This window comes from Castor canadensis, chromosome 19 (assembly GCF_047511655.1).
Source record: "Castor canadensis chromosome 19, mCasCan1.hap1v2, whole genome shotgun sequence".
NCBI lineage: Eukaryota > Metazoa > Chordata > Mammalia > Rodentia > Castoridae > Castor > Castor canadensis.
The window spans coordinates 44,648,592-45,174,121 of NC_133404.1; the positions used below are offsets into that span (position 1 = coordinate 44,648,592).

Below are 525,530 nucleotides of genomic sequence, written 5' to 3' on the forward strand. Positions count from 1 at the left end.
AGAACTGAACCCCAAGCAGGATGCTTGCCTCTCAAGAGAACCTAGGGTTGTGGGAAACCAGTGTGGTCCTGAAGTGCTCCAAAGTTTTTTGGGGAGCCTGTCCACATGCCTGCAACTCAAAGCAAAAGCTCACCCCACCTTTGAAAATCCTGTTAATGGTGAGAGGCTTGTCACCATGCAGGGATCCCTTCCCTCCTTCCAGGCTGAAGCCCAGCCCTGCTGAGGTCTTCTCCAGGGTCACTGTGCAGACGGTGGCCTCTGCTGTGGAGGAAAACACAGAGCTCTGTTAGAGATCCACTCCAGGCCAGCCGCCCTGGCTGATGCTGGCTGCTCAAGTGTGCACACATAAGCACACTCAGGGCACCCCGGGCAGTCATGTGCTGTTGAGGTCACAGGTTACTGAGCAGCCCCACCAAGACTGGCTCCAAATGACCAAAGGCGATGTGGCCCATGCGGCTTCCTTTGAGTTGGGAGAACTTACTAGATTCTGCAGAAATGTCGCTGGCTGCAGAAGCTGACACTGCGGAGTCAGTGGAGGAGTTCAGGTCGGATGTGGCCTCCACAGTCGGCCTCCTGGTGACAATCACAGCCTGCCTTGGGTCCCGAGCGTGGCGGAGGATGGCCAGGGCATCGTTGTGGGTGACACCTTTGAGGGACTTGCCATTGATAGAAAGGACCTCATTGCCCTTCTGGATTGTCCCTTCCTGGGAGGCCAGCCCATTTGGAAACACTCTGTGAACCTGAGCAAACCCAGGAAATCAGTACCAGAGACCATCCATGTAAGTGAGATACACATTCCTGTAGAAGAGGACCTGAACCCGTTGGTAACCAACCCTACAGAATGTGTAGGCAAAGGAAATGGAGGCTAATTGTGTCCTTGGTCAGAGCTGCAGGCAGAGCCAGCTTCCTTCCTTCTCTGCCCAGAGCCAAGCTCGCCAGCAGTGATGATGACTTGCTGAGTCCTTCCCCCACTGTGTTACATCTGCATCACTGTGAGCCTCACTGACATTCCAGAGAAAAGCTGTAGTTCTTGGCCGGCTCTAACATTAACAATTCATACAAGAAGAGGGTTCTGAGATGAAAGAAACTTGGGGAGTCCTGGGTTAAGCAAACCTCTGAAAATGCCTCTTTCTTCAAAGACGTTAGAAACTCTACAATGTCAACTAGTACCCTAGATCCCTAAGGTAGGCAATATATTACAATAATTCACAAAACTATTTTGACAAAGAATGTTTTATTTCATACAGAAATGCTCAGGCCCTAGCTGGGCACCAGTGACTCACCCCTATAAACTGAGCTACTTGGAAGGCTGAGACAGGAGAATCAAGGTTCAAAACCAGCCCAAGCAAAAGGTTTGTGAGACCCTATCTCAAGTAATAACTGGGTATGGTGGTGCACACCTGTCATCTCAAGCTATGCAGGAAGCTGAGATTGTAAGAGGCGCTTAAACTGCTTTTGCTGAAAAGCACTCCTTACTCCTTACGTGGGCCCACAAACTAAAAGCAGGAGAAAACCATGGCATCTCTCTTTCATTTTGAAGGAGGAATGCTGCAAAAAGAAGCCATTCTTTTTGTAGTCACTTTGCAATCACCTTGGAATTCAGGAAAGACAGAATTGATAATATCTCATGACAAGGGACTGACTGAAACTATCCCCAGCAGTAGAGCTTCCTCAGGTTTGACCACATGCCAGGCGACAATGACTCTAGGTTACAACTCCAGAACCTCTCCCAGAGGTTGACTGAGACAATGACCAAGGAGGCCACACCTGTGACTGGGACTTCTCAGTCACCGTGCATACCTTCTCTCTCTGCCCCTGCCCCGGTTCTTTGTCTATTTAAACCCATAGCTCATGTGTGTACCCTGAAGACAGCTGAAGATGGGCTGAGTGCTTCCTCTGCGTCTTCCTAGGCCATGTAATAAACCTCCTTTGTCTGCCTCCACCATGTCTCTTTATGTGGCATACAGAGGCCGGACCTGGCATGTGGAAACCCAGGAGTTCGGACCTGGGGTCCAAGACTCCAGTTTTGAGATCAGGAGGCTCCTGTTGCAGGCCAGCCCAGACCAAAGGAAAAAAAAAAAAAGTCTGCAAGACCTCATCTCAACGGGGAAAAAAGAAAAGCTGAGCATAGTGGTCTGTGCATACCAGTGACAGCAGGAAACTTAAAACAAGAGAAACATGGCCTGGGTGGCTGGGGGAAGGGGGAGTCGGTGAGCAAGACCCTAGCTCTAAAATAGCCAGGGCAAAAAGGTCTGGAGGTGTGGCTCAAGTGGTAGAGAGCCTGCTTCACAAGCTCACAGTCCTGAGTTTAAACACCAGTACAGGCTAAAGAAAAAAGAAACAGAAATGTTCAGGCCACATTTTCTGTAGAACACATTTGAGATATAGCACCATAAACCATCTAGACATTTCCAAAGCTCTCCCCCCAGCCATCCTCATTCCTTAGCTGCAGTCACTCCTGTCCCCTTTCTGTAAGAGATGCGAGATGAGTTTTCTTTTTTAGGCCTCATTGAGTCTTTGCCTCAACTTCTTCAGTGATGTAATTATAATTAAGAAGATTGGATGATTGCACTCATGAGTGTGCTGTTTGTTGTTTTACTTTTACCTCTGCTTCTAAAATTATCTTGCCATCGGAATAATTCTGCTGTGTGCTCAGACGTGCTTAGGTTATAGATGCAACAGGAAGCAGAACCTCCACCGTGACTTTCACCCTCTTCCCACCCCATCCCCTATAAAAGGAGCAGAAATGCTGCGAACTCCTCAACCCAGGATGTGGGAAGATTCATTTAGGTAACAGGGCATTGAGAGCCCCACATGGCTTGATTAGGAACAGTGCTCCTGGTTAGTTCCCTTTTAGTGAATCTGGATCTTTAAGAGAGAGAAGTGCTCAGCATGGAAGGAGAAAGGGGAAGTTCTGATGCAGCCGTGGGTCACTTCCTCCTGGCTTCCGTGAGGCTGTGGTGTCTCGGGGTGGCCAGCCAAATGGAGCAGAGAGAAATTGCTACTCAGAACCACATCAGAAAGTCCAAAGTGCGATTCCCTACGGGGGAGGGGGGGGGTCTGCTTTTTTCTCTCCAAATAGGAAGTAAGCTACACTACCAGGAACCTTTCTGCAATACTCAGCTATGTGGCTAGCAGCACAAATTGGTGCTTATTGATTTTATATGGTCTTTTGTGATAAAGAACTTGTTTGTTAAAAAAAAGTCAAAGGCATCACTGCTCGCACAGGATCCACTCTGAGATGACCAGAAGGAATGAGCACCGTTACCCTGGCCAGGGTCGTGCCATGTTTAATGCTGGCTGAGGCCACGAGCTGGATTTGTTCTTAGCTAGGCAAAGAAATTCAAATGCCCAGGACTGCCCAGATGAAAGATTTCCCGGAGACAACCCAGCATGGAATGCCAACAAGGTACTCAGCTTTGTAGAGACTCAGAAGCCATGCTGCACGTAGCCGGGTTCATGAAGATGGGAGGACCAGAAACCACCTAGTCAGGCACAGAAGACCCGGTACCCTGGGCAGACGGCAAGGATGACCAGATTGCCTGGGCCAGAATAATGGGGTGCACAGGAAAAGATGCATGACCTGGGTCTGTTGTCTCCCCACACCACCCCGGGCTCTCGCGGGTCCTGTGTGAACAAGGGACTGGATCATGAGATTTGATGCCCCTGGGAGAGCACTGAGGTGTGTGGCCTGTGTACAGGTAGCTGCTTCCCTCCACCCAGAGCCCCACTGTGCTCAGCCAACCATAGGTCAGCTCTGCCACTGTCCACGTGAACACTTCACTCCCTAGTGGACAAACCCAGGAAGACCACCTCCTCTACAGGCCCTGCCTTCCCATGGCTCCTTTCCACCCAGGTGTGCTGGGCTGTGCAGGTCTTCAACCCTGGCTGTAAAACCTCTCCAAAAATGCCCCGTGCTCATAAATCACTCTTGTCTAAATCTTAGGGAATATCAAACTCCTACTTCCAAAGGAGGAGGCATGAAATGGGACAAAATTTAGTTTCAAGTTTTAAAAAAAAAAAAATCCCTCCAGCACCTAAAAAATATTGGTATTAGAGCTTCAGCAGAATTTGCAAAATTCTGATTCAAGTGTTCCAAAGTGAAGTCGAGATACACACACACAGGCACACATGAACACAATGCTCACGAATATGGGGGTGGAGAGAGAGAGTCTTTTGAAGCTCCACAGGTTCATTTGCACACATTGAAGTCATTTTGGGTAAACAGAGACCTTTGTTAAAGTGAGGATCATGTTCAGGGCTGAATATGGGGCACGGGCACGCAGGTGACCACACACACTTCCTGGAAGGAATGGTCCTGAGGGCTCTCCTCCAAGATCCTGTGCTGACCACCTGCCCCATGGCCTGGTGTCATGCCTTCTCTGTTCCCCAGCACAAGGTACTGGCAAGTTTGCCTCCATCCCCTCTGGCTCTGCCATGCCCCTCCCTGCTCACTTACCGTAATCACCTTGTTCTCCAGATCTGCTCCTCCTGCCAAGCTGAACCCCAGGCCCACTCCTTCCTCCTTGTGTAGGACGGTGACATGGATGCTGTCCAATTGCTGCAGGTGAAAGCACCCACGTTAACAAACATTCCACTGGAACAGCAGGACGGCCTAATGAGTGATTTAACATGACACTGATTTCTGTATCAAGCTGCAGCTGGGCCAGGCTCCAAGTTCTCCCACTCCTCAAACCTCAGTTTCAGTTTCATCATTCAGAGAGAACTGTGCATTCAGGAGTCACAGGAAGCTTCAAAAAACAAGAAGTGTACAAAACAGCAAGACCAGCTCTCCCCTCTGACTCGCCCATCGACACCCACGCTCACAGATGGGGCTAGGGGCTGTGAGGTCAGCGAGAAACCCTAATGGGTTGCATAATGAAACTGTAGTATGAGGTTGTAGGACTTTGGTGAAAAGAGCCCAGGGGTCAGTGCTGTTTTGCAGGCATTGTTTACTCCTCCCTCCCTTCACTCCATGGGCACAGCAGCAGCAGTAAGAGGCCAAGCTGACATCTCACTTGAATCCATGCACACAAATGCTCACCCATGTGCACACACATGCACACAAACCCATGCTTGCACACACAGCACTTCCCAGCCTGGACTGGGACTCACATGGAGCCAGGACAACCTCCCTGCACTATCTGAAGTCAGAGACTCCCTATTCTAGTCTAGAGCTGGGGTCTCAAGGTCCGATGCCAGCAGGACCAGCAGGACCAGCAGATCCCAGGTGAGCAAAATGGGCTGGTGGGAGTGATGGAACTGGAGAGAGCCAAAGAGTACATCTCCTGCTCTGAAGGTTCAGCCATCACAGAGGAATGCAGCCCAGTGTACTGACTGGGTCAATTCCTTTAAAGGAAAAGGTCAGAAATCCAGGTTTTGATTTAGGTTTTATAATACTTGGAACTCAATAAATTTTACTAATAACCATGCAGACCAAGTAAAATGCACCTGCAGGTGTATTCCACATGGCTCTTGGGCTATCAGTCTATATACGGTCACTAGGTAAAAAGTCTTCAAAGACTTCACTTGCTCAGGTGCCACCAGAGTTCTGCCTTGCAGCTGGGTCTGAGACCCTTGGATGTGGAGTCCCCAGGACCCAGAAGTGATGAAGGAATGAGTGCATTCCACCACCCTGCACTAGCCCCCACCCCCAGGTTATTTGCTCCGTAGTGCTTGGCAGGTTGGAAAGCAATAATGTCTTAGACATTCTCCCACACCTTTGCCTCTGTTATTCCACTTGAGCTGAATTGGGCCCTGGACACTGATGGTCCTGGCCACAAGTGGTGAGCGAGATCCTAGAGGAGGAAGCACACCCACTGCGTGTCTTGGGTTCATCAGACTTAACCACACCCTTGACCTTGGAAATGTAGCTGTAAGGTGTCCTCTTATAGAAAAGGAGGGTCTCCTTCCCCCTTTTATCCCAGAGTGGATTATTCCAGTGCAGGAGTCCCGTGTGGATCCCTGGAAGCCCAGAGGGAGTGAAGCCCATGAGTCCACGTCCCCGTGCCCATGAATGCCAGGTGCAGTTCTGCCTGGTCTCTTGCTCCCCACACCTCTGTGCTGCGCTGAGAAAGCACACAGGAAGTGAGACTTTCAGAATGACTTGGCTGAAGCCCTGGGACCTTTGAACTCTCGGTGTGCAGAGGAAATAATGAAAGCTCTGAGGCAGGGGCTCTCAGAGCCCACACTGTTTACAAAGGACCATGTGCTGCCATTAGCAACTCTCTGCAGACTCATGCCAGGTCCATAGCCCATGGGACATGGGCACAATGCTCAACTTGAACTTGGAGACAGAACACACAGGCTCTGCAACCTTTCTGATTCATAAAATGAGCAAATGGATGTCCCTCTACCACAGCAGGACAAAACCTAGGTCTGGTGTCAGCTCCTGGAAGCTGCCTTCTGAAACCCAGACACCCATGGGATTTCTTGAGCTACCTCCCCTCGGACACAACTGAGGTGACCACAGATAAGCCCTTGTCACTGTAAATGCTTACAAAGGAAACCTACCTTTAATGTCGCTTCGTCCAGAACTCTCACTTCCTCAATGAGTTTTTTCAGTTCTTCCGAGCTCAGCAGCGAGATAACTGACTGGCCAGACTGACAGGAGCAGTGGTCCCCGTCCTCGGCCTCCTTGGGCTCAGTGAGACCTTCTGTGTATTCTCTGAGTTCTGAAAGGCTTTTGTGGGAATGAGCAGCACAAGGTGTGGACAACAGTATTAATAAGAGGTAACATTTATTGCATCCTCCCCTATTCCAGCAGGGGGCCAGCACTCAAGTGCACTCTATTATTTGGTGCATCAAATATTTCTCAGCAGCACAAGAATAATAAATAAAACTAACAACTGCAGATACTCTGAGTCCAAAGGGAAGACCAAGCTCCAGTCCCCAAGCACCTTTGCCAGGCCCACGGTTCTTTGAAGCCGATCTTGTCTGTCCACCTCCAGATTTCAGCAAGAGAAGAAAGGGTGAGGGTGGAGGGAGCCTGGTCATCATGTCACACAGTCAGTGCCTGAGCTGGGATGAGGATCAGATAATGCCCAGAGTGAAATGGATCCCTGCTGGGGGCAGTAAGACCAAGAAGGGAAAAGCTCCAGGCTCATTCTGGAGTAAGAGGAGAACTTTCTGATGTGCACAGCCTTCCAAACCTCCATGGGTAGCTCACCAACCAGGGGCCAGTCCTGTCCGCCGCCTCCCACCCCTCCTTCACACACACACACACACAGCAGAAAAGAAGGAACAACCTTTTAATAGTCTAGCTGAAAAAAATCTTAAAGTGATATATAGAATTACAAAATTTTTTAAAATAAGCAGCGTACTAGTGGCTCACACCTGTAATCTTAGCAACTTGGGAAGCTGAGATTGGGAGAACCATAGTTCCAGGCCAGCCCTGGCAAATAGTTCAGAAGACCCCCATCTCAATGGAAAAAAGTTGGGTGGGGTCATGCATCTGTTATCCCAGTGATAGGGAGAAGCATAAGATAGAGGCTAGTGATCCTGGCTGGTCTGAACCAAAAATGAAACCCTTGCTCCAAAATAACCAGAGCCAAAAGGGCTGGAGGCATGACTCAAGTGGTAGAAAGCCTACCAGGCAAGTGCAAAAACTTGAGTTCAAACCCCAGTACCATAAATAAATAAATAAATAAATAAATAAATAAATAAATAATGAGAGGAGAGAGAAACAGAGAGAGAGACAGACAGCAAGAGAGAGAGGAGAGAAAGAAAGAAAGAAAAAGGAGAGAGAAAGAAAGGAAGGAAGGAAGGAAGGAAAGAAGAAAGAAAAGGAAAGGAAAGGAGGAAGGAAGGAAGGAAGGAAGGAAGGAAGGAAGGAAGGAAGGAAGGAAGGAAGGAAAGAAGGAAGGAAAGAAAGACCTGGGTGCCAGTGGCAAATAGTTTGCAATACCCTATCTCAAAAAACCCTTCACAAAAAAGGGATGGTGGAGTGGCTCAAAGTGTAGGCCCTGAGCTTAAACCCTAGTATCTCAAAAACTGGAGGGAAGGAAGGAAAAAGGGAAGGGAAGGGATGGGAAGGGAAAATGAGAAAAAAGAAAGATGAGATGGGTGACCACAGACCCTGGGGGAAACACTCACTTGAGGGAGAAGCCGGTGTCCAGGGCCCCAGCCTCGGCCGTGCCATTTGCAACTGAGTCTTGGTTGGAAGATGGCTTTGTTGCTGTGCCTTCCTCCAGGAGGCAGGTTGCCTGGCTGACTGAGGATGGGAGGCACAGCAGGGATTTCATGACAGCCGAGGACACTTGGCTGCTGATGGAGTAGAGTTTACTGGTCTTTTCATCGAGCAGCTTGGCCTCACAAGACTGGGTTCTGGTCAGGGGGAAGCTCCGTGCCCGCTGGCTTGGCATCTTGAGGACTGGCCCTTGCATGTCCTCAGTCTGTGAGACCAGCAACCTCACGAGGGGGTCAGGGTCAGCGGAGAGGGTTTTCTGGCTGGGCCTCTGCTCTGGGGAAGGGGACTCAGACACACCTGGGTCACTGGCCCCTGAGGCTGCAGTGCAGCCTGGGGTCAGTTGCTCTTGTTCTGGCTGCCTGTGCTTAGCAGAAAATGGAGCCCCTCGCCCCAAGAGACCAGAAAACCGTCCTCCCTCTTGCTTCCCAGAGGGTTTGAGGGACTCCCCGGAGGAGGACTGAAGGGTCAGTCTCTGTGCTCCTCTGTCAGGCAGTTGAGAGGAGCCAAAGTTTTCAAAGGAGCTGATTCTTTGCTTAATGGAAGAGGAGGAGGCCCGGGGGTGCAGCCCAGGGGACTCCCTGCAAGCAGGCGTTGGCTGGGAAGATGAGGCTGCATCCAGCTGCCTTTTGGGGTCTGGAACGCGAGTCCGCAGACCTTTGAGGCTCTGACGAAACCAGGCAGGCTTGGGGGCCACAGGGGGGCCCTTCTTCACAGTGCTGCCGTCTGCTGACTTGTGAGCTTTCAGAGCACCGTTGGCTGTGTCCAGCTTCGGCGAGGTCTCATCTGGGTGGCCGTGTGTCTCACCTTCTTCACCCAGGCTGACACTGGACTGTCTTAGAGGCGTGTGGCTATGGTTCTCACTCATGATGGGACTGAATAAGTTTTTGATGCAGTCAGAAATTCTAACCCAAGGGTCTTCGGCAGTGGATTCAAAACTATAGTCCATCCGAGCCTGCCTCTTCAGCACCGGGTGTTTTAGGGGGGACGCTTGGGGAGCTGGGAACCAGAAACAAATCAGAGCTGTGCATTACATCTTGTTGTGATTTCTTCTCCTAAATTCTAGTTGTAAAGCTGAATGCCAAGAAGGGCTCTCTGGAGGAGGAAATGAGCAGATGTGGTGGACACTGAGTGAAACAGCTCCAGGTGCTGTCACCTGGCCAAGATAACAAGGGACAGGTCCAAGATCCAGAGGGGAGAGATGATTTCCTAGCATCCTAGGGTCTTAGTGCTGGATGTGTTCTCAGGGAATACCTGTCCAGTTTTAAGTCTTTTACAATGGAGGACTCCAGCATCCAAAAAAGGTGAAGGATCCTCTGATGGCAGAGCCAGAGCGTGAACCCATGACTCCTGACTGCCCACCTGTGTGCCCTTTCTGCTGTCAGAGTAGCTCCTCAGGTAACTCATGAGAATGTAAAAGCCAAAGCAATTCTCTTTCCTTCTAAACTTTTAACCCACTGCCAAGGTGGACAAGCCTGCCTGCAAATGGGGCACATCCAGCTGACCACAGCTCTGCCCACTCCTCTTGGGTTGGCATTTCACACATCAGGCATCTGCTGGTCCCTGAAATCCTGTGAGTCCCCTGCTTTGCCTGAACTTACATCATCGTTGCCTATGCTTAGGCCATCATTGAGCAGGTTGTTCAGCAAGGAGCACTTTCCCCCTTTAAAGAGTTGATTAAAAAGTTCCCGGTAGAAAAGGCTCTGGAACATGGATTCTGAACCTTGGCTATACATTGCAATCTGACGGGTTCAACCCTGGATTCTGATTTGATGCACCTGGGATGTAGTCGGGCACTGGGAATTCAATGAGCCCAGTGGGGGATTCCAGGGTGCCACCTGCTCTGTGCCCACTAGGCCCCAGATTACCCTGCTGTGTGCAGTCCTTTACCCCAGGGAGTCATTCTCAGAAGCCAGCACTGAACTGGCATCCATCTACCCTTGATGCTCTTTCCCAGGGACAAGTGACATTGGCCCCTGGGCCAATGACAGCCAAGAAGCCAAGTCAATATGTGACCTGCCTTGTCCCCCATGTCTCACCTTTCTGTGGTTAAGAGAAGGCTGCACTGGCTGTGTGCTTTGAGAGGGTGCTTAATGCCAGTTTAAGGAACACTGGTCCCTTCTGTCACTGGTCTCAATGCCAGACCTCAAGGGAGTCAAACCATGTAGAACATTGAACCTTGGTGATTTCAAAGAAAAGCCCTGCGTGATCCAGAAGACCTAGGTGGGCACTAGTTGAACCTTAGCTATCTTGGTACTACTATTGAAAGAGAGAGAGAGAGAGAAAGAGAGAGAGAGAGAGAGGGAGGGAGGAAGGGATGGTATGGACCAATTCATTCCTTCTAAAGAGCCCCAGGAATCTAGGATTCCAAAGCTTCAACAAGTGAGTCCAGCCCTCCTAACCTGTTTCTGCATTTTTTAATTTGTTTGTGGCTATTTTGCTAAGAATCAGAAGTCAAAAGATTCTACAGGCAAGCCCTGTGCAAATTAGGGAGAGGACCAGATACGGGTGTGTATCTTAATTGGGATGGTTAAGGGAAGGGAGGGTGGAGGGGATGCAGCCTCTGTCAATAGGGCATCTGCTCTGGGTGGGACGTGTTGGCTCTTCCCAGTCACATCTCCTAACGCCTCACGGGGCCTTTCATGTGTTGTTCTGCAGTGTTTCTCAAACAGGCAGATGGTCGTAGCCTGCATATTCAGTCCTCTGTCACAAGAGGAAGCTCCTTAGGCAGAAACTTCTCTCTCTCTCTCTCTCTCTCTCTCTCTCTCTCTCTCTCTCTCTCGACCCCACCCATCCACCTCCTCTCCTCTCCTCTCCTTTCCTTTCTGCTCCTGTCCTCTCCGCTCCTCTCCAGCACCAAGCAAAGAGCCTCACAAATCCAGCATTTAATGTGTGCTTACTGAGTTGAATCCCATTGGGGTTCTTTTCGATCCTCCACACCTTCCTATGAGTGAATGGAGGCTCAAAAGGTCAAGGTCAGTTCCCCCAAAACATAGTGAATGACAAATGAGTTCAGGATTTTCAGACTCCAAGCCCTATGCCCTTTCTAGCCAGCCATGAGGTACTCCAGTCGTCTCTTAGTACCGTTGAGTGGACCACGCTGACACAGCCTGGCCTTCCACCTCATGGAGGTGGTGACTGCCAACAAAAGGCAACGTAGGCTTTCCTGACCCTGTGCTCACAGACTGAGAAACAGTAGATGCAGCCTGCTTGTGTCGGCACCCAATAGCCAGCGCCCAGGATGGTTGGGCATGTACGTCCTCCCAAGAGCCCCATTCTCCAGCTGAACCAGACCAACACCACCCCAGCATCCCTGATCCAACCAGAAGGCTTTCCACCCTGGACAGCACCGCCACTGTCCTGCTGTCCAGCACCTAGGACTCCTGACTGGGATCCATGGGCCCCAGTCATCCGCCATGTCAGGGTCCACAGGCAAACCCCCTGCTCCTGCCTCATCATGACTTTCCTCCCGAATTCAGGCCCTGCCTTCTGGAAGGTCACTGCAGAAGCATACCTGGGCTGGCTCTTCTCCTCTCTGACTCGCCCTCTGCAGAGGACGATGTAGTCTGAGGGCCAACTCCAGGGCCTGGGCAGCAGGCAACAGCCCCGGGGCTTCTCCCTGCTGTGTCTTCCTGTGGAGGCAGTGGTGGCAGCAGCTCTCTGGCTTCCTGTGGGGTAAACAGGAAGTGAGACTGTGTCAGAATGGTAGCCCCAGCTGTGGGAAGGCAAGGCACACTTTCATTAGAAGTGGAAAGCTGTCTTCGATGAGAATTTCATCAGCAGCCTTGGAATGAGGGTCTTTTCATTCATGGTGTTGTCATGGCAGAGCTGTGGCCCAGAGCATCCCTTGGCTTCCAACAACCAGGTGTGTAGGTCATGGGCTCACTCTGCAGACATATGGGAAGATCCAGGCTCTTTGTGATGGGGACAAGAGGCTTGGGGGGAAAGGGGTGGCACTGCTTCATTGGCCACCTATCTGCCCCAGGAGGGTACAGAGTAGCATGGTAACTGTCCTCTGGTGATCCCTAAGTTAAAGTTAGACTGGTCAGAGGAAAACACTTGTCCATTTTGCTCTACACTGCTAGTCAGTATTCAAATACTTAGTAAGCACCCTGCAAAGATGACAAAGTCATCAGTACTGTGACCTGGCAGCTCTGGGGTGACATCATGGAGCTACTGCAGAGCTGTTTCCCCCTGGAGCTGGGTGCTGCCTCAAGGTCCTTCCTAAAACCTCCTGAGAGGACATGGATTGGGCACCAAATCACTGTGTCATTCACGAATACAGTTAGGTTAACACAGAGTGCGACAGAGACGCAGTGGGGGCCCAGCGGGAGCAGAGGCACCTGTTCTGTGCCCGAGGTGGGGAAGATCTCACCAGAGAACTGCCTCACTGCCTCGTGTCTGCTTCTGGAACAAAGAGTAAGAATTCCCCAGACAACCAAGCACAACACCTCTCCAGAGAAAAGAATTAGACGGCAGACATCATTAAAACAACGTCTCTATGTCTAACCATCCTCAGAAGAAACACTTTGTTCTGCTGCAGTGGCCCCGTAAGTCATCCTATCTACGTATTTTAACCATGGGCCGTGTCACAGAGCGGCAAACTTCCTTCCAGAGAGGAAGGAAAAGAAGAGGAACACATGTGTCATTTGGGACCAAAAAAGAAATGGCAGATACTCAGGTGTGAACATTTACTGTCTACACTGGCAAGAGATAGTCTTTTTTTGGGGGGGGGGGGTTGAACTCATGACCTTCACCTTGAGTCACTCCACCAGCCCTATTTTTGTGAAGGATTTTTTCAAGATAGGGTCTCACAGAACTATTTCCCTGGGCCGGCTTCAAACCGTGATCCTCCTGAGCTCTGCCTCCTGAGTAGCTGGGATTGCGGGTGTGAGTCACTGGCGCCTGGCATCAGGCAGTCTTTGGGAAGGAAAAGTCTGCGAAAGTCAGAACCATCACAAGTCACTGTCTCCCTCCAGGTTTTCCACAGCACGCCTGAGATTGGAGAGAGGGTTTTGGGAATACCAGGAGATCAAGCAAGCCAAAGGAACCTTTGGGCTACTTGAACTTGTCCTTTGAAAAAGCAACGTTTGGCCATGGTATTCAATTAACCTGATGCTCTTTAAGACCCTGACAGGACACTTAGCTTCACCCAGTTGGGAGCACTTCAAGGTGACATCTGTTGACATCCATGAATTTCTGGTTGGCACATTTGATTCCAAGCTTTACATTTGGGAATAGACACAAATGTGTTTTGACTTTCTCTGTGTGTGTGGTACCGGGGTTTGAACTCAGGGCTTCCTGAGTTCAAACCTCTGCTGTTTGAGCCACAACTCCAGCCCTTTTTGCTCTGGTTATTTTGGAGATGGGGATCTTGTGAGTTTTGGGTTTTTTTTTTTTTTTTTTTTTGCCCAAGCTGGCCTGTAACCACAATCCTCCTTATCTCAGCCTTCCAAGTAAGTAGCTGGGATGACAGGGACGAGCCAACAGTGCCTGGCTACATTTTGTCTTTTAATCAACATATCTGATGTTGCACCTTCTCCGTGGAAAGTTTTTGAAATTAGCCCTTGAAATAAATTTAATTTTACACAAATTTGTCTCTGGCAAGTGCTTCCTGGCACAGTGCTTGGTGGAAGAAGGAGGAGAGGGAAAGAGGGCTCCAGATATGGATGTACCAGAGGGGAGAGATTTCTTTAACTCGAGACATGGTCATTTGGGCTGGGGAAGTGATGTCCCCTTGAGTTACAGCACAGGGGAAGACTTGGGGGTGTCCATAGTTACCGAAAAGGGTGTTGGGACCTTGGAGAGAAGAGACTACAGTGAGGCAGGTAAGGGAGGAAGAGAGGGAGGGAAAAGAAGTAGGAGGAGGAGGGAAAGGAGGAGAGAAAGAGGGCAGGGATGTATACATGTGGTCACAGAGAAGGGCCCACTTGTGGCCAAGGGCCTGTTAAAAAGAGTGACATCAAGCCAGTTGCTTCCTATTTTGTCGGGCCATCTTCCTTTCTTTATGACCAACAACCAGGACAAGGATGCTGAGTTAGTTGTGTTTTGTGGAATCGGTTGTAGATAGTCTGCTGACCATGTGGGACAATGCAGAGGAGACAGACAAGAGCAGTTGCAGAATGGCCCCCGTGCTGGCAGGGACGGGGCTGCTGGTGAAGGACCCAGGGTGGAGCACGGGGGTCTCGGGAGACACAGCAAGGCGCCAGCAATGTGAAAGTCCCCACCTGGGAGCTCTGTGCCTGGCTGTCCCTGCAGAAACCCTGCTTCCTCCTCCAGCACCTCACTTGGGGACACTCCCTGCCCTGGATATGGCCTCACCTGGCTGGGTGGCCCAAGGACATCACAGAGGCAACCATTCCCCTCCTTTCCTGAGTCAACAGGAGGAAGGCTAAGAGCCTGGGCTCCCAGGCCGCCCTTCTGGACTCAGAGGCCTCAGGCCCAGATATTTGCTGAAAGAACGAGGCAAAGGAGTGCATGCACCTTGACAGGTCCTCAAAGCAGTCACATCCTGCAGCTGTCTGCAACACTGCCCTTCCGTTTTAGCAACCTGCTTCCTCTCCCCTCCCTCACTCAAGACCTTCCTCCCACCCCATCACCCTGAAGTCTGCCCCACACAACTCAGTCTGAGGGATTTCCAGGGGTGCCATCCCACCGGCCCAGTGGAGCAGCTGCGTGGGAAAGACTCAGAACAAGATCAGGGACATCACCACCACCATGAACTTGAGTGAGTTCTCCATTCTCTCTCTGTGTAATTGGGACCCTGGCTCTCAGACCGTTGCAAGGAGGAACTGAGACAAGGCGCACGGAGGTAGTCAGTACAGAGCCTGTCATAAAAGTGGCGGAGGCTGCAGCAGCCATCTGTCATATGTCTTTAAGGAGATGGGACGGGGGATTGTGGGGACAGGGTCTTTAAGGGGCATGATGGAGGAAGAATCACAGCATTGAACACCACCACGAGTGAGACTCTGTTTCACACCGAGTGGTTACATCTATCCTCACAGCAGCCTGGCAGGGACACACTGACACAGCCCCAAGTGACATACCAGGAAATCTAGACTTAGGGATTCTGGGATTCCCCCAGGATGCCCACAGGAGGAGGCGAAGCTGAGTGGGGGAGAAATGAGGTCACTTCCTCTCAATTCCGTCAGTCCACTCACTGAAGAAAGAAGTTAATTGGCTCTTGATCTCTTGAGTTATTTAGGTAACAATTCTCCCCACAAGCAGAGTCTTTATGTACAAGGACCTCAGTCTCCCCATCATGGAGTGTTTCCCCCCCCCCCCGCCATGTTGTCGTCCAGTCATGGTATGTGTGATAAATGACTCACACAAAGAGAACCTTAAATCTCTGCATGTTATGAAGGGGAATCCAGAAGCCAGTGAACAGGGTCGGGGCTCTAACTTCGGATCCACCAAGCATCACTCCTGCCTTTCCACAGGGTCAACAAGGGCCCTGAACACCAGCTTCTCTCTGCCAGAGCCGGGAACCTGGGTTCTGCCACTGCAGACACCCGTGTAGGATGCAGAAGGACACACAGCCCACCTGCACATCCCCTTACCTGGGTGCAGGTGTGCAGGGTGTGGCCAGAAGAGCCCGAGGAGTTCTCTGTCTCTTCTAGACTCTTCTGAGGCTCACTGTCACTTTTGAAGTATTTTCTGGGTGGCGGCTTGGGCTTGGAGGACCTTGACTTTCTCACCAAAATCTCAAAGGATTTCCTCAGTCTCAGTGGTGGGTGGCCGTCCAGGCTTTCGGGGAGAGGCGGGCTCTCCTCAGGTGGCCTGGCTGGTGCCAGGAGAGGCAGCCCTGGCTCCTGCCCCAGGGTCAGGCTGGGGCTGTGCCTGCTGCCCTCCAGTTCAGAGGACTGGCACTCTGCACCGCCACTGCAGGGACTCCCGCCTGGGGACCCGGACATGTAGCTGCTGTCACTGCTGGAGCGGACCATGACCTTCTGAGCCCTGCGATGAGGGGGTGCTGAGTTCTTTTCGCGCTCCTTCTCCATAGTGGGCCGTCCATGCCAGCTGCTCTCCAGCCTTTTGACACCTGCACGGGAGGCACAAGGAAACCACTGCGGCTGAGACTTGGAAGACAAGACACTCCTGTTTGCCCATGACTACAATGCATGCCCAGCTGCCAGTGCCCAGCCTAGGCCATTTTGGATTTGGAGCCAGAGTCCCTCAGGTTTGGTCCCCAAAAAGCAATAGCTCTGGGTTTGCAAAATCACTCAACCTTTCTGAGCCTGCAAAGGTGGGTGCCATTCAGATCACCCATCTTGTCCCAGCTCTGAGGAGATGGTTGAGGATGGCTTTCAGCTGTTGAGCCCCTCCAGGAGCTGCCTCAGCCGAGAGCGCCATCTTGCCAACGGAGCGGCCAAGGTCCAGCGGTTGGTAAAGATGGGTTAGAGAAGTCCAGCATTGCAGCCGACTCATTGCAGCTGACTCAGGCCAGCTTTACTGGACCATGATGGCTGCAGGGCCCTGGGGTTGGCCAATGTCAACCCAATGCCGCCCTCTGCCCAGTTGTGCCTCCTCCCCTTCAACACCTCATCCTGTAGGTGTTGATGCTCAGGAAACCTCCTTAAAAACTCCTGAGCCTTCCTGAGGAGCTGAACCCGTGCACTCCATTTCCGCATCTATAAAATGGGGAAAATTCCACGGTTTCTGGGCTTATCTGAGGCTCAGTATCAAAGAGAGTATTGAAGAGGTGCTTTGAAGCTTACACCAACAAGTCATCCTTTCTTTCCACTGAAGATGAAGTGAGGCCACCACCCCCAATCTCCCTTTCCCTTCCCCACATATTTTCCTGTACTAGGGCCACCCACACGTCCACAGGAGGCCCCTCCCTCACCAAAGGTGCCTCTGTCCTGGAACCCAGCTCATTCTGTGAGCCCAGAGGAGCCCCACGGAGAGCACCAAGAAAGTTTTCTTTTGTTTCTTCTGGTCATGAAATAACACATGCTCTTTTGAGAAAGGTCATCCACAAAAAAAGGAAGGAATGAAAGTCAGCCTTCTCTGTGGACTCACTGTTAATATTTGGGTGAGTTTCCTTGTCTTGAGCCAACAAGCTCGCTCACACCTGTAATCCCAGATACTCCAGAGGCAGAGAGTGGGAGGATCTCAGTTTAAAGCCAGTCCAAGCAAAAAGTTAGTGAGTCCCCATCTTGACCAGTAAGCCAGGAACAGTGGTGCACACCTGTCATCCCAGGTACACAGGAGGGGTAGGTAGGAGGATCTTGGTCGGAGGCTGGACTCAGGCAAAAATGTAAAACCCTATGTGAAAAATATCTAAAGCGAAAAAGGGCTGGGGTGTGGCTCAAGTGGTAGAGCACCTGCCTAGGAAGTGCAAGGCTTTGAGTTTAAACCCCAGTGCCACCAAAAAGTTTTTTGAAAAGATAACAAGAAAATCTTGTACCTTCCACACAAAACAAAAACGTGAGCGGGTGGCTCCTGTCTTTCAACTTTCTATGTCCCCCGCTTGTGTGTGACAGCGATTTCATGTTCCTGAGGTGGAGAGTGCATTGACGGCTACACCCTGAGCTTGCTTTTTTTTTTTTTGCAGTACTGGGATTTGAACTCAGGGCCTACACCTCAAGCCACTTCACCAGCCATTTTTGTGAAGGGTTTTTTGAGACAGGGTCTCATGGAACTATTTGCCTGGGCTGGCTTTGAACCGTAATCCTCCTGATCTCTGCCTCCTGAGCAGCTGGGATTACAGGTGTGAGCACCATCATCTGGCTAACTCTGAGCTTTCTAAGAAGGAAAAGTCATCTCAAGTCCAAGTTCATGTGTCCCTTACCTTCCAAACTCCACTGGTGCCGCTCCTTCCCAAACCTGCTGTTCTCCACGGCCTGAGTCACAGCTTCCTTGAGTTGCTGCTCGGAAACCTAGAAAATATGGATCACCCCCTCAGATATCGATCACCCCTCATCTACTGATCACCCCCTCGAATGAATGCCGGGCAGAAACCCCTGCATTGGGCTCCAGGTGCAGGACCAGCCATTCCCTGGATTCTGTTTTCCTTCAGCTCACTCTCAAATACCTGACCACAATCGCTTCCAAAGAGCCCTGGGCGCCGCCGACGCCCTGAGAACTGTTCCCAAAGTGGCCCCTTGGCCTCCAACCTTCTCCTGAATGCTTGCCACAAAACTCCAGCGGGTTACCATTTCCCGGTCCACCTCTGCAAGCCATCCTGTGACATCACCGCCATCATCACCGTGCCGTGACCTCACCATCGCCATAATGGTGTCTGCTCTGTGCCCCTCAGGTCCTTCTCCTCGTTACAGCGATGGTTGGGGTGTGACTCAGAGTCAGAGAGACTTGGGTTCAAGTCCCACTTCCCCACTGTCTGTTCAAATATCCTTCTACGAGTTACTTAACCCTCAAGTCTCGATTTCCCCTGCTATAAAATAATGACAATCATAGAACCCGCTTCACAGTGTGGAAAGAGGATATTTTACAGGGCAAGTCATTCGGAACTAAAAGTATAGGGAAAAATAGATAAACTGACCAGGGTCAAAATTTAAAAGTACGTCAGGCAGGCAGAGTGGCTCAAGTGGTAGAGCGCCTGCCTGGCACACGTGAGGTTCTGAGTTCGAACAGCAGTATTGCCAAATTTAAAAAAAAAATTTAAGAGTGTACATTAGAAGACACAAACAAAAGTTAAAAGGGAATGCTTGGATTAAAATAAAAACACATTCAAGTCATCTATCCAATAAAAAGTTGAAATCCAGAATACATGAAGAAATGCCTACAACTCAGCCACAGAAAACAAGAACTCAATTTAAAAACTAGCAAAGGTTTGGAGCTGACATTTCTGCAAAGATATACTTATCAGCAAGCACCTGAAAAGATGTCGGACATCATTAACCACCAGGGAAATGCAAACCACAAACACGATGAAACACCGCTCCATGCCCACTGGGATGCATGCTAGAAAAAAAATAACAGCACCTCAGAGGATAACAAGTCCTGCCCTGTACTGGTGCCCATGTCTGTAATTCCAGCTGCTTGGGAGGCTGAGATTGGGAGAATCGAGGATTGAGGCCAGCCTGGGCAAATAGCTCTTGAGGCCCCATCTCCAAAGTAACCAGAGCAAAATGGACCAGAGGTGTGGCTCAAGCCACAGAGCGCCTGCTTTGCAAGTGTGAAGCCATGAGTTCAAACCCCAGTCCCACCAAAACCAAAGGCATAAATAAAAAGATAACAGGTCTTGCCAAGGACATGCAGATGTCGGAACCCTGTGTACTGCTGATGAGAAGGTGAAATGACACGGTGTCTGTGGAAAGCACTATGGAGGTTCCTCGAACACTTAAAAACAGAATTACTATATGACAGCAATTCCATTTTGGGCATTTGCCCAACAGAACTGAAATAATTATCTCAAAGCAATGTCCCTGCTCTGTGTTCATCACAGAATCGTCACACAGTCAAAAAGGAGAAGAACCAAAGTGTTCGCACAATGGAGTACTACTCAGCCTTCAAAAAAGAAGGGGATTCTGACACAGGCTACACATGGATAAACGTTGAGGACACCATGCTAAGTGTGATAAGCCAGTCGCAAACAACAAATACTGTGTGATTTCACTTACATGAGGTATGTCAAGTAGTGAAAATCATAGAAACAGTGACCAGAAGGTGTTAACCAGGGGCTGGGGAGGGGAAATCGAGAACCATTGTTTAATGAGTGTGGAGTTTCAGTTTTGCAAGATGAAACTTGGTGGTGGTGGCTGCACAACATGTGAACATGCTGAATTAGAGATGTACGTTTTAGCCAGGTGTGGTGGTGCACGCCTGTAATCCCAGCAGGAAGATTAACAGTGGGAGGCCAGCCTGGGTTACATAGTGAGACCCTGTTTCCCCTAAAACATGGGTTCATGTTATATGGATTTTATCACAATAAAAGAACAGATAATCACTTAAAATACTGAGTTAGTGCTGGGCGAGCTCTTCACACGTGTCAGTTATCCTCAAACAGCACCTGCTTGGTCAAGACCCCCCACTTCAGCCTGGAGGAACCAGAGGCTCTGAGAGCCTAGAAGACCCCCACGGGCACCGCTCCTGAGTGGGCGTGAGCCAGGCACTCAGATGCTACACGGGGCTCCCTTAATTTTCTCTGGAGAAAATCTTTGGGTGAACCCTTCTCTCCTGCACCCCTTAGGTCTTCCTCTCCGAATTGCATTCATTTCTGCATCAGTCAGTGTCTTTGTGGCGAACGTGACCTTCTTGGGGACTCTGTACGAACGTTCTCGTCTATCTCTCGGTGAGGACCTCCATTCCGACCTTCCCACGGTGGGCACCCGCTAATGAGCTCATGACTGAATCTCTTGTGCTGACCCGCTGGGACCCTGGTCTCTGTCCTCCTTCCCGGAGCGTTTGCTAAGTGATGCCCTGAGTTTCTGATGTCTGTCTGCGAGGGTCCTGACGTCTGCTGCAGAGCTTGCTGGCACAGACGCTGGCACAGGCTCTTGGGAATCTGGGACCGAACCAGCAGACTCGTTTGCACCCGTTCTTGGTCCTGAAGGACTGAGCCTGGAGCAGCCCAGTGGGATGCTGGTTACCTGTGCGTCCGGATGTCGGCTGACGATGATGGGGACAGGACCGGGACTGCAGTGACTCAGAATGGCGTAGACCTCATTGAGCGTCAGGCAGTGCACGGGGGAGCCATTGATCTCCAGGACCTCATCACCACATCTACAACGGCACCCGCAGGAAGCCATCAGAGCAGAGCGCTAATGAACGTGACCCCTGGGGGGTCCCCGTTCCCCACACCTTACCACCTCTGCATGTAGACCTCCCTAGCAGCCTGGCTGCCATGATTCACACCACAGTGGCCCACAGGGTCACCCACAACCCTCCTCCTTCTTCACGCTGTCAGCTACACCTAGTCAGGTTGAGGGTTTAACTCATCTGAGATCCACCAGTTAATCACGAGTGAGGCATCATGACCTCCCTTTGGGCCTCAGTGTCCCCATAGGAGGAAGGATTGGACAGGACTGCTAAAAAGTAAAGAAGACATAAGGATGGATGACAATGGAACTCATTCTGGTTTTAAGGCGGACGGGAGGTACCACGGCTTAGAGTTTGCCTCCCTACAAAGGTCCCCGTGTTGAAGGCTTGGTCTCCGCCCGGTGCTATGGGAAGTGGTGGAAGCTTTAAGAGGAGGGACCCAGTGGAAGGTCACTGGGTTACTGGGGTGTGCCCTGAAGGGGACATGGGACCCTGCCCCCTCCTCTCGCTCTTTTACACATTTTGGCTGTGAGAACAGTTCAGTCCACCATGGCCTCCCCACCCTGACATGCTGCCTCACCACCGGCCCAGATCAGGTGTGGACTGGAACCCCAGAACTGTGCGCCCCACTGAGCGTCTCTTCTTTTAGCTTCTGTTTAGGGTAACTGAACGCTGACCGACTTGGCAACCCCAACAGGAGAAGAACAACACCTGGAGGATTTGTACAGTCCAACCACCTTCCCATCACAGATGGGGACACTGAGGCACAAAGGTGACATGATTTCCCTGACACAACCTAGCTCAGACATTGTTTTTTTTCTGTAAAGGGTTTTGTACCCTGCACCATCTCTGTCACAAGTACTCATTTCTGCTGCTGTAGGATGACCGCTGTTTCCAGGGACAACACAGACACATGTGCAGGGCTTTGTTCCAATAAAACTTTATTTAAACACAACAGGTGATGGGCGGCGGCTTGCAGACCCTGGCCTTGCTGGTTTTCCACACCCTGGGATGGGAGCTCAGACCTCCTGGGGCTGTTTTCCCTCCACATCGTCTGCTGCTTCCTTCTGCATTTCTGCTGAGCTGTCCCCTCCACCCTTGCTAAGAAAGTACACGTTTTTACTGATGTAACTGAAGGCCACTGTCATGTCCTCCAGATGCCAAGGAAAGCAGGGGTTTTCTGAGCATCTACCCCACTGCGATCCTGAAGGATGCACTGTCTGTCCAGGATGAAGGTATTGCCCCAACCCTCCAGCAGCTCGGCATGGCAGCTGTCACCCTCCCACAGAAGACAGTGGCAGATCCTTGTCTAATTCTGTACCTCCATCAAGATGCCATCTGAGCCGGGCACAGTGGCTCACACAGGTAATATCTGTGACTTGGGAGGCAGAGATCGGGAAAATTGAGGTTCTAGGCCAGCCCCAGCAAAAAGTCAACAAGACCCCATTTCAACCAGTAAGTCTGGTGTGGCGGCACACACCTGTGGTCCCAGCAATGCAGGAGGTGCAGATAGATTGATTGCTGTCTGAGGCCAGCCATGGGCAAAAATGTGAGACCCTCTCTGAAAAATAACTAAAGGGCTGAGGATGTAGCTTGGGTGGCAGAGCACCTGTCTAGCCAGTGCAAGGTCCTGAGTTCAAATCCTAACACCAGCCAAAAAAAAAAAAGATACCACCTGACACAGGGCTTGCCATTCCATATACCACGATCACAGGAAAACTTTTTTTAAAAAATAGGGCAAAACTCTCCTGACTTAGTAAAACCCAATCCCAGTGAAAGGAGATATATTTGTACCATATGCAAATGCTGGAGTGAGCAGAAAGTACTTTAACAAGTTAAATTGAGATAAAACATTTTTACTAAAATAAGATCATATATTATAAAGAAAATTTAGATGTGCACTTCCTTAGGTGTGACTTGTAAAGAAATATACCTGGTGTGCCTGGAGATATTTTGTTATGCCAGACAAAGGCTGTATTTACACAAGTGATTTTCTTAGAAAACTGTTTTTCCCACCGGGCTCACAGGTAAGCCTCGTGGAGCCCCCTGTTCACGCTGGTGTGAATTCTCAGTTAGTGGGGCTGAGTTTCAGCTTTAAGGTTTTCTTGGAGGCCATGCTTCTCAAACGCCAAGTGCATACAAATCTCGGGGTCCTTAAAGTGCACACTTGGACTCAGGAGCTCTGGGGTGGGCATCAGATATTCTGTATTTTCTCTCTCTGTCTCTGTCTCTCTCTTTCTCCCTCTTCCTCCTCCCTCCCTCTCTCTCTTTCTTCTCCCTCCCTTATTCTGTCTTCCTTTCTCTGTCGTGTTCTCCTCCTTCTCCTTCCTCCCTCCCTCTTCCTTTTTCTGTCTCTCTGTTTCTCCCTCCTCCCTCCCTCCCTTCCTCTCTCTCCCTCTCTCTCTGCCTCTCTTTCTTCCTCCTTCTCCTTCCTTCTTCCCTCCCTCCCTTCCTTTCTCTTTATCTCCCTCCCTCTCTCTTTCCCTCCCCTGTCTTTTGGGTGCTGGGGACTGAACCCAGGGTCCACCTGACACCTGGAGGAGCAAAGCTCTGATCCATGGACCATCTGAACATCTTGTCCCCAAATCCATCTCCAGACGTTCTGTGGCACCCCATCCCCTGTCATAAGTCAGGTCTGCTCAGAACAGAAGTGAGGACCTACCGCAGACGTCCATCCAGATGCGCCACGGACCCCGGGGACAGTGTGTGAATGAAGATGCCCGAGATGCACTGGAAGTAGGGGACGCTGCACAGGCCGATGCCCAGGCCTACTCCAGCCTCTGGAAGGCAGGATGGGGTGGGGGGAGAGGCGTGAGGTCCCAGCGCACTGGCCTTAAGGTCAGTCATGACATCCACTTCACCTGTATTTGTGGGGTGTCCACCATGTGCAGTTGCTGCTTAGGGTCAGACAGGGAAAGCGATGTCAGTTCAAGTGGGGGAAGACCAGGAAGGAGGGAGGGAAAGGAGGGAGTGGGGAGGGAGGCAGGATGGAGCCATCAGACTTTCTCATGCAGAGAATGAATGGGGAAATGTTCTAGAAAGTGACAGGATAGCCAGTTCAGCCCCAGAGGAGACCGCAGTAGGGATGACAAGAGTGAGCCAGGGCTAAGCAGAAAGAGCCAATGTCAAGACCAAGGCTGGGGAGAAACACGCCATCTTGCAGGTCCAGAAATGCCAGAGTGGGCCCAGCATGGCTGATCACAGGAAGTGGTGTGAAGTGAACAGAGCAGAAACCAAGGGCCAGGTTACAGGGCCACACAGGCATACAAGGGCAAAAGGCCACTATTCTGACCGAGATGGGAGCCTCAGGGGAGTCCTGAGCAGGAGATGACGGGCTCTACTCTCTCTGGTTGAGAATGGAAACAGATCTGGGACCACACTCGTGGCTCACACCTGTAAGGCTGAGATCAGGAGAACCAAGGTTTGAGGCCATCCAGGCAAGGAGTTCCTGAGACACCCCTCCCCACACACACTCCAAAATAACCAGAGAAAAATGGACTGGAGGTATGGCTCACCTGCTTTGCCAGAGCAAAGCCCTGAGCTCAAACCCCAGTCTTGCCAAAAAAAAAAAAAAAAAAAAAAAAATAGAAACAGGGAGGCCAGCTGAGAGGCACTGTTGAGCTAGACTATGGTGGCATGGATTCCTTGCTGGTGAGGACAGAGAGAAATAGGTGTGCATGGAATGCAGTTTGAAGGCAGGCTTGCTGAGGGATAAAATATGGAGATTTAATAAATAAAAATCAAAGTAACTCAGAGGTGGCTTTGGCTTCAGTAGCCACCAAGCAGGAAAGTTTACCAAGTTTACCAAGCAGGAAAGGTGAGGGAGGGTGGGACATGAGGCTGAAGATCAGGGGTTCAGTTTTGCCCAGCTTGCACCCCTGATCCTGAGAGGTCCCCAGGTGGATGAGGGTAGCACAAAGCTACACAGGGAAGCAGAACCCAGGGCAGACAGCGGGTGGAAGTTACAAGTCAGTAGCAGCAGGCAGGTGGTGTTCCAGCCTTGGGGATCCCCTGGAGTGTGGAAGGGAGGACCAGGGACTTGTCCACTTGGAAAGGCCTAGGAGACAAGAACCAGCTGACCAAGAGGAGATGGGGTGGCCAGGGACAGGAGGAAGACCTTCTTTAGGGTTTTCTCTGGTACAGGTGACATACCACACATTTTGGTGAACACTTTCACCTTTCCATGCTGGTTCTCCCTACAGCCCCATAAGGGGAGCCACAGGCCGTCACTACTCTATAGGGGAAGAATCTTGCCTGGGACGTGGACTGTGAGCAAAGTTCAGAGCTCATCCCAGCATCCAGGCTTCCCGACAGAGCAAGAGATCTCAGCCTGATGGGCATCGGAATTGCCTGGGGTTCTTACTTAAAATGTGCATGTCTGAGCCTCACCCACTGTTGAAGAAATGCCTCTGAGGTAAAGTCTAAGAAGCTGCTTACTTAAAGCAAGCAAGTAGAAACCTTCCCCAGGTGTTTCTGATGTGACCAGCAAGGCCCCGCCTCATCCATATCCAAGGCACTCAGTGACTCACTGCAGGAGCCCGGTTGGCAGCACCCAGCAAAGTCCTGTGGGCACCCAGCATTCACTTGTGCCAAGCACTGTGCTAGCTTGGGATTCATGGATGTCTGAGGCCTCGAGGACCTTGCAGCCCAGTAGGAGAGCTCAGTAATGCATCAGACAAGCGCCTGTGCCAGGGTTAGCTCCTCCCTCCCCCTTCCCCCACTTCTCAACACATCTCAATCCATCCCCTTCTGCCCCCAAAATCTGTTCCTCCCTCCTCTGACATGAGTGACCCAATGTGGTGTCTGAACCTCCACTGTGGGATCCTGGGAGACACTGTTCAAAGCCTGAGCTGGTGTGTCACCCATGCCTAGGAATCCTTAAATGACTTCCAGTGTAATTAGAAGAGACTTGATCTGCAAAGTCTCACAGGGCCCCTCTCTCTCTCTCTCTCTCTCTCTCTCCTCTCTGTCTCTCTGCCAACTGCTCCGATGTCACTGATCACACTTCCCATCTTGCTCTGCCCTTCCCTCAATTCCTAGAACACAAGCCGGTCCCTCTGTGGAGCCCAGGTGTGTGCCTCCCTGGTCCTCTTCATCCCGCTCTCACTCAGTTGCACTTGGGCAGACTGGGCCTCGCCAGCCCTCTGGAATTAGCCATCCACCAGGGGTGGGAAAAAATGGCTGTGGATCCCTGAATATCAATATCAGAGCTGGAACCTCAGTTGTCCTGCACAGGTAAGAAAGTGAGCCCAGAGAGGGGAAAGAGACCTGCCCAAGGTCTCTTAGCATGTTAGCCACAGAGCCATAGCTCCTGTTCTCTCTCTGTCTCTCTGTCTGTCTCTCTCTCTCTCTCTCTCTCTCTCTCTCTCTTTTGTTTTACTTTAACCACTACATCAGAACACACTGCCCGGGTCTGGGTGGTCCCCTTGAGCTTCTGTGAACAAAGAACTAGACCTTGTAGCCAAGCAATCATGAACTCTGCTAACTGACAGCATACTGCCCAGTCCCTGGGCTGATTTCTGATGGAGGGAGCCTAGGCACCTCAGCTTTCCAGTGTTTTTGACCCTGCAGGAAGGAGAGGAGCTGGGAGACCCTGCAGGTGGCCCTCCTACCTTTCTTCAGGGAAACCTCCACCATGATTCTGTAGTTAGGCTTGGCGGTGCTGGCGAGGGACGTGGGACTTTCCAGGGTGAAGGGGCTGCTGTCCTTGATCATGCAGGTGCTGGAGCTGAGGGAGCGGCACAGTGGGGGTGACAGGTGGCTGCCCAGGGGCGGGGGCGCCGTCAGGCGGGTCCTCACTGTGAGGGTGAGCAGCCCCTTCTTGGCTTGCTGAAAGGAAAGAGAGTGTAGCAATGGTCAACAGCAAGTCTAGGACAGGTGAAGAAAACCCTCCTGCCAGCGGGAGAGGGAGGTGAAAGAAGGAAGTTAGGAAGGTGGAGATGGCTGATGCACTTTCTGTACAAGAATAAGTACAGAATATTTAAAACTGTTGAAATCACCATAAGAAGGGAACGAAGGTAGAAAGGAGGAAAATGGAGGGGATGAACCAATTCTGGTTATAATGCATACATACGTGGAAATGTCACAAGGAAACTCCCTGTGTAACTATCTTAAACAAACAAAAATGTCTTTTTTCTTTCAAAATCAGAGAACAGAAAGGCAAATCAGGTCCTGTCTGGGGTTAGCACCAATGGGAGGATATAAGGAAAGGGTGTAGGAGGGTGAATATGGTGGAATATTATGCACTCATGTATGAAAATGGAAAAATGAGACCTGTTGAAACTATTCCAGGAATGGGGGAGGAGGATGAAGTTGGATGATGGAGTGGTGAATTTAACTAAGATGTGTTGTAAGAACTTTCGTAAATGTCCCGTGTACCCCCAGTACAACACTAATATGACTATAAACATTAAATTCAATTAAGGAAAAAAGAAAACTTCCTTCTGTGAGTTCATAGCCATAAAATACTTCTTAAAGAAATGCCGCTGTGTGCAATGTACAAACCTGTATGTTTTTCCTATGTGTGGCATTGTTAAATTTGACACATGGATATTCACACATACATAAATACATAGCACACACTCCAGACTGTCTTGAACATAACTAGAGAGAGATTCAAGGACATCTTTTAGTGATGGCTTAAAACTCAAAACACATTTACTAGATCATTAGCGTCACTGCAGAGTATTTCAGCACAGCTCACTCAGCTGACAGCCATTCTGATCCTCACCATTACTTTCTGACTAAGTTCTTTTCAAACTCCATGCCCCAGGGCCATGCCTGCTGGGCTCCCCATGTGGAGAGTCCTACATACTTAATTTGTGGGTCTGGATGAAGGAGGTGATGCAGAGGTTGGTACCGTGGCCCGAAAGCCAAATGCTGATAAGAAATAGTCACCTTGAATTTCTGCAGGGCGTCCTGGTGCGTTAATCCAGCCATCGATTCACCATTGAGCTCCAGAATTTCATCACCTGGTGGGAGGGAAAAGCAGTGGCTAGGAATGGTATGGCTTGCCAAGGAGCAACGTCCATGCCTTGGACTCTGGTCTCCCCAGCTGCCCAGCTTTTGGCACAGTGCCAAGCACAGGAATGAACACTTCCTCATTCCTCATGCCTGGTGCAGGCAGGACAGCAGTAGGGGCCTCTGGCTCCTCTTGCTTTCCAGGTGACATGGAGACCTGGCCTGGTGTGGCCTCTGCCTGGCTTCACGTCCACCCCCTGCTTCACCTGCAACCACTGCCTCCCTGACTCTCCCACCAATTATCTTCCTATGTAGCCTGACCTGCGTTTTACACGATGGTCTATGCGGCTAAACACCACTTCCCTGACATTTTCCAAAACACACTTCTCCTATCTTCCTCACCTTTCAGCCCCGCCACTTTTGTCTTTGTCTTTGCTCATGGCATTCTGTACCTCTTCCTGTCACAGCTGTGACCTTCAAAGTCACCTGTGAGCCAGGGGGTAGCTCCTCAAGGGATGGACTTTGTCTTTGAGGATATGGACCCCCGTGCTCCTTAGGTGGGTATAGAGGTGACGTTTCCAGAAGGCCAGGTAGGCCCCACCTACAGAGAAGAAGACTGAGCTCAGAGAGATCCCGCATCACGCGGCAGGAAGAATGGGGATGTGGTTCTTTTGACTCCAGGTCCTTTCTTCATATTGTACTCCTGGGGAAATTACTCTTTCCTCTATGCAGAAATCCATTTTCGATGCACAAACAAGGAGTACATTCTCTCTGTTGTACTGAGCAACTCAAATGCAAATGCCATTTTTACACTGACTTCCAGGCCTTGTTATTGATGGATCTGTGGTTGTCTAACTACAGTTCCATTATACATAATTTCTCTGGTTACCTAAAAATTTTTTTGGCCAAGCACAGTGGCTCATGTCTACAATCCCATCTACTCAGGAAGTAGAGGTAGGAGGATTGCAATCCATGACTGGCCCCAGACAAAAGTGCAAAACCCTACCTGAAAAAAATAACTGAAGTGAAAAGGGCTGGGAGTATGGATCAAGTGGTAGAGTGGCTGCCTAGCAAGTGCAAGGCCCTGAGTTCAAATCCAGTACGGCTCCCCCCCACACCCCGCCCCCCGCCAAAATGATTTTTCCCCTTTCACCTTTGCTATTCTGCCGTTCCACTGTGAGGTTCTGGGGTGGGAAGAAGCTCTGTACTTCCTTAAAGGACTTTCTCGTGCCTTAAATCAGTTCTGGAAAATTGGAAGTCACTATGTCTTTGCATATTGTCCCTCTGTTTTCACTCTGTGTTCTTCCTAAAATCCCTAGCTGATGTATTTTGGGTGTTTTTAACTGTTTCTTTAATGTGAACCTTTTTCTTCTTCTTCTGGTCAACCAGTCAACCCCCAGGCTGCCATTCTTCTTAAAGCTGCCTCTACCCTAGTGTCTAACGTATCCATTGAGATTTTTATTTCAGTGACTATACATTCTTTTAAAATTCCAGACGTTGCTGTCTTTACATTGACCTAATTTTTTGGGTGTCCCGTCCTTACCAAGCCAAAGTGACTCTGAACATAGTGAGTCAATGGTGTCTCCATTGTCTCAAGCGGCTGAGAGCCAATGCTCCTGTCTGTCTCTGCTGATCCGTCTTCACATGACCATTTCCTGATCTAGTAATTTTTTTTCTAGTAATTTCACATAATTTTTACTGTGAACTCGTTTTTCCTCATATTTCACTTTCCCCGTGGGATTCCCATATCCCCTGATCACTACCAGGTTTTCCCTTTTTTTTCATTAGGTACCCCAAGGGTTTCACTGCCTGAGAACCAACTTTAAAATTGGCTTCCCAGTTTAGAAGCTCATGTACTCCACAGAGACTATAAATATAGCCCGGCTGCCCATACAGACTTTGATCTCCATTTTCTTGCAAAAGATGGTCTCCCCACTCAACAGTCATTGGTGAACTTTCCATTGCTTCCTTCCGTGGGACCTGGACTTTCTCGGGGGAGGGAGCCCTTTTGCGAAGGTTCTCAGAGCCTCACATAGACCAAGGCCCTGTCCTCTGTCCCTATAAGGGCATTCAAATCCTTGTCCCGGACTTTAGGGTCTATGGCAGTGCAGTAGCCCCTGGGTCACCATGTCATCCACTGCTAAGTTTGCTACACTTAAAATTAAAGTTGCTTCTTTATTTTCTAGTAGCCAGTCGCATCCATGTCTTTCTTTTGAGTTCAGATATGCTATTTTATTCAACGAGTCTATGTGTCAAAGTAGAGGGCGGGCAAAGGAGGGGGAGCACTCAGAGCAGCTCAGGATGGCAGGTCGCAGGGACCAACCCAACATGAAACATGAAGGGACCCAGTCCTGGTCCTGGTGAGACCCCAAGTCCAGGAGTCTCACATTAAAAATATCCTTCTGAGATAGGCACCAGTGACTCATGCCTGTAATCCTAGCTGCTCAGGAGGCAGAGATCAGGAGGATTGCAGTTCAAAGCCAGTATATAGTTCTCCAGACCCTATCTCAAAAAAAAAGAAAAAAATCACAGAAAAAGGGCTGGTGGCGTGACTCCAAGTGTAGGTCCTGGGTTCAAACCCCAATACCACACACACACACACACACACACACACACACACACACATACACACACACAATCCACATGAGGGGACTATAGGAAGGAGGGAGAGGAAAAGAAAATGATAAGGAGTGAATCATGTTGAAATGCATATGAAGACAGTGTAACACAATCCACTGTAAGCCGTTGAATAATAGGGGAGCAGAGTGACAGAGTAAGTAATGGAGTAAATCTAATTAAAGCATGATATATACATGTTTAAAACAGGTCCTGTGGGGCGGGGGAGGTACCAGTGGGAGGGGAAGGGAAAACCAAGATGACGAAGGAGAGCGAATTTGGTGGACGCATTTTGCATTTGTGTGTGAAAATAGAACAATCAAGCCTGGCGAAATCATCTTAAGAGGCAGGGGGGTGAAGGCGGACGATGGAGGGAATGAATCTAATTAAGATACATTGTAAGCACTGTTGAGTGTCGCAAAGTACAACTGTTGTATATGAATTTTATAAAGTCAAAATATAATTAAATACGTGCTGGGAAAAGGACAGATAAAGAAGGCCTTCAGAGGTCCATTCACAATCACTAAAAGACTGAGCTTCCCAGGCTAGGAAAGCCTCTACCCCAAAGTGGCTTCATCGTCTACCTCGGGGCTCTTCTGTCCCGTCATTATTCAGCCATATCTGGTGAAAATTGATCGGCCTAGGTTTTGTCAAGTACATCTTATGCAATCGCTTTTTGGAAGAGGAATAAAAACAAGTCATCAGTAGCTTTGATTGTCCAACAAACTTTTGTCACAACCAGTGTATCCCCGGGAACTCAAGGGGAGAGGCCAGAACTCCACTTTTGGAAGAGTTTACAAAAGACAACGTGGCCAATTATTTGAGACTGGAACCAGGAATTGTCTATTAAAGGGGTGTCTTAGCTGGCTGAAGTTCTCTGTTTTTATGACTGCTATGAAGTAAGGCTACAAACTTACTTACAGAAAAAATAATAATGAACTTGGCTTGGAAGGCTTGCACCCAGAAAATAAATCCAAACACTACAGTCTTTTCTTGCCACCTCTGCTCCTCCCCATGCTCTGTTTAACCCAGAAAAGGCACAAGGCAAACCATGGTAGCTCTGGATTTGAATCCCTCTTTCCTTCCTTTCTCTCTCCAGCTTCTGTTCTCGGCTGCCTCTAGATGTAGCTATTCCTCTAGAAGTCGCCTGTCCCTCTCCCCTCTTCTCTTGTGGTCTTCCCCCACTCTGTAACTTCAGCTGCTCCCCAATGTCCTGACCCCCCAAGTCCACATTCAACCCTCCCTCCATGGGCCCGGATCCAGGTGGACAGCGCCACCTAGTGGCAACCTGGGTACAAGACCCTGCCTTCGTCTAGCCCAAATCCTCCTTTGTCTACCTATTCCTCCTCAACCTCTTCCTGCACTGTCTTTCTCCAGTTGGCTGAGATCAGAAACCTGCACCTTTCCCTTGACCTTCATTTTCTGCTTCTGCTCTGGCTCAGTCACTTAGCTCACCTGTTCCTCTGTCCTCTCTTGGTCTATTCAAAGAAGTCTGGAGATCTGGAGCTGCCTGCCCCCTACCCAGCCCCTTCATTGCCCCTCTCACTTCCGGTCTCTCCACAGTCCACTACATCCTACAGTGTTGCTTCCTGAATCATCCAAACATGACAGCTGGTCCCCGCCCCCAACGTGATAAAACCTCCAAAATCTCGCACTGCCCACACAGCACAATCCATCCCTGATGCTGCATAACGATTGGGTTGGCAAACTTCTTCTGTAAAGAACCAAAAATAAATATTCTACTCTTTTTGAATCTCTCTTACCACAACTCATGACTCACAACTCACTGCTGTTGAAGCACAAACGTAGCCATGGATCAGGTAAGGAGGAAGCAGATGTGGTCCAACAAATCTTTTCTGTGACATTGAAATTTTAACCTCACTTAATTTTCACATGTCACAAAAGAATCAAAAATGGTCTGGAAGTTCTCAACACCATGTATAAATGTGGAAATCAGTGTTCACTCATGAGCAATATGAAAGCAGGCAGTGCAGTGGACTGGGCTGGGCTGTATCGGGCTTGCCCTCCTCTAAATGAGTTAGGTTATTAATGACAGTGAGGCTATTCGCACAGCTCACAGGCACTGCTGGACGGGGAAGAGTGGGCAAGATGGACATCATGTCTCTTTGACATCTTTGACATCAGATGGGTGAAGCAGTCCCTGCCCACACAGCTTAACCTCTGCTCCATGACCATCTTCCCATGAACTTTGCCTCCTAAAGCCCCAAGGTGCCTTTGGGCCAAGTCTGTTGTTCAATAACCCAAACATGACCTTGAGGTGGAGTTGAGGTTGGGGTGCCTGACCCTCCAGGACAAGAGGACAGGCAGCTCTGTTCCCTGGGGCCCCTCCTCCCAGGAGAGCTGGGGGCTTCAGTCCTATGAGTCATGAAAGAGCTGAGGGAGAAGGGTTGGCAGAGGAGGAGGCTGCTAGCTGGAGAACGATTTGTCTTATCTGGTTCTTCTCAATTCCTAGATCCTACAGCTCTGTAGGTTCTCAGAAAATATTTTCCCTCACAAGATTAGACCTGGTTTTCTGTGGTCATAGGTAGAAGGCAGGGAGTAGGAAGGAAAGGGGGTGTCAGTGAGCCCCAGCAACTGGGAGAGGATGTTGAAAAGGAAGGGAAGACAGCAGACAGAAGGGTAAGGGAGGGGAGAGGCCAACCAGGCTTCTGTTCCTCTCAGGTTGGCGACTAGACCAGCTGAGAAGTAATGGCATCAGGGGCCCATGGAGGAGTCATGATGGAGTCGCTACTGCTTGAAGACCCCAGAATCCATGGCTGCCTTACTTTGAAGCTCAAGACACATTTTGCCTTCCTGGTATCTTCTCCAGCCTAACGATTCTGTTCTACCTTTGACTCCTCAGCCACACGCTGATCGGGGTCGGGAAATCTACCTTCTTGGAGCCTTCCATCAGCTGCTGCTGCTCCCCCTGCAAAGATGGTTTTCACGTAAATTCCAATGGGGCCATAAATGCTGTCCTTTCCCCCAACAATGCTGAAGCCCAGGCCCTGGGGAAAAAAGAGGAGAAGGTTGGATTTAGGGGTGTTCCATGCTGCTCCTTGGGCCAGTGTTTCCTGGGGGCTTGCCTCAGCCCTGAACAAAGGAAGAAGGAGGGAGACAAGGTGCCTTTAGGGTCAGAGTCACAGGACTTATCAAGGGGAGATGGCCAGCCTGGGCTGTATAGTATGTGAAGTCTTCATCTAAGGCTGGTGCTCTCCACACCAGTGCCCTGGCTCCATCTCTCCGGTAGGCAACTGTGGTCGCATCACTTTCTGATTCTCAGTCTCAATCTCCCCTTGTGAAATGATGATGATGTCACTAACATGCCTGGCATAAAAACATTGACCACAATAATAAGAGGAGCTGCTTACAATACAGGGGACATCCCTTCTTCTACCAAGGCTCTCCTCAGTTCGGTGCCCCACCCGCCCCTTCCCAAGGATGTCACTCTAGTCATGTGCCATCCCTCCTGCACCTGCACTGTCCTGCTCCCTGCTTATCCCCAGGAGCTGACAAGCACATCCTGGGCTGTGCGGGTGGCGCTGGGAGGAGCAGCTCAGACTCAGAGACAGCATCAGCTGTGGAGCAATCAGGCCAGCATGGGAATGAGGTCTGCAGTAGGAGAGAAAGGACAGAGGGTCTGGCTCTCCCCTACAGACCCTCCAGGGAGTTAACAGAATATGGTAATAAAAGAATACAGAAGACACCTTTCCCCTACCAAAAAGACCTCACTCCCCAACTGCTCCTTTGGAAGCAAAGGAGATGCACGTGGCTTGCATCATTTTTCTGAAAATGAAGGAGCTGCATGCATCCTTGGTGTGCTTAGTGTAGGCCTTGATGAACTTTTCTGTCAGGGTTTGGTCCCTCACTGGTGCTCAAGAAACACATGTTGTGGAATGAAACCTGGTCTTTGCGGTCAACACATAAGCATAGCAGTGGTGGCTTGTAGCTCCATTCCTACATAGACCTTAAAGCAATGGCTGCCACTGAAACAGATCCCTGTTTGTGAGCAAGTCACCTCAGGCCAGCAGCTGCCCACAGAGATGGCAACCTGTCAGCCATCTTCAAGATGCCAGAGGGAGGGGCTGGGTGTGGTGGTGCAGATCTATAATCCCAGCTAGGCAGGAAGTGGGGGTGAGGATCATGGGTGAGACTGGCCCAGAGAAAAGTGAGACAGTACATGAAAAATAACCTGAAAAAGCAAAAAAGGTATAGGACTTGGTTCAAGTGGTAGAGCTCTTGCCTAGCAAGCTAAAGTGGCCCTGAGTTCAAACATCAGTACTGCAAAAAACAACAAAACAAAAAACAACAAAAAAGTGGTAGAGATTGAGGTGCCCATGTGCCAGGCAAAAAGGCCATGTGGACGAGGTGCTGCTCTGTTTCTGGTGACGGTGGTGTGTGTTCTGGGATAGGAGAGACAAGTAGAGAGGTAGAAAAGTCCAGGGCTCCTCCCTTAGCACCCTCAGCCTGCTTCTGCTGAGACAGTGGGTCTAGACTCACCCTCTCCCTGACCCCGGTGAAGCCAGATGCCATAATGGTTAATGACAACACTGGGGTCATTATCTGGGGTCAGCTGCTCACTTCCCAAGTGTCCCTGGCAGGTTTTATAGCCTCCCAGGCTCTCAGTCTCCCATCCACAAAAGGGAGGTGACAGCAGGGCTGTGTGAGGAGAAAAGGGACTTCCTTTGTGAAGCTTTGGTACATGACCTGAATTGGGTCACTGGTTGATGTGACTTTGACTCTGCCACAAGCATATGTGATCCTTCTGGCTCTGATTTCTCCCCCTCCTGAGCTTAGCCCCAGCTCACTCCTACCTGTCATCCTGTTAGTGAGGAGGTCTTAGGTATGTCATATCAGCTGGACAGTGGGATCCTCCCTCATTTCTGAAACCATCTCCCTTGTGCTGTATGCCAGACTTCCTATACCAAACAACACCTCTCACCCCATCCCCAGGTCTGTAAAGATTATTTATTAAATGTGCATTTTATATATGCCAAGATAATCTAAACCGCCTTTGGTCATCTTCTCATGAGCTTTGGTGGCCTTTTCCATTTTATCTTCTTTTGAGCATTGCAAAAAAAAAAAAAAAAGATTAGCCATCATGTCCAAAGATGGTTAATCAAGATTAACCAAATTAACCATCATAAAGTACTTCTACCTAAATTCAAGGGGAAAAGCAAGCACTGTGATTTAAAATCAGAAAATAGGACTATGGAGAGGAAGGCATGTTGAATATGATCACTCCCTTGTGACTGATGACATTGACCAGCATTCCTCATACCTGACTTTTTCTCCCTGCTGAGATCCCAGGAGTGAGAAGGAACAGAAGATAGAAAGAAAGAGGGCTCCAGGTATGTGGCAGGTCCCTCCCCTAGAAAGACCATTGTAGCAACTGAGCTCTTCCCTCACACCACACACCTGAACCCTACTTCACACCACACACCTGAACCCTTACTTCACACCACACACCTGAACCCTTACTTCACACCACACACCTAAACCCTTACTTCACACCACACACCTAAACTCTTATCTCACACCAACACTTAAACCCTTACCTCACACCAACACCTAAATCCTTACCTCACACCACACACCTGAACCCTTACTTCACACCACACACCTGAACCCTACTTCACACCACACACCTAAACCTTTACTTCACACCACACACCTGAACCCTTACTTCACACCACACACCTAAATCCTTACCTCACACCACACACCTGAACCCTTACTTCACACCACACACCTAAACCTTTACTTCACACCACACACCTAAACCTTTACTTCACACCACACACCTGAACCCTTACTTCACACCACACACCTAAACTCTTATCTCACACCAACACTTAAACCCTTACCTCACACCAACACCTAAATCCTTACCTCACACCACACACCTGAACCCTTACTTCACACCACACACCTAAATCCTTACCTCACACCACACACCCTAACCCCTATCTCACACCAACACCTAAATTATAGTAGATAGACTGAAGAAGCCAGCCTTTTGTGGTTTTAGCACCTGAGTTTCAGGGCTGGATGGAGAACACCACAGTGTATATCGACTCTATTTTAGGAGCGTGTTGGCCCCCATGTTTGGGGGATTAGTTCCACAAAACCCTTGGGATGCTTCCTTATTCCCTCTGTTGACATTTCTCAATTATGGGGTAGAGGGGACGAGGTATGATGTCTCATCCTCTAGAGAGAGCTAGAGCTATTTCTGACTCTTCAGGAAGTTCCAACTGATGGCAAAAATTATAAACCACTGAATTACTCATATGTAGCCTGTGGCATGTGTTTAAAAATTGTTTATGAGGTCAGCTTTCTTCTACCAACATCTGAATACTGTAGGCGAAATTTGCACCTAAGATCTGTGCCAGTGATCTGGATTTATGGATCAGGTAAGACCAAGTCCTGGAAAATATCATGCCAGGAAGAAATTAGGGGAAAACTTTGAGAACACTAAAGTAGCTGGCAGGATGGGTGTCCTCACAAGAAAACAGTCACTTTATCTACTCAGAATGTGTGTTACTTGAAACTCAGCAGCCTCTGCCTTGAGAAGATCCAGCTCTCTTGTGTCACCTTTTTGTGTCTGCCCCTTGTGACAATTGTGATGCCTGGAGGCTCTGTTCCCACTGCGCCTTGAACATCGGCTCCTCAGATGCTGGCACTGCTCCGGGACTTCCCACTGACCATGGTCCTCACTTACCTTGGCCTGGCCCTTCATCAGCACAATACTGGAGATGACTGAAGCCTGGAGACCCCCAGAGGGCTGCCCGAGCTGGGCTGTGCTCAGGGACCGGGTCGGTCTGGAAGTGCCCTGTAATGAGGAACCAGAGTGGGCAGGGATGAGCCACATGGGACACCAGCCAAGGACAAACGCCCTTCCCTCAGGGCCATGGCACATGGACTGGACCATGGTTAGTGAGACATGGGTAGACTGTGGCGGGGAGGAGCTGGTGCTGGTGACCCTAAAAGGGAGTGGTGTTCAGCCTGACTTACCTGCAGACCAACAGCAATGGCTCACAAAGGCTTATCGAGCATGGAGGTCTGGGGGAGCCCCACAGACCTCACCACCCCAGGGTAAGTCCCCAAAGGCAAGGTCTCAAGTGGAATTTGAGAAGCCAACTGGCAAGAACACCCTCTACAGAGTCCTCAGTTCAAGGCATATTTACCAAGAATCCTGCTTGTGCCAGATGTGGGGCCATGGGCAAGAGGGCAGGAACCCCAAAACCAAAACCTCAGCACATGAATTTGTCCACCTCCCCCGGGAGGCGGACAAATGGTTAGCCTCTTACACAGAAAAGAAAGTGTGTCCAACAGACACAGGTGCTGCGTGCCACAGGAAGCTGCTCCAGTGAGGGACAATATGGCTCGGTGACTAGAACTGGCCCATTAGACCTCCCCCCCACTCCCTCGCTCCACAGTGCTCTGGAATTACCATCTGGGGAAGTGACTTAGCGGCTCTGTGACTCGATTTCCTCCTCATGGTTCCTATAGTCCTACCTAGGCTGTTGTTTTGAAGCGTAATTATGCCTGACACAGGTAGTATCTTCTAATGTTCCTTGTGACTGTTGGATGCTTGTAACATCTTTGACAGGTGCGGAAAGCCCCTGGGGCTTACTGCCAGCCCCCCCAAAGCAGAAGCACCAGCTGTGCATGTGTCGAGGTAGCTGTGTGTGAGGTCTCTGCCTGGTTGCTTGAAAGCTGGGTCATCAGCTTTTTCCTGCTTCTGTACTCTATTCAAAACCCTGGCTCTCCCTGATTCTTACACCTAAGGCTTGCAGACAGACACTACACCACCAGCTCTCATCGTTCCCAAACCTCCGGACTTGGACTCGAACAACACCATCATCTCCCTTCAGTCTCCAGCTTGCTAATCCACCCTGAAGACCCTGAGCCTTGCCTGTCTTCAGAATCCCATGAGCCAACTTCTTATAATAAATCCCTCTCTATCCCCCCTCTCCTCTCAGGAAGTGCTCCCCTGCCCCATCCTTGAGGACACAGCACTGGCTGCAGATGGCAGAGGGGCCCAGTGTGTCCCTCTACAGCCATGGACATACAGACACTTAGGGATGGAGAGCGTTCTCAGCTCAGAGTCACTTTGGACAGCAACAGTCCCAGTTTTTACATGAAAAACCCAGTGTCTCAAGAAAGAGAAAGGAACAGGGGGGATGAGATTTCTTGAGCATCTGCCATGTGCCATGCTGGGAATCCAAAGTCCCCTGACTTTGACTTTAGATCCCATCTTGGAGAGAGAGCTCCAGTCAGCTGGGTGAGAAGATGCTGTATCAGTGGCTCTGACCAGACATGTGGATGAGCACAGCAGGTGCAGGTGGCTCCCCTGGGCATCGGGACACAGGTGAGCCCCTGGCAGGTGGCAGTACCAGGAGAGCATCCATCAGGGGTGTGTTAGGGAGGTGTTTGGAGTGGGGGAGGGTTTCTAGAGACAGAGGTGGGGAAGAAGGGACAAGGCGTTGCAGGTTGGGGAAATTCTGGCTAGGACTTAGGGAAAGAACAGGAGGGTACATCACAGGCAGGCTGGGGAGACTCATGCTGGGGACACAGTGCTTTGTGTCTGCATAGCTTCCAAACTGCAAACTGATGTCCCATGGTGGGGAGGACATGGACTGCCCCTTAGGTTTTAAGATACGTGAACTTAGACAGCTACTCTCCATGCCAAACCCGCTTACTCGTTGTGAAATGTGGCTAACTGCACATTCATTTCCAGGCTTGGTGAAGGAAGTCACGACATCATGAATAAAACAAAAATGTATAGGGTTTGGAGTCACAAAGATCTGACTTCATGTCCCAGCCCTGTTACTAGCAATGTGAACTTAAATAAACTTAATGTGTCCAAGTCCCAGTCTACCTCTTGGGGTTATTATGGGACCCACAGGAAGCCTTAGTTCAGTGTCCCCACTTGGGCCGTTTTCGTACCCTCAAATGACATAGAAGAGGCAGAAGCTGCAGGAGCCTGGCACAAGGAGGCACTCTGTAGAAGACTGAGCCAAATGAGATTCTTTGCCCAAGGGGTTCGTTTGCTTGTTAAGCAATCCTCTCTCCTCTGGAGTTTGTGGACTTAAAACTCCAAGGAAGGCTTTTTTTTAATGTTGGAACCCCTTCCTTCCCTCTCCTCTCGCTTCCCTGGGGCTCCTCCCTCTGTTCTTACCGTAGCCTTTCCTTCTGGACAGTCCAGTTGTTGAGAGAGGGACTTCCTGTTACTGCAGAGAGAGTAAGGCTGCCTGTCTGTGGGGTCTGCAGATTTCTTTGTCACTGGAAAGTCCATGTCTTCCATGCAATAGGGATTAACACCTAAACCGAGAGAGGAGAAGACAAAGATCATTTGTGCTCCCAAAATACAAAGCTCAAGGAAGAACATCACCAGCCTCTACCAACTGTCACCCTCTTGTTAGACAGGGGCCAGCATGGACATAAACCATTTAGCACGCAGTGCCAGGTGCATGGTGGGCAGAGGTGCATGGTGGGCAGAGGTGCTGCCTCAGGCATGGGCGGCATCTTTACTCTCTCTATGCATGCATTCTGCCCTGCAGGGTCCCTGCAGGACCACACGAGTGGACTCCTGCTTTACCTCAGTCCAACTCACTGAGAGCTGATGACATCTCTTACAAATCTAGCAGTACGGTGAGGCTCTCGGGAAACCACAAGGCCACACAAAATCCAGCCGGGCTGTCAAGGAGTTTCTAATCCAAACCACAGAGTAAAAGGAGGAAAATATGGGGCTTCCAGAACAGGTAGAACTGGGCCAGGGTCCCACAAGGGGAGACCAAGCAGGGACACCCCACTCAGAGTCAACTGTTGATTCTTTGGGGGAATCTCAGAAAATGCAAAGTAGCCAGCTTGGTGTTCTTTGTGGGCATCTCAGACTTTCTGTGGACCAGCCATGTGTACAGCTGGAAAACCCTTCAGAGGTGATCTGATGTAACCCATCCTTGACTGGAGCAGTGCTTCCCAGCTGGAATCTGATGTCAGCCACAGAGGCAATTTAAATTTTTCTAGCAGCCTCATTAAAAAAGTAAAAAGAAACAGGTGAGGTTAATTTTAACAATATATTTTGTGAAGTCCAAATTTATCTGAGCTGTTGTCCTTTCAACATATAAATAAGACATAAATTATTAATAAGCCCTTAAACCTTAAACCTTTCTGGTACTTCATCTTCAAATCCTGTACTTCCTGCACTGTCCACTGGGGGGAGCCACGTTCGAGTGCTCAAGATCTCCATATGGCTCTGTCCTGTGCTCCACAGCTCCAGCAGACCAGAGAAGGGCGGGGTTTTCCTAGCATCCCCTACCAAAGAGAGGAAATTCTGGATGGACCAAAATTTTGGGTTCACTTTTAATTTTAGAACAGGAAAGACGTTGGCTTGTTCACAGGTTGACGAGAGGAAGCCATGGTGAGGGTAGATTGAGGAGAAAAGGAGAGAGAACAAGCACCCCTGGGGGTGTGAGGTTCTTAAAAGGTTTGGAGGAAAAGGGACAGAGGTGTGTTGAGAGTGGAGAGGCCTTGGTGCCTTGGGATCAGAGAGTGACTGGGAAACACCCAGCTAGGACGGCTGCTCCCAGCAGTGCCCCAGTGTGCAAGTCCTCATCCTCTCTGACCTATAGTTGGGCTAGGAGAAACAGGAAGCCAGAAGACCTAGAAAGCACTGGAAAGAAGGACACGGAACCACAGATCAGGGCTGGGAGGAGAGGCTGGAGATTGCTACTCCCAAATCTGCCTGTGTATATTTATGTGGGGAAGACTCCAACTCCCCACCAACTGCCAAATGCACACCTGCCCTATGGGTCCGGGTCAACCTGGACATCTGTCGGGCTCTCCAGAGGAAGTAGCAGCCTATCACCAGTCCTTGTATAAAACCGTGCAGCATTTACACCTAACCTGTGCACATAGGTGTGTGTGTCATATACTTCCAATCAACGCTATATTGCTCACACAACTCCTAATACAACGTACAAGCTATTTCAAAAGTCAGCGTACTGTATCGCTTGGAGGTTGATGGCAGGAAGGCAGAGTGCACATTTTCAGTACAAGTGCATTCTTCTCAAATATTTCCTATCTGCAGACATGGAAGGACTACATTATTGCCCTTAAGGAATCAACACAGATCCACAATTTCATCCACAAACTAGCAATGTGGATTATGTTAGAGAAAAATGAGAGAACAATGCAAATATCTAATGAGGAGTTGGTTAACTGGATGGTGGATGTTCGTATAATGGAAGGCCATGCGTCCACTACAAACAGATGTGGATATGAACACATATGGATGCATATTGCATTACAAGGCTTCTGCAGACATGGAAAGATGGGAGAGATAGCAGGAAATGTTAGCATAAATCACCTCTAAGGTAGTGACTGTGATTTCTTCATGTTTTTCTTCATTCCTGACTCTGTATAGTGCTAGTCTATTTGCAGCAACAAGAGTCATGAGGTCTTCCAGTCTCAGTCCTCATCATGATGAGATGACAGAGGCCCTGGGAGAGGGTGACTCACTCAGCAAAAGAGCATGTCAGAGGTCACTCACGCTCCAGGCCAGGTCCTCAGATAGCTCCACAGGCCAATGCAGAGCCCCGCTGGCTGTCCAGGACACTCCCATACAATGAAGAACACTCTCAAAGAGGCAAGCAGGCCGACATCTTGGTTTAGTCCACCTGGACCAGAAGACACCCACCTCCCCAAACATCCCTACATCACTGATATCCAGAAGCAGCTAAGCCCTGTTCCCAAAGACACCTTAAGAACACACTTACTGGTGGAGTTGCTGCGTGTCCTTTGGTGGCAGGCTTTGGGAAACAGGAAGTTACTACTCTGTGCTTCTAGTTTTCCAGGCTTTTCTCTAGAGGAAGTTGTGGAAGAGTCCTGCAAAACAATTTCCGTCTTATTTACTCAGCATGTTCATTTTAATGGAAAAGTTCACTTAGTGAAGTGGGAATAAAAATACTTGCTGGATAGTCTGTCGCCCCCACTAAATGACAGGCACTATAAAGGCAGGGAGTTAGAATTACTGTCATTCATTCACTCACAGACATACTTTCATTCATGCAATAAAAAAAACATTAATGAGGGCCGGGAATGGTGGCACACACCCATAACCTGGAGGGTCGAGGTTCAAGAGCAGCCCAGGCAAAGTTAGTGAGACCCCATCTCAAGCAATAGCTGGGTGTGGTGGTGTATGCCTGTCATTCCAGCTACACAGAAGGCATAACTAGGAGGATCACAGTCCAGGTTGGCCCAGGCATAAATACAAGAATGATTCCAAAAATAACCAAAGCAAAAAGGGCTGGGGCTCAGACCGTAGAGTGACTGCTTGGCACAAGGCCCAGAATGAATTCCCCCAGTACCAGGGAAAAATTGAATAAGTAGGTATTACATAAACATAGAAATAACACAATAAATACTGAATAACTGTGCCAGCCGATAAACCTGGAGATACACCTGTGAACATGACAAACAAGGACACTGACCCTGGAGAAATGCCATTTTAGTGAAGGAGGACCGTCAGGAAGCAAGTAAACAGATAAAAGTCAAACATCATTACAGAGAATGAACAGAACCAAAGAGTGACACAAACAGGGACCTTGGACTCTGTATCAGAGATGACAACAAGTATGTCACATCGCTCTAGGATCTAATAACAAGACATTTACAGAAGCATTTGTTGAATGAATGTATGTAGGTAGATTTTAAATACTGAAGCATGATGCATTCTTGTGTTATGACTTCATCACATTTCTGAGTTCTGTCTACAGTGATTCAACTGAGGATTTAAAAAAAAAAAAAAACAATATCCTAGCCGGGCACCAGTGGCTCATGCCTGTAATCCTAGCTACTTGGGAGGTAGAGGTCAGCAGGATCACGGTTCAAAGCCAGCCTGGGCAAATAGTTCATAGAGACCCTATCTTTAAAAAAATCCAACACAAAATAGGGTTGGTGGAGTGGCTTACATGGTAGAGCACCTGCCTAGCAAGCGTGAGGCCAAATAAATAAATAATCAATAAAATTTAAATTTTTTTTAATTCTTCAGTTCTCTTACCATATTGAACAAATTTTCTTCACTTTTTTGTACTAACTATTGTATGCTGATAATTTTCACTGCACTAAGTTTAAAGCAGTGCATAGTTGCCTCGTCTATCAGGGTCACCCATGAAACAGAAAATGTTTGACCCCTCCTCGAGTGATAAGAAGCTGCTCCTCTTCCCCTTGCCTGGGGTTTAGGTTGAGACAGAAGTCCACCATGAGGCTGAACTGTTACTTGGCTTCTTTCCTTTGACCATTCTGTTTTATAACCTTCTTAGCTACAAACACCTAGACTTATTTTTGGTTTCCTTACTTGCTGCTGTAATCCTGAAATATGTGGGTGTTTCCTTCAGGGAAGCTGTGTGGACAGGAAGCCCTTTGAGTATTGGCACCTCTGAGTGTCTTTCCATGGTCTGTCTGGATGGTTGGCTGAGGATGGAATCTTTGGATATTGGTCACTGGGCAGCAGGTGGCTGCAACACTCTCTGGGACTTAGAGTTCCCGTGCGGAGCTTTTAGGGGGCACCTGACACCCCTTTCTTGTGGACATGGCTACCTTTCTTAAACGTACAGCCTGGTTGATTCCGTGTGCCCTGTGGGTACAATCGCCAGCATGTCATCGCTCATCCCGCAGAGTGGAGGGAGGACCAACTTCCACCTCACCGTCAGCTCTGTGTGCCACCCTCACCTCCAGTTCCCGCCACCATGAGCTGGCAGGTAATGGGGTCCTACTAGCATCTGCCCCACTCATGTCCCCGGCTTTTCCCTTCCAGGTGGTTAAAGCAAGTTAATGAGCGCCTCTCAATCCAACCTCACCTGATGTGTGTCATGCAGAAATCCTCCCCGGTTTCCTGTTCTGACAAGCACTTCTGCCCATTTGCATTTTCCTTTTGAATTGTGATGGAAATTTCTAACAGGTGGAGGAGTTAATCAAGTGTATTTTGTAGCAATCTGGAGCCAGAAGTCCTCTCACAGCCTTCCAAACCTGAAACTGTATCCAGTTCTGACACAAGGGAACCCTGCAGGAAACAATGCATCAATTCCCTTTGATTTCCTATGCAAGTCGCCGCTCCTGGGCTCTCGTTTTCCTTCCCAGCAGCAGAGGGCGCTGTAGCGGCCTGAGCAAAAGGAGCAGTCTTGAACCAGTAGCCCAGGAATTCTGTATGAGCAGAAAAGGCCAGGATTGTGTAGGATGTAGTTTTGTTGAGTTGAAGTCTTGATTTCCAGAATTCAACATGACTACTTCCTTGAATCCATTCCTTCATGCCACATAATATTCAAAAGCTATTTCTTACACTAGTCTGATGCGATATCGGGTGTTCTTTTCATGCCTTCGTTCACTCTGTGAAAATGCATTTTTGGAAATGTGTGCTTTCCCCATTTGTTTATTAATGTGAAAGTAGATAAGCAAAGGACACACACAAGACACGGAGTAGCAAGCAGCTTTAAACATGATGCTTATAGAGTTTTGTGGCCTGGGCATAAATATGTTATCATGGTAAATTTAAAAAACATATTGAGCTGGGGTGTGGCTCAAGTGGTAGAGCACCTGGCCAACAAATGCAAGGCCCTGCAAACCCCAGTACCACATATAAACCCCCCCCACACACACAATAGTCTATGTTATTAATAGACCCTGACTACAATCGTGCAAATATATTTTTAAAGGGCTGGAAATAAATGAACCAAAATAGTAACACTCATTCACTCAACAAATGCTTAGGAAGCACTTACTACGTGTGAGGTATTATTCCTAGTTCTGAGAATATGGCAAGTAGCTGAAAAAAAATACAGGATGCAGCTCTCAGGAGTCAGGAAGAGTGCTTTTGAGTGATGACACGATGGCTACTTTTCAACACCTGTTGTTAACACCATATTTCACATGGTGAGCATGCATTGCTCTTCCTATCAGACCAAAAGCAAATTATTAATTTTATGTTTACTTCGATTGTCACCATAGTGGACATGAAGGTGGTTAACATTACATTTCATTTTTTCTTCTTTTCTGTCCAAGTATGATTTAGAAATTGCTTGGCCAGTAAAACCAAGATGTCAGGAGAATAACAGGAAATGGAGCTTTTTTCTCCCCGAGATTAGCTGGACAAGTTCAACTTCATGTTCAAAGGAGGGAATCTTTCCTTGGAGGTTTCAATGTTAGCTAAAAAAGGCCTCATCCAAAAGACACCTCTTGGGCCCCTCAGTCCCCCACTTCTCAGCCTCTTCTTGCCATGGCGCTGGGGAACAGCCATCTCCCTCCCCAGGCCTGGGTGGTGGAGCCTCTGGTGTCCACCAGGGCTGCGTACATGAGTCCTCCGTCCTTCACGGCTCTGTGTCCTCCTACCAGAGCTGTCTGGACATGGATCACAAGATGGCTGGTCCTTTCCCCCTGACACATAGCTGGTCTCTGAGCCATCCAGAAGCTGGTCAGATACCCAGGTGCACAGCCATCAAACTCGGGGATAGTTCTGCAAACTTCACATGCATCTTTGACACTGTGGTGTGAACTGGCTCACCGGATGCTGCTGCAGAAAAGAATGGAAGTCTACCATCGTGACCCAAGGGGAGACAGACCTAAGGAGCAATTTTACATCAACCATCGAAAGCAAAGAAACAGAGGCAGCACACACATTTTTGGACATTCTATTTCCAGGACACCAAGGCGCCAGTACTCTGAGACCATGTCAAGAGATTGCTCATCCTTTTTTACCCTTAAAATGTCAAGTTTAATGGTTTCCTCACCAGAAATGAGCAGTGAAATGGTTGAGCCCATTGTGAGACTACCCATGTTAAAGTCTCTCACAACTCTGAGCTGGACACTTACTTGCCTGGCTCAGTTTTCTCTTTTGGGAGCTGAAGGTGACACTTGCCAGACTTTGTAATCACTCTCAGGTCTGTATTTTGAATATAACTGACGATTATGTGCAAAGGGTATGGGGCCGCTGCCTTCTCTCAAATCATCACGTCGGGAGATGACTCATAAGAATGAGATATCTTCCCTTGGCTCTGAGGGCAGCCTGGCCACTCTTGGGCAAGTCCACCCTGGGTGGAGTGGTGCCATCAAAGGAGTCTCTGTAGGAGCCCCGTGCTCATTAGCACAGACCCACTCCCTCCCAGCACACAGAACAGAGCTCTTCTGTTCCCACTTCCAAGGTGGGGACTTGTCACCAAGGTCAAGGGGCTGGCAAAGTCCCTGTTAGACACAGTTCCCCCTTGTTCTCACTGGGGACCATGGCCTTGGGCAGCCGTTCTGTGGGTAATACGCTCCATCATTACCTGGGTAGCAGGCTCTACAATTCACCAATCCCAGTGGCAGCCTAAGTGGAGACTGAGTCAACTGTCCAAAGAACTCTTTAAAAGTATTTTCCCCAAAATTAGGGCCAGTTTTCTATCTTCTAGAGAGGAACAGCCAACCCTGAGCAATGGAAAACCCCATGATCATTATCTGGTAACCAGAGAATAAACCCAGAATGAAGGTGAGGATTTCTGGGGCATTGTGTCCTATGCACAAGACAGTTCTGGAACCTAAATGTCTTCCCAAGGGTTAGAAGGTCCCGGAGCTCAGGAGGAGTGTTATGTTTTGTGTGTGGACTCCTGGCTGGCGTCACTGATGTCCCTGGAGTTTGCTGACTGCGTTCCTCCTCAGCACAAAGCTTCCCATTTTCTCTTTGAACTGAGATGCTCCAGGCTAAGGGAACCACAAAATCCGATTCAAAGGTCCTGATGGGGGCTGGTTTCCTGTGGTTGAGTTCATCATGCAGCAACAGACTTTGATCTTCGAGCCATGTGGATAAACAAACAGGCCCTAGAAGATGGTTCTGGGGGGTCACATGGCCATGTGGGGAAGGGAAGAGGGGGGGCTGGAACCTACTCCCCATGACCACAGTCATGAAGTCCTTGTAACTCCACCTTCTCAGATATCCCCAGCATGTCCCACCCCGCCATGACTCAAGGTGTTCTTTTTAGACCAGACTATTTCAATGGCCCAGAGCATCTAGAAAAACTACTCTTAAAAGAATATTCTTAGCAAATGGTCCTGGGACAAATGAGATGTCCACACACAAAATGGTGAGCATGGACTCTTTTCTACACCATACAGAAAAAAGCAACTCAAAATGGATTATGTGGCTATAAAACCCTAAGAAGAAAATTTAGGAGCACTTCATCATGACCTTGGATTAGGAAAAGACATCTTCAATATGGTACTAAAAGTACAAGTGACAAAAGGAGAAATAGATAAATGTGATTCACTAGCCAGGGACTGGTGGCTCATGCCTGCAATCCTAGCTACTTAGGAGGCAGAAATTTAGAGGATCATGGTTGGAGGCCAGCCTGGGCAAATAGTTTGAGAGAATGAGAGCAAAATGGATCAGAGGGGTGACTCGAGGGGTAGAACACCTGCTTTGCAAGTGTGAAGCCCTGAATTCAAACCCCAGTGCCACCAAAAAATAAAAAAATGATTCATGAAAATTTAAAACTTTTCCATTTCAAATGACACAGTGGAGAAGTGAGAAAGGAAGTACAAAGTTGAGGGGAATGCTTGCCAATCGTGCATTAGTAAGGGCTCGTGTGCCTAGGTGATATAAAGAACTCTTACGACTCAATAATAGAAGCACAACCCAAATTTTTAAATGGACAAAGAAGACATAGGAGAAGCCCAGAAGCACGCGAACAGTTGGGCTGCGTGTGTGGCACAGGGTAGAGCGCCTGCCTCGGAAGCACGAGGCCCTGAGTTCAAACCCCAGTACCAAAAAAGAAAAAAATTCAATATTATCAGTCATCAAGGAAATGCCAGTCAAAACTACAACAAGGAAGCAATCTCACACCAGCTACGATGCCGGTGATCACTCCCACTCTCTACCCACCTGTACAGGGAAAATACAAAAAAATGGAACATTGATGTTGGGATGACTAACTGGCATGCCGGCTTTGGAAAACAGCTTCATAGGTTTGTTTGTTTTTTTTAATTGAATATAGAATTACTATCATCCAGCAAGTCCTAGGTATATATCCAAGAGAAATTCAAACATCCATCAACATGAAAATTGTTCTAAAAATGTTCAAAGCAACATTGATAATATCCAAAACCAGAAACAACTCAAGTGTCCGTTAACTGATAAATGAGTGAATAAATGTGGCATATTCACACAATGGAATATTATTTGCCGATTAAAAGGAATGAAGTGCTGATACATCCTGCCACACAAGTCACAATGAGAAATGTTATGCTAAGTGAAGAAGCTAGCTGCAAAAGACCCAATATGTACAACTCCATAGGAGACCAAGCTGACCTGGACTGAGATCCTCCTATTCATGCCTCCCAGGTAGCTGGGATTACAGGCATGAACCACCATGCCAGCTTGTTTGTTGACACAGGGGTCTTGCTACTTTTTTACCTGGGCTGGCTTTAAATCACAACCTTCCCCATCTCTGTCTCCTGAGTAGCTGGGATTACAGGTGTGGGCCACCATTCCTGGATTAAAAGATTAGACTGTTATAAGAGTTTGAAAGATGCTGACTACAATACCAAGTACAAAAATAAATGGAGAACTTGGAGTAGACATACTTCCTTATTCCCCAGACTAAAAATGACTAAATACTCTGGATGCTTTATGTAGAACAAGCATAAGAAAACTCTAAGAGGCAGAGAAAAGAAGACAGACCAGATGGAAATCTTGGGACCAAGGAACGACAAGGCAAGAGGGTTCCCTGATATTCCTGTTTGCCCTGTGGCTCACAAACCAGAATTTCCAGCAGGTACAGACAAAAAAAAAAAAAAGCCACAATGAGACTCTGATTCCTGCAGCCAAAGAAACAAGAGTGGGGGGCTTCACAAGACCAAAAAACAGAGGCAAGAACTGTTCTGCTTCATCAAAGAAAAATGGTGCCCCCTCCCACCCACACTAATCAGGCTCAGGGGGAAACCTGGACTCCACCTGGCCCTATAACTGGGAGAGGCACCTAAACTGCTTTTGCTGAAAAGCACTGGCTCCTCACTTGGGCCCATGGATTAAAGAAAAACAGGAAAAAAGCTTGACATCTCTGTCTCCATTTTATTCCTGCTGTCCTTTGCACTGAGCCATTCTCTCCTCTAGCTGCCTTGGAATCAAGGGAGGACAGGGATGATTGATGACATCTTTATGACAAGGGCTGAAAATTCCTGCAAGGATCAGCCGAGTCTGCAGGACAGACCACCCCAAATGAGGACAATTAAGTATAGTGACAGGGCTGTACCTTGGGCTGAGATAACGGTCAACGAGGCTCCACATGACCACTGGAACACACCTGTGACAGGGACTGTTTAACTGTGCATACCTTTAGTCCTCTGCCCCTAATTCCTTGTCTATTTAAAGCTAAAGCTCACATCTGTACCCTGAAGATGGCTGAAAATGGGCTCCGTGCTTACTTTGCCTCTTCTCATGGCCATGTCCAGAGCTGCAATAGGCCTCTTTTATCTGCCCTGCATATTAAGTCTCTTTATTTGGCATATAGGGGCAAGTGGCTGGACCTCACATGCGGAAGCCCAGTAGTTTGGGCACCACCTGGGAGAGACCTCCTCCCTCCCTCCCCTCAGGCTTAAGGCCCAAGACTCACATCTCCTACAGTGCAATGTGAAGCCCTGACCTTGAAGGTCAATGGGGGTCAAGTGGGGACTGGACTTTGACCTTCACCTGGCAGTAACAAGGTGGCGACTTCTCCCTCTTCCCCTGCCGGAAGAATGTCAATGAAAGACAGCCAAAACAGCATTAAATAACATAATCCAAAATGTCCAAAACCCAATTGAAAAGCACATATCACACTCCAAACCAGAAGGATTTCAAACAGGGTAGAAAAAAACCAGTTGATGTCAGCACTGAGATGACAGAAATATTAGCACTGTCAAAGGTTTTAAGGTCAAAATCATAAAATGTTTCAATAAATAATTATGTCCATGCATGAAAAATGGGAAGCTTCTGCAAAGAAATGAAGATGTAAAAACCCAAATAGAAATCTTAGAATCAAAATATGTAATTACCAGATTTAAAGAAAAACCTCAAGGGACTGGCTCAGGAGACAAGAGGAAAGAATGAATGAATTAAAAGATGCAGCAACAGAAATAACCAAATATGAGCAAGCGACAGAGAAACGGACTGTCATAAAAATGAGCAAAGCCTCCAGACCCGTGGACAACAGAAGATGTCACACCTGTGCTACTGACCTTGTGGAAGGGGAGGGACAAAAAGTAATCAGGATAATGATGGCTGAAAACTTCCCAAATTTAGGGAAAGACATAAAAATGCAGTTCAAGAGCTGAGAGGACAGAAATCAGGGAACCCACATAAGGACACATCGCACGTGAGAGGCTGAGGCAGAAGGATGGCAAGTTCAAGGCTAGCCTGAGCTACATGGTGTGACCTTGTATAAAAGAGAGAGAGAGACAAACAGATGGAGACAGAAAGACAATAATTCAACTCCTAATCAAGACAAATTAAATAAACTGAAAAACAAGCAGAGAAAAATGACACATTAACCAGAAAGAAAAGCTATCCTGATGACAGTGGTTTTCTTATCTGAAAGAGGCCAAAGGAAGTAACACATTTTTGAGTATGATAAAAACAAAACTGTCAACCCAGAATCCTTTGTCTGGGAAAATTATCTGTCAGAAATGAAGGGAAAATCAAGACATTATGACATGACATGAAGGAAAGCAATGAGAGGTTGTTACCAGCAGAACTGTCCTATAAGAGGGGGCTAGGCCATGGTGGCTAGTGGTTGTAATCCCAGCCACTCAGGAGGTTGAGATGGGAGGATCACAGTTCAAGGCCATCCTGGGAGGGAAAAATTAGTGAGTTTTCTTCTCAATAAACACTTGAGCATGGGGGTGTGTGCCTATAATACCAGTTATGTGGGAGGCATAAGTTGGAGGATCCCAGACCCAGGGTGGCCTGGCCAAAAGCAAAACCCTATATTAAAAAGTAACTAAAGTAGAAAAAGGACTGAGATGTGGCTGAAGTGGTAGAGCATCTGTCTTGTAAGCATGGGATCCCAAAAAGAAAAAAGCTAAGCGGGTTCTGTATGCAGAAGAGAAACAGTTAAAAGAAGAAATCTCAGCTTAAAAGCAACTGAGGCCAATAGGAAAAGGGGACCAGGAACTAGAGAAAAGGTGAGATCAAAAAGAATTAACCTAGAAGGAAACACACATGCACAGGAAATCAATGTGAGTCAACTCCCTGTATAGCTATCCTTATCTCAACCAGCAAAAACCCTTGTTCCTTCCTATTATTGCTTATACTCTCTCTACAACAAAATTAGAAATAAGGGCAAAATAGTTTCTGCAGGGTATGGAGGGGGTGGGGGGGAGAGGGAGGGGGCAGAGTGGGTGGTAAGGGAGGGGGTGGGGGCAGGGGGGAGAAATGACCCAAGCCTTGTATGCACATATGAATAATAAAACAATAAAAAAACAAGAAGAAATCTCAGAACATTAGGGAGAATCAAAAACAAGGAAAAATCAAAAACAAGGAAAAGAAAAACAAGGGAAGGTCCACAGACCTTCCTTTTCCTCTTGAGTTTTGAAGTGATATTTGATGGTTGGGACAAAATTTTAACAGTGAATAGAGAGGAAATATTTAAAGCAATTATAAGCACAGGAGGTAGAGGGATGTAGACGATGCCCATAAGAACACTTTTAGAGAATGTACAAAAATGTATGCCCCTAAATGCTCTAGAGAAGTCAAACTGTCAAAAAACATTCTAAAAAAAATGTTTTCTTTATGAAAAAAAATAATCCAACTACATTCTGCCTACAGGAAACTGCCATCAAATACAATGACAGAGGCAGATTGCAAACGGATGTGAGCAGATACCATATGCAAGTATTGATCCCACAGAAGGAGGAGATGTGAGCAGATCAACGTCCAACACCATTGACTTCAGAACAAAGATAGTTAGCAGAGACAGAAGGTCACCGAGAAGCAATCTCCAAGGTGCATGCAGCAAACGAGAGCATCAAAATATCTGAGGTAAAAACAGAGAGTGGAAAGAAGTAAGTAAACCCACTATTTCAATAGCTGATAGGGAAACCAGACAGAAAACCATGGTGGAGAATCAGCAATGCTACCAACTTGAAACTCACATCAGCTCTTATAAAACCAATGCCAGTGTAGACATTCTTGTAAAGTCCCACAAAACATACCTCAGTGCAGACCGTATCCCGGATCAGAAAACAACCCCATCACATTCAAAGGCACTAAAATCCTCCTTCTATTCTAAGTTAAAGTAGAAACCAGTAGGAGGAAATTCCAGGAAAATCTCTGAACATTTGTGAACTAAACAGCCAACTCCAAATCAGCCGACAGTCAGGAAAATGTCTTGAGAGAACTTTAAAAGTACATTGCACTTAGTGAGGATCAAATGAAAACATATATAAATTTATAAAATACATCTAAACTCATGCAGACAGGATAATTTAAATCACTAAATACTTACTTAGAGAAATCAACAATCTCCCACCTCAAGAACCAAGAAAAGAGTGAAATCAGCCCAAAGTAGCAAAAGGGAGAAAGTAATAAAGGGCAGAAACCAGTAAAATTAAAGAGGAAACAAACCTTCTAACAAGAAAGGGGAACTTAAGAAAAGACTCCAAGTAGCGTTTTTAAACAACACATCACAGGTCTCTTTAAATTTTTATCAAGAAGCAAAGAAAGGCGTCAACTAAAATAATAAGTAACACAGAAATAAGTAACCACAAGGAGTGAGAAATTTTCACAAGAAAACAATATGATTTTTAAATACACTTTGAAACGTGTTTTTACACTTTTGGGGACATAAGAAACAACACAGAACAGAGCGGGACCCAGAGCCAGCCTCACAGTCACAGGAGGAAGGTGCAATTGTGACAGAAGTGACATTTTAGGTCTGTGGAGAGGGAAGGTCGGTCAACACACAGAACCAGGCCAATCGGTTTACCACGTGGAAATGGCCACACAGCATCCCGAGCCTCACAAACGTCAACCCCAGGTGCGCTAAAAACATGATCGCAAAAGGCAGGACCACAGACCACCACGTGCAGATACACTCGTTACTCTAGCAGAGGATAAAAATTTAAAATAAGTCAGAAAAAGCACAACTAATAAAGGAATGACTGATGAATTTCATGATAAAATGAAAAGTCTTCTGGGACCTGGATGTGGCTAAGTGTCAGAGCATGCTCAAGGCCTTGGCTTCCTTCCCCAGTATCACAAAAGAAAATCAAAAACTTCTACTCAGCAATTAGAATAGCATGACCAGTTAAAAGCTGGGGAAAGGAAAAGAGTAGTAACTTAAAAGAAAAATAAAAAAGGTTTGAATGGGTGTAACCTATAAGAGGAAATTTAAAACTTCCAAAAATGTGAAAATATCTGCAATCTTATTACTAATCACAGAAATGCAAATTACAACTAAAATTAGAGAAATAATTTACTACCCCCAGACTAGAAAATGAAAATGCTTAAAATCTGATGCTGCCAAGAATTGGTGAAGACAGAGAGCAAATAAAAAATTTATACCCACTCTGGATGAGGTGATGCACACCTGTAATCCCAGCTACTCAAGAAGGTGGAGGTCAGAAGGATCGAGGTTTGCGGCTACCCCAAGGGAACAAGAGGAAGGTCCTATTTGAAAAAACAACGAAAGCAGAAAGGACTGGGGGTTGTGGGTCAAGTGGAGGAGCACCTGCCTGGCAAGCTCAAGACCTGAGTACCAATCCCAGATCCTCCAAAATAGGAAACTTAACTGCTGACGGAAGGGTAGATGGGCACAGCCACCTCAGAAAGATGCTCAAACCCTCACCAGCTCCACACCTAGATTTACACCCACTGAAACCTGCACAGGTGCCAGGGCCACCCCCAGGATGAGTCCAGGGCAGTCTCTAATTTAAGAAGAAAACCAAGAATAATGTCCTGAATACCATCAACAGCAGATGAATAAATTGCACGGCGTTCACATAATGGATTCCACATCGCCGTGGAAATCAGTGAAGTGGAACCAAGTGAAACACCATGGATGAGCTTGTGTGTGACAATGGGCAGCTGGAGAGCAAGGCTACCACGGAGAAACGATTGCCTGTGTGTTGTGTTCAGGTGCCAGGAAGGGACAGCCCAGCAGACTGACTCACGTTCCTCCTCCCTGCTAAGCACACTGGAAATTGCTCCACACACAACACAAATGGATTCTGGAAGTCAGAATGAGCTGCCTAAGGACCTCAGGGCTTCACCAACAGCAATGGTGACTTCCTCGCCGTGTTTTTAGGGGCTGGAGAGGCCTGCTTCCCAGAACTGCCAACAGGAAAGGAACAAACAGACGGGAAAAACCAGTTCTTTGTCCTGGCTCCAACGCCAGGAAAGAGGGAAGGCCAGGGTCAGACCCAGTGGGGAGCCTTGGCCCACAGGAGGCCCCAGTGACACCCTAATGAGCAGAGTCCAGGCCAATGCAGACCCTGCACCCTCACCAAGGGCGGAAACCCCTCTGGACGTAATTTCCTCACCTCCATCGATATGGGTGACAAACAGACCCAGACCCTGCAGCCTCTGCTCAGCCCTGCTCAGAGCCGCAGATGGCCACCCAGTGATACCAGGGAGCCAGGAAAGGTCCATCACCCATCAGGCAGGACCTCAGGGTAGTGCTGGAAGACGGAAGCTGCCCGGGTGTCACTGCAAGGGCTTGGAAAGCTGAAAGGTCACTGCGACAAAAGCCCACACTGCAACAGGAACCTAGAAACCGAGAATCCCTGGTTCCTCTCGTGGGCCTGCACGTGTCAAAGGGGAACAGAAAGCAGGACAGAAGCTTGACGTCTCTGTCTCCATCTTGTATCTGTGACCTCTGCTCTGAGCCGTTCTTTCTGCAGTCACCTTGAGAATCAGGAAGGTCAGGACTGAGGGATGACATCCCGTGACAGGAGTGGACGCTACCCCACAGGCACCAGTGGCTTTCTTACCATGACCAGGCCCCGGCTGACCGGTCCTGAGATATGAGCAATTTGACCAGCTCTGACCTCCTGTGACCACAGGCCACACCTGTGACCAGGACGGCTTAATAAATCACGCACGCCTCTCGTCCCCACCCAATTCTTCCTCTATTTAACCTAGAGCTCATTCTGTGCCTTGAAGCTAAGTTGACATGGTTAGTTTGCTTCCTCTGTGGGTGTGCTGGTGCCATGTAATAAACCTCCTTTTCCTACCCTTTGCCATCACTCGTGTCTTTATTCGATGTGTTGGGGTGAGTGGCCGGACCTGACATGTGGAACCCCTGAGTTTGGGTCTCTGGCCTAGAACACGTGGTGACAATAAGAGTTGATCAGAACTACGTGCCACCCCTGCACAGAATGGCACCTGATAGAGTAAGAGATTCAGGTCAAGCAAGAGTCACGTAGCATAGTAATCAAAACACCCAAGGTGCAACTGAGAGTCACTTGTAGTAGGAAGAAGGAGGAATCACAGTTTAAGGGAGGGATTAGTCACGAATGCTGACCCTGAAAGGCGTCAGTGTTGGCGTTGTCTGATGAGGATTTTAAAGCAGCCACCACCAACATGCCCAAGCAATCATTTACAAATTAGAAAGTGATCAATAAAGAAACACATAGAGGTGACAGAAATGAGTTAAACAGCCTCAGTGAAATCAACTCCATGACGCATCAGAATTAAACTTGTAAAAACTATCGAGAAAAACTTCTTTAAAACAACCAGAGAGAGCCGGGCACCGGTGCTCCTGTCTGTAATCCCTGCTACTCAGGAGGCAGAGATCAGGAGGATTTCCGTTTGAAGCCACCCTGGGCAAATAGTTCATGAGACCCTATCTTAAAAAACCCATCACAAAAAAGGGCTGGGGGAGTGGCTCAAGGTGTAGACCCTGAGTTCAAATCCCAGTACCACAAAAAAAAAAAAGAGAGGGAGAGAGAGAGAAAGGACATGTTACCTGTGTAAAAACAGATCAAACGACAGTGGCTTCACACCTGAAGACACAGAAGGAAGGCACAGCATCGTTCAAATGCAGAAACGATTGTGCCAACCATAAATCTGATATCTACTCAAACCACCGTCAGTCATGAAGGGAAAATAAAGACATCCTCAGATGAATGGAAGCTGAGGGAATTTATTGCCAGCAGAACTATGCTTAAAGAATGTCTAAAGGAAGCTCTCCAAACAGGAAGAAATGATAAAAATGGCCGAAACCCTCAGAAAGGAAATGAGAACTGTAGGATGGATGAAAGTAGACATCCCCTATGAGTTTAATTGTATTTTATGACTGAAGCAAAAGTTGTCTCAGCTCTTGTAGTGCTCAATGGGTACCAAAGAAATGGTTAAGGTGCTGGTATTTAAGAAATGAGGAGAGAGTAAGCCAGGTGCAGTGGCTCCTGCCTGTAATCCCAGCTACTCAGGAGGCAAAGACCAAGAGGATGGTGGTTCAAGGCCAGCCCAGGCAAAAAGTTCATGAGACCCCATCTCAACCAATAAAAGTTGAGCACCTGTCATCTCAACTGCATGGAGAAACATAAATAGGAGGACCGAGGTCCAGGTCAACCCTGGTATAAAGCCAGACCCTATTTGAAAAATAACAAAAGCAAAAAGGAGTGGGGTATGGCTGAAGTGGCAGAGCACCTGCCTGGCAAGCTCCAGGCCCAGAGTTCAAATCCCAGTATCAGAAAATAAAAAGAAAAGAAGAAATATCGGTAGGGTGAAGGGACCTGGAAATAAGTCAGGTCTCAACACTGTCCTCAAAGTGATAAAATGTCAGGACCAACAGCGATGTGACAAGTTACGTGTGGGGATGGCAAAACATACAGCAACCACTGTGAAAATTATAGAAAAAAATGCTCAAAAACACTACAAGTAAACCAACTGAACTCTAAAATTAGTTCAAGTGATCAAACAACAGCAAGAGAAAACAAGTGAAGGAAAACCAGGAAACAAATGCCAAAATGACAGTCAACCGTCATTTTAAATGTAAATGGTCTAAATTCACCACTAAAACGCAGGGACTGGCAGAGTGAATTAAGATTTTAAAATGACGTAACTACGTACTATTTATAAGAACCTCACGTGAGGCATAATAACGTGGGTAGGTTGAAAAACAAGGATAAAAATATCATAAAAAGTGTTAATCAGAAAGAAGCAAAACAAGCCAGGTGTCAGTGTTCACACCTGTAATCCCAGCTACTCAGGAGGCAGAGATCAGGAGGATCGCAGTTCAAGGCCAGCCTGGGTAAATAGTTTGTGAGACCCCATCTCGAAAATACTCAACACAAAAAAAGGGCTGGTGGAGTGGCTCAGTGGTAGAGTGCCTGCCTAGCAAGTGTGAGGCCCTGAGTTCAAAGCCCAGAACAGGGAGGAAGGAAGGGAGGAAGGAAGAGAGAAAAGGGAGGAGTGAGGAAGGGAGGAAGGAAGCAGAGAAAGAGGGAGGAAGAAGAAAGGGAAAGAGGGAGAGGAATGAAGGAGGGAAGGAAGAAAAGAAGGAAGGAAGGAAGGAAGGGTTTAGGTATACAAATAGAAAGGCTAGCCTACAGAGAAGCATGGTGGCCACCTGTGGGAGGAGGAGTGGGAAGGGCACTCAGAGTCTCAAGAATTAGTTACAAGGTTTGTTTCCTAAATTTGATGATTGATACCCAAGTACACCTTTACTTTTTAGAGTATGTATACATTTTATAAATATCTTGTTACATACTCAATATTTAAGAAAACATTTTACTGTCATCAGACAAGCTGGAGGTCGAGGTACAAATGGGTAAAGTCCACCCATCCCTCCATCATCAGCATCAGAATTTGATCTTTGTTGGTGACACACATGGTTTTATTGTTTGACATTTCGAGTACGGATGGAGGAAAGCAGGGGTGCAGGGTGAGGGAATGTGGGGAACAGCTCCACAGCAGATGTTGTACTGAAGCTGGTGTCATGGCTTGGGTTTCAAATGCCCCTCAAAAGACAGCCCTCAGTGCAGCCATGCTCAGAGGTGGGGCCTGTGACAGGTGACTGGGTGGTCACTGCTCTGATCTTATCAACTGGCTCTGAGTTCATAGCTTGATGGTTTGGAGAGGTCTTTGTCATGGGATCCTGGCTGCCATGAGGTGCACCACACGCTCCCACCTCACCATGGGCCCAAAGGTGACTGGGCCAACTGCGGACTGCAATGTCTGAGGTCATGAACCAAAATTAACCCTTCCCTCAGCTAAGCTGTTTTGTCACGAGGACGCAAAGCTGACCAACACACGGAGCCTTAGAGGATGAGTAAGATTTGGGGAAAGAAGATGACAGTGAGGAAGGGATCCCAGGCAGAGGTGACAAAGGTTTGGAGGTGACCTGCGGGCTGTGTGCAGAGGCAGGGAGAAGGCTGGCTACATGTGTTGGGTGAGCTTGAGCAACAGAGCTGGAGAGGTGGACAGTCCACCAATAAGTCCATTTTTCCCCTCCTTTTCCACCAACTCCCTTGTCACTAACCAGAATCAATGACATTCAAAATACCAACTAATGGGACCAGCCCCGGGGAAAGGAGCTGCAGATGTGTTCCGGAAGTCACGTGGAACTTGGGAGACAGTCAGCAGTGGACGTTGATCATACCTTGGGCAGCCCTCCCTGCTTCCCACACATGGACCACCCTAGTCTCCTCCCTGTCCTCCCACACACTTGGGGATACGGAGGCCCGTGGGAGTCCTGGAGCCCCAAGCTTCCCTCCCAGTGGCTGCTCTCAGCACCCACAGGCTGCTCTTGTGTGGCAGGAAGAGGCAAGCAGCCAAAAGATTGGGTTTCCCACTTGCCAAGGAAGCCTGGGCCTCAAAGCCACAGGCCGGGCCCCTCACAGGCGGCAAAATGAAGGAATCTGTTTGCTCTGGGGGCCTTGACCACTCTCTCTGCAAACGGTTGTTCTGACCGCATCTCATCCTGAGTCACTACATGAGTGGTGACTCTGCCTAACCAATATTTTGAATTTGAAAGAAAACCAGCATTTTCTGCACGATGGAGGCCATTCCCATGTAGACCAAAGTATTTTACATCCTTCCAGGAGGGCACTCTGGAGGGGGCAGGACCTCCCACACATCCACTGCTGCCCCTCTCCCAGACTGAGTCTGGTGACTCCAAACCCCAGAGTGGGACTGACCCAAAGGAAAGTCCAACATAAACCCATGTGTGGCTCAGAAAGAACGAATGCAAGTTTGGGCCATGTTGATTTTCTCTCTCTCTCAAGGGTGGCCTCTTCATACCCGCTTATACAACTATTCTTCCCACAAAAATTTATGGGGTGAGAGCTGTGTGCCAGCCCCCAAACTCATCAAGTTCTGCAGCCCATGATGTCATAGCAAGAGTACCAAGTCCAGGGTGAGAGAGCACAGGGCTTCAGGCCTATTTGGTGACCTGCTAACACTCAGCTAGAGAGAAGCTGAGATACACAGTGGATGGAGGCATCGGTCCCCATCAGAGGAGCTGTGCCCCCCACATTGCCCATCCTGGGTCCGTGTTATCAACAGCAAATCACACTGCTGCTGTGCTTGGCTCTGGGCTGGGGCTGCTTACCAGGGGAGGGCAGCAAATGGGGATTTCTTCTCAGTGCTCCCATGCTTGCATGTGGCCCCCCTGTGATGATGGACAGTATGGGGGTGACAACAGAAAGAGGATCGTGGCTGACAATCACAAGCCAGGAAATGGACCTTGCTGTGTCACCGCTCCGCTCCGCAGGGAAGAGCTCTGATGAGCCCAAGAACCTGACCCAGCTTGTCCCCGCAGGTTCCTCTGAAGGCGCTCGTCAAGGTGGACGATAGGAAATGCATTTTACTTAAACAGCTGTTTACCTTGATTCACAGCTTTTAAGTGTTTACGAATTTGGCTGTAGACCTCACTGTACCCTCTCCTGCTCAGGTTAGAGACAGACAGAGCACCATCTTGGTGAGAGACACAGAAAGATGAGGAGGGTACGCGTGTGAGTTGATTTGAAGAACATTGACTCTACAGAATAACAATGGGTGCTCTGGAGGTTTAACACACGCAGAAGTAAAATGCATGACAGGCCTGGCTGAGTGGTAGAGCGCCTGCCTTGCAAACATGAGGCCCTGGGATCAAATCCCAATACTGCCAAAAAAATCCCAAATAATCCACATATGCATGTCAATAATACAGAAAATGGCAAGTGTAAATGGAGTTGTGTGTTCTAAGTTCTTAGCATTGCCTGAGAACTGGTTTAAAGCACTAATTTATATAAGATTAATATGTTAAGAACACATTTTATATTTTAATGATAAAAGTAATCACAGGAAAACTATAACTAGCAAGCTAATCAAAAACTGGAGTAGTGAAGAATCCATTAATCCCAAAGAGGGCTAGAAAGACAGAGAGAACAGAGAACATGAGACACTTGGGATACCTCAAGCAAGCAGAAAGAGAAGAAATTGCACATCTGAAATGGCATTAAATATAAATAGTCTTGGACGCTGATTATAAGACAAATTATGGTATTTAATTTATAAGACAAATTAAATACAAGCTGCTTTAAATATGGGAACATGGGTTGAGTGTAAAAAGAGGAAAATGATATGCAAACACTCAGCAAAAATAGTAGACAAAGTTGGACTACTATTGGGTAATTTTTTAGGAAGAATCATCATTGGACAAATGAAGGGTATTTGAAATTTCTGAGTATCGAGGCAGGCACCAGTGGTTCACACCTGTAATCCTAGCTACTTGGGAGGCAAGCTATGGAAGGCTGAGGTTCAAGGCCAGCCCAAGTGTGTAGTTTGTGAGACTCCATCTCCAGAACTATTCTGAGAATGGGGGCAGAGGGATAAAGGAGAATGATAGGGGGTGAATTTAACTAAGATATATTGTAAGAACTTTTGTAGTGTCACAATGTACCCTGAGTGCAATGATAACATGGTAATAAATTTTTTCTCAAAACCACAGCAAAATGGACTGGAGGTATGACTCAAGCAGCATGGCAAAGCTTGCCTTGCAAGCATGAAGCCCTGAGTTCAAACACCAGCCCCACCAAAAAAAAAAAATCTGAGTATTAATCCATCAGGAAAATAAATAAAGCTACAAGATTTTATGCATATAAAGTAAAGTTTCAAAATACAGAAGGCAAAAATTGTCAGAACTTGAACAAATTGACAAGTCTACCATCATCCTAATTATGTATATTTCTATAAAATGTCATAACTAACAGGTGAGATTGAGGACGGCATCAAAGGTCTGGACCACATGGTTGCTGACGTCAGTTCAACAGACAAGGAAAGAACAGTGTGTCTGTCGTGTTTGTGTTCTGACTCCGATTTCCGGTGGTGAAGGTCATTCACCACATGTTCTTTACAGAGAGAGAGAGAGTCATCATACGCCCGGAAACTGAGCGATGCGTTTCTAACTAAACCCTGAGTCATACAAGAAGTCACAATATAAGAAGACACACAGCCATGTCTGTCGTCTGTGTAAAATAATGGAAAATAACATTGAAATTTGTGGATGAGGCTATTAAACTTAGAGCTTGAAATGTATTTATTGGAAAAGGTGACAATTGATCAACCAAGGTTCGATCTCAAAAAGCTAGACAAAACCCCAAATTTCAATAAAATCAAAAGACAGTTATTTGAGAACTTATAAAGTTGATTTAAACAATGGCAGATTAAGAGAGAGAAATCAGACGAGAAGGTAAGGATGGAAAGTGCAATGCTGCCCTTCCTAACAGTGTCTAAAGGTAGCACAGGGCACACAGGCGCTCATGCATCACCCAGGGCACTCGTGCATTGCACACGAGTGTGATCTGGATCTGAGGACCTGAGTGTGCCGACATCAACACGCTCATTGTGCCCTTACTCTAGAGTTTCACAAAAAGAAAAGAGTAAATAAGATGAACATTTTGTGTAAATCCACCATTATCCCAGCAAAATCCAGTAAAGCATAGTGAGTCCTTATGAACAACTTGAAGCTAATATGTTTGAAAGTTTGGATGAAACAAGTTCTCAGAACAAAAGTGCATCTTACCAAAACGATACCAGAAGACGCTGAAAATCAGAACAGTCCTGATCCATTGCAAGGTTCAATGGTGATTAAAAACTCTTCCACAGAGAAATCTCTCGACCCAAATGGCTCATAGGTGAATTCCACCAACCGTTCTTAAAAGGAGAATGCTGTCATTAGCCAAGCTATCCAGAACGGACAGGTTGAACGAAATGCAGGTGACATGAGAGCTCAGACAAGGACATGACAGGAAAGGGAAGTCTCAGATTAATCTCCCACAGCACAAGTGGTGGCAATCACGGTATTACCGTATCAGATACAGTCATATTAAAAGGATGACGTATGATAACGAAGACCAGCTTATTACAGGAACGCAGAGCTGTTTGGACATTCAAAAAAGTCAATCAAGCCGAGCTCAGTGGCACACGTCTATAGTCCCAGCACGTGGGAGGCTGAGGCAGAGGACCTTATATATTAAGACTCTGTCTCAAAAAACCACCATAGGAGGATGGGAGGAAGAACACCTCTTTGCAGTTGTGAATAGAGGGAAATAACCCCCAAAAGAACATTTTACAGACAATGAAAAATCACCTGCAGCAAACAACACCTGGACAGAATAATAATGAAGATTTCTTTCTGAGATGAAGAATCAGAAGATGCCACTCTCATCACCTCTATTCATGACATAGAGGGGGAAAGTATAGAACTGGGGATGGGACAAATACAGCTATAATTATTCAAAAATGTCAGACAGTGATTCTGTATGCTGATAAACACTCCAAGAAAAAATCTGCAGTGAGTCTTGGGAGACGCACATCGTGTGGGGATTGGAAGATTCGGTACCGGGTAGACGTCACTCCTCATTTGATGATGGAGTCTGTAATTCCATGAACGCCCAGCAGAACAACCGAGCAAAGGAGGAAGACGCACAACTTCCTAGAAAGATTCAGGCATTACAACTGTGTGCTATCTGGCAAGGATAGAAAAGCTAAGACTGATGAAGCAGAATGAAAAAACCCAGATCAGCCCATACACACATGGTCCTTGACTTTTCTTGACTTAGAAAAGTCAAGGACACAGGACACAAGTAACAGGACACAGCCAGCTTCTACCGCACGCCGTGCAGAAAAACTGACTTCATGGGAATTGAACATTCAGACAGGAAAGAAGAAACATGAAAAAATATCGCTGTGATCTTCGGGTAGATGATAATTTCTCTGGAGGAATCCTTTGTAAATCTGGTACCAGGCTTGACTTGGATGAGGACATGCCACCCTCTCAGCCCTGCCACCTCTTGTCTTCCCTCCCATCGCTGTGTCCCCTGCATGTTCACCTGCTGCTTGGGCTCCAGGGAAGCGTGTCCTTCATCCTTCATCCTTCAACCTTTGCCCTTCATCCTTTGTCCTTTGTCCATGCACACCCATCAACTTCAGCTTGACCTGCGCTCACTCACTTGTTCCTGAGACAGCTGAGTTTTCGGTGACTTATTAGGACCAGTTCCCTTTAGAGGAGTTCTGCAGCGAAGGCATGAACCCTGCTACTGTCCCATGTTCTAGGGAAATGAAAGGCCACTGCCACAGTTTGAATGCGTGCCCCAAATCTTCTGGGTTGGAACCTCAATTCCCAGTGATGTTGGAAGATGGCACCTGGTGGGAGACATGGCACTGGGGAGGAGCCCTCACAAATGGCGTACAGTCGGAGCAGTGGGTGGGTTGACAGAGAGCTAGTCCGCCCTCCTGCTTCGCCTCTTTCCAGCAGGCAAGGCAGGTGCCATGTTGCTTGATGTCCCAGGCTCCAGAACAGTGAGCTGACCTCCCTCCCTCTCCCTTCTTTTTTTTCTTTCTCCTTCCTTCTTCCCTCCCTTCTTTCTTCCCTTCCTTCCTCCCTCCCTCCCTCTCCCCTTCCCTCCCTCATTCCTCCATTCCTTCCTCCCTTCCTTCCCTCTCTGCCCCTCTCTTCCTCCTTCCTTCCCTCTCCCTTTCCTTCCTTCCTTCCTCCTTCCTTCCCTCCCTCTTTCCTTTCCTCCTCCTTCCTTCCTTTCCTCCTTCCTCCCTTTCTTCCCTCCCTCCTCCCTCTCTCCCTCCCTTCCTTCCTTCCTTTCTTCCTTCTTTTCTGTCTCAAACTCCAAAGTGCTGGAATTACAGACATGCACCACACCCAGCCACCTTCTCTTCTTTGTGAATTACCCAGTTTGGGGCATTCTGTCATAACAACAGAACACAGGCAGGACAGAGGCTTAAAAGTCTTTATAGGATGTAATTCCCTATCATTCATCCTTGGTATGGGACCTCTTCTTAGACAGAATGAGCAAAGTAACAGCTTGGAGGACAGACAGGGACAGAATTAATTATGATCACACCTGTCTACTCTAGACTGCAAGTTCCCAAGTTTCCTGACCGTACTGCATCAAATTTGTTTCTGTTTTTTGTGGTACCAGGGCTTGAACTCGAGCCTTCTCCTTGAGCCCCTCCACCAGCCCTTTATTGTGATGGCTTTTCGAGATAGGGTCTTGTGATCTATTTGCCTAGGTTGTCTTCGAACTGTGATCCTCCTGATCTCTGCCTCCTGAGTAGCCAAATTTGTTTCTTTATCCCAGAGGACAGATCAAGACAGGTGCTGTCTGGGGGGTTGGTACCATGGAGGGGGATGTGGGGAAAGGGTGTGGGAGGGTGAATATGGTACAAATACCGTGTACATGTGTATGTAAATGGAGAAATGAGACCTGTTGAAACTGTCCCAGGAATGGAGGGAGGGGAGATAAAGGATGATCGAAGGGATGAATTCAAATATGACATATTTGATATATTGTAAGAACTTTTGTAAATGCCACAGTGTACCCTTACCCAGCACAACAATAAAAAATTATCTAAACTAAATTTATGAATATGTAAACAAATGTTAAAACAACAGAGGTGAATATAGGTAACTGAAAAAAAAAAAAAAAGACAGGGCTTTCCAATGTCTGAAGAGACCGAAAGAAAAGAGTAAGGGGGAAGGAGAAGAAAGAGAGGGAACAGGGCAGACATGGAGTCTGGCTGAGCCTCTGTGCTCCCCCCCCCCCCCACCACCACTTCGCTTCCTTCTTGATATTCTGCTTTTAGGGCATGAAAAATTCTCTTTCCATCTGGAAAAAGACATGGGTCTGGAGGAGTCAGGGAGTCCTATTTCCTTTTTCCAAAGTTCTGAGTCCGGTGGCAACTGAGTTTGTCCTCTTAGCTGTCACTTAGGAAGCCTTGCTTTAGTGTTCTGCATTTGAACCCATCCCTAGGTGTCTAGAATCCCCTGCTCAGGAGCAAGTGCCCACCGGGGTCTGATGCACGACGCAGACCCAGACGCTGGCTTTGGGTTCCTTGCACCCCTGCCAGCTTTGGCACACACCCAGCAGGAACTGGCTCCATCCTGGGTGTGCCAAGCACAGTCCATCCAACAAGGCTTTTTTTTTTTTTTTTCCCCAAGTTGGCTGTTCAGGCCCCTTCCTCTTTAATTTTCATATTGGGTGTTTCTACAGCAGAAACTGATGTCACAGGGCCGCGTTCCAGAGGCTGTTTTGAAATGAGTGTAACCATGGCATTGCTGGAGGCTGAGGAGCCCGTCTGGGCCAACTGAGTCACACCCGAGTGCAGGGCTGCTCGGTGGGGGAGGAGCGGGAAGGGCGGCCCAGGGCAGGGGCTGCAATGTCCCTGGGGAAGGAAGCAGTGGGCGGCCTGGCCTGCCGTGCATATGGGGACCAGCTGTGGCCTTTGACCTCTCATTCCCAGCACCTTCGATTAAGAGACAACCTGGCTCGCTTAGATGGCACTACCAGCTTTAAGGATCACCTCAAGTCAGAAAGAAAGATGTGGGACAATGTCCTTGCTTCTGTCCCTCGAGTCAGACTTGATCCATCTCTGCAGGTCACCCGTCGCTCACCCCAGCAAATTATCTCCAGCCCCTGAGCCTGGCTCATGTCCACCTGTCCCTCTCAGAGCCATTGGGACGCCCTGGTCTCTACAGTCACCTCCACCAGGTTACCATCCCTAAGTCGAGCTGCACTCATGACTCCCTGTCCTATCTGTATCTGTCGGGGTACAGATGTGACATCAGCATCCTATCCCTGTCATCACTAGCTGATAGGAGCACAGTGACACTACATCGCTTGCCTGTTGTGGTGGGGGGAGATGTGGGGAAAGGGTGCGGGACTCGGCAAATGTCACTGAACTCAGTGATGACATCATTACTCAGGACCAGGGTCACAGCCCCCCAGATAGGAGCTGATCAAGCAAATGACTGTGTGCACGGCGCTGGCCCAGGCGTTCACCATGAGTGAGGGTCTCAATTTCACAGGCGAGAAGATCAAGGTGCAGAGAGGTGAAGCAAAGTGCCCAGGATTCATGGAAAATTGATGGTCATCCAGGACAGATTAATGAGCCCTCACCCCTTGCCCCTGTGCACACCGGGGTCCCCAAGCTGTGATGACATCATTGTCACTCCCTTCCTAGTGGGAGAGGAGCATAGACAATGAGCTGTGAATTTTTTTAAAGTCCAAGTATGCAGCACCTCAGAATCACAAGGAAATAAAGAAGATGACATTTGTTTTTGACCCTACCCCTACCTACCTACCCCTGTCGCCTGGCTTCTCTAGGTGTCCAGCCTCCTGTGGCTGCACAGGGGCCCAGCAGAGCCCAAGCACAAGCCCACAGGTGTCCTCATCTCCATCTTGTTCCCTTCTGGAATTCCCTCCCACCCCTGCTTGAGAAAACCCTGCGACTTCCAGCATGTCTCACCTTTTCCTGGTCACATCACCAACTCCACGGCTGCCCTGTGGGGACGTAGCACCTCCTCTTCTCCGAGTCGCTCAAGCTAAAACTTGCAGATGCAGCTGACCCCTCTTCTCTCTCCCCCTCTTCAGCCTGCCGGCAACTCCTGCCGGCTTTGCCTAAAAGTAACCGCACCCTGACCCTCCTCAGTGCCTATGACCCTCACTCTGTCCAGACCACATTGTCTCTGGCCTGGAGTACAGCTGGAGCCCCCAACATGTCCCCTGCATGGTATCGCCAGTCTCCACTCGGCAGAGTGCTCTTTTTTTGGTGGTATTGGGGTTTGAACTCAGGGCCTCACGCTTGCTAGGCAGGTGCTCTACCACCTGAGCCATTCTCCCAGCCCTTTTTGCTTTACCTAATTTTCAGGTAGGGACCGTGGTCCTCCTACCTATCCCCCTGTGTAGCTCAGATTGCAGGAGTGGACCACCATGCCTGAGTTTACTCAAAAGATAAGGATCTCACCAACTTTTTGCCTGGAATGGTGGTAAACTGAGATCTCTGCCTCCCCAGTAGCTGGGATTAAAGGCATGAGCCGCCCTGCCAATCAAAGTGTTCTTTTGAAAACAAATCTGACAGTGACACTCCTTCAACCCCCCCGTCTCTAGTCTCCGTGATGCGTCTCCAGCTCTGCACGTCACAGCAGAGGAGCGGCCTGCGCCCAGTGGGACCTCAGGGTGCTCTTTGCATCTGGAGAGCATGGGGTGAGCCCTCTGCACACCTTGCAATGTCACCTGAGTCATTTATTATGTAGACTTGAGTAGCGATGTCCCTTCTGACAGAGGCCATGCACACAGGCCTTTCCCAGGTGTGGGAACGCCTCCCCTGTCTGCTGTCCCACTCTTCTGGATGCCGAAGGCCTTGACTATGGGAGAAACCTCCGGGGTTGGACTCCAAGGTCCAGGGCTATCTAGACCCTTGGGAAAGCCCTCCTTTGTGAAACAACAGCAAGCCGCTGGAGAATGAAGTCTTTTAATTGGCCCAGGTCTCATCTGCTTGGTAAAATCATGACAATGACAAAATTGAGATAGAATCTAGCAGAAAAGAACGTGTTCTAAATTTTGGCAAGACCCCAAATACTATCTCACACACACACACACATAGAGAGACAGACACACACACACGGACACCCAATTCATATGTCCCCTTGACAACTTCAGCATCACACTTAGGTTAAAATTGGCAGAGACACTGGAACATATTCAGTCAACACTCAGGAGGGAAACTCACCATCTTCCTCCTGCCTCTGCCTCCCTGACCTGACCTCTCCCTGTGTTCAGGCCCTCTGCGTCTGTCTCTATAAGTCTACTGGGCAGATGTCTCTGCACCTGTCTATGATAGGCCCAAAGTGCTTGCCTGAGGTGAGATCTTTCCAGTCTGACTGTCACACCTGGCATTTTTCACCAGGGATCCAGACTCAGGATCTCATGTGTTGACTATCACATCTGGCATTTTTTACCAGGGATCCAGGTTCAGTGTCCAGTGCGTTGATATGAAAAATGCACCTGGCATTTTTCATCAGGGATTCAGGCTCAGTGTCTCTCCCACTGACACAGCATCTCACTGAGCAAAAGTGTCAGTTGAGCCTGATTCACTACCACAATCATTATCACAGCTCCAGTGCGCCTGGCCTCACCTCCTTCTTTACTGTTCAGAATAGTTAACTCTGGCCTCCTGAATTTTAAACAAATGGATTCAAAGACAAGTTTGCAGTACCAGACACAGCCACAGGCCCTTGCAGCCGCTCAAACCCTGGTCATACCTTCATGAAGAACATCCTTCTGCAGCCCTTGCCACGGTCGCCTGCAGCTGCTTGGACGTGAGTGGCCTCGGAGGCCAGGGTGAGGTCGGGAAGGCTGCTGAGCCCGGCCTCCAAGGTGTCCGCCAGCTGCGCAGGGGAGTGCACAGGGCCCGGCTGGGCCTGGCCCAGGGACATCTCCAGGGGGTCTGGGAACTTCTCATCGAGGCTGGAGCTGTCGTCGCTGGTCTTGGCATTACAGAGGATCAGGGAGCGAGAGATGGACCTGAATTTTGTGGATTTCCGGCTCTTTCCAGGACGGCCATGTGGCTCCATCCTCAGGGAGGACATGAAACTGCCCGTCTTCCTTTCCTGCTCCCGGGCCTTCGGCTGACGGCTGGTGACTGAGCAGGGCTTAGCTGCCACCTCATGAGTCCCTGAAGGAGAAAAAAGGAAGAAGCAATATGACCGGCTGGTGACATGGGGAGCTGGACACGGGTCCTAGAAGCAGGAGTGTCCAGGACACAGGGCAGATGCCCAGTTCGTCCTCCAGGATCCCTGGTCCTTCCAGCTTGCAGCCCAATGGGGCTCAGTGAACCTGGGCTTATGGAGACTGAGTCCCAGAGTTTTCCCTGTCCAAACTCTCATCCTTCAGGCAGGGAAACTGAGGCACAGACAGACGTATAACCCATGATGCTACCATCAGAGTCATGTCAGAGAGTGGGCATCGTGGGGACCAGGGCTTTGTCAGGTCTCAAACTGGGAAGCCAGTGTTGAAATAAAACTCCAGTCTACACAGCAGACCAAGGAAGAGACCAGTAAGAGTCAGCCATTTGCCTTGTCCCCTTTTCTCTCCTTGGTGACTCCATAAAACCCCAGGACCCCGGGGCTCAGCCAGTGGCCACTGAGGCCTCCTTTCCCCATCCACAGACACAAAGCCCAAGACCAACACTGGGAGGTTGGGGGTGTTGCCCAACACTGGCCCACTGGAGCCCGACATGAGTGGAGAAGGTGAAGCGTGGCCGGTGCTCCCCCAGGGCTCAGCACATGACAGGCTCTTGGCAAACATGTCCCCTTCCCTGAGCCCAAGGTCACACTCTGACCAGTACACCAGTCCAGCAGAGGACCCTGCCCCATCACCTGCCCCACCCATTGCGCTTCCCAACCTGGGTCCCTCATCCGTCCACCAGGCTGTGCTCAACCAGCCCAGCCTCACCAGGAGGCTCGTGGATTCGGTCTCCACGAGGCAGGTGACAAAGGGGACCCTGGTGCTACCTCTGGAGAAGCCATAGAACAAAACCATTGCCAGCAAGATAAACTGTGGGGTGCTCTTGGTGGCTGAGCCCACCCACAAGGGAGGTGGCATTTCGTGACACGGAAACCGCACAAGAGTGTCAACACTGAGGCTGCACACCTCTGTCCTCTCTGTACTAACTGTACTTCTACCATTGTACTCCCCAGCCCACAGCCAACAGCAATCACAGCAATGAGCTAAAATGATGAGTGAATATTTGAAAGCCTAAACGCGTCAGGCCCCACACTTGACACTTTAGTATAAATTAATTCTGTGGGATATTGGCCCATTTCGGTCAATAGCCCACAATCCTGTGTTCAAGGTCCTGCCAGCTCAAATGTCAATCAATTCTCCAACCCTGGCACGTGGTGGTCACAGATCTCCACACCCTGCAGGAGTCTCTTGCATCTGTTGGTGACTGAAGCCCTCGTGGCCACCAGCTCTGATCGCATGGTGCCGTATTTCCACAATGGCCTCAGTAATTCTTTCTCAACGATGGCTATTTCAAAACTTCCCTGTGGTGTCAAGACATTGAAATGGCCTCACTGTCCAATCAATCTACTGGAGCCCACTGGACGAAGCCCAGAGGCGTCATCTACTTGGTCAAGACCTGCTTGCTTTGAGAAGACCGGTCAGCGGTCCTGATGGATGTCAGAGTCCAGCTCTGGTCTGCTGCACTCAGATCTGTTGGTTGGGGATGCGGGGGTCAGGTTCAGAGCAGCTCTGTCCTTGTCACCTGCCTTTGGTCAAGATCCAGTACTAACTCCCCCTCTGCCACTGTCCCCGACAGGGGAACTCTGCTTCTTGCCAATTTAAGTTCTAGGACCAGCAACCTTCAATGCAATGCCACCACCAAGCACCAATGTCCAGGACTGTCTCTCATTAAACCCCACAGTTCACCTAGGAATCACAGAGAAGGAAGTGTGGGTGTGCACAGGTGTGTTCGTGTGTGTGTCACAGCTGCCACTGGAGTCCATTAGCCATTTGAACGTTTGAAAGATAATCAGTTTTGTCTTAAAATCCTTTTAGAATTTTTCTGGTACTAAACAGAAAAGCTGTAATATGAGTGTCCACAGGTTGCCATGTGGAGAGGGCTGCCGGAGAACACAGGAGGTGCAGAATTCATGGAGGTGGGGAGGGAGGTGGAGAAAGAAGAGGAGAAAGGAAGGAGGACAGAGAAAGTGTTAGAGGGACGGTGTCCCAATGCTGGCACATGCAGCTAGATCCAGCTACACCTGAAGCCCTGTCTATCAATTCGGTCATGTGAGCCAATCATCCCTCTTTTCCTTTAACAAAAAAAATCCTCCGGTATAATGGTTCTTCTCTCTGATGCTACACCAGGAGGCATGGAGAGCAAACGCGTTCAAGGCCTGAGAGAGCATTTTGATCTGTTTCTTATCCCACCCCACGCCTGAGACGAGAGCCAGCCACCCCCAGTTGAGGCCCGAAACCTCCTCCCATCCGCACGGTGGTGCTGGGCTCTCATTCCCTGGTCCTGCTGCTGTGTCTGTGGATTTGTGGGGGGCAAGTCCAGTGCGTCCTCCTCCTCCTCCTCTCCTGTCCTCCACAGCTGTCCTGAGGAGGACACTCATGGGGCATTTTCCAAAACAGAAACCTTTTGGGGACCTGTGGGGCCAGGTTCAAGGCCGTGTCCTCACTTGGGGTGCAGGACCTGCTACCTGTAGGGTAGGGAGAAGAGAGGGGTCTGATTCCTCAGTGGACACTGCCGTCCTAGGGGCCTCTGCAGGGCTGTCTGATGAATGCTGTCAGTTTTTAAAACCAAGCTTTCTAGGGGAGTGGTCACTTCTTCAGCTGGGCTCTCAGATGGGATGGGACAGGGACACAGCACAGGACAAATGCTGACCCTTTGCTTAAGAGCAAGGTCCTGTTTCAAAATGAGCCTTGTTGTTATAGAAAACATCACAAAGGAAAAGAGCAGTCACCCAAGGGCTGAGGTGGAGAAGCCAGAACTGGACTTGTATGGAGTCTGCCTTCCCTCCAGGCTGAGAGAGAGAGAGAGAGAGAGAGAGAGAGAGAGAGAGAGAGAGGGAGAGAATAATTGGAAACAGCGCTGTGCAGTCACATGGCTCCGCTTAGCTCCCACAAATGCACTGGGACATTCATGGAACCAGCATCCGCAGAGCCGGGAGGCGGCTGTCCTCCTCTCCACTCCCTTTGGAAGGCTGGAACAAATGAGCCTGTCCTCACTTTGTCCTGAGCTCCATGACCGCTTCCCAGACTCCTCGTCCCTGATGGCTCCTCCACATCATGGTCCTGAGGACTCCAATTCGGTGACTCTCCTTCTTTCCTTCCTCCCTTCCCTCCCTCTCCTTCCTCCCTTCCCTCCCTCCTTCTCTCCTCCCTCCTCCCTCCCTCCTTCTTTCCTTCCTCCCTTCCCTCCCTCTCCTTCCTCCCTTCCCTCCCTCCTTCTCTCCTCCCTCCCTCCTCCCTCCCTCCTTCTTTCCTTCCTCCCTTCCCTCCCTCCTTCTCTCCTCCCTCCCTCCTCCCTCCCTCCCTCCTTCCCTCCATCCCTTCTTCTTTCCCTCTCTCCTCCCTCCCTTCCTTCCCTCCCTCCTTCCCTCCTGCTTTCCCTCTCTCCTTCCTCCCTCCCACACTGATGAGCAGCCCTGTGTTTCTGCCGCCACCTCCACCTGGGGAAGCTTCTCGCTCACTTTAGGGCTGAGCATTAGGTAACCACATGAGAAGGAACTGGTTGAAGACACATGTTTCAAATCCCTTCTCTGGCAGTGCCTGTGTCAACGGAAATTTTTAAAGCTTGGTCACTGCAGCCCCTGGGGGACATTTTTGAACTGAAAAGTGACTCAAAGATAAGAAATGTAGCATCCTGGCTTCTCTTATGTGAGGTTCTTCCAAATGATCCCACGGGGCCTCGCAACTTGTGTCTCTACGCGTTGTGCTCAGGACCACAAAGGCACATGGCACCCGGGCCTCAGTTTCCTCATCTAGTCCACTGAGGTTATGCCTGTCACTCTTCTTCCTCTCCCCCATTCCTCCTGGAGGGGACAGACTCTGCCTCCTTAAAGTTGTGTCCCTAGAGCTCAGCTGGCACAGTGGGGAGCCATTCGTGTGCTCAGTAGACCGATGGGACAAGCTTTCCAGCATGAATTGTGTTGAGGACGCCATCTCACAGGAACACAGGAGGATGGAGTCCAGGTGACAGGCTGCCAGCAGTGACAAGGAGACACCGAGGACTGGCCTCAGAGCAGAAGACAAGGCTGAGCCATGAGGAGAGATGTCTGCAGGCCACTGCTTGAGAGGTCCTGGGTGGGGGACCACTGGCCCTTCAGTGGTCTGGAAGGTGACCTTGTAGCATGCAAGAGTGGCATGGGCACAACAAGATCCAGGCCCTGGGACACAGGACCAAGTAGGACAGTGACATCCCCTTCAGCACGTGTGACCTCCAAGATGGTGGTGTGGAAGCTGTGACTAGATAGACTGATCGTCCATTACCACTCTGGAGGGGCCGGCTGAGGCTGGGTCCTGTGAAATCACCATGCTGGCACTGGGGTGTCACACATAAAAGGCACAGAGGAAAGCGGTGAGCCATCAAGGCCACAGGGAGGTCCAGTGTCTTTATGATACAAAATGCCAGGCTCAGATGCCGGTGTTGGCTTTAGCGTGACTGCAGGACCTGCCACCTCTCATGGGTTCACACGTTAGGGCCAAGCCAGTCATCCAGGAACGCAGTGCCAACCACTGTGGATCTGAAGAAAGGGGCTCTGAGAGGAACTTCACATGCTCTCAAACAAAAAATACTCAAAAAATAGCGGACACCAAAAGCCAATGACAGCCCAGCTTCCCCTTAGGAGGAGAGGGGGAAAATGAGAAAATGCTAAGAGAATGGAAACAGCCTAAACTTTACCCATCACTGGGACACTGGGTTAACTACATGACAGCACAAACAATGGAATAAAATTGATCTATACACTCAGATATGAAGGGCGTGTGCAATACACCCTAAAGTCCAAGAAACACCATAAAATAGTTCTAAGACTTAGCTTTAGTTACAAAACTTTTACTTTGGTGAATAAACGCCAAACTATGAATGATTTTGGAAGGTGCAGCTCGGTGCTGGGAGACAGTATTTACAAAGGACTTTTCCTTCCCTATACTTGATTTCCTTCACAGGAATGGTGCGTCACAATTGCGACCAGAAAAAAAATAAGGGTTTTCTATTTGGGGAAACAAAATAAAAATTTATGACTGATTTCTATAGGCTAGCAGTTGTGAAACAAATTTCTCAAGTTGTAAAACGCCTAGGTGAAGTTTTGGTTGGGATTGTGTCAGATTTACAGACAAATTTTAGAAGAAAGCCTTCCCACCCTGGGACATTTTTTAAATTTTTTGTTTTATATTTGTTCAAATTTTCTCTTCAGACCTTAAAACAATTTTATGTTCTTCTTTATATAGACTCTGAAGAGCTCTGATTACACTTATTCTAGAACATCTTTGTTTCTGTTTTGAATAGACTCATGGGTAAAATACATTGCTTACCTGGTTATTATTTATATGTAAGTGAACTTGCTTCCTAATGGGCAACACACCAGACCTCTAATTAGTTCTATTACTGGATTAATTCCACTGGATTATTTTGAATTTCCAATCCTGACTCTCCAATGAAATTTGCTTCATTTAAAAAGTATCTGTCTCATTTATCTCACCTCATTTTTTAATTTGATTTTGACTAGAGTTTCTAGAATACTAGTAAGTCATGATGGCCATACAAGTTTTCCACATTTTTTCAGACGTTAATGGAAATCACTCAACACTTCCTGGCCAGGTAGGGTGCTAACTAACATATTAAGACAAAGTCATTCTTTACAATAGTAAGGAAAGACAGTCTACGAATTTCAGCTTGAGAAGCATTTTCACCAACAACGAGCCATGTTTGTGAAATGCCTTGCAGCTCCTTAGCACTGCAGTATATGCTTCCCTCTACTTGTCAAGGTGAGAGGCTGTTGGAGGGCTGAGCCGCAGGCTCTGCCATTGTGTCAAGACAGCGTGCGCCTGCCTTCGGAGGCCTGGGTTTAACTAGCTCATGGCGTGTGCCAGTTTCATTGGAGGTACTGGATTTAACTCAGTCAGGATGTGCACCTATTTCAATGGAAGACTGAATTGAAGTAGGTCACAGTGTGCACCTGTCTTAGGAGGTACTGGGTGTACCTAGATCACAGTGTGTACCTGTGTCATCGGGGAAGGCACTCTGTCACTCTGTTCTGTGGAACCTTTCACAGGCCTCATTCTTAGAAGTGCAAATGTCTGCAGCTCTTCTTTCTCCACTCTCTAATGGATTCCTTTTATCTTTGCTGCTTTCTTTCTTATTTTCACATGTGTTTTGTTGTTTTTATTCTTCTAGAGTCTGGTGTTCATTTCTCTTCAATCCATTCTATTTAAGAAGTGACAGTAGAGCCCAAGTGGACGTTTTCATCCCAGTCACTCACGCACCTGAACTTCAAAGTCCAGTTAACCTCTTCTGGCTCAGTTTTGTGGCCTTTAATGTGGAGTTGAGTATAGTGGTCACCTCCCAGTAACTTTGTGACAATTAATTAAAACAGTGGATGATGGTCTCTTGGCACAGTGTTGGCTGGTCAGTTGCCACCGTGGTCACATATCACTCAAAACTAGACATTCTCCTCTCAGTTCCTTTTGGCCACAACCCATGGGACTTGGAAGATGATGTTCTTACTGTGGTTTTCTTAGGAATTGTAATCACAGCCTTGATTTTCAGTTTAAACTCAGCTTTTGTTATTGTTGATTTCACTCAGTTGTATTTCCAAGTTTTAGTCCTCTTGATCTTGAAACTTTTTATTAGAAAATTCCAGCTTAAATGCATTGTGGCCACAAGATGTGTCTTGGACACTTTTATTTGTTGGCAGTGATTAAGGTTAACGTTGTCAGCTAGCACTCAATGTGACTAAGAGTTCTGTGAACCACCATAAATGCAGTCTGACAATGCTGAAATATCACCGTGACATGACTGCACACACATGCACACACACACACATGCACACAGCGTGCACACATACAATACACTTTTATTATCTGCTTTGGGCACTTAGCTCAATGTCCGAGAAACACACTTCCCAGAATTGCCTTGGCCATGCAGTAGGTCCCTGGCCTCCTTCAGTGACTTTGCGGCTGTCCCCTGACCTCTGCCACTTGACTGGAATTGGTTCCACCACCCTGGAGGGCGAGGAGAGGGAAGGGGCAGAGGGTAGTCAGACTGACCAGCTGCCCCTTCTTGCACCTCACCATTGCTCACGCTCCACTAACCCACTGATGAGCAGGCAGGGACAGGAAAAGGGAGGTGAGCTCACAGCTGATGGAGCTGGGGGTCCCTGCCCAGGATGGTGGTGAGAAAGGCCTCTCCTCCAAAGAGGCTATACCACACACCTCACTTAACATGCTCTTCGGCTGTGCCTCCCCTCCAAACCCTGCCAACTCCATAGCACTGTTCTTAAGCTTTCAAAAATTTGACTTACAGTCAGAAATCATGTTTACACCATTGTACACACCTCATAAACACACATAATAGGTGTACGTATATAAATGTTTATAAACATATAAATAAGTACATAAAACCAAAATGAAGGTTTCATGAACCAGCACCCTTACTATGTATAACAAAGCCAGAAGGGTGCAGGAAATAGGATTTTGTGGAGATGGATGCACTCTGGTATGCCCTGATCCCTTTTTATTTAAAAAGCAGATTGGTCTCACCCAGGACATTGTCCAACCCACTTGTGGGTCACGCTTGAAAACCACCAGTTCAGTTTTCTCTGCTTTCATCCAGCAGTTCCACATGGGACATGTGCCTGACTCCTCGTTTAGTTCCCACCCACATAGCCGTGGATTTTGTTGCTTTCACTCATCGTTAGTCCTGTGACCTCGCTTTTCCTGATTTGGAAGTGGGGCTGGGCTCCGAGGTGCCCTGGTGGGCTTTTTCATGGGCCATGAGGAAGGGACTGGCTTGTCTCCCAATGTCTTGTCAGGTAGGAGATGCTGTCAGTCCCCAGCAGCCCAGCAGTGGGAGCACCTGTGGATTTGTGGAAGGGCATCCTGGTGGTGGCCACCTCCACTTGGCTGAGTGGGTGGCCTTCGTCCTCGCTGCTGTGCCTGCCCCTTATGGGAGTAGTGCTGGCCATGTCTAAGCCAGAGGCAAGACCCACAGGGATCTCCATCCTGGGAGGTCCCCAGGACCTGGGTCACAACACAGGGGCATCAAAGACCCTGCAAGCTGCTCCTATCCAAGGCAAACCTCTCCAGTGTGACAGCCCCGCCACCCCTGATGGCTCTGCCGTCCCCGCAGGCAGCCTGCTCGGCACCAGCCGTGCTCAGCAACCCCATCTGCTCCGAGCTTTCTCAAGCAGAGAGCCCTCCATGCTCTGGCAGACACTGGGCAACCTCGTCTAGTTTACAAGACTGGCATAGATGTGTCCTAATTTCAACAGAAATCCAATAGAAGAACTCCAAGTTCATTACCAATTCCGAGCTGTCCTCCTAACCAAAGCTACTTCGTTATTTGCATCCATGGATCTTTTTCTCCCTGTGTACGAGAGTATGTGCTACTCACGCTGAGTTGCGTTCTCGCATAAGAAGTACCTTATATATAAATAAAAATATATATAAATATTGGGGGAAGGAGAGGTTATGGGGGAGAGGGTGTGGGGGAGGGGGAGGGGCGATGGGGCAATGTAACTAATATACAATATGTGTCTAATTGGAATTGTCACTACAAATCCCCCCTGTATAACAAATATACCCTAATAAAAAATTATAAAATAAATCACAAGATAATAGTATCCTATATACAAACCTACTACTTCTCCTGTCCCCCTGCTGGCAAAAATAAATGCTACAAACATTCTTCTTATTTAAAAAATGTATATATAAATGTAAATAAGTGTCTTATATATAAATAAATAAATATCATGGATGGATGAATAGATAGATGATAGACAGATAAATGGATAGGTAGACAGATGACAGATAGATGAATAGATAGACATATAGACAGATGGATAGATAAATAGAGGGATAGGTAGGTAGATAGATGATAGATAGATAAATTGATAGATAAATGGAAAGATAAGTAGATAGAGAGAGATGTACTGCCAGAGCTGGGTGCTGTGCTTCACACCTGTAATCCCAGCACTCAGATGCTGAGACAGGGGATCATAAATTCCAGACCTGCGTGGGCCAGATAGATAACTTATCTCAAGAAAGAAAAGAAGAGAGAAAGAGTTGCCAGTCCAGATGGGCAATGCAAGTACAATGCATTCTTGGTCCTGTTAAAATTGTTATTGATGTTCATTTTGTCATGCAATGACCATTTTCTGAGACTCACTGTGTGCCAGGCACTCCTGGTATAAAAGAGGAAGACATGGTCCTTACAGCCTATTGTAAGGTCCTAGTTCGGGGACTTTCAACAAAGGTTGAAAAAAAGCACACAATCTGAAGTGACCATATGGATGGTCTCACCCAAGGGCTGAGCCTTGGAAGCCAAACAAGGGTTTAAGGTGGTCAAACCCTTCTGTGTCCTCATGGTGGCATTGGAACCAAGGGGAGAGCACCAATAGCCAGCTCAGGTGGCTGATCAGGGGACCAAGGCGCCCTCAGGACACCTACTCTGTGAGTTTCAATTCAAAGCTCTCCCTCCTCCTTCCCACCCCATCTCACCTCTCCTCCTCCCCATCCTCCCTTTCTTCTCAGGGCCCATGCTGAGATCCAGAAAAGGGGGAAGGGCTCAAGCTTTCAACCTACCATCTGCCAAAGTAATTCTGCCTTAACCATGCATGTGTAAGTGTTCGTGAAAGAGCGTAGCTCTAAAATGGCTTATGGTGAAAAGAATTACAAAATCACCGCTCTAGGTAATTGTAATTCACAGGAGATGTTTTTAACCCTTTGGATACATGGCCATTTTGTGTTTACGAAGTATAACTCGTTATTAGGATGTGAGAGTCTGGGGTTTGGAGGCAGGTTTTGGGTGCACCCCTTTTAGCTCAGTTTTGGGGGCTGCTGTAAGGCTGAATGGGAAGACGATACCTGCAGGTTCCGGCACAGTGCCTGAGGTGTGGAGGGTGCTCAGAAATGCTTGGGGTGCTAGACGTGGTAACGAGCCTCACTTGGGCTGAATAAATGAATCAGTGAAGGATGGAGCCATCCCAACAGCTGTGGGCAGGGGAGGTGCTGGGCTGCGCTCGGGAGGACGGACCTCCACTCACCGCAGAGCACAGGACAGAGGAGGAAGAGGCCAGACGGTTTTCCTCTTCCCGGGGAGTTGGACAAGAGTGGGGGAGCCACAGAAAGCAGACACCCAGAGCTGCTTTGGGAGCCTGGCATGGCTTGAGCTGGTCTCCTGGGACAATGCCTTGGCCTTGGGGAGTCCAGCCTGACAGGGGCGATTTCACCGGGCAAGGACAGCAAGAGTGATGGCTTCCTGTCACCTCGGGCCCTCCTCTGCTCATTCTCATGCTGAGTCACCCCACTCCCCAGCAACAGAGAGCAAACCCACCTCTGGACCGAAGACACAGCCAGCCTGGGTTGGAACTAGTACAGGAGCAAGAGGGGTGACCAACAGGCAGAGCGATCGTACCTCCCAGCTCTAAGATGTCACAGATAACACTCACCACACCACCTGGAGAGAGGGGCCTGGTCAGGGTGCAGAACGCATCCTTTGGGTGCCTGCTGCCTTTCACCTCATCCCTTCCCTTCATCCTTCTCCTCCCACATCCTCAGCAGCAAGGAAGAGACCAGGCTGGTGAGAAATCCCCTGACTAGAAGCTCCCGGGCTTCAAGAGCCAGAGCAAGTGTTGTCCCTCTGCCGATCCAATTCACCCCCTTCTCCTGTACCCTGCTGGGTAGTATGGTGGCACCAAGATTCCTGCCCAAGCACCAAGGGTTGTGGGGGAGGCTCAGGCAACATCCACCTGACCAAAGGGCTGCCTGAAGGACATCACTCACCTGGTGCCCACTGACCTCCCTTGCGTCTCTCTCCAACTCCCTAGCAAGGACCTCAGAGCAGCCTGGGACCTGGATCAGGATCGGATCTGGAAAGAGCGAGCAATGGACATCCTTTCTTGCACAGACTAGCCCGAGTCATATCCAGCGCCGATGGTGCATCAGGTGCTCCTTCACCACCTGCTCTGGACAGGTGACCCTGAGCAAGTGTGTCCAGTCTGCAGCAGATCTGCTCAAAGTGTCCTGACCAGAGCCATCTGACTTCTCCATGTGAAAGGCTTGGTCCAAAAAGGGGGTTGCCAGGCCTGGGAAGCTCAGCCTCAGAACAAAGTCCACCATCTGCTTGGGCTGGCAGGGAGCACCCGAGAGGCAGACTCTTTCCAGAGCCGCAGAACCACAGCAAGGATCCCTGTGCCAGTCCTGTTCTGTCCCTGCCTTGCCTGGGCTGCACAGAAGTGACCAGAAGGGCAGCAAGGTAAGAGACATTGCTCAACACATGCTAGGAATTTTCCACAAACATTGCACAAATGTCATGGTGTTCACACCTATAATCCCAACTACTCAGAGGAGGATCACAAGTTTGAAACCTATTTGAACATAATGAGTTTGAGGCCAGCTTGGACATAAAATAAAGGGCTGCACTTGCCTAGCATGTGCAAAACACTGGGTTTAATCCCCAGCACCACAAAGCAAATAAAACCTTGCACACAATCCTGCCGGCAATCCAGGAAATAGTGTATCCATTTTACAGGTGGGGAGAGTCACTGCCCAAAAGGGCACTGAGCATGTACTCCTTATGTGCTAGGCTTCATGACCTTGAGTCAACAGTCAAGCAACTGCCCCAACATCATCCAGCCAGCAAGTTACCAAGTAATCAACACCTATCTGACTCTAAAGTCCAGGGCCACCCCGTGCCTTTCCAGACTCCCCGAGTAGAAAAGAAGGCTCTCAGGAGCTGTGGAAGGAACTCAGAAGCTCTCAAACTTGCTCCCCAAGCCAGGAACAGCAGCTGCTGGACATGCAAGATTCTTAGGCCTGGCCCAGGCCTCCTGGAGGTGGAGCCATCACCTCAGGTGATTCCCAAGCCATCCAGGTGACCCTGGGGCAGGTTCAAGGGTGAAAAGCATGCTGAAAATCAGTCTACATCATAGGACACTTGACAGTTATGTCTGTGTGTCCCAGGACTTGTCTTACACAGTCAGAGTGCCTTTCCCATGCATGTCCCTTTGAGAACTGAATGTCAGGGTGACATTTAACCCACTCACCCCCAGATAGCACCCCACACACAGTCTCTCTGTGTCACTCCCATGCGCCAGGACACCTGGACCTTTGCCTGGTCCTCTCTTCCAAAGAACTGAATGCTTCCCAATGCTCACCACCAAATATTTCAATGCTTGTGGGGGCTTTAATGAGGGTGTAGGTGCCTCCCGTAGGAAGCCCTGAAATTCCATGCAAGGCTGTGGGGTCCAGCCACTGCTGGGACACAGGCCACGGTCACAAGAATGGCCCAGGAGGGCACTGGGGACACAAAGCTGCCTTTGTAGCCTGCAGGGAACAGTTCTACACTGCAGGGCTGAGCAGAGTGCAGTGCAAGCTTTCTGAAGTACAGGGAATGAGGCGTCTGTCAGTACAGCCTGCTTCATGCACACCCACGGCCCTTCTTGAAATTCCCTAGGCCCTGTGCAGCTGGGGTTCAGATGGGCATTGCCCACTATGGCTGTGGCAGAAAAGCTGGGGTAATGAGTCTGTACCCCAGCCTCCCCAGCCTCCCTCCTGCACCAGGTCTAAGCCCTGTCTGTCACCTGTGCCTGAATCTATGTCCTGCCTCTCCCTCTGTTATCAGGTGATTCAGTTTTCCTCACTCTTAGAAGGTGAGTTTATTCTAAAGTATAGGTGAGACCCTACCCTGGCTCTTACTCTTACACCCCTCAAGGTGAAACCTCTGTCACACCTGGGTTCATTGTGCACACTTGTCCTGGTCAAGTGCATAATCCTAATATTTAAGGAGAAATCAGGAGATGGGTGTTGTTGGTGTCTAACTTTTTGCCCAGGTTGGCCTCAAGCCATGACCCCCACCCCCCTCCCCCGATCTCTGCCTCCTTCATATTAAAATTTTTAGCAGACTTTACTTTTCAGAGTAGTTTTAGGTTACAGAAAGTGTTCCACATTCCCATCTCTCTCTTCCCAACCCCCCCCTCCGCTTCCCCTCCTATTAACTTATTGCATTAGTGTGTCATACTTTTACGATTGAGCATCCATGTGAACACCTGACACTTCACTGCTGCTCATGCCAGCATTAGGGTTCACTCTGTTGGATGGTTCTATGGGTTCTGATAAAGGCACGGGGTCATATAAAAGAATTGTTTGCCGCCCCAAAAGTGCCCTGACCTCCACCTACTCATCCCCACTCCAAGACTTTGCATGGCTTTTTCTTCTTCTCTGTTTTTGGTGGTACTGGAATTTTGATCTCAGGGCCTTGTGTTTTTTCTAGACAAGAGCTTGCCTTTTCAAAATGTCATCCAAAGCCCTTACCACATCCCCAAACAGCCCCCTGATAACCTGTTTGCCATCCCAGCTCTGCCCCACCTGCAGCCTTCTGGCTCACGGCATCCCCAGCACCCCTAGCCTTCCAGTTCCCTCCTGGACGAGCCTCTCAGTGATGCCCTATGGTTTTCATCCCAGCTGCTCTTTTCCAAATGGCTCCTCTCCCATGTCTCTGTGTGGCTGGCTCCTCCCTGCCTCAGTTTCCTAAATACGGCCTTTTCCACCCTCTCAATGTACACTGGCTTCCAGTCCCCTCTATAATAAACCCCCTGGTTTGTTTTATACATGGAACTTGACCATGAGAAGGTGACCTGTGGGTCATCCATCCTCCCCACCCTGAGTATGGGCCCCAGACTCCAACCTCTTCAGCCTTGGTTACTGCAGAGTCCCAACACTGGAAACTGCCTGGTCAATAAGGGTCCGTAAACATTTACTGAATGAATTGATGCAGAACTGAATGAATAAATAAATGACTAATGCCACATGACAAGCTTCTACATTTGTTTGTACTTTAGAGTTTACAACTAGCTCTACAGTCATTTCCTTAGTGCAATTAATGGGATTAGACTCAGGTTTAAATGGCACTTGAAAAACACACTCATGCTCCTCCTTCCTGGCTCCTCACGGCCACGGGTTAACAGTGAGATGGCTCTCTCCATGGAAGAGTTCCATTCAGGAGCAGTAATGACCCTCCACACTGGACAAGCAGAATCTTGGTTCCATGAAAGCCGCAAGACAAAGGAAAAACACTTGGAGATGCAGAACCTCAGCAGACCAGAAACAGTAATGACCACCGTTTGTGTGGTTCTTGCTGTGGGTCAAATCAGCCCGGTATGGTCCTCCACCATTAACCTGTAGGGTCGGTATCATTGCCCCTTTTCCTTACAAGGATGGGAGGAAGAGGACTTGGAGAGATCCCAAGGCACAGAGGCGGGATGTGAGCCCAAGGTGGTCTGACCAAAGTCCAGGCAGTCCTTGTCCTCCCAACAGGAGCAGATAAATAAACCTTGCCCTTCTGAGCATCTGGAGACCCCAGCCTCCTCTGTCCACCCTTGGGGCAGGCTTGCGCTTACGAAGGGTTAAAGGCCACAGCTGGAGGGAGTGGTCCAAGCTTAGTGGGGCTGTTTTAAGGCCAAGATTGGCATTGCTTGCAGAGGACCAGTGCCTGCCAGCCTCTCTGCCTGGCAGCAGGAAAAGGCCAGGTATTAATGGACGACACACCCAGAGAGAGAAGGGGGAGGCTCCCACTCTGCGAGGCTTGGGGTCTTGCCTCTTACAAGGGCAGCTTGCAGCTGAGTCCCTTGGCTTTTCTGGCTCTTAAACGATGCCCAAGACACGCTGAGGGGAGGGGTCTCATCCCTCTGAGGTTTCAGACCGGACAAGGGTGGAGTCTGAGCTGGGCCATGCTTGGCAGTGCCAGGTAGCCATTGGCCCCGCTCACTCGGTCTCTCTGCCCACACAATTATCTCAGGAATGCTGCTTCCTGCCTTGCATCAGAAGACAGCCTTTTTAGAGATGAAGAAATCTCTTCTTTCTTTTCTTAATTTGTTTTTGTCATGACATGACTGACTCAATATGTAAAAATCTTAGATCCCTGCCCAAGGTTGCAGCCCTGTCTCCCCCAGGCTTGAAGTGCCTGCAGATGTTCCTTGCTTCCCACACCTCCACATGTCAGCACACTCTCTGCCCCACAACAGAGGGGCTTGCCAGCACCTCCTGCTTCCCAACAAACTCACACATGCTTTTCAAGGTTTGGCTCAGAGGCACCTCCTTCAGGAAGCCTTCCCTGACACCATCTCCCAAATCACCCACTATGCTCTCTCAGAGCCTCCATATTGAGATCGCTCTCTCATCTATCTGTGTGCCAGGGACTGGGGCTTATGGCCCCCCTCTGAAGCCTATCATCTAGCACAATACCTGGCACAAAGGGAGTACTAAGTAGGTGTTAGAGGAAGCACCGAGAGAAGGAAGGCGGGCAGAGGGAAGCAGGAGAGAGCAGACTTCACAGTCAGACACGTAGACACAGATACAAGGTAAAGGGATGGAGAGGCTCACTGCAGGCCCATGCATGGATGCACGGCACACCTGGCCACAGGAGTCAGAGCCAATGTGGAAAAAATGTGGCCCAGGAGCCCCCCTGGCCCGAGTCTCATCCTCCAGGCTGCCGCCACCAGCCTTTGGTGGGGTCTGGGATAAGCCAATCCCCTCTGAGCTTCAGATTTATAAAACAGGTTAGTGTTAAACTCAAAGAAGTCTCGTCACCTAACCCTGGACGGTCCCCTCTGCAGAGCCCCAGTCCCCCTCCGCAAGGATGTAGGGAACAGCAGGACACGAGGAGCCCTCCACCTCAGTGTCCCAACTCACAGCGGCTCAGACAGTTGAAAGCACGTCGCCCGACGCTCCTATGGCCAATCTGGCTGTGTCCAGGTTCCTCTTGCCCATGGAAGACAGCTCGCTGCCCACCCCCCTGCCCAGTGCTGGGCCAGGCTGGGCAGCAGCAAAAGCACAGGGCAGCTCCAGTGGGAAAACCTCAGCACCCACAGCTGCCCAGGATCCACCGAGGCCCACGGGCCCTTGGGACACTTGAGGAGACACAGCCCTGACACCGTTCTCCTCACTACCCCTGATCTGGTTCCCGTGGTGAGATACCTGCCCCATCATCACTGGCCTGGCCTGATTCTAACCCACTATCAGGACCCATGGCTGCAATCCTGACCCCGGCCCATTAGCACCCTGGAGAACTCTCAGTGCTTGCTTCCCCGGAGCTGAGAATAACCTATGGCCTGGCGCTGCTCTTTGTCCCAGATCCTTTAGGGGACATCTGTACCAGAACCCATGGTGAGGCCTGGCCACCACAATGGGGGCCAGGGCTATGCACCTGCAGCTGAGGGAGGACAAGGCAAGTTCTAGGCTTTATTTAACTGGAACTTTAAGTTCAGAGATACGTTGTATATTGTTGGCAAATACAAAGTAACTGTGGTTGCGACCATGTTTCTATCCTGCTAGGAGAACGCCTGACAGGTGCATAACTTGTCAATGTTCCTAAAGGGTGCACTTGAGATATGTGCGTTTCACTGATGTAAATATCACCTAAAAAGAACAACAAATTCTTTGAACTTGAATTAATTACATGCATACCTAGGTGCAGTGGTGCCTGACACATGCAAATAGGTAAAAATACGGATATGTGGGTGAAAACAGGGATTCAGACATGGACAGACAAGAGAGAACGACAGCAAAATGTGACTCGTAGACTCTAGGCGGTGAACATATGCATGTTGACTGCAACTCTGCCCATTTTTCTATGTGCTTGAAAATCACTGTAATTGTATTTTGGAAAAAAAATAAAACTAAAAGCAAGCTAGAGTCAGTGATATGGGGGAAAGTAAAATAAAACAGACTTCTGAGGCAGCTGTCCAAGGGGATGAGGTTGGTGGTTCTGGTAACTTTGGGTAACTTTGTAGGAACTGAGACGTTATCTGTAACCCAACCTCAAGTGGGAACATCAGCATGACACAGAATGGCCGGGCACTCGTGGCTCACACCTGTAATCCCAGCTACTCACGAGGCAGAGATCAGGAGGATTGAGGTTTGAAGCCAGCCCGGGCAAATAGTTACAGAGACCCTATCTCAAAAAAAAAATCCATCACAAAAAAGGGCTGGTGGAGTGGCTCAAGGTGTAGGCCCTGAGTTCAAGTCACAGCATCACACACACAAAAAAGGGATGGAGTGACTTTTTCGGCAGCAGTCCTCAGCATCCTGAGAACGAAGGCTTTCGAAGGGAACACACAGCCTCACTTCACATCCCTGCCGCTCAGCTCAGTGCGTTGGATCGCTTGTCAGATAGAAAAGGCATGGACCCCACAGAGCAGGGGCGATGCGTCCTGGCTGGAAGCACCAAGGAGGACTTGCTGGTCCAGGTGAGGACAGACACAGCCGGCTGGATATGGGGAGAAGCTTGCCCCACCAGCAAAGAGCGCTTGCTCTTTCAGTCACTCATCTAAAAGAAGTTTCAAGAAAACCAGTCTGGGTGGAAGCACACTAAAAACACAGACAGTGTCTCAGTTCAGCCGGACGGTCTACAATCATTTTCTTCCCTATCCCTGTTCCACAGGTGCAGTCCCCTTTGCTGGCTTCTCTGTCCCTGCTCCTGACCATCTCCCACAGCACAAACAGCACCTCCTCCAGGAAGCCCACCCTGACCTGCCAGACCAGCTCAGTTCCCTCTAGAGCCTCCCATAGTCTTCTCCCTCTTCGCCACCAACATTAGATCCCCAGAGCCCAGCACAGTGCTGGGAGAATAAAATACTCTAAATAAATAATTTGTTGAAAATGAATCCCCAGCGTTTGGGAAAGAGGTTTCATTCTTTGTGTATTGTATAGAAAAGTGGGAGAGGGTGGGGAAGGAAGATACTAAAATAAATCCAGCTGTGCTGTGCTTTTCTCCAGCAACATCTTACAGCTCTCAACTACCAAAGACACATGCAGTGCCCCGCCTGCTTGTACTTTTTCCCGGGAGAGATTTCCAGGTGGGAAAGGTGGCAGAATTCTGCAGCCCACTTCCCACCTGGCCCCAGCTGGACCCAGAGCCTCTCTCCTTTGCAGGTCCAGCCCCCTGATCCAGTCGCAAGGATTCCCAGGGATCTTGACAGCTGTCTTCCAAGAGAAGCAATCGAGGCACCTGTCATCATGTGGTCAGGTGACCTGACGGCAGGGGGGACACAACCACCCCTGTAGTGCTGAGGCTGCACTTGTGAAATGGAAGACTAGGAAGGTTCTCAGAGGTCACCTCTACCCCAAGACCCTCTGTCCCCTTGTAGACGGGGACACCAAGTCCCATATATGGAAGAGGACTTTTCCAAGAATTTCACCGCGCCGGGTGCCAGTGGCTCACACCTGTAATCCTAGCCACTCAAGAGACAGAGATCAGGAAGATTGCAGTTCGAAGCCAGCCCAGGCAAATAGTTCACGAGACCCTATCTCGAAAATATCTAACACAGAAAGGGCTGGTGGAGTGGCTCAAGGTGTAGACCCCGAGTTCAAGCCCTGGTACCGCAGGAAAAAAAAATTTACTAAACAGGTGGTGATCATTGAATGCCCAATCTTCTGGGCACTTGAACTCAGAGGAAAAAAAGACACACAATCAAGTTCGTTGAGTGGCTGGCTAGGTGGACCGTCATGCAACTAAGCCTCACCCAGGACCCACCCAGGCTAACAAGGGGTTGCTGTGACAGCTCATGGCTGGGCCGTTCTGCCACTGCCTCAGCTAAAGAGAGAAGAGCTACCTTGCCCACTATTATGCCCTGGTCCCCGGAGCAACCCATGTGCAGTGACATCAGCGTTGGGGACACCATGGCCCACGCCGTCAACCCCAGCCAGGGGTGCGAGAGCATCACGGCCCAGCCTCCGTGTGCCAGCTCTGCCTCCCTTCCTCACAAGTGCTTCTCCCACAGCCACAGGGACTCCAACACAAACCTCTGCCTCGAGCTGTTGCCAGGGAAACCTCACCAAAGGGGACACAGCCAGGGACAGGAAGAGGGAAGATGGTGCTACCAGACCCTGTGCACCTACTAAACCAGGTCAAGCCCTGCATGGAAAGTTCCCCAGTGTAAGTGGATCCATCTGTGTAGTCTGCTCCCAAGGGGATGCATTAGGACACCTGGCCCAACTTCTGCGGAGACCTGGGCATGTATCAAACCAGAGGAGCAGCGCGGTTGTGAGAGTGGACATGTTCACCTTAGGACACTCGTGCCACTGAGGACTCTCGTCAAACCTCTTCTCACTTACTGCTTCTCCTGTCCTGGGAGGCGGGAATTTATGATCGCTCTATTGCAAAAAGGGAAACTGAGCCACAGTAAAGTGCAATACCTTTTCCAAGGTTCCAGAGCCAAGATGGCAGGCCTGCTGGCCAGGCCCACAGCCTGGTTCTTGGTCCCTGCCCTCGGATGAATTCTTGAGTTCAGAGGAGGCCATTGTGGAACCTAACCAGCCAGTCCCGAGGGGTTTAGCCGTATCTTCCCGGAGCTGGAAGAGTCCGAGTGCCTTTGACTTGCCTCGTTCTCCTTTCTAAAGAAAACCATGTGTTTACTGTCCCATGCCAAAGTTACGGCAAAACTGGAGCTCCGCCAGCTCCGAGTTGAAAACGTGGGCAGAAGGGGTTAAAATCCTTTGCCCCCCCCCCCCCCCCCCCCCCGCCTGCTTGGCTTTCCAGAACACATGAAGAAGGCCATTAAGAGCAATGATGTCATCTAATGGCTGTACCTGCAGGGTCCCGCCGGGGCAACTGAGGTCCCGCCCACTTCTGGGGTCCCCAACTGCTCCCGTCTCCAGGAGCTGCTCTGCTGTCACAGAAGAGGAAGCAGAGGTGGTGGGGACCCCGACAGCTGTAGCATTTAGACATCCGAGCCTGCTCGGGCCTGCCAGAAACGCCCGCAGAGGAAGTGAAGGTGTTACCAAGTCCCTGGGTGGGCTGGGTTTGCTCTCATGGCCCTCCAGGGTCCCGTGATGTGATCTTCACCCCAGGCGGTGAAAGCCAGTGGCCATGGCACCACATGTGCACAGACACACTCATGTGCGCACACGCGCGCGCACACACACACACACACACACACACGCACTGCACGATGCAATGAAAACTCTCTTCTACCCATCCAGGAAGATGTCAAGACAGTCCTCCTCCCACGAGCCCCGAGACAGAGGAAGAAGCTTCGCTTACCGGTCTCCCGTCTGGGGAAAACTCTCTTCTGCAAGCTCATTGAGTTGAGGCTTTGAGGAAGGAGAGCCTGAACGGTCCCTCCAACCAGGACTGTGATGTCGTGGGGAATCGACCACAGCTCCTCGGGCTGGGAGGGTTTGACCGGGAGTTAAAACTACAAAGTAACTCCCCGTTAGAGCTGTTTTTCCTCGGCAGGGAGGGAGGGAAAAAAATCCCTTTCCCTCTGCCAGAAAATCTTTAACGTTTCACAACGGTCTCTTCCAGCTCCTGCCCTTCTTGCTAAGCAAATGTGTATAAAGGCGATGTTATTTCACTGACTCGAGCCCTCACATCACACGCCTTTGCCTGAACCACAAACAGAAATGCAAAACCTCAAACTTGCCTTTGGACATGCAGAGTGCTATGGGAGGGCAGAGCCCCTGGCTTTCTCAAGTCCAATGTATAGAAAATGTGTCCAAGAACTGAGCCTCTGCCCCCGCCCAGACGTTTGTCCTGCCTTCTGGGGTGTTTGTGGACTTGCATGGGACAAACAAAACACCTCGAATCCTTGCCCCGAGTTGAAGTGATTCATTTCTCCCTCACACACCACACACAGACACAGTGCCTGTTTAATCCAAGTGAAAACGCCTTTCATAAAATCTGTGCAGGGCTTGGGCAGAGCAACTGTGGTGAATGTAGCCTGTGTCCCCCACAAGGCAGCGGGGCTCGAGGAAGGTGGAGCCTGACTTTAATCAAGGCAAACTGAAGGGACTCTGACTCGTGCCCTTGTCAGGACAAAGAAGGATCAAAGAACAGCGGCTCCCGCTCTGGGAAACTGCTGTGAAATGCTTTCATGGTACTCTACCCAGTTTTCCTCCTTGCCTTCGCAAACCAGATTTTATTTTTGGACTTGGACAACCTGTACTATTATTTTCAATGACCAATTTGACTGCTGGGTTAAATAAATCCCTGAATCCCCACTGAAGAGACCAAAAGAATGCATAAGAAGTGGGCAAACCACTGAGAGTGGGAAGGACTCATGCTTACTCTAATGGCTGGAGAGCAGACAGCAGTGTGAGACCACAGCGAAGAGAAAGCCCACTCTGTGTGGCAGAGGGACAAAAACTCACTGGGGACACAGATGGGACAGACCCTGGTCCAGTTTCTGAGTTACTGGTCACCTGCCAAGTACCCTAAGGTCTTTCTGGGATGGCCCCTGCTGGACTAGCATCATGACCACCACTGAAGGGCCTTTGAGAGCTAGGGTCACTCTGTTCAATGCACCTGAAGGTGCTGTGATTCTCCCTACTCTCTCCCCCAACACAAATGTACCTTTGAGCCTCTCTCCTCAGGGCAGGAGTGCAGCCTGCCAGACACCTGTGCTGCCAGCACCTGCAGCAGAACAGCTCCCCAGATTCGTCCTCTCCCCGAGTGAGGTAGGAACCCACAGTTGGCTTCCCTGCTGTCAGCTGAACTTCTGCCTTGGCCTTGGAGCTGCGGTGGACTCTGGGCTCTGCTCTGAGCACCAGGAGAACAGCAGGCTGCCTCGGGTTCAATGGTCCCCAACTCCACCAGCAGTGACTTCCACTGGATAAATGAGACCACATAATGACTTGCATTGTGGTAGTAGGGGATGTCTGTGAGATTTTACCACGTGCATAAAACAGTTCAAAAACCAGGTGCATTGTTGATGTACCTGTGTGAAATGAGATTAAATTTGGGCAAGTGAAATTGAGATTGCAGACAGAATTAGTCCTAGTTAATTCTATTTAATTAATGCTAATCAGCTAACCTCACGACAAAGGATTATCCAGACAGGACCAACAAAATCAAAGCATCCTTAAAAGTGGAAAAGGGGGTCTGGGCCTGGTAGCCCATGCCTGAAATCCCAGTATTCAGGAGGAGAGGCAGAAGGACCCCAAATTCAAGCCAGTTTAGGTTATATAGGGAGACTATCTAAAAAAAAAAAAAAAAAAACAACAGTAGAAGAGGGAGGCAGAAGATGAGGTCAGAGACAGAAGGAGAATGAAGGAAGCTTTAAAGATGGAGGAAGCAACCATAAGCCATGGGATGCAGATGGTTTCCAGAATGTGGAGAAGCAAAGAAACAGACTCTCCCTCCAGCCTCCAGCCAGGAAGATAGTCCAGCCAACACTTGGGTTTTGCCCAATGAGACCCATTTTGGGCTTCTGACCCCCACAACTGTAAGACACTATTTTGTGTTGTCTTAAGCCTTAGACTTAGTAGTCTGTGTGAAAATGAGCAGATTTGCCCTTGTTTTTATTTTGTTTATGTCATAAACCACAGATCTGGAGGACATGAATGGAATCAGGGCTGTTTTTTTTTTCTTTGTTTTTATCCAAAAAGAGTTCTCCCAGAAGGAGGAAGAGTAGGGTTCAAAGTCACAGGTTCAGGCCCCAAAAGAGCTCTGCTCCTCCCCAAAGTTGGCACCAAGAAAGAGGGGTGGGACACTAGTGGCCAGTGCTCACAGACCAGGGCCCCACTTCCTGCCTGAGATTCTGGGAGAAAGAAGCCTGGGTTAGCGTCCTGATGCTTCCCATAGCAGAATGGGATGCTGAGGCAGAGTCTCAGGGGCTCCCTCCTCTCCCCATTGAGGTAGGGGTGCTGCTGAAAGTTCCCAGGCCTTAAAGATGGATCTAGAATCACAAGAATATGCCAGCGTCTCAGGGAGCTTTTGAGATTGGATACACAGGAGGCAAGTGACCTTCGTGGACAGAGAACCAGATGCTTTGGCACTGGGTATAATGAGGATGGAGCCTCCCCCAAAGGAGAAGCCAGCAGGCCACATCCACAGGGAATTCCAAGACTGGGAGTGTGGCTCAAGTGCTAGAGATCCTGACTAGTGTGAGGCCCTGAGTTCAAAGCTCAGAACCGCCCCTCCAAAAAAAACCCAGGAATTCCAGAAAAGGTCACTGTGCAGCTGCCCAGTGCCACAACAGTACATAGCAACCAGGCATAGGGCAGGGTGGTAGGGGGAGTTCTGAATTGACCAAGGAGTACCCAGGAGAAACTGAGATTTTAGCCAGGACTGATTATATTTACTCTGAACTGACAAAAATTAATTTCCCATCTTCTGAAGAAGGAAGTTTTAAGGCTTGCATTCAGTTACAGAGTAATAGGGGAGCCTGCATGTTTACACATGAAGTTTTTCTGTAATTCTTCCAAGGTGTGCTCAGAGGTGATCTCTGGGTAGAGGAATTATCTTTTTCTCTGTACTTATTAATTTCTTTCCCAGAAGAAACAGGCTTTGTTTCCTAGAAAAAAAGGAAAAAATTTTATATATATACATACATACACATATATACATGTATATCAATTGTGGTATAATACATTGAAATGTTTTGTAATTTTTAAACATTTACATTAAGGACAACCGAATCTCAGAACATATTTTAAAAAGGGTAAGAGCACAGATTGGTTCCCTAACCTGGGAGAATTAGGAACTCCAGACTTCAAGGAAAAAGTCCTGAAATTCCATCAGGTCACCATGACAGCAGTGGAAAGCTCAAAACCTGCTCAACTGTCAGCTACTTGATGACGACCAAGGCTGGCACACCTCACACAGCACGAAAACTACTCCGCCAAATCCACCATCGCTAATCCTCAAGTTTCTCCATTTCACCATGTGGCAATGGAGGCTCTGTGAGGCTGGGGGACTCGTCTGAGGTCACAGCACTTAGAAATGGTGGAGGTGGGACCTACACCCAGCACCCTGAAAACTGAGCAGAAAAGAGCCAGTCACAGTTTCTAAGGCAAGAATTAAATTGCTATAGCAGTGAAAAAGGCTGACCCCTGCCCGGTTGCAGACAGCAGAACAGTGTGATCCTGTCCTGTAAGACTTGGGTGAGCATGACCGTGCAAGCAGCAAGGCTGGAGCCCGGAAGACCTAGGGACAACCTAATCCACATGCATTGAGAGCACCAGCTCTCTTTTCTCAAACTACGTCTTCTACAGGGAAGCGATAGCTGAAATGTTTAAATGTGAAGTTGTTCTGGTTGAATGCTGAATGATAAGCCTGTTGTCCTGGCCCCTGCCTTCCCCTTTCCCCACTTAGCAGGCCCCTAGAGCCCATCTGAGCCCACCAGGAAAACATGACCCTCCAGCAGCTTCCTACCACATGCACGGGAATACTGAGGCCTGAAGGAAAATGGTCACAGGAATAGTGAGGATCCTAAAGTCCCTACCACCCAGATCCCCACTGACAGCCAAGTGGAGACCTTGCTACCTTGTATGCTGTAACCAGTGTGCTGTGCACTGTGGCCAGAAAGAGGAGTCCAAGATGCCCACGGGGGCTCCCAATGGGAGAGGCTTTCCAGCAACTAACAGAGGTGGATGCGAGTGCCCTACCCGTCTTTTATCTTTCATGTGCTTCCTGCTTGTCAAAACATATTCAAGAATGCCTTCTCATCTTGTGTATTTTATTTCTCATAAAATATTCTCCAAAGACATAAAATTTTATTCAGGCCGTTCTCATTCTAGAGCTGACTTGCTTGTGGTAAGGGTATTCCTGCCCTAATAAACTTCACTATCACTCTAACAAATATGTATATATAGAGATAGAGATATAGAGATGATATATCTTATTTCATTATAAGAAGCCTTTTATCAGATCAATGCAAAAGTTTCACATTATATACGCATGTTTTACATTATGTGTATGTGAACAAATATATGCATGCACATACATTCATATTTATCAAAAATTCCAAAAATGCTAAGTTAACTATGTGTGAGTCTCCAAGAACAACTCTGGAATAAGCATGGGTCACAGGAGAAATTCATCAAATCATCTGTCGTCAGGAGTCAGTTACCACAGCAAGGACTTCCTGAGCCTCTGTGCACTGGGCCAGGCAAGATGCTACAGGGGTACAGCCTGGGACCCCCACATGCCTCAAAGGTTTGACTAAGGTCAGCTCGTAGTTGAACAGGAACATTCCACAAGACATCAGCCATCATGAGGCCACTTCAGAGCTGGTCCTTAGAGTGCTTCTGCTCTGAGTCCCTTCTCATGAGTTCTGCCCCCTCTGGCTCCAGCCTTGCTCTTTTTCTCCATCCTCTTCCCAATTCAAGACAGGCCACTGATGAGCTTCTGCCAGTGACTCCCAGATGTCAGGGGCTCTGGCTTTCCTCCCTGCACTTCAGCTTGACCTCTTCCTGGAGATGGAGGATGCTTACATTTACTCTGACCCCTTCAATTTGAGACACAGCTGCTAGCAGCCTGGTTGGCTACATGATGGCCTGATGCTCAGGCATTCACCGACAGTGGTGTCAGAGAGATCATGTACAGTTGTTGTGACGAAAATGATGATGGGGGGATAGGGGATGCTGGTGGTGCTGAGATGGCAATGGTGGTGGTGACGATGGTGCTGATGGTGGTGATTGTGATGGCAGTGGTGCTGGGATGGGGATGGTGGTAGTATGGGGGAATGGTGGTGCTGATGGGGAGGATGGTGGTGATGATGGAATTGATTGTCATAGCAACAGTGCTGATGGCAGTGGCATGGTGGTAGTGATGGTGAGGTGATGGTGGAGATTGTGAGGTCGCCGATGGTGTTGATGATGATGTGATGATGAGAGTGGTGATGTGATGGTGGGGATGCTGATGGCATGGAGGGGATGGTGAGGTGGCTGATGGTGCTGGTGGTTGATGGGATGGCAGGGATGGTGGTGGTGATGACAGCTACCATTTCTCAAGTGAGTAACTCTGTGTCAGTCACTTCATTTATTACTGTCTTTATTAGGGTCAGCAGCACATTGTAGAATGTTATGAAAGAGTGTTCTCTCCTCCACACTAGACAGAAGGTGGGGAAGGAACTGACTTGCTATCAACTGATACCAGTGGCCAGTTCTGGCTGACTGAATGATCATAGTGGTTAAGTCAGACACTGTGCCATTGTACAGAAATTGACAAGTAAAGTGAATCCAATTCTAGCCTGGACAGGAGCCTAAGAAGCAGTAGGGAGCCTGGAGAGTGGCAGATGGGACCCAGGAGTGACTTGGGAACCACAACTTACACAAAAGTCCCAGGGTAAACCCAAAGCCATCACATCTTTGTTCTCCCTTGTGGAGGGGAGATAATAAGCCCACTCTTCAGGTTCAAGTTTCACTCTTCTTATTTCAAGTCAATTTGGTCTTATTACTCAGCCGTCCAGCTACGGAAAGCTGGGGGAGGCAGCAGCTTGGCCAGAATGCTGGGATGAAGGCTGCCACATAAATGCTAAGCTGGGAGACAAAAGTCTATTGTCTGAATGAATCCCACCTCTCCACTAGAACTGGCTGTGCTTGGATGGATGCCACCCAGAAAGAGGCCAGTGGTCCACCCAAGGGTCAGGTCTGCTCTCTGAGGCAGTCTAAACTACAGGATTGCCACAAAGGCCAGAGCTCTGTTCATAAAGGAGGCCCAAGCATCAAAACAAAAGACCAAACCTCATCCTTGTATCCAAAGGGCAGAATGAGAGAACACAAGGGAGCTGAACACAGGGAGGGGGTGGAATGGATGACTTTAGGACCAGGAGTGAAACAAGGAGAGAGAGGAGCTCCACCCAACAATGAGAACACAGACTAGACCCTAGGCCACAGGCCTGATCTCCCCAAGGACACTTTCCCCAGGGTGGGCTACTTCATACTTCTGCCATCCTTGACACAGACCACAGAGGAAGTAGATGTCACTGGTGAGGCTGAAAGGCCCTGGAGCCTCCCCAGTATCAGATGCACTGTAGTTCTGGGGCTCACTGCCTCCATATCTGTAGTGTCTGGAGAAGACACAGTCCCTCTGTAGGACTGGGGCTCACCTGGCTGCTGTGTCTGCGCTGTGCTATCTGTAGGCAACACAACCCCTCTGTTGTTCAAGAGACATTGTTCACCTTTCCTTTTCTTTCCACCACTCTGCTTCTACCTCTCTCTTTCTCTGTCCCTAAAATCCTAGTATGTCGCTGCCCCATTTGCAGTTGGCTCCTGTCCTCCCTGCTGAGGAGCCAAGTGAAAGTCTCCCTAGAGCCTCATGACTGATGTCTCCTCATTGTGGCCTTCTGTTGCCATCTTGCTCTTCCTTCCACGCTACTGCTTTTTCTCCAGCCATCCTTCTTCTAGTCTGGTCCCTCAGTGACCTGAGCCCTCCTCCTATCCCGTGCTGTGCCTCCAAAGTATTGGCCATTCCTTCACACAGTTGAAACTTCTCTCCTACTTAACAGAGAAGTTGCTGTTGCCCTAAATGACACTACTGGATGGCCACACACCATGCTGCACACCTCTGTGATCTGTACGCTTTCCCTGAGATCACACAGGTAACAACTCTCCCACTTACAGCTCACTTCTCAGATGCACTAAATTTCAGTTCCGTAACCAGAAGAGCAACCTACATTTCTTACAAGATGCATTCAGCTGCTGTCCTCCAAAGATCTTCTTGAAGGGTGATTGGAGAGACAGAGGTTTAGGAAGAAAACTTAGCTCTGGGAGATGTAGGAGTACAGAAGAGGGCTCAGATCCCACTGACACTGCATGGGTGGATTGCTATGAAGGTCAGGTGAGCAAGGCAGACAGCAGAGGGTAATTGGCCTGTATGGGAACCAGAATGCACTATGGTACAGGGACGTGAAAGGCAGGATGCACTCAAAGCACACATCTGCTATATGGAAAAGTTTCGGAGACCTCTGTGCTCGCTTTCCTAGAACTATTTCTGTATTCCCATCACCCACGCCTATGTCTATGTGCTCAACATTCAACTCAAGACCTGAGGGCTGAATATGCTAAATGCCTCTCAAACCCACCCACTTCTCTGTTCCCTGCTACTTTCTGCTTGAGGCTCTCGTACCACAGAGTCAGAGTGGCCATGGGGTCTCCTCCTTCTCTACCTTCTGTCCATCTTTCTTTCTTCAAACTCATCCTCTCCCATAGCTATAGAAATCAGACCTTTTATCTTCAGCTTATCGCTCTTAAGAGTCTATATGAGCTATCCCATGAAATTCAAACCTTTCAAACAGCAGATGCAAGGCCATCATTAACCAAATTAACCAGTCCCATCTGCTCCTGCAGATGCTCTAATCCCTCACCTGCCTCAACACCAGGCTCCAATAATATTGAAGTTGGGCTCCTTGATCCTACCTTGCTGTCCCCACACCTGTGTTTTACACCTGCCATCTCCTTACCTCCTTTGATTCTTTGATTCTCAGCTCAGGGATTAACCTTCTGAACCCTCCTCTGAGTGCCCCCATAGCCAATGTGATTGATTCATACCCCTTTCCCAAGCTATGTGAGACCCTCTGCATATTTCTGATGCTGCTTTCCCTGTTGGTCTAGCTACCCATCTTCTCTCTAGGTTGTAACTACATTAAGGGCAAGCCCTAGGTCTTGTTTATCTTCGTGCTCCTTACCTGACTCATATCTGCCATACAGTGAGAACTCAAAACATTCTGAACCAACGGATGATTGAATGGTTGATACTTCCAGTTGTGAAGACAACTGGTAGAAAGAGGAACAGGGTGAGTTCAGTTTGGACAGAGTTTGGAGCATCTGTGAGCTATGTTGTATAGAGCCTAAGGTCATATAGATAGATGCAGGAGGTGGAGAGCCACAGAGAGATATTGGAAGTGAGAAATGTGACCATCATTTGTGTGTCGAAAACAGTTGAAGTCAAAAGTTCAGACTTGAAATAACTAGAAAGTACAATTTGAACAATGGGCCTTAGAAAACCACAATGTTTGAGGGACAACCAATGGATGAGACATGCATCATGCCAGAGAGGACACCAAAGAAAGATGAAAATTAAAAAAGTTCCAAGACGGAAGCCAAGGGGAAGGGAGGATCCATTTTGCATGTTGTTTAGTCTTCACTGGCTATGGAACAAAGTAAATAAACCCCAAGAACCTTTGGCAAATCCATTTGACCTCCCAACTCTCATGGAGGATAAACTAGCTTTCAGCATCTCATTGAATTAATAGCTTTTGCTTCTAGGATGCTAAGGAGGATAGTGTTGGAGAAAGACAAATGGACATCAAACTGAGGATCTCCCCCGTGATTCTACTGATTTCACCAACCTAGTGCTAATTTGTACAGCCCATTGTCCATTTCCCAAAGTTTGAAATCCCTGTGCGTTTGAACAGAAATAGAATCCATGTGTTCATGATTCATTTGCACTTTATGTAACCAAACGCTGGGCTGTGGCTGTTCCCCATCCAGGAGACATCTGAAGACTTTGCAGCCAGAAGTCAAGAGCTGCCAAGGAAATTAAGAGAAGAAAAACCTTGCCCAGCTTCATCCATAATCTGAGGCGGTCGGGGGAGCAAATAGTGTGAAAGACACAGGCTTTTGCTCTGCCAACTCTGAGATCCCATCCACCCTCCGTCTTAAGTTCCAAACATTGGATGCTAAACCAGCCACATCAACAAACAGCCAATGCCCGGAAATGCGTTTATGTAACTAATTTGTTACTGTTGGACATTTAAATTGTTTCCAGTTTGACATCATAAACAAAGTGAGCACTGAAGTCTCTGTTGATAAATTTTGCTTATTATTTCCCTCAGGATACATTTTCAACAACAGAATTATTGGACCAAAGGGGAGACAGCATTTCAGAAAAGTTGCACTACAAGCAGTGAAAGTGTTTTTTTTCTACCACACCTTCCCAAGCATGGACCATTAGCAATGCCACAATCCACTGGGATATTATGAAGTTATTTTTTAAATTCTGTTTTACATAGGAAAACTATTAATAATATAAATTGTTGAATATAAACTGCAGGCAAGTATATGCTCCATTTCAGTTAAATTATGACATGTTTATTGTATTAGTCAATCCTTCCAAGAGGTGACTCAGTGACCAAGGTGTCTCCACCTTCTTATTACTCCTCAGAGTTCCACAGCGGAGCACGGAGAATTCTACAGGGCTTTTAAGTGCCTTGAGTCAGAAGAGGTGTGTGTCATTTTCACTCATAACCTATCACCTAGAACTTGAACTTTTGAATATGTCCAACTGCAAGACAGCTCGAGTGAGCACATGGGTATTCAATGTCTTGTCATCAGAATTTCCTTTTCTCCCTCCCTCTTCCTCCACCAGAAAAGAAATACCCACTCCTCCTCCATGGAAGATAACATCAAGTTCCAGCTAGGCAAGAGGCATCCAACTCAAGAGATAGAACCCCAGCCCATGAACAGTGTCTCTGCATCAAGTCAGGTGTGGGACTCGGCAAACTTTTCTTAAAGGATCAGAGTAAATGCAACAAGCTTGCAGACCACAAGGTCCCTTTTGGAACCACCCAACTCCACCACCAAGACACAAAATGCAGCCATAGGCAACATGCAACTGAAGAGCTGTGTGCCAATCAAAAATGGCCACCAAGTTGTAGTTAGCCACAGGCAACAGGTGATATGAAAGACCAAGCTACCCACCTTCTACATACCTAGTACTGGTGTTGGAACAAGGCCAGGACAAAAGCCATAAGCACCTCCACTGGAACTGGAACCAACTAGGAGGCAACAGAGGCATAGAAACTGAAATCTTAGGGGCAGTCATGGTGAAGACCCCTGACCTGGAGGGTAGGCTGCTCCCTGGTTAGTCCTCCATCCTGCTCTTGGGAGGCTCTTCGTCCCGTGGCTCCACAAGGACACATTTGGAAGACTGCCTTTTCCATTACCTCCTGGAGCTTTGCAAATGTGTGTCCTGGGGGTTCGTGACGTGCTCAGCCTGTTTGCTGCCTGTAGACCATTGGTGGTTCTGGGTTTCAGTCGAGCACAGGCTTCTACAGCTAGAATCATGGTGTGTGTGTGTGTGTGTGTGCGGGGGGGGCGGGGAGGGTCTTTTATTTTGTTGCCAGTGTGGCTCTCAAAAGTAAGTAGTCAAAGGTTCCTCTTCCAGGATCCCCACGCATCAATTTCAGACTTGGTATCCTTTATGGAGATTCCATTTCCCCAAGCTTCTTTCATTCAATTGAATGGTGGCTACCTTGCAGCAACTTGGAGCAATAGGTTGAAGGCTGAATCTAATTTTGCTCTAATATAGGTGCCAGTGGCTCACACCTGTAATCCTAGCTACTCAGGAGGTAGAGATCAGGAGGATCATGGTTCAAAGCCAGCCTGGACAAATAGTTCATGAGACCCTTTCTTGAAAAAACCCAACACCAAAAAGGGCTGGTGGAGTGGTTCAAGGTGTAGGCCCTGAGTTCAAACCCTAATACCTCAAAAATTTAAAAAATGCTCTGAAGAGTCATAGCCAGAGGGCAATTTTAAGGATAGGTGTGAGAATCACACCCTTATTTTGATTTTTTTGCCCTGATTCCAACTAGTCAGGGAAACCTTACTTTGGCCAAAGTCCTCCTATTTCCCATTTTTAGGGTTTCTCATCTAGAGGCAGTTAGTTTTCAACCGTGATGTCTGGCCTTTCTCCAGTCCCTCTTATTATTCTTGGGAACTTGCCAATTACCTTCTGTGCTCATCTCTTCCTTGTAACATCTTGTTAAACAGAGTGACACCCAGCACATACAACCGACACCCCATTTCCAGCCTCTCTCTCTGGAGGTACAAGTTCACTGAGAACCAACTCTGCCTTCCAAGTCGTCACAGACTACTCTTGTAAATATGTTGCCACTGAGTAACAAGGGCTGCTGGTTTTTCAGTCTGATTCATTTTCCTCCTTGCTGTTGTCTACTGATATGTCAGTGCTACATAGTTGAGTTTTTTGTCACAATAACATCCTGTTCTACTACTGTCACAGGTACTCAAACTGCTTTTGCTGAAAAGCACTTGACGCCACACTTGGGCTCATAAATTAACTAAGAGCAAAAGAAAAGCTTGACATCCCTGCCTCCATTTTGTACCTGTGTTCTTTGCTCTGAGCCATTCTCTCTGTAGTCTCTTTGCAGTCACCTTGAAATCCAGCAAGGACAAGGCCGATTGATAACATGTTTGCAAGGAGAGATGGAGAACACTGCCCTAAGGAAAGGAACAGCAGAGCCTCCTCAGGATGGACTGCTGTCCAGGCAGCAATGACTTGCTTATCCTGCCAGGTTGCTCCCCTAAGTGACGACTGCAATAATTTTTCCAGAGCCTCTCTCAAGATGAGGGCTGAAATAATGACAGGTCATTATTATAACCAAGACTGTTTATGCATAGCTTTTGTCCTGTGCCCTAATTCTTTGTCTATTTAAACCTAAAGTTCATGCCTGCACCCAAAGATGGCTGGAGATGGGCCTAAGTGCTTCTTTTGCCTCTTCCCATGCTGCATAATAAACCTCCTTTCTCTGCCCTTCACCACTACCCAGCTCTTTTGGCATATAGGGTAAATGGCCAGACCTGATGCATGGGACCCCAGGAGTTTGGGCCTGAGGCCTAAAACTCTGGACTTGAGGTAGACTACACATTAGGGAAAGTTCAAGACTTTAAAAAACCATCCAGCCTGATTTAGAGCACCTCATTCCCCCTTCCTGACCCATTCTCTCTGAGCCCAGAGAGTGCCTTTTCAATCCCAAATCCTTTGTTAAATTAGAGTAGAAATTTCCTTCCTCTCTCATGGACTTGGGGTACCTGAGAATTAGCAAAAGTGTACACAAGAATCCACCCTGATCCTCCCCCTGGTCTGAAAGCCATTGGACACTGGGAATGACACAAATTTTCTCCCCACCTCCAAGTTAAGGTTGTTATAAAAATGGTCTAGCATAAAAATTCTTCCCTTCTTTTTTTTTTTCCTGCACAAGGAGCCTCCATTCCACCTGGCAGAGACTATACCTGCAATCCCCCTTCCCCCTTTCCTATAATAAAAGTCTGTTATTTCCCTTACTACACTCCTGGGTCCTGCCTGGATGCTTCTTTGTGGGACAAAGAGCATTTGGAAGTCTTCTGATCAGATCTTCTGTAAACCTGCACCTGCACGAGTCTACAACAATTTCACTACAATTTCTGGATTAGTTAGGATGACATGATGACTAATGTCCTGGTCAAGTTTACATAGTTAAGACAGAATACCTGAGACTCAGTGGTTTATAAAGGATAAAGGGTTATTTATTTTTGCCCCTGGTTCTGGGAACTGGGAAGCCCGACATGGTGCTGGTGAGGGCTTCCTGAACTTCATCTCATAACAGAAACACAGGCATTGGACAGACACAAAGACACAAAAGTGACAGAGCAATGTCACTTCACAGCAATGCACTCTGAGCAAGGAATCCATCCCTAGAAAGCAAGTACTCACTTGTTCCTGCAGGAATTAACCCAGTTCTGTGAAAATCACATTAACAACCCCCTGGGTTTAGCACAAATGGCCACCCTCCTTTCCTGTGTGCTGTTCACGTGATCAAGAAGACAAGCAGTTGGCTGCGGGTTTGGCCAGAGTGATTCCAAGATGAGGTCCATGCTACAGGAACCTGAACGCAGGGCATCCCTACCATCACTGAAGACTGAGGTGAGAAAAAGCCACCAAGGAGGACCAGAATGTCCTGACCAGGTCAGAGGAGAATCCAGAGTGCCAATCACTCTAGCCACTGACTCCCATGGCCAGTGTCACAGATCATCAAGGAAGGGACAGCAACTGCCAACCAGGGTAGCAAAGTGGTCCAGGCAGAGGTCAGCAAGACTCAAATAACAGGACTCATGCACTCCACATCCTGACTTCTCCCCTTTCCATGCTCTTTAGGTAGTCCCCATGTACACCAAATGCCATCTTGGGTTAGAGAAAGGTGATAGGACAAGCCCAAAAGATCAAAATTTACTTCAAGGGACTGTTTCAATTATTGCATTAGATTAAAATTCTAGACCTGGGTTAAATCTAACAGCACCCTCACACACAGTCACACCTTTGCCAACCTTTGGGGTTTGTAAAGAAAATCATAGCACCTACAGAGAACAAGAGCCTTGGTTTTTCACATAACAACTGCATTGTGAATAAAGGTCCCGATGCTGCCATATTTACTTTTATATTACACAAATATGAAATCTTCAATCCAAAATACCACATATTACTTATGGGTCCAGGGAAACCCTGGTGAGGGACAAGAAGATAGGGAGTTTTAGAAATCCCTGTTGATGGGAACTAAGATTAAAGCAGGCATGGAGACAAGGCAAGATAACAACAGCAGAGCCACATGGTCAGTGGACAGGAGGGCAGGAGACAAGGAGCATGGAGGAGTGAATGAACCCAGGAGGGTAACAGGGAACAGAACTCTCTCTGGTCACAGTGTCCATGCATGTGGTGAGGACTACATGAAAATCCAAAATGAATAAATCTCAAAGTGAAGCTGTTTGTTTGAAATAGTTGTTTGCCTTAATTTTCCAAAATATGGATACCAAAGAGGTTCCATTGTACCTCATGTAAGCATCTTCTCCTACACCACCCACTTTCTACAGAGGTGGGGCACAAGGTCATGGTACGGGCCACTCCTCCAAGTCAACTCTATTGTACCCATTAGATTTCCCCTGAAACTCACCTACTTTGGAAGATTATAGGAAGCAGAAAGCTTAGGGACTCAAGGAAGACTTAACAATACCAAGGCAGCCAAGATCACAGGAGCACTAGAAATCTCAGCTTTTTGTAAAGCAAAAGGTGACAAGGGTTTCAAACAAACACTGTATCAAAGGAAGAATGAAAACCAGCACCAAGTTGCCCCAACGTCTGGATGCACAAACCCCAAAGCAGAAAGCAGACTTGGGCCTCCATTCCCTGACAGGCTCAAGTTCTCCCAATGTCTTGTCTGGAAGAAGAATAGAGAGCACCAATCACAAGCCCCATGTTGCTGGCTTGGATTCACAGGTCCTGTTCTGTGCTCCTCTCCAAGTCCCCAAAGTACAACCCACTGAACACTGGGGAAGAGATGGGAGGCTGGATGCCCTACACGACAGCCTCAACAAAGATTCTTCTGAAGCCTGCTCTCTCCACATAACCTCTTGGGTCCAACTGGGACTTTGCCAAATCTTAAAGACCCAGTCACTCAACAAAAACATACTGAACATTAGTTAAATGGCAGGCATCAGGCTGCTTGTTAGAGATACGGAAGGACCAACACATGGTCCCTCCTCACTAGATCCCTACAAGATGTAGAGGCAAAGAGAACATCACCGTGGAGAGTGTCGCTGTGTAGTTCAGGTATTGTGATGGGAGAGAATGTTCAGAAGAAAGTGCCCAGCTCTTCTTGGGCAGGTCCAGGCTGCTTCCTGAAGGACAGGGAATTTGAAGTGAGACTTGATGGATAAGTGTTCTGCTGGAGGCACAGGACAGTCCCTGTGCAGTCCCATGAGACCAGCATGCCCCTGACATTCCAGTACTGCAATGACAAATAAAATCTGTGTGCCCTCATAAGATTGGGTAACTGCATGTTGTAGCCCTCACTCAGAAACACTTATAAAAGAAGCAACCAAAAACTCTTCCTAGCTGGGTGCAAGAGGCTCATGCCTATAATACAAGCTACTTGGGAGGATGAGATGGGAGCGGAATTGCAGTTCCAGGTCAATCCAGGCAAAAAAAAGGTTGCAAGAACCCCCAATCTCAAGCAATAGCTGAGCATGACCATGGTGGTGCACACCCGTCATTCCAGCAACAACAGGAAGCTTAAAATAGAAGGATCTCAGTCCAGGCATGTGCAAAAAAGCAAGACCTTATCTCCAAAATAATCAGAGCAAAAAGTGCTGGAGGAGTGACTCAAGTGGTAGAGCACCTGCCTAGCAAGTGTGAAGCCCTAAGTTCAAACCCCAGTACCACAAAACCAAAACAAAAACAAAGCCTGCTGCTGTTAAAGAGGTTTATGAAAGTCAGCAGTTAGAGGTGAGATGTGGAGTAGGGGAAGTGAGGTGTGCCATGTTTCCACTCCAGCGCCTCCCAGGGATGGGAATGCCCGCCCCCCCCCCCCCAATCTCGGCTAGTTGAAAGGAGCTTCAAAGGAGCACTCAGTGGTGTTGATTAGCACCCTCTGATGTGCGGAGGAAACCTGGGGCTATGCTGACTCCCACCTGGAAAGGCTAAAGAAAGAAGAAAGAAAGATTGAGTTGCTGCTTTGATGAAAAATGAGAGAGAAGTGGTTGACTTGGCCTGGATCTATACTCCCAGCATTTGGGGGGCTTGAAGAAATTCATGGCTAATTCCAGATGTGAGCCAGATGTGAACCATAGGAGGGAAAGGGGGAATGTGGGCTCATCTTAGGTCCCATCCAGGTGCTTTTGGAAGAGCAGACAGACAGACAGACCAGCAGGAAGGACACAACAGTATGTGAGATGCCTAGGGGCTGAGAGAGCAAGGAGTTGGACAAGAAACCCATGTGTCTTTGACAGCAAACCCTAGGTAAGCTCCCAGAGTGGGAGACATCTCCAAGGAATGTCCCAAAATATTCAGAATAGACAGTGACTTTGGCCATCTGCAAAGGAGCTGTGTCTCCTACAAGTGTCACCAAGAAAGAACTCACCTGATGTCCTGACCTCTTCTTCCCTCAAACTCCAATCCCAAAGAGTCAGAAACTGCAGTAGGCAGGATGGCGGGACTTCTTGTCAACAGGGTGAGGAGGGTCAGCCTCCACTTTACAACAAGTTTGAAATTCATTATCACATGTAAAAAAAATGTTTTAAGACAGTTTTGATATGTAGCCCAGGCTGGCCTCTAACTCAGAATCCTCCTGCCTCAGCCTCCCAAGTGTTGGGACTATGAATTAGCATCACCATGCCTGGCTAAAAATAACATTTGCGTTCTCAGCTGAGTCTATGTCGAAATGGCCAAGGTCACTTTACTACCTAAGGGATGGGGAGGGATTAGTCCATAGAGCGGAGCTAAAGGAATGTCGCTCTGGAGATAGGAGTAAGATTGTCTCATGAACCCAGTCCTTGCTTGTTCCGTGTTAGGGCTAAGGCTACATAAGGACACAGAGAAGAGGCAATAGAAAAAGACATGGGGGGAGAGAGAGAGAGAGAGAGAGAGAGAGAGAGAGAGAGAGAGAGACAGAGAGAGAGAGAGACAGAGAGAGACAGAGGGAGGAAAGGATAGCAGGTGAGGAGAGATAGGAATCCTTGCTTTTCCATGTTAGGGCTACATAAGGAAACAGAGAGGAGAAAAGGGAGGTAGAAAAGGAACCCAGTGGGGAGAGTAGATGAAGAAAGAGAGAGAGAGAGAGAGAGAGAGAGAGAGAAGCAGATGGCAGGGGAGGAGAGGCAAACAGGAAAGCAAGGTCTAGTGAAGAGTGGTATCGGGACTGAAAGAAATGAGAGGGGAACGAGGAAGAGAAGACCTTCCAACAGGTCTATCCCCCACTGTCTTATCTTTGACTTCATTTTCCACCTAGAAGGGAAGTGACCATGTCCTGCCAATCCCCTCTGTGACTTCCTTCCTACTATGAGCACCTGATACCCCCCTGAGGGCCTCTCTGCACCTGTCCACGTAACAAAGCAGGGAAGTCAGGAAGTTGGCAACCCCAGGCAGCCCTTAGAAAGGGCAGATGGGGTTGAAGAGGCAGTGCTCCCTCACACTCACCCCCTCGGGCAGGAACCTGTGAGGCACGTGCAGCCTCAAGGTCTGCAGCTGGATGGAGTCTCAGTTATCCCCAGCGTCACCTGGTCCACAAGACACCATTTATTTATTTATCTAGGTTTGTTGTAACATGGTCTCCAGACTGACTTCAAACTCATGAGCCTCCTGCCTCAGCCTCTCAAGTGCTGGATTTCTCTTCAGATGAGACAAATCTTTCACCTTTTACTGAAGACACCTTTCATTGATTGTCCTTCTTCTCCGTTTCATGTTACCTCCCAAACAAGCCACTGGCCCCGATCCTCATCTTTTTCCCCTGCCCACCCCAAGGAGAGGCTATTTCTTTCCCTCCTCATGTCCCAGGGGCTTCTCACATTCTCTTTTTCCATCTCCAGCCATGTGTGACAGGTCTCGCTCCTCAGTGGAGTAACCCCAAACTTTCCTGGGAAGACAGGGAAGAACAAAGACGCAGAGGGCTCTTTGCCATTCGCCAGCCCCCAAATGGAGAAGGCAGATCTGATCTCAGGGTCCTCCCGTTCCCAGTCCCTGGGGCCAGCCTGGCAGTGCAGGGCAAGAGTGGTATTGCTTCCTGCTGGCCGTTCGGGAGCACATTCAGCAGACACGAGCAGATGTTTGGCTGAGGCTCAGGCTTACTCCCCTCGGCCAACAATAATACAGACCAAGCAGGGAGGGAGGGAGGAAGGGAGGGGACGCTGGAGGAGGCACCAGTTCTGCCTCTTGGGTGGGAGGGAGGCAGGGGCTCATGTGTGACTCCACGTGCAGGGCGTGGTGTGGTATGCACGGTACCAGGGTTCTGGGGTGGAGCCTGGGTGGGTCATTCTGTCTGCTCAGCTCCACAGGCAGGGCCCACAACCCCAATGCCAGGCAGGGACCACCCTGGGAAGTCCGCAGAAGCCGCAAGGATCTGAATATATCATCTGTAAAGGGTTGGAGCTGGTGGCAAAAACCTGGTCCATGGTCTGCCCCTGGAGGGCACATGGGGCTTCTCAAATGCTCTTTCCACCAAAACTGGATGTCTCTCCAATATTGCTGAGCACTGGGCTCTTATAGTCACAGCTAGTGTGTGAAACAAACCCACGCACCATTTGTCCAGGCTGCAGGGACCTAACAGGGAACCCAGTTTCCCAGTGAACCAAAGCAATCTGTGTATCTTTTTTTTTTCCCATGTACTGTTTAAATTTTAAGAACCCTCTCTCCTTTTATTTGCAGTGCTGGGGATCAAGCAAGGCCTTGTGCATGCTAGGCAAGCACTCTATCACTGAGCTCAGTTTTTTTTTCTTGACTGTACTGGGGTTTGAATTTGAGGGCCTTCTCCTTGCTAGGCAGGTGCTCTACCTATTACTTGAGCTACACTCCCAGCTCAACCCCAAATTTTAGGATATTTAATTGACAAAGATTGTGCACATTTGAGGTGTACGACAGGATGGTCTGATAGACATATACATTGTGTAGTGATTATCACAAATTGATAGGCACATCCACCACCGCTGGGCTGTATGTTAGATTCCCAGAACCTGTCCATCTCATTTTTTTTCACTGTATTTTTTTTTAATTTCAGAAGTTCCATCTTTTAAAATTTTTTTTTTGTGTGTGTGCAGTACTGGGGTTTAAACTCATGGTGTCATACTTGCTGGGCAGGTACTTTACCATTCCAGTCACATCCCCAGCCCTTTTTTGCTATTAGTCATTTTTTGGATCTCAAACTTTTTTCTGGTCCTGCCTCAGATCTAGATCCTCCTACCTATGCCTCCCACATAGCCTGGATTACAGGTATTTGCCACCAGGCCTGGCCAAGCTTAGCTTTTAAGAATTACAAATGGTCAATAAGTATATGAAAAGGTCTTAGTATTTTTAACCATCAAGGAAATACAAATCAATAGATTGTTAAGAGTCCATCTCACCCCAGCCAGAATGGCTGTCATCAGAGAGAGAGAGAGAGAGAGAGAGGCAGGCAGATGAGGATATAGAGGAAAAGGGACCCTGCACACTGCTGGTGGGAATGTAAATTACTCCAGCCATTATGAAATAAATCAGTATGGAGGTTCCTCGAATAAATTAAAGTCCAACTACCAAATGATCCTGCTATATGGCCTTTGGGTACCTTCCTAAAGGAGTCAAAGTCAGCATTCAGTAGACACCTGCGCAGCCATGTTTATGGCAGCGCTGTTCATGGTGACCAAACTATGGGATCAGCAGATGACTGGGTAAAGGAAATGTGGGGTGTGTGTGCATAATATGTAATGTTTATAATGGAGTTTTATGCAACCATAAAGAAGAATGAAGTTATGTGATTTATGGGAAAATGGATGGAACTGAAGGGCACCATGTTAAGTGCAATAAGCCAGACTCAGAAAGACAAACATCAAGAAATATCTGGAAAGAAAAAAAGATGGCCTGAAAGTAGAGGAGGCAGTATTAGGGACCAGGAAGGGGTCTGAATGGAGGAGAAGAGGGGGCAGGTAGGAAAAGGGAGGTGCACAATATACACATGTATAGGAACATCACAGTGAAACATTCAATTTGCACACTTAAGCAATTAACATATGTTGACTATTACAATAAAAAGAAAACTCATCTTTTTCATTGTAATTCAAGGAATTGCATGATCTATTAAATATTGTCAGCATTATTGTCCAGAATTTTCCATTAATGTTTTTAAGTTCGGCCACACCCCCTCATGTTTTAAATTATATAAAACATATCCATTAGCAGCCGAAGACCCCCAACATTTGCAGCATGGTGACAGTGGAATCTGAGATGAACTGCTAGCAGAAATTTGCAAGATTTTTTGGACTGCACGATGAGTTGGTCTGCCGAGTTGCAGAATTTGTAGAGGAATTAATTCTCTGAATTTGTTCTTAAACAAATGAAGGTTCTACATTGATGACTAGTAAGGCTTTATTGTGGGGTGATGGGAAAGGATCCACCTCTGTGCACAAGGCAGGAAGCAGAAAGCAACAGTTTACAAGTAACTGTTGAACAACAAGGGGATTGTGGACTTCCCAAATCAAAGGTATTGCCCCAGATAATGGAACACCAGAAATTTGTGTGTCCCCCTTGCTCAGGAACCAAGCTAAATGGCTCTGAATTGTTCCAATTGTAGGATATGTGCCACCAAAGTGAGCCCAGGACTTGTTCGTCTTAAAACTGAAACGTTGCATGCTGTGATGATCTCCCACTCCCCACCCCCAGCTCCTGTCACCTCCCCGCTACCTCTGTCTCCATGGCTTTGACTTTTAGATTCCACATGTAAGTGTGATCGTGCAGTGTTTTTCTCTCCCTCTCTCTCTGTCTGGCTTATTTCGCTAGCATAATGCTCTCCAGTTCATCCACGTTGTCACTAGTGGCTGTGGTGTCATCATGCATTCATGGCAGGAGTGAGGGGTGCTGGCACCCAATGGCTGTTCTCGGCTGTTCCAGAGCGGACAGTCCCAGAGCTCTGAAGTTCCCCCTCCCCTCCCCTCCCACTACCATCTTCTCTCATTCAGGCACAGCCTACAGGTGCAGTCCGCCCTGTGCTGCTCTGATGAGATACTAGGAGCAGGTCTCATGAGGAACTTGAACACACACCTAGAGTCACTCCCTAAAATACACCACAGGGTTGCTCCATTTCCAAGCTTACTGACCAATTCAATCTGACAAAGATGTGTGAAGGATGTCTTCCGGAGGCAGCACAGCTCGCTTGCTGGTTAAGTGCTCTGGGCCAGACCCAGACCGCCTGGCTACCCTCCTTAGTTGTGCAACTCTGGGTGAGTCATCTCTCTCAATCTGTTTCCTCTCCCACAAAATCCACACAGGGTTTTTGGTTTGGGCAGTACTGGGGTTTGAACTCAGGGCCTTGCACTTGCTAAGCAAGTCTTCTACCTCTTGAGCCATACCTCCAGCCCTAAAATTCATAGAGGCTGGGTGCCGGTGGCTCATGCCTGTAATCCTAGCTACTCCTACTCAGGAGGCAGAGATCAGGAGGATTGCAGTTCAAAGCTAGTCCCAGGCAAATAGTTTGCAAGACCCTATCTCAAAAAAAAAAAATCAGAAAAAAGGGCTGGTGGAGCTGCTCAAGGTATAGGCCCCAAGTTCAAGTCACAGTACCATAAATAAATAAATAAAACAAATAAAATTCACATAGTGATGGCACCTATCTTACAGGTTACAGTTGAGGATGAAATTGGTTAAGACATGAAAAAAGTGCTTAGGAAAGGGCCTGGCATGTAGTAACTATAATAGTGATGGTGACAATGACAATGATGACATCAGTGGTGGTGGTGGTAGTGGTGATGGTGGTGACTGTTGGTGGTGATTATGGTGGTGATGGTGGTGGTGGTGGTGAAGGTAGTGGTGGTGGTGATGGTGGTGGTGATTGTTGGTGGTGATTATGGTGATGGTGGTGATGGTTGTGGTGATGGTGGTGGTGGTGATGGTGGTGGTGGTGGTGGTGGTGATGGTGATAGTGGTGGTGGTGGTGATGGTGATGGTGGTGGTGGTGATGGTGGTGGTGGTGGTGGTGATGGTGGTGATGGTGATGGTGGTGATGGTGATGGTGGTGGTGGTGGTGGTGGTGGTGATGGTGGTGGTGGTGGTGGTGGTGATGGTGGTGGTGTTGGTGGTGGTGGTGGTGGTGATGGTGGTGGTGGTGGTGGTGGTGATGGTGGTGATTGTTGGTGGTGATTATGGTTATGGTGGTGATGGTGATGGTGGTGGTGGTGATGGTGGTGGTGGTGATGGTGATGGTGGTGATGGTGATAGTGGTGATGGTGATAGTGGTGGTGGTGGTGGTGGTGATGGTGGTGGTGGTGGTGTTGGTGGTGGTGGTGGTGGTGGTGGTGATAGTGGTGGTGGTGGTGGTGATGGTGGTGGTGTTGGTGGTGGTGGTGGTGGTGATGGTGGTGATTGTTGGTGGTGATTATGGTGATGGTGGTGATGGTGGTGATTGTTGGTGGTGATTATGGTGATGGTGGTGATGGTTGTGGTGATGGTGGTGGTGGTGATGGTGGTGATTGCTGGTGGTGATTATGGTTATGGTGGTGATGGTGGTGGTGGTGATGGTGGTGATGGTGGTGGTGGTGATTATGGTTATGGTGGTGATGGTGATGGTGGTGATGGTGATGGTGGTGATTGTTGGTGGTGATTATGTAGGTGGTGATGGTGGTGGTGATTGTTGGTGGTGATTATGGTGATGGTGGTGATGGTTGTGGTGATGGTGGTGGTGGTGATGGTGGTGGTGATTGTTGGTGGTGGTTGTGATGATGGTGGTGGTGGTGTTCTAGCACAGGAGACACAATAGGAATACATCGTCCCTGCTCTCAGGCTGCTTACAGTCAAGCACAGTAGACATAGACACACCATCACCATTCAGAGTGAAAGTGCAGAGGTGAGGGAAGTACTAATTCATGGGCAATGCTGGGCAAGTCGCTCAAGTGCCCTAAACCGCCACTGACTACCCACCCGATGACAGGAGAAAGAGCACGGTAGTAGCACCGTGGTGGACATGGGGGATGCCAACACTAACGATATGTACTGATTTTAGTGCCACTTCCGTGTTTGAAGAGCTCCTCACAACGCAGAGGAGAGATAAACACCAAAAATTACACTTAGAAGGCGGCAGGTAAAATCAGCGGAGAACAACACAAGAGCCTCAAGCAGCCATGAGAGTGCTATGGATGGAGGGTGGACAGACTGCTGGATGCTTGCCCGGGGTGCTCAGCAAGATGATGGAGATGGTGACATTTCAGCCCTTTTAAAATCCATGAAAGAATGGAGTGTCCAAGAGGTGCCATGATCTCCTAAGACCACGCATCTGGGAAGTGACCAGTGTCCACAATGAGTTGTCTGACTCCAGAGCCCTTGCCTCCTCCTGCCGTTCTACAATACATTGCCTCATTTCATTTCATCCTCTAAAGGTTCCTAAGGAGAAACCGAGGCTGGCAAGGGCAGAGGCCGTTAGCCACAGCTGGCAAGTAGCAGAGAGAGCACTGGGATCGCCACTCTGCACGTCACACAGGTCCCTGGGCTTGGGGCTCCGGGCACAGTTAGCCTGAACCCCATGGCACCCACCCTCGGAATGCTGCTTATAGCATGCCTCACAGCGTTTCTTTTACAAAGAGGAGAACAACGGATACCTGATCGAGGTGCTTATGGGTGTCACCCTCTAAAAATGTGCAATGTGAAAACTGGAAACTCCCCATATTTTGAAATAAAGTCAACAGTTCAGCAATTTAAGGGCTGATTTATAAACTTTACTGACGTCGCCACCTTGTGGTCATGTTCAGAAACTGCAAGACCAAGGGGCAGGAGAGAAGCTGGTTCTCCCCCAAGGGTTTCAAAGCCCTCCTGGATCTTAACCTGGTACCCCTGTCCAAGGTCCCCAGTTGTCTCTGGGGTACAAAGGGGTTCACCAGACCCCGCCTCCCTGCAGCCACTGCTCTGAGGACGCTGCGTCCATCCTTTCCCTACCTGTTCCTGGTTCCTCATCTGTAAATGACCAGGTGAGGGCAGGTCAGCTTTGTCCCCTCTCAGTTCTGACGCCCTGCGCCTTTGCCACTGGTTTCTGTTGGATGAAAGAGAGATGGCACCCACCATTGTCTGCACTTGAACGTGTGTGTGGTGCTTCTTGGATATCCTAGTTCTTCCTTTTATAATGGCCCATGCCTGACCCGTCTTCTTTCTCTAATGGGACATTCATACTTCGCCTCGTATTTGTTATTCACCAATCCTCTTCCTTTCAACGTGGTCTCTCCCAAGTCAGTCAGGAAGGCTCTCCTGGTGCCAGATTCCCAAGATATCTGGATTTATATGAATTATTATCAAACATGGAAATGATTCCAAATGGTTATCCCTGAAAATAACTATTTCCCTTTTTAAAAGTGTGAGTGTGGTTGGCCTGTGCCTGTAATCCCAATACCGGGAAGGCTTAAGCAGGAGCACTGTGAGTTCCAGGTCAGCCTGGGCTACACAGCAAGACCCTGTCTCAAAAACAAAAATCAAAGGGGCAGAGGGGAAACTCCAGGCAGCGTCAGGAGATGCTGAGTGAATTCTCCCGTGGAGAAACAAGGTTTTACTATTTTTGCTATGAGTGAAAGGATAGTAGGAAAAATAATTTGTTGAGCCCACCAAACGGAGTGCAGTCCCCCCACTCCCGAGGTCAAGCCTGCAGATTCCGGATTTGAAGATGGCCTCCTTCAATTAACCTAATCTCTCTCCCTCCCAGATCAGCCTTTGTTCCTCCCCACTGCCTGGTGTACTGAATACAGACTCCCACCCTCTTTTCTGGCCTCCCCCTTGAGTCTGCTCAAACCAAATTCTGCCTGTTTCAGGCGTTTCTTCATTGCAGTGACATTGGCTTCTGCAGCTTGTTCTTGGATCTTTCCTCCCGAGAGGAAGCGCCTTAGTTCATCTCCTGAGCCTCAACCCCCAGTGGAGGCCCTGAAGGTAGGAGCACATTCATCCCTTCCTGGGTTGCAGAGCCTAGCTCCAGTGCTTGGTGTAAAGTGCTCCATTGTGTCTGTTGATTTGATTGAAAGCAAAAGAGGCCAGGTGTGGTGGTACGCACCCGTAATCCCAGGTAGGGGAGGCAGAGACAAGAGGATCTCACGTTTGAGACCCTGTTTCAAAAACAAAGCAAAAATTAGAGGGCTGGGGGCACAGCTCATGTGGTACAGTGCTTGTCCGGCATGAGGCCCTGGGTTCAATCCCTAGTACTGCAGAAGGAAAGAGAAAGAGAGGCTGGGAGCCAGGAAGCAGCCAGCCCTAACCTGTTGCCCTCCATGCTCTACTGACAGGACCTCAGGGTGCTACTCAGCCCTAAGGGTAGACTTGCTACCATTTCTCAAAGACTTAGCTGGTAAGGCAAAACCCCACTGGACAGTGAACAGACGCTTAAACAAGCCGGGTCACGTTGCGAGGAGGGCAGCTGTGGGAGGGGAGGGGAAAGGAGGGTGAAAACGCCAGTGTGCTTTCTACTCACGTGAATATGGGGCGCTGAGACCTGTCAAAGTCGTTTTAAGAAGGGGAGAGGGAAGAGGGAGAATAATGGAGGGAGGAACCAGACTGGAGGACATTGTACACATATGTGGAAATGTCTCAGCAAAACCTCCTGTGAACTGTTACATACTGATAAAAACACTTAAAGATAAATAAAAAATAAGGTTTAATAAAATTTAACAAATTATAAATATAAAATAAATTTATAAATAATTATAAAATAATATATTATTGTAAAGTATAAAATAATATAATTAATTTAATTTAATAAAATTAAAACCTTAAGGTTTAAAAAAAAAAAAACAAACTTAGTTGGGGTTTGGGTGGAGAGGACCAGACTGGCATATGACAGCCCTACAGCTGGCCACAGCCCTGTGGACAGGAAAATGGCCTCTACGGAGGGTCACACAGCCCAGGCAACTGCTGCGTCTTCCTGCACACCTCTCCCTCCTGTGCCTGAAACTCAGGGATGGGTCCACCTCCTTCTCCTCCCCTCCCGGCCTTCAGGTTGTACAGCCCCCCGTCTCTCCCTCCTTGGCACCTGCAGCTGAGCCTTCTCCTAATTCACCTCCTGACTCCTCCTAATTCAGAGCCTCATCACGAATCCTTCCTGACGCCTCCAAAAAGATCTTTCTCAGACAAAAGCATCCCACTGTCAAACTCTTTCCAGATAAAGTTCACGTTCAGTAACCTGATACACGAAGTCAAGGAAATATTCAAAACATTTAATAACTGGTGTAATTTCCCTTAATCACTGGACACTAACCAAAAAAAGGAACCCTGTGCACAGTGCTGGGGCCAGACATTAACTCTGTAGCTGCTGGTTATAGGAAAGTCTGGGGATCCCAGGGCAGGGGCAGGACCTTGGGGACCTGAGTCAGTTGCTCTTTTCCAACCAGGGTGGACTATTGCAGTATTTTAACAAGCAGTACAAACACACTCGTTTTGTCTTTTGAACATCAGCTCTGCGCACAGCCCACTCTGAACTGGCCCCCTGCCAGTTGCCACCTCTCCTTTGCCTGGACTGCTCTCCTCTGTGTCCCTTCCAGCCCAGAGGTCATCTGAGGGCAGCCTGCCCTGGCCTCTGCCATGACTAATCGTTTGTGCTTCCACGGGGATCCTAGAATGCCTGCACTAGTCACTTGGTGGGCTCTTTGGCTTGTTCCTTACTGGCTCCACCACCCTAGCAAGAGCACTGGGCCTCTGTAAATGATCAACAAACGTTTGTTCAATTGAATTTCAGTGGAACTTGGAAGGTGGGAGGAGCCCATAGTCCACGACTATGGGTCTTGGTGGGTTTTCTGAGTAACACGCGATTACACTGAATATACAGAATGACCTCCACTGTGTGGGGCTGTGCCTCCTTCCCAGTAAATTTCAGGTATCTGCTTCTGTTTATCAGTTTTACTCACACTCACTGAACTAAAAGACTACACATTAAAAACTCAGGTTTTGAACAGTGTGAAGCACAGATATTTGTGCATTTTAAAGGGTAAAACAATATGTATAGAAATCATATACTCTTCACATCTCGATGGCCATCTTGTGCATCCCACACTGGAGGCCACTGCTGGGTGCTGGGTGGCTCCTGTCTCTGCACAGCAACCTGGTCCTGGAGGACAGGCTGCACCTGCCACAACTCTAGGCTTCTATCAATGCCCAACTCAGATGCTAAACTGGGTTTATCAATATACCTGGGCAACATCCCAGAGACTACAGATTCCAGTCTCTATCGGAGAAGGAAGGGAGGAAGGAAGGGGAGGGGAAGAGAGGAGGAATTTTATGACATCCTCTGTAAATGGCAAATGAAGGAGAAAAGGGGCTGAGACAGTGGTGCTCAAATGGCCAATTTTTCCAAGAAGGGGGTATTTAGCAATGACTGGAGAAGTTTTGGGTTGGCACAAGAGAAGGAATGCATTTAGTGGATGGGGGTCCAAGAATGCTGACAAATATAACACATAGGACAGTTCCCAGATCCCCCAAAAATGAAGGGTGGTGAGATTAGAAACCACTGGGCCAGGAGAGGGTTAGGGGGGTTGGTCCTGCCTCAGTGCTGCTGTTTTTGATCTATGTGTTGCCTCCTCTGCTGATTCGTTCATTCCCTTATCAGATATTTCTCAGGAAATGCAGATACAGCAATGAACAAGACCTGATAATCACTCTAGAGAGAGGTGAGAATTAAGAGATGAGTGTAGAAGACACAGACCCAAGGCAGCAGCACTGGTGTGGCAGTGACACTGGTGACACATGGAAGATGCCTGCTCAGTGCAGAAGAGTTCCCCTCCAGGTTGTTGATTGCACCCGATCTATTATGAGACGCACAGGAGATTGGTTTTTTGTTTTTTATTGCCTTGGGCTTTTTTAATTTTTTTAAATTTCTTTTATTTTGCTTTTGTGTTTTGCAGCGCTGGGAATAAAACTCAGAGTCTGGAACACACTAGGTAAGCACTCCTACCACCACACTATCACTCTAGGCACTGTGAATTTTAACTTCTGTGAATTCCCTTAATGTGTACATTAAAATGTACCATCAGCCATCCGTGGTCACACTGGAGTTGTTACTGGCTACACATGTATAAACTTGGTTGTTGGTGGTGGCACCAAAATTCCTCAGTGATTCGGTTAAGAAACCATTGAAGGATCGTTTAAGGAAGGATTGCAAGTCCTGATGTTATCTGAAAGCTTTCCTTCTGGTGGTAGGAGCCAGAATGACAGGCTGGAAGGAAGAATGACCTTATGGTAGAACCAAGAATGAGCCTATGGTAAGAGCAAGAATGACCTCATGTTAGAAATAAGAATGGCCTCATGGTAGTAGTAAAAATACACAAGAGTTGTTTTGGTTGCTTGCGGATGTGCAGACTATTTAAGGATTGTCTCCCCAGATGGACAGGTAGACCAAGTCTACCTACCTGGCTTTTTACTCTCTGGAGGTAAAACACAGTAAACCCAATCCAACTCTCAACTAAGCCAAGTGGCTCTCAACCCAGCCTGCACATTGAAATAAATTAGCAAATTTTTTAAAATGCTAATCCCACTCCAATTAAATTAAGTAAGAACCCATGGAGATGACCCAAGCCTCTGTATTTTTAAAGTCCCACTCCAGAAGTTCTGATTCGATGGTGTGTGACTTACAGCCTGAACATGGGGTGTTTCCAGAGATCTTTGGGTGGCGCAAATGTGCGGCTGGGTTGGGACCCTGTGACAGGAGTCTTCTCTGACCACTACGTCCTCCCCACCTCCTAATGCACTGGGCATCCCTTGGCACACATGAGGACCACGTAAAGAACACCGCCAACACCGATGCCCAGGCCACACCCTACCCGTTAAATCAGGAGTTCTGGGCTGGGCCCAGGCGTTAGTAATTGTTAAAACTCCCCAGCGCTGTCTGAAGGGGGCGCTGTTTCTCTCGTTCCCTCCCTTGCTGGAGCGAGGTTTTCTCTCTCACTCCTTGGTTATTACTGGACCTAACTCGGCTTAACTGGGGGCGACTGGAGATTCAGAAAAGACACAGGACAGACAGAAATTTGGGCTCAGGTGTGTTGTATGCTTGGCTGGAGACACACAACCCTCATTGCTTCTTTTCTCTATCTTGATTCTTTAAGGCCTTACTCGTTTAGGGTTCTTTAAAACCTTGCTTAAAACCTCTTTTCTTTGGCTCACACTGTCCCACGTTTGCTCTTTTGCCCCCATCTCTCTTTTGCTCTCTTAAAGCCTTGGTGCTCAAACTTGCAAACAGCCGCGGCCCCTGCAACCTGCATATGCCTAACTCTTAAGGTCTCCGTCCCTAGACTTGCACTGTGCACTGTCCCTTGTTCTCTTTGGCTTTTCTTTAGCTTAGCTTTCCTAAGGCCGATGTATGAAGTTCTTTCTCAGCTTTGCTTTCTGAAGCCTATGTTAAAGTTCTCCGTGCAGACTTTCTATCAACCCCTCTTTAGCATTTTCCCTTCAACAATTCTTTTCCCTTTCAAAAGCTTCCCATACCAAAAGGCCCAAAGTACAAGCTTCTTCCCAATATTCATAGGCAAAAGGCCCCCCAAAGCAAAAAGTCCAAAAGCACAAAAGCCCAAAGTAAAGCCCCAAAAGGCAAAAGCAAAAACAAAAACCCCTCTTCCTCCTTCAGGGTCTTTTATAGCAGCAAACAGGTGGGGCCACAGTGAGGATTCTGACATTGTAACAGGAGAAACTTGCGTTCCTGCTTCTCTGAACACAACTTAGGGGATGCAGCTGTTCTGCCTTTCCCTGTTTCGTGGACGATGGCTGTGCCTATCTCGGCCTTCAGGTAAAAGTAATTAACTGCATCTCGCCTTGCTTGTGTCCGGTTCTCATAGGCTTTAGTCTGCTCCCCACAGCACGGCCAAGGGTGGACCCTCTGCCCTAGGTTCTTGTAGCACTGGAAGGGTACACCTGTCTTCTGAAGAGCGTCAGTCACTAGGGGAAGCTGCATTCATCTAAACCACATCTGCATTGTCTCAGCCTGCTCTCTGCCTCCCAGTACACCGGACTGTGACAGGTCTTGCAGCTTACCTGTGTCCACAGGGCTATTACACCTTACACATCATAGGCCCTGAGGGAAGAATGCAGCACTGGACACATAAATGGAAGGGTATGTATTCATTCTGTTGGGAACTTTCTAATCACATGGGTGACATGACGAATGTGCCAGTTTCAAAGAGGATAAGGGTTTCTGCAGTTTGAAAGTCATTATTATAAAATAATGGGTTACTCTAGAGGAACTGAGCTTCTGAGCCAGAGGTAGAAACACAGACAGGTTGTCTTTAATTCCAAGGTAAGGTCACTGCTCACAGCTACATATTCTGGTACATGGTACAGAGTCCAGGGCAAAATAGCAATGCCAAAAATTCAGTACATTCCTGACAGCTTTGCTAGAACTCCCTTAAAATTAACACAGTCCTGTAGGAGATGCTATTAGGACAGAGGTAAGCAGAGGACACTGAGTTCTTCAGAATTTGGTTATCAACCAAAGGCTGTCATTTGTCATTTTCAAATACTATTCATTTCCCAGTGCTAGCCTTTTCTGTGTCCTGAACTCTCACTGCTAATTCAATAATCCTAATATAGCCTTTGTTTTAATATCACAATCAGGAGTTAGCTTATTTAAAAGGAGCCTGAGGCAAGACTAAAGCTGTCAACTTCTTTTAAAGCTACATCTGATGAGAACCGGGCCCCAGGGAACACACGTGCACCTGGCGTGTCACTGCGTGGTAAGGCCCACGGCCTGCTCCGCGGGTGGGGTGTCCTCTGCTGGTGCCGTAGGCAAGTCCAGCATGGTGGACAACTGATTTCTGGGGTTCCCAGTGACCAACATCCAGTAGTTCTTTGGCTTTTCAACTCTGCGTGGATCCAGATGTGTGTGAGCTGCAACCTCAGCTTCCTTTCCAAAATAGGTCCTGCAGCAAGGAAGAGTAAATTCTGGTGGGAAATTTGACAATGACTCTAATAAAAAGCTTTCATTCCATCTCAAAAGCATCTAATGGTGCTGACTGCTATGCAAAGCCCATGGGGACCTCCAGAGTGTGGCATGTTTGTAGGAAGACTGCACACTGTCTGGGCGAGGTTTGGGGGGAGGTCTCATTGTACCTGAAATCCTCCCCTGGTGAAGAGCTTACCTGCACAAGAGAAGGGACTTCAGCAATGTCTCGCCACCAAAGAGGATTGTTTTTGTGTCTGGACAGTCCTTACATTGAGCACCTGCCCTACATTCATGTGTCATTTTGATGGACCCTGGAACACAGTACCTTAGGAGAAGGTGCCGGTGGGCGGCCAGTCCCCGATTCGTATAGCGGTGATAGATGATAATTTTTTCATTTGCCTTTACACATTAAAAAAGAGAGAGAAAGTGCTGTTAGCATTCTGAATTAGGGACTCCATAAACAAAAATCTAGAAATATATTAATTTCAATTTGGCATATATAGAGAGTAACTCAGCAACCAAGTTATCCGCGTGACGGAGTAATCATTCACAGTCACACTGCAGAGTATCTTTGACAACTTGAGACACGGCCAGTGGTGTTAAGCGAGCAACGCCCTATTTTGTAAACACACCTGCACATATATACTCAGGTACAGAAAAAGAAATGACCGTGACAGTGTCTCTGGAAGGTGGAATTAATACTAGTGATTTTCATACTATTTTTGAGCTCTTCTGACTTCGTAAGTGAATATATATTATGTTTATTATCAGATACAAAATTTTTAAATTTTGAGATGGGGTCTCCCTCAAACTCACAATCCTCCTGCTTCAGTTCCCCAAGTGCCACCATGTCTAGCCAAATAAGTTTCTTTTAAAATCTTGACACATGTAAGCTAGTGCTGTGTCAAAAAGAAGAAAGGAGCCTCTGGCACGCAGGCATTGGCCTGGCCTCACAGCTGTGCCATGGTGAGCAGAATCAATTTCTCACAATGTCCACATCAGTCAGGACCTCTCTGTGGCCATGATGGGTCCAGACAGAAATGAAAATCCCGAGTCATGTCTGGACACAGAGCACAAGCATTGACCAAGCCACAACACACCAAACACCCAACTCCCTGGGGTGGGAAGAATGGCGGCCATTTCTTTACAAGTTCCAGCTTTAGCCGTGTTCTTGCCTGCTCTTCCTAGAGAGTTACTGACGTCAGCGTCCGGTCAGCATCGGGCCAGAGCAAAGCCAAACCCATGGAACCTTCTTGAGTTCACTCAACCACATTCTGTACACATCCTCCCCGATGTCCCCAGAGGCCCCATGCTTCCACCAGTCCTCTCTCCAGAGCTCCAGAGAGACAGGGCTGCAGTGTTGGGCAGATTCGGAATAGCCTGTTAACAGTGACCACTCCCTGGACAGTGGGGCAGGGGCCATGCCCACCAGACCTCTGCTTCCCAGCAGGACTGTACCTCAGGTTCCAGTCCCACCCGGCTCAGGGTGCGAGGACGAAATTGTTACTGCCCTACAGGAATAGCACGTTTGCCTGCACAGCTGCCCGCTGCCTCCTTCACTTGCTAAGACTTCCCACTCTCTAGAAAGAGTCTTTCACCAAGGCCTGAGTGAAGACAGGGTGGAGAGATCAGTCTCACTATCCCTGTGACCTCACCCCAGGCTCTCGGCCTAGCTTAGGGGCGGGGCTGGGCTTCCCTGGTTGATTCTAACCTGCATCCGGGGTTGAGTGACACTAACTTAAGATGCTGCCACAAGACAAGCTGGTGCCGTCAAGTCTGAGCTATCAATGAAACAGAAAGAGAAAGGCTAAGCTATTTGAGCTGGGGAAGCCTGCGCTTTGCAGACAGGCATGAAGTGTGTCCTCTCATATCATATTATGGACATCAGAGTCACCCATGCTGCACTCACTGGGATGGGGAAACCTTCAAACTCCAGGCGCAGCTGGTGGTCGAGGAAGGCGGCCTGCCAGTAGTTCAGGTGGGACTCCTTGTCCGTCAGGTACACTTCCTGGAGCCAAGACTTCTTAGACGATTTCAGAAGGGTCTTGTGATCACTGGATAAATATAACTGAAACAACAGCAGCAGACGACTTAAGCTCCTCGAGAGGCTGGGTAAATGGACAACTGAGGGCTAGGTGGTAAAATGTCCAGAAGCAACTTCCAAAAATCCCTGTTCCTACTGATTGTGTAAGCAGGCTTTATTTTCCTCTACCTCAGAATAGAAGTGCCTTCTCAGAACCTCTCTCTCTCTCTCTCTCTCTCTCTCTCTCTCTCTCGTCCCCTAAAACTACTTCTCCTTTCTTTGAATATCAAACTCAATCTCCCTCTCTTTCCCTCTCCCTGTTCTCCTGCTCCCGGAAATATTTTGTTTACTATAAATAAAGTTGTAGTTGAGCTCCAGTGGCTCACGCCTATAATCCTAGCTACTCAGGAGGCAGAGATCAGGAGGATCAAGGTTCAAAGCCAGCCTAGGGCAAATAGTTCATGAGACCCTATCTCGAAAAGAAACCCATTACTAAAAAGGGCTGGTAGAGTGGCTCAAGTGATAGAGAACCTGTCTAGCAAACAGGAAGCCCTGAGCTCAAACCCCAGTACTGCCTAAATAAAGATATAAAACGTGACATAGAACTTGATGCAGAAACCAATGCCATCCTCAAAGCAACACCATCATGGCTGATATTTACTTTTGAACCTCCAAGGTGACCCATGGTCCTCTGGATGGAACTGGTGGCCATGCTTGGAATTTATGTCAGCTCTATGGCTGCCTGTAGCCTTGCCAAAAACTGACCCATCCTGCTGGAGACCCAGAGTATTGCCTCTTGTTAGCGCTTTACCAGTTTGCCTTTACCCTGTTTGTGGAGGCAGGTTCTGTGTCTTTTGATGGGTATCTAGCAAGTGTTTTGTACATGCCAGGCTGTGCAGGGAAGGACTGTTGGGAAGACGAGCATGAGTTGTTATCCTCAGTAAGTTTCTGCCTAGCAGGAGATGTGATGGACAACAGATACGAGAAGCACCTGGCTATGGTTTGGGTGTTGAATGTCCTCCATGTATTAAAGTCTTGTTCCCCAGGTGGTGTTATTGGGAGGTGGTGGAACCTTTATATCATTCGGAAGGAGCCGTGGGAACTCCAGCCCCTTCCTCTTCCTCTTTGCTCTCTGGCTCGTCCTTTGCACTACCACAAGGTCCCCTGAAGATGTGCTGCCTCACCATAGGACAAGGCAATGGGACCAGCTGATTGTGGACTGGAGCCTCCAAAACTGTGGGTCAAAATAAGCCTTCTCTCTTTGTGAGTTATTATCCCCTGGGAATGAGTTAGACAGTGCAGGGCATGAATGAGGAGCTCCACAAAGATACAGAAACTCGTCTCTGTCAGCACTTTGGCATTTCACATTGGCACTCACAATCGGGCTGACACTCTCCATCTGTGTGCCCTAGTTTTCGTGGTAAGATTGATTTTTCTGATAATAATGCTGCATCGTAGGGCAATGGGAGCGTCGATCCAACGAAACAATACATACGCTTCGCTCTGACTTGAGGCAAAACCACTTAACTTCTTTGTGCCTCAGTTTCCCCATCGGCAAAACAGGGGTAAAACAGACCCTACGTCATGACTCATTTGATGAATTAAATAAGTTAGCACATAGATGAGACATAGACTGGGAAAGATTACATAATTTATGCAAGTTCTTATCACATGGGAATGTATCTGGAGTTTGAATCCAAAGTTGTCTGGCTCTTATTCCCCAAGGATTAAGCAGACCCCTGGCAAAAGGAAAACTTCAAAGACTTGGGCTCCCTGGCTTCCACATATTTAAGATTCTCATATTGTCCCTCTCCCCTTATTGGACAAAAGTTTGATAATCAAAAGCTTAAACTAAAAAGTTGTCAGATAAAGCCAGACACCAGTGACTCATGCCTGTCATCCTAAGTACTTCAGAGGCTGAGTTTAGCAGGATTGCAGTTCTAGGGAGGATTGCAGTTTGAGGCTAGCCCAGGCAAGTAGTTCACAAAACCCCATCTCCAAAATAACCAGAGCAAAATGGACTGGAGATACGCCTCAAGTGGTAGACTGCCTGGTTTGCAAGTGTGAAGCTCTGAGTTCAAACCCTAGTCCCACCAAAAAAAAAGGTAAAAAGTTGTCAGAGACCAGCATGGTAGTGCACCACTCTAGTCCCAGCTACTCAGGAGGCTGAGACAGGAAGATAGTCTGAGCCCAGAAGTTCAAGACTGGTCTGTGCAACATAGTGACACCCGTCACTTAAAAAAAAATTGTCAGATAGTATCTTGCTAGCATTGGTGACATCTGATAGCTGTCAGATGATTGTTAATTAAGCCCATCATTTAATTTACAGGAACGAGTCATAGAAACTTTTGCTTTTTGCCAGCTGCATTGCAAAAGGTTTTCCTCCCTTACACTTTACACTTCAAGGGCGAATTGTAGGAGGAAAGAATTGAGCCCAAATGCCTGTGAAAGGCTGCAGGTTGAAACTACAATGAAGTCAGAGATGGAGTTGTGACATTAGAACTTGATCTGGGTCAGGAATTAGTTAGAAGCTCACTTTAGAAAACAAAGATGACTGACCCAAAGCAGATGCAGGAAGTAAAGACTCACCATTTTGTTTTCAAATCCTCCAACGATCCCAAGGCAAAAGTCCTGTCCGTACCTAAGAACTTGGCCGGTGGTATCTCTGCCCGCACTGTCCGTGAACAAGCACAGCGTGAACTCCTTACCGTCTGTTTCTTGGTGTACACAATTGTGTGTACAATCCAGCTTCTCGATAATATGTTCACACACCATAACTGAACTAGATAACTAAACAGAAGTTTTTCTTTTGCCCTTCAAATCCCGCCGGCATGCCATTCCCTGCCCTGCACTGTGGACCAGAGACAGAGCTACTCCACTTGTGAGCCTTTGGTTGGAGTGGCCTAACACGTCCGCTAACCTGCACCAAGACTTGTGGTCACGTGCACTGGCATCTTTAGAAAGAGCTAGGCTGTAACGTGTTTGTAGACATTTAAAAACGTCCCCCTCTTCATCTGGGAACAGAAACGTGATCCATTCTTGGTTGTTGCAATAAAGATTATCTGCACTCAGGAGAAAGCTAAATGAAGGACTTGAGGGAAGGGATATTTTCTTGTCACGTAAACATTGCTATTATAAATTAGTTAAATTAGTGAAAATAATCATTTTACTTGTGATCATGCCTCTATTCTCTAAGAATCTAACTGCTCACTTTCAAAGTCTCAAGCACATTTTCAGTGGACAACTAATTTTAAAAGAGCAAATCCCAGAAAATGACACCTTAAATGAAACTATGTACTTTTGTTATAAAAATAATGTAGCAATATTAAGAAGAATCAAAGTGCTCGAAAGCTCAAAGCATCCTGAGATGTTATTAGGAAACCCCATTTTGCATCCAGGTGTAATATTAATTTAATTCCCTAGATCCAATAGTTATGAAGCAAACGTTCTGAATTGAACACAAATGCCCAATTATTTATTGTATCCTGCTGTCTAAGGTATAAAGACTGTAAAAGCCCCTCGTCAATAATTCTCAAAAAAAGCAAAATGAGACTACAGTGTTCACATAGGGACATCCTTAAGCTACAGTCCAAACAGAAACTAGGATGAAAATGAGCCAAAAATCAAAGGTGTCTCTACCTCATGATGACGAAGGTGTTTCTGCCCACGGGGATCTTGGTTTGAACAGCACTCAGGCCGCAGGGCACCTCGAATTCATCACTCAAGTAGGCTTTCATTTCATCAGGAGTCATGCATAAACTCAGGTCTCCCCTGAGGAACAAACCAACTTCTTCCCTCGCAGGGTAGTCAGGATTCACGAGCATCACTTTGTCGCCATAATGAATGTATCCGTCTTCAGATATGGAGAGCTGCATCTGCAATTTCAATAGGAGCGTTTCTGTAATCTATGCCTTCCTAACCTGCCAGGTCAAGGTCACTCCCACTGTGCCTTCTTTCCTTCTCAGGCCCATTTCAACAAGGATTTCACTTGGATTTCCTCAAAGCCTTAGTTTTTTGCCTTCCCTTTGCCAAGGGAAAGCTCCCAGTTATCCCAGATGATGTCACATGAAGCTGGTGAAAACCACATGAGTAGGCTCCTTATTAATTTGTTCAACTACTTATTTATGTATCAATCCACTCATTTCTTTATTTGGAAAATGCAAGGAACATAATTAATAATAGCCCTCCTTTATGTTTCTATAATCTTAAGGAATTCTAGATCAGCTTTCAGATTAAAAAATTTCCCACAAATTTTACCATTTTCCAAATAGTAATTCACTTATGGATTTTTTTTTTTCTTCTGTAGCATGTACTCGCACTTAGAATTTTTGGCAGTACTGGTTAACAGAATTTTAAAATAGCTTTATTATCATTTGAATCAGTAATCATTTGAATTAATAATATAATTCCGTACATGTGCACAGTGTACTGTCGTATTAACCATTCCTCTCCCTCACCCCCTTTTCCAACAGCATTTGGGGTTTCGTTACACTGCCTTCTTCAGTATATTCAGGAAGCATCTGGGTAACAGAGTGCTTAAATATTGATGGAATTTAAAATCACCTGTCTCAAAAGGTTCTTTTTCATCCTCCTATTTCTCTGGATGAGAAGTTTCCCCTTATCTCTCTTCTCTAGGAAGTCTTTCACGCGCTCCTGGTTAAAGAGAAAAAGAACGAAGCCTGGGTCAGTACTGCTGAACAATACAGATGTTATTATGTTTTAGGTCAGAATCATCTCAAGTTGCAAAAGCAGAATTTGAGAACAGAAAAGGAAACGTGAGGAAAATGGGAATTTTTTAGCATGACTTTAATATTGTTAGATCATTGTAGGATGTTTAGATAAACAGAAAGCAGGAAGCGTTGACCTCTGTCATTATTCCAGACAGGAACAATTACAAGCAGCACTGGGAGGCCATCTCTCCCTTACAGGGGACCCTCATTGTATGATGACGGTCCTGGGAAGTCCACCTGCCTGTTAGTCCACAGGAGAGTGAGGCTGAGTGTGAGGCTGGTCAAAGGGGGTGAAGGGGACAGGGCTGGAGCAGGGGACAATCTGCTCCCAGTCTGCCTGCTCGCCTGGTCCACAGCTCTCAGACTGTAAGACTCTAGGATGTGGGAGGACTTAGTAGGGGGCACAGGCCAGGGCCTTGAGAGGCAGGGCACCCCACTTTGGGACACAGTAGAGATTGTAAGACTGAGGGAGACTTAGGGGGGCACAGGCCAGGGCTCCCCACTTTGGACGCAGGTTGAAGAGCCGTGACACCTGGGTTTTCGAGACCGCAGCTGAGATTCCTTGGCAGTCAGAGAAGGGAGGGCTTAGGGGTGTCCGATGTGGAGGGTGAGAGAGGGGGCTGGGGTGCTCTGAGCAGGGCGGAGGTCACACGTAGGGCAGGGCTTGGGGGTCCCTGGGCTCAGTCTGCACCTGGCCACGCCCTCTTTACCTCCTCCAGGTAGACGTCCTCGTTCCAGTTGCCCATCCGGACCCCGGGACCGTACAAATTCTGCGCCATCTTCCCCTGCAGTCCCGAGAGCGGGCCTCCTGCCCTGCACTGCTGCTGAGTTAGCGTGCCCCGTCGCCATGACGACCGGCCTTGGCAATTGGCCAAACGCCTCTCTGATTGGTCAAGGTCCCCTCCGATTGGCCCAGGTCCCGCCAGGGGTCAATACCCGCACACGCTGGTGCGCAGGCTGCGCAGGACACCCCGCCTTTGAATGGCCTTAATTGCAAAGCAGGGAGAGGAAAAAACCCAAGCCCACAAACCTCATTGTCCTTAGTGCTCCCTACAGAAAAATGTAAAACTTTTTTTTTCATTAAAATCTAAATGAAAAATACTGTAGAAGTGAAGCACCCCTTGCTGGTTGAGGCGCAGAGAGGAGCTTCCAAAAGGAGGATGGATGGCAGGCTTGCAGCCTGTTTTCCTAACGACTGTCAGAAGCAGCAATTTGGCCCCAATCACACAACAATGCATGCTCAGCAGAGACATTAGAAAACTTAACCCACAGAGAAGGAAGAGTCAGATTTCACAGCCTCCAAAGAAAAACTATGCCATGCCTGTCTATTTTTATTTAGACTTTTCCGATGTAAGTCCCTTCTTCCATGGACTTTATAGCATCTGTCCTCTGTCCTCTCTCCCCCGGTCTCCAGGTGAAAGACAAGCCTGTGAGCTGCAAGCATGTTCAATGACACTGGAATATGGTACAGCCAGAGTTTCTTAAGCGGGATCCGACTTCATGTGTAGGAAGGATAGCAGTTAGGTAGAACTCCCTGGGCCTGGTGCAGATTGAATGGATTCAGTAATTCACTGGTACTCAGTGTGTCCAAAAATGGAAGCCACAAGAGCCTTTCCTCCCAGCAAACCCAGTGCCAGAGACATGGTTCAGGCAGGAAACTGCTTCAGGCAAACTGTAGTAAGTGCAGCTAAAGATGTGCTGATTGAGCGATTGGTGCGTGAAAGGAGGGGTCGTTTTAGGGAGCTGAGCCCTTCAGCCTGTGACATCTGACCCTAATCCCTGGTGTCAGAATTGAGTTGAGAAGATGAACAATCACCTGGTGTCTGGACAATCAGTAATTAGTTGCTGATAATGGACAGCACTCCTGACCTTGGCTGGACTGGTTTGGTGACGTCATTTTCTTCACCGTGTGCAACCTCTGACATCACTCATCTGAAGACACGGTCCTGGGCATGAGCAGAGTCCCTGATCTCCCAAATGAATCTTAAACTCTTGATCTTCCTGCCTCAGCCTCCTGAGTGCTGGGATCACAGGTATGTGCCACCACACCCGGCTCTAAATGAATCCCAACATGATAAAGTAACATAAAGAAGCATCTCAGAATTTACAACACAGGTGGATTTAAAAGCCAGGAGCTGGTCGTTCACACCTGTAACCCTGGCTACTGGGGAGGCTGAGATGGGGAGGATCTCAGTTCCAGGCAAGCCTGGGCAAAAACTTAACAAGACCCCAACCAACCAACAGGCAAGTATGGTGGTGCACACCTATCATTCCAGTAATGGCATGAATTGTACAATAAGATGATTGCAATCCAGGACAGCCTACACAAAAAAGCAAGAACCCATCTCCAGAGTAACGTTGCAAAATGAGCCGGCGGAGTGGTTCCAGTGGTAGGGCACCTGTCTAGCGAGCATGCAGCTCTGAGTGCAAACCTCAGTGACACCAAAAAATAAAAATAAATAAGTAATAGCCAGGTGATAAAATTACATATGAATACACAAGAAATTTTTAAGACTTTTTTACTATTTTCTACTTTTAAATCACAAAATATTTATTATATATAATTACACAAAATTGTTAATTTTGCATTCTTCTAAAACCCTCAAAGTCAAGATTAAAGCCAGTATTTATTCACTCATTGCTGGTCCTGTGTAACCCACTCAGTCCTTAGTCAGTAGCAAATACTTCCTTAAAACCTGGCCACCACTCCCCCCACTTCACAGTTATGGTTTTGACATAAATCAGCTAGATATTAAAATATTTATTTCCTTTTTTTCATTATTTGATGAGGCTCTTGAAAAATTTTAATTGGAGTCTTTTGTAACTTGTGAAATGTCTGGTAGAAAAACAAAAGCCAAAGAAATACTTTATATTTTCAGGAAAGAAGAGTGGGGCCAAGGTCAGAGATCGGGAAAGAGAAGTGAGAGTCACCAGCCAAAAGCGAGGACACTGGGGTTCTGCAAATCTGTGCTAATTCCCTCAGAGAGGAGAAACACAAGTCAGCACTGGGTAGGAGACACCCAGGTGGAGGCTTCTCTCTCTGCTTGTGGAGCAAATTCCTCTCTGAGCTCAGTGGATTCATCAATAAAAACAGGCTAAAGTGCCAGGCACCAGTGACTCATGCCTGTAATCATACCTACTCAGGAGGCAAAGATCAGGAGGATAGAGGTTCGAAACCAGCACAGGCAAATAGTACCATGAGATCCTATCTTGAAAAATCCTTCATAGAAATAGGGCTAGTGGAGTGGCTCAAGGTGAAGGCCCTGAGTTCAAGCCCCAGTACTGAAAAAAAAAAAAAAAAAAAAGGCTAAGTTCCCTTTACTGCCGGCTCTCTGGGGAGTATTTGCAGATAAGCTGCAATATGTTAACACTATGAACTTAGAAAGGTTTGGTTGTGAAACAGATTTAAGAAATTCTGGGTTAAGTGGGGCTCTTTCTTGCGTGCCTCGCAGAGCCTTGAATGTTGACACGAGGTATAAATCTGCAAACTAAACACACAGCAAGCTGATCTCCACGTGGAATCTTTCTCTTAAGACTATCTTGTAAGGTCAATACTTGAAGGAACACTGACTCACAGGTGGCCTAGGGAGACCATGGACTTCCAGCACATGACGGGGGTGGGGGGGCTTCAGGCCTCTTTTCTCATCTCTAAAACCAGAGAAGCCCTGCAGCTGACACAGAGGCTGCAGATGGATACTATCTTTTCAAACCATTGAAATTTACTTCAAACTTTCTTCTTTTTCCTTTTTTGAACTAGGGAACACCTTTGTCAAACAAAAGCAAGACAGAACTCAATTACACAAAACAAGTAGATAAAAAGGATGTCCTTATGGTTGACTCAAATGATGAGCTGGGGTCAAAACCTCCCCATGCCCCATGGAGGCCCTCTGATCTGGCCTGGGCTCTGATTTTAGAGGAAGGAACAGAAGGCCACAAGAGGGACTGAACTACCAAGGACCATGACCTTCTCTGCAGGGCTGATGGGGCCAGGGTCAGTGTCACCTGGCTCTGAGTTCAGGGCTGTCTCTACTTCCCAGCCCTGACCCAGCACCTAGCTGAAGACCATTCATCTGCTCACCACCGACCATCTTGTCCCTCCTGTCTGGAAAAAAAAAATCTGGTGCTTTATGGCCTTTGTGACTTCAGAAAAATATAAATAGAAGCATTTCGCACAGAGAACAGATTCAGACTGCAGTGCAGGTGATCACCTGGCTCCAGTTGTCCTTTTTTTAAAATTACAATTTAAAAAGCAATAGTTAGAAGTGTTCTGAAAGCAGTTCCATCATTCAAGAGCTCACAGTGCAATCAGAAACTCTGATAGTTGGTGGATGCCTCTGAAGTGTGCAACATAAAGACACGTCTCCCCAAACCCTTGGCTTTCCCACCTCTAAGTCCAGTGGGAAAAGAAAGGGGGCATCTCCACCCCACAGATAAGGAAACATAAGTGTGGGGAGGTTCTGGGAACCAGAACCAAAACCCAGCACAAGAACAGAAGAGAGGAGGGTGGAAAACAAAAATAGAAAAACATGGCCTTCTGTTTTTGTAGCATTCACGGGTCTCAGAGCACTTTTACACACTTTCATCCAGGTACCGCGTGGTGAGAAGTTAGAAATAATTCCATATTGTGTGGCTAGCTCTGGGATTTAAGTCACAGACTCTGAGTCAGGTGTTCTTAGCTCAAATGGCCAACCTGATCACTTACCTGCTGTGTGGCCCTTGGGTAAAGTCACAACCTGTGACTCAGTTTCCCTATCTGCAAAATAAAGAAATACCAACACCCGTCTTATACGGTTATTGTGATCTGTAAGCTAGCACAGGTTGGCACAGCACTTAGGACACAGTAAGCCCTGGATTCTGCTGCTTGTTCTCCTGAAGGGACTGACTTCACGGAGAGCCAGATTTCTGCTCACGTTCCTGCCTGGACCTCACTCTGCAGACGTTTTCTGCTCTTTGACACAGCACATTGGACTTCCTCCCACACTCCTCAGTGAGGCCTCATCCAGAAGACAGTTTAGGACGATGAGTGAGGTCTTTTCTGATCTTTCTTTGCCAGCAAGTTTGAGTCCATAATTGGGCAATTGTGCCCTCGTGTGGCAAGTCTTGGATACAGTGTTTTGTCCCTAACCAGAAAAGTGATGTGATGACCACAGGATGGCCGTTGAACTCCATTCAGAAGACCTGTGTCCAAGGGGAGTGGCTAATCTGGGCTTGTAGACCTCAGGCCACATCTTCTCTTGCATGCTAAACACCGAATTGGGAGCCGGTTAAACGCCAAAAGCCTATTAACTCAATGCCCCCTTGTCAGCAATACGGTTTCCCATTATGTTCTGAGAGAGTCAAAATATTTGAGATGTTATTAACCTTGCTGTTTCTTCCACATGAACTTACTTACTCAAGACCTGTCCTCTCCCTGTCATCTGTACTCGTCCATCAAGACTGTCTCCGAAGGCCACCTCCCCCAGCGACATCCCCGCTGGTCCCTCCTCCCTGGCTCTCAGAGCACTTTAGGTTTTCTCTGCGGTCTTTGCTGTGAGCTGTCTCTCTCAGCAGTGAGCAATGTGGACGTGTACGAGTCTGGTTGATATCCCCTTAGCACACAGAGCAATGGCTGAGCCACCGAGAGGATTCAAAAGCTGTGTGGTGAAGGGTTCAGTGAGTGACCCTCCTGGTCAGCTCTCTTGGGACCCTCTGTCGTGCAGTGCATGCATTCTTTCTACAGTTATGCTCGTGACTTTATTACCGAGAATACGCAGCTCCCACTCCATGAAACCTGAGGCCTCGTGTGCACATGGACTTGATGGTCTTCTGTCTGCTCCAGCTTTCAAATTCCTGTTCACCTGGGGCTCAGGCACGTCCTCAAGTGTCAACACCTTAGTCGTGAGCTGTGGCCATTGACAGGCCTCAGTTTCCCCAGCATCCCGGCCTGGTTGGTAGGATTCTTTCTTCTCATATTGAGTCTTGGTGGTAGGCAGGGAGCTCTTATTTGTCCCAGATGAATTGCTTCCCTTCCACTTCTGCCCACAACTCCCCCAGTGGCCACTGTGTACCTGGCTACATTCCTGGCTTCTGAATACCCATCACATCTTCCCAGATGGCTTGGCTGATCTCTGCGCAGGCCCAGCGCTGAGAGACACTCCTTCCACCTGACCGTGGCGCAGACGTGATGGGATTTATTTGGGAAGTGGATCCTGTTGGCTGGGTGTGTTGAGACAGACTGGATAGATGGGAGGGATTGTGACCAATCCAACCTGAAAATGATGCTGAGCCCTGGACGGGGGAGGCCCCTGCAAACCTCGGTCAGGACATGTCCTGTTGGAGGAGCTGGCTTCTCTAATGTTCCTGCAGACACGGATACAGACCCTACCATGACTTCAGCACCACAACCGACATGCGCTCCATCCACCCCCATCCCTACCCCAGACCCACACACTCCTGAGGCTCCCGAGCAAAGAAAATCACTGTGGAACATGCAAACGTCCTCTCTCTACCAACCCATCACTCAAGATAAGGCTGTCTGGGTTCCTCTGGAAGCTTTTTGTATAAATACTCATGTTCACTTGATAGACATTTATAAAATGCCTACTGCGTATCAGGAACAAAAGTCTCTGTGGCTCTGGAGACCAGAACCCGTGTCTCTCTCAGCTGCTGTGGAGCATCCTGCTTGAAGGCCAAGGTCAAGAGATGTCAGATGATGCAAGGGCATGGCCTCTGGAGCAGCACCCCTATTTACACTATTTCTCTAAGAAGAATACATAACTACATAAGTACAAAATCTGTGAGTAGCCAGGCGTGGTAGTGTACACCTGTAATCCTAGCACTTGGGAGGTGGAAGGAAGAAGATCATGGGTTCAAGATCAGCCTGGGCTACATAGCAAGCTCCAATTCATCATAAGCTATATAGTGAGACACTGTCTCAAAAAAGCAAATTTATACACAAAGGCATGTATCAAGCCGATGCTAAAAAAAAAAAACCAAAGATAAATCGAATAACCCATGTATCGGTCTGTAGGAGATTGCTAGGTCAATTGTGATAGTTATCTCCAGTGAAATATTATACAGCACACTCTTGGTATGTGGGGGGGTCTATGGTTCCATGGAGCCCACCATGAAGGAAACCCCGACACACACACTCAGGATGCACAGAGCTCAGTGCTGTGCTGAGGATGCTTGTTCACTCTTCCCACATCACCACCCAACTTCCGTTAAAGACAGACCACCTTTCAACACATCTGATTTTCACTTGATCACTTCGATTAAGCACACTCTCTTTTACCTGGCTTTTGGGGCACCATTTGCTTTTTGGGAAAAATACTGTATTTTCACAAAATGAAGAGCAAGGAAGCACTCAGATCACACAAGGATTTAAACACAACTGGGGGATGACACACGACTGACAGAGCTCCTCCACATCCACCGAGCTGTGGAGTGTGTGCAGGGGAGTTAAACATTCTTGTTTTTGAAATTGCCTTTGATATTTGTTTGTTGATCATACTTGGTCAAAACTGCATGCAGTAATTCCATGAATAAGGCCAGCTTATGGTACCCCCTCAAAAGAGTAGTGGGGATGAATATTTATTTACAAAAAGAGATGTTCATGTGCACTGAGTTAAATAGTATCCCTCCCCAAATTCACGTTGATGGACGTTACAATGAGGTCGCCTGAGGGAGGCCTAATCCAATGACTCTGTTCCCATAACAAGAGGGAAATTTGAACATAGAGGACAGGGAGCACCATGTGAAGATGGGGACAGAGACTGGAATGGGACCTCTATGGGCCAAGGGACACCATGGAAGTGACAAAAGAGGATGGGCCAGCTTCCCCCAAAGCCTCCAGATGGAAAGACTGATTTCAGACTTTTGCCCTTAGAAATGTGAGGTAGGAAACAGCCACTATTCTAAAACACCCAGCTTATGGTAATTTGTTATCTCAGCCCTATAAAATTACCAAACTGTGCAAATAGGAAATGAGAACATATCATATATAATATGATACCATTTGTGTAAAATTTGCTACAAATCATTTCTGTGTAGAAGCCTGGAAAGATACCTGGAAGAATAGCTGTCAAGTTGATGTTGGTGAGAATCTTTGAAAAGTAGGATTTGGGGCTGTTTCCCATTTTTTATTTTCTCATGCTACTCAAATTTTTTATATTTTTTTTCAAAACCAATAACTAACTTTCATATAATAAATAAATACATAAACCTGAGCATTTGTCAGCTCTGGTTGCTATAACAAAATGCCACCATCTGGGAGGCTTGAACAACAGAAATTTAGTTCTCAAAGGTGTGGAGGCTGAACATGTAATGTCAAGGTGCCAGCAGACACAGGTCTAGTAAGGGGTCCTCCTGGCTTGCAGATGGCCTCCTCCTGTGTGTCATTCTGTGGTGGAGAAGGGAAGTTCCCAGTGTCTTTCTCTTCTTATGAGGCCACAAATCTCATCCCTAGGACTCCAAACACTGTTACATTGGGGGTAGGACTTGAACATATGGATGTAAAGGGACCCCTAGTAACCTGTGTTCCCCAGAGATGGCACAAAGGCACAGAGAGGACCCTGCTATTATTAGGTTCAGGAAAGGGTGTTGTTTATCGTGCTGATGACACTGTAGAAGTAGAACCAACTGATTCTGCTTTAGAAAGGACTGAGCAGCTGTTGGTTTGGTTAAGAACTGGGGTTCTACAGTTAGACAGATCTGGGTCCAACTCCAACTTCATTATAATTTTAAGTGACTTGACTCTCTACGCCTCAGTAGTGTCCCCTGTGAAATTATAAAACATTTACCCGTGAAGAATGTCAATGCAAGCAAATAAGGTCACACAGAAGAACTTAGTGCAGTTAAGAGTAATGAATGTTCAAAAACAGATGATTTAAGATGCATCGTGCATTTATAGTTATTGTAAGGATCAGATCATAAGCACAAATTCCACATCCCGTGTGACAACACTGCAAGTCCTGAGCCTGTCCCCTCAGTTCTGCTCTGCATGAGAAAAAAAACCTAATTCAATCCAGCTTGTGAATTGAATGAAGAAGGGTTTTGTTGTTACTGTTCTTGCTTTCTTGGTGGTGCCGGGGATCGAACCCAGGGCCTTCCATGTGTTAGGCAAAGACTGTATGCCTGGCCATATTCCAGGTGTATTTAATGAATGTAGTGACAGCATTGATGGTGTTTGGATGTCGAGGGAAGATGCAGGTCAGTCCAGCACAGCCTGCCACCACCCTGTTTGTGCTACCTAACTGTCTGGTCACATTCACAGCAGGCCACCTGTCCTAACCCTCCTGCTCACTCACAGGTGGGTAGAGAGCCCTGTCCTCACCTGTGCTGAGCAGCCCTCCCACCAGGTCACACTCGAAAGCCCCCTCGGACATCATAGTGAATGATGTCTAGGCCTTAAGCATAGCACTAAAACCCTGTGACGCCTTACCAACTTGCACTCTGGAGCACAGTGAAATGATTCCTTGCTATGTAGCCCAGACTGGCCTCCAACTCACAGTCCTCCTACCTCAGCCTCGTAAATGCTGGGAGCATGCACCATCACAATGGGCTAAATGATTCCTCGTACTATAACTTTTTGAGCTGGTGGAGTGGCCCAAGGTGAAGGCCCTGAGTTCAAGCCCCAGTATTTTGAAAAGCACAGACTTAGATAGACAGCATTTAGAAAGCATTCTTTTATGTTTCCTCAGGGTGTGAGCTCCAAAGACCATCATTTGAGAATGTTCAACTTAAGATCAAAAGGGAAGCTTGTGTCTCTCTTGGAAACCACATCTCTTTGGCACAGCCAAAGCCCTAGTTGTAGGAGAGAACACCTTCCTCATAGCTCTGGCTTCTTCTCATTTGTCTCCTTCTCTGACCTCATTTCCTCACCCTACCCACTCACACGGAAAACCAGTTCCCATTACTGCTGGCTCTTGTCTGATCCCATGCACTTGTCAGCCTGTGAAGCACTGGCTGGGAGCAGGGCTAGAGGCCACTGCCCAGCCTGTGATAACAACAGATCCAGAGTGTCAGCTGTTCCTGCAAGACCTGTGATGCCATGCCCACTCTTTCTGTCACTCCCACAACTTGCCCTGAATTCCAGGTTCACCAGCGTGCTCCTTCCCCACCCATTCTCATCGGGGAACATGGACCAATTCTCTGTGATCAAAGGAGGAAACGACCACAGTACAATGCTGCCTGTCAAGTCTCACCATCTCTCTCCTGTTCTTGAGTCTCTGCCTGCAGCAGTGGGAAGCACTGAGGTTCTCAGGCCGTCTGCTCTGGGACGGAACCTGGGGCAGCTGAGCAGACCTGGACCTGATAGATCATCAGTCCATGATGGAAGCCACAGGTCTGAAAGACACGGCTGGTCTATATTGGGAGGTGTCAGTCTGCCATGACATGCCCATAACTTCTACCTTGGTGACAAATGATGGCACCACCTTGCTGGGGTTGATTTTGAACTTCATAAGAGGCTCTGTATCCCCACTGTCCTCAAAGTAGCTGCTGGCACTTCTGAAGCCCAGCTGCTGCTGCGTCAGCCAGCAAGACCTGCCCTATGTCCACCACCAAGGGTTCTGTCCATACATGTTCCTGGTAGCCTTAGCCAATAACCCCACCCCCTTATTTTTCATGCTGAATTCTATTGCTACTTTATCTTGCAGAAAATTTTCTGGTTGAACCAAAGGGTCCATTGAACAAACTTTGAATAACCATCTTTTATTCTCAAACTTTTTGTATGTTCCATGCTTAGAAAATGTTCTCATTGCATTTAATGCTATAGCTCAAATTCTTCCCTTCCAAAGGAATGCTCATTTTAAGAATCCAACATCCAATGAAATCCCTTCATGTTATTAATGTATGCTAATTCAAAAATAAAATTAAGCTGGTGCTGGTGACTTACACCGTAATCATGCTACTTAGGAGGCAGAGATCAGGAGGATCATGGTTCAAAGCCAGCCCAGGCAAATAGTTTGCAAGACCCTATCTCAAAAAAAAAAAAAAAAAAAGAAAACAAAAAAAAAAAAACCTATCACAAGAAAGGACTGGTGGAATTGGCTCAAGGTAAATGCCCTGAGTTCAAACACCAGTACTGGAAAAAAAAAATAATTAAATAATTTAATTTAATTTAAAAAAAATCCAACACCAACTTCGTTTCTTTCCCCATCATCTGTTCTAGCTTATCATATAAGCCTTGGGACATGAGGTGTCCTCAAACTAAGCTAGTGCCCCTTTGGAGTTTGCTACCAAGAATGCCAACCCACCTCTTCAGAAGCAATCTAAAAATCCTATAAAATTGCTATGACCCAATTCTGTGATTAGGTTTATGCAACATTCTGCATAATTTGAATTTCATTTTCCTGTCTTGTATGGGAACTGACCTGGAAAAGTTGAACTTGGCCTCATCCCAATGCCTTCTCAGACCCAGTCCTCACCCAGAAACTCTGGTGCTGAGATCATAGCCACTGTTCTCCTGACCTCCTCCCTGTGCGAGGCTATTCTGAGCATGATTACCACAGGTACTGAACAAATCCGGACTTCTTGGCAGTCTTCTCAGGCTGGCTTCTTTGGCCCAGTTCTGGGGTACAGTGAGACACAGAAGCAGTGACTTGCCATCTGAGCTCACTGTCCCAAATGGTACCTGCCATCAACAAGTGTCTCCATAGAGCTAATCTGTGTCAGGTCAGGGCAGGGCACCATGGTATGGTCTCAGTAACACAGGAGGTCAGTTGGTCAGGCACATGCTTTAGCTTCCTGGAGGATGTCCAGCCATTTTCCTCCTTCTGAGCCTTGGAGGACACCGGTGCTAATTGAGAAGCACTGTACAGCATTCCTGCTGGAAGGACAAGCAGAGACACTAACAGAGTGGAGACACTCAGGAGCGCTTCAGAGGAAGCTGCTGGATGCTATCCTGGGGCTGACGAACTCAGAGTGCACTGGCCTAGCTCCCATCATTGGCAAATAGCTGTTGCTCAAAGCCTGCTGCCATGACCTCCCAGCCTCTCCCTCTCAGGTCACCAGATGTCACACCAGTGCCACCTCCAGCAATGCTGTTTAACAATTAAAGGGTAGACAGAAAGGGAAGGGGGGCACGCAGCCCCTGCCCAAGCACTTCCTCTGCTTCTTCCTGATTAGTCAGGGTGGTGATTAATACTTTGGCTACCAACCCTGCCTGGGCCCAGAAGGACAGCTGGATGGATCAGGATTCACATTAAGTTTGTCCCAGGTCAAACCGGGTTTAAGGGTGTTTTCCCTCCAAGCTGGGATCCAAATCACTAAGCAATTACCATGGACTTGACCAACCAGGGCTCCATCTTAGGGAAATGACAGGAAGAACCACCAGCATTCCGGAGGACAAAATATTAGGGACTTACAGACAGCTCCAGGACAAATTTGGGGAGGAAACACCTGGCCAAGTTCTGAGGCAGGCTAGAATTAGGGAAAGTTAGGGACTCTTAGAAAATATATGACTTAATATTGTATTTCAGATAGAACAGTCCTCTCTTTCGCTGAGCCTTCTTTTCAATTGCAAATGTGTGTAGGTGACTCACACCATAGCTCACGGGACAATTCAAACCACCCTCACCTGGCCCCGGGACCACCCATGCCCCTCCCCACTCATTGATTATAGGTTAGAGGTCACCTGGTTCTTCCTTTCCCATAAGTTAGCATAAGTTGTAAAAGCACCTGAAAAAGAAAAAGACTGTCTCTGCTTCCAGCTTCTACCTGGTCCCACCATTCCCCCTTTTGTAATTTCCTTCCCCAACTTTTAACAAACTCCATTTATACTCATGTGTCCTGCCATGGATTTCTCCAGGTGGGACACAAAGAATTTGGAAATCTTCTGATCACAGACTGCACCTTTGCCATTGACAGTTCCAACTCTTTGTTAAGAGTAAGAACTTAAAAAGAAAAAAAAAAGAATAAGAACTCCTAAACAATTTTTTAAAATGGACATTTTGCTTAATTCCAAGGCTAAAGATATCCTTAATGAGGTACACATGTAAACATGTTTGGAAATGGAACTGTCCTCAAACCCCTTGTCAGCAAATCAATAAACCTGAAGGGAGGGTGGGTGTGTGCAAGGCAAGAATTCAACACTAACAAAGTAGTTTGTTGTTCCTGATATAAGGCAACTGAAAGACCCTAAAGCAAAAAGGTTTACCTTTGCCTCATGTATCTTTCCTTAAAACCTTATGCAACTAAGCTGTGAGTTAAAATAAGTATCTAAGAGTAGAAGGCTAGATTATAAAAGAACCAACAATAAGCACTGGAATTATTTAAACATGGAACTAGAATGGAATAATTACACAAATATGGTGACAAGATAATGCATATGGTAAATAATTTCTGGAGAAAAAAACACATAATAAGGAGAAGCATCAAATTTTGTCAGAAATCCCAGACTCTATCCAAACCCTGGGATGCAGGCAGACAGAGACGGCAGGAAAAGTTAGAAGTGGAGTCTTCTCCTCTCGTGTTGATCTTCATTAACTGTTGCAAACTGATTTAAATACTATCATCTTATTCATCTATAAGGTATGAGTATCTTCATTTTATGGTTGTCAAAACGAGTGAATAATGCATATGTAGCCTCTATGGCCTGTCATTTCCTCACCTGTGAGAAGGGGGCAGGACTTCCTTGTCTAAAGTGGTACAAGGTGAAGGCTATTTATGGAAGCTTGAGTATAATTTCTACAAGCTGAGTTGTTCCTCTCAGAATTCTGGACTGGGGCCAAGGAAAGGACCAAAACTCCCCTTTGCTCTCAGTTCCAGAAGTGACCTGTGCTCCTCCAGGTCCAAGGGCGTGAAGCGCTCCAGGAGGGACCTGGGTCAGTGTGGAAGTCTGGCAGGAAGAATTCTCCATCCACACACAGAGGATATCTCTGCCCTGGCGGCTGGCGTCCTGGTGACCCTCGTCTCTCCCCTCTGGCTAGCATGTCCCCTGTGGGCTAAAGGACTGGGCAGGGCTCCTCTCTGGTGTCTGCTCCTGGAGATAAGTCCTTGATGACTCTCTGCAGCCTTCCATTCGGGAGATAAATTTCCTATTTAGGCAGAAATCATGCACCTCCTACCCCAGGGGGATTTGCTTCCTATCCCACTCCTGGGCAGTGGTGGGAAATGACAACGCCCACCCTTCCTGGCCCTGGGGGATTCCAGCAGCTGAAAGCTCAGAGTTGGGAAGATAAACATCACTGCTGATCCCTCACTCCCTCCTGGTTCCTCTTCAGCAACAAAAAAGAAAGGAGACCACAGCAGGAAACGCATCTGCAAGATGCAGCAGCATTGGGAGGGGAAACAGTGCTTAAATTATACTTAGGGACTCCTCCCTTTCCTCCTCACCAACAGCATCCACCCGTTAAGAAAAGAAGAGGAAAAAAATAACGCAAAACTTTGAATCTCCTTTCCAAAGTAGGCTCCTCGGGCTTGGCACTGCACACCGAGTGTCTCCTGTACTTACTTCCAGGCCTAAAACTTAATGTCGTGTAATAATAGATTCGGGACTAGAAAACTGGTTGTGTCTCTCACAGACTGTGTACTACCTGATCCAGGAAAGGGAATAACCCCATTTTTCTGCCTACTTTACAGGGTTGTTGAGCAAAAAGGACATATTGGACCTTAATTCAGTTTATAAACTGCACAGCGTATGTCGCTGTAAAAGAACATCATCCCTAGCCCCGTGGCGCCCCCACGGAGTCCTTCATGTATCTTACCTGCCCAGCAAACTCGGTTCCTCGTGCTTCTCCCAAAGGTGGAGGTCGATGTCTTTGTTCCCATGCAAGTCTTTGTAGAGTCTTTGTCCAACTGTTTTCTCAGTCGGACGGGATCTTCCTTCTCGACCTCAGCCTTCAAGAGCCTTTTCATTCTTCCCAGCCTTCCTGAAATCCCACTCCACCCAAGAAGCTCTCCCTGTCCTGGCGTCTCTCTGCAGACACACACGTCTCTTCCTCTGAAGCCCCTGTCCTGTGTCTGTGCCCTGGCTTCAGCACTGGCCCTGCTCCACCTTGCATCCGAGTACTCAGTGCACCAGTTTATCTGCCGACAGACCACCCATGCTGAACTCATGGACGGTTTAGCCTGGGCCAGGGTCATGGCTGTGGTGATGGCAAGAAGAGAGAGCAATGGGGTCACCAATGCCATGTGCATGTGTTGTATGCCCAGATTTATTTGGGAGGAGATTTATCACTGCTATTTCCCAAAGGAGTCTAAGGAAACATGAAAAACATAACAGAACTCGAAGAAAAACAAGCCAGAGTGAAAGCAGGGCAGGAGTGACTCCAGGCACTTGGGATAAGTTGTTTGCTACAGTTGACGCTGGGTTTATCTCTGGGTTTCCTGGATGAGAGGGAAATTGTGCTGGCTCGTATACTTTTCATTGTGCAGCAGCTTTAGAAGCAGATTGGGAAGATAAATTTTTCCTGGCACCCTGTTCAAGGGGAGTTTATCAAGTGGGTCTTTAGATAACAAGCTTGAGGTGAGGCAAGGAGCTGCAGCTCCAGGTGAGGCTTTGAAAAGGGACGCGATGTCTTCAGGGGACAATTCTTGTGACTACCCTTTAGAGATTTCTGTAAGTAAAGGAGACGGCATGATGCATATCCAGGACTTTCTCTACATTTACAGAAGTCCTGAGAACCTAGAAGAAAGAAAAACTTGTCATGAGTCTGTTCAATCTCAGATCTCAAAGGCCACCCAGGATTCCCCAGAAGGATGCTGGTGGTCAGCTTGTGGGCAGGCAGGGTTGAGACTAAGAAGAAAGTGGGCACACAGATCTGCAGAGAGGGACAGTCACACACCGAGGCAGGCAGGGCCTGGGGCCACACAGTCAGGGCCTGGCCCTCTCCAGGACCTTTACTAGATGACGTCAAGGAGCCCTGTCTTCATCAGAACAGAGGCTACCTAGCACACCCAGGCCTGGGTAGCCTCAAAGAATGTCATGAACCTTACAGATGTCATGACAGGTAAAGAAAAGAGTTAGGGGTGACATGGTTTGTGACAGTAATGGCTGGATTCTGACTCTACCAAGATGACAAACTAGGAGGCCTCTGTCCTGCCTCAGGAGAACACTGACCTAGAATGCTCAGTGTCCATTTGTGACTTTGAGAAGAAAAGGTGGGTGCTGACCGTTGAAATGGCCTCTTTCCTTTCTGATGGCCCAGAGAGAGAAATCTGCCCCAGGGGCTCATGGCTATGGCAGCTACAGATGCTCTTTAGGGTATGACCTTCAGTTCGAAGGTGACTGTTTGTCTTTGTATGAAAGGGGAGGTCCTTGCCTCTAGCCTCCAGCACACAGGGAATCACAATGTCCATGAAGCGTCCACAGCTGAGAGATCCCCAGCTTGGGACTTTCATGTCTAGGGAAAACTGTCCCTCTCTGGTCACTCTTCCTTTTGGTGTCGACAGCTGCTGAAGCCCCACCTGAGACGTTACTCTGTCCTCTCCTTCCTGTGATTTTCTCTAAAGTTATTTCTGGCTGGGAAGAGGGGCTGGTCTGGGTATATCTGACTGCAGAGTCCTGACAACCAAGACCTCACAGAAACTTAGGCCACATAGAACCTTGCTGAACGAGAGTGGCAAGGACAGTCTTGTGCTGTCATTATCAGTCACTGCCAGGGGAAGAGAGCATCCAAGAGAGAGTGTACCTCAAAGCTGGAGGAGGGCAGCCAGAAGGGAAAGTAGTTTTGTGCTCCCTGCCCCTTGCTCTGCCATAGCTCCATTCTGGGTGGCCCTGATTGGACGTTCTGCAGGCCTGTCACAGGAGTTCTGTTGAGGCAGACTAGACTTAGGGACAGTTCAGGACTCTTAACTTGATACTGTATTTCAGGTGAACATTCTTCTCTTTCTCTGAGCCTTCTTTTCAGAAGGCTCAAATGTATGTAGGTTATTCACACCCTGGAGCTCAACACACCCCCACCTGGCCCAGGGACCACCCATGCCTCGCCCCACTTATCAATTATTAGTGATTAGGAATCACTAGGTTCTTCCCTTCCCATAGGTTAGTGGGAGTTTTAAAAGCACATGAAAAGAGAAAGACTGCTTCCAGCTTCCACCTGACCCACGAAGGCCTTTTGTATTTCCCTTTGCTAACTTTTAATAAACTCCATTACACCCAAGTGTAGTTCCTGGATGCTTCCAGGTGGGACACAAAGCATTTGGAAACCCTCTGCTCAGAGGCTGCAGTATTGCCGTGAACACCGTGGCACTTTTTCTCTGAATTTTCTCAATGGCATCTGATTTATAGACTACATATGAGCCCACCCCGAGAGAGGGCTTTAGAAACACCGAGCAGAAAAAGGCCACCTGAAAATACAAACTAGGTTTTGCCTCCCTGGAGGTGACTGTGTCCTATGCAAACCTCAACCTGCTATCCATATCATTGCTGCTTCCAACGTCAGTGATGGTAAGAATGCTGTTATAAGTATGAATGGCCCAACAGTCGAGAACAAAACTGTGACGTGTATTTCTCAAAAGAAAACAGACATTATCGTCACTAATGTGCCATGGTTGACATGACGTCCACGGTCAGCTACTCTTCCCAATGGCCAAACATCAGGAAGTCTGGGAGACGGATGCCCAAAAAGGATCTCCTCTGTGTCACACACTTTTCTGTTTCTTCTTGTGTCTCCTGGAAGCCACTGCTGTGTGCCAGCCCTTCCTAAGTCATCTAATGTTGGAAATGTAGGCCCCAAAATGACCACATGGAAAGGAGTGATCTGGCCAAGAGATTCTTTATTGCCGGGTGGGAGAGGGAGAGAGGAGAGGGAGAGAGGAGAGGGAGAGAGGAGAGGAGAGGGAGAGGGAGGAGAGAGAGAGAGAGAGAGGAGAGGGAGAGAGGAGAGGAGAGGAAGAGGGAGGAGAGAGAGAGAGGAGAGGAGAGGGAGAGGGAGGAGAGAGATAGAGGAGAGGAGAGGGAGAGGGAGGAGAGAGAGAGAGAGAGAGAGGGAGAGGGAGGAGAGAGAGAGAGAGAGAGAGAGAGAGAGAGAGAGAGAGGCTTAAATACCCCTCAGTGAGACTCAGCATGATCTGGTTGGTTAGGATCTTATGGTTCATGCTGATTGAAGGTTGGGGCAGAAGGAGGATTCAAGCTAGACTTGAGACAGGACCGTGACCCTGGGAAATGGAAGCTTAATGGTGCAGTAAGAACTGAAACCTATGGGCGCCATTATTGCCAACATTCCTCCCTTTTTTGTTTGTTAAGGAAGGGGCGTTGTGTTCGCTCTGGCTTCTTCGAGCTGGCAAGGGGCGGCGTAGGGGAAGGGAGGGTCAGTTGGCAAACAGTGTTGGGGTGCTGAGCATCATGATGGCGTACACCCAGGCTCCAAAGGTGAAAATTTCCTCCTCCCTGAAGTTGATGAAGGTCCCTTGTAGCCATAGGTCATAAAGAGTCTCGAGCCAATCCTCCAACCTCCACGTGGTGGGTGTCAGCCAACTATCTTCACATTTGGAGAGGTTGGTATCCCTGGAGGAGAAGCTGGTTAAATTTTTAATCAGCAATAGCAGACATGTAGATGATGATACAAGAGAGGAAGCTTAAGAATAGGACAGCGAGAACACATGCATCAGGATGGGCATTGGCCAGGAAAACCACTGTGAAATGTTGTTCCCTAGACGATTTCAAGGTCCTCCAACTACAGAGAGAGAAATGGGTGGCCATACATTATCTAAGACCCAAATAGGAATATTAGGAGGAGCATAAAATGTGTCTGTTCAGGGACTGCATACCTAGGGATCTAAATTCTGCAAAATCCTATAACTGCCGGGAAAGCTGTAAACTGTCTTATGGTATGGGGGTTGGGAAATGGAAGATTGGGTTGATGCATTTATGACTCAGGGAGTGAGTCTGTCCCTTTAAGGCCACACCTAGGTAGGTGACCTGTGAGAGGCCGGGGCTGTCAGGATTTAAATGTAACACCCTTGGATAAAAGAGAGCTTTAGCTCATTATTTTATATAAATTGACACTTTTAACCTTTTAATTGTTTGTACCATATTCAGATAACACTGTTACAAGATGGTCATTTAAGACACATAAGCAAAAATGTAAATGAACTCTGATTTAGTTGTACTTAAAGCTTGACAAGATCAGAAAACACGAATAATTTCTTTGATTAAAATCTTTCTCTGTAATGGTTTTTTGTAGATGTTACTCAGAGCAGAACAATATTAAGATAACCTTATTTCATAGACATAGAGAATTTTATTTTAGTTTAACATGACCCTAAAAATCTTTTAGGCAACTCTTAGATTATATTCAACTTTAACTTTATCACACACCAAAGCTTTATTATATACTTTTCAAACTTACTCAGACCTTCATACAACATACTAAACCCTTTGATGGTTTGTCCTTATCCTTCCTATTTGAAACAATCTTTAGGACAAACCCCTTCTTTGCAAAATCCCTTCTCATCCAAAAAAACATTTTTTTTTCCTTTAACATCTCAAAAAATACGTTTATTACCTATCTATATCCTTTCCATTTGTTTACTTTGTAACTTGTATTTTAAAATTAACTTTTATAATTAAAATTCTTTTTAATTATAATTCTTTTATAAGAATTTTAAATTTATTATGGGGCTGGAGCAACTAACTAGTAGCCCTTGTTGTTTTAAGGAATTTATGGTAGGCATAAGGCCTCATTGTCCCTCAGGCTTGAGGGGATATTGTTTTGGGTGTGGAAACTGTGAGGGATTTTTGAGTTTTATTTGAATAGGGAGGGCCATGCTGGCTCACCCTGCACTCATCTCATCAGTCCACACTGTGGAATCTCTTTGTTCCTGAAGGAGGGGGCAGCAGAGATAGCTGCCTGGGGGGAGGAGAATTTGAGCTTTTAATTGAGATAGTAAATCCTGTCCCATCAGGGACACTGGAGTTTTAGGTACTATGAGGAAAGAGTGACAGAAGAGGAAGTCTCCGCAAGAGCAGGACAGAGGCCAGGTAAACTAGCGCTCTAGGGGCTGGCCAGATTTGCCCCAAATGATAACTTTTGTCATTGGATTGGGGACCAGGAGAAAAAGGTAAAACAGAGAAATGGGCTCCACTGTCTAGGAGGAAAATGACCTTTTGTTTTTCTGCCATTATGGCTCCTCAACATTGATGCCAAGAAGTGGAGTGTGGCCAGGAGGCTGGGACCCATCAGTCCATAGGAGGAGGTACCTCATCTTCCATCTGGTAATGGGGGCACTTAGACTTCCAGTGGTTACCCTTGCAGAGGGCAGGGTCCCAGTTGGGAGCAGGGCTGTCTCCCAGGCTGTCCCCCCTTAAGCATTCTCTGCAGTAGTGCCCCTCCTGTCCACCATGGTAGCAAGTTCATGATACAGGCCCCAGTCAGGTGGGGCCCTCTCTGAGAGCAGCAATGAAGTCATGGTGTTTCTTATCTTTTTCTCTCCTGTTAGTAAGGTCCTGGACATACAGACATAGCCATAAATACAGACATGGCTAGCTGTATTACTTGGTTCAATGACTTCTCCCTTCAGCCACAGTCTGAGTTTTTTACAAATATCTGGGGCTGACTGCTAGAACTTTATCTTTGAGGAGAAACTCTTTCATCTGTGACTCTGAGTCCACTGTGGTATGCTTTCTGATAGCGTCCTTAAGATGCTGTAAAAAGGTAACAGGATTTTTTTTTAAGTTTTTGCTGTAAAGTAGTTATTTTACATTGACACCTGACACTCTGGAGAGTAGGTCTCTGAACTGTTCTGGGCCTCAGTTTCCTCACTTGAAGAATGAGGGATCTGGTCTAGGTTAAACTACGTTTTTCTTGGCTTAGAAGGTAGAAATTTGTATAGGGGACCTCAGTTTACTTTTTTACTTTTATAGAAAAGGTCTAATTGGAGTATGGTATTGTAACTTAAGGATCCCTGTGAAGGCCACTTCTCTTGGTCACCCAAGGCATACTGAGGCCAGGCCTCAGTACAGAGCTTACAACATCTACCAGCCAAAGACTGGAAGATGCAGGTCCCATCTGGAAAGAACAAAACGTTAGGATCCTGTCTTTTAGCTAACAGCAGGCAGCCTCTTTAATAAAGCCGACCTTTCTAACAAAGAAATCATTTGTAAAGTTAGAGAAAAGGGCATTCAGAGGGCATTTCAGGCCAATAACAGTGTTAATATTTGGAGGAAAAATTTATGCTGAGGACAAAGGTATAGAAAATTCTAAATGAGAAGTTTAGAGACCACAGTAATGTCTATTTAGTTATTTCTGGAACTATAACCTTGAGCTAACAATTGGCTTACAAGGGCTGGGTCTGATGCCCTGAGGTGTGAGGTGGGGCTAGGAGCAGGACTTGTGCAAGGCCACTCCCTCCACACACACCTGGGACAAGTGACCCTGACTGCCTAGGCCTGACCCTGCAGCCTGTCACCACTCCCCCTTTCCTGTGTACTCTGCGTGCGTTTATTCTAGGGGAAGTGGTGGCAGGCTGCAGCCATCACCACATGTGGCTGGCGGCCCAGTATGTACTGGGTCCTCTCTATGGATTTTCTTAGCTATGGCAGGCGTTTTTGCTGTGTCAAAAAGCCGGCATCCTGTGCACAGGTGCACCTGTTTGCTTTCCCTCCTCCCCTTGTGGGGGCGGAGTTACAGCATCAGTGTAGCAGCTGCAGTTTTTTGTAAGCGGTTTGGTAAAGCAGCTGACTTAAAGTTACTTTAGACCGAGAGGCCTGGCAAACTAGTTGGAATAGCTTAAGTCATAAGGTACCATGCTACAGGTTTTTCATGGGAGGCAGGGTCCCAGTAAGCCCAGGGAGGGGAAGGCAGACAGAGACAAAGACACATGGTGAGACCATGGAGGAGGCAGAAAGGTGTGCTGACATCTTAGGTGAGGGGAAGGCAGAGCCTGGAGGCATGACACTCGCCTATGGGATTAGCCATCACCTGTGTCTCTAGGTTGCTCCCATTGACTGGTACTGGCAGGCTTTCAGGAAACAAAACCTCCACTCTCTGGTTGCCAAATAAATCCAGGGCTTGGTCTCAGCCCACAGGAAGGGAGCATGAGCTCTCCCAGAGCTGGAACCACATTGAGGCCAGAATTGGCAAGGAGTGGCTTGCTTAGCTCCATGATGGGGAAAGTTTTTCAGGAAGATAGGAGGAGATAGGTATGGTAAGCAGTGCAAGAAGTCTGTTTACATGAGGAAAGAGGAGGTTTGGAGAGGAATTGGCTGATTTAGAAGCTAACAGAATCTGCACAGCGGAACAGAAAGTACAGAGGGAGGGTTTGAAGTCAGACAGCTGGATTTAGACGGAGGCATGAAAAGGCTTGGACATAATGGAATCTCTCCCCATCGTCCCGATTGCTCACAGAAGTTATAAGTCCTGTAAAAGGTTGGGATATAAAAACCCGAAAAGGGGCCAGTGACTTTGGTTGTCTAAAGGATAAGTGGGCCAAATTTGGGTGCAAAAGCAGATCAAGTTTTTTGGTTTTATGTCTGGGGTCAAACCCAAGGTGTCCAAATTATTGAGGAGGCATCTCAATGGGGAGTCAGACAGCAGAGATATAGAGGCACCCATTATGAGGGACCCAGTCCCGGAATGGGAGAGGAGGATATTATGTACTGTGGAGCATCCTCATGCAGCACAAATATCCAAGGGAACGCAAGACACACGAGAATCAGTCATCACTGAATTCAGGTGGTTTGCAAGCCAGAGGCCAACGGCTTGGATTACCTAGACCTAGGTTTTGTAGGGTCCCGGACCCTGTAAAATCCAAGCCCTGTGGAGAAGGGGATCCCTCTTCCGTCTGAGCCGCCCAGAGATAGCCAAACAGGGGGTGTGTTGAAAACCCCAGAGACACTGAAGGGAGAGACTGCAAAGGGAGCCCGAGAAGGGTATATGGACTCACCAAAGAATGTCCAGTGTTGGATGCAAGCAGGGAGATCGGGAGGATGAGTCCTGGCCAGTCACGTCCTCAGGGTGGTCAGGGGGTGAGTTGGAATCAGGGTCCCACCAGGATTAGTGGGGAGCCTCCATCCGAGTCATGGCACCAAAATGTTGGAAATGTAGGCCCCAAAATGACCACATGGAGAGGAGTGATCTGGCCAAGAGATTCTTTATTGCCGGGTGGGAGACGGGGAGAGCCAAGGGGGGGGAGGGGGAAGGGGCTTAAATACCCCTCAGTGAGACTCGGCATGATCTGATTGGTTAGGATCTTATGGTTCATGCTCATTGGAGGTTGGGGCAGGAGGAGAATTCAAGCTAGACTTGAGGCAGGACCGTGACCCTGGAAAACAGAAGCTTAAGGGTGCAGTGAGAGCTGAAACCCATCGGCGCCATTATTGCCACCATCTAACGCTAGGGCTCAGCACCAAGTCCTCCTGCTTATCCAGAGCATCCAGGCTGGTGAGGCCGGCAGTGCTGGGATGCTCTAGTCATGGCTGTATTTCTTCCCAGTGTGGCCACCTGGGGCCTTCCTTCGGGGACCAGCATATGGAGCCCAGCTGCCCACTGATACCCGCCTATGTGCATGGTTCTTGTGTGGTGATCTTGTGTGTGGGTCTCCTCCCCACCAATCTGCAGCTTCTCGCTCCTGGAGCCCAAGGGTGAAGCTCTCTTGATTGGAGTTGGGACACTGTCCTCTCCCAGTGTATCACCGCCAACCTGGAGCCCTAACCCTTCTACTACTACTACTCCTTCTTTCAGTTGGTGGTACTGAGTTTGAACTCAAGGCCTTGCTCTTGCCAGGCAAACACTCTACTACAAATCAAGCCCCCAGCCCTTTTTATTTTATTTATCTTTCAGGTAGGGATCTTGAGTTTTTGAGGCCTACATCACAATCCTATCTGTGACTCCCTGTGTAGCTGCGACCATAGGCTTACACTGATGCACGGATGACATGCACAGGAATTTCAGGTGCTCAGAGTTCTTGAGCCTTCTCTGAGAATGAAAGCACAGACAGACTCTAACAGCAGAGGTCAGAAAGATTTTATTTGTAGAGAAATTAGTTGTAGAGAAGAGAAAAGAAAGACTGCATATTGGGGAATGCAGGGGGACCTGGAAACCGGTGATCCCATGGGTCAGGGTGGGGAGTGGAGTTTTATAGCCTTTTTGCATTGCCTGATGGCAGAGATGCCTTTCAGATACAGGTGGGCATTCCCTAGGGAGAAGTGTTTACTTGGCCTCCCGAGGTCTGTCCTTCAACACCACCATGCCAGGCTTACTGAGATGAGGTCTTACAAATGTTTTGCCTGGGCTGGCCTTGAATCTCAATCTTCTCCACCTACCAAGTTGCTGGGATGACAGGCATAAGTTGCTGTGCCAACCTTATGGGCCTACACTTTCGAAAAGTGTAGATCTTAGTAGGATTGTCCAAGGAGCAAATCCTGAAGAAAAAAAAAAAAAGAATGAGTGCAAGAAAGCTGAACGGGAAGAAATCCCATGGCAGCCAGTGGAATATTATACTGCAGGCAATTGAAGCGTAATGCACTGGGGACTCAGGAGATAACACAGAGCTCAGACCTCAGCATTGTCCCATCTGAGGCAGAAGGGGGGAGCAGGATAATTTACCCACAGACCACCAGCAGCCACTGGTTGAAGGCTGGAAATGAGGGGGACAGTAACTCCCCAGCACTCCCAGCCACATGGGGCCAGAGTGGGCTCCAGTGACCAAGAAAAGCCCTTAGGGATAAAGACACAGGCCTGGCGGTTGGAAGCCAGGCCAGAGTGCAAAGAAAGTCAGTGTCCGGGGGCAAGGGTGAACACTGGGCCTGTCTCCCATCCCCGGGGAAAGGAGGTGCAGAGCTCATGAACCCAGGGCACAACTCTCAAACACCTTGCTGGAAGAGAAAAATATTTTTGTACTCTGCTGAAAAATCTAGGGCAGACATAGCTAACAAAGTAAATAGATTTTTAAATTTTTAGTGACTCACCCCATTAATCGACTCCCACCTTCCACATCGATTTTGTGTCCACCACTTCATCAGGCTTTTTTTTTTTTTTTTGGTGATACTGGGGCTTGAACTCAGGGCCTGCCCCTTGAGCCACGCTGCCAGCCCTTTTTGTAAAGGGTTTTTTGAGATAGGGTCTCACGAACTGCTTGCCCAGGCTGGCTTTGAACCACGATCTTCCTGATCTCTGCCTCTGAGTAGCTAGGACTACAGGCATGAGCCACCTGAGCTCAGCTTTTATCAGGCTTTTTGATCTGACACTACATTTGGTCTCCACAACAGCCCTGTAGGGCAGACCTGCCCTCCTCTCTCAGCAGAACCAGCCAGGAAGCTTGGGTAGCACAAGTCCAAGGGGAGGTAGCTCTAAGATGCCACCTGCCACATTCCACTGTCAGCCAGGAAAGGAAAGTTCAGGCCACAGCATCTTGAACTTCACCCTCTGCTGTAAGCCTAGAGGATGAATGGGAAGTGTGGAAGTAAAAAAAACACTCTTAAAGTGACCTCAGGAATTGAGACCCACAGAAAGTAAGATCCCCAAGGCAGACTCCAAGTCCAGCCAGTCGACAAAAGCTTTTGCAAACTTTTCAGCTAAACCTAGAACCCCAACCTTCTCATCTACCTCCCATGGGATGCGTTCTCTCCTCATTTCTGCACGGACCCACTGAAGCGGGTCTCTGCTGTGTGGGTCAAGACGATGAGGTGTGAAGGATAAGTCACTCAAGATTATGGGTTCATCTGTAACAAAGCCACTCCAGCCCTGTCCTGGCTGTGCACAGATACAAGTCACTGCACACCTACCAGGAAAGATCATAACTCCATTTGAGGAGGCCTTTGTTTCAAGGATAGGCTGTCTTTGGGGAAGTCATTCAGTACACACTGAATTAATTCTCTTCTTTTTGCCTTTGTTCTTTCCTCCTTCCATTTTTTTGCTTTATTTCTTTTTTTTTTTTTTTCTTTTTCTCCTTTCACTTAGTCTGTCTTTGTCTAAAAGGGCCAGGGTCTTTGAGACGCTCTAACTGGATTTCTGCTTTCTCTCTCCAGTCTCCCAGCTCATCTGGTCCTCATGAAGCTATAATTACCAGCACATTTGTGTGGTACAGGGTGGAGGGAGGGAGTCAGTTCACGGAGGGGCTGAGAAAGGAACAGCCTTGATCTAAACTGCAGCCTGGTTCTAATTTTAGTAACAACGGACTGTTGGACTTCCTGGAGGTATGGACTGCCCCAGCTCTCCCTGTGTGGGGCTGACATCAAGCATGGGGAAGAGATTCAGATCACAAGAATCGCCAAGTCAGGTGACCCCTCCGGCCCAGCCTGTCTGAGAAAGCGGGGACCTACTGTCAGCTCAGCAAGCTCCTTATAAAACTCCCTTGGTTTGTAAACCAAAGTAGGAGTAGAGGGAGGGAAACAGAACCAGCTCTCAGGAAAAGCCAACAGAGCAGGGTCCAGACCAGGTCCTCAGGCATCCAGTCTTGCATGTTTCCGGGTGATGTCATCCTCCAGAGGCTGGGGTGTAGCCTGGGGATATACATTTCCCTTGTGAAGCCATGGCCAGTGGGACATTTCTAAATTATCTTCCCAACCTCTTTTTAACGAGGTAAAATTTACATGCAGTGAAATGCACAGCTCTCAGATACATAATTCATTTAGCTCCATCACTCCCAGAAATGTCCACCTTGGTCAGCTACTCAGTCTTCTACTTAGCCCCATAGGCAACCTCAGTTCTACTTTTTATCGGTATTGATTAGTTCTGCTGGTTCATCAAATCAATGGAATTGTGGTGTCTGTGAGATAGACAGGCTTCTGACCCTTAGCCTCTTGCAGGTCCTTCTCTGGGTGGTCTGGTCACAGTTCTCTTATGCGAGCCCCTTTTCACCAGGCTTTATGGAAAGAACCTGAACTCTGTCTCCATCCCCTAAGCCCACTACATGGGACATTTCAAACAAGACCTCAGCGATCCCTGTTCTACTGTCAAGTTAGAAGTCATTCAGTCTGGTTTCCAACCGCACGTGAGGCTTCTGCTCCTGAGGGTTCTTTATCCCACCTTCCAGATCTCCTGGAGCAATGCCTGCCAACCTTTTAGTTATGTAAAAATGATTCTTCCTCCTACATTCAGCCTGTTTTTTTTCCTTTAGGATGCAAGCCCATTTCTTTGTGTTTTCTTCCCAGTGAAGTTGTGAACAGTTGGTCAACAGTACAGTAACTCCCTGAGGAAGCTCTGTCTATTTCATTTTGTAATCTTGCAAGGCAGAGATTTTCTAGATCTGTTCTGAAAAATTTGGCATTGAACATAGGTTTGTGTCAGAACCACTACACTTAACTTAAATGTGAATTACAGCTGTACCACAACTGTTTCTTTGTGTGTCCCTGGCAACTCAGTCATGCCCCGTGGGAAGCATGTGTGCGCCAGCAAACCAAACCCCTGAATATGTCTCACCTGGTGTCACCTACACACATGGCTCCCCAAAGTGCATCTTGCCTTTCCCTTTCTGCCATGAATCTCATGCTATGATCACAACTCTCATGGAAGCATTCCAGAGTGTCCTGAAAGACATGTCATTTCTATATCCCCAGCATTCAGCAAAAACCCGACTCCATAAAGACTGCTAAATAAAATAATAAGTCACATTGACTTAGTCTGGGGATGAACCCAAAGAACTGGCTCCCTCCCTTCCCATAATTCATCTCATCTTCCCGGTCTTGATCCACTACACATTCTCTGAAGACCCTGTGACCAAGACCTTCCCTGCCTTTGAAGAATCTTGTCCCAGGGTAAGGAATGGAGACCCAAGGAAAATATGGTAACTGCTGAATGTTTTGGTGTCATTTAACTGTGGGCTGCCCCAGGCCACCCCCACCCTCACCGCAATGGTGACCACCTCATGGTAATCATGACTGTTTTCTCCCTGGGCCCCCTTCACACCTTGTCATTTGTTTCTGTCAGAAGCTAACTTCGGGCACCCAGTTCATTGATCTGCACTTACCACAAAACAAAAACTCTTTTTCCTACAGAAGGCCTTCCGTCTTCTGTATATTCTATTCTGTGACCACAATTTTGTGACCTGCAAAGCCCACATTTCATCAGTTCAAGTTCCACTGAGCCCTTGTCCTACACACACACACACACACACACACACACACACACAATTTTTGACACTGCTCCCTTAGGCCCCCTAAATGTACTCATTACGATCTCGTCACCACCTCCAGGAACAGAAAGAGAACTAAGTCTCCTTTCTATGTCACATCTCACTGCTTCCATCCTGGAATTCTGGCACTACATCACAGAGCTCCTACCTTGTTCCAATAAGCATGTGATTTTTATTTACAGCAGATTTGTTCTGTACTTAAAAGCCCTTGTACGGAAAATAACTGATCTGCAATCCTGGACCGTATGAAACAGGTAAGACCTCAGAGTGCCAGCTCTTCCCCTAAGCTGCTGTCCTGGTACTGTCTGAAGCCTTGCCCCCAGCACCCTATGGCCCAGTGCCACAGCAGACCACAAAATAGGATAAATGCAAAAGATTCATGGGTTGTAAGTTGTGGACCTTCTGATCTGACTCACATGTTTTCAAAAAACAACCTCAGGGAAAGAGATCTGCCAGGTCACACAGAAGACAAGCCACAAGTATGCTCCAGGTTGAGTTGACCCCGCTGGGAGCCATCACTTGAAGTAGCATGCTGTGATGAAGCCAGACATGTTCAGTTAACACGTCTGCAGATGGAGGAATCTTCTGGGAGTTTATAACTTACAGAGACTAAAAAGCAGTTCCAGTGGCAGCAGGACAGTGTCGGGCGAGGATCCTGTTAGCAATGACAGGAGTCTGTGCAGCTCTTGCAAGGCCAGCCTCCAAGAACATGGGCAGAGAGGCCTGGGCACTGCCCAGTGGGACACCATGTGTCTTGGGACAAGAAAACAACCCTAGCGAAGTTGGGTGTGAGAGGGTGGGGCTGTCCAGATGAGTGGTTACTGGAGCACACGCGGTGGATGCAAAGTATGGGGAAGAAAATTGCTACAAAGTGAACGCATAGGTGAACATGCATGTGTGAACAAAGCGTGTGAGCACGCGTGTGCATCTCTGCAGGCGTGCAGGAGCCCCTGTGAGTGTGGGTCCAAACAACCAACAAAACAAAGAAGAAACAGCAGAAGGAAAAAACAAACTGTCCTCAGTCACTCAACAGCTATCCAGGCTCTCTTCCAGGTGTCGTCCACACGCAGACATTTTGCATGCGGTACATACACCACTCTGTAATCCATTTGCCCCTTGTGGCATCTGGACCCAGTTTCCATGGACCTGAACTAGTGAAGACCAAGACACCAATTTTTGCATGATTCCCTGATGGTTGGAGATCCATGTGTCTCCAGATTTTATTTAAGTTGGCACATCTTCTGATTTTTTTTCTTTTTTTCGGTACTGGGGTTTGAACTCATGGCCTCACTCTTGCTAAGCAAGTGCTCTATCACATGAGCCACTAAACCAGCCCAAGTCATAGCATCTTCTTATGAATTGTTTCCTTAGGATAAGTTCTCAGGAATGTAGGTCAAAGGTCATGTACTGTCTTTGCCTCTTGATAACGTACTGTTAGAAAGGTCAAAGTCAGAAGAGTTCCAGCTTATGACATTCCCGCCTGCAATGTGAAAAAGGACTCGCTTCACTAGAACCCTCTTCCATGATGAAAAACTTGAACGAGACTAAAACTCTCACAGGCAAGGACGAGCGTGCTCCTCCAATGACATCTTGCAGCTCCAAACACACGGTAGATGGCAAAGATCAATCTAGGCTTGTGATATCTAACACTTAAATAAGGACCATCTGTAAGAGAAAAAGTAGAAAGTCACCAAAATAAAATCAGCTATGAAGGTGACTTTCCAAATAAGGGGGAAAATCAAAGCCAAAAGCCATAAGGGGGCTGGAGGAGTGGCTCAACAGGTAGAGCACCTGCCTAGCAAGCACAAGACCCTGAGTTCAAACCCCAGGCCACCAAAAAAAAAAAGACCAGGCTCCAGTGGCTCATGCCTGTAATCCTAGCAATCTTAGCAATTTGGGAGGCTGAGATCAAGAGGATCGAAATTTGTAACCAGTCCTGGCAAATAGTTCTCAAGACCTCATCTCCAAAATAACCAGAGCAAAATGGACTGGAGGAATGGCTCAAGGAGCAGAGCTCCAGCTTTGCAAGCACAAACTCTGAGTTCAAACCCTAGTCCTACCAAAAAGAGAAAAAAAAAAAGTCATACAAGCCACAATCTCACAAAATTGGGGTGGGGAAACCGAGGTATTTACTAATTAACTGCCTGATGCCCCTCTATAATTCTTTTCCTCTACATTTTTGGCTTTTTGTTGATCTCCTCTTCCTACGGTGACAAATTTCAGTACCATCATCTGTAACAAGAATCGAAAACTAATTCAGTCTTTCCTCTGGCATGTTTGCTCAAAACTATTTGTTACTATTACTGAATTATAAATGTTTCTTTCAACTTCACAACTCATCATGACTAATCTCACACAGAACTGCAGAACTGTAAAATTTGGGGAAATGCCAGTTCAGTTTCTTTTGTGGATGAGAGCGATTTATCTTTGAAGTCAAGGCCACTTTTATTTAAATCACTTTTATATAAATCAGAATTTGTTTGCCTAATTTGGGAAGATCTATATTACAGCTGCATGTTGAAACCTGAAAACAATTTACGTTCAGTGTAGTTTAAACTATGCTGATTGCTGGGGCACCACCTCTTGCCTGTGCCTTCGGGACAACATGGCATGGAAGAGACAGGAGTTCTCCTGAAATTCATTCGAGTATAGAAATGCAGAGCAATAATTTAACTCTGCATGGGAGTGACTGAATCGCACAAACTTGTCCCACCCCACCCAGACTACATTGTCAATTCCAAATCTCAAATATTCTTGTGACCACATCAGTTCTGCTCAACTCTACCAACTCCACACCAACACAGAGGGGAAATAACAGAGGGAGGCCAGGTGGAATGATATATGGTCTTAATTAAATGTGGTTAAAAATATCTTACTTGTTCAAACTGCATAAAAACATATCGCCAGAAACAAAGAAAAGAAAAAAAGGGCTGGTGGAGTGACTCAAGTGTCAAAGTGTCTGCCTAGCAAGTGTGAGGCCCTGAGTTCCAACTCCAGTACCACTTGGGATGATCATATATACACATTGCTGAGGCCCCTTCAGGTTCTTGGGAGGGCTCAGTGAGGGAGAGATGGGGTGAGGGAGGGATAGGGTGAGGGAGGGATGGGGTGAGGCAGGGACCTAAGGCCTAAGCTTCTTCTTGTCAAGTGCTCATTGTCCTTCACTAAATCATTCAAAATGCTAAGCTGTTTTAATTACCATAATCATTTTATTGCAACTGAGAAATTACTGTGAGAAGAAACAGATTTTACATTGTAAATAATCATGACCCCCTTCTAGAGATGATGAAGAGGAAGCTGGGCCCTCACCATCCCACACCCCCATCTAGACACTGTAGAAAGCAGAAGATCCTGGAAGAGAGGGAGGGAGGGATTTTGAACAGTCATCTTAAGTGTCAGTACTAGTTGGGACATTCTGGACTACATGATGGGTAGTCCAAGAAAACCATTGAAGGTGATAGGGTAGATTGAAGGAAAGCAAACAACTAACATGTCACTTAAATTAGCATCTCATTGAAATGGTGCTTATGGAGAGCGGCTGGTGACATGCTTCCATGCCTACTAGAGAAAGGACAAGAGAACTGGAGAGAAGTGGGAGAGCAGTGGGGTAGTAGGGTGGAAGTTTGGAGTCCCACAATGCAGACAATTGGACCTCCACAGTTTGAAGGGCCACAAGGATATGTGACTTTGCCACAGAAGGATGTGCACAACCAAAGTAGCCAGGTCAGAGTCTTCTTGCTAGTATATAGTTCAAACAGATGGCCAGCAGGTGAGGAAGTCCTAGGAATGGAAGTCTAGAATGGGTGTGAAGGTGGAATAGTGGGAGAATCAGGTTGCACAGGCCAAAGGGCTTTCTACAAAATGCTCAACTGGGCCCCCCAAAGAAGCCACCATCTGAGTACCAACTACCCAGACAGCCATGATGGAGAAGTGAAGCCACGGACAGGGAAGGAGCTATGGCTGCACCCATCCCACACACAGTGGAGGAGGGAATGACCCAGAGGGAGCAGTGGAAATCCTGGAAAAGAGAAGCCCAACTGCATTCATTCCAGTCCCTGGGGCTGAAGCCATGCAGAGTGAGGAGGAAGTAAGCATTAAATTAAATGTGATAGGGCAGGGGGGAGAAATGAACCAAGCCTTGTATGCACATATGAATAATAAAAGAAAAATGAAAATAAATAAATAAATTCAATGTGATAATAAAGTTTTTAATCAAGACTTCAGACCTTCCCAAGGGACAGGAATGAGACATTTGTCATAGAACAATTGAAGGCAAAAAAAAAAGTTTTTTTTAAAGTCTCTAATAGATCAGACTGCTCAATAAATTATTCATAAGCTTGAAGAATTAGGGAAAAATAGATTGAGAACTCTTGTATGTGACAAGACCCATCCTTCAAACAGTTTCTGTTCTCTCTCACATCCCACAAATGTTCTGGCAGCCTCTGCCACTGTTATCCTTGACCTAATGAATTCCCCACTTAGTGGAAAAGTCTCTCCAAATCTCTGTTTTATTCATCAGAATGATGTCATGAAAAATAGTGCTTAAGAAAATGAGTGCTTGCAAGTTTTACAATGGGTAAGTCTTCTGAGCATAAAAGCAAGTTCAGATTTGCAACGACAGTTCTGCTTTTGAAATTCTCTTGACCATATATCTGGTAAGAGGCCATATAGTCCAGTGAGAGCCCTATCATGTTGGTAGTCCAAGGGAAACCTTCATATTTCTAGGATGCACCTTCCCTACCCTTAAAGAAAGTGTGTGGCTAGGGGTTTGGGATTAGCACGAAATAGATCTAGCTCTCCAACACAGGTCTTCTGATTCCAAATGGGTTTTGTGCACGTGTGTTGTGTGTCTGTCTTTCAGGAGGCTTGGAAGGACAGTGACACCTCCTTGCCATCTCTGCAACTCCAGCATCTGTCAATGTTCTTGGCGTTGAGTAAAATTTGGCCAGAAAGTGTTAAACAAATGAGTGTAGAACTCATGTACTGTGCAACCAGAAGCACAGCCATATCTCTTCTTCATACCCCAAGGTCATCAAAGTCAGCTTACTACAAAGACAACTGTATACCCATGTTTACTGTGGTGTTATTCACAATAGTCAAATTATGGAATCAGCCTAGGGTCCCATCAAGGGATGAACAGATAAAGAAAACATGGTATAGCTACACAATAGGATCTTAGCCACTAAGAGGAACGAAATTATGTTGTTTTCTGGAAAATGGATGGACAGGGAGATCATTGTGTTAAGCCAAATAAGTCAGCTGCATGAAGACAAGTATCTCATGTTTCCTATTATTTGTGGGGGTGAGGGGAAAAGGAAAGAAAAACCAAGGTCATGAACATAACAGGGGGACTGCTGGTGTGGGGGAAGGGGAAGGATGAAGGGGGAGGAAGGAGGCGGTAAGAAAGAGTAACGGAGTGAATATGATCAAAGTACTTACATGTGTGTGTGTAAATCTCATGAGAATCCCTTGCCATGTGCAACTTCACATATTCCCATAAAAACAATTTTAAAAAGAAACACGTGTACATCAGCATTCTCTGAAGTGTTTCCCTGATTCTCAGTGATGGGCTCCGCTTGACCTTCGGATCCAAAGCTAAAAAGCAGAAATAGTAAACAGCAGAACGCAAAACACAATGTCTCTCGTGGTGTGGTGTGACTGACCAGGAATTGCCATGGCCTCCTTGACAAAATGTTCTCACAAACATGCCACTTTGTAGCCACTTGTCACCAGAAAGGAAAATTGTGCTGGAGCCACTTTGGTTGTTAAGGAGAAACACATTGGTAGGTCTTCTTCCGCCTTGAGAGGTTAGACTAAATAGAAAATAAACTGCATATGTGCTAACAAGAATTTGGGGATTTATTCCCTCAAGAGAGCCAGTGTGTAAATAACCCAGTTCCCTTGGCCCTGTTGGAAGGACCATCTCTGAGCTGTGCTGTTGCAGTGACTCCCAGCAGTTCCTGAAGTTCTGGTCATTGTTGGTGACAACTGGCTCAATAAAGTGCCTTTAGCTTCCTTCCCTTCCCTATCTCATTACCCCACAACTCTTCGCTTCCCAAATTACATAGCTATTCCCAAATCTTTGTCTTGGTGTCTTCTGGTGAAACCCAAACTTAGGAAGATATCGCCTGAACTAGGAGCCCCACAATGGTGAAGGACTCAGAGTCTGACAAGCAGAAATCCTCTGAAGTCAGGCTCATTCCTATAATCCTAACCACTCAAGAGGCTCAAAGCCAGCCCCAGGCAAATATTTGGGAGCTTACTTATCTCAAAATACCCACACAAAAAAGGGCTGGTGGAACTGACGAATGGATTAAGAAAATGTGGTATCTATACACAACGGAATTTTATGCAGCCATGAAGAACGAAATGTTATCATTCGCTGGTAAATGGATGGAACTGGAGAACATCATTCTGAGTGAGGTTAGCCTGGCTCAAAAGACCAAAAATCGTATGTTCTCCCTCATATGTGGACATTAGATCAAGGGCAAACACAACAATGGGATTGGACTTTGAGCACATGATAAAAGCTTTAGCACACAAGGGAGGGGTGAGGATAGGTAAGACACCTAAAAAACTAGATAGCATTTGTTGCCCTTAACGCAGAGAAACTAAAGCAGATACCTTAAAAGCAACTGAGGCCAATAGGAAAAGGGGACCAGGTACTAGAGAAAAGGTGAGATCAAAAAGAATTAACCTAGAAGGTAACACCCACGCACAGGAAATCAATGTGAGTCAATGCCCTGTATAGCTATCCTTATCTCAACCAGCAAAAACCCTTGTTCCTTCCTATTATTGCTTATACTCTCTCTACAACAAAATTAGAGATAAGGGCAAAATAGTTTCTGCTGGGTATTGAGGGGGTGGGGGGGAGAGGGAGGGGGTGGAGTGGGTGGTAAGGGAGGGGGTGGGGGCAGGGGGGAGAAATGAACCAAGCCTTGTATGCACACATGAATAATAAAAGGAAAAAAAAAAAGGGCTGGTGGAGTGGCTCAAGTGGTAGAGCACCTGCCAAAACATCAAAAAAGATTGAGTATAACTCACCTGCATGTGGGTGTTCCCACAATCACTGCCCCTTTAGTTCCCAAATGCAAGTCTCTTTCCACTGCAAATGACCTCACCCATTCTCCTTGCTGGGTGGCCATCTGCTCTGCTCCCAAAAAACATCAGAAGGAGCCAAAGAGTCCACACTATTTTCATTTGTGACGGTTTAACTACTGACCAAGCAATGGAAGAACAAGAATCACCAGCTTGGCCCTTCTCTCTTCTTGAGCACTTGAGCCACACTCTTCCATGTCCTTTTCTGCAAATGTAAAAGTTGGTACCAAGAGGGATGCCAGACATGGTGGGGGTGGAGGGAGAATGACTTGAAAGACTTCCTGCAGAAGGCCCTTGTTGCCTGAGTTTTCTTACCACCTTTGTCCTCTGCACCTGTCTAGGACTACCTCAGGTGATGGGAAAAGTCACAGAAATGCCAGTGTTGGCTGGATGCACAGCAGGTCTACACACTGGCCAATGCCTGGCTGGGCTCCCACAGAGCCAGCACTGACTGGCAACTCTATCATTCAAGTGCATTCACCACAAGGTGCCATCTGGCAGCCATTTCAACCTACTCCCCACTTCCCACTCCCAGCCCTTCCCAATCCTCTCCCTCTCCCTTGACTGAGAAATTCAAGGCCATCTGCCAGGAGAACCCTCCCACCTCAGAAATCCTGTCTTTGACAGTCTCCTCCATCCTCGTGTCTCAAAGCTGAGCCCCCTTCTCAGATGCTGGCACTTTAGAATTCTACTCTGCTGCTCTCCTCCCTGATTCCTTTACGTGTTTTCCCTCAGACTGAGTCCAAACCAATGCCTCTTGTCTCTTCAGCTCTCTTCCTCCCTCCACACCAGCACTTCTGTCAAGCCCTGAGACCTTGCCTTCAGCCCTTTGAGCTCCCTGTTGACTCTACTTCCTTTTGTACCTGTGCTCAGAGCCAGCCCACTCTGTCGGCTGTGTCGAGCATTTCACTGCCCCTCAGCCTGGGACCGGCCAGCTGAAGGAAAAGCAGACACCTTCTTACAGCTTCTGGACCATGTATCTGAGCAACCAGGCTGACTTCCTCATCCCAGATCACATTCACTGTGCCCATAAAAGTACTTCTGAGGAGTCTACTGGTTCCTTTCTCCTGGTGGGGCCATCCCGAGATCTAACGACACGACAGTAATGCCTGGCTCACCCTCAGTCTCTACTGAGATGAGAGACTGCTTGACAGAAAGGAACGTGAGAAGGGCTGGTGTGGTCCCACACTTCCTGACTGGTCTCCCCTGAAATGAGCCAGGGCCAGCCCAGGCCCGTTGGCTTTGTTGACACTTTGTCCCTCGTAACATGCTCGGGTTTCTAGTGACACTGCGGACACCTGTTTGCTTTGTTGCATTTACAGCACTCACTTCAATCAGGAAAAGCAATGCACGCGCACTGTCACAAATCAACCAAGCAGAGCAGACAGTATCGCCATTTGACTACTCAGAACGTCTTCAACAGGCAGAGAGCCTCGCCACCACCACAGCAGGAGCCCGGCCGTGCTGAGCCCGCCTGTCTCTACAGATAGAGCCCATCACCGACCCCAGGGGTGAAGAGGGTCGTCCCACACTAGAAGCATCAAACGAAAAGAGAGGATGTATCCACTGGAGGCTGCGAACTCGCAGAGAAAAGCGGGGCTTTGTAACACGCCGAGCACTCCACCGGCAACGAGACTCACGTGAAGGAGCCTCTTGCGGGTGAACACCAGAAACAACTTAGGTCTCCTGTCTCCCTGGGGACACTGTACAGTACGCGCCCTAGTGGACAGCTGGAGCTCGTAGACGCTGAACCAACTTCTATGCCATCCTGGTATTGTCATTCAGGGGCATTCTGAGTCATTATATAGTAATAAAAACAATTTTTTAAAAACCAGAAGCAAAGCAACGGCAAAAAAAAAAAAGAGAGAGAGATAGAGAGAGAAATGCCCGCAAGGAATTCTGACTGCTACACATTAGCTGTGTGGCCTTGGGCTGGCTGCTTAACTTCTCTGGGCTTCACTTTCCTTAGCTATCAGCCGGCGATGGTCACTGAATCAGACAGAAATGTCTACGACATGAGGCAGAAAATCCAACTAAACTTAAACAGGGAGGGTCATGCAGCGGGACTGGCCAGGTGTAAACTTGAGGTGCACACCATAGCCACAGCCTTGATGGCTCAGTCTGCACATGTCCTCTCCTGTCCCCTCTGCCCTCTTACCTCTGCTCCTCTCTTCACCCTTGCAACTCACGGAAGGAGAATTCGTGCACCAGCATCTCTGCGTTTATTCTGATTGCTCACTGTAGGTCACATGCCAGAGACTAGTCCCTGTCCCTTCCATATATGGCGCTGGACTTCTGAGAGTTCCCCCAGAACAAGTTATCTGTTAGAGCTCTGTTATCTAATAAACTGCCCGAAAATGGGGCAGCTTAAAATAGCAAGCACTGGTCAGCTCGTAGTCCCTCAGCCTCTGACTCAGGTTTCTCACAAGGTGACGTCTCAAGCTGCCAGCTGGGGCTCGAGTCATCTCAGGACCATGCTGCCTGGCCTGGAGGATTTGCTTCCGGTCCATTAGTGTGGGCGTGGGCAAGCGGGGGCCCCTTTCTCCTTCTTGGTCAGGGATTCCAGCAACATGCCACATGGACTTCTGCACTTGGTACAACGAGGCGCTGGCTGTTCCCAGAAGGGGCAGGGTGAGAGAGCAGAGCCCAAGACACATGGAGGGCACAGATCTACAGTCTAAGTCCAGAAGTGACAATACTGTCCCTCTGCCAGGTGTGACAGGTCACACTGACAGCTCAGTATCTGTAGAAGGAAGGATGCAGGGGTGTGGTTCTCAGGTGGCGAGGCTCTGGGCCATGGTGGAGACAGGCTAACGCCCTCCAGATGACCATAAGGGGCCCAGGCTCACCAGGGTGACCTGGAGTCTCCATTCTGGGAATCCCGCTCAGTCATTGGGATGGCTGATCACCCAAGGATTTGCTGATGTCAGGAGGAACAAAGAGAGATTTACCACACGTGGGATGTTAGTTACTTCCCTTGACCTCTTCACTTTCCCTAGCTGGAGGCTGAGGTCTGCAGAGGGGAAGTGACTTGCCCATGGTCACAGTAGGATGGGACAGTGCTCAAGGAAGATCCGAGATCTCCTGCCTCTCAGTCCACTGCTCCATACTTCCTCCATGAGCTCTGCCTCCTCCTTGGAGAACAAGGATGTTATAGCAGTTGTGAGCAGCCTCTTAAAACCCATCTCCTCACTCCATTTCCGTTCGTAGTCAATAAAGCCAGGCTGGGCACAGTGGCTCATGCCTGTAATCCTATCTACTCAGGAGGTAGAGACCAGGAAGATGGCAGTTCCAGGCCAGCTCCTGCAAAAAGTTGGCCATGCCCATCTCAACCACTAACAGCTGGGTGCGGTAGGATGCAGGAAGAATAAGTAGGAGGATCACAGCCCAGGCCCTTCTGGGCAAAAACACAAAACCCTATCTCAAAAATAACCAACACAAAAAAAGCTGAGGACATGGGCCAAGCAGTAGAGCACCTGCTTAGCAAGCACTAGGCCCTGAGTTCAAACCCCAGTGCCACCAAACACAAAAATAAAAAATAAAAGCAAGACTGGAGCCCAAAGGGAATTGGTCAGACCCTAGGATGGGGACAGACCATAGACGACCACCGTGGAACAGACAAACAGGACAAAACTCAGTGTAGATAGATATGGGTCAAACCTGCATGCATACTCAAATTTCTGCAAAACTTTAGGCAGATCATTGAACTTCCGTGAGCTCATCCTCCACATCTGTAAAATGGATGTTTGCTAAATGTGTCTGGTTCCATCCTTTCTGATATTTGGGTTGAATGTCTTGAACTCCTACACTCTAAGCCATGAAGATCAACTCTCTGTTGATGTGGTCAGCATTTTATTGACCATAGACTACAATCAGGGGCAGTGAGCGAGATAAACAAAGGACTCCAGCAGGCAGCACATGCCCTGGTCTTCTCTCTCTAGGGCTCCCCTAGGAAGCCCAGGTTTCTCCAATAGGATTCCACAGAGCCATTTGGGACTTCCTTCCCATCACTCCTACCACCCTGCTGCGTCCCCAGGCTTTGTCTGTCACCTAACTACACCAAGGTGTTTCCTCAACAAACAGCCATGGCTCCTGGGAAGTGCACCACTCTCCTTGAAAGCAAAAGTGAGTGAGGATGGTTCTGCCTCCAGTGGAAGTGGCATTTCCTTGTCTTTCGGGGTCTTGGCAGCTCAGTGGACTAGTGTGGGTGGGACAGCAGCTGGCCGAGCTTTGCAAAGGCATGGAGGAGCCGACGTGTGTGCAGGGCTTTGGTCACTTTCCCACAGCCCCAATATGTGGGAGCCATGGAGTGTGGGCAGAGCACAGGAATTTTCGAGGATGGAGGCTCAGAGGAGTGTGGACCACTCTTGGCCCCAGACAGATGATCAGGGAGGCCAGTTAAGTCCCCAAACCAAGAGAAAGCAGCCCTTCCCAATACAACAGGGGCCAGACTTAGTATCTGACAAGACACATGTCCCCTGAGAAAGGCTGTCCATGTCCCCGGGAGCCCAGAGGACATGGTTTCCTTTCTTCAAAGGGTGGCCTACGTTCTGTCTCTTTTCACCCAGAACAACACTTCTGATTGCAATTTGCAGAGGCAGAAGCCATAGGGAACTCCTGGGTCAGCTTTGGCTTTGGGCTTCACTAAATAGCTCTGCTTTTCCCTTCGCACAAGTAGATACGAATCTTGCCAGTAAACACAGCCCTGTGTGCCCTCTACCCAAACCTGGATTCCACAGCATTTTAATAAAGGAAAAAAAATTATATTCAGGAAAAGGAAATTTTACATTTCATGTGACGTGCAAGTCCCTTGAGTGTGGAACACTGGGCCTTGTGCCACGCGGGATGTAAGTCTGCGTCCAGCAAAGTCCACGAGCAGAAGTCATTTGGTGTGGAGGAAAACAGCTGGGCCATGAACAAGTGCAGCCTGAAGGAAGTGGGGCGGCTGGAGTGCAAACGCCCAGGTGGACAGGCGGCATCGTGGTGGTGCAGGGAAGAGGGGGCACCTCGAAACCCACATCTAGGAAAAGAGCTCTTGGGAGGGTTTGGAGAAGAGAGAGAGCCTCATGAGTGCCCACTTGCTTCAAGACAAATAATTCAACTCACTTTGATCTTGTCGAACCATGGCAGTCAAGATCTGGATTTGGGTGTGTTTGTCCCCCACCTTCCAAATTCCAACAGAAATGACCAAAGTCTGGTGTAAATCGGGAAACGCAGCACCAGCAACAGTGGTGGTGGCCTGGCAGGGCAGGGTGGGTGACCTGCGGCCATGCCCTTCTGCACAGGATGCTGGCCTGCCAAGGCTGCATGGACAGCTGGCTCCATAGTTCTCCTCCTGCCCACCTGGCCTCTCACTGCACCCTCACTGTCCTTCTGACCACTTGCAGGCTGAGGCTCAGACCTCAGTCTTGGGACTTCTATACTCTGCTCACTTCTTTGTGGAACTGGTCCAGTCCTCTGCAGACGGAGCATTGGTCCTCCTGGACAGAGCCCCAGCCATGCCTTTTCAGACTTCTGCTGTCTCTGCTTTCATTCCCCCCCTCCCCACTTTCTCTTCTTCACATGGCTGCTAGGGTGCTCCTTCTGAACCTAAGTCAGATCAAGGCACTTGTCTCCTCAGACTCAACAATGGCTCCCATCCAACACAAAGCAAAAGACAAGAAGTCCTTACCGTGGGCTACAGAGCCCCACCTGATGTCGCCCTGGCTACCTCTGTGACCTCATTTTCTCTTACAACGCCCTCACTTCACTCCAGCCACACTGACCTTCCCGATGTTCTGAGAACGTTCCAGTCTCTCCTGCCTCAGGACCTTTGGAAATGCTGTGTCTTCTGCTTAGAACTCGTACTAAGCAGACCTCATATTTCTCCCAGATATTCGTACTCTTCAGTCCTTCTGATGTCTGCCGAGATACCACATCACGCCCCACTCCTTCACCCATCCTCCAGCTTCTCACCCCAATTTGGTTTTCCACTACCTGTCACACATATTTCTTTACTATGCTTCTGTCTGTTGCGTCCATCTTGAGAAACTATGACCCCTGTAGATAGTAAGTGCTCAATAAATATTCACAAGTAAACAAATGAAGCAATCAATTCACAGCCCAATAACTTCAGACTTTTATTTTTTTTTGCAAGACAGAGCACTGATAGGACCAAATCAGGTTGAGCATGTAAGGTAAACTTCCTCAGATCCACAAAACACTCAGGTCAGGTTCAGTGCAGATGGAGGGCGACAGGCCAGCCATGGAGGGCTCCCTTGGAAGTCCCCGCCTCGGGATAATTGCAGGAAGCACCTGACCCTCTGGGTGGTGAAGCTACAAAACAGCGGCAGTGGATACTGACTCGTGGTACCTGGAGGGCCAGCCCCGGCTGCTGGACGTGTGTGCCGTGCGACCAGCCTCGCTGGGGAGAGGCTCAGCTGAAGAGAGGCCCCGTAACCAAGGCCACACCAGCCTAAGCGGCTCACCTCCAACAGCTGCTAGATGTGGAGGTACAAAGGCCCAGACCCCGACCTGAACTTGAGACAATTGTGAGGGACACCCCAGCACCCCAACCTCCGTGGGGTTGGCCGGGGCCTCCTGAAGTGGCAAAGTGGCCCGTTCCTGTCCTTCCACCAGCCTCTGTCCCCAGAATGCTTCCTACCTTGTGGTTCCCTGATCAGAGACGACACTCAGGAGACTAGACCTGCACAGCGTTTCTGGAGAGGGAGACATGAAAGGTAAGGGGACCAGGAAGTACCCAGTGCTCCAGTGGGGAACACACAGAAAAACTGACTTCATTCACTCAGGGGCTATCATACTGCAATTAAACTAGTTAGGGCTGAGCGTCTAGTTAGTCTCAAAAAATATGACCTGAATGTCAAAAGGGCAAGTCGTAAAATATACACAATGGATTTTTTTATTTAAAAATATACAGAATAGGACTGGAGTGTGGCTCAAGCAGTGAAGCCCTGAGTTCAAACCCCAGTCCTGCCCCCCCCAAAAAAAACCCACAAAATAATAAGATATATCATTTTCAGGAGTGTAAAATGTAAGGAAGTGTTAAAACATGGACCCAGAGGGAATCTACAAATTTTGCAGTAAGGTTTGTTCTGAGGAGGAGAAAGAAGAATTAGGACAAAGGAAGAGTACAAAAGGGTTTCAGTAACATTTTAGTTTAAAAATCTGAGGGAAATATGACAAGGTAATATTACCTGTTAGACTTCATAGCACAATTGCATAGGCAATAGTTTAATTAGGCTCCTCACTTTTTAATTTACTTTTTCCAATATTATAAAAACAGATAATTCAAACATTAAAAAATAGAATAACAAAATACTATAGCAGCCTGGCACCTGTGGCTCACACCTGTAATCCCATCTACTCAGGAAGCAGAGATCAGGAGGATCACAGTTCAAAGTCAGCCTGGGCAAATAGTTTGTGAGACCCTATCACGAAAAAACTCAATGTAAAACAGGACTGGCAGAGTGGCTCAAGTGGTAGAGCACCTGTCTAGCAAATGTGAGGTCCTAGGTTCAAACCCCAGTACAGACAAACAAATAATAACCTCCAATATCTGTTCTTTCTATCAACATGTGAATCAGAAAACGAAAACCAGAACTCAGCATATATACCTACTACTGCCTGGTGTCCATTACAGGGACTTAAAATATCTTACTCTTTAACTCTGTGTGCCTTTCACAAGGTGGACAGCCAGTGTGTCCCAGCATGCCTGGGCTTTTTCTAGTTTTAGCACAGAAAGTCCGATGTCCCCGTAACCCTTCTGTCCTGTCCCAGGAAAACCAGGACAGCTGGCCACCCCGGGGAGGACACAAAATCCTTTGGCAGCTCACGAGGGCATGTGGACTAATTGGACAAAAGCCTACATGATAGGGGAATTTTGGAAAAATAGTTTTATTTGGCAAGTAGATAAATATTTGGTGTAAATATGTAAATACTGTCAAAAGCAAAGAGAGCATTTCCCTTAAACAAATCCAGGACTTCACAGTCTCCAAGAATCAAGGAATTTCACGAAGTTCCTGACACTTCCTGTGTTCTTCACTTGCTCACGTTGCATCCTCTGTGACCATCAAACTGGTCACCTGATCTATCTTAGTAGGAAAAGCTGTGTTTCACCCAGTAAGGCTTCAGTTTGGGTTAAGGACACCAAATTCTACAATTAGTGCTGTTTTTCTTCTCAGAATGGTTAAAGCCGAGGGACAAATTTGCACTCAAGCAAACTATGCAAGAGAGGAAGTACATTCTGGACATCACTCTGGTGCATTGCTTCCTTTTTAGTCTTATTTTCTCTCCTAAATGTTTTGCGCTAGGAAAGTAATTGCAGGCTACCACCCTATAAATCATCATTAAACAGACACCTCTTTAGTTGCCTGAACAGAACAACAAACAAAAACAAGTCTTTGCCCACATGCAGCTGAATTCTAGTGAGGACAGACAGACAGAAAAGTGAATGGCAAACACATTAGGAGGTGTTAGGTGCCATGAGGAAATTCAGGACCTGGAGAGTGAGTCTGTCAGGAAGACAGCAATTACAGGATGAAAGGCTGCTATTGCAGATGGTGGCCTGGAGCTAGAGAGGCTCTTAGGTCAGAGGACATTGAGTAGAAACACAAAGAACTAAACCAGTGCTGACAGAGAGGGAGCAGCAAGTGCAAAGGCCCAGGAAGGCAAAGGGCAGCTGGCATCCCCAGCACTGATGAAGAAAGCCATTTGGCTACAAGGAAAGTAAGAGGGAGGATTGGGAAGACCTGAGGTCAGAGAGGGAGGAGACCTGGGGTGATACTGTGGACCCTGAAAAGGACTTGGGGTTTTCTCTGGGGAGATGGGAGCTGTCAGGACTTTTAAGCAAAGACATGGTCTGACTTACATTACCCGAGTCTGCTGACTGTTGGTAATAGACTGAGTTTTGAGGATAAAGGCAGGAAGGGATCAGAAAGGACAGACTGGAAAGGTCCAGCCAGGAGATGCAATAGGACAGTGACGGCAGAAGCTGTGGACAACGGTGAGACTCTTGGCACATTTGAGGATAACCACAGTTGGATGCTCTAAGAGGTTTGGTGCTGAGTGTGGGGAACAGAGAAGAATCGAGAATGACTCTGAGACTTGGGCATAGGGTTGAGAGCAGCATGGCAAGCCAGGTACCCACAGGAATTGTGGGGGATCCAGAAGCCAGAGCTGAGCCCTTCCTCTTAAAAAAAACAGGTTTTTGGTGTGGGGCGGAGCCCTGCACTGTTTGTGTGAGTTAGCTTTTTGTCACTGTGACAAAATAGCTGACACGAACAACCTAAAGGAGGAAAGATTTATTTTGGCTCATGGATTCAGAAGTTTCAGCCTGTGGTCTGCTGGCTCCATTGCTTTGGGCCTGAGGTAAGGCCAAACATCATGGCGGTGGGAGTGTGTCCCAGAAGCTGGTCACCACATGGTAGTCAGGAAGGAGAGACAGACACACACACACAGATAGAGAGAGAGAGAGAGAGAGAGAGAGAGAGAGAGAGAGAGAGAGGGAGAGAGAGAGAGAGAGAGGGAGAGATTGAGGACAAGACACTCTCTTCAAAGGCATGCCCCCATGACCCCCTTCCTCCAACCAGGCGCAGCTCCTCAGTGTCCATTTTGCTATGAACTCATCAGTAGATTAATCCATCGATGAAGTCAGAGCCCCCGTGATCCAGTCATCTGTCCATCAGCTGGGGGCCAAGCTCTTAACCCCTGAGTCTTCCAGGGACATTTTTAGACTGAAACCACAACACTGCCGTTATTTGAAAGTTTCCCCTGCAGGGAGAACCAGTGGAAGAGTGCAAGCAGCTTGGGTTAGGTAGCAGACCCCTGCACCAGGTGCCATCCATCACCTCTGGCTGGAATTTTCCAGAAGCCTCTGAATGGCTCTCCACTTGTCCTCTTGTCCTCTCCACCTTGCTCAAGTTGATGCCCAATTCTGCAGCCAGAGACACATTTCCCAAGTACAAATCTGGTTCTCTCTCTCTCTCTCTCTCTCTCTCTCTCTCTCTCTCTTTCTCTCTCACATAAACACATATGCAAAGTGTGTGCATATGTCCTGCCCACTGTATCCTCAGTCTTTGCATTGCTCCAAGATAAAACCCAAACGTTTTGCCCGGCCCTCTAGCTGCTTCCACCACCTGGTCTAACTGCCTCTCCAGCCTTACTTGGGGTCCAGACTCCAGTGTCAATTTCACTCCCTCGTTTTCACAGTGCTACCTCCACCCCAGACCATGCAATTCCATCTGCTCAGATGCTTGTATTTGTTATTCATCTGTGAGAGAGAGACAGCCTTCGAGGTCTTTTGGAAAGGGAGCTGGCCAAGTGGCTCATGCCATAAGAGCGCCTGCCCAACAAACCCTAGTGAGATCTAAATCCAAACCCTGGCGCCACCAAACAAATAAAAAAAAATTTAAGATCTTTTAAAATTTAATTTTGCTTTTTTTCTTTACTTTTTACTTTACTGTAATTAAAAAAACAAGGGCTGTGAGGGTATGGTTGAAGTGGTAGAATGCCTGCTAGCAAGTCCAAGGCCCTGAGTTCAAACTCCAATACCACCAAAAAAAATAGATAATTAAAGATGTCATAAGTAACCTTAAAAGAAACACCAATTCCGTTATTCCTATTGTCTTTCCCCAGAGCCATCACGCTGTGACCTGATCTCCAGTTGTTTATTGTGTGGACAGCTAGTCTTCCTGCCCTTATTCACTGACCATCAGTAATGAGGGTGTCTGCCTCAGAAAAGAAACCCAGCTGGTGCCTGCCTCCTTTGCAGCTTTCTGGCCAGCCCTACATATGTTAGGAGCTGAGGAAGGACAAACCCAGCATTGTAATCTACCCCTGTGATTGAGCTCTTCAGAAAGTCCACCCTCAAATGCCCAAGCATGGCTCCCATCAGCTCTTCTGTCTGCAAAGCAAAGTTTTCTAACTTGTAGTATGGTTTCTCCTTGACAGTCTGCCACCAGGAAAGGACACAGGAGTGAGTGCCAGGCGTAATGTAAGTCCTGGTTAATCATTCAGGCAGCCTTCTTTAAATGACATAAGGAAAAATTGTAACTAGTCACTAAATCCTAGCACCCTGCTGAAATGGCAGTCATTTGCAGCACCATTCTCTAGGGACTGGAGTCTCGGGGAAGACGGTGGGGTGAGTTTCTTGGCCCTTTTAAAACCACCTTAAAGTTACCACTTCCTCAAACTCAAGGCCAATACTTTCATTTTAAGGCTGCCCTCCTCTGCTCAGGTTGCTATAACAAAATATCATAAACCATGTGGCTTATAAAGAACAAATGTGCTCCCTACAGTTACGAAGTCAGGAAGCCTACTGTCAAAATGCTGGCAGATTTGATGTAGGGATGTTTGGAGGATTGGTGTCCTCCAAAAAATAAAGCCTAGACTATTTTTTATTAAATCTTTATGAATATTATGATTACTTCTTTGGGACATAATCTTGTAAGTGGACTATCTGGGTCAAAGAATATATATGTTTTATTTTAGATTTTGGTGGCACTGGGATTTGAACTCAGGCTTCCCTGATGTTTTCTAGGCAGGCACTCTATCACTGGAGCCACTCTACCAGCTGACCCTGGGCTAGTAATTAAATGTCTCATCTACAGAAGACTTTGCCATGAAGGGCATTCCTGGCATGGCTTCTGAGGAGGAACAGCCAAAGACCCTGGTAACAAAATTGCTGCCCACTTGACAGACCATAGCCTCGTGGAGACAGAGCTTTCTCCAGCTACCTAAGACACAGCAGCCATCTCTAGACAAAGGCTACCATCTCTGAATCCCAACAGCCGCAACAGTCCCTGTGTCTCACGGAATTTACTAACACAAAACACCAAGACAGGTATGGGCAGGTCATTCTCACATAAGCTTAATTTCATAAATGCAAAAACAAACAGGCTTTCAAAAACAATAAGAAGCAATACAGACTTTCATTTCTCTGGGTTTTCTTCTCCCCACTGTAGTAGAAGTGTGGACAGGCAACTGTCAGGGGCTTGACAGCTGTGCTAGTCCGAGGTTCTGTTCCAAACCCAAGGACTCCCCTGAACCTAGAGTTTGCCTAGCCCCACTATCTGGCTGGGCTGCTCAAGGATCCTTGGAGACCATCTGTCTGTCCGCGGACGGTCTTTAAGGAGTGTGTGCCTCTGTAGTGAGATGAGAACAGTCACTATCACAGGTTTGGGTGGTTGTCACCGACAGGAGGGACACTGTTGGGGAATGTGCTGCTCTGGTACCTGTGCCACCTTGGAAGCCAGGCCTGGGCTGCCTTCTCTGCAGACAACCTGAAGGAAGAGGCCCTGAGCCAGAAGACAGCTGTGTAAGGGAAGCAGAGGAGAGCTCTGTAGGTCCTTGGAAGGGCTGCAACAACTGAATAAGGAGATTTATTCAGCAGGCTTTCAGAGCCACGGGTGGTCTTTACACAGGGAACTGCTTTACAAACAGTAATCTGGTGTAGAACATGGGAGCATTAGACTACAGAGAAATTGGAGCCCAGGTAGTCACTTAGAAAAGACCCCATGAAGCTGTGCCCGTAATCCTAACTATTTGGGAGGCTGAGATGGGGAGGATCACAGTTTGAGGCCAGTCCAAATAGTTCAGGAGATCCCATCTCCAAAATAACCAGAGCAAAATGGACTGGATGTGTAGTTCAAGTGGTAGAGCATCTGCTTTGCAAGCGGGTTGAACTCAAACCCCAGTCCTCCCCCCCCCACCCGCTCCCGACAATAAAAGGACTGATGCAGAGAGTGGGGACAGGAAGAGGGGGGATTTTGTTGTAAAAGTTGACCTTGCTTGACATTGGAAATCAAGAGAGAGAAATAAAAAATGGCTTTATTCAGAATCTTCCAAGTCCAGCATCCCTCCCTTGTGCCTGGCCATCACACTCAACAGGGACATCTTATCACCTATCTGAATTGTGGTCTCGTTCTTGTTCTTGTCCCTGCAGGACATGACTAACGTGTAAAAGAAAAGGTGACGCTGGTCCAACCCGTGAGTAATTTAATGTGGTGAGTCCTCCCCGGAGCCCCTCAGCAGAGGGCAAAGTGGGGTACAGGCAAAATCAACTCCACCTGCTCCAGAGAGCTCTGCTGAGTCCTGGGGACTGAGTCTAGTAAAGCCCAGACTTCCATTGTCCTTTGACTTGTCACTAGCTATAAGCACACCTCACGTACCTGCTGTGTCTGAGTATGTTCTGTGTCTCTGGATTCAGGTAAGCGTGCTCATCAGTGCACCGTGAGCCTGTGCAACCCCCAACAGAAACAGCCTCATGGAGGCCAGGTGCGGAGGATGTCTGGAGAAGGCTGGAGTGACTATCAGGCCCCACCAAGCCAGGGCGATTGCCTAGATGAACACAGTGCAGGGGCCGAAAGAGGCCTCCTCGGAGGCAGGAGGTGAAGTCAGACTGCAGGGGAGGAGGGGATAAGCAGTCATCAGGGGAGACAGGAAGTCAGCCCTGCATCCAGAAACTTGGTAGTGAAAGAGGAGAGCTGTGACTTCAGCCAACAAAGAGTGCAGCAGGTGACAAGGCTCCCAGGAGAGGGCAGGCCTGGTACAGATGAGAGTGTAAGGAAGAGCTGCGCATGGTGCCACCGGGCTGTAACCCAGTACTCCAGAGGCAGAAGCAGGAGGATTGTGAGTTCAAGGCCAGCCTGGGCTCCTAGTGAGACTCTGTCTCAAAAACATGGAAGGGGAAGGGAGGGGAGGGCAGGAGAAGGGAGGAAGGAGGGAGGGAGGGAAGAGGGAGGAAAAAAGGAAGTAGAAGAAGGAAAAAGAGGAAGAAAGAGAGGAAAGAGAAAGAAAGAAAGGGAAGGGAAGGGAGGAGAGGGGAGGGAAGGGGAGAGGAGGGAAAGGGAGAGAGGACAGATGGAAAACACAGGATCTGAGTCACCAAAGAAAAAGAGTAATCTGGTCTAGAACGTATATGCATTAGCATTAGGTACGGAGAAATTAGAGCCCAGGTAGCCACCTAGAAAAAACCCCATACGAAGGATTGCAGCTGCCAGGTGCTGGTGGCTCACACCTGTAATCCTAGGTACTTGGGAGGCTGAGATCGGGAGGATCATGGTTCCAGGCCTTTCTGAATGAGATGTGTAAGAAGAAAGTAAAATTCTGTTGTGTTGGTCACGGGAACTCAGGTTGAGTTTCACTTGTTATTAACACTTTTATAACACTGTTAATTTGTTGACACTTTCCTGTGGAAAATCCTTAAGTAGCTCCCCTGACAGAAAGGTACAAACACTTCACCATGACCTACAATGTTCACCTGCGCCGTCGTCTGATCCCTGCTGTCTCTCCAGCTCACCTTTGCAACTTCTTGTCTCGCTCCTTATACTCCAATAAGAATAAGTCTGCTTCTTGCCTCCAGCCCTGCTTTCCAGCCGTCCCCTTTACCAGGGCCACCCCTTCACTGCCCTGCTCTTGAAGCCAAGTCTTACATTTTAGAGATGAAAGTCACAAGGAAGACTCCATGTTACCCATTCACAGCTCCCCACCAACGTTTGCGCGACAGATCACAGTGACCTGGACAAGGTCTGAGGCGACTGTCTTACTTAACTCTCTGGCCCCTGTCTAGGGGTGCATCTGAACCACACCCAAACTCACGGAATGCTGTGAGCCAAGAATGCTGCTCGATGACGGCAGATCCATAGCCTTTGTGTGGACTGAGCCTCCACGGTTCCGAAGAACAGAGGCTGCAGATCAGTTCACAAGCTAATAGACTAAGGACCTCTGCAACCTGGACCATGTTGGACCACAGTAAACCTGGACATCTTTAGAAAATTTCTATAACCCCTGAAGTCCTCAGTCTTGGCACAGATCTCCCTAAAAGGCTTGTAGGCTCTATGGTGGGTGTCATGTCACTGATAACCACTGTCAGCTAGGGACTGCCCAGCCCAAGTCACTGTGCTGAGTGCCTCCCCTGGGCCCTTGCAGATGCCCCTATCCATCTCCACGCTTCTCCGTGCTGTTGTGTGTGCACAGCTCCCTTCTGCACCCTAACCCTCAGTCTTGCAGCTGGGTTTGGCCAATGGGAAACCCCAGAGAGAGGGAGGGAAGAAAGTGAGCTGGCTCCTGTTCTGCAGGTTCTCCTGTGAGCTTGGACAATCACTGTGTCCCTTATCCCTTGTCCAAAAGCCATGGCTCTTCTCAGAGCATCTTCGTAAAACCCCCTTCCTCCATATTCCCCCATCTGTTCCCTCCTGTGTCCCTTGAGCTATTCGAGCCCCATGGGCTCTATCCCCTTCCCTCAAATTATCCAATTCAAGTGTGCCATTTGTTTCTTCTGGGGACACTGCTTGATAAAGTATGGACCTATAAAAAACACCCAGAGGAGTGTTTATCTCTGCAGTTTATGTGAAGAATATTGAAAAACACAGGAAACGTAAGAACTCACTGCTATAGTGTGGGTCTTAAATGTCCTCCAAAGGCTCTGACCGTGGCACCAAGCCTGTAATGCATGGAAGTGGTAGAAATATGAAAGGTGAGGCTTGTGGTTGGTCACTAGGGCCATGCCCTTGAGGGGGCCATGAGAGCTTTGCTCTGTGACACATACTCCCCCCTGTGATGTGCTTGCCTCATCAGAAGGCTGAAAAGCAACAGGACCAAAAAACATCATGGACTGAAATCTCCAAACTATGAGCCAAGTTGTGTATTTTGAGTGTTTGTTACAGTGATGGAGGACTGACCAACACACGTGCTCACATCCACAGGTCACACAAGCCTCTCCATTGCAATGCTCAGAAGCGAGCCTGAGACAGCAGAGCAAGAGGAAGGCGTGTGGACCAGTCTCCATGGTGGCTTGTGTGTCCCACACCAAGTCAGCACGTGTTAACACTTCCTAGTAACCCCAGTAAACCTCTAATGGGGCTGAGGGAAAGGATCCAGGGCTGTACCACATTCATTCTCTTCCAGCCAACCTGATGTGGAAGGAAGGAGGACAGTCTAAATTCTCTTTAGAAATGCGTGAACTTCTGCTACCTTTCCATGTGAGCGTTACCACCCACCCGAGTTAGAAGAAAAGGATTCATCTTTCAGGGGGTTCTGGTCCTAAAAATGAAGAAACCTAAACCCCAGCCTGTCTCTGCTGTGGTCCTGCTCTGCAGAGTTTGGGAATTAATTGCCTCTTTAGGCCGCTGTTCCCTTTTTTAAAATTTTATTTTGTGGTGCTGGGGTTTGAACTCAGGGCCTGCACCTTGAGCCACTCCACCAGCCCTTTTTTATGATGGGTTTTTCCAAGATAGGGTCTCTCAAACTATTTGCCCAGGCTGGCTTCGAACCATGATCCTCCTGGTCTCTGCCTCCTGAGTAGCTAGGATTACAGGCATGAGCCACCAGCACCTGGCCTCTGTTCCCTTTTGTAACAGAATGTCCCTTAGTATTTCCGGACTTAGCATTAAAGGTGACCAAGGAGGATGAAGTGTCTTGGAGAACACAGTGTCATCTCTTCTGGGCACGCTAATCCCATCCCGAGACCGTGGACCAAAGGGTTGGGCAAAACAGTTTCACCACCGTCCCCTCTGCAGACAAAGTCAGTGATAAGGAGCTGCTACTCCAACAGACTGTCCACAGCCCCGAACATCCCTTAATTCCTGGTGTAAAATTGACTCTTGACTTTCAGAGGAAGCTAGGGCTTTTTTTTTTTTTTTTAACTGCAAGAGTTTTTCGCGTGTGAAAGCTGCCTGTGAAATATATTCAGACAAGGGTATAAATTATGCATGGTGTCTCTGTCTGAGTTCTGCATAAATGTTGAGAGGCCGTCCCAAGTGAACCTGCTCCCAGGACACTGGATCTGACATGGCAAAGGGAGGAGCCAGGCCTGTTTTCCCGCCACAGGAGGCTGTGCTCCTCACAGGCGGGAAAGCCAGGACAAGGATGGGCGAATTTGCCTCCTTTCACAGGAAATGGGTGAAGCCCAGTTTGAAATTATTACTCAGACGTTTTGTGCTGTGAAGGAAATGTCTTCTGATAGCACAAAGCTATTGGTTTCCTGTTGTGTGCTGAGAATTTCTGGCTGGCCCAAGAATGGACAGGAAGGGAAAGGGTGGTTGTCTCTTGGAGGTCCTTGTTTAATGAAAACGCCAGTTTCAGGGTTTCCAGGACTGTCCAAACCACCAGAAGGGAGACTGGAGGTTGTGGAGAGGTCACTGTAGTAAGGAGGCTGTATGAAGAAGAGCAGTGTAGAGTGACTAGCTGTGTGCCATGTTAATTCTATAAACCTTTGCTGAGTGATTCTATGTGCTAGGTGCTCTGCTGTGTGCCAGGCACACCAGAAGGCCTGGGGAGCCCTCTCCTTCCAAATAACAGTCCAAGGGTAGAAACTCTCCAAAAATAGGATAAAGCTAACAGGAGCTATGCCTGAGCACTATGAAAACACATCACTGGACTTTGGACCAATCTTTCCATGTTTGGGGCCCAATTTCCCCTTGTTTATAATGAAATTAGGGATCAAAAGTTGAACTGAAGATTTCTAAGATATTGTTCGTAATTACTGAGTGCTAACTCACCATGCATTTTCTCATCTATACCCCCACAGTAACCCTGTGACATTCAGAAAGGGTGATGACATACTGAAGGTCACAGTTCCTGAGTCACAGAAGTGGACTCTAGCATTCCTCTTATGTCCATACCTCCCCTCCATCCCAGACTCCCTTTTTCAATATATTTGGGGTGACAAGGTTTTACTACAAACCCTGAGTCTGGTCCCATGTCACCCTTCCATCAGCCCTGCCCTGGTGCTGGCCATCACTGTCTTCCCACTGATAAATCCCCAGCAAGGTCAGGGTCTTCACTACCATGCTGGCCTCCCTTCCATTGATCCTCCCAGAGCACCACCCCATAAAGCTGTACGCATGAAACTCATCTTACTGAAGAGTTTGAATAAGTAAAGGGAGTTACAAGTTCAAAGAATAACTCACAAATGTTCATGCCATCCAAAAAAAAAAATCTCTTCCAAGAAATTAAGACCATTGGGGTGACATGGTTTGTGACATACCCCAGTTCTTAGGCTTGCACCCCCTCTCAGGGTTTACCCTTCTCTTTCTTCTTCCATGTCTATAGCCCTCATTTGCCATGCAAAAGTGTTATTGGCTTGCCCTACTAACCTGTTCTCCCCTTTCCCGCCACCAGTAAGACAGGGTAACCTACAGAGAAGGGCAGAGAGTGGGTGCTGCTGTCACTCTGCCTCACAGTACAAGCCTTTGCGTCTCTGTACCTGTGCACTGCACCCGTGTCCCCGAGTGGCAAACAAATTTCTCTATCCGATCAAAATCACTGATGGCCCTTAAACTTCTTCCGCCACCCTTGGTACGCGCACACACACGCATGGGCTCAGGGGACTTCAAAAAGTACTTGCCAAAAGCCAAATTCTGTTCCAGGAACTAGGGATCCAGAGAGAAGTTAACAGATTAGCTTCAGGAGGTAGCTCTTGGTCTCCCGGGGTCACTTTGCAGCAGGCACAGAAGGATGGCTCACCCCACTTGTACTTCTGATTCTCCTCTCCCTTGCCTTCTTCCATTGCTCAGAGCTGGGAGCCCAACACTTGTTTATCCACTCTGCCTTCTAGCTAGAAAGGACCAGGCAATGCAATATAAACAAAGTCTGAGGAGGGCTTCTGGAAAAGCTTGGCTGTGACATGAAAAGAGGAACAGACAAGGATGCAACTACTTTCTTCTTGTCTGGAACATGCAGCAGCCACTGTGTGGTGAAGGGTGACAAGCCGGGGACTATAGATGAGGATAACACACAAAGTCCCCCATGCTCCCGATGGCATCATTGAGTGATTTCCCAGCTATGACCTGCCCACTGTCACAAGTCTCATCACAAGAGAAATAACTTCCTCCAGAGCAGCCCTTCCGTAGTCAGGAGTCACTGCTGAAGACCCTCCTCATACGGGGCCCACACAAGTGACAGCAGCCACGATGCTAGTGCTGCCACCAGGCAAGAGAAGCAGGTTGTGACAGAGGAGAGGACACATCTAGGCCCTAGGTTTGATCCCAAGCACTGTGAATAAACAAATAAGTGCAAATTGTACAGAGAGGAGTAAGCAATGAATCATTTACATTTACCTATCTCTCTCTCTCTCTTTTTTTTTTTTTTTTTGGTGGTACTGGGGTTTGAACTCAGGGCTCACATTTGCTAGGCAGGTGCTCTACCACTTGAGCCATTCCACCAGCCCTCACTTAGCTGTCTTTTCAGATTTTAATTTTGCTTTTAATTTACTCTTAAAACATGTTGATGCGAAGCACGGTGGCTCACACCTGTAATCCTAGCTATTCGGGATGCAGAGATCTGGAGGATCGTGGTTAGAAGGCATCCAGGAAAAAAGTTTGCAAGACCCCACCTCAATCAACAAAAGCTGGGTATGGTGGCTCAAGCCTGTCATCCCAGGCTGTAGCCTGGACAGGATCACTGTTCAGGTTGGCCTAGGCAAAAACTCAAGACCTAATGCAGAAAATAACCTAAGCCAATGGAAAGGAGGGGTGGGGGTTGGAGGTGAGGCTCAAGTGGTAGAGCACCTACTTAGCAAGCGTAAGACCCTGAGTTCAAACCCCAGAACCAAAGATACATGCAGCAAAAATAGCACAGACAACAGACATTGGGTTATTTTTCATTTGCTCTTCTGAATCCAGGGCCAGTATGTGCTCCTTTGGGCTGCTAGCCTTTCACTTCTCTTTCAAGAATAAATGTTCTTGCTGCCTCGTGGCCTCGAGCAGCAGGTCTGAGGCCACCCTGACCTAGAAGGCCCATGTCCTAAACCACCAAAGCAAAGACCTCCCTGGGCTCCATCTCAGGTCTCTTCAGGGCCCCACTGGCTCCAGAGCTGCTGTGGGGACCTTTCTCCTGCTTTGTCTGATGACTGCCTGCATTAATGGCACCCTGGCCCTTGGGAATTCCCCTGTGGACCCTGCTAATGACTCCACATCTATGCCGTCAGCTTCAGCTTCCCGGCTTCTCGTCTCCCCTTGTTCCCGACCCTCCCTCAGAACCTCACTCCACCCTGAGGCTCCAGATTAGGTAAAACCATTTCAGGACAGCATCACCCAAGCCGGATTTTATAAAATACGAATGGGTATGGCATTGGTTAGTAATAGACAGAAAAAAAATGCCACTGTTAAACTAAAATGAGGTTAAGGAGGGTGATTTGTACTACAAATCAGCTCAGTTTTAATAGGTTAGTGTTTATGGTAAATCTTGTGAACACAACTGATTTGAACACTTCTGTATTTGTAGAAATCCTAGTTTCACCACTTAGAATTCTCAGCATTTTGAGGAAATGCTGTTGGAGGGTGAAGGGTCCCCAGGGAGACACAGACCCCTTCCTCTCCAGCGAGTTTTCCCTTCCCTGCCCCATTCCCAAGCCTGGCGAGCACAGGAAAATGGCTGTGGTCCAGGATTGAGAGGCAAGTTCCTCCTGGGCAGGAAGAGATGAAGGAAGCCATCAGCTCCTCTAAGGTGGGAGCAGTGAGCTGCACACTCCAGGGAAGCCAGGTGGGGGAGGAAGAGGGCGGAGGAGGCAGAAGAGGGCACAGGCCTCCCTGCCCTCCACCCTGGTCCCCAGAATCCTCTCCCTCCACCCTGGTCCCCAGGCCCCCCTTCCTCCACCACAGTCCCCAGAGTCCCCTTCCCTCCACCAAGGTCCTCAGGGTCCCCAATGCCTCTGCATGGGTTGATGATGTTTTCAAACAAAGAGCAAAGCAGTAGGAGGTAGAGAAACCTGGAAATGGGGCAGGAGAGGAAGTCAGGGAGCAATGCGGCTCCTATAGATGTTCTTCTGTTTCAGTCCCCCTCCCTTCCTGCCTGCCTCTTGTACTTTCTCTTTCTTTTCTTCTCTCCAGTTCCCCTAATGTTATTTGATTCCATTTTCTCTACAGAGGCTGTCTTCCTAAGCCCCAAAAAACTTCACTATCTTGCATTTAGGGTTTGCTTTGAATCACTTTAGTAGGGGGAAAAAGGAGTTCCTGATGTTTGAGGTTAGATCCTAGGGCTTTATACTACTTTCTGTAGTTCTCAACACTTCCATGATAAAATTTTAAAACCACACACTCAACACCCCCTTTGCATAGCAAAGGACCTAGCTCTCAGAGCTTGCATAATAAGATTATATGACAAACTGAAGTCCTAAGACAATCAAACGAAAAAGGAACAAAAGCCAAAGAAACAGAAAGTCCGATCCTGCAGGAGGGCTTGGTGGTAAATCTGGATTGTAAAGTTCAAAGTCTTGATGTGTGTGCTATTGATAAGCAACCCACAGCTTCCCAAACTGAACAGGGTGCCACAGTCCCCAGTGATGGTCCCCACACCCCGTCACGGGGGCAGTGAGAACGGACTGTTACACACTACCCCAAAGCCAGTCACTTCACAAGTACAACTAAATGCTAAAAACTGACCAAAAAACTACTTGAATTTTTTAATCCTGTGGATTTTTTGTTTCAGTCAATGCTTACTATCTACAAGAGAGGCCATTATTTTTAATTTCAACTTTAAAAAAAAGTATTCCAAATTCACAACTTCAGTAGGTATAAATAAAATGTAAGCAATTCCACTTTTAAAAGGCCTTTTTTGTAAGTTTGTGTCACTTGTACTTGAGAGTTACTAAGCTTTGGAATTTGGGAACACAATGTCACACATCTTAACATGACCAGGCAATCATACACCATTAGGTTGGGGAACTGAGGCAGGCTCTTACAGGGCTGGGGTTTTCCCAGGTCAGGACACACACTGGGATTCTCTCACACCTGTGTTCCCCGCTTGTCCCCTCCCCATCGCCCACCCGCATTCAGCAGTTGGACTCACGGTGTTTGGGGCAGTGTTGGGAGTACCAGGCACAGCCAGGACACTCAAATCTCCACTCTTGCTCACCTTTCTCTCCCTTGAGGACCAAAGGGCTTTCTAGCCTCCACTTGTACTCCACAGTCATTTCCCTGTCCTTCTTCTTGCCTGCACTAACCAATCATGGAAGTGTCCTCTCCTTCCTTGAAGGTTTTTTTTTTTTGGAGATACTGGGGCTTGAACTCAGGACATTGTGCTTGCTAAGACAGGCGCTCTACTGCTTGAGCCAGTCCCCCAGACCTGTCCGTTCTTTCCTGTGGTCATAAAGAGCCAGTGGCTTTCCCTTTTTGGTGGAAAAGCCACAGACAACAATCAAAAGAGTTAACATGTTGTCCGGGCCTCCTCTTCACATGTGTGAGGACCACCTTTCCCATCCCCATCGTCCTGTGCTCATGCTTCTGAAACTCTGTGTGGGTTCTGAGCCTGAGCACGCTTGAGACAGAATGACCCAGAAGGTCGAGCATGGTGGTGAGGGTGGCCCCCTGACCACGCATGGAGGACTTCAGCTCTACCCTGTGTCTAGTCTTCTCCCCAAAAGCTTTCATGGCTGCTGTGGTTTGGATGTGGGTTGAGTGTGCTCCCCAAGATTCTTGTGTTGGAAACTTGGTTCCCACTTGGCAATGTTAGGAGGTGGTGGGACTTTTCAGTTTTTTAGTGTGGGGTCTAGCGGGAGGTTATTACTGGCCCTTCCCTGATCCTGGATTCCTATCTTACTCAGATCCCTCACATTCCTACCCCTCAGTCTTTTCGTGACATCCACCATGAGGTCCTTACCCAAGCCAGGCTGATGCCTTGGACCCTGCAGAACTGTGAGCAAAATAAGTCTCTTTTCCTTATAAAGTTACCAGCCTTGGGTACTTTGTTACAGGAAGAGAAAATGGATGGATACAATGGTGAAGAGTGTCTTCTTCAGTGTTAAGTAGAGCAGGAGTGGTTCCTAGTCATATGGACATGTCTTTAACTGTAAAACTGAGCTTCCAGGATTGCCATCCTCATTGGATGTGAAGAGCATGGGCTTAGATAACCCCATTGATGGGTCCGTATCAAGCCCGCCACAAAAACAAGCTATTATGATATCTAAGAATATGTACAATTCCAACACTATCCGTTTTATTCCCCAGTTGTTTAGAAGTCATCAACTCAATAGACTCATTTCTAGAAGAAAAAGTGGGAAATAGACCCTTCCAGAAATGTGCCACAAGTTAAATCACGAGGTCCTGGACTCCCCCTGTGCTCCTCCCCTGACTAAAATAGCTCAGGGCTACACTGGCCATTTCCAGTTTTTACTGCGACCTCTCCCTTGCCCAGAGCCCCATGGCAGACTTTCTGGAAGACTGCTAGCAATGCTTCTGCTTTCACAGTCACCCTTCCTCTCCCGACTCTGGGATTTAGTTCATCTGGGCCTAGAGATCTAAGTCCAACTGAAGAAGTTAGGCCCTCTCCTCCTCCCCCTCACAGGTCTTCATTCATTCATTCAACAAACACTCTTGACCAGCACAAGGCAGAGCCCCCTTGTCTAATATCCTGAATGTGACTTCCTTCTGCAGCCATTGGCGTCATCCTTTGTAGATTACTCCCTTTGCAGGAAAATAGGGGCAAAAGAGGAGTTGAACAGTTTTACTTCTGCTCTGTCGCCTGGTCATTTTACAGCCTTTCCTTCTCTCTTGTCCATCTGCGCAAAGAAGTCCCTTTCGATGGTCTCAGCATTTCCCCCATCCCTCTACCCCTCCCAGGCTCTGTTTCTGCCTGTGGCCCTGCTCCCATCCTTCATATGAGATCTAATCTATGCCTGAGGACAGCTGCTGTCAAACACTGCCAACTTCCTCCCTGTTCTCCAACTCCTCCCCTAGGACACAGTCAAGTGGTCAGGATAAAGCCCCATGTGTAGTTCACGCCTGTAATCCCAGCACTTAGAAGTCTGAGGCAGGAGGATCACAAATTTGAGGCCAGTTTGGGCCACAGAGCTAGTTCCAGGTCACCCTGAGTTGCATAGTAAGATCCACAATTTTTTTTCTTTTGGCCAGAATAAGATAGTTTTTGCTGAAGTAACAAATATACCTATAGGTTACAGCCACAAGGAACAATGGTTTCATTCGTGTGTGTGTGTGTGTGTGTGTGTGTGTGTGTGTGTGTCTGTGTGTGGTTCTGGGGTTTGAACTCAGGGCCTCACGCTTGCCAGGCAGTTGCTTTTACCGCTTGAGCCGCTCACTCTCCATCGGCCCTTTTTTGGGCTGGGTATTTTTCAAGATAGGATCTTGCAAACTATTTGCCATACTGGCCTTGAACTGCCGTCCTGATCTCTGCCTCCCGAATAGCTAGGATTACAGGCACAAGCAGTGGTTTCATTCTTGGTCAGTGACAACTCAACAAAACAGCAGACAGAAGTGGTCACCCCCACACTGTGTCACTGGGCCATGAGGCCCTGTCGTCTTGCTCAGGGCAAGAGAGCATCCGTTGGAGGTAAGTGGTCCATCATGGGGTGCTTATTTCACAAGCCATTGAGCAGAATTTGCCATGTAGCTCCACCCACCTCGAGGGTTGAGGTGGGCAGTGAGCTCGGAAGAAAAGCACTGAGTGAACACGTTCGTGACACACAGTGAGTCACAATCTGCAATGAGAACCTCACTTTTCAGACCCTGTCAGTCCATAAGCATGGACCCTCTGGGACACTGTGGACTTATCGCCAAATTTACTTCTTCATGACTGGGCTGTCCTGAGACCTGTGTCCCACGTCCAGTGACTGCTGGCCTTTCCCTTCTTAACTTCTAACCTTCACTGGGGAGAAACTCAACACTTTGTTCTCACATTTGAGCAACTTGAGAAGACTCTGATTGCAGAGTCTTCTCCCTGTGGGGCTACAGAGAGGACTGAACCCATGGAAAAGATGTGGAGCCTTTGCTGAGAGACCGAGAGTCACCAAGCCAGTAGAGGGAAGGAAAAGGCCACAAGAGAGCCTGGCCACCTGCTCCAAGCTGCCCTACACCTGTCACTTAGAGCTCCTAGAAATGCTGACTTAGCCGCATCCAGGACATACGGAGTCAGAACCCGAATTCTAAGAGGATCCCAGGAACTCTGTGCTCCACACAGTCAGAGAAGCCCCTCTACAGAGCACATCCGTGGGAGGAAAGATGTGGGAGAGACCTTTGGAACCTCAGGAGAATTGGAGACCTCACACCTTAAAAGAGTGAGGGTTTCAGGACAGCGCAGAGGCTGTGCGGGTGGTGGTGATGTCAGATGCACATTTGCAGAAGCAAAGCACGATGAGCTTGCTAAAACCCAGGAGGAAGAAGCTCTGAGAGCTTCATACCAAGTAAGGAATGGCAAGTGAGAGTGACTTACATAACACCTGTCATTACTCATACGAAAGGTGCTGTCATTGCTAGTCTTAATTTAGAATTTGATTTTAGTCAAAGAACAAACATGGAGCTGGGTGTGGTAGTGCATAGCTGTAAAACCAGCTCTTGGGAAGTGGAGGCAGAGGAATGGCAAGTTCAAGGCTGGCCTGGGCATAGCAAGACCCTGTCTTAAAAAAGGAAGGAAGGGAGGGAGGGAGGGAGGGAGGGAGAGAGGGAGGGAGGGAGGGAGGGAAGGAGGGAAGAAAGGAGAAAGAAAAAGAAAGGAAGAACAAGTATGGAAATGGCCTTCCCAGGCCCACCTACATCTTCGGTCCCTTCAATGCTCTTTTTCCAAGAGCACTAATCTGCACAGGAGGTGTAAGACTCAGCTGAGGATGAAGTCACTGCAGAACTTGGCTTTGTCACTTCCCACTCCCAGGTCCCCTTGCTCTGCTCTGCATGGGTGGCCCTTGCCTCTGTACACCTGCCCTTCATTTTCAGAGGTACCACAAGCCCATATTCACAGGCTTTTCTTTACCTTTCTCTGGGGGCTGGTTTGCCTTCTTACAGCAGGCAAAATAAAGTCAACACACTAAAAAAGCGCCGAGGAAAACATGTCCAGTCTCCAAGTTGTGATTACCCCTGAGCACAGCTCCCCCTGTTTTTGTCTCTTTAGGAGATCTTGAGCCAGCTCCCCTTTGTACAAGCTATTTCAACCCAGGTTTCTGTTGCCTGGAACCAAGAGATGAAAGCCATTGTCCAAGACCTCCGCTCCCTCTCCCTAGTACCATTACTGTGAGAGAACTCAGGCTGTACTGTGTTAAAATATTGTGATTTTTTTTTTCATTTCCTTTTTTAAAAAATTATTTTTTAAACTTTTGGCAGCACTAGATTTGAACTCAGGACCTTGCACTTGCTAGGCAGGTGCTCTACCAGTTGAGCCATGCCCCTAATTCCATTTCCTTTTTTTTTTTTTTTTTTTCCTGGTACTGGGGATTAAGCCCAGGATCTCGCACATACTGGGCAAGCACTCTCCAACCGAGCTACACCTCCAGGTCTGCAGTACTTTAAACACGGTGGAAACAGAGGTTCAGCGCTGAAGCTGACACTGGAATGAATACACCCACAGATGAGGGAAGACCAGTCTGTCCATCTCCCAATGTTCACCCAGGCAAGCAACGCAACACGAGCGCTGACATTACCAGAAGAGTGTGAACCGTTCTGCATTCCCACCCTCACCATCCCCAGAACAAATCCATGCCCGTCCTGCTGAGGCCAATCAAGAGGGCAACCCTTAGTGCCTACTTCCAAAATCTCCACAAGAAGCCTTGTGACCTCAGCAGGATGCATCTGGGTGTTTCTGGAGCTAGGCGAGCCCAGCGCAGGGTAGAGGATCTGAGCAGAACGTTCTCTCTGCTGAGTTCCCTCAGCTGTAGCATTGGAAGTGCGATTATCATTTTACAGAAGAGGAAACCAAGGCTTAGTGAGGGGGTGTTCACCTGTCACCAGCTAATAAATGGTAGAGCTAGGATTTGAACTCAGATCCATCAGACACTAGAGACCCTCTCTTCCCCTAGCATTGTGATTCTCAAATTGAACTGTGCCTGTGAGTCACCTGGGATCCTGGGGAAAAGCAAATTCTGATTGAATAGCGATAGCTCTGGTGTAGGGACCGAGCGCTCACATGTCTAATACCTCCCAGGTGGCGTGAACACCTCCAATCTCTAGAGTCTCAAGGGACACGAAACTTTGGAGAACTACTGAGCATAGGGAAGAATCTTAGGGAGGAATGTTGACTTTCACAAACCTTGGAATTGGTAGAGGTTTGGGCTAATTTTACACAGTTCTTGTGGGGCAGGGAGGCCTCAAAGTAACATCTGGGCTACATAAGTATTTAGTTCTACAGAACACAACCTTTTTTTTTCAGATGCAAAGGAGGCTGAAAACTCCTTTTTTGGTCTGCAGGCAAAAGCCTCCCTAGACAAGGAAGACATCTTCCACTGGGCCCCATCCCTCCCTTCATCTCGCCCCTATGATCTGTGGGGCACCCCAATAGCCACCACAGAGCTGATCTCCCTGCACCCCTCCCCCACAGCAGGCTTTCCAAAATGTTAAAATTACAGCAATTATGTGAATTGCTGAGAGGAATGGAACTGTGAGAAATGAATTAATACAAGAGAGCAGATGTCATAAACCCAGGGGGAAGTCCAACTTTTCAGGAAAACAAAAAATAAAAAAAAAATGTTTGCACATATTCCAGAAAAGGGGGAGAGGGGAGGGACAAAGAAACTTGGCTTAGGGTTATTCCTAGTTGAGTCAAGGAAACCTAAAATGACTGTTGGCAGTTCTTTGTTGGGATGGGGTGTGGTCCCTTCTCTGACATCTCCAACCACTGCTCCAGGATAAAAGTGACTTTGAGCTGTGTCTCAAAAGCGAGGAAGACATTCTTACAATCTTCTTTCCTGATACTAAATTTGAGTTCATCTCTAATCTATCTATCGGGCGCCAGTGACTCACAGCTGTAATCCTAGCTACTCAGGAGATCAAGAGGATCGTGGTTCAAAGCCAGCTTGGGAAAATACTTAGTGAGACCCTATCTTGAAAAACCCATCACAAAAAGGGCTCCTGGGGGGGGAGGGAGGTGGCCCAAACAATGTATACACATGTGAGTAAAAGTAAAAAATGATTAAAAGGTGGGGGGAGGTGGCTGGTGGAGTGGCTCAAGGTGTAGGCCTTGAGTTCAAGCCTCGGTACCACACACACAAAAATAAGAGCTGCAAGATGGGATTAGGGAATCCCATCTACTGACTCACTTCGTGGCTAACACTTAAAACTCAATTGCCCAGACTCAAGCACATATTCGTCAGTGTCCACACAAACTGAGTGCATGCATGCTTTAAGACCCAGAAGTCTATTCTTCATTCACACTCAAAATGCACCCATGGGTGCACCGAAGACCTGCACACAGGGGCTCATGCTCATGGGTGAGTATTATTCCCATGGTACTCACATGACTACCAGCAAAAGATTGTGAATGGCAGTGGCACAGAAATTCCTTGTGTACCAAGTGGGAGAATCCATGGCAGGACATGGGTACAAATGGAGCTTATTAAAGGTTAACGAAGGGAAATACAAAAGGTTGCATGGTGGGCCCAGGTGGAATCTGGACGCTTGCTTCTCTTCTCTAGCTGCTTTTATTATGCTGACCTATGGGAAGGGAAGAACCAGCTGATTCTCATCCTATAACCAATGAGTAAGGAGGGGCACAGACAGGCCCCCGCCACCCGAGCCATCCCTGAGCCAGGGCGTGGGCTATCTGAAATGCAATATTAAGTCATGTATTTTCTATGAGTCCCAAACTTTCTCTAACTCCAGCCTGCCTCACTATGGAATATTGTGCTGCGTTTGGAATGAATTGACTACAAGTACATGGGGCAACGTGGATGAATTCCACGGCACACAGAATGATGGACAAAAGTGATCTAAGGTGTCAGAAGTCACCATCGTGGGCTCTTTGGGGGGAAGGGAGGGAGTGGAACAGGACACTGGAGGAAGTGTGCCTGGGTGCTGGCCATGCTCAGGTTCCTGACCTGGGATCTCGGTTGCATCCAGGTGTGCCCTTTTCTGTTTAGTGCTACACTTGAATTACAGTTTACTTTACAAAGCAAAGGCTTAACACCTTTGATCTCCAAGCGGCACCTGAAAGGCTTTGGTTCCTTCCTCCTCCCACCTCTCCTACCTCTAGCTTTGTGGACTTTTCTCCTGTCTCCCTAGTCAGGGCTCAGCCCTCACACCTGTTATGAATGAAATCCCTGCCTCTGGGCTTCTTGCTTCCTGTCTCTCCCATCCAGCTTCCTCCAAAGTGCTGGCTCTAATCTCTGCTTTCACCTTGACCTTCCTTCTTAGACTTTCAGACCCCACACCTCAACACCTCTGCATGGCACCTAGGACCCCCTTTTAAAAACTCAGGCCAACGTTGTCCATTCCTCGTGGCTCTCTCTGGCGGATTCTCCAAAGAAATCAGTTCCTTCTGTCACTGTCCCCAGAATGCTGCCTGCATTCTGAGCAGGAGAGAAATCCCAGGCCACCCCAGCCTTGCTCACTTTTCCCTGAAGGACCACTTGGATTCCTCAACCTTAGTCTTATCCAATTCGTTTATCCCCTAACCTTTGGCAGTCTGTACTTAAAATCATTCAGGGTTGGCTTTATGTGTTTGTATCCCTTGAAAGGAGCTAGAGAGAGAAAGAGAAAAATGTTGCAGGCTGGTGGAGCAGCTCAAGTGGTAAGCACCTGCCATGGAAGGCAGCACAAGGCCATGAGTTCAAACCCCAGTACTGCCAAAAAAAAAAAAAATTTTTTTTTTCACCCCTGCCTAGGCTCAGAATACAAGCCTGTCTCCATTTAATACAAAACCTCCTCTAGCCTCAGACCTAGATCTCCTGGGCACCCAGTATGACCCTGAAGTTCAGAATACACAAAAAGTCACGTATGAACATTTCCTCTAGATACATAGTGGAGAAGCTGAGTAAGGCATGCAACTAGTAAAATGACAGGGACAAAGATCACACTCAGATGAAACTTGATTGTTGTCTTTCTCCTTCCTCTTGGGTAAAACTTCTCTGAGCAAATCCTGCCTTTTTAGAAAATCAAGGCTGGAGTCCCTGCCCAGGCAGTTGCTGGCCTGTTGGCGTGTGCTGGGCGCTTCCCGGCCCTCCCTCCGGGTCAGGCTGCAGAGGACTGAAGATGGATGAGACAATGCTGGCAGGGTGGCCGCCCAAGGAGCCAAGAAACTGCCCAGGCTGTAGCCTAAGCATGAAAGGAATCAAATGAACAGAAGCAAGCAGCAATGTGCACGCAGACAATAAGAGTCAACGCTGCATTTCTGACCCTGCACTGTTGACACTCCTCAGCATGTAATTATAATTGCCTTGGAAAAGCCAGGAAAAGGGCCGATGAAACAGGGTTTAAGAATGCAAAGGCTGAGTAAAAACAATCCTGGGTCCAAATTCTGGCTCTACTGACTCTCTGTCTGACCTCAGACAACTTGCCTAAAACCTGCTAGATTCGGATTGCTCACTTCATAGACGTGTGTGCACTTCGTAGACACGCTGTAGAAATGAGAATTGTGTAGAGTGAATAGCAAATTGGGAAAGCTTGATAAGGAGTGATTATTCTCTACGCTTTGGGACTCTCTCCCATTTGTTTTGCGTCTCTGCGTCCTTACAAACAATGAAAGCCCTGTGGGGGGAAAGAAACCAGGAGGCACAGTAAGGATGTTATCAATGGCAAGGCCAGTTCAGCAGAGTTGGCCGAAGGAGGCAGACGCCAGGGTGGGGTAGATCCATTCCTAACCACTGTCCCTCCACTGCCCTACTCTCTGAGATCCTACAGAAGCCCATCTGTGAAGATGAAGACTCACAGGCAGCCCCAGGCTGGGGTAATTTACTACCCAGGGTCTTGACTGGGTGTGGGAGGACTTGTATACTTAGGACCACAAACTCCTCAGAGGAATAGGTCTAGGACAAAAGGGGCTCCTAGGGAAAGACTTTGAGTAGCAGCCTTCTATGAGCTTGGATTCTAAGTTCTAATCCTACTTCCATATTATGTAGTCTTCCATGTGATGTATGAAAATGGAAAAATGAGACCTGTTGAAACTATTCCACGAATAGGAGAGGGGAATAAAGAGGAATGATGGGGGGGGGGTGAATTTAACTATGATATATTGTAAGAACTTTGGCAAATGTCATGTTGTACCCCCAGTACAACATTTTAAAAAAAAATCTTATTTCCATCACTGACCAGCACCTGTGACTTGGGAAAACTATTTGACCTCACTGGGTCTTTTTGTTTACAAAATGGAGGTGATGATTCTTGGATTATGGTGAGGATTAAATGAGTGTTTGGATGCATAACTGGAATACACCATGGCATGGGTGTGAGTCCTTGTCAGAAAAGCTTGGGGCACAGGATATGAGGTCACCAGGAGCCCTCTCTGCAGCCTGTTTTTCCACTCCCACAATCCTTTGCTGCTAAGGCAGGGACAGGCGCCACACTACAGCCCAGCCACATTTGGGGGAATAAGACAGGAGCTTACCTGAGGATCCTAAGCAAGCTCTGGCTCCAACCTACCAGCTCTTACCAATGGTTTCATGAGCCAAGGCCTTGCCTGGCTCACCTAAAGCATCCCTATGAATTAGAAAACGAGGGGGAAGAAGACACAAGTTTGTAGTAGAAGAAAAAAATGCACTGAAGTCACGGAGGGTCGGGAAGAGGATTTGGGGAAGTGCTGTTACTTAAAAAACACAGCATCTAAGGTTAAAACTCTCATGACAGTTATCCTGCTAAAGAAGTCCCCCACATACTTTTATTAGGCTCTGATCACGGCCTGTAGACTCAAAAGACAAGAATTGGCTTATCGTGTTTTCCTTTGCATTTTTTTGGGCCTCAACCTCACTTCCCTGCAAGCAGTTCACATCTCCTGTTTGAGCTCCATGTCCCCCATCTGTAAAACGGGACAAAGACACTTAACTTCCTGGAGTTCTGAGTATTTTAAATGAAAAACTGTGTGTAGTGGGTTCAGAGGCACTTCACACTAGCTGGTGATGACTGTTACTGTAAGCATTAACCATTACTCCCAATGGCAAATAAACTGCTCCTCTACGAGTTCATTCTTAGCTCTTCCTTCCTATAAATCTGGTCTCTGCTTCTTCATCACTAATTTGGTTTGTGCAAAGGTGTCATCCTACAGCCCCAGCACCCTGGCGCACCCCAGTGCCTCCCAGCAAGTCCCTGTAACTGCCCCAGATTACTAGAGATAATTAGACCCTAAAAGAAAAAAAATGTGCACACTCACGCTTACCCACTGTGTAAGGGGCATGAATGTCGACACTGAAGATGACCTAGTCCAGTGACCTCCTTTAAAGATGAGGACACAGAGTCCCAAAGAGGAAGGATGACTGGCTCAGGGCCCTGAATGCTGAGCCTCTGGTGGCCAGAGGGTACTGAATTCTCATTCTCGGAGCTCATGCAGCACCGAGCAGGGTGGTTTAGGGGAGCTACTTATGAAATAGCGGAGTTCTCTTTTTTCTTGCTATTGGAGCCATTTGTGTTTGTACCTTATTCCCTACCTGGACTCTGAGCTACTGAAAGGGAAGAACCAAGTTCAATAATTTCTGCCCCAATCTCTTGTATTTACTAAATATATTTTACTAAGGGAAAGACTGCCTCTGCACTGTAACAGGTAACTTTTCTTTAAAAAGCTGTTCATTTATTTCTAGAAATCTACCCAAGTCAGAAATTTGGGAGGAAGGAGTCATTCATAACAACCTGAGCGTCTGTGACGAGGTACTGACCACGTTGGGGTACACTTGTGCAATGATATTAGAATTATATTTTAATTAGCTTGATTGTGATGAAATGGGAAGATGTTAAGGGAAAAAGCAGGTTGCAAAATAATTTTGCAAAACATTAATCAGGTGTAGAAGCTTATACCTGTAATCCCAACACTAGGGAGGCTGAGACAGTAGCACCAAGGCCTAGCTGGGCTCTGTTGTTTATTTAACCTGGTCTTAAAAAAAAAAATTAACAGATTGCTGGAGTGGTTCAAGTGGGGTAGAGTGCCTGTCTATCAAGCGTGAAGACCTGAGTTCAAATCCCATACTGCCAAAAAATAAAGTGAAACTAACCGTGTTAAAGAATATTTCTGTATTTCTGAGATGTTACCGAATCTAAGTTCTCCATGAACCCTTGAAACAGGAGAAAGCTCATTTAGCTTTCAGGGAGTTTAATGAGAAGATCATTACCAGGGTTCTAGGACAGAGGGGACCCAGTAGACCATATTCAGCCGCCAGCCACCTTGAGAGTGGAGAGTGGCAGTGAAGCAAGAAGGTAATTTACTAGCATGGCTACCCTGGGAAGGAATGGGGATCAGCATACTGGTCCCTATATTGGGGTACTGATAACAGCTCCAGCATTATATAGGGGAAGGACAAAAGTAGAGAACCAGAGTGTGCACTGTCAGGAGTCTTAGTCCAGGTGTGGTCTGGTTGATGATTATTCAAGTCTGGTTTTGCTAGGTCCTCCTGTCTATAAAATTGCTATTGCTTGAGGGGCATGGGTTCCTGACGTGGGAGAGATGATGGCTCCTGCCTAGGAAGGCAGCCTGGTTTTCCTTCAGAGGATTTAGGCCTGCAAGCCAGTTGTTTCTGGAATTTGAGATAAGCTGGAAAGGACTCAGAGCAGGCCAGAAGTAAAATGGAGTCAGTCCGGCCCATGAGGAGGCCAAAGGAGGCCCTGTGACAAAGTCTTACTTAGGTTGATCTGGTGATTCTTGCTAACTGCTTCCTGTTGGATGTCATTCTATCAAGGGGCAGCAGGTTTTTTTTTTTTTAAACATACTAGGTCTGCTTGTTCTTCACTTTTCTAAAGTAAATGTCCCACCATGTGGTTTCCTTCCCTTTCTCATCTCTGTCAACTGATTCGATCAGTTTGTCAATGTTCTGATTAGGTTTCCACATTTAGCTAATTCTGTAGCCACAGCCCGAATACAGTGGAGGGAAATCATCCCTTTCCTCGTCTCAAGTCGCACATTTGTGTTGCTGTCTGCAAACTGTTACCCCTATTCAACCACAGAAGTGTCTTTCCCAGTTCTAAGCAAAAAACCATGAGGAAAAAAATATTAATAGGGCTTTTCAAGTTATATTTATGTAATTCCAGAATTGTTTTTTGAGATTCTGTACTTCTGCTTTTCTAGTACTAAAGTAGCTTTATTTTTTGGCAGTACTGGGGTTTGAACTCAGGGCCTCATGCTTTCTGGGTAGATACTCTATCACTTGAGCCAGTCCCCCAGCTCTTTCGGTCTTGGTTATTTTTGAGATAATAAGGTCTCGTTTTATTCCTGGACTATGACCCTCCTATTTATGCTTCTCACCTAGCGGCACTGGGCTGACCATGCCCGGCTTTCTTTTGTTGGGATAGAGTCTCACAAACTTATTTCCCAGGACTGGCCTCAAACCGCAATCCTCCTTTGTAGCTTCCAAGTTGCTAGGATGACAGGCGTGAGCCACCAGTACCGGGCTACATCAGCATGGATTAACTCCCCAAGGGGATCCAATCTCAGCCAAGGCTGAGAATCAGTGGTCCCTCCAGTGCTCCTTGGAGTGTGGCTCCAACCAGCACCGTCATCGTGGAACTTATTAAAAGGTACAAACTTGCAGGCCCCAGCCCAGAACTACTGATTCAGAAACTCTGGGAGTGGAGTCCAGATCGTGCTGATGTAAGATCAACTCTGAGAATCACTGGCCTGGTCTATCCCAAGCACAAAGTCATACTTCTCAAACTACTCAAACTGAAGACAGAGTTAATAATAAAATTAAGTAGTGGTTTTGCCTCCACGCTTCAGAAATGCTGCTTTGCTTGGCTGTAGCTTTGAAAGAATTTTCACCTATCTTTTAAATCAATGACTGTATTAATTCAAACATGAATTAGGGAGGAAAACTTAGGACTCAAAATACTTTCATGGACAGTAAAGGTCACAGGTTTTCAGTCTTTAAGATTTCTGAACAGAACAGCTGAGGGTGTAGCTCAGTGATAGAGTGCTTGTCTATCATGGATGCCATCCCCAGCACTGCCGAAAAAACAGTTAAAGATTTCTGAGTCTAGTAGTATATATGTTGAAAGCACCAAAATAAGGTTAATAATTAATTAGGCAATGCAAGAATAGTTTTAAAAATTGTAACTACCACCATCATTTGCATGAGATGACCTTTTAACAAACTGTTAAAAGTACAGTTTTAACAAACTGTATGTATATACGCTAAGAATTCAGAAGTCTGTTAAAGTACTATAAATAACTTCACAATCCTCATTTCCACTTTGCTCAGACATAAAATCTTTGTCACAGATTGGCTCTGGTCTTCAGCCAGTGTCTTGGAAGCCCTGGTCTAGGTGACAAGTAAGGCCAGCTCCCTATTCCCCGAACATGATGTAATATCCAAGGCTAACAGAAGTTGACACTTGCAAGCTCTGCTGCAACCTTCAACACCAAGTTGTGCAAATCACAAATTCTATTTCTCCTGGGCCTTGGCTCCATGTGGGCTTCGGGACTTTGCCATTTCATGGCTAAGAAGGACTCACATATTTCCCTAATCTTCAGTATTAAGAAAAATAACCAGGCCAGAGCCTAGGTTAAGAACATTTACAAGTATGGCCCATTTATACTGAGAGAACTTGTGTCCAGCTGACTCCCACCACTTCTGCCTTCCCCAGTGCAACCTCATAGCCACTCTAAAGGGACAGAGCACTTCACTCCTAGGGAACAAGTCATCAAGTACAATCTTCATAAGTTTTTGTCCATTTCAGTTATGAGTTGGTTGAATTGTCTGGGAACCAAGTATGACATCCTCCCTCTAAGGCAAAGGAGGGAGCAAGGCTTGAAACCAATGGCCACAGAGTTGACAAGGATAAAGGACTGATGCAGTGAGTCAAAGGGCCTGAGTCAAGAGTTCAATCCCAATATGTTTTGTCTCCAAAAATCACCATCTTAGATCTATTTCTCTGAGTCTTACAGGACTTGGGAGTTTGAGGCCACTACTGCAAAGCTACTTGTACAGTATGAGTATTGAATCTTCCGTGAACACTGAAAGGGCCTTCCATTTGCATTACCAATGCCTGGCCCTGACTAGGTTTCCAGGAACTGACAGCTGACGTGGCTCCAGTGTATCTAGACTGCAGTGAAAGATGACCCTGGGTTCACATGGACCCACACGGCAGGAAATGACGTGTGGAGCTGAGACTGGACTTCCCAGAGGAAAATTAAAGGCAGGGTGACTATGGGAAGGTTAGAGAAGCTGCCTTGGGCTGCTATGAGTTGACCTCCCCGGGATTAGGATGCAGGTGTCCTAGGATAAGGAATGTTGGAGAGGGGTAGGAGCATTTAAAGACACAAAGCACAGGCGTCCCCTCTCACACTCATCCTTTCACACTGTGGGCTGGGATTCCTCCCTGTGATTATGTCCTGAGCTGTGTGGGAAGTTTTCTTCACACACTCAAAGCAGTAGCACTGAAGTCATTATTCTCTCCACTCTGTCCTCACAAAGTTCCTTTCAGTACTGAAACCACAGTCCGAGAGAAGCTGGATCACTGACCATCCTCATACCAGGGCTCCCCATCGCAGCTACTCGGCTTGGGACAAAAGCAAGATTTCTAGCAGTGCCATTGCACCCTACCCTCTGTCCAATGTCCTTATGGTCTATGTCATAGTCAGTACCAACAGAAAGGGGACTCAGAGAGCCACTTCAGTTGTTATGGAAATTGCCAGTGGCCAATCACCTTGACAACTTTTTCTGTCTTGTTCATCGCTTCACTAAAAGCAAAAATTCAGCACTAGTAAATAGTGGCCTGAGGGTGGGGAGGATGTAGAAGGAAAAGTTGAATAATCAACCATACAGAATAGCTTTGCTTCAAATATTCCCTAAGTTCAATAAAACAACCATGACCTTACTTTTTATATAGTGCTAATAATCAAATGTAAAAAAAAAATTAAGAGAACTGTTCAACTGGTAGGTGCAAATTGGAAATTCAACCCAAAGTCTCAATGGTTTTTGTTGCTGATTTTGAAGTGTCTGAGGCATTTTTGGTTTGTTTTTGGAGATAGTCTCTTTATGAATTTGCTATCGTCCTGCCTCAGCCTCCCGCCTGCTGGGATTACAGGGGTGTAGCCCATGCCTGGTTTCTCCAGGACTTTTAGTCTCTCTGCATTCCCTGGTGACTTTGGCATAGCTTCATCTTTTTCTTCCCTAAGGCTTCAGCTTCTTCCTCCATTCACGGAAGCCTGGGAGAGTTCCAAGGGAAGGCAGAAAAGCAGCAGAGGTTGCTACTGGACACCACTCACCCCAGAACCCAGCATAAGTACCTTATTATAACCAAACCTGATTACAGAAAGTCATGAGTAATTTCTGTGTTATAACAATTATGGTACTGGAAGCCAGGACTCATTCCCTCAGTCAATTCTCACGCTGGCTTCAAAAGCTCCCTGGGGAATGAGGTTCTGAATCCATGTGTGGGAAAAAAGTCTCCCTTCCCAGTGTGGTGCATCATTTGCAGATCCCTGCAGGGCCCAGCACCACCCTGAGGAGAGAAACAAGAATGCTGACCACGTTGGCACCCATCTCAAGTTCGCAGCCCAAACTTGGCAGAGGCCCCAAGGAAGTTAGACCTGCTGAAGGAAGAGAGTTCGGTTCACCCAAGGCCTCTCCAGCCTCCTCTTGGTATTCACCCACATCTCTCGAGGGTCTACAGACCATCAGGCATGTCAAGTCAGCTTTGCTTGCAGCTCAGACTGACAATCCTACTCTTTGTACTCTGAGAGTAATCTGGGCTCAAGGGGTTGGCAACTATTTAGAGGGACAGGAAAGACATTTCATGTAAAGAGGCCAACAAAAGCAAAGGACAGAGATAGGAGCAAGAACAGAGGGTGGGATGCCTGAGACTCATCATGGAGAACAGAGCCTTGGGCTGGGGGGTGGAAGGAGATGATGTCCATAGCTTGATAAGGGCCTGGCCTTGTCCCCTTGGGAACCAGTCTAGTGACAGGCTGTGAAACTCAGTGAACATGTTACTGGCAGTTGCAGTTTAGGGTGTAGAATGGCACGAGTGATGGGGGTGAAGGTGAGGAAAGCAGGCATAACCTGGCCTGTGATCTGGGATGTGCTAGGAAGGTGAGGGTCAGTGAGAGCCTAGACCTGGAGGCTGGCAGTGCAGCTGGGAAGAGGGGAGAGAGGATGGGGCCTGAAAGTAGTAAATATGAGAATTTGAAAAAGCTTGATTACTGACTGAAGGGAGCCTAGACAAAGGAAATGGTTTATGAAACATCTTCCTGAAAGAATTCTACAGGGCAGGAACCCTACACTTGCTCATGCAGAAATGTTTATCAGTGGCTATTGAGTTAAGCAACATGTCAGTCACTGGAGATGAAAAAGAAGATGGCACTAATGTGCTGATGAACCATGCTCGGAACATGGGTGAGTAAACAAAGAATTACAGTAACTTGGTAAGCACTCATGTGTAGCAAGCATGGGATACCACAGGGACCCACAGGAGAGGCTGTCACCAGGCTGAGGGAGAGGGAGGTGAGCCCAGGAGGAGAAGCAGAATGCAAGGTGAGTGGTCCAAGAAGAGACAGCTTGTGCAAGCGCTCAGAGGCAAAAAGAAAGCATACCATGGGAGGAACTCTGTGAGCTCTGTGCCAGGCAGAGCTCAGTATTATGGGTGCAGTTTGCAAGGAAGCTATGAGAGACCAGCTAGCTAAAGATGCTCGGTGAGGAGTTTGGTTTTTACCCTAAAGTCACAAAGTTCACAAAGGGGTGAATAAGACAGACATTTGGATTTTAGAAATCCAAGTGTTCGGAGAGGTCACTCAACAATCCATAGGTCTGTCTTCCTCAAGGTTCCTGTAGGCCACCAGGATCCTGCTGCAGGTAGGACATCTGTCCATGTCATCAGTTCTGTGTGCATCCTTTGCAAGGGGGATCTGGGTACCTGGAGCCCTTGGCAAATGGCTCAGGAGAGGTTCAGACCCAAGGCTTAAGTGAAGCTCAAGAGAAAACCCACAGGAAAGGTCATCAATCAGTTTGGGAGCACTTCACCTCAAGGGCAGAGGGACGTCATTCTAGAATCCATTCTTTCACCATAGCCAAGTGGCTAAGAATGCTTGGCTCTGTTAGGCAGACCTTGGTTCATTCCTTTATCTCCTTACTCATTATCTTTGTGACCCTTGGCAAGTGATTCCAATTCAGCATCCTCATGGGAAAATTGAGAAAGCTTAACTCCTCAAAGAGTTGCTTTAAGAATCAAAAGTCACAATTCAAAGTTCCTAACATACTTAGCTGGAGCTTAAAAAATGCCAGCTATTACTTTTCTTTCATTAAACACTGAGCTCTAGAGAAGACAGAGATGCAGAGGACCTGCGGATTGCTGGGGGCTCTGCCTATCAGCAAGTCCTCACTGTCCAGCTAGATGCCTCTTCAGTTGCCCCAGCTCAGCAATTTGTGATCCAGAAAGACAGCAGGCAGCCAGGCCAAGGACCCATCTGCAGGAAAGCTGGTGCCACCAGCCTCCCCCAGGACTCCTGATCCAAGGCCAGGCCAATAGTTTGAATGCAGAGGAGAAGCTGCTCTGCTTCCTTCAGGGCAGATTCAGTCTAGGATGCATCAACTCCACCATGAAATAGGAGCAGAAAAGAAAATGATCCCTGGGCCTTGGGATAAAACCCACTCTTTACAGCACCTGCAACCTCTAACTGAACAGTACCCTCCAGCCACACAGAAAATAAATCCAAGGAAATCCCAGCCTCAATTATATGCAGTCACCTGGCACTCAGAGTAGGAAAGACCACTTCTGATGCCCATATCCTTCCCCTGGCTGCCAGGCTAGGATGGCCAGTTTGATCAAAACTTGGAACTAAGAGGGCCCCAGATAGCCAAAGATGTGGAGAGCCCTAAGGAATATTAGCTACGGTCCTCATCCTGGTCCCTGTTAATGTGTTTTCTTTCTGTCTCTTGCACTATGTCCCTGTCTCATCTCCATGTCCCCAGCACTTATTGCTCATTTCAGCATCTTCGTCTGTGCAGTCTTAAGAAATGTCTACTGGAGGCTACTGAAAAGCGCAGGGTGAATCTACAAATATCTTGACAATCCCAGCAGACTCCAATTAACATCCTGTACTCTGCATGGAGTTTGTGAACCATTCTCTTTCCAGCCACACCCCAAAAAGGGAGGAGGGACAAAAAAATGTCAGAACAATTTAGGTTAGGCAATTAGAAAGTCATTCCAAAAACCTAAGCACACACCCAACAGACATTGCAAAATTCACTTCTCAAACTATTTTTAAGATAGTAGAAACATTGAACATCTTCCTAAGATGTTCTAAGATTTGACAACCCGTAGACATTCATAGTGTACAATTTTTTTCTTATTCAGAATTTCATGGACATGTTTACAAGGAAAAAAAGATTATTTTTAAAAAATAGTTAAAACTTTGTCCTTGCAGCCCATTTAAAGTGTGTAATTCTCATATATCCAAGAAGAAACCAACATGCATGATATTAAAGCCATTTATTGAAGCTGAAGAGAAGGTGTGTCATTCAGTGAGACTCTGAAAGTTGGCTTCCCAGCCGAACTTGGTCTAGAGTTACATAATTGCGACATAAAAGGAGAGTGTACCTGCAAAATGCCTGTATTGGAAGATGATTGTATTAAGGTAAAGGACAGGGTGTCTTGGATCTGGCAGCTGGACCTGGCTCTCTTAAATGAGGGACAAGGCTTTGAATATGGTGAGTGTCCTTCAAAGGTCCACTGGGATTAAAGGCTTGATCCCAGGCTGGCGGTAGAACCATTAGGAGGGGGACCTAGTAGGAAGTCCTTAGTCACTGGGGATGTGCCACTGGAAGGGATTGTGGGGCTCCAGTCTCTCTGACTTCCTGTTTGCCTGGCAGGGCCTTTGCCAGAAGGGAGCCAGGCAGTCACCCACGCCTGTGCACCTCCAAAACTGTGATCTAAATCTTTCTTCTTTGTAAAATTAGTTGTCCCAGGTATTTTGTTGCAGCAACACAAGGCTAAGTAACATATAAAGAATACATACCTGGACTATCTTAGACACCTAGTAACTGTTTGCAAAATCAGAAAGTCTTATCATCAGCCTTGCTAAACCTGACATTATTCTAGACCTAACTAACAAATGTCATTATCAGTGTCACTTGGCCCTATGTGACAATGGGTTCCTGTGCTCATCTATTGTAAGTGCGAATCTGTTGGTTGTTCTGTAGCTGCCCAGTATGAAGCAAAAAGTCTTTTGTGAAGTCAAGAATTGACAATGTTTCTAGAAACTTCAGTGGCCGGGAAGCTTTGGTTGAGCTCCAGACAGAGACAAAGAGAACTGGAACACTGGAACTAGTTGTAAGGATGCATCTTTGAAATTATTCAGAGCTATTCAGTTGGTAGTTCTGCTTTAGTTATGCAGATAATGATTTTTATAGTGGAAAAAGTATTTTCTCCTAAATTGTATATAAAACTTTCTGCATGGAGTTCTCTTCAGTCACATTCACACCTCTGTAACTCCATCCACAGCAGACTCCACTTAAATAAAAGGTAGAGTGGAAATTTCACTTCAAGGCAGCTAAAATATCAGGTAAGCATTCTTGTTGGTCTGAGGGGTAACTCCCCCTAGCTTTGTGAACACAAGATACATACATTCATACTTGTAATTGCCACGGAGCTACCAAGCTACCAAGGAAACTTTTAGGAAAATCTGTATACCAAAATTCTATCTGGAGGAAAGTGCTAGCAAGTGATTTTAGAAGAGCAAGCTTTGGCCACCAAATAAGAAACTGTTACACCAAAATGGCGTAGGCAAACAGTAAACTGACCTTGGGTTCCTACAATACATCTCCTACTTCTACTCAAAGTCCTGAGTTCAAACCCCAATACTGCCAAAAACAAAACTAAATGAAAATTACAAAGCGTCTCCAACTTCTGGTGGGGGTGTCTATTACCAACTCAGCTCTCCTAAGGTAACTGATTCATGATTATTTTTGCTTGACTTTGTTGGTAGTATTTTAAATAAATACTTTTTAAATTGAGTCAGGGCCATGGGTGTATCTCAATTGTAGAGTGCTTGCCTAGCATGCATGAGGTCCTGGGTTGGGTCCCCAACACTGGCAATTAAATAAATATACCAAAAAAATCTATAAAATTTAGGCACATCTGAACAAATCTTGAAGCCATTCATACTCAGGGGATGCACTACAATTTTGCAGATGCTTTTCAGGTCTCTCAGTCATGACGTTGGCTGGATCACAGATCTTGTTTCCTTCCTGAAATACGGGATTAACCAAGTCCCCTCTCAAAGTGTTCTCTTTAACGTGATCTGGGCACACACATGCCAGACATTTAAACACACTTATAAATCCAATGTAAGTCATAAAGTTTATAAGGTTCACTTTTAAATCATGCTAACAATTCCTAATTAGAATCCAAAGTCTTTCCTGAAGTCTGAAATGTACGCTGATGCTGTGGTTTTAACATTTTAAGATGTCCAGTGTTTTGGAGAATCTGGTTAGCAGGTTCTAAACTACGAAAAACACTTCTTGGAGGACTGAGAACACAGGACTATCTACACTCCATCCTTGGCGTTCTTGAGGATGGCCCAATGTATTTGTGATGTCAAAGGACTGGGAGGGCCAAGGCAAGACTGCAGAGGGAAAATGATTTTAACGTAACTTTCAAGGAAGTAGGCAGAACTCTTCCTACAGAGCTCCTTCATAGCAGCTCAATCTAAATATTTGGTTTAACTTTCACAACGAGAAAACAAAGGCATCAATGTTTACATGGGAGGCACAATAAGTAATACCTGCCTACCTCCCGAGATGGCTCAGAGGACCTGGCTACATGGTGCACATCAAAGTGATTTATAAACTAGAAAAGTCTGAATAAACACTATGCAGGCCTAAGTTCCCCCAGTAACAAATAAAACCAGGATTCAGTCATAACCATGTCTCTCCACAACAACGCTCTTCAGATGTGAATGTGATACAGATCACCTGGAGACGTTACCAAACAGTGATTCTGAACAGGTAGGTCTGGGTTGGGGAAGGACTGAGACCTCATGTGTGTACCAGTAATGGGGGTGCCAATTCCAGCTTCTGCAACCACCCCATGAGTAGCAAGGTTCAGAAAGGTCATCCTAACTCTTGGTGCAAGGTCAACCTTAATGGTTCATCTCCCAAGTAGATTGCAAAGTACTTGACAGAGCAAGCAATTCGTGCGTGTGCCTGTGTGTATTTGTGTGTGTGTTCCTGGGGACTGATGCACCCAACCACTTGAGCCACACTCCAGTTCTTTTGCTTTTCTAGATTTTTGTTGTGCAGGTAGGTTCACGTGCTCACTCTTGCCTGGGCTGGTCTTGAATTGTGATTCTCCTATCTCCACCTCCTGAGTAGCTGGAATTACAGGTATGCACCACCACACCTGGCATAAAACTGTTAAAGGAAGCCTGGAAAAGATCGTCTACACACTATATTTGAGTCTGAATATAAGGCTTTACAAACTCAATAGTATTAGGGGAAACATAGGGCAGCCACGTGAAGATCAGACCCTCTCCAGGGGACCCTAAAGAATAACATCCCCCCTCCTGAAAAATGACTCGCCATTAGGCCATTATCACACCCTTAAGCCGCTATCTTGGAGGGTAAGAGGGTCTGGTCCTCCTGCCCAGCAACCTTCCTGGGACTCCTCCCACTAACCTCCTATAACTACCCCAGTTTGTAAGTGGCCATGGGCTCCAGCTCTCTTGCTGGAGACCCCCTCCGCAGGTTTCTTCTCCCCAGTAAAGCCTGTGCTGACATATTGAGCTATCTCCCACCTGTCCTTCCATGCCTTTTTTCAGTCTAACATCTAGAAAACTTTTTTCTTGGGCAAAGAGTTGACAGGTTGATTTTTAATTACCTTGCTATTTCCAGCTTTCCAGAACAAGAGCCAATAATAGGCAGTAACATAAGGCTGTTTTGCTACTTTATTATCCTATAATTTCAGTTAATCTCCAAAGAGTGGTTGGGAGGTGAAGTCAGACACACCCATGTTCTCTCCCTCTTTTTCTCTCTCTCACTCACACAGCAGAATAAAAATCTGATTCTCAAAGATTCCAAAACTTGTCTTATCTAAAGAAAAGATCTCACAACACCCAGGAGAAAAACACACCTGAGCAAACGAGGAACATGCAGAAGTGTTGCCGTCTCCTGGTACAGAAGTAGTGCATTCTGGGTCAAAGTTGGGAGGCAATAAAAGGAAACCAGCAGGTGCTCAGGGTAGAGGTTCTCCAACGCGGGCACACACCCGAACCACCGGGCAGGACTTGACAAGGCAGATGCTCTTTTGATGGAATAGACCTAAGGCAAGGCCCAGGATGATGCTGGTGCTGAGGGTCCACAGACCTTGTTTCCAGCAGTATAAGTCCTGGCAATGTCCTGATGTCCTAAGGGGTAGAGCCAGGCTCACGCACGGCTGTGTCCAGTGCCTAGCACATACAGTTGGCTCAAAGTACATGTTTGCCAGCAGGTGCTGGGGGCTCACGCCTGTAATCCTAGCTACTCAAGACAGCGATCAGGAGGATCGAGGTCTGAAGTCCCAGCCTGGGCAACTAGTCCTCAAGGCCCTGTCTTGAAAAAAACCCATCACTAAAAATGGGCTGGTGGAGTGGCTCAAGGTGTAGGTCCTGGGTTCGGAGTCCAGTACCTCACACACACACAAAACACAAGTTCGCCAAGTGAATGACCTTTATAGTTTCCATTTCCAGGAAAAATTTTACTGCTTGCTGATGCATACTTCCTGTGGGTACCTTATACACATTCATTTCAAAAAAACAATTTCATGTGCCGGGTGCCATAGCCTCTAATCTTAAGGAGTTTACAGTTAACGGACCCCAATCATAGATGCTACTTTTTCCTTACGGTATCTGGACAGTTAAAACTTTTGAGTTTTCCATCATTGCTGGGGAAGCAGATAATTCACCCATCCAAAATGACCCTAAAGAAAAACTTTAGGGTCTGAGGAAGTGGCTACACCAGTAATCCCAGCTATTCGGGAGGTAGAAATCAGGAGGATTGCAGTTTGAGGCCAGCCAGGGCAAAAAGTTAGTGAGATCCCATCTTAACCAACCAGCCAGGCACATGCTTGTCAACTCAGCTAGTAGGGAGGCACCAAAAATTAACTAAAGAAGAAAAAGGGAGGGGGCGTGGCTCACATGATAGAGCATCTGCCTAGCAAGTGTTAAGACCCTGAGTTCAAATTCTGGTACTGAAAAAAAAAAAGAAAAAGGGAAAAACGTTACTTAAGCAAAATGGTCCAACTCATTTCACACATTCCAAATACATGAATAAATAAATAAATAAATCAGGAGACTTTTCCTGGCGGGAGCACAGGTGTCTGTGAACTCTCTCCTTGAAACTGGAGGTCACTCAGAGCACAGGGCAGGTAGGCCTTCCTAGCTTCACCTCCAAGTCCCTGTTGGTTGGCTGAGCGGAGCTCAGAGCAGCTTTGGCCTGTGTCAGCCTCTGCCTGACCTGCATGTTAGTTACTGTCACAGTCATTCAGAAAAACAGGTGTTTCTTTTAAAATTAGCTGTTTCAAACTGCCAAACAGTTTAGATCCCTGTGCCAGCTTAAAAAGGAAAGTGTTTGTAAAATAATCAATTAATTAGATGTTAACCAGTACTTCCAGTATTACAAAGATGATAGAAGTTGGGGGGAGAAAAAAAATACACACACACTTAATTTTTGCATTTCCTAACATCAATTCAGAATGAGTAATAAAGGCCAAAGAAAGAGTTCTTGTGCCTTTTCTGGTTAAGTCCAGTCTTGTGTTTGAAAGCCTGTTTTGTTCCATTTATTTAGGTTGACCATTTTAAATAATGGCTTTTGTTCAGAGAACTTACCCATAGTGCTTCCTTTTCTCATGGCCCTTCCCAAAAAGGTTCTCAACATTTTCTGGTCAGGATGGTGTAAGAATCCTTGCGTTTCCTCAGAAACCACAAGAACCCAAGGCTTGATGTCTAAAAATTAGTTTAAAAATTAAAAAAAGGCATGAAATCAGGCCATTCTGTTTTTACTCCTGGAGCCAGTATCTCTGCTGACCTTATTATACCCTCTTATGAAATAGGTCTGAGATACTCCTTTTTAAAAACTAGAAGCTTTTAAAAAACAAGTTTGGTAAGGTAGTACATTGATAGAAAGTGGTAAAATGTCAAATATCTGTGCCTGAGTCCCTTGCTGGTCAAGCTGTGCAGACACCCAAAAATAATGTTCTATGCAATCCTCAGTCTGGCTTCTTAAGCCTGCTAGAAAAAACCGAAAGAGTTCAAGATACCAGCTGCAAGACAAACCCTGACCTTAATAACGGAGAAAAGAGGTTAAATGCCGCCTTTCGTAAAATTTGAGACTTTATCAATTTCAGAGCAGAGATTTTCAAACATTACATAACCAAACCCTTGGTACACAGAAGCAATAAGAGTAACTATCACTGGCTACGAGGAAGAAGTTTAAAATTACTTCGGAGACTTGCTAATTAACTTCATCCCACATACTACTTCCTAACTACTTCCCAAGTAGATAGGACAAGTGATTTTTTTTTTTTTTTTTTTGCTTGAATTGTCCTGAAAATGACTTCTGCAAGGAACAAGTCCAGGGAAATACTGGACTTCTTAATCAAATCCCAAATTTACAGCTCTCTGGCCCTTATTTTACCTTGGGTCTGCTTTCAGTTTGCTGTGACCTGCATACACTAAATGAACCACAAGACTATCATTACATGTGTAAATGAAACAAATAAAATGAAGTCAGAATTTCCCCATGCGTGGAGGGCTGTCAGGCAGGAGCCTCTCACCACCACAGTCTTCCTGAAACTGATCCAGAGTAGAATTTACAGAGGACAGGAGGGAAGAATAAACATTTCCAAGGTCATTTTCATCTTTTACGTTAGGAATTTAAGTCTGCCAGGACTTTTCTCTCTTAAGAGAGAAAAACAACTGCTCCCTTGACCCTTTGTAAAAATGAATGCACCCTGCCACTTTAAGACTTTTTCAAACTTCAAGTTCAGAAGAGTCCTAGTCTTACCCAAAACAGGTTTAATGACATTTTTAAACCTGAATTCCATATTCTTGCAATAAACACAGCCATACAAGCAAGAGAAACAGCCAATACGGCTTTCTTCTCTCTACTGTACGATAGTGAAAAATACTTTTCAGATCTGTGGGAACTACGTGGTTTAAGCACAACAAATTCTAAGAAAACAGTAAATTATACAGATTTAAAGAACGTATGAGGTGACCCTCTCAGGCCTCCAGAACTGTAATAAATCTGTTGTCCTTTTAGTAAGAAACTGTTCAACTATTAACCAAGACTGACAATGTTACCATTACTACCCACCTCTCAAACTCCTTTAAACTCTTGCGGAAAAGACAAACGATCTTAAACTTCAAACTATTCAAATCACAATCAGCAAAGCATTCTTCCAACATGTGATCAACCGTGGCACATCAAGGTCACAAAAAATAAGCTTTTGCCTGCAATTATGCTGCAGTTCTAGCATTCACACTTCCCAGAATATTTAACAGTCTAGAACTTTCTAAATTTTTTTTTTTCTAAAGTCATGGGGTCTTGTCTGCCTCATCCCTGTGCACATGACAGATGCTAAGCCCTCTGACTTGATACCCAGTGCTGAGGTTCCAAACATAGACCCTCTGAGCTGGGGAGGCTGGCGTCCCACACAGGATTAAGGAAGTGCTTTAATCTGAAAATGACAGGCAGAGTACAAATGAGACTTCAGTCAGCCTGAACCTGGTTCATTAGGATGGAAAGATGAGCAGACACAGGTTGCTAAATTGCTTTCCTGGAGAAACTAGAGACAAGGCAAAAACCCCCACTAACAGCCCACCACAGGCACTATATATAATTCAATCATATTTGTGTCACCTGCCTTTAAAAAGAGTATGACATACATGTGTCTCTTCTTGGGCCCTAGGCTGCTCAAAGGAATAATCCCTTAAGGGAAAAGGAGAAAGGGCTGCGAACAGAATAACCACACGACCAAGGTCGCCTTTTCCTCAGATGACACAAAGCATGCAAAATTAGTTCTTGAAAATTCAATCATTGCACTGGTTACTCATGCCTGTAATCCTAGCTACTTGGGAGGCTGAGATTAGGAGAATCAAGGTTCAGGGCCAGGCAGGGCAAAGAGTTCAAGAGACTCCATCTCCAAAATAACCAGAGCAAAATGCACTGGAGGAGTGGCTCAAATGCAGAGCACCTGCTTTGCAAGCTCCAAGCCCCTGAGTTTAAACTGCAGTCCCACCAAAAAAATAAAAAAAGTTACAATGATCGCAAAAAGCCATCTGAGAAACATAACAATTTAATAGATGAAATAAATACTCCAGTACATGCAAGGTAAAAACTTGACATTGGGGGAAAAAAAATCACTCGATAGTGTAAATTAAAAAATAAAGCACACGCTCACAGTAGCTTCCCCCACTTGCAAATCACGTGGTGAAGTCATACTCTTTCCATACCAAGTATATCCCTAGCTCAAACAAACAAAAAAAAATGACATACAAAAAAAGGTAGCTACATCCATGTGTAAGGAGTGAAAACTGAGGTAACTTTTTAATTAAAAAAAAAAAAAAGAAATGAACCCATGACCTCCTTCCTGCCCGATTACTAATAAAATTTAATTGATGGGCTGGAATGAAGGGTAATGCCACAGCCACAACCAGTGATTACCAACTTCCATCTCCCAGTCCCTACTGGGTATGGGCGGGTGGGTCCCTGGGCCCTCCGGGTGCTTGTGTTAAATTGTGTGCATGGCCCTGCTTTTTGAAGATTCCTCTTGAGCATCTGACACGAGGGGGAGGGGGTGTCACCTATGATTTCTTTGGTATAAATGGAGAGGGGCAGAGAATAAGTGTCTCCCTTTAGCCTGGGGCTGGGGAAAGAAGGAGTATGGGGTGCGTGTGTGTAGGGGTGGGGGTGCTAATTCACAGAATTGGAATTCACTGGCGGTAAAGTCCTGGGCGAAGACCTCTCCCTTAAAGCCTGAGATAGCAGGGTGCAGCCTTCAGACACGGCGCAGGCCGAGTTCCTCAGCCTCTCCCTGTGGTCCGACATCTTGGCGCCCCCATCGGGGTGCTGTGCCAGATCCCTGAGGCACTGGGTCAGGAGCACGCAGGCCGACACCACACTCATGGCGCCACCCAGGATGGCGGTCTGCACCGCCTTGCCCTCGGCGCTGACCGCCGCCGCGCGACCCAGGAACTGCGGCTCGGTGGCGAAGCCCACCAGCGCGCTCACGGCCTGCACCAGGGGCCCGCTGAAGAGCGCGCAGCGGCTGCGCGCCAGCTCGCTGGGCGCCACCTTGACCTCGCGCACGCAGGCCAGCAGCGCGGACGCACTGGTGCTCATGCACTTGACGCCCAGCTTGAACTGCTCGCGCGAAAAGCGATCCCGGGACTTGTCACTGGCCAGGGCGCACGCGTCCGTCAGGAACTTGAGGTTGCGCGACAGGCCCTGCGACACCTCCAGCAGCAGCTGCGGGGTCATGTCGGCCAATGGGGTGGCTCGGAGCACGGCGCAGCCCTGCTCCACCTCATGGCGGCAGCGTGTCACTCGATAACGGTCCACCAGGCCTGGCTGAGCAGGCTGAGCGCCCGGCGTAGCCACAGCCGCCAAGTAGGCCGCGTGCGCCGAGCACTCGGTCAGCGACACCACCAGGTCGCCCAGCTCCACCAGACTGTCCCCCGCCTCTCCGAAGCGACCCATGTTGAGCTGGCTCTGCACGTCGTGGGTGAGGATGGAGAGCCCCTTGGTGCGCGCGATGATGGTGTCCCGGCACTGCTCGAAGGACTCCGCGCCCGCACATGGGGAGGCGGGGCCTTCGAAGAGCACAGGCCGGGCCTCGCTGGACAGCAGCAGCAGGTCGGCCACCAGCTGCATCTTGCCCTTGCAGTGGTCGCAGACGGACACCAGCCTTTTCCGTGGCTGCGAGCTGGCCCCACCGACGGCGCTCACAGGAGCCGGAGAAGCCGCCTCGCCAGTGGGCTTCCCAGCGCTGCCGCTAGCCATCGCGCCCGGGGGGCACTGGCATGCCGCTCCGGAGCCCGCTACCACCGCCGCTACCGCCGCCCCCGCGCCTCAGCTGGCCAGGGCCGTCGTGCCTCCCGCGCACCATCATGCCATCCACCGCCGCGGGCAGGGCGCACTGGGCTGCGGCGGCCGGAGCCCGGGCGGCGCGGGGCGGGCCCGAGGGCCTGGGAACGCTGCAGGCTTTTGAGGGCGCGGGGAGGGACTGCGGCGACCGGCCTCCTGGAGGGCTTGCAGGAACCATGAACCGGGGCGCAACAAACTCACAGCCCGCGCTCCTTGCCGCCCTGCTGCCTGGAAAGTCCCTTCGGCTGGGTCGCCTTCCTGGGCATGGCCCGGCGGGGCCGCCGGAGCGGAGAGGGCGGGACAGGGAAGCTGGGAGTTGTCCTTCCTTCCTTCCTTTCTTTCTTTGAAATCAAAATCCTTTCCTCGGGGAGGATCGCGGGCGGAGGCTCCGGCGGGCTGTGCTGTCAGCCGCTGCGCTCCAGTTCACCGTGGGTTCGGCGGCGCACGTGGGCTTCAGAAGGCGCTGGGACCCCAGCAGGCGGCACTTCCTCGCGACGGCGGCCGAGGCTGGCGCTCCGGGACGCACGGCCGCTCCGAGCACATCTCCTGCCTCCCGCGCTCGGGAGAAGCGGCGCCGGCTAGCAGGGCCGAGGGTGTGGTCGACGCTGTGGCGGCCGCGCCGAGTCAGAGTCGGGCGGGAGCCTGCACTGATTGCGCACGGCGGCCGCCCCGCTCGCGCTCTGGCCCGCCACGCCCGGGCGTGCCGGCTCCGCGGCTGCCCTTCCCGCCCGCCTCGCCGGCTCAGTGCGCGCGGCCCGGCGCCGCGGCGGCACGCCCTCTCTGACCGCGCGCCCGGCGGCCCGCTGCTGGCTGGCGGCGCGAGTCCATCCCGGTGGCCTTCTGGTCTCGGGCCCGCGGCGGCTGAGCTCTCCAGAGGCCCCGGGCCCCGCGCATCGGACGCCTCTGCGCGCGTCGCCCCCGGGCGGCCGGGCCAACTCAGAAGGTCCCCGTGGCGCTGCGGCAGCCGGCCCGGGCCCCGGCTCCTGCCATTTTTGTCAACCACCAACTTCCGAGCGAGCGCGGAGAGACTGAAAAGGAAGGGCGGGGGCCGAAAGGCAGCGGGGAAAACACCGCTTCCTCTCCGCGCGCGGCTTCGCCTCGGTGCGCCGCCGCCCGCCGGGGCTGCTGGAGGCCGCTCCTCTCCGCGTCCGCGCCTCGCCCCCGGCTCGCCGCCGCCGCCACCTCGGCCGCAACCTCCCCCGAGCCTATAGAAATCTTTTGTGTGGCGTCACCGCCTTTCGTTTAAATCCCGCTTCCTCCTCTCGCCCTTCCTCCCGCCCCCTCCGCCGCTCCCGGATGCTTGCGCGATGCGCTGCTCCTCCCCCGGGAAGCTGGGTGGCTGCGGGGAGGACGCCGCCGCCCTGCGCCCAGGCTGCCCGCGTCCGGCGGGTGGTCCCCAGTGGAGAGGCTGGAGGAGCAGAGCAGGCAGGGGTCGGGGAGCCCACCCAGGGCCGGGGCTTGGGCGCACCCCGGGGAAACCCGGGCGCAGCCTCCAGCTGGCCTTACGTAAGCTCATGGCCAGCCCCGGGGGCTCCATGCTTCCTCCCCCGCCAAGGGAGCAGGTCTAAAGGGTGACTTGTTTTCTGGGCCAGGAGGAGGAGGTCACTCCATGCCATCCCCTGGTGATTTGCTGGAATCCAGTTCTCGTGGTTTGTGGGACTTCGGTTGGTTTTCCAAGCTCTACCCCTGGCCTTAGTTGCTCATGGACTGCGTGGGGTGATGAAAAGAGAAAAAGCGCCCTGGGGATATTGTCCCATCCGCGGAGGTTGAGGGGAAACCCAGTGCGGGCTTTGAACCAGACTTCTTGGGGTCCGAATTCCTTCTTCCATTTGTGAATGGTGTGACCTTGTGTAAGTTTTCTCTTCTTGAAGTCAGACGCTGGGCCCTGACTGCTTGGTTACTTGACTCATATCGGTGGCTTGACCTCTGGTAACTTCAACTGTATAACGGAATAATCGTGACCATTGTTAAAGGAGAGAGGCACCTTGCAGGTAAAAGTTACTATCTCCGCTTTCCAAGTGTGCAAACTGATGGCTAGAGTGACTTCCTAATGTCCTGAACACAGCAGCTGGCTGTGCGAGGAGCCTGCCCCCTTCTTCTCTGGGGTTTTGCAGACCATGTCTGCAGGAAGTGGTTGGAACCCCTGGGCTTCCTCCCAGCCCAGTGCCGCCTCAGTTGTCCTAAGAAGGGCGGGTGCTCTAGGTGCCCAGCCCATCACATGCTGGGTGTGCCCAGCTAGTGGAAATGTTTGTCTCACTGTCTCCTCCTAGGACCCGCAGGCCACCATTTTTCACCCAATTATAAATGATACTTGTAATGATGATCTTCAATTTATTATCCAAACCCACTTTGGAGAACAAACTGTGAGAAGAGCTATTAATAAATTAACCAGGAACAGCAGGTACAAACCCGGAAGGACAGTCACCCTACATATAACCAAAAATGTCCTTAGAGATCTGCTTGAATCTAGACCAAGTTATTTTGCAAACTGAAGTCCATAAAACCAATGGCTTTCTCAACAAGTAGCAATTCTGTAGTGTTAATTAATCTCGTTTTCCTACAAGGGAAAAATAGTTGGACAAATCAGACTGGTTCCATGGTAACAGAGCAGTAGCACCTGAGTTCTTAGTTCTAAGAAACCTGTAAGAAAGAAGTTGAACCTCTTCCCCTATGCCTAATTTATCCATGAGACTGCTCTGGGATTGGGGGATTTTTTTCCAGACACTTGGTGCCCCTGCACCAAGAGAAGGTGCCCCTTCTCTTCTCTGTTTTTTTGTTGCTCCTGGAAGCCTCCTACCCCAACCAGGAGCTTGGTTGCATGTAAACTGCTCCATTCTATTCCAGGTTTGGTTATTTTCAGAAATTGGTGGACCGTTTTCCCAGCCTTCCTTGCTTCATTTTTTAGGTAGCACAGCTCTACCTCCACCTTCCTTTAGGTTCTCCTTCCTTTCTGCCATAGTTCATTCACTCCACAAACACTGGGTACCTGCTATAGGCCAGCCCCATGCTGGGCACCAAAGTGACATAATAGGTGACTTCTTCCTCCTGTTGAAGTGTATTTTAGTCTAATCTGATGAATAAAGGAGGACTTGCTTGTGTCTTTCTCTAGAGTCACTGGGGTAATGGCTTTTTCTTTAGAAAAACTCCACCTATTACTCCTTCTAACCCTTTCTCTTTTTTTTTTTTCTCCCCTTCTTCCCTCCCTCCCTTCCTTCATTCCTTCCTTCCTTCCTTCCTTCCTTCCTTCTCATAGGGTCTCACTATGTAGTCCAGGTTGGCCTTGAACTCACAATCCTTCTGCCTCAGCCTCCCAAGTGCTGGGACTACAGATGTGTGCCTCGACATGCCTGGCTGTTAACCCTCCTTTAAAATTGAAATCATAAGAACCAAATATACTGTGCAAAGTATTTGTTGTGGTATGCTCACCCCCAAATTCATTTGTTGAAACTTTATCAGCCATGTGACAGTATTGAGAGATGGAGCTTTAGGAGGTAATTAAGTCATGAGGGTGAGGCCTTCATGAATTGGGATTAGTGCCCTTGTAAGAAGTTTGAAGAGCTGTTCACCGCTTTGTTCTTCTGCCATGTGAGGACACAGCAATAAGGTGCTATCTGTGACTGACAGGCCCTCCCCAGATCAGATGGTGAATCATTTGGTTCCTTGATCTTGGACTTCCAGCCTCCAGAACTGTGAGAAGTAATTTTCTGTTGTTTACAAACTTCCCAGCTGGAGGCATTCTGATAACAGCAAAGGAGAGTCGGACTAACAGCATTTGTTACCTAATGGATGTGGAGAAGGAGAAGCAAGCTGAAAAACAGGTGAGGGGTGGCTGGAGGAGAGTCAGTCGAGCAGATGAGGGAGCTGGGCTGTGTCAAGCGTGTCCTCACCTTGGAGGACTGTCTCAGGCCTCCACTCAGTGGGCCTTTGATAAATGAGTGACCAGGATGCAAAGAGATAACCAGCTCAGATTTGGGCAGGAACAGTGGACCTACCTGCAGGTAGGGTTGGGGAAGCATCTTTTCCTTCTGCTCCATTATTTTAGAAGCTTCCCACCACTGGACTTCATGACGATATAACAACACGGGCACTTTATTTTTGCTTCTCATTATGGTAAAATGTGCCATCATAACCTTTACATGTACAGCTCAGCAGTATTAAATATATTGTTGTGTAACCATCACTACCATTCATCTTCAGAAATGTTTCCTCTTAGCTGGGCACTGGTGGCTCATACCTGTAATCCTAGCGACTTTGAGAGGCTGAGATCTGGAGGATTGCAGTTCGAGGTCAGCCTGGAAGAAATAGTGTTCAAGACCTCGTCTCCAAAATCATCATCATCATCAGAGCAAAATGGACAGGAGGTGTGGCCCAAGTAGTAGAGCACCTGCTTTGTAAGCAGGAAGCCCTGAGTTCCAATCCTAGTCCTACTTAAAAAAAAAAAAGAGAAATGTTTCATCTTTTGAAATGACACTCTGTATCCATTAGCCAATTCCTCTTTCTTCTCTCCTCCAGCCCTTGGCAATCACCAGTCTACTTTTGTCAATTTCACTATTCTAGGTACCTCATATAAATGGAATCATACTTGTTCTTATTTTACTTGTGGTGTCTTCAAGGTTTCCATGTTGCTGTATGTATCAGAATTTACTTCCCATTTAAGACTGAATAATACTACATTGTATGCACTCTGGCTTCTGATCACCTTTCACAGGACACCCCAGAATTTATGGACCAACCAAGCTGTATGTGGTATACAGTGCCACTTGGTGGTCAGTTTGGGGTGGTCTCTGACCTCACGTACCTTCCCTCATGTCCCTCTGTTTTGTGTTTAGGATCACAGATCCGCCAATTCAGTCTCAGGTGGTCTACCCAAACATCACCAGTCTCTTCCCTTCAATATCTCTTCTATAGGTCAGGAATTTACATCTGGAGGATGTATTCCTATCCCTCTATTTCAATCATCCCCACAGGTGATGGATGAGAGCCCCCAGACTCACCATGTAACAGTCACTCTCCTTACCTGGCATGTCCTCTTGCTCTCTGGCATATTTGTTCCTACCCAGTAAGAATACCTTGGCAGAACCTCACCCATCAGTCCCATATTCTCCCCACCTTCCTTCCTGTGTCTCTCTGTTCACCTGAGGACAGGTATGTGAGGGAGGCTTGTGTACAGGATCATAGTCCTATTCAGAACACCTGAACACTCAGGTCCCAACATCTAGGAGATGTGGCATTTTCTCTACTCATTTATCAGAGCACCCTACATGGAAGTTAAGGTTGCTTGCAAAGAATAATAAGTTTTGTACCCCATTCCTGTACTGGCCACAGTGATCTTTAGATCCATTTTCCATTTTCTGAGAATCTTGGAAAACAAAAAAGATGAGTGCTAGGATTCAGGCACTAGTCATGTCTGACCATGTCTCTTAGAGTTCTTTGTGGTTATTCACCATAGTTCCACAAGGTTTATTTCTGTTGCACATGGAGCCTATCCAGTCCCTAAGACAGACAGGCACTTCGAACCCCTCCTGTCTGCTGTGTTGCAGGCATAGCTCGGTGTGGCCATCTACATCCTGTTTGTGACTCTTAGCCTAACTGTCACCAAAACCTGTCATCCCTATAAGGGCAGGAACTTGATCTACTTGTCTTTCTCCCATACCTAATGACTTGCATGACTATCAATCCATGGATACAGGATTTGTTCATTTGTTAAACCTCTCAGCCAGAAATGTGTCTTTTTATTGAACCAAAATCTGGCTGCCCACCAATTTCACTTGGTAATGGCTGGGAAGTGGTAGACACTCACAGAACAACAGCAGGAGCACAGCCTGGGCCTCTCCAGTCCTCAGCTCAACCCCAACCCAGGCCCTGACTAAACCGCCCATGACTCAGCCGTGATAGGGTTACTGTTCAGCACCTGAGCCCTGCCCTTCAGGCCCTGGGCCTCGGGCTCTGGTTAATTTGTAATTGTGCCATTCTAGTTTTTCATTTTCAATGTTACTCCTGCCCAATTTCAAATACTGCTTGAAGCTCTTGCTTCACATCCTCTGTTGTGGAGGACACAAACCAGGGGGAGCCCAGATTAGGACAGTAATAGATTTGAGGCTCAGTTTTGTCATCTACAGCCACTGCACCATTTAGAGGTGGGGTGAGTATTAATCCTAGAGCAAGGAGAGGCTGGTGTTTGGGGAAAGCAAGACCACACAATGTCTCACTTCCCGCCTTCCTCTTCAGCCCTGGGCCACCCTGCCTGAGACCTACTGCAGATCCTGGTCCCTACTGAGCACTCCTGACTTTTTTCAGTCCATTTCCCAAAATGGCTCCCAGTGTAGCAGTGCTGAGCACCTCACTAATTAACCCACATGGTGCTGTGGTAGAAGAAAGACACTAAACATGACCCTGTTGTCCAGTACTCCTGGACTCAGACCTATGCCCTTGGCTGACCTAGCTATGTGACCTCAGACACATGATGTAATTCCAAAACCAGGATTTCCTCTTAGTTAAAATGCAGATAGCTGGGTGTCTGTGGCGCATGCCTGTAATCCTAGCTACTCAGGAGGCAGAGACCAGGAGGATCGTGGTTTAAGGCCAGTCCAGGCAAATGGTTCTCAAGACCCTATCTTGAGAAAACCCAACACAAAAAAGGGCTGGTGGAGTAGCCCATGGTGTAGGCCCTGGGTCAAACCCCAGTACCATTAAAAAAAAAAAAAAGCAAATATTACTGGATGCTGTCGCTTACGCCTGTAGTCTTAGCTACATGGGAGGCTGAGATCATTAGGATCCTGGTTCAATGCAAGCTGAGGCAAACAGTTCCTGAGACCCCATCTCAAAAAAAAAAAAAACAGAGCAAAATGGACTGGAGGTGTGGCTCCCATGATAGAGCACCTGCTTTGCAAGCATGAAGCCCTGAGTTCAAACCCCAGTCCTACCAAAAAAAAAATTAATAAATAAAAGGCAGATATTATTATGACATCATCCCTCCAGGCCTTGACCTCTTGCATTCTGAATTAAATTTACTGCGTGTTGTTTCTCTCCACTGCTAGTCAAAAACCTGCAAGAGCAAGGTCCTTGTCCTGTTCATCTTTGCCCCTGTGCTTTGCCTATTTAACCAAGTCAGTTTCCAAAGGTTAACCAAGTCAATTTCCAAAACACCAAGATATATTTAAAATATTAAAATGTTGAAAATGCAATTGATACAGACGTTTTCATATCGGTAGACTAGAAGCCAAATGAATTTCCTCCTTAGATGAAAGTCCAGAGGGAGCTTTGGAACTTGTTACCCATCCCAACAATTGCTGTAAACACTACATGACTTTCCTTCTCTGTAACTAGACACCGTGGGCCAAGAATCCCAGCACTTTTGCCCCTTCTCTTGGCAATTGGCAACATGAATTACCAGGATGGCCCCTCCCAACAGAGCACATGACTGGCCACAGCTGTGTGTGCTTTGTAGCATGACTGCACCAGGACAGCGCTCCAAGCCACTGGGTGGAGCATTGAGCCCCTGGGAGAAAGCTTGTGACATTTCCCCTATGAGTTCAGCAAAGAAAAGAAAATTTTTAAAAAGCTCTCTTTTCTTTTGAGTGTTTTCTGCACATGTCAATAGAAAAATGTCATCATGACACACTGATCACCAGTACTGTGGGAGAGAATGTCCACTGCTTTGGTCCTATGAGTGAAGGTAAGGCAAACCTTGTGAGCTGCTGGCCTTCTCAGCCTCCACCTTGTGCTTTTCCCTTGATCACATAATCACAGTTTTATTTGGGTCAACAATGTGTACAGGTAGAGGGACAACATTCCAGCCTCTCTTGGAGAGCTAAGTTCCAGTCCCTGATAGCAGAAGTGTTCTGTGCAACGTCCAAGTGGGAAGCTTAGAAGGAAGTTGACCCTTATGAAAGCTATGCTTTCATAAGCTTTGATTGGCTTTCCTGCCTTCTTCCTTCCTCTGGAATGTCATCTTGTCAGCTGTAGCCCAGATAGCCATCTTGGAACTTGTGATGACCTCAAGGATGGAACCCAGTGTGGGCCAGTGAGCTGGAACAGTTGAGAAAGAAGGCTGCTTACCACATGACTGGGAAACCACCATACCGAAGATGCTTAGTGTCTACCTGTTTCTGGGAAAGAAATATCAGCCATAAGGTCTTTTATCTTAAACATTTAAAAGCAGTTTTTTCTTACATGTAGCCTCTTAATCATATCTATACAAGGCATGAAAGTAGGGTTTTTTTGCCACTTTGTTGTAATAGTAAAAACAAACAATCCCCCCCCAAAATGCTAACACCACCAAAGAATACTATGCATCAGTTAAAGAATGTAAGTTCTTCATTCAATATTTTTAAGTGGAAAACACTTCAAGAGCCCAATATGCATAATAATTCACCTAGTATTCTGCCATAAACACATATGAATGCAACAAAACCATTTCTAACGACACTTTGATATTTGTAAGATTATAGAAAACTGTAAAATAGATGCAATGCGTGTCATCCTAACTGTGGTTAGTGTGGAGTCCGTGCTAATTGTGGATTGTGGGGTCGGTACTGAAACCCTGTATGTCTGAATATTTTATAACTACATTGGGTGTTTATGTCTTCCTACGTAATTAAAATTTTCAAAGAAATTGGCAGATCAGTCATTTAAAACTTGTGGGATTTTAAAGCATCCCTGGCCAACATCTTTTTAAACCGAAAAAGATCAGAGGCACAGAATTAGATTAAAATCAGAGAAGAGAGACTATTGTAAAAAATGAAAATGAGTGACTGAAAAGGAACTCTCGCGTTTAAGAGATAGCAGTAGTACTGAAAGCTGCTGAAGTGAGTCACCTGTCACGAGGAGGACAGCACTAGCCCTGTATTCATGACCTAAAAACAGGGCTCTACCTGCCACCCCTTCTTTCTAGCTGGCTGCCCTCAAAAGAAATGCAGAAGACAGGGCACATGTCTGACACACTAACGGGGTCTTAGTAGAGCCAGGACAGAATCCAAAACTCCAGCTCCAAGTCATTTGGGCTGATTGGCACTCCTGAGGCCCCGAGGGCACTTGGGAACCTGGCCATGAGCTGGAGACACAAGGTCGGCCTCTGCAGGAAGACGCGAAGCGCTTGCCGTCCAGCAAGAGCAAAAGGCCCAGCTAGGCCAAGGGGAGGAGCCGTAGGGGCGGGGCTAAGGGACGGGGCGGGGCTTCCGGAGGCGGGAACTGGAGGAACTGGGACGGGGCGGGGCCTGGTAGGCTATCTGGGGCCGGGAGGCGGAGCCACGGGGGACCTGCGTCCGCGGGGGTGGGGCCGGACGTGAGTGCAGGGAGGAAGTAGGGCCGGAAGCTGGGGGGCGGGTCCTGGAAGTAGTGGGCAGAACCGGAAGTGCGGACGGCGCGGCGCGGCGAAAATGGCGGCCTCCAGTTGGGCGCGCGCGGCCCTGCTGCTGCTCTGTGCCTCCGACCTTCTGCTACTGCTTCTGCTGCCGCCTTGTGGGGCCTCGGCGGCCGATAGTGCGGCCGGGACGCCCGGCGACGCCACCCCGCCTCCGCGGAAGAAGAAGAAGGACATTCGCGATTACAATGATGCGGACATGGCACGTCTTCTGGAGCAGTGGGAGGTGCGCGGCGCGTCTCCTCCCGCCGGTGTCGGGGGCCTGTTCCCTCTGACCTCTTACCCAGCTCTGACCCCGATGTGCCTTTTGACCTATAACCTCTCCTGTGCCGTGAGCCCCTGCTCACCCGTCCCGGTCACACCTGACGACCCCCCGCCCCAGGTCTCGTCCCTGTGACCCCTTCCACCCCAGGTTCGGGTCAGCCCGTCCCCAGTCACCTCCACTTCCCCAGTGCTCCGGTCGCCGCTGCGTTGGTCCCCGCGGTCACTGAACCCCGCAAACACGGGAGCCACCTCCCCCCGCTCGTGAGTAGCCCCCCACTTCCCCTCGGGCGGGTGGCTCGTCTCTCCTAAGTCAGGAGGAGTCCCGATTTCTTCCCAAATATTTGGTCCGCGGGCCTGCTGGGGATTTGGGGATTTTTTTTGTGGGTTTATCTCGCCGGGAGTCGTACCGGTCAGTAGCTGTCCGTTACGGAATTCAAGTTTTCGTGTAAACAGCAGTGATTGGTGTTGTGGGTAAGTTTTCTGACTTGTTAACTCGGATCACTGGAGTGTGAATAAGCCTTTCAGGTACAGTTCATATTGCTGGCTTTTTCCCTTCCAAAAGTGGTTTTGTTGTCCTGGTTGATTTGCACAAGCGGTGAGTTGGAGTGAGAAGCTTGGATTTTACTCACTGTGTAACCTTGGGCAGGCCATCCTGTCTCCTTTCTGGGCCTCATTTGTCTTTATCTGCAAAATGAGGAGGTTTTACTTTGTGACTCCTAAGTCTCCATTCAACAGACGTTTTGTTACTGTGTTATTTTGTCTGTGTGGGAAGGGGCATGAGTTTAAAATACCACCTGAAGCATTTGCCTAGAAGAGAGCAGACTTGGGTCTCATGTTTGCCTATAGCTGATGGGAAATTGGGGTAAAAAGTCAGTCAGCTTTCCACCAATAAAGAAAAGGGAATATCCCCGTTCTCATCTTCCTGTCTCTTTTCTACTCTAGCAAATAACATCTTTTGATCTGTCAAAGTGAGACGTTTAGCCCAGGAAATACCTAGATCCCAGCTAGGTAGGCAAAGAGGATGCTGTGGAGTGAGCAAGGATTCGTCAGAGACTATATCTAAAAAAACAACTATAGTGCAAAGTAAAGATGACTGAATGCTATAAAAAGAAAGTGTGGGGATCTCAGGGGGCTTCAGGGAGGAAATGGGACTTTAAATAGGCCAAGGGAAATGTGGGCAGTGGCTTTTTAAAAGACAGGAAGGAAAGTGTGGGAGAAGGGCATTTCTCACAGCAGCATGAGCTGAGGGTGAGACTGAGAGCCAGGCAGAACAGTGCAGCCTCTGGAATCAAGCTATCTGGGTTCGCCCCCCTTACACTTGTGAATTTGGACTGATAAAGAACTGGTTTGTACCTTCATTTCCTCATCTGCAAAACGCAGGTGTTAGTAGTGCCCACCTCAAAGCACCTACAAGAATTAACAGAGGGAAAGAACCTAGAAGAGTACACCTCAGTAATGAGTAACTGTGCTAATTAGCTTAGGTTAGCTGGACCAGATTATATCTGAAGCAAAGTAGTAGGAGGTAAGGGTGAAAGGTTGGTGTAAACCAGACCGAGAGAGGCTGTGAATATTACAGGATTTGCCTTCTTATGATAGGAAATACAACAGATCTGATGAAGATGAAAAGTTGTACAACCCAAACACTACAGTGCTGGAGTGTTTAGATTTATTTATCCTAACCTAACCCCAAAGCACTACATGCAAATAGTTTTGTAATCATGGATGGATTATTATTATTATTATTATTTTGCCTTTCACTGTTTCTATTGATGAATATTAAGCATTCCCCCAAGTTAATGCATTACCTTCCTAGTACTTTTTTTTGGGTGGTGGTACTGGGGTTTGAATTCAGGGCTTCATGTTCTACCACTTAAGCCACCCCACCAGCTAGACCCTGTCCTTTGACTCTAGTGAACAGAAGTACAGATAAAAGGGGAAGACCTGGATTAAGCTAGAATCCTAGAACCTCCAGAAGAGGCATAAAAGGAGAAATATGAGAGACTTCATGCTCTCAACAGGACTTAGTTGACCGTGTGATCTGGAAGATGGCGGCACAGTGTAGTCAAGAGGCAGGGTTTTGTTTGATTTTCTGCACTGGGGTTTGCATTGAGGGCCTTGAACTTGCTAGGCAGGCACCCTTCCACTTTAGCCATACTTCCAAGAACAGGCTTTGAACCTAGCTTTACCCGAAGACAGCTGTGTGACCCTCACTAAATCTGTAAAACCAGGTAATTAATGTCCTATTTAGGACATTAATTGTCCTACTTAGGTAATTAATTACCTAGACAGGCTGCTATCTAGGTAAATGTAAGCACCTTCCTTAGTAGCAGTGATTTTTCTGAGGAGAGCAGGTCCATTTCTGGGTGCTTTTTTGTAGGAAGTGATTCTGTAACCAATGCTGTGGGTTCACATCTTGGTAAGTGGAAAGCCAAAACAAGTCCGGCTGAGAAATAAAAGTGGAAAACGATTTCTTACCTGCAGCAGGTAAGAAGAGAATGGGAGTTCAAAGCAGTGCCCTATACAACAAAGGAAGCTTGAGGATTTTATTTAGGAAGTCTATACATACTCAAAAGGAAGAACACTTCAGGGGTTAGGCACATTCCTGAGCATGCTCAGCTTACTGTCAGTTTTCAAAAAGAAAATGTGGTGAAGAGCTTGGCTCAAGCAGTATGCAAAAGCAAATTCCTAAGTTCAAACTCTAGTACTGCAAGAACAAAATAAGGTGTTGGACAGAATTTTGGGCATGGTTAGCTGGTCATGGAGTACACACTTCACACGCTGAAAGATTAAAATGGTGGGCTGCAATGTCTCTGGGATGCTCAGCTTTCATCACAGTGTTTTACCGGAAAAAAAAACAAAACACTGAATGTGTGTTAATATAGAAGCTTGCCCCTAAAGGTGCCTGCCTCAGCAATGGTGAACAGTTCCTCTCTCGGTGGCAATCCTTAAACCTGTCCCCCAGTTGGAGAACCTCTCCCCATTAGTTTGCCTCAGATGTGTGGTGAGAAGGAAAAAACTCTTTTCCTTGTGTTGGAACTAATGTCAGTCCCAGTAGTATAGAAAAAACAGACGTGTTTCATTTTATGTGGAGGTAAACGAGATTGGAGCCAGAAGTGTGGATTTGCCCTTCAGTATTTTTACCTCTTCTGCATATGAGTAAACTCATATGTCTCTGAGGTTCATTCTTTTGCATTTTCAGTGGAGCCCTTGTAGGGTTGAATATATCAAATAATAAATGTCAAAGTGCCTGGGACATGGTAGCTATTCAGTAGATGGTATTATTGAGGAAGAAAAATGTTTGCAGAGCTCAGCTTGGGTATTGACCTTGATAACCAACAATGGACTATTTGAAGCAGTTGAAAGTGCAATTCTGGCCTGGAGGCTGGGCTGGGACCATTGTCAAGGGACTGCACCTTTGTCAGGAGGCTGCTTGATTTGATTAGTAGGCCTTGGGGGGAGCGCAGAGAAAGTGATAAGAGCTCATCACCCAGGGATGTTGTTCAACAAGAATAGAACTGGACAGCAAGTTACTTGAAACAATCCTTAACCCATACTGATATACTAGATTTAGGATTATTTACTTACATTTTCATTAAAAAAGACATGTTGCTTGTGACCAGGTTAATTAAAAATACAAATATTGTAGGGTATGGAACCAGCTAGAGGTTTTGCAGTATTTTAAGCAGTGTGTAATAGAAGTTTGGAGTCCTGGGATAGAATGAAGACTGAGACCACCTGTGAATTTGGCATCTTTCAGCTTTTGTGATTTTTAGAGTGTTATTTGCATAGAGTGATTTTGGTCCACAGAAGGAGCAGTCTGACAGCCAGCGTGTTCTTGAGTCCCTCTTGCCTTTGTCCTTAAACCCCCCAAAAGCCTTAAGAGGGCAGCACTGTTACTGCCCCACCTGCTCCCCAAAGGTAAGGAAAAGTACTTTCTCTTGGACTGAGGAACTTATCGTAGGCCAAGCTTCTGTGCTGGAGCAGGGAGTGGAATCCAGGTGTCTGACAGTGCAGCCCCTGCTTTGTCTGTTGATACCTCAGAGACACCTTCAAAGCTGGTCAGGTAAGGAGAAGATTGGTTTGCTGTGGGCACACACTGCTGCTGCTCAACTCAGATTCTGGCTCTGCTTCCCCTGGAGGAAGGAATGAGGAATCGCAGCCCAGCTCACACACTGCTGGGTTGAGTGAACCCAGATCCCAGGGCTGATGTCCAAGGATCACCTGCAAGCCTGCCCTTCTCAGAACTACTGTTAGGACATCATAGGAAAGATGGTGGGGTGAATTGCCAGGAGAACCAAGAATGACAAGGGCATTTTGTTTCATTTCAGTCTGGGTTTTGGTAACAGCTTGGTTGATATATGATTGATATGACATACACTTCTCTTCCCAAGTGTGCCACTGGTTTCTAGTGGCACAGTCAGCATTGGAACATGTTCATCAGAAAATGCCCAGAAAAAAAGTCTCACCCTTTCTCCCCCATTTCCTCCTACCCCCCCTCTTTCCCTCCCCCCCACCCCAGCACTAGGCAACCTTGAATCTACTTTCTGTCCCAAAGGTTTGTTCTGGATGAGTCCTACAAATGGAACCACGGGATGTGTCGTCCTTCCTGTCTGGCTCCTTCACTCAGCATAAGGGTTTCAAGGTTCATCCATGTTGTAGCATTTCTTTCATTTCTTTCTGTTACTGGAGCAAACTTTTCTTCAGGGAACGTGGTGTTAACATGGATAATCAGTGCTTCATTTCTTTCTGATGCTGGAATTAGCTTTTTCTTCAAGGAGCATGATTCTTTTGTTTATAGACTCTGGTTCTTACATGGTTTTTATTTATCTGCTGGTATACTTTCTACTGAACAATTGATACTCTGTTAGTGATTCTTTTGTTTATGTCAATATGGACTCGGTGGATCTTACTTTGTTAGTGCAGTTATAAGTCAGTACTGTCATTTGTGTGTGAGTCATTTGTTTTGATGTTCACATTATTCTAATTTGCCTATGAGAGCTACTTTAGGCTAGTGTTTCTGTCATTCTGACATGTTCTGTGGCTCATTGAGCACCTTCTTACTTCTGATGTGGGAAGTTATTCTAGGCTTCTATTTTCCTTGTTGTAATTGCCTTTTCTCCAAGGAAGCTGACTTTTAAATATTCTTATCATCCACCTACCTTACCTGTCAATTTATTAAAAACCTTGAGCTGCTTCTATGCCTCGGGTTCCAGCACAGTGAGTGCCATGACACTGTTCTTCCTCCTCCCCTGGGGAGGAGGCTGGCTTTTACCATCTCCACTGTGTCTGTATGTATGCACAAGCCTGGACTTTACAGAATTTATAGAAGGTGCTTTTAGAGTTGGAAGCTCTTACCATTGTAGAGAACGAGCCTACCCACTAGAGTTGAACACTTGTGTATGGTAAAATGCAGGTTGTAAGAATGCTGTTCCAAGTTTGAGTAATGTATACATCTGTGTAATCCATACCCTGTTTTTTGAAACACAGAACATTTACATTACAGAGCCCCCAGTTTCTCAGTCCCACCCACCTTACTGCCCTTCGGAGAGGCAAGCACTGTTGTAATTTCTGTCACCCTGCCTTAGTTGCCTGGTCCTGAGCTTTAAATACATGGGATTGTATGTATGTATGGTGTATCTTATTTTTTTCCTGACTTATGTACTTTCCCCCCCAGTGCAGGGGATTGAACCCAAAGCCTTATGCATGCTAGGCAAGTTGCTGTATCTCTGAGCTACATCCCCAGCTATTTTTACTCCAAGTTGTCCATGCTGGCCTATAAGTTTCTATCCTGCCTCAGCCTCCCATGGAACTGGGCTTGTAAGCTTGTGTACTGCATCTGGCTGTCAGTTAATATTTTTGAGATTTGTGGTGTTAGTATTTATTCTTCATCCTTGGGTAACATTTCACTGTGTAACCCCACCAGAACATGGACATTTTTGTGATCTACCATGTTGGATGTGACAACACTGTAGAAGCCATTGCACAAGGTCCTATGAGTGGTAACAGGGGACGGTGGTGGTAAGAACTGCTTCGAAGCGAGACTTGGCTTGTAGTTCAGGTGGGGAGGAAATCCTGGCATTTTCTTTCTCCATTGGAAAGTAGGTCTTGTCCTTGCCCCTGACTGATGTCTCGTGCAGATATGCTTACAAGGTTCTGATGACAGGTGTGGTGCTCCCATCTTGACAGAAAGATGATGACATAGAAGAAGGAGACCTACCAGAGCACAAGAGGCCCTCGGCTCCAGTCGACTTCTCACAGATAGACCCAGGCAAGCCTGAGAGTATATTGAAGATGACAAAGAAGGGGAAGACCCTCATGATGTTTGTTACTGTGTCGGGGAGCCCCACTGAGAAGGAGACGGAGGAGATCACCAGCCTGTGGCAGGGCAGCCTGTTCAACGCCAACTATGATGTGCAGAGGTGAGGCACCAGCAGCCTGCGACAGATGCAAGCTGTTCTGGGAAATGGGCTCACGGTGTAGCAGACTGCTGTTATTATAGGCTTCAGAGGGGTACATTTTCTGGCTGTCTTCCCCAGGGGCTCCCTTCTTGTCTAGGAGTTCTTTTAAGTTTAAGCATTTTTCCTTTAGAGAAGAACATTTATTATTGTTTGAGCTATTTGTTCTAATAACTCATTCAGTCTTAAGGTTTTCTTAACCTTTGAGTCTTTATCTTTTAATTTGTTCAGGTGAAAGCTTGCAGAGATTAGATAGACTTGCCTCTGGGGACAAAGGAGTGGCAGGGTAACAGTTTGCTTCCTCCAGAAGCTTGTGCTGAGTGGCAGTGCTTGTGTGCAGCTGTGTTCACCTGGAAAGCTATACTGGTTGCTGATGGGTCACTGATGAATGTGAGGGAACCTGCAGTCCAGCCTGGTCCTAAAATGCAATATGAAAGTTTGCTTCTGTCCCCTTAATGAGAGTTCAGAAACTGGGTGCCTTCGAACACCTTAGTGGAGGAAAGAGTGGAAGGAGTGCTGAGAGGGCGTTAGGCCAGTAGGGTGCCGTGTTAGTTTAAGTGACACCCACAGAGGGCAGACGAATGTCTCTGAGTGGTAAGAACATTGCAAGGGTTGCATGGGCGGGTGTGGCTGAGTGTCATGTTTACTGGTCATAATGGTGTTCCAGTCATCCATGTTCTGTTTCTCCTTGCCACTTGTTCTGTTGGGTGTGGGTAACCTGGGGGTTAGGATTTCCATCCAGTTGCTAGATGTCCTCCTGGGCCCTTCAGGGATGTCTTACCAGAACCAGTTCTAAGCCAGTGGTCTTTAGCCTTTATCAGCAGAAACCTTTTGTTAAACAAAAGTATGACTGAATACTTCAGAATATGAAACAGAAATGGAGGTGACACTTGTGAACATAAAACAGGTACAAATGGGAGCCTCCTTCTAGCCCCCACCCTGTCCCCAGCACCGGTGCTCCCTGCAGCACCTGAGGGGTTTTTCCTGATGCTCTGAACACCAGTGTCCACTGTGCATCGCAGGGCCTCCCATATCTGCCTTTGTTGTGATCCAAGCAGGGTGCTTAATAGTTCATGAACTCGTATTCTGAGACATTGAGTGTCAGGCTCTGAAAAAGAGCTTTGTATGAATTTGAAATGAACTGTTTTCCTTGGTCGCTCTGACCCATCAGCATCCTACTAGCACTTGCTCACTGGTTGGGTGTCTCTGTTTAGGTTCATCGTGGGATCAGACAGAGCCATCTTCATGCTGCGTGATGGAAGCTATGCCTGGGAGATCAAGGACTTTCTGGTCAGTCAAGACAGGTGTGCTGATGTCACTCTAGAGGGACAGGTGTACCCTGGCAAAGGAGTAGGAAGCAAAGAGAAGAATAAAACCAAGCAAGAGAAGAGCAAAAAGAAGAAGGAAGGAGGTTCAAAGTCACAGGCTTCCAAGGAAGACAATCGTGCAGGCAGTAGACGAGAAGACCTGTGATGGACGGGACTGGCAGGAGAGCTTGCCTGGTTCATGGGTGGGGGGGTTGCAGAAACTGCATACCGGTGACATTCTTGTTCCTTCTAGAAAGGTCTGCCACTTGGCCAGCTCGTTACAGTTGAAAAAGCTCCAAGCATGAAGGCAGAGGTTTTCTAACTAATAGTGGACACTGAAAAGTTCATGTTTACTGTCTAGTCACCTCTCACAGGAGCTTCCTGTGTTGCTTTTTCCCGTCTAAGTCTGAGTCCTGTCTCCTCAGGATGACAGTCCCTCTTCACTGCACGCTGTGGTCTTGTGGCCTGCTGTGTCCATGCTTTTGACTTTCTATCAGCTGGGCTCTAATCAGATGAACCTTGAGAGTGCTTGGTCTAATTGAGTCAGAGTGTTGATGTCGCGGTCACCATTTTCAAGCAGTGAAGATAAACCCTGTAATGGGAGCCACGAAGCTCAGGGAGCCTGAGCAGGACACGCAGAGAATGCCAGCCAGGGCCACTTGGGAATCTTTGGAGTCCTGATCCCTAGTTCGAGAGCCCTTGCCATCTGCCAGCCCCTCATGGTCCAGTGAGGTGTCTGCTCTGTTTCTTGTGAGAAAGTGGTGCTGGTGCTGGGCCCGCTGGCTCTGTGTCGTCTGGCAGCTGAGGAGGGATGGCAGGGGACTCCGTGACCTCATTACAGTGTTTCTAAGCATTTTTCTTTGATAAAGTGCCTAAACTTGTGGTGTTTTGTATGGTACTAACACAATGGGCTGCTGTTTGTGTCTGAGTTTTTCACTGTTCATATATTGGAAACTACTCTGAATAAGAACCTTTATATATGGATGTCATTTTTAAGAACTTAAATTCTTTGGGAAAAAAAAAACCTCAGTTGTGACTTTAAGAAATAAAAAACAGCACATGTGCCTGGTTAGGGTCACTTAAAGAATGATACAAAGTGAAAAGAGATCCCTTCCCTGATGTCAGTGCCTGTCCCACTGGAGCTGCCATTAATTTGGGGTTTGTTTTTGTTTTCTTTTTTAAAAAATACATTCACCAGCTTGTAGGACATGTGTTCATTTTGGCATTGCAGCACCTTTTCAACTTTATATTGGTTTCATTCATTTCTCAGTGAACCACAGTTCCCAGAGGCAGAGGCTTCTGCCTGCATCCCTTCCCTGCAGGCCACACCCATTACCTGCTGAGGGCCAATCATAGTTGACTGCAGGTGAGTTTGCTTGAGCCTCCTCAGGGAAAGATATTTTGTTTTTTTGGGAGCATTGGGGCATGAATTCAGGGCCTCACTCTTGCTGGGCAGTTGCTCTACCACTGGAGCTTCCTGAATAGCTAGGATTGCAAATGTGCGCCAGTGGTGCCCAGCACCTCATGCGTTTTGACCTGGAAGGCTGGAGCATCAGCAGCTGTCTTACTGTTGGAAGATGGAGCCAACACGGGCAGCAGGGATAAGCAGGGCAAAGTGCTGGCTCTGGGACACTAAATCTAGCCAGGTCTAAAATGTCCAGTCCCTGGGGTTTTCCTGTTGTTACTGAGGGCAGTTTGTTGGGCTTCTGTCACGTGTAGCCATATAGTCCAGTGTCACCAACTTTTTTTTTTTTTTTTTAAGCAAGTCTCTTGATTAGATCATTATTTTAGTGAGTCCCAGCAGGAGCAGAGCCTCTCACTGCCATGCACCCTGCCCTCCCAGCTAGATGCTTCTCAATAGCAGAAGGTACAGGTTGCTCCGTGCATTCTTTGCAGCACACAGCTATCTCTGCCAGGACTCAATTAGTGTCTGCTATGTCGTAGGCTTTGTTAGGTGAGACTGAAGTGGTCGGAGGCAGGTATTAATGTCTGGAAGTACAGAGGTGTATGTTGCCAGATTTCTGTCCCAAGTGCTGTCCTTCCCAGCCCTAGGTACCATACTTGTCAGGTTAGTAAAACCTTGTTCTAATTGTCTGCACTATAGCCACTGTGCTGGAGGGGCTCCATATAAGTGCTCGAATGATAGAGTTGCCCAGAAGCCAACTTACTTCAGCCCAAGCTAAGGTGGAGAGCAGAGATGAACTGTTCTACAAGGCTTTGGCCAGTCTGCAGACTCAAGGGCAGAAACACGGTCAAGTTTGCAATGAATTCATCTTCATGTTGTTTTAATGTGTAGTGACCTAATAAATTTGGATATCTTTAGATATCCAAACATGACAACTATATTAGATCCACACATCTTTCCACTTGGCCCTCAGACCCTCCTCTGGTTTTGATGTAGTTTTAAGTACTTAGTTTCCTTTATAATGTTAAACCTCTTTTTCTTTGGTGACTAAACCTAGGCAGTATGAATTAACAACTAGTCAAAGTGAAGGTTAGCTTTTTGTTGCTGTGACAAAATACCTGAGAACATCAATTTAAAGAAGGAAAGCTTTATTTTGGCTCATAGTTCACAAGTTTGAGTCATTCCATGATGACTTGCCTTAGTGTTTCTAGGCTGTGGTGAGGCAGCGCATCATGGTGGAGGAAGAATGGGTGGAGCAAAGCTGCTTAGACAACAGAGAGGAAGGGTTGGGAGGTGTCAAGACACACCCTTCAAAGGCACACCCCCAGTGACCTCCAACCAGACTCCAGCTCCTAGTCGTCCATTGAGTTATGAACTCATCAATGAACTAATTCATTGAAGTTGAAGCCCTCATGATCAGTCACACCTCAAAAGCCCATCAACAAGCTTCCAAGCTAACACATGAACCTTCAGGGGACATTTTAGATTCAACCATAACAAGGAATTCCTGAACTTCTTCCTGTGTCCCCACTCATGGGTTGACAGTGTTCCTTGTTGTCTGACTAGGCACTTTCTGTAATGTTCCTCAGCCTCTACGCCTCATGGCAGTGTAGAAGGTGAGACGTGTTGGGTTTGCGTCTTCCCAGCGTTTCACAGACTGCTCTTTGGAGAGGGCTGAAAGCCACCCTTCTCTTTCCCAGTGAAGACACATTTTCTGTCAGATTCTAGGAATTCTTCCTTCACATTCAGTCATTTTGCTAGGAAAAGTCTTCGTGTTGACTTTTCTGAGTCCTTTTTCTTTCCCTATTAGAACATGATGTGTGAGTTCCTGTTACAGATTTAGCTTTTTTTCATTATTTTAGTAAAACATTTTCTAAACTTACTTTTTAGTTTTGTGTTGGTATTTTGGGCACAAGTTTTTTTTAGTCTTCAGTTTTTTTATCTTGTTTTTGAGCTGTTTTTAATTAAAATTCAAGTTTTTCTTAAGTTCTTTAACTCAGAGTGCAAATGGAGAATCTCTACCTTGGCTTTTGTTTTTCCCAGAATAGAATATTTATCTGTGTCTGCATGCTGTATTGTTTTGTTGTTGGCTAATTTTGAAACACATGGGAAGATAGCACATCTTTGCTTGTTCCTTTCCTGCTCATGCTTAGTGAGTCCTCCCTGACCCACTGCTCTCTGTGTCAGCATTGTTTGCTTCCCTAGGAGCTGCAGTTCAGCTTTTCTATAACTGAAAGGAAAGAAAAGGGCTCAGACTACAGTGCGTGTGGGCTTGCTTGACATTAGCCTCTGACCCCCGTGCTTTTAGAAATGGTCCTAGACTAGGGTTCTTCTCCCCTGTGTTGGAGGAACAGCAATTGATCCAAGAAAGCTGGCCACCAAGACTTCAGAGCCCCCTCATTAGCAGTGAACCTCATGCCCTTTGCTTCCCTAGGGAGGGAAAGGCTGGGTGTTCCTAGCTTTGCTCCTCTCTCTAGTAACTATTTTTACTTACGCCTCCTACAGAAGGAAAGGACCTGCAGAACGAGGTTTTGGCCAGGCAGAACTAAGGCTAGGAGGTGGGATTGGGCATGGGAGGGATAGAGGGAGCATTCACTAAGACACAATTGAGGGGTGTCACCAAACCTAGTCATCAAGATAAATAATATCTTAATGCAATGTTTTAAAGATTAAAGAATGGAAAAAATAAATGTGATGAACAAAAAATAAGCATTTTAATATAGACCAAATCCAGCAGCATTTGGGATTGGGGTTGGGCAGTGAAGTTGTGGGAAATTACAAACCGAGAACGGGACACTGAGGCAGTTAGGCAGGAAGCAACATTTTATTGTGCCAGCACAGAACCAGCTAACTCATGTCCAAAGGTGAGACCCCAAGAACAAAGGGGTCTCACCTTATATACCCTTACAAATAGACTACAGAAGCAAAAAGCAAGGTCTAATCCATATATGGCTATATTCAACTCTATAAGCTACTTTACCCTAGTGCTATGTAACTTTTTCCCCTCCCCAGTGTTACGTGACCCTCTCCATGTTTACCCTTTTTAGGTTTTATCTCTCTGCTATGCCATCCTTACCTCCCTGCTACTTTATCAGAATTTAGGCCTGGTCTGTTTTCTTCTGATCCTCCTCCCTGCTACAAAGTGAGGAGTGAAGAGGGAGGGGTAATCTATCTCAACCAACAGTCCTTGTTTGGAATTTATTTCTTCATGTGTAAAGTTCAAATTCCCTAAATTCCCATTCCAGGTACTTGCTTTCAGAGTAAGAACTGAATTAATTTGTTAGCTTGCTTTTTGAAACAGGGTCTTGCTGTACATAGCCCAGGCTGGCCTCGAACTCACAATCCTGCCTCAGCCTCCCTAGTCCTGGGATTACAGACATGTACCACTATGCCAGGCTGAGATAGTGATTTTTATTAAAGTAAGGTCACAGCCATGTTAAGAGGAGCTTCCTTTTTAGTGCATCAGCCTAGCTATCCAAGTTTCCTTTGAAATCGTTCGTATCACTATCATTGTAGCAGAAGTAGAATTTTGTTTTCACTTGGCATTACTCTATAATGAGGTTTTCCTCATCCTCAAGCTTAACAGGTTAGTGGCTGTATAACATTTCTATCCTTTTGCTTACACATAATTTTACTTCAGGTTTTTACAGATGATGTCATGGAGAAAGCAGGGCCAGACATGGTTCTAGGCCTGGCTCTCTTACTCATAAGTGATGAGTCTAATCCCTGTCTCCCTGTCTACGTCCCCTTCTGTTTCCACAAGACTGACTGCCTAGGTGACCTGGGCAACATGTCCCCCTTTCCCACCTCCTGGGTTGGGAACTGGAGGTGCCCATCCTACACCAGGCTGGTCCTCTCAGCCAGAGGCTCAGTAGCTAACTCACAATGGAACAGCTGGATTGAAATTGGAGAGCTTCCATTGGTGACATTACTAGGCGTGCTCTGAGTTTCTGACCTGGGTTGTGATTATTCAGAGTGTCACCAACTTCGGAGCACTCAGGATCCTGATAATAGATAACCTTTTCACAAGGGCTGATGTGAAGAGCTTTCTGCAATCAGTCTGATTCCCCAACTTTTCCCATTCTGTTTATCCATCTGTAAGAGAGGGTAGAAGGAAGCACACATGTAAAAACTCTCAGGTCTGCTTTTTTCACACTGGAATTTGTGAGTCCTTAGTTACTGACAATTATCAAGAATATTTCCTTAAGATTAGTCATGTCATGTCAATTTCAGAATTAACCAGGACAGGGCTGGGAATGTGGCTCAAGTGGTAGAGCGCCTGCCTACCAAGCACAAGGCCCTAAGTTCAAATCCCAGTACTGAAAAAAAAACCAGGGCAAAGGACATATTCTTACTATATGTTGCCATTTTATTTCCAAAAGAGGTATGTCAGCAATATCTGAACCAACCTGTCAATTCTGCCCGAACTTCATAGAATCGAGTAGTATTTTGAATTCATTAACGCAGTCATGGACTCAAAGGTTGTTGATCGCCTGCATGGGAGGCACAGTTTAATAGGTACAAAATGTTACTTTAATTTGCAAGCCTTAATTAGCAAGGTTTCACGTTCCCTGTGCTTGAAAAATCAGGTTCTCCTGTGAAAATTATTTGCTCTTTTGCTTTGTGATCTTGATGGTCTCTTAAACAACAACTTTGTGGACAATTGTTAAAAATGGCATGCAAGGCTTAAGACTACTTGCCCTGTTAAAATTGAGCTCAAGTAAAAAGACAAGAAGACTGAGAGGAACCTGATTAGGTACTGGAGGTGGGGTCATACTGAACTGCCTTAAGAGCATCACTAACCTGGCTCAGCAGCCCAGTATTTAGGCCTGGTGGAGAGGAGGGCTCTCAGAAAGGAGAGGTCTGTGCTCACCAACACTTTGCAATGTGTACAGTCATTGTTGAATACAGAGAACAGGTGGCATGGTGGTTTCCTGTGGTGAGGCTGTGAGGAGTTGTGTTGACAGGTTGGGTGAGGCCAGAGCTTGGCATGGAGAGGTAAAAGTCAAACTTTTCACTTAGACTTGCTGCAGAATCTGTTAGGGTAGAATTTGAGAGAGCGCTTCTTGACCAAACTCTAGTCAGGCTCCTCCAAGTTCACTAGGCCTCAACCTTCAGCATCCATCTTTGGTTAGCTTACCCAGTTTAGCAAGAATCCTATCAGATCAGTTCATCAAGAAACACCCCTGCCCCTTGATATCTGTTACAGTTTGAATATGAAATGTCCCCCACAGGCTCATGTGTTGAAGACATGGTCCCCAACCAGTGGTATTATTCTGGAAGGTTCTGGAAAATTTAAGAGGTAAGGCCTAGTTTAGAGGAGGAAGGTCAGTGGGGGCATGCCTTTGAAGGTTATACCTGGTCCCCGTCCCTCCCTCTTTGTTTCCTCTCCAGCATGAGGTACACAGCCTCCTCCACATCCTCCTGTGGCCATGATGCTCTGCCCAAGTGCATGAGCCAAGCAACCATGAACTGAGCTTGCCAGAATAAGTAATTACTTTCCTTAAGTTGTGCTCACAGGTGTTTTGGTCACAGCTACACATCAGTAACTAACACAGAAAGTTGGTACCAGAGAAGTGGGGTCGTCGCTGTGACTACCTGATCATGTGGCTTAGAAGCCTTTGGAACTTGTTTGTGGGAGGGGTTTGGAAGAGTTTGGAGGAGCAGGCTTGATAAAATGGCATGAGCAGAGCTCAATGGATGATTCTTGGGACCGGCATGCAGGCAGGGAAGGCTAGGCTCATGAGGTTCCAGGTGGACTAGAGACCAGACATACAACATTCTGGCAAAGAGTTTGTCTATGTTTTGTTCCTATCCTGAGACTTCTAAAGTGAGGCTAAATTTAAAAATAATGGGATAATTACTTTGGTGGAAAAAATTTCAAGGTAACAGCATTCAGGCTGCTGCAAGCCATGGTCTGAGTGACTGGCTACTGCTCAAACTGGTGCCAGACCTTGGCATCATTCATGTGTTGCTGGTTTTGCAGGCACGAAGAGCACAGGACTTATGGAGGATTCCACCCAGGCTTCAAAGGAAGGCCTGGTTGGGGGCGGTGGGGGGCAGGCAGTGTATGGCATGGTTGTAATCCCAGCAATCTGGTAGACTGAGGCAGGAGGGTCATAGCAAGAGCTTATTTCAAAACAACACAAAAGACCCCTGTCAAGTGAAGTAGAATTTTACATTCTTTTCACCTTACAGACCAGAAAACAAAGATGCAACTTGGGAAAGAAAGTCAGCCAGACACTTCCAAAGGGATCACTCTAAAGTGATTCTTGTCTTTCCTTCAAGGAGTCAATCTGAAAATTAACCAAAGTGGCCACTAGGAGGCAGCAGAGACCAGCCATCACACTGCTCTGATTCCACTGCTGCTCTTGGGTGAGAATTTTAATTAACTCATTGCTCAATTGTGCTTGCAAATGGTGAGAATCTGCCTACAGCTCTGTCTGTGAATTCTTGAAGCCTCCAGGATTATCTGACCTCTGTGCACAGCTTCACTTCATCCTCAGAACCCTGTGCTGCAGATATTATGTGATCACCCTGACTTACACACGGGGAGCCTGAGGCCCAGAGAAGTTAATTACTTTTCCCTAAGTCAGGATCTTAACACAGGCAGTTAGGCTCCAGAGTTTGCACCCCCCTCCCCAGTTTGCTTGAGGAGAGGGCTGCTCCCACTCTGGTCCTGCCTGCTGGTAGGAGCACCCCGAGTTCCGGAATGCTGGAATGAAGGTGAGGGCAGGCGAGCCATGGTGTCCACAGACTGGGTGTTAGGCAAGACTCAGTGTCTGTTACTTGCGGTTACCATGCCTACTCTGTGCAGGCTCTTGACATCCTTGCTTAGCTGCACGGTGTTCCCTGCTGGGGAGGGAGGTCTTCACATCCTTCATTACTTCCATAGCCTGGTGAGTTGGTGTTAGTGTGTGGTGTGAGACCCGCTGGAACTCAGACTGAGGCCAGGCTGCCCAGCTCTGCATTCCAACAGCTATACCATCCTGAACAGGCCACCCAGGACCTTAGCTGAGCCTCCAGGTGCTGTTGTAAGATTCCACCTGGGAGAAGTGTGTGAGGATCAAATGAGCTTGACCCACACAGAGAAAGCACTTTTTTATTGTTATTTTTCTGCCACTGGGGTTAACTCAGGGCTCTTTGCAGAGTATTTAATATTACCATGCTTTTAATATTACAGCTTCTGTGTATTTTCTGTTATACATTGGTACCCAGAGTCCCACAGGGTCAGGTCACAGCTAGACAGAGGCAGCATGGTGTCCCCTCCAGGCTGTTCTCCATGACACAAAATCCTGGGATTTGAGAGCTGGGATGGAAGTCTGTATGGCCATAGAGATTGATCCAGAAGGAGAACGGCCACCTGCCCAGTTCAGCGTATGCAAGAGTGGGGTGGCAGCTTCCTTCTCAGCTGGACACCTACAGTTTCCACTACCCTGGTTGGTGCTCCGCTGAGGAACCTGCAGGGCCGAGAGCCTCATGTGCAGGTTAGACGGCCTCACCCTGAAAGGGGCAGACCAGGACAAAGTCACCAGAGCTCAGGATGGGTTGCAGGAGCTGCAGGCTGACTGTGCTGATTGCTGGGACAGAGAAGTTTCCAGGGGGTGGATTTCAGGAGGTACCACCCAAGGTCACAGACCAGAAACTCAAGAGCCTTTCCACTTGGCTCATTGTCTGAGGAGACCTGAATTCACAGCAGGGAAACAACCCATGGCTCTCCTTGAATCAACGCATGCTCTGGATCCAGCAGCACACTAGTAGGAATTTAAATTTTCAGCACACAGTTCCCTGACAAATACAGGGCAGTTGGCTTTCTCCTCCCTCCCCCACGAAGTCTGCAGAGGTCTTCCAGGTGACGTTCCAGAGCCAATGACATGGGGGCCCAGAGTTGGCAGCCAATGCTGAGCATGAAGAGGGTGCAGTGGGTGGAATGTTAAGAAAGCCCAGGGCATCTGCTGTGCTCTGCAGCCTGTCTGCATTCTTCCTGCAGGTTGGGAGGGCTCCAGCATGGGCCCAGACACACCAAGGTCTCTGGTCCTTATCTTCCACCTCAGCCCCAAGTGGGGTGATGTTGAGTGCTACTTGATGTTCTGGCACCTCTCCTGTAAATTGGGGCGAAGAGCCCTGCCAGGCCTGAACCTTCATGTCCTACAGGAAACAGGCAAGAGCTCCTGAATCCAATGCATTTGGGCCCAGATTGCCCTAGCATAGAACCTTCCCTACAAATTCCCTGAGATCTTGTTCCTCTGTTAGAACTTTTTAGTGTAAAGATTGAATTTTTTGCCTTTGGGCTCCTCCTCTAAGTTTATACCAATGTATGCCCTGTGCCAGAATACATAACCTCTGAACCTCAGTTGGAATTTGGCCAAGGGTACAGCCCACCAGGAAGGAGGTCATCACTTCAAGCCAGTTCTTTAGGCTGTTGAGATGGAGAACCAAGGAGGAGGAGGTTCAGCGTGTCTGGGACAAAGAAGCAAGAGGGTGGTATGTGTGGGAGGAGAGCCTGAAACAAAAACCAAAAGCACAATGACAGCTGTGAACAGTGTGAGGACGCTCGTAACAGAGGGATTGTTCTGGGGAGGCCAGAGAAAATCTTCCTGGAGCAGGTGGCCGCTAAGCTGATACTGGAGAGGGCTTGAGTGGACATGGGGCAGCTGGCCAGGAGGCCTAGGCAATGGTGCTGTAAGATGGATGAGGGTGGATGGCAGAGCTCTGTGTGTGTGTACACGTCTCTAATGTGGGGAATGCTGGGCCAGCTGGAATCTAAGGTCTCCTCCCTGTCTTCTTCCGTCCTTTCCTTCCTTCTTTTGTTCTTGTGCTGGGGATTGAACCCATGGCCTTGTGCATGCCAGGCAAGCACTCTACCACTTGGGACAGCTTCTAAGGCTCTGAAGGTCTGGCCTCTAATGATCTGGGACTCACAGAGCTCACAGGGCCCCAGAAACTGGCTAAAAATGAGCAGTGTCATTACAAACCCTTTGAAATGTTATTTAAGTGAGGGATGATAGCTCATCAAATGTGACTGCGATGTATCTAGTTGTTCCTGTGTAGTTGGACATTTAGGTTCTTCAAACCTGTCAACTGATTCTAAATAATGCCACAATGGACATCTTTATACATAAGCTGTATTTCCTTAGGCTGGATTCCCAGGTAAGTAAGTAGTAGGTCAAGGAACATCACAATTTTTAAGGCTCTTGATTGTAATGCTGAATACTTTTGAAGATAGTTATTTTGTAATGTTCAAAAACCAGACTAGAACTGCACCACCATCTCTCCTGGGTCTTCAGCTTGCCAGCTGCAGATCTTGGAACTTGTTGGTCTTGCTAATTGCATGAAACACTTTCTTAGAGTAAATCTTTCTCCCTCTCTCCTTCCTTCTCCCTCTCCTCACCTCTCTGTGCGTGTTCTTTTTGTTCTGTTTCTCTGGGGAATCCTAGCTAACTGTTTCACATTACATCATTCTGAGGTAGGAAAAAGAACAACTATGTGAGGTGAGGTGAAGGAGGTCAAGAAGTGAAAGCAAGCCACTCGTGGAGAACCCGAGGCTGTGACTCACTCTGCTGTGCACCTGTGTGGGCAGTAGGCAGGAAGTGACACTGACAACATCACCAGCAGAGAGCAATAAGCCTGTAGGCAGAAGCAGTTTAATTTTCCTGCTTTGTTTGGTTTGTTTTTTTGAGACAGTGTCTCACCTGGCCTGGTCTTGAACTCACCATCCTCCTGCTCAGCCTCATGAGTGTGGGATTACAGACATGCATCACAATGCCCTTCCAATTCTGCTTTGTAAATTGAATCTCAGCATCTTTGATTATTCACAAGGAAACTTGCTTTTCTTTTTTCCTACTGTGGAGACTGCAATGGTTGGACCCCTCCTCTCTACCCACACCATGAGGTCATCTTTGTTTCCTCCTGGTAAACTTTCTGTCTTTGCACAGGCTGTTTTATTTGCTTTTATCTGCTGCAGTGGTTTGGGATTAATTATCATTATTAGTTTTTGTTTTTATTCTTAAACCTGTAATTAGAAACCTATCAAAGTCTAGAACAATGTAACTCATCTCCTTCTACAGGGAAGAAGGAGAATTTCACAGCTTCTCCCTCTGCCTGCTGCCTCCTCACACCTGAGTTCATTATTCTATTCCAAGGTTACAAACCCAGTCTTCACTTCTGAGTAATGTCATCTGCATCTCAAAGTTATTCTGGGTTTGCCCTCTCATACTGAATTTATTGTTATGAAGCTTCTTTCGGTGTCTTTTGATTTCATTGTTGGTTGCCAGTTCTCTCCTGTCACTTTTCCCCATTCTTTGTTGTTGTTGTGGGACTGGGGTTTGAACTCAGGGCTTTGTGGTTGCAAAGCAGCTGCTCTATTGTTTGGACCACACCTCCAGTGGTCTGGTTATTTTGGAGTTAGGGTTTCATAAACTATTCGCTTGGACTGGTCTTCAACTACTATCCTCCTGATTTCAGCCTCCCACGCAGATAGGATTACAGGTGTGAGCCACCACATCCGGCTCCTTCCCCATTCTTGAATCCTTAATTTTGTGTCCTCTATGTGACTTTTGGAGAACATCTCGAATAATTTTTTTCAGGAGGACCACCTGAAGGTCACTATTTCTAAGCACTTGTGTATCACAGAGTGTCTTTCTTTTGCTCTCACCTGAATGATACCTAAGCCTTGGCTTTCTGTAGTGGGTTCCTTTGTTTCATGGATCTAGTGAGTGGGGGCCAGGTGGAGAAAAGGGCCAGCTGGTAATAGAGGGGAGCAAGTGGGCACCTTCTGATTCTTTATCTTCACATGATCATGGCTGGACAGCCCTTGTATAAGACTCATACTGGACCTGCTGTCTGGGCTCTTGATGGATTCTTAGAGTCACACTTCTCAAACTGGACCAGACAGCAGCTCCCTGGGTCTCTGCTTAAATTGTACCAAGTGTCCAGCACATGGGAAGACCTGGGAGTCTGCATGTCTGACCAGCTCCCGATGATGCAGTGCTGGTGCTGGTGCTGGTACTGGCACTGTTGGTTTCTCCTGGACCACACTCTGAGTAGCAGGCTTTGTTAGAACTTCTGAAGTTCTCTCACAGGTGTTTTTAAAAATTCTGTTGATGCCTTGGGTGTTTTCTGGGAGAACAGCAAGGCCTGGAGCAGTGAGCACCTCCCTTCCTCGGCCTCACTCTCCATCTTTCTCCCTTCTCCCTTTCTCACCCCAACCTGGCTCTGAGAAGTGGGGGCCTGCCAGGTGCCTGAGGACTTGCTCTTCCCAAAAGGGAAGAGCACCCTACTCCCTACCCTGCCACAACTTACTCTTTTCCCTGCCATTGGCAGGAAACCTACCCACCTCACCAGTCCTTGGGCAATGGGGCCATGGTGGGGTCCTGGCTTCAGTGTTGGCAGCAGGAGGGAGAGGACAGTCTGCTCTGTTGCTTCCATTCAACTTACTGAGCATACAGTTATGGGGGCACAGCTCTGCCACAGGTGGGAAAATTAGGGGGCTCCTCTGCAGGAGGCTGCAGTCTGGTGGAAGAGGAGAGTGACAACACAATGTCAGGACACTGGGCCCTGACCAGGGGGAAGGAGGACGTGTGCAGGGGTGAGGGGTTCCTGGGGTGAGGGTTCCCAGGGTAGGGGTGCTCCAGAGCAAGGGGTTCCTGGGGTGAGGGTTCCTAGGGTGAGGGATACCTGGGGTGAGGGGTGGTCACAGAAGGTGTGTGTGGTGCTAAGCCTTGCAGGGTCATCAGTATAAACCAAGAGGGAAGAGGGAAGGTGTGCCAGGTGGAGGGTACTCCAAGATCCTTGAACCTACGCAGGTTGAGGAGAGTTCTATGTGCCTCTGGCTTAGCCTCCATGGGGGAGTGTGGATTACAAGGGTGGACTCAAGCATTCACCTGTGTGCTCAGCCAATACCATCCTATTAGACACAGGACTAAATTCCCCAAACTCCTTATTCTGACTTCATGCCAGTCCAGTTATGCAGAAGTTCTTCACTCTGACTTTCCTGATCTCTCAAGGCCACGCCAGGTTCTCCCATCACTGCTTCTCTCCAGGATGTGGGGGAGCCCCGACCTCCCATTTCCTAAGTTTCTGGCCAAGAAGTCACTTGTTACTTTCCCCTGTCATTAAATCCCAAACCTGCCCATTGTCCTAACCACCTTCCCTCTTGTGATCTCTGGGATTTATGCCCACCCTTAGCCCTGAACCACATCCCCCCTTCTTCCCCAGAACCCAGGGGAACTATGCCTGGTCACTACCCCTGCTCAGGCTGTGCCTCTTACGAAAGGCCCTGCTGTTGTCGTCCCTGACTCCAAGGTCAACTCCACTCCCACCTCTGCCTATCAACCTTCCCTGACCACACCAGGGGATAATTCCTCCCTGTTAAGGAGTTCTGCCACCCTCTTATTGGGCGTCATTGTATGTTCCTCTCTGTGCACAATGCCTGACACAACAGGTGCTCAAAAACATTTGTTGAATGACTGTACAAATGTGATCTCTGTCTCCTGGCAAAGCTTCTAGCAGGCAGGGGCCCTATGTTCTCCACTATGCTGTTGACATAGTATATCCAAAGCTGCTTTACCAGATGTATTTGTTTACTGACAGCTTGATACCACCAATACCAATGCGGCACTAGCTCCCTTAAGAGGGCTGAATATATACATGCACATACATGTGCTTACCAAACACACATGTACAGAGGAGACAGTGGGCTTCTGGTCCACACCCTGATGGCCCTCTCTGGTCTCCTCAGTGGGAGTGGAGTAGAACTGATGGTTGAGGAGCATGGATATGTTGCATGCTCTGGGCTTGACTGGTCATGTGAGCAGTATCTCTGCTGTTAGTGCACCTTCTCCACCTCCTCTTATGGGCTGTCTCTTGGGACTGGGAGAAGGGAGGATTTTGTTTCGTCTTGTTTTGTTTTTGGTGGTACTGGTGATTGAACTCAGGGCCTCATCTAGGCTGATGCTGTACCACTCAAGCCACACTCCCAACTCAAGATAGGACTCTGACATAGAAGTAGTTCTTGGGAACAAGACCCAGGGTGATTTCATCAATCTTATTTTCCTGAGATAATTGGTTTAAAACAAGGCCCACTTTAATGGAAAATAAAACAGACAAGACAATGGTGTCCTTTGTATGTTTACTGTGGTACAGCAAGATTTGCCAAACCAGAGCTGATATCCTTGGTTTGGGGTCACACGCCTTCCAAGCAGTCCAAAGGACATCTTCAAACATAACATTAAGATAACTCTTTATTTCTTTGACAGTGACTTCTCCAAATGCATATATAATAAATAAATAGAAAATATATCTTTGTTCATGGTGACGCCTACGAGAACTGTTTACATACAAACACTGTACATCCAACTCCTGAGAAAGGACCAGCTATTTCAGCAACAGGAAACAGACAGGCATTTCAGAAGACTGATGTTTTCCTGAAAGGCCTAACTCCACTGTGACATTTACAAACAGAAAGAACAACAAGAACGATTTTCTTAGCAATATAGAATTCATGCTACCAAGGAAATGCCTGGACATTGATTGTCTCTTGGTGAACAGTTTAGGAAAGGAAGTTTTATGTACAGATCCTGTACTGATGAACATATGTACAACTCTGAGAACTTTCCACGACATTCAATATCCCTGGCCACCTGAAAGTGATTGCTTCCTCAGTGGTTCACAGTGTGAGACCCTTGCATTGAAAGAGTTGAAGACTCAACTAAACTGTAGACAAGGACGTGAGGTCATCATTGTAGCTCTCCTCCCCACTTACTCATCTCCCTGGAAGAGGCCCTTCCTGTAATTTTAGCTTTTGAAGCAGCCTTGTCATAAGAGGCAGGGTCTCGGTGTCCCCTCCCAGTAGCTGGGAAAGTCCTCTCTGGGAGTCAGTCTACCTGGGGAGAAGACTGGGACCACACCTCAAGGGTGCAGCTGGGCAGAGGGAGCCAAGCAAGCCCTCTTTGAAGGAAAAGATTTATTGTTGGGGCAGGAAAGGGAATGATGCAGTTCATGAGGCTCGAAGACTGGTGCCCTCTGAGTGAGACCACAGAGTTTTCCCTCATCTGGGTCTCTGAGCTGTCTCCAGGTAGACAAGGGAGAGAGCAGGGTACTGAGAGGGAGCTCAGAGGCCTGCAGCTAAGAGGCTGGAGCCATCAGGTCTTCAGATCCCTATGATAAGTCCACTTGGCTCACCAGAACATGTTGGCATGTCCTGATGCTGCTCACTGGCTGCACCTGCACAGCTGTGGAAATATAGCACCAAGGAATCACCACAGCCATCATGCACCCCAGTGGCCAGTGGGCAGCATGAGTAAGGCGAAGGTGGCCAGGACCACAACATCAAAGGGAGGGCAGGCTGTGTATGCAGAAGAGCAGGAGGGAAACAGACATCGGGCCAAGACTGTTCTATTCTGATCCTTTTCTTCCCTCAAAGGAACTTGGCCCCTTTTTGGACGCTAATGGGATACCCTGGCCAGTTGTTGAGGCAATGTGGTATGGCAGTGAGTGTTGGGAGCAGGGGGGCCCTACCTTGAGTCTGGACCTGGTTGAGAGGCTTTTTCCCATCTCAGGGCTTCATTTCCCCAGCTGTGGAATGAAGGCTTTGGACTAGGTGGCTCCCAAGGCCTTCCCAGATCTGAACCCCAGCTCACTGAGGTGTCAGGCACTCGGGTTTCCTGGTCTTTGCTCACTTCTGGGTGAAGTGCAGACAGGGCCCCTCACAGGAGCTCACAACTGTGGACTTGACTCCAGTCTCCCTTGAAGATAGAGCATGGATGGCTGAGGACCAAATTCTGCAGTACATTGAGCATCCTAAGTACAGCCCATCCTTTCCTCTGACCATGCTTCTCTCTTGAGCCAGCAGAGAGTGAAGGGTGGCCCTGCAGACACCTAGCTTCAGCAGATGGTGGCTGGAAGGCCTAGCCACTATGGAGGCTACCTCATCTCTCTTGCCTGTCCACCCTCATTCCTGTGAGCATTACTTTCTCCTGACCCACCAAGTACATGTGATCTTCCTTCCCCTGAACTGGCATGATCTCCATGTCACCTCTCTTCAGGTTCCCTGCCTGGCTTCAGAGTGAACTTGAGTCTGACTGCCAACCACCTAGACCTCCATCCTCCCAGACCTCCATCCTCCCCCCAGGCATTGGTTCCCACCTCTTCATGCCATGTGCCTCGTGGAACCCCATGTCTGGGTTCCAATACAAGTGAAAGGCCACCAAATTCTGGAACCTCAGAACAGAAGGGGCTTTGTGAATCACTTAGTCCAAGTCCCAGTGTACCAACTGACGTCTCCTGAAAGGTGTGACCCCGCCAGGCAGGCCTCCTCTCTCCCCAGTAGCCGGCTCCATTTAGCAAGCTCTGTCTACACACCCAGCTGCTGATCCCAGGAAAAAAGATGTACTCAAAGTCAAGCACCCTTTTCCTACATCTGCCCCCTAACATGTCTGCTGGTGACCATAGGGGTTTGTGAGTGACCAGTCCTCCAGGCTGCCTCCTGCCAAAGTGGACCTTGGCTACCAGCCCAATCCAGGTCTCCTGGCATGGCCCCACACCCCCCGCAGAAGAGGCACAGATAAGACAGAAGCACCCAGAGGATGCAGGGAAGAGGTTTCTAGCACCAGCCAGCACTGCCCTGGGGGCTGCAGGTAGACTTGAGGAGGGTGGTGCAGGTGGCAGCACCAGGGGTCTCTGATACCCTTCTCTTGGCCCATCAGGGTAACACTTGGCTTTGCCAGGCAGCAGCTGGACGGGCTGGGGAGCCAGCTATCCCACCCTGCTCTGCTGCCAAGAGTCTGCTGTCAGAGTCCACTACCAGCCGGTACCAGGGTGGCCACTCTCTTCACAGTTTCTTCTTCCTCACCACAGGGATGGGTACCACTTGGAAGATTTTTGCCTTGAGGTCATCAGTCTCCAGAGTCACCCAGGTGGGCCGGAAGCTGCCTTTGAAGCCAACGAATGTCAGTTTCTCTGAAAAGTAATGACAATCACATAAGCAAAACTCCTAGGAGAATTCCTGCACCCCATCCTTCAAGGGCTCCCCTTTGCTATTCTCCGGCCCCTGCTGGGCACTCCCTCCCTTGTCACAGTGGTCTCTGTTCCTCTAGGAAGAACTTGGTTTGTATGGGGCACTGGAGGCCCCTATACATGGTTCACCTGAGCCTCATGGCCACCTCAGCAGCGTGGTGGCTCTGTTTGACACAGGAGGGCCATGCATAGCAGAGAATGGGCAGGCATGGTAGTCCTGCCTGCCTTCGAGCTGACCTATGACCACAGCAAGTCTCTGGAGTCCAGTGTTCTGTCAGAGATGCCATTTGTCTACAAGATCTCACTCATTCTCAGCTCTGTCACTCTGTGGCTTTAGAAGTGAAGGATTTGTAGCCCAGAACCCTACACAGCACAGTCTTCATTTCAGAGCTTGACAGACCAAGGGGCCAGAGATCCATGTCTACACTCAGGAGTGACCCAGCTTGGCAGCAGCATACCTCTACCATCACTGACCAAGTGCCACTTGACCTCAGTCCCCTCATATACATGAGCTTTTGGCAATAGGATCTTAATTGAAAAGACAGAAGTCCCCACATGATTCCAGGACTGCTCTCCTGTGGCTTTCATCACTCCTGAGCTTTCTCTGGCCACTGCCTGGGATTGACACCCATGTGAAGAGTGCTGGCTTTCTTGTCTTCCATAATCAGGATACAGAAGCTCAGAGCCCTGGCTTTGGGTTAGGAAGGGCAGGCTTCATATCCTAACCTTAGCCAAGTGGCCTGTGTCACTCTTGGTTTCCTCATCCTAAATGGAAGTAATAGTACCTGTTGCCCAGGTTATGAATGAATACCTGAGATAATTAATTACTAAGCTTTCTGCAAGGTTGAGACTGAACATCAACGGTAACTGTAATGGTCATCATCATCTTCCCCAGAGCTGCTCTGCTCTCCCTCTCCTTGTGACCTCCCCACAGTCTCTGTGGATGGTCTATGACAGTGGACATCAGGGCATTGGTGTTAGGCTCCATTGCACAAGAGCTGTGTGGCCGAGAACAGGCTGTCTCTCTCTTTCTCTCTCTCTCTCTCTCTCTCTCACTGGTATTGGGGTTTGAACCCAGGGCCTTGCACTTGTGAAGCAGATGCTCTACCACTTGAACCACACCTCCAGGTTATTTTCTCTTCTCTTCCTATCTTAGAGGACAAGCAAGAGTACCATCAAGGGCAAAGGGCTGTACCAATGTGGACATCAGCTGGATCTATGAGGAAGACGTAGATTGCCAGTCTGACTATGGGAACTGAGTAGGCAGGACAGACAGCCACTTTCTGGCAACCCTTTCATAGAGTAAAAAGAGCCACTTGTGAGCAGAGGTGAACAACTCTCACAACTTCCTTTCACATTTTGATCACAAGTCAAAGCAACTGCTGCAGTGAAGATGCTAAACAGGTGATATCCTATTGTCCACTCCAGTTGACCACAGGTATGTTGAGGATTCTGAGGTTGTCCCCAGTTTAGTGGAAATGTTTCAGACCCAGCCGGGACAGCAGTGCTAGGCATTGTCCCCTTTGGTTCTGTGGTCAACTTGTACCTCCATCTGAACACCTACCTTTCAGTTTGAGACCCTTGTCTGCCCCCAGCTTTTCCAGCACTCTGGTCCAGGGGCCTCTGGTGATGTATTTTCCTTTCGACGCCATGAGAATGATGGAACTAAGCAAGAAGGGACGGATTAGGTGATGGAATGACAGCATGGGAGCAAAGGTGCTGGGGAGGGGTGTTGTTCACGCATGGTGGCACTTAAGTGACAGTGCCAGGGGCCTGGCCAGGGACTTGGGAAAGGGAAGCCTTCCCTGTATGCAGAGCTGACTGCTCTTTCTGTATGATGCAAACATTCTGAGCACCTATCCCACACATCTGGCCACGGTCAGTGCCCTGGTCTGCTCAAGCCTGGACACTGCTCTCTGCTGTTACACACCTATCCCCACACGGGACAGAGTTTGTACAGCACCAGGGCTGCAACACCAGCACCTTTGCCAGACTGGGATCACAGTGGGACTTCATACACATTTCTTTATTTTGAGTGTTTTCAGCCCTGTTGTATAGAACCAGATAGAAACTCAGTGATGGACAAAGCCAGGGCAGATGGAAGAAAGCAAAAAAGAGAATGAGAAAGGGGAACTGAGGGAAGAGGAAGGGAACATGTTTCAGACTATAGAGCCATCCAGAGCTCCTGACAGTTCTGGATCCTCTGGGAGCCCATCAGAACCACACAGTGGACCCACAGCAGACCTTCTGATAGAAGCTTCCTGTCCACAGCTCTCCTGATGACTTTTTTGTGCCTATTAACGCTAAGGGAGCACTGGCTAGATTTTTTCCGGAGCCCATGTTTCCTTTGGTGCCTTCTTTGTGTGACCTAGAACTGGCCTCCTCTAAGCCATAGGAGAGCATGGCCCAGTTTGAGATATTTCTGGGAAGAGCACTACTGTGTAATCATCACACTCAGATCAACCTCTTCTGTTGGTACCACCTCCCTCTCTGGTCAGGCAAGTTTTGCCTCTGTTTTGCAAATAGGAGATTGAGCAAATAATTACAGAAGATCTGCCAAAGGGGAGCCTTGCTTGGGAGGGGCATAGGTCTGCAGCAATGTGTGTGCCTGACCTGAAGGTCCCAGCTTGTAAAAGTGCAGCTTGGGAGCAAGGAGTCACTACTTCCTGCCTGGGGCTGTTTTTAGTTCTCAGTGCTGGGAAGACAACCGCCATGGTGAGAGACTCATGCTGGACCAGACAAGGGGAAGTGAGCACCTCCCTGCAGAAATCAGGGCAGGAGCTCTTCGGGGCTTCCAACTCCCATCTCAAAAGCATTCTGTAACCACAGACCACAGTCCAGACATGGAAAAACTATGAAATTCTGGAACCTGTTGCTACCCCCATCTGAGTCCCACTGGGAGCAGAAGAAAAGCTGTTAAAAGGCATAGGGGTTGTGTACAATAAGGACAGATGGACTGGGAGCTGGGGATGGCCTTGGGCTCTTTAAGAAGGCTGGAGAGGGAAACCCAAGGGATGGGTAGGTTAAGACCAGGTTAACGAGAAAGGGCTCATCGCAAACACATCCTTGGCGCTGGATCCAGGCTCTGTTCCCAGAAGGCCGTTTCTCCATTTTTGCCCTTCAGAACAAAAGCTAAAGGCCCACGGCTGGGCTAAGCCTTCCTGCTAGGGTAGGTTGACTCAAAGGAAGTGGGTTGTCCTGAGGGATGGACATCTGGGTTAGCTCACAGGAGTAGGAGTTAGAGACAGCATTGCTTGTGACCACAGCCTCCTGACATAACCCAGAATCAAACCTGGCTGCTCGTGTTAAGGGACTCTCTTCCTGGCTCGTGGACAGAGGCAGCTGCTCCTGTGACCCTGGGGCCAGGTGGCCCTGTGGATGGGGCGGGGAGAGGGTGGAGCAGGCAGCCATAGGAGGGAAGCACCTGTCTTGCCCAGGGGATCAGGGAGGGTCCATGGTACCCAATTTCTTTCTGGTACCCATTGCCTGCCTGAGCCTGGCTCATACCAGTCGGAGGGGCTGGAAGGAACCTTGCACACCGCTCCAGAGCGGTTCTGTGTTTCACTCCTCACTCTAGCTTCTGCATTTTGGTTCATTTCAAGACAAAGTCCTGGAGTGGTGGGAGGGGGGGGAGGTGGTCAAAACAATATATACATACGTAAGTAAATCTAGAAATGATAAAATAAAATTCTAAAAATGTCCTCTGTCTAAAAGCATGAGAACTACTTATCTCTAGAAGACAAATGAGTCTTCCCAAACTGGTTAACTCTTCATTCTTCTGTGTGACCCTCACACACACAAAAATAATACTAACGAAGCATGGGATGTAGCAGCAAGGGCATTGCCCAGGTCTCACATGGTGTCCACCCGGTGCCCATCAGGGAGAGAGCACCAGGGCAAGGCATTTGCTTTCCTTACTGAGTGTGTACTGAGCACCCAGGTGCTTAGTGTGGCAGGTGCACATTAATCTCCCAGGCTTTCCACGAGGTTGTGGCTCCTAGTGAGTTCACACCCACTTAACCAGGTACTGGGCTAGAAATGCAAAGGTGAGTTACACATGGTCCCAACACCAAGAAGTCCACCTGCCTGATGGGGTGGCAGGCATGTCCCCTGTCGTCTGGTGATTTGGTTGGATTGGAAGAGACCTCAGCGAAGAGGTGACAGATGTGTTAGACTTGGAGAAGGTGGGGAACTTCCAAAGATGGCTATGGAGAGGCCACAGGTGAGCCCAACATTTAAACACTAACCAGCAGCTGATACGGGAGATGAGACACTAGAGGAGGCCAACGAGTTAGGCACCTGTGCTCCAGTGTCAGTAGCCAAGATGGAGCAAAGAAGGCCTGGACAGAACAGGGTGTGGAGGACGCTGTGGAGGGGACTATCAGGACAGCAGTGCAGGTGGAGTCCACAGGACACTGGTGAGAGCACAGGGAGTGACAGGGTCAAGGGAGAAGGCCAGAGTCTGGATTGAACTGGATTGGATGACGACCGTGTCATCAAAACAAGGAAAATGGGGAGTGGCTGGTCTGAGGGATTTTTAAAAAATGAGAACTCAGTTCCAGGTGGAGATCTCAAAGTAGCAGTTGGGTAGAGATGTCTGGGCTTAGGAACAAGATCTGGGAAGACAGACTCTGAAGCCACCGGCACTTGGATCATCCTGGAGGTGTGGGCAGGACTGAGATCATCAAGGGGAGTGGAGAGATAGGGCAGAGGGCCAGTGCCTTTTCATTTGTAAGGGGGCAGCCCTGTCCACCTCAGCCTGACCTACATCCATGGCAGCCCTGGCTGTCAGGAGCTTCGTCAGGCAAGAAGGTTTCCTAACCCAGCACCTGTGGCCTGAGGGCAGACTGTCATGCACCCTGAGATTTCCCAGGCCGGGAGTGATGAAGGGCTGGGTATGAGTAGCCGGGGGGCCTGCCGTGTCTGCCCAGAAGCAGAGCGTGGACTCACTTGTCAGGGATGGCCGACACATAGTTGAAGAGCTGCCATGGGATGCCCTGTAGAACGGCGCTCCTGAAGCCTGCGTGGTTCACCACATGCCCTCGGCTCCCGTCAATCACCACCACCTGGATGCCATCTTCTGAGCCAGGGTACTTCACCCCATCCACCTGCAGAGCCAAAGCAGCACAGGGGTGAGGGGCTCACTTGAGGGCAGCTGAGGCCCCCAGATTCTCCTACTGGGAGGGTCCCAAGTGGACCTTGAAGACAGGTCACTGATACAGCTTAACTCAGTTCCCCAAAACCCTCTGTAGTGGGTTGAACAGTGTGCCCCTCCCCTCCAAAGAAAGATACGTCCACCTGGGGCCTGTAGGGGGACCTTATTTAGAAATAGTGTCTCTGCACTCAGGAGGCAGACACAGGAGGATTGAAGTTTGAGGTCAGCCCAGGCAGAAAGTAAGACCTCATCTCAACAAACAAGACAGCCATGGTAGTCATGTCTGTAACACCAGCTACTAGGGAGGCAGAGGTAAGATGACTGACTGAGGTCTGAGGCCAGCCCTGGGCAAAAAGTGTGGAACACTAGCTGAACAATAACAAAAGAAAAAAAATGAGCAAGCACTAGGCCTGAGTTCAAATACCAAAGCAGACAAACGACAACAACAACAAATAAGCTGAGTGTGGTGGTGCACAGCTATGATCTCAGCTACTTGGAAGGCTGAGGTTGGAGGGTCTTGGTTCAGGACAGCTGGACACCCTGTGTAAAATCAAACTAAGCAAAAGTGACTGAAGTGGCGTGACTCAAGTGGTAGAGAGCTTGTCTAGGGCAAGAGAGAGGCCCAGACTTTAAACCCTGGTACCACCACCACCACCAAAATAATCATCATCATCATCATCATCATCATCCAGGCACAGTAGCTCACACACCAGCTACTCCAGAGGCAAAGCTGGGAGAATCACTGTCTGAGCCCAGCCTGGGAAACAGTGCGATACCCCATCTGAAAAACACAGGGAGCAAAAGGGCTGGGGATGTGGTTCAGGTGGTAGAGCACTTGCCTAAAAAGCACAGGGTCCTAGGATCAAACCCCAGCACCAAAAGAAAAAGTGTCTGCAGACATATTAATTACATACATACATACGTACATACATGACTTATGGTAAAGATCTCAGGACGAAGTCCCTTTAGGGTCCACTGGATTTATCTAATGATAGAGACCTTCTAAAGAAGACAGGCGATATGAAACAGACACACAGGACAGAAGTCCTCGTGAAGACGGAGGCAGAGGCTCAAGTGACATGTCTGTAGGCCCGGGAATACCAGGGATTGCAGAAGAGGCAAGGAGGGGCTCCCTGGCAGCCCCCAGAAGCAACCAGGCCCTTTTTACACCTTGACGTTTGACTTCTGGCCTCCAGAACTCTGAGGGAGTAACTTTCTTTTGTTGTAAGCACCACAGGAAATAACTCACTTGTGACGAGTTATTAGGACAGCCCTGGGACACCTCCCAGCCCCTCAAGGGAGCAGCCCCAGGCCTGCAGGGCCAGCAGCTCTTACTTCGATGTAAGCAAAGTCATTCCGAAGATGGAAGAAGTGCTGCCTGGAACTCTCCATCTTCACTTCCAAGAAGTGGTCTTTTGCCTTCTGCAAAACACAGGCAGCGTGGTGGTGAGGTCTTGGGGGTCCCTCCCCTCACCTGGGTGGAGTCCAGCCCCAGGGACCGCTCACCCAGCTGAGCAGGGGTGGAGAGGGGAGCCTTCTGGGAAGCAAAGGGCCGGAGCTGCTGTCGCCACTCACCAGCTGAGCCCCGAAGAGCTTCCTAGGCATCGGCACGTCCACCACGGCCCTCTCAGCAAACCTGGGGTAGGCGGTGGCTGTGCAGTCGCTGACGCCGGTGTTCCTCGGGATGAGAGCTTTAATCTTTATTCTTTCACAGCCTTTCACGGAGCAGAAGGCAAACTTCTCCCTCTCGTTCTGGGCCCTGAGCTTAAGGAAGAGCAGCCTGTGCACAGGAGGAATCAGGTTTCACTTGGGCTCATGGAACCTCCTCCCCACCCAGGATGACCACAGGCCCGTCAGTCACTGGGGTCGGAGCAGCGTGGCCTTGCAACGTGGGCTCACATGGAGTTGGAGCAATGAAAAGCAAATACACTAAGAAAGGGCTAAGAACTGTCAGTTCTCGCCTGAGTCTGAGGACAGACGACGTCCACACTGTGCACACACCATAAACACATGAATTGTCTTAACTAACCCCCGCCATGTCCAAAAGATACTGGCGTTGCCCCGATTTGCCACATGGGGAAACTGCCCAGAAAAGTAAAGTGACCAGCCTGGGACACAGAGCTGGGGAGTGACACAGCTGGGATTTTCAACCCCACCCTCGTGCCAGGAAATGCTATTGGTCTTCCTAACTCTACTTGTCTCCAAAGCAGAGTTTATTCCAAAAAGTATTGTAGAATTTATTTGAAATGATAATTATCATGCAGGAAGCTGGCCTGGTGCCACAGGGAGTCAGATTTTGAGGAAACCACAGCACTGACTTAGTATTCGTTATCGTTATTTTAGCTCAGAGAAATGTCTCAGGCCGAGTCTTACATCCATAGCATCAGAAGACATGGGAGGACCGTCCAGCGCACACGCTTCTCTGGAGTGGAGCCCGCTGGGCTCTGGGAGCTGGACTGTGCTGAGTTGCCAAGGCCCCAACCTCAGCACCCAGCCGATCAGACCAGGGCCATGCATTGCACTCTGTTCAACGTTCAAGAGGGCCGCTCATTGGCTACCCAATAGCCAAGAAGGTTCTCCCTCTCAGGAATTAGAACAAAGAGACCAAGTGGGTCTCCCCAATTTCTGGTTGGTGCTTGAATTGTAAGGCCACACGAATTGTGGCTGCTGCAACCATTCTGTGACATGTGCCTCCTGAGGGACTGCAGAGGATGCAGCTGAAGCTGACACTTGAGACCACTCAGGTGCACGCATGTGTGAGAATGTGAGGAGAAAGAGTTTGGGTTCCTCTTGGTAGGAAATCATTTGACTTTAGGTCATTGAGTGGCTTTATGATGCAAGCCGTCAACATCAAGAAACTATGTTTCAGGCATACAAAGAACACGAGTGTGGAATAGTCCGTGTTAGGATTTCAGGGCCTAGGACAGTACCCTGCGTTACTTGACGTCAACTACCTGATTGTTCTTAGGATTCTGGGAAAAGCCAGGAAAGGAAATGAGGCTGAGGCACTTTCCTGCAGCCAGTGGGAGCCTGCTTGTTCTGAGACCTCATCCAATGGGAACCTGCTTACCCTGAGTTCTCCTCCAATGGGAGCCTGCTTACCCTGAGATCTCATCCAATGGGAGCCTGCTTGCTCTGAGTTCTCATCCAATGGGAACCCGCTTACCCTGAGTTCTCATCCAGTGGGAGCCTGCTTACCCTGAGTTCTCATCCAATGGGAGCCTGCTTGCTCTGAGTTCTCATCCAATGAGAGCCTGCTTACCCTGAGTTCTCATCCAATGGGAGCCTGCTTGCTCTGAGTTCTCATCCAATGGGAGCCTGCTTACCCTGACTCTTCATCCCAGTAGTAGTGGCTCCTGCCAGGATAGCTCTGCTCCACCTTGTCCATCTGGAAGGTCCTCACAAAGGTGCCGGTCTTAGATGTTTGCTTCAGTAGGCGATTGTGAACATCCGAGAGGATGGAAAAGGTGGTGCCCCGTGGGTAGCAGAGCCCCACTCGAATCCAGTCACCCCTAGGACCAGAAATAGAGTCAGTTCCAAGCAAGGATGTCCAGGCCCCAAGGTCCTGGGGTCCACCCCAGAGACAGAATCCAAAGAATAGTGAACGGTGATTTTGAAAGAACAGTTGCTGTGGGCATGACTCAGCAGCACAGTGTCCAGGGGAGAGGAAGAGAGGGTGACTGACTGCCAAAAGCCAGGAGGACATGGGAGTGGGTCAGCTGATGCCCTGGAAGGGTCCGTGGGAGGGGGGAGCTCTGGCTGGGAAAAGGCATATTTTCAACTGGGCTGTGGTTAGGGAACACAGGAGGTAAAGAACCTGGACTCAGAACCATCCCACGGCCCATTTTTTTCTCTCTGGGTCTCATTTTTCACAGTGATAAATCTCTGCCTCACAGGAGGATGGGGACAATGTAAAAAATACTGGCACCCAGTACATGAAGCCCACAGAGATGTCCTCAGCCCAGTCACTTCCCCTCACAGAGCCCCGAATTCCTCTTGGCACAGTGTTCATCATCTACTAAGTAATGGGAAGTGCCAGGTGCTGGGTGACATGCCTGTCACCTACTCCTCTGCTCTCCTGTGAGGTAACATTAGCCCCACTCATAGGTGAAGGAACTAAGGCTCTGAGAGCTTAGCTGTCCTGCTTAAGGTCACCCACACCCAGAGGGGGCCTCAGCCCTGGACTTGTAGTTTTGGGGGGAGAGGGGTTACTGCCATTTGAACCCAGGCCTTCACACTTGCAAGTCAGGTGCTCTACTCATTGAGCCACACCCCCTGCCCATCCTCCCTGCATTCTTGACTGCAGATCTTGTGACCCTTTCTGGGTCTGAATCATGTGACCCTCCCTGGGTACCTCCCACAGGGATCCCTTAGGCCAGCCTGAGGTTCTGTGAGCAGCAAGCAGGCGCCCTCATCGCCACTGCCTGAGCTCAAGGGCCGCTGTCCTAAGGTTATGCTGCTCCTGCCGGGAAGGCACTCACTTGTTGAAGTTGACGAGCCAGATGGCGAGTTCAGCGGGGGCCGTCTGGTCCCAGTGGATGGTGTAGCCCTTCTGCAGGGTGATGACCGGCTGGTACTGCTGGTAATGGGTGCTCCTGGTGAGGGCCCCCTCCAGGTAGAGGGGGTGGCTGGGGAAGTCATTCTTGATGATCTTCATTTGCAGGTTGCTGGTCTTGTAGGCCTGGATGTACATCTTTTAAACCCAAAAAGGAAGCGCAGAGGAGGCTATTACAAGGGATGATTATACCAAGAGCGTCTGGTTAACATCTGACCACGACAGTGCTTTCTCTTCACAGAGCCCTTTTTAGAAGGCCTGTGAGAAAGAAAGACCAAATAAGGGGACATCTCTCTCTCCTGGTGGACACAGCCCAAGTCGAACTGTGCAACACAGCCAGTGCTTTCTGGTACCTTCAGAAATCGGCTCTGTAAAGGTTAGATCAAAAAGAATTAACCTAGAAGGTAACACCCACGCACAGGAAATCAATGTGAGTCAACGCCCTGTATAGCTATCCTTATCTCAACCAGCAAAAACCCTTGTTCCTTCCTATTATTGCTTCTACTCTCTCTTCAACAAAATTAGAAATAAGGGCAAAATAGTTTCTGCTGGGTATTGAGGGGGTGGGGGGGAGAGGGAGGGGGTGGAGTGGGTGGTAAGGGAGGGGGTGGGGGCAGGGGGGAGAAATGAACCAAGCCTTGTATGCACATATGAATAATAAAAGAAAAATGAAAAAAAAAAAAAGAAATCGGCTCTGTAGAGGAGCTACCCACACAAACTTGGAGGACTTTGGTAACAATCAGGTGGCAATTTCAGAACATGGAGAAAGGGGGAGAGGACTCCAACTCCACAGCAAATGCAACTCGCCTTTAACTGACAGGTGTTCTGCCTGTCTTGAGAGGGCGCCTGGGTGTGGTGTCCCGCTCCACCCTCTGAGCTTCTGTGTATGGCCCCATGGGAATCTATGTGGGTGATCTCTGTGTCTGATCCCATGGCCAGTCTGTGTGGATGTGAGTATACACTGGATGAAACTTAAAGCAAGACCATCGGTTGTTGAGTCCCAGGGACCAAAGAGCCAGCCTCAGTTGAAACACTGTCTTGTTTTATGGTGTGTTTGTATTTGTACGTGACAGCTCTACAGCTGAGGCTAAGAGAGGCCATCACACCAACGTGCAGAGGTGTGCCTGTGGCAGGAAGGGTTACTGTCCCCTCCAGATTTATTACAAATAAGGTGGAAAGAGAAACTCCAACCCAACCTTATGGCATTGCTGTTAGTGTGCAAAGGTAAAAGGTGGTGTGACGGTGGTTCAGTAGCGAGCATAGCTGCCTTCCAAAGGTAAAAGGTGGTCAGAGCATTTTGTAAGCTATAAAGCAAGGGGCGGAGATTATTAGTAGTAATTATCCACTGGCTATCTGTGATGTTTGGCAGGCAATGTGTCAGAGAGGGCGGGAAGGAAGGTCAAAGTCAAGGCTGCACCTAGGACAGCCTTGCACTGTTTTCCGGACAGTGATGCATGTGGTGCTGAGGGTGTTGTGTGTGGCTGGAGGGTTTGGTTGCCCTTCGGTTACTCAGGCCTGACTCCCACCTATCCGCTCCCTTTGCCTGCACTTCCTTCTTATCCCCCTCAGACCATCACGTCAGCAGCTCGCTCCCATCAGCATCTTGGCCCTCACCGTCCCTAATCATTCCCAGGACCACATCCTTTCCCGAGGCTCTTGAGAGAGGCTGAGGAAACCATCAGCCTGGGGAGAGAAGTGCTGCTCCAACCTCCTCTGGGTTTTTGACTCCGCCAGGCGCTCCTCCTGCCGGCTCTGGTCAATGTCTCCACCCTCAATGGCTTTATCACTCTCTGCAGGCCACCCTCCTCAGGTCCACTCCCTGACTTTTCAGCATATGACCTCACCTTCTACTGCAGAAAGAAACGCCCTTAACTTCCTGCCCCTGCCCTTGCTGTCCTCTGGTCCCTCCTCCTGCCAAGGACGGCCCCTCCCACCTGTCCTCTGCTACTCCAGGCCTTTTCCTCTCAGCCTGGCACTAGCTCCCACTCCCATCTGTCTTCTGTCCCCATTCTACAACACCCCCAACTGCTGATGCCCACATTGGTGATGCTGGCCTTGTAGGATAGTCATGAGGACAACTCTTGATTCATACCTGCTTCCTTCCCCCTGGGGCCACCTGGTTCACCATGTCTACCTCCTAATCTGAGGATTGTTCATTTACTTGGGCCACTCTCCCCTTGCTCTTTTATCTATTCAAACAACAGCAGTAATGATAACATAGTAATGGCTGAATGATTCTTTCTGTTCTGCCCCTCGCCAGTCCCTGGCCTGGCCAGCACTGGCCACTGTGGCCACTGAGTACAGGAAGTGAGGCCAGGGTGGCCCAGGACCCACAGTTCTAGTTTTATTTTAATTAGTCTAAATTTCACAAGAATCATTATGAAAATATTTTTCCTATGAAACACAACTTGATTTTAGGGGGAGGACTACATTTCACTTTGTTGCAAGTTTGCACCCAAAAATGAGTGTACTGTCAATGTAAAATGGATGGTGGATTTTGAAGTTTTAGGATGAAAGAATGTAAAGTGTCTCATGAATCATTTTTATGTTGCTTATTTAGTGAGAGAAAATACTAATTTCTGTTTCTTTTTACATTTTACCATGGCTACAGGAAAATTTAGGATCATATGTGTGGCTTATGTTATATTTCTGCCACATAGGGTTGAGGAAGCAGGAGGGTTCAACTATTGTCCCAAGTTTACACTGAGAATGCTGAGGCTCCGGGTTCCGGCAGTCAGTCAGTGCCGGAACTTGACTTGAACCCAAGCATCTGACCCTAAATCTAAGCATTCTGATACTAAGTAAAGGGTGTTTTGTTGTTGTTGATATTGGGGTTTGAACTCAGGGCCTTATGCTTGCTAGGCAGGTGCTCTACCCCTTGAGCCACAACCCCAGTTCTTTTTGCTTTAGTTATTTTTCAGATAGGGTCTTGCATTTTTTGCCCCGGCTGGGCTGGGACCTCGGTCTTCTTACCTACATCTCTGAGTAGCTGGGACGACAAGTGTGAACCACCACACTTGGCTTGTTCTTTGATATTAGAGTCTTGCTAACATTTTACCTGGCTGCCCTCAAACAGCAATCTTTCTATCTCTGCCTTCCAAGTAGCTGGGATTACAAGAGTTCTGACTTTGTGAAAATCCTATCAGGGGAGGGGAAGAATAAAATGAAAGGAAAAGAAGAAGGAATTCTGTATCTCTTTCTGGTTCAACATGGAGCTGGACATCCAGTAGCCACTCACTGAATGCTTGTCATATGAATGACTGGCTGGGGTGGGGGGCTGTCCCCACCTGTGCATAGCGCCCGCTGCAGATGGCGCCTCTCCAGTCAGGGACGTTGATGCAGTCTGGATGTCGGACCAGCCAGTTGTCGTCTTTGGTGAGGTAGGAGCCTGGGTACTCAGACACAGAGCCATCAACATCGTGGAACACGGACGTCTTATCTCCATCCATATTCAGCTGGTTGAACCAGGGCCCAGGCTCTCCAAAGAACACTCTGGAAGTAATCTAAACAGAGCCCAGGAAAGTTAGGCCTGGCTGGAAGGTGAAGGGGAACATTCTCAGTCACCACCAGGGCAAATTTCCTGACTTCCGCTGACATCACAGAGCTCAACCAGAGCCACTCCTGGGCACTGTAGGAACAGCCAAGGGCTCCCAGCCTCACAGCCCTGCTCAGCACAGCCCACGCTGGGCTTTGTGCACTGGGGTGGCTGCGGGGTGACCTCGGAGTTGGTCAGACACAGAGGTTTAAGAGACTGCAAAGACAGGAGGAGTCAGCTTAGGGGGAAGAGGGAAAGAAAGAGAGTATGTGTGTGTGTTTATGATGGAAAGAGAGAGTGCATGTGTGTGTGAATGAGACAGGAGTGGTGCTGAGTGTACATGGAAGTGTACAGCACACACAGGGTTTCACATGTACGAGAGTAGGTGTGAGTGTGCAGTGGATCTCAGGAAGACATTTGAAGATTTCCATGACTGAACTCTTTCAGGTCCTCAGCGGTCCGAATGAATAAATTAAATAACTTAAATTTCACATCTTGTCCCTCAACTGGTCCATGACTGGGCACACAGGCAAATGTCAGGAGAGGGGGGAGAAGGAGGGGAGCCCATAACCTAGAGAGAATGCACCAGGAGGCCTGGATCTGCTGGGCTCACAGGCAGCCCTTGTCTAGTCCCCTCACCCTCAACTCCTGTTTTGCCAGCTCTGTCTGCAGCCAGGAGGCCTCTGTTTACATTCTACTCTCACGGGGAGATTACACAGAACATCTTTGGCAAAGACTTCCCTTGGAAACTTCTGGGGATGTTAGATTATTTATGCCAACTCGGGTGACCCGGTCACAACACCCAGTAGTCAAAGTTTGGAGGAAGACTCTCAGAACCCTAGGTCCAGAGTGAGGCTCCCTCTGGGGTAAGATGAGTGGGCATTCACCCAGATTTGACCTGTGGGGCAACCTAGGCCTGTACTTTTCCAGTTTGGGTGCAGCACAAACTGGGACATGGTCCAGTCTACTTGGAGGAGGCGATTCCACTCTGCGGTGGTGGCAACAGCTCCAACTCCAAGCCCTGGGGGACTTGTGAATCACCATCCAAAGTCTGGCTTTGCTGGGAGACTGCCCAGGAGCCACACTCACCGGGACATCCTCAAAGGCAATGTTGGTCACATTGTTGTGTGGGCAGCTCTGCCAGGCGTTGTTCAGACGGAAGGCCAGGGCACTGGTGTGCCGACCCTCTAGGGCTGCGAACTTTCGGAAGGTGCAATTCTGGATGTTGATGGGGCCATCATAGAACTGAATTCCTCTAATGGGAAAATTCCTGAGGAGTTAAGGAAGTCAGATATCAGATGACTGCCATGTTGTTTTAAGAGAGACTTTCTGAGTAAAGCCGTTCCTGACCCCCACCTCCAGCAGCTCATCCTACTGCATATCATTATTGACTCATTGATAAATTCACTGAGAAGACAAGTATGGAAAGAGTGCCAATGAAAGATTGCTGGCTGGCTGGATGGACAGATGCAGGATATATGTCTGTATAGATGGCTGGATGGCTGGATGGTTGGGTGAATGGATGATGGACGAATAAATGAATAATTTAGTTTCCGACTTGGGGTTTCTGGAAGGTTCTCTATTCAGACATTTCCCCCAATTTTTCCATCCTGTGAAGAGTCATTGGGTAAATACTGTAAGTTCTGGGGAGTGCCAATGTTCTGTCCCTTGGGAGGGTAGCACTGTTAGTCATTGTCATCTTAGTTTTTGTTGCTATAACAATTTAATCAGATTGGGACCCAGATGAGTTTCTTCTGTGAGCAAGCTTTTTGACTGGCAATGTGCTGGTTTTAAGCAGAAGGGGAAAAAAAAACCAAATGAAAGGTGATAAAAATAATTACAGCACAACTTTCTGAGCTAGAAGAGAAGGTGGCCCCTCCTAGGAAAGCAAGACTGCAGAATGACAGGCAGCCCCAAACAGGCCTGACATCCAGAAGGAGGAGGAAGGGGGTGGGAAGAGGAACCAACTGGGAGACAGGGAAGAACAGGTGAAGAGGAAACCAGGGGAGCAATGGGCTGGACTTCCTGGTGGCCTTTCTTGGGACTTGCTTATTCTCCACATCCAGTATGTGTGCTTATGCTGGTGTCTGCACCTCTGAGTCAGGCCCTTCCCTTTCACAGAGGACATAAAGAAGAAAAGGTGGAAAGAAAGAAAAGAATGCAGAAGGGGAGACCGGTCCTTAGAGAGAGGCCAGGCCTCAGTTGTCCCCAGTCTTCCACTCAGGCTCCTGGAGGAAGTCCCCACTCATACCGGACTGGAATCGTGCCTTTGGTGGACACTGAGTCCCCTTGCAATGAAAAACATTTCCTGGTGGCACTGGGGTTTGAACTCAGGGCCTCACGCTTGCTGGGCAGGCGCTCTCTCACTTGAGCCACTCCGCCAGCTCCCATTTCTGCCTCTTTTTTTGTTTGTCACGGATTAATGTTGTCACCTGAGTCCTGATTCTCATGGAGCGACTCCTTGCGTTTTTTTCAACGCTGACTGTACATGTGCGGAGTATGCTAACAGCACCGAGCTGTTAGGTTTCCATAAACAAGATCACCTCCAGAAGGGACTGGAACATTCTGAGCCTGGGAGGCCAAAAATCCCTGAATACACAAACCCAGAGTCACCTGGGAAAATGATAGAAGGGTCTGCTATATCCCATAAGAAAGATGATGCATGGACCTCCCCACAGCTAGTACCAAAGGAGACCAGGACCCTGACTTTGCAATATCTTTTTGGAGACACACATGGACCCAGGTTGGACGTTTTAGGTCTATGTGCATTTTTTACTGACTCTAGCAGCAGGAATTCTTCCTTGGAGAAAGACTGGAACCCTGGCACCGCTGTGGAGCTCAGCGCCTGGCTCTTGGGCTCAGACCCCGACCTGGGCAGGAGGGGGCTTCCTCAGAGACTGATGGGTCCACTGCATTGCAGGTCATCGGCTCTGCACATTACCGACCCCTCTCCATCCATCTGCTCATCATCAACCTGCCTGTGAGTCCTCAGCACAGCCATGATGTTTCTGGGCAGTATGACTTCTCAAAGTCTTGCCTGCACTCAACCAATTCCTGCCCTCAGGACCCATGTAGAGCCTTGTCTGTCACTTATGTGTATGACAGCCCCGTGTCCTCCCAAGAATGCCCCATGTCCTGGTTGAAGATCCCAATCTACTTGAGACAGGGCTTCAGAGTTTGACACCCTGGTCCCTCCTCTATAAGCATTCTGGGGCCTGGCTCTCTCTCTGCCATACTCAGAAGTGGACCAAACACTCCAAGCCATCGAGGAGCCTGGGTCTCCTGGTCCCTCATCCTGAACACTGTAGTCCCACTAACATCTCAGATTCAGAGACGCTAAAAGTGCAAAAGAAAGTACATGTCTTAGAACTGATGAAACACACTAGCTACCTGTAGGGTTCTAGAACAATTAAACAGGGTTGTGCCTGTGAGGGATGCAGACAACCAGACTGGACGCATAGTAAGTGCTCAGTGTCACCATCGCCATCCCTATTACAGTCTCTTCTTTGGATGCACTGCGAACACACATAGCTCTAAAGGGTCCGACTTCAGATTCTGAGCAGAATCTGAGCAACATGCAGTGCTGATGAACCTGGCGTAAAGCCTGTCCCGTTTCCCTTTATGACTTCCTTGCTGTCTGAAACTCCTGGGCATTCTGCTGGCCATGCCACCCTCTTGCCTCTCATTCAACGCTATTTTTTACTTCTCTCTCCCTATATTTGGTTTCTTCCTTCAACTGTTAGTGTCAGTCGTTTTAGAGACTTCTCTAGCTGGGAGAGGACAGAGGATTCATAGTCAACAGAGAGAAGTCACCCACTAGCCCCCTTCCACCCACTGCATCATTTGGGTTAAGCCACGAGAATCAAGGTAGCTCTGCAGTTGCAAACCTACTGGCCTATAGGGAGGGTTCTTCCACTGTGGTCCAAGCCACCTGGGCCCCAGATCCTGTTGTCCATCATTTCTGTCCCCACGTTGCCACTCTCACCAACAAACAGGCTGTTCTTTATCTCCTGCTTGGAGCCATCGTCATAGGGGAAGGTCCCACCACTGCAGAGAGAAGGTGCTGGAGATGAGCTGCCCAGATACAAGCTCCCACAGAAGACCAAGTACAATGACACTTGCTCTTACCTGGCCAGGGTCAGACCAATGCCATTGTCAGCAAACCTGGGGACAAGAGAAGACAGGGCTCTCACTATGAGTTCAGTGAAGTCAGGGACAAAAGGGTGCTTCTCTGCTCCTGAAGCCAAAGTGCGGACATTGTGGGATGGAAGGAGTCTTTATAGAAGTGAAGAGGGAATTGTGACTTTCCATTCTGGGTCCCCTTCCCCTCAGTCTGTGACCCCTGAAGCTCTCACATTTGAGGGCACCTCGAATTAGCCACATACAGGCTAGGCTCCATATGCTCCATCTTCAGCCCACCACTGTCTGCAATCCCAGGGCAATGGGATTGGGTCAGGGAAAAGGGGTGGCCTTCCCACTCTCAGAGCCAGCTCTGGGGGAAGGTGTGGATGCTGTTCCTATCACTATTTCAACCACAGCATAAAACACAAGTACCTAATCTCCACATTTCCTGGAAGTCAGGCAGAGGTGGGGCCTGAGAATACCAAGGAGAAACTGCAATTGTGCTGTGGTCATCTTAACTTGACTCTGCCCTTTTTAAGTGTCAGGAGGGAGGCTGGTTCTGACGGATACAGGGTGGTGCAGAATCGGAGCTGGGCCATGGGTCTGGGCTGCTTTCATTTCCTTGTCCTAGCCCAGATGTGACTGTTCTCCCTGCCTTTGTCCCCTCCACCTGTCCTGGGCACCCTGCCAGGCTCAGCTCCCCATGGTGCAGTTCTTACCCATCATTCATTGCTTCCCAAACCTCCAGGGGTTTCACATCAGCTATAAACTTGAGCCCAACTCTCATCCTGGAGTTGAAGGCCCCTGTGAGTCTGTGTTTCCCTCCTCTTTGGCCGCACTAGGCTGCTCCTTGTGCCCAAATGCTTTCTAGGTCTCAGCACACACCTTCACGCTCTGCTTTTTCTCCCTTAGGACACACATGTGCTTTCCCCTTTCTAGAGATCTATCCACTCCAAACCAATCACTGGAGGCTCAACTTCCAGGGCACAGCATTCTGCAGTTCTTTTCCACCCTCCCCATGGCCTTTCCTCATCACTGCTGTCCTGAGTTCCCATATACCTCCACTGTGTCTCTGGGGACCTCACAAAGACTTCAAGATTCCTACCAATCTGCTGGGAGCTCTTGAGTCAGTTAGTCACTTGTCCTGACTGTGCTTTCAAAACTTAGGGCATTTCCAGTGACTGCTTCACAGACATCTCCAGTGCACCATGTCTAAAGCATCCTGCCATCTTACTGGAGCTGCTCATGGCTCTGAAGTGAGCCAGGCTCTTTTCACTTCTGATTCCCTCTCATATGGACCACTGCAGTAGTATCTCAGCTGGTTTCCCGTCTCCAGGAGGGCCCTTCAAACTCCCCGGAGCCCCATCTTCTGTCAGTTCCTGTCCATTTGTGGGACTCCAGCCTTGGTGCCAGCCAGATTCTGGGCCTCCTTGGATTGAATCGGGTGGAGGCTTAAAAGATGTACCCCCATTGGCAGGATGGGGGTTTCACAATTTTTCTTACTACTCCAAGTCTGGCATTTACTATCACTGTAGGTACCTAAATGCCAAAATGCCCAAGGAACAAGGATCAAGAAATTCACCAGACACAGAATTTTAGCATCAGTGCCATCTGGCTCCTTTTCCACCAGGGCCTCTACCTTCTTCCTGCACTGTGTCTCTGGGCCTCTGCTCTAGGGACAAGCAGATTATATCATTGCAGGAAATCTCTTCCTTCTACTGAGCTGAAATCTGCCTCTCACAGCTGGGTGCAGTAGTTTGTGCCGTAGTTCCTGTACTTGGGAGACTGAGGCCTGAGGGTCACTTGAGCCCAGGAGTTTGAGGCCAGCCTGGGCAACAGTGAGACCCTGTCTTAAAAAAAAAAAATTCCCCAAGGCCAGAACTTCTGCCCTCGAAAGCCAAACAGAATGAGCCTGCCCTGCTTCCTCTAAACACCCTTCAGAAATCCAGAATTGACCCTCTTCTTTCCTTTCCCCTTTTCTCAAAACTAATGACGTTTTCCTGTGCAGAATGAAGGCCCCCTTTCTCTCAGCTAGCACTGTCTCTTTTGCACCTTCTAGGCCATGCTTGGCTCCACCCCAAGCCAGCCAGCCCCTCTCTCGCCCCTTCCCCCTCACTGTCTCTCTCTCCTTGTGTTTCTCTTCTCCTTCACTTCTCCTTTAATTGGTCACAATTAAATGGAGAAATAAGTTTATATCCTTCACAAAGAGCAGACAAAGCACATTTCATGATACTCCCTTAAAACGAACACCAGTCTGGCTTCCTGTCCCTTCTGGTCCTTGACCAGTGTGGGCTGGGGGCTCTGCATGGAGACCTTGTTTATATCAGAACTCAATGTCCTGGCCTTTTACACTGGGCTTGGTGTCCAATGACCTTGAGCATCAAATTCCAGTATTGTGTGACCTTGGGAAAATTCACTAAACCAAGCTTCAGTTTAGCATCTGGAGAGTCGAGATAGTAGTTCAGAGGTTTGAGGAACACAGTGAGAACAAAACGCATCCCAGTCTTTGGCACACAGTAGGTGCCCAGAATCTCTGACTTCCTTTTCTCCTTCCCTTAGCTGACGGCTGTGTGACTTGGGAGAGTAAAAGTCGGTGACTATTCAGAGATAACTGTGACCCACAGCAGTTGGCACTAGGGGCTGAAGCCCCTGTCTGGCTGGGAGACCAAGAGGCCAAGGGTCAGTAACTTGTTTCCTCTCTGTTTTGGTCACTCTTCTACCTGGTGAGAGAGTCATGCTCCCTTTACCACACGCTACTCCCGACTCACCGACAGCTGTCCAGCCACACATCCCCGCCGCGCAGCCAGGCCCCGTGGTCCTGGTTCTTATAGGCAATGAAATGCTTGATGATGGCTGGCTCCCGGGGCTTCAGAGGGTCAGCATCCTGATGAGGACTATACCTGGAATAGCACAGGGAGGGCACAGGTGGGCATTAGGGAGCTCCTGCACTGCTCCCTCTGGGCTTGGTGAGCTTTTCTCCCTCACAGTCCCCAGATGGCCCTGACCAAACAGAAGGTGACCAGAATCTCCAGGCTCTGGAATGAACTTTCTGAATTCTTCCCAGAGGCAGGAGGGCACTGCTCCAGGCCAACCCCACGCAGGTGACAAAACACATTACTTCTTGTCCATCCGCACCACTGAAGAACACTTCCCCAAGTGGGGTCAAATCAGAAAGTTCAGGCTGCCCATCCCACCTGGCATGTGACACAGCCCAGGCGGCCTAGAAGGAGCCTGGAGATGCCCACCTCTCCCACTGACCAGTGGACATTCTTCGCTGGGCACCTCTTAGCTACAAAATGAAGTGCAGAGCCTGGGTGCCCACTGGTGTCAGGTCCAGCTAAAGTGTCCTGTGCACATAATCATGGTGCTAGTCTCACCCACTTCTGACCCTGTAAGGGTAAGGGTTTTGATAATGATCTTGAAGCTTGGCCAGTACCTTTTAAAAGGGGCCCCTTTGCCTCCAGCTGAGCTCTGGGTTGATTTATGAATAGCTTGCTCCTGTCAGTAGATGGTAGTGAAATTCTTCTCTTTTCACGTTTTTGTTTGTTTGTTTTGAGACAGGGTCTTGCAAACTATGTAGCCCAGGTTGACATCAAATTTACTCGGTGGCCCAGACTGGCTATGAACTTGTGATCTTCCTGCCTCAGCCTCCCAAATGCTGGGATTACAGGTGTGCACCACCACACCTGGCTTCTTTCCACCTTTTTATCTCAGCCAGACCTGCCTTACCTATGGGCATTCCCGTTGTCTTACAGTATTGGCTTTGCAGAGGGATCTTAAAACCACTAGGACTTTAGTTTCCCTTTGGCTACCAGAGCCTGAACCCTAACTCAGATTTTGCCTTGTTCAGATTTCATTTTCAGGGTACCCCCAGAAAATGACCCAGTGCTCAGCACACAGAAAGTTCTGTACAGGCACTTGGTGAGTGAGTGAACGAGTGAGAGGCAGAGAATGACCCCGGGCTGAGAGGTCACCATGGATGACCAAGGCTTCCCGAGGCTCCCTCACCTGGCTCCCTTACCTGGCAGAGATGATGGACAGGAAAGGCCTCTTATCCTTAGCAGAGGCCTCCGTGGTTTTGACTCCATTGTCTATGATCATGCCAGCCTGGGGACAGGAGAGGTGACATCCAGGGAAATTAGCTGCTACTTCAGGCTGCTGATATCTCCCCACACCCAGCCTTGCCTCACTATGTGCTCTTGAATGTGTTGGTAGACCAGCTTTGTTCTGAGACAAAAGAGGGTCTGTAGTGATGGAGGTGAAGAACCTGCTTTATTGAGCGTGATCACAACAAATCTGGGGTAAAGTAACCTACCTGAGGTGCAGATGAAGAAAGTGAGATCCAGATGGGGTTAATTAAGCTGTCAGAGGCTACAGAGGTAAGTCTGTGCACAGAGCACACACTGCTTTCCATAGTTACCATCCTGGACCCCCAATCAAGGACTATGGGTGTACATTCTGGGGATATCTGTCTGCAGTGATTCAAGGGGTACAATTTTTTTTTTTTTGCTGGTACTAGGGTTCGAACTCAGGGCTTTGCACTTGCAAAGCAGGTACTCTGCTTGTGTGTTCTTGAGCCACAACTTCAGCCCTGCAGTGATTCAATGCAAACACTGAACTTGAGTCTAAACTTCACCTTGGGCAGAAGTTGTCTTGGTTCCTGAGAACCCAGCTTTCTTACTGGTCTCCAGAAGTACCCACTCCATCAGCCCCAGGTGAGCATGGGTAGGAATGGAAGCAGCTGAGTGGTACTGCCTGGGGAGGCCACCATTCATTCTGTCTTTTCCTGATCCCTTGGCCTATCATGAATGTCCAAACTCAGATGTCTTCTCTCGAGATCACTGGAGAACCCTGGCTACTTCACTCTTGACTAAGTAAGATACCTAGAAGACTCCTGGAGCAAGTTCTTCACTGTGGGTGTGGAGTGGAGGCTCAGTGGGTGTGAACAACCAGGACAGGGGGTTCCGACCACCCAGGATGAGTCCTTCTACTGCCTGAAGGCCACCCCACCTGTGTGCGTGAGCCCTTGTCTACATCCTTGTTGGAAACTAGCCTCTCACACATATCTCTCCCCTTTCTAGCCTGACCATACCTTGCAGGTCCTGTGTAGCCTCACCCCTGCTCATGGGCAGGGGTGGTGGCTCCCAACAAGAAGCTCTTGCATTCTCTCTCTGCTCCCCTGCCCAAGAGTGACATGCCCAACACCTGCCTCTGTGTGGGGGACAGCCTCGGACATGCCCTTCCAGAGGCCCTGAATGAATTCCCTTCATCAGGGCAGAACTGTGGACCCCACACCTCTGTTTCTGCCCCATCACTGTCTTCCATCCCAGTTTCTGGGATATGATGCCTTTGGGTTCTCTCCTCCTTTCTCTGCCCCCACTGCTCATCCATCTTCCCTGGTCCCAGGCCCCCAGGTGTAAACACAAGTCTTACTCCAGGACTGGATCTCTTTTTTATTTTATCCCTGGTGGCATCTTTTGAAAGTAATTTTTGGCCCTGGGATGTATCCATGCCCTTCTAGGAGCCTCCATTTCCTCAACCATGCCATTAAAAATCAGAACACCAGTCTATCTACTCATGGTCCCAGCTCCTCAAGACCACCTCTGCCCCAGAGCAGTGTCTCTGGTCTCAGCCTCATCCCAAGCCCCCCCACCCTTGGCCATGCCCTATGGCTCTGATCTCAGCTCTGTCCCCATTGGGAAGTTCTTGATAGACTTGACCTCCTAGTCATTTTGTTTCCTGCCCCTTTCATCCCAGCACACAGCTTGGTGCTGGACACACATTGGGGCTTAGGAAGTGTTGATTCAGAAATGAAGATTAAGGAGGAATGTCTCAGTGCTCACCTGTCCACCTAACTGCATAGACAGAGCCACCCAGGAATCAGAACAAGAAAGGGTAAAGGCCAGGTTCCTTCAGAACCAATCCCGATTGATTTTCCTTCGCTTAACTTTTCATAGCCAATACTGCCAACAACCAAAATAAAACCAGGTGCTCCACCCAGGGGCTTCTGGGGGTAGGGGGTGGGGGTGGGGAGAGATGACCCAGTAAAGATGCATCTTGCTCCTTTGGGCTCCAGCCATATGTTGTTGAAACCAAACCAGGAGACTCAAATGGTCAGTGGCCTGGAGGCCTGGGGAGACTGCTCTTTTCTTCTGGGTCAGCACTAGGATTGCAGTGAGTTCTGGCTGTAATCATCTGCAGGTCTGGGAAGGTGGACGGATGGGTTGGCCGAGGGGCAAGGTCTGGAAAGACTTACCCGATAGTTGGAATGTGCTCGGTTGTTATGGAATTTCCCCAGTGGAATGTGTTCTGAATAACCTGGGGAGTACATCCCCTCGGAGGGGCCCGTCGGTACGTGGTGAAAAATGAACCAAAATCCAGTTTCCTGTTGGGGCAAGGCACAAGGAGAAAGCCACAGAACTCAGCACCAGTGAGCTCCTGGTCGGGGTGACCAAGTGGCCCATGCTAGGGGTAGAAGTGATACTGTCACCTGAATAGGACTTTGCCATCCCCTACCAAATAGATGCAGCTTCTGGGTGTCAGAGCCACTGCAGGGTTAAACTCTTCCTCCTGATGTGCAGTGGGACAGTCTCACATGTGGTCCCAGCTTTCCCTCCCATTCTGCCGATGTGGTAGCTGAGGCCCACAGAGACCAGCCAGGGTCAGGGTCCCACACAAGACCAGCAGCAGGGAAGGCTGGGTCAAAGCCAAGTTGCACACACAGAACAGGGTGCTTGTGTCCTGCCTACCACTTCCCAGCTGCGTGTGCCCAGGGCTGGCTAGCTCTTCCCCAATGCACAGACTGACGCAAGAATCAGAATGTTTTGACTTAAAACATCAACGCACCAGGCACCATTCCAAGATAGCATAATTTCATCCTCTAATGTTATTGTACATAAAGGGCGTAGTGCTAACTAGGTATGGTCACCCGTCTCATGAAGTGACAGAACTGTCATTTAAAACCAAGTCATAGGACTCCCCATCCCAGGCTTATTTCCTTCTTCATTCCAGCAACGCCCATCTACATCGACATCTGGATACACATCTTTTCAGGGCGCCCCAGCTGCCTCCACCTTAGGATTTCTGCTCACCTCGGATCCTGCAGCTGCACAGTTGATGAGGTTGTTATTGGGGTTGGCCATCCAGAAGGTGGACACAGCGCTGTGGGGAGGGGACAGAAATTGAACAGTGTCATACAAAGGCCACCAGTGCCTGTGTTGCTTCCCATGTCAGATACTCTAATGTTGGTCTGAAGAGTCTTGTCAGAGACTTGAGGAACTGTTGACTTGTCCATGTGAGACTCAGTGTTCTCATTAAAAGGTAGTGTGATTAAGCAACGAAATGTTCAGTCCAAGACTAGCTCTGCTAGATTAACACAGGAAAGTAGGAAGGAAGAGCCTGGGCACAGGAAGCTCTGTCTCTGTCTCTCTCATGGGTACAAAAGGACCAGTGTGGTTGGAGCCACTGTGTACACACTGGGAGCAGAAGTGGCAGCTACTTCCTCTCAACAAGGAACACTGTGTGGCATCAAATAAAATGCCAGATGTGGGCACAGCCGTTCTCTGGACACAAAAACACATAGGAGGCAAACGAAGAAGAGAGAAGATGCCTTCCTGCCTCCTCTGTGGGAAGCTGTGAGCCATAGGTGAGTGAAGGCTGCGAGGTCCATACTGCTCAGATGCTCTGGGGTGGGGCATCGGGTGCTGAACTAGGGACACTTACGTCTCCGCCCACCCCCCGACATGTCTGGGGGACTTACTTGCAGTCCTGCCTGGGCTTGGGGATGTACCCTGGGTAGGAGTCCTCTGTGATCGTCTTGCACATTTTACTGTCACGGTCAGAGGGGAGGAGGGTTCCAGACTTAACAAGGAGGCCAAGGCAGTGGTCGAAAGTGTTGCGTTCCTCTGGTCCATCCTCCGTGAAGAAGCAGTGTCCCAAGGAGTTATAGCCCACGACGTCCTTGATCTGCAGAAGTCAAGGCGTGCATTTCACTCAGTATCCATTCAATTATTCACGTGCTTATGTATTCACTTGACAAAGCATTAACATATTAACTGTGACCCAAGTGCTGGGGGGGTTGGAGAAGGACCTGATCCAAGTGTAGAGCCTGAAGAGGTTGGGGCAGGAGATAAAACAGTGACTCTGAAATCTCTCCCAGCTGGAAGTATTAGGGCTGAGGCTCTGTGGGGGTAGCAAAAGGGATAAAATGTCAGAGGAGAGAAGTGTGGGTCCAAGAGGATACACTGGAAATGGACTCAGCCACACACGGCTCGCAGGAACTTTCCATGGAGGGGTTCCACAGAGGAGAGTGGAGTGGCAGGGGGCTCCACCAGGAGTCGGCATTGGAGCTGGGCCAGGTGGGCATTTCATGAAGACCCTCATGGTGCCTCATCAGGAATCAGGTCAGCTGTTTAGTGCAAGACATGCATGGAGCCACATTTACCCCCGGGCTGAGAACTGGAAAGGGTTTCAAACTTCAGCTCTCCAGTTGCCATCTTGAAACCACAGTGAGTGGGAGAAGCAGAAAGAACATTGAGGGGACACGGTGGAGAGCTCAGGGTTGGTCTCAGTAGCCAACACAGGTATGACCTGCATCACTTATCCTGTCCTGCCCTCCATCACTTTTCCCTTCTGCAAAATTTGTGACTTGAACTCCATGATGTCTGAGGGCCCTTCTGGGTCTGAATCCCTGAAAAGCATCAGTCTCAGAACTACAAGGTCTTCTGAGCACTCCTGGCCTAAGCCTCAGTTCTCTGTCCAAGCCAGACTCTGACCACAGTCTCCCTGACACAGGGGCATCTCTGTTCAAACACCCCAAAGATGAGATGCTTGCTGCCCACGAGGCACCATGCCACAGTGGGTGAGGGTGGGTGACACCCCCTTATCTTAACTGAGATCTTCCATCTGCCATCCCCATCCCAGGTGCGGACTTCCCAGTGATCCATTCAACAAGGGAGTTCCTGCTCCTGATGACCTCATTCTAGCCCACAGCTGTTAAGTACCTACCACTCCCCAGGTGCTAGAAAATCCACACACCATCCCCAAACAGCTCCCCTTTGACCCTGGTGGATGTTTTACAATCCTGGCCTTTAACCACCTGGTGCCACTAGAACCCCAGTTGTGACAACCAAAGATGTCTTCAGATACTTGATACCCAATGTCCACTGAGTGGGGGTAGGGTGACCCAGTGTCCCTGGTGGAGAAGTGCAGACAGCGGCTCCCCAACTCCCAGAGCCTCTCATGTGGAGCTGCCTACTTCCTAACTCCTGGACAACCAACCTTGGAAACCTTTCCCAAGTCCTGCCTGTCCAGGCTGGCCTTACACCTTTTCAGCTTGCTGAAATCTCATACAATCTTTGCACAGATTTTTTTTTTTTTTAGAGATAAAGAAATAGGGCTCAGAGGAATTAAGTAGCTCATATATGCAAAGCCATGGCTGAAACCTTGGTTTCTAACTGTGTCCACTCACTCCTCAAGGGAGGATCCAAGCACACAAGCTGCTCTGTTCCAGGCAGGCTCTTCCATTGTCTTGAACAAGTATCCCTCCCTTAATCTTAGGCAATAGGCCAGGGTGTGACCTTGAGTTCTATTCACTCCTTCAATAAGCGTTTCAGTCAATGCCAAGGTCATCCAATGGGATCCCTTCATTTCTGCTAGTGAGCAATGAAAGTTTGTTATAAATAGCCTGGAAAGATGAGCCTGGGAGAAAAGGCGAGAGAACGTGAGCTGCTTGTGCAGCAGGCATCTTGAGGTCAAGTTTAATGCTTTTCCTTTATAGAGGGCACTGATGCTCAGAGAAGGGACATGAGGTATCCCAGGGCAACCAAGGGCCTCACAGTGGAGCTAAGCTTGTGGGTCTTTTTAAGCCTCCCCACTTGTTCACCTCACTGTCTGGATCACACTTTGGGGAGCCTGTTTCTGAACACCAGTGAATAATGCGTTGGGTTAGGTACATTTTTCTAACAAAGCTAGGACCCTTGAGATGTGCTGTGGAGAGGAAAATGTGGAGTGACAGAAGGAAAATGACATTGTCTATCAGTTGTCTAAACCTGATCACAACTGTCACTCTGCAGATGAACTGAGATGTGGAAAGGTGTCCCAAGTCCATGTTCGAGCAAGAACAGAACTGGGACTTGATCCCCCTTTGTGATTGCATAAGTTCTGTGCTAATCAGTACTCAGCAGCCCCAGAAAGGGAACAACCCTGTCACTTTGGGCTGCACTTCTTCCTCTCATTAGGAGGAGGGCAAGGTTGACAGAGCTAAGAGAGAAGCAACACAAGGAAGCCTTGGTTGGGAGGAGAAGGTACAAGTTTAAGACTTTACTCAGCCTGCGACTTGCCTGAGTGCCTTGTGTGACAGGCAGACCTCTAAAGTCCATCTCCACCAACATTCTAGGACTGTTGCACCTTAGAATATTTCCCAGAACTGGACATTTGAACTGTGACATAGCTTGGGTTGATAGCTAGCTCTTAATTCCTGAAGAAAGTTGGCCTTGGAGCAAGCTAGTGGGTCATTTGTCTGCAATGTCTTAATGAGGTTTTGAATATGGAAATAGAAGTTGAGAAAGGAAACAGAGAAGCAAAATACTGCCTAATAAGGAAAGGCATGAGCTTCCTTCTGGGGCAGCTTGGAGAGGTGGGGAGAGGGCAGGTGTCAGGAGGGGCACAAAGCTCAGAGCTCAGCGGGGTGGGGGGCGGCAGCACCTGAGGGAGAGCATGTGATCTGGAGGGGCCTGAGGGGCGCTGTCCATCTCTTTCTGCCTGTGGATTTCTGAGCTAATGCTTTCCCCCAACCCCAATCTACTGGTTAAGTCCTGGGTCAAGGAAGCTTTTTTGGACATTAAGAACAAGGGTCTGGGTTCCACATTTGGGCTCATGTGGGGAAGAGAGAAAAAAGCAGTTACATGAGTAAAATAAGACCACAAATTCAAGAAACTAGAAACTGGGGGAGGGGACCAGGAAAAACAGAGGCCTCTCCTACAATTCCCAGGACTGTGAGCTGGGGGAGAGGCACTAGATTTCTGACATGTACAGAATGACAGGAAGGGTGTGTCCCTAGGTCTGGAGAACCTAGGGACTGTGTCTATGGGCATGACACCTGGAGCTGTGCAGAGCACAACCCACATGGCCACAGGGGGTGGCAGTTTGGGGACAGGTTGGTTTCAAGAAGCTTTTGGAGGCATTGATGTGAAAGATACATTTTGAACAGGCCCCAGTGGGACAGAGGGACCTGTTTTCTTCTCCAGCTCATTCTTTCTTCTGCCTTTAAGGGAGCGAGGTAGAAACATCGAAACCCACACCGGGGTCTGTGTACCTTCCACCAAATGGATCTGTTCTGGGATGGATCCATTGTCTTCCAGGGGGGAGCAGGAAGGTGACACTCCAAGTCCTGGCTTAGAGATCAGACACACAGTGGGCCCACCTTCGGCCACCTGCAGATCATGCGTGTAAAGCCTTCGCCTGGGGACTGACTTCCACCCCACAGTTGCCAGCATTCCAGGGCTGTGGTGCTCGTGGCTGTATTCCCAGAAGGATGCCATCCACAATGTCAATATCATGACAAGGAAGTCAGCATTCCCAATCTGTATTCTATGAGCACTAACTGTGAGGTACAAAGTGGTGCAAAACGGGCTCTAGAAGACTTTAGGTGTTGCTAGGATTATCAGTCAGCCATGTGTTTTTACAGCAGGCCAAGCTACACTACATCAGGAGTTTCCCAAACAGGGAGGGACGATGTGCACGCAGCATCTGCCAAAAGCATCTAAACGCAGAGGCCTCTCTTTTTCGGTGGGGACCTTCACTACTATTTCCAGGAACCAGGGATATTTATGTCGAGCACGGTTAGATACAAGGCTCACAGTGATGACACTACCTAATAGCATTTCTGGTTATGTCACTTACGTTATCTTGTTTAATCTTCCAAAGGGTCTTTTAAGTTGGTTCTATAATCATGGTCACTTTTCAGAAAAGGAAACTGAGGCCTGGGAAGTTTCTGTCCGTCCCCGTGACTCTGTTCTTTAACCTCAAGGTTCTGCTGAGCCCAGCAAGAGTAAAAAGATGTATGCAGTGGGGGAAGGGTCAGGGAGTCTGCTGACCTCTGTAGTGGAATTTTGGAGTGACATCATTCAAAGCCATGCCCGAGGCCAGAGAGAGCAGAAGTCAAGAAGTCCACATTTTTATCAGTTAGGAGAGGAGTGAGAAGCAGGAATTGGTAGAAATGTTGACTTCTGACCACTCTTAGCAAAAGTGGCTCGATGTTCTTGTTGAAGCTAGCAGAACTGTCATCCCACGTGGTCACAGAACCATCCCTGGATTTCAATGAACAAACTAATCACTCCCCACCTATGTAGCTTGGTGCATTTGGGGTGGACAGTCCTTTGCCTCTCTCTTCGTTTGGTTGATAATGGGAACTCAGTTGCTATCTTTTGGAAGATAAGTTTAAATCTGAGCCAAGGATGGTTGAACCCCTGACCTCAGACAGTGTCTAGATAAACACCTTTCTGGCAGGCACTTACCAACAGGCCATTGGAACCGTGGACCGTGACACAGCGGGAGAACGTGTGGTGGATGGACAGGTCCCTGATGTACGTGGGTGGGTCGTAGCCTCCCTTTTCGTCCACATCTCCCGCCAAGTGGAAGTGAATTGGGTACTGGCCCACCAGCTGTTGGCCCATGTGCTTGAGCTCCACGCCCTCCAGGTGTGCTGCCTTGAACCCCAGAGCAAACTGGGAGAGGAGAGAGAGCGTCAGAGGAGCCTCACGTATACCCTCATCCCCCTGGCTGGCGCCCACCCTCTCAGTGGGTCAGTCTTCAGAAGGTCTAAGCTGTTCTGTGTGCATGACTCCGATGCCCAGTCCATCTCACACTGAGGGAGGTAAGCAAGTCCTCACTAACAGTGAGACTACTTGTAGCTGAGGTGTCTGGACAGGCTGGGTGACAGTTGGGACTTGCTTTGACCTTCCTCTCCTGCCTTCTAAGCCACCATTGTTATGTGGAAGGGATAACCCTGAGATAACCTGTGGGGAGCTGGCATAAAACATGGGGACCATGGGACAGCAATGGAGACCTCCAGGAGGAGGGAAGGGATGTTGATCCTGGAGATGTAGGATCCCCCACTTTGGAGGCATGTGAGTGAGTGGCAGGTGCTCCACATGTTCACGCACAGTAGCTCAGAGCTGGCCCCCTGGACACATGTGCTTTCCAAGAAAGCACAGTCTGGAAGTCTAGAAATTCCTGCCAAAGGTCAGCCTCAGCCAAGTCCTGCTGGAGGAGCACGATCTACTATTTCTGCCAGAAACAGGAGTCAACTGGTTGCCAGTACCAGAAGTGGATGCTCTGTGGAGGTGTGCTGAGAGGGATTCGGAGCCAAGTTTGGGTAGGTAAGAATGACTGGTCCTTCAGGACCACTCTCACGGTGGGAAAGGGGTGCAGCAGTGTGTACTCTTTCTTTCTTTCTTTCTTTCCTTCATTCCTTCCTTTCTCCCTTCCTCCCTCCCTCCCTCCCTTCTTTCCTGTCTTTCTCCATCCCTCCCTCCCTCTGTCCTTTCCTTCCCTCCCTCCCTCCTGCCTTCCCTCTCTCCCTCTCTCCTTCTCCTTTCCCTTTTCTTTGAGACAGGGTCTTGCTATAGGCATAGGCTGGCCTCAAAAACTCCTGCTCTCCTGCCTCAGTCTCTCAAGTGCTGAGATTACAGGCATATACCACCTTGCCTTGCCTGAGACCTGCTATTTCTGCTGCAGTCTCAATAACCACTTTCTCAACTTCCCCCACCCCGGGAAAAGACCAGGAATGTGTGGCAGTGTTTTTGGTGGTGACAGTACTGAAAGCATCTGATGGTTAGTGGCCAGGAGTGACAAAAAAGTCCTTAATATAGGCTTGTATCACAAAAAGTTGTCTCATGTAAAATGCCTGCAGGGTCCCATTTAAGCTCTGTTTCCCTCCATGAGCCTCTTTGGTTAACTACCCAAAAGTCTAATCCTTAAAGCACAATGTTTTAGCTTTAAGGAAACTCTTTTCACAAAGCTCCAAGATAACTTGATGCTCTCAACTCTGCATCGAAACCACTGAGCACAGAAAGAGCTTCTGGGTGTCTTATACTGTCTAACAGGCCTGGCAAAGGCATTTTGTATAAAGGAGCGACAGAAATTCCTCTTCTGCTAGGAGAACGGGAGCTCCCATGAACAAGTTCCCAGTTGCTTCTTTACTGCACAGTGAGAGACCTGTCGCTCAGAGTGTCTCTTCCTTGACTACCAAGGAATCACCGGTGCATTTTATATGCAACTTCTAATTACTCTCCTGCTTGTTGTTCTGTCTGTATTATAATGGATCTAACGCAAACATGGTTTTTTTTGCGTGTGTGTGAACTAAATGCTCATTTTTTAAAGAAATTATCAAGAGGCTTGGTGATACACACCTGTAATCCCAGCACTCTGGAGGATGAGGCAGAAGGATTGAGAGCCAGCCTAGGCTACATAGCAAGACCATGCCTCAAAACACAAAACAAAAACACCTCCCAAACAACAAAAAAGAAGAGAAAGGAGAAATGAAAACAAGACTCTTTAAGATCTTGTAATCTAAATGAAGTCACAATCATCCAGAGTCTGGCTTCAGTACAAGTCCAGAGAAATACTTTTGTCAAAGAATCCACAGTTGAATAGGCTCAAGAAAAATGAAAGAAATGACCAGGGTAAACAATAAAGACAGGTGATGGAGGCAGTGATGGAGCCAAGTGTGCAGTGTCCCCGAGGCCTTGAATCAAGAGCCATTCCCAAGCAGGCTCCATCATTTGACGGGTGTAACTGCATCCCAGTGGACGAGACGTCTCCAACTTCCCAAAGTGCATTTCCTTGATCCCCCCAACCCCAGGAACCCCGGCCACAGGCCCGCACCTCAGGCACTCTCCTGGTTGGGTGGACAGCCTGACCCTCAGCCAGGCAGAACCATACCTTGATGTGACCCCCAAAGGTGTCAAAGTCAAAGAAGTTGCAGATGTGGTTGCCGTAAGGGTAGCATTTGTTCTCCGTGGCTCCCATCACCAGGATATTCCGGCTCAGGAGCCCAACTTCTGCCCGCATGTCCACACCATCTATCTCCTCCCCGATGTGCAGGTACAGTGGTTTCCCTAGGGCAGAGAGGGGCAGTTGGGAATAGCAGGACTGCATGTCCACTGTGCTCTGGGCCCTTGCCAGGTGCTCCGTGGTCGTAATTCACTCGTCACCAGGCCCTGTGTGCATGGCAATGCTCATGGCCCCTGGCAAGTGAAGCCTTAAGGTAGAGCCAGGATTCACAGCTATGCATGCTTAGCTCTTAAGTCCCCTGCAGAAATGTCTAATTGGCCCCCTAGCACTTGTTCCTTTTCTCCATTTTAGACTCTCCTGCATTTTACCTGGACACCTGGCTGCCAGGGAGCTCTGTTTTCCAGCCTCCCTACAGTTAGGTGTGGTCACTGTGAGCAGAAGGGTTAAGCAACTTCAGGGCTCAGGGTTGCTCTCTGCCCAGGAGCTGGAAAGGATACAGGTCCTGGTGCACCAGCCTCACCTGAGCAGATAAGAACCACGCCCTAGAGCAAACCAGAGAGAAGGAACCCGTCTCCAATGACCCCACAGAGCTGCCTTCCTGCTGGGATCTTAGGATAAAGCAAACTTTGTCTTTAAAGCCCCTGTGTCAAAGCAAAGCCAATCTGTGTTCCGCTCCTTCAGCCTCCTGTAAGGATGAGTATCTACAGCCTGCTGCTCTATAAAGGCCAGCTTGGAGCCCCATGTCCACCACTGTGGTCTGAGCACCTCCGTGGCACTTGTGGAGCAGAGGGGAATGCTTGTACCCTACTGTGTACTGACCTCATCCCTCCTTTCGGCCTCAGAGCAGAGGACGCTGTCCCTATGCCACTGACACCAACCCCACTGCTCCCCGCAGTCTTAGGTCCTTTGACTCCCAGGATCCCTGGGCCCTCCCAGTAACTTGACTTCTCCTCTCACTCGGACTTCCCACACTCTGGTCTCAACCCTCTTCCTATCCCTGAAAACCTTAACAAAGAACCCTCCCCAAACCCCAACTCGTATCAGCTTCCTTCCTGCTGTGGCCGGAAGCTCTGAACCTGTGCTTTGTGCCCCACTCTGTTTTCTCTCCACCTTCTCTCTCCCACAAATCTACTCCATCTCCTGCCAAGTGCTTTTAATGCTTCCCTTCCCATCTCCCCTTCCTCCGTCCCTGCAGAAAGTGCACCTTAAGAAGGGTGACCGGAGTCCCAGCCCTAAATTCTACCTCCATGACAACCCCAGATTCTTCTCTGGAACAAAGAAATCAGCCTGGCTCTAAATTTGGCTCATCACTAAGATTGCTGGCCTGGCCCGAGGACCCTTTCTATTCCACCTGAGGATGCAATTTCAAAGAGCAAAAGTCTCTCATGTGGACTCTCAGCCTGAACCACACCACCTACACCACTTGGCTTTCACTGTGACCTTGACTTGAGCAACTGAGAGATACCACCGGTGCTCACATGTGAAGGCCCAGGTTATAATTAGCCCCAAGTAACACCCACCACAGTGACCTTCCTCCTCTTTCCCATCCACAGGAAGCTCTGACCCCTGCCTGCCCCTTCACCTGCCCACATCCTGTGAGCCTGAAGCGTTGCTACGGATGTGCACAGCTGGGAATTGTGCAGACTCAGTGAGATGGTGGTATTTTGAAGCACTGCAGTTCAAGATGTGAAACTGATGTGTGGTGAAATGTTGAAAATAACTCCATGAGAGGTGGGATCAGTTCCTATTGCTGCTGTAACAAATCACCACCGATCTAGTGATTTGCACAACAAAGACTTATTCTCTACAGTTCTGGAGGCCAGAAATGAGTCTTATGGCTGGGATGGGTCCTCATGGATTCTGCTCCTTGTACTTTTCGGATTCTAGTTGGCCCCTGTGTGCCTTGGCTCCTGACCCGGTCTTCACACACACATCCCTGCAATCTCTGCTCTGCCACATATCACTATCTTCTGTCTGCTTCCTTCCTCCCTGTACCTACATTGGGCCACCTGGATAATCCAGGATAATCTCACATCTCCAGAGCCTATTTTAATCACAGCTGCAGCGTTCCTTTCACAGGGACTGGGGATTAGAGTGTAGGCCTATTTGGAGGCATTGTTCAGCCTCCCAGAGTCCTTCTTAACAGAGTCCCAGGCATTACAGTTAACAAATACCTGAGATAAATCCACTCAAGAACAGGAAAGGTTTCCTTTGGCTCACAGGTTCAGTCCATGACCCACTGGCCCTGTGGCTTTGGACCTGGGTAGGATAGCTCTTCATGCTGGAAGCATAAGGCAGAGGAAGTCTGTTCACTTCATGGCCAGGAATAAACAGAGAAGGGAAGAGACCAGTGTTCCACAGTCCCCACCAAATGACACCCTCCAATGACCTAAAGCCTTCCATTAGGTTCAACTACCTCCCAATAGCACCAAGCTGAGGATTAGGGCCTTAACACAAGGGCGTTTGGGGACATTAGAGATCCAAACGAAGGCAGACATTTTGAAAAGCAGCTTCAGAGTCCATTTACTGTAATGTACTCTTATCCTCTGAGATAGCTGAAGCCAAAGTCTGTGCCTGGCCAAAGGGGTCCACTCTGTTGCAGGAGTGGACACCATGCATTGAGCTGTCAGGTCGTCTGTCCTTCCAGGGTTCTGACATGTGACAGCCAGAGAATCTGAAACAAGTTAACTCTGTGCATCTCACCACAGCTTCAGGTTTGGGTCACAAGGTCACATCTTTACAGTTCCCAGGTCCAGAGCAGGATTCCTCTGACCACCCATGGAGATACCTCTCCTTCCATCCCTGGCTGGTCTCCTGCACATCAGCTCTATGACCTTCACAGGGCCTTCCAGGGTATGGGGGCAGAGTCTCTCTCAAATGAGCTTGGCAGGACTTTTAAGTGACCACTGGCTTGGGGAAACCAGATAGAAGGCTGTGCCTGGAGCTTATAGATGGGTGTGGAGAAGAGAGATTATGAGTGCAGCAAAGGGGATACTGAAAATAGCTTATAGCCATCTGTAATCATGGGAAATCAGACACAGAAGGGTTTTCCTCAGTCCTTAAGCCTTCCCTTCGAGGAAACAGAAGGTCAGATGGCGCTCCTGGGCCATGACTGCCCCCAGGGGCTGCTTCTCTTAACCACTTGACTCTGAGGTTTGACCACCATGAGCTTGGACCTTTCCCAAGAATGACACCTTTGGCGTAATGCTCCCACTCTGTGACTTGAAGCCCGTGCCCAATGAGGGCAGGAAACCCCTCTTTCCAGAACATCTGGACTCGCCATATAGCAGTCATCTTATCTCCAAGTAGAAGTGCTCTCTTGGGACAGTCACAGGAATGTGCTGCTGTGAGAGCTCACTTCAAGAGTGCCAGCCGGGAAGAAAGTAGCGAGCAGACAACCCCCAGCTGCCATGCCTGTTTTCCCATGGTTATGGTCTCCTTGGACTTGTCCCATGACTACACCCAGCAGAGGTACACTAGAAGGCTATCTCTGTACCGGGAAGATTCCTGCTAGGGAATCTGTGTCCCAGAGCTCTGGTTGGCCTGCCTGGCTTTCTCAGAGCTGCCCTGGAGTCTCAGGTGCTTCCTGCCTGCTTATCCATCCTTTCCGAATCTCCCCTTCTTATGTGTCAGACTCACAGCCTCCCTGCCCTTACTCCTCTTTCCTTTGTCCTTCACATACATACGCCAGGAAATCACCTGCACATCTAATTCTGTCTGGAAATCTCTTCCTTTGTTTTACTCTTGTCAGTGGAAAATCTTGGAGGTTATTAAGGAGATTCAAGAATTTTTAGCCTCCTTGGTTTCTCTACCTGTTCTTATCTCCTAAACCACCCCCGGCCAAGATGCTCCTGCTGTAATTGGATCAGGACAAATGAGCCCTTTTTCACAGAACTGGGGCACCTTTCCCTAAGGGCTTCCTGGATCCTAGTCTTCCCAGCCCTGTGCTTTTGGCTATTCTGGACCCAGAGCCTAGGGGACACTCCAAGGGATGGCTGTGTAGGCAACACTCAGAGAAACTCACAAAGGTACCTCAACCAAGCAAGGCTGCCTTCAGCTGTTCTAGGGTGGAGAGGAGAACTGACTGCCAATGCCCCAGTGAAGCTCAGAGCTGCTAATGAATGGGCCAGAGCAAAGATGGGGAGCTCCAGGGTTGGGTCCTAAGAGACACTGCACAGAGCACACTTCCCAGAGGACGGCCCCAAAGCCTGAACATATGGGGGGACAGTTTGCAGAGACCACAGGCTCAGCCCTGCCAGCCAGGGCTACAGGAAAGGGATATGTTTTTCATGAGGCTGTGAGGAGCTCAGCTCCTTGGTCTAAGAGACGGGTGAGGGCTCTTATCCCATCACTTCCCCACACTCCTCTTCCAGCCACGTTAGAGTGCCATCTTGCCTCAAGTACATCTCCATCTGACACCTCACAGCTTCACCCGTTGGCTCTCTCTAGGTGGGACAGTCTTTCTACACTTTGTGCAAGGGAAAAATTCTGGGTCCTTTAAGATCCAGCTGCAGGAAGCCTTCCCTAACACATTCAATGTTAGCCTTTCTTTCTCAGTGTTCCACAGTGCTGGGCAGAGTGGAAAAATGGGCCAAGCCCCTTCCCTGGTCTTCCCACGATCCCTCATTTCGTGTAAATCGGTGTTGTGGAGACTTCCCTCAGCTTGCCTGCAGCCCCCTTAAAAATACAGTATCCAAGCAGGACAGGACCAGGGGCTTCTGTTCCTGTGGGTGACCAAAGGGCTTTCCTCAGGGATCCAGTCTTAAACATGGCTGGAGAGGTAGGAGAGTGTGACGGGGAGGCTGTGGCTCTAGAACCATGCTGTGTGACTCCATCTGTAGTTGGGTCCCTAGTGTGTGGTTTAAGCTTTCTGAACCTCCGGTTCTTCATCTATAAAACATAGATAATAATAGCACACCCCCCAAAGGTAGCTACGATTGTCAAGCAAGTTAATCCATGGAATGTACTTAAAACAAGACCTGGCACATGGCAGGAGGCTGTATGACAGAAGTGACATATGCAGCTGTTACCAGCACTGTCCCCAGATCAAGGCTGGAACCCAAGCCTCCCACCTCTAGTGTGAGGCGGTAGTAACAAGAGTTGGGAGACAGCAGGTTTGTCCCATGCGGGCAGCAGAGTGCAGAAGTGACTTTCTCCCATGATGAGAGGAAACTGAGTCGTTCTGAGAGCTGCCGGAGCATTTCAGTCCCAGTCCCCTCCCTGTGACGGGGTTCCTTATCAGGAACTTATCACACTATTACCGTCAGCTACAAGGGGAATTATCTGTCACCTGCTACTTTCACAGGCCACTCCCAGACCACTATCTTAGGGAAACCATGTGCCTGACCCCCGCATCCCATCCTATCTATGGAATTCTCCTGCCCAGTCCTGCCCTGCCCTCCTTCTCAAGCACTGATACGTGAAGAATGACCATGAAAAAGCAGACATGTTCAAGCCAGAATTGTCCCAAATCATCCAGAAGGGCCAGAGCATGCTGGGTAAGGAGGAGGAGACCTGGGACATGGAGGGGCTCTGCATAACTGCCCCATACTGGGCTTCAAACATTTGCTTTTCTGATGTTTACCCCAATCAGCCCCCAAGCCTTCTCTGTAGGGCAGGTACAGAACCCTGGGGTAAGTGACAGATAATGGCAAGGACCTTCCAATGGGAAATGCACACACATGAACTTGTAACTCATGTCTAGACCCTCCAGGACCCAGTGGGTCTGGCGAGGAGGAGACAGGGCCTGCTCCATCAGACCACTGGGAGCAAGGACAGTCAAGAGGATTCAGGCAAGAGGGTCAGAGAGAGAAGTGTAAACCACAGAGTGTCTTAAGACTTCCTGTGGTCATTTTCAGAGGGAGCTGCTGAGAAAAGGGGTCTTCATGGAGGAGGGACAATGTAACAATTTGTAGACTTGGAGCCAACAGCTCTGAGTTTGAACCCTGCCTCTGATACTGACTTGCTTGATCTACACAACTCTGTACTTTGTTACCCAATGTGGTAGCCACTAAGCATGTGCAGCATGGAACATGTGAACCCTGGCTCCTGTGACTAGGATGGAATTGTACATTTTACTTAATGATGACTGAATTAAAGTAGCCACCTGTGGGCGCCATATTGGAAAGCATGAGGCTAGACATTTAATTTCCATGAACCTCATCTGGATCCTGAGGAAAACAGGAACCTCCACAGCAGTATTTCACAAAGCATGAACAAGACACTTATGTAAGGACTTAGACCATGGCAGGAAAGCCATGCTAGTTGCAATTAGTTGAGGGTGTTATTTAAAGGTGTGGGGGTGTTTACAAGCAAAGCAGAAACAGGGCAGAAGATTGAGAAGATGGACCACAGCTGCATTGGAAGGTATTGGAAGTCACATTGTGGCTGGCAGAACTTCGAAATATGTTTTTAGATGATTCATACATTTTCATTACTTTGCTACCCCATCTGTTTCCCATCAGCAAACCCTTAAAATGCAAGAAGGGCAGTTTACTGGTATTTGGGAGCTATGAGGAAGAAGGATTTGTGTTCCTGTCTGTACCCAGCCTGAGGCCGTGACCCTGAGTTCACAGCAGGTGAGGAAACAGCATGGTAAGGCAAAGAGGTAGAGGCCTTGCTGCTCTGTGCCAATGGGCATGGACAACCAGAGACTGGGTTCAGGGCCGAATAGGAGGAATGTGAGCTTCCCCAGAACAGAGATGGACTGACATGAGAGAGTGCATGTATGCACTCACCCTACCTGGGGCTTTTGTGATATTGTTCACCAGGAGGGTCTGTTTTTGTGGGGACCCCAAAACTTCTGAGAACAGTGGAAGGCCCTTCCTCTAAGGAAGTGGGTGGTAGGCTGAACATGGGGTTAGTGGAGAAGCAGACACAGGCAGGGCCACAGCAAGGGAGTGACGCTCCAGAAGAGTCACTTATCTTTTCCTCCCTTGGTACTCAGGGCCTGGATTAGCCCCCATCACTCTCAGTCCAGCTTTAAGGGGCTCAAGAGGCATCTAGGCTGATTGGTCAAACACTGTCAAGAGGAGCAGTTCTTGGCATTAACACCCAGACCTCTGCAGGGTGAGCCAGACATGCTTGAATGCTCATGAGTCCCTCAACCTCAGGGTCATCTTTGGTACCCACAGCTGCCCCATCAAGACCTGCTCAAAGTGAGAGCTCCCCTCCAGCCTCAGGGTATACAGCCCTGGGGTTCAGATAGGGGCACGTCTCCTGGGGGTGCTTCCCACCCCCCTCCATGCAGGCAAGGGCTCAAAGTCAGGTTTCACATTTTGGATAGGCACAGGTGCTGCCCAAAGCCATAAGCAGCTATGTCAGCTCACATAGGACATCGGACATCCCAGGGAGCTTGTCCACCATATGTGTCCTGAGTGACACAGAACTCATTGGTGAAGATCCAAGGGTCCAATGGCACTAGGAACTTGCTTCTTTTAGTCCACTCTTGTGGATGGAGACACAGGAAGTCCTTCCTGCGTCCAGATATCCAGCAGGTTCCTGGCCTTCAGTGACTTCTATATGCCCTCAGAATGGAGTCTCCATTTGCCCATGGCATCCTCCTCCCTCTGCAGCCCAGGGGCTCTCACATTGCCACTACAGCTCCTCTGGTCCTCTCCACAGATAGGCTACTCTTTGCCTCCCAGCAAAGGGTTTCCCACACTGCCTTCTCCCCAGGAGTTCTTCTCGTCCCTTGGTGCCTCAACCTCCAGCAGTCACTCAATAATTAATTCCTCTGGCTAGGCTCCCATACATGCTGTGACTCTACACACCCCTCAGACCTAGGCTCCAACACCTCCCATATTCTGCCATGGCAGCTGTCTCGGCTGGAGTTGTATTTTTATTGGAATGGTTATTTGATGGATGCCTACTTTCCCTGCTGGACTGCAGCGTCCCTGAGTGGCAGAGAATCCGTCCATCTTGCAAATGGCACATAATATTTGTTCTCTAACTGCTTGTTGAGTGAATGAGGGATGTTCCTTCCTTCACCCTATGGTGTCCCTGGGGAGGAAGAGCAAGGGCACCTGCCCAGCCCTGGGCAGAGGAAAGTTGTGGCATATACATCTGTAGAACTGGCACTCATATCTTAGGCATCAAGACCGAGAAACAATTTGCAAGCCTGTGACACACTTCATGAGTGGCTTAGTGATAATGACAGTTTGCTTCCCTTCACCTACAACACCTCTACCTATAGATCCCCAAAGAGCAGAAATGATAAACTAAAATATACAAGATCCATCTATCAGCCTGTCAGCCATGCCCCTCCTGCCTTCCCTTCTCTAAACTTAGTTGCTAAATTATTGCACCTAATATCAATATTAATTATAACTGAGCCAGGTGAGGTGGCATATGCCTGTAACCCCAACACTCAGGAGGCTGAGGCAGGAAGATGGAGAGCTTGAGGTCATCCAGGGCTACATAATGAAATCCCCCCAAGACAGTAATTCACAGCTAGCATTTATGAGCACTTACTAGGAGCCAGAGTTTACTTTAAGCACTTCACATACACAGACTCCTTCAATCATCATAACAACACCACGAAGTCTTCATTTTACAGTTGCGGAAGCTAAGGCAGACAGAGCTTACGTCATTGTCTAAGGACCCACTGTCTCCCCACCAGCATCCTGGAATTCACATCATGGATGCTTGTTCCCAGGCCCTGCTTCTTTGTGTTCTTTAAAAGCAAAAATGTCTCATAGAACGCACCCAGGAGTACGGTGACACAAACTGCAAATACCCCTCACGGAGCACAAGGCGCTCCTGGAGTTGCTGTTAATTGCTGTGTAGCGTCCTGCACACGACAGCTCCTGTGACAAATTCCTCAGAAGCTCAGAGCTAAGGGAAAGGGGTCCTTTTGCATTCTGGTTTCCTTACTTTGTTGAACCATGATAGCTAAGGAATTGGTCAAGTTCCTTTCTCTGCTTTGGCTGCCGGGAAGCTCAGAGGTACATTTTATGTCTATTTCAGCAGTTTCTGCTAACCCTGATTTTTCTCCCACTTTGTTGAATTTACTCTCTTTTTATCGGTCTTTATGCCTCAGACCTATGCTTTCACTCTGTTTTTCCATCCATGTGCCAGACTCATTTGTTCATGATAAGATACCTCAAAGCTTTTCCCAAGAATGTAGGGTTCAAATGTTGTGATTTTTAAAAAGCAGTCTCTCTCACCCTGTCGAGGAACAAGTGTCCAGTCATATGAGCTTCCACCCCCACACTGACGTCCCTTTCCTCTCTCTAGACACACCGGCAAGTTACTGTCTCCCCCACAAAAAGCCTCTGTGCTCTTGGGTCAGTGCCCTGAGATCCCAGGCTGGGTGTTTGTGGACTGCCCCAGTCACGTGACATCCAGGCCCATTCCACCAAGAATAAAGGGGGAACTGAATCCTATCTCTACTTCTGCCTTTTAAAAAATCATGCTCCCCAAAATTCTTTCTTGAGCATACTCCAACCATCCAAAGAGATGGTGTTGAGTTTTAGTTTCTGATGGGTTATTTCCAAAATAATGTGAATTTAAGTACATTGGGTATGCCCTGTCAACTCCCAGTCTTCTTCTCAGCCCCGATTCTCGTACTTCCCTAGGTGCTATGGTCCCGTAGCATGTAATAATTTTAATGCACAGTATTGAGTCCCCTTTCCTCTGAGAGCACAGCCCGGTTTTCCTCTGAGAGTGGCCCTGTCTCCATTTGATGCATTCTGAGGACTGCCAGGGAAGTCCTCGGTGAACTTCTGCCTGTCCTAGACACAGCTCAGCCGGTTGCCCTCTTACTGGAAGGTGACTTTTGAGCACCATGTCCCAGGGAATAAGCACGGTTCCTGAACACAGGAATGCCCTTTATGCTGCCATGTACCTGGCACTGTCCTCTGCCTGGTCCGTTTGTGGCTCAGCTTCTAGTTTAGTTGCCTGAAACTTCCGAATCAAAACTTCTTCTGCTTCTGATGGTGAAGTCTGATTCTGTTGCTTATAACTCCAAAACCCTAACAGATACACGATTTCCCCTCCCCCCCTCCACACACTAAGAATGAAGGAGGACCTGGTCTCTTTTTACCTCAAGTGAGAGTTCAAAGTACAGGACATCGAAGTCAAGATTTAGGAGAAGACGAAGAAAAACCCAAAGGCTAGAGAAAGAGGGATGTTCAATTTTGTGGTAGACTAAATTATTTTCCAACAGTACTCACTCCCCCACCAGTCTCAATGGAGAAATGTGCTTCCCCAGTCCATTCGTGTTGACCTTGCCCACGTGATTTGCCTTGGCCAATGGATGTGGTACGAGAGTGTGCCAGTTCTGAACATAGAGCCCTCTGTGTTCCTGCTTATCTCTACAGGAGACTTCCATCTCCCCCATGAGACAGACACGTTGTAGGAAGAATGAGTGAATGAACAAGACATGGGGCCAACCTGGACCCAACTCACAGCCTGGAGCCAGGCTCAGTCTGCAGAAGCGGAACCCTAGTGCAATGGTTGAGGATAAGTGTCCCCTAAAGGCCCATGTGTTAAAGGCTGTGTCACCAGTCTGTGGCACTATTTGGAGGTGTTGGTGACTCTAAGAGGTGGAGCTAGTGGGAGGAAATCAGGTTGCTGGGAACGCCAGCCCCTTTCTCTTTCTCCCTCTGCTTCCCAGCCACCCTGGGGTGAACAGCTTCCTCCACACTTGCTTCTGCTATGATGTGCTGCCTAAAAGCAACAGTGCCAACCAAACCTGGACTGAAACCTCCAAAACTGTGAGCCTTTCCTCTTCTTAAGTTGATTATTTCAGGTATCTGGACAGCAGCAGAGAGCTGAATGGAGATGTATGAATAAGAAATCAAGGCTTTCCCTGAGGTTCTAAGATGTTCCCTTTGTTAGGCAGCATTCTACGACCTTTCAAGCCCAACAGTGTTAGGATTCATGCAGCCTAGGGAGGACAGGGGTTGCCTACCTGCCACTTTGACCTGGTTGGGAGCACAGGCTTTGCAGGGGAGCACCTGGAACTCCTCCGCCTGGTACATGGAGTAGTCAGTACTGGCGATGACCACTGTGTCCCCAGGCTTCCATGATTGCACATTGTCCTCCAGACTCAAGATGGTGCTGTTCACGTTGGTGTCAATGGTGACCGTGAGCTTGGGCCTCACTGTAACCCAAGACAGGAAGAACTGAGATCCAGCCCTTTGCCCTCTGCAAACTTCTGGCTGTCCACCTCTTCCTTTCCCTCCCTAAAAACGCAAATGTCAGGTTTGCCTATCCAAAACCCAAATCACCAGGCTTGCTCCATCCCAGTTTTGGTACATACAGGTTTTTGAAGTCAACAAAAAACCTGACCAAAAAAGAGCCATTCATTAGGTCTGGGCAGGGGAATTTTCCACTAACTTCTCAGTGGAGTTAAATGTGCCTGCCCCGCCACACCCTCTTTGCTCAAGATGTAAAACAAATATAGCTTCTCTCAACTATTACTTACAGTAGCCATAAACCTCTCCCTCTGCAGAAGTCCCATCCCTAATGACTGCCTTCTGGAGATGGCTGATTGCCTCCTAGAACAAACCAGCCGTTTCCAGCCCCTTCTAAGGAGAGACACTCAGGAAACTGGTCTGAAACAATAGCAACCCAAGAAGCAAAGTGCTTCACCTCTCTGTAGGGGAGTCTGGAGGGTCAGCTCTGCTCATCTGCACCCTGGTGCTCCTGGACCAGCCCCTCCCCTTCCAGAAAGGCTAAGGGTCGCTCCTTGACACACTGGTACTCTACCCAGCCACCCAGATCAGAACGCACAGCTGGCAGCAACTCAAGGAGCCACGGCTGCAGTTCTGACCCAAGGAGGAGACAGGCGGCTTACCAGGCTTCCCACAGAGGAACCGCACACGGTAGCTCTGGCAGGCACGACCCTGGTCGTAGCAAGCAAACCTATAATCCTGGCCCTTCTTGTAGACAACTTCAGTGCTGAGGTTAACTCCATCCATTGTCGTGGCCTGTGAATGGCACAGATATTAGAGAGCAAAGTCTTTTTCTTTTTTAATAAGAAGGAGGGTGATGATGAATGTTCTCAACATACACTTGTAAGCCTAAAACTGTCACTGGTGCAACAATATTTGCTACAGCCCAGGATTATTGTCTCACCACTTGTCCACATGCTTTGTTGTAAGAAAGACAGCATAAAGTCTCAGAATGAATACATGTGTCAGTCCTACATATTTGATATGCACACCAGTGACTTAAAACTTTCTGCTCCTCACTGGATGAACATTAATGGAGGATTATAACAGAGCAGGCTCTGTTAGGATCTGAGTCTGCTGCTTCTTACAGCTTTTACCACCCCCCAGCACCACACTCAGTCAGGGGCTGACATTTATTTACCAAGGAGCCTAGACAGGCTCATCCCTTAAAAATTGCTTGTGCTTGGCTCCATCCTCAGAGGCTCAGATTTGATCAAGTCTGGGCAGCAGCCTGCCATCAGGACTCTTAAAAGTTGATTCTAATGGTTGGTAAAGTTTGAGAACCACTTGTGTAGTAAGGGAGTTCAATGTTTACACATGCGTCATTTCATCTTCATTTTGCTTTGATAGCAAAACTATGAGTTGTCGTTAGAAGTAAAGAAAATGACACTCAGAAACACTGAGTAACTTGCCCAGGATAACAAAGCTAGTACAGGGCAGAGCTAAAATTTGAGCCTAGACTTCTTGAACTGTGAAACTGGGGCTCCTAAGCCCTACCCAATCCTTCGCACAGATGCTTACAGCCTAATGTCCTTTGTTCAAGTGTCTGCCCCCTCCCAATGCATTCCTGAGCTCTGGGAGGGCAAGGAACAGGTTTTTGTCCACTTCCCTGTCCCCAGCATCCAGTGCAGGGCCAGGAACAGAGTGAGGTCTCAGTCCATGGGGGCTTCTGTGCAGGAAGCTACAAGACCAGGCAGAGAATTTAGGGAGTCCTCTGAAGGAGGACGCCATCTCTGCTAGCTGGGGCTCACCCCAAAGCCAGGGTGTGTCTGCATTAAGACTGGGACTATCATTCAGAGACATGCAATTTAGAGCAAGGGTTACAGCTATTGTAGAACTGGCACAGAAACCAAAGGGACCAGTAGAAGTAGGGAGGCAAAGTACAGCCAACCTTGAGGAGAGAGAAGGAGGGAGAGTGAGACATCTTAGGTGTTTTGAACCCAACAGACCTGTCGTTTTTTGCTTAAAAGAAAAGTCACATAGATGTGAAGAATCAAAATTCATAGCTAAAATTCAAGCAACACGTGCACACATTATCGTGGGTGGTCCCTACAGCAGCAGACGGACAAGGATACTACACTTGCTCTTACAGGAAACTCTTGAGGCCCAGAGAGGTTCAGACCCAAGCTCAAGGTCATCTGACCTGATGAGCTCCTGAAGCTCGTGTGTTCCTCACCGGGACACCCCATAACCCTGAGAACTGGGCCTGGACCTTCCTCAAGGCACAGTGTGCAGCAATAATTTCAAGGGAATGTCTGCTTAATCGTGCTGCTTTCTGTGTTCTCCTGTTTCTAACCTGAAGACTGACCTCAGTATTAGATAAGAAGACTTATCAATAGCTGTTCAGTGAGATGGATTTCATTTTAGGTGGACAGAAGGTTATTGCTCATAATAGAAATAAGATAATCATAGTATTGTAATTAATAATAAATCAAAATAATTTTTAACAAAAATGTTTATGGTGCTTACTGTGGTTCAGGCATTTCATGTATTGTCACATTAAATCCAAAAGAAATCCCATGAGGGGAGCATTACTTCTCCTGTTTTTGCAGGTGAGCACACTGAGGCTCTCAGTTAAACAACTCAACTGATATCTGTGACCAAGACAGAATTTAAGATGGCACTCATTTCTTCAGGGATTCAGAAGAAGGGTGGAAGAGCTGTGGGGCCTCTGGGGATGTGGAAGGTGCCTGTGACCACAGGAAACTGACGGTTTCATTTCCACCTCACCGATAGGTTATCTGATTCAGACATTTAGCTGGACACTTCTGAAAAGAATGGCTTCTTGCTTCTCTCCCTCCCATGTATGTGGAACAAGGCTGGCTTTGCTTTTCCAGCCTCTGAAACACCTGCAGTACCTTCCCATCACCAATGTTACTTTTGTGAGCACGAAGAGATGCTATGGCTAAGCCTGGGGACCGCTAGTGATTCGGATGATAAGGAGCCAGGTGCACCTGACATCTCAGGAGTTAGCACCTCCTCTTTGGCACGAGAGATGGGGCTGGAACTCACCTTTGGGACACAATGACTCAGGGTGTTAATTGGCCACCTCAAGGGGCTCTGACTGTGCCAAGGAAATGTCAAGCTCTTATTCTGGAATTGGGCATTTTGAACTACTGAGGAGTTCAGCAAAACTCCCAGTTTTGGGGGAGTTTTTAAAAAATGCTCTCTCTGAGAAAGGCAGGCCCAAGATGTAGGGTAAGGAGGACACTGATGTTGGGTCTTTTATTCTTCTCTGGACCATGGATGACTGAGAACTTGAACTCATTGTCCCAGCTACTTGTTTTGTTGAAGGAAACTGAGCCCTGTGTTCTGGCTGCAGACAGTGGTTATAAAGTGTAGAATGAGTCCCCATGGAAGATCATGGCTTGTAGGCTCTCAGCCTAGGTTTAGCTGTGTTTGGGGACTCTTGGGGGGAAGGTACAGTGTCCATTCCAGGAGCAGAGAGAGAGAGAGAGAGAGAGAGAGAGGAAGCGTGGGAAACGCCTCAGGAAGGCTGTTTTCCTGGTACAGCAAGGTAATCCTTCCACAGCAACGCATTGGAGCCAGACGCCTGGCAGAGTGAGTGCAGAGGGATTTGTAGCCCATATGAGCATTCCTAAAGGATTTCCAGAGGCATTCAGAGAGGGGAGGCTGGTAAAGGACCTGGCTTCCTGTGGGCAAGTGAACCAAAGAGATAAAATTTTGGCTATTTCAGAATTAAAGCTGGAATGTACAAGGTCACAAGACAAAAATCACAATTAAATCCAAGAAGCAGGAAGTATGTGCTTTGGGGGAGTCAGTGCTTCTGGATTCTGTTGGACCCCAGAAGAATCTGCATCTTACAAGAAAATCTGAGTAAACCCTTCTCAATTACATTGGGGCCATGGGAAGGGAAGATCCCCAGCCAAGCAGTAAGAAAATTATCCCTGGCCTTCGCTAGGTTCAGAACAGAGTGTCCCCCTGGACAAGTGGTCCCTTGCCAGTGCAGAGCCAAAGCTCTGATTGGAAACACTCAGATGACCTGCCATGTGGCTTGGGAGACAGTGTTGTAGCAGTGTCTGTCCCTGCAGTTGAACTTGTATCCTTGGGGGGAGTGGTGCCAGAATCCCTAGGATACCAAAATCTGCCCATGCAAAGGTCCCTTATGTAAACAGCATAGTATTTATCATTACGCCGATCCTCCCATCTACTTTAAATACCTCTGCATTACTTATAATGCCTGATACCGTGTAAATGCTACCTAAATAGTTGTACTATATTGTTTGAGGAATATTGACAAGAAAGAAAAATCTAAACATGCTTAGTATAAATTCACTTTGTGAATATTTTTGAAGTGCTGGGGATTGAACCCAGCACCTCACACATGCTAAGCAAGTGCTCCATCATTGAGCTACATCCCTGCCCCCATCTTCCTAATATTTTTGATCCTCAGTTGGTTGAATCCATGGGTGCAAAACCTATGCATACAGAGGAGCAACTATGACTTCTAATTCCTTATCAAGCATTTAGGTGGCCTTAGATCTTGCTTTGGAACAGGACTGGGCATAAGGAAATAAGTCGCATTACTTTCCTATGTCTCCTGTTTCTCCTGCTGTCCCTGGCGTCCTATGTTTCTCATGCAGGGTTGGGGAATTGAAGCCTCTGTCCCCTGTGCAGGGATGAATTGGAAACCCGAATCCCTCATACAGGGCTGGTTGGGTTGGAGCCCCGTGTTCTGCATGGTGAATTGCAACATCTGGGCATCACTTCAACACTGTCCTGATGGGCCACCGAGCAGGTCCAGCTCTCCCTTGAGTAGAGTGAATGAGTGGTGGCCCTCTCTGAGCAAACACTGTCCATTCTTTGAATGGTGGCTTTCATTTAGCTTGTGTTCTCTCTCTGGGGTGGGCTCAGCCTGGCCCCCAAAATCATAGCAGAATCCTATCCACTCAAAGACCCAAAGGAAATCAATCAATGCAAGTCACACATGTCCCTGCAGCTGCTCCCATCTCAACCATGGCTGAAGCAGTAGGTAAGATGAAGGAGAAGAAAGCCTTATTTTTTGAAAGCGGGATCATCAGGAGAGAATTTAGTCTCATCCTTGAGGTAGAAAATGAGCCTCTCTTCAGTCTCTAAGGTGGGAATGGTACTTTCTGTCTTACCTGTCTCTCAGGAGGATCATAAGAGTCACATCACCCGGGTGATAAGAAAACTATGATCCATAGAGTCTTCTTTACAGTAAAGCCTCCCTAACTATTTGGTTGGTGTGAGTTGGGTACCTGGATGTCAATGGGACGAGTGCAGATTTTTCCTGGGTGAGCTACCCGGAGGTCTGAAATTTTCTCCCCGCCTTTAGTCTGAGGCACTTTGTCATGGTCGAACCACTCTGTCCATTCCACGTCTAGGCAGAAAGCAAAGAAAGGGTCAATCAGGAAGCTGTTCATGAGGCCCAGTTATGCCCAGTGTGGCTGCCAGAACCCTCATCTCAATGGGAATTGAGCGCCATCTATCCACGGTGGTGCCAGGCTTGCTGAGGGGTGTCTAAACAAACTGTCAACTCCCCCACATTCCCCACCTTTTAATAAAAACACCTCTTATTAACTTTCTGGTTTTGTAAAGGCAAAATATATTACTTGGCATTGCAAAAGCAAACAAAGGAAAAGGAGAAAAAAATCCATCTGCAGACTGCCCCTGGTGCTGCTGCTTCTCAGCCCTGTCAGGTGCTAAGCTCAATTCTTTCCTCACAGGGCCATTGCCTGGCATATAAAAGACACTCCAAGAACTAAGCTAAATGCCTTGGACCCCTACTGAGATAAAGTTCAATCCTAATCTTTTGGGGCAATTTGCCAATGTGGCTTGATAAGTTAAAAACCTCGGTTGCAGCCTCTGCACCATGAAGAGTTCCTATGTGTAAGAGAAAACCCTTGTTCTATAAAGATGATGATTCCTGTCTTTGATCAGGTTTTACCAGGTGGTCTCAAACTCCTCACCTTGGACCCACTCACTGGATGAAGAGACGTTGAAATGTTCTCCGTGTTCTGTCTGGAACAGTTTGAAAACACGGGCGGCGGCAGAACCTCTGTGTCCTGTCAGAGAGATGGATGCTTTAGCAACCAGACAGACCCCAAATTCCTAAAGTTGGGCTTCCAAGGCAGAGAAAGCCTGCTACACCCATGGATCTTGAACCATTTCAGAAAACAATTTTCTTTAGCAGAGGGCAGGCTACTCCCCCCATTTTTGTTTCAGCTTTGAAAGTTCAGGTGTAACCTTCCAACAAATTCATCACCTATCATGAGCTGAGCGCTCCTCCCCAGGTTAGACCAGCAGAGCCTCCCACAGCCTTCGCTGGGCAGTGGCTGTCACCCCCATATGACAAAGGCTCTCTACAGGTCTCTAACTCAAAATATCACTCCTGGGACTGCCTCTCAACTCCGAGCTTTCCTGTGCTATATCTGTGTTTCAAAATAAGTCAATGACGACTCCTTTGCAAATGTACATGTAATGGTGAGTGACTGACTTTCCATCGGTGTGGATCTTTGCCACTTTTGCGTAACGTGGCCAGTGAAGCAACTGGACCCTCTGCCAAGTGCTGGCATTGTCTGTCAAGACCCAAGAGCTTGTTGGTTACAGCGTCACTGAAGGAATCAGGCCTCTTGCCGTCACTTATTACCATGATATTCAATGTGGTCTTCCACAGAAGAAGAGGGATCTCCTTTCACAGTGAGAAAACTCCAAGGGTGCCTGAAATAAACAACAAGTAAAATCCTTCAGGTGTTTGAACCCACACCAGGGCAGGGTTGAGCCAGCATCAAGTGATTGGGCCTCCCTCCCTGCCATGGTGGGGGTGGGGGTGGTGGTAAATTCATTCACCAGTGGCCTCTCTTCTCTAAAGAAACAAAAGTCTTTCTTTGCAGGCACTGGTTCAGGATTCCTGGCTGCCCGGCTAGCCTGGCGTCTGCAGACTGTGAGCCTCTTAACTCCGTGGTGGCAGTGTTTGGGAATGAATCACAAATAAACAAACAGGCCAACAGCCTGGCCATAACACCCGCCAAGCTCAATTAGGCCCTGAAGCAAGAACCATAGGCAAGTGCGATCCAAGAGAGGAAGGTTACATCTCATGCCTATCACCCCTAAGAGTTGATCTCGAGGAAAATGCCACGGGCTAATGACTGACCGCTTCCATCCTTTGAAAAGCAGGAAATGTCTCTTCCTTGGAATGGGGATGGAGGGTAAAAAGGGTTATGACTTTGGAAAGCTGCACACCCATCTGCCCTCTACTAAACAGTGCACTGCCATGGGGCAGAAAGATTTTCTAATGCTTTTGTCTTCTCCATCATGCCTACTGCAGTTCAGAACAGGTCCCAGCACACAGCACCTTGAAATTCTAGGCTGAAGGAATTTACGAAATGGCAGGACTAACTCTCTGACTGTCCCTACCCTTTTCCCCTGAAGCAGATCCTAATCCCTGTATGTGGGAAGTGCCCCCCTAGACCCAGGAAGGAGGGATGCAGGAAGAATCTGGACAGACAGGCAGCCTCCCTACATTGTGACTCTCCACCTTTCATCAAAACCTAGTATGAGATGCTAGGTCTTCTAGTCCTTACAAAGGCTCACATCATATAAAGCTTATAATATTAAAGAACTCTGTTTTTCTCTTGTATATCAGTCTTTTTGTTAAAGGAGTCCTAGATAAGGACTTAGGCAAAGACAAGGTATTTTTTCCTCTCTATGGTAACCTATCTCTTACTATGAGATGCAAAATACCTGAGAAGCTTTTGTGATTTTTGTTTGGATCTTTTGTCTTGGAGAATAAGTCATTGAATGGTGTTTAATTGGGGTTGAAGATTCAGCAATGACACTCTCTCACTTAAAATCCCTTAATGGCTCCCCATTTCCCTTGGGATAAAAACCAAGCTCCTTAACACTGAGCCAAGACCCTCTGGTGCCTTCCCAGCCTCATTCTCATCCCTTTCCCTGGCACATATAATGTAATTCCTTCTTTAGGAGAGCCACGCTTTGGCCCTAGGCCTCTCTGTGGGCCCTACATGGCCTCCTCCCACCTGCAAGTCTGCACCACACTCCACTTGCTCACTGTGTTGCCCTCTCATGCTCCACAGTCCCCACAAATCTATGTCTTCTCACCCAACCTTGACATGCCTGGTCCAGCCCAGTGCCTCCCAGCAATATCTGCTTGATAATTGCTTCCTAAGCCTCAGGACCTCCACTGATTTTTAGATGCCCTGACCTTGTTACTCAAAGTGTGGCCCCAAACAAAGGAGGGATGAATGTGCATTTCCTGCCTACCCATCCTCTTACCCACATGGATGGCCATGATGAAACATGGCAGCACCCATCCTTCCCATGGCTCTTGTTTATAAGAAGATGATAGTTGCTATTAGTTATTGAGCACTTATTCTGTGTCAGGCAGGATGACAAATATTTTGCTCATATCGTCATGTGGAATCCTCTAGGAGTGTTTTGAGATCGCTCTGAAGATACCTCATAGAGCAAAGAGGATGGGTCACATGCCTGTGCTTACCTCTAGGAGGCACACCCCAGACTCAACTCCAGGCAGACAGATGCCAGAAATTGGACTCTTATCCACCATTGCTGTCTTCTGCCAAGGTCCTGAGTAGCCAGTTCCCTCTCATAGTAAATTAATAAACTGGCCTTTTGGTTTATAAAATAATGAAGTAGATGTGCGCTTGGTGTTTGCTAATAAAGGAAACATGTAAAGCCAAGGTACCATTGTTATGGTCGGCTCCTTATGTTTTCTGCCTGGGTTTCCCTTCCAGAAGGAGCAGCACTTGGGCTGTCAGAAAACTCACCTTGCAGCCTGGACCTTCCTTCCCTCACCCAGGGAATCTCTGCCCAGCCAGTTAAACTGCTTTTCCCTGAGAAAAGCTCTCCAAAGAAAGGATATCAAAGTCTCCAAACAGCCACAACAGATGACTTTGACTTTCCACAGAGCTAAGAGCTGACTCAGCAGGATGAAAAGGTGTAGCTATGTGATACAAACAGCTTCCCCTTGGTGCCACTAAGTGTGCATGGCCACACCAAGCATGGTGCCATCATACAAGACACACTGGAACTACCAAGGGCCCCTTCATGGTAGGACGTTGGCTGGGTATCACTACATCCAACACGATGTCTGCCCATGCCCAAGGCAGGGCACGGACCTTTTGCCGAAGGAAGGGAAGAAGAGCATTAGCTGTGTATCTGAGGCATGGCTCTTACACTCAGTATTTTGCAGGTGGCTGGCTGAATAGACAAGTCCATATAAAGACCTTTTGCATTTTAAGAATGGGATGCACTTGTAAGAAAAACCAGGTAGGCTTTAAGCTCCAAATATGTCCAATGCAACCCCCTGTGTCATTAGGGTAGTGTGGCCCTGAGATGTGAGAAAGGGAAGGCTAATTCTGGAGGGATAGGGGTTTTTCTGTGTTCCAGAGCCTGGTGGAGGGGAAGGGATGAACAGGCAGTACCTAAATCCAAGGTGTAGGAAGTGTTTGCTGCCCAGTTTGGTCATTGCCTTCCGAGCCACGTCATCTAGGTTTCGAGAACCTTCATCGTTCACTGCTACAGAAAGGATCCTGCCATCAGGCACCGCGTTCAAATACTGGACCAGACGCTCGCTCTCCTTCTTGGATCTATAGGTGTCGAATCTGAAAAGGGCAGAGAAGCAGGCTCTGGGTAGTCTTGGCAGCAGTCAAAAAAAGAAATATGCCATCCAAAGATGGCAAAGGCTGGGATTTTTAAGCGAAGAAGTCTTTAGAGAACAATATGTTTAATTATTTTTACATATCATACAGTAATATCCAAGAAGGAGGGATTTGACTTGACTGTAATGATCATTCACTGAGTAAAATCCAAAGACGTTATTGTAGTAGTAGAGACCTCAGGCTCTGGAACGGACATTGACCAAGTCGCTTACTTGGGGCTCTGAGACAGACATTGACCAAGTCACATACTACTTGGGGCTCGGGCCTTTGATGCCTCCCTTTGTCCAGGCTGTAGTGGCTCATATATCTTACAAGAGCCCAACTTTAGGACGTAACCCAGACAACAAAGAGCATGAGTGGTTTCTACCTCTAATCCAGACTGAAACGACTCCTCCAAAGTTCTTGGAAATGGCATGGAGACTGTCCCAGCTCACGTCTCCTACCTGGATCACCCTTCTTACAGCCAGGCATTTTAGAACGATTAGAATATGTCCATTTCTCCTTCACGCGGTAACAGTGACGTGATCCTTCACCATTGTAAATACTGTTGCATTCCTGGTTTTCCCTGTTTATCCTTTTTAAAAAATACTTTATTGAGGTAGGCTCTCTTCACGGTGAAATTGATCCTTTTAACAAAATTTTAAGTGTACAAAACATTTTGGCTGGCTATAGGTATAATGTTCTACAGCAGTCCTTTCTGGGAAGAGCTGATTGTCTATAACTATGGTTTTTTGAGGGGTGGATAGGGTCTCACTAATGTTGCCCAGGCTGCTTTAACTTCTGGGCTCAAGCAATCCTCTTGTTCCAGTCTCTCAGGTAGCTGGGACAACAAGCGTCTGCCACAATACCTGGCTGAGAACTAAGCATCTCAAACTGGACAAAGATAACTCTCCCTCATGCACATAGAATACATATGAAATAGAGATTTCAAAAAAAGTACACAGTGGTGAGAAGAACTTACAAAGGAAAGATAAATCTGTTACAATCCCACCTCCAAATAAAGATTTTGTGCAATTACAATGGATGAATTTGTCTTGCAAGTTAACATGCAAAATAGTTCTAAAATGAATCTAGAAAAATAAGCCAAGACTTTGAAAAAGAAAAACAAAATGGTAGCTGGAGAGGAGTTGTCAAACTTGTTTTCAGCTATTTGCATAACCTGGTCCAAGGTGCTCAGTCTCCCCCACCTTCTCTGCCCCTCCCTGATCATCTGCCCCAGGCTAGCACTTCTCAGAGACCCAGGACCACACCACATGCCCACTCCTGTCTTCACTCATTCCGCCCTGCCTTTTTGCTGCCGAATCAAAGCCTCACTACTTTCAAGAGCCAACGTGAAAGTAGTTGCCTCCTCCTTCAGGTCACCTGCTGGGTACTTCAGCCTGCCTTCATGCTTGTGTGGGCATGACCATCTTCACTCACACATTCGGCTATGATCCTTGAGGTTTCCAGCATCCTTCTAGCAATGGAGACCTGGCGCTGGCAGCATTCTGTCTTTGTAGCCTCCACAGTGCTATCCAGATAACGTCTTATTACCTGGCCCAGTCATGATTAAACGCTAAGCTGCGCTGCTGCAAGTAATAGCATGGCACTGACTTGAGAAGCAGCCCCAAGGAATCAGCAAGCGGTTGAGAAGACTGTCCTCTCCTGATGAAGGCAGGGCTCTCTGCCACACTTTGTGCCCGTTGTGCTCATCCTGACCCCACTGTGGGCCCAGGCCAAGGCAGATGGCTGTCACCAGGGAGCCATGGTTAAGGGTCCAGGCAGATCTGGATTTGAAGCTCAATTCTAATCCTTACAAACCTGTGACACTGAGCAAGTTGAGTCCCACTGAGTCCAATGTCGCCATCCGTGTAATGTGGATGATAACAAAGCCAGTTCAGAATTTTTATGGCGATTAAAGCACACATGGCAACAGACTGGCAGACATTGCACACAGAAGGTCTAGTGTTGTGCTTTTCACTGCTCTTTTGCCAGCAAGCACTTCAGCTCCTGGCCAATTGCCCCTGACCACAGTTGGTCTCAGTGGCCTTCTTGTCCACTCTCACGGCTGTGCCCTAAGCGTTGGAGTTCTGTGTCTCCCTAATGGCACCAGTAGAGCTCCAATGCTGCCTGTCACCCTCTGATGCTGGCTGTCTGGGGTCAGAGCCTACCAACTGACCCCAGAGCTAAGGAAGTTGATGAGAGGGGAGAGAGTGGGAGACCTGCACCCTCTGCCTTCCAAATCTCTCTCAAGTTCATCTACTTCTAACTCCATTCCTTCCACAAGAGGCCTCATTACTGCTGCCATCACTCACCTAGACCAGCACAAAAGATTCCTAACCACAAATGTGGGCTTCCCTCTTACCCTCCAGCATCAACCCATTTTCCATGCTGCAGCCAGAATGTTCTTTCAAATCAGCTCACTCCCTTCTTAGAGCCCTTCAGTGGCTTTGATTCCCACTCAGAATAAAACCCACATGCATACTGGGGCCTTCAAGGTCTGGCACCTGCCGCACCTGTAACTCTGACATCGGTGCCTACCGCTCTTCCGTCTCTTACTGCACACGTGTCTAACTGGTCGACTTCCTGTGCTCTGAGAATGTCATGCCCTGAACACCGCTGGCCCCCTGCATGTTGCTGCTGTCTCTTTATCTGACACAGCCTCACCCTGTCATTCTCAGAGCAAAGACTTCCCTGACCTCCTATTCCAAGCGGCCTCCCCTCGTTACTTCGCTGTGTCTTTTCTCTCCTACCGGTTACCCCTATTTGAACCTTTAGCATGCGTGCGTGATTGTCAGCCGTGTGAGGCAAAAGCCTGGGGAACGATGGGACAGTCTGGGGCAGGTGATGCCATCTGGGGGAAGCCACCTATTTCATTTTGGCACAACCAGCACCTATTCATTCACCCTATGCTGAATGAATGAGCACAGGTGTCAATGAAGGTCAACCTTACCTGTCAGAGTGGATGACTGTGCCTGATTTGGGGTCGATGACGTGAACAATGACACCACGATGGCCCCAGCTCCTTTCAAAAAAATAGCCTCCCTCCATCATGCCCCCTGGGTGGAGGGTCTTGTTCAGAAACGTCCAGGAGAGCTTTTTCTGTCCATGCAACTCGAGTGTGCCTCCCCTCCCAACACCAATGTACTTCAGGCCATAGTAAGGGTCTGGCTGAGCACCTTCATCAGCCCTGCAAGAGAAAAGCTTTCCTAAGTTGGCCAACTCATCCCTTCACTGAACCCACAGAGAACCACCCCCACTCTCTGACTGGTAAGGCGGCACCATAGCACGGCAGCCATGCCTTGGGTAATGGCAGAAGGTCAGGAAGGAAGCATGAGCCAGCTGACTCCTAAGACAGACCATTGGGGGCTCAAAGGCCAGCAGAGGTGCTTAGTTGACGTGCTGCTGCTGCTTCTTAGTTCTAAGTGTTGTGGAGGCAGCTGGACCTGCACTGCACGCATTCTTGGCTATCATTCCTAGAGGGCTCAAGTACTTGAATAGGGACACCGCCAGAGGCAAATACAGTGTGGGATTTTCTGTATGTTGTCCATCATAACTTATTAAATAACCACCTGCAGAGCCTCCCCAAACTATGGTATGATTGGAGGGCAGCTAAGTGGCTGGCAGGGGCTTCTGTAACACAAGGACACAACCCCAGACAGATTTAGTGGACCAGTCTGGCTCACTCCAGTCACCATGTTCATCTTGTTCATGATTACAGTGAGAATGACAGTTCCTGTCTTACTCCAGTGTTTTGCCCTCTTGCCTCCCTCTCTCCTCTGGAAATCATCCCTCCCATCTGATCCAAGAGTAGCATTTGACCCCGGGGATGGTCTTCCCACCTTCCATACAACACGATGCTGAAATTGCCCTGGAAAGGACAGAGGGCACTCCCAGCATGCAGTTCCCCTCCGCTGTCAATCAGGATGTGTCTCGTGCGCAAAACAATGGGCTCATGGTGATCTTTAATGACCAGCTTGCCTGAAGAGGTAAGAATGGGAGAAAGTTAAGGGTAAGGTGATAGGAAACCCAAGGACAGACTCCCTAAGTCCCAGGTCTCATTTAGGCAGGCAACTTCCAAATATTTCTGTGCTTGCAGTTTTGCAAGTAATTACTTTTCTCCACCCACTGTTTTGCAAAGTATAAATAGTGCCCACCTGGGTTACTGTATTCACTGACCAAGCTGCTGAAGGTAATAGAAGCAGGGCTGCTCAGAGCACCAACAACAGTTTCCTTTACAAATGCTGCTTTTACTAAGATTGAATCTTCATCAGCTCATTCCTAAGTGCTCCATGTTGGTTGTTATCTCAAAAACACATGCTCTGACATAAACCCAAAGGATGAAATATTTATTCTGTCCATCTGAAGTCATGGTGACCTGCACCATTGTAGGGCTCTGGGGTGGCGAGATTGGCTTACCTCCCTCTGAGATGTCAATGGAGTAGACGGTGGCAGAAGAGGTGAGCAGCAGCTTCTTGCCCTGGCTGATGTGCACACGGTGGTTCTGGTCATGACCAGGGCTCCAGGGTTGCAGCTCGGGTTCCTGGTCAGGGCACTCAGACGTCACTGCTAAAGACAATGAGATGTCACTTGCTCTCATCCACCTGCATCACCAAGCAAGGATTGATTGTATACTTCAGCTAAAAGCAAGACCTTAGAGATCAGAGAGACCCACTATCTAGGAGGCAGGAGGCCCAGGGTCCAGCCCATGTCTTTAATTACTCTGATTGACAGTGGAGGGGAGCTGCACGGACAGGTCATATCTCTTTTCTGGGTATAGTTTCCCTTTTATAAGATGAAGGGTAGACCAGATGACCACTCAGGACATCCTAAGTTTTGAAGTGTTTTTTTTTGTTGTTGTTGTTGTTTTTCTAGATAACTTGGATTCCCTGCTATTCTGTCCTCTGGAAAGCAGAGTTTGAAGTGTTAACAAAACACTTTCCCCCTTTGCATGAAAATTTGACCTTTGGTTAGTTTCCTAGATCTGTTCCCCTGGAAACCTGAGAAAAATGTTACTGCATAACTGTTACCAAGCAACATTGCTTAAAACAAAAGTGGCCATGGTTGGTAAATGGCCTTAATCTGGAGGCACAACAAATACTTTATTTTTATGCCTGGTAGAGATGTCATGCTTTACTCTTCCTTGAGTGCAGTGAGTCTTAGCACTGGACGTGCCCCCTGCAGGGACCCTGAGTGACATGTGCACAGTTGCAGTAATAGATCATGGTTATCATGGGGCATGAGGCCATGATCCAGGGCAGTGTCCACACTTTTCCAATGCTAGCCTTGTTTCCTCAACCCCGAGCTGTCATTTGAGGGACCCAGGAGAACATATTCTAGGGTCTATGTGGATGGCCAGGACCATGCACATGTGCTGACAGCAGCCTGTGTTTCCCCATCCTCTGTGTTCCAGGGGAGTCTGATGGCCAGGGTGGTATGTGGTCATCTCATGAGTTTTGAGTGAGTAACTGAACCCAACAAGACTCCAGGCGGTGTGGCAGAGATGCTGCTCCCTGGTCTCCATAGAAACATAGGGAGGCACCTGCATTTCCATACAGCCAACAAGGCTGTGCTCCACTGTGGGCCATGGAGGGTGAGAGGAGGAGGAGGGCCTCTGTCCCAAGAATCACCGTGGAGAACAAGGAGAGAGAGAGGTGGGCAAATCAAGATGAGACCAGCCTGGTCAGGGATGAAGCCCCACTGTCCTCCTGGTTTTCTGTAACTGCAAGGTTTTAAAGAAGGAAATAGGAGATCTTAAAATCACCTGAGGTGGGGTAGGGGAGCAGGGAGGTGATGCCGAGGTGAGCCCACGGCAGGGTGGGGTTTCTACTTGGGCAACAAGCTCCACGGCACAGGCCCTGAGCAAGGGAGCCTGGGAGAGGCTGGTCCTCCAGCCTCGAGGGCACAGTGAACCACATCCACAACACAGGATGGGATGTGGGGGTGGGATTCTGGGTCTAGTTCACGCCTGGCATGTCAGTGCTAAATGTTACTTGACTTTTCTTTAGTTATGCCTGCGGGGGGAGGCATAACTGCCTCCAGCACCAGGCAGGAACCCGATGACCACACTGAGCCATGCTCTTTGCTCATCTGAAACAAAGTACAGAGTGGTGCTCTGGGCGGTTTCTAGGTCTGGTTTCCCCTCCCTAGTCCTGCAGCAGCCTTCCTGCGCACTCCATCTGCCTCTCTGTCAACCAGAACTCAAGCTGTGTTTCTCTTTTATTGTGAAGAAAATTTCACATTTTGTGGGGTTCCCCAAGACAACTCTTCCAGGAGGCTCAAGTAGTGGCAATGGGATGAGAAGATGAACGTAAGAGCAGAGTGGCTGCCTGCAAGCCACCATGATGGCCTGGGTTTCTCTGCCCTGGTACTGAGTGGTCAAGGGTGCTGATGAGAGCTGGGCCCTGGAGCTCCTCCTTGGGCTTGTCTCCAGACAGGGCTATTCAGAGGCCCAGGCTACCTTCCACCTGTCCTGGACACAGTGCCCATCTCCAAGGAGGTGGTTTATTCCCCAGCCTTGTGGGGAACATTTGTGGTGCTTGGGGGGCCTGGTGGTCCAGGGCAGAAGCCAGGACTGCACTGGACAAAGATTTCAGGCTTCAGAGCCTCTCTGCCCGGACTATCCTGCTGCCTCTTTCAAATCCAAGTGTAAGGGTTCGCATCAGACTTTGTGTCTGGATTTGATGGCAGTGGGTCTGACCCTGCAGCTGGCCACCAGAAGAAGACCAAGTCCTGACTCTCCAGCAGCTCGGACCCCATGGCTAATGAGACAGGTCTTGGGTAGACATTTTGTACTTGGAAAGGTCCAGCAGTACTGGATCCTCACGGAGACAGATCAATGAGTGGCTGAAAAGGACCGGGGCCTTTGCTGAAATTTCACCATGGCAACCACACCGGCTTTCCCAGCCTGGGCTGCGGGAAGCAGGATTAGAAGGGATACAAACGAGAGCCATTTGGAGCATGAATGACAAGGGCTGGCTTCCACCTGCCTCTGATATCAGAAAGGAGCACAGACCAGAGGGAACCAGAGGTACAGCCTCTTTTCCAAAGGTTTATACTCAAACAACAAGAGGACTACAGGGTACAGAGGAAACACTGGAATTCTGCACCAGAGCACCTCTCCCCAAGGTAGGTCATGACCCTAAAAGATAAACCCAAACCCAGCTCCTGGCACAGAGTCAGTACCGCCTTGTGTTTATTAATTGAATAAATGACAGAAGGATAAATGAATGCATGCAGGCAATAACATCAAGTATTGCACTGAAAGTTGAAATGTTGCTTGCTTGCTATGGCCCCTGAGAACTGGAAAGACGCTACAAAAAATCAGGGTGAAGGTGTTCACTAGCTATGATGCTAAGATACTTCCTTCCATCAGTGAGTTGAGAAAAACAAAGTGCAATTCAACATAAGCTCCCTTCTTCTTATTGTAGAAAAGTATAAATATAATAATAGCATTTAAGAACAAGAGTGCTCCATGGTGACACTCTAAACACCATTCAGTAACACTACTAAACACTACTAAAACATTCAGTAACACTACTAAACACCATTCAGAATTTAAAAACTGTCCTCTGTCTCTTGCCCTCTTCTGCCTCATGGTTGGTTTATTTGATTGCTGATTCCTGTAGCTCAGGTGAAATTGCCCTATGCTTCCAGATGTTAACTTAAAATCACTCAAGGAAGCCTGGCACTGTGGCTCATGCCTGCGATCTTAGCTGCTTGGGAGGCTGAGATCAGGAGGGTCATGGTTCCAAGTCAACCCATGCAAAGCATTCATGAGACCCCATCTCCAAAATAACCAGAACAAAATGGTCTGTAGGTGTGACTCAAGTGGTACAGGACCTGCTTTGCTAGTGTGAAGCCCTGAGTTCAAACCCTAGTCCTGCCATAAATAAATAAAATCACTGAAGAAAAAATCTGATGAAACTGAGACCAATATATCTTCACCTTGCTCAGAGCATCACAGCTGAAAAGGGCTTCAGTGGCCCCAGATCTTATTACACAAAGCAGCAAGGGAGCACAGAGATGAAGTGGTTCACACAGAGGTGTACAGCTGGATCCCAGATATGTTTTTTTTTTTCTGGTCCTCTAGAGTGGTCTTTACATTTTTAATTGCTAACAATTGAGCAGTCTGGAGTTTTACATAAAAATCTAGATTTCAGATTCCTCTTAAAAATTCACAATATCCCACAACAGGCAACCCACCTTCCTACACGACAGCAATCACCCAGAACTGAGGAATGGATGTCCACTAGAGGAATCTCAACCCCTCCTTGGTGACCACAGTCCCCACTCGGCCAGCTTCACTTGTTTACGTCAGGAGCCAGGCTCTGGCAGACACTGAGTTTGCAGCCCTGATCCTAGACCAACCCATCATTTTGTGGATGGCGAGACTGAGGACAGGATGAGACTTGCCTGGGTTCAAAGAGCGGTGAAGAGAGGCTGGAGCCAGGCCATCCCAACCCTGTGCCTGTGCTCCCTTTCCTGCTCCTCCCCAGCAACGTGGGGTGATGCTTTTCCTTGCTTTCTGGAGCTCACCTGTGGATGTGGCCCCTGGGCAGCAGGCCAGGAGGAGCCAGCTGATTGTCAGTGCAGCCTTGAGAGAGGCACCCTGCTTCCCAGCAGCAAGCATCCTGCAGAGTGCACCTGAAACAGAAGTTCACTGCAGTCAGCAGGCACCTTGGGGGGCTGGGATCAGTGTGTGTGCAGCATAGATACGGAGACAGATGGAGCCACAAAACACAGAGGCAGGGGACAGAATCAGTGTGCAGGGCAGACATGGAGACAGACAGACAGACACATACACACACACACAGAGGCAAGGGACAGAATCAGTGTGCAGGGAAGACATATGGAGACAGACAGACACACACAGAGGCAGGGGTGAGGGCAGGGCCACAATAAGCACTTCATGGGCCCAGAGTCCTCATTAGCAGCTTCCTCAGCTACCATGACTCAGGCTGGACAAATACACCAGGCAGAACTTGTCACCCTCCTGCCCGTGTCCTGTAGCTCATAGTCTGAGTGCCGTATGGAATTCCACCCTTGGCACTCAAAGTCCCTTCTCTGCAGAATGAAGTGTTTTTCTTAAGAAACAGGAAAGAACAAAAATAGCCCCACTGAACACAAGTAGGGAATTAGATGCCACCAACTTGCTGTGTGATCTCAGCGGATTCCTTTAGCTTCTCTGGGCCTAGACTTCATACTCAGCCAGATGAAGATTTGGACTGGATGACTTCCAACCTTTATGCTATCAGTCTATGTTTCTAAAACTAGTCTTGGAGGATAATATTGAGAACCTAAAAACAGATGCCTGCATGTTCTAATTCTTCCCCACAGTCAAGTGCCCCCAATATCCATCTTTTTCCTTCCTTGGGAATAAACTGCTTTTGTCTGGGCACATGACCTCCCATCTAGGGTAAAACACTACACTGCTCAGTCTCCTTTGCCTTAGCTGTGATTTGGAATCAGGTTCTGCCAACATAGCTGAAGTATTGTGTGGTGTGCAAATTCCAGCAAATGCCCTCCAGGGAAGGGCAAGAAAACTTTCTTCCCTCCTTCCTCTGTCCTGCTGGCTGGAATGCAAATATTATAGTTGGTTCCTCAGCAGCAATCTTGGGTTATGGAGTAGGAACCATGCACTGAAAGCAGCAAAACAAAGGCCCTATCCCTGTGTAGAACAAAAAGCTTTTGATGATAGATTTATTCTTACTTTGAGAGAGAATTAAACTTCCTTTTCATGTCTGTGTACTTGAAGCCACTGTTGGCTGAATATGTGAACCTATCTAGAGAAACCTCAAGACAGGAACCTTTAAAACAGTGATACGAATATAATGCTACCTGGAAAAGTGTGCTGTATTCGAGCCTCACGTGGCTCACAGGGAGTGTGGACTGGGTTTTGGGAGCAGCCGACTCTGGTTTCTAAGCCACTTCCCCAGGTCCTGCCCCAAATATGATTGTAGCTGAGCCTATAAACAAACAGCTCTTCTCCCACATGGAGAAGGGGGGCCAAAAGCTATCTCACCCCACACAGCCTCCTCCCTCCAAATCAGTTCTGCTACAAACGTGATCACCCAACCCTTAGGTTCAGAGTGAAGCTCTTTGTGTGAGCTCAGTGAGTTGGGGCAGGAAAGAAGGGTCCAACCCAGCATGCCGGGCTCCCTCTCAGGTCCCTCCCACACAGGTGTGTTGGAAGGCCAGGGAGGGGTGGCCACCCTCCTCTCAGAATCAATGCCCATGGTGTCCTCTGTGCAGGAGCCCTGCCTGACCCAGGCCGGCTCTGCAGAGAACAACAAGGCCCATTCTCATTGCTCCGGCAGAGCTGGTCACTCATGGGGGCACCTGGGCAGGGAGCGTTTCCCATGGCCCCTGCAGAAAAGTGCTTCATTTCACACTCCTCAGTTGAATGGCGGGACACTGGACAGAGGTGTTCAGTGGTCTCGGGGGAAGCCACAGCTCCACTTTCAGGCCTCAATCAGTTTTGAAAAACTGAGAGCCAAAGAGCACACAGTCCCGTGGGGCTCTTCTGAAGGAGGCCAGTAAAGAGACCTCATGTAAGGGACAGAATATAGGCAGCAGCTGCTGCCCTAGCCTGCTGGCCACCCCATGAAGACATCTCTGCTTCTGTCTTTAGACTTCCCCTGTGCAGAGTGGGAAGGTTGCTGACGTGGAGGCTGGAGCTCTGATATCTTATGATTGTGGCATAGGTCATTTCAAAGGCAAAAAATTAACTTTGTTGATGGATGTAAGAACAATTGCAGGTGGGGGAATCACACTCAAGCCACATTTCCTTCCATCATGGGGCCCTGCTGTGGTATCTTGGGCAGCGTGAGCCACAGGGGCAGACACCTCTCAAAGACACCTCAAGAGAGCTCTGGTAGTTGGGTGAGTGGCGTGGGCTCTCTTCCCCGAGTACCCATGCCGTCCAGAAGCATTCTGCTGCAGTGAGTCCTGAAAGGCTCCCTGGGAGACTTGTCTACCGAGCGAGAACAGCTTTTCAACTGGCTGTTAAATGCTTCTAGCAGTGGATGTTGGGACTCTGCTTCTGGGCTGGCAAGACAGTCTTGGAACAGACCCCGGCTGTTGGAGGCCTCAGAAGAGTGTGCTGGTTCCAACACTGGGAGTCTCTGTGTTTGCAAGGCTGGCTGACCAGTGCCCTTATGTTAGAGAACTACTGAAACAGTATGTCATGATGGCCTGAGCTGACTTGTTCTTTAAAGAGTGAGGAGAACACCTTCTGCAGAGCCAGTGTGGGAGAAAGGGCAGACTCGCTTGTCTGAAGGCTGGTACAGTGGGCCATTCCACAAGTCTTTACAATACATGGCTGATTTTCTAGATGGTTGGCTTCTCTGAGTCCAGCTGCTCTTTGGTCCTCCTGTTTGCCAAGTCTCCTAGGGTCAAGGAGATGCAGAAGCCTCACTTGCTTTATCTCTTGGCTCCTCCCCACTGCGGGGCTCATCAGATGCCTGGGACTCTGCTTTCTCCTCAGGTGTCCTAGTCACAGTTACCTGGAGAGCACCAAGAGATGGAGAAGTGTGTAAGAAGAGCCTCCAGAGAGCCCCAGAGAGCCCCAGAGAAATGACAATCCCAAGATCACACCTGATGGCATCCCCAGACCTGCCAAAGGGAAGAGAATTCCTGCCAAGGCCGGAACTTCCTGCAGGGATTTCATGGGAAGGCAAGAAGGTTCCAGTTAAACTTTGAGGCAGAGTGACAGGGAGGAGCATCACCCTCCTGTCAACCCTGCACAAAGGCAACAGATGCAAGCTCAGCTCAGAGACTTTCAAGACAGCATGGCACCTTGGCCTGTGAGCACCAGAGTCCTGAGTGCCAGCCATGCAGTTCTCGCTGGGAAAACCATCTAAATACTCACTTTTTAAGTCTGTAAAACTTGAATGGTGCACCCTAAGTCCCAAGGTTGTGGTGGAGAGTCAAAAGTGATAGTCGATGTTTAGACTGTTTTGCACTGTGCCTGACCAAGTGCTCCAGTGGTCCAAATTATTGGTACCAAGGCCACTGGTAGATGACATCTGAAAACATGGGTTTGAGTCCCAACCTTGCCTTTTATCAGCTGTATGACTTTATGGAGGTCACTTAACTTCTCTGTGCCTTGGTCTTTTCATTGTTAAAATGGGAACGATAACCATGTGATCAAGTGGTACTGCTGTGAAGATGAACTGGGAAATGTTAGCTCAAAAAGTGTCAGTTCACACATCCCTGGTCTCTGGATTGCATCTCTGAGAGGGACAGGAAGGGATCAGATTTGAACCTTGCCTTTCAAATATCTTGCTGGCAAGAAGACAGAAAGGCAAGCATACAAGGAACTGGACTCACAAGTGGCCAGCTACTGTTTTCCTGGGTAAAGGAAGGTAAAGAAGGCACACCACTGACCACATAGAACAATCTGGAGTTCATTCTGTGCCTCGCTTAGCAGAGCTCAGGCTGATAATGGAGCTGAGCCTTTCCTTTAGAAAACACCTGTGTGCACAGCTCACCTTTTCTGCAAAGAGGCAGCAGGCTCTGCAAACAGCTTCACCCTTGGGGATTCTCTGGGGCACAGTTTGATTTGCTCACGTGTCTGTTCTGGGCTGAATATTGCCCCCCAAATTCATATGTTGTGGTCTTAATACCGTACCTCAGAATGCAACTGAGTTTGGAAAGGGGGTCTTTAAAGAAACAATCAGGGAAAAATAATATCATCCAGGTGGGCCTCCCACAGCTACCATCCAGGAGATGGGGATCCAGACACATGCAGGGCGGCCTCAAGAAAACCAGTCTGCCAACCCTTTGACCTCAGATTCTAGTCTCCAGAATGGTGAGAAAACAAACTTCTGTTTTTAGTTCACCCAGGCTATGGCACTTAGCCAGGGCAGAGCCAGGACTATGGTCTGGAGACGTGTTAAAGGCGTGGTTCAGTGCCATTGGAAGGTGGAGGAACTTCAAAAAGGTGGGGCTGAGGGGGAAGTCATGTCATCAGGGAATGAGGGCATGCCCGGGAGGGGACCGTGGGCCTCTGGTCTCCCTCTCTTTCACCTCTTGGCCATGGGTGATCATTATGCTTCCTGCCAAGATGTGCTGCCTCAGACAGGCCCCAAAACAACAGGACCAAGGGACCGTGGACAAAACCCTCTAAAACTGGAGGTGTTTTTTTTTTTGGTAGGACTACGGTTTGAACTCAGACTTCGTGTTTTCAAAGCAGGCGTTCTACCTCTTGAGCAACACTTCTAGTCCATTTCGCTCTGGTTATTTTGGAGATGAGGTCTCACAAACTATTTTCCCAGACTGGCCTAGAACCACGATCCTCCAGATCTCAGCCTCCCAAGTAGCTAGGATTACAGACTTGATCCACAGCACCCAGCTAAACCTTTCCTCTCTATCCCTGGACTTATCTCAGGTATTTGGTACAACAGAAAACTGACTAACAGGCCTAGTAAACACAGCATCCTTGAGTAAATTACTTAATCATTCTGAAGCTCAGAGGCTTTCACCTCTGATAAGAAAAATGACAGAAACCAACAGGAACATGGCCTTGCTGGATGCCGGCACTGCCTTGTGCATTGGTATTGATGGATGTGTTCTCTCAGGGCCAGTCACATTATAGTTATGGATGGGGAGACTGGGGCACAAGGCTATTGCTTGCCTAAGGTCACACAGCTCACAGGTGGCAAAGCTCAAAGCCAGCTCTCTCCTCTAATTCCCAAAGATCAGTTACTTTCAATACAATCCCAGGCTGTCAGAATGCAGAAGTTGCTAATGTGAGAAGTTATTCAGCCAGTGCACACCCAAACGTCAGTGTAAACCAGGCAACGGCTATTCTGATAGTGGCCTGAGGTGGGCTGAGGTTCTACCAAGGTCACACTGGTGGATGTACGTGGCTCAGTCAGAATTTGAACCCGGGGCATGGGGTTCTGGCTCCAGAATCCATGTTCTGTACAATGGGCACAGCAGCCCCACCCCTTCCTGCTTCTCACCCACACCTCCTGGGAAGAATAAATATTTGATCGGATTTATTTCTCTGCCCCTTGTAGACTAAGTCATGATCCTGAAATCAAGCTGGGTGAGATTGGGGGGAGGTGGGCAAGAACCTCCCTCCAGCTCTCTTAAGGTCAAGGAAGGTCTGTCATCATCTTTCTTTAGTCACACCATTTATTTGTGGGCCTTAAATACATCTCATGGCTCCTGAAGGGCGCAAAGGGGCTGCTGTGGGTCAGATTAAGCAAGACGAACTGAGATCCTTTCCTGAACTCCAAAGCTCCTTCCTAGTGGCCACCAGTGACCAAGGAAACCCTGGAGAGCAGAGTCGAGATCTCATCCCCAGACAGAAGGCTCCTCTAGTAAATGCCAGTATGATACAGAAACTCTTCTCTGAGGTGACCTCCCCTCCCTGGGAGTCCCACCCTCCTTCCCAAGTCTGACAATGGCCACCCATCTCCTCAGTCAGCCACTTGTCCCTCCCTAGCAGAGACATGCATCTCTCTGGCCACCTGGTCCTGAAGCAGCGTTCCCAAGGAGAAGAAGGAGATACAAGACAGGACAGTCCAAGCCCCCTGTAGATCACAGGAAGAGCTCTGACCTTGGGGAAGCCCCTGAGCACTGAGTTCCTTCCTGCCAGCACTTTCTTGGAGGGCTGCTACCAGCAGTCTCCTTCGACTATGTAGGACTTCTGCGCCAGGGACCCCAGGACAAGGAGCACACCCTGTGCCTCAGAAAGACGCACTTGGAGGACCTCTGCCTCTGCCACCTGGAGAACCTCCCAGCTGCTCATGCAGCCTGCTCCTCGGGCATGAGCTAAACCTTCCTTCCTCACACACACTTGCTCAGCCTTCTCAGCGCTGCAAACACCAAAACTTCTACTTCCTAAAGACGATTCGGTATCAGGCTCCCAGAACGTAGGGGCTGATGAGAACATGGCACCTCTTTCAGCCACCAGTCTCCTGGGGAGCAAGTTCACAGAGGATTCCCATTCTGCAGGCCTGGGGAGGGCCCAGTTCTACATTTCCATTGAGCTTATGTTTTGAGCAGCAAGGATCCAATTCAAGTCTTCCCTCTTCAATTTACAGAGAGGCAAACTGAGGCCCACCAAGTAAAAAGAGAGTTCAGGAAAGCTGAGCCAGTATCTGACCCCAAATTATGTGTCACCTTCTCTGTCACCCAACTTGCCAGGGAGGAAGGAGGAGAGAGGAGGTTGGCCTGTGCATTCCTGCCTGATTTGATTGTGGCACCACTGCAAGTCAGAACTTGGGTAGTAAACTCATGCCTCAGGTCCCCGGTATATCTTCACAGATGTAGGATTATCTTCTCCCAAATATGCCTCCTTTGATGTGGGGAACTCCCACTGGATCCATGTGTACAGCCAAGGCAGAGAGATGTTGCAGCTCTGTGCAACAACAGAAAGTCTCCACCGTGGCCCTTCCCCATGCCCAAGCACAGAAGAGCAAATCCTGTTGATCTGTTGCCCCCTCAAATCCAAATCCCTCATCACGCCGTAAGTCAGCCACGGCACATGGCCACCTGCCTGTGCCAATGCAGCTGGGAAACCATTCTTCCATCACTTCTGGTCTGGCCACCCACTGGAGACCCCTGTCTTCAGGGACCCTGAATCCTATCAGCCTAGGTAACAGCCCCCAAATTCTAGATGGTGAACTCAACCTTCCCAGAAAACCAGATACTTCCTAGTAAGCTTCAACTTAAGAGTTGTAGTAAGTTACTCTCTCAGGTTCAACCTAAAAGCAAATAATTTTCCACCATGATATATCCAAGAGAGGGGCTTTCCATGCACAGGGGTCTGTGTAATGCACTTTGCCAGGGAAAGTGGTCACCTCCACCCCAATCCTTCACCTGCTTCTGCCAGCCCCAGCATGCATAGCACAGACTAACTTCTTCCATGTGAGACCCCTCTCTTAGGAGCCTGGAGCCCTTCCCTGAATGTGGGCACCTGTCTGGCCTTCCCAGTCCATCAGAAGGGTGTATAAATAAGGAAGCATCATCTGGAAAGAGAGTTGAAGCTCTGCCACCCAACCCAGGCTCCTCAGCCTCTTTACCAGTCACAGGGTGCTGGCAGGTATTTGAGGGCATAGACTGCCACCTGACTTCAAGGGCAAGCTGTCTCGAATGCCAACTCTGGCTTCCCTGGGCCTCATCTGTGGAAGCAGCGGTGCTTTTATTCCTACCAGCCCTGGCAATCTTAGTGTAGCCTGGTTGTGCAAGGCCCAGAGCAGCCAGGTCACAGAGTTCAGAGGCTTGAAAGGAAAGGTAAGCATCCCCTGAGTCAGAACCTACAGCTGCCTGAGTCCAGCCGCTGTGCTAATGTCTTCCCAGCTGGTAGTGTGCACTTTTTACTTCTCAGAAAATGATCACAGCAATAAACACTTCATCAATTGTATTTTTAACTGAAAATACCACTGTCAGCAGTTGACCTGCCACTACTCCTGGCCTGAGGTTCCCCTGTGGGTGCCCACTTGTTTCTGAGACTCGGGATGAGTTCTGCCAATGTTCTCAACTCTGTCCCCATCACCTCTGACTGCTGGAAACCCATAGTGAGCCTCACTGGGGTGATTTTGAGGGTCCTCTCTGACATGCTTTCCCATTGAGGGGGTCCCTGGTCTGATGGGGAAGAAGGACTCATAGTTTCACAAGGACCTGTGCTTATTTCAGGGATGACAGAATCAGAGCTGAAGGAGAGCAAGGGTCCTGGAGGGTGCATGGGGTGCCAGGAGCTGAGTGGGTAGAGTCCAGCTCACGAAGCACCAGTGCAAAGTGAAGGAGCTTGGACTTTCTCCTGAAAGACTAGGGGCCACTGGCAGACAGGAGGATCCAGGAACTTGTGTAGGTGTGTTATGGAAAGGGGGTCCAGAGATACAACCACCCCAGGCTCTGAAGGCAGTGGATCACCTGAACTTGGAGGTCTAAGGGTGTATATATGTATGAATGAGAGAGACAGACAGACAGTCAGACAGAAAGGGGAGTGTGGAGAGAGTATGTATGTGAATGTGTGTAAGAATGAGTATGAAAGAGAGAGCAGAGAGAGAGAGAGAGAGAGAGAGAGAGAGAATGTGAAAGAGGAATGAGTAAATAAGGAAGAGGTGGGTCACTCTGGAGAGCTGACAAGGGTTCCAGCTCCCTGATTTCTGGTTCCTTTCAAAGGGTCATTGAAAAGAAAAAATGTATTTCTTTCTCTACACCAAAAAAAAAACCCCTCTATTTTCCCCTTAACTACACCACCAATACCTCTGACCACTAAAGTGTGGGATTTCACACCAAACAAGTCTGTGGTTCTCTGTATACACTGACTGGTGCCTCACAATTCCAAGTTCTGACACTATCAACCTGGAGTGAGTGCAGAACCCAGAGGCGTTGAGACCTCTCAGGCTGGGCCCACAATGGTATCCAGCATGAGGTCCTTCAGACTGGAAACAAGGGTGGTGTGAGCAAAGGTCTTCTGACCTGGACCAAGGCACATTCTGTTAGAAGCAGCAGGAAGGACTGGCAGGTACACCACCAGGTACCAGCAAGACGTGTTCTGCTGCCAGGGCCTGTGGTCTTTAGGACAGGAGGGTCCAGATATGGATTCACAATGCAGGGTAATGAATTTGAACCAGCCTTAATGAGCTATAGGCACATGTGCCAGGGTCGCCAGGGTCAGTGTGAAGGAGCAGTGGGACCCTGTGCTATGTCCAATGTGAAGGCAGCAAAGAGACTGGGGTGGGAGCAGGACAAGGACTTTCAGAGACTATAGTGGGCGTTGCCTGTCATCTCTCCCTTCTTCTGCATGCAACACCTTGATCTTCCTGTGTGGTTCTGACCCACACACCTGGGTTCCCAGGGGAAGCATGTGACCCACTTGGTCAATGAATAGCTCCATTGCCCTGACTGCTGTGATTAGCTCCAATATGGTCATATGACACAAAATAAAGAAAAGGAATCCTGGCCAAAATTACTGGGAAAGCTGGTTCTCCTCCCACTGCGATTGGCCAGGCAGGAGTTGCTAGGGTCATCTTTGAATTGAGAGAAAACAAAGCTTGCAAATGAAGCCAGCACAGGGATACAGAGCCTAGAGAGACTCAACACTTGGCACCCAGGTCCAACTATGCCTCAAGCTAATACTGTCCTCGGAGCGCTCAGTTACGTGAGCCAATAAGGTTCCTTTTTTGTTGGAGCCAATTTGAGTTGTGTTTGATATTCACTTTGGAAACACTCCTGACTAGTAAGAAGCCAAAAGGGAAACGAGATGAAAGCAAGTTCCTTACAAATCTTTGTGCTCCATGGACTCAAGGAGGCCACATGTCACCTTGCTGGGAGCAAAAATCTTCTCAGCACACCCCTAGGAAAGGTGTGCCGTATCAGAGACAAAGAAAATCATTGCTATCTGCAGGATCCTGCAACAACCGCCACTTTCCCCATCCCATCTTCCCCAGCTTAAAACCCTCCAGTGGCCTCCCGCTGTACCTAGAATACAGACGTCCTCAGCAGCCCTTCATGGGTCGGCCCCTCTCTGGCCTCCTCTTCCACTGGCCAGTCTCCACTCCTGCTATGTTGGCCTGTTGGTCATTTCCTGATAGATGCCAAGGTCATCCTGCCCCAGGGTCTTTTCACGTGCTATTCCCACTCCCTGGGATGTTTGCCCATTTCCCCTTCCCTTAGGGCTCAGCTTAAATTCCTGTTCTTAGACCTGAAGATGTCCTTCTCTGCCCGTACCTTTGTAGTGTTCTGGCTGCTTTCTTCACTTGGCACTGTTTACAACAGTGAAGCTTGCTTATGGTGTAGAAGCCTCAAGAGAGGAAGAATTGTGGGCAGTGGTGGTGCTACTCAGAGCATGGTCCAGGGACCAGCGGCATTTGCATCACTCTCCAGCTTGTCAGAAATGAGGGATCTTGGTGCAGGCCACTGGCTGGAGATCCCAAGTCGGGGATATGCACACTGTACTTTGCATGCTGTAGCTTCTGAGTGCCCTTGCCCTGCCCCCAGACACCTTCTAACCAGTCCTCCCTGTGAGAGGAGTCAGAGCTGCTGGCTTGTGGGTTCTCTTTCCATTCCCCTCCCCTTCCTCAGCACATATGTTAGCCAGGAGGCCTGGTGTTGAAGGAGGCTGGCACTGAGAAGCCCCTCAAGGAGCCAGGGGGGCCCCAAGGGCTTATGTGAATGCCCAAGGCAGGCGTGCAGCCCACTGGGAGGGGACATAACAAGAGGCCAATTTGTTGGCACCTGCTGTGTCTGGAAGGCAGCTGGAATGTCATGAGGCAGGGTCTGGCAGCAGTTCAAAGGGCCGGCCTCCCTCCCAGGCTCCTGTCCTCAGGCTCACACAAACCCAGGAAGGGCAGAGACAGGGAGTGTTTGCCCAGCAGACAGTTTTTCTCTGCTCCTCCCTCTGTGGGCCACAGTGCAGGCAAAAGAGCAGCTTGGTTTGGGTTCAGGTTTGGGCCAGAGTCCTCCTTTGATCTGAGAGGCTTGTCCTCCCTAGGTTATTTGTTTGTAGAAGCCACTCTGATTTCCTACAACTTCAAATGTACCTACAGGAAGCCTGGCAGGTGATGTTCAGGTTCTAAGGCAGAGGCCTGTTTTACCACCCTGAGTACCTGACTCATTGAGTTCCTGCATCCCTTCACACAGGTGTGACTCCCAGCAGAGGGCTATGGAACCAAGCCATGTTCTTTGAAAGAAAAGGAGCTTTGATGCAGCTAAAGAGAGGAGTGGCTAGGAACCAGCAAGGTTCCTCTGGGCCTCGTGTGTGAAGCAAGACCCAGGGAAATTAGTATTTCGGTGCTTACTCAGGACCACTTGGGCTGTGACAGATGCTGGAGCTCCTCTCCCAGTCCTGAGCTCAGGGACCCCTGACTCACCACTAGGGGACCCCATGGCTCTACATACTTGCTTTCCCCACCAACTCAACATTTTATTATGGAACTGTTCAAACACAGCCAAGTTTTGAGAATTTTACAGTAAACACTAGCATACCCGCAACCTAGACGCTACCAATAACATTTTGTTATATTTGCTTTATCGCACGTCTACCTAGAAATCAATCTTATTTTTTGGATGTACTTCAAAGTAGATTGAAGACACCAGTACATTTTCCCTTAAATGTTTTGGCATGTATATTATAAACTAGGCTTCAATATTCATTTATGTTTTAAAGATCTTTTGAGGTAAAATAATGAGACACACAAACCTTAAGTATAATTCTGTTGAGTTTTGACAAACGCATATGTCTGTGTAACCCAAGTCCTATTTAGGTACAGACATGACCATTGTCCTAGAAAGTTCTCCAGTCCCCCCAGAGGAGGCAAGCACTCCTCTAGTTGAAAGTAGCAGGAACACACCACAGTTTTGCCGGCTCTAAAAACCTCAGAAAGTTTTGACACTTTCTGAGATACGTCCGTGTCTCAGGAGTTCATTCCCAATAACTGCAAACAGTAATCAGTTGTGTGTACACACAATACCACACCACTGCTTTAATATCACCTCTCTAGGCAACCCTACAAAAATGGGATTGGGGAGTGAAGAAGACATAACTTTGTTCTAAAAACATGGCCAGACGAAGCTGTATTTGCCACTGTCCTCACACCTGGCAAGAAACTGTGAAAGCAGGTGTGCTTGGTTCAAATCCCAGCTCCAACACCTGTGTGAAATTGATCTTGGTAAATTAGTTCCCTCTTATCTATAAGAGACACTTTCAAGTCTCCTCGTGGATGCCTGAAACCACAACAGTACTAAATTCTTTATTCACGTTGAATAAAGTAAGGTCAGTCGAACACAAGCACAGTGACATCATGCTCGTATACCTGATGACTGACAGCTACGAAGCGACTCACAGGTAGGTAGTATGTGCAGCGTGGGTACATTGGGTACAGGAATGATTCATGTTCTGGACGTGACAGAATGGACGATACAGATTGCATTGTTATTCATAGTGGTACACAGAAATAAATAATACCATGGATTATTTATTTCTGGAGTTGTTCATTTAATTGATTTATTTACTTATTTTTTGTGGTACTGGGGCTTGAACTCAGGGCCTTCACCTTGAGCCACTCTGCCAGCCCTATTTTTGTGATGGGTTTTTCAAGATAGGGTCTCATGAACTATTTGCCCAGGCTGGCTTCAAACCACGATCCTCCTGATCTCTGCCCTTAAGTAGGTAGGATTACAGGTGTGAGCCACCGGCGCCTGGCTCATTTAATATTTTTGGTCCATGGTTGACAATGGGTAACTGAAACCACACACAGTAGGGGGAGTTCCTGTACCTCTCTGTTCTCTGGCTTCCTCGTCTGAAAGATGCCAGTGATAACAGGACTGATGAGGACAATGTGGGAAGCAGTCAACAGAGCACTGCACAGAGCAGGTGTTCAGTAAATTTTACTGTGTGTTCTGGGGGGAGCTTGGGAATTTAAACCCAGACTGTGATACTTAAACAATGAAGGACAGGAATGTAAAGTAGGTCATATTAACGGGAGGGTAACAGCGGGAGGAGGAGGGTAGATGAAGGGGTGAAAATGGTCAGTGTACTTTCTACACATGTATGAATATGGCATATTGAAAACTGTCGATGTCATTTAAAGAAGGGGAGGGGGAAGAGAGAGAATAATGGAAGGGATGAACCAAACTGAAATTGCACACATATATGGAAATGTCACAACAAATCCCTGTGCAATTTTATATATTAATAAAAATGCTTAAAAAAATAAACCCAGCCTGTGCCACTTAGTGGCTTTGTGAATCTGGGAAGTTTCCAAGGGTTCCTTTTCAAATAGGAGTGATTCATAATATTTTATGATATAATCTTGTGGATGTATTTTTCCTCTTTTCCTCCCTCCTACCTCCCTTTAATTTCTGTTAGCCTGAGGTTCCTCTCCAGCACATAAGGCACGTATATTAGTATCTTCTGTGTAATCAGAGATGATGGGGCACGCCTGTAATGCCAACACTCAGGTTAAGCCAAGAGGATCAGGACTTCAAGATCCCATCTCAAGAAAACAAAAACAAGACAAAAAAGGGAGATATACAACGTGCCTGGTATACAGTAAGCTCTGTAAATGTTACCTCCATTACTAACTGCTCTCTGAAATTGCAAAGCACTGGTTGATTCAAATTTGTTGAAAACAAACATGGCTACCCACGGAATACTTTTAAGAGAGTCTTGCCCCGAGAAGTCAGTTCACTGGCACCTCCAGCTCGAGCTTGAGTTCGCTGTTGGATAGAGGCTATGGAGAGTGGAATTCAGGAGGAGCGACAGCAAATGCTTGAGGTGCTCCTGTGCCCCAAGCCTGGTCCCCTGTGGGCTGCAGCCCACGCTTGATGCACAGCCAGGAGCAGCTGCCCAACAGTAAGAAGAGGCCCTTGCCCTAGGCTTTGGCAGCACTTGCTGAGCTGAACTATGGCCCAGGATGTTAGTGTGGGCTCAGCCCAAGTTGGCTGTGCTGCCCAAAACCTGCTGGAGGCTTCCTTTGGAAAAAGGTTATTCCTTGCTTTTCACTGTAAAATGGGAGAGAGTGGTCCTGGCTGAAAAAGGATGTGACTGGCCGCTTGGGGTCGTCCTTGCCAGCTCACAGGGGCCTGCAGATGCCCTGGGCACTGCACTTGCTTGGGATCAACCTGACTCCAGCTTTCTCCTGGCTCTGTTTGCCAGTTTGCTTCTGGTGATTCAAACTTCAAAGCTGTGTTTCCAGTACTTTGGTACAAGAGGGACCTCAAAAACTGTTCAGAAAACTCAAAATTCTTCCTTCTAGCTAATTTGAAATAGACAATACATTTTTATTAATTAGAGTCACCTTGCTGGGCAATAGAACACCAGAACCGATTCCTCACTACCGTAACTTGGTTGACCTGCATGTTCCCTTCCACATTTGTGGTGACAGTTACACTAATTACTATGATTTGAATCTCCCAAAATGTATACATGTATCAAAATCCCAGTTCGTATCCCATAAATACATGTAATTACTTGTTGATATGAAGTAAAATAAAACGTTCAGGGGAGGGGAAACACTGAGCTCTTGGGAAACACTTGCCCAAGGGTCTCACAGAGAAAATTCAAAATGAGGTCCCAATTCTACTCAGCATGGGTATTGCATATTAGGTTAAACAATATGAAATTACCCACATCCAACTGTTTTTGATCTACAAAAATGTCGGTTCTGTATGACTCAACCTATACAGTTATTTATCCCCTCTGTGTACACACCATTGTCCTTGCGTCTGGGAGTGTGGTGGGGGCTGGGGGCCCAGGAATGAGGAGACAATGCTGTCCTTGGAGCTCACATTGGCCTTTGCTATCCAATCTTCCTGCTTCCATTTCTTTCCCAGGAACCCTACACACACACACTTGCTATGAGATCCACGCCGCTGGCATTGAACCAATTCCCTTCTGAGGACTTCAGTGACCCCCCTGTATTGTGTGCTTCCCTGCAAGCCTCTGTTGTGCTGAGGTCTTCACTCTGTGGGAGCATCAGTGGTTTGCCTTCTGGAGCTGAGCTTGTTCACAGGGCTCCTTCCTTATCCCTGGGCCAAACAGATTGGACCAGGGCTTTAACTGACCAAAGCTCAGCTGGCTGTTTCTCTCCTGGCTCCAGTCCCTTCCTGTGGCCTGACTTTACCCCTGCCTTTGAGTCTAGGAGACGTCCCCTGAGTCCTCTTCCTAATTAATCCAACCCCATGCTAACAAAATACAGCTCACCTGCAACCAAAAGAGCCTAACCTTTTTAGTCCATTAAGAAATATCTGCCTTTTTCTGCATGCATTTCCACCCCATTCACCATGCCTCTCCTGTGTGTCTACCATCCTGTCTTTGGAGGCCAGGATGTCGCAAGAAGAGAGGAAGTGACTGTCTTGACTCATTCTGTGTCCGCAGCTAGACAGGACTGACCTGTGCAGCCTGAATGAAGGACTCCTGAGGATGGTAAGATGAGGGCTGGGAGCTACTCAGACATCTAGAGGAGCTGCTCTCTTGTTCACACATCACTCCATGTCAGAACAAAGACAAGCCGAAAATCAAATAAACACCTTCCGGACACTAACAGCACAAACTTTGTCTTCCTCCTCCTTCAGAATGGAAAATGAGAGAAGCACCGCCTTGCTTGGCTGACCTCCAGGATCCTGGCACAAAAGGGTAAAGGGAGGAGTGAGACTATCCCTCCTATGTAGGACATGAAAGCAGAGGCGTAAAACCCTTCTTTGAATGGGGACAAAAGATGTTTTAAAAACACATTTCAGCATAAAGGAAGTCAGTGCCAAAGGAAATGTCAGCAGGCTGGCTCAGACCGTTCCCCATGCCATAAAAATGTTTTCAGTATGAGACCAGTGCTATCACTCTTAGGAGTTATTATTCATACCTGTTTGATTTTTTAAAAATTCAAAGTCGCCATTAATTCCCAAAATAACTTGCACTGAGTGTCTTCTGCATGCCAGGCATTGAACTGTTGAATACAGCCCCGAGGTTAAGTGATCTGTCCACTTCATATCATCAAGAAGCCGAGGAACTAATACAGAAACCTCAAAGCTACAGAGGTCAACATGAGAAGGGGATCAGGAACCAGAGTAAAGATCAACTAGAGATGAATCAACGTGGGTCATAACACGTGTACACGAAAGCAATGCTAGGAATCTCTCTGTATAGCTGTCCTTAACTAGCAAAAACGCTTTGTCTTCCTTATTATGCTTGTGTCTTTTCTTCAACAAAAATAGTGATAAGGGCAGAACAGGACCTGCCTGGAACTGAGCGGGGGAGGGTAGAGAGTGGGGAAGGGGGGCAGGGTGGAGAAATGACCCAAACAATGTATGCACATGTGAATAAATGGAAAAAAAAAAAAGAATAACTCCATTTATTCTTTTCCTCAGGGTTAGTACTGGAAAACAAGTATCATGTCACTTGCCTAAATATTACTATTTTGTAGCTTGTTTAAAAAGAAAGGCTACCTTCAATTTTATTCCAGAGTTTAAAGAGGAATTTCCTCTTTTTTGAAATATTGCAACTTTATCAATAAAAGTTTCTAAGCTTAAAAAAAAAAAGCTATCTGTTCAAGGACCCAGATTCAGTCACTGAATGTCTCCAGCCCCTGCTATTCTAAGGAGCTAACAGCTCCATTAACACATAGCCTCTCACTCTCAGACGAGAACTTCCTGCCCGCGAGCTTCGTCTCCTCAGTGCTCATCCCATTACTCCTCCCCTCTGTCTGGAAGCTCTACCTGTGACCTCCTACCTCCCTCATCACTCCATCTTGGGTTCTAGTGCAGGACCTCCTTGTAGCTGATGTTCACGATGGCCCACTGCCCATCTGCCATCTCCACTGTCTTCTTTCTCTTTTTCTATCTCCACACTACTGCCAGTGTGGTTTTTCTCAACCTCGGGTCTTATATTTTACAGCCTGCTTCATGAGGACCTCCCGAACCTCACCCCTTCCACTATCCATCCCCACATACCTTTCTGACCTACCCTCTGGCCAACCTGGACCACCAGATGATCTGTTGGCCACTCAACACCCTATGTGCACTGATTCCTTCCTCACATTGCTATTTCTGCCTGGAGGAAGCCCTATCACCCATCAAGGAGACCTAATGTCCCTGCTTCCCTAAGCCTTTAGCAGAGTCCCTAGAGGAACTGAGTACTTCATTCGTCCTCATTTCCTGTCTTTATCTAGCATTTGTCATTCGTCCTCATTTCCTGTCTTTATCTAGCATTTGTCATTGCAGGGTGTTATACTATGGATCTCCCATGCTGGAAGGTGGGGGAGAAGGGCAGGAAGCCTTACTTTCTTCATCTCTGTGTCTCTGGTCCAGAGTTGGCACAGAATAGGGATTTGGGAAGATGCTTGTTGGGTAAATAACAGAAGTGACGCTCAGCAGATTGACTCAGGTTAGTCTGAAGTAGTCAGCGCCTATCTTACTATCTCCTTCTACCCCTTGTTTGCTCCCCAGTCTTGCTGTGGAGGAGTGGTGGACCCCAAGCTTGTCTGCCACCTTCCCTCTTCCAAGCCTGCCCCTCCCTCTCTCACATGTCCTGCAGTGGCTCTTATAGGATACAGCACCAACCTGGCTCTGGCCCCAGCTGCCTGGTCCACAAGTGAACTCCTGACTCTAGCCAGGCTATTGGGTCACCTCCCTGGGTCTGGACATGGACCTGGAGAGAGTTTGAAGACACTCATGTTGCTGTGTTGGGAGCTGTCAGGCATAGGCTGCAGCAGTCTCTCAGTCCTCCCATGTGCTGTTGGGCGTGGAGCCCTTTGGTTGCTTGCTCCTGAGACCTTGCTCTCCCTGGCTACTTTTCCCATTTGACATTCCAGCTCCCACCTGGGACTCTGCACCCTCTCTGCCTCCTTTTGGCTTCAGCTACCTGAGTTGCATTTCTGTCACTGACAAGAGCACAAAGACCTGGAAGAAAACTGGCCTGGCTGTAGTTGAGGCATTGCTCTGTGGGCCTCTGCTTTCCCCTCCCTCAGCTTGTGTGGTCACAAAGTCCCTAAGATGGCTCCTCCTTGCCATCCTTTAGGCCTGTGTTCTTGGAGAAGTGGAAATAACACACCAATAAAGAAGCTGCCACCGTACTCTCTGAAAATGCACCCAACCTTGACTAGGAATCACTCCCTAGAGAGCTCCTGCAGAGACACCCCTACACCGCCCGCCCCTGTGCTTGACTAGTCCACATGCCACCCAACCCTTGCTTGGACAACCACAACAGCCCCACCCACAGCCCACCTTGCTAACTGAGGCTTCCCCGAGTGCATGACTTCACTGAGTTACAGTCTTGCTCAAAAGCCCCCCAAGGCCACCCTCCTCACACTGCTGCCTGCACTCCTAGGATGCTCAGCAGAGGTTGGCCCTGGTCATCACACCTGTGCCAACCAGCCCTCCCCAGGTGTCAGGTGTATTGCACCAGACACCGTATCTCAGGCCGTTCTCGAGAATTCCTGCCTGTTTGCTCGCTCAGCTCCTCTACCTGGAATCTTTTCCCACCCATTCAGGTTTTTTCTTCCTTTGGTGCATCTCAATCTGGCCTGATAATCCCAATCGACAACTCACTTCCCGGTCCCATTCTGGCTCCTTCTTGCTCTGTCCTCTCTCTACTGCGTGCCTCACTTAATCACACATTAAAAGAAACCCCATGTATCCCTCAAGATCCTCCCCTGCACCCTGGTTATCCAGCACATGAACAAACCAAAGCTGGGGCCAGGGAATGACAGACCATCACAGGGACAGTCAGTGACCATTCTGGTCATGGAGTGGGGTGAGCAAGAGAGAGGGTCCAGGGTGGATTCCTTGCCAAAATACTGGTGAGCAGAGCTCCCAGCTGGCTGGAAGCCCCTGCTGAATGTGAGGAGCTGTCGGCTGCCAAGTGCAGATGTGCACCTGCATAGGAAGGTAGGATGCAGGTGGGTCTGGAGGTCAGGAGGGAGTGTGGGCTCTGATATAAAGAGGTCCCTGAAGCTATGGGTGTGTGATGCCCATAGGGGACACACCAACTTTAAGGTCATCTTGAGCCCTTGGGCCCCTTTGTGGGGAGGGGGAAAGCTGCACCCTGCAGCCCAAGTCCAACCCTTCTCCAGATGCTGATGTAACCTGTTTCAGGTGCACTGTGTTCTGCACTCCTCCTTCCCAGGAGCCCCTTCCCGTCTAAGGGAAGATCTCACCTTTCAGCCAGCAACACCATCAGAGCATCTGAAATCCCTGCCTGGTGCTTGTGGGCAGGCAGTCCAGCTGCCAAACCTGGCCACCGGCCAGACCCACCACCTGCTCGGTCAGGGGCCACCTTTTCCTGCCACCGGCAGCTGCTGGCAGGCTCTGCCCCCACAGGCTCCAGGCTGCCTGGATGCTTAGGGAGTCACTCTCTCCTGGGACCATGAAGAAGTGGTGAGCTTCCCTTCCTACAGATACAGGGAAGAAAACCCCTAAAAGATTCTTCATAAACAGGGTGATGCGAACTAAACTTCTGTCTCCCCAGAAATGTCAGCACTCAAGAGTCCACACCAGAGGAAAAGGCTGCCTCTGCTCTTCCTCACCAGCTGTCTCTGAGCCAACAGGCCTGTAAACGTGTTATAAGGTACCAGCAGGTTGTCTGAGACCAACCCAAGGTGTCAGAGTTGGGGCAGGAGCAGCTAAGGGGTGACTGTCCAGGAACCCAAGCCCTTGTGGGTCCTTTCCCAGGGCCATGGAGCATGAACAGCTACTTATTTATAGGAGAAAGACTGTGGACACCAGGTGATGGCCCAGAGAGGGCGGAGTCCACGTGGCCTGGATGGGAAGATGCTACCTTGGCCCTCCTAGGCAGAGTCAGGCTCCTTCTTGGGTTTTTATTCTAGGCTGTCTGAAAACCCTCCACTCTCTCCTCCATCTGGGTCATTCCTGAGTGTAGAGCCCTGTAGCCCACCCTGAAGGATGAAGGGCCCATTGTCCCTGAGGAGGTATTGGATTCAGACGCACACACCTGCTGCTCCAGTCACACCTGGCTGGACAGGTAGGCCAGTTGAATCTGCTACGAGGCGGATTACCCCCCTGAACAAGCTTGCGGTTTTGCCGTGCCAGACAGGGGAAGGTGGCCTCACCACAGGTCTTCTGAGCCCATGGAGCAAGGACTTGTCTTATGAGCAGCTTTGGGGCCATGACCTTTATATTGCTGATGATAAGGGTCCTGCTCCAGGCCACAGAGCAGTGAGGGACTGGATTGACAGTCAGCCCTGCAGCAGTTCCTGTGCTCTGCCTCTCTTCACAAGGTCATCCTAAGGTGACACTGGAGCCGCTTCGAATCCAGACTTTCACTGCCCCAGGAGCCTCTGTTGGCTCACATTTGCTTGCTCAACGGTACTTTTATTCCCATGGAGCCCAAAGTTCTTTCATCCCTAGTCTTGGATGTAAAGGGCCTCCCAAAAGGCTCATGTCCCTGATAAAAGCAAAGTTCAGAGGTGGGGTTTTGAGGAATAACAAGGGCTCTGCCTTCATCAGTGGATTCAAGTCTTAAATAGACTGTTGGGTGGATATGTGGAAGGTGGGGCCACTGGGGGTGGTGTTTGAAGGGTATCTTACCTTGCTCCCCATCTTTCTTCCTCCTTTTCTCCCTTTCTCTCTCTCTCCCTCTCTCTGCTTCCTGGCTTCCACAAGGGGAGTGGCCTCTCCCATGTGCTCCTGCCCCCATAATCTCCTGCCTTACCTCAAGCCCAAGGTAATGGAGCCCGCTGACCATGGACTGAAACTTCCAAAACCGTAAGCCAAAATAAATCTTTCTTCCTTTAAAATTGTTCCTCTCATATTTGACATAGAGGCAAGAAAGTGATAGTCACCAAAACAAACGTGTAATCACAAAGAATAGAAGAAGGAAATCAAGCATTGTCACAGGACTCTGAGGCAGTGTGACAGAGTGGATTTGATGGGAAGGGCACAAGCAGGGAAAGCCCATCCCAGGCCACTTGGAGACCTGCATGACAAGTGCACTTATCCGGGGGAAAAGAGAGGGAGGGTGCTCAGGTTGGTTGAGTGACTGTAAGTGAACCTTTAAATACATGTCCATACTGGCCTGTGTGCGTGAGTTTATGAAGTCAGGCAAAGGCATCCAGCTCCATACTGAATCTCTCTAGGACTGGTACCACAAAAGGGTTAGACAAAAACTTCCACGACCATCTTTCCTGAGCATCTGTCTTTCCCTCTGCCATCTGGTCTGGCCCATAGCAAGTGGTTTGTGTGGAGATCTGGACTGATGTTGGTGTGTATGTTGGGGGGGCAGGTGGTAAAGGAAGCACCTACCCCTCCTCTCTGGAGGCTGTGCCTGTCCAGGACAGGGTCAGACTGAGGTGTAGCTGGGATGGGTGGAATGGGGTGCGTCCCAGGGCCTCACCCATCTGGATGGTGAAGCAGAAGGGTAGGTCTTGGAAGGTCTGCTGGATTCACAGTTGTCAAGCACATCTTTGCACGACACCCCAGGGTCTCCTCCTTCTCCTATTTTCTCTGGTCTAATCCAGCCCCGCCTGGTGACTTGATCTAGCTCACGGGCAGAACTTTCTGCCTCAGCCATGGCCTGCCTGATCCATCTCAGGCCATAGTCAAAGTCACCACAGAATGTTAGAGGCTGGATGCATCCTGTCCTGGACTCACCTCATGGGCGTTTACTCAAACACTTGTCTTCCCTGAACAGAGACTGGGAGAGGAGGGCAGAGAAGAAAACCAGAAAACCAGAATGAACAGGACAGTGACCACCAGCACTTACCCCACTAGGTATGTGGACAGGCTGTATGCCGTAATCATGTCACCTGGAGAACTGCATATAGTACAGTACTTGTTTTGTATATTTCTTAAATATACTTCTTCAAATGCTAGCTTCATTCTCCCCTGGCTTACACATGAAAATGTCAAGCCTGTCCATATATTAGTTTAAAATCGTTTGATGAATCGTTAATATTTCGGGACTAGCTCATTGGGAGGTGTTTCTAACAGAGAAAGAAGGAAGGAGATGTGCTGTGGGTTGTGTTCCTCGGTGTCCTGGGGCCAGGCCTTGCTCATCCATCTGAGGCTGACTCCTGGACTGCATCTTGTCCTAGCTTCACTGTTCTACAGGAGCCTTGTGAAGACCTTGGCACTTCTGAGCACTCCTGGGGTCTGAGCATGGCTGTATCATTCTGATATTCTCTGTCACTGGTGTGTTCCCTAGGGATGGCAGGCCTTGCAGGGGGGTGGGGACACAGGAAGTGGAGGGTGGCCCCATTCAGCTCAAGGAGCAGCTGGTCAGGTCCAACTGGCTTAAGAGAACCTCAATGGAAAAGAGTAGAAATTCCTCTCTGAGCTGCCACAGCCTGGTGAGTCACCGTGGGGATGGCTTTTAGCAATGCACTCCTACCACGGAGGCAAGGGCCACCTAAAAAGCCCGGAGAGGAAGAAGCAGGCTGAGCAGCCCTATGCCTAAATTTGGGAGAGGGGCCACAGCTGTTCCCACCCCCTCCTTCCGCTACACCCTGGCATTCGGTTTATTTTAATGGCCTCTCTTCTGCCTGGTGCTTCACCAGCCATTTTCCGCAGATGCATTAAAGCCCGGCACCAGCTGGTGAGGGGCACAGGTTGACCAGGGATTCAGGCACAGAGGCTGGGAGGCAGCTGCAGCTCATGGGGGGAAGGGGCAGCACAGGAGCAGGAAGTCCATGCCCACTGACCAGCTGCTTGGAGTCTGGGGCGGGTCCAGGAAGGCTGGCTCCAGGCTGTGTGAACCTGCCTGGGTAGTTCGGTAGAGGCCTGGGAGTTTTACCTTCTGCAGAGGTGTGTCAGGCTGGCTTCCCAAACACAGGGTTAGAACCTCACCTGGCTCTGGCACGTATTCACTCACTGGGAAGCTTTGTGCAATGCCTGGGCTGCTCCCTGCCTGTTTCCTCATCTGTAAAGTGAGAAGTCTCATCCTTTTCCAAGTGCCAAGCTACCATGATGAGAATGTTAGGATGATATTCCGATCACCTATTCCAGCTTTCCTTGTAAGTGAGGGGCAGCTCCCTCTCTTGACCTCCAGCTGAGCCAGCTGATAAGAGGGATGCAGGGGAAGAGCCCCATCATGATCTCATAACATACAGCCCTCCACTGCCCATAAGCTGCAGCCAGAACCCTGTCTCATGCATCAGCCAGCAGAGACAGTAGGGACAGCGGGAGAGGAGCCACCCCAGGGCAGGTGTTCTTGATTAATGATCTCAAAGCACTGAACAGTGCCAGCCTCACCCTGGGCCCTTAACACATGTTGGATGAACACAGGGATAGATAGGTAAGATGTGGACTCTCAACTCAGCTCTGCTTGCCCACTGTGGGACCTTGAACCAGTTTGTTACCTCATATTTCTGACCCTTGGATATATTTTGTAAAACTTGGAGATAATGAGAGAACCTACCCTGACAGGGCCATTGTGAAGGTTGCATATGACACAACGTTCATGTCGTTTGTAGTGTGCCTGGCACATTGTAGGTTCTCTCCAGTATTATCTCTTACTGGGCAGCTCCAGCTGGATGTCTCACCAGCATCTCGAAGGTCATCCTGTAGTCAAGCTCATTACCCCTCACGAGCAAAACATTTTCTCCAGCGCGCCACTCCTTCCATCAGTAGTACTGTCAACCACTCAATTGCTTAAACAAACTGGGGTTCCTACTGGCTCTTCCCAGTTCCTCACCCTTGGCGCCTCCATATTTGTGAGGTCTTTCCAACCTTTCCTCTACAGGTCTCGTGACTCATTCTCTTCCCTGTTCCCATGCCCTTCCCTGTTCTTCTCTCAAGCCTCACTCCCGTGGGACAGTTTCACCAGGGCATCTTCTCTGCCGTACTATCTGCAAGCACCTTGGGCGTCTCTCCTATCCTTGATCGTCTGTCTGCCTGGCTCCTCACTGGCTATCAGCCCTGAGAGCAGGGAGCGAGTTTTGTGCTCCATGGCCAAGTGTAGGAGAAGATGAATGAAAGGCAGAAGGGTCGGATGCTGCTTTATGCACAACTAATTACCTTTAATCCACTGTAATTTTGTCTTAGAGGCTAAGGTAAAGGATGACAAAGAGATACATGTACAAGACGTGCATGGATAGCACCCAGCTTGTTCTGTCTCAAGAGCCAGTCCATAAGTTGGTCGTTGAGAACCTGGCATTGCATCTTCTGACAGATTCAACTGGAGAAGAGCCTGAGACCAACCCCAAGTATCGTTTAGCTCTTAATGTGTGTGAGGCACGGCACTGGACACCTTTCGTGTATCTTTGTATGTGATTCCTGCCAGGAAGGAATTATCACCTTATATTACAGATGAGAAACGGTTGCTGGAAATTTGGGTAACTGTCTCAACGTCACATGGCCCATTAGGGAAAGAGTTGTGTCTGATCCCAAAGCTCATGCCTTCTCCTCCTATGCTAAATTGCCATTGCTTTAGCAATGGTCAACTGCTGTGATTGGTCACTCACCAACCTCCTAGCCTTGTCATTGGCCAATGACTTCTGGAGGTGGGTGCTGGTAGCTATCAATGACCCACAAGAGGGGAAACTATGGACGGAGAAGGGAAGAAAAGAGGAAGAAAGAGCCTCCTGTGTGGACATACCTTATGGGCTGGCCCAGCAGAATGAGGTCAGACCAAGAACTAGAAATTCCAGAGATAGAGGCAGTGTCCAAGGTCTGCAAGTCATGCCCTCTTCTCTCTCTTGTATCTGTGCCAAGATGGCAGATGAGAACCAAGACAAATGGAGCAATTTTTTCCCCTTTTTGAAAGGAGGATTCATTGTGTACATCTTGACTGTGAACTTTAGGGTGCTTTCTAGAACATTCTCTGCACCTCCTCTACATCACTGCCGGGGCCCTACATTTGCTTAGGCAGCCTTTGGTGTCTGCAGAGGGGCTGAGAGGAGAGGTCACTAATTGATTGCACAGGGACCAAGTCTGGCCTGCAGATGTGTATAGCTCGGCCTACTTAGTGTTTTTAAGAATTTAAAAAATTGAGAAATTTCACACAAATATCTGTGTTTCCAGCTTTGCTGGAAAATCTGAGGTCTGGCAACTCTGGTTCAAATTCCCACATGGCAGCAATCAGCTGGAGTAAGTCACAGCTGCCCGCTTCAGCTGGGGTGCAGTCCACCCCACTTCTGGGAGAAAGGGAGAGGACTCTTCAGACATCCTTGGCCATGGCCCAGGTGCTGGGATAACAGCCTGGATGTTTCCAGAAGCTGTGTCTTCCTCCACTGGTGGCTGGTGAGGACAGAGAGCTGCTTTGTCAGCTAATGAAGCAGAGCACAGTGGCCACGCGGTGGGGAGCCAGGCGGCCTCTAAGCCTGCCTATTGCTGACCACAAGGCTCAGTCCACTCCAGGAAGCCTGCTAGAATTTTTAATATAACATCAAACACCTCTGCTTCCTGGCCTGGACCCCTCAGGGCTCCCTCTCAGGCAGCTGTGTTCATGCCTCAGGCTGGCTGTCCAGGGCACCTGGGCAAACACTTGGGCCCTGCAGGCCCAGGCTGGCTGCCCACACCTGAGGCTGGTGGCACCCTACAATCTGGGCAGTGTGTCCCATGCAGATCCCTGGAGCCTAGGCCTGTTTACTTCCTCAGGGAGGCTGTCAATGGTACGGAGGCCATTTCAGAACCACCAGGCAGACTTTCATTCCAACATCAAGAAGCTTCCAGAAAACCCAAATACATATTTCAAAACGGCTCCCTTGCCACAGTTCTAGAGGCAGTGCCAGGCAGAAGGGTAGAGCTGACAGCCCATCAGGGGCCCAGCTAGGGAGAAGGGTCCAGACAGGCTGGGCCTGCCTGTAAGTCCTGCTTGCTTCAGCTTAAAAGCTGTGAAACACCCAGGAGAGGTTCGTCCCTGACCTCCACTCACTGAGCAGAGCACAGTGAACAGTCATGTTGGCTTCTCCTAGCTGGAACTCCTGCCCTCCTGTGCATTTCCATACCACAGACCTTCTGGGAGTGCCTTCTGGGAGCACACTCTCTGACCCCTCTCAGCAGCCCCTTTGGACTTGGAACCCCCTCTATTGCTTGCCAATTGAGCATTGGGAGCTGGTGGTTTCCTCTTCCTTGCCAGCCTGGAGGAGCCTTTAGTGGAGGGGATTCAAAAAGACCCTGTCTCAGGTTCCCACCCCATTTCATCCAGATCTGTGACCTTGGAACTATTTTTCCCCATTTTTATACAATGGGTATCATAGTTCCTAGAGGGCAGAGCTTCGAGGATGAAGGAAAAAGATGTGTGTGACACATGTACACTGTGTGTGGACATCATTGGAGCTGCAGAATAAAAACCCAGAAGGAAGAGCCACCCAGGTGGGAGCTGCCCACACCCAGCTCTTGACTGTTGTACATGGCCAGGGAAGCAGGCAGAGGAGAGGAATGGAGCTTTACCATGCGCCCACCCCTACCATCTGCAAGGAGCACTTGGAGGAGTTTCCACACAGCCCCACCCAGGGCCTCCTGTCCTCTGTGTCCTTTGGTCAGCACCAGATCAGTCCTGAGCTCCTCGGGAGCCAGACTCATTTATTCAGCCCTTGTAAATACTGCAGGAGCTGAAGACGCAAACACATATTTCCTCCCTCTGCACAGACTGACAGCAGAACACACCCCCTATTGGTGGGGAGGCCCAGAGTTCCAGCTGCTCTGCAGCCCTGAAGATGCTGCCCCTCTTGCAGGGCCAGTGCTGGGGGAGGAGCAAAGACACTCGCAGTGCCAGCAACCTTGCACTTGACCTCCTCAGATGGTTGTGCCCTCCCTGACTTCTGGTTCCACTGCACCCTTCCTCACCTGGGACAAGTTTCTCTTGTTTGTCTGCTTAATTCATTCTTTAGTTGTGCCTCAGTGAAGCCACAGCACACGAGTGCACACACACACACATCCTTGACTCCTCAGACTCCCCTTCTGATGGCCTCCTTGGAACCGAGGGTTCCCGTGCTGTGAACAGGGGTCTTGCTGATGGAAGAAAGTGCTGAGGCCTGGGGCAAGGCACATCTGACCTCACAGAGAGGGGCTGCCTCCCCTCAGCTGTTTCACCTTTCCTGCCACCCAGAACAGCCCAGCCCCACCACTTCACTTCCTGTTCCCAAGGGCTCAGGGCCTGCACTGGATACCCTGTGACTCAAACCTTCCTACATCTTGGACCAAACATGTCAGCACTCAGTGAGAGCAGGGCAGGGCAGAGAGCACTTTGGAGTCAGCAGAGCTAAGGTCAAGCACCTCTCTGCTTTTCCTTGCTGAGTCATAGAAACCAGCTGCCCTTCCCATCCAACCTGCCATGCTCCTCTGTAAAATGGGAATTCCTTCCTCATGCCTCGTCAGAGGTTATGTGGGAAGTACTGCATGGATACCAAAGAGCTGTGTGAGTATTGGCTGCCAGTGGGATGGACATGGCAATCCAAAGATGTGTCACACAGGAATTTTGCCCTCAGAGACCTCTTCATGAGTGACATGGAGAACCCCAGAGAAACATGGAGGAGAGAGGTTAGAACCCCAGAGAAATGTGAAGGAGAGAGGACTTCTTAGAGGTTCCAAATGTTGTGCCTGGGGAGTTTAATCCAACCAAGTGCCTCTGGGCAGTGGAAGGCAGGTAGCATTACACCTGGCCTTGATCACAAGGTCAGGATTTGTTCAGGTCCAACACCACAGAGACCTGGAGGTGGGTAGCACAGAACACACACTGGGACAGCTGAAGGGCTCAGAGTGGGAGAAAGGACCTCGCTAAGTCAGGTAGCCAGAGAGGGTGGTGTGCTTGAATGGGAAGCACAGAGAAGGGCAACAAGAAACCACAATCTGCTAGCATCTTGAGTGAAAAGAAATGAGCACTAACAAGGTCCCTAAATAAATTCAAGGATGCCTGGCTCAGATGCTCTGGACTATCTGTGTACTTTCTCCCCAGGGAAGGCAGATGGGAAGAGGAAAACACATGACAGTATTTAACACAGGAGTCCCACAACCAGTAGTAACTCAGAGGTTCACGGCCTGTGTTCTCAGTGGCACAGACTGGACAGCCCTTCTTTTTCTCAGTTCCAGCAACCTCTCAGGAACGCTCTAAGGACAGATGTGAGCTGATTCTGCAGGCAAAGTGTTCTGCCCCAGAGTCTTGCTGTTCGTATAGCTCTTCCTGAGCAGCCTGGGGAGTTCTCTGCCCTTTTGCTTCTAGACTGTGCCTGCCATTCCTTACACCCCTCCTACCTCTCAGTCCATCTGTCTGTCTGTTGAGCATACAGTCCAGATGGCAACATTCTCCCCATTGTGCATCTTGGAGAGCCTGGCTAACATTCTGTGTTTCCTGTGAAGCAGTTCCTTCCAAGCGGCCAGAGGTTCCTGGGGAACTGGGGCCACTCTGGCTTTTCAGGAACCTCATTTGTTCCTCAGCATTGGGGTCCAGCTGAAGGCAGAAGCAGAGCCTGGTCTATGTTAAGCAGATGAATGCAGAGAGAATGGAACTGCCAAGTCTGTCCCCAAGGAAGGCAGACACAGGCCATGGGGAGGAATTAGAAATATGTTTTCTAGAATGGGGTTTGATGAAACCAGGGGCTTAGGACTGCTTCTTAGACTTCTCTGCTTAGTCCTTACAACATCACCCTATTCTTCTGGCTTGCCATGAAGCACCATTTATAATTCTCCTGCCTCTGAGGTCCTGGTAACTATAGGGACATCATTTGCTAATACCCTGTTGGTTGGACTGTGAAAATGTGACCATAGGAGTTGACACCAGACCTTGGCATAGTGTAGAAAGGAAGCCTTCGGATTGGATAGGGAGAGGGATGGCTGCAAAAACCCCAGGAGAGAAAGGGGAAGGGAAGAATCTGGTAGGGTTGGACCTGTGGACAAAGGAACTAAAGAAAGCGATGCATTAAAGAGAGGTTTCAAGCTCCTTTCAATGAAGCATGTGTCATCAAACCTTCTCCACCCGGAACCTGTACTAAAATTTCTTTCATGCTTCTAATGCTTTTGGGCTAAGTGGACAAAATCCAGAGATACCTGACAGGGACAGCCAGACACCGGCCAGCACAATCTGCCCTAAAGTAAAGTCTGCTGACTAAACTAAGTCATTGACTTAGTTTCCCACAAAGAAAGGCATTTTTAGCCCTAATAATGCTGCGCAGGACCAACACAGGCCCTGACAAGATGCCTTTTCTCTCGTGGAGCGAGAACTGAGCTCAGAGTCTGGCAAAGCTCGGTGCATTTAACTCTTTGGTTGTGGAAACAGGAGCCTGCACCAGAACTGTGAGGCCAAGAAAATCTACCAGCAGTGGGAAGGGTGGAGGAATTTTCCAAGTTCTTTTTTGGTTTAAAAAAGAAAAATAGAGAAAAAAATACAAAAAATCACTTCCCTCCTTTTCTCTAAATACACCAAGTGTGAGGCTCTTTTTATGAGCAAACCAAGTTACACATGAACTATTTTGATGTTTTCCAACCAACAAAAGCACTTAACATTTTAAAAGGACACTTAAAAATAAACATGTAGATATTTCCATTTTCACCTAGATTTTATTTTATTTTATAATTTTTTAAATCCATGGCTCAATTTGGGGCAAGGCTCTGATCTGTCCCAACTATCTGTGTCCCTCAGTGAGAAGAGAGGAGCTGATGGCAGGGGAAGGGATGTGGAGAAGGGTCACAGCACCCCTTCCCCAAGTCCCTAAGGAAGAGAAAACAGTAAGAAATCCCAGGTACCCCCAAATCCTGTAAACACAGGCAAATGTAGACAGTGTCTTTAGGGACAAGTCTACTCTATAAAAAATAAAATAATATTGATTTTCATGGACAACCCTATAGATTCAGACTACCCAGCAACAGACAGGCTGGTTCCACATGCTTGAAGGAGATGGAGAAGAAAAGCACAGACTGACTGCCTCTGGAGGGTAAAGGGGGCCATGCAGGACCCCACCACCCAAGGCTGACCAGGTTCAGGACACAGGAAGGAAGTGTCGTCAGTGAGTAAACGTACACTGAACCCCTTCTCTGTCTATGCCTAGGCTGGATTCTCATGGGAGGTGGGCCCTCCCGCTTCTCTGCTTAGAAATGCTTGATGGTTCTTTAAGTGTCAGCACTGGTACCACATTCTCCATGGAAGCTTTGTGACATTCTCCATCCCAGCCCTTGATTCTGGGGCCCAGGATGAAGGCCCGACCTGTGTGCCTGTCTGTAGTACCAGGTTTGTGATGTGAGCTTGGGTGATCTGTGTGTGCCTGTGAGCCCCTCAAGGGTGGGGTGCCCAGGGACCCAACACAAGCACTGGCTCTAGATGAAGTTTGGATAGGAGTGGAAAATGAATGCACGAGTGTTTTAGCACCCTGTTTCCATTCCATAGTCCACCGCAGGGGGCAGACCAGAACATAACCAGTCCCTAGACAGAGTGACAGACAGGATGAGTGGTATGGCAAGAAAGTCCACCCATCCTGGGGACACTTGACTAGGCTTTGAAGTAGTGGTGAGATTTCACCTGGGATTTGCCTGAGGCAAAGGATCTTCCAACAGAGGGAACAGTGCGGGCAAAGATATGGGGCACTGGGGGAACTTGGAGCAGCTTCACAGGGCCAGAGAGAGAATCCATAAGAGGAAGAAGCTGGAGAGGGGGCAGGCAGAGCTGTATTACAAAACCCACTGATGATGGCAGGCTAGGAATCTCTCTCTCTCTCTTCTCTCTCATTATTCTTTACTCCAAGAAACATAATCTTCTAAAAATGGGAACGGATCCTTTTTGTGAAAAATAACACTTGATCAATATAAGAAGCTATCACATACTCATTTAAATATTTTTTTCTGAGACAGAGAAATTTTAAAAAGCGGAGCTCGGCATTATCTTTGCAAATTGGAAGACTGGAAATTGCAAATATTTATTCTTTCCAAATTGACAGGGGTAATTCCAACCAAGTCCCTGCTTTTTTTTGCCCTTAATTGAAACTGATGAGGTAGTTCTAGAAATTATATGAACGGGCTAAGGGCTCCGAACTTACATTACTGCGATCAAGACGGATCATAAAGCCAAGTCGTTAAGACGCTAGATAAATGTCTTAGTAAAAGCTGCTAACTCAATTGAATAGCCACATTTTTAATGAAGTCTGAGTCTACATTTTTCTACTTTTTACCATGCCCCCCCCAATCAATTGCAGATCTAAACAAGAAGGGCAAAAAAACTGAAGTTTCCACAAGAAAACAGAGGACAGGCAAAGATGTGTAAAACAGGAATAAGAAAGAAGTAATGAGCCAGGCACCAATGGCTCACACCTGTAATCCTAGCTACTCAGGAGGCATAGATCAGGAGGATCACGGTTCGAAGCCAGCCTAGGTAAATAGTGTGCAAGACCCTATCTCAAAAAAACCCATCACAGAAAAGGGCTGGTGGAGTGGCTCAAGGTGTAGGCCCTGAGTTCAAGCCTTACTACCACAAAAACAAAACAAAACAAGAAACAAACCTCTGATGACGAGAAAAGAGTGATGGGGGACCACACTAAGAATTTCTACTCATCAGCTTCAAGAGCATAAAAACCCATAACATGGGGTAGGAAAAGATATCTGCAAAATCTATACATAAGTGTCAAAGGGTTCCCATCCGGGACTCTTTCAAATCAATGGTCCCTGACTGGGGGTGATTTTGCTCTTCCTCCCTCCTCTCCAGGACATGTGACCATGTCTAGAGTCACTGTTGGGGCCAGTAAGAGAAGGGACACTTTTGACATCTCATGGGTGGAGACCAGGGATGCTGCACAGAACAAGGATCTATCTAACCCCAAATATCAGCAGCTACAGGGCTGAGAAAGCTCGTTCTAAATTAATTAGAAAAAATCCCGGATGATCTGGAAGGAAAATGGGCAAAAGACTGGTGTAGGAATTTCACAGATGAGGAAATCCTAATGTCCTACAAAGAGCCTCATTAACAGACAAGGAAACACACATTAAAACTATAATGAGCTATATGACATATCCGGAATGGCTGAAATCCAAAAGACTGGGTTGAAAGCTTGACTCAAGAGGTAGAACACAGCCTCCTGGCACCGTGTTCTTACACTGACTGTATGGAAAGAGGAGGGAAAGTAAGCATGCCCTGTGTACACCTCAGTCCAGTCTGTACTGTGAATGGAAAGACATGGGGTGTGAGGAAAAGAAAAAAGAGGTAGGAAGAGTGAAGACCTGAGTTCAAACCCCAGTACTGCCAATAAATAAGTAAATACATAAATTTTTAAACAGACTGACAGTATCAGGTGTTGGCAAGGATACAGAGTGACCAGATTTCTCCTATATCACACAGGACACATAAACAAGTGCGTCATATAATTTATGACAGCCAAAAAGTGTGAACCTCTAAATGCTATTAGCTATTGACTGGACAGGTAAATGGTGCTCCATTTATAACAAATAATGAGCTTTAATTTATAATAAATAATTAGCCTTTACAGGGATTTATAAGGAGCAATGAAAATGAACAAGATACAGGTACTTGATGGACTCCCACCCATGCAATGCTGACCAAGAGGAGCCCCACACAACAGCCATGCTGTAGCATTCCACGTACAGGCAGCTCTTAAACACCAGGCAAGATATTAGGGTCAGGAAGGGTATCATAATTAGGAAGAGCCAGGAAAGGGGTTCTCAGGGCTGGCACTGTTAGTTTTGTGATAGTCTTTTGAACTGTACATTAAGGTTTGTGCAATTGAACTAGGCACTGGTGGCTCACACCTCTAATCCTAGTTACTAGGGAAGCAGAGATCAGGAGGATCGTGGTTTGAGGCCAGCTCAGGCAAACAGTTTCTGAGACCCTATCTCGAAAATACCCAACAGCACAAAAAAGGGCTGGCAGAGTAGCTTAGTAAGCATGAAGCCCTGAGCCCAAACCCCAGTACTGCCAACAACAGCAAAAGATTTGCACAATTGATTTCAAAGAGTTCAAAAATAAAATTGAAACTACTTCCCAATTACTGAACACAAAGCCTCCTATATATATAATTCTCTCTCTCTCTCCTCTCATGCTCCAAGCATGATAGCCCAACAGGCTTCCCCATGGGAGCAACTTCAGCTGCTAGACCTGTAAGCCAGCCTCCCATGGTTCCCACCCTAGCTTCTCAGCTGAGGCTGAACAGAGCAGAGACGACTTGGTCCTATCCCCATCCCAGGCTTGTGAGAAAGACAGACATTGCTGTTCATTAAAATCACCAAGATTTAAGAAAGCTAGCTGTCTGGATTTTAACATGACCTTTCCAGAGTTTTTAAAACACTGCATGAGCTGATCAGAGCAAGCTGGGTCTGACTTATGGGCACCGTTTGGGTTGCTGGACACAGCAGCTAAGTCCTGGCACAACCAAGTGCCTCAACCTTGATTCATTCTGGTCTATCTCAAAGGTAGAACACATCATTCAAAACACCAGCCTGATGGCAGGTACTCAATTCTGCTGATTGCTAAATGCTCAGTTTCAACTTTTGGACCAACGGAGCACAGGCAAATTCCACCAAGTGGAACTAGAAATGCCTTGTTTTCTTCTTCTCTCTTCCCTTTCCCCTCCCTGTCTCCCCCCACCCAGACTTTGTTTGAAACCAAAGCCGCGGTTACCTGAAGTGGTGCCCAATATGGTAACCTGAGGCAACACAGATCAAAGAGTGAATTACTTGTGACCATGACTGTAATCAAATCAGTTCACACGTGTTGATACGATGCTAAATGTAGAAAGGGCAAAAGTTTCAGACCAGATTTTGCAAAACAAAAGCAGGCTGACTTGGAAGGGTGCTCCCTGGTGATGTATGCCAGACATTCCAGCACCTCCTGCAAATGCATTCCTGTCTTTAAGGCCAGGGCAGGTGACCTTAACATAGGATGGCAATGGATGGAAGTGTCTGCAACAGGTTCTTTCTATCTCTGTCTCTCCATCGCCGTCACTCTGTTTCTAAAGCCACCTTTCTTCTGCAGCATAGGGAAGGCCAGGGAAAGGGAATTTGGCATTGCTGCCCTTGCTGGAGTCCCATGGCCAGCAGCTGCACTCAGAGGCCCTCTGAGGGGAGGCACAACAAGCTGTGACATGTAGTCAGCTTAAAAACACCTGACCCTCAGCACTGGGCTCTCCCAGCATGAAACCCTCCTGACACCCAGAAGGTAGGGAAGAAAATAGAGCAGGCCTGCCCTGGGGAGCAAGGGAGCTGGGAGTCCAGTACCCCAGCCCCAGCTTTTTTTTGGGGGGCCCAGCATTTACTACCTCCATACACCACCCTTAGTTAGAGAGGCGGGTCTTTCCCTATGCACTGGCTGTTGTTTGATTCTGGAAGCAGGCCAATTAGTCCCGCCCCAGCATCTTCCTCTAGAGCTCCTGACACCCCACACTTGCTGCCCTCCCCCAGGAGAAGTGTGATACCAGTTACCTGAGAAATCCTGTGCCTGCTGAGCCCACCATGCCTCATTGCCAGAAGGCACCCTTCCATCTCAGCTTTCTCCACACTCACCCTAGCTGTCTCTGACCCAGAACTCCTGTTCTGTAACTCACACTCTTGCCCAAACCACACCACCTTCTAGCAAGTTCCCTTTGCCTCCTACCTAGACCACAGCCCAGTCCTGCGGCCACCCACCTGTTCCCCACACTTCCCAGATCCTCTAGGTTGAAAGTGGGGTCATTATCCTCTAGACCAAGTGTTTCACTAGCAGAACATAATCCTTCACTGTAACTCACTCTTAACTTACTTCCCTGTACATACGAACTTCATGGGGTGGGGTGGGGTCAGTTCTAGGCCACGCACAAACTTAGACACAAAAAAATCACGTAAGACCTTCAGAAATGTTGATTGATAGAATGAAAACAAGGTAGATATTATTACCCCCACTTTACAGATGAGGAAACTGAGTCAGTTAACCAAGGTTAACTACTGGGTAGCAGAGCCATCAGTTCACCTGCTCCTACCACATCTTATTGCCGAGTAAGATTTCTCTGCCTATACAGTCCTAATGAGACAATGAAGCCAAAAATCAAACACTCACAAGATAGAAGAAATAAAATGCAGGGAGTTTCCTGAGAAAAACTAAAGTCACTCATCCCTAAGGAAATTTCACGGGGTCTCCTCCCAATCCAAGCTGCCCATGAAGCAGGAGGGAGAGGACCTGGTTGGTCACATCAGGCTCCGGGCCCCCAGTGATATCCCCTCAACAAGCAGGACAGAGAAGTGGGAGTTCTAGAGCCAAAGGACACCTCCAGATTAGGGATACCCTGTCCTGGCTTTCCCTCCCCGCCACACTCACCTGACGCCGTACCGGACAGGAAATGGGAACGCAGCCACCACAGGAACCACAGTTGCAATTTCGGTTGGGGCTTTCTGCTTATTATGGTAATTACTGCAGAAAGTTGAATTGAGTTTGGTTGCCAACAGATGAATATAAAAGAAACTAAATTACAGAATGTTGAGCAATTGACTAATAAGAGTGCTGAACAAGGAAGTTTTATGGGCGGGTGTAAAAGTGACCAGCCATCAGCCCAAACTGGGAAACATGACCCATGAAGGGTTGGCAGACAAAGAGTTTTCTGTGCAGAGTTGTTCCCAATCCCCTTAGAAAAGAAAAGGGGACCAGGAGCGGCTAGCACCTCTGGAACAGGCCTCATGGCCACTAGAAGGACACCTGTCCACACTCACATGCACCTGGCTTCTGGGCTGCCCAGTCGGGATGCATCAGTTGCAAGAGGTTGCCAGTGTAAGGTCAGGGCCTTGGAGACATGAGAGGAGATTCAAGAGAAGTAGGCTTGGTGAAATTGCATAAAGGGAGTACTGGTTTCCCAGGCTTCCCATTCCCTACTAAAGCTAAAGATTCCTTGGAGGTGTTTGGCCAACCTGTGGAGGGTCCCACCTCTGCTGGGTACTACTCCAGGGATGTACACTGGAGCTGCAAGCCATTGCTCTGTCAAGCTCATCACAACCACAGGACTTCACAGATGAGAGCAGACTCATTCTGGCTGGAAGTGGGGTGGAGGCCAGCTTACCAACCCCTTCCCCCAAAGCAACTGAGAAACTTCTGTGTAAATACTAGGTTCCCCGGAACACAGTTGGAGAACTGAAGACCTAAAGTGTGCCCAACGTGGCAGGCTGATCCAGAGGTTGGAAACCATCAGTGGCTTTGGAGAGAAGAACCTTGGTGGAGCAATGAAAATAGAAGGGAAAAAGCCAGAGTTGTAAGGGACTGAGCAGTAGAGGACTGGGGACAAGCAGGCCTCTCTTTCCCATCCCAGAGAAATGGCAGCAGCTGGAGGCAGATCAGGACTCACATGGGGATGGGGATGCTCGATTATCAGGCACCCAGGTGGTAGAAGGAACAGGAAGGAAGGGCCCAGAGGACAGGGCATGCCCCTGAAGGAAAGCCAGGGATGTGCACAATGGCTAGTATTTCAAGGGAGGGAGTTAAAGGTGCTCAGATGATGGCTCAGGCTCCATTAGGAGGGCAGAGAAGGCCTGGGCACTGTGGGTTGTGCATAAGAATCCCTCTGGGATCACAAACTGTGGGTCCCCAGCATAGCCTCTTAGTGGCTGTTCTCACTCTAATTTTATCAACCACTTGAAGCAGAGAGAGAAGAGGAATGGGCCAGGTTCCTGGTTAGAGATGAACAGCCCATTTCTTTATGAAGAGAATGTTCAAAACCCTCTCTTCTACCTATTTTGGAATGCTAAATACTTTGTTGTCAACTACAGTCTTTCTACTGTGCAACAGAACACTGGCTTAGTCCTCCTATCCAATTGTAACATTGTATCCATTTGGCCAATCTCAATGTATATGTGAATTGAAACACTGCACTCCTAAATACATACAATTATTATGTATCAATCAAAAAAGATGAATTATCCAGAACCCAGACTGGAATTTCTGTCTAGACAGCCACTCAATTTCTGACTCATGTAAATTCAACTGCCTGGAAGTGTAGGAGCCATTTTTAAGTCCACCGAAGACCATGCCAATGGAGCCCTGCTCCCCAGGGACAAAGTGGTACCTACAACCCAGACTGGGAAAAACAAGAAGAAGACCACAGTCATCCATCACCTCAAAACTTCTGTTATTCAATTCCACTGTGCTTTTGGAAAACCCTATGTGTGAACTTCATAAGTAGTCTAGGGAGCATGTATTTATATCACCAGAGAAATACTCACTGTACAAAAAAAGATATTCCCAAATGATTACCAATAGAGTCTGTTTAAAAGACATAGTCCAGTAGTCAAAATATGTCTTCCAAATCAAGCTCAATGATCAAATGACTCAATTTTTTTTTACGGTCTTCTTATTTTAAACAATATTTGGACCAATACTTTCACATCCAGACTCTGGAACCACTTCCTGGTACTTGGTGTTCTGACAAAGTCTTAGGGAAAACCAAAGTGCTTTTCTTTATAATAAATCCTTTTTTTTAACCCTTCGATAATGTCTTTTTAACTCCATGCCTCACAGTTGAACATTCCAACTGGACTACGTATGTGGGATTCTAACAGATGGTGTGGGTTGCTGTTCAGATCTGTTAGAGGCAGGGGATAGGGGTGATTCAGATTTATTGTAGAAATGCCAAACTGAGGGCTGGAGATGTGACTCAAGTGGTAGAAGACCTGCCTAGCAAAAGCAAGGCCCTGAGTTCAAATCCCAGTACCTCCAAAAGAGAAAAAAATAATTGTTGCACAAAGTCACAACTCAGTGCACACTTATAGCCCAGGAAAACCCTGTCACAACAGAAGGCAGCACCACAAAGTGTGTGTGACATTCATGGTACTCACCAGCATATACCAAAATAGTTCCCTGCTCATCCTAACACAAAACCCATAAGTACCACACACCCAGGACCATCAAAGACCACTATGCAGCAGAGAGTGTGCAGGGGGTATGAGAGTAGAGTGACAGCAGAACCAGATTCTGGGGGTGGGAGGAACAACAGAAACACCCACTAGAAAGTTGACAACTTGGATAAATTTTGTCCATAATGCAAAATTTGTAGCATCTGAAGTGAATACATTATTGTATAAGGTCTTTGACGGTGGGATTGTGTGTGTGTGTGTTTAAATTCTCCTACCAATTATAAGGCAGCTGAAGCCCGCACAAGTTGCTTGGTTAACACTGAGTGGATGAAAGCGATTGAGAAGGGCTGCTGGAAGGAAAGTAATGCACACAGGTAGTGAGGTTGCCAAGTGCAGACTTGTGCAATCGCGGGGGAGAGGGGACTGCAAAGTGAGTCTGCCATCACACAAGCAGCCTTGATTGCTGTGGTCTTTCCTGTTATCTCAGCTGTCTCAGGCATCTGGACACTACTTTGGGCAGCCTGCAACGGCCAGGGGATGGGGGACTGGAAGAGCAGCTTTGTGGAAGGACTATCTGCAGGACTGTCTGGGGAAGGGGGCATTCTTAGAGTTCAAGGAACCAGTCATTCATGCTTCCTGCTGCTGCTCTGACCCAAAGGACACCTGAGGTGACTGACTAGCCATAAAGCCCATGGTTGGCTCCAAAGTGAAATGGCTGATGGAGCCCTTGGTTCCCTGACATTTGTCCTCTTCACAGATGCAAATGAGAAGGTGCAATGGCCTTGAACCACAGCCATTGGTGGCTTGGCTGAACTCAGCATTTGGAGTGGTTTAAATAACAGGTCAGGCAGGGGCCTTTTCAGCCCAGCCCTATCCTTGGAAAATCTTGTTAACATTTCCAAGAAAAAGAGGAGAAAATAATACCCGCCTCACTGGGCGGGGTATAGGGGGTCTGGGGCCGGAGTTAGGGATTTAAATTTTATACTGCTTCAGGTACTTCCAGCACGTGTTCTTCAACATGCCATTTAACTTCCCCAAGCCTCAGTTTCCCTGCTTGAAAATTGAAGGTAATCCTACCATAGGTTTTACACACATGCACGCACTCACACCACAGTGATACAGAGCCCGCCTGGTACACAGTAAACCCTCAGTAATGGTCTTTACCTAAAAATGGAGAATCTGAGGCCCCCCAAGCTACAGGTTTGTTGTGACAGCCCATAAGATGTGCCAGTAACTTGGGGATGACTGGGAGTGATGACTACTCCTCCTTCTTCCTTCTCCAGCTGATGGGGAAAACACATAAACCCAAATAGAGATCAAAGTTCTGGTCCAGGCTCACAGATAATGCTTAGGTAGAGAATGTTTCATAGCATTCCATGTCACAGCTCAAAAGGTCCTGCAGACAGGACCAACCTGGTTCCTCACAGCTCCAAGGAAGTCACTTTTCGAGCTGGAGGAAAGGGAGCCTATTGAGGTTACCTCAACTGACCTGCTAACCACATGGTGCTCACCCTTGCTAGCTCAAAGAGGTTGGAGACTCACAGACAAAAACCAATGAGTCCTATTTAGCAATGGTTTTTCAAATTATTACTGAACTATCAACTAGTGGGACAAGACAAAAGTAACTCGATATCCTCTTATGGGGAGCTGGGGTGGGCTGCTGGTGTCAGAGTAGGGTGTAGAGCTACTGGGCCCCAAAAGGCTGGAACTTCCAGCTGTGTTGAACCACAGTGCAGTGGCTGGAGATGGAGACGGTGCTGAGAGCCAGGCTATGGCCTGGACCAGGTCATGCTGGGAATTATCCTTGTGGGTCTCTGGAGAGGGCACTTTACAGGGACACCAGCTGACACAGACTGAGGGGACCGCCTTGGTGGAAGCTTCAACCAAAAGCCCAACAGAAGAGATCTGAGTCCAAACAAGAAGTGACTGTGGGCCTGCATGGGCCCAGGGAAGGTGGACAGGAGCAGATGGAGGAGACACCTCAACTCATGGGATGGGAGCTGTGACAGGGACCAGGGCTGTCTGGAACCCCAGAGCAGAGTCTACCTTCTCTTTCTGAAGCTCCTGGCAGATGTCATTAATCAAATACATTCCCCTTCCCCAGGGACCCCAACTGTGCCTTCACAAGCCATCTTGCTTGAGTTGATAAGTGAATCATGGCCTAATCACAGTCCTAGGCTAGAGTAGATCTACAGCCAACAGGGGGGAGCATTCAGCATTCAGCATTTTCAACACCAAGTCTGTGGTACATCTGCCAGCCCCTTATGTGTGCTGTGCCATCCTGGAGTCCTGAGTCTGCACCATTGGGAGTTAAATCTTGGCTCTGCCACTCACTCATTGTCCCTCTGTGAGATGAGAATATCCCCTTTTGTGGAGGGGCACTCAAAGATCCCCACTTCGGGTCTGTTGGATGTGCATTTGATAAACATTCTAGAAGGGTCCATTGTCTTTGGTGGTACTGGGGATGAAACCTCATGGTCTTGTGCTTGCTAGGCAGGCACTCTACCACTTAAGCTATGCCCCCAGTCCTTTGTTTTTAGTTCATTTTTCAGACAGGAGCTCACCCTTTTGCCGAGTGCAGCCTCAGCCTAATGATTCTCCTACCTCTGCTTCCTGAGTGGCTGGAATTACAGGTGTGCATCACCATGCCTGGCTTGTTTTTGTTTTTTAAAAATCCATTATTCCACCCTCTGGATGCTCCCTCACCTGAATCTCAGTCCAAATATACAATTTACTGAACATTCTCATTATTCCCTCACCATATTAAAAAAAAAAACAGTAAACCTATTAAAATTTACCTACACCTGACTTGGTTGGAACCTAATATTGGGATTGAAATGAGAAAAACGGGGCCTCCTCACATCTAGTCTCAGGATAGGAGTCCCCTGGTGATGGCGATGACGGTGTGAGGATTGCAGAGGATAAAAGAGTACTGAACCCCAGGCCTGTGGGAAGAGGGGACTCCTGGAGAGTGGCCTGGGACAAAGGAGACCCTGCAGGGGCCACATCAGAAGACCTCCAGGACTGCCAGGAGGCTCCCTCATCCCCATTCTGCCCTGAGTAGTTCTGACCTCAGGACACCAAGGCAGCCTCCTCTCCCTGATCCTGTTGACTCCAAGTCTCCATCAAATGACTGGTACTTGACTCAAGGGGAATTAACACTCACAAATGTCCACAAAAACCACATAGGCAGAAACCCCAGGGGTCAACAGAGGCATTCCCTCCATTAGACAGAGTTCAGACAAGCGTTTTCTCCACTTTCCTTCCTGGAATCCATCCTCGCTCAGTCAAACTTTGGTGTAGAGAGCGTTAGGATTGTTGCCATTGCTGCTGTGGGCTTTCATGTGTACGATAGCTAAATCCCAGAGGGTTCTGCAATTTTCTCTGGACCACACAACCAGACAGTAGCTCCTCCAAGGCTGGGCCTGGCCCTGGACTCCAAGCCCCGTGTTCTCACTTGGTTTGACTGTTTTCCAAACTTGGCTGTCCTTCCTGGCCATCTGTTTGAGGGGCTGAAAAGTGAGGTGTTTTCTACGGTGGCAGATGGAAGACAGTCAAGGCATATGAACCAAATGGCACCACATCAGGGCAGGGACACTCTCAGACTGGAAATATCCTCATTTTGTGCCACAAATAAGATGATGGAGAAAATAAAACCAAACCATTAGCTGAGCAGCTGCACTTGGTTCTGCCAGCACTGAGCCCCTCACAGTCCATTATCACCAGATGAGCAATTGTGTTAAACATCATTTTGACCCTGCTAAAGTCAGACCAGAGTTTCCTGCTCCAGGCTTATCCATAATCTCCCTGTCCTTCCTGTGGAAAATCGAGGAAGACGGGTTTGTGAAAATAGTCAGCTGAAAACCAGACGCCAGTGCTTAAAGGGAGTCTCGAGATACCCACGCCAAGGGGAACTTGGCCCGTTTCAGGGACCTGATGCTTGGCACAGGCTGGGTTTGGCTTGGAAAGGGACAGAGCTGTGATTGCACACAGGAGAAGATCGTCAAAACACTGTGAGGTCATTGCAAACATCAATCATCCTCACTTCCTGCACGATTTCTGAGGTGGTGGCCCTGAAGGGCAGGAAGCAGGGAGGCACATGCATTCAGCTGACAGTCACATTCTGAGAGTCTGCAGGGAGCCAGGCTCTGGGTGCAGCACTGGGACTGATGGGAAACACATTTACTGAGGACCTCTTGGAGCTGAGTAGCTGTGTACAAGGAATGTCTCCCAAAGTTCTGCCTTGGGAGCATCTATTAAGGCCAACTGGATGTACAGTGGCCTCAGGAACCTTCAGCTCCTCTAGGATGGAACACTTTCATTTATTCTCATTTATATGAGGATGGAATGATATAACCATTGCACCACAGTCCCAAGTGGTCATAACCAGGAGGAAAAGGAATATGGCTATGTTACTCTTCAAGTGTCCAGTGGCAAATGTCAGCCTTTCAACATGGTGGTCTCTACAATGTTCAAGAGCTTCCAAGAGTCCCTGACATGCATCTTTCTAATCCCAAGGAGAGTTGGAAAGGCCTACCTGGAGACTGTCTCAAGAGTCCCTTTTAGGGATTTGCCACACAGAGCTGGGCCTTGAGAAGTCAGCCATTTCTTCCCAGCCCGAGCTCTGTTCCATGGCCTGTGGAAACTTGTGAAGTAAATACTAGTAACATTAATAATAAGACCCAATATTCATTGAGGGTTTATTATGTCAGATGTTGTCCTAAGTGTCACCATGTTTGTGCTCTTTTATGGCATGAGTCCAATGGATTACAGACTATCATTATTTACATTCCAGAGGTGATAAAAGAATGAGTACTACAGTTACCAAGGTCTCAAATTCTGGGAAATCAAGCTCAGATCCATCAGCTTCTATAGCTGTGCCCTTAAATATTACCACCCTGTTTTACAGATGAAGAAACTGAGGCTCAGAGAGTTGAGGGAGTCATTCAGAGTCACAGAGCTAGTAAGCAATGAGGTGGGCCCTCCTGAGTTTGTGACCCTCCTGCTGCTCCCTGCAGCTGGTAGTCCTAATTGTGGTTCAGGTTGGCTGAGGGGAGAACCTTGACCTCAAAAACCAGGATCCTAAGATAAGAGGGCTCCAGGAAAGCAAGTCTGTGAGTATAAAGGTTTCGCTGTGTTACCAGCCCTCAGGAAACTGATGCAGGCCAGAGGAATATTGGACTCTGCCTGTGCATTTCTGGCCATTAGGAAGACATGTGAGTCATGGTGTTTATAAAGAACAGGCTGCCCACTTTCCTCTGGCCAGTCTGGGTAGCAGCACTACCGTGGAATACCACTGCCCAGAGAACGCCAGATTCAAAGAGGAAAATCAATCAGGGAACAGAAACACACATGCAGAAACAAGATGGCATGTTTTTGCACAGAGAGAGTCCAGAGAGGGAGCCGAGAATGCTTAACAATGAGTGAGAGAAAGGCTGGCTGAGTTGAGCTCCTCACTCTTGTGGGAGTGTGGATAGTTTGGGATGTCCTCCGTTCAATTCTCAAGCTACCTGAAGGAACCCAGTGATTTCAGGCAGACTTGCCTTTAAGTCCTGACTCTTTATAACATGGTAAACCCATTCAACGTAACTCAGCCTCATTTTCCTCTTCCACAAAATAAGGTTATGAAGACCTGTATCACAAGGATTGTCCTGAGATCAGTGAGAACTGCATGGCACAGGCCTATCCTCAGTAAGTACTCAATGAATGTTACTCCATTTCCTTCCCTTCCTCTTAAAGGCAAATCCTCTACTCCCCCCACTTAAGACAATAAAATAGGCCAAAAACAATTTAGCCCATCATTCTAAGTGATTAAAGCCTCGGTACCTGTTCATGAATTCTGTGGAAAGCAAGGAGACTTGCACAGGCTGTGCTGCCAACGCCTTGGGGAACATAAATTTGAAGAACTGCACCAATGTTCTCACCCCAAGTCACATCCTGCCATAGCCCAGACATAAATGGGCATGACAAAGATCCCAGATGGAAAGCAACCTCCCAACTGCAGCCCCTGGCCTCCTGATTAAAGTAAACTCACTCAGGCTAAACCCAGCAAGACATCTTGGACCATCTATAAAAACATTGCCATCCCTCTAGACAGGACCCAACCTGCCATGAACAGAATCAACTTCCTGGCTCATGCAGCAGCAGATTTCAAATCTTCTGCCTCATCAAGGATTCCTGAGGTCCTAAACACACAGTGACAGCCATGCCATCTAAGCAAGAAGGGAAATGGGCGAGGCCAGTTGAAGAATTATATAAGCCTCCATTTTTTAAAATAGGAGTGGGTATTTTTGGAAAGAGCTGGCTGGATGAGCTGTTTAACAGCCTTTCTGAATAGCCTGTGGAAAGTTAGAAAATGGCTCTCTCTTTAGAAAGACGTGTTACTTGATATAACCAAAGAGAAGTGAAGATACCCAGACTGGGTTGAATCAACAAACAAAAGCACTTTAAATTGGGACAATGCAGGTGCAATTGGACCCTCTGTAAGCTGTGAACCGGCTCCAGATGAATACTGGTAGGAGAGACGTTTGCAAACCCTTCCCCAGGCTGGATTTTCCAGGCAAGCCCTTCCATTAGCTACTGTGTAGCCCTCTGTGGGATGCAACTATTAAGGACTGCAAAGACTTCCCCTCCCACTGCCTGATCCCATGTCAGACATTTCTAACCAACTCTATGAGCTCCAGATCTAACTCTTTGTACAAATCTCCCAGAAGCTGCCCCCAACAATCAGTGGAGTCAGCATGAGGTGTTCTACTCTCACTCTCTCTGAAATAGCTAGCAAGTAGCTACGTGGCAAGGGTGACCTGCTGAAATCCTTGAGGTTTCTAAGGGAATTGGATGCTCTCTACAGCAAAGTTCAGGACTTCTGTGTGATATAAACGTAGCTAGGTGAAGATGCAGCATTCACATTTGGAGCAAATCAAAAGTGCTTTCAGGTCTATAGCACAGTACGACACCAAAATTACAACTGTCCCTGAACACGCTGACCTCCTTGTCCCTTTGGGCCCATGGTAAGTGTGCACTTCTCTGCCCTCTTTGAAGTTGGGCAGGCCCTGTGACTTGACTGAGCCAATGATGTGGGAGTAGAAGTGACATGTATGACACAGGGAAGGTCAGGCTGTGACTCACCATGTTCCCTTCTCTCCACCCTGGTGATTGTAGACACACAAGCAGCCATGCTGCTTCCACCAGGGAGAGGCCTTGAGGGATCATGATGTTGGACATGAGGATGAGTAGAAACAAGCCTTTATTTATTATTTGTACTAAGCTCCTGAGAACTGGGGATCCCGCAGCACAGCTTTGCTCACCCTGACTTACAAAACTCTCTCAACCAGCCACTCCTCCCATCCTCTCAAAGCTTTGCACCACAGGGAAAGTGCTATTACCTGCATTATACAAATAAGTAAACATTTAAGTATAAATGTTGCATATGTTCCAAACAAATAATGCCCAGAGAAGTTAAACAATTAACTGGCCAACTCCTAAGCACAAAGAAGAAAAATTTTATATGCTGTGGTCATATAATTTTTACGAAAAAAATGGGTAATTAGTAAAGCATAGATCTCACTGAAAAATATTATCTAAAAATTGACCTCAAAATACCAAAATTATTTCCAAGATGACCAAACACAATCGTTTAAAAATAAACCCACGATTTACTACCATAGCCTCCTAAATTAAGGATCCCACTCAGCTTTGCAAGTAACCCAAATCCCCAGTTCCAGTCACACTCCACCCCTGCATCTTCTCTGCTTCTACTCACATGTTATTTATGGAAGTCCTATTCTTCTGCCAGTACTGTCCAATTATTTAAACCACTTTCTCTGCACTTCTCTCTCAAATGACAGACATTACACACTCCCGGGCAGCCGCCCTACAGCCTCCAGCTCTGAGCTATATTTAATAATTATTATTATTTGAGTCGATGTTGTAATTTTAGCTCCTTCCGCCTTCTACATGCTTTCAACTTCTACTACTACATAAATAGCCTTATGGCAAACTCTTACTGTCACCCAACTCCATTCTTTTCGGGAAGTAAGCCAAGTATATATTACAAATATAAAAATATAATAGGTTTCTCTTTCCTTTCATCAGGAATATAAATTGTATGTCAGGATAACCCTCTGACTTCGTTTGCAGTGACTGTTCTAGAAGGGTACATAGCACGTGCCTAGTTACAAGTGCTAATTGGTCACCTGATATTTACCCATTGTGGCAGTACAGATGCAAGGACATGGTGCTCTCCCACACCACCTCTGTCTGTCCCCTGTCTTCTCTTCCAATACTCGGCTCTGACACTCATCACACCCTCCTCACACAACACACATGAGAAGAATTTCAATGCAGCTGAAGGGGTGAGGTTACAGTATAGAAAGGGTCACAGCAGGGTCTTTGAAAGATCTTGAGAAAGGGCCTTCTGAAATCTGCAGCAATCAGGGAAGGCTTTCCAGAGGAGATGCAGCTTCACCTGGGCCAGGATGAATGGCTCCTGTGTGGCACTGGGAGGACTGGCCCAGGTGGAGCAGAAACAGGGTAGGAAGGGAGAGTGAAGGCCATTCTGGACAGCAGAGACATCTGCCCTGGGGAAGGAATCAGGAAGGGGACAGGGGAAATGTGCAACAATCAACTCCTGCCCATCAAGGACTGGTGCCTTTGATTGCAGAGCTCTCCCTCCCTGGAAAGCTGGCATCTAGCCTCGCTGGCCTCACCACCATGGAGTGGAGGCATGAGGGAGAGAAGCATTTAGGATCAAGGAGTCCGCTCAGGTGGGAAGCATGGAGGGGTTCTTTCATTCTCTCTTCTGTCCTCTCAGTCAGATGCAATCTTCCATTACCATACACACACTTTGAACTGAAACCCACATGCAGCCATTCCACCTTTTAAAAAAGAACTGTACTGACTTTTCATGGCAAAAGGGCTTGCTGTAGAAAGTCAGTCTCTCTCAATGCACTTGGATTCTTAAGCACAAATTCCAGTGTGGCGGAATATTGGAAGAAGGGCACCGGCAGTGGACCCATCCCAGGAAAAGTATTTATTCTCGCCTTTCCTCAGCCAAGGAAAGTTTCTACACTGGAAAAAGCACCTCACAGTGCACCAAGCTGTATGGCAGGGATATAAACAGAAATAAAGAACTCATTCTGATGGGGTTATCACTATCTGTAATTCCCGGGGCTCCCAGGGCTCAAAAGGGATCTAGATCCTTTCTCTCCTACTTGGAAAAAAGTTGTATTTCTTTAGGTTTCCAAATAATGTCCCACCAATAAAACATGGTCTTCAATTCTCTTTTTAAAAAGGCACAGACTCTGACTCTTTAATTAGAGGATATTTATCTCAACTCCTCATTTTTATAATTAAGAGACAGAGGAAGGAAGGGAGAAAGGATGGAAGAAAGGAAGAAAGGAAAGTGAAAAGGGAGAAAAGAATAAGGGAAGTAGGGAAGGAAGGGAGAAAAAAAGGGAAAGAGAAGGAGGGAGAGGAATGAAGAAATGGATGGAGGGAAGGAAGAAAGGAGAGAGGGAGGGAGGAGGGAGAGAAGGAAAGAGGAAGGGAAGGAAGAAAGGAGGGAGGAAGAAGGAAGGAGGGAAGAAGAGGGAAGGAGGGAAGAAGAGGGAAGGAGGAAGACAGTGAAGAAGGGAAGGAGAGAGGAAGGGAGGAAGGAAGGAAGGAAGGAAGGAAGGATGGATGGATTCATAGACTCTGCCATGGACCAGGCACTGTGCTATGCATTTTCCATATGTTACCTAGTTTAGCCGTCATAGCCAAATTGTCTTGGAAATATTCCTGACCTTATTTTCATGACCAAAGAATTTGAAGCACAGCAGTTTCCTCTCTTGGCTATAGCATTTTAAGGAGGGGGCTGCAGGCAGTGACTGTACCTACTAAGGAGGCCAGGCCAAACCCAAAGCAGGCAACAGAAATGTGGTCCATTAGATCAGGGAACAGATGTGGAGAGAACGTTCCCTGATGGAGCCTGCCCATCGAATCTCTGGAGAGAAGAGAGCAGAGAGTACAGCTCACTGTTTTTCTCCAGCTCTAGAGAAATCTCAGTTGACCTACTGGCTAAACCTATTGTTTTAAACTATCACTTAAAATGAATTAAAAATCCCAAACAGAACAAATTTAAAAGGAACCCATGAAAAACTTCCTGCTGACATAAAAAAAAAAAAATTAAAGTGCTACCAGAGGCCAGAAACAAGAATAAACTGAACAAAGTTTCTCATTTATGACCTCAACAAATTTTAAGAGCAAGTGGCCTTGATAGACTAAGGGACCAAAAACGAGGTCATAAAACAGGCAGCTACTACAACCAGAAGGCAGAGAATACTGGAAGGCCATAGGAATGGAATTTAGCTCCGCTTTGGGAAGAGAAACAACTCATGAACCTTGGGGAAAAGAATGACTTTGAGGAAGTGTTGAGTTCTGTCCAGGAACCAGGCTTTTTTTCCAGGTCTGTGCCTTGGGGACACTCTGCCTACTCATCTTCACAGGCAGAGCCTACCTACCCTTGGAGGCCCAAATGAAGACCCTGAAGGGTGATGAGGTCATCTAAGGAGACCACATTGTATTGTCTGCCTCAATGTTTGAGTGAGGAAGAGACAGGGCTCTAAGAGGTGGTGACATTGAACCAGCTATTGCAAGATAAGGAGGAGATTTTCAGGGATATCTGAACTTGAAGAGGATCTTTCCAGACAAAGGAATAAACGACCAGTGCTTTGCCCTGGCTGGAGCAGAGAAAGAACTGCAGGAGACCAGGCTGAGCTGGAGATGGTAGTCCCACCACAGTTGAGCTTGAATAGTAACTCACTCAAGGTCAAAAGGGGATAGTCATTAATTTGCAGTGCTGGAGATCAAACCCACAGCTTTGGACACGCTAGGCTCTACAACTGAGCTACATCCCCAGCCCTCGTTATTTGCTTCCATTTTTTCTTCTTCAGAGTCTCCCTTTATTTCTGAGAGACAAATACATCAGCAAAATGAAAACCAATCATTCATTGTAAAAGGAAAAACATGATAGTGACGTAAGTCCCAGATTCCTTTTGAAGCCTGTCCTCCTCAATTTCAGCATGATGAAATGGACGGGCAGGATTGTCCATGCTCACAACACGTCTCTTTTAAGAAGCAGTTGTTGGCCTCTGAGCCATCCGCTCCCGGTGGAGCATGCAAACCTTTTAAGATAAAGTGCTGCGGTCATGCCTGGCTTGTGCCCTGTTTGTTAACAGCACTTTCATTCCAGTTCTTTCTCAGACTAATAAATTAGATTTAATGAGTTGCCTTCCTGTTACATTAAAAAAAGACATGACTACATTTTTTTATAAACACATTTAACCATAAATCTGGCTCATCAGATTGGCGAGCCAATTCTGCCTGCAGAAAAATCTGAGAGTTCTCCCAATGTGGCTTAAAATACCAGCAGTCCCTGTGGATAGCTATAATAACAGCAGCTCCCATTTCCTGAATGTGTTAATCACTTTGTGCTTTGCACTTTGCACACCTCAGCTCACACCCTCACACAAGCCCAAGAGCAGGTAGGAGTAAGTCCACCTGCAGCTGAGAAATCTGAACCTCAGCCAGGATAAGCGACTCACACAAGACCCAGGAATTGATTAATGACAGCAAGGATTTAGATGCAAGTCTCTGTTTCCAAAATCCCTGTTCTTTTACACCATCTTGTACTACAAATAGGAGGGTAAGATGAAGTCTAGAGAAAAGACCTCCAAGCCTCAGATGGACATGAAGAAAAAGCATTTAAATTGTTCCCAGATGCTGCCCTACCCCCACCCAAGAGATAACAGTAACACTGAGAACCAATATGCTCATGGAGGGTTTGCCCAAGCTAGCTACAAACAACCCAGGTTCAAGGTGGATGTGGAGTCTAAGTGGAAACTATGCTATGTGAGCCCCCAGGGATAAGGTAAACTCTCCAGCACTCAAAGCATCTGGTCAAATTATGCCAGAGAAATCAAGGTGTTTGTGGACCTGGGCTCCTGGAAAGTGAGCTGGACGAAACAGACGCCACCATCACTTTGCAAGGTTGCCTCTGGGGTGTCTCAGCCTTTTATGTCATTGCTTACTTGACCATGTTCAGAAGCCTACAACCCATGTCACTGACCCAGCCCTTCATAATGTAGCCTGTGATCCCTGAAGCATAGGGCAAGTCTCGCTTTCAAAGAAAATGAGAGCTTTTAGCCATCGCTGGCTTCATGATGGATTCAGATGTCTTTCGCTCAGTGTCAAACAACTGCTCATCCTCTAGGGTCACTTCATGTGTCTCCTTTCCTGACTTCAGATGTTTCCTACCCATTGGGGCTCCTAAGCCACCTGACATACAATTTTATTATGTGATTTTTCATGTGGAATTTTATCTTTTTACTTTTCTGTCCCACTAGACCATAGCAGGTTAAAAAAAGAGGGTTATCCTAGTATCCTGGTACCCATAACAAGACGTAGAATGTTGTATTCAAAACAGGTTTACTAAATCTATAGAAAGATGATGTTTGAGTAATGGGTAGGTGGCAGATAGATAGGTGAATGAATGGACAGATGTTGAGTAGTCAATGGTTGGGGGGAGCATAATTAAATATATTGTTGAGTGGGTGGCCAGATGGAAGGGTGGTGTGACAGTAGATGGGTGGCTGGATTAATGGATGAATAGATGGATGGATGGATGATGAATGGATGATAGACTGACAGATGGATGGTTGATGGATTGGTGAATGGATGAATGGATGATGGACAGATGAATGGATGATAGATGAATGGATGATGGATGGATGGATGAAGGACAGATGAATGATGGATGAATAGATGGATAGATGAATGATGGGTGGATGGATGGAGGATGGATGGATGGGTGGATGGATAAGTACAAGTTTAAAGAGCTTGAATAACTCAAAAAAATGAGATGTTGTTCTTCAGTCCAAATTTAATTTTATCCAAGTCAAGAGGTAAAGTAGTTTTAAGCTGTTTTTTAAACTTTTGTTTTATAAGACATTTAGACTGATCTCAACAATGTCACATGTTGTGTATCCTTATTACTGTTAAGAAAAACAATCAGGGCTGGGCAACGGTGGCTCAAGCCTCTAATTCTAGCTACTCAGGTAGAGATCTGGAGGATCTCAGTCTAGGCTGGCCAGGGCATAAAGCAAGAAAAAGCTCAAAAATAACCAGCAATAAAAGGGCTGGGGCCATGGCTCAAGTGGTAGAGCACCTGCCTAAGAAGTATGAGGCCCTGAGTTCACCACCAAAAAAAGAAAAGAAAAGAAAGAAAGAAAAGAAAAAATAAAACCCATCAGGGACTGGAATGAAGCTCGAGGCAGAGCACTTGCCTAACAGGAGCAAAGCCCTGGGTTTGATGCCCAGCATTGCAAAAAGAAAAAAGTTCAGTTTATCACTTTGTGGTAGTCAAAATTTTCAGCTCCTCTCCAAAATTCCCACACCTGCTCTACACACACTGGCCCTCAGTTGCTCCAACAAACACCAATGTGGGTACTAATGAAGGGACTTTGCAGATGCAATCAAGGCCCCAAAAACTTTAAGACAGGGAGATTACTTTGGTGGGTCTGGCTTAACCATCTGAGCCCTTTAAAAGCAGAATATTCTCTAGCTAGTTACAGGAAAATAAGCTAGATATTCAAAGAACACAAAGAGTTGATGTGCCATTTTGGTAAGATACAGTGTGACCCATCTGACAATGTAAAAAGAAATAGGGAATTCAGTTCTATAACTTCAAGAAAAATGAATTCAGCTGCCACAAGAAAAGACTTGAAAGTAGAGATTTTTTTCCCAGAGTGTCCAAACAAGAAATGACCTTGGCCATGACCTTGATTTTGGCGCTGCAAAACCCTGAGTAGAGAACACAGTTTCTGTGCCAGGCTTCCAACACACAGAACTGCAAGCTAATACCTGGGTGTTGTTTAAAGCTGCTAGGTCTGTGGTAATTTCTAAGGCAGTCATGTTAAACCAGTGCATCAGTTTTCCCAACAACCCTGTATATGAAATTCATTGCAGATAGAAACCAAGTTGCTATATTTTCTTCTGATCAAGGAAACATTTAACAACATTTTTCTCAGATTGATTCAAATGCTGATGTCATAATATCAATATCTTCCTTCGTAAATAAAGTGTTTCACAGAATTTTAAATGACCACACATTGCCACATTCTGTGGAGATGCAACAGTTGAATCAGCCTTCCCCTGCAACTTGAGATTTCCAGCTCCTTATTATTATAAGCATCAGCAGTTATAATGATACTTGTAGATGTATTCGTCTTCTCTTCCCTGATGCAATGTTTAAAATACAGTCCAAGAACTGAAATCGCTGCTTTAAGATGGTGCTTGTCTGAAACGCTTTCCTCCAGTATTGTACGAGACGGCGCAAAGTCTCACAATAATCACCTAAGCAACTCAAGACCATCAACGGCTTACCCTTACACTTGCACCTTCATCCTCTGTGCTCATATCATTCATCTTGCCCCTGGTCACAGCATTTGTTTATATTTCTCCACATTGTGGGACAGCAGCACACCTTGCTGATCAATTAAAATGAGCAGTCAATTGCTTTCTATCATTGAGTTCCTTTGTGTACCTTTTAGCTTTCCCATGTGTTATTTCATTTCAATCTATTATTTCTAGTTTACAGCATTGATTTTCTTTCATTACAGAGTCCAAAATGGATGCTTCCAAAAATTCATTTATATTTCCCGTAGCAATTTTTTTTGGCATTGTTTCTTCTCTGCCTCATCAGTGCTATAGCTGCCCTTCTTTTCCTGTTGCACAACATTTTCACAAGCCTGGTTTTTGTTTTGTTTTATTCATCTTGGATGTGCCCACTCTTTCCTGGTCTGTTGGTTTTCAGAACTGTGGTATAGATAGTGCTCTGAGTCCCAGTGCTGGCTACATGGGTACTTTAGAACTCTGTCTGCAAGTCTGGAGTTGGGAGGGAGACTGGTTGCTATAACTTTATATTCACTGTTCACTGACACAGCCAACCACAGGGGGCAATGGGAGGTCACTGGACCACAGACAACATCTGCTTACTGGGTATCTCTGGTGATGGATATGGATGGGGCACCCCCACCATCGGGCCTGCCTTCTGGGTCAGTGGGCTGCTGTGCACCCCTTATCGTCCTCAAGATCACATCAGGAAGTGGTGACCCTGGATGCCTTTGGGCCCCTTTCTGAGACTTGCTCTCCTCTTCTATAAAATAAAGATTATAATACTTGACCTCACCTTTGATTTCAAAGGGTTGATGAGAGTGCCATGAGAAAAATGTCAAAGAGTTTTACAAAGTGCCCACGAATTCTGCACTAAGCATTGTTGTCGGTGTAACCTGGCAAGAGACTGCATGGTGAGAAAGAAGGGACTGTGTGCAGATTCTGCCCCAGCTCACCCTCAGTTGTCTGACCAGGTAATCATGGTCAGGATCTGGGGACAATGCTCTTTGCCCAGGAAATGCCCCCTCCCAGGCCCTGTCAGAGGGCACTTGCCTATAAACACGCAGGGACACACTTTTGTCAACCATCCCAGAGGTGAGGCCACCCATACTACAAACAATTTACACAAGCATCAATGCAACTGCACAATACTGACAGAAATATGGAAGAGAATGAGGTGGAAGGCCACTATTGGGGACGGGGACTTCATAACCATTTGGCCACTCAATGTCTTTAAGACAGTCTTTGGTAGAGACGCCTCAGTGTTCCCAAACTTTCCTGTACACAATGTATACAATGCTCTCTTGTCCTAGAAATGAAGGGACCCCCAAAATGGTACCTGGGTTTGCTCGGGTCAGGTTTAAAGAATGGTGCAGCAGGTTGCAGGTGAACAGGCTGCAGTTTAATTGTTGAATTTTAGTCACCATTGGTGCGTGTTGAGAAGTGAGGTGAGAGCACTCATACATCTGCTGGAATCCACTTCTCCAGCCTTGTCTTCTCTTTCCTTCCTTATAAACATCCTCCCTCTACCCTTTTGCTGTACACTTCCTCTAACTTTCAAAGCCCCCTTCTCTAATCTCTGCAATCTATAACTCACTGGTCCATTTTCTGCTGCTATAACAGATGGGGTAAATTGTAAGTAACAGAGACTTCAGAACATGGCACTCGTTGGTAACTTGCAAGGGGCTTCATGCTGAGTCATCCCACAGCAGAAGTAAGCAAGGCACAGAGAGAAAACATGGCCAAACTCATCTTTCATTGGGAGCCTCCTCCAGTGATAACCGACCCACACCTTCCATAAGGGCATAATTCACTCAGGGTCCCAATGTGCCTCCCAAAGCATCCCCCAATGACATAACTTCCTTTTTGGGCCCCACCTCCTAGTGCTTCCACGACCTCCCAATGGAGTACAGGCCTTTAACACATGAGGCACTCCAGAGTCAAACTACAGCAACTTGTCTCTGATGTTCACTGGGCATTGATCAACTGTCGCCTTCCATGTGTGGCTTCTCCTGTAAACTGAGGCACTTCTATTTTAGACAAGCATTCCAGACCACTGTTACATCACACAGAACTCCTTCTGCAGGGAGTGGGGCCTATTCTAATTCATCCTCCAAAGAGTGGCATTCAAATCCTGTAACACATTCTCAAGACTGTTAGGAGGGGTGGAGGAACTCAGGCTTCACTCTTGCAAAGCAGGCGCTCTACCACTTGAGCCCCACCTCCAGTTCATTTTGCTCTGGCTGTTTTGGAGATGAGGGTCTCGTAAACTATTTGCTCATGGCCCTGAACCATGATCCTTCTGATTTTAACCTCTCAAGTAGCTAGGATTACAGGCATGAGTTACCAGCACCTGGCTAAGATGACCCTTAAATCCTTCCTAGGGTGGAGATCACTTGGAAAGAAAACTGGAAGGTAAGTAGATAATCAGATGATATAAAACTATGCAAACGCGTAGTGTAATTCTAAAGATTAGGCAAGATTTTCTTTTGAGGCTTATAATCCAGTTCAGAAAGCAATTCCAAAGAGCTTTTAAAATTCTCCAGGTAGTTGTCCAAGGGAGCAGTTACACTTATTTTACCACTGCCCTCCCTCTATCCCCTGACCTGAGCATATGAAAAAGATAGAGTTCCGTAAGTATTTCATGAACAACGGACCAAATGGACAAATTCATCCCCATTTCCTCTTTCCTGGAAGAAAATTGTTCTCCTGGGTCATCTCTGACCTTTTTCCTCTCTAAACACTCACATGGGTTTCCCTCTAGAGGTCCAGAGGTCCCTACAGACATTACCCTGGGGGCTCTGTAATCAAGTATATTCTGGATTGACCGGATGAATAAATTGCTGTACACATTCCAGTAAATACCTTGGAGTAGTCAAGGTCAAATAATATCCAGGTGCCCTCTAACAAGTTTTCCCACTACAGTAACTAGTAAGTGGTGGCCTAATAATTGTGAAGCCTTTAGTTCAAACCGCAGAACTGCCAAAAGAAAAAAAAATGTTTTGTAGGACATCCTGTTTGCCAGGAGATGCATTATACAGATCTTTTCTTTGGCAGCACCAATATTCAACTTTTTTCTGTCAGTAAGTAAATCCACCACAAAGAATGTTCCATTAGCCAGCATTTGAATTTTTTTCAGCATGAAATATTTGTATACTTCCTTTTACTACTACTAAGCTGGCTTAATCAAGTGACAAATCCATGGTTCAGAATCACTTCAGGGTTAAAAAGTAGGAAAACTGATACATGATGACTCAAACAAAGGTCCTTTATATGCAAAGATCAAACAAATCAAGACATTAACAGTGAAATACAAAACAGAGAGATAAGCTTTTTCCCAGCATGTCCAACATCAGAGATCTAGACTGGCATATTGAGTTCATGGTGACAATTCGAAGTCTGATAGAGTTAGGCTTTTGTTGGCATATCATTTGTAAATTTGTTTCAGATTTATGGCTGTATAAGAACTAGAAGCTGAAAGAATTTGTGCCTACTTTCATGTTTGCACATATTTAAATAACATAATAATAAAGGTAATTTAAGTCAACACTGACATGCTTGGGAAGGCTTTCCCTTAAAAAGAGTCTGTCTTCCTGGGGTACGAGCAACACAGATCCTGAGCTCACTAAACCACAGCAAAACCACCAAGGCTGAGGCCAGCAGCTGGCTAGCAAACAGCTCTTGAAATACCTAGTTCAGTGCTGGGCAAGGGCCCTTCATGGGAAGAACCTGGCTCAGTCAGTGATTTAAACCTGAAAAGAAGGTCTGCTTGTTTGCGTCTGCTTTGCAAATATTGTCCTGGGCTGGGCAGGAAGGGGCAGGTTTTAAAACACCCATAATCATCTTTTGCTGTGTATTCCTTTGGCCTTGGACCTGACTTCCAGAATGCAAAAACAGCCTCGGTAGCAGAAGCAGGCAGGGAAACAGAATGGCTCTCCCAGGGCTGATGCTGTTCTCTGATTTTAGTGTTCAAAGTAGGTTCTTTGGGCTGTGTGGACATAAGTCCGCCTCTCCTGCTTTCATGTGGTTGTGGGAGCCATAACTAGGTGTTGATACAGGAATTGTGATCCTTGGGCAAGACAAACACATGAAGGGAAATGTGTGTTCCAGGGAAGCCAGAATCTCCATGCAGCCGGAGGACCTGCCCCTGGCCTCTGCTCTTCTGAAAACCCTCAGGCTTGGCTACCTCTATGTCAGAGATGAATTAATGCCTTTCCAACAAGGATGAAAGTGACAACCAACATGTCCCTTCTGCTTGCCCCATGGTTTAAGTACCATGACCAGAACTCTGTCCCAGGGGAAGGTCTTGGTTTTCTCATAAAAAGAAAACATTTGCTCTGACATCAGAGGTTTTGAAGTTTTCACGTGACATAAAAGAATCCCAGTTGCCCATTGGCAAAGAAACATGTGCTTCCAGCAAGTCTAATTCTGCGTGGGAATTGGCCATGGCTATCTGAGCAATTGGTAAAGGGGCCTACCATCCTCAACCAGGTGTCCGAGCTGGAAGGAGTCTGGAGACAATGCAGAGCAACTTACTTGTTTCAGCTAAGGGAAACTGAGGCTCAGAGAGCCAGCCTGCCTCAGGCCATGCAAGCACTTGATGTTGAAGCTGAAAGTAAAACTTGGGGTTCTGTCCCTTAATCCAGAACTCTTTCCAGCAAACCACAGTTACATCATCCAGAAAAGGAGACAGTGTCTCATGTACTCTTGGCTGAGCAGTGGCAGCATTTATAACTAAGGTACCAAAAAGGAACTGTTTTCCTTCAGCAAGATGGAAATCATGGAGTTGAAAAGAGATGCTGGGGTCAACTGATTCCAGATAGGGTCATTGAGGCCCACAAATAGTCACTTACCCATAACAGAAAATGAGTCAGAGGCAAAGCAGAGACAGCAGGTCTGGAGCACAAGAGAGACCTGAACTCAGACAACAATAGTTTAGCTGTGTGTCTGTGGGATTTAACGTCTCTAGAGGATCCAGATCATACAGAACTAACCCCATGAGGCTGTTGGGAGGTCAAATAAGATAATGAGAGAGAATGCGCTTCCCAGTGTCTGACCAGCATTGCCTTTACTGCCTTATCTCCTAATTCAGGAAAGTTTCCATACAACACTTTGTTTCTTTTTCTTTTTTTTTTTTCAGTGGTACTGGGGTTTGAATTCAGGGCCTCCTTCTTGCTAGGCAGACACTCTACCATTTGAGCCACTCTACCAGTCCTATTTTGTGTTGGTTATTTTCAAGATAGGGTCTCATGGACTATTTGCTGGGGCTGGCCTTCAACCTCCATCTTCCTATTCTCGGTCCCCTGAGTAGCTAGGATTACAGGTGTGAGCCACCGGTGCCTGGCAACACTTTGCTTCTTGTAAGATTCTTGTTTGGCTTTGTTTTTCAAATGAATTCTAAAATTAAACCTTCTTGATTTGGCATTTCCTACCAAACATTGGATCAAAATTGAATCAAATGATCCACGGCTCTCTGAAGTACACACACTCATTCTAGGCAGGAATACTGTTCCACTCCATGTGGATGGACAGACAGAATCCAGTCACTTATGGCCCCGAGGGAGCTTCTGTGCATCTTGGGTGGTCACTTAAGATGTAAAGTCTGCTTTACACCCACTGTCTTTTGTGACTGTCCCACCTCTGCACTGAGCAAGAAGTGGGACAGTCACTTCTGGCCTCTTTCCTTTTAAGTGAGAAAATACAGACCTGGTGCTGGAGACAGGAGCAGGTCACAACTGAGCTGAGGACTCTGCCTGTTACTCAGAGCTCTGGGAAGCATCGACAACCACAGTGCTGAGAAGCTGTTCTTCGCAGAAGGTCTGTCCCAGCACAGCTGCAAAGTGTCTCACTCTGTACTCGTGCCATGCAGAGCTCTGGACGAGGATCACTTCCTGGCTTTGGGTTCCTCTGCCCTATGTAGGCAGCCGGAGCCCTACACTGGTCTCTTCATCCCAGGCAGGCCTGGCAAGGCAGGTGGCCACCATGTTGGAGCATGCTCCACACTCAGTGTGTCACCTTCCCTTCAACAATAGTGACAGCTACAATCCTCCAAGCTCCTATTTTGCGTGGCAACAGTACTTCATGAGCATTTTCTCATTTGGCCTTCACAGGAACCAAAGAGGTTGCAACTGTGATTGGTCCTGATTTTATAGCGATGAAACTGGGGCTCCAAGAGGCTAAGAAACTTGTCAACAAGCACAAAACCAGGCAGAGTTCAGTCAAGATATGGACCTGGGATGACTCCAGAGTCCAAAGGCTTAACCTCCTCCCTCCCCTTCTCTTTCCCCTAGTGCCTGCTCTGGGCTAACTCCATCAGCAGTGGGAAGAAAACCAACTGAAGAAGGACAAAGACTCAACTAGGAGTTGCTAGTGAGCATAGCAAAACTCTGAATGGAGGAAGGACCAGGAAGAACTGAAGTTCTCCCTGAATTTCATTATCTGCTCTGGCTCCCCTCCCCCCAGACCATGTGGGACTCAGAGTTGACTGGGATGTTGGCTGTCCACAGAAGGATGGGCATTCTCAGCAAAGCTTCATAACTGTGAAGATTCACCCCTACATCCTTGAGGTACTCTTCAAGGTAAAATCAGATGGGAGGGAAGGGTCACCACAATCCTGATCCATGACCCAGGGAGGATCCTTTCTTGCCGTTTATGTATTTAGGACTTCAAGGTCTTTTAAAATATCATCCTCAGGAAAGAAGCTGAGCTGGCTGGTGCTAGTGTTGAGCCTGGGTCTGCTTTGAGAAAATGAGGCAGGACCAGGCCAGCACAACTAGCTTCTGGAGGACCATCTGGAAATGATGACTCCTCTGGTCTGATGTGGCCCCAAGAGCACATGGCTTGGCAAGCTGGGGTGCCTCTGTACCAAGAGAATGGTGTCTCTTCTTCAGCCCCTACCAGGGCACCCAGAGTTTCAGCACTCAGTGCTGCTTTGTTCAGGTTCCTCTATGCATTTCACCAACTCCAGAAGCTTTTATGGACTTAATGTTTGCTATTCCCCAAATTCATATGTTAATCCTAGCCTCAAGGTGATGGTATTACCTCCTTTGGGAGGTAATTAGTGCTCTTACACAAGTACCCCAAGAAGCACACACACTCTCTGTTTCTGCTTTTTCCCTCTCTCCGTCTCTCTCCCTCTCCACATCTCTTCCATGTGAAGATAATTCCAAGATTGCAGTTTTCAACTCACAAGAGGCCCTCACCAGAGCCCAACCATGCTGTCACCCTGATCTCAAATTTTCAACCTCCAGAACTGTGAAAGATCAATTTACGTTGTCTACAAACCACCAGGTCTATGCTACTTTATTACAGCAGCCTGAACTGACAAAGATGGTGGCTCCATAGATAAACCCAGCTCATTCTCAGCACATCCCTACAAAATCAGATCTTTCCACCATTGTACAAATAGGAAATTCAGGCCTGGAATAGTTAGGCTGCTAGTCTAAGTTCATGCACAAACTCATGTCAGAATGTGGAACCCTGGACTCTGACCACATCCCAGGATTGGCACATGAACACATGAAGACCTTTCCAAGGCATGGACCCAACCCACAGATTTATTCAGTTATTTAAAGATGCAAAGAAGAACAGTAGACACTGACCCAGAATTGCAGGAAGGTGATGTCACCTTCTACCCAGCCCACGCCCCATGGTCATCTCTTTAAAGTGATGAGACCATCCATGAAAGCTGGTGCTGGAGCCATGCCCCTGTCAACATCCGGGCGTGTGGGCGGATCCTCTGGGGGCTGCACTGGACGTTTGGAAAAGGGTTGGAGCCTCGCCCAGCAGGGCGGCCCACGCCTGGTTGAAGGCGGCATCTGGAAGGATGAAGGGACAAATGTGCTGCCTTTGGGCTGTGGTGCAGCCATTGACAGCTGAAGCCAGGCTCTGGACTCACAGCCAAGATTCCGTGCAGTGTTCCCTTCCCCCACAAACCCAGGGTCCCTTCCTTCTTGGGCACTGCCATTCTCACCCTGTGCTTGTTACTGCAGTCAGAGGATGGATGGTCACCACATCCTAAGGAGGTCAACTGACAACTTAGAGGGTAATGACAATACAAATACCAGTCTCATTGGGAGAATCAGGACTCAAGATGGATAGACAATGAAGTATGACAGCAATCAGTGTATCCAAGTGCAACATACCACCATGGCGGATATGGTTATACCATTCCTCTCATCATCCCCTCCTCTCCCCAGATTCATGTCCTTTGCAATGTGACTTGTGGCTTCACCCATCAAACAGCAGACTCTAACTGTCCTGTTAAATAGAAGCTGTCCTTGCTTCAACAACAAAAAGCCGTGTTGAGTTTAGAGATGCAGGCCCCAAGAGTCCACGCATGCTGTCCTTCTCCCTCACAGTCACTTAGGAAATTAAACCCAGGCCAGTCGGTTGGCTGAGGAGAGACACGTAGTCCAGTCATCCTGATCCCCTGAATGGACAGCTAACCAGTGCCAAACATGTAGGCGAGGCTAACCCTAACTAGCTTTCAATTGTCCAACCTACTGACTGTAGACCCAGGAACAAGCTGAGATCATCCAGGTCAGCAAAACCACTTGGTTGAGCCACAGACCAACAACACATGGTGGTTGTTTAAACCACTGGCTTGGGGTGCTTTGCTACACAGCAGTAGCTTACTGCTACATTGGAGAAGGAGGGTAGGGAACATTTCACAGAGAAGGGGACACCTGAGCAGGGCCAGGAGGAAGAACAGTAGTTTGTTGGGTGACTGGGGCACAGAAAACAGCATTTGCAGCAACAAAATGGTAAAAAGCAGCATTGTGGTAGCAGGAACACAGCCAGTCCTGGTGCAAACTGGACGTGACCGGACAGGAAGCTGGAGAAGAAGCCACTGCTTCCAGGCAGCAGGTGGGGCTATGTCCTCATTGCTCCCCAAACCTCTTGACCAACAGCTTCAATTTGTAACAGGTCTTTGGAAAAGTATCAGAAGGGGCAAACTTGATGTTTACCACTTGAGTGACTTGGTTTTTTTTTTTTCGCTTTGGTTATTTTTGAGATAGAGTCTCACAGACATACAACCCATGCACCCCACCACGCAACATATGCTGTCCGTGTTGAAATATTTCCAATACAACCAGAGACAGTCGGAGCATCTTGTACATCTGTTTAAAGTAAACTTCCTCTCTAGCTCTAATGTAAAGTTTTTTGAAACATGGTTTGTAAAGACCTCTGAAGTGCATGGCTACAGTGTATTTGGTGAAAAGTAAAGTCAGGATGAAGAAGGCATCCCAAAGAATGATGATATGTTGAGGTGTGGGGGTGGTAGGAGGGACTGGGGTTTGAACTCAAGGCCTGAATGCTTGCTAGGCAGGTGTGCTATCACTTGAGTGATGGAACACTTTTTGCTTTGGTTATTGTTGAGATAACCAAAGGACCAGCCTAACCACAATCCTATTTAATCTACCTGCCTAGCTGGAATGACAGGCATGGGCCACAATGCCCAGCTTTTTCTGTTGAGACAGGGCCTTGAGAACTATTTGCCCCTTCTGATTTTGAACAGTGATCTTCCTAATCTCCATCTCCTGAGTAGCTAGGCTTATAGGTGTGAGTCACCTTGCCCAGCCTCTCAGGATTTTATTAAAGAGAACACTGCATCTCTTAGCAGGGGGGAGGGTGGAAAGTTAGCCATATTCAGTCAGCAATTCATTCACTTTTTCATTGCATAAAGGGAGCCGGTCACAGCCTTATCAGCGCCTGCCATAAACCCCCAGCTCTGTGAGTAAATAAGACATGAACGCTGCTCTCTTCTCTCTCCAAGCAGAGGAGAGGACAGACATCAACATATGCACTCCACCACACAATGCATGCTGTCTGCAATAGCAGAAGTACTCGAAGAGCCCACAGAAAGGACATGCTTCCAGTTACCTCTTCCACACAGACTGTGAACACATTCCTCACACTATTTGTGAATAAAGTCCTGCATAAACCCCATTTTATGGGAGAGACTGTGTGATGCTCAGAATGGTGGCTTTGCTCCAGACCAGGCCTTGTCTGGTTTGGGCCCCAGTGGGAGTGTGTGGTCTTTCTCAGGCCTTGACTCATGGAGAGAAAGGCAATGAGGAGCCCAGGAAGAGCCATCCAGCTCCTCTCCTTGTACAGCTCTGCACAAGTTCTGCCTGGATCCAGCACTTGAGGCAGCTCACAGCCCAGCGTGCCACAACTTAATCCTCGCTTGGCTGAATCCTCAGAGCAGAATGGCTGCCGCAGAGCTGGCTCCTGCTTTTCTGCAGGCCCGGGCTGCTGGGATCTGCTTGGCTGGTCAGATCAAGTGTCTGGCTGAATTCCTGCCATGCTAGCTTTATCAAATTCCTGTCATCTTCCACACTGGTAATGGGATCAAATCCACTCTTCCTGGCAGCACAAGTCAACAGATAAAGGGAAGATTGTTCGATGGAATTATGCTTGGGTCACAGGCTACTGAATGGAAGGGACAATCAAGTTAGAGGCTCTCCCTGCACCATTAAGTGAAATGAATTCCAGACTGGTGAAAAAGCTTAAAATCAACCTACAGACCAACAGAAGAATGGAGGTATATGTTGATTAAAAAAAAAAAAAAATATATATATATATATATATATATATATATATATATCAAGGCACAACTCATGGACAAAGGGGACTGCATGAAAATATTTCATATATTTTACAAAAAAAGAGGGAAAATATGAGAGAGAACTATACAAATATATAGACACCATGTACATAGACAAGAGAAATATGAATGCTTCAAAAAGAAACTATGATACCAACTGTTGATTCCAAAAAGAAACAAAAATAACTAGCAAATAAGTACATAGCATAGTTTTAACTTCACCAGTAATCAAGAAATACAAGCCCATGATTTTTCACCTACTAAAAATGATTTTTAATTTTAATAATATTTAATGTTAATGAAAATAGCACTGTTGTAAACAGTTCATGATAGTGTTAATTTGAGTAAACCTTTAGGAGCAATCTATATGAAGAGCCAAAAATACTCATCCCATATACTTCACCCAATTAATTCCACATCCAGAAACCCTTACTGTGCTATTTAACTAAGATTGGGAAAAGCCTACATGAAAAACGGTAAACTTTTAATCACAAAAAGTTTATAGTCAGGGCGGAGGATGGTAGGTCAGGGATTAAGTGTTTGCCTGGTATGCTTGAGGCTTTGGGTTCAATCCCCAATACCAAAAAATAAAAAAATTATAGGAAAAATTATGATTAGTTCTTAATAGCAATTTTGATAGTATTTAAAATTTTAGTAGTAAAATTTGGAAAGGAATATAGTGTCTTTTTATAGCAATTAAAACAATGGTTCTGAAACCGAGGTAAAATGTTAAAAATGCTTACGTGTAAGGTTAAGGTCTATCAGTATGATGTAAAAATATATAATTAATAATAGAAAACTGTATGCTAAAATTCTCACCACAGCTGTCTTAGGTGGTAGGGCTGTGATAATTTTTTCTTTCTGTATTTTCCAAGTGATAAAGAAATAGCTATCTGGTTGTATTACTTACATAATAGAAACATGGTACACACCTATGCACAGCGACATATTCATTTGTAAAAGTAATAAAACCTTCCCACAAACCTTAGGACCAGAGGTGGGTCCAGCACAGTGCCCAGAGGGTCCCTGAACATTTGTGGAGTGAGTGATGGGCTTTTTCTTTCTACACACTGGCCTAACACACCAGGGACTGACTGGCCTTGCCTACTGGCCAGGGAAAGTTGTGTTCTGCCATAGTAACAAAAAACCTTCCGAGTGCAGGGCGGCTGTCTGCCCGCAGCTACTTTTTTAACATACTGGGCCATCTGATCTGTCTTTGTCCAAAATGCCCACCTGTGATTAAAAGACAGGTTCTTACTATAGTTTGTAAGTTCCAAATAAGGAGCAAGTTCCTAAAGAATAAAGGAGCCCTTCCACTTTCTGCACCCCCACCCCACGTGTCTTTTATGGACATACAATTATATTATCCTCATTTGTTCACATGACTGCTCCCCAGCCACCCCTGCCCCACCTCCAGATTGTAAGGTAGGAGCATTAATTACTGAGTTTCACATCCTGCAGGTCTGATGTGCAGGTTGATTAATAAGAGTTTGCTGAATGAAGGGTCTAAGCAAATGCAGCATTACATCGTTTTATTGATCTCTCTGAGAGTGACTCAGGGCTTTCAAACCCCTCTACCTTTTTTGTTAATGGGTCAGACTGATAAATGCATGGGTGGCTTATCATGCACATAAGTGGGACCCAGAGCATGCACCAGGAATCCTGTGATAAGAGCATTTCATCCAGCATACCCACAGTCTGCTCCCTCATTTCCTGGCAGAATCCTTTTAAGTACATCTTGGGTTTCAAGTCCTCAATCAGAGCTCTGCAAGAAGACAAATGGACCTCCCAAGGATGTACATTAGTGGTCCTGAACCTTATCAAGCGCTCTACTGCTCTGAGTGTGATCATTAAAGACAAGCTAATCCAAATTGCTTGCAAAGTTCTGTGTAAATGTTGTTTTAAAACTTTGTTGTGGTTAAAAGCTACCTCTTTCGGGAAATACTTTCTGGCACAAACAGTGTATCATTGCAATAATAACACAGAGAAGTAATGAGCAAAAGTAATTTTATAACATCCTCAGAGAAAGCTAAAATTTCCATAGTAATCAATTTTTTTTTTTAAGCAATGGATGATGCCTGCCAAGTTTTGTCAGGCTTCTTGCTTAGTCATCCTGGTCTTGGTGTACATGCTAGCTCAAACCTCCAGTCATGCCAACATCCACACAGGTGCACAGCCTCATACCTGGGACATCACTGTGCTCCAACACAGCATCACAGCCTCCTTTGCCTCTTCCTGCCTCCACCCCACTTTTTTTTTTTTTTTGCAATGCTAAAAAAGTTTGAACTCAGGGCTTCCTGCTTGCTAGGTAGGTGCTCTACTGCTTAAGCCATGTCTCTAGCTCTTTTTGCTCTGGTTATTTTGAAGACAGGGTCTTGCTTTTTGCTCAGGCTGGCCTGGACCTTGATCCTCATATTTTAAGCTTCCCTGCCATTTCTGGGATGACAGGGTGGCACCCTGTCAGCATTTATGGGTTTCACAAACTTTTTTGCTCTGCCGGTCTTGAAATGTGATCCTCCTCATCAAAGCCTCCCAAGTAGCTAGGATTATAGGCATGAGCCACCATGCCCAGTTTCTACTCACACTTTTGTTGCCATTGCCTGTCAGCATCCACCCTCCACCCCACTAATCTCCTGAGAGCAGCAGAGGGATCCTTTAGCAACCAAAGACCAGACAGAGTGAGTTTCCTGCCCAAAATCGTTAGTGACTTTCCATTGCCTTCAGGTGAAGTTCACAGTCTTGAACAGGGTTAAAAGATGCTATGCCATCTCCCACACCCCCATCCTGCCTGACCCTCACCTATCCTCCTTGGCCAACCAAACTGGCTTCTCTCAAAGTGCCATCCCAGAGCCTTTCTCCACCTTCACTGCCTGGACCACTCCTCCTGACTCTTGGTCTTTGCGGCTCTATCTAAATGTTGCTCTTCCCAGAGAGCCATTTTCTCAGCTTTCCCCTTGGTGGTGCACTGAGTATACATGCAGGAGAGGAAAAGAGCTCTTCCCAGGTGTGGGGTTGAACACCTGGGTGGATGCTGGGAAGACTGGAGGAGGAACAGACTTCAGTATCCCTCCCCTTTCACCCCCACAGCCCTTTATACCAGATCCCCTAACTGTTTCTGTCCTGATATCTTTTAACTTCCCAACTTTGTTTCTTATCACTCACCACACTTTGAAACCTTTTGTGTGTGTGTATGTGTGGGTGTGTATGTGGTGCTGAGAGTTGAACCCAGAGCCTTGTACATGCTAGGCAAATGCTCTACCACTGAACTACATACCCACACTTTGAAATCTCTGCATGTGTGTATGTCCCTATTTCTTTGCATCTGTCTCTCCATCTGGACCCATACTGCCCCACTAGCCACCTGTAACAATTAAGCACTGAAAACATAGCTAATCCAAATTTAGATGTACCATAAGTGGAAAATACACACCAAGGATCACACTTTGTGCTTGTTTTTCACTCTACTTCACTAATTTCCCCAGCACACAACCTTCACAAGCTCCCCTGGGAAAACAGACAGGGCTTCCCTAGACAAATTGGTGTGTGAAGTGCCATCTCCAAGGGTGGACTCATGATTCAACCTGGTTCATAGAGAGGACCTTGGGCCATAAGAGCTATCCTACAGTTTGTCTCAAACTTCGACCTCAGAATACCCGAAGGTAGCCCAGAACAGAGGAGCTCCTGAGAAAGGCATTTCAGGAAATGCTTATCTAAGCTTAGCTTTTCAAAGCCATAATTAGCAATAAATTGCTCTAATCTCACAGGTAATCCTGCCTGTGGGAAACAGCTGTGATGAGCAGACTTCCCCTCCATCCATGTATCAGCTGCCCTTCACCTTGGGTAAGAGCTGAATGACACTTGAAAGGCCTAACAGGGCAATTACCCAGGCTGACAAAGAAACAAGAAGAGTGGAGAGAGTGATGGGTGGTGGGGAAGGAGGCCTGGACGCAACCACCTGACTTGCCAGGTGACACAGCCACTTGGGGCCAGGGATTCACATCCTGAAGAATTCCACAGTCACACCTGTCTGCTTCTGCCCATGCAGCAATCAGAAAAGGCATTCCACATGCTCTCCTCTCTGTGCAACCCTAAGTCAGGGCCAGGGGATTTATTTAAGTGGCATTTTTATCAGAAGTCAGAAAATTTCCATTTTCTTTCCCTATTAAACTTCCTACCTATTTCTTCCACCTTGGAGACACTGGTGATCTGAACTTCCCACCTTTGGGCACTTGATGGGCACTCTTGGATGTGCTTCAAAGCCAAGCACAGTGCTGGGGAAGAGGGGTGCCCATATTTGTAGATGGATTTAGTGTACTGCAATCTCCTGAACGTCTAACTACAGGAACAATGCAGAGAAGAGATGAACCATGAAAGCTCCTCTAAGTCATCTGCAGAGCACACGCACACAGCATTCAGAGATCTGCTCATCAAGCTAGGCCTCTCCCCAGTTGGAGCTGGACTGGTACCTTTCCAAAGGTGCATCTTATATGCAAATTCTATCCCTTGATTCTACTGTTTCCCCTTCACCTCTGCTGCAGGCCAAGCAAGGCACTTAGAAATTTGTCTAGTAATATATGGAGGACTATGAAAAAATCAACAACTTAGCAGCGGCCACAAGATGAACACTCCTCACCCGGCCCTGAGACTGGACACAGAAAACAGGGATGTACCAGTCTAAAGGGATATTGAGAGACAAGGGGTGAGGATGATGAAAATTTCCCTCAAAGGCTTGGAGCCCTACCTTCAGAAGGAACAGAGTCCATGTTGGCAGTGAGTCAAGATCCCTGAGATGTTTCTGATTTAATGATCTACCATGTTCCTCTGTGGCCTTACGGTCCTTGTACCCATGATTCATGCCAGACAGTGCTGTCTTCCTTGATGTCCATGGGTCTCAGCAGCCACATTTTCTCCTAGCCCAAAGTGAGAGCTGAGATTCTACAATGACTTCTATGAAGAACACCACCCCTGGAAGGGAGGACACCAGCCCCACGCACATCATCTATCACTAGAAGCAGTGCTAATGCCTGCCTCCTAGGCAACCATCTCGCCTGTCAAAGCCATCAGGTCAAAGGCTACACTCCCTGATGTGGCTTTTAAAGGCCATCTTGACCTTCCCCACCTTCAGGATCTCATTTCCAACCACAACAAACCCCCAGGCCTTCCCTCAACACCCGTGCTCTAGATTTTCTGCATCTACTTCAGGCTGTTGCTTCCTCCTTAACCCTAATCCTTCTCCAGTCTGCAAATCTCTCTCCTTTACAGCCTGTGCAAACCTCACTTCCCCATGGCTCCTTGCTGCCTTCCCCAGAAGAGCTATTTATCCTTGCTTTGCAGTGCTCCATATTGCTTTTTTACAGCACAGATTGCAGGATGTCTGTTTGTCTATCTCCCCAACAAAGCTGTGAGCTTCTCCATTGCACAGAGACACAATGGAATCATCTCTGATCCCAGGAAAGAATCAATGACTCTAACAACAAGTGCATTTAGGTGGTGATGGCTCTCAAGTTGTTTTTCTGTAAATTACAACATTCCCCTAAACGTTCCTTTTCAAAATTCAAGAACCAAGCAGCACAGTCATTATTAAGACCATGGACTTTTGGATCCATGCAAGCCTGGGTCCCAGTTCCAACTTTACCACCTCAAGCCAGGGGACCTCAAGTAAGCAACACTACCCCACTGGGTCTTCTCCATCTGCAAAACAGGACAATGCCTGGCTCAAAGTTGTCAGGGGGATTTAGTGAGGTGACACACGCAAAGTTATTTGGATGAGTCTTAAATTTGTATCTGCCTGGTAAACCACGGACATTATCATGGTGGGTTTAACCACAGGGATACAGACTTTGCAGAAGGTGGCTAGCAATCTTTAGCTTCATTCCATCCCAAGGACAAAATGCACAAGAGCCAGCATCAAATATTTCCATTGAGAAGTGCACATGCAGACTGGAGACATGGCTCAGGCGATCGATTGCTTGCTGCTCAAGAGCAAAGCTCTGAGTTCAAATCCCAGTACCACCATAAAAGTACATATGCTTGGGGTACTGGGACTCAGATGCAGGGCTCATTCATCTGAACATTTAATAAATATGTGAGTGCCTACTGTGTACCAGCACTTTGGAATAAACACAACATGAATGAAAGAGTCTCTGCTTTGAGCCATGCAGGTATTCTATCCATGAATGAAGAAAAGGATGTTGGTGGCCCTGGGACAAGGCCAACTGCATATCCTCATCCTTCTTCACCACATTCCCCAGAATGGCCACCAAAGTGCCCTGCATGAAGAGGACACACCATTCAAATTGTGGCTCGGCTCTCTGTTCCCCTTGATCTCAGATAGGTGATGTCCTCAAACAAACTCCCCAGAGCAGAAGCTCAAGTGCATGCTTATGAAGCAAATTCAACAAAAACAGCTTGTTTTGTATGTCAGAAATAGCTTCTTATTTAAAGTAATTGTATGCAGGGATGTTCAAAGGAAAAAATGAACTTCACTGCATGGTCATTCTCAGAAAATTCCAGAAGATGTTGATATGTTACCACTTGCAACAACTTTACCCAGTGATTTTAAAATTTAAACCAGATTTAGGCTCTTTCTCAGCCACTTGGAGAGCACATGCACAACCCACAATTATGTGGTCAGAGGAGTCTTTGAGCTTCTTCGGAGCTGTGAACCTAACAAACACCACTAAGGCTGCCAGGCCTTGGTGTTTTTGCAAAGTCATTTAAGCAAGAAAAGATCCTTGCATCTGGAATTTCCAAGTCCAAATCCTACCACTGCTTTCTCTTTCACTACCAGGAACCACACTAAGAAATCTAAGGAACTCAGTAGCTTCTTAAGAAGTCACAGGTACTGTGACACAGCAGCTCAGCAGAATCTGCAAAATGCCTTCCTATGGAACCCTAGCATCATTCCTGCCCCATCAAAAGGCAGGCAGGTAAGGAAGAAGGGAAGAGGGTAGCTTCAGATTCTGAGTCTGAAAAGGACTCACATTCCTCTCCTCCCCAAATTTTAACCAACACAGGGGTGCCTTTAGCATCACCCCATGCATGGCTTGTCTCCCATACTGGTCTCTGCGTTGGAGACCACAGCACACCCTACACTCATGCAAAGAACTGGATTTTCCACCCAATGAAGCCCTGAATTGGGGGGCAGATTTACCCAGGCCAGGATAAGGGTGACATGATTGTGGTACTTATTTTAGGCACAAAATTGAAGAGAATACCAAACCCCCTCAATATTGTAATATGACATCTTTAAAATTATGCAAAAATCATACAAAATAATCCATATTGGCTGGGTGCCAGTGTCTCACTCCTGTAATCCTAGCTACTTGGGAGGCTGAGATCAGGAGGATTGCAGTTTGGGGTCAGTTCAGGCAAATAGTTCATGAGACCCGCATTCCAAAATAAACAGAGCAAAATGGACAGGAGGTGTAGCTCAAGTGGTAGAGTGCCTGCTTTGCAAGTGCAAAGCCCTGAGTACAAATCCTAGTCCCACCAAAAAGGAAGGAAGGAAGGAAGGAAGAAAGGGAGAGAGAGAGACAGAGAGAGAGAGAGAGAGAGAAATGAAGGATGGAAGAAACCATTCACAATGAAACAAATATCAAAATTATAAATAAAGACAGGGTCTGTGCTCTTGGTTTTTCCCTTTTCCTCCAAGACCCACATTTCTTTGTGTCCAGAAAAGGCAATAGAGTGCTCACCATCAGCCTGGGTTCGGCTGTGCACGGGTTGGCGGGAAAGAGCAGCTCACTCGCTCGCTCATGGCTTAGCAATGTTGTGGAAACAACATTTTGCTGAATAACATGGAAATGGACCTGAAGCATATGGATTAAATTCCTCTGAAAATAAACATGGGTTTTAATGGCAAGGGAAGGAGAAGTACTTAGCTACTATGTTTGAGGTTTTCCTGAACCCAAACCTTTGGAAAATGAGCGTAAGAGTCAATTACTCCATGCCTACGATCCAGCTTTGAAATAGGCTTGTCACAAACAGCTGGTTTGTTAAAAAAATATATTTTGAATGGCTCATCTGCTCCCCTGTGCACCCATTTCGGTGCTCATTTCTCCTTTTCTTTACAGGAAGGAGAACAGTGTCACACAACTGCAAGCATGGGGACTTTAGGGGGCTCAATGGGACCAAGCTGGGAAGTGGGGTTCCCACCGGACAACATGGGCAAGTGTCATATGAAGAAAGCAGGTGAGTGAGCCTTACACTGGAAACAGGACAGAAGCCCAGGTCTACCTCTGTGACCTTGTATATCCTTGACCTCATGTCCTACCCGCAGATACCCCTGCTCCTCAGGGAGCTGCGGGAGGAACCCCAGAGTACGGCAACAGCCAGGCAACAGCCTCTGCAGCTAGTCTATGACTCAGGCTCCCCGCCAGCTGCCCCCAGACAGACAGTTCCATGGGATTTAGGAAGTCAGTGTCTATGGGCACCTACATCAGGAAGTCATGCAATTCCTGAGGAAAACCTAGGAACCAGGGAGAGGCCGAAACCCCAGGTTTGAGGATCAGCCTTCAGGGCAGGGTGTTTCAGTTGACATGGCGATGAGGTCAGTGCAAAGGCCTCTGGACAGGAGGTCCAATGCCCCCCAGAGAGTGGAGCTGCTGGTCACCCTCCAGCACCCCAGCCTTCCCTGACACTGCCCAGAGCAGCAGGATGTTGGTCTGGCTGGCAGAAGGAGCCCCAGGCAGCAGTAGATGCCCACCCTGGAAGGAAACCGTCTGTCATGGGCCCCTTCATTCTGCCAGGGTTCCTTCCACAGCCAGAAGAGAGGGAGGTCCTCTCTAAGGTCTCTGAACTGAACAAGTCTTCTTCTCACCATCTTAAATAATCACATGATTGTGTTTGTGGAGTGGCACCAGGGAAAGAAGGGTTCTTCAGGTCCCCTCACTGAGAGGTAGGCTCTCTTCAGGTGTTGTACACTCAGATATCAATTTCCTCCTTTAGGAGAGCTTTGTAGGGGGCATGCAGGAGCCACAGCTGTGGACTGCAGTGGCCCACTCACCTGGAGGCTCTCCTTTTCAAACCCCACTTTTTTTGGTACTGGGGTTTGAACCTCATGCTAGCTAGGCTCTACCACTTGAGCCACTCTGCCAGGCACACACCCCCCCACACACACATATACTTTTTTTTTCTTTTTGCGTTGGGTATTTTTGAGATAGGAGCCCAGGCTAACCTCGCACTAAAATCCTCCTGATCTCCGCCTCCCAAGTAACTAGGATTACAGGAATGATCCACTGATGCCTGCCCACAAATCCCACTTTAAAAATCATTGTACATTCAAATTGGGCTAGTATACATCAGTGAAAGGGGATGTAGTATCTTGGGTGGAATTTGTTGACTCTTACATCCTAGAAATAAACTGTTTTTCTCTTAGCAGCTTTTATAGAATCTGAAAAGTCTTAGGAGGCTTAGATTGATTTACAGGTAGAAAATAACAAGTCCATTTTTGCAAGAAGCTCACAGCTCTATTTGTGGTTCCCATGATGGGCTACAATGTGAGTATTTTGGACCAGCACCTGTCAGCTTGCCTTTCCCATGGCAGTCCTCGTACCCGGTACTTGTTAGATTATCACACACAAGATAAACCTTGTTCTACACCTTTGAAAATTTTTGACACAAAAGAACATCAAACTATCACATATTGAAAAGACATGGCAAGGCAGACTAAAATAAAGTTGAGATAACACTGCCTAAGCAAAGCAAAGTGATCCAGGACAAAGGTTTTCCAGCTGTGTTCCTGGAACCCACAGAGGTCTTAGAACCTGTTGGGGGCCTCAAGACAAAATCCAGCCCTTACCTCCAAACAAAGACACTTTTAAAATCTGATTTGTAAATGGATTTATAAATAAAGCATTGAAATTCACTCCCCACAACCCACCATTGCCTGAGCTAAAAATTCTTGAAAACACTTGTTAATCCTTCCAGACTCATCCCATCCCTGTTCTCTGTTAAGTTTCCTAGACTCTCCTCTGGCTGAGTTAATGGCCTCCTTCATTTCCCCACAGGCCACCTGACCTCCATTCTGTGGCCCATCTGTCCTGACCCCCCCCACACACACACACTGCAGGGGAACTTCTGACTTCCATGTCTGTCCCCCACTAGATCGTCAGCTTCTTGGGATTGGGAACCATGTACTCGGCTCTGTCTCCTCAGTAACTAATTCAGGGCCTGCCACACAGATGCTCAAAAACTTGTACTTTAGCTTCAGCATCTGAGTGTGGATGGCACACCTGCACCCTGGGCTCCCAGGACGCATTTGTGTTGGAGGCTCATTCTCCCTGCAATGTTGCAGGAAGGGGGACTGAGCAAGGTAACTAATTAAGCTTTAAATTTCATTTTCAGTTTTTAAAAAAATGTTGTGATGTTTTTGAGATCATAAGAACAGTTGTTCAAATGTAAACACACATTCTCAGTGTCTGGGACCAGAGTTAGATGAAATTCCCCAAGTGATCTCTTAACACCACCAAAATTGCATTCAAATACCACTGCCAGACAAAGATAATTGCCATTTGCACAATGGTCATGCACTTAAAAGTAACTCAGTCCAGAGAGCTTTGGAAAATTTATTATGACAGGAAAGGGGAAATTTAAAGGGGCTTGAGATATTTACTCTGCTGATAAGATGGCAGAGGAGCAACAATAATTATCTCCAACAATTTGAAGGTCATTACAAGGTCATTAGGAAGGCATAGGCCACCTGGGCTCTACTTGGACATACAAAATTGACTTAAATGACACCAAAATGAGTTAGGTCTGGATCACAGCAAGTCCCTAGCAGGCAGGCCCTTGCCCCTTGATGGAAGCTTCAGAACCTGAAGCTTCATCCCAGAGCTTGTTGCAAATGCAGACCCCCAAACCCCACCCCAGGTCTGCCAACTTGGAACCAGCACTTTAACAGGTGTCCCTGTGGCTCGTTTTTGTATTTAAGCCTGAGAAGTATGGTCTCACTTGATCCCTTTGCTCTGCAGGTCAAGAAGCAGAAGGAGAACGAGGGGAACCTGTCCAAGCTATGTGACAGCCAGACTACGCAGGAAGCAGAGTTGCAATTACCCTCACCCTCAGCGCTGTCCCTAAGGGATACGCCAGTGGTTTCCATCTTTCCTGGACAGCAGAGCCACAGGAAGGAAGCCTGTCCTGTCCTCAGGGCCACTGCACTGCCCTCACTCCCACGGGTTGGGTCCCTGCCTTACAGCTATGAAAACCCAGGCCAAGAACATCAACTTATCAGCCCAGTGTGGCAGGCTGCTAAGGAAGCTGGCAGCCCTCCTGTCCTCACCAGCTGTGGAGAAGTGGGAGAGATAGCAGTCTGACATGGATACCTCCCTGGGAGAGCCACCAGCCTCTGGACGCGCCTTCCCTATAACAGAAAACATCTAATGGCTAAGCCCTGACAAAGAGATGCATAGGGTTTTCAAAAGCAGTTGTCTGGTCCAAGCACTTTAAACTCAAGTTGTAAACCTAGAATACAGCTGCCCTTGCACAAAGATAATGCCACAGTGATTTCCCAGTGCAAGGAGCCAGGCTGTCTGGGGCTGGAGAGATGAAGTCTGGCTTGGAGGGGAACCTGTATGGAGAAGGCCTGCCTGTGTTTTCCAAGGCTCCCTTACTGCAGGGCTGGGAAGCAAAGAGGCATCCAGACTCCTAGAGCCAAGATGAACCTAGGGGAGCCCAGCTGAGCCTGCTCTGTCCATAGGCTCAGGGACAGGAAGACTCAATAGCTCCCCTCCCTCTGGGTGGGCATGTGTGCTTCCTGGCACTGAGGGAACTGGGCAAGCAGCAAATGTATATTTGATGACATTTCTCTGCAAGCAGCCTCCTTTCCAAATACCCAAACTGGAACAAAGCCTGGCTCCAGGGCAGACAGGGAAAAAGAAAGGACTGAGGAACCTACCACAGAGGAAAGGATGGCCCCAGAGGAGAGGCTGGATAAACATCACAGAGGTTAACAAAAGGCACCATGAAAGCCACCATCCTACCCGAATGTGCAAAGTTCCAATATGCCAGGCCTTTGGAAAGGGAAGCCCAGGCCTACTTGAGCAGCTGTCAAAACCAACAGAAAGGAACACGGCATGCAGAAGTCTCCCAAGTGCCATGGCCACTCCCTCCCTCCTACCAACCCAACCAGAGTCAAGACAGTAAGAACGAGATCCTTTCTTGTTCACTGTCCAGAGGAAAGTGACATGTGTAATGGTTAAAAACAAAACCAGGATGGAGGAGACAGCTGTTGTGTTACCTGATAAGGTCAAGCATCTGAGTGTTTGCCACCAGGTGCAGAGATACATGTGGTCCAGGTTTTTCAAGATATGAGATCTTGTGGGTGCTGCCACCCACCAACATAATTTTGTTTCCTTTTAGGAAGCCTACCTACATGCTTGCATTTCTACTGTGGGTTACAGCTATCAATGCAAAACTCACTAAACTACCACATGGGGCTGCTCCACCAATGCCCCAGAAGGTACTAAAAAGGGGTCACGGACGTGGCAGGCTTCAAAGGAGCCTGATGAGAGTAGCCGAAGTCACCCTTCCCATCCCCTGGCCTTTCTTGCTGAATGCACTGTTGTCATTTATTTGATCTGTCTGTCCCAAGGACTCACACTACTGTGATAGGCAGAATGCCACAGGACTGATGAAGAAGAAACCTTTTTTCCACTTCCTCCCCACACTGCCCCTGCTGTCCAACAGTGTTAAGTAGTTCAATAGTTTCTTACCAGGAAGTAATGAGCATGCTGGAAGCTGAAATTTGCATGGGAGTCCACAGAAAAGAGTCTGGACTTCAAGGTCAGTCAGGGTCTTCCTGTTTTAGTCCCGTCACCAGTGGATGAAAGCCACAGAAGGACTCCCAGCATCTGCAGGCCGTTCCTTAGCTTTTCTCCTTCCAGATGGAGGAAGTGACAGTTCCTTCTGATCTGAAAAAGAGGGAAAATTTAAGGGTCAAAATGTAAAACTACAGAAATACATGCACACCCTTTGGGGCAAAGTCTAACTGGAAGTGTGTGTACTTCACAACTCCATTATCTAAATTTCTGTGATGTGACAGGTACTGCTGATTTCTACCACACAGAAGCCCCAAATGCAGAGCTCAAGGGAACTTTCAAATCCAGCTGAGACCAAAACAATTGTGAACAGTTGTCTTGGTCAGGCTCTCATCTAAAGCAAGGCTCAAGTACAGCAATGACCACTCAGTGGGCTCCAAGACCAAGATTTGCCTCAGGACACCCAATGTGAACTTCATCCTGGAGTGATCCAGAAACCAGGCCTGGAGACCACTCTGTACTAAGCACCTCACCCCCAGAAAGACAGCAAAGTCCCTTAGAAGACCTTGTGAGAGAGGGCAGGAAGAATGGATCACCTGAACAGAATGATAACATTCTGAAAATGACTTACTTTTATCTCTCCTCCGAGCTGTACAGGTGATTTGTTTCACATGCAAATTCTTCTGTTTATTGTTAAATAAGAATGTTTTTAGCATTTCCATCAATTCCATCAAAATCCAACAGAGTCTTGAATATGAAATTAAGTGGAGATGGAGTCCCAACCAAACAGTTACTAGGTGAGGAAAAAGAAATACACAACTGTCTTTTAAAATATACCTATAATCAGTGCCATTTTAGCCACATTCTCTGTGTTCAGCAGTGGATTAGAAGCTTTACACTATGCCAATTAATTTTCATAGCAACCCTGAAAGGTAGATTGTATTATCCTCAGCCTATGGATAAGGAAAAGTTTAATTGATTTCCCAAAGTCACAGACACTGTCCCCCCACCCCAATAAAAAAAGACACCCTTGTTGTTTTTACTCTCTATGGCCCTTCATCAGTCATAAACAGAACAGACCTGAGCCTCTTGTAATGTTAAAACAAAGGAAGACACACACACACTTCTGTAAAAGACCTCATCTGGTATCTTTTTTTTTTTTTTAACTAGAGGAGGGGATGTTTAACTTGGTGCACAAATTAACCCCCACAGGTTTCCAAGTAACCAACTTGAACCATCATCTACTAGATGACAGAGGAGCCTTTGGAAGCTGTTAAATAAGATTGTTAGGAATTTGGGATGAAACCATTAGGACAAGAAAATAGCATAGTTGCTTTTGCAAATGCATTCAAACACGTTCTTCATGAATTTGCCCTATTTGATTTTTTCTCCATTCTGTCATGAACTGTGAAGCTAATACAGCTTCTTAATGCCACATTTACTAAATAGTTTAATAAAACAAAACTCATGGCCCCATGAATTACACGGAAAGCACTTGAGTGTCTAGTCATGCCTGACTTATCTCACTGCCTCAGTCAGGTACTCAAGGGTTGTACATTTACAAGAAAGCCAAGGAAGCTCCAAGTGACTCCAAAAGTCCTGTCCAGAATCTGTTGTAGGCTCACCTAGGACCTGGTTACACCACAGCCTACATCCAGTAGGGTGGTTGGTGCCTCAATACAGAACACTAGGGTCCCCACGAACTATCAGTCCCCTTCCTCCTTTCCAGCGCTCCAATGCCTGGAGTCTGTGATGAAGGCGCATGACTTCCCTGAGACCCAGGGCCACGGGCCCCGAGTGGAGGAAGTGTCTGGGAGCTGTCCATGGTGGCGTCGCGCCTGGGCACGCAGAGCCGCCGGCTCCAGCCCGAGGGCGCGCCTGGATCACTGTCCAGACCGCGGACACGGAGCCGGCTCCCGGCTCACCGGCTCCGGGATGGGGCTGCAGCCAGGCACTGGCTCTCACATCAAAAGACTGGTTTCAGAAGGGAATTCTTACCTGTGGGCAGCAGCGTTGGCTGCTCGGAGCAGAACCTCAGCTGCTGGCCGGACGCCTGGGACAGCAGTGGGTCCGACTTGGGGACCTGCGGCCGTAGCTGGGGGCGAGCGGCTTGGGAGCGCACACATGCAGAGGCGTCAGTCCCAGAATGTCACTGGCCCTCGTTCGCAGAGCGGCGGGCTGGAGACCGGGCCACGACTCTGGCCTGAGCCCGGCCGGGACCCTGCCTTTCCTCTTGACTTAGTGCGACCCTTCTTGCAGCCGGCGGAGGTGCCTTGTCTGAGACCAAATCTTCCAGCGCTGTTTGGTGAGGATCTCAGCAGCGGGCTTGAGGTCATCTAACATCCACTAACATCTCACATCTCGCATCGCCGGGTGCCCGGTGCGGTCCGGCGAGGCGAAGGGGAAACCCCCCGGACGTGGACGTGACACCGGCTCGTAGACTAGTTGCGGGGCGCGCGCCCAGTGATGCGCACTGCGAGCCGGGCTCTGGCCGAGACGCTGTCCATCTTCTGCGAGACCCTGTCCCGGGAGCAAGCCTCTCGTGCCATCCAGAAGGGGAAAAAAGATCTATGCAAAGCAGGGAGACCCCTGCCGCCCACTTGATATGTCCTCAGAGGGGACACCTGCCGCTTTAAAGGATCACAAGCTCTCAGAGAAAGGTAGCACTGAGGACAGTGCGCCCACCAACAGACGCATGGACAGACAGACGGACTGCACTGCACAGCACAGCACAGCACAGCACAGGGCGCGCAGACAAGAGTTGGTGGCGGGTAAGGGTTGCCCTAAGCCAGGTACAGGCGCGGGACCCGGGTCTTCCCTCCCCTCCCGTCTTGGGTCCTCAGTGCCGCCCAGGCTCCCCTGGCCAGCGCGCTTACCTGGGGGCCGGTAGCCGAGATAGCGTCCGAAGCGTGGGCAGGCGGAGTGGGAGCTCGCCCGGGAAATCGGGGTTCGGTCCTGGCCGAGTTCGAGCTCCGCACCGCCTGCGCCCCGAGGTCGGCTCCTCCGCGCAGCGCCGGTTCCGCTCGCGCGCTCGCTCCGGGCAGTCAGCGCCAGCCGAGCCTTTTATAGCCGTTGACTCCGCCTCCGCCGAGCCCCCGCCGCCCGCCGCATCCCCTCCCCGCCTGGCCCCCGAGAAAGCGTCCTCCCCCTGGCCTGGCCAGCCCGAGTGGGGCGGGGGCTCTGCGCCCCGGCCGGCCGGCCCGGGGCGGGCTCTGGCGGCCGCTCGCGGAGACGCAGACCGGAGCCCCCGGGCGAGCCGAGACCCACGCGGAGACAGGCCCGCGGCCGCCAGGTGAGGGCGCTGCAGCCCGGGACTGGCGCGGCCCCGGGCCGGTCCCGCCAAGGAGCACCGCGGGTCGCTGCGCCCAGGCCCGTCTGCAAAGGACAGGCGGTCCAGGACGGGAGAAAGCCTGTGTCTAGCACGGAATCGTCGCGATGCTGAGCCCTGAGCTGCTGCGTCTCAAAATCCTTGGTAGCTCATGAGAAGAGGAGTGGACTTACAGAGAGGTTCTGGTCTCTGTTTCAGCAGTTCCTGTGTAGGAAAATACACGGACCTTCAGTCCCAGACCTCTGTTTAAACTGGATCCAGAACTGCCAGCTATGTGTGCGTGGATAAGGAGCTTATCCTCTCTGGCCTCAGTTTCCACACTGGGTTCTCATGGGCTTGCTGATGGAATTTCAATATGACCAGGGAAGTACTGGTCCCGGCACACACCAGGTGCTCAGCACCTGAGTGGGTAGAGGGCTCTGTGCCTCTGCAAATGGACAGGCCAATGTTCCCAAGGGTCAAAGCAAGAAGGCACCCTAGTAAGATGCTCTCCTGCCCAGGAAACAGTATTGGTGGAGAAAGCCAACAAAAGACCCCAGAGCATCTGGAGTCTTCTCTCTGCTCTGCCGCAAACTTGCTGTGTGCCCTAGGGCCAGCTACTTCCCTTCTCTGAGCCTCCGGTGGTTTGATTTTTTGTTTTTGTGTTTGTTTTAGTCTGTATAATGAGCCTTTGATGTCAGTTCTCTGCCCCTTCCCCTTTTTGGAGCATGCTGCTCAACTTCTTTGGCTAGCTGAAGACCTCCTAGAATATATACATTTCTCTTTCCTGCCAGCTGCGGTCCTGTAAGCACTGGCCCCATGCAAAGGTCTTCATTCTAGGCAGTAGTGCTAACTCTGAGAATCTACTTGGACAGATTCTTTGGAAATCTGTGTCTTCGACTGGGGCATTTGGTCACTTGCTAAACCAGGAAAGGGCAGCAGTCCACTTCCAAGCTCCTCTAGAAAGCTGGACTCTACCTCTACTGGAGACATGGTCAACATATGTAACCCTTCCTTGACTTCTTAGGAAGCAGTGAGCTGGGTCCTATGATGAACCTCCCTCCCAGCCTTTCTTGGGGAAAGCTACCCAAAATAAAAAACCTCCCCCTCAGTCCTCATACATGGCTCCCTTCCTTTTTTACCAGGCCCACAAATGTCCACGAGGACTAGGTGCTGAGCATCAGACCAAGGGGAGAATGCCCAACTTAGGATCAGCCTGGCATGGAGCAACTTGCAGGACTCCCCACTCTCCCTGCTCATGTCAGCAGAGCAGACCTGAGGCTGCCAAGCTTGAGTGCAGCTCTCAAGTGAGGGCCAGCTCCACTGGCATGGGAGAGATGGGGTGTAAGGAAGGACTGTTGTCTACAGAACACCGAGAAGTGCTTAGTCACGCTTTCTCCAGCTCAGAAGTGCACATTCCTGTGGTATCCAGTTTTCTTTATCATAGGCCAATGCCCTGGGGGAAAAGAGCAATGCTGATGAATTTACAAGCTGGCTCCACCGTCTAAAACCAGATTCTCCAGCCAGATCTCCACCAGCACTCAGGGATGGACAGGGTATGCCCGGCAATTCTTTTGGGATGAATATTGGTAACAATAACCTGGTGGACTCATTACCCATGCTTCCCTAAATTCAAGGTCTTATAAATGCAGAGATGGGAGCTGGTCAAAAAGGGAGCTGTTAGCTTTCTGGCTCATGCCGGAATCCATCCAGAGAGGTGTCCAGAGACAGCGAGATAGTGTCAACAACGCAACCCACTATCCAGAAAGCTGCCCATCCTCTGTTCTCTGCATGTACTTCCAGCCTACTTTCCTCATCTGGGGTGCAGCACCTTGACCAGTCTTGTGAGGTCACTGGCCTGTATGCTCGCTGCTCCACAGCCTGCCACGCCTGGCATTTTTGTTCAATTCCACGTCTGTCCCATAAAGCAAGAGTCATCGGATTCCACGTGCTGACCGGTAAAGAGCTGCTCCCCTCCCCATTTACGCAGCTGCCTGTGTGAAGTGTGAAAGGCTGGTCATACCTGCAACTCCAGACCTGGAGAGAAAGGGAGAGGAGAGGCAGGGTACAGCTGTGTGGAGTGGGCTGTGGACTTCAAGGTTTCAGAGAGACCAGCAAAAAATAAATAAATAAATAAATAAATAAATAAATAAAACCTCTATGAGACCAGGCTCACCAATAATGAGCATATTTAAATTCCACCAATAGGGGTCACCCTTGGACCCTGAGCCTGAAGCTGGGATCAGCAGAAGGGAAATTCCAGGGACTGGACCCTGTGCCCAGATTTCCAGCACTGAGAGCTGCGGGGTTCCTGTTTTGCTGGGTGATGATGGGACTGCCCAGCTGGGGAGAGACAGGAGAAACAAGTCCTGTTTTTCTGATGAGCAAGGGCCCATAAGAGGAACTTGGTGCAGGAAGTACTGGAACAGGGTAACCCTCTCAAGAGCTCTCAAAGTGGATTGGCACCTCTTCAAACTGCTCATCACCATACAGAAGGGTGTTGTTGTTTTTGTTGGGGCTGGGACTTTTGGTTATTTTGTTTTTGTTTATTTTTTTGAGACAGAATCTCACTATGTAGCCCAGGTTGTCCTCCAACTCAGGATCCTCCTGCCTCAGCCTCCTGCATGCTGGATTTTAGGTATGCACCACCATACGTGGCTCATAAAGAAGTCTTCCCTGCTGGTGCTGCTGACCCACACCCGTAATCCCAGCTACTTGGGAGGCTGAGATAGGGAGGATTGCAGTTTGAGACCAGCACAGGCAAATAATTCTCAAGACCCATCTCCAAAATAACCAGAGCAAAATGCACTGGAGGTGTGGTTCAAGCAGTAAAACACCTGCTTTTCGAGTGCAAAGCTGTGAGTTTAAACCCCTGTCTCCCCACTCCTGCCAAAAAAAGGAAAAGAAGTGTCCTTGTTTTTTTTACATCTGAAATATATATAGCTGGGGATGTGGCTGAAGTGACAGAGCACTTGCCTAGCAAGCACAAGGTCCTGGGTTCAAACCTCAGTGCTGTCAATAAATAAATAAATAACATATGTAAATGTGTGTTTTTATATTGTTTCTTTTTCCTGATTGCAAAAATCATACACAATGTTTAAAATAATTGAAAAATCCAGAAAATGAATGAAAAAGAAAAGAACCACCTAACTTCTTGTACAATGTATGTACAATACAAAATCTTTTTTTTGTTATTGTTTTTGGTGGGACTGGGGTTTGAACTCAGAGCTTCATACTCTCAAAGCAGGTGCTCTACCTCTTGGGCCACACCTCCAGCCCATTTTGCTCTGTTTGGAGATGAGTCTCATGAACTATTTGCCTAGACTGGCCTCAAACTATGATCCTCCCAATCTCAAACTCTTAAGTAGCTAGGGTTTCAGGCGTGAGCCACTGGCGCCCAGCAGACAAAAGTTTTAAAATATGGAAAAGTACAAAGGACAAACCATTTCCACTCAAGGATTATCTCTGCTAACTAGCAGTAGCAGTATATAGCCAAGCATTTGACCTTGTGTGCAACATGTATTCAGAAACACATAAAAGTATGCAAGCATTACATAAACCATTCAAGAGTTAGCTCAAAACCCTTTTTCTCCCCTACCAGAGCACATGTTCTGGGAGCATGGGACCATCTCAGTCCACTAGTCAGCCATAGATGGTATTTCTATCATGAATAAATGCATGCACAAGCATTTCTTAGGAAGAAAATATACGAGCATGCAGTAGAAAGGGAGACCCATGGGTTTGGAAACATAAATGATGAAATGCACTGAAGTACCTATCAGAGTGGCAAAAATCCAGAAGTTTGATACCACCTTTGTTGGCGGGACAGTGAGGGTACAAGCCCTCACACAGATGGCCAATGAGAACTTAAATTGGTACAAGGTGCAGACTGGTGAAAATGTACATAGCACTTGACTTGGCAATCCCACGTTCAGGAATTTATCCTACAGATACAATGTGTAAAATGATTAATACCAGGTTAGACATCACAACCCTATTTATACTAGTCTTTTTTTTTTAAGGAAACAGTAAACTTACTACTTACTTAGTAGTAAGTGCTAATTAAGTACTGTTATAGCTGTACAATGGAGCACTATGTAGCTGTTTAAAAAAGGATGATAGCTGAGCAGGTGCCACAAAGCTGTAATTCCAGCCACTCAAAAGTCTGAGGATCTCAAGTTTGAGGTTAATCTGGGCAACTTAGCCAGACTCCATCTCAAAAGAAAAAAGGCGGGCTGGTGGAATGGCTCAAGTGTCAGAGCTCCTGCCTGATAAGTGTGAGGCCCTGAGTTCAAACCCCAGTGCTGCCAAAACAATTTTTTTTAATTCAAAAGAGAAATGAATAATGATAATAATTATTTTAGTAAATGATTTTTACTGAAATAAAAAATTAAAATATACAGCAATGCATGCTACCATTTGTGGAAAGGAGTAAAGGAAATTACTTATTTGCAAGCGGTGTATTTGCATTTATTTGTGCATGCATAAGGAATTACCAGAATGATATGTAAGAAGCAAATAATTTGGTTTTTGTTTGATGCTATCCACAGTTTTGGCAGTGGGAAGATAGAAGTCAAGAATGGAAGGTTGACTTTTCCTTTGTACTTTTTTCCTACTTTCTTCTTTTTTAAGCAAATGATTCAACTACCCAGTCAAAAATTTAAATGCCAAAATTATATCATATATAATAACAAGCCTGTTTTTTCCCTTAGTCATATATAATAAACTGTTCAATCTCTTTCAACATTATTTTATAGTGGCATGCCACTTCCTAGTAAGGACACAATTTATAAAGTCAATCTATTACTGGTTTCACCATTCTGAATGAGGTTGAGAGTTTGAACGTCTTTGAGCTTCTTGCATCCGTTCTGGCACACCTTCAGGTGTGCACCTACCTGAGGCCAAGGTGCCCTCTAGAACACCTGGCCAATCTCTGCTCCAACAATCAACGCCTGAGAGGGCCAGGTCCCTATGCCCACTCTTACACTTGGTCTTTGTTTGCTTGTTTATCTGTTTGTTTTTAAACACTTTGCCAATTTGGTAGAGATTATTGTATTTCCCAGGAATCTTAGTTTTCTTTGATTGTATTACCAGCACAGGTAAAAATCTTTCATTCAACATTTATAGTTCTTCCTCTGGAAACTGCCTGGTCATGGGAGGCAGAGATTGTGGCATAGGCCGATTGCCTCAAATGTTTGTGCGCTCAGTAAATGCAACTAAGGAACCGCTGCAGGGAGGCCCTGGATCCCCTTGATGTTCAACAGTCTCTTGGCTTGTCAAAGAAGCATTAAAGAAGAAACTGGCCACAACAGATGGCAGGACATGATCCTCCTCCTACTCAGAACCCACAAAAGACTTTTTCCTTGGATAGAAATCCAAACGAGTGCCATGACCTCTAAGGCCCAACGTGAGGGCCCACTGTGGCTCCTGCCAGCACCACTGTCCCTCCTGTTCACACACCGTAGCTATTTTTGCCTTCTTCTGTTTTTTTTTAAATCATACCCTAGTCATTCCAGCCAGAGGCCATTTGTACCTGCTGCTCCTTTGCCTGAAACATCTTCCCACTGGACAGACACTGTGGCACAAAAATCACTCACTCAAAAAGATCTTTCCATCCTCCCTATATGCAAAGTCTGTCACCAGCACTCTCATCCATCCCTTTACCCAAATTTACTTCCCTTTTGCTTGTCTGATCATTGCCTGTTGTCCCAATACTGTAGGCAGCAGTTAGCCATGAACAATGAGGGTATGCGAAGGGAAACTAAAATGGGTAATTCTTCTTTATCTCTGAGAGGAAAAAACACTGTAATTACAATCGCCAACTCTTAGCTGCTGTTATGGTCAAAATAGCACACCGAAGTCATGAGATGTCACAAGACCCAGGCCTGTAAAGCATACCCTGAGGGTCAGGTGGACCCGGTAATGGTTTGTACATTGTAAACCTGTAAACCTACTTGAGCTCCTGGACTTCAGCCTCATGGGCTGGTCCTAGGGGAACTTACACTCCAAATCCCTTCCACTTCAACGAGAACTGGTGCCAGGGTAAAAGTAATTCTCGTTCTCTCACTAGGGTTGACCCTCTTTCAGTCTGTTGAAAGTGTATGCCTTTGCTATAAATTTTACTCTTGTGTTCACTGCATTTTCAAGTCTTGACTGAATTCTTTTCTGACTGCACACAGGACCGAGGTAGATCAGTATTGTTAGTCCCTCCCTAGAACCTGCCCAAGGGACTGAAGTCACAGTTAATGAGGTGAGGGTAGATGTACAGATTTTCAAAGTACAAAATGTTACTGGGTCCACCTGACTCGTAAGGTAGGGTTTACAGGCCTGGGACTTTTTTTGTGAAGTGCAGATCTACTGTTTCAGGACTGATATTGACCTACCTTAGAGCAGGTGACTCAGAACATCTTGTGACATCCCATGACCATGGTGGGCTATTTTGTTCTTAACAGGCTGTTAGTGTGTTTCTGTCAGAGACCTTGAAGAATCCTCCATTTTAAGTTTTTTTTTTTTTTGCACTTCCCTATAATTTACAGCTAACTGCTACCTAACAATACCACTGGGATATACGTGCCAGGGATCCAAAATACAGCCATTTTTATTGACAGCTTTTATTCTTGCTTCCTAGAACATTGGGTTCTCCATGAATATCATTCAACAAATTTCAGGTACTGATCTGTAACATCCATGAGGTGATGCCATTTATAGAAGTAGATACAGCATAACCAGGAAGTACCTGGACATTTGGATGTTTTGGAGCTTTCTCCAAATACCTACTAATTCTCTCTTATTTCCATAATGCTGTTGGGGGAGCTAGAGTGTGCTTGGTTGGCAGCCTGTTTGCATTTCAGGAAATTTGGGCAGATCTCAAAAGAGAGTTCATCTCATTTTGCCCGGCAGACATGACACCACTGTCCAAGACCCACCTCCAATATCACTGTCACTGGGAGAACTTGAGTCTATCACTTCTCGGATCTCTCCCACCCTGTCTTCTCATGGGCACTGGTAAAGAATTTTATTACAGAATCCCAGTTCTCTCTCTCTCTTTCTCTCTCTCTCTCTCTGTGACTATGTAAGAGACACTTCCAGCCCCTCCTCCAGCTGTGAGCTCTGGAGCACAGAGACCCATTAGGTTGACCTGTTGGGTAGCAGTTAGCCAGGGATGGTGGGGATGTTCAAGAGAACAGACAGACAGATGGAGAGATAGAGACAGAGATAGACAGAGATAGACAGAGCCAGGTGATTCTTCAAGGTCTCAGAGGTGATGGAAGTGCCAATGAAGGGCAGGGCCAGCTTTCTAACTGGTCCTTCTGGTCACCTGCTTCTTTGACTAAAGAGCAGTAAGTCTTGTCTGTTCCAGGAACCACTGCTAGAGACACTACCGGAGCTGTGAATGCTCAGTAGGGTCCCTTTTTATTTAAATATAAAGTAATCTAGCTCAGAGATTCTCAAATGCAAATATTAAGAAGGGTAAAATAGATGCTGGAACTCTGGAGCTCCTGACTTGGTAGATCTGGACCTGTGCCTAGAACCTGCCTTCCTAACACCTTCCCAGGTGGTGGGGATACTGCAGTCCAGGAACCCCAGTCCAGGAACCCCGCACTGAGAACGGGGTGGTCAGTTAAGAAAACATTTAACACAATAAGGTAATAGTGAATACAAGAATACTTTACAGTATCATGGATTATTAACCACAGCCATCCCCAGATACACTTCAAAGTAGCAGTAAAGATATAGGTAAAACGCAGTATTTAGTCCATCTAAATACGAACTCCATAGAAAATACGAACTCCAGAACACATCGAAGTAATTTCCTCCCTCTTCCCTTCCTTTCCTTACCATCCCCCTCAGAATTTGTGGTCTCCCCATCTTGGGGAGCCCCAGGCCAGATATTTTCCCAGGGTTCTTGTGGGTTGGTGACTTTGTTTGTGGCAGGGCCTGATCTAGCACCTGAGCTCTCTGAAGGTGTGAGCCATGGCAGTAAGCCAATGTCATCTGAAAACAGAGGAGGCAGCAAACAACTGGTAGGTGGTGTGGTGTGGTGTGGTGTGTGTGTGTGTGTGTGTGTGTGTGTGTGTGTGTGTGTGAGAGAGAGAGAGAGAGAGAGAGAGAGAGACAGAAAGAGACAGAGTCAGAAGCAGAGAGAGAGAGAGCAACAGAGCTGCAGAGAGAGGTGGTATGTGACTATGTGAGTGTGTGTGTGTATGAGAGAGACAGAGAGGGAGACAGGGACACAGAGAAAGGTGGTGTGTGTATGTGTGTGTGTATGAGAGACAGACAGAGAGATAGAAGCAGAGAGACACTAAGAGACAGAGACAGAGAGAGAGACAAAGACCGAGAGACAGAACAAGAGAGAGAGAGAGAGAGAGAGAGAGAGAGAGAGAGAGAGAGAGAGACTGAGACTAGAGACTGCCATCACATAATAAATGGTCTGGTTCTCAGACCACAAGTCCAGGTGCTGCTGGGCTGATCTGCTCTGCTGACCTGAGCCATTTTGCTGTAGGCCCTAAGCTGTTTTCAGCAGAAAACCCTGGCACCCTTGTCACTCCCTGCTGCTGTGCTCTGAGGTGGGGCCACTCACTATATGTATGTAGGGGAGAAGGCAAATGCTGGGCTCTGAAGATAAACAAATTTTACAAAGAAAATTCATACTAAAAAATATAAATGCAAAAACCCAAGGGGCACTTTGATGCACTAAAGCTTTCACTGTGGGGGACTCAGGCCTGGGAGAGTGAACGGTTGGGGACACACAGAGTGAACCATGTCATTTCTGTTCATTTCCAAGAGGCTCTTACTGTGCGATACTGCGGACATTCCTTTCAGCAGAGAAGGAAATGTTCTATCCACCAGCCAGATAACACCAGCTGACACTGAGAGCTCCGTAAATTCTAGGCTCATGTAACCTCACATTAATCCTGTGACTCAAGTATCAAATCATCCTTACCTGACAGGCGAGGAGAGTGCAGCACAGAGTGGTTGAACAGTGTCCCCATGCCACACAGCCGGTGGCTGCTAGGGCTGAAATTCCAGCTCAAGATGCAAGTCAAGCCACCACTCCCTCATCCTCCCCATGGCCTGCCCTGAAGATCCAATGCTCTCAACCACTCAGCCTCTGTCCTGTGTGCACTCTCTTCAGTGCGTACTACAACTGGATTATATCAGAAGGTAGGTTCAGGAGAGCAAGAGCTTTGCCTGTTCATTGCTGCGTCCCAGAACCGAGGGCTGAGCCTGAACATACTGAATGAGTGAATTGTGCCCAGCAGTCACCTTGGTAAATGGGATCTGACTGCAGACTGCGTAAATGGCCAGGCAAAGTAGCTGAAGCCTGTAATCCCAGTTACTAAGGAGGTAGAGATCCAAAGGGTCGAGGTTGGAGGCTGGATCATAAAAAAGTTCATGAGACCCCCCATCTCAACCAAGAAGCCAGACATGTCAGATGGTGGTCAGAGGCCAACCTAGGCAAAAAGTGTGAGACCCTATTTGAAAAATTAACAGAAAAGGGCTGAAGTCATGGCTCAAGTGGTAGAGCACTTACCTACTGAGCACAGGCCCTGAGTCAAACCCCAGTACCACCAAAAATAAAGGAAGGAAGGAAGGAGGGAAGGAAGAGGGAGGGAGGGAGAAAACAGCTATGAATGCTGGCCAGAATGCAGGAAAAAATGAATCCTTATCCATTGTTGGATTTACATTTTGAAATTCCTCAAAAAGCTAAAGATAGGCCTGCCATATGATTCAGCTGTACCCTTCCTGGGTATTTGCCTGAAGGAATCAAAGTCAGCACACAATAGAGACACCTGCATGGTCATGCTTATCATGACCCTATTACAACAGTCAACTATGGATCAGCCTAGGTGCCCACCAACAGATGAGTGATGTACACACACAGTGGAGGAGTATTCAGCCACAAAGAAGGATAAAATCATGTCATCTGTAGGAAAATGTACAGAACTGAAGATCATCATATTAAGAGAAATAGGACAGACTCAGAAAGACAAGAATATTCTCTCACATGTAAAATCTAGGGGGAAAAAGACATGAAAGTAGAAGTGGGACTACTAGAAGGGAGAAAGAGGTTCAGAAGGAGGAGGAGGAGGGATGGGGGAGGGTAAAAGGTGCATACAAAGCACATTGGGTATATTTATGAAACATTCCAATGGAACCCATCATTTGTACAATCCATGTCCATTAATAATAAAGAACCCAAATAAGGGTTTAGTACCATGATGATAGTCATAGAAAACATGAAAGAGCAGACCATAGACACACGCACACATGTATACATGTATACGCACGTCATGTACATACATCTGTGTGCATACCACATGCATGTACACACATCACCCATGTTCTTACTATAAACAAAAGGGTGGTTAAGAGGAAGTTCAGACTGTGCTCGCTCTGGAATATGGGGGGAAGAATGTGAAGGGGGGAATGGGGAGAAAGTGGGTTTCTCAGGTCTTGGTAATATTTTTTCTTGAGTTCAACAGTAGGCTGCGGCAGGAGGATCGAGGGTTTTAGGTCAGCCTGGCTACATGGAGAGCTAAAAAATTGCACAGAAAATGAGTCTGTGTGTGTGTGTGTGTGTGCGCACGCGTATCTTTATCCACTCCTTTGTATAAAATATTAAAAACTTAAAGAACTTGGAAAGGCATCTCTCATGGAAGTTCTTCTGTGTTTCCTTCTCAGGTGTAACTTATGCTGTCCCAGAATCCATTGCTCTGGTCTGAGCTGCTCTCCAGCCCTTGCTGGATCTAGAGATGAATCCAGAGCCTGGTCCACACCAGGTCCTCTTGTCTGCGAATTGTTGGGTAGGCTTGGGGACTGCATTGCTGCAGAGCCCATCTGGGGGTCCCCAGAAGCTAAAGAAGAAAATTGGGGAGAATTTGGGCAGTGACAGCATTGGTGTAGGCTGGGAAGCCTTGGTCCCAACTCCACGCCCACCCAGATGGAGCCAAGACAGGCCAGCAGTAAATCTCCAGCAGCAGTGCCGACTTAGGTAACATGCACCAAGGACACAGGGTGAGCTGCCTCACTGAGTTTCAAAGTGTCTTCTGTTTCATTATAAACCCTAACTTGGCTCTCAACTCAGTAAGTCAGTCCAAGTCTCTGTGACCTCTCTCAAGTGTTTCATCCTGTCCTGTCTTGACTGTGTGGCAGGTAGCAACCCTATGGAGATAAGGAGTCTTCAAGGAATTGGCTGAAGGCCACATGGTTACCATGGCCTAAGGTCTCCTTCACAGGACCCTTGAACTGCACTGTACCTCTGCATGTAACCGTGACTCATCCAAAGACCTCTCCTGCACGGAGCCCTGACAGTCCTCTTGGTCTCTTTCCTTGAGTTTACCTGTAGGATAAATCCAAACCCTGTAATCTTCACTCAGTTGTCAAAATCTGAAAATAGTGGTTTTAAAAGTCAGTAAATACCATCTAGCTCTGTGCTCTTAATCTTTCAGAATTCTGCTGGAATTCTTTTTCCATGCAGACATTCAAAATACAGTGTGCTGTTTCAAAGTTGTCATGGGGTTCTCGACTCCTGTTAAGAATAGCAAACCAAATAGGACAGCTCCTCAAAAAGTAAACAGAATGATCATATGACCCAGCAATTCCACTTCCAAGTAGATGCTCAACAAAACTGAAGACAGGGACTCAGACACTTGTACAGCTCTGTTCATAACAGCATTACTTACAATAACCAAAAGATGGAAACACTCAAATGGCCAGCAATAGATGAAAATAAAGAAAATGCACTGTGTACATACAGCTGAAAGTTATTTAGCCTTGAAAAGGAATGAGAGCTGGAAGTGCTGGCTCATGCCTGTAAACACCTATAATCCTAGTTACTCAGGAGGGTGAGATCAGGAAGACCCTAACCCAGGCAAAAAGTTAGTTAAGATCACATCTCAGGCAACAAGCAGAGCATGGAGGTGGTGCACAACTGTGATCTCTGCTATGCAGGAGCTGTAGGTAGGAGGATCTTGGTCTGAGGCAGGCCCTGGGCAAAACATAAGGTCTTACCTGAAAAATAATTAAAGCAAAAAACAAACAAACAAAAAGGCCTGGGGGTGTGACTCAATAGATGGAGTGCTGGCCTAGCAAGGCCTGAGTTTAAATCCCAGTACCTATTCACAATAGCCAAGTTATGGAAACAGCCAAGATGCCCCAGCACTGACGAATGGATTAAGAAAATGTGGTATCTATACACAATGGAATTTTATGCAGCCATGAAGAAGAACGAAATGTTATCATTCGCTGGTAAATGGATGGAATTGGAGAACATCATTCTGAGTGAGGTTAGCCTGGCTCAAAAGACCAAAAATCGTATGTTCTCCCTCATATGTGGACATTAGATCAAGGGCAAACACAACAAGGGGATTGGACTATGAGCACATGATAAAAGCGAGAGCACACAAGGGAGGGGTGAGGATAGGTAAGACACCTAAAAAACTAGCTAGCATTTGTTGCCCTTAATGCAGAGAAACTAATAGCAGATACCTTAAAGCAACTGAGGCCAATAGGAAAAGGGGACCAGGAACTAGAGAAAAGGTTAGATTAAAAAGAATTAACCTAGAAGGTAACACCCACGCACAGGAAATCAATGTGAGTCAACTCCCTATATAGCTATCCTTATCTCAACCAGCAAAACCCCTTGTTCCTTCCTATTATTGCTTATACTCTCTCTACAACAAAATTAGAGATAAGGGCAAAATAGTTTCTGCTGGGTATTGAGGGGGGGAGCGGGAGGGGGTGGAGTGGGTGGTAAGGGAGGGGGCGGGGGCAGGGGGGAGAAATAAACTAAGCCTTGTATGCACATATGAATAATAAAAGAAAAATGAAAAAAAAAAAAAAATCCCAGTACCACCAAAAAAAGAATGACATCTTGTCACTATACCTGAAGGAACCTTGCGAACATTGTGAGAAATGAAATAACCCACTCACAAAAGGACAAAGACTGTGACTCCACTCCTGTGAGGTCCCTAGAACTGTCAAATTCACAGACACAGAGAAAGTGGTCCTTTGATATCAGCCTCTCAAGTAGCTAGGATTACAGGTGTGAGCTAGTGGCGCCCAGCAACTTACTAGGATCTTCCGTGCAATTTAAACAGCGAGAGTGGTGTTATCGCTAACTTCCAAGCTAATGTGAAAAAATGCTTCCAATTTGCCTTCTCAGTGTAATGCTTTTTTTTTTTTTTTGCCCATTTGCTTTAGAGACAACCTGTCTATACAAGTTTCCTTCCACTCCTAGCTTTTAAATCTTGAGTGGGACATGGAATTCAATCAGATGGGCTCCATCATTGGATTCTCCTCTCTGCTGACATGACCATTCAATGCTGTCCTAGAACAGGGACTTTCCAGTTAAATCCTGAGCTCGAGGGTGGTCTGTTTCCTTACATCCTGGAGCTCCACCAGCCTGGGGACCTGGGGCTCAGGGGGTTTCAATGGTGCTTTTCCTTTCAGCCCTCATGTTTGCTTTGCATTTGGCCTGCACCGTTCTGACTGTTCTGCCAGGTCATGCATTCATTTAACCTTTTCCCGTTTTATTCAGTGGTGGTGTTTCCACTGGGAGAGTTCATCACAGAGAAGAAAACAGAAGTTGAACCATCTGAGATTTCTGAGTAATACCATTGTGAATGGGGTCTTTGGTCCTTGATATTTTAAAACTAGTTATTACTCATCAATTGAGTGGTAAATGATTTTTGTACATTTTATCACAAATTATGTTATTAATCTCCCTTATGAATTCTAATCATTGTTCAGTTGCTTCTCTTGAGATAACACCTCTCTCTTTCTGACTTAACACATGGTTAGAACTTCTGGCATTGTGTTTAGGGCTGGAGGTAAAATTAATCACCAAATATAAAGAGGACTCTACTATCTCAACCAAGGTATTTATGGCTTTGAACTTGTGCTTGCTAGACAGGCACACTATCACTTGAATCACCCTGCCAGCCCAGGTTTTGAATTATTTTGTTGAATTAAGGTATCATCCTAGCCAGGCATAGTGGAACACCCTTGTAATCTCAGCACTTGACAGGCTGAGGCCGGCAGACTGTGCGATTTAGGCCTGTCTGCACTCCCCATCTTTGCTCAAAAAGAAATCATCCTTTCATATCTGATTTACTAAAGGATTTACAAATCAGGCATGGACTTCAAAATTCATTACTTTTTTTTAACTCAGTGAGATATTTCACTTATTAACATATATTATGTATCTTCTATTATATCTGTGTAACCAGAATAAAACCCAATCTAATCAAGCTGTGTTAAGTCTTGGGTTTTCTAGTACTTTATTCTGCACGTTGGTTCTCACGTGAGCTTTACTCTGGTCTGTGTGTGCAGTTGTACAAGTGCGTGTGCCTTTTCAGTGGTGTATGTACTATGGAGTTCACTGTTCCTCAATGGTGCAGAGAGTTTATCCTTACAATTGCTTGGATCTAGTCTACTTTTTGAAGATGGTTTGCATGTTTTTCAGAACAAGAGCACCTATAGCTTGAGAAGGACAGTGACTTCCCTCTGTGCCTGGGATTTCTTCTTTTCTGACTCCCTGTCTCCCTCAACAAAGAAGAAGGAAGAACGGCGAGGCCAAGAGTCTAATCATGCACTCCTTCTTTATTCCATTACCGACCACTGTGCTGCACTTAAGCAACAGTACAAAACCCGGCAACCAGCCGCAACCCAGGTGTACAGCAATCCGAGGCTACAGTACATTTAAGGCTTTTAAATTTGGAAAAAAAAAACCCTAAAATAAAACCAAAGGACCCCCAAACCCAAACCCCCAACCAATACAAGTAGTGTAGCAGTTCTAAGCATCTTAAATTTTTGATGCTCATTTGACGCAATTCCAGTGTCAAAACCCAAGTGACTCCTAAATACATCAGTCTTGTGAGATTTTAGTTACATAAATTTTTCAAAGCGTAAACTTGGAATTTTCATCTTGGAAATGTTATAAAATTTTTTAATAGCAAAAACATAGGAATAAAAACATATTAACAAAATGTATTCAATCATTTACATTACAAACGAGGGATTTGCAGTTCATTGTTGTAGCCTAACGAAAGAAAACCACCCCTTAAGAATCTATGCACAAAGTAATTGAGAGTATGTACAGTACCTTAAAAAAGCCTCAAGGAGGGCTTTGTAAGAGGAAGGTTGGCCAGGCTCTGTGTTAGGCCAACCAGACAATCAAAATATTAAAACTCTGTTGGCTAGCAATAAATTTACACTTAAAAAACCCCCCCCGTTTCCTTTTGCTTAAGAATATTCCAGGTATATTTATATGGTTACAGTTGATGGAGCTGTTGGTGGTAGTTCCAGTAAATTATCCTTCAACCCATTTGTTTGGGGAAAAGATCTGCATGTTAACAAAAATAAAGGAATTTCCAGCACAACAGTTTTCCTTCCAGTTACACCATCACAGCTTCATAAATGAATTGAACCCAGGGATCCAGTGGCCAAGAGAGCTGAGGTTAAATACCGGGAACACCGGTGGAGAGAGGGGAACAGATGAGAGATGTTGGGCACAGGCGAGACATGGATGTGAGCACACTTTTTATACAGCAGTAGGGGACAGTCCCCGCAGTCAGCTCTCACTCCCAGTCCTTCCTGCTGGGAAATGAGTCTGAGATTCCCGACTGCTTGGTTTTTCGGGAAGTGGGAAATAGTAAAACAACCTGTAGATACAAAAAAACAGATTTCATCAGCTCTTTGATTAGGGCACCCTAAAGTTGGGCACTTCTTCGTGGTTATTGGGCCATTACAGCAAAAGCATGTGCAAAACAGACGACTCTTCTGTTCACAGCAAATGAGGTAAGATGGAGTGCTCGTCTTCAGGAATTAGGAAGTTCGTGAGAAATGAACTGTTTTAGTCTTTCTAGATATTGTGCATAGAGCTCTATGTCATTATGCCCAGCCCCTTCAACCCACAGGGGCTCCACAGCTCGGGGACAACGCTCGTACATGGCAAGGCCATGGGAGAAGTCGATGACTTCATCTTCTGTTCCATGAATGACCAGCACGGGAGAGGTGACTTTAGATATCTTGTCAATACTGCAGAGAGAAGAGGGAGAAGGGGAAAGAAAGGATTGCTTTAGTTATACTCAGATAAACATCACCACTGATAAGAACTGAATGGACATCCACAGGTGAGGAAGTTACCATTGTGGGATTTTTTTTTTTTTTTTCATTAAAGACTTGTTTTGGTAGGACTGGGGTTTGAACTCAGGGCTTCACGATTGCTCTACTGCTTGAGTTACACCTCCAGTCCATTTTGCACTGGTTATTTTGGAGATGGGGTGGTTATTTTGGAGCCTGGGCTGGCTCAAACCTTGATCTTCCTGATCTCAGCCTCCCAAGTAGCTAGGGTTACACATGTGAGTCACCAGTGCTGGCTCAAAGACTTAATTTAAGAGCAGTTTTAGGTTCACAGCAAAGTTAAGAGGACAGGACAGAGATTTCCACTGTACTCCCTGGCCCAATACAGGCCCAGACTCTCCCATTGCCAAGGTCCCCACCAAAGTGATGAACCAACATGACACACAGGGAGGGTTTGCCCCCCGCCACACACATTTTTCTAGTGATTTGTTTTCTTTCTTCAAAATGCTCCATTTTGGAATAACTTTGGGTTTACAGGAAAGATGCAAAAGTAATACAAGTTCCTACATGCTTATCTATTTTGTATAAAGTTAACATCATACATTATCATGGTATATTTGTCAAAACTAAGAAACCAATTTTGGTACATGACTACTAACTAAAAACTCCAGGCTGTACTTACATTTCACTATTTTCTTCCCCCCCACAAATGGCCCCTTTTCTGTTCCAGAACCCAACCAGGAATGCCACATGGCAATTAGCTGCTGTGTTTCTGTTAAAGTTTTTATTAAAAAACAGAACTGATTAATTAGACTAACAAACCTATTCTATCCTTGGTGTGGCCAAGTTTTGAGAGGATAAAAACAAGCAGGCCGGCACGGACCCATCTGAATGAACGAATGTCCCTTTGGAAAGGGAACTCGCTGTCCTCAGTTTTCAGAACTCTCTTTAGAGAGAATTGATTAACAAGAGGCAAACCCCATGCCATGAAAGCAAAGGGCTTGCTTTTTGGTAAAAACTGTATTACTTAGCTTGAAAGCCTAATCTGACTTCTGACTGTTTATAATATCAAATCTACTCTCAGAGGATGAGTGTCTGAGGATCTTCAAACGACTGTGCTTTGGGCTCTGAAAGCATGGCCCCACGAGGAACTCAAAGCCTGACTGTCAGCACTGCCAGGCTAGGTGTCTGATGGCTTCTCGGACGGGGCAACAGTCACTTAACCCATGAATAAATCAAGAGAAACAAATGTCTCAGCTCTGGCTTCCTGCCAAAGGTCCTCTTATCAGACTTTTCTTTTCATATTTGATTCCAGTCCAGAGTTATGAAAGGATATGAATGGGTGCTATTTGTGGGAGTCTTTGTTAAAGCAACAGCTAACATTTATTAAACATGTACCATAGCTGAATGCTTTGTCCTTCACACACAAAATCTCATGTAATCCTCAGTGAGGAAGGAATGACCATCTCTGACTCCCAAGGAAGGATGAGGCTGAGGAGATGATGACAGCTGACATCAACAACACTTTCCAGGATCAACCCAACACTGCTGCAAACAACTCATGAAGCTGCCAGCCAGGTCAGGGCATTCAGGAAGGTCGCAAAACCCCATCAGCCACAGGATTTGCCAGAACCTAAGCCTCAGTCTCAGGGGCATTCAGTTTTGAAGATTAGCAATCTTAGTTTATAAACCTACTTTCCCCCTGTGTTTAAAAGTGACTTCTTCAATTACACTCAATTGAATACATTTACTCAGTGATTATGGTGGTCTGGGGACTCTGCTCCATGTTGTGCAACTTAGGGGAACCTCTTACTGTCTGGAGTGTGCATCTGAAGTTCAGTGGTGTGGTCTGACCCTATATGTAACAAAGGTAAAAGAAAATAAAAATAGAAATCAGGACTCCTTCTCTTTGTTTTCAATATAAAATGAAATGTGAAAGTGTCTTCCTTTGAGGACAGGAGCACATGATAACAATGGACATTGTAAGAGATGTCTACCAAACTCAAGTAATGACGAAAGTCAATACAACCATTAATGGCTTGAAATCCATCATATTAATAATTTACGGTATTGAGTATGGGGAATGGCTTTTTTTGTTGTCACCGACCTTAATTAAGCCAGTTATGTTCCCCTCCGAGTCTCAGCTACCCGATCTGTAAAATGAGTACAGTAACTGCATCAACTTATTAAAGCAGTTGTCAAAATGAAGAGGTGAACCAAACTCAGCCTAAGTTGTTGATTTGTTATTAAATAATAAGTTGCAATTAGTTACCGTGACTACATTTTAAAATATAGGCTAACTTAAGAGCCAGGAAAAAAAAACTCCATTTATTTTGTTGCTAGGGTTGCCTGGAGTTCCTTCCCAGGAACATGAAAAATACCCACCTTTCAGTAAACTGGCCTCTCATCAGCAATTCAGCTCAATCGAGGCCATGTTGGAGAGGCATATCAGCCCTACTTAGCATCCCAGGCACACCACCGGGATGTCCGGTCTGCAGCCCCATGAAGCCGAGTTTCACTGACCCTGGCACACACTGCCCAGAACTGGAGATCACCAAGGTGTCCACAGAAGGTTTCTTTCTGTGGAATGAGACAGTCTGCCCAACAGCTGTTTATGCAACTAAAATGATGTCCTTTTTTTTCCTCCCTCCAGAAATAGCAGAATGATGGCAATTAACAGGCCAAAAAAATCCCGGAGCTGCATATTCTTCCTCCTCCTGTACTTCTGCCGGGCTCTTTCTTTCTGTTAAAGGGGCAAATGAGCCATGTGCTGTGGGAGGTTAGAATATTTTCCACATTTAGGTGAAAGAGAGGGACTCAAGGAAGCACTGTGCTCATGGCTTTTGTGTTTACAGTAGGGATTTCTTCAGTTTGTTACTGGGAACCCGAAAACAGCAGGGGTTCGGCTGGCAGAGGCCCCAGCTCTGTTCTCAGGCTTCCTCTGGGGTGCGGTACCTCTGCAGACAAGGACTCCTGCTTAAAAGGCAAGAGCAGGGGGAATGAATGGTGCTGGTGGTTTGTTCACTGACACAGCCAAAACATGACCTGTACCTTGGTACCCTGTTTACAAAGACAAGTGGCCATGTCACCTTGCTCTCACAGCATCATCTGATCGAAAACTTAGCAGAAATTCAAACTTGTGCTTGTTTGTTGTTTTTATTTCAATGCTGAGCCCACTGCTAATGGCTTCACTATACATTCTGCATGTAGCTCTTTCAAGTTAACAATACAGGTGACTGACTGACTGAATGAATGAATACTGAACTGAAGTTCCTCTAGGATGTGTGGCTGCCTTTCTTCATTCATGGTACAGCTTGATCAACGAGGCCTAGGTGTCAGCACACTCAAGGTCCTAGAGGTCCTCTGCAGACTCACAAACAATGCACACAGATCACATTTGCCTCACAGCTCTTAGGGCCCCAGTACACCGCTTGACCTGAGGCTGTGTTCAGTAAATGTTTAAGGAGTGGCACACAGTTATGGCAGCCCCAGATGTGAATGCTGGTCTTCAGCCAACTTTGCACAAAGGTGAGCTTACCTGGGGAAAGCATCAAAGCAGTATGTTTTCCTGGTATCTGGAAAAGCCACACGCAAACCAGACATCAGAGGCGAGTGGAGGATCACAGCTGCGCACTCGTACCTCGAGGCCAAGTCCACGGTGGGCACTGTCCCAATGCTCTGACCATACAGGATGATATTCTCAGGACTTACTCCATATCTAAGGAAACCAGAGGTTGCACGCATTAGCTGATGTTGGGGGTGGGGGAAGAGGAGGGGGAGAGAGAGAGAGAGAGAGGAAACTCCCACATACACTAGCTTAAAACAGTATCATGTAACTTGTATACTTTAGCTTAAACAAAAAGTTAGAGGTCTATTTCTGTATAAAATGATTAAGATTCTGACTTCCACAATATTTTGCAAAAATAATGCACATGACAGGGGGGTCCATAAGAAGGAATCTGGGGAGGGAGTGATGATTTCTGGGACAGTCAGCTTGGGACAAGTTTTATAGCAGGGAGTTTTGACTTATATAGTTTAGAGACCTTTCAGTCATAGGATAGAAATTTTTGAAGATTCTTCCTTCCTTCTTCCCTGCCCCATTTTCATCAGATTTTCAAAGTACCCTATGTCCCCTAAGGCACAAGGTATCACTGGACAGTCACTGGAGAAGGAATCAAGACTCCCCGATTTCCACATTTGGGGGTGGATGCTCTTTCCAAATTGTTAGTCCTGTAACAGACAGTGTGTGTTTGCTAGAAATTATCAACCAAGAAAACCTAAGAGGAGGGAAAGTGACAATGGGAAGCAGTTAAGGAGTGAATGATCAAAAGAGTAAGGCTAAAACTCAAGGATAAAGTGACAGTCCTCCCAGTCAAGACAGTAGTTCAAAGTCCTTCCTGCCCAGGACCGACCTGAAGAACTGAGAGTTACCTACAAAAACCTATGACAGCTATGAGGATGTGCTTGTGCCACTTTCTATCCCCATGGTCAAACGTGTTTCCAAAGTTCCGACTTTGTTTTCTATACGGTACACCGTGGGTCATTACAAGCTCAGGATTACTGTGAATAAATATGGGAGAAAGGATCACGGATGAGGATGCATGGCCTGCCGGGGGTGCACGATGGCTACTCACTCTGGAGACTTATCCTCTTCTCAGAGTCCTGACATGTCTACCCTTAGAGATCAAGACCTCCTTTAAATGCCTGGGAGAAGAAGTGTTGACTACAAGCCTTCTGTTCACCAGGGTGCTCCCAGTACAACCTCTACAAACCCTGCCTTTGATTCCAACTCACACTCTTTATGACAACAAATGCTCTGCAACTCAAAGTTTAAACTGGATGACTTCACCACTCAAAGAACCCTGGCCATGAGGGAAGAAACTGAAAAGCCATACTGCATGAAATTCAACACCTTCTGGGCTGGGTATGATGGTGTATTACCTGCAATCCCAGCTACTTGGAAGGATCTTGGTTCAAAGCCAGCCCAAGCAAAGTTAGCAAGAGCCTGTCTCAAAAACGAAATACAAACAAAAGGGCTTGGAGGTGTGGTCCATGGCGGCGGGGGGTATCTTCTGGTCATTAAGAAAGTACAAGGGCAAAGGCAGCCAGCCAGAGGAAGGGCACCTGCCACATGTGTGACCAACGGGACTCATGTCTAGGGTATAAGAAGAAGCACTGTGAATCAACAGGGAAAACAACCAAGTAAGAAAAAGGAGTTGTATAAAATGGACATTTCATAAGAGACCCAACTTCATTAGTAAAATGAGGAACAAATCAAAAATCACAATGCGATTCTCTATACACTCAGCAGATTGACAAACACGGTACCAGGTGTTGGCAAGGATACAAGCGACAGGAGTGGTCATCCCCACTGCTGGAGACAGGTGCTCAGAGAACCACTTTGGAACCATTTCACAATAGTCAGTAAAACTGAAGATATATTGATGGCTAACCTGGGAATTCTATAGCAAGCCATATTCACTGCAGAAATCAGTGTGACACCCACCCAGACACACACAGAAGGCAGTGGTAAGCACATGTCTATACAGTTGGAGACTCGAGGTGCATGGACAGCAGAGGTTGAATTAACTAATATGGCATGCCCAGCAGTCCATACAACGACACCAGGGGGTCTTAAGGATGTAAGCAGAAGTGGCACAAACAGAACACCCACCATAGGACACCATTTGTAAAAAAAAGAAAGAAAGAAAGAAAGAAAAAAGTAGTGCTATCCCAAATTAAACTATATGGTTTAGGGATATTTAATTGGATAGTCATCCAATAAAGACAAAGAAGCGAATCCCTAACATGCAGGCTAGTGGTGACAAGGGGCAGGGGAGGGTTACATTTGGGAAGAAGAATGCCGCTCAGGGGGGCTGAAGCATGGGGAGGGTCTGTGTCTTGTCACAAGTCATTAAGTAGGACGTTTGCCTTTCACGAACTTCTACATATAGTTGGTACATTTCACAGCAAAAAAATATTTTTTAAAGTTCACTAGCTCCTTTGGTCCTCACAAGACTGTTAGAACTCACAGCAGATTTTGTGTTAAAAAGAAACTTCCTAGGGAAACATAAGACCATTAATGTGATATCTCATGAAGAGTTAATAGAGAAAAACTCACGTTAGAATGTTCAACAAAAGCCTGCAAGAGTGGAGTCGCACCTACATTCCTTTAAAAATCTGTACATAGAAAATGAGTTGTGAAGGACCTAAAACCATATATATTAACTCCAACACAGTGGTTGTGGGAGACTTTAACACCCCACCATCATCATCAATAGATAGGTCATCCAAACAAAAAATCAATAAGGAAATCCTAGATCTAAAACGTATCATAGATCAAATGGACCTAGTTGATGTCTACAGAACATTTCATCCAACTTCTACACAATATACATTCTTCTCAGCAGCCCACAGAACCTTCTCCAAACTAGATCATATCCTAGGGCAGAAAGCAAGCCTCAGCAAATATAAGAGAACAGAAATTATATCACGTGTTCTATCTGATCACAATGCAATAAAACTAGAAATCAACAACAAAAATAAAGACAAAAAACATACAAACAGCTGGAAACAGAATAACTCATTGCTTAATGAACAATGGGTCATTGATGAAATAAAAGAGGAAATTAAAAGGTTCCTGGAAGTCAATGAAAATGAAAACACAACCTACTGGAACTTATGGGACACACCAAAGGCAGTCCTTTGAGTGCCATGAGTGCATATATTAAAAAGACTGAAAGATCTCAAATCAATGACCTAATGATACATCTCAAACTCCTAGAAAAACAAGAACAAGCAAATCCCAAAACAAATAGGAGAGAAATAATAAAAATAAGAGCTGAAATCAGTAAAATAAAAACCAAAAAAAACCACACAAAGAATTAATGAAACAAAAAGTTGCTTCTTTGAAAAAATAAACAAGATTGATAGACCCCTGGCAAACCTGACTAAAATGAGGAGAGAAAAAACCCAAATCAGTAAAATCAGGAATGCAAAAGGGGAGATAACAACAAACACCATGGAAGTCCAGGAAATCATCAGAGACTATTTTGAGAACCTATATTCAAATAAATTCGAAAATCTTAAAGAAATGGACAGATTTCTAGATACATATGATCATCCAAAACTGAACAAAGAGGACATTAATCACCTGAATAGATCTATAACTCAAAATGAAATTGAAGCAGCAATCAAGAGTCTCCCCAAAAAGAAAAGTCCAGGACCTGATGGATTCTCAGCTGAATTCTATCAGACCTTTAAAGAAGAACTGATACCAACCCTCCTTAAACTGTTCCACGAAATAGAAAAGGAAGGAAAACTGACAAACACATTTTATGAAGCCAGTATTACACTTATCCCAAAACCAGGGAAAGACACCTCCAAAAAGGAGAACTATAGGCCAATCTCCTTAATGAACACTGACGCAAAAATCCTCAACAAAATAATGGCAAACCGAATTCAGCAACACATCAAAAAGATTATTCACCACGACCAAGTAGGCTTCATCCCAGGGATGCAGCGGTGGTTCAACATATGAAAATCAATAAACGTAATAAACCACATTAACAGAAGCAAAGACAAAAACCACTTGATCATCTCAATAGATGCAGAAAAAGCCTTTGATAAGATCCAACACCATTTCATGATAAAAGCTCTACGAAAACTAGGAATAGAAGGAAAGTTCCTCAACATTATAAAGGCTATATATGACAGACCTACAGCCAGCATTATACTTAATGGAGAAAAACTGAAACCATTCCCTCTAAAATCAGGAACCAGACAAGGATGCCCACTATCTCCACTCCTATTCAACATAGTACTGGAATTCCTAGCCAGAGGAATTAGGCAAGAAGAAGGAATAAAAGGAATACAAATAGGTAAAGAAACTGTCAAAATATCCCTATTTGCAGACGACATGACCCTATACCTTAAAGACCCAAAAAACTCTACTCAGAAGCTTCTAGACATCATCAATAGCTATAGCAAGGTAGCAGGATATAAAATCAACATAGAAAAATCATTAGCATTTCTATACACTAACAATGAGCAAACTGAAAAAGAATGTATGAAAACAATTCCATTTACAATAGCCTCAAACAAAATCAAATACCTAGGTGTAAACCTAACAAAAGATGTGAAAGACCTCTACAAGGAAAACTATACACTTCTGAAGAAAGAGATTGAGGAAGACTATAGAAAGTGGAGAGATCTCCCATGCTCATGGATTGGTAGAATCAACATAGTAAAAATGTCTATACTCCCCAAAGTAATCTACATGTTTAATGCAATTCCCATCAAAATTCCAATGACATTCATTAAAGAGATTGAAAAATCTACTGTTAAATTTATATGGAAACACAAGAGGCCACGAATAGCCAAGGCAATACTCAGTAAAAAGAACAAAGCTGGAGATATCACAATACCCAACTTCAAACTATATTACAAAGCAATAGCAATAAAAACATCATGGTACTGGCACAAAAACAGACATGAAGACCAATGGAACAGAATAGAGGACCCGGTATGAAGCCACCCAACTGTAACCAACTTGTCTTTGACAAAGGCACTAAAAATATACGATGGAGAAAAAGCAGCCTCTTCAACAAAAACTGCTGGGAAAACTGGTTAGCAGTCTACAAAAAACTGAAACTAGATCCATGTATATCACCCTATACCAAGATTAACTCAAAATGGATCAAGGATCTTAATATCAGACCCCAAACTCTAAAGTTGGTACAAGAAAGAGTAGGAAATACTTTGGAACTAATAGGTATAGGCAAGGAGTTTCTCAATGGTACCCCAGCAGCTCAGCAACTAAGAGATAGCACAGATAAATGGGACTTCATAAAACTAAAAAGCTTCTGCTCTACAAAAGAAATGGTCTCTAAACTGAAGAGAACACCCACAGAGTGGGAGAAAATATTTGCCAGCTACATATCAGACAAAGGACTGTACCAAAATATATAGGGAACTCAAAAAACTAAATTCTCCCAAAACTAATGAACCAATAAAGAAATGGGCAAGTGAACTTAAACAGAACTTTCTCAAAAGAAGAAATTCATATGGCCAAAAAAATACATGAAAAAATGCTCACCATCTCTAGCAATAAAGGAAATGCAAATTAAAACCACACTAAGATTCCACCTCACCTCTGTTAGAATAGCCATCATCAAAAACACCACCAACAACAAATGTTGGCGAGGATGTGGGGAAAAAGGAAACCTTATACACTGCTGGTGGGAATGCAAACTAGTACAACCACTCTGAAAAAAAATCTGGAGGCTTCTTAAAAATCTATACATAGATCTACCATATGATCCAGCAATACCACTCTTGGGGATATACCCAAAAGAATGTCACACAAGTTACTCCAGAGGCACCTGCACACCCATGTTCATTGCGGCACTATTCACAGTAGCCAAGTTATGGAAATAGCCAAGACGCCCCAGTACTGACAAATGGATTAAGAAAATGTGGTATTTATACACAATGGAATTTTATGCAGCCATGAAGAATGGAATCTTATCATTCACAAGTAAATGGATGGAACTGGAGAACATCATTCTGAGCGAGGTTAGCTTGGCCCAAAAGACCAAAAATCATATGTTCTCCCTCATATGTGGACATTAGATCAAGGGCAAACACAACAAGGGGATTGGATTCTGATCACACGATAAAGCAAGGGCACACAAGGAGGTATAAGGATAGGTAAGACACCCAAAAAACTAGATAGCATTTGTTGCCCTCAATGCAGAGAAACTAAAGCAGACACACACATAGAGGCCAATAGGAGAAGGGTACCAGGAACTAGAGAAAAGGTTAGTTCGAGAAGAATTAATTTAGAAGGTCACACACATGTAAGGAAAGCAATGCGAGTCAACTCCCTGTATAGCTATCCTTATCTCAACTAGTAAAAACCCTTGGTCCTTCCTATTATTGCTTATACTCTCTCTTCAACAAAATTAGAGATAAGGGCAAAATAATTTCTGCCTGGTAGCGAGGTGGGTAGGGGGAGAAAGGGAGGGGGTGGGGGGGAAGGTTGGGGGTGGGGGGAAGGGGGGAGAAATGACCCAAACATTGTATGCACATATGAATAAAAGAAAGAAAATGAGTAGGAAGCAGTAAGCGAAAATGGTGAATGATGTGAAATCAAGTGTTTTCTTCTTTCAAATCTCACTCAGACTAAAGAATGGACTCTGATTTCTCGGGGAGACTATAGTTAAAGTCAGAATTCATTTAGTCTTGGGACATACATGTCTTCCAAGGAACTCTTGACATGGCTGGGAATAAAGATACCAGTATGGCAGCAACCCCTAGTTTCATGCAAGTGGAGGGCCAGAAGGGAGATGTCACAGAAAAAGCACATAAGGAGGTCAGGATAAACTTTGGGTCTGAGTAGGTAGTGAGATTAAGGCTACTGATCTAGTACCAAGGGGTCACCCAATGGAGGAATCAGGAAGTCTGCGTGTGTGGGAAGGGGAGGGCAAGAAAACAAAACACAGGAAAACAAACCTAGACATGGGCTGGGTGGCAGGGATTAGAAGGAGGCAGGGAGCTAGGACAAAGGTCAGAGAGCACAAAGCAAATAGGTGTGTGCCACCAGCAGTTGGAAGAGGAAGAAAATACCTCCAGAAGAAAAGACAGTAGTTAAGAGAAAGAACCCAGGCAGCAGCTCACCTGTAAATTCACAGGAATCTATTCCTGAAGACAGAGAGAAAAGGGGTCAGACAGAAGGTTATGGTATAGAACAGAAATCTCAAATGCAGGGCAGTCACTGAAGCTCCTGAGTAGCTGCTACATGGGGAAACCCAGGTGCTCACAGGTAGCCTGTGGGTTCGGTGGTCTGGAAAGACTTGCCTCCCTCTGCAGGGACTGGGTGAAGAAGGAAGTAAGTATTTTCAGCATAAGGGGAAGTTGCTTAGTCAACACTTGATATGACTACATTGTCCTGAAAATGCCCTCCCCTGGTCCCTAAGCTCACACTAGCCAGATCTCCGTTCACTCCTTGTCTTCCTACACTTTAGATGGTCATCCATCAACTCAATTCCTATCCTCTGCTGGAATCTCTGTCATATTCATTTCCATGCAGAGCTCCAGTGTCAGTATAAATGGAATGAATACACACACACACAATGGTCTGTAAAGTGGGTGTATCCTAGCTGTGCAATATTTATTTGTTAAATGAATAAATGGCTCGGGTTTCTAAAACTCACCTCAGTTCCCCCTGTTTTACTGTATTTCCTCCTGAGCTCCCCAGCACTTCTCACTCAACACCCCCCAAAACCTGACTCTTTATACCCACCCCCCATCTTTCCATTTCTATCCAGTTACCTCATCCTTTACCTCACAGGCTGGAGAATTAAGGTGCATTTCTCACCTTACTCTCTCCTTTCTCCACCACATTCTCTTAGACACTAAATGCTGCCAACTCTATATTTGAGATGTTTCCCCAGACAACATTTGCTGCTTTGTGCTCAGCTGCACATGGCCGTCTCCTGTCAAATGGTCACAGTCTGCAGTCAGGTCACTGTATGAATGTTCACAGTTTGCCCAATGTCCAGCATCTCTGCCACAGGTACCAGGGTCCATTCCCTGAGTTCTTTCTGGAATCCTGATTACTGCTGCCTCCACAGCCCTGTCCACTGCCCCAGTGGTCATTCACTGCTTAGTCCTCCAATCTGTCCAGTCCTTGGGGTTTCTGTGTACCAAGTCTGGCAGATGAGAAGCAGGTGTCCTAGTTCCTGACTACTGACCTGGTTTCCATCCCTGCCTCACTCTGATTCATGCTAATGGCACCCCTCTGACAGCTTGCCAGTTTCCATCCCGGTCTCTGCCTCCACCCCAGGACAGAACCTGGTAATCCCCAGCCTGATCTCTGCTCTTATCTTCCAGACCTGCCCTCCCTCCTGTTCTGTCTACACAAACTGCCACACTTGTGCCATCCCTCACTCCAATCATCCAGAATATCCCATCAGGTATGTGGTCCTTGGAAACAAAACAACTTTGTTACATTATTTTGCTTACTTAAACCCTTTAGCAAATTGCTATACTCAGGACATAAGTCTATGTCCTCAGAGTAACTTCTACCTGGCCCCCTGACTGCTCCAACCTTCTTTTCTTCCACGTGACATGCCAGGCTGGACTTCTCACTGTCCACCAATACCCTCTGCCTAGAAGGCCCTCACTGCTCTTCATCAACAGCAAACTCTGCCCTTCAGGTCCCTTCCATACCCACCTTCTTCCTACACTTTTCCTGACACCTCCTGTCTCTGTGCAATATTTCCTTCCTGAGCTATTGACTCGGGTACTCACAATGGGATGGGTATGTGGTGAGCCACACTGCAGCTCTACACTGCCACTGAGGTTGGAAGCACTACAAGGCTAGGCAGAAGTGCTTCACTCATCCTAGAGGCACCTCTGGCTTTCAACAGAATGTGATTTGGCTCAAATTTAATTTGTTTAATTCTAACAAATTAAAACTAAATTTCCATCATAGTTATTCCAATGGATTAAAATCCACTCAAAGTTTAGCATCTTGGAGATGAATCTCTGGTTACAATCAAACCAAGTATGACATGAACATCTGTGCTTTTGGGCCTGACATAGGATTTTCTTGAAGCACAGAACAAAGAAACAAAGCCTCCCAGTTCTCGCAGGGGGAGGGAACCACAGTCCTCAGTAATTATTCTCTGTAACAGGCACAGTGATACATACAGTGGACTCCTTGCAAAGCTGCAAGTTTTGCTCTCAGCCTCTCCAGATGCCCCCCCACCCCCTTTTTGCAATCACAAGATGCATGGAGTATAGTTGACCACTGGGAGCAGGACGTGCCTCTAGGGGCACCATGGAGCCACTGGCTTTCCTGAACACTAGTGAGGGAAAGGGGGCTGGGGCAGGAGACCCACGATGGTGGCTGAGTCCCAAGGAGATGGTGTCTCGTGTCTCATGGCAACAACCACTTATAAGGAAAAAACCAGTTTGTTTTTGTTTCAGTGTAAGGCTTCCTTCTCTGTCTACAACCATGGCAGTCCTGGCCTCCCTGAGAGGCATGGTATCCTGTTTAAGTAAAGGCCCTGACTCTGTCCTTTGTCTGAGCTTCCTACCTATCTTCAGAAGAAGCACGTTGGCACAGTTCCACTGACTTTGAAGTCAACACTTTAAATATTTCAGAGCTAGAATACCTAGGGGAAATATTTTGAGATGCACGATGAAGATAAATATGCAAGGAAACATGAAGGTTAACTGAAGGATGAGGTCTAGGAGATTGAGAAGCTCCCATAAAACTTGGAGCAAAGCTTCAGAGCACATGGACTCACTCTGCAAGGGAAGCAGGTGCATAAACAGGCCCTGCAGAAGCACAGGCAGTCAGTCAATGGTCAACCTACCTTGCGCTGTCTGGCTAAAGTCTGACAATCAAGTGCTTGATATTTTAATTACAAGGAAAAGAAGAAATGCATCCATCAAATAAAACACTGTATTTTCTTTCTTAAGACTGACCTTTGTAGACTTAAAAAGTTTTCTGTGTTATGGCAATCAAAGTCTCACAGATAGGTTTTGTCCTGGGAGCAGAGAAATATTTAAGCAAGTCTGCTGCATTGGCAGTGCATGGGAAAATAAAATATACATAAAAGGCTGATGACGGTGGCTGTGTACCTATCTCCTTTTTCTAATCTGAACTATTTTGGTTAAAAGGGGCAGTTATAAACAAGATAATTATAACCTCTCCAAGTCTGAAAAACCTGAGTATAGTCAAGGTATTTCCCTGCACACTGGTTATACAATCAAATAGGCCAAATACAACATTCAAAGTCGTCTCATTCACTCCAAGTAACACTGAATGTAAGGGTGGGTGTGTAAACCATGTGCTCTCGTGTTACATGACTTTGGGGAAAACTAGAATCAAATCATTAAATAACACAAAACCAGGTATAAATGAAGGCAGCATGAATAATACAGAACAGAGAGCAATGGAAGTAGGGCTGGGGCATCAGAAAGAGCTTCAGCCACGGGCAGGCCAGGGTAGCAGCAGGGAGAGGCCCCCACACAGGGCTGGAGGGAGGAAGGAGCAGAGCATGGAGAGAAGGCAGAGGTGAAGTGTGGAAGGGTTTGGGGATCTGGCTGTGAGTCGTGGAGGGGGAAGGAAGACAATAGGTGGGTAAAGTCTTTTGTAGATGACAGAGTTGCTCACATCAGGTAGGTGGGCAGCAGGAAAGGGAGGAAAGGAAAAGATTCAAACATAGCCATGAGAGAAGCGTAGAGAAAACGGCACAGACTTGGAAACTGGAAAAGAGATGATGGGGGTTGGAACTTTGTTTCAGTAGGAAATAAGTTCAATTTGGGAAAATACTGCATCTCAGAGACTGTTTGACATCTATTTCAGAAAGACCAGTCCCTAACCTCTTATCACCTATCTCCTGCCCCTGTGCATAGGAAGATGGGCAGCTGTAAGCACCAACCAGGAGATATCTGTCCAGGTGAGGAGCAAAAGAAGTCCAGTCTCCCTTGATGTCTTGGGGGTTGAATCCAGCACCGCTGTGGTGTCAAAGGTAGTGTTTGCATATAACTTACACATTCCCTATTCTTTCAATCATGTCACCATTACGTAGAGCACCTAACACAATGTGAATGCTGTGTAAAAGGTTGTTATGATATGTTGTTTAGGGAATAATGACAAGAAAGAGTATAGAGTGACCACAGTAGGCCTAACTACAAAGTCTACAAATGAAACTCGAGGCAAACAATGCTGAAATAAGTGCTTAAAACTGAGGGTTGGGGCCATGGCATGGTAAACCCACATACCTCCACTCACATGGATTCAGCAGTGTCAGTGCACAGTAAATTCTAGTTTTGCTTTCTGGGCCTTTCTGGAATTTTTTTCCCCCAAATATTTCCAATCTGCAGTTGGTAGAACCTATAGATATTGAGACTCACTATACAGGCAATGACAGAGTCTCTGGGAAGAACCAAGTGGCCCAGGTTCCCAGTGTAATCATGGTAACCTAAGTCTAAGGATACAAAAGCACTCTAGGGAAATACAGCTTATAAGAAGGCTTGGCATTGTGAAATACACGCTAACCCATGCAGCCTTTCTTAAACCTCTTTCTTCAAAAACACATCAAGACATGCATCATCTATCTTTTACAAAGTAACATCCACCCTTGTCCATGCTTCCTTTGAAGATGATGTATTTCCTTCTAAATGGTGGCTCAGGGAAGAACTGTGTCAGGTCAAAACCTACCTTCAAAACAACTGTATTCTTTCTGACATTCAAGACTTCACTACTCCTACAGCTTTCTCTGCATCAAAGCAAAAATAAAGAAGACCTGACATGACGACTTCATTTTAATTTTTTAAAAATCATCTTTTAGAGAAAAGGTTGTAAAGAATAGAAAATTAATGCTCTTTGGATCTGTTACAACGAAAATAGGATCACTTGCTTGAATTTATTTGAGTATAATTGAGGATGAAATTGTTCTAATGATAATTGAAACTGTTGACATTCTGTAATTATCTCAAATATCGGAAATGCCAGAAAATGCTGCCTCTTTATAGCTGCACAAATTTCTGTTAACTAGTAAACCCCAGCTACTCTACTAGGCTCCTCGGAAGACCACAGAAGGAAGCTTAAATAAAATCCAAGCATATGCATCCCAGACAAAAAGCTCCTCAATAAAAGTGACTTCTATCCACATCAAACACACTTAAAGACAGACATTCAACTAAAATCCCACAATTCCACTGCCAGGAAACCCAGCTAAAAACTGAGGTCCAGAGTTCATGAAATCTCTACGCTAGGAAAACAAACTAAAAATCCAATTTAGTGAGCCATGTGGTTGCTGAGTTACTTCTTAGAGTCAGAACCTCAAGTATCCAACATCTGATTACTTGCCCTGTAAGAAAGTCCTCACAGCACAGAGGAGACGCAGAGGGCCAGGAGCCTGCCTTGCCTCAAGACTGTAGACCCAAGACCATGCTGCACTAAAACTGATGTCCACTAGGCAGTTCCTGAACAGAGACAGTTAGGACAGAAGCCCTCCATCCACCTCCCAGCCCTGGAACTCCAGGTGTGCACACATGCCCAGGCTGGCCAGTGAGTCCTGGACCCTCCAACCAGAGTGACTGGTCAGGGTCAATCACAGAACCCAAGCCTGGTCCATCCAAGTCCTCCCCAGGGCATCTGCACCCTTTTCTGCTGGATCTGGGGCAAGACACATTTGTCACCACACAGAAAAGGCCTCTTGGGGTAAGCACAGAGAGGAGACAAACTGAGAATGAGAGAACGAGTGAACGAGCAAGCCTGCTGTACCTGGATGCCTCTGCCCTCTGCTTTGATCTGGTACAGTTGGATGGCTCTTTCTGGGTGAAAATCAACTTTTATAATAAGCAATGTGGAGTGCATGGTCATGACCTCAGTGGAGATTTGCAGCTAGCCCAGGAGGAAGAGCCAGCTTTGGAATCAGATGACTTGAGTCTGCGTCCCGGCTGTACCTTGCAGCAGGGATATGAACACTTGCAGTCCTGTGTCTCTGGCCCCTAGGACCGAAGGGAGTCAAGTGGGGAACAGGGAAAGTGCTAGGCACAGTGCAGACAGCCTTAATGCTTAAGTTAACGTCAGAACAACAACAGTGAACTAAGCTCTAAGCACCTTCCCTCACAGCCCCTTTTCCCCTCCCTCCCTTCTAGGCAGATGGTGGATTTAACCAAGACCCAGGAATAGCAACTAAGATGAAACCAGTGGGCATGCTGGCTGTGTTAGCCTCTCAGCCCGGGCCTGCACTGCCCAGCTCCTGACAGTTTGTTCTCTTAAATGAGCTCTACAAACATTCAAGTGGAAATGTGTCACTCTGCCAGGCACCCTGTGAGGAAGCCTGCTGCCCCTCCTGTTCTCCTGGGGCTGATCTCACTGCACGCCTGTCTGTGTTTTTCTTCCTCGTGCTCCCTACTCTTCATCCTGCTTCCAGAACCTTCCATCTCCCTCTTCACCCTACTTAAAAGCATAAAAAGTTCACAGCATCAATTATGGAAATGTCTCAAACCACAGATCAGGTACAAGAGGCCCTCAGAGAGCACATAGATGGACTGCTTTACTTTACAGATAAGGAAACTCCAGCTTTGAGTGAGCTACTGAGTTAACCCAGAGCCTGATTGTCAAGGCAATGTTGTAGTGTATCAGACCCAGAATACTGACTCAGATGAGAGAAGAACCATAAATCCTATGAATTACAACCAACTGGCAAACTTCAGCCATCCCCTCACCTCTGCTGCTGAGAGTCTGCCCTGCCCTGGTTCTAGGTCCCTCCCTCCCTAGGCTGCGGCACGGATGCTCAACTATTAAGTTACCATGGCACACTTCTAACTCATGACAAAGCAATCTGGACCTCGAACGTCAGGGCACACTGAGCCCTGCTGACATGAGAACTACCACCAAGTGAGCACTCCCTTCCCGGAGCACAGCCTCAGCAGGAAGAAGACAAAGTCCATAGGTGGATGGTGGTGGCAGTCACACAACAACATCAAGAGGCTCAGTGCACAGAACTGTGCATTTAAAAATGGTTACAATGGGGCTGGTAGAGTGGCTCAAGTAGTAGAACACCTGCCTAGCAAGTGCAAGGTACTGAGTTCAACCCCAGTACCACACATGCAAAAACAACCCAAAAATAAGCAAACAAACAAAAACAGGTGCTGGTGACTCACGCTTGCAATCCTGACTACTTGGGAGGCTGAGATTGGGAGGATTGAGGTTTGAGACCCCATCTCCAAAATAATCAGAGCAAAATAGACCAGAGGTGTGGCTCAATCAGTAGAGCACCTGCTTTGTAAGCGTGAAGCCCTGAGTTTAAACCCCAGAACCACCAAAAAAGAAAAAGGAAAAAAAAAAGCTGTGATGGCAAATTGTTAAATATATTTTACCATAATTTAAAAAGGGAAAAAAACCTTTTTAAAGGGTTTTTAAAGATGCATGTTCCCCTTCAACCTGCCTTGGATGAAGCATTTCCTTATCAGACAGAACAAAGGAAAACTCTAGCTCTCCTGAAGTCTAAATGAGATTTTACTGGGAAAGTAAAGATGATGGGTAGTACATAAAAGCAGGAACAAAGAATAAAATCTGTCTTTTATTGTAAATCTCTAAAATCCAAGGGCATTCAAATTTAACAGTAACATAAAAAAGATTTTATAGCCAGATGTGGTGGCTAATGCCTGTAGTCCCAGCTACCCAGGAACCTGAAGCAGGAGGATGACTTGAGCCCAGGAGTTCCAGACCAGCCTGGGCAACACAGGGAGACCATGACACAGAAAAAAAATAAAAGGATTATGAAAACACATGTGTCACTAATACTGTGTTCTTTACAAACCCTCAGGAAGTCAGGTGATGGTAACAAAGGTAGGCTCTTACAACAAATAAGTCTGTTCAGACATAATACTGACTTCCCTGCCATGAAGCCCCAGCCACTGCCTCTCCACCCTGCCTGGATTTTCAAAAGCCAGAAAGAAATCCCTCTTTGGGAAGGCACAACAGGCCCATCCTGTTCTCGGGGATGAAAGGCTCCCCAGAAGGTCTCAGGAGGCAGACGGCGCACCACGTGCAGACAGACACAGCCAAAGGGCCATTCAGCAGTGTCTTTTGCTTGGATGAAATGGCAACTGAACTCCAATTTCTATATTTGAAAGCTGAAGGGCAGCTGTCCTGAGGCCGGCAGCACCCTAATATTCCACACCCACCCACCTGTCAAGGCCACGGGGTTTGGGATTATCCATCCAGATCCATCTCCAAGGTCACCAGAGTGGACTGGGGCTGTGTGACTCAGAGCCCGGCCACAGAGCCCCATTTCCTCCCTCAAGTCAGCCCAAAATAAGGCCTTGAGGTAACTCCAAGTCACACATTAATGAAAATACTATGTAGTGTATAAACTTAATGAAGCAAATCCTCCAGCCTTATTGTAAACAGGAAGCTGTTACTGACCACTAAGAACACCGGGTATCATAACATTAATGATTAAACTATCCAGCTAACCACATTCCATATACTTCACCATAACCACTTAGGATATCCTTGTAACATAGTCTTTTGGAGTAAATGCAATAACCAGAGATGTGAAGCACAAATAAAACAGCATAGATGCTCTCATGGGCTCGATGTATGTGGAAACTGAAGAATCCACAAGCTTTTCACCTAAACTCCATGTGCCCACCCACACTTCCATGTCTTCCTTGCCCTGTGTGGTAATGGCTTTTCTCTATCAGGACGTAAAACATGGTGGGTCTTTCATGTTCAGCCATCTCAGAAATGAGAACTCCTATGAACTGTATGCCATGATGTCTCAGACAGCTACAGATCCAGAACCCTCCCCTATTCGGATTAGAAACACTTTCTTACTGCATAAAGGACAGAAGGACATCAAGATGCATTTATCTACACAGTACAGAGCCAAGTGGAAGGAAACTCCTGACCAAGTAAGCCAGCCAGCCAGAGGGACTGAAGGAAGGCAGAGCAGGCCACCAGAAGTAATTCTACTAACTATGGGTTAGGGGACATCAAGACCTGAGGGCAGTCCCAGGGCTGGGATTAGGAGGTGAAAATAAGGGCAGTGGTGTAGTTTAGTGGCAGAGCACCAGTCTAGCACACGAGGCCTGAGTTCTACCCCCTGCACTGTTCAAAATGAAAAAGAAAAAGGTTAAAACAAAGTGCCTGTTGGGGGGAAGAAGCATGGTGGGGTCAGATATCATTAGAGGCACCCCTAATTCACACATGCTCCTGGTGGGTCTGTCTCCCTTGTGTTCTGAGCACATGGAATTTGTTCTGTCCCTCTGAGCATGGCTTATCTGTAACTTCAATGTCTGCTCCTAGGTGATTTCTCTGACTTTCTTGCCCCAGTTTTCTGTGTGTGGTACTAGAGTTTTGAACTCAGGGCTTTGCACTTGCAAAAGCAGGCACTCACTAAGTAGGCACTCTAATGCTTGAGCCACACCTCCAGTTCACTTTGCTCTGGTTATTTTGCAGATTGGGCCTCACGAACTATTTGTCCAAACTGACCTCGAACTTCGGTACTCCTAATCTCAGCCTCCCAAGTAGCTAGGATTACAGGTGTGAGATACTGGTGCCCAGGTTTGCCCCAACTTTTAAGAAAACTCCAGCCATACTCCATACTACCTTCCCTGGCCTGTTGTCTCCCCATTCTCTCCACTCTCTTCTGCCTGACTTCAAGTCATTCTCTAAAACTCCACACAAGATACCAGTGTGTACTTTAACCCAGTGAACTTCCAAACTTCCTCAGCCCTAGATGTCCTCACTTTGTTACTTCCAATACATCTGACTCTCTGTGCCCCTTTACTGTGTCACTTGAGCTCCCATCAGAGTAAAGTAACTTAGAAAAGAAGACTCCCTACATCATTTTAAAGCTACAAGAAATTAGGTGTTTTTGCCCAAAACTTGAAAGAAATCAGCATGATATAAAATCTGTAAAGTATGAGCTAATGCCTTCCATAACACAGCTCCATTTATATGCATTTTTATCTTGAAATAACAACACATTTACACCCTCTGACATTACTGAAAATAGAGGGGAAACAATGTGCCCAAAATGTATATGAAAACATTAAGATTTCACATTTGCTGCTTCTTTGGTACAAAGCAAGATTTACGAGCCAGGTAATACATGTTCACAAAGTGGGTGTTAGTGTTTGAATCGAGTATCATGTAATAAATGTGTCAGTTGAGTTTTCCCCTCCTGGTTACATACCCGCTGAGGTCCTCAGGAACGAGAAACAGGGAGGCTGTGTGAGCCCTGGTTCACATGGCCAACACTCTTGTGATCCGTGCACTCTCGGGCTGGACACAGACTTTGGAAATCTATGCTTTTAGATAGCTGGTTTGATGCTTGGGAGGAGATGCCATTTGTTTCTAAAAACAGCCTCAGTTTTACTCAGACATTGGAAGGCCCTAAAGTTTTGTCTGCCTGGTTGGATGTACTAACAAAAGTGAAGTCAAGGACTCTGAGCTCACAAATTGTCAAGCCTGACTCTAATGTCCCATAAAAACACCTGCAGGCACTGACCTTGTGGGGGACAATAGCCTGTCTCCAGAAGAAGGGAAAGAATTAGGCCTGGCTGTTGTGTCCTCTGCCCCCCTCTCCACTACAATCCGTCACTTGCCTCACCCTCCTCCCAGGCCCAAAGGCTGGAGTAGGCCAGACCCTGGGTGTTATTCCCTGTGGACGGGGTCTCATCTCTGATTTTTGGAAGGCTCCTAGTGACTAGGAACTGTTATGGTTTGTACGTGAGCATGTCAAGATGGCTAAGTTCCTTCATAGCAGAGGCTTGCCCTCATTTGTTGTTAGGAGGTCCTTGGCATACAGCAGGAGAAACTCTACATCCCTTATCTCTAACCCTAACACACCCCTATCAGATAAATGCCTGTCCCCAAAGCTGAGCTGTTCTGCTCGGAGACAGTCTCACAGAACCACAGTGATGACTGGCTAAGGAAAGGTGGCATCAGTCACACTGCACACATAAAGATGTCACCTGGGCCCTTCCCATAAAGCCACGCTCACATTTGAAACTGATGAAGCACGAGAATCTTACTAGAAAACCCTAAACTCACAGTGCAGGAGCAACCACACCAAAGAACAGCACACATGTGCTAGAACGTCCCTGGAACATCCCTGGCCCCTTCAACCTCAGCCACGCACTCACAGCCCCCGCTGCATGCAGGTCTGAGAGGACCCTTTTCTGTCACGAACTCCTTTCTCTCCTCTGTCCTTTCTCTCACCCAATACTTTTCCAGTTATCTCAAGGAAGCTGTCTTTTTTTTTTGGAGAGAGACTGTTTATATCCAACTTAAGAAGAATGCAAAGCTATGACACTATTGCCAGTCAGAAGATGGAGAGTGGTTCAGAAAAATCCTGAGTATTCACAGCCTCCAGAAGAGGTGGCGATGGCACTTGCCCAAGAGTGCACTGGAGATACCTAGTGTCACCTGTCCAACTGCTAGATGGTCTGAATCTCTCACCCTAAATGTCTCAAGAAACCAGATACCCTAATACACACTCCTCTGGCTAACCACCTCGAATCTCCACTTAAATGTATTCAGCCATGCTACACCTAGCAGTCTCTCTCATGTGGGAGAAGAACTAAAGCTCCGTTGTTGAGAGATGTGGAAAACACACAGAGGTTGGGTCTCTCTAAGGAGAACTCATCATACCTACTAGAACACTGTCAAACAAGTTAATTACTTTACAGTTCAATTTATGCACTTATTCCTCTGTCATTGTCTACAAGATTAGAACAGCAATACTCAGACCTGTGCCAGACTTATTTCAACTCCTAGTACCAGGGCTGGGCGTGGCTCAAGCAGTACAGCACCTGAGTTCAAACCCCACTCCTACCAAAAAACAATCAACTCCTCTAACCAGACAACTACAGACACACTGAAAGAACAGATGATCTGAGGAAAACTACTACATGTGAAGAGTCAATGAAGTTTCAAAAGGGACCAATCTTTAGAATCAAAGTAAAGGGAAGCTAAGAGAATTCTTTGTCATACAAATGTTAAGAACAAGCGAAAAAGGAGCAATTACCAAGAAGGAAAATCCTTGACATTTTAGAAAAATAAACACAGAAAGGACTTTTCTAAACAAATCTTGAATCAAGGAGAAATCAGAACCACAATGACAGATAGCCCATATAAAAAATAATGATGACCAGGCATGGTGATGTGCTCCTGTGGTCCCTGCTAGGCAGAAGGCATAGGTGGGAAGATTGAGGTATGAGGCCAGTATCGGTAAAAAGTTAGCAAGACCCCATCTCAACAAACCAGCAAATTCAGGCATGGTGGTCCACACTTGTAATCCCAGATACACAATATAGGCAGGAGGATTATGGTCTGAGGCCAGCTCTCGGCCAAAAACTTGAGACCCTATCCAAAAAATAACTAAAGCAAAAAAGGACTGGGGGTATGACTCAAGTGGAAAAGCACCTGCCAACAAGCGCAATGTCCTGAGTTCAAACCCCAATACTGCCAAGAAAAAGAGATGAGAACACCAGGTTTTGAGAGCCAAAGATCTAATAACCATTATCGTCACCATCTGCATAACCAAAGCCATAATAACCCTAAACTAGAACATGAAATTCCTGCTTAAAAGACTGTAATATCCATACCTGCCAAGTGCACGAAACTTGAGTCTCCAACCACTCCACTCTGTGGAAGCCCAACATCCTCAAGGATGTCTGAGGAAAAAGACTTCAAATCCTGTCTACTCCCAGTCTGTTACCTCTCAAAAACCACAGAGGATATGTTCCGAATTTGAGGGTTTTTTGACGCAAGTTTTGCTGAGTTCAGCTGTATGCATTTTCCTATCCTCACCAGTCTGGAACCTGATAACCTGTAGTCCCTCACACCTTTGAATGAAACCATCCTGTAGATAAAATCTTATTGAACCCCTTGGTGACTCTGTGTCTGTCTCCTGTAATTCTTTGATGGTTTGACTCTGGTTTTCTGCAAGAAACTAGAGTTTAAGACCATAGTGACAGGGACTACACAGCTAAGATAAGGAAAGATAGCTTGGGGCAGGACTTAAAATAAAAACTGGCAGAGCAAAGGGATCACCCTGCTGTCTCCCACTGAAACCCACTACAAAGATTCCAGGAAAGAATTGGGAGGGGAAAACACTGTCTCTGATAAAACTAGGATGAGGAGGAGGGTAGGGGGTGGGGAAGAGAAGAAAGTACTCAGGATATCCACTGTCCACAGCCACCTAGGACTTTGCAACTCTGCCCAATACAGACACCAAAGCAAAGGAACAGGCCAGGTAGATGCACTTTTAAACCTCACTTGTGGCTCCATTTCACCTACAGTCTTGCTTTTATTTTTCCCTTATTGTAATTTATCTGCCTTTAAAGTATGCCTCATTATAGACAAGATATAAATCAGTCAGCAATCAAAAACTGCATAGAAAAACACCCAATTTCCATAGAAGAGATCTCGAGTCATTAATAAATTATCACACTGCTTATTTTCTGCTTAGGATGGAAAGGAAGTGCATAAGTTATTTCAGACCTACTTTATTACAAACTGTTGTACATCTGGGTACTTAAAAGGACCTATATCAGACAACTCTGAAATTCTGCTGTCTACAGCCAGGCTGGGGATTCTGCAGGGAAGGGCTCCTCACCCCACACTTGAGAATCTGGCCCTTAGCACAGTGCTCCAATGCGTCCTGAGTGCACAGAACGTGAAAATCCAGAAATTAGGACCTTTCACATGGTGTGAATATTATGACTTGGCTCAGTGAAGAGTTAAATTTGCTCAAAGTGTCTATCTAACTAAGAAACTCTGTTCTGTAAGTGTGTGGGGAACAGCTGACTTGGGGACTGTGCCTAGCTGCAGAGACAGGTTACCCCCATCCCTGGCTTTGAACATCCATCTAATCAAGATCATCTTGGCTGGCTTTCCTGCCTTCTGCTGGCTTTTCTCCCTCATCAGCCAGGAAGACGCTCCTCTGTTCCTGGAGACCAAGGTGAACAGTCGGCCTACAAGAAGTGGTGGGACCCAACTCACACTGGATACTATGAGTCCACACAGGGGAACCCTGGCTGGCTCTTAATACCTGCCTTCTCCAAAAGCATCCAATTTAAACATCTGCAACCACAGAGGGAAAAGCAAAGACCCAGGAGCCCAGGGAACTGAAGCCAGTGTGGGCACCTGTGCGAGGGAAGATGTGAATGAACAAACCATTTGGTCTTCTCCCTGTGTAGGGGCTCCCAGGCCCTACCTCAGAGAGCTGTGGTTCTGTGGACTGAGTAAGAGAAAATGCAGTGCCCGCCCCCAGCCCCAGCTCATGGTAGGTGGCGCAACAATGCTACCTCTTTTACCCCTGAATCCTCCTTCGCCCTGTGTGGGTCTCTATGCAACCAGCAATGTACTATTTCCACTTCTGCATTTTGTTGTTATTTAAACATATTTTAAGCATAATACATTTAATGCTTATTAGTATTTTACTTTGAAAATCATTTAGAATTAACTCTGGACTGAAGGTGTAGCTCAGTAGTGGAGCACTTGGCTGGCTTGCAAAAGGCTCTGGGTTCTATCCCTAGCACCACAAAAAAATAAGTAAATTAAATTAAATAATGTGAATTGTGCCTAAGGCCCAGGCACTGTCAAGGGACAGGCTACGCTGACCAGGAAACTTGAGCTCCCAGCTCACCTCGGCTGTGGGGGAACCATGGTGGCTCTGAGCTGTTAGACTAGTGAGAACAGATGCCATCAACTACATAGAACACCAGCCAGCCCTGCAGACTCCATCTGCCCAGGAAACCTGTACGATGTTGTTGTCACTGAATGAGCTTATAACATTCAAACATCCACCTTGACCCAGCATTTCACATTGTAAATGGTAAAGTGTCTCAGAGTCATTAGTGTGGATGGGTTGAGTCTGACCTTGAAGACTGCTAGGCAGGGCTTTGGGATCCCCACTGCTAAGCCTGGCTATAGCAGGTTGGCAGGATCCAGTGAGCACTGGCCCTAGCAATGTGACCCAGCCAGTTCCCTCACTGTTAGACCTCAAGTGAAGCTGGCTGGCTCTCAGTTTGAACAAAAGTCCAGGACAGTCTTACCCTAGGCAGCCACACAGGTGGGTTCAGGGTAACTCCAGGTATACCATCCACACAAACTGAGAAGTCACTGGTGACCCTTGGAGTTGCATGGTGAATCCATCACCAGCATGTGTAAGAGCCATGCAGTTCACAATGACAAAACATAAATGAAAAGATTCCTTTGTGCCCATTGCTGGACAAATGAATAAACACTTTGTACTTGTACCACACTTCCTTCGCAAAGAAGAAAATCCTACTGTTTGCAACAACAGACAGCCCTGGGTGTCAGGAAGGTGGCTTAGGGCAGGAAAGCAGGGTGGAACATCCACAGCTCCAAAGGGCTTCCCTACTTAACGTCATTATGCTTCATGTGATTCTCCTATCCAGGTCTCTAATGTGGAATTTAATTTTTTAAGCTAGCTTTGAAGATTTTCAAAATATTTACCTATATTAAATGCCTTCTTATAATTTTAAGCCACATGCTTTGCCCATCAATATCTCCTTGCCACTGGCCTTATTAATATTCCATCTTGATTTGTGGATGAGCGTCTCACTGTAATCACTGCAGATTAGCATATGGTGATTTGGAGGGCTGTGGTGTCATTGTGCTACTGTGGCTCCTTTCTGCTGGAACTGAGAAGGCAATTTTGATTTGTGAAGGGCAGAGCAGGGTCGAGGTGGGAATGATAAGTTTGTGACTCAGTCTGCAGGAGGCCCACTTGTCATTCATCCCTCATGAGCGGTGACCAGTGAGACACTGGTAGAAACAGCCATGCTACAGGAGTTTAAATCCAGAAGATGGGTTGATGGGTACCAGAGAGGACAGGGAACCAGTAATGAGTGACAGGAGGGTGAGGAGCAGTTTAATGACAGAATTTAATACTTTTACATAAATACTTTGCATATGACAACATGTCAAACAGAAAAGATGTGATACAGTGCACCCCCTCCCCCTCTCACCTCCCCCCCCACTGTCTGCTAAGGACCCAGATGGGGATGCCACCAGCCAGAAGTGCCACCGGGCCAACACCTGATTCAGGCATCCCATGAAACTGGGGACTGTTTTGCTACAAACATGTCAGGTTGCATGTAACGCACCTGAGTGAGGGGACAGGTAGGCTCCTGCTCTGGCTGCAACCATGACTGAGGGAAAAAAGGTTCAGCATCCAGTCCTGCTGCTTCCTTTTTCTCTTGTCAGCTTTTGATACTTTTATTTATTCATTGGCTGTATTTGTGATTTTAAGTCATATAAACTATTTTTGGTAGTACTGGTGTTTGAGCTCATGGCCTTGCACTTGCTAGGCAGGTGCTCTACCACTGAAGCCATGCCAGCACCCCTTTTTGCTTTAGACATTTTTCAGGTAAGGTCTCATGTTTTTACCCAGAGCCAGCTGTGATCCTCCTACTTCCACCCTCCATGTAGTTGGGATTGTGAGCACCACCACATCCAGTTACTGATTAATGAGTTCAGAGAAGAAGGCTGAACTGACAAAAGGTCTCACAAGAACTGGGGGCATTCAGCCTGCAAGAGGAAATGGCCAAGAAAGAGAAGAACATAATGAAATTGGCCCACACTTACTGATGCTCTGCTTCACATGACATTCCATGGAAAATTCACACGTGAAGAACATGCTACTATTCCCCTCTGGGGTTTTCAGGACAGCAGACTACACACAGCAGTGACAAGACGAAATGACCAACAAGAATTAGGACCAATGAAGCCTGGTGTGGTGGCTCATGCCTGTAATCCTAGCTACTCAGGAGGTGGAGATTGGGAGGACCAAGGTTCAAGGGTAGCCTGGGCAAACAGCAAGACCTCATCTCATCCAATAAAGGCAGGGTGTGGTGGTTCACACCTGTCATCCCAGTTATAGGAGAAGCATAAATAGGAGGATCACAGTCCAGGCCCACCCAGGCATAAAACATAGACCCTATTTGAAATTGAAAAATGAAGCAAGGGGGAAGGCATGAAGGAGGGGAGGGCAAGGTTCAAGTGGCAGAGAGACTGCCTAGCAAGCATGAGGCCCTGAGTTCAAACACTAACACTGTCAAAAAAGAAAAGAAAAGAAAAGAAAAACCCACTAAACTCTAGTAGGGAGGAAGGAGGAGGGACTTAGGGTTTTCTTTATTGTGGTGTCTTTCACAGAGATACCTAAAATGCTGTGGATGTGGCTCTGGCCCCTCTGCTGCCAGAGCCCTCTCACTTTAGGGTTAAATGGGACCTTTCATTTCTTAGAAATTATGTAGTTCATATGGACTAAGAACCCACACAGTAGAGAAGTTTCCAAGACTGTCTTACTCATCCCCATGGTCTTGAGACAGAAGTATGTCAGGTGCTAAGCCCAGAGGTCAGTGGACCCTTACAGAGAACTGCCCAGCAGCAGCTCCCGGGCAGCTGGTGAGGACAAACATCTTATACCTGGAGTGTGTGCGACTGCAGGAGGTCACCTTCAACACCAGCTCAAGCCTTGGAACACAGGAACCCCTTCTTTAGGGGTCACTCAAGTGAGGCACATTGCAGAGGCTCCATAAACAAATTACACTGATTTGTAAAGATTTCAACTCCCCATCTAAAAAGATCCAATTCAGCAGAAAAAACAAAGAACTTCCCCCACCCAAAAAAAAAAAAAAAAAAAAAACCTGGTCCTTCTTTAAATGATCAGGAGAAAAACATCACTCAGATTATTTAAAGTAGATTATCAAAACTCTCAAAACCAATTACAGGAATGTCAATAAGCAGAGTAGAAGAGTTAAAACTCACTTGCCCTAAAAAACAAACAAAAAACCCCAGGACACTGTGTGGGGGGGAGTAAATATAGAAAGACTGCATTGCTGGTCCACCTGGATACAATTGCTGTTTTCATACACTGACAAAAGCATTAGAGGGCAAAATACAAAAATGACTAAGAATAGCAACAAAGTAATTGAAGCAGCTGATACATTGCAAACACTTAAAAGTCCAAAGCAATACAGAGGACCTTACACTCACTAGTTAGCCACCTGGGCTGACTAAAATATTTATCCTCCCTAACCCTCCCTCTATTGATTTACCAAATAGGAACAATAGCATCTCCCCTACCTTTCCCACAGAACTGTCTTAGAAACAGTGCTCTGAAGAGTGCAAACCCCTTTAGAAGCACAGTGGCTGCTATTTTTCAAATCTTTGAGGACTATCTACTATTATGGGCTCTTTTCTTCTGCCTCCTCCCTTTACTTTCTAAAAACATGGTTTTTTAAAAAAATCAAACTTACATATAATTACCTTGAAAATACCCAGCTACTATGAATAACTACTAACATAATATAATCATGTCCCCATTTACAAAAGAGGAAATTGAAGCACAGAGACCAAGCAGCAGAGGAAGATTCAACCCAGGCAGCCTGGCTCCATTCTCCTTGCTCCTGACCTTTGCACCTGTGGGCCACCCACAATTACCAAGGTTTCTGTTCCCTAATCTTAGCCATATTCCAGAATCCACCAGATAAAACGCAGAAACACTCCATCCAGGCATTAAAGCAATCCAAGTAAGTCTCACCAAAAAGGATGAATTTCTTTTCTTCCTTCTTTCAGTTAATTTCCAAAGATTCAGGAGACATTTTATGTCCTCAGAATACTGGTAGACAACAGTACAGAATTTCAGAGGAGAAAGTCTCTCCAGGGGTATTCAAAGTCATCTTTAAAAATGCAAATTAAATATCTTTTGTGTGTATGCTGCAAAAGACTGTACCTAGTAGTTAACCCCACACCTGACATTGCCATCAGGCACTCAAACTTATTGAAAGATTAAAATTTTCTAAACATTTCATTACATGCTCAGATCCTACAATTCTGGGGGAAAGAAATACACTAAACAACAATATCAATCAAGCTTTTAATCAAGCAACCTTTTTCATAAAAATGAGAGTATACGGGCTGAGGTTGTAGCTCAAATGGTAAAGCACCTGCCTAGTAAGTGCAAGACTCTGAGTCCAATAATGCCAGGAAGAAAAAAAAATGAGTGTTCCTGGTGTGTTTATGGGGGGGGGGATTAAAACGCTATAAAAACCTATGAGCACTGAAAGCAAAACAAAGCACACATTGAAAATGATAAATAACAAGCAAAAATACATGTTCTGATATTTTCTTTCGGCACCCCAGGGTAAGCATTTTCCAGGATGTCCAGTCTCAAGCCTGCACCACCATACGGGAAATGACTAACATGGGCATATTGCCTGATTTTAGAACACAGGCTCCAAGGTCAAACCCTGGCTTTCTGTTTAACCTGATGTAACCCAGGGCAGGTCATTCTTCTTTCCTGGCCCCAGTTTCTGTGAAATGGACACAAACACTGTTTCTGCTGCACAGGTGTATGGTGATTAAATTTTGGGATGTGTGGAATGTGCTTAGCACAGAACAGGCATTGCCTAACTAGAGCTAGCATCCAGTGCACACCTCCCATCATAAGTGGAGTTAATGGAGCTCAAGACATCACTTGGCTGTGTATCTCAGTGGTTGGCTAGAAGCTCCTGGATCCCTAGGTCCAGCCTGGCTCTGATTGCTGCCTTCCACTAATTCTAGACAAAGGGTCACCTCCTGGAGTTCTGATCCATGGATGTTTTTTGGTGGCACTGGAGTTTGAACTCAGGACTTCACACTTGTGAGGCAAGTGCTCCATGACTTCAGTCACTGTTCTTGCTCTGGTTATTTCAGAGTCTTGCTTTTTGCCCAGGTTGGCCTGGACTTTGATACTCTTATTTCAGGGTTCCTGCTGTAGCTGGAATGAAAGGTTTACACTACCAGACCCCAGCTTTCTTCCACTGAAATGGAGGTGTCAAAAATATTTTTCCCCCCCAAGGCAGGTCTGGAACTCCAGTATTCCTGATCTCAGCCTTCCAAGTAGTTAGGACTATAGGTGTTAGTCACTGGTGCCCACCTGATCAACACATCTTTCTATTAACTAATCTATATATCCTTACAAGATTGATGTGGGAAAAAAATGGCCAAGACCCAGTGTCTTTCTTTGAGATCTGGCATTAAATCTATTTGCTGCCTCCCTTCCACCTGTCCTCACATTGCAACCCATACTCCAGTTGTGGTAAAACACAGTTTCCACAGTACAAAGAAAGCTTGCTCCACATCTGCTTATACCAGGCCTGAGTGCTGGCATGGATGGCAGAAAGATATTGTTAGGTGACTAGACAACCATAAGTTCAGTGTATATATACTCTTCTTTAAAAAAAAAAAAAAGCTGAGTGTGGTGGCTCACACCTGTAATTCCAGCTACTCTGGTGGAGACTGGGAGGGTGAAGGGTCAAGGCCAGCTGGGGCAAAATGTGAGTGAGACCCCATCTCAATCAATAAGCTGAGTGTGGTGGCCCATGCCTGTAATTGCAGGTGTGCAGGAGGCCACATATAGGAAGATTACAGTTTAAGGCTGGAGCCCAAGCAAAAACATGAGACCCTACCTGAAAAATAACTAACGCAAAAAAGGGCTTGGGGCATGGCTCAAGTGGTAGAGTACCTGCCTACCACGCACAAGGCCCAGAGTTCAAGCTCCAGTACCCCCACCCCAACACAAGCATTGCGTAACAGAGTGTGAGTGGAGCAGGAAAGGTACAAGAATGGCAGAATATTAGTAACTTAAACTGCAAATATGCAGTTTATTTCCCTACTTTTCTTTACTTTGCATATCATTTGAGATTTTCCATAATAGAGTTTTGTTTTTATCCATTTTTTTTTTCTTTTGGCAATACTAGGGTTTGAACTCAGGGCCTCACCCTTGCTAGGCAGGTGCTCTACTGCTTGAACCACTATCAGCCCTGAGTTTTACTTTAACATGGAGTACACAGGTTGCATAGATCAGAGGGGATGAAGCAATAGTCAGGTAGTCAGCAAAAATACAGATACAAAGCTTTCTTTTTAAGTTCTGCACTTTGTCCTTGTCAACTGACACTTAAATTACATGTGTATCTTTCAGTAACAACTATGGCCACTTTTCCCACATTGTCATTACAAACCGAGGACTGTGGCTGTTGACCTCAGGGTGCTGCACACACCAAGAAAGGCAAACTTCTCCTTTCTCCCCTGGATGGGCACTTTCGTCACTCTTCTTAAAATGGCCCCAGAAGGGTCAGGTTTGTCTTTAGAAAACAAGCTTTTATCATCTACAAGGACAGCCAGGTGTCTGGAGCATAGAACAGGAGGCTACAGTGAAGAACTCAGATGCCACCTGTGGCTCTGCCAGGCTGGGCTACACTTTCACACCAATCCTGAAGAAGGACCTTGGCAGGAAGCTGGGACAGCAACAGCCACCTGGTGGATGGCTACAAGGCCAAAACGAAGCTGATAAGACCCAGAATCTTAAGTGTGAAAAAGAAAGAGCACCAAATGCAACACTACCTTTCAGCACCTCCACCCAGGCTAACAACGCAGGAGACCTGTACTAGACTCTAAGAATAGGCACCTGTGTCTCTCTGCAAGGCAGTCAGGATCTTACAGAGGAGTCACTCAGTCAAGCCAACCACAGAACCAGGGGTCAGGAACTAGAACAGAGGCATAGTCAGAGTCGGGAGAGGAGGACCCAAGTCCACCTTGCTGACAAGGCTTTGCAAGGGAGGAGATTCCAGAGAACATCCCACAACCAGAGAAGGGCATCCCAGGTAATAAGTACAGAATAGCCAAAACATTTTTTTTTTCTTTCAGAAACATAGAGTCAGCAGTCTTTTATTCTACCAAGTAATTTTTAGAAAAGAGTTTAGGTGGAAGAGATGACTTCTAAGAGATTTAGATTCCAATTGCTTGGGAGTATTAATTAATTAACTTGGCTGCTCTTTAGTGAGTGTAAAGAAGAGAGTATAACTAAAAAATGAGAATGATTTTAGAAGATCCAGAAGCTTGCAGAAGTCCCCAGGAAACTCTTGTCCCACTTTCAGAGAGGAAACAGACAGCAAGAGGTATTTATGCAAATTAAGATGGTCTTCACCACAATTAATCCTGAAAAAGTAATTACAACTCATTACAGCTCTCTCACATTTTACATATCAAGAAACCCAAGTGCACTCTGGGTCACTCAGTGTGAGGGTTTTCAAAAATAATCTTGCAGAAGTCAGGAAGTTCACAGTAATGAAGACACTTCTAGCAAAACTGCAGTGCACCTGAGCAAGCAGAGCCTTCTATGGGAAAGCACATGCAAGCTGCCAGATGGAGAGAGGTTATAGGGAAATCAGCCTGATCATGGCTCCCCAGGCAGAGAAAGTGACCAGAGAATCATAACCCAGGCAGACAGAACCTGACACCAAAGCGCTCTCTCCAAGAGAGAAAGAGACCAGTCATTCAGTCATTCACAGGAGCAGCTGACCCTACAACACTGATTCCTGAAAGAAACACTGACCAAAGACACCCCAGAAGAAGAGTGGACTGAACAGAGCTCTAGTGAGGTGGCTTCAGCAAGGATGGGGGCATAGAAGTCTTCCAAGTTTGTTTTTGGTTTAACTACATCCCTTCTTTGAAGGGACAATTACCAAATTTATCTCTAGACTGGATCTCACTCCTGAACCCCAGACTTATACTCAGCTGCTTCATCTACATCTCCACCTAAAGGGTAATGTGCATCTCACACTCCACAAATCCAACCCCACACTTCTGATCTATGCCCTGCCCCCAGTGCTGAGCCACTCCCAGCCCTGCCCATCTCAATTGATAGAAACTACAGCTTTTCCAATACTAAAGCTTTAAAACACACCTGGAATCTGAGCATTTCTCACTACCACTGCTGCCACCACTTTAGTGCAAGCCGCCATCATTTCTTGCCTAAAGTACTGCAGCGACATCCTAACTGGCCTCCTTTCTTTCAGACCACAAGCTCCCAGGAGCTTCAGGAGTTAGAGACTCTGCACATCCATGGCAGCCCAACCCCTCCTATCCCTCTCTTGTAGGTTTATTTTTAGCTTCATATGTTCCTAATCTATTTTTCTGGGGCTTTCTTGAAATGTTTAGTAGAAAAAAACTAATTTATTTCAATTCACTTTATAATGGCATGTTCATTTTTTAAACTTACTTATTTTATCAAGCCTAGCTACGTAATAAAAAACTGTTTTTAGAAGCGTTAGCATGTAAATAGCCCTTTACTAATAGGTATGTTAAAACTGAAATGGTATAGGTTTTACAAAGCTATGAGGACAGTGAGAAACACCACAGCAACCCCACACAGAGAACCCAAAACATCCTTGTGTTACTATGACAACCAGGCAAACAAAATTATTTAAATTAAGCCAGTACACACAAATTTTGTTCTTGCACGGTGACCCCATTGCACAGGGTTTAGCTCACTCCATGACAACCACCAAAAATGGTTTTGGGTAAGTTGGAATTCTCTTCTGATTACCGACGATAATAACAAGGCTCTAGCTAGCAGAGGTATAGTTAAAGTCTAGAGACTCACTCTAGATTATTCTGAATGCAGACTTACTTTATACCCTTTCCTCCACCCTCCAACGCACACACACAGAGGAACTGCCCACATTTCATTGTGACCATGAAAAAATGTAAAATGAAGGAATAAATGAATAATCAGAATTGGGGGTTCTTTGTGCTCCTTTTCCTTTGAAAATTTCAGCAGTGCTCTGCCAACAAGAAATCTTGGGCTGGGCTCTTCCCAGGGGTTCAGCAAGCAACTGATACACAACAGTTAACTGTTGGACTGAGTTCTGAACTTGAATGACCCAGACTTCCTGGAAACAGAGGTCTCTAATTTCACCATGGTGCCAGGGTCCTTAAAAGAATCGATAGTGTGGAAGTTATCAATGAGCTGCATTACACAGTCCTGAAGACTCTGAGGCATTATGGGAACATTCATAGTTTAAAAGGAAACGTGTCATTCAGGTCCCTTGGTCAAGAAAAGGGCAAGTTAATTCTGTCTGCTGAGACGGTCCCAGTGGTAAAGGACACCCAGAATGTCCCAATGGGTGCAGAGGAGATAAGGTGTCACCTTCCCATCTTGCTACTCTCCAACTCTGCCCAAAGAAGTCTCTGGCTGCTGCTCCATTCCTAAGAGCACAGCACAGCAGAGGACAGCAGAGGAAGCAGAAGCACAGTGATTTCCAAAGTAATTGCAGGTGTTGGATTACAGGTAAGGTTTCCTCCCCTTTAAAGATCTCCTTTGGGGGTATAAACACCTTGGTAAATGAAGTGCTATCAGATTTACAGCACTAATGCATACCACTCCCCAAAGCTCTTGGGGCCTCAGCAACAAATCCAAAAGCCTCCTTCCTCTTAGCTGCAACCTCTACTTCCACAGACAGTGGGAAAAGAAGCAATGTCTAACACTCCCTGACCTCCAAGTCTGGTTTCGCCATGGTCTGAGCATCTGGTTACTATAGCTCTGAGGATTCTATCAGTTAACCCTAAACAACAGGACCCCATTTTTATGCCCTCAGTGTGGAAGGCATGGAGTTAAGCTCCTGACATGAGGCAGTTACAACAAGTATTATTACCACTGTTGCGTTACCATCATCATTTTACCATTACCATTGAACTGACATTATTATTAATCCCATTAATCAATGTTATAACGGAGGCTGGGTATCACGCAATAATAAACAGCACAGGTAGGACCTAAGCCCAGGTCTGCTGGACTCAAATCTGTGCCCTTACCCACAAAACACCTGACCAGAAAGCTCAGAGCCCTGGGGAACATTCCTCCCTGGGTTACCCTTGAGACAACCTTGCCTGTGTTACTCTACACAAGAGCTGGAAACCAGTTCCAGCTGCAAATCTTCTAAATGAACAAAGAAATCATTAAACACAGCAGGCATCTTTGATCAAGCCACACAGACATCCACATGCACTGTGCAGTTTCAGACATGGTCCTTACCTCGTGTTCCTGAACCCAAGGTTTAGTCCATCCTCCCTGTCCCACAGGCTGTTCAGAAACACATCCACACCACAGACCACTTCCACCAGCCCCTAGGTGTGCAGCACATGCATGGGAGAGCAACCACAAGGGGAGAGCCCCATTTTCTTATAGCTTTTCACTCTGGGCTCACATGGGGTGCTCACACATGGTCACAAAAGGGCGATGACGTCGACATTCTACTGACCTGGTTTAAGGAATAATTGTGGTCTATTCTGGAAGGCCGAGACTCTCCTGTCAAAAGAAACTAACCCTGTGTCAACATGGGCAGAACAGAGAGCAGAGGCGGTTCCATGCTGCCCTCCAACCCTTCAGAGGAGGATGTGACACAAGGCACAGAAGGCCAGCTGAGTGGAGCCATATGGACATGCTCATGGCCCCTACTTAGGACTACCCCATCCTGTGGCCCCCAGGAAGACCATGTTTCTTTTGACTGCGTTAGCTCCCCCTGCAACAGTGTTAAGAGGTAGTTAGGCCCAGGTAGCTTGATCCTCATGCATGGACTAAGCATTCCCTAGAAGTGGTTCATTATAAAGACTGGGAAGTCTACCCTTCACCCCCACTCCTTATTTCCCTCTCTCACCCTTCCTTCCATTCTTCAGCCCTGTGAAGAATAGCATCAAGGCGCCATCTTGGAAGTCAAGACAGGGTACTCACTAGACACATCTGGACTTCCCAGACTCCAGAACTGTGAGGAACACATTTCTGTTCTCTGTAAATTACCTCCCCTAAGGTACTCTGTTATAGCAGCACAAATGGACAAAGACAGTAATACATGAATTGTGGAAGTACTGCAGTTAGAACTAATTTCCCTAATCCAAAAGGTTTCCTTTGTCTAACTTTTGTAAATTCTAGCTTTTAGACAAAATTAGGAAACCTGTTATTTAAATCAATCCTACAAAAAAGACATTCTCGTATCCAAATAATGATCTCCCAGTTATGTCAGTGTTGAGATTTTAGGTTTCTGTACATAAGGCTTCTTATAGTGGAGCAGACTTACAGTTGCAATATGAGACTACAGAGGGGAATGCTGTGACCAAAAAAAGAACACCACAATCCCTAAAACCCAACTTTGGAGTCTTCATGGGATTATCACTGCTGAATTGAGTAGAGAAGGTGCTAAGTTTGGAGCAGGATGAGAAGTCAAAGCAGTGGAAGGAAGCAAGGGTTCTTAGAGGTAAATCTGGGGAAGCACAGGCCACATAGTGTCAACCACTTCTGCTTCCACCCACATGCACTGCACCCTGAGAATTTTAAGACTAAATTCTAGTCTGAGGGTTCAAGAGTACCCTAACTAAAAAACAATGTGCTTAAGAAGACCTATTCACACAGAAAATGGAATTGTCAGCTCTTTTGTAACTGGATTACTGAAGAAAAATACCGTCCTCAGAACAGAACCAAAAAGGGTGAGTGTCAGTGGGGTGACAGCAAGAGAAAGCCTCCAGTACTGCTGGGGGCAGCCTGCAGGGTGAGCCAGGTAAAAAAGCTTGCAAAGCTAGAGAAGGGCCCTGAGAGACCACCCAAACACACTTCCCTACTTAATTTTTAACAGTGTGTTCTTAAGAGTCACCTTCTTCCTAGTGGGACATTCTCACATTCACTCCAACACTTACAGCTGAACATCCAGAGACACAAGTTCTACATCTGTACATTCAACCAGCAAGGATTGAAAATGTATGAAAAATAAAAAATACATCTGTACTGAATGTGTACAGATGTTTTCCTTGACATTATTCCCTCAAAAACACAGTGTAACAGCTATCTGCACAGCATATTACATTGTATCAGGTATTACTGTGATCTAGACATGATTTAAAGCATACAGGAGGATAAGTGTAGGTTATATGCAAACACCATACTACACTCTATTACAGAATTGAGCATCTGTGGATTTTGGTATCCACGGGGCACTGGAGACAATCTCCCGGCAGATACCAAGAGGCAACTGTGTTTCCTTTCTACAAATATCATAAGTTAAACAGTAGCCATAACATGTTCTTCTAGTCCCTGATCAAAGCAGGTAGAAATCCCAGGCTTTTTTCCTTTAATGGTACCATAGTATTCACTCTGAGAAAACTGAGAACAAAGAAGTTATGTTACTAATTTCACCAAACCCAGGAAAGGCCAGCTTTGCTTCTCCTAGGAGAATTTCTGAAAGTGGCAACTCTATAAACACTACAGCAGGTGCCTTTAGAGGACCTACCACAGAGGCTGTGCCACTACGGCTGTCGTTTAACAGTGACACAGCCTATGGGTCACAGACATGAAAGTCGTAAAGAAGCAAAACAAAGGTATGTACTCAAAATGCGTTCAAAATCTATTCTGTGTGTGCGTGTGTGCGCGCACACACACGAAAAGAAAAGGAAGTGAGATGCCAGTGGCTCACACCTGTAATCTAGCTATTCGTGAAGCTGAGATTGGGGGATTTTGGTTCTGGGCCAGCCCAGGCAAAAATGTTTGCAAGACCCCATTTCAATGGAAAAGCGCTGGGCATGGTGGAATGAGCCTGAAATTCCAGAGATGATGGGAAGCCTAAAACAGGAAGACTGTGGTGCAGGCCTGCCTAGGCAAAATCTCCCAACTAACTAAGCAAGAAGGGCTGGAGGTGTGGCTTATGTGGTAGAGCATCGGTCAAGGAAGCCCAAGATCCTGAGTTCAAATCCCAGTGCCAGCATTAAAAGAAACAGCTTGGAAATAAACAGCTTCAGTGTCTGAAACATGCAGAACATGAATAAGTGTGCAAACAAGTGGGTAGTGAATGAAATATGAAGTCACTTGTGATTTATTGTGTGTACCTAGCACAAGCCCATTATTAATACTCGCTCTGCATTTGCTTTCTCTGCCTATGTTTCCAAATGCTTCTCTCCCCGTCTTTGTCACCACATCAAACAGGACAGAAGATAACTTCTGCAGATGACATTGGTAAATAATCACTAACAAATCGATTCACAAATGCCAGCTCTTCTGTTTCTCAGATTAAAACGCTTCAGATAAAATACTCTCTTTGTACTTTACTCCTCATTGTTGGGATTACCTGCTCGTTTGGGTTTGTACTTTCAAATCAGCTCGACTCACACCCATCAGAGTCACAGCCCCATTTATACAGTCTACAACTGCTCAGGTCCAAGAGGCTCTGTCTCCTGGAAGGATGAATGGCCTGGAGGCTGAACCCACTTACTCTCACCTTAGCCCATACAGATTAACCTCTTTACTTTCCCAACTCAGGGCACGACACAGGACTCCAATCAGGCATCCTTGATTTATACAGCATCCTTTCCACAGACACCAACAACTGGTTCCAATCTATGCCTTCGATTGCCTATAAGTCACAGCGTACTCACAAAGCCCATCAGTAGACAAATACAAAACATGTCAACGTGTGCTCTTGGTCACGCTTATGTTCAGTTGTTCCTCCTTATTATTCTACACTGACTTTCTTCATCCATGCTTGGTCTGCACCCTTCCTGGCTCCTTCAAAACCAACCTCTCTTCTAAATTCTTTTCAGTAGTTTTTCAAATCTTTCAAATAGTCAACTATTGGTCAAATAGTAAATCACCTTTCTTGGCTCCTGAAATCCTTATTCAGGTTACTTGCACACTATTCCTTTGCCTTTATCCCTGCAGGTGAGGTCAGCACACTGGGAATATTAGTTCCAAGCCCTCTGTTAAGGGCTGAGCTCACTACAGCAGGCACATGAGCCAGTACAGTCACACAAGTGAGTAAAAGCAGAGGAGAAATATGAATTAAGGGTTATTACTAGTCTTTTGTTCAATATAGACACTCCAATATCACACCAACACCAATATAATATAGACAAAGTAAATCAGACCTTAATCCAATACATACAAACCCCTTTTTGGCTATGGTTGTATCAACAAATATTAAACTCTGGAGGCAAAATAAGATATAACTCTTTGCAACTTAGGAAAAATTGAATAAATCCCATTTATTGATGGGGCACCCATTGAGTGCAAGTCACTGAGCAAATATTTACTGAGAGTCTATTATTTGAAGGCATTTTCCCAATAGCTGGGAATAGAGAAGGCAGAGGCACTGTCTCAAGGAATGTTCAGGTTAGTGGGGTACAGTTAAATAACAGGTACAGCAATACCACAATAAGTGCAAGCCAGGTACACAGGTGTATTAGTCATTTTTCATTGCTGTGGCAAGTACCTGAAAAAACAACTTATGGGAGGAATGATTTATTTTGGCTCACAGTTTCAGAGGGTTCAGCCCAAGGTCAGCTGGCTCTACTGCTGTTAGGCCTGTGATGAGGCAGAAATGTCATGGCAGACAGGCATGGCAGAGGAAAGCGGCTCACCTCATGTCAGCCAGGAAGCAGAGAGAGGAAGAGACTGACAAGATATAGCCTTCAAAGGCATGCCCCCTGAGACTCAATTCCGCCAATTGGGCCTCACCTTCCAGTTTCCACCACCGCCCAACAGTCCATTCAATTATGACTCCATCAGTAGATTGATCCATTGATGAGGTCAGAGTCTTCAGAATCCAATGACTTGGGCCTCCAAGTAGAATACTGCACTGGGGACCAAGGGACAGCACAGGAGCATTTGAGGGATATTTCAGATCCAAACCACAACTAAGAAAACAAAGGGTCCCCCAATACCACTAGGATGCAGTCAGGATCGATGTTCTCAGCATAGAAGGACATATTCAAAAGGCCAGATGTAAGTAGAGGAAGGATGGCAAGGTACTGCACAGCACTGACATGGACAATTTGCTGTCCTCCTGGGGGAACAGGCTAAGGACAGGGACAGAGATGAAACAGGACAAGGCAAGCTCTCCAACCAGCCTTCTGGGCAAAGTGGCTAACCAAGAGGTCAGAGAAGAGAAAGACCCACCCAGGAGGTCAGAAAAGAGAAAGATTTCCCTACACACACAGACACACACACATATCAAAGAAGGGAAAGACCTTCCCAGAAGATATTGAAATGGGGAGGGTGTGTTCTGACTCAACAACAGAACAGGTACATGGGGTGGAAGATGCTCCTCTCCCATGGCAATGACCTGAGCAGAGCTATAACAGATGGAGAACAGTTCCAGGTACAGCTACAGAACAAGAGAGCAAAGGCTGACAAGGTGGGTAAGGGGCTTCAGAATCAGGGAACACCTAAGTTGGTCGAATAGCCCAGACACCTAAATGTGCTTCTGAGAACTATGACACATGTCACCATGTGGTGCAGGAGAAAAGTTCTACACTATAAGTCAGAGAGACCAGATGCTGGTTGGCCATGACGCTGTCCTTCCATCAAATGAGGTGGGGGACAGCAGTATCCAGCAGGAGCTGGGAAACACATTTAACAACTCACATCTTTTTTCCTCCTTCTTTTTTAAGAGAAATAAAACAACACATTCTGCTGTATGAATTGGCCACTGAAAAAAAAATGTTTTGTGAAACATTTGCTTCAGATATTCAGCCACAAGTGAGTATGAGTTTGAGTGCTCCATCAAGATGTAAAACATTTTAACATTATGTCTAAAAAGTGTGAAAAGCCCAGGTCAAGACTATTTGTAAGGTTCTTCAAATCCTAAGACTCTTATTTAGCCACTAAATTCTACCCAATTTTAGATAGTTCTAGTATAAGTCATGAGCAATGTTTAGAATTATCTTCAGAGAATTAAAAATGTAATATTATCAAAAACAGTGCCTTTTAATTCACCTAACTATGATACAAGTCTGCAGGAAATAAGTATGCTGCACATACGTGTTAACACAGACACACCCATATCCAGGATAAAGGGTTAGCCTTGTGAAAGGCTTTCATTATAATAGACAGGCCCACATAGGAACAATGTTTCACAGATAATCTTATATAATATTTACTTAATGCTTCACTTTTAAAAATAATGCCAACCTTATTTTCAATACTTTTATGGTAATTTACCACTATGGTAAATTCCAGATTGTGTATGTGACACATACTTTTGAAATCCTTTCCTGGCACAGGTGTCTTTTAACTACTTGTGGATTCGGACCCAACACATTAGCATATGATACATCCTCATCTGCCTAAACCATCTTCCAAATGAGGACATGCCCTTCAGGACTTTGGGAAACATGAACAAGTACTTCCCTGTTGGACAAGCCATTTTCCCAGACGGGCAAAGGGGTAATTTATGAACATGTATATAAACACAAATAGAATCAAAGCCATTAACATCGGTCCTATGCAAGAGCTGAGCAAACAGAAATTAGATAAAAACTACACAAAGGTCCACACAACAGTCGTGCTTATTCTGGGGACTTTCCTCTATAGAAATCCAATCTCATTACAGATGTGACCACAAGCATTTTCACCATCACTGCTCTCAGGTAGGTGAGAAGGTACACAGATATCAAAACTGGAGCACAAAAAGGTGACCTAACTAGTCAGCCCACTTACCAGACTTTTGTCTAAGTTCACGACAAAACTCCAGTTTTCTGTTTGCTTGTTTTACCTGGGCTAGCTCCTCAACCATGCCTCCCATCTGTGCCTGGCAGGTAAAAGGGCCTGGATAAATACTTCCTAGTCCTATAAATGCTAATTCAAGGTCAAGAGATTCCCCAACCTGTAACACTCGAACTCATCCTGGTCTGTTACTGGAGCTCTGTGCAGGTACCAGGCTCCCTTCTGGCCCACACAGTGCCAGCGCCTCTGCCACCTCCACCCCCAAGAAGCAAACTCCCCATAACATCTGAACCTCCAGCTGCCTTCAAGGCGGCCCAGACATTGTCCGCTGCACTTTACAACCCGAAAGTCTTTCAGAGGTCATCCTGATAGCCCGTGCTTTCACAGGAAAGGAAACCGGACTAGATACCTGTGTCCGGCCCAAGGTCACACTAGATAGCTGGTCCGCCTCTAGGGACCAGCTCCTACAAACTAAATCCGAACTGAGTTGTTTGTTTCTGTCCGGTACTTAAACACTCCACGGTGCCACGTGCGGTGACCAGAGCCACAAAAGATACAGTCGGACCCGGCAGCTCCCGGGTCTGAGCTCTCCCGCACTCTGCGGGGTTTTTGCAGAGGGTGGGGGCGGGCCAGCGGCTCTGCGCTCGACCTTGGCCGGGGTGTGGTGGGGGGACCGGGGCCCTGTCCCCGCAGGCCACCCTGGAGACCCCCCAACCCGCCTGCCTACAGCGGCCCGCCGGGCTCACCGGGTGCGCAGCGCCTGCCACGCGGCGTCGATGTCGGCGTAGAGGTTCTTCTCCGAGGGCTTGCCCGAGCTGACGCCGTAGCCCGAGTAATCGTAGGAGAAGATGTTGCAGTTGATGCGCGAGCCGAGGCCGATGTAGAAGCTGCACATCTGGCCCAGGTCCACGGCGTTGCCGTGCGAGAAGAGCAGCGTGTAGCGGCTGGAGGGCGCGCAGCGCACGAACATGCAGCCAAGCCGGTTGTCCCGGGCGGTGCGCGAGAAGAAGACCTCGACGGCGTCCAGCTCGCGCTGCGAGTACTGCCAGTCCGCGCGCTCGCTCAGGTGCAGGCTGCACGCGCCGGGCCCCGCGCCCTCCTCCGGCGGCTGCGGCGCGGGCTGGGCCGCGGCTGGGGCCGGGGCCGGGGCCGGGGCCGGGGCCGGGGCCGGGGTGGGCGCGGGACCGCGCTGCTCGGGCGCCAGCACGGTGTAGGTGGGCTCGGGAGGCAGAAAGGCCAGCTTGGCGGCGATGCGGCTTGGGCAGGGCGGGCAGCAGAAGAGCCAGCACAGCTCGCCCAGCGAGAAGCCGTTCATCCTGGGGCCTGGCTCGGGCATCGGGGCGGCTGGGCCCGCCGCCGGCGGCCCGGCTGGCTGGCTGGCCGGGTGGGGAGGGGAGGGGGCGGGCGGGCGCAGCGCGAGCGCCGAGGCCGGCGGCGGGGCGGGGCGAGGCGGGGCCAGCGGGAGGGTCAGCGGCGGCCCCGCGGCCCGGGCGCGGCGCGAGCGGCCGGGGCCCGCGCGCGGCACACAAAGCCCGCGGCGGCAGCCATGCCGGCTCCTGCGCGCCGCCCTTCGCGCTCGTGCCGCCCCGCTCCGCTCCGCACGCCAGCCGCCACTTCCGGGTTGCGGGGGCGCGAGGCGCGGGCACCTACGGCCTGAGGCGCGCGTCCCCGTGCGGGCCCTGGGGCTCCGGGCTGCCCGTCCTGCGCGGGGCGCGGGCACCTGCTGCCCGGGTGCGCGTCCCCGCGCGGGGCCAGCTCCCGCCTGGCCCCGAGCAACGCGGCGCGCGGCTCTGCACGTGGGACAATTGAGCGGGTGCCCAGGGGCAAAGGAGAGCCCCAGGTGTCTTCCCTTCCTCATTCCAAGTTTCTGTCCGGTATGGGGTTCTTGGGACTCTACTGAGAAAAAAATTCATGGAGGGAAAAGAATTGGAATGAGCCCGAAATATTCCGCTCTTGGCGACCGCGCTGCTTTCTGAGCGCCGTAACCAGTACTGGTGGCGTAGGATCGGACGGCCACCGTGTATCTCCGTTGCAGGCCGCTGTGTCTGCAGAGGTTGCAACGGTGTTACCTTTCCAGGGCCATGGCTTCACTTTTAGTACATCCCTCTGTCTATAAAAAGCTGCTATTGTAACAGGCCGTACTGTGCTTAGCAATAAACTATGCTGAGGGTGTTTCTATGCCACGTGGAGTAGGTAGATTTTCCAGTAGACTCTAGGTGCTAGGGTCCTTTACGGTGTTAGTTTCTCTAGAATTGTTCTGGGTCCTGTGTTTTTTAAGTGGTCCTAATCATGAAAGACTTCGTGTAATGATTTTAATCATTTTAATCTTGGCCGTCCCCCATAAACGATTTTTTCCAAGTGTGTTCCTCAGCGTCTAGAAACTGCCCTCTGGTGCCAAGTCCACAGAGCTTCCCCGTGTCCCTTTGCCCTGCTGAAGTGGCAGCTGGTTTCCTTTCAGGAACTGACAGGGGTTCTCTCCTGGATAGCTAGCAGGGCAGCCAGAGGCTGGGAAGTTGGCAGAGTCACCAGCCAAACCTGTTCTTTCAACTCACAGATGGCCCTGGAAGGGTTTCAACCTTGGCTGTGGCTTTTAGAGACAAGAGTTTGAATCCCCTCCTCTAAATGAATTTACCTATTCTGGCTTCAGTAACCTTGAGGACATTTCATCACTAAAACAATTTTTAGGTGTTTTTGAACTACTCCACTTCGTTTTGAAAAACCAGGTAACAAAGCCTGTTCAGACTCCATATTTCAAGTCTCTTTTAAAGTTCATATTTGGCAAAACTATCCACCTGAAGTTCTGCCAACAGTACTTCAGAAGTCAAGCTTTAGCTTCACAGGATTGGGTTTCCTCATTTAAAAAACTTTTTATGTTGCTGCACATTGTTGTATTTTTGTTCTTTGTTTCTCAGATTACACAGATATGTTCATGTCTTCATGCTCTCAGCACCTATGTCAGGTGCTAGAACTACAAAACATAAAACAGTCACCCGTCAGGTACCTTACAAGCAATTAAGTCTTCAACAGAAGACTCAAAGCAGCTTTTTGTATGCCTTTAAATAGTAAATAAATAAAAAGAAAAGGAAAACCAACTGTTCTGTGAGAGTTAAGGGGAAGGTCTTAAATTTTTGACTCAGTGGTGATGTTTCTTGGGGGCAAAGGTTGCAGCCAAAGGCTTAACTCCCTAATCAAATGTAGAACAAGATAGAAGTTTGAGAACCCAGATGCTAGTATGCACCACACTTCCTGGCCTTCCTCAAATACATTCCTCTCACCTGTCTGACAAGAGTTGAATAGCATGCAGTTCATGGGAGGGGGCTCTATGGGAGTCAAGTGTACATCTTGGTGCCTTTTTGTTCCAGGAGTTCTGTTGGCAGTGTCTCCAGGGCTAGGAAAATGTAAAAACTAGGTGCTTTTATCTAGTCTCTGTCTCCTTCCACAAAGGATTTGTAAATTGTGATGCAGTGTAATACCAATAAATAAATAAATGGCCCGCTTTTATCGTCATCCTATAGGAGGCTAAACAGAGGTGGCTGAAGGAGCACTCATCTCCAGGAAAGTATGTTCTTTCATGTTTGCGTGAGTATTAAATTGAGACCCTAAAGTGACAGGTCATAAAGCAGAGCTGCTAACCTTTCTCATTTCATGCCATGCACAGCCTGTGGTGTTCATGTGGCCACTGAGCTGAGATGTGCTGCACAGTGGCTAGAAGGTCCAATATCTCAGCGCATCTAGTGTTGAAATCTGAGGTTTGGAACGAAGGCCACACTCCTGGGATTCCACATGTCAGGTCTGGCCACTCATCCCTATGTGCCAAATAAAGAGACATGGTGAAGGGCAGAGAAAGGAGATTTATTACACAGCCTGGGACATGCTGTGGGAAAAAGCAAAGTAAGCACTGAGCCCATTTTCAGCCATCTTCAGGGTACAGATGTGAGCTTTAGCTTTAAATAGACAAGGAATTAGGGGCAGAGGACTAAAGGTATGCACAGTTAAACAGTCCCAGTCACAGGTGTGTTCCAGTGGTCATGTGGAGCCTGGTTGACCATTATCTCAGCCCAAGGTGCAGCCCTGTCACTGTACTTAATTGTCCTCATTTGGAGGGGTGGTCTGTCCTGCAAGGATCTGTTTTTCCTTAGGGGTAGTTTCAGTCCCTTGTCATAAAGATGTTATCAATCATTCCTGTCTTTCCCCAAGGTGGCTGTGGGGGAGAATGGCTCAGAACAGAGGACAACAGGTACAAAATGGAGACAGAGATGCTAAGCTTTTCTCCTGTTTTTAGTTAATTTGGGGGGCAAAGTAAGGAGTCAGTGCTTTTCAGCAAAAGCAGTTTAAGTACCTCTTACAGTAACAGTTCACAACAATGGTATCAATGTACCTTGGCATATTGGTTAGAAAACTTAACATACAGCACACAGAATAAATGTATCTATAAAATGTTAGGTCAGGGATTACCAACTTGACCTTAAGGAATTTCTATGTGATTCTTATTCTAGTAGAGTGAGGTCCAACTTTGGAATTCAGGTCAGCCAATGTATTTACTAGGTACTTACCATGAGTCACCCATCTGGGGAATGTCAATGCTCAGATTCATGGTCAGACTTGCTGCTTGGATTAATTCTGTCCAGTCAAACCAGCAAGGACTGATGAACTAGATAGCCTGCTAAGTAGCTGACAGCACTCTTTTTTAATACTGACCCTTTATGTGTTCAATTTTGTCTTCCATATTAGTCGTCTGGGTTGATTTATAATAGACTATCTCACTGTGTGTGAGAATGAGCCATTCATTGCTGACCATGAGAGAAGGGTACTCATGCTTAAAAGCTAAATCTTGTTGTCCTGCAATAAGACCCATTGGCCTATTTTACTTTGTACTTTTGTCTAGAATGAGGCTGGATGCTCTTGCCATCAGAGGCTCTGTCTATCTTGTTCTTCATTGCTTCCCATGACCAGCATAGACAAGGTACAGTAAATATTAATTAGATGATGAATGAGTGATTTAGTTACTGCATCAAGAGACAAAGGCTGCCCCTTCTGATGTGGACAGCATGCAGCTTGGGCTTTGAGGAAGATGAAAGTTCATACCAGAGCACACTTGGTGAGTAGCATCTTTGTGTACTTTGGCTAGGAACTGTGACACTCTTGTCATGGATGTCCTAGTGGCAGGTTGTGAAAGAATTTACCAAGATGGGAGAGTAGGAGAAAGCAAAGATTTATTAGGACATCATTAGAAGGAAAGTGAATGGTGGGAGCTTGGAAGAGAAGCATAGATAGAACTAGTGCTCCCTGGATTTGGGTTGGGGGACAGGCTTTGGAATGTTGCCAATTTAATTTCCCCTATGAGAATGATGCATGGATGACATGCGTAGGAATTTCAGGTGCTCAAGGTTCTTGAGCCCGCTCTGAGGATGAAAGCACAGGCAGACTCCAACAGCAGAGGTTGGAAAGATTTTATTTGTAGAGAAGAGAAGAGAAAGCCTGCATATTGGAGAATGTAGGGGGACCTGGAAACCTCCCGTAGGTCAGGTTGGGGATTGGGTTTTATAGCCTTTTTTGCATTGCCTGGGGGCAGAGATGTCTCTTGGGTACAGACAGAGGTTTCCTGGGAAGGAGAGGTGTCTCCTTGATCACTTATCACCTTTTGGGACCTCCTGCAGTCCATCCTTAGTCCTTCAAGAACATCTGTGTTCAGTTTAACCCCTCCTTCCTCATTCCACCTGGCTCTTGGTATTTTGTTACCACCATGCCTCCTTAGGACAGGGTGGTTGGGGTTGTTTCTCCACATTTCTACCCATCTAGCCCAAATTTTATTCTGGGTGACAATGCTTAATGGTTAAAATACACAGTCACCGAGCTGTGAGGATGATAACATTTCATGGTTCTGTCCAATAATAAAGAACATGGGGAGACTCTTCTGGAAAGAATTTCTTTTTCTTTTGTTCTGGTGCTGGGGATGGACCCCAGGGCCTCCCTTACGCTAGTCATGTGCTCTACCACTGTGCTACATCCCCAGCCCTGGCAAGACCTTTAACATAGCCAGACTCAGCTAAGAGGCTTCCCTCCACACCTTCCCTTTGTTTCCACTTGGGTTGCAGGCTTTGTTGTTAGCAGTATAGCAGCCCCATTGTAACCATGACTGTGAATTTTCCAGCTGAAAACATAGAGTCTAGTTTTTTTTTTTATGGTGTGGGTAAATAGCTGCTCAGCTCTGGTCTGTCTCTATCTAGACTTCTTTTTAAGTTATAGATTTTGTTGTTGTTGTTGTTGGTTTCTTTGTTGTTTCTGTAACCTAGTAACTAGTTAACTGATTCAGGAAGCAACAGATTTGTTACATTGTTCCCAACTGTTTTCTCAGTAAGAACAAAGTGTTGTCTTATCAATAGTGAAATCAGGATGCCCAAATCCTGCTTGTTTGTCCATGGAAGAATAATTAGGTGGCTAACAATAGATATCTATTAAATTAGCACATCTAAAATAGGCAGAAAGGAACCCCTTACAGTTTAAAAATAGGAGAAAGATACTTTGAGCTATTCCAAGGGCTCTGTACTGCCATTGAATGGGATGAGGGGACTTTTGTCCACTTTAAAAGCTTTTGAAGGGGAAATGTCTGTTCCCTGAGCCTTTACCCTGAGGGCTCTTATCCAAAGTGTTATAAATGTGTCTCAGGAACCCAGCTGGGATGAGCTCCAGGGCCACAACACTGAGAAGCCCTGCAGAGATAAGGACCAAGCAAACAAAGGCCAGGTAAGCACAGAGATGACTGTGGTGGGCATTTCAGGGTGATTACTTCTGACTGGTCTCATCCTGTTACCTGGTCATGGACTCTGAGCACAGAACTTGGAGTTGGTGAGCTGCCTGAAGATGGGATCTCTGACCATCTAGTTTTTAAAACACATTGGTCAAGTGGTTGGAATTACATTTCTGCTAATTTCTAATTATCTTCTTTTAATGTGCAAGGAGGTAATAGTTAGACTGGGTTTAATTAAGTGACTAACATGTTTGCTTAGTAATTTTTAAAAATGTAAAGTGGGGAAGAACAGCCTTTCATTCATGCTGAGCTTACAAATCTGACCTTAAGATGTAATGAACAATACTAGAGGTCAATTTTCAGGTTTTCCCCATAATTTGGGGGTGTTCCATATTAAAACAATGTATATGAATGATCAATTTGTAGCCTTGTTCCAGGGAATCTACAATAAACAAATATTAAACATATACTACAAAAACTGTAATGCCAAAATAAGACCAGACACAAAGACCAAATGAGCTGGCTGTGTAAAAATGTTCCATGTACAGTTGATATTTCAGATCACTGAGGATACATTAACCTAGTTCAATTGGTTAAATATTTGAAAAAGTTTTCAAATATTTTGGTTTTGATTGATCAAAGCATCAAAACTTTTTTCATGATACCAAAGACAGCTGGAAAAAATATAGATAAAAATCTGTTTATTTTGAGCAAAATATTAAAGGCAGAAAGCCCAAAGGGAAAGAGGTGATTTGACTACATTTTCAGTTGTGTCTATGCTGAAATTCTTACAAATAAAATGATATGAGGTTGAGGATTCACTTCCAGCCAGTAAAGAGGAGAGAGGCGTTCAATGAGCACAATCAGCCCTGGGTTAATAAATGCTCATGCAGTTATGAGATGATCAGCACATGAGTACTTATTGTATACTCTCTCTACTTTTGTGTGTGCTTGCAGTATTTCATAACAAATTTTACTTTTTCAATCTTTAGGATTTTGACAAAGTGGGCAAAAATATTTGCTGCAAACTCATTATTAAAAAGTCAAAACACCCTAGTGGGGAAAAATGGTCGAAATACATGGAAAAGCATTTTATAAAAAGGAGTACAAATGACTAACCCGTGTATGAAAATGTTTAGAGGCCAGTTTTTAAAAGGCAAATTTAAAATGTGTGTTTTTATCTATGGCTTGGCTCAGATAGTGAGGAAGAAGGAAAAGAGCACCTTCTGGGCATGGTCCAGGAGTCAAGCATCTCATCCCAGATGCCCTGGCGGAGGGACATTGGCATAACTTCCTAGGAGGAAATGATACATCAGGAAGCTTAAGGGCATAGCAAACCTTAATACGGTGCTTCAGGCTGGAATGTATGGCAAGGAAATACCTCACTTTTCACATGGATTTTAATATTAGGATGTTTATGACAGCATAGTTTATGATAGCAAAAAAATTGAAAACTTCAAAAAGTAAAGAAACAAATAATAGTTTACTCAGACAACAAGATAATAGGTGCCACTAAAATTGGAATTTATCCATATTATGGAAAATATCCATAATATGTTAAATATTTGAAAAAGTTTTCAAATATTTTGGTTTTGATGGAAAATATCCATAATATGTTGAGTGAAAACAGAACATAAATATGTACAATAACAATATGCTTTAAAAGTTTAAATCCAATTAAAAAATCTGCTACAGACCAATGAGATTATAAGTGATTTGCTTTGGTTCTTTGGTTGGTTGGTTGGTATGCAAATATTCTGTAAGTTTGAAGAATATGTTACTTTTATAGTTGAAAAAGAATAATAAACCTCATTTCATGCCAAACATCTAAAACATTGGGGAAAAGAAAGTATTTTGGAAGAAAAAGTATTCTTTTAGTCTGTAAGTATCTTTAGTATACTTAAAATGTAATATCCTAGAGCTAGGTATGATGGTGCAAGTCTATAATCCCAGCTCTCAGGAGGCTGAGGCAGGAGGACCAAAAGTTAGAGGCTACGTAAGGAGACCCTGACTCAAGAAAAACAAACCAAGCAAACATCCCAAAGAAAAAAGTAACTTTCTATTAATGTAAGAACAAAATAATGTTAATACAATTGAGTTAAACAAAACTCTTTTAAGACCTAATATGGAGGTGGGCACAGGTGAGTCATGCCTGTAACCCTAGCTATTTGGGAGGCTGAGATCAGTAGGATCAGGGTTCAAAGCTAGCCCCAATAAAATAGTTCAAGAGAACTCATCTCTAAAATAACCAGAGCAAAATGAACTGGAGGTGTGGCTTAAGTTGGTAGAGAGCCTGTTTTGCAAGAGAGAGAGAGAGAGAGACCTACTATAGGCTAGAAATGTAGTTATTTCTGCAGAAAATACAAAGACAATCAAGATAGCTCATCTTCAAGGATCTCTACATTTCTGCCTATAGTAGGTCTCTCTCTCTGTCTTTCTCTCTCTCTCTCTCTCTCTCTCTCCTTTATGGAGTCCACGTGATATAGTTATGTAAACTTTTCCAATGTTGGTACCTGCTGTAATGGTTAATTTTATGTATCAACTGGACTATGGTAAGGGCTGCTCCCATAGCTGATAAGGCATTATTTTTGTGTGTATCTGTGAGGATGTCAACTGCAAATAATTAGCATTTGAGTAAGAATCTATGGGCAGGATCATCTAATTAGCTGAGGGCCTGGAAGGACAAAGAGGTAGAAGAAAAGTGGATTCTCTCCTACCCGCCTTGCCTGGTTAAGAGATGTGACCTCAGACTGAGTTGCACCACTGGCTCTGTTACTTCTCAGACCTTTGCACTGAATTACATCACTGGTCTGCAGACAACAGGTCATGAGATGTCTCTCTCAGCCTTCACACTGTGTGAGCTGAGCCCCGTAATAAATCTCGTATATACTTCCCTATACACCCTCTTTCTCTGAAGAACCCAGATGAATGTACCTGCCTAGCCGAGGATGAGCTTCTGCCCTCTGGGCTGCTCCTTGCTTTCTCTCACACTCCCTCACTTCCTCTCTTCCTTTCTGCCTCCCTTCCAGAAGGATGACAGCATTCCTCATGGTGAGGATGCCTGACCTTGTGATTGTCCATTGCCACAGCTCTCCTGACCTTTCTGCTGCTTCTCCCTGGACCGCCCTGTGCCTTGCAGTCACATGGCAAAGTGTCATTCTCAGGGGTGGCTGGCCTTCCCTGACTGCAGTGGTCTTTTCTTCCACCACTTTTCCTCCCTGCTCTGGCCAGTCGTTCCTTGCTAGGACAGCACAGAATGCTGTCCTGGTCTCATGGTAAATCACTTCAGGCGTGCTCTTGTCAGCACCTTAGTGTACAACTTGCCTCCACCCATACTGTGACTCCTCTGCTGTGGCCGCTTTGCTAATCGCCTTCCCCGCTTTGAGCATCTGCTCTGTGCTACAGATTAGTAAACAGCATCGTTTTTACAAAACACCTTTTGATGGTTAAGTTTCACAGAATGGGAGGCAGCCTGGTGCAGTGGAGGAGCCTGGGATGTACAGTGGGATACATCTGGATTTAAATACCAATTTTGTCACCTTTGCAAAAAAAAAAAAAATAATCAAACCCACTTTTCTGAACCTCAGTTTTCCTGTCTGTGAAAGGGTTGGACAATGCCTTTTGGGAGAAAATATCTCATAAACTGCTAGCTGGATTATGAAAGCAAACACTGAAGCATCCCAGAGGTAAATTCCAGTCCTGAATAAAAGGTTCATAAAGGTTCACATTACCTTTTGATAGTCAAGCAGTGACTGAGAGCCTGGCTTCAGATCCCAGCTTGCTAGTTGCAAGCTGGGCAGAAATGGGCAGACGGCCAGTCTGTCTGTGCCTTGGTTCTTTGTTTTCTTCTAAGATGGAAGGAGATAAGGCACACACAGTGTTTACTACCTGGTAAGCGGAGATGGCCCAGCACACATCCAAGTTGACTGCTGTCTCCTTCATAGCTGTGAAGTGTGTGGCAGACAGAAATAGCTGTCATGGCATTTGTGCCTGTTTCCAGAAAATTCCCCTCCATTCATTTTGTTTTGTGCTCTGTCTCTAAAACATAGTGCCTGACATAAAATGATAACAGTGGTGGCAATGTTAGTTACAGAAGCTAACATGAGTAAGTACTCTACTTTAGAGGAATATATTGATAATGCTCTTTGCCTGAGTTGACTCAGTTCATTCTCACAACAACCTTTATATTATCATTTTCTTCAACTTGTAGGTGCATAGTCTGTCATAATTAAGTCAAGTCACTTCTAAGGTCACTTCACTAATAAGTAGAAAACCTAAATTCACACTTGCTCTTCATTACCACTATTCAACCTCAAAAAGTATTTGTGAAGTACAGGATATATTTGTGAATAAATCTGAGTCTCAGACCATGCTGAGAAGGTGCAAGAAGCAGCTATGAGGGATTGCATGGATGGGTTGTTGAGTAGGATATAGTGGCTTGTCCACAGGGCAGCCTCTGCTGATTGCTTCCCACCCCATGTGACCCATTCCCTCACTGAGGGTTCTGTTCTGTCCCTCTGCACCACACCCCCCTACACATGTCTAAGCTTAGGTCCTAGGAAAACTCACCTGCTTACTGACTCTCTCCAAATGTCTCCACTGGGGAAAGCCAGCTGCCATGCTATGAAGAAACTCAAGCATTTCAAATTCCCAGTCCCTCCAGTTGTTCCAACCTAGGTATCAGACTACATCAGCCTCAGCTGCCATCTGCCCACAGCCTGATGCAACATTCCAGTTAGAATCACATCCATGGAACCATGAGGAAAAAATAAGCTTTGGGGGCAGTTTCTTATGCAACAGTAGAAAACTGGTTTTCATCATGCCTTATAAAGTCCTCTTTAGTAGAATCCCTTGGATTTGATACTGAGCAAAATTGAGTAGTTAATTGGCCTTTTCTCACCCACCCACACCCAAGCCTGGTACTGTGATTTGTGTGGTCCAGAGTTGATCCTTTCACTTTGGCTGCCTGGAGGCTCACAGCCACATGCTGTCCCTCCTAAAGCCCACATGGCAATGATCATTACAATTATAACATTTTATATTTGCATTTTGTTGCTTCTCTGATTTTTTTCCTTCCTTTTAAAACCCCTACTTAGGACTGGAGGGGTGGCTCAAATGGTGGCTCCTGTCACCCTGAATTCAAACTCCAGTCCCATCAAAAATAGTTTCTAGAATAAGGTGGGGGTATAATTAAAAATAAGCATAGTATTCTCCAGGAACCACACAGGGTTTACAAGAGTCACAAAGCTGGGTCAGCCATGGTGTTTCCATCAGGGGACAAGCACACAGGAATGATTCTCCTGGATGTTGTATCACTTGCATGGTGGCAGTGATAGGAGAACTTTGGGAAGTGCTCTGATGGTTCTGCTGTGGGGATCATGACAGACATCCTCTCAGAGCCAGGTCTTGAAGGAAGAAGGGCCAATTTTAAGCAAAAAGAATGGCATAGATAAGTTGGAAAATTATTTGCCTGGAGGCTTGGGGAGCCAGTAAGTGATGTGGCTTGTACAAGGATTAGAGCCAAACATAGCAAGAGGTGAAACTAAAATCAAAGGTTAGAGCTAAATTAAAAGTTCTTATGTTGCTGGTTTCCTGACTCTTAATGTGACCCACTCCATTGGTTCACCTCCTAAAATGGGAGTCAGACTCCCACTTCCACTCCACAGGGAGCTGGACAGAAGCAGAGAAGGGAACCCTGGTCCTCTTCTAGTTTTTGTTGTGCTGCAGAAATTTATTGTTCCATTAAGATAAGAGGGATAGCCTGACACCAGCTGTTCATACAACAAACAGAAGTTGTACAGTTGAAAAACATTCAGAACTCTCCCCAGATCTGAGCAGTGGCTGTCTTTGGCTATGAGACTTTGTGGAATGTTTATTTTTTTCTTTTTATTCCCTTGTGGCGCCTAGATTTCCTATAATGAACACTGTCACTATCAGCATGTTGGAAAATCAAAATTAACTTTTATAATGTCTGTGCTATACCAAAGGGATTTTATTTCATTGTTTAAGCAGCAGAGAGACACTGGGATATTTACAGAAGACATAGTCTATCTGGTTTGGGAGGGATGCCCCAGTGCTTTGAGGAGATGTCTTTCTAGAGCATCTGCCAGCACCATTCCTCAGAGGCAGAGAGAACAGCTGGATGGTGTTACAGACAGGATGGATCAGCTCCAGTTTGCAGTCCAACTTGGCAACCTCCTGCTTCCCTGTGTCTGCTGTTGCCTGGCAAGCTCTGGTTGACATCCTCTCTCTCTCTTGCCAACAGTGTTTCTAAGTTGATCCCCTCTCTTCTTGCCCTGCTCTACCTTGCTCACTCTCTACAGGTGATGGCATGTCAGACCTTGTTAGAATCAAGATGACAGGATTTGACTTCTCTCTACTTCTCTCTGATCACAGCCAGAAGCACCAAATGGGTTTCATCACAGCTTGCTCTCAGGAGGCAGACTCAAGAGGAGATCCACACACAGGAAGTTTTTGGACCCTTGGGGCCAACATATGTGATGGGGAAGAGACAAAGAGCTGGGCAGGAAAACTGGACTGTGACATGGTCTCAGCTGCCTGAATGGGTGATGTTGAAGATCAGAGAGGTTTTGGGCAACCAGCTTGCACGCTGCCTGTGACCCCTTGTAGGCAACTCCCTCAAAGGCCACCAAGTGCCTCCTAGCAGGTACTAATCTGTCCTGCTCTGTTTTCCCAAAGCTTTGGAGATAGTGACTGCCAACTAAGTAGGAACTCTAAGCACTGGAAGTCTTCCATACCATTCCTCTAACAGAAAATGGGCAGCATGCTACTCAGGCAAATGGGTTCATAAACAAAGCATCATAAACAAAGCAGGCAGGACTGGGCTCTGGAAATGACACATGCTTTCTGACTGGGGAAGGGCACAGGAGGGTGGTCCAGCTCTGACAAAGGGTGATGTCCTTCTGGACAAGCAGAGCCTGCTGCTTACTCAGCTCTGTGCAGACATGCAGAGCGAGAGGCCATCAATGACACAGGCACATGGAAAACACTGTGGAGCCTCAAGGAATCAGTCACCATCCACCCCTGGAAGAGTAATCACCACCAAAGGGCTCAAGGGAATGGCAGCTTTTGAGCAAATCATCCACAGCATGTAGCAAGGAGCAGTGTGAGTGGCAACTGGGAAGTTGGCCAGAGTCGGGAGGGAGGGATGCAGTTATGGAGCCCTGCCTCTGTGCCAGGAGGACACAGGGCACCATCACAGCTTGTTCTCAGGAAGCTGACTAGGAGAGGGTTAGTTTATGAGGAAGTGCTGTGGTCATCAACATCTGTGATGGGGAAGGAAGGGACACAGGATTGGGCAAAGGGAGAGGTGAACTGTGACATGGTCTCGGCTGCCTCGAAGGGAATGCTGAAGGTCAGAGAAGGTGAGCAAATTCTCCAAAGTCACACAGTTTACACATCCCAGAGCAGAAATTTGAATCTGGTTCTGATTCCAAAGTTCACACTCACTCTAGGGTGCACAATTCCATGAAAAAGTGGGCAGGCCATATGGCCTCCAGAGTGTGAAAACTGATTTTGGGGGAGCAAAATCATCTTAGGTGTTACAGGGTTTGTGGCTTTCCAAAGTGCCACAGAACACAAACTCAAAGACTGTTGTACTACAACTTCATAGGGAGGAGGATTAGGGGAAAACATCTTAAAAGCAGAAGGGAGGCACAACAATGCAAAGACTGAGAACTTGCTCTAGGGAATCCTTACAGTGAGGTAGAGAGGTGTGACATAAAACTAGGAGTTACCCACTAGAACTTACAAAATGCCAGTCTTGGTGCCTCTAGGCCAGGGGAACCCATCTAGGAATTTCAGTCAGGGAAGTGACATGTATTTAGTACTCAGGCAGGAGCTATAGCATGAAGGATGGATTGGAGAGGAGGACAGTGACAGATAGGATAGCCATCGTAACGAAAAAAGGGATGAAGAGTCTGTCTCTACCATAGGATGGAGAGACAGGAGATTTTTGCTAGAGGCTAGCAAGGAGCAGTGTGAGTGGAGTTGCCAGAATCGGGAGAGAGGGATTCATAGTCATGGAGCCCTGCCTCTGTGCCAGGAGGACGCAGGGCACCTCCTGTTGAAAAATCAGCAGGATTCATAAACTAAGGGGGGATGTGTCTGGAGGGTAACATGACCATGGGTCTTGGTGACATTTGGTTACTGGTCTCATAATCAGAGCAACCTAGAGAGAGAAGCACACCTGGGAGGAGGAAAGAAGATGGCAACAATGGTCTGAAGCACTCCTGAAGGCATTGTGTCTGAGGTACTAGGGTGGGGGTTGTAGGGTAGAAATGATGGTTGAGGACATGGTATAGATGAGGTCTCTGGGAACCGAGTGAAGAGGGAGAGGTACTTGTGTGAGATATTGGGGTGAAATTATCAAAGTAGAAGTGATGGTTGAGTATGTGAGGTAGGTGAGGTCTCTGGAAACAGAGGAAAGCTAAGCAGATGCTGTGGGGAATGCCTGTGTTTAGGAATGGAGAAAGTAGAGGAGCCAGGAAAGACATTGGTGAAAGTTAGGGTAAGGGAATGAACACTCTTCCATGCTAGTTAAGCGTTATGAGAAAGAGGGTCAACATGCCGGGCTTTAAAACATAAAGACAGTTGATTTATTTGTTAAGGAGCCCTTACCACTAAAGGCCCACCTTTAAGAGAACATGTTCAATTGAATGAAGCAATTTGCAAGTTTGGAAATCATGTTTGGCCAGGTGTCATCATGATGGAGAGTATGACAGAGCTGGGCATGGTCCTAACTCTATCACTTCCTAGCTGTGTGGTCTTCAGAAAGCATTTTAACTCAGCTACCTCTATGTACACTTGAAGGGAAATAAGAGACTACAGATCAAATGGGGTAGATGAATAAAGAACAAGTAATGTGTTCTGTGTATGATAAAATTTTGGTTACAAGTCTGTGTGTGTATGTGGTACTGGGGATCAAACCAAAGGCCTTGTGCATGCTAGGCAAGTGCTCTACCACTGAGCTGCACCCCAGACCCTGGTTACCATTCTTGTTAAGCATCAGGTAAGGAAGAGGATGCAGTGGATTGCATTGACTTCTTTGGTCTGCCACAACAAGTTACCACAAACTGGGTGGCTTAAACATCAAAAATTTATTCTCATACATCTGGAGGCTGGAAATTAAAGTGTTATTGGGACCAGGCTTCTCCAGAAAGCTGAAGGAAGAAGTTTTCCTTTCCTCTTCCAGATTCTGGGGGTGCCAGCAATTCTTTGGCTGTCTCTGCCACTGTCTTGACATGACTTTCTTCTCTGTGACTTCCTGTGTATCCAAATATTCTTTAAAAAGACACCAGAACAACCTGGCCCACAGGAGCCACGAGACTAAAGAAAGGCAGAACAGACCCAGGATTGTGCAGGGTGCAATTTATCGAGGGATTTAGTGATGGAAATATGGTCCTGGTGACAGTAAGACCGAATGGATTCCTACTGTTGGGGTCAGAACAGATTATGTACCAGTCAGGACAAAAGTGATTTTGTGCAAGTTATAACACCCCTGGTTTATCATCAGCTATTATCAGAGTTAGGCTCATTCCTGGTGAAAGGATCCTTTCATAAATCTCCACACGCTCCATATGGGCTCTGATCACTGGTCTTAGTATTCTGGGGACTACGAAGGACAAACCAACCAGGGTTTCTCTGGCTAAATCATGGTGGTCACACTCTCCATGATGTGACCATCTCCAGATGGTCACAGTCATGTCAAGCTGATCCTGTACACACCAGTCATTGGATTTAGGGGCCATCAAAAATCCATGATGATTTTACTTAAATATTCTTAACTAATTAAATCAGCAAAGGATCTATTTGCAAATAATGTCACATTCCAAGGTTCCAGGTGGACATAAATTTTGGTGGGACACTGTACAACCCACTACTGGGTTATAGAATATGGCTTAGAGAAATTTGTGCAAAGTAGGAGAGAAATATGACTAAGTTTTGTTTTCAGGGAAGGGCATTTCTCTTCTATGATAGAGAAGACTTAGAATTTTTGCAGGCAGGAAGGAGGATAGAGTGAGAAGCAGTTGAAGGTTCAGGAAGAGATGCTGACCGAACAGGAAAAGGAGGAGGAGCTCAGTAGACAATGACACAAATAGAGGAGCAGCCTGATTAGAGATTGCATTTCACCTGCAAGGTTAGGTGTAAATGAGAAGAAAGGTAAAGGCATAGAGAGTGCACCAGTCAGCTTCACATTACTGTAACGAATACCCAAGACCATCAACTTATAAAGAGAAAAGGGTTATGTTGGCTCACAGTTCTGGAGTTTTGGAGGATTATGACCATTGATCCATGGTCAATTGACCTGATTGCTTTTGGGTCTATGGAAAGGCATGTTATGGCAGAGCATAACTGTTCAATTCACTGCTGGGAACCAAGAGAGGATGGAGATACCAGAGTCCCAAAGTGCCCTCAAGGACACTCCACAATGACCTAAAGACCTCTCACTAGGCCCCACTTTGTCAAGTTTCCACCACCTCCCAATAGTGCCACTCTGGGGATCATGCCTTTAACACATGAACCTTTGGAGACACCCAAGATCCAAACCATAGCAGAGAGTGTGCCGTCACAAGTAGGGAAGTTGGAGCTTGCCACCTGGTCAGAGAACAGTATGTGCAGTTATTTACTGAGAAGAGTGGAGAAAGAAAGGATCAAATGGGTTAACTAGGAAAGTGTTGGGTTAACTAGGAAAGTGTTGGGTTAAAACATTGCCTTCATGTAAGTGACAATGTGCAAACATATATCCAACAGCAGCAAAGACCCAGCTGACCTCCCAGAAAGCTATGCATTAAAAAGGAACTTTTCTGAGTAATGACATTTGCAAAATCAGCCAGTTGTGCCTGATCAAACCAAGCTTTGGGAGGGAATTCCAGGACAAGTCATTCTCCCTTAAAATTAATCATTTATGGTTAGTACAGTGTCTTAAGTAGTAAAGTGCCTGCCTAGCAAGTGTGAAGCCCTGAGTTTAATCCCCAGAACCACCAAAAGAAAATTAGTCATCTAATTAAAGAAAGTAAAAGTTCAGCATATTAAGTCAGGAGAAGAAAAAAAATGCTACACAATTGAACATTTATCTAAGTTCATATTTAAGGTAAAAACAATTTCTAACAAATCCAACCCCATATTTCAGGTCTAAAAACTTGGGGAAGGGATTTATGACTTATAATGAAAGAAAGAATTCTTGGAGGTTTGGGAGGGGCATTTGTGTTCTGTGTGAGTCAGATATGGAATGACAGAGAAATATCATTTCCATGTGGGTTCTGCCACAGATCTGGGGGATGACTAGACAAAGAAAATCACATATCTACAGGCATAACTATGCATATCAAATTGGATGTGGCTGAAGGGGCTGGCTGCTATGATTTGTCAGTATTTCTTTGGGGCTGCTATATGGTAATGTTAGCCATTCATAAAGAGAAAATAAACTTTGTCAGAATATGCAATCAGGATCCATTCTTGTCAGAGATAAGGTTGCAGGTGCTGTATTCAGTATTTCAGGTTCACCCGGCCCTTTTGTCCACATCCCAATCTCCAGTCAAGAAGAGTTAAAAACTGTTAGACCCAGGGGAGAAAGAGCAAGGAGGTCAGAGGTAGCTCAGCTTAACAAGGAGCAGAGACCCAATAACAGCTCTTGCCTTGATAGCGTGGTGGTGGTAAGGACTGCAGTCTACAGAAGTGCCATGAACCAGGTGGGCAAGTTCAGTCCTCAGATCCTTGAACTTAATATCTTTTTGCCTGTAGTTCAGTGTCATAGTGTCCCATTGACCTATCTGATCACCCCAAGCAGACCTTTGCTTTAGTGTGAATGCCCAGGAGACCCTGGTTTGCCTAAGTGCTACCATTGTACAACAGGTTTGTGCCTTCTTTATCCATCTGGAAGGTCCAGAGAACAGGAACATCTGGTATCCAAAGTATGTTGAGAGATTCAGATTGTCAACCCACATACAATATGATTACAGAGCACTGTGAAAATGTCAAATGCTATAAATATGGATAATATAATGACAACTGAGAAGTAGTTGGCTAATTGAAGCCAGTCCCCAGAGCTATCCTGTAATTAAGAAACAATTGTGCTTGGTGTGCCCTAAAGCATGGTGGTGAAGACAGGTCATAATGATGAACCTTCTTAAGAGTTTTGATAAGAGAATTTCTTGGCTTGGACAGCATTTATCTGTCTGTCTTTCTGGAGTGTGACCTTTTACACCTATGGGCATTTCTAAAAGAGACTAGGTCCTCTCTTGTGCCTTAGACCCTTGGCAGATCCATCTGAGCATGAAGTGCCTTGGGAAGGACTTTCCCTGATCTGAGTAGATGAGAAAGAAATATGAAAAAAAATCAGTGATGAGGAATGTACAATTTTAAGGTCAATAAGTCCTAAAAAGTGACTGGGATTCCAATGCTTATAACCATAGCACTACCCTTTGTTGAAATGTCCATAGATACCCAGTCTCTGTTCAGACCTCGTTTGTCTTTCCCCAAAGAAAGTAATTATATTTTCAATATGACAAACTAAAACTTACAGATTATTAAACTCTTATAGATTTATTTTCAAAAGTTTGTTGTGAAATGAGTGTAAAATGGTTGGTGTAAAAATATATGCAAACTCTGCACTGTGCCTTCACCATCCTTTGCAGATGTGTGATTTCATTCTTGGGCCTTTCCCTTGCACACCAGCCCACCTCGCTTCCCACATCTTAAACTGCTGCTCCCTCGAGGGCCTCTCCGTTCGGACGATCCACAGGTTCCTTTGGACTCCACATGTCCATGGATAAGCTAACTGTCTTCCCCATCTCCGTCCCACACAGCTGGACCCCCTTCTACGTTCTCAACTCAGGGAATGGCATTGCCCAAAAGCCAGAACCAGGAATTGGTTCTGGCAATTATTAATTATTAATTATTAATAAAGGGTGGCATTATTGTTGGTTCCCTTTTCTTTTTAACTGCCTATTTCCAATTGATCTAGGTCCTGCAAATTCTAATAGCAAACTGCTACTGAATCCATCCCTACTGTAACCCAAACTATGAGCCTTTCTTACATAGATTGTCACTTAAGCTTCTAGTCTCTGCCTGAATTCTTGTCTCCTATAAAATTTGCATAGTATGTTCAAAATCATTTTTAAAGGATACTGCTTAAATTCTTTCAGTGAGATCCCCTAGACGTTAGAAAGAAGTGCAAGCTCCTTGTCATGGTCTCCAAGTCCTTTCTTCGTTCTTTACCATCATCTCACAAGAGTCTCTCTCCCCTTCATAAACACCTATGCTCTCTGCTCCTTACCCCCATTAGACTTATACCTCCATGGGTTCGGGAATGGTGCTTGCCTCCATCATCACCATGCCCAATGCAGGGCCTGGCCCTCATGGTCATGCTTTGTGGGTCTGCAGCCCTGTCCCACTCTCCTTCTAACTGGGTGCTTTAAGCAATGACTTTTGAGTTCCCCTAACACCAAGTCACCCTATCCACACAATGTGATGATCCCAAACACACATCATTGCCAGTGAAATGTGCATCAGTAAGAACGCAGTGGAGGTTGCTTTTACCATTGCATATACTTTTCTTATGTGAGTCATGAGGCAGCTCCTGTGTCAGGCAAACAAGTTATTCTTCCCTGGGGTTTCATGGGTCTATCCTTCTCTCCTTATAAACCCAGTGTAAATACCTGATCCTCCTCTTTTCAGGATACAAATATCATCCCAACCTTCTTGAGGGGTGTTCCTTACCTAGTTAAGGGTCAGTTTGAGTTTCATAGAATTTTTCATGGATGTTGATATTTAGCTTTGCTGTAAGGCCCCCATATTTAGAGACTCTGAGAGTTAGAAGAGAGTTTTCTTCTTTATGACTTATTCCTACTGCTTTAATTTTGCCATTCTCCTTTCAAATGAGCACTCTAGAAAGCACACATCTTCCTGATTCCCATCACCACCTCAAACTCTTATAAGCAGCAGTAGAAATCTGTGGATATCATTCCCTTCTTTCATGGTACTTGACCTCGGAGTACAATTCTCACACATTTTTACAAGAACACCAATTATAAGTGACTTTGGAATCCCATTTTATTTTTTAAAGTCTAATGAGGTGAGGTTTATCTCCCTTGTGTAATCCCTACTAAATTAATACTAATCTACCAGATTTTAAGCGACATATTACTAGGAAAATACCTTTCCCTTTAGCATGTCAAATAGGGAGAAAAAATAAATTAGACAAATGGATAAATTCTGAGACTGTAGAGAGCAAATTTACTTTAGTTGTCCAAGTCTTCAGGGGATGAGGGAACTGCTCTGAGATGACTGTGTAAAGAAGATGGTGTAATTGAATGTAATGGGGTTCAGACAGGCTCCCTTTTCTGTGATCTTTCACTACTCTTACCTGGCCAGTCCCCACTCCTAGATAAAGTCCTGTCTCCACTGTTTTTCAGCATAGACAGCTGAGCTTTGCTATGAAAGACGGTACCATGTTATGCAATACTGCTGTGCCCTCGATTCTGCTCCTGTATCTTCTTACTCAGCCCTGTTGATGTCCTGTTCCTGGCCAGACCACACCTGGAATTGGGTGCAATTCCAGAGCCTCATGTCCAGAGGCTGAGATAGGCTGGGACATGCTCAGAGACTGGTGACTCAAACCCATGCCCCATGAGGAATTCTCGCAAGAATGCTTGGTGTGCAGTATGAACCACATGAGAGCTGACTTCACAAGTCTCATAGTCCATCAGAATGTCCAAGGAACAGAACTTGAGCTAACTGTCAAGAACTGCAAAGAGAAGGAGTCAAGGGTTGTGATAAGGAAGAACCTTATAAGAGCTCTCTAGAAACAGAGGGGTTGCCTCAAGAGAGTTTCCCAGATCAAAGTTTAATCTTCAATAGATTCAAGAGAGGTTATTTTTCTGTGCTGTAGCTTACCTTTCAGATTTATTTTTAAAATACCTTCTCATTTTATTGTGTGCAGGACATAAATGCATTGTAATTTAAAACTGAGATTCTGCTGAGAAGGAGGATATGAATGTAGAAAGATAATTATGGTTTTAGAAGTGCCACAGTAAAAGGATGTGTAAGACACAGTAAAAGGATGTGTAAGGCACAAAAGAGGGGAGTCGGGGAAGGTTTTTGTAGAGTGTTTTACGCTCAATCTTATAGAATTAGGCCAATGTGGTCCCATGGAAGGAGTAGCACATGCAAAAGTACAGAAGAATAAACGTATGTGTACTACATGGAAAGAAGCTCTAAAAGCAGTTCAAGACCAGATTTTGAAAGACCTTCTAAGAACTTAAGGTCATTTTGGTTATGTTTGGGATGGGACCATGAGGAACCCAAAGACAGAAAGCTCATTCATGAAAAGATGACACTTGTGTTGTGGAAACTTAAGTGTTGCATAAGGGTGGTGTGGACTCTGGAGCCTGAAAGTCTTGGTGTCACAATCTGGGAATAGGGAGGAAGCGATAAAGCAGATATTTATTTCAGATGTAGAATTGACAAAAATGAGATGTGAGGATATGAGAAGAAGGACTAGGTACAAATTTGACTGGAGTGATTAGGGAAGGATCAAAACATTATAGGTCAGGAGAGGATCAAGACAGTCATGGTGACTTAGAGTACATGTAGCTTTTCCACATGGATAGCCTGACCATTTCTAGAAACTTGGGCCCAGGAGAGAGACAGGAGCTGGCAACAAATGTCAGGCATCACCATGAATGAACTATCTCTACTCTGGACCCTTTCATTTCTTTTCCCTGGAAAAAGAGCCCCCTTTATCTGATGATGGTTTCTCCTTCCCACCCGACAGTCTCATTCTTGAAGTTTGCACTAGTGCTCCAAATTATTCCATTACCACATCCATAGCCACTGTCATTTGATCCAGAGACAGGCACATGACTTGAACTAGCTGGTGTAATTCCTTCTTGGGGATTTCTTTTTTTAACTTAAAGAAAGTTTCCACCATATCCAAAACATATAGAATAACATAAAGGACCCCCATGCACTTAATGTCAAGCTTCACCAATTTTCAATTCATGGCCAATCTTGACTCAACTATACCTCCATCTTCTTCCTTCCCTCCCTTATTATTTTGAAGCAAACACTGGGTATCTGGGATTTCCCTCTCTGGTGTTGGAAAACATAGGATGTAATTAAAAACAGGAGTTGTTAGCAGTCATGTTTCTATCACATAGAGGAAGCCAATCAAAGGAAAAGGATAAAATGGACATTGAAGAGTCTTGTGGTTTTCAAGCTGTGATGCCCAATGTTCCAGAGGCCTCTACAGAGTTCAACTTCCTTCCTGCCTCAAGGAGGTTAAGTTGGATTTTCATCCCTTACAACAGGTGTCCTGACTTATCAGTACTTACCTAACAATTGGAGCCACCCTGGGGAGTGTGTTGTCTCCTATAAGAACAGCTTCCCTCCACCCAAATGTCCACACCCTTTAGCACAAAGTCCACCTCCTTAATGACAGCTTCCCTAATCCCAGGAGCAGGAAGTGACCCATCCCATCTCTGAGTCACAGGGCACCTCATGGCCTGCCATACATTCTCTTTCATTCTAGAGCAAGGTTGGGGTGTGTGTGTGAGCTTCTGCTGGAAACTGTAAGCATCCTGAACCACATCAGTCACTTTTTATTCCCTCCCTCCTTCCCAGCATTGTGTGCAGTATAGGTCTGGGTAAAAGTCTGCTGATTGAGTGAGAGAAAAAGAGTTTAACTTTGTTAAACAAAGCTGTGTGCCATTTAAAGGTTGAGAAGAATGGTTGGGAAAACTAGGGCAACTTTACCAGATTTCTTAGTTGAGTTCATGCAACAGAAAGGAGCATGTGACAATCACTCAGGAACAGTCAAGACTGCAGCATGATTGTTACACACTACTAACTTCACAAAAACACAAAGGCTACCAACGTGAAGCCATGGTTGCTGCTTTTTCACTGAACCCCCTAATGAAGATGTGCTGGACTCGATTTTCTTCCACTACAAGTAGAAAGCTGTTGTAGCTCAGAGCTTCTCAGAGTTCCCTATACATTGGAACGTTGGGGATCCTGTAGAAGGAGAGGTTCTGAGTGATCTGAGATGATTTCTGGCAGGGCAAGCCCCAGGTGATATATGTGCTACTGTCCGTGTGCCATCTTTTGTGCAACAAGAATGTCTGTGTTTACCACCTGCTGCCTGCCGCATCCTCAGACTCATTCCAATCATTTGCTGAGACATGGGGGTCACTGAGAAGCTCTAGACATGCAGATATGCCTCACCTGAGGATGTCAAATGGCACTAAAGTGCATCCAGATAAAAATCCTGAGAATAAAGAAGAGAGAAAATCCTAACAAGCAGCCAAGGCAGATGAGGAGTCATGTCATCATGCTATACAGAACAACTGTGACAATCAGCAAAGAAGAAGGAGTGAACAGTTGAGGGAAGGTGAGAATCATTTGACAGTCCACTTGAGTTTGGCTTCACATTCCGGAAATCAGGTCATTCCAGATGATGTCTTCAGGGAGTTTTTTGGTGGAAGGACCCATTTTCATCTAACTTTTTTGAGGACCTATTTGCTGGTGTTTTGAGGAACAGAAGGATCCACAAGGAAGCAGAGGTGAGGGCTCCTTCTCCTCCTCTAGTGCATTTCCATTTTTCAGAGACAGATTTCCTTTGTTTGGTACAAGACTTACTTCACTCTAATCACTGAGTCATTGGGCCTCACTTCATTCTTCTCCAGGTGGTTTGGCTGCAGTGTGATGGGCAACTTCAAATTTATGTTAACCTCTGCTAAAATAGTTAACTGTTGTTGACAATAGTCAGAAAAGAATAAAAGTTATCTGGGCTTGGTGCTCACGCCTATAATCCCAGCTATCCAAAAGATACAAATGTCTAAAAACTCAATTATAAGAAAATGAACAACCTGATTTTAAAAAATGGGTCAAAGACCTGAATAGATACTTCACCAAAGAAGAGTAAAGGGTGGCAAATAAGCGTGTGAAAAGATGGTGAATAGCATGGGAGGCAGAGGTAGGAGAGTTATGGTCCAAGGCCATCCCAGGCAAAAAGCAAGAAACCCTATCTGAAAAATAAACTAAAGCAAAAAGGGCTGGGGGTGTGGCTCAAGTGATAGAGCACCTGCCTAGCAAGTGCAAGGCCCTTAGTTCAAACTCAAGTACTATCAAAAAAAAGGAAGAACAGAAGTTGAAGAGGACAGACAGTTAAAGTCCTTAATGATAAATGAGGAGCACCTGCTATGCTTGGCTAACAAGTAATTTAATACATGCTTAGTTTTTATACTATGCTCATATGTTAAAATGTAAATTAGCTAAAATCTTGGCTCCTTCTGCCTTTATGTAGTTTTTTTCCCTTTGATTTTGGCCATTTATATTTCTTTTTAAAATTAAATGTCTTGTTCCTTCCTTCTGCCCACGTTTCTATTGGGAATGATCAAATTCATCTTAAAAATAAAAAAAATCACCATAATGCTTTTAACCAACAACTACACTTTCTCTTCTGACTGTTTCTTATGGCTTTTGCTATTGTCATTTTGGCTGTGTGGTCCTGGGTTGACTGCCAAGTGTCTTCTGACACTGTCACACTCTGCTCTGTCCAGTTTCAGAGGATGGAGCAGGTAGGAGGATTCTTACATTGTCTCTGTACTTGCTGGCTGCTAGAAACTTTATCCTTTCAGATTTGTACCTGAAGGAAAATGTAAGTACACAATCCCTGTCATAATTTGAGAAACCAAGCAAGAATTCAACTAGACTAGTTCTTCAAGTTTGTCTTTGCCCTTTTCCGCTCTTAGAGACCGTGGTCTCTATGCTAGAGTCAGAATCTTTCAGTGTGTGCTATACTATGACTCATGGCAGTCACACCCACATTATATGCTACCCTGTGTTCTTTCACTTGTAATGGTCAATTTGCGATAACCTAAGCATCCCAGGATGCAACTCACCTCCCCGATTTCTACCTCTGTCTGTGGTCTCTGGGGGGAGGTACCCAGAAGGGAACATTTGAGGACTGGATTGAACCTCTGAAATGATTTTCAAATCATAATTCAGGAAATAGAGACCAAGCAGAGAGCAGAAATCTTGCTGGGTAGAAGAAACGTAAGTTAGAGTTGAGGCCACCAAGGCCACTGGCCTTTGGGTAGGGCACCTATAAAAAGAGACCCTTAGAAAACAGTTTTAAAAATCTGCAAAAAAAATGCATGACATTGTTGGCTGAATTCTGAACTGTCTGTAGATATGATAAGGTCACCAGTAGGATGAGCAGCCAGAGGGGACATATTTGGTAACACCTGAACTTCTAGTCCAGATTCCAGAAAGACTATGCCCTGGGAATAAGGGCCAATATTAGAAGTAAGGGCCACACCCTAGATGCTAGGGCAAAGCTATGAAGTACTTGCCCTAACAAAGCCTAAAACCAACCCAAGTCTCAACATGATCAAGGTGATCCATTGATAAGTCAACTGTGTGTGAGAACAAAGTTCACATTCTCTAAAGGAACATTACACAACTCACAGTCTTTGCAATGTGTTATCTACAACATTTGCATACAATAAAAATCACTAGACTCACAAAGGGACAGGAAGAAAAGAGACCAATCCCCAGAAATAGAACCAGGCTTAGAAATGATCCTGGTAATTGGAGTTAATATTTCTTAGAAAATGGAGGGAAGAAGGCAGAATGGTTGAAAAGAATGGCCATTTTAGTAGATAACTACATGTAGATTCTAAAAGGACTAAATAGACATTTCAGATATATGAAGTGTAATTTCTGAAATGAGGAATTTATTACAATAGCTTACGAGCTGAGTAGATACACAGGAAACAGGATTTGTGTACTTGGAGACAAATCAAAGAAAACATGAAAATGGAAGCACAAAGGGGTTAAAAGAGTGGACATATGCCTCACCATTATTTTCCAAAAATAATCCCAGCTCAGTAATGAAGATTGCAGGTCTCATTAACAATTAGAACTTCATACTTCATTCAAGGTTGAGATGTTCCCATTATCCAACTCTGAACTACGTAGATCTGTATTCAAAGGCTCTTCTTTTCTCTTTCCTTACCTGCTCTTCTTCCTTTCCTTACTAGTTTTGCTAACTAGTTTCTGACTCTCTCATGTCAAACAGGGTGAGGTGTAGAGGAGAAAATGCACAGGGAATTTCTTACTGGGCTACAGTAGTGAATTGGCTTGTGCTTTCCTGTGCTTGACTTTCTCTCCCGACACTTAGACAGGTTCTTCAACAACCATCTTTGATTGGTTAATCTTATAGCCATTAAGAATGCTGTGGTCCAGTGCCTGGTGGACTTACCTTGAACAGGATGAAAAGATCCCCAAACTGGCTAATTCTTCTTTCCCTCTCTAGAAACACTTGCTTAGTCTTTCTTTTCGATAAGTCTGATGTTCAGTCAGATCTCCAAGTACCAACATACTTGGAGCAGCAAACTCATCTTTCCTCAAGTAGATTTCTGAAGTGCAAGTCAGTCATGAGTTTCATTGGTTTAGGGAACTTCCAGAGACATACACAGATCTCCACCCTAGTGGAGCCCAATCTCTGGACTTTAGAGAGGAATACACTCCTCATGATCCCAATCTCTACAAAATTTTTATAGATTTGAGGGAAGTGATTGGCTCAGAGTCACAAAATTTTTGCAAATCCAGGTGGAGGTCTAGTGTCTCTCTCTGGATTGTTTAGAGGTAGGACAGTGAACGTTGACTCAGCAGGCTTATGATGTTCCATCCCTGAACTTTCAAACAGAAGACCAGCCCTAGACATGTTCCTAGGACATCACCTCTGAATAGATGTCCCGTGTATCTGAGGCATGGACCACACCAGATAGCTTAATGTTAATGTGACTTATGAGGGAATCTTGGGTACATTGCATTTGTTTGACCTCTGGAGAGGTCAGAGACAAATAACTAAACTTTGGACAACAAGTGCTATGGCTTAAATGTGTTTGATCTCACAAAGTTTCATGTGCTGGAACCTTGCTCGCCTGTGTGGAGGTTCTCGGAGGTGGAGGAGACTTTAAAAAGTGATGCCTTGTGGAAGGTAATCAGGTTGTTGTGGTCATCATCCTCGAAAGAGATGCGTGTAGTCCTCATAGGATCCTGGATAGTTCCCACAAGTGCAGGTTGTTAAACGAAGAGCGAGATTATCTCCTGAATTCCTCCCACTTCCTGTCATGCTATGTGATCTCTTCCTGTCGCACAAGCACCCACCACAAGGCCACCCACCATATTGTGCCACAGCCAAGAGGACCCTCACCAGAGGCCAATCCAAGGGGCAGTCATCAGCCTCCAAAACTGAGTTAAATAAACTTCCTTTACTTATCTAATACCCAGCTTCCAGTATTCTGTTATAGAAACAGAAAAAGGGCCAAGACACCAAGGCTCTGGGGAGCTTCTGGGTGGTGACACTGTGTATGTGGTTTCTGAGAGAATTATGTACTGTCTGTATAACAAAATGGGGAGGAAACTGGAAACGCATGCCTGGTCCCATCTGGACCTTGCCTTTTACACAATTTCCTTTTGACAATCTCCATGTGTGTCCTCTCATGGCTGTAAACTGCAGCTATGTCAGCTTTTCTAAATCCTGTGCCCTCCGCCAATCATCAAACCTGAGCATGGTCTTGGGAAAACCCAACCCCAGACCACAGACTAAGATTACCATAGTTTTTTTTATGACTTACTATCGTATTGTTATTTTTTAAAAACTCAAAACTTCAGAAAATTATGAAGACAGATAGGAGAGGAAAGGCATTCTTCACAAAATTAAACATGGCAAAGAGGTAGAGGTGGGAAGAAGCCAGCGAGCTGGAGGCTGAGGACTGACCCAGTCCCTCAGAAGTGGACACTCATGTGCAAGTACATGGGATCAAATGAATGATCTGCCTCCAAAGAGTGAGGGGACCACTGTGAACATGCATTCACTTTCTGACCTGAACCTAATGGTATAGTCAATTGAGATCAACATTAAAAAAACAGGCAAAAATGACAGGCAAACACACAACAGACACTCAGGAGGTATGAACAAGAGGCATCTGGTATTTCAAGCACGGTGACCATTCCTAACATGTGACTTAACAACTCATCTTCTGAATAAACAGAGAGGAAATGGGATTTACAATTGGATTTCCCATTTTCTCCTACAGCAGAAGTTACTTTTCTCCAGAAAAATAACAATTCACAGAGGAAGAGACAAATATAAATAAGGCCCTGAAGGGCAGGCAGTGGACAAAGACTTCTTTAGATGCACGAGTTGATGTCACGGTGAAGTCAGAGAAAATTACTCATACCTCTTAAACCAGTTACACACGGGGAAATCCTGGGGGGGTTGTACAAATGGTGTCATTGCATGTTATCCAGGCAAGCTACTGTGGAGGCATTTTTTGCTTCTGCTGTGGTACATAGCAAAGGATGTGCTCTTCTGGAAGCCCTCCTCTTTGCTCCCTTGGGATGGTGTCTTCATCCAAGCCCAGACTCAGAAGCAGAGCAGCAGTTCCCAGCCCAGCTCAGCCAGCAGGGTGCAAAGTCACCAGCATGTGTTTTTGAACCAATTTCACTGTCTTGTGCCCTGCTCCTTGTCCCTAAACCCTCACCAGTGTTGTTGCTCTGTGAGGGCCTCTTGTCACTCTAACTTACTTTTGCAAGGCTTTGGAGCCTTCCAGATCCATCCTGCAGAAACCTACAGGGTAGGCACGAACACTTCTCCTGCTATCTTTCCAGGCCATTGCCTTCTGTACTCACTCCAGCTCTTCAATGATTAAGGACAGGGAAAGTAATCTTAGTTTGCATTAGAGAAATAACGGACCCCCAAAAAGATGTTAACCCACTCTGTCCCACAACAATGACCTAGTGGTGAGGTTGTGGGATGCATTCAATATAAACTCTTAGCACTGTGTTCAGTACATAGAAAGTGCTATATAACATATACTGTATAACTCATTATAATTATTATTTCATCTTTGGAAATTAAAACATCTCTCCCAGTGCCTGGTTCTTCTTGGGAGGCTGGAGGCTGCCTGCCAGCCCCCATGGCCTTGCTGTGCAGGACTGACAGGCTGTGTGCTCAGAAGTCTTTGTCTGAACTTGTCTCTAGTCACAGTGTGATGGGGGATTTACCAGGGCCAGGCTTGTGGGCTCCCCAGCACAGCAACTGGAAGCTTTCCTCCCCTAAAGAAAGTGTCTGCCTAGACGCAGCGTGGACTTGTCTCCATTCAGACGTTCTTAAAACAATGGTGGCCCCTTCACTCCTGGCCTCAGCTTGTCCAGAGCTCCAGGTGTTCAGCAACATACTCAGAAGGACAGAGAAGAGACCATGGTATGTGGCTGGAGCCATCCTCTGAACATTGCCGACACTTGTATAGTCACAGCCAGTGACGTCCCCACCTTGCGAAAAGATGATCTCAGGAAACAGATGGGGGTGATGGTTGCACAATGTTGTGAGTGTACGCAAAGCCACTGAGTGTACACTAGAAACATTTAAGATAATAAATTTTATGTGGTACGTATTTCATCACAATTAAAATAAAAAGATGATCTCAGGTGACCGTGAATCAGCCTCCAGGCACATCCAGCTCATCCCAGTGAGAATACACAGTTCATGAAGTGAGCTGACTTCAGTGTTCAGGCCCAGCTGGCTCTGCTTCTCATCTCCTGGGTTGTCTGGGCAAAGGTTTTAATAACTTGAAATTCTCAATTCTGTATGTGTAAAGCAAAGCAGTGCTGAATGATGAACCAAGACCATTTTAAATTTTTACTGCAGCTGGGTTCCAGTGCTTGTAATGCTAGCTACTTGGGAGTCAGATCAGGAGGATCTTGGGTCCAGATTAGCCTGGGAAAACCTGCAAGACCCAGAAAAACCACAGCACCAAGGCTGGTGGAGCGGCTTAAGCAATGAAGTGCCTACTTAGCAAGCACAAGGCCCTGAGTTCAAACCTCAGTATTGCAAAAAAAAAAAAAAAAAAGTATGTCCAGTCATCCTGGTTTGCCTGGGACTTAAAGAGTCCCCAGGACATGGGACACTCAGTGCTAAGCTCACAACGAATCCAAGAAAGCAGGATAACTGCTCCTCCTCAATGGACCTGATGTGTAGTGGATTGCCAATAATACTAGTAGTAGTTGTCTGTACCAATAATTGCTAAGAGAAGCTAGCGCTTGGAGGCTCACTAGTTGCCAGGAGCTAGTCCATGAGTTTTGCATAGGTTAACTCATTTCATCTTCATAAGCACAGGAGTCAGGTAATTATTACATCAGCTTCCCAGAGGAGGAAACCAAACAGCCAGGACCTGCACAAAAGCAAGACTGGGTTAAGATCCATGCTGCACAGTCAATCAATAGGCTCTGCCCTCTTCCTCTGAGTGTACTCAGCACCATGTCCCAGGTACAGTTCTAAATGCTTAACTTGTTAACTCATTCATTTCTTACAATATCCTATTGCTACTATTATAGTAGCAAAAAGAAGGAAGGCTCACTTGGCAGAGTGGGAAGGACTTCTTTGAGCACAACCTGGGCAATTGCCAAACCGTGGGTGAAGAGGAGGTGACCAACCTGTTCTGGATTTCACACTCAGAGTTCTTATCCTGGGAGAGAGAGACATCTCCAGTCTTGAGCAAATCCAGGCTCACTTGTGTAAAGAGCCAGGGAAGTCAAAGAACCCAAACAGATTATTAGCAAATGAGAGAGCTCATGGCCTTTTAACCTTCCTGCTTACCAAGGAAATACAAAAAAAGATCACAGTAAAGTTCAATGTATAACAGATGAATAAACACTTCAAATAATACTGAAATGACGATCATCACCACGCAAGTTACAGGAAACTGGTACACTCACCCATTGTTGGTGGCATCGGTGCTAACACCCAATGAGATATGCAGCCATGAAGCCATTGGAGGGTGTGTGGCAATGCACAGACACGCTCAGTTAAGTGAGGCTGAGGGCACAGCAGCTGAATTTCCAGTTGGACCTGAGTTGTGTTTACCACACACATTTTTGCATGAATGTCACCAGGGCCTGGAAATGGATTTGGAAAAATAAAGACATCTGATCTGTTACGGGGACGACTGTGGCAATTCACCCCCCTCCACCCATTTCCATCGTTGCTCTTAATTTGTTTGTGCAATAATTGCAAGTGAGAGAACAACCCCCAACTGGCCTACTTTTCTGTCTTCAGTGGCCTGCAGCACAATTCTGGCCCTGCTCCTCTTCACTCGCTGGGGAACTCCAGGCTGAGCAACGCCTGCTTCCAGCTCTCTCCACCTTGCTTCCTCCCTCTCCTGTGGCCTTTGTCAGGCTCTACCTTAGACGGGACTGTAGTTTGAACCTCAAGAGCAAAAAATTGGGACCTGTCCCCTTTTTGTTCACTCTACTTGCTGCACAGACAATTGTTACGAAGTATTAGCTTGACTGACTTCCTCTTTCTGGTTTCTCTGTCTGCAAGAGGCAAGTGGGAAAATGTAAGTCAAGATGAGGTTTTAAAAAGGTTGATATGTCTCAACACTGTCAGAAGCTCAGTAATAAGGTGGTAATGCAGGAAAGATGAAGGCAAAATACCAGCATATTCTGAGGAAGTTCCACAGACCCCAGCTGTGGAGCACAAGGTGGACTGTGCCTAGACAGCACCCAGTTTGATCATCCTATGGCCGAAGGTCCAGTACTTGGCAAGGGGAGAGATGTGCCCAGGGTACAACAGTGCTTGCTCAGACCTGTGACCCTTTCCCTTCCCACAGGTCTGCTTTGCCAGGGGCAGTGCTGACCCTCTGGTACTGGAAATTTTCATCATCCATGAGTCATTCCTTTTGGGGTGGCATTTTGATCCAAGGAAGTCAGACTAAATAGTTCTACTTCCCGAAAGTGCTAACTCATGATTTCATCTCAGATTGGATCACTTTGACCAAATATATAGCTTTAAAGTAGGCTCTGAAGGTGACAGGAGAAAGAAGGGATAGATTTTTTTATGGAAAACTAGGGATTGAGGAGAGAAGCCCAGACTGAATGGACAGGAATGGTTGAGGGGAAGGATGGGGATAGTGAGAGCCAAATCACATATGCAAGAAAACAGGGCAGTGTCAGGGAGACAAGGTGGAATACCAGCCTAGGCGCCCTTTGGTGTACAAGTCACAGTTGGGTGAGTCTTCCTAAGACTTCGCTTCCTCATTTATCAAATGGCGTAGCCACACCTGCCCTAATTACTAGTCATTTGAGAGTCTAATAAGAAGTCATGGCATTTTATGACTGGCAGAATCCATCTAGTGCCCATTGAGTAAAGGGAGAGGCAGGACAGATAAGAAGGATCTAGCCAGAGGTCACACAACACATTGGGACAAAGTGGGGACTACAATAGTGTCGGCACTCCTGGGACAGGTGTCTGACGATGGATACAAAAGTCCTTGGAGAGCTGTGAAAGTCGCTACTGATAATCACAGGAGCAAGGTAGTCACCCCAAGTGGCTTAGTTGGTAAGGTCTGACAATGGCTGAATGAATAGCAAATGCTCTGGACAGGAGTGCTAGGACCTTCTCTTTTGATAACCCTTCTCTTGCTGCTCCCAGATCCCATGCCTTCTGTCATCCCACTTCACCACAGGCTGAACAGCATTCCCCACTGTTTGGATGTGGGCCCAGTCCTCTGTAGTGTAGGACACAAACTACTAGGACACAGCATGGGGAATGAAACCCCATGAGGTGGAAGTAAGACCAAGGTGAAGGAAAGTGAGGTCAGTGCCATGATAATAGGGCAGGCTACTTAAGAGGCCATAAAATAGACTGTCACTAACTCGGAAATGCAGACATCAGTCCAGATGCCTCACAAGAACTAAGCCATTTAATGTTCATGGGAACCACTGGAATCTCCATTTTGTAGGTGACAGGTTAAGTAACTTGTCAAGATTCTTGCAGGTAATACCTGGTTGAACCAGAATTGGAACCATGGCATACCAACAGTAAGAGGCTGAATGCATTACAGCTGCAATCTGGTGACAGAGAAAATTCCGATAGAACTTTTATTGCCCACACGCTGTGATCTGGCAAAAACAGAGCTAAAGGGGGTGGTGAAGAGTTGGCCCCATTCCCAGCTCAGCTAGTAATGTTCTGATGAACCCTGAATGAGGCATTTGGGTTTTTTCTGGATCTCAATTCCTGAGCTGTAAAATGGAGGGTGGGATGTAGTGGGTGAGTTCTAGGAGAGTTTGTCACTCCAAGATGAGAACTTTTCCTGTTAAATTCAGAGTTCTCCCAAGAACATTGTGTGGTGCCTCTGTAGGCCCACAGAGACAAAATCTAGGGGAAGTTTGAAGCTTCCAAAGAAGAAAAATGTTGTTTTGGAAAGTATTTTCAAGGATAGAGAGAACTTGTTAAAAACAATTGAGGTATTTTCTTTAATTTCCAACGGAAATGATTCAATCTATCCAAGGTTACTGACGAAAAAGAGAAGTGCAATCATGTTATAAACATCAGACACACTACCACTCTTCCCAGCTAGCTGTAGATTCAGCCTTGGCTTTGCTGTGTGTGTGTGCACAATGTGTGTGCACACGTGTGTACTGTCTGTGTACGTGTGCACGCATGTGTGTAGTGTGTGCATGTGTGTGCATGCATGCATGTGGCGTGTGTAGTGGGTGTGCATGTGTATAGTGTGTGTACACACGTGTGTGTGTGCATGTGTGTGCTTGTTGTTTTAGGCTTCTGCTCAAAACTGTCTTTCTAAAACCATGGCTCTCAAGCCTGTCTCTGTTAGAATCACCTGGAGAACTTTGAGAAAAGGCTGATGACTGGGCCCGCTTAAGTCACTGAATCTGGGTCTGCTGGAGTTCCAGGCCTAGGCAGTTCTGAAGGGCATTGAGGTTGAGACCATTGTTCTGAACAGTGGTTCTGGAGTTTCAGAACACACAGAATCATCTGGGGAGCTGTCAACAGAGTCCCGTAGGTAGGGGCAGGGCTGGAGAACTGTATTTCCAACCTTTTCTGGGGGATGCTGATTGTGACTGGTTGTTGTCAGCCTGGTACCCTACTTGGAGAACTACTGTTCTCAAAGTGTGTCCAGTGCAGCAGGGACGACTCAGCCTGGCTGCACGCTGGAACCCAGGTTCTAGCAGTACCTCATATGGGGTCCATCATAAACTCTTGGCACAGGGCAGGACCTACATCTCCAGTCCGTCTTGCTCTGGTTATTTTGGAGATAAGGTCTCAGTACCTATTTTCCCAGGCTGGTCTCAGTCACTGATATTCCCAATCTCAGCCTCCTAAGTAGCTAGGATTACAGACAGACAGTAGACAAGTGCCTCCAGGATTATTAAAACTGTTCTAAACAGTATTTCACAATGCATATTTATAATAATTTATTTAACATCATTCTATTGCTCAGTGTATAGATTAGGTTTTTCATCAAAAATAACCTTCTAGTGAACAATCCATTACTTGATCTATTTTGTGCTCATCAGTAATTATTTCCTGAGAGTCAGTGTTTATATTTTCCAATCAACTTTGTCAACATGAGAAATAGAACATGGCGTTTCAATATTGATTGCTTCTTTTTCTTTTTTAAAAAATTATTGGTAAAGTTCAATATTATAGCATTTTCAGTACTGGGTTTTGAACTCAGGGTCTTGCACTTGCTAGGCAGGTGCTCTACCACTTAAGCCATACCTCCTGCCCTTTTTGCTTTAGGTTATTCTTTAGATAATTTCTTACTTTTTGCCTCGGACCAGCCTTGAAACTGTGATCCTCCTACCTATGCCTCCCACATAACTGGAATAACAAGTGTGCACCATCATGTCTGGCTTATTTGTTGAGATGGAGTCTCATGGACTTTTTCCTTGGGCTGGCCTCAAACCACCATCCTCCTGATCTCCACCTTCTGAGTAGCAGTGATTACAGATGTGAGCCTGGTTTTTGTTGATGTTGCCAGCTTGGGGTTTTTGTTTGTTTGCTTTTGTTTAGTAATGTGTAGTTTTTCTTCTGAAGCGCCTCTTGGAACCTCTCTTCTCATATCCAGAGAGAGGATAGGGATGTTGGCTTTATGGGCATGCCTTAATTCTTATAGTGATATTTGGCTTTGTGGTACTCCCTGATCTTCTGTCAGAACACAGTGAACGCAGTTTGATGGCCTTCCTTCACAGACATCCTCAGGCAGCCCTGGCATCTCACAGGTGAGGCTGGTCCTGGGAGTGCCAAAGAAGCAGGCATCTGGGCCACCTGCCCTGCCGCAGGGTTGCATGGGGATGGGGAGAACTGGAGGCTGGCCCTCACTATCCTCTCCTGCAGACAATCTCCAAGGCTCCTTTTGACAAAACTAAGAGAGGCCATGTGGCAGCAATCTGGGAAAGGTTGCTTGAGCCCCAGCCAGCTCCTGCTAATGACTCACTGAGAGTGAACGGCTGAAGGTGGGCCACAGTGGTCCAACACTCCCAGAAGGACTGGCCTGGATCTGAGCCAGCTGCCTCTCTGTCTCTCTGCTTGTGACCTCTACTAGCCTCTATCCAGAGCTAATAGAGGTATTCCTTCCTGGTATTGACCCTCTCCTGTGTATGCAGTCCACTTCGTTACCACTGACCACTCACTGCATGCTCCTGATGGCCTGTTTGATTCTGTCAAGGTCTAAACCAAGGTGGTGGTAACTCCAGATGGCAAAATGACATGTTCCATGCAGGACGTGAGATATTTTCATTGTCGTATCAGAGGGACACCATGAACCTATCACCTTGGCCTTTGGAGAATGCTCACATAATAATGATTGAACTCCTACAAGAATGTCTTGGCTTCCATGTCCTGCCCAGTTTTTGCATTATAGCCACTTGGGCCTCAACACAGGCCATCATACAGCCAAGGACAGCAGAACTGTGCAGACCAATGCCAAGTTTGCCTGAGTAGGAAACTCCCATGTGGTTGTCCTGCAGGATGTGTGCTGTGTTCATGCAAAAACAAGCCAGGATCGTATGCCAATTGCTCCCCAATTCCATCTCCCTCTGATGCTGTGAATCCCATCTTTGTTGCTCCCTATTCTGCCCCACTGCTGAGTTCCAGCACCTGCCCTGGAGTTCCACAAACCAGAGAGACACACCAGGCACTCAGTGTCCCTCAACCAGTGCAGAACCACGTCACTGGGAATCCCTCCAATGAGTACCTGACATCTGAAATGTCCCACAGGGTGATTTTACACCAGCTTTACTGCCACACTTATAACAAACACAAAGGAAAGTGTAGTATAGAAACCAACCCCATGATGCTGTATCTTGTATGTCTTCCTCTGCCTTTCTCACCTCTCTTCCCCCTGGATGAGACTCATTCCAATCTGCTTCTGAACCCTCTTTCTCTGCATTGCTTACTCACCATTGTTGACCCTTCACTTCAGATCCCATCTCTGTCTTTTGCTTTCTCCTCAAGACCTACCTTGGACCTTTCCTTGTTTCCTTGCCTATCCTACTGAAGACTAGCTCCCTACGGCTGACTCAAGGACAGCAGCCCCCTCTCTCTGAAAGCCACAGCTCCCATGCTGCCTTGCACCATTAGCTGGAGCCACTTTGACCTGCAGAGCAACCTCTTCAAGTGCCTTTGCTCCCTTCACTCAGATTTGCCTTGCTTCACCCATGCGGGGCCTTTTCTTTGGCTGTTTAAGGCTTTTGCCAGAAGAGCTAGAAGGCTGCTTTTGAAGGAGGAGGTTTGCTTGGGCAGGGAGAGGACCACTCCTCTAACTCAACAGGAGTAGTGGCAAAATGCCACTTACATCCTTTTAGTCCTTTGAGCATCCAATTCTCTTCCTCTATCTGTAGAATCCTGTGCCAGAGAGCAAATCTGAAAGTGCCACCTGCTTGCTTCCCTGGGACTCCTGGCATCGGCCTACACACAAGAAACAAATCAGCAGAGACATGACCTTCCCTGGCTACCTGTCCTCTGTCCATCTCAAAGGCCACCCAAAGGGTCTTCAAGGTGGCCACATGGAACCTGAGCTGCGGGTTGAGGGGAGTAGTTCCCAGTCCCCAGAGTACATGCTCTTCCCCCACACTAGACAGAGACTTCTACATGTCTCCACTGAAGTGGCCATGTGGTCTCTGTTCCTGTCTGCTGGGAAGATGTGGGCAAGAACACTATGATGTCATAGAGCACCCCAGCATGTCATAGAATACCCCATGTGATGATATCCTTTTAGAATTCTGTGCCTTGTAATATGAAGAGCTATGTGAACTCTGTGTTCCAGGCATGCTGAACCAGCAGCAAGGGCAAAATGGGAAGGGTTCCCACACCAGGCTGAGCTTACATGGAGCATCCTGTGTCCCTTGAAGCATTGTCATTAACTCTTGGCTGAAGCTGAACCCACAGTGGGTTTTGCTGCTTGGCCTTCACAGTATCCCAGACTTGGAAGCGCCACTGATTTTTAGCTTGACTGAAACAAATCAGAAGCCCTGGCAGCCTGAGCCTGGATCCCACGTGGTGCTGAGCAGCTCATGGGTGTGGTGTGAGTGGGTCATGAGCTCTGGTGTTGGCCGCTGTGCTTCTTCCCTGCTCTGTGCCCCTTCCTTGCTGCTCTTTCCTGTCCCAATATGACAATTGAGGACCCTTCCCAAGTCTTGACACAGAGGAGCCCCTGGGACTTGCAATGAGTTGGCTTTCTCTACCAAGTTCTTGGTATTGACTGTACATGACAGCCACCTAAGGATTCCTTTTCTTTCAAATTCCAGAGCCCCACCTCACCCTGTTAAATCTGTTAATCCACAGTCCCTGGGGTTGACACAGGCAAGGTGTGCTGGTAAACGCTCAACCACAGGCTGTCTGGGAGGATGAGCCCTGATTTGCAGCATTTGCCAATTCTCGTGGTGTAAAGTCTCCATCATGGCTGACTTCAGGCCACCCAAGTGTCCACTGAACACAGGGCTCAGAGCGGGAGGCTCAGAAGCAAAGCATTGCATAGTATGTTCACCACGATGAGCCAGACATAAGTAATCTTAAGAGCACAGGCATAGTAAAATAGCCTGGAGGCAATGAGCTTTGAATACTTACTGCTTTTATTTTCAATATAACTTATTTAGTCATGAGTCTGTACAGAATATAGTTTTAAATAATGGCTGTGTTAAATGCCCGACTCATGCAATTTCTGAAATTGAAAAAAAAAAATCAAGCCATGTAATTCCAGCACTGGGAAGGCAGAGGTAGGAGGATCGAGAATTGGGCCAGCCTGGGCTAAATAATGAGAACCTGTCTCAAAAAAAAAAAAAAACAATAATAATAACAAAAAGCAGGTTTACAGCTGTTTTAGAACAATGTCCTCAAACTTAAACCTGCATCAAGATGACCAGGAGGGCTGGGTCAACATGGGCTACTCCAGCCCCAGTTTCTGCTTCAGAGGTCTTAGGGTGGGGCCCAAGAACTTGCCCTTCTCAGTCCCTGGATGATGCTAATTCTTCTGGTCCAGGGACCACACTGAAAAGATTAGAAACACGCCAACCTTGGTTTCCAGTTGGCTTCCCATGGTAGATGGCAGGCTTGGCTGAAGTCAGTCCACCCATGCCTCTTATAGGAGGTAATTGCTGTGGAAGAGGGTGAGCATGGTGGATGGCAGTCACCTGGGTGCAGGGCTCTCAGGTGAGGCTCTGCAGCCCCTAGACAGTCTGAGTCCTCAACACTCACCTCCTACCCCCAAGCAAAAGGTAAGGGAGGACAGCAAAGCTGTCACTCTGAAGCCACTCTGAAGGCTATTACCAGTGGCTCCCTCAAAGCAGCCAAGAGCTTGACCTGTCACCGTGGCGACTGAGTGTTATTGGTGGGCTGGGATTGGAGGAATGAGGCAGACTTCAGACAAAGGGAGGTGGTTTCTAGGGCTTCCATGTCTAAAGGCTAAGGAAAGTCAGAGGTCATGGTAGAGTTTTCCAGAGAGCAGAATCGGTAGGAGATGTGAACATCTTGCAGGCTGGGTGGTCCCAAAAGCTGTTATCTGTAGACTGGGGACCCGGGAAAGAGTGTGGTGCAGATGTAAGGCCTGAGATTTGGAGACCATCACACAGATCCTAGGCTCAGCTTGCAGTCCTGAGACCAGCAGATCCTGTCTGTGAGCCTGATTCCTGAGATCAGCAGATCCCAGCAGACTGAGCCTGTATTCCTGAGAACCTGCAGCAGTGGGGGCAGAAGATCAATGTCAGGCTCAAGCAGTTGGGTAGAGAGAATTCAACCCTCCAGTTCTTGCTCTGGATCCACTCAGGTCCTAACAGATCAGACACCTCCCTCAGGACTAGCTACCTTCCTCAGCTCAATCTTTCTGGAAACTCCTGCACAGACACCCAGAAAAAATGGTGCCCTCATTAGTTCTCTGGGAACCTTGTTTCTAGCCAAGTTGAAACAAAATTAATCATCACGGTATTTTGTCTTTGGTCTTTTTTAGAAGCAAAAAAGAGGCATGTTGTAATATCTACATTAGAGAAGAAGAGGAAGAGGGTATTCATCCAATTAGAAGTGGGCAGACTGAGGCTAAGGTACTAACCGTATGTGACCTTCCTGCAGACTGGTTCTGTGCTGTGATTTCTCTCAACCACATCCAGGTCCTACAGACCAAGATTTTAATCTATTCTCCCCTATGTTGTGAATGACAGAGGCTGTTGTGTCTCGAGTTGAATAGAGCCCTCTCTCTAGGCACTTGCTCTTCCCACATTCATAACACTGTCAGAGAAGGCAGGGGCCAGAAGCAAAGATCTGTGCCTTCTTGGACAACTGCTCAAGTTCTTAAGTCTCTCTTTGGTGATATGTGAAATGGATGCAGGCTGATTGAGACTTAAGTGGCCTGGTGAATGCTCAGGTATCAGCCCAGTGACTGGCAGATCACAAGTGTTCTGATGATGGCACAGGAGGCCTAGAATCAAATGTGGACTGAAGTTGGCTGCTCCTGCCCAGCCTGCCATACCTCTGCAGTCATTGGAGAGCAGGGAAGAGAAATGGAGGGAGGCTGGGAATGGTGTGGGCTTTATGTGCAGACATTAGGGCGGCAGAGGGCATAGTGCATGGGGCATCTGGACACCTAGGTGTGAGGAGGTGAGAGGCCACAGCTCCACAAGTTTCCCAGTGACCCCTCACACCCATCAACAAACAGCCCTCAGAAGTGCAGAAGCTGTGTGTAAAATGCAAGCCAAAGAAACCTTAGGAAAAAATTAGACTTAAACATTCCACGGTCCCTGCAGACAAGGCTTGTCCAAGCACTTGGGTGTATGCAGAGGCATAAAGAGGCACAATGACCTCACTTTCTCACTAGCATTGAGCCACAGGCTTGCATGGTAACACAGTACACCCTGGGCGAAGGAATGAATGAACCTATAAAATGAAAAGGAAAATTAAGACTGGGAAAATGATTACAACTTTATGAAAAGATTACAAATTAAAATCCTTACTATATAAAATATTTGTATGAAGGTGGGTAAGGTGGCACTTTCCCAGACTCCCAGCCCTTGGGAGGCTGAGACAGGAGGATCTTAATCCAAGCCAGCCTGGGCTACATAGCAGGACTCCATCTCAAAACACAGATAAAATGAAATAAATCAATTAACTAATTAAATTAGTTAAGAATTTATGAACTAGTGTGAGAGAGAAGTAGGAAAGCTGTGAATTGCTTATTCACAAACAAAATGCAGATGGCCAAGAAGGAGAGAAGGAATGCAGTTCCATCGATTACCAAAGAAGCGTAGATGACAATGCCTAGGGAAAGATTAATTTTGCCTATCAAATTAAGAAAGGATAGAAGCTTGCCCATAGAGGTCAAGAGGGCAAGGGGCCAGTCACCCCTGCACTCCGCTCCTGGCAATGAAAAGAATGACAACCTTTTTTCCTTAACTAAGATATAATTCACACCACAAGTTTCATCCCTTCAAAGTATAGAACTCAGTAGTTTAGACGATTCACAAAGTTGTGCAACCATCACCACAATCTAACTCCAGACTTTTTAATCAGCTCTGAAACACTCTAGGACCTCCCAGAAGTCACTGCCATTTTTTCCTTTCCCCAGCCCTGCAGCCACTGTCATGCTTTTTCTCTTTGTATTTGCCTGCTCTGGACATTGTACATGAAGCATGTAATATGTGACCTTTTGCTTCTTTCACTTAGAATAAGATTTACAAGGCTCATTCATGTCATAGCATGTATCGGCATTTCATTTCTGTTCATTGCTGAATAATATTCCATTATATGTGTACACATTTTGTTTATCCATTTATCAGTAGATGAGCAGCTGGGTTGTTTCCACTTTGGGCAATTTGAATAGTACTTCTATGAACATATGTTTTTAGTTCTGTTGGGTATATACCTAGGAATAGAATTACCAACTCCTATGGTAGGGAACTGTCAAACTGTGCTTAAAGTGTCTGTACCATTTTAGATCTCCACAAGCAATCTTTGTTGATACTTGCTGTCTTTTTTATTACAGTCATCCTAGTGGCTATGATTTACATTTTATTTGCCTAATGGCTAGCAGTGATAGGTGAGGTGCATTCTTTTTGGAAAGTGATTTGACAGTACATTCCAAAAACCATTCAATGTGCATATAATCGACCATAACACCTGATTCCAGAGCCCATTCCAAGGAATAATTGATGAATGGTGAAGAAATTCACACAAAATGATGTTTATGATGATGCTATTTAAAAGTCCAGGTAGCTGATGAGAAAAGTTTAATTATAAAATATTGATTAAATAAATGACATTCCATTTATAAATGAAATACCATAGATTCTGCAGAAGACTAGTGGTACAGAGATAAACAATTGAATTAAAATATAGAAAATAAAACATTACAACTCTCATGTTGTTTTAAAAATGTATAAATATAATGGAGAAAAATGCTTCAAAGACATGAACCAAAATGCTTTAATCACAAATTAAATTAATCCATTACCAAAAAATTTAAACACAGAATTATCATATGACTCAGAAATTCTACTTCTTGCTATATACCTGAAAGAATTAAAACTAGGGATTCACACATACATCTGTAAACTCATGTTCACAGCAGCATTGTTCACAAAAACCAAAGGGTGGAAACAAACCAAGGTTTTGGTAGCAGCTTTTTTGAGATGTATTCAAACACTGTAAAATTCATCCATTTACCATACGGAATTCAGTAGAGTTGTGCAAGCATCAGCTCATTTTGGAAATTTTCATTGCCTCAAAAGAAATCATGTATGACCAGCAACCATTCCCCATTCCTGCCATCTCCCCGGACCTCAGCAGCCATCAATCCTTCTGTGTCTATAGATTTATGTATTCTGTGCATTTTGTGCAAATTGAGTCATACAGTATGTGGGCCTTTTTGACTGGCTTCTTTCCCTTAGCATAAGGTTTTCCAAGTACATCCACGTTGAGGTATGTGTCAGTACTTTGTTCTTGTTACAAATGAATTTACATTGTGTGGAAATACCACGTTTTATTTATCCCCTCATCAGTTTATGGGCATTTGGATTGTTTCCAGTTTGGGCTGTCATAAACAAGGTTGCAATGATATTCTTGCACAAGTTTTTCTGAGGACTCATGTTTCCACTTCCCTGAGTGCTTTCCTAGAAGAGGAATTTCTGGATAACTCTGTCGCTTGAGGAACTGCCAGACTGTTTTCCTAAGTATCTGCACTATTTTATAATCCACCATCAGTAAGTGGGGACTTCATTTCAGCTTTTACCCTTAGGTCTTTGATGCATTTGGTGTGAAGTAGGGGTCTGGAGTTTCTTTTGCCTGTGTGGAAATAGCTGTCCCTTACTCTTTCCCCCTGAATTGTCTCTGTATTCTGTGGATAGTGAATTGACCATGGCTGGGGGTTTATTTCTGGTCTCTCAGTTCTATTCCATTGATATGCATGACTGTTCTACTATACCAGATACTTGTTACTATAACTTTGTAGCAGGTTTTGAAATTGAGAAGTATGAACCCTTGAACTTTGTCCTTTTTAAAGATGTTCTGACTATTTTGAGTCACTTGAATTTCCATGTTAAATATAGGATCAGCCTGTCAATCTCTGCAAAAAAGCCATCTGGGGTTTTGACAGGGATTGTTAACTTGCAGATCACTTTGGAGAGCATGACCATGTCAACAGTGTTGAGTCTTCTAATTCATGAACGTGGCTTCTGATTCATTTAAGTCTTCTATATTTTCTTTTAATGTTTTGCAGTTTTTGGATTACAAGTTTATCTCATTTGTTAATGGATGCATTTTTATTATGGCAAAATATACATAACATAAAATTTACCGTTTAAAATGTACAGTTCAGTGTTGGGAAGTGTGTTCGTGTGGTGCAAGTATGGCCACAGCCATCTCTAGAAAGAATGTCTCCATCTCTCCAAAGTGAGACACAAGCCTTTTCCACCATCCATCCATCTCTAGAAAGAATGTCTCTAGCTCTCCAAACTGAGACTTCACACCTATTCAACAAGGACTTGCTATTCCCTTCTCCCTGCAGCCAGGGTGACTGTCATGCTACTTTCTGCCTGAATTTGCTAACTCAGATCTCTCATATAGATAGAATCATATAAAACGTGGTCTTATGTCTGGATTATTTCACTTGCAAAATGTCTTCAAGGTTCATACCTGGTGCAGCATGCGTCAGAGTTTCATTCCCATTTTAAGCCTGAATAATATTATACATAACACGTGGTGTTTACCCATTCTTGTTGACACTTGGTGTGTTTCCACCATTTGGTTATTGTGAACAATGCTGCTGTGAACACTGGTTTACAAATATCTGTTTGACATGCAAACAGCTGGAAACTAAATAACTCATTACTTAATGAAGAATGGATCATCAATGCAATAAAAGAGGAAATTAAAATGTTCCTGGAAGTCAATGAAAATGAAAACACAACCTACTGGAACCTATGGGACACAGCTAAGGCAGTCTTGAGAGGAAAGTTTATAGCCATGAGTGCATATATTAAAAAGATTGAAAGATCCCAAATCAATGACCTAATGATACATCTCAAACTCCTAGAAAAACAAAAACAAGCAAATCCCAAAACAAATAGAAGGAGAGAAATAATAAAAATAAGAGCTGAAATCAACGAAATAGAAACCAAAAAAACCATACAAAGAATTAATGAAACAAAAAGTTGGTTCTTTGAAAAAATAAACAAGATCGATAGACCCCTGGCAAACCTGACTAAAATGAGGAGAGAAAAAACCCAAATTAGTAGAATCAGGAATGCAAAAGGGGAGATAACAACAAACACCATGGAAGTCCAGGAAATCATCAGAGACTACTTTGAGAACCTATATTCAAATAAATTTGAAAATCTAAAAGAAATGGACAGATTTCTAGATACATATGATCATCCAAAACTGAACCAAGAGGAAATTAATCACCTGAATAGATCTATAACACAAAATGAAATTGAAGCAGCAATCAAGAGTCTCCCCAAAAAGAAAAGTCCAGGACTTGATGGATTCTCTGCTGAATTCTATCAGACCTTTAAAGAAGAACTGATACCAACCCTCCTTAAACTGTTCCATGAAATAGAAAGGGAAGGAAAACTGCCAAACACATTTTATGAAGCCAGTATTACACTTATCCCAAAACCAGGCAAAGACACCTCCAAAAAGGAGAACTATAGGCCAATCTCCTTAATGAACATTGATGCAAAAATCCTCAACAAAATAATGGCAAATCGAATTCAGCAACACATCAAAAAGATTATTCACCACGACCAGGTAGGCTTCATCCCAGGGATGCAGCGGTGGTTCAACATACGAAAATCAATAAACGTAATAAACCACATTAACAGAAGCAAAGACAAAAACCACCTGATCATCTCAATAGATGCAGAAAAAGCCTTTGATAAGATCCAACATCATTTCATGATAAAAGCTCTAAGAAAACTAGGAATAGAAGGAAAGTTCCTCAACATTATAAAAGCTATATATGACAAACCTACAGCCAGCATTATACTTAACGGAGAAAAATTAAAACCATTCCCTCTAAAATCAGGAACCAGACAAGGATGCCCACTATCTCCACTCCTATTCAACATAGTACTGGAATTCCTAGCCAGAGCAATTAGGCAAGAAGAAGGAATAAAAGGAATACAAATAGATAAAGAAACTGTCAAAATATCCCTATTTGCAGATGACATGATCCTATACCTTAAAGACCCAAAAAACTCTACTCAGAAGCTTCTAGACATCATCAATAGCTATAGCAAAGTAGCAGGATATAAAATCAACATAGAAAAATCATTAGCATTTCTATACACTAACAATGAGCAAACGGAAAAAGAATGTATGAAAACAATTCCATTTACAATAGCCTCAAAAAAAATCAAATACCTAGGTGTAAACCTAACAAAAGATGTGAAAGACCTCTACAAGGAAAACTATACACTTCTGAAGAAAGAGATTGAGGAAGACTATAGAAAGTGGAGAGATCTCCCATGCTCATGGATTGGTAGAATCAACATAGTAAAAATGTCGATACTCCCCAAAGTAATCTACATGTTTAATGCAATTCCCATCAAAATTCCAATGACATTCATTAAAGAGATTGAAAAATCTACTGTTAAATTTATATGGAAACACAAGAGGCCACGAATAGCCAAGGCAATACTCAGTCAAAAGAACAATGCAGGAGGTATCACAATACCTGACTTCAAACTATATTACAAAGCAATAACAATAAAAACAGCATGGTACTGGCACAAAAACAGACATGAAGACCAGTGGAACAGAATAGAGGATCCAGATATGAAGCCACACAACTATGAGCAACTTATCTTTGACAAAGGAGCTAAAAATATACGATGGAGAAATAGCAGCCTCTTCAACAAAAACTGCTGGGAAAACTGGTTAGCAGTCTGCAAAAAACTGAAACTAGATCCATGTATATCACCCTATACCAAGATTAACTCAAAATGGATCAAGGATCTTAATATCAGACCCCAAACTCTTAAGTTGATACAAGAAAGAGTAGGAAATACTCTGGAGTTAGTAGGTATAGGTAAGAACTTTCTCAATGAAACCCCAGCAGCACAGCAACTAAGAGATAGCATAGATAAATGGGACCTCATAAAACTAAAAAGCTTCTGTTCATCAAAAGAAATGGTCTCTAAACTGAAGAGAACACCCACAGAGTGGGAGAAAATATTTGCCAATTATACATCAGACAAAGGACTGATAACCAGAATATACAGGGAACTTAAAAAACTAAATTCTCCCCAAACTAATGAACCAATAAAGAAATGGGCATGTGAACTAAACAGAACTTTCTCAAAAGAAGAAATTCAAATGGCCAGAAAACACATGAAAAAATGCTCACCATCTTTAGCAATAAAGGAAATGCAAATTAAAACCACACTAAGATTCCACCTCACCCCTGTTAGAATAGCCATCATCAGCAACACCACCAACAACAGGTGTTGGCAAGGATGCGGGGAAAAAGGAACCCTCTTACACTGTTGGTGGGAATGTAAACTAGAACAACCACTCTGGAAAAAAATTTGGAGGCTACTTAAAAAGCTGGACATTGATCTACCATTTGATCCAGCAATACCACTCTTAGGGATATACCCAAAAGACTGTTACTCCAGAGGCACCTGCACATCCATGTTTATTGCGGCACTATTCACAATAGCCAAGTTATGGAAACAGCCAAGATGCCCCACCACAGACGAATGGATTAAGAAAATGTGGTATCTATACACAATGGAATTCTATGCAGCCATGAAGAAGAACGAAATGTTATCATTCGCTGGTAAATGGATGGAACTGGAGAACATCATTCTGAGTGAGGTTAGCCTGGCCCAAAAGACCAAAAATCGTATGTTCTCCCTCATATGTGGACATTAGATCAAGGGCAAACACAACAATGGGATTGGACTTTGAGCACATGATAAAAGCGAGAGCACACAAGGGAGGGGTGAGGATAGGTAAGACACCTAAAAAACTAGCTAGCATTTGTTGCCCTTAATGCAGAGAAACTAAAGCAGATACCTTAAAGCAACTGAGGCCAATAGGAAAAGGGGACCAGGTACTAGAGAAAAGGTTAGATCAAAAAGAATTAACCTAGAAGGTAACACCCACGCACAGGAAATCAATGTGAGTCAATGCCCTGTATAGCTATCCTTATCTCAACCAGCAAAAACCCTTGTTCCTTCCTATTATTGCTTATACTCTCTCTTCAACAAAATTAGAAATAAGGGCAAAATAGTTTCTGCTGGGTATTGGGGGGGGAGTGGGAGGGGGTGGAGTGGGTGGTAAGGGAGGGGGTGGGGGCAGGGGGGAGAAATGAACCAAGCCGTGTATGCACATATGAATAATAAAAGAAAAATGAAAAAAAAAAAAAACAAATATCTGTTTGAGTCCCTGCTTTTGATTATTTTGCATATACACCCAGAAGTAGAATTTCTAAATCACACAGTAATTCTGTATAATATTTTAGAAATGAATATTTTAATTCATTATTGTCTATTTGCTTTTCTATGTTTTAATATTTATTATGTCATTGTAAAAACACTATTTAAAAGTCAATTGTGTGAATATATTCTTCACAGAAACCAGGCATATGTTCTTTGAACCCTCAACATATCCCGTAATCTGTTAACGAATCAATGTGTACAGTGGAACACTGATGTCTCAAGTAATCATTTTGCAGACAACATGGAAACTGCAGACCCATGGGTCAGACACGATTGGCCTAAGTACTTGGTTCTGCTAGCAGTGTCACGGTTGTGTCTGCTCCACACTTCTCACCACACCTTCACAACTAGTGCAGCGTGAACGCTGGAGGATTTATACCCATTCCTGAGTATGGAACAACAGTGCAGTGTTGACTGACTGGTCAGGGACATACTCCACCTTGTGCATCAGGTCCTGCTATTTCACCATGACAGTGTGGTCCTGCTTTTCCCAGACAGCACATAAAACAGGGAAGAACAGAGTTCAAGCCAGAAGCTCTGGCAGATAAGCCAACATGCAACCGGGAACAAGATCCTTGGGACTTTCCTAAGACAAACAAAGGATTTAAAAGAAAGAACAATATTTAGTAGAACTCAAAACTCCTACTTCCAGATTAAGAAAACAACTTGCTGCAGATAATTTAAAATACTTTAAAGTAGCTGTAGTTTTTACCAAAAAATATTCTCTCACCATTACACCCGAAAGAGGTACTTACAAAGTCAATTTAAGAAGTATGTTTAACAATGGAAAATACCAGTTTTTAACTCATGGAAGACGCACTGTTTCCTTGACTGGCCTAACTCAACAACCCATCCCAGCTTCATCACTGCCTCATTTCCTGTTAAGGAAACCTTCCGGTTTCTTCCCCTAGGAAATCAGTTTTCAGGCACTTGCCCTTTTGCAGAAGTGAGTCAAAGCCCAAGGCATTTGTCAAATACTCCTCTCACGCAGGCCAAGCCTTCTGAGGAAGGACACCACAACGTCAGGATGCGAGTGGACATGACGAAGCTGGGGATGCTGGAGCTGGCACAGGATGAGTGGAAGATGGAGCTTCAGGGGAAGAGAGCACACAGGGCCCGATGCACATTGTTTCCACAAAAATCATCGAGGATGTAAGTCCCAGAGGGCCCAGGCCTAGAGTTCACGTCAAAATCCTTGGGAGACTGCATAGACGATCTCTCACCCTAACTGACACTTGGGATCAGTCAACAATCTTAGCCAAGGCCCTAAAAACTATGGCCTCCAAAATGGCTGTTGAGCTAACAGTGATTTGAAATTGTTAAGATTATTTATTGATTTTTAGGAATGGAGAAGTTCTAGAGGTGAATGGTGGCAATGGCTGCACGTCCACATGAATGTAGTGTAGACCCTTGGTCAACAGCACGATCCACTGCTTTGGTAAGAATGTCAGGCTAAAAATTACTTAAAATTGAAATTATTTAAGAAACCTAAGTATTCTTTCCTTAAGAAAGAATACTATCTCGTGACAAATTAAAAGTACATAAGATTTGCTTTCAGTGTTCATAAACTGAGTTTTGTAGGAACACTGCCACACCGTTTACCTCTGGCTGTGTCTACAGACATTGTCACCTCTTTACGGGAAAGCTAAGTAGTTGCTTCCGAGGCTGTGTGGCTCACAAGGCCCAAACATTTACTGTCTGGTCCTGTGCTCCAGGTTGCTGCTCCCTGTTCTAAACTTATGTAAGATCTAGCAGTAAAAGAATAGAAAGAGGAGCCAGGGGAGGAACAGTCAAGTCACCCATCACCTCCAGGATGGGGAACTTATCACTGCAGGTGAGAAACAGGTCTGGGAATCACGAGGTCTGACCACTGTCCCCACAAGGGACTCTCTGGATGCATCAAGGGAAGGACATGCCCAGTGACTGTCTCCTGTGAACCTGTGTCACAGTTCTTACCTCATTAGGGCTCTTCCTGATCACTTGGGGTGTTCCTGGACCACCTTCTTGATGGTAGCCATTCCTCATCTAGTCCCGAGGCAAGAAGAAGGTCCAAGTTCAGCTTCATTTAAGAAAAACATGGCTGATAGAGAATTTAGGTTTTAATTTAAGAAAAATTGTCACACAGGGAAGCATAAATGCTGTGTGCCTTCAACATGTTGCTGGGTGGTAAGGGAGGGGGTGGGGGGAAGGGAGAGAAAAAAAAGAAAAAAAAACCAAACATGCCACGAACGCCCTTTCTAAACTCAGTTTCTGCACTGACCCTTTTCAGCTTCCATGCTCAGTCCTGAGCCTGGTTTAGCCAGAGGCTGGCAATGTCTTCAGATGCTCAAGAGCCATCTTGTGGAAGAACAGTCCTGTGAGGTCCCCGGGGTCAGAGCAAGAGTGGACTGGACCTCAACATGAGGAAGACCTTGCTCACATTGCCATGGGTGGGTGGGGGGCGGGCAGTGAGCTTGCTGCCTTAACAGAATTGCTGTGGGCCGGTAGACTTGTGGTTGTATCTGGGTGCTAGGGTTATATGAGTCAGAAAACTCATGGATCAAGGGTCAGAGTGAGAGGATGCAACAGTGAAGACCAAAGACACTAAGGGCATGGGCTTGGAGGTCAGAGCTGGAGTGAGTTCCCATCGTGGCTCTGACACTTACCAGTCAATTGGTAAATTTAGTTAAAATAAGCTCCCACTTCTGTATCTGAAATGGGGACTTGTTTCTTACCTCTCCAAGAGACTGTGAGGACAAAATTATAGCCAGTGCCTAGAAGTGCTAGCTCTGCTGCTGAGCATTTACCATAAACATTCATTGGTCGCTGATGATTGAGTCCACAACTTAGTAGGGAAATTTCTTTCTCTTTTTCCTCAGTTTCAAAACTACTTGAGGGCAGGAAATGGAGGAAGTGAAAAGTAAATAAACAAAGTAGTTCTTTTGGATTATGCACCAGGGTTCATGCAGATGAGGCCTGTCCTGTGTATCAGGACCCATGACATCAATGTGCACTTGCCTCACACTGGTCTGTTGAATTTCTCCCCACAACTCAAGAGGATTGGGCAAAGAGGAGACATTATCAGATGCCAAAATGGCAATGTGTTACAGATGAAGTCTGGCAGGGGGTGGGGAAACAGAACAACACACTAATTTGTTTTTGTATTTCCCCTGAATGTTTTATAAAACATTCATCAAGAAACCCATTTGGCTGAAAAATAAATATTGGTGATGAGTAACAAGCAGCAGCTTCCGTCACATCTGCCCTTTCTGTAGCTTCTGAGGTTCAGGACTCAATGGCCGTGCAGCTCAGCTCCTAGGAGGGGAGATTTTAATAAAGCCAGGGTTTGCAGACATCAGGAAGCCAAGCCCAACACTAAGCAAGCACAGGACAGCAGCTTAGCCTCCGGGCGGAAGCAAATTTCTTGACTTCATTTTAAGCTGCTTCTCCTACTGGGTAGGGAGCACTGTATAAGATTTCAGATGCACAGAGGTAAGGTAGACATGGTCACTGCCCTTCTGGGGATTATGGTGAGAAATAGTCAGTGGCTGATCGAATGCACAAGGTAGTTACCTCACGCGGTGTCAGGAGCACAGCAGAGAGATGCCGCCCCCCTCAGTGTCAGAATGCTTCCTGGGTGTGGGGGGGTGGTGGTTAAGGCTTAGTTGGGCTTTATAGCATGGTCAGTTAAGGCATCAGAGCAAAGTTGCTGCAGGGTCAAAGGCTTGAGACCAAAGATGGTGCGATACCTCAGGAGTGGCCAGTGAAGTATGGAGGGTCAGGAAAGGAGCAAAGAGGCTGGAGCAACAGGTGGGACCTGAAAGGAAGGCCCGAATGCCATTGCAGAGCACACTCTTACAGGGCAGCCATGAGGGGTTTTGAGAGACACAGGAAATCTGATCAGCATTTTTAAATAGTTTGTGAGGTGCACTGTGCATGATGGCTGGAAGGGATGAAACTCACAAACTGCCCAGAGGCTGGCGAGGCATCAGGACAGTGAGGACAACTTGTCCTCTCCCTCTGAAGCCTCATGATCTGTCTGGGTACCTGTCTTCATTGGGGCCCCTCACCGTTTTGCTGTACAAGCAGGCCCCAGGTGCCCTGGAGTTGTGCTAGTGGTAAAGGTGTGCATGTTCACATGCATGTGTGCATGCCTATGTGTGGGTGTGTGCTTGCATGTGTGTGCACCTGTGTGTGTGCCTATGTGTGCATATTTGTGTGGACACGTGTGTTCGTGTGAGCCTGTGTGTACATGTGCATGGGTATCTGTGCATGCCTGTGGGTGTGTGCTTGCATATGTGTGCACCTGTGTGTGCATATTTGTGTGGGCATGTGTGTTCATGTGACCCTGTGTGTGTGTGTGTACATGTGCATGGGTGGGTATGCCTGTGGGTGGGTGTGCATGTGTGTGTACCTGTGTGTGCATATTTGTGTGGACATGTGTGTGTGTGTGTCTATGTGTGAGTATGCATATGTGTGCATGTGTGCACATGTTTGTGTGGGCATATGTGTATGTGTGTACTTGAATTTCCTTCCACCTTGCCAATGGAGGTGTTATGTGCTGGTGTTGAAGTGTTGCAGGCTGGGGTTGAGGGTCCTTGCCTTCATAGGCCAGGGAACTGACTCGTGAGGCAGCTGAAGATAGCCAAAGCCTTTATATAAAGTAGGATTTATTAGAGAGAAAGGAAAGGCTACAGCTAGAGAAGTGCAGTTGAGCCCGGAAGCCAGTAACTCTCTGCTCAGCTAAAGGCTGGGGTTTTTATGGATGTTTTAACTCTGGGTTGAAGGGGTTCTCATTGGCTGTGCATTTCACAGGCTTTCTTAGGTGAGCTGGTATAGTTAGCACCTTTATTGGGGGAAGGGAACAATTTTGAGAGCACTTTGCTCATCAGCCCTGTGGCAAATCTATCAGACTCTGTATCTCTTCTTTAGGATGCAGGAATGCAGACCTCCATCTCCTCAGGATGCAGGAATGCTATTGCTTTGGGGGGCAGGGAGATGGGATACACACTCATCTGCCTTAGGTATCCAGACCCAACAGAAGGGAAGCTGGATATGCCTCATTGTACAGCATGGAAAACTCACTTTCAACTTGAGATCCTCATTTAAGTCTGGAGGAGAAACTCCTTCTGCAATGAAACCGGCTTAGTCACAATCCAACCCAGAACTTACAGGTCAGAGAGAGGAGGATGTAGTTTAAACAGCAGCCTACTGTAAGGAAGGGGGCTTATGAATGATTGGAGGCAGTCTTGGGTGTACAACATTCCCACAGCCATCCCTCCCTGTATCTTTAGAGCAACATTTTTGTAAGGTACTGCCAAATAAAGACCACACCATGTGTGAAAAAGAGATTTATTGGAACCAGACTGCAGGACTGTCACTCTTTTGGGTTCAGAGTGCAGTGGCTTGGCTGAAAATGGGTAGTAGGCTTTATAGGAGGGGCCAAGCCACGGGGGAGGGAGTTTCTGGTCTCTGATTATCTGCGATCACCAGATGGAACAGGTTGACATGCCTAGCTAGTTGAGTAACTGGAAGTTCCTGAGGTGTTTTTCAAGCACAGAAACAACAGGGGAGTTGGGCAAGCAGTCATAAATCAGGGGGTCTGGTTTCAGTGCTAGCCTCGGGACTTTCCATGCACCCCAAGAATGCCAGGGACCTAACATTTCAACCTTTTGTTGGTATTATGGGCACTGATCGATCTAGCTCCTTCATGCTGAGTGGGGGCATTGTGGGGAGGGATTGGCTGGAATTTGGAAATTTGTGGGGTCCCCAGGAGCAGAGGCTGATGTTTTTTTTTCCAGGCTTCATTTGTAGACAAGGCCAGTTTTGGGGAGAAGGTTGTAGTAGCATCTGGTGAGAAGTCTGTCTGCTGAGTTCCCTGAATGATCCTGGAGGCATCTAGGGTTAAAGAGCATTTTCCTGGTTTAAGGCTTTGTATTTTCATAGCATCATTACAGGTGCAGCTGTTTTTCTTTCTATAGTAGCCTCTGTAATGGACCTAATAGATCATATAACCAAGGGAAGGAAGCAGAGAAGTATTGTGCATGCTCCCACAATTAGGCCCACTGCCCCTATCAGTGTTTTAAATTCACCTATGGCAGAAAATTGAGAGCCAGATGAGGACTGAGAACTTATGTAAGAGAGGAAGAGGGAGAGAGTTTGCGGGAGAGGCATAGCCATGTGGGGCCCAGTGGTGCTGAAGAGTACTCATCCTTTTTTATAGTGGAAGAGTCTGAAGTTGGTAGGCAATGTGTTTTCTTTGAAAGGTGCTGCTATTGGGGGGTTTCATTGAACTTTGACGGCGGTGGGCATTGTGAGGATGACCAGATGAGGGCTGGTCCACTGAGGTCCCAATGGAGAGGGTCAAAGATCCTTTAGGAGAACAAGATCCCCTGGTTTAACAGAAATTGTTACAGGGCCCTCTGAGGCGTGGAGCAGGATCTGGTCTGCCTGCTGTCTGAGAAGTTCCTGGAGGAGGTTAAGATCAGGCAGATAGTCAGCTAGAGAAGCAGAGTCTGTTGGAGGCAAGTTTTCTAAGAGAAATGGGTGGCCGTACATTATTTAAGACCCAAATAGGAATATTAGGAGGAGCATAAAAAGGAGCATAAAGGGTGCATATTTAGGGATCCAGATTCTGCAAAATCCTGTAACTCCCAAGAAAGTTCTAAGCTGCTTTATGGTATGGGGGAGTGGGAAATGGAGGATTGGGTTGATTCATTCATGATTCAGGGAGTGAGTCTGTCCCTTTAAGATCATGCCTAGGTAGGTGACCTGTGGGAGGCATAATTAAGCCTTCTCCTTAGAGACTCTGTATCCCCTGGATGCCAGAAAGTTTTAAAGAGGGCTCCATCGCCCTGCAGATGAGGGGCTCTGTGGCTTTGCACTGAAGTAAGCCATATGAAGAAGGGTGGCCTCTGGGTAGTGTCAATCTAATAAGTCTCTGGTTAGGATCTGTTCAAAAGAATGAAGGCTGTTTTTAAACTCTTGTGGCAAAACTGTCCAGGTTAGTTGCTGTGAAGGGTTTGTGGAATCTTTAAAGGTAAACAGGGTCTGACCATCAGAATGCAGGTTAAATGCAACACTTTTGGATAAAAGAGAGCTTTATCTCATTATTTTATATAAATTTACATTTTAACTTTGTAAATGTTTGTATCATATTTAGATACAAAGTATAGACACAGAACACAGTTATAAGGTGGTCATTTGAGAACTTTGCCTGAGCAAATATGTAAATGAACTCTGATTTAGTAGTACTTAAAGCTTGACAAGATCAGCAGAAAACACAAGTAATTTCTTCGATAAAATCTTTCCCTATAACATTTTTTGTAGATGTTACTCAGAGCAGAATAATATTAAGACAGACTTATTATTTTACAGACATAGAGAATTAGATTTTAGTTTGACATTATCTTAAAAATCTTTTGGGCAACTTTAAATTATAATTATCACACGTTGAAGTTTATCTATCTATATCCTTTTCAGTAGTTTACTTTGTAACTTGTATTTATAAATTAACTTTTATAAGAATTTTAAATTTAAATAAAACTGTCTTTCCTTTTTGGCTGGTGGATGAGACTGTCCACTCCCACCATGGAGATCTGTGAAGGATAAAGCTTACCTGAGAAGTCTGGTAGCACCAAGTAGGTGATTGAGGAACTACCTGCTACTTGGACAGTTACCCTGGGCTCCTCTGAGGTGATCTTAAGGGGGCCTGAGGTCCCAGGGCTGAGTCAGTCTTCTGCTGCCAGGCCCAAGTGGTCCATGAGGACTTTACTCTGTTGAGAGTGGGAATGGGAGACTGACCTACCTTGCGGGGCAGTCGTCCTCCAGTGTCCACTCTGCCCACATCGTGGACAGGGTCCTGCTGGCGGGAGAGGTGAAGGGCAGTGTTTTGCCCAGTGTCCTGTCTGGTTGCACTTGAAGCAGGCCCCTGGAGGTGTGCATTGTCCAGCCTGTCTCGAAGTTGGAGGAGGTAGTCTCAGGGCAGCCGTCAAGAGCTGGGCCTTTTATTGGTCTCAAACCTCATAAATACCTTAAATGCCATTTTCACAAGATCTCCCTAGGGGGTTCAAGGGCCACCCTCTGCCTGTTTTAAGTTTTCTTCGAATATCAGGGAAAGATTGGGAAATAAAATGAGAGTAGAGAAGAATTGGGTTAGGTATTTAAATTCTTTAATTTAGGAGGCTGAGTCGTTAGAGAAGGAGCCAAGTCTTTTCAATTTGAGAGAAGTCAGTCATGGAAAAGGGCACATGAACTCTGATAATGCCGTCAGCTCCTGCCTCCTCCCGGAGTGGTACAGGTGGGCTGAGTGTGCTTGGGCGGAGGTATGGAAGCGGGTATGGGATGCAGGTGGGGAGGAGAAGGGTGAGGTGTAGCAGGGGCTGAGGACAAGGCTGGCAGTGTTGGTCCCTGAGGAGCCAATGGCTCAGGGTCAGTTGTGACCACTGTAGAAGGGGAATAGGGTGGCGGATGTTTGGGAGAGCCAGCAGAGATGGAAGAAGGGGGTCTGAGTCATGGGAGGATGGGGTGGGAGAAGAGATTGAAGTAGAGGACCAGTGGGAGGAGTTGGGAGGTAGGCAAATGGAGCCCATGAGGTCACAGGTAAGAGAAGAATCTTCTGAAGGGGGTTCAGTGGAAGGGAGAGACACAGACTTTGGGGGGGTTGTGCTGGCAAGGAGGATTTGAACAGCATTACAAGATTGGAGCAGGGAGGGTTGAGATCAGAGAGAAAGGAAAGCTTGGACGAATGGAATCTTGGATCACTTGCTGTTGTGATGGCAGAAATTGTTAAGATCTAAAAGTGTTTGAAAATCAGAAGTACCATTTTCAGGCCATTGTGAATGATTGTCTAGCTTGTACTGAGGCCAAACAGTGTTGCAGTAATAAAACAGTCACTTAGGTTATATATCATCTTGGAGACCAAGGGGGAGGGTGTGGAGAAAGCATCTCAGTGAATGTGTCTAATGTAGAGTGGGAGGTCCCCATAATGTAGAAGGAGAGATAGATAGATAGATAGAGATAGAGAGAGAGAGAGAGAGAGAGCGGCAGGTGGCTTGGTGAGTTTACTCTTCAGGGCAATACAGACCTATGTCAAGATCTAGCTTCCCTTACATGACTCAGGCAAGGAGAGCAGAATCGTCTGGTTGCTGTTTGGTCAAAGTAAGTTGGAGGGGCTGTTGAGCTCTCACCCTAGGCGGAGGAAAGGAAAACAGGGAGGGAGAACAAGAGAGAGAGAGAGAGTGAGAGAGAGTGGAGTGTCACCCAGACGGGTTCCCAAGGGTGGAGTCCCTGGCCTGGGTTGCCGTCCAACAGAAAATGTCCCAGCTGGTTAGCCAGGTGTCCCCATGCTAAGCAGTGGGCACCCCAGCGGGTGGAGAGAGGCATACCTGGCATAGCACTATGACTTCCGGACCAGGCAGAGCAGGTAGCCCTGAAGGGGGGTGACACCGAGCCTGAGGAGTAGGTCAGGTGGAGAGCAGTGGAAGAGAAAGGCTAATGATGGATGGGAAAGCCAGCAAGGCAGTAAGGTCCGAGATCCACAGTCCAGAGGCACGTGGGGTCAATTGAGCAGTCTGGGTTTGGGAGAGGGGCAGGACACAACAGTCAAGGGACCAGTCACGGGCCGGAGTGTCCTGCTAACCTCTCCTGGGTTTTGGCACCAGATGTAAGGTACTGCCGAATAAAGACCACGCCATGTGTGGAAAGGAAAGATTTATTGGAACCAGACCGCAGGACTGGCACTCTTTTGAGTTCAGAGTGCAGTGGCTTGGCTGAAAATGGGTAGTGGGCTTTATAGGAGGGGCCAAGCATGGGAGAGGCAGAGAGTTTCTGGTCTCTGATTATCTGCGGTCACCAGATGGAACAGGTTGACATGCCTGGCTAGTTGAGTAACTTGGAAGTTCCTGAGGTGCTTTTCAAGCACAGAAACAAACAGGGGAGTTGGGAAAGCAGTCATAAATCAGGGGGTCTGGTTTTGGTGCTAGCCTTGGGACTTTCCATGCACCCCAAGAATGCCAGGGACCTAACAATTTTCTTTTTCTTCTTTTTTTATTAGAGCAACATTCTTGTTACCCAATTTTATACATGAAAACATTGAAGTTCAAAAATGTTCAGTAGACAGCATGCTGGAAACTCAAGTTCAAGTTCTAACTCTGGGACTTTATCTTCTCAGTTTATTTTGAGGAAAGTCTGAGTACAGACCCCACTGTAATAACTGATTGATTTTCTTTGTGTTTGTGTTTTTTGTGTTTTGTTTTTGTTTTTTTGAGACAGGGTCTCACTATTGTAGCCCAGTCTGGCCTCAAACTTGTGGTCTTCCTGCAGCATGGCCTCATCTTTTTGATTAAATTCAGCACATATTTGAGCAGCCAGTGTAAAGCACAATGATCCTCCAGGCAGCTCAGCCAAGGATGGGAGCCCTAACACAATAGGACAGATGTCCTGACAAGAAAGAGACAACAGAGACCCACCTGTCCCTGTGTATACACAGATGAGGCCGTGTGAGGACACAGCCCAGCAGTGGTCACCATTAGCCAGGAAGAGAGGCCTCAGCTCAATCCCTGACTTCCAACCTCCAGAATGGTAGGGAATTAACTTCTGTGGTTCAAGCTGCCCAGTCTGTGCTGAGCTGTGATGGCAACTGGGCTGACCACACCTGCGGTAAGCAGTCTGCTGGAACTGGGAACTGCCACACACACAGGAGGAGCAAGGTTGGAAAACAGGCTGGGGCCAAACTGCCATGACTAAAGGTGCTCATCTACAAGGATAGTCTACGTCCCTCCAAGGCTGGCCTAGTGAAAAAGATGAGGGAGGGGCTGGGCGAGAGTATTCAGGGCCAGCAGAGAGGTACTACTGTTCTTGCTTTATGTCCAGCAAAAGTGGGCTGTGCTGAGAGGCAGGCAGATGTACCTGCAGTCTCCCAGAAGGGCTCCCTCTCCCCTCCCAGCAAAGGAGAAGGTTGGGAAAGTTAAAGCCTAGTTCCCTAGGGGACCAGTGTGGATGCCAGAGAAGGGACCTGTCACACACACACACACTCTGTGTCACATATATACTCCCTCACACACTTATATTCACACACTCTGCCTCTCACAGTTATGCACTCACACATATGCTCGTACCTGCAGCATGTGGTGTGCACACAATCTCCCTTTCACATACGTACTCACACGTTGTCTCTCACACACAGGTGCCCACAGTCTCTCTCTCACACACACAACACTTACACATTTACATGCTTTCCTTGCTCTCTCTCAAGCTGGCAAGGGCAGAAGGTGGCACAACTTATCCTTGACCCTCTGGAAATTAGTCCCCCCGTGAGATGATGAAAAGTGGAAGCAAAATGGTGATAGTCTCAAATCTGGCTATTGACCCAAAAGATACTTTTAAAGCTGAAATTGAGTGAAAGAATCAGTCCCTGACTCCCTGTGGAGCTAGGTGGTCCCACCACCTGCCTGCAGAAGTGAGGCTGCTCTTTTTTTTTTTTTTTTTTTTAACTCTTAGCAGCACTGGGATTTGAACTTAGAGCCTCATGCTTGCTAAGCAGGCCCTCTACCACTTAAGGCACTCCATCAGCCCTTTTTTGTGATGGATTTTTTCGAGACAGGGTCTTGCAAACTATTTGCCCAGGCTGGCTTTGAACTGTGATCCTCCCTAAGCTCTACCTCCTGAGTAGCTAGGATTACAAGCATGGGCCACCAGCGTCCAACTGAGACTGGTCATTCTTAATGGTGCCAGTCACAGCAGTGTCAGCCTAGAGATAGGAATGGTTTGGAAGGTGCTGTAAAAAAAGGTGGAGCTGTGTGCATAGGTGTGAGGTTAGGTGAGGTCAACCAAGGAGAATTTCAAATTGCTCACCTTGGTTGCAACAGTGAACCTGCTGCTGGCAAACACAGGGAAGTGTGACTGACATTAGGGAGCACCTGATTTCTGGCTTTTCCTAGAAGGCATACACGAAGCCCAAGAAGCAAGTCTGGGAAAGAGAGGACGTTTCAAGTGGGTCATTGCCACATATTCTCCTTTTCAAACTGCCTCATCCTGAATTCACTACTAGACATTCCTCCAGAGTTTGTTTTTGCCTTTGAGAAAATTTGTCACATTGTTTTTACACAAGATCAAAACAGTGAATGATTTGCTGTGTTTTAGGTGGGGAGGCACAGCCCCACTGATTAGGCACCCACAGATATTTTGGGACAAACTTGATCACTATGCCAGAGCAAGAGAGCTGGCACTCTGGGAGATGAGCCAGGTACCTGCAAACGCCATACCCAAGTCTCCCCCATCTGGAATCTCCTTTTGGCTGGCAAGTGCAGCATTTGGTCACCAGGAAATCTTCCTCATTCGATGGAAGTGAAAACACACACTCAGTCCAATGCTGTCTTTGTTTTTGAAGTTCAGAGCTTAGAATGCCTAGAAAATTCTTTTGCTTCCAATAAAGGCTGGATCTTGCAACATACTTCGTTGTTTCTCTGTGGTCTTTTTTTTTTTTTTCTTTTTTTTTTTTCATTTTTCTTTTATTATTCATATGTGCACACAAGGCTTGGTTTATTTCTCCCCCCTGCCCCCACCCCCTCCCTTACCACCCACTCCACCCCCTCCCGCTCCGCCCCTCAATACCCAGCAGAAACTATTTTGCCCTTATTTCTAATTTTGTTGTAGAGAGAGTATAAGCAATAATAGGAAGAACAAGGGGTTTTGCTGGTTGAGATAAGGATAGCTATACAGGGCATTGACTCACATTGATTTCCTGTGCGTGGGTGTTACCTTCTAGGTTAATTCTTTTTGATCTCACCTTTTCTCTAGTTCCTGTTCCCCTTCTCCTATTGGCCTCAGTTGCTTTAAGGTATCTGCTTTAGTTTCTCTGCGTTAAGGGCAACAAATGCTAGCTAGTTTTTTAGGTGTCTTACCTATCCTCACCCCTCCCTTGTGTGCTCTCGCTTTTATCATGTGGTCAAAGTCCAATCCCCTTGTTGTGTTTGCCCTTGATCTAATGTCCACATATGAGGGAGAACATACGATTTTTGGTCTTTTGGGCCAGGCTAACCTCACTCAGAATGATGTTCTCCAATTCCATCCATTTACCAGCGAATGATAACATTTCGTTCTTCTTCATGGCTGCATAAAATTCCATTGTGTATAGATACCACATTTTCTTAATCCATTCATCAGTGGTGGGGCATCTTGGCTGTTTCCATAACTTGGCTATTGTGAATAGTGCCGCAATAAACATGGATGTGCAGGTGCCTCTGGAGTAACAGTCTTTTGGGTATATCCCCAAGAGTGGTATTGCTGGATCAAATGGTAGATCGATGTCTAGCTTTTTAAGTAGCCTCCAAATGTTTTTCCAGAGTGGTTGTACTAGTCTACATTCCCACCAACAGTGTAAGAGGGTTCCTTTTTCCCCGCATCCTCGCCAACACCTGTTGTTGGTGGTGTTGCTGATGATGGCTATTCTAACAGGGGTGAGGTGGAATCTTAGTGTGGTTTTAATTTGCATTTCCTTTATTGCTAGAGATGGTGAGAATTTTTTCATGTGTTTTCTGGCCATTTGAATTTCTTCTTTTGAGAAAGTTCTGTTTAGTTCACATGCCCATTTCTTTATTGGTTCATTAGTTTTGGGAGAATTTAGTTTTTTAAGTTCCCTGTATATTCTGGTTATCAGTCCTTTGTCTGATGTATAATTGGCAAATATTTTCTCCCACTCTGTGGGTGTTCTCTTCAGTTTAGAGACCATTTCTTTTGATGAACAGAAGCTTTTTAGTTTTATGAGGTCCCATTTATCTATGCTATCTCTTAGTTGCTGTGCTGCTGGGGTTTCATTGAGAAAGTTCTTACCTATACCTACTAACTCCAGAGTATTTCCTACTCTTTCTTGTATCAACTTAAGAGTTTGGGGTCTGATATTAAGATCCTTGATCCATTTTGAGTTAATCTTGGTATAGGGTGATATACATGGATCTAGTTTCAGTTTTTTGCAGACTGCTAACCAGTTTTCCCAGCAGTTTTTGTTGAAGAGGCTGCTATTTCTCCATCGTATATTTTTAGCTCCTTTGTCAAAGATAAGTTGCTTATAGTTATGTGGCTTCATATCTGGATCCTCTATTCTGTTCCACTGGTCTTCATGTCTGTTTTTGTGCCAGTACCATGCTGTTTTCATTATTATTGCTTTGTAATATAGTTTGAAGTCAGGTATTGTGATACCTCCTGCATTGTTCTTTTGACTGAGTATTGCCTTGGCTATTCGTGGCCTCTTGTGTTTCCATATAAATTTAACAGTAGATTTTTCAATCTCTTTGATGAATGTCATTGGAATTTTGATGGGAATTGCATTAAACATGTAGATTACTTTTGGGAGTATCGACATTTTTACTATGTTGATTCTACCAATCCATGAGCATGGGAGATCTCTCCACTTTCTATAGTCTTCCTCAATCTCTTTCTTCAGAAGTGTATAGTTTTCCTTGTAGAGGTCTTTCACATCTTTTGTTAGGTTTACACCTAGGTATTTGATTTTTTTGAGGCTATTGTAAATGGAATTGTTTTTATACATTCTTTTTCCGTTTGCTCATTGTTAGTGTATAGAAATGCTAATGATTTTTCTATGTTGATTTTATATCCTGCTACCTTGCTATAGCTATTGATGATGTCTAGAAGCTTCTGAGTAGAGTTTTTTGGGTCTTTAAGGTATAGGATCATGTCGTCTGCAAATAGGGATATTTTGACAGTTTCTTTACCTATTTGTATTCCTTTTATTCCTTCTTCTTGCCTAATTGCTCTGGCTAGGAATTCCAGTACTATGTTGAATAGGAGTGGAGATAGTGGGCATCCTTGTCTGGTTCCTGATTTTAGAGGGAATGGTTTTAATTTTTCTCCGTTAAGTATAATGCTGGCTGTAGGTTTGTCATATATAGCTTTTATAATGTTGAGGAACTTTCCTTCTATTCCTAGTTTTCTTAGAGCTTTTATCATGAAATGATGTTGGATCTTATCAAAGGCTTTTTCTGCATCTATTGAGATGATCAAGTGGTTTTTGTCTTTGCTTCTGTTAATGTGGTTTATTACGTTTATTGATTTTCATATGTTGAACCACCCCTGCATCCCTGGGATGAAGCCTACCTGGTCGTGGTGGATAATCTTTTTGATGTGTTGCTGAATTCGATTTGCCATTATTTTGTTGAGGATTTTTGCATCAATGTTCATTAAGGAGATTGGCCTATAGTTCTCCTTTTTGGAGGTGTCTTTGCCTGGTTTTGGGATAAGTGTAATACTGGCTTCATAAAATGTGTTTGGCAGTTTTTCTTCCCTTTCTATTTCATGGAACAGTTTAAGGAGGGTTGGTATCAGTTCTTCTTTAAAGGTCTGATAGAATTCAGCAGAGAATCCATCAGGTCCTGGACTTTTCTTTTTTGGGAGACTCTTGATTGCTGCTTCAATTTCATTTTGTGTTATAGGTCTATTCCGGTGATTAATTTCCTCTTGGTTCAGTTTTGGATGATCATATGTATCTAGAAATCTGTCCATTTCTTTGAGATTTTCAAATTTATTTGAATATAGGTTCTCAAAGTAGTCTCTGATGATTTCCTGGACTTCCATGGTGTTTGTTGTTATCTCCCCTTTTGCATTCCTGATTCTACTAATTTGGGTTTTTTCTCTCCTCATTTTAGTCAGGTTTGCCAGGGGTCTATCGATCTTGTTTATTTTTTCAAAGAACCAACTTTTTGTTTCATTAATTCTTTGTATGGTTTTTTTGGTTTCTATTTCGTTGATTTCAGCTCTTATTTTTATTATTTCTCTCCTTCTATTTGTTTTGGGATTTGCTTGTTCTTGTTTTTCTAGGAGTTTGAGATGTATCATTAGGTCATTGATTTGGGATCTTTCAATCTTTTTAATATATGCACTCATGGCTATAAACTTTCCTCTCAAGACTGCCTTAGCTGTGTCCCATAGGTTCCGGTAGGTTGTGTTTTCATTTTCATTGACTTCTAGGAACTTTTTAATTTCCTCTTTTATTGCATCGATGATCCATTCTTCATTAAGTAATGAGTTATTTAGTTTCCAGCTGTTTGCATGTTTTTTGTCTTTACTTTTGTTGTTGAGTTCTACTTTTACTGCATTGTGGTCAGATAGTATGCATGGTATTATTTCTATTTTCTTATATTTGCTGAGGCTTGCTTTGTGCCCTAGGATATGATCTATTTTGGAGAAGGTTCCATGGGCTGCTGAGAAGAATGTATATTGTGTAGAGGTTGGATGAAATGTTCTGTAGACATCTACTAGGTCCACTTGATCTATTGCATATTTTAGATCTTGGATTTCTTTATTGAGTTTTTGTTTGGATGACCTATCTATTGATGATAATGGAGTGTTAAAGTCTCCCACAACCACTGTGTTGGCGTTTATATATGCTTTTAGGTCTTTCAGGGTATGTTTGATGAAATTGGGTGCGTTGACATTGGGTGCGTACAGATTGATGATTATTATTTCCTTTTGGTCTATTTCCCCTTTTATTAGTATGGAATGTCCTTCTTTATCTCGTTTGATCAATGTAGGTTTGAAGTCTACTTTGTCAGAGATAAGTATTGCTACTCCTGCTTGTTTTCGGGGGCCATTGGCTTGGTAAATCTTCTTCCAGCCTTTCATCCTAAGCATATGCTTATTTCTGTCGGTGAGATGAGTCTCCTGTAAGCAACAAATTGTTGGATCTTCTTTTTTAATCCATTTTGTCAAACGGTGTCTTTTGATGGGTGAATTAAGTCCATTAACATTAAGTGTTAGTACTGATAGGTATGTGGTGATTCCTGCCATTTAGTTATCTTAGTTGTTTGAAGGTTTGATTGTGTGTACCTAACTTGATGTTACTCTCTACTGTCTTGCTTTTTCTTATCCTGTGGTTTGGTGCTGCCTGCCTTTTCATGGTTAAGTTGGGTGTCACTTTCTGTGTGCAGGATCCCTTGCAGAATCTTTTGTAATGGTGGCTTTGTGGTCACATATTGTTTTAGTTTCTGCTTATCATGGAAGACTTTTATTGCTCCATCTATTTTGAATGATAGCTTTGCTGGGTAGAGTATCCTGGGGTTGAAGTTATTTTCATTCAGTGCCCGGAAGATCTCACCCCACGCTCTTCTTGCTTTTAATGTTTCTGTTGAGAAGTCTGCTGTGATTTTGATGGGTTTACCTTTGTATGTTACTTGTTTTTTCTCTCTTGCAGCCTTCAATATTCTTTCCTTAGTTTCTGAACTTGTTGTTTTAATGATGATATGTCGTGGAGTAGTTCTATTTTGATCTGGTCTGTTTGGTGTCCTGGAGGCCTCTTGCATTTGTATGGGAATATCTTTCTCTAGATTTGGGAAATTTTCCGTTATTATTTTGTTGAATATATTACGCATTCCCTTCGCTTGCACCTCTTCTCCTTCTTCGATGCCCATGATTCTCAAGTTTGGTCTTTTGATGGAGTCAGTGAGTTCTTGCATTTTCTTTTCACAGGTCTTGAGTTGTTTAATTAGTAGTTCTTCAGTTTTTCCTTTAATTACCATTTCATCTTCAAGTTCTGAGATTCTGTCTTCTGTTTGTTCTATTCTGCTGGATTGGCCTTCCGTTTTGTTTTGCAGTTCTGTTTCGTTCTTTTTTCTGAGGTTTTCCATATCCTGGCTGTTTTCTTCTTTATTGTTGTCTATTTTTGTCCTGAGTTCATTTATCCATTTATTCATTGTGTTCTCTCTTTCACTTTGGTGTTTATACAGTGCTTCTATGGTTTCCTTTATTTCTTCTTTTGCTTTTTCAAATTCTCTATTTTTATTGTCTTGGAATTTCTTGAGTGTCTCCTGTACATTTTGGTTGACCCTATCCAGTATCATCTCTATAAAATTCTCATTGAGTACTTGTAGTATGTCTTCTTTTAAATTATTCTTGTAGGCTTCATTGGGTCCTTTGGCATAGTTTATCTTCATTTTGTTGGAGTCTGGCTCTGAGTTTCTGTTCTCTTCATTCCCCTCTGGTTCCTGTACTAATTTTTTGCTGTGGGGAAACTGGTTTCCTTGTTTTTTCTGTCTTCCTGTCATTGTCCTTGGTGTTGTTACTGTCCCTGTACTGTGTGTAATTAAGTATTTTCTAGCTTGTAATAATAACAATGGTAATATTGAGAATGGAAGAGTGAGCTGAGATGGAAAGCAAGAAGTTAAAGAAAAGGCGAGAACAAATATACAGACAAGAGGGAGAAAGCAGAACAAGGTATCAGACAAGAGAGTTTCAAAGGTATAAACAGGGAGTGTTAGTGTACTAATCGACAGTAAGCTGAACAGACAATAGAGTGACAGAGAGAGGATTGAAAATCAAAGATAAAAAAAATAAAAAATAAGTATATGAAAGTAATATCTATTTATAAAATGAATTAAAATAAAATGGAAAATAGAAAATTAAAAAAAACAAAAAAAACCAAAAAACCAAAAAACTTCCAAGTTTATATGCAATGCAATTTCAGTCTTAATAATTTGGATGTCCGTCTCAATCTCCAGTCCTGGAGTTGGTGCCTCAGATGTTGTTCTGTAGTTGTCTCATCAAAGGGGATGCATAAAGTAGAACAAAACTACACTCACACACACACAGAAGAAAAAAAAAAAAAAGCCCCACCAAGTGTCCCCAGTTCAAATGCAATACAGTTTCAGTAAGTTTTTCGGCTTGCAGGTGTAATTCGGTTGTTCTCTCATCAAAGGTAGGGAGAAAAAGAAAAAAAAGCGTCTGGAGGCAGTTCTGAGAGTGGTATCTGCAACTGTGGCTTGCCTGCCTGCTGCTCTCAGCCTGTAGCTGGCGGCGTTATTTATGCAGGTCTCTGGGGTGAGCTTAGCGCTCACCTGGTCCCACAGGCTTTGTTTGCTCAGAGTTCTCCTGTGCGGGGGAGGGGGGCCTCTGCTACAGGCTTTTCCCTTTCCAAGCACTGGGAAAGGCGACACTGCCCCGCGTTGTCAGGCCTGCGTGTTTATTTACAGTTCACGTGGGAAGTGGGTCTTCCCTCCTCTCACAAGCGTCCCTGCTCCTGGTTGCTGGCGCGCCCCGCTCCCGCCAGAGCCTCTCCGGCCCGCCCGGCTCGTTTATTTCCAGTCCCGGGAAGGCTTCCCTTCCCCCAATCTTCAGCGCTCAGGGCGCCCCACCCTCTTTCCAGCGTGTCTTAACTGTTCTTATTGCTTAGTACTCAGTTTCTCTTTTTTTCCCGGGTGGAGGTCAGTCTGTCCAGGGGGCTATGCTGCTCTGGCCCAGGCTTGTCTGTGGGGGAACCGCGGTACCGCGAAGCTCACCTGGTCCGCGTCTTCCCAAGCCGTATGGGCGCCGGCCACTGGCGGCCCGGGGGCCTCCTCGGTTCTCCGTTTAACGTGAAGTGGAGATTCTCTGCGCCGGCTGGAGGTGTGGAGGGGTCAAAGTTATGCCTTTTCTAGGTGATTATGCCTGCAAAGTGTGTCTCCAGCGTCTCTCCAAGATTTCACTATAGGAGGGTCGCTTTCTGCTTCCTACCTCTAGCCGCCATCTTGGAATTCTCTCTGTGGTCTTGAATCATCCCATTTCGCTTGGTGACAGATACTGTCTGGAAAGTGCAGCATCAGTCCGTTTCATCATGCACAGAGCATTGAGAGCACTCACTTCATGCATGCGTTGATGGCACTGGTCACTCCACGTGGCCTCTTGATGCAATGGCGAGATGAAGTGGATGTGACTTGCATGAGGCTGCTGCCGCCAAAATGCGGCAAACTGTTTCATAGCACTCTTTGATAAGTAGGAGCATACTCTAAAATAATGGAAAATATAATACAGAAAATCCATAAGCTAGTAACAGAGTCAGTTGTTACTGTTATCAAGTATTGTGCTCTGTACAGAAGTCATATTGCCATGTTTTTATACAAGTACCGGTGTGGCAGGTTTCACCCTCATCACCACAAACACAAGAGTAAATGCACTGCCTAGGACTTTGGGGTGGTTACCATGTCATTTGGCAACAGGAATTCTTCAGGCCCATGGTAAGCTTATGGGACCAAAATGATACATGTGGCCCCTCGGTGGTCAGAAGTGCACAGCTGTAATCCATTTAACATTTAATCCCCCTGACTTTAGGCTTTTTCTGTTCCCCTCTAGGGGTGGGATACACAGAGGCTATTCCTATTGCAGAGTAGAGTGGGTAGGGAAGCATGGGGAAAAGGTAACATTAAACCTCATTTTAATAGTGTTTTATTTCCTTCCTAAATAAAGCTGAAGTGAATTCTGTGGGCTTTGTTTCCCTTCTAGTAAGTGATTTTTACATAATAAATTCCAGGTCGGTGGTGCACACACGTCTGTGCAGCTTAGGATCTGACTGAAGGGAAGTCAGGTACTTGCAATGGCCTTCTCCAGGCCTCCTGGGACGGATGCTGCTGAGATCAACAATGGTTACTGGTAGGCATCAGGACAGGACACAGTCCCATTTTTATTATTAAGACAACTGTGCAGTGCCTCAGCCTTGTTCCTGGAGGCTAAACCTAGCTTATGTGAGCACCAGACTTAGGATCCTTGTGTTTATGTGGAGGTCATTGTGCAGACAGTCCTTGACTTGTAATGGTTCGACTCACAATTTTTCAACATTCCAGTGGTACAAAAACATTATGCATTCAGTACATTAACCTTATGTTATATAAGTGACCATATAATAAGCTTCTCACTTTCAGTATTTAATAAATTGCATGAGATATTTAATACTTTATTATAGAACAGGCTTTGTGTCATACAATTTGCCCAGCTCTAGGCTATAGAGCATGTTTAATGTGTGCTAGGCTTTGCTATGAAGTTCTGAAATTTAGGTATATTAAGTGCATTTTGACTTACCATATTTTCACCTTACAATGGGTTAATTGGGATGTAATTCCATTGTAAGTTAATGAACATCTGCCCATTGAACACCTGTTTGTACAGTAAGAAATGACCAGCAGGGTCTGTCCAGTGCCTATACCCCAGCTCTTTGCTCACTGTTGTGAGTTCACTTTCATCTTCTGGCCTTCCGAGGTTCTGCAACAGTAGAGTCAATTTGCACCTATTCCTTCCACCTATTATTCCTTGTTTCTGAAACCCAGGCCTTGCCTTGGGATCGCTGCTGTCCGGCTGCCTCTGCTTCCTGGTGTCTTGGTGGTTTTCTGAATGAGCCTTCGGCAGATTGGCCTGTCAGAGAAGGCACCAGCTACTGTCTGGAACTTGCCTTAGACTTGGAATTGTCAGGTTCACAGTGACTCCTAACCTCCAAAGCCTATGGACACTTTCGTGGCCTGGTATTACTGTTCAGCTGCATCAGTGGACATTGTTGATGTCACTTCCATCACGTAAGCCTGTCAAAAAATTAATGGCTCCCTTTTGGCTTCCTTGCTTGTTGGGAGTGAGTTCTCATTAACATGGCCAGAGGTTATGAAGGGTGAAAAGAGGGAATTGGAAACCCATTTTGTAATTTATAAGTGAACTGCATTTATACTGTACCATAAGCCTCAATTAAAAATTTGTAGATTCACAGGCGGCTACAAAGAAATGTACCAGAAAATCCTATGTGCTCTTCTCCCCTTCCCTTCTCCCCTTTGCACAGATAAAAGACATTGGAACCATGACGTTGACCTTGGAGAAGCCTATAGAGCTCATTCCCATCTCATCAGCCTACATGCAGCCATATGTGTATTTGTGCGTACATGCATAGCTGTGTGCAATTTTGCCACTTGTATCTACATACGGCCATATGAAGTCAATGTCCCATCACAAGACTCTCCTGTGAGCCCCTCATGGCTACACCATCCCTCCCTCCCCAGTCTCTGACAGCCACTAATCCATTCTCCATCTCTGTAATGGTCTATGCCTCAAGCATTACACTAACAGAATTAAGCAGTGTGTATCATTTTGAAATTGGCTTTTTTTCACTCAGTGTTATTTCCTCTAAGCTGTGCATTAAAACAATACTTTGTTCCATTTTATTGCTGAGTAAAAATGTCAATATGGTTGCATCACAGGTTTTTTTAAAATCTCTGAGAGACAGTTTTGAATATTATGAATAAAGTTGCTATGAATATTTGGATCCAATTTTCAAATTATTTTCATTTTTTACTGACACACAGTACGTATGTGTACATATTTATGAGATACAGTGTAGTGCTTCATTCCTGTGCACATTGTGAAATAGTCAAGGTATTTAGCATACTCATCTCCTCATAATTTATCATTGCCTTGCAGTGAGAAAGAACTTCGAAGTCCTTTCTAGCTATTTTGAAATAACCAACACAAAACCGTTAACCATAGCATCCCACAGAACACCAAAACTTTCTCCTCTCGTCTAATCATACCTCTGTACCCATTGGCCAATCTATCCTCACCTCCCACCACCTCCCAGCCTTTGGAAACCACTCTTCTGCCCTCCACTTATGAAATGGTCCTTAGATTCCACACGAGCAACTCATGCTGTATCTGTGCCTGGCTTATTTCACTTAACACAATGTCCTCCAGTTCCATCCAGGTTGTTAAAAATGGCATTTCACTCTTATATATGGCTGAAGAGTATTTTGCTGTCACTTTCTTACTGTTTGGAGGGTTAAGAGTTATAGGATAGATGTACCCTAGCCTTTCACTATTTTTTATTATTATTATTATTTTTTATTTTTATTTATTTATTTATTTATTTTTCCTTTTTCTTTTATTATTCATATGTGCATACAAGGCTTGGTTCATTTCTTCCCCTTGCCCCCACCCCCTCCCTTACCACCCACTCTGCCACCTCCCTCTCCCCCCCCCCCATACCCAGCAGAAACTATTTTGCCCTTATTTCTAATTTTGTTGTAGAGAGAGTATAAGCAATAATAGGAAGGAACAAGGGTTTTTGCTGGTTGAGATAAGGATAGCTATACAGGGCGTTGACTCACATTGATTTCCTGTGCGTGGGTGTTACCTTCTAGGTTAATTCTTTTTGATCTAACCTTTTCTCTAGTACCTGTTCCCCTTTTCCTATTGGCCTCAGTTGCTTTTAAGGTATCTGCTTTAGTTTCTCTGCGTTAAGGGCAACAAATGCTAGCTAGTTTTTTAGGTGTCTTACCTATCCTCACCCCTCCCTTGTGTGCTCTCCCTTTTATCATGTGCTCAAAGTCCAATCCCCTTGTTGTGTTTGCCCTTGATCTAATGTCCACATATGAGGAAGAACATACAATTTTTGGTCTTTTGGGCCAGGCTAACCTCACTCAGAATGATGTTCTCCAATTCCATCCATTTACCTGCGAATGATAACATTTCGTTCTTCTTCATGGCTGCATAGAATTCCATTGTGTATAGATACCACATTTTCTTAATCCATTCGTCAGTGGTGGGGCATCTTGGCTGTTTCCATAACTTGGCTATTGTGAATAGTGCCACAATAAACATGGGTGTGCAGGTGCCTCTGGAGTAACAGTCTTTTGGGTATATCCCCAAGAGTGGGATCAAATGGTAGATAGATGTCTAGCTTTTTAAGTAGCCTCCAAATTTTTTTCCAGAGTGGTTGTACTAGTTTACATTCCCACCAACAGTGTAAGAGGGTTCCTTTTTCCCCACATCCTCGCCAACACCTGTTGTTGGTGGTGTTGCTGATGATGGCTATAATAACAGGGGCGAGGTGGAATCTTAGTGTGGTTTTAATTTGCATTTCCTTTATTGCTAGAGATGGTGAGCATTTTTTCATGTGTTTTCTGGCCATTTGAATTTCTTCTTTTGAGAAAGTTCTGTTTAGTTCACATGCCCATTTCTTTATTGGTTCATTAGTTTTGGGAGAATTTAGTTTTTTAAGTTCCCTGTATATTCTGGTTATCAGTCCTTTGTCTGATGTATAATTGGCAAATATTTTCTCCCACCCTGTGGGTGTTCTCTTCAGTTTAGAGACCATTTCTTTTGATGTACAGAAGCTTTTTAGTTTTATGAGGTCCCATTTATCTATGCTATCTCTTAGTTGCTGTGCTGCTGGGGTTTCATTGAGAAAGTTCTTACCTATACCTACTAACTCCAGAGTATTTCCTACTCTTTCTTGTATCAACTTAAGAGTTTGGGGTCTGATATTAAGATCCTTGATCCATTTTGAGTTAATCTTGGTATAGGGTGATAAACATGGATCTAGTTTCAGTTTTTTGCAGACTGCTAACCAGTTTTCCCAGCAGTTTTTGTTGAAGAGGCTGCTATTTCTCCATTGTATATTTTTAGCTCCTTTGTCAAAGACAAGTTGGTTATAGCTGTGTGGCTTCATATCTGGGTCCTCTATTCTGTTTCACTGGTCTTCATGTCTGTTTTTGTGCCAGTACCATGCTGTTTTTATTGTTATTGCTTTGTAATATAGTTTGAAGTCAGGTATTGTGATACCTCCTGCATTGTTCTTTTGACTGAGTATTGCCTTGGCTATTCGTGGCCTCTTGTGTTTCCATATAAATTTAACAGTAGATTTTTCAATCTCTTTAGTGAATGTTATTGGAATTTTGATGGGAATTGCATTAAACATGTAGATTACTTTTGGGAGTATCGACATTTTTACTATGTTGATTCTACCAATCCATGAGCATGGGAGATCTCTCCACTTTCTATAGTCTTCCTCAATCTCTTTCTTCAGAAGTGTATAGTTTTCCTTGTAGAGGTCTTTCACATCTTTTGTTAGGTTTACACCTAGGTATTTGATTTTTTTTGAGGCTATTGTAAATGGAATTGTTTTCATACATTCTTTTTCAGTTTGCTCATTGTTAGTGTATAGAAATGCTAATGATTTTTCTATGTTGATTTTATATCCTGCTACCTTGCTATAGCTATTGATGATGTCTAGAAGCTTCTGAGTAGAGTTTTTTGGGTCTTTAAGGTATAAGATCATGTCGTCTGCAAATAGGGATCTTTTGACAGTTTCTTTACCTATTTGTATTCCTTTTATTCCTTCTTCTTGCCTAATTGCTCTGGCTAGGAATTCCAGTGCTATGTTGAATAGGAGTGGAGATAGTGGGCATCCTTTTCTAGTTCCTGATTTTAGAGGGAATGGTTTCAGTTTTTCTCCGTTAAGTATAATGCTTAGCCTTTCACTATTGACCACTGAGGACGTCAGCTCTGCTGACTCACATCCTGTGTTTTTTCCAGTTAGTGCACTGCTGTCTCTGCTTGTCCAGGTGCTGTGTCAGGAGCCCATGGATCACAGGCTGCTCCTTAGATTCTGATTTTTCATGTTTTTTTCTAATGTACCAATATTTGAAATTTTTTCAACTTTGTACCTTTCTTATAAATGAGGACCCTAAAATTAACCCAGCACATCTAAAATTCTTAACTGATCATGTTTCATTAGAAACTGCAAGTGATATACTAAGAGTAATGTGTCAATGGTGTTCTGAGTGCCCACATATGAAGATCAGTGATAAAAATAATAGTGCTTAGGCCTGTATTGTTCAACACAAATCGACACAAAGTCTATGCTTAAAAAATTCTTTTGTTTTTCATCTCACAAATTTGATTCTTCTTTATACTTTATACCTAAACAAACAAAGGGGAAATTTAATAACTGAAGATCCCAGGTGAACCTTTCTCTTCATGAAGGCTTATCTCAGAAGACAGCTAACCTAACCAAGTAGGTGTCTTCTTTGTAGGTGACTTTACCACAATGAGCAAGGATGTGATCAGTGGCCCTGCATCCTGGCCTCCATCCTTGAGATGGAGCATCTGGGTTGTGTGCAGCTCTGTAGAAGATGTGGCAATCGGAAGCCTCCCCATTCTTTCCTGGGTATGGAGACTGCTAAGTCCTTACCGCTGGTACCTGTAAGTGACTTGTTTGGAAGTAGGATCTTTGCAGATGAGATCATCCCAGACCTAAGGTGGACCCTAAGTCAGTGACTGGTGTCTTCCTAAGAGAAAGAAGAGGGATGTGAGGGTGGAGACTTAGGGAAGGAGGCTGTGTGAAAATGAGGCAGAGGTTGAAGAATGTGGCTGCAAGAGAAGGAATGACAAGAGTAGTACAGACAACTAGAGCCAGAGGAGGAAAAGAGCTGCTGCTCCACCATGTCTGACTCTGCTAGTCCCCGGATTTCAGGCCTTTGCTCTCCACCAGCCTTGTCCAGGTTGTGAGCGAATACATTGCTGTAGTTTTAAGCCACCTGGCTTGTGCTAATTTGTGGCAGCTGTGACCACACCTGGTTTGTTCTGAAATGACCTGGCTGCGGAGCCCTAGTAGACCAAGGTTGGAAGCAGCTGCGTGAGACCACCCCGGGCCTCTGCCGAGAGTCCCTCCCCATCTCCACAGGGACGAGCTTGTGTTTCAGTTTCAGCCACTCTTTCTGGGTGCTCAGAGGGTGCTCTGAGCCCATTGGGGATCTTGTGTAGCATTCTGGGGGAGAAACCATGCTGCTGTCTTCAGAAAGCCCAGCCTCCAAGACCCAGGATTTCCATCATGGGTAAAATTGCCATGCCGGTGAATGCTCAATTGCCACTGCTCTGTGGCATGGACTTAGGTGGAACACACCTTCAGCCTCTCTGCCTTGTCCAGGTCAGAGGTGACGGTCAATGTCCACATGTTGGAATTGAATTTGATGTAGAAGACTCATCAACTTCTCCTGGGATCTTCATGTTCTGATGCTTGACCTTGTTTATCCAGAAGGTTCGAATGACTGAGGCTTTCCTCTCTTGCTAAAGCTGCTGCAAAACAAAATAAAATCATGTTAAACTCCGGCCCTCTTTTCTTAATCTGAGAATGTGGTCTCACTTATCATTGAAATCTTTGCTAGCTCTAGCCTCCTTCCTCTCCAGGGCTCTGCCTTCCCTGCCAACAAATGTTGGGGTCCCAGGTTTGCTGAGGAATGTCCAGCTGTCCAGGGACTGATGGCATTTTTTGGAATATAGTGGAAAATCCCAGGTTATTGGATATAGGTTGCCCTCCTTTGTCCTGGAGAAAAAAAGAGGTGTCTTTGAGGACAAATTCCTGTCCACATCTTCTCTGCCAATGATTCCTAAAATAGTAATTTATTTTTATTGAAAAGTAATGTTTAAGTTCTTTGTATCTATAGCTTTAAAGCATGTTTGTATCTCTCTTTTTTTAATAGAATAATTTATTTCCCTACATTACCATAGTTCTGAGCTTGGGCTTTTCAGAAGTGAAATCTAGAAAAACAAAGTTGTTTATTGAAGGCAAGTTCCCAGGGAAAACTAGTGGGATGCGGCACTTCCATTCATCACCACCACCATCCCATGATTCCATAAAACTCAGAGGAGGCTCAGGACAGCTCACTGCAACCCCAGGGAGGGCCCAGGGTAAAACACCCCAGGAATTGGGCGGAAAAGCAAGAAGCCCATGTGAGGCTATAATGCCAAGCAATTAATGTTCCCAGAGGGTCACTCTTACTATCCCACAGGGGTGCGCTGGAGAAAACATAGAGTATGATTTAGAGATGGCCATCAAAGAAGCTGGTGCACTCTTGCCCCTGCTCCCATGAGCCATTGCCAGGGAGCCATTCTTGTGGGATGTGAACAGCTAGGTCTCTGTGTGCTTCAGCAAAGTCATCACTGTAGCGAGGACAGTCCTTTGACTGAGGAGTGAAAGTAGAGCTGGGGGATTGGAAATGCCCAGGGGGATGACATAATCTGTCCAGCAGGACAAGAGGAGGGGGATCTCTTGAGTCTGCTTGGCAGGCTGTGCTCTCAATCTTCCCCAAGTCTCTAACCTCTTCATTAATGTCTCACATTGTATCTCACAAAAATCCCTTGGGTCCCAAGGGTATCTACAAAATCCTTGGGCCCAGCCCAAGGATGTCCATCTTGGCCCCAGCCATATTGCCTGACCTCTGCCTCTCTTCCACTTGACTCTGTCTTTGGGCCATCTGCTTTGGACATCCATCTCTCCCTCAGACAGCCCAGACACACTACAGCTGTCTTTTCAACTCTTCCTGATTCATCACTCTTTAGGAACCCTTTTTGACATTGAGGATTTGGTTTAGATGAAAAGCCACCTTCTTTGCCTACTCTTTGCACAGCCTTACACACATTCCCCCACCAAACATGAAAGGAAAAACAGTTTGCTGGACAGTTTCTGTAGTAAAACCGGGGGCAAAGCCCCAGGACCCCAGAGTTGAGATGCTTGCATCCCGTCTTCTGACTCTGGCCGGCAACGTACCCCCTAACTGCCTTTTAGAATTCACCCAATGTCTCTACTCCAGCTCTCTGCCTCCATCCATACCGTATGCTTGAAACAGACAGGGATGAAAACATGTTTGCTTGCGCATAGCTAGTGCAGCCAGATCCAGAACCATCACTCACTGTAGACACAGACAATGGAGGAGCAGTGGAGTGACCCAGAGTGTAATGAATCTGCATCAGCTAAGGACCACTCACTGAGCTCCATGTGCAATGTGCTAAGCAGAACCCCCTGAGCTAAACCTAGAGGCAGCCTTCATGGAAGCTTTGGATCATGCCTTTCTTCCTCTGTCCTATCCCAGGGAGATGGTTCCTGTCTGGTGCAAGCACCCAGGCTCGGATAGACATCTTCCTCTCTCCCCTGCCTGATGACTGAAAACCTGCTAGTCTCAAATTCACACCTCATTCCCTGATGGAGGTGACCCTAGGATAACTCCCTAGTGCCATCTTGGCCCTCAGAGTACTGGGTCCTCACTAGCTAGGTGACTAAGTAGCTCTATGGGCTCCTCCAGAAGGAGAAGCTTCACCACTCAGAAGAGTAGCTGGGGTCTAAGGGATCATCAAGTATTCCAGTAGCTCCTGTGTGACTTCGTTGCTGACATCACTGATGACATAGCTCAGTGCTATGGATTCAGCTTAGATACAGACATGGCCTCAGGGGAAATGTTGTAGGCGTGAGGAGGTCCCGTGAGGAAACGTGTAGACATGTCTTCTGCCCTCAAGGAGCCCTGCTCCTAGGCTGATAAGTCGTTATGGTGACAAGTTTTCCCTGTCTCACCATCATCAGGCCGTGTTTTTTATTTTGGCATACGTATGTGATTCTAAGTATGTGGAAAGAATTAGGGGCTGTAGGAGGCTGAGATCAGGAGGATTAAAGCTTGAAGCCAGCCCAGGAAAATAGTTGGAGTACACCTATCTCCAAAATAACCAGGGCAAAATGGACTGGAGGTGTGGCTTAAGCAGTAGAGCGTCTGCTTTGCAAGCACAAAGCCCTGAGTTCAAACCTGAGTCCCACCAAATAAAAAAGAAAAAAAAGACTTAGGGGCTAGCCAGCTGTGGATGTAGAATCAGAAGCAGGCTAAATTCTAATCTGGCATCTCGCTGAGAGGTTGTCCCTATGTCATGATTTAGAAGGGTCTTGGACTTAGAGATGTAACCCATTAAGTGGGTTCTGCAAAAGCAAAACCAACAGGCTGTGAGCCCAGTGGGTAGACTCCATTCTGATGGGCTCCGTGGGACCCATTGGTTAAGTCATGTTAATCACAACCTCATGAGTGACCCTTCCTGGACTGTTCTCCCCCCTTTTTTGTTGGTACAAGATGGATGCCCTCTACTTAAACACTTAGCACATTCCAGGAATTTGTGTTCTCTTTGCTTGCCTCCCTCCTCTAGGGATGGAGCGCTCCTTATAGTAAGGGGCTTGGATCTCTTTTGTGCCATTTCCGCCCCAGCACCATGTATGGTGGATGGCAGGTGGCACATATGTGTTTACTGAGAGAACATGTGTGAGAAGGTATGCAGGAGCATGAGTGTTCAAGGTCCAGCTTCCACATGGTGACTGAAGAGCTATGTTTTTTTTCTCAGGGAAGGCAAGGAAACAACTCTGCATTCCCACTTTCAGGGAGGCCAGGCTGGGAGGTAGTCAAGTCTCCAAAGCAACACGAGGAAGCATGGGGCTTTGTCCACTCTCTCTGCATTCTGAGCAGTCACCGGGTTTCCCTCACCTGTCTACTCCACTCTGCTCACCTACCCTTACTTACTTAGCCCAAACATTTTCATTCTTCATTTTTTTCTATAAGTACCACTTTAAAAAAATAAGATCAGACAAGTAATTATTACTGCACTGTTTATGTAACGGGCATATTTTTTGGCTGTTTGTTGTACAACCAAAAATAGAGGAACTACAGGTAAGGTATCAGCCCAGGTCATAGCAAGAGCTGGCTTTTATCCATATTTCTTCTCCTGATGTCCTGGCACTGTCCCATCTGTCACCGTGGTCCAGTGGTCCAGTGATGAGGCACATTGTCCACGCAGTGCACACTTCTCTTTAGTACCCCAGAGCATCTAAATCCCCATGTATTTCAGGATTTCAAGGTACAGTGCAAATCATTTATTTTCTTCTTATTCTGGCAGGAAATTACTTTTTATTACTTTTTATGATGTAACAAATACTCTTTGGAAAATAAGTCACATTAAAAGTTACAAGGGAGGGAAATTTGCCTCAGAGCCTATCATGTTGAGACTTTCATGAAAATATTTCCATGTATCTTTTCTTCGTACAAATGAGCATGTAGTTTTATGTGAATGCAATGTGATTATGCTTACATTTATCTTTAATTTTACTTCCACTCCCTGTGATAGCTTGTTCCCCTCCAAATACAGCGTAATGTGACTATTTTGTGTACTTTCCACATGAACACACTGAAATATGTGTACAATTGTGAACTTACAAATGCACCTACACCATGTAGTTTCAGTGTGTTGGTTTTGTGAAACCAACTTTTATTTGTTAATGTATCCTGTTTGTCACCCATGCTTTCAGTAGTGGGTTTTGCCTTAACTTATAATTTTCCCCACTACAAACTATTACTACAAACAAGCTTTCCTTTCCTCTCTCTGGAATTGGTCTCTAGAAGTGGGTACCTGAGTCAAAGGTATTTTATTTGGTAGATATTTCCATGTTACTCTCAAAATAAGTTGTAAATGTTTACATTTTTACCAAAATAATTAAGAAAATTCCCTCCTTGCATTCTTACATTTTATTAGTGTACATTAATTGAACAGAATAATGGGCTCCCCCCCTTTCTGTCCCTAATAGTCCCCCTTCTCCTTTTATGACTTTTTTTTTAAATAAGATTCCACATCTGAGAGAAAACATGTGGTACTTGCCTTTCTTAATCTGGTTTACTTCACTTAACCTGATGATCTTGGTTGCTTCCATTTTCCCCAAGTGACATGATTTCGTTCTTCCCTGTGACTAATATGCCATTGTATATACACAGCACATTTTCTTTGTGCATTCACCTGTCGTGGGCACCTAGGCTGTTTCCATTGTGTGGTGGTTGTGAATAGTGCTGGCAAACAGGCTGGCTTTGGTCCCTTCCTTCGGGTTTGTTCCCAGGAGTGGTGTGGCAGATCACATGACGCTTTTACTTTAGTGTCCAAGCACTGCCCCACTTGTTTTCCTGAGGACAGCCATGCTGACTGGGGTGAGATGGAACCCAGTGTGCTTTGTGTTTGCATTTCCCTGATGGCTAAAGATGCTGAACATTTTTCACATATTCATCGACCATTTGTGCTTCTTCATTTCAAAATTTAAAAATTCAGCTCACTTTGCCAATCCGCTGGAGTAGGAAATGTCACGGTGTTGTTACTGTAATTTGCACTCCTCTAAGTACTTGTGAGATTATCTGATTTCTAATTCATGTTAATTATTAAATATTTCCATGAAGCAGCAAGTTTGAGGAAAGTACAGCAGGCAGAAGCTGACGAGCTCATCACAGAAAGAAACATTTGTCACAATTGCTTCAGATACTTTTCTTGTTCCCTTTCATTTCAACCAACACCTACCTCTCTTTCTCTTTGCTTTCTTTCTTAATCTGTCTTAAGGAATGCAGCCACGCAAGCCACACCATCTTTTCCTTCTTTCTGAAGAAGCATTCTTGGGAAGTGTATGGTCCTGTATGGGTTTTTCATTTCCTTTCTTTTACTACGTACATATTCACAAGCAAAATATGCTAATGCTATGAGTTGTAAAAATATGCTATATTTTTAGAATTCTGCAAGCTGCAACAAGTTATTTAAGTGCTGCATATATTCCTTTGTGTGACTAAATCAGTTTATTCAGTTCCCTACTAAGGTCCATAGTTTTTTGCTTTCTCACTATTACAAACAAGCAATGAATGTCCTTTTTATCAGATTCCTGTGCACATGTG

General features: G+C 46.9%; 6 protein-coding genes, 6 long non-coding RNA genes and 1 pseudogene across 18 annotated transcripts in view; 5 read left to right on the forward strand and 8 right to left on the reverse strand.

The window, feature by feature from the left end:
- Nucleotides 1–90,064, reverse strand: part of Il16 (interleukin 16) — a 92,317-nt gene extending 2,253 nt beyond the window's left edge. The window contains exons 1-19 of one of the 6 annotated variants that reach the window (XM_074061908.1): nt 89,090–89,189; nt 88,697–88,894; nt 69,034–69,446; nt 42,268–42,376; nt 39,669–39,811; nt 37,206–37,316; nt 33,378–33,492; nt 27,806–27,879; nt 26,521–26,737; nt 23,571–23,688; nt 20,740–20,872; nt 17,979–18,066; nt 15,745–16,226; nt 11,700–11,853; nt 8,095–9,184; nt 6,514–6,682; nt 4,460–4,561; nt 482–740; nt 139–261 (exon numbers count right to left, since the gene is read on the reverse strand). In XM_074061908.1, coding sequence (XP_073918009.1) covers nt 139–261; nt 482–740; nt 4,460–4,561; nt 6,514–6,682; nt 8,095–9,184; nt 11,700–11,853; nt 15,745–16,226; nt 17,979–18,066; nt 20,740–20,872; nt 23,571–23,688; nt 26,521–26,737; nt 27,806–27,879; nt 33,378–33,492; nt 37,206–37,316; nt 39,669–39,811; nt 42,268–42,376; nt 69,034–69,360 — 3,814 coding nt within the window. In that variant the 5' untranslated portion in view covers nt 69,361–69,446; nt 88,697–88,894; nt 89,090–89,189. Of the gene's footprint in view, nt 1–138; nt 262–481; nt 741–4,459; nt 4,562–6,513; nt 6,683–8,094; nt 9,185–11,699; nt 11,854–15,744; nt 16,227–17,978; nt 18,067–20,739; nt 20,873–23,570; nt 23,689–26,520; nt 26,738–27,805; nt 27,880–28,270; nt 28,629–33,377; nt 33,493–37,205; nt 37,317–39,668; nt 39,812–42,267; nt 42,377–69,033; nt 69,447–79,838; nt 80,131–80,287; nt 80,769–88,696; nt 88,895–89,089; nt 89,436–89,543 lie in introns of those variants that run through there. The other 5 variants (XM_074061906.1, XM_074061905.1, XM_074061907.1 and 2 more) reach the window with 5 other exon arrangements.
- LOC141419259 (uncharacterized) lies at nt 14,777–22,770 on the forward strand. The gene is made up of 3 exons (XR_012444034.1): nt 14,777–14,912; nt 16,188–21,680; nt 22,066–22,770. It is a non-coding gene; the product is annotated as an uncharacterized lncRNA (long non-coding RNA).
- Nucleotides 90,065–91,760: 1,696 nt separating the features above from the next.
- LOC141419234 (uncharacterized) lies at nt 91,761–107,597 on the reverse strand. Its single transcript, XR_012443978.1, has 3 exons — nt 107,336–107,597; nt 105,913–106,022; nt 91,761–92,796 (listed from the first exon to the last, which is right to left on the reverse strand). It is a non-coding gene; the product is annotated as an uncharacterized lncRNA (long non-coding RNA).
- A 12,136-nt stretch (nt 107,598–119,733) lies between these two features.
- Cfap161 (cilia and flagella associated protein 161) lies at nt 119,734–127,976 on the reverse strand. Its single transcript, XM_020154555.2, has 7 exons — nt 127,854–127,976; nt 126,977–127,066; nt 126,053–126,288; nt 125,003–125,087; nt 122,300–122,458; nt 120,716–120,789; nt 119,734–120,367 (listed from the first exon to the last, which is right to left on the reverse strand). The coding sequence occupies exons 1-7, from the start codon at nt 127,920–127,922 to the stop codon at nt 120,172–120,174; spliced, it is 909 nt and encodes a 302-aa protein (XP_020010144.2). The 5' UTR covers nt 127,923–127,976; the 3' UTR covers nt 119,734–120,171.
- Nucleotides 127,977–210,326: 82,350 nt separating this feature from the next.
- Tlnrd1 (talin rod domain containing 1) lies at nt 210,327–212,845 on the reverse strand. Its single transcript, XM_020181137.2, has one exon. The coding sequence runs from the start codon at nt 212,048–212,050 to the stop codon at nt 210,962–210,964; it is 1,089 nt and encodes a 362-aa protein (XP_020036726.2). The 5' UTR covers nt 212,051–212,845; the 3' UTR covers nt 210,327–210,961.
- A 241-nt stretch (nt 212,846–213,086) lies between these two features.
- On the forward strand, nt 213,087–216,725 carry LOC141419288 (uncharacterized). Its single transcript, XR_012444070.1, has 3 exons — nt 213,087–214,125; nt 215,861–215,952; nt 216,332–216,725. It is a non-coding gene; the product is annotated as an uncharacterized lncRNA (long non-coding RNA).
- Nucleotides 216,726–219,264: 2,539 nt separating this feature from the next.
- Nucleotides 219,265–221,276, reverse strand: LOC141419289 (uncharacterized). Its single transcript, XR_012444071.1, has 2 exons — nt 221,082–221,276; nt 219,265–220,242 (listed from the first exon to the last, which is right to left on the reverse strand). It is a non-coding gene; the product is annotated as an uncharacterized lncRNA (long non-coding RNA).
- A 196-nt stretch (nt 221,277–221,472) lies between these two features.
- Nucleotides 221,473–229,828, forward strand: Mesd (mesoderm development LRP chaperone). The gene is made up of 3 exons (XM_020181135.2): nt 221,473–221,721; nt 227,946–228,178; nt 229,429–229,828. Exons 1-3 carry the CDS (start codon nt 221,512–221,514, stop codon nt 229,685–229,687), a joined length of 702 nt encoding a protein of 233 aa, XP_020036724.1. The 5' UTR covers nt 221,473–221,511; the 3' UTR covers nt 229,688–229,828.
- A 14,185-nt stretch (nt 229,829–244,013) lies between these two features.
- On the reverse strand, nt 244,014–387,164 carry Cemip (cell migration inducing hyaluronidase 1). 2 transcript variants are annotated; one of them, XM_020181136.2, is made up of 29 exons: nt 386,996–387,164; nt 308,703–308,810; nt 304,584–304,730; nt 304,007–304,145; nt 303,118–303,354; nt 299,949–300,128; nt 297,134–297,204; nt 296,454–296,549; nt 295,743–295,864; nt 291,126–291,258; nt 290,238–290,429; nt 279,251–279,426; nt 276,823–277,032; nt 272,067–272,272; nt 271,399–271,468; nt 270,564–270,692; nt 268,329–268,414; nt 267,076–267,207; nt 264,314–264,349; nt 264,077–264,232; nt 261,275–261,455; nt 259,938–260,153; nt 256,577–256,788; nt 255,422–255,607; nt 253,671–253,875; nt 253,431–253,517; nt 251,891–252,048; nt 248,505–248,605; nt 244,014–246,883 (listed from the first exon to the last, which is right to left on the reverse strand). In XM_020181136.2, the coding sequence occupies exons 2-29, from the start codon at nt 308,794–308,796 to the stop codon at nt 246,756–246,758; spliced, it is 4,086 nt and encodes a 1,361-aa protein (XP_020036725.2). In that variant the 5' UTR covers nt 308,797–308,810; nt 386,996–387,164; the 3' UTR covers nt 244,014–246,755. The 2 variants fall into 2 exon arrangements, with proteins under 2 accessions (XP_020036725.2, XP_073917881.1); XM_074061780.1 differs by having other exon boundaries at nt 304,584–304,733.
- LOC141419242 (uncharacterized) lies at nt 271,652–282,027 on the forward strand. Its single transcript, XR_012444002.1, has 3 exons — nt 271,652–271,952; nt 272,703–277,686; nt 280,876–282,027. It is a non-coding gene; the product is annotated as an uncharacterized lncRNA (long non-coding RNA).
- LOC141419342 (small nucleolar RNA SNORA51) lies at nt 340,568–340,675 on the forward strand (annotated as a pseudogene).
- A 14,849-nt stretch (nt 387,165–402,013) lies between the features above and the next one.
- Abhd17c (abhydrolase domain containing 17C, depalmitoylase) lies at nt 402,014–446,783 on the reverse strand. Its single transcript, XM_074062043.1, has 3 exons — nt 446,150–446,783; nt 407,054–407,233; nt 402,014–403,470 (listed from the first exon to the last, which is right to left on the reverse strand). Exons 1-3 carry the CDS (start codon nt 446,737–446,739, stop codon nt 403,251–403,253), a joined length of 990 nt encoding a protein of 329 aa, XP_073918144.1. The 5' UTR covers nt 446,740–446,783; the 3' UTR covers nt 402,014–403,250.
- Nucleotides 446,784–498,794: 52,011 nt separating this feature from the next.
- On the reverse strand, nt 498,795–501,963 carry LOC141419191 (uncharacterized). Its single transcript, XR_012443847.1, has 2 exons — nt 501,266–501,963; nt 498,795–499,356 (listed from the first exon to the last, which is right to left on the reverse strand). It is a non-coding gene; the product is annotated as an uncharacterized lncRNA (long non-coding RNA).
- Nucleotides 501,964–525,530: the final 23,567 nt, after the last annotated feature.

Coding starts and splice junctions, on each gene's coding strand:
- Cfap161 (XM_020154555.2), bottom strand. CDS start 127,922: ATGGCGCAGAATTTGTACGGTCCCGGGGTCCGGATGGGCAACTGGAAC. Junction 125,088..126,052: donor AACACCTTCGTCATCATGAG/GTAGAGACACCT, acceptor GTTCACGGACAG/TGCGGGCAGAGATACCACCG. Junction 120,368..120,715: donor CACCGGCACCTTCTCCTAAG/GTACTGTGTTCC, acceptor TCCTTGCTGCAG/GACCTATTTTGGAAAGGAAG.
- Tlnrd1 (XM_020181137.2), bottom strand. CDS start 212,050: ATGGCTAGCGGCAGCGCTGGGAAGCCCACTGGCGAGGCGGCTTCTCCG.
- Mesd (XM_020181135.2), top strand. CDS start 221,512: ATGGCGGCCTCCAGTTGGGCGCGCGCGGCCCTGCTGCTGCTCTGTGCC. Junction 221,722..227,945: donor GTCTTCTGGAGCAGTGGGAG/GTGCGCGGCGCG, acceptor CCATCTTGACAG/AAAGATGATGACATAGAAGA. Junction 228,179..229,428: donor GCCAACTATGATGTGCAGAG/GTGAGGCACCAG, acceptor GTCTCTGTTTAG/GTTCATCGTGGGATCAGACA.
- Cemip (XM_074061780.1), bottom strand. CDS start 308,796: ATGCTTGCTGCTGGGAAGCAGGGTGCCTCTCTCAAGGCTGCACTGACA. Junction 297,205..299,948: donor TTCCTACACCTTGGATTTAG/GTACTGCCTGTT, acceptor TGTTTATTTCAG/GCACCCTTGGAGTTTTCTCA. Junction 255,608..256,576: donor TGGCTCGTCAACTTCAACAA/GTGAGTGCCTTC, acceptor TTCTGGTCCTAG/GGGTGACTGGATTCGAGTGG.
- Abhd17c (XM_074062043.1), bottom strand. CDS start 446,739: ATGCCCGAGCCAGGCCCCAGGATGAACGGCTTCTCGCTGGGCGAGCTG. Junction 407,234..446,149: donor TGGCAGGCGCTGCGCACCCG/GTGAGCCCGGCG, acceptor TGGTTTCCTTAG/ATATGGAGTAAGTCCTGAGA. Junction 403,471..407,053: donor TGCTTTGATGCTTTCCCCAG/GTAAGCTCACCT, acceptor TTCTCTCTGCAG/TATTGACAAGATATCTAAAG.